The sequence below is a fragment of the Bos indicus genome, chromosome 22 (genome assembly GCF_029378745.1).
Source record: "Bos indicus isolate NIAB-ARS_2022 breed Sahiwal x Tharparkar chromosome 22, NIAB-ARS_B.indTharparkar_mat_pri_1.0, whole genome shotgun sequence".
Classification (NCBI taxonomy): Eukaryota; Metazoa; Chordata; class Mammalia; order Artiodactyla; family Bovidae; genus Bos; species Bos indicus.
The window spans coordinates 12,757,922-13,334,637 of NC_091781.1; the positions used below are offsets into that span (position 1 = coordinate 12,757,922).

At 43.9% G+C, this 576,716-nt stretch overlaps 7 protein-coding genes and 2 long non-coding RNA genes across 19 annotated transcripts; 7 read left to right on the plus strand and 2 right to left on the minus strand.

Moving 5' to 3' along the window:
* The first annotated feature begins 66,403 nt into the window (after positions 1–66,403).
* Positions 66,404–293,422, plus strand: MYRIP (myosin VIIA and Rab interacting protein). 3 transcript variants are annotated; one of them, XM_070776111.1, is made up of 17 exons: positions 66,412–66,773; positions 98,201–98,345; positions 174,596–174,817; positions 212,701–212,837; positions 219,149–219,229; positions 224,014–224,111; positions 224,332–224,412; positions 225,458–225,601; positions 232,395–232,542; positions 234,449–235,077; positions 249,225–249,464; positions 272,618–272,812; positions 281,296–281,457; positions 286,220–286,324; positions 286,437–286,497; positions 288,132–288,250; positions 291,262–293,422. In XM_070776111.1, the coding sequence occupies exons 2-17, from the start codon at positions 98,236–98,238 to the stop codon at positions 291,292–291,294; spliced, it is 2,565 nt and encodes an 854-aa protein (XP_070632212.1). In that variant the 5' UTR covers positions 66,412–66,773; positions 98,201–98,235; the 3' UTR covers positions 291,295–293,422. The 3 variants fall into 3 exon arrangements, with proteins under 3 accessions (XP_070632214.1, XP_070632212.1, XP_070632213.1); XM_070776112.1 differs by lacking the exon at positions 66,412–66,773 and adding an exon at positions 66,818–67,114; XM_070776113.1 differs by lacking the exon at positions 272,618–272,812 and having other exon boundaries at positions 66,404–66,773.
* On the minus strand, positions 242,560–308,315 carry LOC139178576 (uncharacterized). 3 transcript variants are annotated; one of them, XR_011562940.1, is made up of 4 exons: positions 308,243–308,310; positions 307,184–307,234; positions 258,734–258,834; positions 242,560–242,678 (listed from the first exon to the last, which is right to left on the minus strand). It is a non-coding gene; the product is annotated as an uncharacterized lncRNA (long non-coding RNA). The 3 variants fall into 3 exon arrangements; XR_011562939.1 differs by lacking the exon at positions 242,560–242,678 and adding an exon at positions 257,165–257,286; XR_011562941.1 differs by lacking the exons at positions 242,560–242,678; positions 258,734–258,834 and adding an exon at positions 306,530–307,110 and having other exon boundaries at positions 308,243–308,315.
* Positions 308,316–313,350: 5,035 nt separating this feature from the next.
* EIF1B (eukaryotic translation initiation factor 1B) lies at positions 313,351–315,818 on the plus strand. The gene is made up of 4 exons (XM_019985044.2): positions 313,351–313,643; positions 314,565–314,728; positions 314,944–315,045; positions 315,413–315,818. Exons 1-4 carry the CDS (start codon positions 313,613–313,615, stop codon positions 315,455–315,457), a joined length of 342 nt encoding a protein of 113 aa, XP_019840603.1. The 5' UTR covers positions 313,351–313,612; the 3' UTR covers positions 315,458–315,818.
* A 54,759-nt stretch (positions 315,819–370,577) lies between these two features.
* On the plus strand, positions 370,578–405,064 carry ENTPD3 (ectonucleoside triphosphate diphosphohydrolase 3). Of its 4 annotated transcripts, XM_019985141.2 has the most exons (11): positions 370,578–370,665; positions 371,462–371,513; positions 375,594–375,721; positions 383,612–383,729; positions 391,777–391,927; positions 394,258–394,417; positions 395,363–395,596; positions 400,331–400,603; positions 400,766–400,876; positions 401,727–401,864; positions 403,706–405,064. In XM_019985141.2, the coding sequence occupies exons 2-11, from the start codon at positions 371,474–371,476 to the stop codon at positions 403,940–403,942; spliced, it is 1,590 nt and encodes a 529-aa protein (XP_019840700.1). In that variant the 5' UTR covers positions 370,578–370,665; positions 371,462–371,473; the 3' UTR covers positions 403,943–405,064. The 4 variants fall into 4 exon arrangements, with proteins under 4 accessions (XP_019840700.1, XP_070632216.1, XP_019840701.1 ...); XM_070776115.1 differs by lacking the exon at positions 401,727–401,864; XM_019985142.2 differs by lacking the exons at positions 401,727–401,864; positions 403,706–405,064 and adding an exon at positions 401,400–401,600.
* A 7,312-nt stretch (positions 405,065–412,376) lies between these two features.
* On the minus strand, positions 412,377–430,957 carry LOC139178577 (uncharacterized). Its single transcript, XR_011562942.1, has 3 exons — positions 430,565–430,957; positions 416,051–416,179; positions 412,377–414,990 (listed from the first exon to the last, which is right to left on the minus strand). It is a non-coding gene; the product is annotated as an uncharacterized lncRNA (long non-coding RNA).
* Positions 430,958–435,748: 4,791 nt separating this feature from the next.
* On the plus strand, positions 435,749–439,275 carry RPL14 (ribosomal protein L14). The gene is made up of 6 exons (XM_019984766.2): positions 435,749–435,879; positions 436,411–436,512; positions 437,054–437,148; positions 438,470–438,569; positions 438,665–438,718; positions 438,927–439,275. Exons 1-6 carry the CDS (start codon positions 435,877–435,879, stop codon positions 439,215–439,217), a joined length of 645 nt encoding a protein of 214 aa, XP_019840325.1. The 5' UTR covers positions 435,749–435,876; the 3' UTR covers positions 439,218–439,275.
* Positions 439,276–442,287: 3,012 nt separating this feature from the next.
* On the plus strand, positions 442,288–462,263 carry ZNF619 (zinc finger protein 619). The gene is given in 5 exon segments (XM_070776120.1): positions 442,288–442,427; positions 445,936–446,136; positions 446,825–446,941; positions 449,945–449,961; positions 452,202–462,263. Coding segments are annotated over 4 exon segments (1,698 nt in total). The 5' UTR covers positions 442,288–442,427; positions 445,936–446,056; the 3' UTR covers positions 453,686–462,263.
* A 5,972-nt stretch (positions 462,264–468,235) lies between these two features.
* On the plus strand, positions 468,236–481,437 carry LOC109575837 (zinc finger protein 621). 2 transcript variants are annotated; one of them, XM_070776119.1, is made up of 5 exons: positions 468,236–468,379; positions 469,086–469,169; positions 476,431–476,557; positions 477,100–477,204; positions 478,551–481,437. In XM_070776119.1, exons 2-5 carry the CDS (start codon positions 469,146–469,148, stop codon positions 479,552–479,554), a joined length of 1,260 nt encoding a protein of 419 aa, XP_070632220.1. In that variant the 5' UTR covers positions 468,236–468,379; positions 469,086–469,145; the 3' UTR covers positions 479,555–481,437. The 2 variants fall into 2 exon arrangements, with proteins under 2 accessions (XP_070632220.1, XP_070632219.1); XM_070776118.1 differs by having other exon boundaries at positions 468,237–468,620.
* LOC139176064 (zinc finger protein 621-like) lies at positions 477,103–527,105 on the plus strand. 3 transcript variants are annotated; one of them, XM_070776116.1, is made up of 5 exons: positions 503,212–503,343; positions 504,051–504,134; positions 511,430–511,556; positions 512,098–512,202; positions 513,334–527,105. In XM_070776116.1, exons 1-5 carry the CDS (start codon positions 503,332–503,334, stop codon positions 514,425–514,427), a joined length of 1,422 nt encoding a protein of 473 aa, XP_070632217.1. In that variant the 5' UTR covers positions 503,212–503,331; the 3' UTR covers positions 514,428–527,105. The 3 variants fall into 3 exon arrangements, with proteins under 3 accessions (XP_070632218.1, XP_070632217.1, XP_019839652.2); XM_019984093.2 differs by having other exon boundaries at positions 503,226–503,586; XM_070776117.1 differs by lacking the exons at positions 503,212–503,343; positions 504,051–504,134 and adding an exon at positions 477,103–477,204.
* Positions 527,106–576,716: the final 49,611 nt, after the last annotated feature.

Genomic DNA, 576,716 nt, shown 5'->3' on the forward strand with positions numbered 1-576,716 from the left:
GAAGCACAGAATTTAAAAGCTAAAAGAAAACCCTGAATGGCAAGAAAAGCCATTCCTGGGGGAAATAAATAGCCAGCAGCCAGAACTTTGGAGACAGCACTGAAGGATGCAATCCTCCTTAGGAAGAGAAAGGATGAAGACTCTGAGCTTAAAAATGCATTTGGAACAACTGTAGAAGCAGAACTAAAATTAGCTGCAATTGGTAATAAGAACCTTAACAGAAAAATAACAGCAATAAAAAGTAACAATAGCTACTGTTGATGGAGCACCTGCCAAGTGTGGGCTCAGTGCCAGGCTCTTTACATTTATTCGTCATAATCCCTGCAACAAAATCTGTAAGACTGGAATAAGTCCATCACCCATCTCCGCACAAGGCTTTGTTGCCTCTTATTCCATTACAAACTCACAGTAGGAAAGAATAGCCTGGAACAGGCAGGAAAAGAGAAATGGAACCCTTAGTGTGATAGGGCAGAACAAATCTAACTCTATATTGCATGTTTTTCTTTAACCCTTGTATTACAAAAATGTTGCCTATACCCTGAAATGTACAAGACAGCCCAGCTCTCAAGGCTCTGACCTTTAAAGGTATAACACTTTTCCATTAATATAGAGATGAAAAGTTGCAGAACAGAGAATAACACTTGTCTTGTTGGAGGTTTACAGCAATGCTGTGATGGGACCTACATGGGTAGCCACGAGAGCAAAGGATTCCTATACCAGGAAGTTTGCAAGAACCATTCACACCACTCCTCTTTTAGTATAAAAGAAGCCCGAATTTGAACTCAGGGAAAATGGTTCATTGGGACACTAGTCCACAATCTTCTCAGCTGGCTAGCTTTCTGAATAAAGTTGCTAATCCTTACTCCAACAACTTATCTCTCAATTTGTTTCTCCTTAGCACACAGCACTGGAGAAGGCAATGGCACCCCACTCCAGTACTCTTGCCTGGCAAATCCCATGGACGTAGGAGCCTGGTAGGCTGCAGTCCCTGGGGTCGTGAAGAGTCGGACACGACTGAGCAACTTCCCTTTCACTTTTCACTTTCATGCATTGGAGAAGGAAATGGCAACCCACTCCAGTGTTCTTGCCTGGAGAATCCCAGGGACGGGGGAGCCTGGTGGGCTGCCGTCTATGGGGTCACACAGAGTCGGACACAACTGAAGTGACTTAGCAGCAGCAGCAGCACACAGCACAGTGCCTGGCACACAGTAGTCACTCAATAAATATTTGTGGCATGAATGGAAGAACAGAAATTTACATGCCAAAATTTTAACAAAGGTTAATTTGTGGGGGTGGGACCAGGAGACACATTTTCCTTTTTGTTTCCCCAAGATTTCTGAATTAAATTTATAGTCTCATAAATTGGAAAATTAAGAGTATATTTTAATATAACTATGCAATGTTTAAATATTTTGAAAATCATGATCAATTTAGTTCTTAAATGAAGAGGGCTTTTTTCCTGTATATAGAAAACCTTATTTAGATTTCCCATAGATCACTTTAGGCTGTAATTTATTGGTACACATAAATTCAAGGTTGCATAAATGCCTCTTAGAAATTGACTGCATTTCAGCATCTGCAGAATGCTACTGTGAAGGTGGCTCTGAATCCCAAATAGAGAGAAGGCTGCTGCAGCTTTTCACAAGGGAAGGGAGATGCTGTTTAGGGCACCTCTTCTGTTCTCTGAAAAGAGAACTTCTTTCATCTACACCCATACAGATATCTTAAAAAAAAAAAAAAAAAAAGAGTCTTAAACATGTTCCTTAAATCACAGGCCTGTGCTTCATGTTGGGGAATGGAAAATTTTTGCCTCTACCTTTTCTAGGTTCTTCTGGCTGGTCTAAGAATTAAATTGACACAAGATAGACTAACAGGAGAAAATAAAATTTAGTTACACACTTACAGGGACCCCACAAGAAAAAAAAAAAAAGGACAAGTCAGTTAATTGAGACTTATATGCCATCTGGGAGAAAAAGAGGGGATAGGGGCTTAGACTTCAAAGGGGAGGAAGGCAGTTCTACATGGAGATGGAAAAACAAATGTTTGGTAAACAAATGTTTGCTGTGCTATGCAGAGAGGACCCAGAGAGGACTTTGGCCTCCACACCCTGTTAAACTGCCCCTACCACACCTAAGTCCACATTCTTTGTCGATTTCTCTGGTTGCCGTGCTTTCCCGGACCAGACCCTTTATCTAAATTCTTTCAGGTAGTTAAGGGGGAGGGGGGAGAGTAAAAAGAAAGACTTCCTGTGTTTTTTGTTTCCTAAAAACAATCAGCCTAGAATAATCTTCATGCCCAAAAGACACATTTTGGGCTTCCCCTACTCAAGGCTTAGATGGTAGAGAATCCATCTGCAATGCAGAAGACCTGGGTTCCATCCCGGGGTTGGGAAGATCCCCCAGAGAAAGGAATGGCTACCCACTCCAGTATTCCTGCCTGGAGAGTTCCATGGACAGAGGAGCCTGGCGGGCTACAGTCCATGGGGTCTCAAAGAGTCGGACACGCCTGAGTGACTGACACTTACACTACATTCATAATAGCCAGCAGGGAACAAAGGAAACCCCAGCAAACACAGTGGCGCCCACATACAAACATTAGGACACTAAGAAATCTATTTAACATATGCTTCCATGTTGACTTAGTTTCTGGAATTATGCCCTAAAATTCTATCCTTAGGCAGGATAACAAAAATGCTCAGGAACATCAATATCTTTCCCCCAGTGAACCAATTTCTGATAAGTAATCTGGTCCTCTGCTAGCTGACGTTGACCCAGAAACTGTCTGAACTGCACTCTTATTTTACAGATGAAGAAATTGAGGCTCAGAGAACTCGAGCCGTCTGCCAAGGAGCACAGCTAGTTGAAAGCAAGTCTGAAATAGGCAGCAGGTTTCCTGATTGTCTGAAGATATTTCTGGGGTACCCACTGCAGAAGAGAGTTTTCCAAGTCACTCCACACTCCCCTCTCATCCAGGTCCTCTTCAATCACACCATTACCACTCGCTCGCTAGGTTCTTCCTTCCTGGGCCTCCTGGGGAAGGGGTTCCTGCCTCTTAACTCCCTCTGCTGGTTCAGTTCAGTTCGGTTCAGTCATGTTCAACTCTTTGCAACCCTGTGGATAGCAATGCGCCAGGCTTCTCTGTCCATCACCAACTCCCAGAGCTTGCTCAAACTCATGTTGAAGTCCCTTTCTCCTCCTGCCTTCAATCTTTCCCAGCACCAGGGTCTTTTCTAATGAGCCAGTTCTTCGATCAGGTGGCCAAAGTATTGGAGCTTCAGCTTCAGCATCAGTCCTTCCAATGAATATTCAGGATTGATTTCCTTTAGGATTGACTGGTTGGATCTCTTTGCAGTCCAAGGGACTCTCAAAAGTCCTCTCCTACACCACAGTTTAAAAGCATCAATTCTTCGGCACTCAGCTTTCATTATGGTCCAAATCACACCCATACATGACTACTGGAAAAACCGTATTTGACTATATGAACCTTTGTTGGCAAAGTAATGTCTCTACTTTTTAATATGCTGTCTAGGTTTGTCATAGCTTTTCTTCCAAGGAGCAAGTGTCTTTTAAATTTCATGGCTGCAGTCACCATCTGCAGTGATTTTGGAGCCCAAGAAAATAGTCTCTCACTGTTTCCATTTTTTCCCTGTCTATTGGCCATGAAGTGATGAGACCGGATGCCATGATCTTAATTTTTTGAATGTTGAGTTTTAAGCCAGGTTTTTCACTCTCCTCTTTCACTTTCATCAAGAGTCTCTTTAGCTCTTCTTTGGTTTCTGCCATAAGGGTAGTGTCATCTGCATATCTGAGGTTATTGATATTTCTCCCAGCAATCTTGATTCCAGCTTGTGCTTTATCTAGCCTGGCATTCCGCATGATGTACTCTGCATATAAGTTAAATAAGCAGGATGACAATATACAGCCTTGAGGTACTCCTTTCCCAACTTGGAGCCAGTCTGTTGTTCCATGTCCGCTTCTAACTGTTGCTTCTTGACCTGCATACCGATTTCTCAGGAGGCAGGTAAGGTGATCTGGTATTCTCATCTCTTAAAGAATTTTCCACAGTTCCAACGTGTGGATCACAGTTGTGATCCACACAGTCAAAGGCTTTAGTGTAGTCAATGAAGCAGAAGTACAAGTTTTTCTGGAACTCTCTTGCTTTTTCTGTGATCCAATGGATGCTGGCAAATTGACCTCTGGTTCTTTTGCCTTTTCTAAAACCAGCTTAAATATCTGGAAGTTCTTGGTTCACATACTGTTGAAATCTCACTTGGAGAATCTTGGCATTACTTTGCAATAATGTCAGATGAGTGCAACTGTGCATTAGTTTGAACATTCTTTGGCATTGCCTTTCTTTGGGATTGGAATGAAAACTGACCTTTTCCAGTCCTGTGGCCACTGCTGAGTTTTCCAGATATGCTGGCATATTGAGTGTAGCACTTTCACAGCATTACCTTTTAGGACTTGAAATAGCTCAGCTGGAATTCCATCACCTCCACTAGCTTTGTTCATAGTGATGCTTCCTAAGGCCCACTTGACTTCACACTCCAGGATGTCTGGCTCTAGGCGAGTGATCACACCATCGTGGTTGTCTGGGTCATGAAGATTTTTTTTTGGTAATAGTTCTTCTGTGTACTCTTGCCACCTCTTAATGTCTTCTGCTTCTGTTAGGTCCATACTGTTTCTGTCCTTTATTGTGCTCATCTGTGCATGAAATGTTCCCTTGGTATCTCTAATTTTCCTGAAGAAAGAAAAGCCCTGCTGGTTGCTGATTACATATTCGGTTAAACCACATGATCTTATTTGTGACTTACAAAAATGTCAATTTCACTTGATTTAACTTAATACAGGAAAGTCCTACATGAACACTTTTGAAGACACTCAACACTGTTGAATTATAACTGAGTGAAATCTGGAAGCAAGCTTGTCTTCCTGGAGTTGTACTTTCATTTATGGAGGACACGACTGGAAAGCAATAGAGTAATGTTGTACACTCTCAAGTATACATGTGACTGTGAGGGTGTGTGTGTGAGTGTGCATAAACACATATGTCTTAATACCTGCTCATGTTATTTTCACTGACTACCCTTTAATATGAGAACATACTTGGTTCTAATTAAAAACAAAGCTAAGGACCTAGATGTTGCACTCTCAGCAGACATGGAGGGCTCCTGTTCACAGCTCTGTCCTCAGTGGGCAGATTCCAGCAGGGACCACACTATTCAGAAGTCCTGAAGTGGACATGGCAGTCTTGTTCTGCCATAGGCTTGGTTCCCGGCCAAGGGAACAGCTAAGCTCCAGAACACAGAAGCCAGCACATGTGTGCTTGGGAGGAAGTGTTGGCTCAGTCAACGCAGAAGGTCTCAAAGTAAGGCTGGAGCAATTTGCAATTAGTTCTCATTTGCATTTTTCTGACTAACAGCTATTTAGAGAAGAACTTTAGATATACTGGCTGATGATTCTGTGAGCTGGGCTTGCTTTTAGCCACAGAAGGCGGAAGGGATTTCAGCAGCCTTATCAACTTAAATACTTAAGGGAAAACACATAAAAAGCAGCTATTCCACCTCCTTCTTGTTAGTGATGGTGTATCTCTTCTCAGGACTATTTACTATGGCAGTCTCTGGATTCCTCTACATTATCTGGGTGATCTTATACAATGCACTCAACCTTTCTAAATTTCAGGTTCCTTATCTGTAAAAAGCGATAATAATGTGTTCCTTATAGGATTATTGTGAGGACTGTCTGAGATAATGTTCACTTTCTAATCGGGGAAGCAGACAACAAGAAATGATTCTACTAGTAAGTGGCAAGTCATTGTGATGCTGATGAAAAGGAAATATTCAAGGTACCAGAGAAGAGGGATCAGGGTTGGTCAGGAGCATCAGAGCAGGTTTCACATGTTAGGGAGGAGGTATTGAAGAATGAGGTCATTATTAGGTCATTATTCTATCTAGTTAGGAAAACACGAAATAAGCATCCTGAGATTATTGTACAAGTTCAGGTCCGGAATCCATGGTCTGGGGTAAGAATCAGTGGCTATCAATAGATACTTCCTTATTCTCTTATTGTTTCTATATGTGCTAGATTAAGCAAAATAAAGGAACTGAATAAATTAGAAGCAGGCTCTTACATCTGGTGCAGGGTTCTTAACTGTGGCCCTATTGACATTTTGGGTGGGATGTGTCTTTGTTGTGGGGGCCTGCCCTGTGCGTTTGTTTGTTCGTTTGTTTAATTGGAAGATAATTACTTTACAATATCGTGATGGTTTTTGCCATCCATCAACATGTACCTTTGTAGAATGTTTAGCAGCAGCCCTGGCATCTACGCACCGCCACCCTCCCTCTCCAGTTATGACATCCCCAAACGTCTCCAGACACTGCCAAATGTCCTCTGGTGAGCAAAATCACCCCTAGTTGAGAATTTCTGTTCTAGTGAATTCATCTGAGAATTACATAGCATTTGGAGTAGATAAATTATTAACAAATAGCCCCCCACCTTTAAGGACAGGTGGAGAATATATAAAAACAAAAACAAAGTCAGCCTGAGCCTTGGTCAGAGTCTGGGTGGGTCATTTGGGAAGATGAATTCTGCCCAAGATCTGACTGTACAGTCCTGCTGCCAGTGTCATTACTGGAACTAGCTTGCCCAGAAGCCCAATCCTGGGTGGCTCCAGTAAGGCTGGTCAAAAGATGGACCCTGGCACTTCCCTGGTGGTCCAGAGGCTGAGACGCCACCCACCCAATGCAGGGGGTGCGGGTTCAATCCCTGTTCAAAAAACTAGACCCTACACGCCACAACTAAGAGTTTGCATGCCACAACTAAAGATCCCACGTGCTGCAGCTAAAACCAGAGCAGCCAAATAAAAATACACATTAAAAAATAAGAGGGACCTGCACGAAATCCAGGAGGGGGGTGAAGCGCTGGTCATTACTCTCAGGACTTTGGTGTCTGATATGGTGATGGACAGTTGCACTGCTGACTCCAGCTAATTCTCATTCTCCTCTACTCCTTGTGCAGCTCTTCGCAACAGCAGGTCCTGCTGACCACCAGCAACGCCAGCTCCCCAGCAGAAACGTGACTGCAGAGTGCAGAGATGGGAGCCTCACAGTGACAGCTCTCCGTGACAGCTCTCTTTGGCTAACTCATTGGGTGTTCTCGGCTTCTCAGAGTTCACTGAAAGCTTGGACTTGTCCACCCATGATCCCTCTTTCAGAATCTCACTTTCCCATGAGAGAGTCATTTCCTAGGCAGGTTGATAGGGAGTCTAGGGGTCCCCAAGGAGAGAGGGGTCTGGAATTCTCAAGGAGGAAGAAAGGACAAACTTTTTTTCTTTCTCCACATTCCTTAGGATTATATAACAATAATGTATCCTGCCTGAGGACAGTCTCTGGATTAAGGACAGACTTTGGATTAAACCTTCTGGCTAATTCTGTTATTTTAAAATGTAAATTATGGGAGTAGGTCTGATGAAGTCTTTACAACCTCCAGACATTCTTTGGATTCACTGGAGAGTATATAACTTCATTGTTAACACTAGCAAGCGGGTACTCTTTCTGCCCCCTTCTGATGCCTATGTCAGAAGCTTTCTCTATCTCCTTTATACTTCAATAAAACTTTATTACACAAAAGCTCTGAGCGATCAAGCCTCGTCTCTGGCCCCGGATTGAATTCTTCTCCTCCGGGGGCCAAGAATCCTGGTGTATTCGTGTGATTCAACAACAACCTTTCATCTTGGGGGCTCGTCCGGGATCCTTCAGGACAAAGTAAGGAGGCTTGGAGCTTTAGTTCTTTGTTCTCTTAGCGAACACGTTTTCTGCCGTGCTTTACTAACTCTACCGTGTGCTTGTGTGAATGAATGGCATGCCCTGCGTGAAGCAAGTAAGGGGCCCTGCTCTGCGGTTCCATGGTGATCTCATATGGCTTATGGCAGAAACCTGTCGGGGCGTTATACCGACCTGCCAATGCCAAGAGGCACCCAATGTCTCCTTCGGGAACCGACCAGAAATGGGCAAAGCGTGTGGACCGAACTCTCCTTTCTCGGTCAAACTTTTCGGTCTCTTTGACCATTTCATAACGCCTTGGGAATTAGAAGTACTAACCTAATCTATCGGATCATAGACTTTCAAGGGACTTGTGATCTATACTGTTACTGTGTACTGTGGCTTAGGTCCCAAACTTGGATTGGTAGTCAAGAAAGTGTCTAGCCTCACTAGGAATCGAAAGTTCGGAAGCTAGATGGAGCTCTAGCTCCCAGAACATCTCTGAGGTTAAAGGTTACTCAGATTGGGACTGCGATGGGTTTTTTTTTCTTTGGTAATGCTAGCTCTTAGTGGATCAGAAGAGGCTGTTATACTGGTGTGGTGATGCTTGGAAAGAACATCTCAGTTTTATGTTCGTGTCGGTCTTATTGTGGTCAGGAAATACTCAGGGTCGTGCACAGGCACTCAGGTGACGAATGTTTCCCCTAGTAGTCTTAGCTTGGGAGGCATTCCGGAAGGTTACTCTGACTCACCCCGGGTGACATCAGAGGTAAGCAAGGTTAAGGGTGAAGAGCTGGACGTCAAGTAGGATGCTATCAAGTCTACCCCTGGTACATCCCCACCCCATCTCGGTGGTAGAACCGGGAGGGACGCGGACTGCGCCTGCGTCGGTAAGGGACAGACTAAGTCCGACCAGGAAGGAAAAGCTTTTGGTGTAACGTCTGTCTACACCCCCATCTAGAGCAGGGAGGGACGCCTCCGGTAGAAAAATGGCCTTGGTCGCTTTTTTTTCTCTCCTACAGATGGGAGCTAACAATTCCAGCCTCACTCCTTTGAACTGTATCCTGAAAAACTGGGATAGATTTGATCCCCAGGGCTTAAAAAAGACACACCTGGTCTTCCTATGTGATACTGCATGGCCACGGTATCCATTGGAGGACGGCGAACGGTGGCCAGTTGGAGGGTCTCTTAAGTATAATACTGTTCTACAATTAGACCGGTTCTGTAAGGAACAAGGGAAATGGGTAGAAGTAGCATATGTGTTGCCCTTTTTCTCTCTGCGAAATATGCCAGACTTATGTCCTAAGGGTATAGATTTGGGCGTGAAACCTTCAGCTCCCTCCTGTCCTCTTACTTTGCCCCCATACTTGGGACTCCAAAGTGGGATTCAAACTGCCCACGTGGAGGTCCAAACAACTCCTGTCTCAGTACGACCTCAGACTACTCTGGTTTCAGTAGAAACTCAGACCATCGAAGTAAGAGATGAGATGGAGGACAGGAGACAAAGAGAAGAGGAAAAACAGGTTTCTCCAATCTATCCCTGGGATCATATGCGCAGAGCAGCCAGAGAGACTGAGGAACAGCCACACAAGCTGTTGCCTCTTTATGAAACACCCACCGGGAGAAATAGTCTGTGAGAGTTAATAAGCCTTTCTCTTATTAAGAAATACAAAGAATCAAGGAGGATCTGGGAGACTATTTAGAGGACCCAGAAAAATATATCAGAGCTTTTAAAGGTGTTACTTTGCTTTATGATCTCACTTGGAAGGATGTGATGTATATCTTGGGACAAACGCTGACTCCTGAGTCAAAGACTCGAGTTTTGGGAAAAGCGGTTGCTTATGGAGATGAGTGGCTTGGTAATGAATCAGTAGGGAAGAGGGAGAACGAGATAGCGGCCCTCCCCACTGGGAATCAGGCTGTCCCAACTATAGAACCAGACTGGGACTACAACACAGCTAAAGAAGATGGGATCAGAGTCATTTTGTTAGATGTATTCTTGAAGGACTTAGGCAGGCGCGTTCTAAGCCTTTAAACTATGGCAAATTGGCAGATATAGAACAGGAAGAGAAAGAAGCTCCTGGTAAATTCCTAGATAGACTGAGAGAAGGCCTTCGCAGATTCACTGAGATTGATCCCGAAAGTGAAGAGGGAAAAGTGATCTTAAAAGATAGATTTCTCACTCAGTCGGCTCCAGATATCCGCCGTAAGCTATTAAAACAGGCGTATGGACCAAATCAGTCTTTAGATACTCTGTTACAACTGGCTCAGACAGTCTATTATGGTAGGGAATATGAGGAAAAGAAAGAAAGGCAAAAAAAGACAAAGGAAAAGGTGGAAGCCTTCGCCATGGCTATGAAAAACGTTCTTAAACAGCCTGAGAAAAATGCCCAGAGGGGCCCAGGTGAAAAGGGATGGGCTTGCTACTGCTGTGGAAAGGAGGGGCACCTCAAGCGGGATTGCCCTCAGGCATCTAAGCCTCCCCCGGGCTCCATGTCCGGTCTGCAAAGGACCACACTGGAAGAGAGACTGCCCCCAGAGGTGTAGGTCTCCGGGTCAGACTCTCAAGACAATCAGGACTGAAGGTGCCCGGGGGTCCCCACACAAGCTCCCGTCCTAATTGCATCTGAAGAACCCCGGGTATTAATAGTTGTGGGGGGCCAATCCGTCAATTTCCTTTTAGATACTGGGGCAACTTATTCTGTGCTTACTGAAGCCCCTGGCCCACTTTCTTCCCGATCCGCTTCCGTAATGGGACTGTCTGGACGAGCCAAAAGGTATTATTTCAGTTATTCTTTATCTTGCAACTGGGATTCTGTGCTGTTTTCACACGAGTTTCTGATCATGCCAGAATCTCCCTCACCCCTTTTGGGAAGGGATATACTGAGCAAGGTCCATGCCTCTGTTTTCATGAATATGGAGCCCTCTCTTTCTCTCCCTTTAGTTGAACAAAATATAAATCCTAGAGTATGGGCTGATGGAAAATCTGTGGGTCGAGCACAAAATGCTATTCCTGTAGTTGTTAAGCTCAAAGACCCACACGTATTTCCACATAAGAAGCAGTATCCACTGAAACCTGAAGTTAAAGAAGGGTTAAAACCCATCATCAAAAATTTAAAAGAACAGGGACTGTTAATTCCCTGTAACAGTCCTTGCAACACTCCTATTTTGGGTATAAAGAAATCAAATGGTAAATGGAGACTAGTTCAAGATTTACGAATAATAAATGAGGCTGTAGTTCCTTTACACCCCGTGGTGCCCAATCCTTATACTCTATTGTCTGAAATTCCTGAACGGGCCAAATATTTCTCAGTAATTGATTTAAAGGATGCCTTCTATTCAGTGCCTTTGGCGGAAGAAAGTCAATTCCTATTTGCCTTTGAAGACCCTACACAGCCAGCTTCTCAGTTAACCTGGACAGTTTTGCCCCAGGGATTTCGTGACAGTCCTCACTTATTCGGACAAAGTTTGTCACGGGATCTACAAAATTTTAATAGCTCTGAAGCAGTGGTGTTACAATATGTAGATGATATTTTGCTCTGTGCTGAGACAGAGGAAGCTGGTTCGTGAGCCTCAGAAGATTTCTTAAACTTTCTGGCAGACTGTGGTTACAAGGCATCAAAAGAAAAGGCTCAGCTTTGTCAACAATCTGGGCCTAATCATATCAGAAGGGACTAGGGCCATAGGCCCTGAGAAAATTAAACCTATACTAAATCACCCCCTACCTATGACTTTAAGACAATTGAGAGGATTTTTGGGAATCACAGGTTACTATCGCATTTGGATTCCGGGTTACGGGGAACTTGCCCGGCCTTTATATAAACTTATAGCTGAAACTCAGCAGGCCCAAACCGACAAACTGGTTTGGTCTCCAGAAGGTCTCAAAAGGCTTTTAAGGTTCTTCAGACTGCTCTCCTGCAAGCTCCAGCTCTGAGCTTGCCCACAGGGTCAAAATTTAATTTGTTTGTCATTGAAAGAAAAGGTGTGGCATTGGGAGTTTGGACACAACCCCGAGGGCCTCACCAGCAACCTATTGCTTATCTAAACAGAAAATTAGATGTAGTTTCACGTGGGTGGCCCCACTGCCTAAGAGTAATTGGGGCAGCGGCTTTATTAGCACCTGAAGCTTTAAAAATAATTAATGGACGAAACCTTACTGTACTGACTTCTCATGATGTGAGTGGAATCTTAAATTCTAAGGTTAATATTTGGATGACAGACAGTAGGCTTCTTAAGTATCAGTCATTGTTGTTAGAAGGACCAGAAGCTAAGCTTAAAGTTTGTGGAAATTTAAATCCTGGCACTTTCCTTCCTGAGAAGGAAAATGAAACACCTGATCACGATTGTTCTCAGTTCCTAACTTTAAACTATGCAGCTCGGGAGTATCTAAAGGATATCCCATTAGACAATCCTGACATGGAAATATTTACAGATGGCAGTTCTTTTGTTCAGGATGGAAAACGTAAAGCAGGTTACGCCGTGGTGACTGCTGAACAGGTTTTAGAAGCAAAATCTCTCCCCCAGGGAACCAGTGCTCAGTTAGCGGAGCTTGTGGCTCTGACCCGAACTCTAGAGTTAAGCAAAGGGCAGCGGATGGGCCTGATAATCTATGTGAGTCTACTTCTGCTGACTCCAAAAATCGTGAGTCTGCTGTTGGATCCTCAAGACAATGTCTTCCTGTCCTGGGCTCACTCTTATGCTGCATTCCACAATCGGTCTAACTGCTGGGTCTGCGGAGTGCTCCCCTCTTCGTCAGTGGAAGGCTTCCCGTGGTGGACATCCCCACTTCAAGGAAAAGACTTTCTCCAAGTCTGTGAATACCTTCGACAACAATCACATGCGATGCCTCTTCTTCATCTGATGACATCTACCAACCCTAAAATGGACTGGTGCAACACTTTGTACTTTAACTATGGACATAATGTGACTTTTAATTTTGATTCTGGTTGTTTTGTTCTTGCTGTTTGCTCCCTGCATCTGTAATTGTATAACTGAATTTATTTCTAGCCGCATGAAAGCTTTTAAGTTACAGATGGTTGCTCAAACTCCTGCCACTGCTGTAGCTTCCTCCAGCTACTATTTGGGGCCCCTGGATCAGATATCCTCAATATGAGGATTAGGAGAATATGTTGCCTCACCAATTTAGGGACAACGCCCCTTGTCAGCTCGGAAGTAGTTATGGAATGAGAACGACACCCCTTTTCCCTAGGCAACATACTTCTAAAAGAAAAGGGGGGAATGAGAGAGTCATTTCCTAGGCAGGTTGATAGGGAGTCTAGGGGTCCCCAAGGAGAGAGGGGTCTGGAATTCTCAAGGAGGAAGAAAGGACAAACTTTTTTTCTTTCTCCACATTCCTTAGGATTATATAACAATAATGTATCCTGCCTGAGGACAGTCTCTGGATTAAGGACAGACTTTGGATTAAACCTTCTGGCTAATTCTGTTATCTTAAAATGTAAATTATGGGAGTAGGTCTGATGAAGTCTTTACAACCTCCAGACATTCTTTGGATTCACTGGAGAGTATATAACTTCATTGTTAACACTAGCAAGCGGGTACTCTTTCTGCCCCCTTCTGATGCCTATGTCAGAAGCTTTCTCTATCTCCTTTATACTTCAATAAAACTTTATTACACAAAAGCTCTGAGCGATCAAGCCTCGTCTCTGGCCCCGGATTGAATTCTTCTCCTCCGGGGGCCAAGAATCCTGGTGTATTCGCGTGATTCAACAACAACCTTTCACCCATGTCCTCCCACAACTGAATAACATGCAATTTCTATCATGGCTTCCCTGGTGATTCAGACGGTAAAGAATCTGCCTGCAATGTAGGAGACCGGGGTTCGATCCCGGGGTTGGGAAGATCCCCTGGAGAAGGGAATAGCTACCCACTCCAGTATTCTTGCCTGGGGAATCCCATGGACAGAGGATCCTGGAGGGCTACAGTCCATGGGGTCACAAAGAGCAACTAACACAATTTCTATCATAAATCCAACCCCTTATTCTATAACACTCAGAGTAGCTGAGTGACTGACCCTTGATAACATCTCTCCATCCTTAAGGTCTTCCTCAGAACTGGAGTTTCAGAAGCCACCGACATCTAAGCCACTGTTAGTCACGTTCATCCCTAGGAAGGAAGCTCAGGACATGAATCATCACCCAGAACGGAGGCGGAGAGAAGCAGGACAAGCAGTCAACTTCCTTCCTAATTCAATGGGTCCTAATACATTTATCTTTACTATGCCTGTTCCAGGAGCTCAATTTGTTTTGTCTGCACTGGAATATTGTAGGCTAGAAGAAAATTAACTCATTGTAGGCTGAAAGAAGAAGGCTATCCCATGAGCATCCTCAAGTTTAGGATTTGAGCTGGGGTCGTAAGCTCAACCTGGTGGGTACAGTCCCCGGGGTCGCATGGAGTCGGACATGACCACGTGACTCACACACACACAAGTTCAGCAGAGCAGGGCCTCCACGTTGCCTGGAAGCAGTGAGCACAGCGCACCCCTGACGTTCCCCGTGCTTTACTTCAGGTTCCCCAGGAGCAGACCCAGAGACAAGGACATAAGACAACTTAAGAGATGTAGCTAGGAGACCCTGAGCAAGATGTGGGGCAGTGAGGCAGGGCAGGGCAGCCAGCTAATAAAAGGTCTGTTATCCAGCTGGTGACCACATGGGTTACCGAAAGTCATTTCCACTGGGGGTAGGGGTGGGCTCTGGAAACCAGGGTAGAATGCACTGAGTTATCCCACCTGGGGTTGATGACTCCTGGGAAGGAATTCTTGACATATTCTTCTGACCTGCCCTGCACATAGGCAGAAGACCTGAGCTACTAGAAGTGCAGATGCTGGCAGCTGGCCATTGGCCAGTGTGCACTAAAATGGTGAAGCCCAGGGGAGCACTCAAGGAGGCACTGACAGCATCTGTTACTCCCTGCAACACCAGATTCTGTGCTTAAGACTCAATACTCAGATAGAAACCAGATTTTAGAAAAGATGAGCAGCAAAATATTGAAAAGGGTGTGTCCTGGGTCTTGCCTCTGGTCTCAGGAAGAGGTTGATAGCATTGTCTTTGAATCTTAAGTCCTGCAAAAGTCTGGAGTCTTCCCTCTTCACATTCAGGGTCAGTTTAGAACAATCTGGAACATATTCCATTTATTTGCCCGGCTCATTTATTTCCTATGCCTCCTCCTGTTTTTCCATCATTTTCAGACCTGAGGGTCACCCTGTTTTCTCTTTCATTGGCCCCACTAAACCAAATAGAGGAAAGGGGTCCAAGTTTGTTATTGGAAACTTCACAAGGTAACATCTGACCGGCGGTGCCCTTTGTATGCAGAATTAAGCTTCTTAGGGAAACGGATCCCACAACCTTCTGATCTACAGGAGGGCCTGCCTTAACATGTATGATGCTCAAAAGGGAACACCATAGAGATATGGCGCCCTACTTCCCTTCTCCACGCTGTGAGCTGACCATCTGACAGAAAAGACATAGAGATGGAAAGGACATAGAGATGGCAGGAGCATCATTGCACAGTCTTCTGCAGAAAGTGCCTTTTGCCTTTGAGGGTCGTCGGTACTAAATGGTTGAGGTGGACCAGGGCACAGCTCTGGAGAGCCGACTGTTGACTCTGGCACCTGAGGATTTGCTCAGGTAGAGACTTTCATGGAGGAGGGCCAAGGGTCTTGGAGGTTCCTATGTGGCCCAGGGTCACTCCAGAGCAGAACAATGTATAAAGGGATCCACAGGGAGAACCAAACTCAGCATGAAATGTACCTACAACTTCAGTGTCACTTGTCATAGAATTCAAAGGAGAGCGAGGGAGGTATGAAAGAAGGAAGAAGGGAAAAGAAAAGAGGAAGAAAGAAAGGATGGAGCGTGGAATGATAGTGTTTCCTGCTGCCCGGCCCATGAGATGGTGTCATCTTAATTTTGAGATAACATCCCTAAGCTCAGGGAGGTCAAGTGACTCTCCTAAGGTGACTGAGCTCATCAGTGAAAAAACTCAGATTCAAACCTGCTCTGACTTACTCCCAAACCAATATGTGCTCCACTTTGCTACTTGGCTGGCGGCTGGGTGGGCTGCAGCACTAACAGGAGTGAGGAGAACCCTATAAATGTGGCTATCCAAGAGTCACTCACTACCTATTCATTCACATTATTAACAATAACTGAGAAACAAATAACATTTGAGTAATTCTGTACGCTATAATACTCTGCATGCCACTTAATCTTCAGAACAAATCTGACAGCATATTAGAGAATGACTTAGGGAGCTTTTAAACATATGAACACTGGCTGGCCTCACCTGAAATTATATTAGACTTGCCTGGGGTTGAAACAGTACATTAGTATATTTTTAAAAGTCACCAGATACTTGTAATGACCAATCAGGGTAAAGAACCACTGCTTAGAACAGTGGTTTCTGGACTCTAACATGCATCAGAATGCCCTGGATGGTTGATTAAACAGATTTCTGGACGTCACTTTCAGAATTTATGATTCACCGAGGTAGGGACTACAGTTTCACATTTCAAACAAATCCCCAAGCAACACAGATGCTGCTGGTCTGGGGACCTCCCTTTGAGGACCAGTGATTTAGAACAGGGGTTTCCCAGGTGGCTCAGTGGTAAAGGATATGTCTGCCAATGTGAGAGACACGGAAGACGCTGGTTTCATCCCTGGGTTTTGGAAGATTACCTGGAGCAGGAAACGGCAACCTACTCCAGTATTCTTGCCTGGAGAATCCCATGGACAGAGGAGCCTGGCGGGCTACAGTCCATGGGGTTGTAGAGTCAGATGTGACTGAGTGACTGAGCATGCATAATTTAGAACAACACTGAGGATGGTGTTAGAGTGATTTCCACTTTTCACATTAATCAACTGAGGGCTGGTGATGACCAGGCCAGAACCTGCCCTCAGCTCTGTGACTCACATTCTTAAAATTGAGGCCCCATTTGCCTCGTCTTGTACACAAGTTGACCAGGCCTGACTTTACCAAACGTTTCACTGTAGATGAACCCCAGCACTGTAAAAGTCTGTCTGGTGGGCTGCATTAAATCAGTTCTAAATTCTTGCATGCTAGCTGTTAGGAAGAAGTATTAGAGATTACAAAGCTAATTTAGCTTCATTAATCAACATAACACTAATTGCTCCAGTCTTCTTAATGAAGGACAGCTAATGCATGCAAAAACACTTCATCGAAGACAGCTTCCAAGTACCTCCTCCAGGGCCTGTGCTCAGAGACCAAACTCTTCTGCATAAATGTTCTCTCCTGAATGGACTCAGCAACCTGTACTGCTCGCCTCAGCAGCTAGAATGTCCCTTGGAAAGTAAAACTCCTGTTCCAGGTAATCCCTGGGGCAAGCTTCAGGTGTCTCAGGAATGGATGACTTTGGCCTGTGTGGCACTCAGGATGGTCTCCCAGGTTGATTTAAATCCTTTGCAAATATCAGGAGGTACAGCCAAAGAGAACCATAAGTAAAATGATTACAAATTCAGTTTTCTCCAGCACTTTTTATTGCCATAAAGGTGAATGTCACAACCTCAAGAATTCAAGTGACTGCACTTTCAACTTGAATCAATTTCTAGGGACTTCCCTGTTGGCCTGGGAACAGTGGCTAAGACTCCAAGCTCCCAATACAGGGGCCCGAACTCAATCCCTTGTCAGGGAACTGGATCCCACATACCGTAACTAAGAGTTTGCATGCCGCAAGTAAAGCGCCGCAAGTAAAGCTCCTGCATGCCACGACTGAGATAGAAGATCCATGAGCCCCAATTAAGACCCAGAGGGCCAAATAAATAAACAATAAATAAAAAAAATTTTTTTTTAAATAAAAGCTATCAGAGGAAAAAGACATTATAATAAAACAAAGAAATGAGATTATCAGCAACACTAGAGTTCAGCAATGTGCTAAAGAAAAATAATTAAAAAAAAAATTTTTTTTTTCTATTTAGCATCTAATGTAGACTGAGGGCCTCCAACATTCTTGGAGGAGGCCAGCCTTCTGTTTATACGCTCTCCCTCCCACACCCTCCCTCCATGCAGACTTTCTTTCTCCTTAGATAGTGGTCTTCTCACCGAGAAAAGGGGGATAGAGCTGAGAAATGCCTTGATAAGATTATTCCCTGACACTACTCTCTCCCTTCCATTTCTTCTGGCTCCATGATTTTTTCTGAGAGCCATACAATAAAGAAGCTGAGAATAAACACAGGAAATGGTCTTGCGTAGGTTCTCTAAAAGCAGAGCCTGAGATGGATTGCTGACCAAATGACTGAGGGACCCCTTTCAATTCAGCTCAGAAAAAAGGAAATCAGACAGAAGGGAAAGAAATGAACCAAAGTGTGAATTCAGCTGAAGTCTAACCTCAGCCTGATTCCACGAGGAGCTCCGGAGTGTGAGTTATATCAGGGTGTTCCTTTCTTGAGGCAAGGGGTCAGCCTTCTTTACCTTATATGATCAGTCAGAGATGGACTGTGGGTCACTGATGAGAAGGGCAGAATATCCCAGGCATTTCCAAAAAGTGGCCCCCAGCAGACCAAGGGCAAGTCTTAGAATAAAGGGATAGTTGTCTAATACTCACAGAAGCTGGTGACAGATAAATGGCATCTGGGCCCCAATGGCATCTACTGCAGGAGCCCTGCAGAGTCAAGGAGCCTCTTCCTCATGTGTATGTGTAGAAAGTGCAGCTGAGAGGTAGGTGATGGACTTGCTGGAGCCCTTGGGTGGCTTTTCCTCTCCCTGTACTCATACCTCTGCTGCAGCCCTTAGGTGTGTTAGCATGTTTTATGGTCAGTGCCTGTTTCCACATTGAGAGCAAGAGCTCCTTGTGAGCTGGGACTCTGACCCACTCATCTTGTATCCTGAGAACTAGGGTAGCATCAGGCACAGGCAGGAATTTGTTAATGGCACAACGCAAAGATTTCCTGCCCCTCCTCTTCATTAATACCTCTCAGTTCAGTTCCATCAAGGCCACTTTCAATGAAATGGACAACAATCAAGACCTTAAGAATGCCCATATCTGGAGCCTGGGAAGTGTCTCAATGTAATTGCAATTTTTGTTGATATAAAATAAAGACAGATGGTCTCTGTAAATAGATGACAATGCACAGAGGGTTTAGTTCTTCTTGAACTCACTCTGGTCCAAAGAAAGACCCACTAATGATTCTGTAAAGCTAGAGACAACAACCTGTAAACAAGAAGGAATGTGTACCATTCTCCCAGGTATTAACTGCCACATTCAGAGACACTATTTTGCATAGTGGAGGTAGTTGTAAGGAATAAAGGCAGGACTACTTAGGAAAAGAAGCTCATTATGCAAAGCTAGTAACCTGTAAGTAGGCATCCCCCCAGCCATCATTACAATAAGTAGAAACTGTTTTCTTCAAATATATTACAAAACAATATCCTCTAGTTAAACTAAAGCTCTTTCCATTTATAAGCACGAAAAAGATCACTGCAATACAATATTCATAAGCAAAAAATAGCTTGCACAAAAGTGATGCAAATATTATTTCAAAAGAAAAGGTTGTATCATGATGGCAGACTGAATATATGGTTTTGCTTAAAATCCTCCAAGCTACACAAAAATAACAAAATCAAGTTCTTGATGTTGAGCAAGAAATGCTCCATCTAGACACAGTGTTTCTAAAAAGATCACGTGAATGCTGGAGGGGCTTCTCTCATTATGGAAGCCACTTAGCCACTGTGTTCTCTTCTAAGATATACGATTAATTGAAGCTGGGTGATGTGCCTGAACCTAGTACCATTTTTGTGGTCTTGGATGTCTCCACTGAAAGGTGATTCCCCTGAACCAAAGGCAGATCCTCTTGGCCTCCCCTGACCAGGTGCCACAGCCTCCTGAACAGGTAGAACACTGTACCAGAAGGAAAACTCTCCCTAGCACTCAGGGCTCCAGGGCTCTTTCAATAGGGTTCCACTCTCGCCCAGAATTCCTGGACTCCATTCCCTCTTTGGTTGTTGGTGGTGAGTTGGGGGAGGGAGTTTGGAGGGATTTATGGAGAATTGCTAAGGGATAGTATGGGGATGGGGCTGGGGAACTCTGAATACCACAATAAGCCATGGAAGGGTGATTCCTGGTTTTTTGGTTGTTAGGATTCCTGGGGTTCTAACCCAAGGACTGGTCCTGGGAAGAAAGCATGTGTTTGCATCACTTCCCTCAATACAACCAGGGCCTGATGTGGGTGGTGTGTGGCATCAGTTGCTATTCCAGAGTCTGCTGCAGAGCTTTGGAATTAGCGAAAAACCTCCTGGATCCTGGCAATCTGTCTAGTTTGTGGTATGTTACAGGGAATATGTGAAAGGTTGAGTCAGAAACTGCATGCTAGATGTCATTTCACACCAGAAACTAACTTTTAGTGGAATGTAATTAATGTGCCTGCTTCCACCTCCAGCTTCTCATGACTAAGCCACTTGCATGCCTTACTATCTGACATCTTCCTTCCATATACTTGTGAAACATGAACAGTGCTCACCAACATTTTTTGGTCTGCTTTTAAAATGGTTTCCCCCCCCCCAAAAAAAATGGTTTTCCATAGGAGTTACTTTACCACACAAGAAAAATCTAAATGACCTGAAAAATACTTTTAATATTAATTTTTCTAGTTAATTTCAAATTTCCCCCCTATTTTAATAATTTTAGAAATTGAGCTCTAATTCACATATAATAAAATGCACAGTATTAAGTATACAGTTTGATTAGCTTCAACGTATGTGCGTATCAACCTAGGAAGTTTCCTCATGCCCCTCCCACACATTCCTTAAATCCCCCTCCTCCACAGGTAACCACAGTTCTCATTACTTTCACCACAGACTACCTTGGTCTTGAACTTCATATAAATGGATTCTATTTTGTGTCTAGTTTTTCTCATTTAACACAATTTACGGAGATTTATCCTTGGTTCTGCATGTATCATTAGCACAGCCTTTTTATTGCTGGGTGGTATTCTACTGTATTCTTTGAGATGAGTGCAATTGTGCGGTAGTTTGAACATTCTTTGGCATTGCCTTTCTTTGGGACTGGAATGAAAACTGACCTTTTCCAGTCCTGTGGCCACTGCTGAGTTTTCCAAATTTGCTGGCATATTGAGGGCAGCACTTTCACAGCATCATCTTTCAGGATTTGAAATAGCTCCACTGGAATTCCATCACCTCCACTAGCTTTGTTCATAGTGATGCTTTCTAAGGCCCACTTAACTTCACATTCCAAGATGTCTGGCTCTAGGTGAGTGATCACAGCATCGTGATTATCTGGGTCGTGAAGATATTTTTTGTACAGTTCTTCTGTGTATTCTTGCCATCTCTTCTTAATATCTTCTGCTTCTGTTAGGTCCATACCATTTCTGTCCTTTATCGAGCCCATCTTTGCATGAAATGTTCCCTTGGTATCTCTAATTTTCTTGAAGAGATCTCTAGTCTTTCCCATTCTGTTGTTTTCCTCTATTTCTTTGCATTGATCACTGAGGAAGGCTTACTTATCTCTCCTTGCTATTTTTTGGAATTCTGCATTCAGAAAGCCGAGTGCTGAAGAATTGATGCTTTTGAACTGTGGTGTTGGAGAAGACTCTTGAGAGTCCCTTGGACTGCAAGGAGATCCAACCAGTCCATCCTAAAGGAGATCAGTCCTGGGTGTTCATTGGAAGGACTGATGCTAAAGCTGAAACTCCAATACTTTGGCCACCTCATATGAAGGGTTGACTCATTGGAAAAGACCCTGATGCTGGGAGGGACTGGGGGCAGGAGGAGAAGGGGATGACAGAGGATGAGATGGCTGGATGGCATCACCGATTTGATAGACATGAGTTTGAGTAAACTCCGGGAGTTGGTGATGGACAGGGAGGCCTGGCGTGCTGTGATTCATGGGGTCGCAAAGAGTCAGACACAACTGAGCGACTAAACTGAACTGATTCTATTGTATGAAAATCCCTGTCCTTTTGAGCATAAGCATTTCTGTTTTTCTTGAAGAAATATTTAGGCGTGGAATTGTTGGATAATATAACCGGTGCGTGGAAATTACTTCCTGTTCCAAACGAAAGATGGTGTCACTGACAGTGGTAACAATAACTGATATCGAAAGCCACATGTTACAGAAACCTTACTTAGCCCCTCCTCATAATTGAGTTTAACTGTGGGCATGAACCAAAACAAACAATGGCCAGCACATCCCTGTTCAACAGTAATAGTAGCTATGTAAGGAGAGCAATCAGAAATAGCCAACGGCCACCTCCAGACAGAGATTCCCTGGCGTTGGTATGCCTTTAGAACATGAAGAATTAGAAAAGAGGATTGAGGGAGTAAGGCTTGCTCTAGGCTACTGAAAATGGCATTCTGGATGAAACAATGTCATGTGCGGTGTAGCTCTTTGCTGGGTGGGTTAGGGAATTTCCTGTGGTCCAGCCTGCCTCAGCCATAGGCGGGATGGCGCTAGATCACAAGGACTCTCATTTGTCAAGCCAAACAACTTGAATTTCAAGTTGAAGGCAACAGAAAACCATTGATGGCTCATAGGCTAGAAAGTTACCGTTTCAAATTTAGGTTACAGAATTATCTTTCTTATCCTGGTACGGACAACAGATTTACAAAGACATGCACTTGGAGGCAAGGAGATTAGCTGAGAAGATGAGGATGGCTATTATCTACATGAGAGCCAGGAGTGTCTGACACCAAGGCAGATGTAGGGAAAATGGGGAAGAGAAGACCAAATCTCCCCTGAAAACTGCGCTGGCAAAGCTGAGCAAAACAAGGCGGTAAGGATGACACTCGATTTCTGCCTTGGAAATGCCATTTGCTGCTTCCCAAGACAAAAGAGGAGGAGGACTTTTGGAGTGATGGAGACATAGATATGAGTTGAGTTTGCACATGTTGAGTTGGATATGTGCCCTGTGGGTCATCCAAGTAGAAGTAGCCAGGAGATGGTTAATATTCTGGTCTTTATGTCAGTAGCAGACCAGGCCTTATGGGTATGCGACCTCTGCAGTCCCACAGGGACCCATGCGCTGAAGAATCCCTTGCTGGGCTTAATGACAGCTCAAGATGCTGTCACCATCTTGAAATTCATGATAATTTTAAAGCAAAGGACCAACATTGATAATTTTCACTGGGTCCCACCAATTCTGTAGCTGGTCCTACTGAGTAAATGATCCATTCTGGAGATGAGTTTGTGAGTAACTACAGTATACAGCCAATGGAGTAAAGAAGAGGAGCCACAGAAATTTACACAGGAAGAAAGTATAGAGTGAGAAGAGAAGAATCTAGGGGTGTCCTCTGAAGAAAGAAGCATTTAAAGGATGAATGAAAAAATTCCACAAAGGAGATGGAAAGGAGCATCCAGAGATATCAGAGAAGAAAGATGCCATAGACCCATGGACACAGCATCCAGCAAGGTGGACAAGTATAGGTACATTCCAGAATCCAGAGAAAATTATCAACAGCTTCTTACTTTTTCAGAATGCTATATACTGATCTGTATGGAGACCTTGTCAACCATGTGTGAGTCCCTTTTCTCTGTTTTTCCTCCCTCTTCTTGCCCCAGGACCCACCTGTCTCTTCCACACCTCTGCTCTTCCTCCAGGGAGCTTGACTGTGAAGCAGACACAAGGTTCTGCAATTGGGACAGCAGGTCTTGATGACGAAAACCTAGGGTGGTGGGGAAGTAAGAGGCAGGGATGAAGGGGAAATTATAGCTCTAGGACATTTAGATTCTCGAGACTTGTATAATGATGCATTTGTTACTCAGGTCAAAAACAACTGATACCTGGAATTGACATCTAATCATATTCCATCATAGCTAGTATTGGCTCAGTGGTTGTTACATGCTAGCCTAAGATCTTTACGTGCATTATTGCATTTAGCTCTCATTCACACAGGGGAGATACTATTAGATCCCAAGTAAACCACTCTGAGGAGAAGGCGATGGCACCCCACTCCAGTACTCTTGCCTGGAAAATCCCATGGATGGAGAAGCCTGGTGGGCTGCAGTCCATGGGGTTGCAAAGAGTCGAACACGACTGAGTGACTTCACTTTCACTTTTCACTTTCACGCATTGGAGAAGGAAATGGTAACCCACTCCAGTGTTCTTGCCTGGAGAATCCCAAGGAAGGGGGAGCCTAGTGGGCTGCCGTCTATGGGGTCGCACAGAGTTGGACACGACTGAAGCGACTTAGCAGCAGCAGCAGCAGCAAACCACTCTGAATCACAAAAAAGTGATGACTTCCAAACTTTCTGAAACCATTATCGCTCAGATACAACAACCTCACAAAGAGCACATGCAAGAAGGAAGGAAAGAAGGAAGAAAGGTGGGAGGGAGGGAAGAAGGGAAAACCAATCTCACTTACAGTGGCAAAATATTACAGGCAGGAAAAATATAGGAATCCTTATTATCACTGTAGTTATACAACAAATACATGTAATATAACTAATACCCAATACAATTAGACAAGAGAAAGAACAAGAGATATAAAATCAGGATATCAAAAAGGCATAGGCAAAAATTTACTATGTGTCAATGATATAATCTTATTTCTGAAAGTTTAAGAGAATCCATTGTATTTTACAATGCAATAATAATATTTTTTTCCTTGAAGGCATTTTTTTTTCTAATCTAGATTTCTTTTCACTTTCCTTCATTTAAGCTTTACAGTCACAGTGGCTTTATATTGTTGCATCCGGATCTTCTGAGCTAGACGGTGAAAAAAACCAGTGAGTTCTCAGATGAATGCTGCATGGCAGGAGCACTGGTGAATGTTCTCAGAGGTGGGTTCCTGGGGCCTGAGGTTAACTGAGCCACCCTTCCCTTTTCAAACTACTTCTGTGATTGATGGATATTTTAGATTTATCTGCATATTAGTAAAATACAGCGTTGCCATCTGTGTCCCTTTCTATAACCAGGGCAAGCAATACATCTCCTCTTTTATGAGGGGGAAAAAAAGAGAGAGAAACATATAATAGCTTCCTTTTCTATGATTTGGGTAGTAATGTCAACTCCCTAATACATTAAACTGTAAAGATTTTGAAGGCAATATGCATCTCAGCTGGGAAATCTAAAGTAGGAATAAACAGAAGGAGTGTGGGATGGAAAGGAAGCAAATAATCATGCAGAGTATTTTCACCTCTCAAGAAAAATTTTTTTGAAAGTAAGCTTTGCCACAACAGGAACTATTAAGAGTTATTCCAAAGACCCATTAAACGTATCATCGACCTGTTTGAACAAAGCTGAGATTGCTTCCAGGAAGCAGTAATATTACCAGAAAATAAAAAGGTAAATATTCTTTTTGCCAGTTACTGCTAATATTGAGAAATAGCAATACAAACTAATTACAAACAAAAAGAAAAGATCATAAGAAAGATGGAAGGTATCAGGGTGCAAGTGTATTTTCCTAGTTTCTCCACTTGTTGAACCTAGAAAAGATCAACTTCTCTGAGCTTTGACCTTTTAAAATGAAATTACTATGTATAATGTAATGATAGAATCTTATTAAAGCAAAAAAGCAAATGAAACAAAAGGCTATATATAGTACACTTCTTTGGGTGAGAGAAATAATGAAATAAGACTCTACATATACACCTGTTTATTTTTGCAAAATGAAACACAAGAAAGATCAACTGAAAATGAATGCGGTAGCTTACCTAAAGGAGACGTGTGGAAAGAGGAGGGAAGGTTGGGGCACATGAACTGATGCTCCTCTGAGCATCTGGTTTTATGGAGTTTTGAATTTTGGAACTACAGTCCTGTTTTATATAAACAAAAAGAAAAAAACAACACAAAACTAACAAGGATGAGAAGGGAAGCCTTAATTGAAATATGAACAAAACCAAATACATTTAACTATACTTCAAATATTAATAACATAACCAATCTGAAAGCGAAAATAAAAAGAACTCATGTAACTTTGAACACAGTATTTTGACAATACTTCCTTAGACTAAACTAAAAAAGAACTTTAAACAAATATTGAGCTCTAGTCAATAGGAACCCTACCCCCCACAGTGGGGTGTGCTAGCAATTCTAAAGCAGCTCTTCATACATTCTAAGATTGAGAAAATAAGTAAATATATTAAAGATGGGGAAGCTAAAGTCAAATCTGTGGTTTTGGGATTGAAACTGAAAATACCAGCATAAACTCATGGTTTCTAACATAGTAATAGGTAGGTAATAGATAGATGTGTGTATATGTAGGTGTTTATACATATATTTCCCAGTTCTGTGCACTGGGAGTCTAGAACCACATTATAAGAGCAGTGAGTGTATCCGATGCCCAGATTTTAGTTTCTAAATATCATCCTCTAATAAAAGAAACCAGAACTCCTTGGAGAAATGGCTGATTCCATGACTGGCACTAGGAGAGTACAAAATGAGCCTTGAACATTATGTTGTGCCAGAAAGCAAGAAAGTGCTCAAAGATGGATAGTCATGCTAAAATTACATAAGCGCTAACTCTAAGGTGTGCACCCGGTCAAACACGGGACAATTTGAGGACCAAATAGAATTATGACAGTACGTGATGGATTGGAACACACTGAATTAGAAAAGAACCTGTAACTTCACGTGTTAGCCAAAAATAGAGACATGAGGAGAAATCTCTTGTTTACCAATGTATGCTGGCTCACAGACGTAGAAGGAATAATCAAATTGGGGGAAGGGGAAATACCATTTTGCAACCTCAGTGTAATAATGGATTCACGCAAGAGTCACCAGTGAATACAAACATTATTCAGCGGAAAGTTCCTGGGAAACAGAACATTCAAATGGTTTTAAATTATCTCCCTGCAAACTACTCAGTTGCAAAGGGAAAAAATTATCTTTAGAATGGGGGATAGACAGAAACTACTTTTGTTTAAGGAAGTACCTTGATCAAACAGCATGTGTAAAGGAGAAGCTATCTTATTTAACACACAAGATTATAACATAGACCTCTATCACTGCGATAATAACAGAGATAGGGATATGAGATGTAAACATTTTTCTGAAAAGATTAAACTCTGTATGTTGATGATATGACTATGAGCCTAGAAATTCAAGAGAATCAAATGAAAAACTGTTTTAACCACTAAGAGAATAATGTAGCCAGAAACAATCAACAGTCTAAAATTTTAATCACTTTCTACATATCAGAAAATGTAATAGAGAAAGAGATTGATTCGCAAGGAAATAAAAACTTACAAATGACACTTAGAATATGTGCAAGACTCGTACGGAGGAAACTATTCAATTATTTAGAAAGACACAGCCCATCAGGACGCTGATGGGACAACTCAATAATGTAGAGCTAACTATTCTTTCCAAACTAATCCATGATTTAATTCATTGCAAAGCAAAATCGATGTTAGTCAAAATCCTCAAAGTATTTATTTTAATTTTCCAAGTTTATCAGATGACAAAATTAGCAAAAGTTACCTACATATTTTTGGGCAGCTTTATTGCTATGAAATTTACAAACGTAAATTTTACCTATTAAAGCATACATTTCAGGAGGTTTTTGGTAAATTTACTGAGCTATGAAACCATGGGAATATAAACTGGTGCATTTTTGGATAGCACTTTGGCAGCATCTATCAAAACTTTAACTTGGGATATTCTTTGGGACTCCCCAGGTGGCGCTAGCGGCAGAGAACCTGCATGTCAATGCAGGAGACAAAAAATGCAGTTTCCATCCCTGGGTCGGGAAGATCCCCTGGAGGGGGAAATGGCAACCCACTGCAGTATTCTTGCCTGGAGAATCCCATGGACAGAGGAGCCTGGCAGGCTACAGTCCACAGGGTCGCAAAAGAGTTGGACACGCAGAAGAGTTGGACACGACTGAGTGACTGAGCATACAGCACACGGGCATTCTTCATTGAACAATTCGACAACTGGGAAAACAGAGAGATGCTCTCACTCATGCACAAGGGTGTGTGTACAGGGACGCTAATCGTTAAGTTTGGTTCAGAAAACTGTAAGCAATCTAAATGCCCACAAAAAGGGAAAATTTATTCAGAAAATTGAAAACAATCTTTCTAAAAAGAGGACATTTAAAAAATAAATAAATAAATAAAAAGAGGACATTTAAAATAAATAAGTGAATGAATATATGAAATAGCACACAAGTCTTAAAAGTAGGGAAGAGATAATAGATGGAAGATATAGATAGGTAGACAGATGGGGGGGATGTGCTTATTGTCTTCTCTTCCTTTAACATGATTATTATCCTTGTAATTTTAGAAATATAAGCAACTACCAAGAAAGATGAATGATGCAAATAATGAACTTTTTCCCTAACGACTTATTTGGCCAAGGTTTCTATATTTTGAGATCCTTTGTTCAGAAAACTAATTCTTTATAAATATCTGGACTTCATTAACCCCAAAAAGACCAGTATCTTCTTGTCCTTAACAATCTAGAAACAGAAAGAATATATCATTATTATTTTTATCTTAAATGAAATCAAGATACTCTGCATTTTGCATGAGCAATGCTTTCATGTGTTTCTTTGGAGGTTTGCATAGGTGTGTCTCTGTATGTATCTGGGGTTTTGTCTGTGTGCCTATGAGTGTCTGTGTGTCTGTGTGTGTTTTAAAGAGGTGCTGGCTCTCACTAGTCCAGGAATCGTACCATCCTCTGCTATCGTCTCTTTCTGGTCCCCTGTCTCATATGCTGCATTGGCATATGAACGTATTTGTTCTGGGCAACCAATTCTGTCCAAGTGGCAACATTGATTGTTTTGAGCAGATGTGTCAAACTCTATCAGGGGCAAGGGAGAAAGCCTGCTTTCAAACCATACCAGACTAGTCTCTGTTCAAAATATTTCATTCCCCTTACAAATCAGAAAAACAAGCTTTGTCAGATAATATATCTCACTTAGAGGTTCAATAAATATGGCTGCTAAAACCATATGAGGGGATACTGTTCAGCATAAAATGGACCCATCTTCTAATACCGGCTGCCTCATGAATAAACCTAAAATAAATTCTGTTCAGTGAAAGAAAGCAAATAGAAAAGACCACATATTCTGTTCCCGTTTACATGAAATGTTCAGAAATGACTTTATGGAGACAGAAAGCAGATTAGTATTGCTAGAGGCTAGGTTGGGAGAACAGGTTTGCAAATGAGCAGGATAGACTTCTGGGGTGATAGAAATATTTTAAGATTATTGTGATGTTTGCACAACTCTGTAAATTTGTTAAAAATAACTGTACAGGTAAAACGAGTGACTGATGGTATGCAAATTATACCTCAATAAAGCTGTTAAAAATATTAATACAATATTGAAAAGACCAAACAATCAGACTGTCCTATATTCACATTGCTGGGGTCTGTATAGTAATGGATGCCTCACTGAAGTCTAAGACTAAATTACAACTGTATTCACCAAGTGACAGTTGCTTCTCATTTGATGGCTTACTCATTTCCATAGGCATGTGGGAGCACTCACCAGGTAGAAATCCTTCCCTTTACACACTCCCTCCTCCAATCCCGTGTACTCACCAATCCATACACAACAAAATAACTGGAAAGAGAGTCCCAACCATTAATATCAATATACAAAGAGGTTTGGACAAGGTAGGCAAAAACATGATTAAGAAGAATCTGTTCACGTTATTACTGGACAAACAGCAAGCCCAGTTAGAACCATCCAACTTCTACTTTTTTTTTTTTTTTTTGAGTAACAAGCAGTACCTTCTACAACAAAGCTAAGGACAAAATAGCTTGCAAAAGAAAGGAGGAGAAAGTGTATGGGTTATTATAACAGACCCCACATCCCTGATCACAGAGACAGAGCTGTGGCCCACGGTGGGCTAATCCGTTATCGTTTGGGGACACTCCTTGGTGTAGGGGTGGCAATGTAATCAAGCTGTTTCCGCAAAAAGTGTTTGACTGCAGCTAGAGGGAAATTGTTTTATCTTCTGTGATAACGGAGTGTTTGGCTGAGAGCCTGTAGGGACCAGGTCTGCAGTGAGAGAGAGGGACACTAACACAATGGCAGAAGGACAGGCAAGAGCCAGAGAGGGTTCTGGTGGGACTGAACCCCCAGCTCCACACGCTCCTAAAGCTAGCTCCAATCTTGCTTCTCGGAGAGTTTGGTTACATCCCCCAGTTATCTTTAAACTACTCTGAGTTGGAGTTCCATCAGGTGCAACCAGAACCTTTTCTAATAGAAACTCACTTTGGAAAAAGAAGTCAAAGAGATCTGGGACTCGATGAAACAGAAATTGAAGAGACACAACACTTCAAATAAACAATAAAGCAACAGAATGGGATGTAAAGGTAATTGGAATAAAATAAAGGGAGGGCAGAGAAACTTTAAACTGTCTCAAAACGAAAACTTCAAAATAGAAGCAGCAAGAAGTAGCATTGACAGTACAGGGAACTATATCAGGGACATAGAGTACAGGCTTGATGGTGAAAATCACAGAGCATTCAGAAGGAAGGGATGAATAAAGCAAACTTGCTGAGATAAAAGGACAGTTTGTGCCTGCAGAGTGAACGGATCTATAGGTTCCAAGAGAACAAGGGGGAGCAACCTTGGAGCCGTCACCAACCTTTATATGCTCATGGGTAGCTTTGCAGAGGAAAATGAACTAGAGCAGCCTCAGAAGAGAACAGAGCAACACGTGCAGAGGGCAGAAGAGGCGAGAGAAGATGACCAAGAATTCTAGAGCCAGCGTCAGCCACACAGCAAGAAGCAATAACGGAATTTAAAATGACACAGGGAGTACTGAGCACACACTCTATTTTTTGTGTGTCCTGCGTTTATGACTTGTTAAATTCTGATATATTTGAAGGTGGATGCACACCTACCGGTTGTAACCCCGCACTAATTTGCCTTGTGTAACCAGGACTGGAATGTCCTCTGGTATGTAAATGGATTCAGAGATCTCTGCTGAAAAGGAACAAGTGAGAGTCAGGCAAATGTGTATGGATGTGAGTCAAAAATAATCTAAAACTCAAATTTAGAATGAGACAAATATGAAGAACAAAGAAATTCCAAAGGCATTAGGTCACAGGATTTACCAACTGATCTATCTCTGCTGAGGGGTTATTCAAGAACCTGCTCTAGGTAACCCTGTAAAGTGAAGGAATTAAAGACTTAAAGCCCTATTCCAATTCAAATGTATCCTTTGCTGTCTGTCTGTCGTGGTCTGATAGTTTTAGGACACACAACTGATGATCAAAATCGGCCTTCAGTGGCTTCCTAGATGAAAAATTATGGGATCCAGCAATGCCTGGGTGCCAAGATCAGATTGGAAAAGACACAGTTCCTCAAGATCGTGGAACTTCAACCAAAGGACCACTCTGTCTTGAAAAACGGGAAGGGGAAACAATGGAAACAGTGAGAGATTTTATTTTCTTGGGCTCCAAAACCACTGCAGTCATGAAATTAAAAGAAGCTTGCTACTTGGAAGAAAAGCTATGACAAACTTAGCATATTAAAAAGCAGAGACATCACTTTGCTGACAAAGGTCCATCTAATCAAAGCTATGGCTTTTCCAGTAGTCATGTGTGGATGTGAGAGTTGGACCATAAAGAAAGCTGAGCACTGAAGAATTGATGCTTTTGAACTGTGGTGTTGGAGAAAGCTCTTGAGAGCCCCTTGGACTGCAAGGAGATCCAACCAGTCCATCCTAAAGGAGATCAGTCCTGAATATTCATTGGAAGGACTGATGTTGAGGCTGAAACTCCAATACTTCGGCCACCTGATGCGAAGAACTGACTCATTGGAAAAGACCCTGACGCTGGGAAAGATTGAAGGCAGGAGGAGAAGGGGACGACAGAGGATGAGATGGTTGGATGGCATCACTGACTTGATGGGCATAAGTTTGAGTAGGCTCGAGGAGTTGGTGATGGACAGGGAGGCCTGGTGTTCTGCAGACCATGGGGCTGCAAAGAGTTGGACACAACTGAGCGACTGAACTGAGGAAAGAAACAGTAGGTGAGGTTGTATTATGATTTCAATAAATGTGTTGGTGCCCCAAAAGCCTGGGTGTCCACACAGCTCCATTCTATATATTTAAGGCTGACTGGGAAGGAAACAGGAAATCTGTGACTCCACTCTGACCAAGGTCATCCACTAAAGAAGACCTGAGGAAGATGTGATCACACATGACAGGAAACCTAAAATCAATGCTCCCTAACTAAAGAATCTGCTTCCAGATACAACCCAGCTGTCTCAGGACGAGGGAGAAAGGCAAGAAAGCAACAAATGGGTAAGAACTCACAATTGAAGAAGCTTGACATTAAAGGGCACAAGAGTTCTTGGCTCCATTTGAATATTATATAAAAATAGATATCTATGTATGATACATAGATATATTAATATACATAAAGATATAATTATATATTATATAATTCAATATACACTTCAAGTCTAGAGTCACATTGATTATAAACATAATATATGTGTATAGTTCTTAAGTAAAAAGATGAATGAAATGAAAAACAACTTATCTTTAAGTTAAGAAACATAGCTCAGAGGATTCTGGCAAATCATGGTAAACGGACAAAGGTGGGAAGAAGAGCAAGTTGCTAATTTTCCCATCTTAATTGTGAGGCAACAGAAACGTCTTGGTTTCTGAAGTTGTTCCACTGGTGTTGGTGCTGAGGTTATTGACTTTAATAACCAAACTCCGGTCCAGTAATATCAAAGGCTCTCATGAAACGCCAGTTGGAGTATACCGTCACCACTTTTCTGGAGAGTAAAACGGCATAATGTAACAAAGGCCCCAAATGCCTTCATAACCTTTGACTCAGGAATTTTCCCTTTTGGAATCGATCCTATGGTAATCAGATGTACACACAACAATTTGTGTACAGTCCCAATCCTGTACCATCAGGAGGGTGGCAATGTAAGTCCCAGTTCAAACAAGACAATTTCTGAGAATGAAAGGCAGAGCTATTAAAAATACACCAGGATCATAGGTGCGAACGGGATGGGTGCCAAAAAACCCGGCACATATTATGAGACCATAAAAATGTATCATGTTTGTAATTAGGAAAAGAGGGTTACTTTAAAGTCTACTAAATCGTAAAAGAAAACAAAAAGGTAGTGAACAGGAGTTGTGAAGGCTTCCAGCTCACACAGGCTGACATGCTGCCATTCTAGAATTGAAGGGACAGAGTAGCTTGGAAGACAGCGCGCCTGGCTCCCTCTCACGACTCTTCTTGCCCACACTCTGCTGTTGGACATGACACTTTTGTGACTCTCCGCTGTACACCTAGTTTTCTTAACTTTTAAGTCATTGGAGCAATCTAACACTATCTTAACTACATAATTCATCAAACATCCCATAAAAGAAAAGTTACTCAATAATAGGAAGCCACTCACATATGTCTGTTGATGCAGAAAGAAATGACCACACACAGAAGCTGCTGTAGAGTTTTGTCTCAGGTGTCATGAAGACGCAGAGGGTTGTTTCATTTGGCCAAACTTCCCTGAAAAAGACAAGATGAAGGAGGCTCTCCACGAGGAGGAAGACAGACTGAGGCAGAAGCTTAAAGGAAGCCTTCATGTTCATGGACAGCAAGGAATCTTAGTGTAGCTGGTGTATGAGATATGAGTTGAGAACCCAAAGGGAAGATTCCAGGAAGGGAAGATTGAGAAGGGTGCATGGGTCCTTCCACTCCCCCATCTCCCATGATAGCTCACAGATCTCAAGCTTGGTACCTGAAAAATCACCTCTGATTGTGTTAGGGTTGCAAGTGCTTTGCAGCGGTGAGAACTCATTTGATCTCCATATTGATGGCTTCCTTGGGCACAGATAACAATACAAGACATACAACTGCTCCAAGTCTCCTTTGTCCTAACTCTAATGTGTGTAGGATATGAAAACCCTATCGGTGTTTGTAGCTGCTAGGAGACTGGGGTGGCTGCTCTCTCAACTGCCATTGTCTATCCAAAGAGAAGCAGAATTAGTGGAATTAGCAAGTCTCTTACAAATGGGAGCTCTTTCAACTCTGCTCAGTATGTGCAGACACAGTGGGGCTAATCTATAAGAGTAGCGTTAACAGCAACAGGGCTGTCCAAGATCTCTGAGTTCAGCACTTAGAAGATAATCTCATTGTGGGTGGTGGTGTCATACAAAGGAGCTTAAGGGCGACATGATTAAAGGGTATCTAGTAACTGATATAGGGGGCTTCCCTGTGGCTCAGAGGTTAAAGCATCTGCCTGCAATGCGGGAGACCTAGGTTCGATCCCTGGGTTGGGAAGATTCCCTGGAGAAGGAAATGGCAACCCACTCCAGTATTCTTGCCTGGAGAATCCCATGGATAGAGGAGCCTGGTGGGCTACAGTCCACGGGGTCAGAAAGAGTCAGACACGACTGAGTGACTTCACTTTCACTTTCACTTGTAGCTGCTATGCAGATCCAAGGCTGACTTGCCTCCTCTCCCTGAAACCCTCTTATCATCAGAACACTGAAGGAGCATAACTCATGGGCATCTGGGCATCGCCATAAGCCAATTTTACTTTCTTTCCCACTGTCTCTTTAAAGTTTGCTCCATGGGAGAAATTCTCCACCCTGAGATAAAAACTAACTCAGAAAGTGCTCCATGGGAGAAATTCTCCACCCTGAGATAAAAACTAACTCAGAAAGCGCCCTCTTACCACAATTACCGAAGCCTGCAGGCCCTAGAGTCTGCTCTGAAACAGGAGAAGCCACCAAAGAAGCCTGAGCACCTCAACCAGAGAGTACCCTTCACTCACTGCAACTGGAGAAAAAGCCCGCATAGCGACGAAGACCCAGCACAAATAATCAATAAATATTTTAAAAAACTAACTCAGAAAGTTACTTTCAGGCCACTCATACATAATAAAAGATCCTATGAACATTTGACAGTTCTATGAAGACCTACAAGACCTTTTAGAACTAACACTCAAAAAAGATATCCTTTTCATTATAGGGGACTGGAATGCAAAAGTAGGAAGTCAAGAAACACCTGGAGTAACAGGCAAATTTGGCCTTGGAATACGGAATGAAGCAGGGCAAAGGCTAATAGAGTTTTGCCAAGAGAATGCACTGGTCATAGCAAATACCCTCTTCCAACAACACAAGAGAAGACTCTATGCATGGACATCACCAGATGGTCAACACTGAAATCAGATTGATTATATTCTTTGCAGCCAAAGATGGAGAAGCTCTATACAGTCAGCAAAAACAAGACTGGGAGCTGACTGTGGCTCAGACCATGAACTCCTTATTGCCAAATTCAGACTTAAATTGAAGAAAGTGGGGAAAATCACTATACCATTCAGGTATGACCTAAATCAAATCCCTTATGATTATACAGTGGAAGTGACAAATAGATTTAAGGGACTAGATCTGATAGAGTGCCTGATGAACTATGGACAGAGGTTCACGACATTGTACAGGAGACAGGGATCAAGACCATCCCCATGGAAAAGAAATGCAAAAAAGCAAAATGGCTGTCTGGGGAGGCCTTACAAATAGCTGTGAAAAGAAGTGAAGCAAAAAGCAAAGGAGAAAAGGAAAGGTATAAGTATCTGAATGCAGAGTTCCAAAGAATAGCAAGGAGAGATAAGAAAGCCTTCCTCAGAGATCAGTGCAAAGAAATAGAGGAAAACAACAGAATGGGAAAGACTAGAGATCTCTTCAAGAAAATTAGAGATACCAAGGGAACATTTCATGCAAAGATGAGCTCGATAAAGGACAGAAATGGTATGGACCTAACAGAAGCAGAAGATATTAAGAAAAGGTGGCAAGAATACACAGAAAAACTGTACAAAAAAGATCTTCACCACCCAGATAATCACAATGCTGTGATCACTCACACTCACATTCCAGGATGTCTGGACATCCTGGAATGTGAAGTCAAGTGGGCCTTAGAAAGCATCACTATGAACAAAGCTAGTGGAGGTGATGGAATTCCAGTCAAGCTATTTCAAATCCTGACAGAGATGCTGTGAAAGTGCTGCCCTCAATATGCCAGCAAATTTGGAAAACTCAGCAGTGGCCACAGGACTGGAAAAGGTCAGTTTTCATTCCAATCCCAAAGGAAGGCAATGCCAAAGAATGCTCAACTGCTACTGCTGCTAAGTCACTTCAGTCGTGTCCGACTCTGTGTGACCCCATAAATGGCAGCCCACCAGGCTTCCCCGTCCCTGGGATTCTCCAGGCAAGAACACTGGAGTGGGTTGCCATTTTCTGCTCCAATGCATGAAAGTGAAAAGTGAAAGTGAAGTCACTCAGTGGTGCCCGACTCTTAGCGACCCCATGGACTGCAGCCTACCAGGCTCCTCCATCCATGGGATTTTCCAGGCAAGAGTACTGGAGTGGGGTGCCATTGCCTTCTCTGAAAGAATGCTCAAACTATCGAACAATTGCACTCATCTCACATGCTAGTAAAGTAATGCTCAAAATTCTCCAAGCCAGGCTTCAGCAATATGTGAACCGTGAACTTCCTGATGTTCAAGCTGGTTTTAGAAAAGGCAGAGGAACCAGAGATTAAATTTCCAACATCCCCTGGATCATGGAAAAAACAAGAGAGTTCCAGGAAAACATCTATTTCTGCTTTATTGACTATGCCAAAGCCTTTGACTGTGTGGATCACAATAAACTGTGGAAAATTCTGAAAGAGATGGGAATACCAGACCACCTGACCTGCCTCTTGAGAAACCTATATGCAGGTCAGGAAGCAACAGTTAGAACTGGACATGGAACAACAGATTGGTTCCAAATAGGAAAAGGAGTGCGTCAAGGCTGTATATTGTCACCCTGCTTATTTAACTTATATGCAGAGTACATCATGAGAAACTCTGGACTGGAAGAAGCACAAGCTGGAATCAAGATTGCCAGGAGAAATATCAATAACCTCAGATATACAGATGACACCACCCTTATGGCAGAAAGTGAAAGAAATTAAAAAGCCTCTTGAAAGTGAAAGAGGAGAGTGAAAAAGTTGGCTTAAAGCTCAACATTCAGAAAACTAAGATCATGGCATCTGGTCCCATCACTTCATGGGAAATAGATGGGGAAACAATAGAAACAGTGTCAGACTTTGTTTCTTTGGGCTCCAAAATCACTGCAGATGGTGATTGCAGCCATGAAATTAAAGGATGCTTACTCTTTGGAAGGAAAGTTATGACCAACCTAGATAGCATACTAAAAAGCAGAGATATTACTGTGCCAACAAAGGTCCGTCTAGTCAAGGCTATGGTTTTTCCAGTGGTCATGTGTGGATGTGAGGGTTGGACTGTGAAGAAAGCTGAGTGCTGAAGAATTGATGCTTTTGAACTGTGGTGTTGGAGAAGACTCTTGAGAGTCCCTTGGATTGCAAGGTGGTCCAACTAGTCCATTCTGAAGGAGATCAGCCTTGGGTGTTCATTGGAAGGAATGATGCTAAAGCGGAAACTCCAATACTTTGGCCACCTCATGCAAAGAGTTGACTCATTGGAAAAGACCCTGATGCTGGGAGGGATTGGGGGCAGGAGGAGAAGGGGATGACAGAGGATGAGATGGCTGGATGGCATCACCGACTCGATGGACATGAGTTTGAGTAAACCCCGGGAGTTGGTGTGGACAGGGAGGCCTGGCGTGCTGCGATTCATGGGGTTGCAAACAGTCGGACACGACTGAAGGACTGAACTGAACTGATGAGCATTTAAAAGTAAAACAGAGTCTCAATTTAGAAATTCAAATTCTCATCCCATGTAATCATCCAGATTCCAGACTTGATTTAAAGTGAAATCTTGTGGACTTTCCTAATGAGGACCTTCTGTGATTGTTCCCTTCTATCTCTCCTTCTGCCCAGTAATCTGATTTCTGACCTATTCCATTTCCTTTGCCCTGACAAATTGCATTCAGAGCCTGATTACTAAGCAGCCACTTCAACCTGTCAGACAGCAGCCAGCCAGGCCTGTGTCTCATCCTTTGCTTTTTTTGGGGTCAGGCTCAGTCCATTTTTTGTCACTCTAACAGTAGGCACCCCAGTGCTGTTGGAGAGTCCAGTGAAATTCTCTCTCTTGATTTGAGATTAAGAGGGACGTAACCTCTGCACCTGACCCTTGCTCATACTCAGTAACCTAACTCCCTGCAAATAAGTTCTATCCAAAATAAGCTTCTTCTGATGCCCAGAGACTCAATCCTTTTATACTCTCTGTGTCTATGAGGGGATGAAGAGTCATGCATTAATAACGGGTTTTTATTTATTTCCTTTGAAAATGTTCCTTTTGCCTTCACACCTCACTTAAGTACCTCACTATTTAAATGTGGTCGAAGGACTGGAGGCATCAGCATCAGCGGGGAGCTTGTTACTAACAGAGACGCTCAGGCCCCATCTCCCATCTACAAAATCAAAATCTGAATTTTAGCAAGATTTCCAGGTGATTTTGTATGCACATTAAATTTTGAAAGTGTTGCCTTTTTTCAATTTTCTTGATGTCTCAAAATTTCCTACTTAATTTCTTGTTACCACATTTATAGATCAATATTCTACTGTAATTGTGTGGGTTCTAATTTCAGAAAGGAGGAGGGCCCATGTCTGACCTTTGCAAGTCCAGATCTCAAGCTGTTTAGAGAACTAACTTAAATGTCTTTCTGTCAAATTCAGATGTTCCTCTGTTACTTCAAATTCAACATAACCAATGTCATCAGTTTCCTCTTCTTGACTTATCTTATATAAAGCTTAAGGTTTTTTAAGACCTGATAAAGATCAAGCTCCTCCATGACTTGTTTTCTTGATCATTACAGCCCACACACTGATCACGGAGCCAGTCTCAACTCACATACCATGTCACCCTTCAGCACTTATTATGTCCTGCTATTTTTCATTTACCTTATACTGTCCTGAACTGACGGAGAAGGCGATGGCAACCCACTCCAGTACTCTTGCCTGGAAAATCCCATGGATGGAGGAGCCTGGAATGCTGCAGTCCATGTGGTCGCTGAGGGTCGGACACGACTGAGAGACTTCACTTTCACTTTTCACTTTCATGCACTGGAGAAGGAAATGGCAACCCACTCCAGTGTTCTTGCCTGGAGAATCCCAGAGACGGGGGAGCCTGGTGGGCTGCCGTCTATGGGGTGGCACAGAGTCAGACACGGCTGAAGTGACTTAGCAACAGCAAGCAACAGTCCTGAACTGAATTTTTCATTCATTCAATAATATTTATTGGACAATATCTATGTGCTTATCAATGTTCCAGGGGCTGGGGACACAGTAAAGAACAAAACAGATAAATTTTCTGACCTCATGAAACTCATATTCTTGGGGGAGAATGAGACAAAAACATAAACAGGTAAAATATATAATCTCATATCATAGCAATGACTATCAAATTGAAATCAGCAGTCCAAACCTCTCCCTTTAATTGCAGCTCATGTATTCAACTCTCTGCTCAATATCTTTACTTGGATATATAAAATGCACCTGAAGTTTAACATAGCCCAAACTGAACTCTTGATTTTCCCTCAAACACCCTCTTTTTCCATCTCAGCAAATAGCATCCCCACCCCCACAATCTTCCCCTTTTTTCACACCTGACTTCCACTGCATCGGCAGATCCTGGTAACTCTATTTCTAAAATACTGCCACGTCTCTCCGCCTCCTCTGCTACAGCTCTGACCAGATCACCAACAGCTTACGTGGAGCACTGCTTCCAATTCCATCCCTCTACCACAGTACAGTAAGTGCTCTACATGGCAACCTGAGTAATCCACCCTTTTAGACAGTAAATCTGAGCATCCCTAATTCAAAACCCTCCAGTGGTTTCCACTGCTTGGCTTCCACTGTAAGAAGTAAATCCAGAAACCCTACAGACTCTGGAATCCTTGCTATAGCTCTGACTTCAACCCCCATCACTCTCTCTTTCCTGTCCCACCCTAACAACTTTGGTCCACTTTATGCTCTTTGAACTGCACAGTAGTCTCCCTCCTCAAGGTCTCTGCAATTGCTGGGACCATTTCCCCTTCCTCCCCCGCCACAGGTTGCCTTCTCACTTCCTTCTGAACTCTCTCCACTAAAATACCACCTCCTCAGAGAGGTCTTCCCTGACTGATCTATTGAACAAAGCACTCTCTCATCTTCTCCTTTTATTCATGACATTTACCTGTAAACACTTCACCCTCATACACACTTGTAGATTCATCTGTTTACTGTCTTTTAACTAATATGTAATTACCCCTAAAATGTAATATCTATGTAGAGCAAGAACTCTTCATGTCCAGCATCTAGATCAATGTCCAGAGAGAGTAGACATTCAGTACATAGTTGTTGAGTGAATGCACAGCAACTCAAGTATCTAAGTTTGCAAATTTTTACTTGGTTTAATAACAGCCCAAACTGTCCCTGTAATTATGTCACTGCCACTAACTTGCATTTTAAAATACATCCTTAAATAGAATCACAGCTGGGAATTGACCCTCATCTGTCACAGCAGAAGAGTGTCATGCCCATGAATACCATCCATCACACGTGTGGCAATAGAAGAAAAATGTGAGAACTATTGCTCTCAAACACAGTCTGCAGCCTCACTGGGCAGAAGTATCTTTCTGGAGGCATTTGGTGACACGGTGTGGGGCACAGCCTCAGCAAGCTGTCCACTGACCCTTCTTGGAGAAGGTGAGAGGTGTTGCTGCCTATGTTCCATGAGGAATGTATATGCAAGCACCTTACGGGCAGCAGAGCAAACATATGGACATGTCTGACGGGGATGTCCTTTCTCTATGGCACTAGTTGTTAACCTTGACCGCATCTGAGATCCACACAGGAGCTTTTTTAAAATAGCACTGTATCGCCACTTCCCCAGAGATTCTGACTTCATTGCTCTGGGGGCACTTAAGAATTGGTAAAGCTTCCCTGGTGATTTTGATGTTCAGCTAGGTGACCAACTGCTGGTGTATAACCCAGTAGGGCCAGGGAAACACTGAACGAATGGACATTCTGGGCAGAGGCAATTACAAGGCACTTGGAGATGAGATTTCAATCCCTCTTGAAGGACTCACAGCCCTGGAGAGGGGGTCACAGTTACAGGATCACATCCCAGTTAGAATATAACATGAATACTGGTGTTTGATGATGACTCTAGAGGTGTGAAAAACTCAGGAAGGCTCAAGAATGAATGAAAAGATGTGAGGAGTTTGGAATACAAAATATGTGAGGCAAAGTCAAAAGTTATATTGATTTGACCCGGGAAAGTACAGTCGGTAGAAGTTCAGTTCAGTTGCTCAGTTGTGTCCAACTCGTTGTGACCCCATGGATTGCAGCACACCAGGCCTCCCTGTCCATCACTAACTCCCGGAGTTTACTCAAACTCATGTCTATTGAGTCGGTGATGCCATCTATCTCATCCTCTGTCATCCCCTTCTCCTCCTGCCCTCAATCTTTCCCAACATCAGGGTCTTTTCTAGTGAGTTGGCTCTTCGAATCAGGTGGCCAAAGTACTGGAGTCTCAGCTTCAGCATCAGTCCTTCCAATGAATATTCAGGACTGACTTCCTTTAGGATGGACTGGTTTGATCTCCTTGTTGTCAAAGGGACTCTCAAGACTCTTTTCCAACAACACAGTTCAAAAGCATCAATTCTTTGGCGCTCAGCTTTCTTTACAGTCCAACTCTCACATCCATACATGACTACTGGAAAAACCATAGCTTTGACTAGATGGACCTTTGTTGGCAAAGCAATGTCTCTGCTTTTTAATATGCTATCTAGGTTGGTCATAACTTTTCTTCCAAGTAGCAAGCTTCTTTTAATTTCATGGCTGCAGTCACCATCTGCCGTGATTTTGGAGCCCAGAAAAATAAAGTCTCTCACTGTTTCCCCATCTATTTTCCATGAAGTGATGGGACCAGATGCTGTGATCTTAGTTTTCTGAAAAAGGTAGAAGAGTTAGTAGTAAAATTTCTGACTGTCTTTAAGCAAATACATATATTCCACGTGAAGAAAAACCTGGTATGCAAAAAATTTTAATGTGTGAAATAGACACAAGAGGGGGTGATTATTTATACATGAACTACATTCACAAATTCATGCAGATTAGTGACAGGTTTACATATAATTTTCCATGGGCTGGATACTGTTCTAAGTTCTGTGTGAGGCTGTGCATATATTGACTCATTTAGCCTTTATATTAATCCTATGAAATTGATATAAATATTATTCTTGTTTTAGAGTAAGAATTTGAGGCACTCAAAGGTTAAGTAACTTGCCTTTGTTACCATATAGATCTGGAATTTAAATCTAACTACACTGGTTGCAAAATGCCGGGCTGGATGAAGCACAAGCTGGAATCAAGATTGCCGGGAGAAATACCAATAACCTCAGATACACAGATGACATCACCCTTATGGCAGAAAGCGAAGAAGAACTAAAGAGCCTCTTGATGAAAGTGAAAGAGGAGAGTGAAAAAGCTGGCTTAAATTTAATATTAAAAAAACTAAGATCATGGCATCTGGTCCCATCACGTCATGGAAAATAGATGGGGAAACAATAGAAACATGAGAAACTTTATTTTCTTAGGCTCCAAAATCACTGCAGATGGTGACTGGACCTATGAAATTAAAAGACGCTTACTCCTTGGAAGAAAAGTTATGACCAATCTAGACAGCCAACAAAGGTCCATTTAGTCAAAGCTATGGTTTTTCCAGTAGTCATGTATGGATGTGAGAGTTGGACTGTAAAGAAAGCTGAGCGCCAAAGAATTGATGCTTTTGAACTGTGTTGTTGGAAAAGATTCTTGAGAGTCCCTTTGACAACAAGGAGATCAAACCAGTCCATCCTAAAGGAAGTCAGTCCTGAATATTCATTGGAAGGACTGATGCTGAAGCTGAGACTCCAGTACTTTGGCCACCTGATTCGAAGAGCCAACTCACTAGAAAAGACCCTGATGTTGGGAAAGATTGAGGGCAGGAGGAGAAGGGGATGACAGAGGATGAGATGGTTGGATGGCGTCACTGACTCAATAGACAGGAGTTTGAGCAAATTCCAGGAGATGGTGATGGACAGGGAAGTCTGGCGGTGCTGCAGTCCATGGGGTCACAAAGAGCTGGGCATGACTGAGTGACTGAATAACATTGGCTGCAAAGTCCATTCTCTGAACCATTCCTTTGTACTGTACTCATTGAATATATGTGTGCATGTGTGCACATATATGTACATGTTACACACGCTGTGCATGAGCACATGTGTGCCTAACATACTAGATAGGTAGATATGTACTACATATGACTACACACACACAATATGTATATATGTATACATATAACAATATATATGTGTGTGTAGATTGTTACAATGACCATATATACACATTTTGCTTTACAAAAATATGCAGCTTCCTTTAAATAATAAATATACATATTTATATGATAATTTATAATATTGGAACTTACAAATAAGGAAGCAAGAAATTTAAAGAGAAAAACATTTGTTACCCTGTGATAACCCATCACAAATCCCTTGCAGTGACAGTTTTTTGAGACAGATTAACAGGAAGGCACAAGAAGTTCACTGAAAGGTCTCATATTTGTTCTGGGTCATTTTAGCATGTGATGAATAAATACAGTGAAAAATGTATTCATTTGGGATTTTGCTGCTGGACAAGAAACAAAAATAAGTCTGCCTTTTGAATATCAAGGCTGCAGTTCAGTGACTGAATGACTCATTGTACTTCTAATTGGCTAACTGGCCTTAGGGGGTTGGGGGTGGCGCTGGGGAGGCTGGCAGGTTCCAGCCTGCACAACAGGACCATTAAAAAGCTTGCATGAGTTTGGGTTTGTTTTCTTTTGCTTTGACTGTTGTTTTTTTTTAATGAATTAGGCAAGATGCTTAAAGGATTGTCCAGTAAAGTAGCTGAAATATCATTTTCACAAATGCCATCTAAAATTTTCCTGGAAATAAGGCCTGGAATATTGCATGATCTACTCAACAATGAGGTAATAAAAGTGAACATATTCTTCCATTTCCTATTGATTTACTTAAGAGAAAATTTAGAAACTTTACTCTGTTGGATTGAAATTCTTTAATCTTTTTTGTATTTACAATTTGGTAATGATAATGAGACCTTAATTGAAAGGTTAATCCTAAATAAACTCAACATAATCTTCTGGTTGACTTAATTAAATGGTACTGAGTTTAAAGTGAAGTTAGTAATAATGAAGAAACAGAAATTGAGGAAGAGAAGTGAAAGTGTCAGAAGCGTGAGAAGAATTGTGAAATAAAATTCATATTTATGGCAACACAAGAAAAATTTAAACATAAAAGTTTTTCTCTGCCCATTGCCCTCCCCTATCCCACACCGTACATCGTGTGTTCACATTATGCATGGACCACCCCAGCCCCACCAGCCGGAATACTTGCTCAGCCATAAACGGCAACATTCTCCCAGCACCAGCAAGACAACTCCTTAAATGATAACATTCCTGCTAGATGTTGATGCTCCAGTCTGGATGAAAGAAACTGTCAATAAGACGTCATCTAATGTAGAGCCCTCTGTCTCAAAAAACTTACATAAACCATGTCTTGACTTCTCATGGGTGGAACAGAGCTTTCTGAGATGCTCTTCCTGGGTTATAATCCTCAAATTTGGCTTGAATAAAATTTTCCCATTCTTTCTTAGATGGACTGACTAATTTTTGTTGACAGGACAAATAAGTAGGAAGGATGACACCTGTTCCACTGGCCTTAGTTTTCACTGTATTGAATTTGTAGATAGGAAAATAATTGAGCAGTAAAGATGAGACAGAGACACTTTACAGAATATTGATGATCAAACTCCTCTTGTAAAAGGACAGTTGCTTAACTTGGTTAAAACCTATTAAAGACCAAATTAGACTTTTTTTTTTAAGAAGCCCTGCAGAGTCATTCTTTCTCTAGGATCACATTTCCTTTGTCTAGAAGGATGCATGCTATGAATGTAAATGAACATGTTAGACTTAGTTACGAATGGTTCCAGCCCCCTCTGTTAGCTGGGTTTCCTGGGGACTGTGTTGATCATTACTCCTCCCGTGCCTGTCCAGTCTCCCCTGTGACTACAGCTGCTGGAAGACAGGGCACAGGTGTGCCTGCAGCCTGCACCCTGCCTAGTCTTGGCTAAAGTTTCTGTTCAAAACCTCTCCCTGTTTCCTTTCCCTGGTGAGAGGGACTATAACTCTAGGAACCCTGCTTTTAACTTTCTTGACGGAAACCTAAAGCAGGTACAGCTCCTGGCACTACTCACATCTTCTCGACCGAGGCAAACTTCCAAACAGGAAGTGCCATTAGATCATATCAGTCCTGGGAGAGAAACAGTGGCCAGCAATAGGAGGAAAGGGCTGACACACTTCTCAAAGGCACGGAACTTGTCTGCTCATCTTTACATCTCCAGAGCCACCAACGGTGCCTTCTAGTCATAGGTGTCCAGCAAACACCCGTTGCCCTGAACGTGGGCTCCTCTTCCCCACCTCAATTTCATCTTCAGGATCAGTGGCCAATTGTGAGCTTCTTTATGAAGCTACCATTAAAAAAATACTTTATTCCAATGCCTAGCATGTGATTTAATACAGGTTAGCAAAATTTCCAAACCGTAGATGCCTTAACTGCAAATAAATAAATAAATAAATTTTAGATGGTATGCTATGTAATTCAGGATATAAAGTATGATAAGAAATAAATGAGTTTAAAAATTATGTAATTAGTTTGAAACTAGCAGGGGGCTTCTCTGGCTACTCAGTGGTAAAAAATCCACCTGCCAATGCAGGAGTCATGAGTTTGATCCCTGATCCGAGAAGATCCCACATGCCTCAGAGCGACTAAGCTCGTGCCCCACGACTATGAGCCTGTGCTCTAGAGCCATGTGCCGCAACTATTGAAGCCCGTGCCTCCTAGAGCCGGTGCTCTGCAACAAGAGAAGCCACCACGATGAGAAGCTTGCACATTGCAACCAGAGAAAAGCCCCCGACAGCAACGAAGACCCAATACAGCCAAAATAAATAAATAAATACATATGATGTAAAAACAAAAACTAGCAGTTACCAAAATGCCCTTCAGTGGTTGAATGCATAAATAAATTGTGATATATTCCTGTCATGGAGTATTACATAGCAACAAGAATAAACAGTCTGCAGCTACACACAAAAATATGAGTGGCTATCACAAAGATAATAGTCACAGAGTGAAGCCAAATACAAGTGGAGTATTTATAGAAAGTAAAAAACAGGCTAAATTAATGTATGCTATTAGAAGTCATAATAATGGTTACCCTAGAGGCAGTGATTTTCAACAGGGTATAATTTGACTCGCAAGGGATATCTGGCAATGTCTGGAAAGACACTTCTGGGTGTCTTACTTGGAAGGAGGGTTGCTACTGGCAGCTAGTGGGTAGAGCCCAGGGGTGGGGCTAAACATCCTGCAAGGCACAGGACAGCTCCCCACAGCAAGAACTGTCCAGCCTAAAACCTCAGTAATACTGAGGCTGGGAAGCCCTACCAACTATAGGGACAGTGGTAACGTCCTGGTTTTTGATCTTCATGCTGTGCACACGAATGTGTGCAATTGGAAAACTCATCAAGTTACACACGTATGGTATGTGTACTTGTCTACAGGTATTCTGTCTCTTAACAAAAAGCTTGCTGCTGCTGCTAAGTCGCTTCATTCGTGTCCGACTCTGTGCGGACCCCATAGACGGCAGCCCACCAGGCTTCCCCGTCCCTGGGATTCTCCAGGCAAGAACATTGGAGTGGGTTGCCATTTCCTTCTCCAATCAATTAATACTAGGACTCTACTAAATCTAGATTTAGTAGAAAACAAAAAAAACCTGACATTTTACAGAAAACCTTAAATTTTAATGATAAAACAGTGTGACTATTTCACTCATCAAATCTTGTACTAAACATCAAGATTTAGAATGTACTCTAAAATGGCAACCACAACTTCAAAAAAAAGCATCATGCACTGATAAAAAATGCATGAATGTTTTATTTACCAGAAAATCCTGGTGATCTGCAGATAGGAATCTGGCCAAGTCACTTAGAATCAGGATTTGTATTGTCAGCACCTGCAGAGACCAAAGAAGAAAACAGCTTCTTAAAGAATGCCTCCGTGCCTCTTGCTGGGACTGTCTCTGCAGCTTGCACATGTACGGACTCTCCTGCTCTGTGATGGTTTGCAAACTGGGCCCTGCATACAAAGGGCAAGGAGAGACTCAAAAAAGAGGAGGACCATTCTAGATCAGTAGTTGGCAGGTTCAACGAGCAAGGGAACTTACATAGGAGGCTTGTTTTGCCAGCTCAAGACGAGTAGATCTCAGATCTCATCTGCTTGCCAGAATGTTGAAAGTTTATATAGAAGCCTTAACTGGGCTCAATCACGTCAACTATCCAGATGGTCTCAACACCTTATGCTCTTAAGGCTGTATCCCTGAAACAGCTCCTGGTGTGGGAATGCTGGGCAGAACAAATATTCTAAGGTCAGGCCCAACTTGAGGCTCAACACCACATCCTCTCAATGGCCTTCTCCAACAAGGATGGAGTCTTTTGCTCCTTGAAATTTACAAAGTTTTTCACAGCATGGTGAAATACCTCGACATGGTATTTTGGATGAGAAAGTCCATTTTGGTCATTTTGTCCACATTTCTCATTTGTGTGTTGGGCGTGTCTTTTTATTCAATGGCCTCCAATCAAGGGAGGCCTCATGGCAGAATGTAGGTCCCCAGACTGTGGATCCCAATCCAGAGGGAAGGAGGTATAGGGAGGAGGTAAGGGTACTTTGCACAGGAAAAGGACATGAAAATTGTGGCCAGATGATGGACACATGGATGGAGATTATTCATAAGATGGCCATAACAATTTCCCTCCCTCTATCTAGGCCTCCATGTGATGTGACTTGATAGCTATTTCTACACAGAGATGAAGCTGATTTCTCCACTGCTCTAAATCTGGACTAGACTTGAGACTTATTTTGACAACTAGAATGCAGTGGGGAGCCTGAGGCCATCCCAGTTGACAATCTAGTCTTCAAGAGGCCCTGCATGGTACTGGTCACTTTTCTGGAACCATACCTCTGCCGTGTGAATAAGCCTGGGCTAGTTCGCTGGATGGTGAGAGGCCACATGGACTAGACACAAGCCATCCCCAGTGAGGCCATCCTAGCCCAGCCAGGCCCCCTCATCTAGGGGCTGCCCATTCGTGTATGGGGCGAGTCCAGTCAAGGCCAGAAAAACCATGTAGCTGAGCCCAGCTCACGTTGTTGTTCAATCACTAAGTCGTGTCCGACTCTTGTGACCCCATGAACTGCAGCAAGCCAGGCTTCCCTGTCCTTCACTATCTCCCAAAGTTTGCTCCAACCCCTCCATTGAGTCGGTGATGCCATCCAACCATCTCATCCTCTGTTGCCCCCTTCTCCTCCTTCCCTGAATCTTTCCCAGAAACCCTGATGGGGTTTTTCCAGTGAGTTGGCTCTTTGCATCAGGTGGCCATGGTATTGGAGCTTTAGCACCAGTCCTTCCAATGAATATTCAGACTTGATTTCTTTTAGGGTTGACTGGTATGCTGCAGTCCATGGGGTCACAAAGAGTCGGACACAACTGAGCGACTGAACTGAACTGAGGGTTGACTGGTTTGATCTCTTTGCTGTTCAAGGGACTCTGAAGAGTCTTATGCAGCACCAAAGTTCAAAAGTATCAATTCTTTGGTGCTCAGCCTTCTTTTGGAGAAGGCAATGGCAACCCACTCCAGTACACTTGCCTGGAAAATCCCATGGACGGAGGAGCCTGGTGGGCTGCAGTCCATGGGGTTGCTAAGTGTCAGACATGACTGAGCAACTTCACTTTCACTTTTCACTTTCATGCATTGGAGAAGGAAATGGCAACCCACTCCAGTGTTCTTGCCTGGAGAATCCCAGGGATGGTGGAGCCTGGTGGGCTGCCGTCTGTGGGGTGGCACAGAGTCGGACACGACTGAAGCGATTTAGCAGCAGCCTTCTTTATGGTCCAACTCTCACATCTGTACATGACTACTGGAAAAACCATAGCTTTGACTACCTGGACTTTTCTCAGAAAAGTGATGTCTCTGCTTTTTAATACTCTGTCTAGGTTTGTCATAGCTTTCCTTCCAAGGACCTCACAATGGCAGCCCACAGAATCATGAACTAAGGAAGTTGGAATGATTTCTTATGCAGCACATGCCTTTGTTCTCAGAAAGATGGCTGTAAGCAGCTCTGGCATCTATTCTATTCATGTCAGGTCTGGTTTTATTAATAGTCTCTCTTTTTTAATAGTGGAGTGAAAGTCCCTCAACTGAATATCAGTGATCTTGCTTGGGTAATTAGCTCTACCACTGTGGCCAGGGGGTGAAACATGTGGTGGCCATACCTGGGTCCTTCCTAGAGGACTTGAGAAAGTGACAGTTAGCAAAATGTAAAAAATAATAATGTTCAATGCATGACACGCTCTGTATCTCACTGCCTCTAATGTGAGAATTTGGTTGCTGTGATGTTTCCAGCTGATTGATCATTCATTGCTTTGTAGATTCTGCCATTATCACAGCACCAGAGCAAATTCACTCATTACTTTATTCTACTTGCATAATTTGAAACATAGAAGACCATGAGAAAAAAAATCCATTAAGAGCAAATTGTGTATTTTGGATGCTTTAGTATTTGTATTTCTGGATATCTTATCTCCTACCATATATTAGCCCTGAAACATACCAGAGCTCTTCATGATTTCTCCCCAGAGTAAAGGAGGGATGTGTTGGCCAATATTTTGCCCTCACATGTTATGGAATGAGATGCATCCATTTTTATATAAAGTAGAAGGACACTAAGCAAAATGTGAAGAAAGAAATGTTGCTAATCCTTGAATAAGTGTAGAAAGAATCAACAGTGGCCAAAAGAACACTAGTTCCTTTAATCTTACTTAATAAGCCTTGTCTTCAAGCGTTTTGATTTTCTCTAGCTGACTTGAGGACGTGCTTGACTTGAATTCATTTGCCTTCAAAAATAATGAAGACTGGGAGGTTGACATGGTATGTGAGTGGAAAATCCAATGGACAGAACTAACAGGGTTTAATAATTTTTCAGCAGAGGAAGACTGTTTGGGTTCCTTCTGCTAAAACACTGGTCTTATGATGGGTAAATAATGGGCTAGCCTGCAACTGTTAAAGTAGTGTTTCTAAGGAATATTAATTGACATGGATAAGTGTACACGATTCTTTGCCAAGTGAAAAATATTTCTAGACGTATATTATGTCATAGGTATGTATATGTGTATGAAACGAAATATGACCACTGGAGTTTCTAAAGACAGACAATTTGAGCACATTTCTCCCTTTAATGCCTCTTTATGTTTTACAGCCTCCCAATGTTATGAAGTGTCACTTCTGTAGTTATGAAACATAAAAATGAAAATGAAAAATACGTCAATTAACTATTGTAGTACTACATAGAAAATCATGCTGTCAAAATATTTGCAACCAGAATAAAACAGTTCTCTAGCTCCTCAAGATGTGTCCCTCTTGTGTGAATTTTGAAATCAGCATTGCAGTCTGATGGCGATATTCTTCTGTGGACTGCCAGATCTAAGTGAAACTAACTAATTACTGACATCTACAGAATATCCCCTATATGCCAGGCCTTGTTCTAAATAGTTCACATGCTTAAATCCACGTGATACTTATAACATCCTATGAGGTAGTTACTATTATTACCACTTTATACATGAGAAAACTGAAGCACAGAGATTTCAGTTAAGATGGGGTGAAGTCAGACTCCAGAGTTCTTGCTCATGACTATTCTACAGTTCTCTCCTGTCTTGTGAGAGAGGACATTCCAGGTACTACTCATCTTGAAAAGGAAGGGCTTCTCAGAGAGAAAAGCAGAACTGTGAGTGCAGAGTTCAGGTAGTCATGAGAAGGCCTTGAACTCCTTCCCTTTGTCTAATCAAAGAGTTCACCTTGAATTTTAAGGATAGCTGAAGGGGGATGTGGAAAAGAAGAGACTCCAGCACAATCTCTGCCTTATAGGATCCCATTTGTAATAGTTGAGATACAGTGTGTGTGTTAGTTGCTCAGTCATCTGACTCTTTGCGAGTGCAGCCCGCCAGGCTCCTCTGTCCATGGAGTTCTCCAGGCAAGAATACTGGAGTGGGTAGCTATTCCCTTCTCCAGGGGATCTTCCCGACTCAGGGATCGAAGCCAGGTCTCCTTCATGGTCGGCAGATTCTTTACCATCTGAGCCATTAGGGAAGAACATACAGTACAAGTGTCCAAACTGATATCACAAGACATGCTGTCCATAGAACACTGGTTATATACTAAAATAAAAGATTCTATGCTTTTGTAAACTTGAGAATCAGTGGATGAGGAAAAGCTAGAGGTCTGTTATAGGACTTCTCAGAGCCTTTGTTAGGCTCATGTTATGTTTTAGTATCTATGGAATATGTATAGTATATATCATTTTCCAACTTTGTTCAACCAAAAAGCATCTTTCTCATGGAACATCCTCTAATAGTTCCCCAAGTTAATATTCTGTGGAACAAAATTTGGGAAACATTGGTCTCAGATAATAGTACTCTCTTTATGATAGTTTCCACTTTCCTCTGATCTTTAATTTTTTTTTTTTAATCTTATCTCAAGTGTCCTCTGGAGGTAAGGAAAGGATTTGTATCCCTGTTTGGATATGTTTATTAGAGGAAGGGTAGCAATCTGTTGAGGTCAACATAATAGACAGAGCCACGAGCACCTACAGGAAATACATTTTGGTGACAGAATAGAATGATGTCTAAAATGTCACCCAGTCCTCCAGGATCTCTCTCTCTCCTTGTATAGTAAACCCTGGGAGCCTTTTTGTTAATGAAGCAGTGTTTCCTTCCAGTAATCTTAATTGAATTTGGTTCACTGAATTGTAGGACTTCCTTAATGATACACGCAGTTACCATATGGAAGAGCTCATCATTAGAGATTTAAGTCAAAAGACTTGATGGCCAAGTATTCTTTATCCATTCCTCTGTTGATGGACATTTAGGTTGCTTCCATGTCTGGCTATTGAAAATACTGTTGCAATAAACATTGGGATGCATGTATCTTTTAGAATTATGTTTTTTTCCAGGTATATGCTGAAGAGTGGAATTGCTGCTGCTGCTGCTGCTAAGTCACTTCAGTCGTGTCCGACTCTGTGCGACCCCATAGATGGCAGCCCACCAGGCTCCCCCGTCCCTGGGATTCTCCAGGCAAGAATTCTGGAGTGGGTTGCCATTTCCTCCTCCAATGTATGAAAGTGAAAAGTGAAAGTGAAGTTGCTCAGTCGTGTCTGACTCGTAGCTACCCCATGGACTGCAGCCCACCAGACTTCTCCATCCATGGGATTTTCCAGGCAAGAGTACTGGAGTGGGGTGCCATTCCATCATCTATTACTTGTATGTGTAGCTTATAAGAAGCCTCTGCACTGTTCTCTATAGTGGCTGTACCAATCCATATTCCCACCAACAGTGCAAGAGGGTTCCCTTTTCTCCACACCCTCTCCAGTATTTATTGCTCATAAGTTTTTTGAAAATGGCTAGCTATGAAATTAAAAGATGCTTACTCCTTGGAAGGAAAGTTATGACCAACCTAGATAGCATATTCAAAAGCAGAGACATTACTTTGCCAACAAAGGTCTGTCTAGTCAAGGCTATGGTTTTTCCAGTAGTCATGTATGGATGTGAGAGTTGGACTGTGAAGAAAGCTGAGTGCCAAAGAATTGATGCCTTTGAACTGTGGTGTTGGAGAAGACTCTTGAGAGTCCCTTGGACTGCAAGGAGATCCAACCAGTCCATTCCAAAGGAAATCAGTCCTGGGTGTTCTTTGGAAGGACTGATGCTAAAGCTGAAACTCCAGTACTTTGGCCACCTCACATGAAGAGTTGACTCATTGGAAAAGACTCTGATGCTGGGAGGGATTGGGGGCAGGAGGAGAAGGGGATGACAGAGGATGAGATGGCTGGATGGCATCATGGACTTGATGGACGTGAGTTTGAATGAACTCCAGGAGTTGGTGATGGACAGGGAGGCCTGGTGTGCTGCGATTCATGGGGTCACAATGAGTCGGACACGACTGAGCGACGGAACTGAGCTGAACTGATTCTGACTGATGTGTTGTAAAGCAACTATACTGCAATAAAAATTTTAAAACAGACATGATGGCCATTACATTCTCATTTATCATATGGCAAAGAAATAAGAGAACTTCAAATAACTCAAACGTCAGTGTGGACAGCCCTTCCCAGAGCCTGTTTCCTGCTCATCTTAAAAAATGTTGTAGAGTCTGTAGTGTGTTTCAGTTTTACGGTCATGCATGGAAAGATGTTGAAAATTCATGTTAGAAGGGGACGGCCAGGTAAGTTACAACTAGGAGCATCACTGTTATTAGCTGATAAATATTCAAAAAAGATTTATAATTGCCTTAAAATTGCAATCATGGTTTATTTTCAGAATAGTGGAGACAGAACAAAAATAGCAAAGGGAAAGCACAGAAAATCACTAAAATAACTGCCAGGTGAGCTTAGTGAGATCAGATCAGATCAGTCGCTCAGTCGTGTCTGACTCTTTGAGACCCCATGAACCGCAGCACACCAGACCTCCCTGTCCTTCACCAACTCCCAGAGTTCACCCAGACTCATGTCCATCGAGTCCGTGATGCCATCCAGCCATCTCATCCTCTGTCATCCCCTTCTCCTCCTGCCCCCAATCCCTCCCAGCATCAGAGTCTTTTCCAATGAGTCAACTCTTCATGTGAGGTGGCCAAAGTACTGGAGTTTCAGCTTTAGCATCATTCCCTCCAAAGAAATCCCAGGGCCGATCTCCTTCAGAATGGACTGGTTGGATCTCCTTGCAGTCCAAAGGACTCTCAAGAGTCTTCTCTAACACCACAGTTCAAAAGCATCAATTCTTCGGCACTCACCCTTCTTTACAGTCCAACTCTCACATCCATCCATGACCACAGGAAAAACCATAGCCTTGACTAGATGGACTTTTGTTGGCAAAGTAATGTCTCTGCTTTTGAATATGCTATCTAGGTTGGTCATAACTTTCCTTCCAAGGAGTAAGCATCTTTTAATTTCATGGCTGCAGTCACCATCTGCTTAGTGAGATAGGTCACCCTAGATCATCCAGCCACCAGTCAACCTGCTTCCTGAATGGACCTAGCAATACAAGTTGAGCCAGCCCAATTCAAAGAACCACTCAGCCAACGCATAGAATGATGAGCTAAATAAATGCTTACTGTTTTAAGTTGCTAAATTCTGAGATGATTTGTTATACAACAACTAATCAGTATTTGTGGCATGGTGAGGATCTGGGGTCTTTCCCTTGATGATTGAACCCCACTCTGGCTCTTAAGGTCATCATTGATCCTCCCTGCATCAGGTCCTGTGGCAAACCACCTCATATCTGCTACAGCAGTATTGTCCAGTCCCTCTCAGCAGTGGCCTCTACAAGCTTACTAGCTCTCAACTCCTGGTACCTTCCATACTCTTTCACAGGGAGTATATAGAGATTTATGAATTCCTTCTCTCCTGGATAAGAGCCAAGGGAGTACCAGGGTGCCACCTCCTGCTCTTTCTCACCTTCAGTCTGCCACAACTCCATTTCTATTTGGCAGCAGCTGCTCTGTGTTGCCAGATGGGATCCAAGTGAGGCCGTCTCTTTCTAGAATTCCAGATGGGGCTGTGGAAATAAGTTGAGACCATGTAAATAAGAATCCACCATAACCAGTGTTTGGTAGAATCAAGGCAGGCAGGAGTATAGAAAAGCTTCATACTAAAAGAAAAAAGGAAAGCTTTAAGAATGTGCTGACTGAAGGTTTTACTGGCATAGGAAATCTGGCTGCAGGCTAACTAGAAGTGGGAAGTCGATGTGGTTGGTTTGGAAAGCATATTTGGTCCTCGGTTGGAAGCTCGAGCAAAAAATAGAAAAGTTGGCAATTATTAGCTTAGTGCTAATTGTTCTATGCCATTTGCTATAGAGTTTGTGTTTTCACTCCCTGAACTGGCTGCTGCAGAGGTTATGAGTCAATATTCTCCTGTCCTATTTCCTGCACCAGTCATTGTCTATTTGTATATTCAGCCTCTCAGTCCCCTTTTCGGTCATCCTTTCACTGCATGCTGTTCAGACCAATTTCAGGAAAGGCTACGTATCCAGAGTGTCACTGTTTAACGATTGTTCGATTATCTCCATGGTCAACTGTATTGTAAGATCATCCTGACCTTTTTGTTGTTGTAGCATCTTGGTGATTTGCTGGCAAGAGAGCAATTTATCCAGTTATGGTCCTGGATAAAATGCCTTAGGCCAGTATCGTGATCTCTGACAAAGAAAAGAATAATTAACAGTCCCTATAAGATAAGATGTCTTAGAACCAAGAACCCAACTGCCCAATCTAGGCCAAGTGAATGAATCCCATTGGCCATGAAAAAAGCCAAGTAGTTTTTTTCTGAAGGTACTGTATCGCCTGTTCTACTTTGCCTGTTTCATTAATCTAAGTAGAGCAAGAAGTGTTAGCAATGGCACAGATGCCTCCATGACTAGCCAACAAGAAATCTAGAGCTGTGCAACTGTTCATCACTAACTTGTGCCAATGAGTTAAGATCAGTCTGTATTTCATTTAGGATGGAGATGGTGATGCTAATAACTTCTGCCAAAGTTAATACGCTTCTTAGAGTACTTTCTACTTGAATGATTCACATCATTGGGAACACTGCTCTGATTGTTCACATAAACAATTAGTCAGTAATCTCCCCAGTTGGAATGCTTGAATCATCAAGGGTAGGCTCATTTGGGAACTTGCATCTGAGCTGGAATTTTCTAAATTGGTGATATATCAAATTAGGGTCTTCCTGTATAGGCAAGTCCTGAAGTGCTTGAGGTATTAGTCTGGGGAAAACAAGATCAGACATTCTGGTTGCAAGGGAAGTGGTACCCAGTAGGGGACACGTGGAAATCCAGGAGAAAAGGAGCTGTTGGCAACAGGAGATCAGTGACTGAGTTACAGGTTTAGATCTCTATGAATCTTTTCCAGGTGACAAATAGCTGACTCATCATTCCATAAAGGTTGTTGAATGCAAATGTAGAACCAACTGTAATAATTGGTCTTTTTCTTCAAGAGAGAACACTACCAAATTCACATGTTGATTTATTTAAGTTCATTTCATTATGTAGACGCAAAGGCCATTGGCCATGATTCCCTATAATCTTGCTCGATGAGACTGGAATTGTCCAAAGGTTTTTATCATGATGATCATGGTGATGGATGAAATATACAGCAGCCAGTAAGATTCAGGTTAGTGGCGACTATTTGGGTATTAGAAAGTGTGCTTTGATCTAAAAATTGTAATAAAGAAGAGAGAAAAGGGGCCAGGAGGGATGGACAACAATCAGGTAGAAAATGAGAAGACTAAACAAGTAGATGAATAACAAAATAGGAATTAGTTTGGGGTCTTAGCACCATACCTTGGTCAGAAGCTGTCTACTATCCTAAGTCATCCGCATATTCCAAAGGTCCTACGTCAACTGTTTACTTCCAAAGGTTGGCTGTGAGTAGAGGATTTCTGAGAATCCTAAATGTAAGGTCCCTTATTGGAACAGCTTGCCAGCTTGTCAGCTATCTGGAATTCTGAATTAGGACCGACTCCCTGGAGTTTCACTGCCGTATTTGTTGTTACAGTACCTGATTAGGTCCTTTCCAATGAAGTTCAAGAGTAGGTTTTCTCTGATGTCTCTTCTAATACATGAAATCTCCTGGTTTCAGATCATGAGGAGGCTGAGGCTGTGTAGGAAGAAGATGCAGAAAGGTAGGTTTAACCTGTTGATGATAAGATTGAATGCATGAGTCCCTTGCAACATTTTGCCATCTCTGCACGCAGCAGGGTAGAATACCAGAGATGAAATTTTGAAAGGCACGGGTCTTCCGGTTACTAGATCGTAGGGGGATAACTGGCGTGTCCCCGAGGGAGTAGATTGTATGGCCATAATCTTACAGTTTCATATTTTCTCTGTGTGCATGACTAAATTATCATCTAATTGAATTTTATTGAGAATGCTTTGGGTATGACTCTGAAATGGCGACCCACTCCAGTACTCTTGCCTGGAAAATCCCATGGATGGAGGAGCCTGGTAGGATACAGTCCATGGGGTCACAAAGAGTCGGACATGACTGAGTGACTTCACTTTCTTTTGACTCTTGAGTTTATTGTCAACAGAGGGACTCTGCAAATCCCTTTCTGCATTAGTTCAATCAGGTTTTGCCATCCAGGATCGAGCATATGAGATTTTAACCAACATGTGTACAAGTTAGCATAGTTCAAGTAACCCTGAGACATACGTATCCAAAGGAAGTCTAAATTCTACAAATAGCAGCTGGCCTTGTCTGGGTTAGGGCAATTCTGAATTACAACTGTTAATTCAGCTCAGGTCCAAGGCATACCTTGGGACTCATGGGAGGGATGAATTTCATAAGCAATAGGTATATGGGGTTTTAGGAGAGTTGGTAGGAAAAGGGAGGGGGTCTGGACAAGGGAATGAAGAAGGAGGAGTTGACAGACTTGTGGAGATCAGAAGGATAAGGGGGAGGCGAGAGAGCTGGATACAAGGAAGCAACTGCAGGACAGAGTGGGAGATTTTATTCAGGAAACAAGTCTAGTTTGTTGTTGCTTAAGTCTGTCAGATCGCTTTTAGCTTTGGTCAAAGCACCTTTCAGTGAGGCAACTTTTAGATCAGAATTTCATTTGGAGGCCTCTGCATGAAAAAATACTGCCCATTAAAACTGAGAAATCTTAGTCCTTTATTTTCTAAGATGTCTCTCAAATGAACAATTTTGTTCAAGCCAAGTGTTCCCAGGGTGGCTACTGAAGATTCAAATCATCATGAAGTCACGCTACTTAGAACAATAGGTACAAAAATTAGGACTGTAACAAGAGCTCAGCAGAAAGGAGGAGCATCTTCTGGAAGAGGGGGAGAGGACTGAGACTTAAGTGATCCTTTGAGAGCAGGCAACAGTGAATCCAAGCAATGCATGCACACCTGTGTGTTAGACCCCCGGCCCCAACCCCCACCTGATGGTTGGCTGCCTTTGATCACAGGTGGAAAACCAAAGAGAACATTCTCTTGGGATAAATGCCAAGAACAAGCAAATGCTACAGAAGAAGAAGCACAACTAGTTTTATTTGCAACTTGGCAAAATTTGTTTAACTGGACTCTGGGTTGCTGAGAACCACAAATTTAAGTTTATAGGTCCTATGAGTGTGTTCTACACTGTGATTCTTCTTCATACACTTGGGACACTTTTAGACGACACAATGCAAAATAGAACCACAAAAGAGAGCAATATGGGTTGGAAAAGAATGACCTGATTCCACCTAGGAAGCCAAACAAACGGGGACCACTAACAAAACCTAGGCACCAATGAACAAACATCTTCAGGAATTCAACACAGAGACAGCAGGATTCAGACGCAGGGATGTCTTGCAATTGGTGAGAATGTGACAAGCCACAAGCAGCCCCTGTGGGTATTGAGCCTGGCTGAAGGTTGGGGTCCGTACTGATGAGCAATGCAGAATGTCTGGGTGGGAGCTTTAGGAAAACTGTGGAAATAAACGAAGACCACCAAATGAGAACAAATAGAAGTTTTTTATTTAGAGCTTGTGGTTGGGAGAAATTTAAAGACAAGTAGGGGACTAGGAAAGCTTTATAATGAGAAAAAGGGAAGTCTTCACTCTGATTAGTGGCTGTTGGCATGGGGAAGCTGAAAGTGGGTTAACTAGGAGCAGGGCAGACTGTATGATTCGTTTGGGTGCATATTTGGGTTTCTCTTAATTGGAAAGGTCAGTTTTCATTCCAATCCCAAGAAAGGCAATGCCAAAGAATGCTCAAACTACTGCATAATTGCACTCATCTCACATGCTAGCAAAGTAATGCTCAAAATTCTTGAAACTAGTCTTCCAGATGTTCAAGCTGGAATATAAAAGGTAAAGGAACCAGAGATCAAATTGCCAACATCTGTTGGATCATAGAAAAAGCAAGAGAATTCCAGAAAAACATCTGCTTCTGCTTCATTGACTACGCTAAAGTCTTTGACTGTGTGGATCACAACAAACTGGAAAATTCTTCAAGAGATGGTATTACCAGACCACCTTGCCTCCCTCCTGAGAAATCTGTATGCAGTTCAAGAAGCAATAGTTAGAGGCAGACATGGGACAACAGACTGGTTCCAAATTGGAAAACGAGTACTTCAAGGCTGTATATTGTCATCCTGCTTATTTACCTTAGGTGCAGAATACCTCATGTTAATTGCTGGGCTGGATGAAGCACAAGCTGGAATCAAAATTGCTGGGAAAAATATCAATAATCTCAGATATGCAGAAGACACCATCCTTATGGCAGAAAGCAAAGAGGAATTAAAGAACCTCTTGATGAAAGTGAAAGAGGAGAGTGAAAAAGCTAGCTTAAAATTCAACATTCAAAAAGCTAAGATCATAGCATCTGGTCCCATCACTTCATGGCAAATAGATGGGCAAACGATGGAAACAGTGAGAGACTTTATTTTTTTGGACTCCAAAATCACTGCAGATGGTGACTGCAGCCATGAAATTAAAAGACACCTGCTCCTTGGGAAAAAGTTATGACAAACTTATACAGCATATTAAAAAGCAGAGACATCACCTTGCTGACAAAGGTCCATCTAGTCAAAGTTATGGTTTTTCCAGTAGTCATGTATGGATGTGAAAGTCGGACCGTAAACAAAGCTGAGCGCCGAAGAATTGATGCTTTTAAACTGTGGTGTTGGAGAAGACTCTTGAGAGTCCCTTGGACTGCAAGGAGATCCAACCAGTCCATCCTAAAGGAAATCAATCCCGAATATTCACTGAAAGGACTGACACTGAAGCAAAAGTTCCAATACTTTGGCCACCTGATGTGAAGAACTGACTCACTGGAAAAGACCCAGATGCTGGGAAGGATTGAAGGCAGGAGGAGAAGGGGATGACAGAGGATGAGATGGTTGGATGGCATCACCAACTTGATGGACATGAGTCTGAGCTCGTTTCAGGAGTTGGTGATGGACAAGGAGGCCTGGCGTGCTGCAGTCCATGGGGTCTCAAAGAGTCAGACACGACTGAGTGACTGAATTGATGTAATTGGAAACAGGGGCTAAAAAATAAGAAAGCTGGTAGCCACTGACCAAGTTCACTGAGGACTGATTGCTACAGATGTCATGGTCTGTCTTCCTGCGCTGGCTGCTGGAGAAGTCAAGGGTCAGAGTCCTGTTATCATATACGGTCTGGCTGTTGTCCATTTGTATTCAGTCTCTCAGCGGTTCAGCTCTACTAGCTCCTTCCGCAGCAGGGTCCATCTCAAATGTACTTTCATTTCCATTTTCTCACCACCCTCCCACATTTCTGAAAGGACCAAGAAAAGATTTAGCCTGAGATCCTTGGGAGAGTCAAATAGTGTTTTCCCAGGGTATTCATGTTCCTTCCAAATTACTCTCTTCCCCTTCTGCAAGAGAGAGTGCTTCTTTTTTTCCTCTCTTCCTACAGAGTAGGAGCTCCCCCTACATTAAGTCCTCTTTTCCCTCACCCTTAGAAATGTTTCTGTTCAGAACAGGATCCACGTTTCTGTCTCCTGGAGCCAGAAGCCTCTGGGCTCTTTCTTAAAGGTGGTGGTGATGCTGGTGGAAGGGGGAGTGCCGAGACCAGAAACATCTTCCAGCACAGCAATCAGCCTACAGATTCTTCACTTCTGGAAGGAACTTTAAAATACATGAAAACTCAGGTCATCTGCTTAACACACATCGGTATGAATATTCAGCATGCATAGAAGTCTCTGAACAGTTTTGAATTGTGAATGTGGTGTAAATTTTCCCTGACATCTTCGTTCATTCAGTACATATTTATCCAGCACTTTCTTTGTGCTCAGCTCCGTCCAGGGCACTTGGAGATATTTGAGAACAGAGCAAAGAGCCCTGTCCTCCTGTAGCTTACATTCCAGAAGGGAGAGGCAAACAATAAACAGGAAACAGAAAAAGAAAGTTAATAGTGTGTTAAAGGGTGACAAGGCCTATGGAATAAAGAAAATGCAGAGCAGGGTAGGGAGGATCAGGCAGAGGGAAAGAGGGCGCCTTCATCTATCTCCCTTTCTTTGGTGAGGCCTGCCTTTGCCATGTCAATAGCAACCTTATTGCTAAGTCTCAGTGAATAAGATCAAGACAATTAAACCAACCCTCAGGGTTTGAGTATTGTTATGAAGGAGATGCACGCTCACACAGAGAGGGCCCAGGCTAAGTTTGTGGGTATTACTGCTAATTTTATTAATCCTTAGCTTAGCTGCAGGCTGAGTCAGCTGCCAAGGATCTGAACTGATTCGGGATTCAGAGAAACAGTGTATCTGATTTGGCTGTAGAAGTTATAACCAACTCTGGGCTTCCTCTTAGGGACCCAATTTATAGTAAGAAAAATCCTAACAGGAGAGAATCACAAATCAAGACTTTGTAAGTCAGTAATCATCATATATGCCTGTAAAATAACACTGTTATTATCAGTACCTATCAGCAGCATCAGGATCCCTTATTAGATGCCCTAGTCAGTGAATGACAAATTTTCTATTATTACATCTACATTGTCCTTCCAAGATAGAATCAACTTGACTACAGAAAGCAGCAAAGCCTTTTAAAAGCTGTTATTTAGTAGCAAACAAATAGCTGTATAATAAAACATTAACTGTTCTTAAAAAATGGAAATAGTTCTAAAAAAAGAAAAATACTGTACTAGAAACAAATTCTTTTCTCTGCATTTCTATTTCTGTTTAGTCCAGTATGGAGCTGTTTCATAACTCAAGATATACATTTGGTCATATGGTTTTTATTTTTCTAATTCATCACTGAAGAGCAGAAAATTCAATATTTCCAGTTTGAAGTTTTTCACCTGCCTTGAGTTGTCAAAAGATGTCAGTGTATCCTTAGCCCAGTCAGGTCCATCTTGTTCCCTCATTCAACAAACAAACTAGATATGTGTCATGGTACTCTCCACTCTTGATATCTCAGGGTGGGGCTGTTGAGGGCTGGTCCTGTGTGACTTGGTTTGTGTAAACTTCTGTGTGAATATAAGTTTTCACTTCTTTAGGATAAATGCCCAAGGTGAAGGTACTGGGTTGTATGATAAGTCTGATTTTAGGTTAGTTTTTTCTTTGATAGGCAAGATGCAGATTTATTAATATAGGATGATTGTGAGAGATGCAAGCCAGCAGGCAAGGGGGGCTCCGCCCCAAGATTAAGTTGGCTTTGTGTGTGCATGGGTGATCAGTCGTGTCTGACTCTTTGTGACTCCATGGACTGACGCCCTCCTGGCTCCTCTGTCCATGGGATTTCCCAGGCAAGAATACTAGAGTGGGTTGCCATTTCCTCCTCCACTGATTTTAGTTTTAAAGCAAATAGCCAGACTCTTTTCCAGAGTGGTTGCACCATGTTACATTCCAACCAGCAATGCCTGAGTGATATGATTTATCTGTCTTTTCCCCCAGCATTAGGTGTCACTGGTTTTTATCTTACCCATTCTGATAGGTGGGGCTTCCCTCACCGCTCAGTTGGTAAAGAATCCGCCTGCAACGCAGGAGACTCTGGTTTGATTCCTGGGTTGGGAAGATCCGCTGGAGAAGGGATAGACTACCCACTCCAGTATTCTTGGTCTTCCCTTATGGCTCAGCTGGTAAAGAATCCGCCTGCAATGTGGGAGACCTGGGTTCGATCCCTGGGTTGGGAAGATCCCCTGGAGAAGGGAAAGGCTATCCACTCCAGGATTCTGGCCTGGAGAATTCCACGGACTATGCAAAGAGTCGGACATGACTGAGTAACTTCCACTTTCACTATTCTGATAGGTATGTAGTGATATCTTACAGTTCTACTTTACAGTTTCCTAATTGCTAATGATGTCGAGCATCTCTTCATGTGCTTATTTGCCAACTACATATACTAATATCTTGATGTCTTTTGCCCATTTTAAAATTGGCTTATTTGGGGGTTTATATTGCCAAATGTTGAGAGCTCTTTACATATTCTAGATACAAGTCCGGTGTCAAATGTTGTATGTCAAATGTTCCAGGTGCCCAGAGGAAACAAAGATGTGACGTGGTCCCAATCTCAATGCATTTCCAGTCTAGTTGGGAAGACTGGAGATATATCCAGATAACTCATATTATATAACAAGGGCTAAATGGCATTGAAGAGGGAGAGATACATTTTTTGGAAAATCAGATAGCATGCTTTAGCTGATAGGGAAGTAGTAGGTGATGGGCTCTCCATTTGTATGCCAGAGAATACCACAAAACAGCATAGAAATTTCCCTTATAAGCTAATTTTTACCCAGGTTAAAAATTACAATTTTTAGATAACTAACATATATTAAATCTCATCAGGTGCAATTTCATATACACTGTGTCAATTAATAACAATCTTATATTAATTAATTACAATTAAGGGCACTGGAGAGGATTACACTATACTTTACAGGTAGAAATCTGGGATTCAGCAAAGTTAAGTAACTTGCCCAAGCTCACAGATAGCAAGTGGTAAGGTCAGACTGGCACCCTGGTCTTGTGATTCTTTTAATTCTACCCAGAATCTTCCTGAGATATGTCCTTTCTGCCAGTATAAACTCATCAAACTTATGGCTAAGAAATGGACTGTCTGATTCACATTTTAAAAGAAGATGCAACACATTTCCTTGGAGCACAAAAGTCAACGAGCTCTTCTTGATAAAGGAAGGATCCATTAAAACTCTTACAGTGGTCAAGATCATGCAGAAAATGGAAAAGCAAGCATGGCTGCTGAGCCATGAGGGGCAAAAGAAGAGTCAGACATTGCTGGAACTCAGTAAAGTTTTGCTGGATAACAGCTCAGGATGGAGTCATCAAGGAGGTAGTATTTCAGGTCCTCTTGTTATCAGTTCATTGTAGCCAAATCATCTTCAAATGCCAAACCTTTCCTGGGGAATGCTTTTAAAAGATCAACAAGAGCTCGGCTCTGGAGAAGAACTAAAGCCATGCCTGTTTCTGACCTGAAAGTGAAAGTGTTAGTCACTCAGTCCTGTCTGACTCTTTGCCTCTCCATGGACCGTAGCCCACCAGGCTCCTCTGTCGATGGAACTCTCCAGGTAAGAATACTGGAGTGGATTGCTGTTCCCTTCTCCAGGGGATATTCCTGACCCAGAGATCAAACCTGGGTCTCCTGAATTGTGAGCAGATTGCTTTCCTTGTGGCTCAGCTGGTAAAGAATCCTCCTGCAGTGTGGAGACCTGGGTTTGATCCCTGGGTTGGGAAGATCTCCTGGAGAAGGGAAAGGCTACCCACTCCAGTATTCTGGCCTGGAGAATTCCATGGACTGTATAGTCCACGGAGTCACAAAGAGTCGGACACGACTGAGCGACTTTCACTATTTACTGTCTGAGCCACCAGGGAAGCCCCAAAGGACAACAAATAGGGAACTGGGGCTCTTTCTCACTCATAGTGTCTCTGGATATCCATCTGTACTTTCTTCCTATTTTATTTGTGCCCTTGCCCAAATCACTGAACTATTCCATACTTATTTGTCTTTCTTTTAAAATGTTTATAACTTAGGGAAGATGTTAGGACCTTGATTCTGAAACAGTCTATAAAGAGGTGAATTTACATATTAGGTCAGTTTTGCAAACACCTGTATGACATCAAATAACCTTTGAAGCCAGCTCCCATTCTGTCATGACGCAGCCACTGGCAGGCCATATGTGGAGAGTAATGCTTTCACATTCTACATGCTAAACTTTATCCTGCTGGCCTGGGATCCAGCTGCAGAAGCAGAGGTCTTCACAATGTCTGCACATAAATGAACATGAGCATTAACATGCAGCTGACTAGTGACCAGTCATGAACCGCCTGCAAACATATGGGCGAATTTACTCCCAACACAGTGTCCATCTCATTGTCGCTGCCGACAGTCAGAACCCCCCAGGCAAAGAAGCAGAATACCCAAGTCCCGGACTATTCAAGGGGTAAAGCATGACTGAAACAGGGCAAATGAGTCTTCGTGGGTGGTTTGAATGTGCATTCTGGGAAAGAAAAGACTGCGTCCTTCTTGAATTCTGACCACTGAGAGAAAAGACAAGCTGTCAGGGGCCACCATGGAGTAAGTCAGCTTAACAATGAAGCCCACAGTGGAAAGCAGACAGAAAAGGAGGGAGAGAGGAATTAAGAGTAGGGGCTGAGATCCCAGTTCTACTTCTGGCATCACTTGAGAGCTCCTGAATTCATCTGCATCTGTAGTTAGACCTACTATTTTGTATAACAAAAGGTAAAAATAAGAACATTAGAGAAATACATTTGGTTGTAGATTATCTCTAGGAGGGTACTCACGAAGGTGACAGCAATGGCTGTCACCAGGAAGAGAAATTGAGAGGCTGGGAGATAAGGGTAACAGCGAGTCTTGAGTCTTGTTAACTTTGTATTCATTTGCACCGTTAAATTCTCGTACCACTCCCAATGCTAATTAAGCACAGATAAGTAAAATTATAATTGAATGTAAATAAAATAGAAACAAAACACAAACTTTCTTTCACTTTACTAGTTTGTGGGTAAATAAAATCGGTTTGAGAGAGGAAACCCGATCTTTAGAGAAAACAACTCCTTTACCTTCCAAGTTCCCTTGTGTTTTTGGGGGGCTGCTGGACACAGGTCAGCAAATGAGCCGTCCATTTCTACTGCGCAAATTTACACGGAGAGAACAGGCTCAATCCACGGTCCTGAGAAAAGATTCCCAGGGTTTTAGGAATCACCCATGTAGCTTTACTCTGATAAAACTACTTCGTCAGAATAAAGATCTTTCGCTGCGACTTCCGTCCTGCAGCGAAAATTCATAAAGTAACAGCCGAGTTGTTGGGGCTGAGGCAGTCCGTCTTAGAAAGATTCCGGGTCCTGTGCCCTAATGGATGCAAAAGCAACGAAGCCCTGGCCTGGACGGGAACCTTTCAACTCCCAGTTTCTTCCGGCATCTGGAACTCCAGGCAAGAGCCCAAATGCAGTCCTCACTGGCAGCAATCGCTGGGCATCCTTCGACAGTGCGAGCTCACTAACCCTGCGGTGCGGCAGCTAAGGGGCTTTGGGGCATTTGGGAACACAAAAGCCTTGGCTCAGAGAGCCCAGCGTCAGACCAGTCAATGCGTGTTGAACGAAGGAGCGTCGCTAGCGCAGTAAATTCAGGAAATAACGAAAGGAACCCAGACCAGGGGATGGGTCACCACGGTGACTTTCAACACCCGGGCACTGTGAAGTGAGGAAGAGCTGTGTTTGGAGACCCGCCGGCTTCGGTGAGGCTGGGAAGGGAGGGTGCCCACACTCTGGAAGCCACGCCGGGCCGGGATTCGGGTGACCAGTCACTGGGAGGTCAGGGAGGGACTGGTCGCCCGGGCTGTAGGGGCAGGAAAACTCTTATTTCACGGTTGGGAATGACCTGGGGTCTGTCTGGGAACTCTGTGGCCGAGGCCCCAGCATCGCTCTAGGCTGGTGAGCAACGGGCAAGCGACTCCGTCCCCAGCGCGCAACCCGAGCCCCGCCTCCTGCTGCGCCCCGCCCCGCCCCTCCGGCGCGTGCCGCCTGCGTGCAGGGAGGAGGGCCTGAGCAGCCCGCTGGGCAGGCACCCTGGCCCCAGCGCAGGCGCGAGCACGCGCCCCCCTCCCGCCCGGTGCCCCGCACGCGCCCCCGCTCCCAGCGCCTCTGATTGGCCATCGGCCCGGCCAGCAGGTGTCGGCTGGGGCTGCGGGCCGCTGGTCCTCGCTGCCTGCGGCGCGGGCGCCTCCCTCGCACCCGCTACCGCCGCCGCGCTCCCGCCTCCCGCCCCTGCTCTGGGCTCCCGCTGCGGCTGCGGTTCTGGCGGCCGAGCCCCCGCGGCGGCGCTGCAGCTCAGATCACGCCGACAGACCCGCGCCCCTGCCTTGCTGCTCGCAGCTTCCTAATCCACGCGGTGCGCTGCGGCAGGTGCCCCAGGCATCCCAAAGCGCCGTGGCCGGAGCCCGGAGGCCATCGATGACCCCGGTCACGTATCTACTCTAGCCCGGCCACCCCGTGTGAGTACCGTCCCCTCCTCTCTGGCAGCTTTGCGCCATTCTGCTCCTTATGTTGCCGCAACTTCGGGGGTGGGTGTATGGAGGTGTTTCTCATGTCCCCGTAGTACACCCCGTGCGTGTCCTGAGCCAGGGCCCCCGGGCACGGCCAGTCAACCTCTGCGGAGGGGCATGGGCGGGGGCATCAAACTTGCTAGGGGGTCGTCACAGAATCGGGACCACCTTTTTCCTGCTGCCGGGTTGGAGCTCAGCTCTGCATTTCCTTCGAGGTTTGCGATTCCACTGGCCACGTAGCTCTCGGGCTGCGGTTCACCGCTCACCCACTACGCTTCTTAAACCGTCAGGTAAGCGCCGGGAGCAGCCCAGCGTGGCCGACTTGATTCTTTCCACTCTTAATTTCTGTAAAATGGGACTAATCGGGGACTTGCTCAAGGTCATGGCCAGTGCACAGTCTAAGAACCGGAGTCGATAGGAGTCTGGCAGCGTTCTCGGACTGCTTGGGGAGGGTTGGCTGTTGCAGGTCTGGGGGTGCTCACTTCAGCTTCACCCCCCACCCGCGTCTCCTTCCTGCTCCCTCCCCTCCAACTCCGCCGCTTTTGGAGAAGTCAGGAGCCAATTCTAAGGTATCCTTCAGAGGTTAGGAGGTAGCCGAGGAGGGCCTATGGGGAGTGCAGAGCGGTCCCGTGTTGGAAACCCAGGGACCTGCAGCATTAGCAGCATCCCCTCCGTTCCCTGTAACTTAATTTACTAACGACCCCGCAGAGTAGGGGAATTTGCTGGGTGCCTGAAAATTCCCCTGCTAGCGTCAGCCCTGTTCCGTTTCCTTCTCCCAAATAAACCCTATCCCCAGGGTAAGTATCTGAGAGACTCGAACTGCACACACCAGTCTGGGTCCCGGGACTTCCTAAGAGAAGCTGTAAGCTCTGCGCTGGGCTCCCATCTGCTCTTGGAAAATGCTTTATGTCTGGATTATTTCTGCCGGCTTCACTCCCTACCCCTTGATCTGGATGTTTCCCACTTTCCCAGGGGAAGGCGGAGCCTAGTCTCAGAATGTAAATATCGCTACACAGCTCCGGTGGGGCTGTGTGGGCGGTTCTCAGAGCTTTGGGTGGAGGAAAGGGTCGCCACTTCTCTTTGACATTATCACCCTGTCCCTCCAACTCAGTCTCCCTTGCCCCACCTCAGGGATAAAATGACCACGTAGGTAGCTTTGTGATATCTGACAAACATCTTGGCGCCTCAACTTTTAAAATCTAATTCTGCCCCCCCCCCCCACCCCTTTTCCCAAAGCCTCTGGGGTTCAGGGTACCTGATAGATGTGAAAGTAAAAGGAAGACAGTCCAAGAGGATCTGAGCTGTAGATGGAAATGGGGGTGATTTAAATATATTTCCCAGCAACTTTGGGACTGTATTCATAGGTCTAAAAATCCTTGTTTCCCGACAAATTTCAGTTTAAGACTTTGAAAATATTACTTTCCATCTTCCTGTTGCTAATTCCTTGTCTGGCCATGGACAGCCCCCTCTTGCCTCATTAACCACCCTCCCCTCCCCTCCCCTCTATCCACCACATCTGTGGTTTGTCTCTATGGGCTGAAAGCTGGCTGCCCTCTGTGGGTCTGGGGCATGTGTCTGGAGTTGGGAGTTGAGTCTGGTGGTGGGGCGAAGCATGTGTGTGTGTGGAGGGGTGCTGTTTCTGTGGAGATGGTGTGTATCTCTGCGGCAGGATTCTCTTCGTGGTCTAGGTGTTGTGTGTGGAGGTGGAGGGGGAATGGTCTGCTCCAGGATCTGAGAAAGTCAACTGTTAACCACCCTCAGCAATTAAAGCTAACAGTGGTATTGATTGTGTCCTGTCTCCTTCCTCCCTGTCCAGAGGGACAGAAGGAGAGCTCGTCTGTGGCCACGGGCCTTAGAGCAATTGATACACAGACTGAAGTGCCTGGTGGAGAACTAGGCATGCCCTTCATTTTGCCTTCCTGGTTATTATTATGTTTGTCTCAAAGGCAAGGTAAGGAGTGTTGACTGAATGGTCAGATACTATCATCTCAGAAAACTGCACAGATCTGAAGATTTTCACAAACTGAACCCACCTGTGTGACAAGTGCCCAGATTAAGACCTAGAATATTCCCAGCTTCCAGATTATCCCCTGCAGAAACTATCAGTTCCCTTCCCCTGAAGGTAAACCACCAACCTGCTTAGTTTTGTCAGATCAGTTTTGTTTCTTATTTCTATTAGTTACCATTTTAGTTTCAAAGCCATCATTTTAGTTTCAAAACCCCTCGATGGTTTTCACCTCCTTTTTTTAAATATATGCAAACCAAAGGTAATTATACCTAAGCTAGTCCAAAAAACTCGAAGGAAGAATTTGGTCTTAAGATCTGGGTGGAATCTGATCTGGTTGCCCTCCGACAATCTGATCATCAGTTCTTGGGTGATGTAACAATCCCAACCTCACATATAACGGTGCTGACGCTGAGGATGGTTTATTCATAGAGCGTATTTGACTAATGCAAATCCAAAATAGTGATAATAAAATATGAAATGAAGAAAAGATATGAGTGAACTCATTTGACATATGAAAATAGAAGTATTTTGAATTCCTCAAAGTTAAAAGTTGGTAAAGAAGCACCGAATTTCAAGACTGAGTGAAATCATGAGCTGTTTGTGCTGTTGCCGCATGGTGGCGCCACATTGGCGGGGTAACTGACACATCCACCATCCTTTCGGAAATCCTCAGGAAAGAATCCCAGGAATAAAATTCCTCAGGATCTCCAAAAGTATCTCCAAAAGTGACTTACAAATACTGTGGTTTTTCCTGTATCTGGCAGACAGGCCTCCTCTCTGGTGCCTGCTACTAAGTCCTTGAATAGACCCCTATGCCAGCTTTTGAGAAGGGTGACTTGTGGGTTGGAGGCAGCTGTGTGTTGGAGGTGAGTGGACCTGAGACACTATTGCCTTCTAATACTGTGAAGCTGCAGTATGTCCTTGGAATTCTAAAGGGGTCAACCAAAAAGCTAACTTAGGTGTGTTGTGATCCTTCTGGTCTCATTTCACCCCAGAATTCTTCCAAGGGTGTGAGATAAGGAGTTCTTTATCTTGAGTCAGGTAGCTCTCTTGACAGAGCACTGTCTGTGGCGAACTCGGACGAATCAATAGGCCTGAGTGTAGCCAAACTGCTGCTAGAAAAAATGCCCTGTGTTCCACAGGGAGGGGGCCAAGTCACAGGGGAAAACCCTGGGGCTGGGCTGTTGGGTCCAGCTGTGGAGAGGGCTAAGTGGACCGGTTTAGCTCCCTCCTCCCATCCACTGCCTTTTCACCATCAGTGTGACTGAGACTCTGCTCAGAAGACCTTGTTCATGTGATGGCTGCTGTGCCTTTGACGGCTGAGCTGTTGAGTGCTTGTGTATGCTGGACACAGTCTATGTATTCACTTACTGTTCCAAACAGGAGGAGAGTGATGTTCTCACTTTAATGATGAGGGTACTGGGCCTTGGCAATTAAGCACTCTTGAGTTTTCACACTGTGTGAGCCAGAGTGAGGACTGAGAGCCAGTCTCTCAGACAGCTTCCCTAGCTGAGTGGTACCCTCTGCAGGGTGAGAGGAGTCTTGCATAATTCTCCTGTCCTCTCTGGCACCTGGTATAGCAGGTTGTAACTTCTTGTTACAGCTTCTTGTAGTAGCTTCTTGAGTCCAAGTGTGGGATTGCCATAAATAGAAACTTCTCTGCTGAGTGAGGGGGAAATCCACACAGTGAAGGATGGGGATTTGGAGCTGAGTCCATGCAGCCTGTAACACTGAGGCTAAGTGTGTGCCGGTCAGAATGTGTAGCCTTATTTTGTGTTTAAATTTTATGTACACGGAAATAAGACTCACAGATGTAAAAACCCAAACTTACAGTTACCAAAAGGGAAACTGTGAGGGAAGATAAATTAGGAATTTATGATTAACAGATACATACTACTATATATAAAATAGATAAACAGCAAGGACCTACTACTGTATAGCCCAGGGAACTATGTTCAATACCTGTAATAACCTATAATGGAAAAGAATCTGAAAAAGAATATATATATATTTGTGTGTGTGTATGTGTCTGTATAACTGAATCACTCTGCTATACACCTGAAATGAATATGACATTGTAAATCTACTATACTTCATTTATAAAAAAAGATGCTCTCAGAAGAACTCCATGTTTACCTGGAGGATTGAAGGTGGAAGGGAGAAATACATAGAGGACTATTTGTGCCCGTCCTTTAATAAAATGATGTATTAAAAATTAAAACAATAAACAGGGACTTTCTTGGTGGTCCAGTGGTTAAGACCCGGTGCTCCCAATGCAGCAGTCCTGGATTCAATCTCTGGTCAGGGAACTAGATCCTACATGCCACAGCTAAAGATCCTGCATGCCACAATTAAAGACCCCGTGTGCCAGAGCTAAGGCCTGGTGCAGCCAAACAAATAAATAAAAATAAATATAAAAAGCCACAAACAGATACATTATAAAAAATTATAGGTTTCCTTGGTGGCTCAGTGGTAAAGAATCTGCTTGCCAATACAGGAGACACAGGTTCAATCCCTGATCCCAGAAGCTCCCACATGCCACAGAGCAACTAAGCCCGTGCCCCACAGCTACTGAGCCTGTGCTCTAGAGCCATGTGCCGCAACTGTTGAAGCCCATGCAGCCTGAAGCCCATGTTCTGCAACAAGAGAAGCCACCTCAATGAGAAGCCTGCGTACCACGCCTAGAGACTAGCCCCTGCTTACCACAACTTGAGAAAATCCCTTTTGCTATTGTCAAAAGTATTGCAGGGAATATTCTTGATAGGCTCTTGTAGAATGTACAGGAGTGTGTCTAAGGTATATATCCCTAGGAGTTGAGTAACTGGGTGATAGGATATCCTTTATAAGTGTCTTGCTGTTACTTCAGCCCTTTGAGGTTTTGCAAGTTGCCCTTTAGAGCTGCTGTATCACTTTACACTCCCACCAACACTGTCCTGGAGTTCTTTGTATGCCTGTATGTTTGAATACACAGAAGAACTGTACAAAAAAGATCTTCACGACCCAGATAATCACGATGGTGTGATCACTGACCTAGAGCCAGACATCCTGGAATGTGATGTCAAGTGGGCCTTAGAAAGCATCACTACGAACAAAGCTAGTGGAGGTGATGGAATTCCAGTTGAGCTATTCCAAATCCTGAAAGATGATGCTGTGAAAGTGCTGCACTCAATATGCCAGCAAATTTGGAAAACTCAGCAGTGGCCACAGGACTGGAAAAAGTCAGTTTTCATTCCAATCTCAAAGAAAGGCAATGCCAAAGAATGCTCAAACTACCGCACAATTGCACTCATCTCACACGCTAGTAAAGTCATGCTCAAAATTCTCCAAACCAGGCTTCAGGAATATGTGAACCGTGAACTTCCTGATGTTCAAGCTGGTTTTAGAAAAGGCAGAGGAACCAGAGATCAAATTGCCAACATCCGCTGGATCATGGAAAAAGCAAGAGAGTTCCAGAAAAACATCTATTTCTGTTTTATTGACTATGCCAAAGCCTTTGACTGCGTGGATCACAATAAACTGTGGAAAATTCTGAAAGAGATGGGAATACCAGACCACCTGATCTGCCTCTTGAGAAATTTGTATGCAGGTCAGGAAGCAACAGTTAGAACTGGACATGGAACAACAAACTGGTTCCAAAAAGGAAAAGGAGTTCATCAAGGCTGTATATTGTCACCCTCTTTATTTAACTTATATGCAGAGTACATCATGAGAAACGCTGGACTGGAATCAAGATTTCCGGGAGAAATATCAATAACCTTAGATATGCAGATGACACCACCCTTATAGCAGAAAGTGAAGAGGAACTCAAAAGCCTCTTGATGAAAGTGAAAGAGGAGAGTGAAAAAGTTGGCTTAAAGCTCAACATTTCAGAAAACGAAGATCTTGGCATCCGGTCCCATCACTTCATGGGAAATAGATGGGGAAACAGTGGAAACAGTGTCAGACTTTATTTTTCTGGGCTCCAAAATCACTACAGATGGTGACTGCAGCCATGAAATTAAAACACGCTTAGTCCTTGGAAGGAAAGTTATGACCAACCTAGATAGCATATTCAAAGCAGAGACATTACTTTGCCAACAAAGGTTCATCTAGTCAAGGCTATGGTTTTTCCTGTGGTCATGTATGGATGTGAGAGTTGGACTGTGAAGAAGGCTGAGCACCAAAGAATTGATGCTTTTGAACTGTGGTGTTGGAGAAGACTCTTGAGAGTCCCTTGGACTGCAAGGAGATCCAACCAGTCCATTCTGAAGGAGATCAGCCCTGGGATTTCTTTGGAAGGAATGATGCTGAAGCTGAAACTCCAGTACTTTGGCCACCTCATTCGAAGAGTTGACTCATTGGAAAAGACTCTGATGCTGGGAGGGATTGTGGGCAGGAGGAGAAGGGGACGACAGAGGATGAGATGGCTGGATGGCCTCACTGACTTGATGGACGTGAGTCTGAGTGAACTCTGGGAGTTGGTGAGGGACAGGGAGGCCTGGTGTGCTGTGATTCATGGGGTCGCAAAGAGTCGGACACGACTGAGTGACTGATCTGATCTGATCTGATCTGATATTTGGCTATGCCTGACATTAATTAGATGTTTTAATTTTGGTTATTTTGATAAGCCTGAAATGTATTTCACTGCTTTTCTTTTGCATTTCCCTTAGGGAGCTTTTAAAAATGTTTTGATTTCCAAGTTTCTTTTCTATACCTCACCATTTTTTAGTAAATAAAACTTTTAGATCTTAAAACTCATTTGACAATTATATTTCTGTACTGTGTGAGGCAGGGATCTAATGTTTTCCTTGTTGAAAACCATTACCACATTATCACTGAATATTTAACTATTTTCTCATTTATTCTGTTGCCACCTCTGCCATATACCAACTTTGGTTATTTTTTTTTTCTGGATCTTTTTCTTAACTCTGTTCTGTTCTGTTCTATTAATCTTTCTGTGATTCCTGAGCTAATATCACTTTCATTTAATTATTAAAGTTTTACAATAAATCTTCCTTTCTTAGCCTTTTTCTTCAAAATTGTCTTGGCTATTCTCGATCCTCTAGGCTTCAAATGAGTTTTAGGATCTATCCTAAATATCATTTCCTATGAAAAATCCTATTATCACAATTTGGTAAAATAGAAAATGAAAATGCGTTCTTTTGTTTCTTTTTCTTCAAATATGGTGCTAATCAAGCTTTTTTATTTCCCATTATTTAGTCTGAAATTTTGGTCCCCATCTTAAGAGGGTTTACTCTAAGTAACTCCTCTGTGGTACCAAAGATCCTTGAATAATAAGGATCAGATGAATATAATTGTTTTAAACACAAATGCAAAATTTCTTAACTCAACAAAATGTGAGCAGCATTAATGTCAATGATTATTCTTCTCTGTCATTATTTTTATTCTCTTAATAATCCATTTCATCTGTGTACTGTGATTTATTCAACAAAATCATTCTTTTAAAATATTAAGCACTTTATACTTTTTAATTATAGCCTAATCTTTGCACGTAATCTTTGCACGCATTTTTGTTTTCTTAGGATGAATTATTTTGTCAAAATTTACTTACTTTTCTTTAAATATTTGATACATATTGCCGAATGACTCTCCAGGAAAGTGTATAAATTTGTGTTGCCACTGCTGGTGTCTGAGTGGGCCAGATCCCCAGGCCTTGTTAGTAAGAGACATAATTATTCATCAGCTTTGTTAATTTCATAGGCAAAGGGAAAAAAAGAATCTTATTTTTACTTTGCTTTTCTTTTCTAGTGGGACAGAATATACTTGCACGTTTATTCATGGCCCACTTTGCTACAGAATTTTCCATAAGGGTGGTTTCTCTTTTACTTTCTGTGAAAGAATCTTGCATTATCACTTAGTGTTTTTGAGAGAACAATTGGATTGTTTTATACAGATTATATTTATATTTTTTAACTGTTAAACATCATTCCATCTTATGAAAATACTGTATTTTACCAATCTGTCTCCTCTATGATGGGTTTTAGCTTGTTTCTGTATTTCTTCTGTGGCTATGACACAGATGTGTGCAGTAAATGTCTTTGAAATGTATTCATGCACACCGAAAGAAATTCTTGAGAATGTATGCCCAAAAGTAGAAGAGAGGGGTCATATTTATAATATAAACTTACATATTCACATATGTAATATATGCATATTACATATTTATATATAAACTTGACTATCTGGTGCCAAATTGCTCCCCAAATGGTTATACTCACTTAAACATCCCTAGCAGTGTGTATGATAGTATCTGTCACTTTAAGGAAATAATAATAATACCAGAGAAGTAGAAACAAAGATGCTAAACTGAAAAGTATGCATATGTGTTTATAGTATATATAAATATCAAGTTCATTTAGAAATCTCAGAGTTCTTTTTTACCTTTTCATTTTGAATCCTGGTCATATAAATGATTAAGTATATAAGTCATAAACATCATGTAAATATTTACTTGGTTTAGGAGACGAGTTTAAAGGTGAGTGATTTTTACAGTGCCATTATTCGGGGCAGTCTATAAAATGGGGTGAGCACTTGACAACCAGAAAAGCACCTCCGCCCAGCTCTTTGCCTCTCCACCCAGGGCAGGCGCTCTAGCCTTCATCTCCTCTTTTAAAATTTCGAAGACCTTGGTTGGTAAGCCTGAGATAATAATGTACCATTAACACCATGTTGCTAATGACCTTATGTGATCAGTTACTAGTGACCATAAGACCAGAACAGCCTGAAACCACCAGATGGTTCTTGAGGAAAAGGCTCGAAGACAGATTTATTTGGGGACGGGCTGGTTACTTTATTGCCGGAAACCTCGCTCACTTCAGACTTAACTCTGAGAATCGATTCTGTGTTTGTGTAGAGAGAGTCCAAAGAGTTTGATGAAACTGCCTAAAATAAATGCTGTTTGGAAACCGCTTTTGGTGTCGTATTCAACCACGTGTTATTTGCCCCCATTACCTTCCCTAGGTAAATATGAGTTAAATTTTTTGGTGTATGTTTATATATCATCAGCTGAGAAAAGAAACCCACTCCAGGGAAAGTCCTTTTGTGGCTATGATTTACAGCGTAATGCCACCGATGTGACAGATATGTGATCTGCAGCTGGGATGCACAAATGCATCCTGTGGGCTGACAGTTTAATCTCACTGAGCAGACACTTGGGAGAAGAACACAAGAAGGTGAGAGAGGGGAAGGGGGTTGCCTACAAGACAGAGGTCATGGCCCCCTCTAGATCCATGTTCCCAGGATCTAGTGTGGCTATTTGCCAGAGTCTCCAAATAATCCCATACTGACTCATGGTTCAGATCATTGTTATCCTATATAGTTCTCCCTTTTTGGTATGAAATTTAACTACCAAAAGTATAGCGGGTCATTTCCTAGGCTTGGAAGCCTGGATATTCCTGGAGAAAAGGAAAATGACCCAAGCCGCTTTACATACTTTTTTTTTTTTTCCTGAAGATAGTCCAATCTGCATAAGCAGTGCTTCCAGCCCCAAAGCTCTTCCTAACCTCCCCATGAAAACCTTTGTCTCAATCATCATTTTACTTTATCTGTGTAGCTCAGCCTCTGAGAATCTGGCAGGTTTTGTGTTTGTGTTATATAAATGTGGTTTTGTTGTTTTGCTTTCTTTGAAAAGCAATTTATTGATCATTAGGGACTTTGATTTACTAGAATGACATGTAAGCAGAGTATCTGAGATTCATCTCCTTCTTTTATGGCTAATTAGAAGAAAAATTTTAAATGCTGTTTTAATGGAATCCTTGTTGAAAACCTACTAGAAATCTGTCAGTGGGTCTTTCAGCTCCACCCACGGTTCAGTGAAGGTTGGGTACCTCTCCCAGGACTACAGATCTTGCAGTCTGGGTGCCTGCCACCCCCACCCCCCATCCTCTGTGCTCCCAGATCTGAATCCTTCCTCCCACAGCTTCCAGGTACCTGATGCTTGTTCTTTCCACTGCCACCACCCCGGCTTTCTGCCTCAGTTCCCCTCCCCTCAGACTGGTGCTGGTGGTGGATGCTGAAGTAATGCTAGTATTTCCCCTTCTCTTCCATAAATGATCCAAAAGCAACAAAGAGAATGAGAGAACCAAATATCACTTTTGGCAAATTTGGGAGATGGTTGGAAGATGGAAGAGGTGCCAGAAAAAGTGAGATCAAGTTGGGGTGCATGGGGAGAGGCATGGAGATGTGCCCTGCATGCTGTCACGAGCACTTCCCGGGAAGGCGGGGGCTCTCCTGGGGCACCACACTCAAGTGCCTTCTAAGCCCCGGTGGGGTGATGCCACCTGGTTCATCTCACCAGGGTTCTTACAGGCTCTTTTCAGACTTTACAAAGAAGGAACTTCTCACCTGTGTCATTATTTTTCATTTTATTTATTCTCTGTCCTCATCCTTATTACCTTCCTTATACTTTGTTTGCTTTATTCTTTTTCTCATCTCTTAAATGTACATGCTGCTGCTGCTAAGTCCAACTCTTAGCGACCCCATGGGCTGCAGCCCACCAGGCTCCTCAGTCCATGGGATTTTCCAGGCAAGAGTACTGGAGTGGGTTGCCATTTCCTTCTCCAATGCATGAAAGTGAAAAGTGAAGGTGAAGTCGCTCAGTAGTGTCCGACTCTGTGTGACCCCATAGACGGCAGCCCACCAGGCTCCCCCAGCCCTGGGATCCTGGGAACACTGGAGTGGGTTGCCATTTCCTTCTCCAATGCATGAAAGTGAAAAATGAAAGTGAAGTTGCTCAGTCGTGCCCCACTCTTAGCAACCCCATGGACTGCAGCCCATCAGGCTCCTCAGTCCATGGGATTTTCCAGGCAAGAGTACTGGAGTAGGGTGCCACTGCCTTCCCCGTAAATGTACATGGTTACTCATTTAATTCCAACTTTTCTTCTTTTACATGTATGCATTTAGCACAATAAATTTCCAAGTATTGCTTTAGCCATATTTGTATTCCACATGTTTTGTTACTGCTCACATATAGATTTTTAACATTTTCATGATGATTTTTTCTTTGGGTTATGACTTTTTGTAAGCTTTTATTTCAATTTGTCTTTTAATTTCCAGAACCTGTTAACAATTATTTTTTCTTTAATTCTATCTTATTCTAGTTTAACATTTTTAATAATATCTACTTTAATTTTTTTATTTTAGATAACATTTTAAATTTTTTCCTATTTTTTATCTAAAATTTTTTTCTAGTTTAAATATTTTCTGTTTTAATAATGATTAGAGAATATGATCGACATGATTCCACTTCTTTGAAATTTGTTGAGACTTGTTTTGTGGCCTGGTACATAGTTTTCACAAATGTTCTATATTTCCATGAGGTTATTAGTTTGCAGTAATCCATATATTTTCATTAGCTTAAACTAGTTTTAATTGTGGTATTCAAATCTTCCATCTTCATTACTCATTTTTTTGAAGTTTGATTAGTCAGTTACTGAGGGAGAAATATAGAGAATTTCTCAGTTTAATCTTATGCTTTTTCAGTTTTTGCTTTGTAGTTTTTGAAGTGTTATGTTATTAGATACATTATAGTTTAACTTTTTCCTGGTCAGTTATGAAGCAACCCTCTTAATCTCTAGCAATGTTCTTGTTTTTAGATCTGAGAACAACTATCATATAATATCACTTATACGTGGAATCTAAAAAACAATGAAACAAATGAACTTATTTACAGAACAGAAATAGACTCATAGACATAGAAAACAAACTTATGGTGACCAAAGGGGATACTTGCAGCGGGAGGATGAATTAGGACCTTTGGGATTAACAGATACACACTACCAAAATAAGAGTCTGCTGTATATCACAGGGAACCATACTCAGTATCTTGTAATAAACCAGAACCCGAAAAAATATATATGTGTGTGTAAGACTGAATCACTTTCCTCTTTACCTGAAACCCTGTAAATCAACTATACTTCAATAAAAAATAAATCATTAAAAATAGACCTGTTTCTAATAGAGGTATACCAACTTTCTTTTACTTAGTACTTGCCTTTCTTATCATTTTCTTATCCTTTCACCATCAACAGTTCTGTACATTTTTATTTCACTTATATAAACAGAAACAGTTGTAAAGAGCATAAAGCAATAAAATTTGCTTTATTTTTCCAATCTGTAAGTTTTAATGTGAAAGTTATGTTCATTTACAATGCTGCTATTAATATGTTTGGATTTACCATTTTACTTTGTTCTCTTGACCTCTTTCATTGTCCCACTTTTAATATACTTGGTTATTTTATCTAATAGCTTCTTGTATTAATTTAGATTCTCTTTCCTACCCCACATCACATTTCCCTCGTCTCTACAGTCAAAAGCTTTACACTCTATTTCTATTTACTTGTATTTATTATATGGTAATTTTAGCGTATATATTCACCTTAACAAAATACAAACTAAATCAGTCATTCTGTCCTCCTGAGCAAGTCAAGGACTTTATACTTAAAACTCTGATCACTCTGCACAATTTATATATTAACATTGTCTGGTGTTTTAGTCAGACTTTTAAAAAACTCCATCTATTTATTTTTTCCACATGGTAAGCAATTTGTTGACAATATGATTCCACTTGTCTTCCAGTTTTCATTGGTTCATTTTAAGAATTTATCTAGTGGTCTGATTATTGTTATTTTGCAGTAATCTATCTTTTCATTATGGGTGATTCGAGTTCCCTTTCTGTGTATTCGTTGTTCTGAGTTTCATGCTTCTCTTTAATTATCTCCCTGAGGATTTTCTGGACTTCATTCATGTGAGAATTGATGTCTAATTCATGTTCTGGAAAGTTCTCAGTCATTATTTCTTTGAATATTGCTTTTCCTCATTCTCTGCTCCTGGAACTCTAATTAGATATGCGGAATCTTTCTCCTACATCATCTGTGTCTTTTAATCTCTGTTCCACGTTTTTCTTCCTTTCTCAGCGCTGCGTTTGAGTTGTTATTTTAGCCCTGTCTGCCAGTTCCCCTCTCTTCTCTGTTCTGAGGAATAGACAGAATTTTACCATAGAGTGGTGCCCCATTGAGCCTACACAAAAAGACTGTTCAGTGGCCGGCCTGTTGGCATCTGTGCCGATTTTGCCATTCACGTGGCCTCACTATTTTGTTGTTGTTCTTCAACTAGATGCCTGCAAATGTGTCTCAGGGGCCTTAATATTATTAACCTTAAACATAGTCATTTTATTTCTGGGAATCTGCCTGCAGGGGGAAAAATCCTTAATGTGGAAAACCCTTTATGCACAAAGATGTTTATCATAGTTTTCTATGAAGTAGTCCAGAATTGAAGTTAACCCAGAGGTTCACCACTAGGAACAGGTCAACAGGTATATCCACTTGATACAATATAATGGAGCCATTAGGAGTGAGACTTGAAAGTGATCTTGCTAACATGAAAAAACAAATACTGGAGATAAGAGTTTAGCAGAAATGAATGTATAGCGTACTTCTCTGTATAAGAAGATATAAATGATAACAGTCCTTACAAAGAGTGGGGGAAATGAGACCTAAATGAACCAATGGGTTAGCACTAGTTGAACTTGTTTGATGATGTCAGGTGATTAATTTTCTTCTGTGATATTATCATATCTTTCAAATGTCCATAAATGGGAATTTGAGGTACTGAAAACTACACAAAAGCTCTAGAGGAAAAAGAATGAGGTGGGCAGACAGCAGTTAGAGGTTCTTACTGATGAGTGCCTGACTGGGATTATTCCCCTTCAGTAAGTGTTTTGCAGAATCGAGGGTCCAGAAGCAAGAGACGGTAAAGAGATGGCTCAGGAAAAGGGCCCTGGCCAGACCAGGTCGAAGGAGTACGTTGTTGGAGGCCCCGTGTCCCATCCCTGGCTGTGGAAATTTAGAGCAGGGCCACGTGCTTTATTTCTGGTTTCTCCTTTGGCATTGCTCTGGGTCCATATAGGGACCAAGCCGTGTTTGCTGACTTTAGAATCAGTGGGCAGAGACTATAGCAAATTCCACTGGCCACATTATAGAATATTTCCACTGTACTTTTAGTGTGTAAGTTACCTTTGGAGTTTTGAGAAAAAAAATGAAGACAATTTGGCTGGGAGGGTGTGGAGAAAAGGGAACCCTCTTATACTGTTGGTGGGAATGTAAATTGGTGCATCCACTATGAAGAACGGCATGGAGGTTTCTCAAAAAACTAGAGCTGGCATATGATCCAGCAGTCCCACTCCTGGGCAAATATCCAGACAGAACTATAAATCAGAAAGATACATGCACCTCTATGTTTGTATCAGCACTATTTACAATGGCCAGGACACAGAAACAACCTAAATGTCCATCAACAGATGAACGGATGAAGGTGTGTGTGTGTGTGTGTGTGTGTGTGTGGTAAAATATTACTTGGCCATGAAAAAGAATGAAATAATGCCATTTGCAGCAACCTGGATGCACCTAGAGATTATCATACTAAGAAAAGGAAGTCAGAAAGACAGATACCATATCACTTATATGAGGAATCTAAAATATGACACAAATAAATTTATCTATGACCCAGACTCATAGACATGGAGAACAGATTTGTGACTGCCAAGGGCGAGATGGGTAGAGGAGCAAAGGACTGGGAGTTTGTGACTAGCAAATGCAAACTATGATGTATAGAATGGACAAACAAGGTCCTACTACATATACAGGGAAATATATTCACTGTCTTGTGATAAACCATAATGGAAAAGAATATGAAAAAGAAGATAAGTATAACTGAGCCACTTTGCTATACAACAGAAATTAATACAACATTGTAAATCAACTATACTTCAATAAAATTTTTAAAAATGAAGACAATTCGTTTTCCATTTCTATTCAATTTGAGTTAAATATCCATGGGCATTACTACTCAATGCTCAACTACCTTCCCTGACATCCTTCTCAAATGCTGAACCACTTTATTTAAAATAAAGCAGTCGCTTTTTGGTTATCTTCTGCTTTAGAGTTCTGGAATCTTGTCTATAGATTTCTAAAACACACCTTTAATTATCTTTGAAGTATCTAACTTTAATTAAAAAGAAGTATATGTCTCTGAACCTCCTGCAGATGGGAAGACATATTACTGAAGTATAGCTGGGTTGGTGAAACTTGCTGTGGAGCAGGCTAATGTTAAAGATCATTAAACAGTTTCCCTCCTGCCATGGTGTTGAATTGTAGATTTCTTTTCTTTTTTTTTTTTTTTGCCTAGAGCAACTTTGCTCTCCTCTTTTTTAATCTATCCAATAGGACATTATCTAGGATCAAATCTCTTTTTAATGTTATTGCTTATTTATCTTTGACTGTAACCACAGTTTGAAAGGCCTACTAGCTGAGCACAATATTTCATTGTAAGTGTTTCTTTTTGAAACTATTTTCATTTTGAAAAATGTACACTGCAGTCCAGTTCAAACATTTATTTCAACTTTCACTATATTGAGGCTTCAAAAAAGAAGAAAGAAACCTATTTATTCCACTTGGGCCTTGGGTCATTGTAGACACCATAGCATTCAAAAAGATCAGATCAGAGAGGTGTTTTGAAGATCACCTGGTTCAGAGGTAGAAAACTGGTGGATCAAAAGTCATCGGTAGATCTTCCCTCAAGCTCACCAGGTGATGTGGTACATCAGTGAGATGAGTGAATTCCATGGATGGAAGTCCATAGCCAAACTTCATTTGCTGTAAATGAGTTTCTTGGTCAATCACAACATGCTGGGGGGGAGCTGTGACCCCCAAGTATTCTGTAAGTGATGGGTAGAGGTGGAAGCAGAGATGGGAAGAGCATACATATGTGGTCCAGGAAGGACCCGCTCCATGACGGAAGGCCTAGTGAATCACTGCCAGCAGGTGGGTGACTAGATTCCTCCCCTCCACGTCCAGGCGAGGCGCTCAGCACTGGTCTTTGCTGTCAGGAAGATGTGTCCCCAGACATTGGCGTCAGGCAGATTAGGCCTGCAAAGAGGAAGTCTGTGAAACTGTACCCACGGGTAGCCACGTTGTTGGATCCATGTTCATTGCGTACAAGGACTCACTGAATAAACACAGGGGAATAGCCTTCCTCACCTGTGACTGAGAACTTCTGTAGAGATATTCAAATGACATCACACTCAGGTCCTCAGAAAGGTCTCCACACCCCTCTTCCTCAGACCTCCTTCTCACTGATCTCCCAACTCTGTTCTCTCCTATGCTGCCGTTCTGTTGGTTACTGTCCGTGAATTGACGTCAGGCCCATTCTTCCAGACACCTCGTGGTCCAGACAAAGTGGAAGATCAATACCAGGCTTGAAATCCTGCCCACCAGCAGGATGACCCTCACTGCTATCTTTCAGAGCCACCGAGAGTGGGGCTGTAACACTACAACTGTCCACTTCTGGTTGGTGTCAGTGATTCTTTACAGACTCATCCATGAATCCAGACTGAGGCTTTTCCTCTTACGTTGGTTGATCATCAAGAACTTCCTATAAGGATGTAGGTGTGCACTGAGGGAGTGGCGACGGAGCAGCAGACACAGATGCGGAGAAGTCCGAGTTACCTGCTCATGCAACTTAAACCTTCTGGAACTGATTGGGTCTGATTTCTTATATAGCATTTCCACTTGACAGTGGGTCCATACTGTTCATGCAGAGCCTAACAAGAGGATCAAAGCTAGCTTCTCCTGGGCACATGGTCACTTGATGTCCTGTAGTTAGGCATTCAATACCAGGGCCTGGTAGCCAGCAGGAGCTAATTCTCAAACGGAGACCAGTTACCTGTGGAGGAGGGTGGCGCTCTGCTCTGACACCCTTGAAAGCCTTTGTGGTATTCCTCCTAGAGCTTCCCTGAGGCCCTGGATGGCATCTCTGTTTGCTGTAGGCACTTTGATGCCATTGGATCTGTTGGGTCCTGCATAAACCAAGAGACAGCCTCTGGCAGTACTGCCTGGCCTTGCAACAGAGCCATCTCTTGCTCTGGGCCCCTTTTGAAACTGGATGATGACAGTAAATGGCTGAGAGCAGCATACACGTATGTTTCCACATGTCATCTTCAAAATCCAAATTCTTTAAGATGTTATCTCCATTTCTTTGTCTTCCTTTCGCCTATTGAGGCCATTGTTCATTCATGTATAGACTATATCTTTGAGTTTCAAAGTCCTTTATCGAGTTTTAGACACTGAGTAGGCATTTTGGATAATCTTAATCGGGCACAGAGTAGCTGGCACTTACTAGCACCCCTTGTGGCAGGACCTGGTGAGATTTGGCAAGGGTTCTTTTTGATAGGCTGCTCTCAAATCAATCTGAATGTTGAGTTTTAAGCCAACTAAGATCATGGCTTCTGGTCCTATCACTTCATGGCAAATAGATGGGAAAAAGTGGATACAGTGGCATATTTTATTTTCTTGGGCTCCAAAATCACTGCGGATGGTGAATGCAGTCACAAAATTAAAAGACGCTTGCTCCTTGGAAGAGAACCTATGACAAACCTAGACAGTATATTTATAAGTGGCGACATTACTTTGCCAACAAAGGTCCTTATAGTCAAAGCAATGGTTTTTTCCAATAGTCATGTATGGATGTAAGAGTTGGACCATAAAAAAGGCTGAACGCCAAAGAAGTGATGCTTTCAAATTGTGCTGGAGAAGACTCTTTGGACTGTAAGGAGATCAAACCAGTCAGTCCTAAAGGAAATCAACCCTAAATATTCATTGGAAAGATTGATGCTGAAGCTGAAGCTCCAATACTTTGGCCTCCTGATAGAAGAAGGTAAAGGCCCTGATGCTGGGAAAGATGGAAAGCAGGAGGAGAAGGGGGCGACAGAGGATGAGATGGTTAGATAGCACCACCGACTCAATGGACATGAGTTTGAGCAAATTCCGGGAGACAGTGAAAGACAGGGAAGCCTGGTGTGCTGCAGTTCATGGGGTCACAAAGAGTCGGATGTGACTTAGCAACTGAACAACAACAGATCAATCAACAAACCAAGGCCATCAACTCATAAGTAACCACTGAACGTGCCACTTGTGACAAAGGACAGAGAAGACTGGTCTCCCTTTAGAGAGTTATAGTCCAGATGCCCGATGAACCCCATGGCAGGGCCCAGCCTGGAAAGGCTGTGTGTACTCGTCTTTATTGCCAAGAACAGTAAAGCCTTCCCCTCCTGCCAGATGCCATCTTGGGAAAGAGGGAGAGGGAAGGAGCTGCCCACCGGGAGTTGAACTTTGACCTGCCTGAATATTTTCCAAGAGGAAAAAGTTTAACCTAGGAATAAATAGGCAGCTTTGAGTCATCGTCTCTGTTTTCTTCTCAACTTGGAGCTCCCACCTAGACCACGATAGTGGCTTCAGTTGCCTGCCTCTGTGCCTGTCCATCTCCACCCCAGCTTCCCATCACTACCTAAGTGACCCTGCTGCTGCTGCTTAGCCACTTCAGTCGTGTCTGACTCCGTGTGACCCCATGGACTCTAGCCCACCAGGCTCCTCTGTCCATGGGATTCTCCATGCAAAAGTACTGCAGTGGGTTGCCATGCTTTCCTCCACGTGATCTTCCTGGTCCAGGGATCGAACTGGGTCTCCTGCATTGCAGACAGATTCTTTACTGCTGAGCCCAAATGCTGGATCTCGGGTTGCTTGCTTATTTAGAACTCTGCAGTGACTCCCAGGGCCCTCAGGAGAAGTCGACGCTCTTTAACATGACTTCGCAGATGCCATCTGCAACCCTGCAGCAGACACGCTGAACCAATGCATGCATGTCGCCAAGGGAAGCCTCCCTCAGCCTGGATACCTACCAACCCTTGCCCGTCATGGCCAGGGCCCAGACAAGACCAACGCCAGGAAGTCTCTCCATCTCTGGCTCCTGCCCTCTCTCTTTCACCCAATCGAGGGGCAATGGCTCCCGGCTCACTCCTGAGGCAGACCTCACCACTGTGTGTCTGATTGTCCTTTATCTCTAGTTGTCCCAGCCTCTACTCAGTGAAGGTGTACACAGTGCTCAACCCAGGTCCTGAGATTAAGTTCCAGTGTAACCCTCTGAGGTTTGCATACTACAAACCCAGGCTCTACAGCTGTTATTTGCTTTCGCTGTAATTGTGCTATTTAGATATAAATTGATACTTCTCAGTAAGTACCTGATAATAATTTGCTCTCTTTAGAAGGTAAATATTCTCCTTTTCTCCCCTACTATTATTTTGTCTTAATCCCTTTGTTTTGAGAATAGTACATTTTAGCATACTGTGTGATCACAAATTTGGAATTGATGAAGTCTGAATTAGTGAAGCTTTAATGTCCATTTTTTCATAGTCTTATGTGCTCAAGTTTGAAATGCAGCCAGTTGCCAACTCCTATCTTGACACACTTTTATTACAGTCAGAAGAAATCTACCAGATTTTATATAACAGAGGAAGCAGAGAGCATCATTATCTAGTTGAAACTGAAGAGGAAATTCTTAGTGGGTGAAGAGCTGTGTATTTTTATCGAGTGTTCATTAGCTGTCATCTGTGCAGGGGATCAACATGAAAACCCCCAAAGGATGGGAAGCAGTCAGATTAAAAAGTCCAAAAGGCAAGAGAGACATCACAGGGCTGCCACTGTGACCAAAGGCTCAGGAAACAAAAGTAGGGGGTTGTAGGCAGTGCTGTAACTCAAGATGGCAGAGAAATGCACTGAGCTCTTCTACAGACCTGTTAGTTTGGTCATTGCAGATGAGGACAGAAAAATGCAATCAAGGTATATAAACCAGGTCATTTTATTTGCCAATAACATGTAATGTGTTTCTGTGTCTATATTCACCAGAGTTTCCAGAAAAACAGAACCAACAGTATATGTGTGTCTATATGTGTGTGTGTGTGTGTACATATGTATCAAACAAAAAGATTTATTATAAGAAATTGGATCACCTGATTATGTAGGCTCACAAATCCAAAGATAGGGAGCTGGAGACCCGGAGAGGCAGTGATTTAGTTTCTGTCTGAGCCCGAAGCCTGAGAACCAATGGTGTAATTTCAGTGTGCAGGCAATAGTGAAGTCCCCTTTGTGAACTCGTGGAGCATACCTGGGGCTACTGGGAAGCACACAGGAAGAATCTGACCGATGTGCAGCTTTCAGTTTAGATCAGGTTTTCTCAACCTTGGCATTGTTGACATTTTGGAATAGATAATTCTTTGTTGCCAAGAGCTGTCCTGTGCATTATTGGTGGCAACCCACTCCAGTACTCTTGCCTGGAAAATCCCATGGACAGAGGAGCCTGGTAGGCTGCAGTCCATGGGGTCGCTAAGAGTCGGGCACGACTGAGCTACTTCACTTTCACTTTTCACTTTCATGCATTGGAGAAGGAAATGGCAATCCACTCCAGTGTTCTTGCCTGGAGAACCCCAGGCAAGGGAGCCTCGTGGGCTGCCATCTATGGGGTCACACAGAGTCGGACACGACTGAAGCGACTTAGCAGCAACAGCAGCACCTGGCCACTACCCAGTAGATGCCAGTAGCATACTCCCATTAGAAACAACTAAAAATCTGCCCAGACCTTGTTAATTATCTCCTGGGAGGCAATATAGGGTATTCAGTTGAGTACTGCTGATTTAGACTTCCATTTTATGTCCCCTCCACCCTTCTCTCCTGCTAACTCCATCTACTCTGTGATCAGTGGATGGGTGGGTATGTGTGTCCATCTAATACCATCTGAAATATCTCCCAATACCTGCTTTCACCATACTTAACTTCTGAAGAAGTTTCCATCAAGATCCAATAGGTAGAAAATAACATCAAATCTCAAATGGAGGGGGATAATGAGATCTCCCGACCTCCCACTAATTTTCAACTTCTAGAACTGCTCTCATTTGTCAGAAATAAAATTACAGTGTTAATTCTGTTTGGTGGGGGAGAAAGTTTTGCCTAAAATAGCATCAACTTGGAGCCTCCATGAGGTATCAGGAGGGTCAGTGGTTCAGATGGAGCTCATCGGGCTTATAGGAGCTGGTGCCTGGCAGTCTCAGAGTGATGGCATTCAGACTACAGGAAGTCATGGGTTCCCTCTTACACTGTTGGTGGGAACGTAAACTGGTACAGCCACTGTGGAGAACAGTACGCAGGTTCCTTAGAAAACTAAACGTAGAACTACCGTATGATCTGGCAATCCCATTCCTGGGAATGTATCCGGAGAAAACCATAATTTGAAAAGATACAGGTTGATTTGTGTATATTAATCTTGTATCTTGCAAATTTGCTGATCTCAGTTTTTTGGTTTTAATTGGTTTTGTGTATATGTATTCCTTTGAATTTTCTATATGGGACTATGTTTTCTCTGAATAGATGTGATCCCAATTTCCTTCCCAATTTAGATGCTTTTTAGTCTTCTTTCTTGCCTAATTGACCTGGCTAGAACCTCTAGTCGGAGAAGGCAATGGCACCCCACTCCAGTACTCTTGCCTGGAAAATCCCATGGGCAGAAGATCCTGGAAGGCTGCAGTCCATGGGGTCGCTGAGAGTCGGACACGACTGAGCGACTTCACTTTCACTTTTCACTTTCATGCATTGGAAAAGGAACTGGCAACCCACTCCAGTGTTCTCGCCTGGAGAATCCCAGGGATGGGGGAGCCTGGTGGGCTTCCGTCTATGGGGTCACACACAGTTGGACATGACTGAAGCGACTTAGCAGCAGCAGCAGAACCTCTAGTACTATACTGAATAGAAGTGGTAAGAGTGACAATCTTGTATTCATGACATTTGAGGGGAAGCATCTATTCATTCACATGAAGTATGATGTTGGCTGTGAGTTTTTGTAGACAGCCTTAATCCAAGAAAGTTCCCTTCTATGAAGCAACTGGCAAGGGATTACTCTCCAAAATATACAGACAGTTCATGCAGTTCAGTATAAAAAAAACAATCCAATCCAAAAAACGGGTGGAAGATCTACATGGACATTTCTCCAAAGACATGCAGATGGCTACGAAGCACAGGGAAAGACGCTCAACATCACTAATTATTAGAGAAATGGACGTCAAAACTACACTGCATTACCTCGCACCAGTCAGAATGGCCATCATCTAAAACCTAAGAACAATAAACACTGAAGGGGATGCAGGAAAAGGGGTACAGGGAAAAAGGATCCTGTACACTTGGTGGGAATATAAATTGGTGCAGACGCTATGAAGGACATATGGAGGCTCCCTAGAAAACTAAACAGAACTACGATACAATCCAGCAACCCCACTCCTAGGCTTATATCTAGAGAAAACCGTAATTCAAAAAGATACATGTACCCCAATGTTCACTGAAGCACTGTTTACAATAGCCAGGTCATAGAAGCAATCTAAATGTCTGTCGATGGAGGAGTGAATACAGAAGATGTGGTAATATATGCAATGGAATATTACTCACCTATAAAAAAGAATGAAATAATGCCATTTGCAGCAACATGGATGAACCTAGAGATTGTCATACTGAGTGAAGTAAGTCAGACCGGGAGAGCCAAATATCATATGATGTAGGTTATATGTGGAATCTAGGATAATGGTGCAAATGAGCTTACTTACAGAACAGAAATAAGAGTCACAGATGGAGAAAACATACATATTGTTACCAAGGGGGAAAGAGGATGGAGGAATAAATTGGGAGATTGGGATTTACATATACACACTACTATACATAAAATAGATAACTAATAAGAACACACCATGTATCATGGGGAACTCTACTCAATACTCTGTAATGACCTATATAGGAAAAGAATCTAAAAAAGAATGGATATAGGTATATGTATAATTGATTCACCTTACTCTACAGCAGAAACACAACATTGTAACTCATCTATTTTCCAATGAAACTTAATTTAAAAAATAAAGCTCCCATCTATTCCTATATCAGAAAGTGTATTGGATATTATCAAACACGTTTCTGTATTTATTAAGAAGATTATGGGATCTTTGCCCTTTATATTCTATTCACATGCTACATTACATTGATTGACTTTCACATGTTCAACCAACCTTGCATTTGTGCCATAAATCCTTCTTTGTTAGCTGTACCTAATCCTTTTTTGTATGTGCTGGATTTTTGTTTGCTAATATGTTGTTGAGGATTTTTTCATCTGTATTCATAAGGGATATTGGTTTATAGGTTTATTTTATTGTGATATCCTTGTTTGCTTTTCATATCAGGATAATACTGGCTTCTTAAAATGGATTAAGAAGTATTTCCTCCTAGTCTACTTTTGGGGGAAGGGTTGGTGTTAATTTTTCTTTTTTTAATGTTTGATTTTCTTTGTGGAAGCTTTTATTATTAATTCATTATCTTTACTAGTTATAGTTCTATACATAATTTCTATTTCTTCTTGAGTCAGTTTTGGTGAGCTGTCTAGGATTTTTTTTTTTCATTTCATCTAGGTTATCTAAATTTCTGGCATACAACTGTTCACAGTATTCCTTTATAATCCTTCTTATTTTTGTAAGGTCAGTATTGACGGCCCTCTTTCATTCTTGGTTTTAGTAATTTGAATCTTATGTTTTTTTTCTTGGTCAGTCTTGCCAAAGATTTGTCAATTTTGTTGATCTTTTCAAAGAACTGACTTTGGATTTTATTTTCTCTGTATTGTTTTTCCATTCCATTGGTTTCCTCTCTGGTCTTTATTATTTGCTTCCTTCTGCTTACTTGGGTTCAGTTTGCTTTCCTTTTTTTTTAAATCTTTTAACGTAGAAGGTGAGGTTATAGATTTGTCATGGTTCCTTTTTAATATAGGTGTTTATATCTATAAATTTACCCTTAACACTACTTAGCTGCATTCCATAAGTTTTGGTATATGTGTTTTCATTTTATTTATCTCAAAGTGTTTTCTTATTTCTCTTGACCCCTTGGTTATTTATTTTTGTACATTGTTTAATTTCCATATATATGTAAATATACCAAATTTCTTTGTTATTAATTTCTAATTTCCTTCCATTGTAATTAGAGAATATATTTTATATTATTCAATTCCTTTAAATGTATTGAGATTTATTTTACAGCCTAATGTATGGTCTACCTGGAGAATATTCCATGTGTACTTAAGAGTGTATGTTCTGCTGTCATGTAGAGTGTTCTGTAGACGTCTGTAAGAGATATGTAGATTATAATATGGGTTAACTTTTCTATATCCTTGCTGATGTTTTGCTAATTGCTCTATTATTGAAAGTTGATATAGAAATCTCTATTATTGCTGAATTGTCCATTTCTTTTTTAAAATTCTGTCAGTCTTTGCTAAATAGACTTCTTTTAGTATTTCTTGTAAAGCAGGTCAGTTGGTGGTAAAATCTCTCCATTTTTGCTTATCTGGAATGTCTTGTCTTAATTTATCCTTAATTTTTGAAGGATACTTTTCTGGATACAGAATTCTTGGATAATAATCCTTTTCTTTCAGTTCTTTGAATATATCATCTCTCTGCCTTTTGACGTCAATGATTCCTGATAAGAAGTCAACAGTTGATCTTACTGAAGATCCTTGGTGTGTCATGAATCATTTTTCTCTTGTTACCATCAAGATTCTGTATTTTATTTGACTTTTGATTGACTATGATGTGTCTAGATGTGCATTCTTTGAATTTTTCCTACATAGAATTTGTTAGAGTTTCCCAGTTGGCTCAGTGGTAAAGAATCCACTTGCCAGTGCAGGAGACACAGGTTTGACCCCTGGGTCGGGAAGAGCCCCTGGAGAAGGAAATGGCAACCTACTCCAGCATTCTTGCCTGAGAAATCCCATAGACAGAGGAGCCTGACAGGCTCCAGTTCATGGGGTTGCAAGAGAGTCTGACACGACTTAGCAACTAAACAGCAATGAAGAGTTAGTGGAGCTTCCTGAATGAGAAGACTAACAGCACTTTTCATCACATTTGGAAAGTTATCTACCATAATTTATTCGCTATTTTTCTATTCCTTTTTCTCCCTCCTGTTAATATCATTCCCAAGAGAGAGATGTAACACCCCTGATCCAATCAACTATGCCCTGTTGGTATGACCATGTCTTCTCTGGGCCTTTCCTGTGTACAGGTAAAGAATGAGTCTCAGAGAGGGGGCTATTCGTGGCAGGGCTAACACCCTCGAAGGCGAAGGAATGAAAGTGAGTTCTACAGCACCACTTACCCCAAAGAAGTTGCAATGCAAGTACATCTCAGACCACTTGTGCTTTTCTTTCTTTCCTTCCCAAGCCAAGTTCTTTTCTTTCTTTTTTTTTTACCACCAAATAACAAGAGTCTTAAATGGGACAGCCCTAACATTTTGATTCCTTTGTAGGAGAAATTTCTCTTCAGCTCTAGTCAAGATCTAGCGATGGCCAAAGAGGGAAGCCCCAGCAGTATTCACCCTTTATTGTTTTTAGGACTTTGGATATTCCAAGTTAATCTCTTTACCTCTCTCTGTGTATCAGGTGCATCACACACACAGTGGATTTGTAAAGATCCCAGTAATGCATTTGTCCTTTATCCATCTGTTCTAGGTTCCTTTCTAGAATGTCACTTGTGTAAACACTGACCCTTCATGATGAACTTCCTGTTGTGTGTGTATTGCATATTCTTGGAATGTCTGTTTTGTTTTTTTCATTTGCAAGGTCTGTGCTACCTAGTTTCCTATAGAATTATCTGTATTCTCCCTGTAGTTGTTCTGTTCAAGAACAGTGTAGACAATTCTACCTTTATTTTGGTTTTCTATGTGTAAAGTTGTATCCATCTGCTTTCCTTTTTAAGTCCTCAGCTTCTTCTAAAGCTCATATAACTCTGTAGTTTCCTATGATAATTGCATTTTAAAAACCCCAGCTAAATCAATTCAGTAATTATATTACAGTAGCTGCTGTAGTTTGTCATCATGGGATGGACTTACAGCAATAATTCTCAAATAGTCATTTCTTTGGATGTGAAGAGGCAGTTGTTATTAAAGAAAGAGGTGTCTGCAGACACATGCATTTGACGAATATAGAGTTAAACACAGACTGGCTGTTTAGTGACAGACTTCTTAGAGACTCTGATAAGCTTATATGCACTGTGCATCCCCAAGAGGGCATACAGTGTGAGGCATTCTTCTCTACTTTATTTCATCTCTGAGCTCCTTTCTCAGAACACTCAGAACAGGAACAGTGACCTGAGAAATACATGTTAGGGAAATGGTGATGTAATTAAATCTTGAAGTTTATTAATTTTCTCATTACTAAATCTTAAAATGTATTCTCTCTGCTACCTTCTTATTTGAGTATAAACCAGAGAAATCCAGGAGTGGGAGGACCAGGTCTAAAAGTCAGAGCATCTGAACCAGTTTTGTGTCTGGGAAATCATTTCCCTCTGGGCTTACACTCTCCCATCTGTAAATGAGAGAGTCAAACCTATGTGACCTCTGACTCATGGACGTTGAGGCTTTTCCAGCCCTACTGATGTTCTTTCTCCTATGATGCAGGAAATCTAATTGTGTTTACTGTAAAAAAGGGAAGACGCTTTTGCTATTTCCCCCAAAGGGTTTCTCATTATTCTCTGTCTTATCCATTTACAGCTACTTTGTTTATTTCTCTACAGAAACCATTTATGCCTCTTGAGTCCTGATCACTTAGATTTGATATGATCAAAGTTGCCACTTCTGTCCTGTCCAAACTGGGCATCTTAGAATCTCACTGTGAATTCTCAGAACCCAAAAGCCAGTGAAGTGAAGGGGGCAGACATATCACCTTCTGGGAGACTCCAAAGTGCCGTTATCACCTTTAATGAGGTGTTTTAAAGGGAGACGTCAGTCTGCATTTTCCCTGTGCTTCCTGATGTGTTTCTTCCTGCTCGTGGGGAGACTAGAAGATGGCAACTAAGAAGCCTCCCCTTTCTTGAGCAGCCCAGTGGTGGGGTCTTCTTCCTGATTCACTTCCTCAGACCAGCAGGTACTCCAGGCTCTCTTCCCACCCACATGTGATATGCCCAGCCAGATCTTCTCTCTCCTTCACAGAGGGCCCATTTTGTTCTGTATTGTTTTATCACATTCATTCTTAAAAATAAATATATGTATTCTTGGCTTTCTGTGCTTTTGAACTTGATATAAAAATGAGTCATACAGTTTGCATGCTGTACATGCATATACATGTGGCTTGCCCCGATGCTGGGAGAGATTGGGGGCAGGAGGAGAAGGGGACGACAGAAGATGAGGTGGCTGGATGGCATCACTGACTCGATGGACGTGAGTCTGGGTGAACTCCGGGAGTTGGTGATGGATAGGGAGGCCTGGCGTGCTGCGATTCATGGGGTCGCAAAGAGTCGGACACGACTGAGCGACTGATCTGATCTGATCTGATCTGATCTGTCTGTCTCAACAGCACGTTTTATTAGAGATTCATGGATGTGGAATATACCTTTAGGATGTTCTTCTTCACTGCAGTGGAGTATTTCATTGGTATGAAACAAGCATATACACTATTTGTTTATCCTTCTTCCTGTTTATGATTGTTTGAGATGGTTTACAGGTTTTACTTATTTATATTTTTTGCTCTTTTGCGTGTTACTGTTACTAATGTTCTTCTGTTAGGATGAGCTATGTGAAATAGGAGTTTTTATAGGTTTTATTTCATATGATTCAACCCAATTCCTGTCTGTTGGTGCATATTTGCAAGATGATGTCTGAGAAATATACCTACAGAAATGCTGAGGTGACTGCATTTTCAGTTTTGAAAATGAGGCCTAATTGTGTTACAAAGAGACTGTACCAGTTTGTAGTCACTGTATCAAAATTGTCCCACCTCCTGGCAACACTGGATAAAGACAGTTTTGGTCTGTATGAAATACACATGTATTTCATACACATGTATGGTTTTAACTGCAATTCTATAACTACCAATGAAATTAGCATCTTTGTATGTGTATCTGCCATGTCTGTTTCTTCTTCTGTATAAAAATGTGGAAGTGACTTCAGAACTGGATGAGGGTAGAGCATGGAAGAGTTTTGAGTTGTATGTTAGAAAAAGTCTAGATTTCCCTTAGGAGACTGTTGGTAGAAAGAAAGAAAAAAAGAAAGAAAGAAAGAGAAGTAGCTCAGTTGTGTCCGACTCTTTGCGACCCCGTGGACTGTAGCCTACCAGGCTCTTCCCTCCACGGGATTCTCCAGGCAAGAGTACTGGAGTGGGTTGCCATTTCCTTCTCCAGGGGATCTTCCCAACCCAGGGATCAAACCCGGGTCTCCCGCATGGCAGGCAGACGCTTTAATCTCTGACTCAGCAGCTCACAATTGATCTGCTGTTAGTAGAAATATGAATGTTAAAGGTGATTATAGTGAGGACTTGGGAAGAAAAGAGGAGAGATGGAGAGAAAGCTTCTCTTATATTAGAGAACGCATATATCATCATGAACAAAAAGTTGATAGAAATACGAATCTTCGCGGTGCCTACTGAGGTTTCAGAAAGTAATGAGAGATACATAATTGGAAACTGAAGGAAAGGCATTCTTGGTTATAAAGTGGCAGAGAATTTGGTCTAATGGCGTTCCAGTGTTTTATGTAAAGTAGAACTTGTCAGTGACTATGGACTTGGATAGTTACCTGAGAATTCTAAAATAAGTATTAAAGACTGGTTTATGCTTGCTGCTATAATGAGACGTGAGAGGAGAGAAGTAAACTGAAGACAGAATTGTTCCACAAAAGGAAGCAGAACTTGCAGATTTGGAAAATTCTCAGTATACTCATACTGCAAAAATGAGAAAGTCCGTCTATAGACAGCAAGCGGGGTATGACTGGACAACCATTTGCTTATGAGATTAGACTGTGGCTCACAGATCCAGTCAACCATTGCAGCAGAAGCCGGAAACAGAGACGCTGTTACCCAGGACAGATCTGTAGAGGGTCCTCCTGTCTGATGGCTTGGCCCCCTGAGAACTGTATGGGAAGCTGACAAAGTTTTGGAGAATTTACATCGACAGAAACACTGCCAGCTTAAACTAAATAGAGACAGGATAACTGAGGGAAGGCTGCTGGACTTCTGAGAGGCTACAGGATGGGCCAGTAGAGCTATTTGGCTACCAACATGCATCATCCATCGGGAAAAGGGAAGAATGATCCTGAAGATAAAATAGAGGTCTGCAGGGGTGTCAGTGTCCCCATGGCCTGGGGAGGGCACTGTCCCTCCTCAGTTACTGAGAGTGGGCCACGCTGCTGCGGCTACACCCAGGGCCAAGGGGATGAGCCCGCCGCCCTGCTGCACTCGGAGGACAGAGCACGGAGCCAAAGAGAGCTATCCTTGAGCCTTAAACAAATGAAACAGAAGGAGACTCATCAATACAGGGAACAAACTGGTGGTTGCTGAAGGAGAGGGGGTGGAGGGAACAGATGAAATCGGCAAAGGGAATTATGAGGCACAAACCTCCAATTATAAAATAAGTCACAGAGATGTAAAGTACACATAGGTATAAAAATATTAAAAATAAACAAATAGTAGATTATGCATGAAAAAATGACAAATGGGGAATACAGTCAATAATATTGTAACAACTTTGGATGGTAACCGGACTTGTGGTGATTATCTCATAATGTATAAAAATATCGAATCACTGTGTGTTACAGCTGAAACTAATATAGTATAGTATGTCAAGTATAACTTAATTAAAAAAAAAAACCTAATGGAATTTTCCCTGCTTTCAGACTTACTTGAGATCTAAGCCTTCTTTCTCCTTTCCAACCTCTCCCTGCTAGAATGGAATGTCTCTCCAAATGCCTGCCCTACTACTCTACTCCGATAGCAAATAACTTGTCTGCTTCCACAGGTTCACAAGGGGGAAGGATTTTTGCCTCAGGATGAATCACCTATACCTAATGGAGATGATAATGAGATGAGATTTTGGACTTCGAATTGATGCTGGAATAGGTTAAGACTTTTGTGGCTGTTGGGATGAAGTGATTATAATGTACATGTGAGAAGGACGTGCTCTCTGGGGGAGGGGGGTGCAAAGGGTGAAGAGTTACAGGCTGAGACAAATTCATATGTTGGAGTCCTAACCTGAGCACCTCAGATTTTTACTGTATTTGGAGATAGAATATTTAAAGTGGCAGTTAAGTTAAAATGATGGTATTAGAGTGGACTCTACTCCAATGCAATTGGTAATCCTTATAAGAAGGAAAAATTAAGACATAGGTGTGCACAGAGGGAACTCCATGGGAAGATACGGGCAGAAGATGACCATCTGTAAATCATGGAGAGGGACTTCAGGAGAAGTCAGCTCTGCCAACATCCTGATCTCAGACTTCTAGCCTTTAAAACTGGGAGAAAATACATCTCTGTTATCTCAGCCAGCTCATCTGTGATGCTGTTACTAGACAGCTGTTACACCTACGTGTATGCCAATGCCACTCAGTCTTGATTAATGTAGCTGTATAATAAAGACATTCAGTATTGAGTGGAGGTGCTAAGAGTGGTCATTCTTGCCTTTTTCCGGATCTTAGGGGGAAACAGTCAGTCTTTCATCACTGAATTTGATGCTAATTGTAGGTTTTTGTTGTTTTTCTTTTTAAAATGCCTTTTATATGATGGAGGGAATATTCTCTAGTCTTAGTTTTCAGAGGGTTTCTATCATGAATGGGCACTGAAGTTTGTCAAATGCTTCTTCTGTATCTCTTGAAATGATTGGATGATTTTTCCCTTTTTTTTCTACAAACGTAGTGGGTTACTCTGATTTTTTTACATTGCTTAGATAAAACTCACTTGGTTATGGTATGTAATAATGCTTTTGAAATCTTGCTGCATTGGTTCCACAGATATTTTTGTGGAGGATGTTTGAATTTATGTTTGTGATGCCCTTCAATTCTGGGCACTTTTCTGGAATTATTTAATTTTACCACTGGGTGCAACCATTCACTAAAAATTTTTTTTTTTTTTAATGTGGTTTCCCATAATTTTTAGATATTCACCTCTGGGGAGGTGTTTCTTTGAAATATATTTTCTGGTGCTAAGAAAATGTCTAAAAGTATTATTTTACTTCTTTTTTTGCAGAAGAGAGTTTATCAATTTCTAGTTTGTATTTTAGTCATGTGATAAAAGCTTCAGGAGATATAGAGGATATTTTTTAAAGTATGATTTTTTTATCGTGCAATTATGTGTAATTACAATTTGAGACTTCAAATCACAGAACTTGAGAAGTTTTGGATATTGTCTTTTGGCGTTTTGCAGAAATTTACAGCAGATCTCATGTACACCTCATTTTATTGAAAAGAATAATTTATCGGTTTTTTTTTCTAATTTAAGAACTGGGATAAATAGCAGTGTTGATGATCAGTTACTGTCACTTTTTCTCTGCAGCCTTGCTGAAGTTGTCTCTAAATATTTGCTGAGTATGAGAGCAGAGCAGGAAACCACCTTATATAAACACTGTGTTTAATTCTGTTTAATAACAACATTGGTTGATCTTACCCATGGAGAACTATTTTCTTGCCCTCAATTTGTGGTCTTTCCTTTGATTTCTCAGGTCTTGTCTCATCCGTCTGTGTTTGGTATTAAATCATGGGGAGGAAGCTGGACCTGTCTGGTCTGACGGACGATGAAACGGAGCATGTTCTCCAGGTGGTCCAGCGAGACTTCAATCTCCGAAAAAGAGAGGAAGAGCGTCTCAGGTGAGATGCTGTTTTGCGCCTGGGTACATTGAACCACGTGTGGACAAGTGAAACAGGCTTCCTGATGCTCCTTGCTGTCAGCCCTGTGTTCAAAGTGTTTATATCATGTAAACACATGTAAAAAGAATGCCCTTCCCTCCATAGTCACACTGACTGGCTTCACTGCTGGACATCACAATGTCAGCTCAGGAATGTGACTGTTCACACTGGCAGTCAACATTGTTGTTTGGCTGCCTACCTGATACATTATTAGCTGTGGAATGGATGGAGTTTGTGATGACAAGAGCTGCTTTGAGCTTGCTCCTGGCTTTTATTTTCTTGTCCAGGTACTCTTGAAGAATAACCCAAGTGTTATATAAATGGGAGAATTAGACTTATAGCTGTATACTCTTCTGTTAGAGCTCTTGGCTACTATGGCACAGAAAGAGAGCTCTGAACACCTGATTCAAGGAGAATGATCTCCAGGCTGGGATGGGAATACCTGACTCAACCTTGCCCCCTCATTTTATAGAAGGGAAAACTGAGACCCAGAGAGGGGGGCTTCTGACTCCTCTGCAGTTGATATTTTCTTGTGGGATGTTCTTGGAAGTACTGTGCTGCCTAAATTTGGAAGAAGTCACAATGATGGAAATGCGGTCATGTGCTGGGGTTTGTGTGTTAGAACCTGATGGCAAGTCCTCATGAGCTCCTGTCCTCCATAAACTTGTTTTTATGTTTGAATTTTTTTAAGGTTTCTTTTTTTTTTTTTATGTGGACCATTTTTTTTTAAGTCTTTATTGAATTTGTTACAATATTATTTCTGTTTTATGTTTTGGGTTTCTTATTTTTTGGCTACAAGGCATGTGGGATCTTCGTTCCCCAACCAGGGATCAAACTCATATACCCTGCCTTAGAAGATGAAATCTTCAATACTAGCCTGCCAGGGAGACCCCCACAAACCTGTTATCTCTCAGGATCTCACAGGTTTGTCATGGTACTGTCTCCTTCCTTGGCCATTGAGTTCAAAACCTGTCTTTATAATTCCTCCCTGACTTGGTTCTCACGCAGGCTAGGGCCCGGCCTTGTTACTTCTGCCTCCTCCACATCTCTCCCAACCTGCTTCCAGTCCAGCTTTCATGACTCTCCATCCCAGTCACTGCAGTGACTTCTCCATGATCCTGTCTCTACTTCTCCAGAGTGGTGCCCCAGTTCAGTTCGAATCATGCCCTTTCCCACTCTGCTTAAAACTGACATGGGTTGTTTCCTTTTGCCCTTGGAGTTTCTCAGTCTTTCTGTTTCTGTAGAAGAGTAACCCCCATTTCTTGTAAGCACCCTCGTGTAATTAACTTTATTTCTACCATGTTTTTTCCCATATTGTATATATTCAATACGTGCTTGTTAGATGGAAGACAAGAAATATGTTAAATAGTTGATTTAAAAACCATGTGCCACGATGCTGGATGCTTGGGGCTGGTGCACTGGGATGGCCCAGAGGGATGGTATGGGGAGGGAGGAGGGAGGAGGGTTCGGGATGGGGAACACATGTATACCTGTGGCGGATTCATTTTGATATTTGGCAAAACTAATACAATTATGTAAAGTTTAAAAATAAAATAAAATTAGAAAAAAAAAAAACCATGTGCCATAGAAACAGACTATGAATCAATGGAACAGAATAGAGAGCCAAGAAATAAACCCACAGACCTCTGGTTAATCAATCTTCAACAAAGGAAGCAAGAGTATACAATGGGAAAAAAACAGTCTCTTCAGCAAGTAGAGTTGGGAAAATTGGGTGGGCACGTGTAAACTGAAATGAGAACATACCCTCACACTATACACAAAATAAACTCAAAATGACTTAAAGACTTAAATATAAGGTATGGTATCCTGAGATTCCTAGAAGAGATCATACGCAAAACATTCTCTGACATAAATCATACCAATGTTTTCTTAGGTCATTCTTCCAAGGCAATAGAAATAAAAACAAAACTAAACAAATGGGACCTAATCAAACTTCCAAGCTTTTCCCCAGCAAAGGAAACCATAAACAAAATGAAGACAACCTACAGAATAAGAGAAAATATTTGCCAGTGGTGTGACTGACAGGTGTATATTTCCAAAATATACAAATAGCTCATACAACTCAACAACAAAAAAACAAACAACTCAGTTGAAAAACGAGCAGAAGGCATTAATAGACATTTCTCCAAAGAAATAATATAAATGGCCAATAGGCACTTGAAAAGATGCTCAACATTGCTAATTATTCAGTTCAGTTCAGTTCAGTTCAGTCGCTCAGTCGTGTCTGACTCTTTGCAACCCCATGAACCGCAGCATGCCAGGCCTCTCTGTCCATCACCAACTCCCGGAGTTCACTCAGACTCACGTCCATCGAGTCAGTGATGCCATCCAGCCATCTCATCCTCTGTCGTCCCCTTCTCCTCCTGCCCCCAATCCCTCCCAGCATCAGAGTCTTTTCCAATGACTCAACTCTTTGCATGAGGTGGCCAAAGTACTGGAGTTTCAGAGAAACGCAAATCAAAACTACAGTGTGTATGACCTCACACTGGTCAGCATGACCATCATTAGAAAGTCTACAGATGACAAATGCTGGAGAGGATGTGGAAGAAAGGGAACTCTCTTGCACTGTTGGAGAATGTAAGTTGTTCCAGGCACTGTGGAAAGTAGTATTCTCAGAAAACTAAGAATAGAATTACCGTATGTCCAGCAATCCCACTCCTGGAATATATCTAGACAAAACTCAATCCAAAATGATACAAGCACCCCTGTGTTCCTAGAAATGCTATTCAAAATAGCCAAGACATGCAAATAAGTGGAGTGTCTGTTGACAGATGAGTGGATAACACAATGCAGTGCATATATATAATGAAATATAAGAAATGAAATGATGCCATTTGCAGCAACATGGATGCGACTAGAAGTTAGCGTACTAGGTGAAGGAAGTCAGAAAGACAAGCACCGTATGATATCGCGTATATGTGGAATCTGAAATATGAGACAAACGAACCTATCTACAGAACAGAAACAGACTCTCAAACTTACAGAACAGACTTGTGGTTGCCCAGGGGGAGGGGGGTTGGGCGGGATGGTGTGGATGGGAGGTTGGGGTTAGCAGGTGTAAACTCTTGTATATGGAATGGATAAACAAGGTCCTACTATATAGCACAGAGAATTATATTCAATATACTATGATAAACCATAATGGAAAAGAATAGTTAAAAAGGAAAGTGTGTGTGTGTGTATGTGTGTGTGTATGTATAACTGAAGTCACTTTGCTATGCAGCGGAAATTAACACAACATTGTAAATCAACTACACTTAAAAAATCCCATGTGCCAGACACTGTTCTAGCTATTGGGTACATAACAGTGAGCCAAACGAGCCTTCACCCCATGGAGTTTATATTTCAGAGCTATACTACCCACACTATAGCCATCGACCACACATGGCTTTGTGCGCTTATAATGGGGTGAGTCTGCATTGACTTGCACTATAACTGTAACATACACACCAGATCTCCAAATTTTAGTACCAAAAAATGTAAGCTACCTCATTAATAATTTTTATGTTGACTACATTTTGAAACACCAATTTTTGGATACATGAGGTTAAAGAAGAAACATTAAAATTAATTTTCCCTGCTTGTGTTTACTTCTTTTTTAGTTTGGGTACTAGAAAATTTAAAATTAAACATGTCTCACATTATATTTCAATTGGCTAGTGCTGCCCTAGAGGGAGGGCAGAGAGAGAGGATGTAAATAAATAAAAATATACTTGTATGTATTACGTGATGAGAGCCACGAAAAAGAATGAAGCGGACAAATGGGGGCAGAGATTGGCTGGGGATGGGCAGGGGGCTCTTTAGTGCATGGGCTGCTCAGGGAAGACCTCTGTGGTCTTGAAGGAGGTGAGGGAGTGCTGGGCTGTTCTCTGGGGTGACATCAAGCAGGGCGGAGGCAACAACAGATGTCGGCTTCTGATTCAGGAATGCCCTCTGTGTTTCCAGAGAAGCTAGAAGGGAGGGAGCTGGGGAGAGTGCAGTGGTGGAACAAAGTCCAAGCAGTATCCTAAGTTTGAACCACACGTAGGAAATCCAGACTCAAAACCACTGCAGTGGGCAAACCTTTCCTTGCCTCTCTGCATTGCCTGGGTTTAGGAGACGTGGAAGAGTCTTGGAAGCTATGATACAGAAGGTGTCTTGGAATTCTTTAATTTTTGCGGCAATGAGCATAAGATTCAGAATAGAATATTTTTCTTCTAAGATTTCAAATTGAATTGTGTTTCTTTTCTCCTGGACAGCTGCTCTTTATTTACCTAATTTCTCCAGTTAGGTTTTTGTGAGGGTAGGTGTCAGGTGTAGAGGTTACACAGTGTTTCTAATGATCTGTTCTTCAGTGCTGACATTAAGTGTGCTGAATATATAGGTGGTGAAAGTGTGAATTAAATGCCCTCAGAACACATGATGGTGAGACAGAGCGGGCAGGGGCTGAAGAGTTCAACACAATTAGGTCACTGAAATAAACTAATGGAAAGACAACTAGAAGACATGAAGCAGTCTGGGTGCACTGCAGTTTCCAGTATTATTATCCATCATTATTTCATTATTACTGATTCCTCATAGAAGTTCCCATAAGGAGGGTCCCCATGTACATGAAGGCACCAAAGCACAGAGAGGTTACAGAGCTTTCTCAGCATCACACAGTTAACTGGGATAAAGCCAATTCTGTTTCCCACATTCTCTGAATTATATAGATTGGATCAAGCCTTTTCAAAACTGTTCTTCAGTGCAAGTAGGAGACTCCTGTCTCCCACTCTCCACCGCACCCTCTAATGAGCAGAGTCACACCACCATTGGGTACATCAGCTCCTGCGCATATACACAGTCAGAGGTCTTCCTATATAACGTGACTCTGTGGGCCCCGTATCACTGAAACTATATGCTGAAGCACTGGGGATGTGGTATATCAAACATCTAATCCCATTAAAGACTATATGTATAGTAGGACAAGTTAGGGGGAAGGCAGAGGACTGGGCAGGCCTGAGAACTGTGGACGTGCAGCAGCAGCAGAGTACGGGGTACTTATGTACAACTTCAATACAGTGTTGATTTCCTTTTCTAGGACACACCATAGTATTAAAGCTATGGATGGAGCACATCAGAGAACAAAAGACATGTTGACCCTGCTCCTTCCTCCAGGTGCTTGGGGTCTAGATGAATCAGGTAAATGTGTAGAAAATACATATTATACTTGATTCATTTTATTCCTTGTCTTTCATCAGATGATTTCATGCAAATAGTAAAAAACAAAATGGTAAAGAACACTGAGATGAAAAGCGCCAGTCCTCTGCTCCATGTTTGATTAGTTTTATCCTTAATCCTGTAGTCCTCCTAGCCTTAAATTTAAATCTGTAAATTTAAAATATGTGGGTATGTTGCTATTTCTTGATGTATCAATTTTAGGTAGTCTTTCATTTTTCTGCTCTGAATAGTGGGGACTTTGCTTACTTACTTAGAGTACTTTACCTTTGGTTTCTTGCTTGTTATTATCTGTGGTTTGGTTTTCTATTGGTCATCTTTCAAATGTACATTTGAAACCTGTCCCGTTCCATGCATGTTCATGCTCCTTTCTTGGTCTGGCAGCACGAGGATTCATATGATGTTCCTACCTTCTGTCTACCACCCCTTCCAGTTTCTTCATCTCACATCTGTCCACGCGGTACCTTTATTCTTATGTATTCAAGGTTGAGGCCATTTGGGTGCTGTTCTGCAAACATAAATTTGAGCCTTTCTTGTTTTATTCAGAGGTTGACACTACTGTTGAAAATCAATAGTCATTATGATTGAAAATGGAGTTCGCTGCTTCCTCTTTCATAACTGCACTGAAATCTGTAGGTGGCTGATTGGTCTCCTCCTTTTCTGTTTACTTTTATGAATCAATTGCATTTGTATTTCCTTGCTGTCATTTTAAATAAGTCTTGGGAAGGCGGAAAGGCCACCAAGTGTTAAGTCTGCCATCTGGAACTCACTGGCCACAGCAACTTCCTTGCTGGTCAGGGCCACAGAGGAGCCTGGGGAGGTGCAGACATAAAGGGCTCCCTGTGTGACCAGAGCATGCTCGGGTCACACAGATGTGGACCTTAAAGGTCCTTCTACTGCTGTTTACCTCGTCGTTAGCTGGAGGGAGCCTGACCTCCAAAACACTGGATGGAGGGGAGTTTCTGATGACCAGCAGGGAACTTTGTGCTAGAAAGAAAAACTCTTGGTGAGATAAGTCACTGAGGCCTTGGGGTTTATTTGTTACAGCAGCATAGTCTAGTATGACTTTGACTAATACAGTTTCTGGGAGCTGAAAGGGACCTTGACTTTATGCCCCGACCCTTAACTTTATAGCTGTAGAAGGAGGCTTGTGGGGTGAACACGTTGTTAGTGGGTAGAGCCTGGCCTGGACCCTCGGCTCCTGGTCTTCTGCCATCTCATATACTATAAGACACCTGTGGAAATATCTCCTGACTTACAGTAGGATCATAATTTATACTCTGTGATTTTATATTGTCAGGCACGTTTACAAAGTGGTTTTAAAAATGAGTGTTAATTGCATGGCACTCTGGTGTTCAGACTGAGATGTTTATGAGATAGCCACAGCGTTTAAAATTTCTCATTTAAAATGTGCTGGCCAGAAGCTAGTTAGCATCTGGATAACTTCCAAGGATTTGCTGCTGCTCTAATGGACTTGGTCTGTGGGGGAGCAGGGGTTAGATTTGATGAAATGGTTTCCCGTAATGCGACTGGCCATTAATTCTCAGGGTTTGCTGAACTGAGAGTGTTCTTCTGCCTGCCAAGGACTGCTGGGCTCAGGCAAGGCCAGGCCAGGGGAAGGAAGGGAGGGGAGGATGGAGCGTGAGTGGCAGGGCACTTCCCGTCTAGTCTTTCTCTGAGAGGCTCAGTGCCTGCAACCCAGCAGCTACAGTATGTAAATTCCTCCTCCTTTGGCCTGTGTTAAGAAGAGGATTAATGCACTTGGAGACCTGTTTCTGTCATTCACTTGCTGACATAGCCTGCACCCTCTCTGCACCTCGGTGACAGGGTGTGAGGGCAATCATCCATCCCCCAAGAGTCAGATCTAAGTGTTGTGAGAAAGTAACTAAAAGCTGCCAGGGCGTGTGGAAGGCCCACTGCAGGAAAGCAGAGCATCTCCCTCAATTAGAAAAGCTTTGTGTTTCTAGTCTGTTATACAGAAACCCCTTTAAGGTTCAGTTATGGTTTTATTAAATAGAAAGAACACAGAGCTTTTAATGAAATGAGTTAGTGATCTTTCTTCATTCAAAATTCATTTTAAACAAATTAAAATTTTATCACACGAATTTAATTTTTCAAGAAGTTTCTTTTTCAAAAAGTAAAATGCCCTTGCTTTCAGGGTCCCTAGTCTGGACATTTACATTTATGGAATGAATTAACAAACACTCCTAGTCATGTCCTTCTTTGAAGCTGGAGGTCAGATTGCCTTGTCTTCACTCAGTTGGAATACATAGGCCCCGTGGTTTATGAAATTACCATGCATTCACAGAGTGCATCTGTCCTGCACTTCCTCACTGCCCTGGGTAGCCCCGGAGATGCTGCAGGAATGCTGTGGCATTCACCTATCCAGGTGATGCATCTGCTGCAGAGAGGGGGTGCTGCAAGGCAGGATTCCTTCCTCTGCACTGCTGGATCAGGTTGACTGGCCAGTCACCTGGCGGGGCTCCGAAATGACAGAGCCGAAAGCGGGTGCACTCTGTGGTCGAGTGGAAGGGCAGACACAGCTCTGTTTGAGTCACCTTTTGACGGGGAAGGCCCAGCAACGAAGAGACACTGGGAGCAGTCCCGGAGGCTTGTGTAGGGCAGGTGTGGGGACCTCAGAGTGGGACGTGAGTAGGATAAAGAGTATCAATCTCAAGCTATAAGGGACTGCACAGATTTTTTAAATCGTCTTTTTACTTAGTACTGATACTTTTAATAATGAAAAGGTCACATATATTAAATCAAAGCTATTGAATATCCATTCATTTGCTTCAAAATCATATACTGAATGTCAGGAGCCTCCTGGGGAAATGGGAGGGGGATGAAAGGGTAGGGGAGGGAGAGAAAGGTTCACAAAATTAGTAAGTGCCTTAACCCCTGGGGAGAAGTCCAGAAGGTGAACTAAGTCTGATATGAATAATTAGGATGCTATGCAGAGTGAGAAAAACAGACCCATGGGAATACTTTCATCTTGGAGGTGGGAGGTAGGAGAAAGGAAGGACTTCCTCAAGGAGAGGTGCATTTGATTTGATCCTGGAAAACAGACAGGATTTTTAAAGTGGATTGAGACAAAGGTCTGGGCGGCAGGGAGCATCCTGTGTGTTACTCACTCTGTCATGTCTGACTCTTTGCAACCCCACGGACTGTAGCCCACCAGGCTCCTCTGTCCATGGGATTCTGGAGAATACTAGAGTGGGTTTCCAGGCCCTCCTCCCGGGGATCTTCCTGACCCAGGGATCGAACCCTGGTCTCCCTCATTGCAGGCAGGTTTTTTTTTTTGTTGTTGTTGTTGTTTTTTTGCCATCTGAGCCTATTCCCTCTGCCAGGAATGCCAACAGGATAGAAAAAAGGACATGTTTCCTCAACCCAATCAGGAGCTGTGGTGGGGGGCAGTGGGCGAAGTGACTTGCCAACAGTTCTTTCTGCACCACAGCTAATCATGTGGAATAGAGTGTGGTGTTCCAGGAATATGACCTCTTCTCATTCCCAGCAAACTCTGGGAGAAGCACTGCTGCTGCTGCTGCTAAGTCGCTTCAGTTGTGTCCAACTCTTTGCGACCCCATAGACGGCAGCCCACCAGGCTGCCCCGTCCCTGGGATTCTGCAGGCAAGAACACTGGAGTGCATTGCTATTTCCTGGGAGAAGCACTATGTCTACCCATTTCCAAAATGGGGAAAGTGAGTGTCTAAAAAGAAATTAAAAACTGGCCCAGGTTGTACACAGTGAAAGGTAGGATCAAACCTAGATAGTGCCACCCCAGAACTAGGACAGCACACTGCCTTGGTACTGAAAAAAAGGTGATCCAGGCGCCACGGGGACAGAATGGGTGAAATTAGGGCTGTCTTAGAAAATCTGGTACCTGTGCTTCCTAGAACCTGGGGTAAAATTCCCAGGGATGGGAACCTAGTAGGGTTTAAGTCAGGATACGGGGAAGTGTAGCTGGGGCATTACAATAGTTATTAGCCACTTAATGTTTTGGCTTATCCAAATGTTAAGTGTAGTCTAGATGTGAAATACACTCTGGATTTCAAAGCTCTAGTTTGGCAAAGAATGTAAACTGTCTCATTAATAATTTTATATTGAAAACACATTGAAATGAATCTAAAATTACATTTTAAGTAAAATGTATTGTTGTTATTCAGTCATTAAGTCCTGTCCGACTCTTTGCAACCCCATGGACTGCAGTATGCCATGCTTCCCCGTCCTTTACTATCTATTGGAGTTTGCTCAAATTCAGGTCCGTTGAATCAGTGATGTTATCCAACCATGTCATTCTCTGCCACCCTCTTCTCCTTTTGCTTTTGATCTTTCCTAGCATCAGGGTCTTTTCCAATGAGTCAACTCTTTGCATCAGGTAGCCAAAGTATTGGAGCTTCAGCATCAGTCCTTCCAATGAACATTCAGGATTGATTTCCTTTAGGATTGTCTGGTTTGATCTCCTTGCTGTCCAAGGGACTCTCAAGAGTTTTCTCCAGCACCACAGTTCAAAAGCATCGGTTCTTCAGCACTCAGCCTATTTTATGGTCCAGCTCTCACATTCGTACGTGACTGCTGGAAAAACCACAGCTTTGACTATATGGACCTTTGTTAGCAAAGTGATGTCGCTGCCTTTATTTTTTTCCCCAAACTTTAAAGTTTTTGTTTCTGCTCTTTAATATGTTGTCTAGGTTTATCATAGCTTTCCTTCCAAGGAGCAAGTGCCTGTTAATTTCATGGCTGCAGTCACCATCTGCAGTGATTTTGGAGCCCAAGTCAGATGTAAAATAAAATTAAGTTCACCTGTTTCTTTTCTACTTTTTAAAACTATGACTACTAGAAGACCGTATATATATATATATATATATCTCACATTATATTTTTATTGGCCAACGCTAGTTTGGAATGCTGTGTTAAGCAATTTGGAATTTATAGGAGTAGAAAGTAAGCTTTCTTCCCCAATTTTGTTTAAGGCTAGTCCTTTCCTTTATGAGGTTCATAGGTATCTGAAAGATCCAGTGGAAGTCTTCACTACCTAACTGTGCACTGGCCTTTGCTCTGGAGAATTGTCATATCTGCCATGTGAAGGTGATCTCAGAATGATCGCCTGGTATTGGCTTTATTGTGCAGTTTGAAAGGACAGCACATTATGATCATGCCACATTCACCACGGAGAGTTTGCACATCTCAGCCTCACATCTCAGCCTCACATCTCACATCTCAGGAGAGAATAAATCCTTTGATACTTCTTTGGAATTAATGCTTGATGAAGTAAGTCTGTCAAGACTTTTGAAATAATGAAGTGGCCTTAGGATGGCCTCATATTCATAATTCATATAATGTCTCTGGCACCATAAAACCATAAGTTATCACATATTTGCCTGTGGGGGCCTGCTTTTAAGAATGGCCAAGAGAGTTAAAGGAATCTTAAATTCGCTAGATGCTGCAGATGTGCTTATAACATAGAAAAAGAATCATACTGATGCTCTTTTTAATTTGTCACCCTTCAAGATGTACAGTTACTAATTTGTCAGTTCTGGATACTTCCTCCCTATAATCCCATGTTCTTTAATAACAATAGTCTAGATTGCTTTTGTAGCTCAAAGTTCCTGATATTATTTACTTTCCCACTCCCAATGTTAGAGGCTCAGCGCTGCTGGGCTCTGATAAAGCTTTTGTGGTGCGAATTCTTGGCTGGACTTTCATTCCTCAGATCTCTGGCTCCAGAAAGCATTTGTTTGGCGTTTGGTGTGCACAGAATTCAGGACTTGGAAGAGAGTAAGAAGGAATGTTTCTGCAGCTATTGTGAAGGCAGCTTCCTTCAGCCACAGTAATTCAGGCATAGCCACAAGCACTTAGCCAGAAATGGCCTGAAATGCAGAGTTGGTGAACACAAATGGGCCGTATAGAAATCAGAGTTTCACCTTCCCCCTGTGCTACTGGAATGACAACTTCCTTGTCCCCATGACCTTCTTCAGTTCCTGGAAACAGGCCCCTGCCTTGGGGGCCCTGTCCCTTGCCTTCATCTCCTTACTCAGCTCCTGAAGAAAATAGGTCCATCTCAAACCCTCCTGTACTGTTGGTAGAAATGTTGAGTTGGTGCAGCTACTATGGAAAACAGTATGGAGGTTCCTCAGAAAACTACAAGTAGAATTACCGTATGACCCAGCATCCCCACTCCTGGGCATATCCCCAGACAAAACTATAATTAAAAGAGATACATGCACCCCTATGTTCAAGGCAGCACTATTCACGATAGCCAAGACACGGAAGCCACCTAAATGTCCATCAGCATATGAATAGATAAAGGAGATGTGATACAAGTCTCCAGTGAAATGCTGCTGCTGCTGCTAAGTCGCTTCAGTCATGTATGACTGTGCGACCCCATAGACGGCAGCCCACCAGGCTCCCCCGTCCCTGGGATTCTCCAGGCAAGAACACTGGAGTGGGTTGCCATTTCCTCCTCCAATGCATGAAAGTGAAAAGTGAAAGTGAAGTCGCTCAGTCGTGTCTGACTCTTAGCGACTCCATGGACTGCTCAGCCATAAAAAAGAATGAAATAATGCCATTTGCAGCAATATGGATGGACCTAGAGATCATCATATTAAGCGAAGTAAAACACGGAGAAACACAGGTATCGTGATATTGCCTGCATGTGGAAAAAATACGACACAAATGAACTTATGTACAGGACAGAAACACTCTTGGATGTAGAGAACAGATTTGTGGTTGTCAAGGGATTGGGAGGCTGGGGCTAGCAGATGCAAACCATTATATATAGAATGGATAAATAGCAAGGTCCTACTGTATAGCACAGGGAACCATATTCAATATCCTGTGATAAACTATAGTGGGAAAGAATATTAAAAAAGAGTATATATGTATGTGCCTGTGTATGTGTGTGTGTGTGTATATATATCTGAATCACTTTACTGTTCAGCAGAAATTAACACAGCATTGTAAATCAACTATACTTCCAAAACATAAATGTCAGTGAAGACAGAGGGAAAAAAGAAAGTAGGCCCATCTCCTGGACCAGTTTCTAAGCTGATATCATAGTGAAGGAAATTTGTGAACCACTTTCTCTCTCAGAATAACTCTTTGAGTGCCTTCTTTGAGATGGGAGATTTCTGCTCCAGCCTTGAGATTCCTTTGCTGGATATCTGACTGATGCCTTAAATTCCCAGAAGAGCTGGGGCCCAGAGGAAGTCCTAGTCCTCTGCAGTTCACCGGCCCCTGCTGGCCTGACTCATGGGCTCCCATCGTGCATCAGCTATGCATGTGTGTGGACCTAGGACCCAAGCCTCCTCTTCCGACTGATTCTTATCCCCTAGGCCTGAGGCTACTCAGAGTACCTGGTTCCTATATATCTAGCCGGATCCTGGGTTTCCAGGTGTGGTGATCTTAGGAGGTTGGCGGGATCTGTGATTCCAGCCACCTCTGGAGTTAATACTAGAATGATGTATCCCTGGCCTCTCCCAGGTTCCCCCCAAAGTTCCTGTGTGTGTGGTCAGCCCCTGTATCTGTGACAGTTATCCATAGTCAGCTCCCACCTTGCCCTGCTCAGCTTACCTTTCCCATCTTCCTGGCTAAGCATCTCACATCCACCAGGGTCCGTGCCCTGCATAGCCTGGGCTGTGATTTTGCCCCATTCCATGTCAGGTATGTACATGCCCGGAGCTCCGTCACTTCCCAAGGTGGCCTAGTTGGAGGGACAAGGTTTTGTGTTGCCTCCCAGATCCTACCTGCATGTTCCCCTGCCCCACTGCCCTCCTTCCCAGGGCTGGAGCCTACCTGAGTGCTCCTGCCAGATCTCCTCCCTGCCTGGAATCAGACCTCCCATGGCTGTGGGTTGTCTACCTCCCTGCACTACTCTGAGTCCCATTTCTGCAGGTCCTGGGCTTTTTCTTCTTCTTCCTCTTCCTGACCCAGGGATCGAATCCAAGTCTTCTGAGTTGGCAGGTGGATTCTTTACCAGCTGAGCCACAAGGGAAGTACATATCTATCTGCCTGGAATGTGGGGGGCTTAAATGAATCAGTAGATGTGAAGCCCCGTGGACAAACCCCGGGGAACATGGTAAAGACTCATGAGAACTCGGGGTGAGGTCTGTTCTTGGCTTATTCTAGGCTGGTGTATCTGGTTCATCAATTAAATAAAGTTCTCTTTAAATATTAATATCTATTTGGTAAATTCAAATGGTTTTTATGGTTTAGCTTTTCCTAAAGCAAGACACTTTCCCCCTTTTTTGCTATCAGATGATTTTCTACAGGCAGAATAGAAATGCTTGTGTTTGTTTTGTAGCTGATGCTTAATTATTTAGACCTTTGATGTCTCTTTTCATTTGTACCTTCACTTGTGTGTTGACCTGCTGTGGCCAGAGAAGACTCTTGGCTGACAGGATGGTTTTGTTTTGTTTTTTCTTTAGACTCAGAAACTCTGATGCCTTTTATTTGGGATGGTGGTTTTGTGTATTTGTTTCCCCGCAGGCTTTCTGGTTTCTTTCTGATTATAGAAACAAAGCATTTCTGTATGAAATAGAAAATGGGCCAGTGGGCAGAGGAGTGAGTTTTGTGAAAATCACACTTTTCTTTTTTGACAGAATAAACACAAAGGGGAAACTTTTAAATAGAGGTAGAAGTTCTGAACATACACAGCCACCCTAGCAGGACTAACTGGCCTTAGATGCAGCCACTCAGAGTGTTTGCTTTCTCTTAGAGACATCTTTCTGCCATGAAAGTGGTTTCCAAAGTCTTGCATGTCGCAGACCCATAGTATGGCAGGCCTCCCTCCTGGGCTGCTGCTTCATGAATCACATAGGCCAGTCCCTACCCCTGAGCCCTTTCACTCTGCTCTAATCTGCCATGAAAGGCCGTAGTGTTGCTGATGTGCTTACAGTATCACCTGACACAGAGGAGATTCTGCTGAACTGCTGTCGTTATTGAGAATGGCGGAGGATGCCTCTGGTCAGAAAAACTTGACCTGTTCTTCATGCCTCCCCTTTCACTATTGGAACCCTGTCCTAGAACTGACAGTATCAAACTTTGAAGTTGAGAAAGAATATCCCAGGATAGATGATGGAATTTTAGAGCTAACATGAAACTTAAAAATCAGTCCTGAATTCAAGTATAACCTGCTTTATCAACGAAGCATCAAGTCTTTAGGAGTTAAGCATGTTACATAAAGCAACACAGCGAATGAACACTGGCAGTCTCATCCCGTTTCCTCAGCCGTGACAGTGTGTCTCTTGTTTAGGTTTTGTTTTCCAGTGTAGTTAAATATTCAGTTAAATGTCAGGAGATCTGCACCTTCCCTCCCCTCCACAATTAGTAGGAATATTTAAACTCACTGTATTGCTTAAATGCAACTCATCATCATTTAAAATAATCCAGATGACATGATATTATACATTGAAAAATCCAAAGACGCTACCAGAAAACTACTAGAGCTCATCAATGAATTCAGGAAAGTTGCAGGATACAAAATTAATACACAAAAATCTCTTGCATTTCTATACACTAACAACAAAAGACCAGAAAGAGGAATTAAGGAAGCAATCACATTTATCATCACATAGAAAAAGAATACCCAGGAATACACCTACCTAAGGAGACCAGTACTCTTGCCTGGAAAATCCCATGGATGGAGGAGCCTGGTAGGCTGCAGTCCATGGGGTCGCCAAGAGTCGGACACGACTGATCGACTTCACTTTCACTTTTCACTTTCATGCATTGGAGATGGAAATGGCAACCCACTCCAGTGTTCTTGCCTGGAGAATCCCAGGGATGGGGGAGCCTGGTGGGCTGCTGTCTATGTGGTCACACAGAGTCAGACACGACTGAAGTGACTTAGCAGCAGCAAGGAGACAATGGACTTGTCCTCTGAAAATTGTAAGACACTGATGGAAGAAATTGAAGATGACACAGATGGAAAGATATACCATGTTCTTGGATTAGAAGAATCACTACTGTCAAAATGACTATACTACCCAAGGAAACCTACAGATTCTATGTAATCCCTATTCCCCATGAACAGTATGAAAAGGCAAAATGATAGGATACTGAAAGAGAAACTCCCCAGGTCAGTAGGTGCCCAATATGCTACTGGTGATCAGTGGAGAAATAACTCCAGAAAGAATGAAGGGATGGAGCCAAAGCAAAAACAATACCCAGCTGTGGATGTGACTGGTGACAGAAGCAAGGTCTGATGCTGTAAAGAGCAATATTGCATAGGAACCTGGAATGTCAGGTCCATGAATCAAGGCAAATTGGAAGTGGTCAACAAGAGATGGCAAGAGTGAATGTCGACATTCTAGGAATCAGTGAACTGAAATGGACTGGAATGGGTGAATTTAACTCAGATGACCATTATATCTACTACTGCGGGCAGGAATCCCTCCGAAGAAATGGAGTAGCCATCATGGTCAACAAAAGAGTCTGTAATGCAGTACTTGGATGCAGTCTCAAAAACGACAGAATGATCTCTGTTTGTTTCCAAGGCAAACCATTTAATATCACAGTAATCCAAGTCTATGCCCCAACCAGTAACGCTGAAGAAGCTGAAGTTGAACGGTTCTATGAAGACCTACAAAACCTTTTAGAACTAACACCCAAAAAAGATGTCCTTTTCATTATAGGGGACTGGAATGCAAAAGTAGGAAGTCAAGAAACACCTGGAGTAACAGGCAAATTTGGCCTTGGAATACGGAATGAAGCAGGGCAAAGACTAATAGAGTTTTGCCAAGAAAATGCACTGGTCATAACAAACACCCTCTTCCAACAACACAAGAGAAGACTCTATACATGGACATCACCAGATGGTCAACACCGAAATCAGATTGATTATATTCTTTGCAGCCAAAGATGGAGAAGCTCTATACAGTCAGCAAAAACAAGACCAGGAGCTGACTGTGGCTCAGACCATGAACTCCTTATTGCCAAATTCAGACTTAAATTGAAGAAAGTAGGGAAAACCACTAGACCATTCAGGTATGACCTAAATCAAATCCCTTATGATTATACAGTGGAAGTGAGAAATAGATTTAAGGGCCTAGATCTGATAGATAGAGTGCCTGATGAACTATGGAATGAGGTTCGTGACATTGTACAGGAGACAGGGATCAAGACCATTCCCATAGAAAAGAAATGCAAAAAAGCAAAATGGCTGTCTGGGGAGGCCTTATAAATAGCTGTGAAAAGAAGAGAAGCAAAAAGCAAAGGAGAAAAGGAAAGATATAAACATCTGAATGCAGAGTTCCAAAGAATAGCAAGGAGACATAAGAAAGCCTTCTTCAGTGATCAATGCAAAGAAACAGAGGAAAACAACAGAATGGGAAAGACTAGGGATCTCTTCAAGAAAATCAGAGATACCAAAGGAACATTTCATGGAAAGATGAGCTCAATAAAGGACAGAAATGGTATGGACCTAACAGAAGCAGAAGATATTAAGAAGAGATGGCAAGAATACACAGAAGAACTGTACAAAAAAGATCTTCACGACCCAGATAATCACGATGGTGTGATCACTGACCTAGAGCCAGACATCCTGGAATGTGAAGTCAAGTGGGCCTTAGAAAGCATCACTATGAACAAAGCTAGTGGAGGTGATGGAATTCCAGTTGAGCTATTCCAAATCCTGAAAGATGATGCTATGAAAGTGCTGCACTCAATATGCCAGCAAATTTGGAAAACTCAGCAGTGGCCACAGGACTGGAAAAGGTCAGTTTTCATTCCAATCCCAAAGAAAGGCAATGCCAAAGAATGCTCAAACTACCGCACAATTGCACTCATCTCACACGCTAGTAAAGTCATGCTCAAAATTCTCCAAGCCAGGCTTCAGGAATATGTGAACCGTGAACTTCCTGATGTTCAAGCTGGTTTTAGAAAAGGCAGAGGAACCAGAGATCAAATTGCCAACATCCGCTGGATCATAGAAAAAGCAAGAGAGTTCCAGAAAAACATCTATTTCTGTTTTATTGACTATGCCAAAGCCTTTGACTGCGTGGATCACAATAAACTGTGGAAAATTCTGAAAGAGATGGGAATACCAGACCACCTGACCAGAAATTTGTATGCAGGTCAGGAAGCAACAGTTAGAACTGGACATGGAACAACAGACTGGTTCCAAATAGGAAAAGGAGTTCATCAAGGCTGTATATTGTCACCCTCTTTATTTAACTTATATGCAGAGTACATCATGAGAAATGCTGGGCTGGAAGAAACACAAGCTGGAATCAAGACTGCTGGGAGAAATATCAATAACCTCAGATATGCAGATGATACCACCCTTATGGCAGAAAGTGAAGAGGAACTCAAAAGCCTCTTGATGAAAGTGAAAGTGGAGAGTGAAAAAGTTGGCTTAAAGCTCAACATTCAGAAAACAAAGATCATGGCATCCGGTCCCACCACTTCATGGGAAATAGATGGGGAAACAGTGCAAACAGTGTCAGACTTTATTTTTCTGGGCTCTAAAATCACTACAGATGGTGACTGCAGCCATGAAATTAAAAAGACGCTTACTCCTTGGAGGGAAAGTTATGATCAACCTAGATAGCATATTCAAAAGCAGAGACATTACTTTGCCAACAAATGTTCGTCTAGTCAAGGCTATGGTTTTTCCAGTGGTCATGTATGGATGTGAGAGTTGGACTGTGAAGAAGGCTGAGGGCCGAAGAATTGATGCTTTTGAACTGTGGTGTTGGAGAAGACTCTTGAGAGTCCCTTGGACTGCAAGGAGATCCAACCAGTCCATTCTAAAGGAGATTAGCCCTGGGAATTTTTTGGAGGGAATGATGCTAAAGCTGAAACTCCAGTACTTTGGCCACCTCATGCAAAGAGCTGACTCATTGGAAAAGACTCTGATGCTGGGAGGGATTGAGGGCAGGAGGAGAAGGGGACGACAAAGGATGAGATGGCTGGCTGGCGTCACTGACTCGATGGATGTGAGTCTGAGTGAACTCCAGGAGTTGGTGATGGACAGGGAGGCCTGGCGTGCTGCGATTCATGGGGTCAAAAAGAGTCAGACACGACTGAGCGACTGATCTGATCTGATCTGATTAAATTATCAATGGCATTTTTCACAGAACTAGTACAAAAAATTTTCTTAATTTGTATGGAAACACAAACGACCCTGAATAGGCAAAGCAATCCTGAGAAAAAATCAGGAATCAGTTGTAGGAATCAGGGCCCCTGACTTTAGAATATACTGCAAAACTCCAATCATCGAAACACTATGGTACTGGCACAAAAACAGAAATATGCATCAGTGGAACAGGATAGAAAGCCCAGAAATAAACCAGTGTACCTATGGTCAGTTAATCTACAATGAAGGGGCAAGAATATACAGTGGAGAAAATACACTCTCGTCAGTAAGCGGTGCTGGGAAAACTGAACAGGTACATGTAAAAGAATGAAATTAGAACATTCTCCAACACAACACGCAGAAATAAACGCAAAATGAGTTAAAGATTTAAGTGTAAGACTAGAATCTATAAAACTCTTAGAGGAAAACATAGGCAGAACACCGACAAACTGCAGCATCTTTTTGGATCTCCCTCCCAGAGTCATGAATGAAAACAAAAATAAACAGGACCTCATTAAACTTAAAAACTTTTGCACAGCAAAGTAAACCATAAACTGAAAAGACAACCCACAGAATGGGAGAAAATATTTGTAAGTGAAGCAACTGACAAGGGATTAATCTTCAAAATATATAAGCAGCTTATGCAGCTCAGTATACACAGAAAACCAGTCAAAAATGGGCGGAAGATCTAAATAGGTTTTTCTCCAAAGATGACATACAGATGACAAAAAAAAAAAAGCACATGAAAAGATGCTTAATATCACTAATTATTAGAGAAATGCAAATCAAAATTACAGTGAGGTATCAATTCATAGTCAGAGTGGCCATCATCCAAAAGTCTACAAACAATAAATGCTGGAGAGGGTGTGGAGAAAAGGTGGTGGGAATGTAGAGTGTTATGGCCACAATGGAGAACACTATAGAGCTTCCTTAAAAAACTGAATCTAGAACTGCCATATGATCCAACAATCCCACTCTTGGGCATACATCTAGAGAAAACCACAATTCAAAAAGATTAAGATGTCAGCATTTTGCACAAGGCCAAAGAGTAAAATGTAAAGGAGAAACTAGTCTTGCAGTTCCTTCTGTCAAATTTTCTTGACTTTCACCATTAAGAAGGAACAGTGCAGCAGCTTAATGGATCAACATATAATTTGAAAAGGTCATCACAGATCAGACTGTTCTTTGTTCTTGCCCTTTCCTTTGCCGGTCACTGCTTGGCATGACAACCATGGCTGGGTTCTGGTCTACTCATCCTGAAGCTTCCTTATTCAGCCACAGTTTAAATCTGATGCATGAACCTATCCACTTCCCTAATAACAACAATGTGACTCTGGTGTGTTAGTCTTCCACAGACAGAGCTGCCTTCAGCATTCTTGGGGCAAGATGTTTGTTTGCCAGGACAACAGAAAGGGTGTTCCTTATGACTGGAATATTATCCCTATTGAAAAACAATCTTCTTTTCTTATAAGTCAGGGTCTTAGACATTCTCTCTTCACCGGGGTTTCTAGGCAGGGATCCAATGCATTTTGCTCACATCTTTGTCTCCAAACTTTCAAGAAGGAAGGGTGTGTGAACATCCAGAGTGCCTTTTCTGTGCCAGGCATCCCCTTGATAGCATCTCAGGCCCAGGGTGAAGCCCCTGGATTGGGGTTCAGACACACTCCTACTCTTTATCCGCAGAGACACACCTGTGGTCTTCTGTGTTCCAGGTCTGCCAACAATCAGAGGAATCGGAGGTACACAAGAACCAGGGGAGAGAAGGATGGAAAACAAAACAGAAAAGTACTCTGGCAGTTTAGTGTGAGAGGTGCTGTTATGAGGGAAATGCAGCCTTATAAAAATGTCTGCATGTGTACATCCAGTAGACAGATTTTTATAAAGCAAACTGGCATTCTGTGTACATAGTTTCCTCCTGCTTAATATTATATTAAGCAACATCCTGTGTCATTATATAAGGCTATCTTATACCATGAAGTGAAAGTCACTTAGTCATGTCCAATTCTTTGCAACCCCATGGACTGTAGCCCACCAGGCTCCTCTGTCCATGGAATTCTCCAGGCAGGAATACTGGAGAGGGTGGCCATTCCCTTCTCCAGGGGATCTTCCTAACTCAAGGATCGAACCCAGGTCTCCCACACTGCAGGCGGGGGATTCTTTATCATCTGAGACACCAGGGAAGCCCAACTATATGGTGATATCACATCCTTTCATATCACATCATGTAAAATCATATGAATGTGTCTTAATCTAGTTAACCATGCCTTGATCACTGGATATTTGGGTTGTTTATGATTTTTATAATATAAAGAATGGCACAGGGAGCATCTCTGTATTTTGTGAAATTTTGTCATCTTCTCCAGTCTTTATCCTTAAAACCTATCCCTAAAAATAGGATGGCCAACTTAAATACGTGAAAGAAAAACTTCCCAGGCCACTGAGCCACACCACTGAGCTGGTTTCCAGAGGGTCATGCCAGTTTTGTTTGCTCACTTGTGGTACGTTTCATGTTTGCTCCTGAAACTTGTGGACAGCATCCAAGCGCCTCGTGTTGAGTTCTTTATGGCAAGCACTATTTGGCAAAGGATCTCTGTTTATAGTCAATTAAGCAAATAGACAGCCGAGTTCCACGTCAGACCTAACAATGTTAACAGCCCAGTGGACTTAGTACCTCTCTGGTGCTTTCAGAATAGGAAACCTGTGTTAAGTACTGGTCAGAGTAACAGAAGAGAGCCACGCCACTCGAGTTTCCTTTGAATTCACTGAGTGTCAGGACTGAAAGGCAGAGGGGACCACCACAGACCTTCTCAGAAACAATGAGCCCTTGAGACTTGGTGCCAGAATAAAAAGTGTGCTCTCTGAACCCTGCTGAAAGCCTCGTGTGTTACATATCTCCTAGGAATTAGTGTTGTTCATTTCAGGCCCCACATGCCAGATGTCTGGATTTTATAGAAATGGGAATTAGATAATTTGTTTTGTATCTTAGGTATACAAAGGCAAAGACAAATCATCTTTTGAAAATTAAATGAGGCGCTTGTTTGCTCTGGAGCAGGTTTCCTGCTGTGGATATGGTGACGGAGCTGGTGTGAACAGACTTTTTGTTCTAATGACCTTGACTCTTGCATTCTAGGAGGTATCTAGGGCACCCTTGACTGAGACTGTATTTAAAGATAATGCTCTAGGAATATGGATGGGATTTATTCAGATTTGGATGACATAAACTTATTAAACTTGGGACATAATTGTTTGATGGCTGACTACAATATATGACATCCTCCTTTGGTCTACATTTTATTTTTTTATAAATCCTGTCCTTCTGTTTAATATTATAAAAGTTTTGAGGCCCCATCCGGTGAGGAAAAACAAATGGAAATGCCTCATCATGGTTTCATGTCCTTTTCACCAGGTGGAGGTCCTATTCTCGGAGCAGGTCTTTAGGGTTGGAGTGGAAGTGAGCGTCCTTTCCATGTGGGAGGAAGTCCTCAGCTAAGGATGGCTGCCCTGGGGGTGGGCTCTGGCCAGCATGACTCTGTGTGTTGTGGGGCTTCTGCCTAGTGGTCGGAGTCCAGTAGCTGGTCTCCTGGCTCCTTTCCTTAAGTTACCCGGTAGAAGACCATTGCCCTCGGAGATCTGTACATTCCCCTGGAATTACCTCTTAATTAACTTTTCTGGTGCTTAATCATCATAAGCCCTATTTAATATCTAGGCAGTGTAGGAAAGTGCCAGATGGGATTTCTTTTATTAGCAATAAGATAAGGTCCCCCGGAGCCTGTTAAATCAATTCTCATTAGACATTGATTCGTAGGGCCAAGAGTTTACCCGTTCTCTCTTGCTGTTACAATGCAGCTTAGCATTTAGATGGGCTTTGTAGAGACACTCAAATGTAATGGATCCTGGTCATTAGTATGGTCATAAATCATTTAGTATGTCTAAATTTGTGAATCTTTATAGCAACAGTGTGTGTTTGTCGTATTCATGTGCTTTGGGGAAAAGAAAGTGAAAGTTGCTCAGTCATGTCTGACTCTTTGCAACCCGATGAAATTCTCCAGGAAAAGAGAACCAGTATCATTTGGGACAAAAACCAGAACTCATCTGACTCATACTCCCATTCCAAATAATCCCACAAAACTAAAACAAAACAAATTGGGAATAGGAATTTGAAAGTCCCATGTAACATGCTTCGGAACTATTAAAAATCTTGCTCTAAGAGGCTCATATATTCCTGGGTTGGAGCATAAATTATTTCCTTTATGGAGAGCAACATGGCTGTAACTCTCATAATTACAAATGTGTATAGCCTGTGACCTAGTGATTTCATTTCTAAGATTTATCCTAGAGATATACTTCATACACGTTTGAAGTGATGTATGTTTGGGGTTATAACTGTAACATTGCTTAAAATATACACCAATAAGTTACTGAGAAAATAAATCATGGTATATCCAGACAATGGAATGCTAGTAGTTATTGAAAAAAAAAAAAACTGAGGAAGCATTTATACTGATTTACAAAGATCTCCAAGATACATTAAGTGAAAAATAAGCCTCAGGAAAATGGAATAATACAATTTCAATACAATAATACAATTTAAAAGGGACCAAAATTTTTTAAAAAGAAAAAAACAGAGAATAGAGACAGAGAAAAATAGGGAAACAAGGGAAAGGGAGGGGAAGGGAAGGAGAGATACTCTGTATATGTATGAAATATCTTTGGAAGGATACAGAACTTTGAGAGGATGGAAATTGGGTAGCAAAAAACAGAATTGAGAGTAAATTTTTCTATATTTTCTAAATTTTGAACCATATCAATATAAAACCTAGTGAAACATTTTTAAGTGGATCCTAAAAACCATTCATAAGTATCATAATTGCTTATTTGATGCTGCTAAATGAATAGTGAGGGTTCATTAAAAGTATATTTCCTTTTCCCAACACTCGAAAATAATGTGGTTGTACATATATGTGAATGAAATATTATTTATGAGTTTCTACTTTTTCTTCTAAACAGGGCACTGAGAGAAATATTTGTTTTTTTATTTATTGTCCATCATTATGTAACCCTGAAACTTTAAACACGTCGTAGACTTCATTAATATTTTGCTGGAAATTAATTCTTCTGCTTTTATGGTGTCCATTAAATATTGGTATTTCTATGAGCTTCATAGAATCTTGACTAGAACACCTGGAAGAGTATCTGAACAAGCCTCCTTCCTATCTGTAAGGAAGGAGAGCTCAGAGAAGTTAAAGGATGTGTGTCAGGGCTGCAGCTAGGCAGGGATCACTGGGGGTTTTTATGTTTTCTTTGGCTACCTTAAGAATATGTCTTTGGCTCAAGAAATCACGAGTATCCATATGCATTTAACCTCCTTCCAAATGCCTGTTGAAATAATAGCTATTCCATCAACAAATCTGAAACTCAGGGGTGGCGGGGGGCACCTTCCACTCTCAAACCAAAGGACTTCTCTGACATTCCAGAACTCAGAATTACTTAAAATTGTTCAGACAATGAAGAAATTCATCAAACCTCAGATTAAAGGAAAATGAAATATAAAATGATGAGTTTAAAATTTGAGTTAATGTTAAAAAATTGTTATGATTGTACAACTTAATGTGATATAAGAAATAATTCTTAAGCAAGAAAAAAGTATATCAAGCATTAATAATCAGAATTATAATGGTTACAATTCTTTTACTTGATGGGGGGCAAAAAGAGGAGAGAAAGTCACATGGACATATCTTTAGATTCTGTTTTTTTCTTTATGGGAATAGGGAGAGGAATATTAAATGTTTTAAAAATATGCAAGTCATTGCTTAAAAGTTTTAAGAGACTACATATTACTTCTGGATGACCACAGAAAGAGAAAAATAAAATCAAAGGAAGTTTTGATCCCTAAAGAAAAAGATATTGGGGTGGAGGGGTAGGAAGGACAATGGAGCAGCAAGAAGCACTAGATAAAATGACATAAGAAGACGAAATTTATTATTCCAGTCAATGTGAATTTGTTAAACTCATTTATTGAAACGTAAAGACCCTCAAATTTAATCATAATAAAAAAAATTAAGTGCAATCACTTTGAGAATACAGCTGACCAGCACTTTGCTTTCAGCCTTATGAGACCCTGAGCAGAGGCCTCAGCTAAAACATTCAGATTCCTGACCCACAGAAACCGAGATAATAAATTTAGCAGCAAAGCAGTATTGTTATAAGGTTAAAGAATGGGTTAGAGGCAACATTGGAAGAGATGAAAAGCTCCAATCAAGATTTTCAGGACACCAAAAATAAATCTATACCTAGACTCATTTAGTGAAGCTGTAGACCAGCAAAGACCAACAGAAGATCTCAAAAGTAGCCAGAGATAAAAGGTATGCTTCAGAAGACTAACAACCAAACTGACTCTTGATTGTCAGCAGCAGTGGAATGATGCCTTACATGTGTGGAGAGCTATTTTAATATAAAATTGGCAGGTTTTGGTGAGAGGTCATGGAGGAAACTTTTCAAGAGTAACTTTCAAGTTCCCAGAATGCACACAATACCTTCACTGAGAAAGGGAATAAAGAAAGTCAGGTTTGTAATGGAGACATTCATGAATTTGCTTTTGGATGAGTTTGAGATGCTTTGAGACATCCAAAAGAAGATACAGTTCCTTTCTGTCCATCTAGCTTGTCTAAAAACATATGATTGGACTTCCCTGGTGCCTCAGTGGTTAAGAATCTGCCTGCCAATGCAGAGGACATGGGTTCGATCCCTGGTCTGCGAAGATCCCCCATGCCATGGGGCAACTAAGCCCATGCACCACGACTGCTGAGCCCATAATCTAGAGCCCATGAGCTGCAGCTCCTGAGCCTGTGCACCCTAGAGCCCACGCTCTGCAACAAGAGAAGCCACCATAATGAGAAGTCCTCACACCACAAATAGAGAGTCGCCCCACTCACTGCAACCAGAGAAAGCCCGCATGCAGCAACGAAGACCCAGTGCAGTCAAAAAGAAAACAAATAAATATGAAAATAACATATGAAGAAGGACTTGGTCGAATGTCTTTGACCTTTTATTCCCAATGCTCTTTAGCCACCTATTTCATTAGCTGTCTTTCTAGAATGTTAGCAGGCATTGGTTTCAGGCTTTATATTTAAACAGAATCCACCTTCTTCTCTTATTTGAAAAGTAGAGTCATATTAACCTGATTCACAGCTTTGGATGCCTGTCCTCAGAGACTATTGACAGTGGTTGATTTGCAAGTTCTTTCTGGACCCTGGGATGTGATTTGGCTCCTGAAGGTGGGCAACTTGAAGTCAGTGTAAATAAGGCACCTGTGTGATTTTTTTTTTTTTCCATTTTAACTAATTCTGTCTCTTGTCTGGGGTTCCAGTTTCTTATTTTAACTGGAAAATAGTATCTTCAGTGGAGAAGATGGAAGAAAAAAAGATGTTGAAGAGTTCTGAATTTCCCACTAGCATCTGCTAAATAGCAATATACCATCTGTCCCAAGAAATACCACATTTTGTTTCTTATTTCTATTGCCCTGGAACATAATTTTAGACACCACTTCTTTTGAATGTCTTAGCTCATTCTGAACTTTTCTGTAAATATTCTTATAATCCTTGGCCATTAAAAAGCTTTTAGTATATACTTTTCAAAAATATGGGGTTTTCCACTTTTAGCTTGTACTTTTAAAAATATGACCTCATTAAGAGTATAACACTTTGCCCGTGACCAATTTTCCATGTTTGTTTGTGTGTGTGAATGAATTCAGTTCAGTTGCTTAGTCATGACCAACTCTTTGCAATCCCATGGACTGCAACACGCCAGGCTTCCCTATCCATCACCAATGCCTGGAGCTTACTCAAACTCAGGTCCATCGAGTCGGTGATGCCATCCAACCGTCTCATCCTCTGTCATCCCCTTCTCCTCCTGCCTTCAATCTTTTCCAGCATCAGGGTCTTTCCCAATGAGTCAGTTCTTCGCATCAGGTGGCCAAAATATTTTAGCTTCAGCTTCAACATCAGTCCTTCTAATGAATATTCAGGACTGATTTCCTTTAGGATTGACTGGTTTGATCTTGCAGTCCATGGGACTTTCAAGAGTCTTCTCCAACACCACAGAAGCATCAGTTCAGAAGCATCAATTCTTCAGTGCTCAGTTTTATAATCCAACTCTTAGATCCATACATGACTATTGGAAAAACCATAGCTTTGACTAGATGGACCTTTGTCGGCAATGTGTGTGTGTGAATGAGTAGATGAAAGAATGAACCAGAGAATTTTTCATAGAGCCACATTGGTTAAGATTTCTTCCCCTTTCTTCCTTATAAAGGTTATTCACAATTATCAGTTTTCATTTCTATATTCTGTTCCTTTTTGAGTTGTATTCATTCCATCATGGGCTTGACCTGTTGATAATACACATTTTCCCACAGTGTTTTAGAAAAAAACGCACTTTCCTGAGGTCCTTTTATGCATTTAACTATTCCCAGATTTTCATTTCTTCGGGCTTCCCCGGTGGCTCAGATGGTAAAGAATCTGCATGCAATGCAGGAGACCTGGGTTCAGTCCCTGGGTTGAGAAGATCTCCTGAAGAAGAGACCAGCTACCCACTCCAGTATTCTTGCCTGGAGAATTCCATGGGCAGAGGAGCTGGCAGGTTACAGTCCACGGAGTCTCAAAGAGTTGGACACGACGAAGTAACTGTCACTTTCACTTTTCATTTCTTCACTGTTACGAATTCCAGGAGGACACAGTTCTTTTACTTCACCTTTCTGTCACTTCAGTATCATGGCTGGTTTCGGCTGGGATGCCTAGGCTTCTTATTCCTATTTGGTCTTTCATCCTGAGCTTCTTTACAGTGGGGGAGTCTCAGGATTTCAAGGAGGGCATGAGCAGAAGCTGCAAGAGCTCTTGAAATAAAAGATCAGGGTTAGACGAATAGACCCCCAACTCTTTTTTTTGGTTTAATTTTTTAATTGAAGTACAGTTGATTCACAGTGTTGTGTTAGTTTCTGGTGTGCAGCAAAGCGATTCAGTTATATACATATGTGTGTTTATACACATATATTATTTTTCATATTCTTTCCCATTATGGTTTATTACAGGATACTGAATATAGTTCCCTGTGCTCTATAGTAGGGCCTTGTTGTTTATTTTATATATAGTAGTTTGTATCTGCTAATTCCAAATTGCGAATTTATCCCTCCTCCACCCCCTTTTCCCTTTGGAACCATAACTTTGTTTTTAGAGTCTGAGTCTGTTTGTTTTGTAAATAAGCTCATTTATGTCTTTTTTTAGGCTTCACTTGTAAGTGGTATCATACGGTGTTCGTCTTCCTCTGATTTACTTCACTTAGTATGATAATCTCTATGCCCATCTATGTTGTTGCAAAAGCTATTACTTCATTCTTTTTACGGCTGAGCAGTATTCCATTGTGTCTGTGGTGGGTATACACACACATATCTTCTTTATCCAGCCATCTGTAGATGGACACTTAGGTTGCCTCCACGTTCTGGCCATTGTGAATAGCGCGGCTATGAACACTGGGGTGCATGCCTCTTTTCAAATTAGAGTTTTCTCCTGATATGTGTCCAGGAGTGGAATTGCTGAATTACATGCTAACTCCAATAGACTCAACTCTTAATGAAAGTACATGCAGAAAACTGGTGGCCATATTTAATTTACCATATATGCCATTTGTCACCCATTTTCCCTCATTTTCTCAGTAGCTGTTGATTATATTGGGCTATATAACATAAACCTAAAATGAGTAAGAGCAGTGGAGTCATCAAAATCTTGCCATTCTACTAGACCATTTCCAATTATACCTTTAGTTTTCAGGTTTAGTGCTCTTAGCAGAAATCCTCCTTCTGGAAATGCTTTGCAGAGACAGACTGGTTATTAATGATAACCTTTTAATGTACTTTGGAAATATTGATTGAGGAACAGTGACCATATGGGTCTCCTTTCTTCAGGTGACAGAAGAACAAGGTAGTTTTGTCACAGATAGCCCCATTTAATCTGCCAGTGGTTTAGATTTATATCCCTGGTCTAAAGCTCTTTTGTTTACTAACTTTAAAACCTTGATGTGATTTCCGTGTGCATGTGTGCTAAGTTGCTTCAGTCATGTCTGACTCTGTGTGACCCTATGGACTGTAGCCCGCCAGGCTCCTCTGTCCATGGGATTCTCCAGGCAACAATCCTGGAGTGGGTCTCCAAGGGATCTTTCTGACCCAGGGATCAAACCCGGGTCTCTCACGTCTCCTGCATTGGCAAGCAGGTTCTTTACCACTAGGGCCACCCGAGAAGTCCAGTGTATTAAAACTCCAGCGCCCTCATCTTAGCTCTATGGATGACCTAGAAGAGTAATCTTGAGTCCCAGTGAAACATTAAAATCACCTAGAGAGCTTTGCAAAAACCACACTGTCCCAAGATTGTCATGTAATTGGTCGCGGGAAGGGAGGGAAGTTGGTGGATGGTCAATCTGTTTACAGTGCTCCTCTCCTGCCTCTGCTCTTTCCTGCACACCCCATCTTGCTACCAAAAGTCCATCATATCAAAAGTGGGAGTCGGTTCTCACTGAGCGCTTATTCCTGCAACCCTCTTGTAACAGGCATGAACCCTGATAATAAAGCAATTATTTACTGTTACTTAGGGAGGCCAAGTTTAGTGATAGCATTTCCTTTATTTCCCTAATCATATGTAGTTCACTAAGTGGTTGACTTGCTTTCCTTCCTTCGTCCATCAAACAGAATTTTTAAGAAATCCGTCCAGCTTTGCAGAGGAGCAATAGCTTATGTCTCAGTGTATGTATTGGCACCACACGCACTTGTGTTTCTTTTGGCAAAATTATAACTTAAAAAAATTGAGTATTCTGGGCTACCATGTGGTGGTTTAGCCATAACAGGCTGCTAGCGAGGGAATCAAGACAGAGGCTGACGTTGCCTTAAATGTGAGCTTACATAAGTCACGTTCGTCAGCACTGGTTTCAAACAATTGTATTTCTTAGGAAGCCAGTGGTGGACTGTATCTTCCTCCTGGAAAGCGATGCCTTCCTCCTTGTGAGGGGTAGGCTGTGCAGGCAGGAGCCTCCTGGGGAGGGGAGGTGTCACTTTGATTGTTGCTGTGCTTTTAATGTCACGCTGAGTGCAATCTCTCATCCACAGCAGTTTCCCCTTCTCATTCAAATCCAAGCATACAAACATTTCCCTAACTACTGTTTCAGACCATAATGTTTATCTGGCAGACCTGTGCATGTTGAATTCTGGAAGGAAACCTAGCTTAAAAAAAAAAAAAAACCTTAGAACATTGTGTTCAGGACTGAAATCAAGGATCTAGTTTCCCGCATGTGTTGTTTTCCAGACAGTTTTTCTCAAGGTTTTTTTTTTTTTTTTTCTATTCCCTGAAGAACCTAGAATGGTTCTTGTAGGTAGAGGGGAAATGATACCAGGAGACCCAGAGAGCAAAGGAATCCACACACATCTCCCTGACTATTCTGTTCATTTACACTTCAGTCTCACTTCAGGAAGGATTTGAAGTGGCTTAGTGATGTTACCACAGTCCCTCCAGAAGAGCTGGCAAAGGGAAATAACAGTGGAAACGCAAGAGGGGCTCAGCTGACATTACTCTCAAGGGAGTCACTGGAGATTCCTGCCTCTCCAGCCCATGTTCCTCTGGGCTTCTGGGAGTCCAGGCAGGAAAGGAAAGTGTTGCATCTGGACAGTCGAGGGTCCAAGGGTCAGACACTGGCACGGGAGGACAAGACCAGCCACAACGCCCTCGTTTCCTGGCCTCACTCTCTGGAGGATTACAGAGGTGGGCTTTGAATGAATCCTTCCATTTCTAGCAGAGGTGTGTAGTGTCAGAGGGTCACAAAGCTCTATCTTTCAGTCCTATTGCATCATGCCTAGTTTTTGAATTAGCTCCTTCAGTCAGGCACACTTTCCTATTCTGCTGGGAGACACTTAATTCTCCTATAGCAGTCAGCCACATGTCTTGTAGTAGGCCTGTTAGATCAGAAAGTGGGGCATTAAAAGGAACTAAAGGCAAACGTTTCAGATAGGCCCAAGGCCTAAGGGCATTTGGATGGAGTATCAAGGTTTAAATGTTCATTGTGTGATTCTGTTTCATGAACGGAGAATGCACAGACTTTCGTGGAAGATTTCATGAGGCTAGTCATGAGCAGGGTAGTAGAGCATGCCCATGATGTCTAAGCTCCTTATTCATCGGGGTTCAAACTCTCAACTCACCATTTTTTAGTTATATGGCCCTAAACAAGTAACTTCATTTCTCAGAGCCTCAGTTTACCCATCTGTAAGATGACTGTAATAATGCCAATCTCAGAGTGGTTATGAGAGTCAAGCAGGCCTATGCACATGAAAACTTTGGGTATCATTGACGTGTGGTCATCCCCGGTTAATGCCAGTGGTTACTGTATGTAAAGTCCTGAACCTCTGGTTGTTGTTGTCACAGTGTAACTCTTCATTTTCATTGTTTGAAGAACTGACTAGTAAAAGGAATAAAATTGCCTGTCAGTCTGCTGGAAAACAGAGGTGGGAAGAACCCAGAAACACTAATTGTGTTTGTGTTCTCTGAGTGAGAGCTTTTTCACTTGTTCAGTGAAGGGATGGGAATGGAGCCCCTGTAAAGCCCTTTCTAACGTGGGTGAAGGGATGCTGTGTGCTTATCAGGAGACACATCTTCTCTAAGAAGGGCCTCAACTGCCCTCCAAAAGGAGGGGTCAGGGGGTCAGGTGGTCAGATGCAGGTACCTCTGCAGGAGACACTGTCCCAGAGCACTCCCCTACCCAGGACATCCCCGTCCCGGGAGGACGGACCAAAAGCATTCCTAAGTCTTGGATCAGGCCTCATGTTTTAAAACCCTAAAATTGTTGACTGTAGCCGTGACTTAGACTCACTGTGTAGGAAGATGGAAGAGTGTCTGCCAGCCATTTCTGGCTAAGATGCTCAGTTATAGAAGCCAAAATCATTTGCCTTAGAAACAACTTTTGTGTTAGAATGGTAGAATTATGGAGGATTGATTTTTTTCAATTTAGTTTCATATTATAAAGTTATACTTCAGTCTTCTAAGAAGACATATGCATAAGATGAGCCAAGGTAAATTAATACAGTTATGTGCAAATACTTAGATAAACCCTTATAGAAAGAGACCTCATAGCAACTAAATGCTGTACAAATGTGAACAGATAAAGCACATACTTTGTGTCAGAAAAGGCGTGGATTTGAACTCAGTTTCAGCACATTCTTAGCACCCAGTGCCCAGGTATGTCACTCCTGAGAACCTCAGTCTCTTTATCTGTTAAAGGCATGGTATTTGCCTGATTCACCAGTTGTGCAGACTAAATGAGACCACACATATGAACTGCCTGGCAATGTCAGTTTTCACCCCTTCCCTCCAGCCACGGTTGGAAAGGTGTAGGGGTTGCTTGATGTGAGGGGTGAGCTTTGGACAATTCATCAAGACTACTGAGGAAGTATGAGAGTGGAAAATGGGGGGAGAATTTTCACTTCATTTTCAGTTAGGCACGACAGGTCTCTTTTTATCCATCCACCTTATTTATTCATACATTTGTGCATTAATTCACTCATCCAGCCATTTTTCTATTGAGTATCTTGCAGTGTGCAAGATACTGTTGAGACAGAGATGAAGGAAAGAGCTGCGGGTTTTGGGGGAACTTTTTGGAATTGATTACATGAATGCAGAGATGGCACCCTGCTTCCTTAAGCACTATCTTGTGTGTTGGTGTTTAGGTATAAAAACATGACAACATTAAAAACATAAAGCTTAGCTGTAGAATCAAAGATACGAGAAGTTTGGTGTCCTACATATGTCCATAATTTAGTGTGTGTGTGTGTGTGTAAAAGACCTTGATGCTGGGAAAGAGAGGGCAGAAGGAAGAGGGGTTGACAGAGAATTAGATGGTTGGATAACATCACGGATGCAATGGACATGAGTTTGAGCAAACTCCAGGAGATAGGAAAGGACAGAGGAGCCTGACGCATTGCAGTTTATGGGATAGCAAAGAGTCAGACACGACTTAGTGACTGAACAACGAATATTAAAATTAAAAAGTACTGTTTTCCCATGTGGTCTCATTTGTTCATTGTTAACTGCTTATTTTACCAATCAGTCTTCATATTGTGTACTGGAAACCTACATCTTCATATTATGTACTAGAAATATACATCTTCAAAGATCAGTTATTTTATGCTTATGTTTAAGATTGAGACGAAGTCCAGAAAGATTGTATGTCTAGGCAATTACATGCTATTCCTAATTTTAAAATGTGCTATTAAAATGCTTTACTATCTTCCATCTGGAGCAGTATGTGGTGCTGAGCAGCTCTCATTGTTATAGATTTCTTCTTTAGCTGTGCATTTAAATTCCCTTCTTGTGCCAGAGCCTGACATTTCACCCGAGTGTGCCACCTGGCACGTTCAAGATGACAAAATATTCATTTCATCCTCCTATAGCTGGCTTCTCCCTGATGAATCTGTAGCTCTTAACTACCATTATGAACAACTTGGGTTCTGTTCTGTTCGTTTCACTTTAGAGAAAAAACTTAAAAACCAAACAGTTTCCAGAGTATTTCAAGTAGTATGAAGAGTTTTTCAGTGGTATACGTAAGATGGGTGCAGGTGGTTTAGTTGCTAAGTTGTGTCCAGCTCTTTGTGACCACATGGACTATAGCCCACCAGGCTCCTCTGTCCATGGCATTTCCCAGGCAAAAATACTGGAGTGGCTTGCCATTTCCTTCTCCAGGGGATCTTCCTGACCCCCCAGGGATTGAATTTGTATCTCCTGCATTGGCAAGTGGATTTTTTTTTTTTTTTTTACCACTGAACCACCATAGCAGCTAAGAAATTGCTGGTGTGAATTCCAGATGAAACGATAAAAGATCTTATGCAGTGGACCATTTAACAAAGACTTTGCAGCATGGGGCTCCTCACAACTGCATTTGTTATTCTAGCTTGAAAGTGAGAAGAGACAACTTCTCTATTCTCTGAGTCTTTTCTGTTATTAACAACTATTAAGTTGTAGATAATTCACAGTATTCGGCGCCCCCCACTTTAAAGCTGGACGCAGGTTGAATTTTGCTCATGGCAAAATCTTGTTTGGATGTTAAACTGATGACAGGATCACTCTGAGGCCTGACTGGGGCGCTGCTTATGAAACCTTGCTTCAGGGTAAGGCTGCAGGTGAAAAACATCATCCAGAAGAACTTCTGTTTTTTCAAGAAATTGTCATGAAACTGATCCAAGAATAACTTGCAATTGTATACTGCTTTGGAGGACACTTTAGACTGCTGTAGACTTTCAACATAGTTTTTATGGGAGATGACAATGTGTGAATAAGCTTAAATTTTTCTTATCATCTTCATTTACTCTGTATATATCTGATCAGTGTAACTGCTTGGAGAATCATGCCAAGAATGAGTATTTTCAAGTCATTTTGATACAGAGATATTTTTAGTTTTGCAAAAAGAGGACTGGTATACTTGCTAGATATGGTAATAGAAAGTCAGTTTGCAAACTCACAATGTTTTAATACCATATCCTTTGAGACACTCTAGCTTTATAATAAAACTCATATTTTCAGCTACTTTGAGGTACAGGGTAACAATTTGTTATTTTATATATGAGTTTAGTGGAAATTATTCTTCATAATATTTTCTTCATGTCTTCCCATAAGTCCCTCAAGTGAACATGTTGCATATTAAATTTTGTTCTTTTGAATTGATTAGTATTATGACTCAATTGGATTTAACCCGCTTTATATACATAGTTTGGATTCCAGAAGCCTCTCAGTTCAGTTCAGTTTAGTCGCTCAGTCGTGTCCGACTCTTCTCAACCCCATGAATCGCAACACGCCAGGCCTCCCTGTCCATCACCAACTCCCGGAGTTCACTCAGACTCACGTCCATTGAGTCAGTGATACCATCCAGCCATCTCATCCTCTGTCGTCCCCTTCTCCTCCTGCCCCCAATCCCTCCCAACATCAGGGTCTTTTTCAATGAGTCAGCTCTTTGCATCAGGTGGCCAAAGTATTGGAGTTTCAACTTTAACATCAGTCCTTCCAATGAACACCCAGGACTGATCTTTAGGATAGACTGGTTGGATCTCCTTGCAGTCCAAGGGACTCTTCAAGAGTCTTCTCCAACACCACAGTTCAAAAGCATCAATTCTTCGGCGCTCAGCCTTCTTCACAGTCCAACTCTCACATCCATACATGACTACTGGAAAAACCATAGCCTTGACTAGACGGACCTTTGTTGGCAAAGTAATGTCTCTGCTTTTTAATATGCTGTCAGATTGGTCATAACTCTCCTTCCAAGGAGTAAGCGTCTTTTAATTTCATGGCTGCAGTCACCATCTGCAGTGATTTTGGAGCCCAGAAAAATAAAGTCAGCCACTGTTTCCCCGTCTATTTGCCATGAAGTGATGGGACTGGGTGCCATGATCTTCGTTTTCTGAATGTTGAGCTTTAAGCCAAGTTTTTCACTCTCCTCTTTCACTTTCATCAAGAGGCTCTTTAGTTCTTCACTTTCTGCCATAAGGGTGGTGTCATCTGCATATCTGAGGTTACTGATATTTCTCCTGGCAATCTTGATTCCAGCTTGTGCTTCTTCCAGCCCAGTGTTTCTCATGATGTACTCTGAATATAAGTTAAATAAGCAGGGTGACAATATACAGCCTTGACATACTCCTTTTCCTATTTGGAACCAGTCTGTTGTTCCATGTCCAGTTCTAACTGTTGCTTCCTGACCTACATATAGGTTTCTCAAGAGGAAGGTCAGGTGGTCTGATATTCCCATCTCTTTCAGAATTTTCCACAGTTTATTGTGATCCATACAGTCAAAGGCTTGGCATAGTCAATAAAGCAGAAATAGATGTTTTTCTGGAACTCTCTTGCTTTTTCGATGATCCAGCAGATGTTGGAAATTTGATCTCTGGTTCCTCTGCCTTTTCTAAAGCCAGCTTGAACATCTGGAAGTTCACGGTTCATGTATTGCTGAAGCCTTGCTTGGAGGATTTTGAGCATTACTTTGCTAGCGTGTGAGATGAGTGCAATTGTGTCATAGTTTGAGCATTCTTTGGCATTGCCTTTCTTTGGGATAGGAATGAACTTATTTTGAAAGAATTCTTATACATTCCTTAAGACCATTTTATAAATGCCACATAACTCTGAATTGCATTAAAGTACATAAAGCATTTTATGAACTAAATGTGATTTCTGTTCATTTAAACTTTGCAATTTTCCCATTTGGAACACTTAATGATTTGCTGTTTTGTCCCCTCTTCCCTGGAATCAACTTTTTGTTTACTTAATTATAGCAATTAAGAATAGTTTTAGAATCTCAACTCTTTACTCTTTCTAGTAGATATTTGTATCAGCCAGCGTCAATTGGAGAGACAGTAACAATAGGGGATATATATTTATTGCAAAGACCTAGAACATGATTGCAAGAGCTGGATAGGCAAGTCCAAAACCCATATGGTGGATCATCATGAAGGGCAGGCTGAAACTCTCAGGCCTGAGCTGAACCTCCTGTCCACAGGCAGAATTTCTCCTTTCTTAGGGAAGCTTCAGTTCTGTTGCTAAGGCCTTTTAACTGATTAAGTCCACCCCAGATTATCTAAGATAATCTCCCTTACTTAAAGTCAACTGATTACTGGACTTACATCTACAAAATACCTTCACAGTGACAGCTAGATTAATGTTTGAATAACTAGAGACTGTTGCCTCACCAAGTTGACATGTAATTAACATGGACCATCATAACATGTAAAAACAAAACATTTCAAATTCAAGAAGACTGATACAGATTTGTGTGCTATTGTATTTCTTTGACATCAGTCGAATCCAGTTTTGTTCTTTTAGTGTTGCAGTGAAATGCACACTTGTAAACCTAAAAATTCAAGTCCCTCCTGTGTTGGCTGAGAGAATAGGGCAGTAGAGAGGTGACGTGGGTGGTTATCACAGAGACTCTCTGCCCTGCACACACAGCAGGCAGGCAGTTGGACAGTTACAGGATTTCAAGGTAAGTTCACCCCAGTGTGTTCTGTCTTCTCTCTAGCTCCTCAGAACTAGCCTTTCTGAAGAACTCTGTCTAATAAGAGAGCTTTCTTTGGCTGTTCAGAGTGTGTCTGTTGCTGACTGATTATCCAAAACTACCAGGCTTAAGCCTAGAAGCTTTGGAAATCAGGGGAAGGCACTCTGAGTTTTAGCAAGAATACCTGTGAAGTTGCCCCAAAAAGGGGGGATACAGGTACTGGGCTTTTGAAAACACTGAATGACTAGTAAATTTGTTTTCTTCTGCTCTACCTCTTTCCCTGAAGAAGAAAATGGTGACCCACTGCAGTATTCTTGCCTGGGAAATCCCATGGACAGAGAAGCCCGGCGGGCTGCAGCCTATGGGGTTGCGAAGAGTCAGACATGACTGAGTGACTGAGCATGCTCTAACTCTCAGAAAAAAAGTTTCTTGAAGACACAGACTCTACATCCTTAGAGCATGTGAATAGTATAGGTGTCACTTTGGATCCCAGCAGGAAACAAACAGGGCCCTCAAATTCGAGCAGTTTGAGGAAGGGTTAACAAAAAGGCCTATTTATAAAGGACTGAGCTCTAGGGAAACCCCCAGTGACATTATATAGTACCCAGTCACCACTGTGGGTGGTACCCAGTCTAGGATTAAGGGAGGAGAGATACTCGAAGTCTGAAGGCAAGGCTGGGATGAGGGGATACCCTCGTAGGTACTGTGACTCCTGCTTAGGTGATGAAACCAGTCCTCAGGAGAAGGAGCTGGGGGGACAGGAATGTCCTGACCCTGAAAATACAACTCCCTGTCTCCCTCTGTCACCTGTGTGGGTTCCCCAACGACTGAACCCATCAAAAGTCAGAGGGCCACAGAGTCTTCTAATGTGGTCCCTCCAAATTAGTTACCTGGTGGTTACAGTGAAGGGTAGGTCCGCAGGGGCAAGCCCTCCGTTAATGTTATAAACAGCTTCGAGTGCATGAACTTGAACTAGAGGTATAATTTCTCTGAGGCTCAGTTTTCTCATTTTAAATAGGGTAATTATAATTAGCTGGCTAAGTTAGTTTAGAGACAGATAGTACATGTAAATTTCCTTTAACAATAGGTGGCATTTAATGTAATAGCTGCTATTGTTTATTATAATTGACACCATTACTGTAATTGTTATAGACAGGAGGTTCACATGCCAGTAGGGAAAGAGAGAAGATATTCAAGAAGCATTTTAAACTGTTTTAGAGTAACTATAGCATCTTACATATAGTATATATTTATATATACTGTGTACTTTAACCTGGGCTTCCCTGGTGGCTCAGACAGTGAAGAATCTGCCTGCAATGCAGGACACCTGAGTCTGACCTAAACTCCAATAAGACAAAACTCCCATCTCCTCTTGGTGCTCCTGATGACCATACATTTTCACTTTTCCCTACCTATCTGCCTGAATAAAAAAGAACATTGGTAAACTACCCCGATTTGAATTCCTTTCCCCTCCTACCTACCTCATGGTGGAGAATTTAGGGACAAAGCAAATGGCTCCCAAATTTGGCATCAGTGGGGAGAAACTGAGACTCACGCACACTATCTGACTTTGCTGTTGCTGTCTTTTGAAGTGATGTCATAACACTGTGAGTATTAGGCAGGTAATAGTAGCACTGGGATATAATAAGTGTGCCCACATATGTAATTTCTCTTCTCTGTGGTATTTAGGATTATAAAAGAGGATATATAGATATAATAGCACAGACAGTAGCGCATCTATAGATAGTATAGATTACTACGCTTTGTGTGTCAGGATGATTCAGATCATATGTCACATGGAAACATCTCAGAAATTCATCTCAGAGGAAGTTCAAAGGGAATCCATCGTCTTTACAAGAAAAATCTGGACCATCAAGGTTCTGGGGACACCAGCAAGAGCATGCTGGTTGTGAAAAGAAATTCTTACTCATTCCTTATGGCAAGCATTCTGTGCTGTCTGCACGGATGAAGCTCCTGGCTTTGAATAAAACCAGGTCGGAGGTTTAGCAACAGTTTATCATATTGCACCTATGAATAATTCACAAGTCATCTGTTGACCATAAAGCCCGCTAAGGAATTCTAATAAATGCATGATTTCTACTTCCTGGGGTAAAGCAGCACTGGCATTTACAACCTTTCTGAACAATAAAATGCTGGTAAAAATATGACTGACAGTTATGGGTCTTTGCTATTCCTAAGCATTAATCACCTCGAAGGACAGTATCAGCTATCTGCATTTCTAGGACTGTTAGTTACAAAATGCTAGCAACATGTTAAAATCAGTTACTTCTTATAGTATCTCATGTTCACATGAGCAAGACTTAATGACTCACAAGACAGTTTGAAATAAATGTGGATATACACCCTGGAATTTTCTCTTTCAATGGCAATAATTATTAACAACACTAGTTTCAGAGGTAGTAATTTTTGGCAGTTTAGTTCTTATTCAGAGTGTACTGAAGATGTGATTATTATTAGTACCGCTGTCTTTCCCAGCATATAATTATTCCCATATTAACTTCTTTGTTATTGGGTGAAAATAGCACCATATTGGCAGAGGGAAATGATGTTAAAGGATCACTGATACAAAATGATTTTAACATAGAGTTAAACTTTGTGATGATTCTGAGTTACCTCACAAAATCATGAGTGTTGCCTTTTATGACATCCTTATCATGCTGGGAAAAAGAAAAAAAAAGAAAAGAAATACATTTTTAAAAAGTATCAAACCTGAATCAGACTTTTGCTATTCTGATATTTTAGTTTTGAATATCCTGTCTACTTTTTGGACATAGGCGTGTGTTCTGATTACCCTTTCACAGAAGAAAGTGAAGCTCACCTGAATGGATTAGGAAACAGAGGTGTGTGTAGTGCAGACCTCAGGGCTTGTCACTAGCCTTCCAGTCACTTCTCTTTCCTCCCGTGTTTTTCCTTCAGAAATGGCAGAATGGTATATTTAAAATGGATAACCAACAAGGACGTATTGTCTAGCACAGGGAACTCTGCTCAATGTTGTGTGGCAGCCTGGATGGGAGGGCAGTTTGCAGGAGAATGGATACATGTCTATGTATATGACTGAGTCACTCTGCTGTCCATCTGAAACTGTCACAACACTGTTAATTGGCTATACTTCAATATAAAATAAAAGGTTAAAAAAAAACAAAACAGAAAGAAGGAAAGAAATGGAAGAATGGACCCTTCCCTTCACAGCAGCAGTAAAGCTCTATTGCACTGGTGAGACATCTCCTTTGGACCAGAAGAAAAAAGTTCATGCTCTGCAAGTCTTGATTTTCTCTCTCATTTCAACTAAGGAGTGATGTGACTCTGTTGGACTGTCTTGATATTTTGAAAGTAAAGATAATCAAATACATATATAGCAAGACTTTGGTTTTGTAAATAGAGAATGTCTATATGTGTGTGTGTGTGATTTTTGTGTTGATTTTAGAAGTTCGGAGGGAGTATTGCTAAATATTGATAATGATTATCTCTAGGTTTGATTTTGCCTAGATAAGGGTGCTGGTGTAAAGGCACTGAATAGGCAGCTTTTAGTTTGATGCAATGTTCTAAGTGGATGATGTGCTCTGTGGCTTTGGGGTGCCTGCACTGTGAGGCTTGGCTGAAGTCTGGCGCAGCAGTCTGTCTTATCTGCCTGCCATTAGGGCTTTGCAAAGTGAGTTGCAGCCCTCTCTGACTAAATAGATCTCGTCTCTCTTAGTTTGTAAAAATTACTGTGGACTCTGTGTTCCACCCAGGATTTATGATTTCTCGATACTATATATTTGTTTTTGACATAAATAGTCTTCCCAGAAATTTGTCACAAGCCTGGCCATGTGCTGATTCTTAGAGATCACCAAGAAATCAATTCCAGCTCCAGCTTGATCACATCATTGTATTTGAGTTTAGCCTCTAATCTTTAAGTGGGTACTCCATAATCTTGTCAAAGGCATTAATTTGAAAGAAAAAAATGCTTTATAGCTTATCTTCGTGTTTTATTGAACTTTATTGATTTTTTTAAAATGTTATCAGAATCCTCACATATGTTACCTAAATCTCCAGCCTCTTTTATGTCCTAAGTTGTGGCATTTTGGGCTTCCCTGGTAGCTCAGCTGGTAAAGAATCCTCCTGCAATGCGGGAGACCTGGGTTCGATCCCTGGGTTGGGAAGATTCCCTGGAGAAGGGAAGGGCTACCCACTCCAGTATTCTGGCCTGGAGAATTCCATGGACTATATAGTCCATAGGGTTGCAAAGAGTCGGACGCGACTGAGTGACTTTCACTTTTAACTTTGTAGCATTTCCCCACTTTTGACCTGAGGTTTGATGCAGGAGTTGCTTATTACCCCCATTTTTTTAAAAAGGTGTAAAACAGGAGGAAATTACACAGGGGCAGAGAAAGGCTCTTCGTAGAAACGGCCTATGGGCCCATTTGACATTAGTGTCGACTGCTGTACGAAAACAAACTCAATAGCTATCCAGTACTTAAAGTCTAAATTTTTCATATACCGTTTGTGGGGAACTCAACCCAGATTTTTAATGAGTTTGTCCCTTTGGGGATTTGCAGGATGTAGTAATTAATACTAAGTACCTAGCTTGCCCAATATGGTCAGATGAAAAACCTTTTGCCACACATTCTACTGGAAGATGAAGGCAACATTTGATTTCATGGCATTTAACAGGTAATTTTTAAATGGCAAGTAAACGGGCAATGGACTATATTTTTCCAGTGAACACAACCACCACTTGTCTCCTCTAATTAGCATCAGTGCCATATTTTCATAATGAAAATCAATGTCAGTGGTGAAGAAGATTTTCACAAGATCTGTAAAGCTTTTGGTGGATGAAGATCACTGTGGCTGGTGCTGAGGAAACCAAAGTGAACAAAGATCTCTGATTAAAAATAAAATTAAAATAAGATGTAGTCTTAATTTCCAGTATTTTGACTAAATCGCAAATAAATTTTCTAGAAAAATAGAGACAAAAACATTTGACAGAAGAGATGAATAACTTCAAACCTGTGAACAGTGTTCAACTCACCACACAAAATAAACATAAGTTGTCTGTGAAGTCGCTTATCGTGTCCGACTCTTTGTGACCCACGGACTGTAGCCTACCAGGCTCTTCTGTCCATGGGAAATATAAGTTAAAACAGAAAAAAAAAAAGTGAACACAGGAGTTCACAGTCCGGTGGGAAGGCAAAAATCAGGCAAAGAAGCACAGAAGGAAGTGTAAAATTACAACTGTGGCACAGATTATGGAGGAGAAAGGTCATTATGCTGCTTAAGACCAGTTCTCTAGAAGCAGAGCCTGAGGCAGGGATTTCAGTGCCCATGATTTGTTGGGGGGAAGGGGTGCTCTTGGAAGAAGCCGATGTCCAGCTCAGGCTGAGGCATGGAGGAGTGAGGACTCAGCTGGACTGGATGTCAGCCTGATCCCATGGGGGCTCTGGGGCATGAGTTGTACCAGAGTTGCCTCATTTTAAGGCACAAGGCTGGCATCTTGCAATCTCCTCGACTTCATGCTAGTCAGACATGAGCCAGGGTCTGACCTGGGTTCAGTGAGTACAGCTCCTGGGCAAAGGGACTTCTGTAAGGCCAAGGGCAATGTTCCAGAGAAGAAAGGCAGTGACTAGGAGAATGAGTACACTGAGTCATGGGCGGGGGCCTGGGGGGCACCATAGACTCTGAGAGAACATATGATACCATGTTCTTCTTTGTTCAGAACCCACTGGTGGCCTCCCATCTCAAGCAGAAAATCTCTTGACAAAGACTCTCAAGACCCATGGGCACTGGTGCCCACTCTGACCTCACCTTATGAATGTCCTTGAGTCAATACTTGTTGTTGGACATGACACTCACTGTTACTCTAGTTAACCTGGCTCTGGCTGGGTTTTTGGTTATCTTTTTTTTTAAATTAATTTTTAAATTTTAATTGGAAGCTAATTACAATATTGTGGTGATTTTTGCCATACATTGACATGAATCAGCCACAGGTGTTAAAACAGCAATGTATATTTTGGGCATTACTTTGCACTTCATTACTCTGTGTTGAGGCTCCCAGGTGGGTGGTCACACATTTTTATTCCAAAGACTATACATGCCCTAGAATTTAAAGTTAAAACTTTTAACATACAATATGGCTTTTCTGGCTCCAGAGAAATCTCTTCTCCTAAACCAAACATGATCACATTACTATCTCCGTTTGAAATTGGCCCGGGATTGAGGATAGAAAAATAGAGAATCTTTAAGGTCAAATTCTGTGTATACATGTGGCGGGGGAAGGAGGGATGGGAAGGGATGTCTTAGTTCCCCAACCAGGGGTTGAACCTGGGCCTCCCACAGTGAAGTGTCAAGTCCTAACCACTGGACCATCAGGGAGTTTCCTCAAAACTTGCTTTTGATTTCACACAAAACGATGACTGGATACTGTGGGATTCCTTATCTGGGACCTAACTTCTGCCTTTGTCTGTCTCTAACATCTCTGCTGTCTTGGCTTTTTTCAGAACCTTGTCCAACATTCATATTTCATTATTTGGTATCAATTTTTTCCTCCTTGCATTCTTCACTTTTCTGAGTTCTATTTTTAGTTTCCATAATCAAGGGAGGTTTGGGGAACCTGGTTCTTTGTCAAAATAAGATGCTGCCTCCTAGCTGTTTCTGTTGTTGGGGTCAGGGTGCAGAGATTCCTCTCTTGATGACACTGTGATCTGATCCTCTGAGATGTTCTGAATCATTTTCAGGAACAGCCCAGAGGCTAGGTCTGAAACACTGCCAAGTTCCTGAAGAGACGATTTTATCTGACAATCTTTCCTCAATCACAGGAATGTATATTGCTTACAAAACATACATCAATGACTGATTTGACACTGGATGCTACCACATATCAGCAAATGGATGTGTTCTACTTGTGGGAAGACTTTGGCACATAGGAGGAGCTTGGGAAAATATACCTAGGTTAACTAAAAGTGAACTAGCTAGGATGGAGAACACAAGGATAAAAAAAAAACACATGACTATACTTCAGTTAACTCATCTATAAACTAGGGGCCAGACCTATCTTTGGAGAGTGTTAAATGAAAGGTTGCATATAAAATACTTAACAGAACGACAGACTTAATGATATCAGAACACTACTTAGTAAAGTTATATATAGCACAGGGTGAAAGTAATCAATTCTGTAGAGAGTAGTGTGGACAAGAGTATCTGAGAAAACTTAGTAGGTTGGTCTTGAGAATTGAACCAGATGTTGTGGGTCTGTCACGTCCATCACAATCTGTGTTGGCAGCAACACCCGTGTCTGTTGGTGGTGTCATATACATTTGCGTAGGATGAGAAACTGGACCCTGGACCCTATAGATAGGGTTGGGGCTTCCCAGGTGACTCAGTGGGTAAAGAATCTGCCTGCAGTGCAGGAGATGCGAGTTTGACCCCTGGGTTGGGAAGAGCCCCCTGGAAGAGAGCATGGCAGCCCATTCTAGTTTTCTTGCCTGGAGAATCCCATGGACAGAGGAGCCTGGTGGGCTACAGTCCATGGGGTTGCCAAGAGTCAGACACAACTGAAGCGACTGAGCCCACAGATAGGTTTGATCCCCTAATATTGCTTGACATTTTTGTGAATCGAATAGACAGTTTTATTACCAAAGGAAATTATGAAAGGAACCACTTACAGCTTCAGTTAAGTATTACATTGAGTATTATAAACACTCGATGGCCTCTATTGTGTTAAACAACAATAATTGCTAATCATTGCATTTCAGAAATCCGGGGACTGCCAAGTCTCTTGGGAGTGACACAAAACATTTTCATTAAAATTTAGTAATTTCAACATCATAAAATACCTACTGGTGACATATAACCAGTAAACATTATTAATCTTTAAAAAAATATATTTTAAAGAAAGAGAGGTGTGTCGTTTTAGGATCTGCTCTAGAGACTACATTTTTTCAGTTTTTCAGTAACTTCAGCTCCACTTTTTTGTTGCTTAAATGATGATCCTAATTACTAGACCTTGTTTCCTCTGAAAATGGAATCTTAAAACCATTTTCTAACTTTTGAAAGAAAAATAGAAAGTGGTGTATTTGCAAAACCTCCTCAGGATTATTTACCCAGTAATGTCAAACTCACAGCTCCATTTTCCATAAGTCTGAGTCGTCTAGAGTAGTATGGAAGAGCGCTTACTGTGATGATGAATGGGTAGCAAGTGTTTAGCCAAAGATTAGAAATATTTAAAATCTAAAGCAATCACAGAAACTTATTTGTTCAGCAATCCTTTTGAAATTTTACTTCAGACAAGGCTTAATCCATAACCAAATAACATTGCTAAATATAAACCTGAAATACAGGTTTCTGATATTTGAAAAGGTGGGCCTGGGTTACATTTCAGTCTTTACATGATCCAGTTTCTTTATCCCTCCCAGTGCCCATGCAGTATATGGTGCACTTAACTAAACATCGTCAGGAAGCTGTGAAGTAGTCCTGCCACAGAAGAAAATCGAAAACAAACAGAAGGTAGTATTGGTTTCCTTGGTCAAAAATGTCTCCTTCGGCATATGTGTATATATTTATACTTCTTTGCTGTATAACATGATTTTTAATCCTAAAGTTTAAGTAATATGAGTTACTGATTAGGAATATTTTCTGTCACAAAGTATTCAGTTTATTATGCTTGACTATTTTGACTCTACTAATTTTAGTTCCTAAGGCCTCTCCTGCTATGATCACCATGACGCTTGACTCCTTCCAATTATCTATTTATTCAACAAATAGCCAACAGCCTTCTACTGGACTCTGTGGGAGGGCTGGGCCCTGCCCTTCTGGAGGTTATGTTCTAGTGGAGCAGACAATTAGCAAGTAAACACAGGAATAGATATGTAAAGTCATTTGTTACAGATTGTGATAAAGGATGGGAAAGAAAGAAACAGAGCTCCCTGATGGACATGAATGAGGATATGTTCTTTACAAAATGTTTGAGAACATGAACCTCTATGGCCCTTGATTCCCCAATATAAACAACCCATGAGAAATTTAACTGGGGTCTCCCACATTGTAGACAGACACTTTACCGTCTGAGCCACCAGGGAAGTCCAATTTAGAATTAGGTGCCAGGAAATGCTGCCTTTTGGTATGTCTATGATATAAGGCCACGTCCCGTGACCAAAGAAACGTTGAAAAACTGAAACATTGCTGAAAGCTTTCAGAGTGTCTTGTTATTCATTCTGATTGTTCTAGTCATCATGGCCCAATAGATGACACAGTCAGATTGCTAGGTGGCAGACCTTTTCCCATTTCTAAGTGCAGGGCTGCCCTCTAGTGGACTCTGAATAAATGTTACTTGAGGATAATAGGTTATAAAATACAAAACTTGCAGCCTAATGGCAAACTGTATGACGACTGGTCTGTCTAAGCTTCATTCTCGGCAAGCTTCTAAAGACAAACTCCTGTAACCAGTTGTCCTCAGGATATATGTCCCTATTGCCTTGAGGCTTGGGTTTTAGAACCAGACGGAAACTTAGTTCTCTGCTCCTACTTCTCATTTCTAGAGAAGAAACTCAGAATTCAGAGAGGTAAGATGACTTGGTCACTGTCCCAAGGTGAATGAGAACTAAACTGTAAACGTGATTCTTTCTCTGTAAATATCTCTCATTTATTTGATCAAATTTATTTAACTATTTGACTATCTTCCTGCCTCTCTCCCCTTCACTCACTTTTCCCTAGGCACCTTGTTCTCTTCTTGTTCCTCCAGCACACCGTGCAACGCTTCCCTGCCTGCCATGTTCTTCCCTGTACTGCCTTCAAGTCTTTGCTCAGATGTCACCTTTTCACTCTGACCATCCTATTTAATACACAGGCTCCCACCAGATTCTCTCTTTTCCCTGGTCTACTTTTTTTCTTTTTTTTCCATAGCGACTATCACCTGCTGCTGCTAAGTCGCTTCAGTCGTGTCCGACTCTGTGCGACGCCATAGACAGCAGCCCACCAGGCTCCTCCGTCCCTGGGATTCTCCAGGCAAGAACACTGGAGTGGGTTGCCATTTCCTTCTCCAGTGCATGAAAGTGAAAAGTGAAAGGGAAGTCACTCAGTCGGGCCCGACTCGTGCCCAATTCTTAGCGACCCCATGGACTGAAGCCTATCAGGCTCCTCTGTCCATGAGATTTTCCAGGCAAGAGTACTGGAGTGGGGTGCCGTTGCCTTCTCTGGACACACACAATACTGTCTTAGAATTAATTCTGAAATGTCACAGGTTCTGCCGAGCACATGAGAAAGGACAAGAATCCCTCAAGTGAAACTGAACATTAATGAGACCATTGGTTCCGAAAGACTAGTAGCAATTTCTAGTCTGTGGGGACTAACTTGGTATGAACATACTAGATTTTGGAATGCCAGGTGCTAATTTGCAGTGATAACAATTGGAGTATAATCTTTAAAAGCAATGTATGCTAAAAAAAAGTCATTTTACAGTCAGTTGATAATTTTTGGGACACCTAAGGATTTTGAATGGTGTGTTTTAAAACAAATTCCTGGTTTTTAAGTTTTTTTTGATGTGGACCAATTTTAAAGTCTTTATGGAACCTGTTTCAATATTGGTTCTGTTGTTTATACTCTAGATTTTGGCCACGAGGCATGTGGGATCTTAGCTCTCTGGCCAGGGATTGAACCATCTATCTATAATTTATGTATTCATTTTGTAATATAATGAATGTAAGTGCCTGACAGTGGAAATCTTTGTCTCTTTTGCTCTTTTGTCACATGGACATAGTCCATGTGCCTAGGATTGTGTGTAGCACACAAAAGGGACTTAGTAAACGTGTGTCAGATTAACCTTCCAAAATGAATATGTCACCTGATGGAAGGGCCTCTTGCTCCACCAGGGAAGGTCAGCTCTACACAATGGCTGGGAGAAGCTGAGCAGGTTTCCTATGCCTCATGAAAGACCAGGCCACTGTTGCCTAACTCTACCTACCACCCACCGTTGCCATCACCGTGGCCCAAGAGACCAGTTTAGACCTTCTGATTCTCTCTCCCCAAAGAGGTCTCCAGGACCCATCCCATCAAGCCTCTCACCACCCTATATCTGCCTCGTGTTCACGTCCATGTTCGTGTGCAAAGCCTCCTCGGTCTGTGGAATTTCTCCCCATGTGGTGCAGTTCAGTCTCTTTTCTGCCTCCATCTCTACCACCCCAGCTCTGCCCCCATCATCAGCAGAGCCAGCCTGTCCCTCAGCCTCTGAAAGCTGCCATGGCTCTTGCTCTGAAGTCTGCCCCTCCCCCAGAGACACCACTACCCCAGAGCTTTTTTTCAAATTGTGGCTGTTTCTTCCCTTCCCCACTGTAATTCTGGGACTGCTCCAGACCAGAACCTTGGGTCCTCTGAAGCACTTCCATGTGAATGTGATACCCACCACCCATCCTTGTTCCAGCCATCTGTCAGCATTATGGCCAGTCCCCCTCATTCACAGAACCTTTTATTACCTGGACATCCGGCTTAGTCTCACTCAACATTCCTGTGACTCTTCTACTTCTCTTTGGTGATTTCAGCTCCCCTTCAGTGACCCAGACAGCATCTTAGTCTCTCAGTTCTCTGCCTTCCATTCATCTTCCCATCCCTGGCCCTTCTCTAGTCCTCATCATCCTCGTCATTGCCCAGACTTCGAATTCTTGACCTCAAGCATCCTAGTCTCCACCCACTGCTTTCTGTCTTGTCGTGACCCCTCGTCCATAATTCTTCATCCCTGGCATCTAGTGACTTCTACTTTTTCATTGTTGAGGCCCCCTCCTGTCCTGACTTCACCTTTACTTAGCCTGGACTCCACGAGTCCTTTTCTTTGCATTCACCTTCAGTTCTTCTGCTTTTGTTCCTTCACCTGTTCTCACCTGGGTAACCTCCAGTCTCCCTCTGAATCTCCCCCTGCACCTGAGAAGCTGGGAGTGGATGGAGGGAAAGGTGCCACCGTGCTGTGGTTCTTCCATCATTTTCCTAGTCAGTCTCCACTCTCCAAGATGCCAATTATTCATGCCTCGTCCTCACTCTACAGCCCTCGTCACCCATCACCTCCTCACTCTCAGCTAATTAAACCTTTTCTTTTTTGGTCTGATGACAAACAGTATTTATTTATTTTGAACTCAGACATAAAGTTGATGTTTTATTAATAGAGGAGCCCCATCCTCCCAGACATGGTCGCTTCTGCTGCTGCTGCTAAGTCGCTTCAGTCGTGTCCGACTCTCTGCGACCCCAGAGATGGCAGCCCACCAGGCTCCCCCATCCCTGGGATTCTCCAGGCAAGAACACTGGAGTGGGTTGCCATTTCCTTCTCCAATGCATGAAAGTGAAAAGTGAAAGTGAACTCACTCAGTCGTGTCTGACTTAGTGACCCCATGGACTGCAGCCTACCAGGCTCCTCCGTCCATGGGATTTTCCAGGCAAGAGTACTGGAGGCGGGTGCCATTGCCTTCTCCCTAGACATGGTTACTTATTAATAATAATGAACCAATAATTGAAATTTCAACTGGAAGTAAATTGGCCCTAAAAGAAAAATCAGCCAGCCACCACTCAAAGTTTTCCTCCTTTACTGATTGTTTTAATAGAGAAATTAAGGCTTAAGTCACATTACTCTAATCTTTGCCTCTTTTCGGAGATGAGCAACTTCCACTTTAAAGAGAGTAGGGGCTACTTGCTAGCCAAAGAAAAACACTGTTAACATTTTGATCTGTATTATTCTAATGGTTTTTTTAAAATTAAATCTTTTCTTAATCCAGTAAGAAAACAGAAACAATTGAGAGCAAATGACTTCCTCTTTCCACCAAATCTGCTCTATCTTCCCACTAAGAGCAGATGAGCAGACATTAAGTGTGGGGGACAATGAAGCATCTGTAGGCAGATGCAGTAACCCCAGCATTTCAGGGCATGAGAGGGGTGGGTGCAACAGGCCTGGCCCTTTGTGTTATAAGATTTTTATTCTACTTAGTGCTAAATTAACTTAGTCTTCAAAGACTGTCAACCTTTCAGTTACTTCCTTTACCACGATTTCAGTTAAATTATGGCATCATCTTAGGTACTGGGAAAACTGGACAGCTAGATGTAAAAGAATAAAATTAGAACATTCTTTAACATCATACACCAAAATAAACTCAAAATGGATTAAAGACCTAAATGTAAGATCTGATACAATAGAACTCTTAGAGTAAAACATAAGCAGAACACTCTGACATAAATTGCAGCAATATCTTTTTCGATCCATCTCCTAAAGTAATGGAACTAAAAACAAAAATAAACAAATAAGACCCAATTAAACTCAAAAGCCTTTGCACAGCAAAGGAAACCATAGACAAAATGAAAAGACAACTTACAGAATGAGAGAAAATATTTGCAAATGGTGAGACTGACAAGGGATTAATTTTCAAAGTTTACAAACAGCTCATGCAACTCAATATTAAAAAAAAACAATCAAAAAGAAAGAAAACAAGCTGAAGAACTAAATAGACATCTCAACAAAGAAGACATACAGATAGTCAAGAGCACATGCAAAGATGCTCAACATTGCTGACTAGTAGAGAAATGCAAAGGAAAACTACCATGAGATATCACTTAACACCAGTCAGAATGGCCATCATCAAAAGGATAATAAATGCTGGAGAGGATGTGGAGAAGAGGGAACCTTCCTACATTGCTGGTGGGAATGTAAATCGGCACAGCCACTATGAAGAATGGTATGGAGTTTCTTAAAAAGAATTGAACTACCATATGACTGAGCAATCTCAATTCTGTATATAAAATGATCAGATCAGATCAGTTGCTCAGTCATGTCCAACTCTTTGCGACCCCATGAATTGCAGCACGCCAGGCCTCCCTGTCCATCACCAACTCCCAGAGTTCACTCAGACTCATGTCCATTGAGTCGGTGATGCCATCCAGCCATCTCATCCTCTGTTGTCCCCTTCTCCTCCTGCCCCCAATCCCTCCCAGCATCAGAGTCTTTTCCAATGAGTCAACTCTTCGCATGAGGTGGCCAAAATACTGGAGTTTCAGCTTCAGCATCATTCCTTCCAAAGAAATCCCAGGGCTGATCTCCTTCAGAATGGACTCGTTGGATCTCCTTGCAGTCCAAGGGACTCTCAAGAGTCTTCTCCAACACATTTCAAAAGCATCAATTCTTCAGTGCTCAGCTTTCTTCACAGTCCAACTCCCACATCCATACATGACCACAGGAAAAACCATAGCCTTGACTAGACGAACCTTTGTTGGCAAAGTAATGTCTCTGCTTTTGAATATGCTACCTAGGTTGGTCATAACTTTCCCTCCAAGGAGTAAACATCTTTTTAATTTCATGGCTGCAGTCACCATCTGCAGTGATTTTGGAGCCCAGAAAAATAAAGTCTGACACTGTTTCCACTGTTTCCCCATCTATTTCCCATGAAGTGATAGGAGCAGATGCCATGATCTTCGTTTTCTGAATGTTGAGCTTTAAGCCAACTTTTTCACTCTCCTTTTTCACTTTCATCAAGAGGCTCTTTAGTTCTTCTTCACTTTCTGCCATAAGGGTGGTGTCATCTGCATATCTGAGGTTATTGATATTTCTCCTGGCAATCTTGATTCCAGCTTGTGTTTCTTCCAGTCCAGCGTTTCTCATGATGTACTCTGCATATAAGTTAAATAAACAGGGTGACAATATACAGCCTTGATGTACTCCTTTTCCTATTTGGAACCAGTTTGTTGTTCCATGTCCAGTTCTAACTGTTGCTTCCTGACCTGCATACAAGTTCCTAATGTTCATTGCAATAGTCAAGACATGGAAGCAATCTTAAATGTCCATCAACAGACTGAATAAAGATGTGGTTCATATATACAATGGAATACTATTCTGCCATTAAAAAGCATGAAAGCGACATGGATGGACCTAGAGATTATCATGCTAAGTGAAGTAAGTCAGAGAAAAATGAATGTCCTGTGACACAGGACATTCTGCTTATATGCAGAATCTAAAAAAACCAAAATGATACATATGAGCTTATTTACAAAACAGAAACAAACTCACAGACTTAGGAAACAAACTTATGGTTACCAAAGGGGAAAGGGGGAAGAGATAAATTGAGAATTGGGGGTTGACATATATACACTGCTGCTGCTGCTGCTAAGTCGCTTCAGTCGTGTCCGACTCTGTGCGACCCCACAGACGGAAGCCCACCAGGCTACTATATTTAAAGTAGATAACCAACAAGGACCTACTGTATAGCACAGGGAACTCTGCTCAATATTCTGTAACAATTTGAAAAACAGCAGTTACGTGTATATGCATAACTGAAGCACTTTGCTGTACTCCTGCTGATGCTACTAAGTCGCTTCAGTCGTGTCCGACTCTGTGCGACCCCGTAGATGGCAGCCCACTAGGCTCCTCTGTCCCTGGGATTCTCCAGGCAAGAACACTCGAGTGGGTTGCCATTTCCTTCTCCAATGCATGAAAGGAAAAAGTGAAAGTAAAGTCGCTCAGTCATGCCCGACTCTTAGCGACCCCATGGACTGCAACCTACCAGGCTCCTCCGTCCATGGGATTTTCTAGGCAAGAGTACTGGAGTAGGGTGCCATTGCCTTCTCCGGCTGTACTCCTGAAATTAATACAATATTGTTTATCAACTGTACTCCAATATAAAATAATAATGACATAATTTTGAATCCTGAATCTGCCTGCTTTTAGCTTAATAATTGAAAAGATGATTTTGAGTATAACTTAAAGCATAAACACTTCTTTTATAAAAGTATTTTTTTAACAAAGTATAAATTTAACTGACTTGACTTCAAGTATAAACAAAGTGGAATGTCAAAGACAAAGAATTTTAAAAAGCAAAAAGAACTTTCAGGTGTAAACTTATAAATGTTATAAATAACTGTGTACTACTTGCTTACTGCAATCTGAAAAATTATCACCCATAAAGATGATTCTGAGTGTTTCCAAGTAAGTTGCTATTGACATCTCACTGTAGAAGCTATGCCACAAACAACATCTGTGCTTCCCAGAAAAGGCTCCATCCTTCCCAGGGCATGGCTGACTCGTGTCTTAAGTTCCAAAGTCAGAGAGTCAAGTAGAAAACCCATTCAGATGGCCCCTGGATCTCTCCAATCATACATGAAACTGGTCCCCAGGCCACGTCATGGGAAGTCTCAGTGTATCCTTACACACACACTCACCCTGGAGATACCCGTGGGACTTGAACCTGATGGTTTGTGTGTTGCTTTCTTTTCCTTCCTTAATTTTTTGTGAGTCTTCCTTTTGTGAGGTGAAAACCAGATTATAAACCAAGAAACCTGATAAGACTGTCTATTGTCTCCTCGTGTGGCTGGTCACCCCCACAGATGGCCGTGGGCAGGCCATGGCTGTGATGACAGGTATCCTGCAAGGGTTTCCAGGTAGACATGATATACGCTTGTCCGTTTTTTCTAACGGTGCTCTGAGATTAGAAACGTGTCTCCTTCCTCCTACCCTGGTTCTGAACATCTGGGAAACATTAGAAGCTTCTGCATTTCAGTCATATTTTCCATAAATTTCTTGTAGGAGCATTTCCCAAAGTACATAGCGTGTGGACTGTGTCTGGTAGTCCAGATGAATGTGGGTGGTGCAGGGCTAAACACTGTTTATATTAATAGCTATCTTTTTGTTTTAATGTATATTATTTAAAAAATTAAAATACATATCCAGTCCAGTATTTCATGGGTATAAATGCTGAGAATTAGTCAAAATGATGATATTTAAGATTTTGTAGGTGAGGTGCTTAAAAGAAAAATATTAGATAGTAATAAAGTTGATTCAGACTTTTGGCAAATTGTGAAAGTGGTTGCCTGTAGACTCACAATGAGAAAGTGATGTATGCTTAATGGACAGAGGCCTTCAGATAGTTTCTTAAATGCTAAAGGATGTGGAAACTCTTTGAGACAGTTCCATAAAACAGTAATAACTTGGCATAATCCCATATTGAGAGATTTTCGTCTCACTCAAGTTTCTCCCTCTGGAACAGTGCAGCTGCCAGTGATATTATCCACTTAGAGTGGAGGTTACTTTGCTTTTCTTACTGGGTTCTTGTCTCATAAAGAAATGGTAGGAAACATTGAGCTCTTTCACCTTCAGAGTGAGAGAATAAGCCTCATGATAACTACAGCTGAATTCCTCCAGTCAGTCATTCAACAAACACTGCTCAGCACCTTCTTGCGTCAGGCTCTGGGCCAGGTGCTGGGTTTAGAGCAGCGAGAAGGCCTGACATCATAAGATTTTAAGACTGGGAGTGACTTATCGTATCAGCATATCTGAAAGATCATCCTGCTGTCCCCATGACAGGCAGCAGAGCTGGCGTAGACTGACGAGACGTGGCGCGGTAGGTAACTTGCACCAGCATGGTGGCTGTGGCAGTGGAGAGAAATGAGCAGATTCAAGAGGTATTCCAGGGCGGGTCCAAAAGGCGATGGTGGCTGATTGGACATCACGGATCAGAGAAAGAGAGGAGCTGGGGAGAACGCTAGGTTTTTGGCTTCGGGAATCCCACGGAAGGTGATCCCAGGTCCTCGGAGCTCACACAGCACACACAGCTGGGGGTGCAGTAATAAACCATCTAGGAAATACTGCCGTCTGTGGCTAGTGTGCGTGTTCCTCCTCACAGGGACAAGTGGTGCCTTATTCTTCTGGCATGAGGCCAAGCATGTCAAAGGCATTTGATCCATGTTGACAAAAAGACAAGTTGAGAATTTGCAGCATAAGGACATAAGGGTGGTTGACCTATGGTGTAGAGTGCTCCCCTCTGCCCATTTAAAATTTCATTTTAAGGAAATGATTTTGAAACTGGACTCCATTATTACCCTACCACTATAAAGACCTACAAGCAAAGGCAACAGAAGCCATACCCTTCTGCCTCAGTGACGTAAGAATGTGCTTCGTGACAGGCAGAGCTGAGACCAGGTGAGCAGAAGGAGTGTGTGTGTGTGAGTGTGAGTGTGTGTGTGTGTGTGTGTGTGTTAGTCACTCGGTCGTGTCCAACTCTGCGACCCCATGGACTGTAGCCTGCCTGGCTCCTCTGTCCATGGGATTCTCCAGGCAAGAATGCTGTAGTGAGTTGCCATTTCCTACTTCAGATAGTCCCTTCCCAGCAGTTGAACCCCTGTCTCCTGAATTGCAGGCAGACTCTACCATCTGAGCCACCAGGGAAGCCCATAGAGGGAAATTAAAGCCACTCCAGGTCATATATTAAAGCCAATCAATAGCCATAAACTATTAAAAGAAATATATATATATATATTTACATGTATATATGTATTTATAGCCATATATCAGTGCAAGCTCAGCCAGTCAGTCGTGTCCGACTCTTAGCGACCCTATGGACAGTAGCCTGCCAGGCTCCTCTGTCCATGGTATTTTCCAGGCAAGAATACTGGAATGGGTTGCCATTCTCTTCTCCAGGGGATCTTCCTGACCCAATGATTAAACCCAGGTCTCCTGCACTGCAGGCAGATTTTTACCACCTGAGCCACCAGGGAAGCCCTTAGATAGGTATTTCTTTCATTAGCACCATGAACGGAGAAGGCAATGGCACCCCACTCCAGTACTCTTGCCTGGAAAATCCCATGGATGGAAGATCCTGGTAGGCTGCAGTCCATGGGGTTGCTGAGGGTCGGACACGACTGAGCGACTTCACTTTCACTTTTCACTTTCATGCATTGGAGAAGGAAATGGCAACCCACTCCAGTGTTCTTGCCTGGAGAATCCCAGGGATGGGGGAGCCTGGTGGGCTGCCGTCTGTGGGGTTGCACAGAGTCGGACACGACTAACGTGACTCAGCAGCAGCAGCAGCAGCACCATGAAACTAAACTCTAGCAATTACTAGCTGATGAAATGTCACCTCAGTTTCTCAGTTAATCCCTGTAAGTCATCCAACTGACTTACTGACAAGAATCTTAACTGATACATAGTCAGTTCAGGCAGGTAAATGGCATTTGGAAGCTAAAGAATGTGCAGCAAGAGTAGAATCAGACAGAGGATGACAAACTGGAACAAGGCAGAGAAGGTGAGAAAGAAACAATGTGCGAAGTAACAGTTGAGAACAACCATTAGGAGAAATAAGGCAGCCGCCAGACCGGCATGTTTGTCCTGCTCTGCGTGGGAACTGGCGATCTCTCTCTTGAGTGGCAGCCCGTGAGGCGTCTTCAAGAACTGTCCAGAGTGTGGACATCTCCAGGTAACAGTGGGACCAAAGGAAGAAAACAGGCTTATGAATGAGAACCTCCTGGGGCATCCCCAGAAATGATAGGGGCACTGAAGACCTGCTTGTGCATAGGTTGAAACTCTTGACTCAGGGTTTCACTGATTCAGAATAGCTTCAGAGCTGGAGACCAGACTTAAGAAATTGGTCTGCTTGAGGCACTGAATATTTAACATACTGACTTACAATGATCGCTGTGGATAACGCATGGTGGCCTGGCTTCCCTAATGCACTTTTCTCCATTCCAACGCTGTTTGGAGAATCTATACCTTTGTGGCTTGCTCTTACATGCTCTTTCTCCTCACATCTTTGGCATACCCTGATGTGAATGAAGATGCCTCCCCAACCAAGACAGTTCAGTCCAGTTCAGTGGCTCAGTCGTGTCCTACTCTTTGCGACCCCATGAATCACAGCACGCCAGGCCTCCCTGTCCATCACCAACTCCTGGAGTTCACCCAAACTCATGTCCATCGAGTCGATGATGCCATCCAGCCATCTCATCCTCTGTTGTCCCCTTCTCCTCCTGCCCCCAATCCCTCCCAGCATCAGAGTCTTTTCCAATGAGTCAACTCTTCGTATGAGGTGGCCAAAGTATTGGAGTTTCAGCTTCAGCATCAGTCCTTCCAATGAACACCCAGGACTGATCTCCTTTAGGATGGACTGGTTGGATCTCCTTGCAGTCCAAGGGACTCTCAAGAGTCTTCTCCAACACCACAGTTCAAAAGCATCAATTCTTCGGTGCTCAGCTCTTTATAGTCCAACTCTCACATCCATACATGACCACTGGAAAAACCATAGCCTTGACTAGACGGACCTTTGTTGGCAAAGTAATGTCTCTGCTTTTGAATATGCTATCTAGGTTGGTCATAACTTTCCTTCCAAAGAGTAAGCATCCTTTAATTTCATGGCTGCAATCACCATCTGCAGTGATTTTGGAGCTCACCAAGACAGGACCGCACTCATTTAGTACTGGGAATCTTGTATTCTTGCTTCTGTTTCTGAAAAGCTCACACCTCTGGCCACATGGTGTAATTCAAACTGCTTTTCTGACCCTCCACAACTAAGGCTTGGAGGGGTTTGTACTTGAATAATTCGCCCAGGGCCAGGTAAGTGCGGCCTAGCTGATGCAGCCAGAGTCTGACTGTGACATTTATGAACTTCGTCCTCTTCCCATCTGCCATCTTTCCCTTTGGACATGTTTTATTATCATGCAAAAATTCCCAGACAATGTCAGAGAGCTTACAGCTGTCCTAGAGCTCTGCCTCTTGGAACCCCTTAGGTGTCCATGAGCATGATTCAGCCCAGTGGATTTCAGAGCAGGCATATCTGGCTCTGAGTTCCTAAACCTTCTGCTGCACCACCCTGATGACTTCTCTTCCAAACTCTTAAAGTACTATCCTCTTTAACCTTTATGTGAGGGTCTGACACTAGTCAAAGGAACCAGCGAAATGTTAAAAAGTGTCTATTTGATAGAACTTTGAGCCACAAAGCAGGAGCCTTGCCAGAAAGAAGTCTACAATGCCCAGGAAGGGTTTCCACCCTCTGTCCCTAATGCTGGGACAAGATGAAAGGGGTCTGTGCTATAGGCAATGGTCCCCAACCTTTTTTGGCACCAGGACTGATTTCATGGAAGACAATTTTTCCATGACTGGGGATGGGGGAGATGGTTTCAGGCACAGTAAATGTAATGTGCTTGCATCATCCTGAAGCCATCCCCTCCACTTTACTTCAAATCTAACGCCACCCCTGACCTGACAGCAGGTACCAGTTTGCAGCCTGGAGGCAGGGGACCCCTGCTGGAGGGTCAGAGCTCCACTGGGGGCTATCCGCCTTGTGTTGGGCTCAAGCCAGGTTGTCCACATCCTGCTTCTTCCCACTCCCCCGCCTTGTTTTGGGTCTTCCCTGTTTGTCTGCTCCTGTACATCGCAGGCTCCTGTCTTACTAAGCCAACTCTGTGACCCATAGTACCTGACCCTGTGCTATGAGAGAGTCAGTATCAAGTCAATACTTATTCAATGCATGAAATAACACTTGTTTATATCTCAGACCTCATTTTAGCATCAGGTGTTATTTCTATAATTAAGTATGTCCATTCTCTGGCCTCATTGGCCAGTACACTCTCTCTTTGTTCATGGCTCCAATGTCAAAGCAGATGCATGAAATTAATAAGTCAGAACGATCATGATTTTCAAAACTATACAGATGAGAGTATTAAAAGGTAGAAAACAGGCTTCATAGGCAAGTGATTTGAAACAATATGATTTGACTTCATGGGCATCCAAATGAAGAATTTTGTGATGGGAGCATAGCGGTGTAGCTCCTCGTGCCTAATGGCCCAGGTTTGAGCGTGCCGCGCGTGTTGGACACACATCATGCTCATCTGCTGAGTATCTCCACTATATTTTACAACATAGTAGGTGTAATATCATGCAATAGTTTGCAAATCTCCTTTGCAATGGAGTCTACAGTGGTGAAACAAACCAAATACACTAAAATGTAATGCACATACATACATTTATAATTAGAAATTGTGAAACGTCTGTCAAGGAGACAAGTGCTATGAGAGAGAATTACAAGAAGACTTAGTTCACTCTGAAGGATAAGGGAAGGCCTTCAGTGGGGAAATGGCGAAGAGCGAATGGACTTGGGCTGAGTGAACACTGGTGAGAGGAGCTTTCAAGATGAGAGATCATATGGAAACGCCTCAGAAAAGGCAAGACCAAGGCGTTTTCAAAGAACAGCCAGAAATTGAACAGGTGGTGTGTTTAGAGCATCAGGGGAGGGGGTGTGTTTGGAGGCAACAGGCCATGTGGGCTCCTAGTATATCTTGAGAAAAACTGAAATCTGTGAACATATGTTAAGCAGGTGGGTGACCCAATCAGATTTTCACTTTTAAAAGGTCCTCCTTTGCTGTAGTTTAGAGATGGAAATCAGGGGAAGATTAGGAAGTGTCTCCAGTTCAGAAAGAGGTTGTTGCCCTGGTCCCAGGGGAGATGAGACTGGATTAGACTGGGCGTGGGTGGTGACGGCAAAGATGGAGACAAGAAGATAGATGTCAGATTATTTTCTACTTAGGATCACGAATGTGTAGAACCTGGGCTGACTATGCTACGTAAGGAGAAGCCAGATCAAGAAGATCTCTGTGGCTTTAGCAGTTGGGGAAGATGGAGGAGGCCTCCACTGAGCTCAGCAAGCCTGGGATGAGAGCAGCTCTGCAGGGACAGAGCAACAATCTGAAACAGGTTAAACCTGAGGCCCCCAGGAGATGACATCCACGAACTCACCTGAGGGAGATGTGACTGAGCACCCACCCTTCCTAGAAGGTTTCCTGGTAAACATGAATCATGCTACCCCATCAGTCTGAAGACTAACAGGGTAACTCCGGAATGTCGTACACGTGCAGCAGGCACTGTCTAGCGTCTGCACTCACTGTGGGTTCTATCTGAGTCATGAGAACAGCCGTGTGCTTGAGTGGAAAATCACCATGGTGGTCTCCCTTACGTACCAGTGGAGTGGGGAACGTGTGCATGCGAGAGCCAGTTTCTCCTCTGCGTGTGTGTATGGCCTCAGCACATGTTTCAGGAAAATCTGTTTGCTTTGGAGAAATAACTCATATTGGTGTACCCTTCTGGGTCACTTGGAGACAGCGGCAGCCTCTATTTTTGGCAGAATTCTGTCTCAAGCTAATGCATCCAGCCATGGAGAAAGCAGTTTCAAAATAGACCTGATCAGCTGTCAGGGGACAATTCATCTTGAGATAATAGCCCTGAGGCCTTGGCCAGCCAGCGTTCCTCTATGAGCTACTGAGCAGGCTGTCCTCTGATTCTGCATTTGTTTAAATGTTTCAAAAATATGCACAGAGAGCCATTTTTAAAACAGGGGATCCTCAAGGGAGGGAAGGTATAGAGAGGCAAAGGTACAGGAACTCTCCCAGCCTAGCCAGGTGTCCTGTTCCCTTTAGTCTTCCTGACCTGGGTTCAAACCCTCTCTCATTCCTTAATTGACTCTGAGATGAGAGAAGGTTAAGTTCAACCTGCATGGACCTTGGTTTCTCCTGCTCATGCTGGTAAGGTGCCTAGGAAGCCTAACATGACTCCTTGCCGTAGGAGGATAGGTTCTCCAGAGAAACAGGACCAGAATGATGTGTAGTGTGTGTTTTGTGTGTGTAGAGAAAGAGAGAGTTTAAGGAAGAGACTCACATAACTATAGATCAGATCAGATCAGTCACTCAGTCATGTCCGACTCTTTGCGACCCCATGAATTGCAGCATGCCATAGAGACTTGGTAAATAGAAAATCTGCAGGGTGGGCTGGCAGGCTGGAGACCCAGGGAAGAGTTACAGCTCAAGTCCAAATTCAGTCTACTAGCAGAACTCCCTCTCCTCCATGGAAGGTCAGTCTTTCTGTTAAAAATCCAACTGATTAATGTATATACACTATTATATATAAAACAGATAATCAACAAGGACCTACTGCTTGGTACAGGGAACTCTACTCAATACTCTGTAATATAGAAGGGAATGAAATATAAGGGAAAAGAATCTGAAGAATAGATATATGTATATGAATAACTGAATCACTTTGCTGGACACTGGAAACACAACATAGTAAATCAACTATATCCCAATATAAAATAAAAATTAAAGATAAACCCAACGAATTGGATGAGGCCAACCCCCCCTACATTATGGAATCTACATTACCCAAAGGCTACTGATTCAGATGTTATAAAAAGTACTTTGATAGTGACACCAAGATGTGTTTTACCAAGTATCTGGGTACCCGGTGACCCAGCAAGTTGCCATCTAAGATTAACCATCACACAGGTCCTCAAAAATGCCATTTTAGACTTTTCCAGCTCTCCTTGCTCAGTTCCACCCTCAGAAGGGCCTTCAAGTAGAGTTCTCTTACTCCCTATTATCTACCTCATGATTCTCTCCTTTTAGGTCTGAATCACCTTGCATTTAGGATATTATATGTCACCAAGTAGCATCTCCATGTATGCTTAATAAAGGGCCACATAAATTATGTAAGATTCATTTATAAAAGCAAAGGATAGAAATGTCAACAGGGAAGAGCTTATTCTGTAAAAATGTTAAAGTAATGGATAAATGTAGATGTAGGCTTCAGGACACACATTTTACCATATTATTGAAACAGAAATCTATACCTGAAGGCTCTGCAGGCCATGAAACTAATACTGTCTTTCTTCCCCAAATGGTCTTTTGTGTATTCAATTTCAGACCCTGTTCTCTGGCTTAGCCAGGCTTTGAGTCCCCACTTTGGCCTCAGTTTTCTCTGTAGATAAACAGGGGAGTGCAGTAGGAAGGTGTGGGTAGGTAGGGAATGGACTGTCACTGTGACTCCAGAATGAAGAGGTGGCTCAGACACAAAGGCGCGTGGGTTGAAAGCAGAGCTGGGAAGAAAGCTCTTCAGCGGTGTTGGTAATTACAGCCGGACCCTGCAGGACAGCTGGCATCACAGCTCTCCATGCGAACACTCAACCTCAGGAGGTCTGACAGTTCCACAGCCAGAAAACACACTTATTCCAGTCAACACCCACAAACCTGCAGTATTATTAAGGGAATGAGCAGTGGACAGAATTTCAGATTCTCTACGGTCGGTTTTGCCTCTCATCTGAGCACAGGGAAACGAGGAGATAGGAGCTGGTGGCCTTCAGGGATGCAGACGTGGGCAGATGTTTCCGGCGGAGACTCCACCCAGTCAGTCTGCTTCCTGAGCCTTTTCTATCTCCTTGCTGGAAGCTCCTGCTGCCCGTCTTGGCCCCAGGACTGGGAGTGGGGTGGCAGGACTCACTGTAGGGAAGCCAAGGCGATGGAAGGGTGGGATGGAAGGGGAAGAAGTAGCAGCACAGGGGCTCCTTGCTGGGGTGAGGCTTCCAGCAGGGTCACGAGCTGTGGTGTCATGCAGATGGGAGCTCAGAGCTGCACAGCCCCCGTGTGGAGCCAGCTGGACCCTTGTCCTGTGCAAGGTCACCACGGTGGAGGATGCCCCAGGGCTTCCTGAGTAGCCCTGCTGAGATACAGTCTGAGATGGGCTTCAAGGGGACATAGGTCTTCTGGACTGACAGGACTGTCTCCTGAGATCAGAAATCCCTCACATCACTGGAGATGCCATGTCCTAGAAAAACTGCCTTTCTCAGGGGTCCCATTAAAAGGTCATACTGATGCTACAAATATCATTACAGTGATTTTAAAAAATGGCAAGTGATTTTATCACATGCCCATGATGTACAAGTGCTATGAATGTGTATTTCTAGTCCTTGCAACAGTTCTGTGAGGTGAACCTTATTGGCCCCATGTTACAGAGGAGTAAAACTGAGGTCAGAGAACTGAAATACTGGCTCAGGATTCTCTCCTGGGCTTCCTGATGCCAGGCCTGTGCTCTTCACACAGCACTTTCTCAATAAAGATGATTTTCCTTTCTTCATCCAAGGGAGGATGAGCATAGGAAAGGGAACATTATCCTGGCAACTAGGAAGGAAAGATTGCAAAGGAGAAGAGTCCTGGGCAGATTGCCAGCCATTTAAGGGCAAACCAGTCAAGGGAGCTATATGTCCAGGCAGGGAGATGCTAGTGGGAACGGGACGGTGTGGTTGTTTTGAAGAACAGAGACGGAGGCTTTCTGGGAATTCTGCTGGACAGCAAGGCCAAGGAGAAAAAGGAGTGCCAAGACGTGAGGAGTTTGGCCACCAGGGACTCACGGGAAGCTGGCCTCAGGAAGCGGCTGCCAAGGTGATGGTGGAAATACCTCTGGCATCCAGTGCCTGGAGGGGAGGAGAATCAAGGCAGAGGAACTCTGGCCACTCTGCACATTCAAGAAGGAGCGAGTCAGAGAGGTGACAAGTAGCAGTGACCAGTGACAGACCCCAGAGGCCCATGAAGTGATGCTCCTGATGGACAGGCCACCATGCTTCCCTCTGGTTCCAGGAGGAGGACAGAGCAACCCCTTGTGAACGGTGAGCTAGGAGGTATCAGAGGCTCTTGAAAACAAAGCTGCCCATCTGTCTGGGTCACTTTTAGACCATCCTCACATCCAGCCCCACGCGGTGGTGGGTTTGGCCTGTTTCTACATACAACACTGTGCTTTGTCTTGGGCCCCCAGCCCAGTGGGGTGACTTCAAGCTGACATCCTTCCCCTGGGCCTGCCACCACTGTGGCGATACGTGGTCTTCACTATAGACTTGCGTCATCCCGCTTTCCTTTTCATCCCGACGCGCCCAGAGTCCTGCTGCTCTCAGCCTCATCACTCAGCCTCCCCTCCCCGTTTTGGCCCTCACTCTGCTTGACACCTGGCCCTGCCCTCCTTTCTCACAGTCAGGTCAATCTGTCTATAAGGGAAAAACCCAAAAGACCAATAGATACACAGTGATGAAACAGGGTGTTTCTTTCTCACATAGAAGAAATGCAACAGTGGGTTCAGAACTAGTGTGGTGGCTCCTCCACATCATGAGGACCCAAGAGCCTTTGTTTTTGATCCACACAGGTTCCCAAGGTCAAATCACAGATGGAGTTGGTGGCTAGAGCTTGTGCTGTCATGAACTTAGAGTGAGATGGGGAGGAATCGCAGAAAACCAGAGAGACCCCCTCCTGGCTGAGTGAGGTCCCTCTAAGTGCCTTGTGTACCGCACGTCCTTCCACTTTTATCTCACGGGCCAGAACTTAGTCACACAGCCCCATGCAGCTGCCAGGGGTGCTGGGAAGCCCGGTCTTGATTCTAGGAGGCAGTGGCTCAGCTCAAAGTCAGTGTTCTGTCAGTGAAGGACAGAAGACTGAGTGGTTGTCTTCCCTTTCCTCCTTCTGTCCCTCGTTCTCTGCAATGCCCATGCTTGCCATCAATCATGGTTTAGGTTTTTTTTTTTTTTTTCCTGGGTTCAGTGTCTTAGACTGCTGAGAATGGGAGAAAATTAACATGTCTGACCTTAATGTAGCCCCAAGATTATAGCCAGGCCGTGAGCTTACCCCCCGCCACCCCCGCTCCTTGCAGTGACAGTGTCACTCCCGCCGTGCATGCCCAGACACCTGCCTGTGATTACGCTCAAGGGAGGCAAAGCGCTGCAGCAGCTGAAGGCAGCTGCAGTTTCTGTCCAGAGTGCTCTCCCTTTTTTGTTTAATGAACCAACCTTTACTGACAGAACTAAAAGCGAGAAAGTAGAAATTCTGGGGCATGGGGAAGATAAACAATCCCCACTCCAATGTTAGAAGCGCTTTTAGGCAAAAAAACAATTAAATACATAAAATGAGAAATCTCAAAAGCTACAGCCTTAAGGCATCCTCATGCAGTGACTTAAAATCTAAGTAAAGGGAACCATCTGAAAAATAAAACCTCAGGCTAGTTCCTAATATGTAAAGATATAAAAGCGGTTTTTTATTTCCATAAACTTACTTCACATTCAGATGTATAAATATTTACTTATGAAGCCCATGAGTTAATGAAATGAAGCCATATTAATGAGTGAAACTACCTGAAATCAGGACTTACAGATGTGGTCTAGTAATGATGTTAACAGCCTATTTACTTTGTATATATTTTCTCATACATAGTTCATAATATGATGAGATCTGGAGGCACATGGATTAGCACTTCTACATGGTCACCCTATTTCCAGGTTGTCTCACTTCAGTTACGCTCCTCTGTCCAGTGTAAACAGCAGGCACAGCTATCTTGTCAATCTGCCCAGCACACAATGGTCAGTGAGCCTGGATAGGTCAGGTTAACCTACCAATGGCTTCAAAATATTAAAATATAGTACATACTGTTACCAAAAGTGGAATTCAACAACTTACCACTCAAAAGCCAATAAAGAGGCAAAGTTGTTGGAAAGGGAAGTTTGCTTTCTTTTGGAGGCCAGCAAACGGATCGGCGGGGGGGTTGGGCCAGGGTGCAGACTCGGTGGCAGCTTATGTCATGGCTACAGTCTGGCCATCATGTACTTAACTTCTTCCACCTGGTGGGGGTTTCAATATTCACAGTACAGCTCCAAGGATATGACTTAGACTATTATCTATAGCCTTTGAGAAGGAACTAAAGGTTCCTAACTTTGCTTAATGACTAGACTGTTATTATTGAATCTTGACTGCTTTGCTTTGGCTTTGCATTTTCTCACTTCTCTGATTAAACTTATTCTTTGGCTTAAGTTTTTCCATAGACAAAAGGCAAGTGGAGAACATGGAGGGGAAGGACCATAGGGTCCCACTCCATTTCAAACCCACCCTTTCTTTGATACTCCTCAGTCTTGAGGAGGGACAGGTGCAGAACCAGAAAGGGAATAAAGTGTTGGATAGAGAGGTTAATCATAAACTTTTTACAGGAACTTGGTGTTAGTTCCATGACTGTTCCAAGTTTTCCCCAAATCTTTGAGGGAATAGGGCAAAAACTGCTATGGATCCTTCCTGCCAAAGTGGGGCATAGTCCTGCATAATTTGGGGAATGGACACAGAGTTGGAAATAATCTTGAGTTTCAAGCTTAGCATCAGTATTTTGTATTATGAAAACACCTCTCTCTGTGATTACTTTGTCATAGTACCTGGACAAACATGTGAAAATTAGTAGACATATTACAATGAGGATAATAATCAAGATGCAGTTTTGGATTATTCTCTGAATGTGTTATTTCCCCCAAAATGGTTAAAGCAGATAAACAATTTATGTTTCAGTTCAGTTCAGTCACTCAGTCGTGTCTGACTCTTTGCGACCCCATGACTCACAGCACACCAGGCCTCCCTGTCCATCACCAACTCCCTGTCCATCACTCAAACTCATGTCCATCGAGTCGATGATGCCATCCAGCCATCTCATCCTCTGTCATCCCCTTCTTCTCCTGCCCCCAATCCCTCCCAGCATCAGAGTCTTTTCCAATGAGTCAACTCTTCGCATGAGGTGGCCAAAGTATTGGAGTTTCAGCTTCAGCATTAGTCCTTCCAATGAACACCCAGGACTGATCTCCTTTAGAATGGACTGGTTGGATCTTCTTGCAGTCCAAGGGACTCTCAAGAGTCTTCTCCAACACCACAGTTCAAAAACATCAGTTCTTCAGCACTCAGCTTTCTTCACAGTCCAACTCTCACATCCATACATGACCACTGGAAAAACCATAGCCTTGACTAGATGGACCTTTGTTGGCAAAGTAATGTCTCTGCTTTTGAATATGCTGTCTAGGTTGGTCATAACTTTCCTTCCAAGGAGTAAGCATCTTTTAATTCCATGGCTGCAGTCACCATCTGCAGTGATTTTGGAGCCCCCAAAAATAAAGTCTGACACTGTTTCCCCATCTATTTGCCATGAAGTGACGGGACCAGATGCGGTGATCTTAGTTTTCTGAATGTTGAGCTTTAAGCCAACTTTTTCACTCTCCTCTTTCACCTTCATCAAGAGGCTTTTTAGTTCCTCTTCACTTTCTGCCATAAGGGTGGTGTCATCTGCACATCTGAGGTTACTGATATTTCTCCCAGATCTTGATTCCAGCTTGTGCTTCTTCCAGCCCAGTGTTTCTCCTGATGTACTCTGCATGTAAGTTAAATAAGCGGGGCAACAATATACAGCCTTGACGTACTCCTTTTCCTATTTGGAACCAGTCTGTTGTTCCATGTCCAGTTCTAACTGTTGCTTCCTGACCTGCATATAGGTTTTTCAAGAGGCAGGTCAGGTGGTCTGGTATTCCCACCTCTTTCAGAATTTTCCACAGTTTATTGTGATCCACACAGTCAAAAGCTTTGGCATAGTCAATAAAGCAGAAATAGATGTTTTTCTAATAGGCCACAAACAGCCTGTTTTGGTTAGCCTAAATGTCACATTAAATCATGTATAAGCCAGGATGATTTCCCCATGCCTCAACATGTGAAAATTTCTTTCATCATTTTCCCCCTTTAATAGCACATCTTTCCATAGAAAGCACTGACAATCAATATATTTTTTCAACATTGCCAGAGTGGTTCAGTTGCCTGCTCTGGGTCTGTTCATGTCCCTCAGTGCTAGGCTTACTGTTTGTTTCTATTATGTATTGACTTAGTTATTCACATTGGGAGAAACCTGATCAGATGTAACACACCAGTACAGAGGTGTGCTGACGGGGAAACGTTTGATAGTATACGTTTTATCAGTTATACCCGATTGTCATACACACGTACACGTGCTTCAAGCAGGAGACTTAGAGCCGGCAGTGCTACACATCGTAAGTGGTTAAGTTACACTCTGCGACAACTTCACTAGACAATTTGTGACTAGAAATATGACTGACAACATAGTACCATATTGTACTATGTTGTACATATTCAAACTTTAGAAACATCATACAACTTCTAGAACACTTATATTAATGATATTTACCCATACAATATAACCTAAGAATGTTTATCATTTGACCATGTTTTCCATATAATTTAATACACCAAATAATCCTCATTCATTTAGAAAACCTTTGTTCTCTTAACAGAGAGAAACCCAAACTCAGTCTTGTATCAATTTAGTAATAGCAAAATTGATTTATTTAATTAAATTCAATCTATCTTAAAGTGCAAAGTTCTTTTCTCAGAGTTTCTTTTTTTATATATAAATCTTTTATCACTTTCTCCATATTAATTTGTCCCTTTTTTTCTCATCCAGAACCAGCTGAAGCTAAAATTATTGTTTTATTCCTCAGCAAAAATACTTTAGTTTTTTTATACTTTCTCTCACCAACACATAGCCTACTTGCTTTACACACTGAAATGCTTCCCTTATCATTTTTACATATTACAATTTTTAAACTTTCAAATATCTTAACAAAACCAAGAGACAAGTCATTGAACTATGTGTTATATCAGCATTCTCTGATTGGCAAACTTAAGAACATATTCCGTAATCTATAACATACATTTTTCTCATAACACAATTTCTCTTCAGTGTCGTATAAAATGTGGGTATATGAACCCAAACATCTTTCAAAGTTCTACTGATTAACCCAAGACTGAAGTCTTGGGCAGAGTGGGCTGTGTCTGTTATCTCAAGCACATGGTAAGAGTTAACGTCAAGCTTTCTCCTAGCCAGATTTTTGTTCTCTCGGGTCTCTCAGAAAACCGTATTTTATCAAACTAGCTGTCTCTAACTACATATGTAAAAAGAACCAGTTTTGGAGTTTCAAAAGAGTTTTTATCTTAACCAATTTTCTCTGGAGTCTGAAGAATACTGCTGGCCACACAATGGTTTTTGTTTGTTTGCTTGTTTTAAATCTTTCTTTTTCTTAGTCATAGTTGTGTAGGTAAACTTTTCTTAATGAACTGAACCTGAATTTCCCAGTTTACAAAAGGCAACGAGAATACCAATCACACAAATGGAACACACACACACCAGAAGACAGGACTATCACAAATCCCCCAAAATAATGACCAATAAGGAGTCCCAAATAAACACTTCCCAACACAAAGGGTCCTCCAAGTAGATATGACAGAACCGACTCACAAAAACACCGAGATAGAATCTCATAGTCACAAACCAAGGGTAGACACAGGTCAGAACCAAAGGGCAAAATGCCCAAATAGCAGCCCGTCCTCACAAACGACCCTCAACGTCAAATGCACGTCAGAACCGATGGCAGAAATACCCAAAGGACACTCTGCTCACAGACAGGCTTCAACATCAGACACACGTCGGAACCAGCTGGCAGAAAGCCCAAATAGCACTTCATGCTCAAAAGAGAAGTTAGCCAGGAGCACACCGGTGGACTTGGTCTTGGAGCTCGTCAGCTCGTCCAGAGGCATCTTTCCGTTCCACCAAGGATAAGCTCACATGCCGTTGGCAGTCAGTGCCCAGCATGGAAGAAACAGGGAGAATCCCTGAATCGGTTTCAGCCGCTGCTAGGAATGCCCCCCTAAATCCTTCTCCTGGGGTCAGTGAACCACGAGCAAGGGGCTTCTCACGGCTGCCCCAGGGCATCGTGATGGCAGCAGCTCTACTAAGGAAAACTCGCGGGAGCCAGATATCACGAGAGCGTGGCCTCACGTTGGGAGCCAAACTCTTAGTGAAAGTGGGCCCAGGTGGCTGTAAAGCCAATAAAGAGGCAAGTTTGGTGGAAAGGAGAGGTTGCTTTATTTTCTATTATTTATTTTTTTATTAATATCTAGAACAGTCTCTCTCCGCCTCCCTGATTTGCAGCCCCTGCACCTCCATTCTTCCTGAGAAGAAAAAGAGAGAAGTCATTCATAGCTATTAAGGAGGAGGTGGAAAGTATGATTGCCCTCCCTACTTTCCTGAGCTGTGAAGATAATGAGTGAAAAACTGGCTCTGTGAAGACCCAGGAGGGTCCTGCCCCAAGCCATCATGAGGTTTAGGAAGGCAGACACAGCTGGGGCTGTTTGGAGGTGAGGGGACGATCCTGGAATGTAAGTGAGCTGGGTCAGTAAGCAGCTTCAGGTGGGGATGTTTCTCCCAGACATTGCCCATCTGATCTGACAAGCCTACCACCATGGAGGTGTGACCCCTCTTGCAAGCTAGATGCCCTTTGGTTTTCCTTTTTCACATGCTCCCAGCCAGCCTGGGTTTGTAATGAAACTCTAATATACTGTGATATTGATGTGAGTCCAGAGCGTGAAGGTCTCAGCTTCTCTGGTGACCTGGCCATTCTTCTTTTCGAGAAAAGAATTATAATGCCCCCAGGGTGCCTTCGTTTGTTTTTCAATAACTCTGTCTGCTCAAGGTCAGGACAGATGTGTGTCTGATTTCACCATCTTCCCTCCAGATTGCAAATGAAAGTCAGTAAGCGACTTCCATAGTCTATTTTGAAACTGGGGGGATGTGGGAATTCCCTCATTTTATGAAACATAGAGCTTACTGTCTGTTTCCATTCTTTTTACTTACGTTCATGGATTCCACAGAGATGGTTTATATAAATGTGCATTCATTTTACAACATTTTTTTCTGAACTGTGATGGTAAATCCCTTCATAGATTATAGGCTAAAGATGTTAAATATAAACTATGACTCTCTTCAGTAACCCCACATTTTTCAATATCATTATTTTTTTTATATGGTGACGGTAACCAGCAAAAATGTGTCAAGATACAGGAAGGTTTTAACCATCCCAACCCTCACCACCTTGGGAGACCAAAAAAAAAAAATTAAAAATCACTAGTTCTTTTAAAAAATGACTGGAGACATTAATTTTTGTCTAAACCATACTTTCAATCAAATCATCTAGTTTCCTGACGTGGTATGGGCTAGCTGATTTCTGACAAATGACCTTTAGTCAAATATTCCTGAAGATGGGACTTCCCTGTGGTCCACTGGCTAAGACTCTGCCCTTCCAAATGCAGGAGGCTGGGTTCGATCCCTGGTCAGGGAAGTAGATCCTACATGCCACAACTAAAGATACTGGATGCTACAGTTAAAGAAAGAAAGAAAGAGCCTGAGTGCTGCAACTAAAACCAGGTGCAACCAAATAAATAAATATATTTTTTTAAAACATCAAATATTCCAGAAGATCCAGTGGGGAAGTGGGAGCCTTTTCTAAGCACCTGCTGTGGGGCAGAAGCTTAGCGGGTTTGAACTGAAATAACATCAGACTTCTGTGGAGTCGCTTTGATTTTTTAGGCACCTACTGGTCTACTCAGTTACATTTTTCTCATTAACTTCTGCAACAGACATTTCAGGATACTGCTGCTATCCTTCTTTGACAAAGAAGAAAGAAAGAAATAGGTTTAGAAGAGCTGAGTAACTTGTAGCCATTAGGAGAAGAGTCAACATACCTCAGCACCCCCAACAGCCACCGTTTACTAAGCTGCCTGCAGAAATTCAGGTTGATGGGGCTCCCACAATTCCTTACAGACAATGCTTATATGAAACCTGATGCTCTGGTTTATGGGGCTAAAGGGACCATCGAAAGTTCTGGTTTAAAATGGTCTGCTTCCTTGCAGAGCTGGTAATCACCATGTACCTGGTGTGTGTCTATTAACTCTACCATCCAGAGGGAATCTTTAAGTGTTTATTTTCCGTACTGTGATATGCTGAACTCTATTAACCTTGAATGAATTTTGATAACACCATCAGGGGGCAGCAGAATGATTCTGCCTGAAATTACACAGTGAGAGGGAGATTACCCATGACATATTAAAAGCAAAACATACTTTTAAATGACCATGACTGTTATTATCCTATCAATTGGGCTCACCCTCTGGAGCCTGGCTCTTAAAAGCATTTATGACATTACTGGCAGAGGTATTCAGTGATTGATTCACTGCTTCACCTCCTGTTCACTCTGCAGCCCATGACAGTGACTCCTGCCCTACCCCCACACACCACCCCGCCACCGCAGTGAAATTGCTTTTGTCGGGGCCGCCCTTGACCTCCGTGTTGCCAGATCCAGTGGACCCTCCTCCACCCTCACGGTAGACACAGTCAGCCATTCCCTCTCTGAAACGTCTTCCTTTGGTGTCTTTCTCAGTCTCTTTGTCTGGCTTCACCTTGTCAATGTTTCAGCCTGAATGTAAACATTTGGGGTATCCGTGACTTGTTTCTAGGCCCTCTTGTTTTCCGCTTGATGCCCTGTCTCCCCTAGGGTGGCTCATCCATTCCCGTATTTATGGAGATGTGTGTGAAGAACACAGCTGGCCCAGATCTGTCCTCTGAGATGCACAAATACCTATCAGTTGTCCACGTGGCAAATCCCTTTAAATGCCTCACAGTTTTCACTAAAACATGCTTCCATCATCGTCATCTCCCCTTGATCCATAACTGGCTTCACTTGCTGCAAAAGCTGGGAACCTGAGACTGGCTCCTGGTTCATCCTTTCCCTCCACCTCTGTATCAGATCCTTCAGCAGGTGTGCCATGCATCTGTCCACCCCTCTCTGTCTCCTATCCTGGCCCAGACCTCACCCATCTACCTAGATGACTGCTCAGCCCTCATGCGAGGTTTCCTCACATGGCTGTCAAGAAGTCCACCTTAAGGTAACAGCAGCTGCTATTACAATGAAGAGTGGATTCTGCTCTGTTCCTGCTCACTAGCCTCATTAACCTCCCACTGCACGTAGGATAAAATCCAGACACTTTTCCAGGGGCTGTGTCTTATCTTCCCTCCCCTTTCTCCAACATTAAGCTCTTTCCTCTGCTGTTTTTTTTTTCTCTTGGATTAGCCCCTTCTCAACTAAAATGTCACCTCCCCAGAGAGGACTTCTGTCAGCACACAGTCTAAAGTAGGCTGCCATGTCGTCCTCAGTCCTGCCTGTTCTGTTATTGAATGTCTTACAACTTATAATTGTTGTATAGTTTCTTTAGTTTTTAATCATTTGAATCCCTACTTTAATACATGTTTCATGAAGGGGAGGGACCTATGTCTTTTTATCCCTAGTGCCTAGAACAGTACTATGGGCTTCCCTGGTGGCTGTGCCATAAGGAGTCTGCTTGCAATGTAGGAGACACAGGAGATGCAGGTCCAATCCCTGGGTCGGGAAGATCCCCTGGATAAGGGCATGGCAACCCACTCCAGTATTCCCACCTGGAGAATCCCATGGACAGAGGAGCCTGGCGGGCTACAGTCCACAGGGTCACAAAGAGTCGGAAACACCTGAAGCGACTTGGCATGCACATGCACTAAAATAGTATTATAGCTACTCAGTGAGTGTGAGTTGAGTGAATAGTTGGCAATCTAGATAATAGTGCCTGTAACATGGAGAGTTGTAGCTATGGGCTAGAATTACTGTCTTTCTGATAGCAAACAAGTGACATATATGCCATCACTTCTCCCTGCTATGCCCACGCTAGATGCTGCTGAGTTATGACACTCTAGCCCCACTGAGCCTGCATGCAGTCTCAGATTGTGCTGAGAATCAGAATTGGCATGGCGGTGGACCCAGAAACCATGAAGTGTTGATAGCTTTTCATATATCCATCACAGAGTGATGTATTAAGAAGAGGCTAGGGTCTTCCCTGGCAGTCCTGTGGTTAAGACTCCACATTTTCACTGCAGGGGGTGTGGGTTTGATTCCTAGTTGGGGAACTAAGATCTCAGATGCTAAAAAGTAAAACAAAAAACCCTGAAACCACAGTTAAGATACTACTTCACACCCATACTCAGTGCTCAAGCAACAAGTACACAGTGAGCCTTCCAGCCCAGATACTATCACAAAGCCTTCTTCACACAGAAGCAAGTGTGAGCCTTCCAGCCCAGATACTATCACAAAGCCTTCTTCACACAGAAGCAAGTGTGAGTCTTCCAGCCCAGACACTATCACAAAGCCTTCTTCACACAGAAGCAAGTGTGAGCAAATGTTACGTGCACTGAGACTACCGGATTTCTTGCTGATCCAAATGAATAAGCACTATTTGCTTATTGCCGCTTTGCTCATTTGAAATATCTGGCAACTCCATGAAGTAGGAATTAGTATTGCCGCTCAGAAGGTAGAGGCTCAGAAATGCTGGAAGGGTCTTTGGTAGTAACTGAGCTCAGCTCTGCACCCTCGCCTGTGACGAAACCCATCACTGTTTCCCGCATGGCTGACCATTTGGGGGCCTGCTCCCTCCCAGGACATTTCGGTGCAGGTACCTGGTCTTGTGATTCTTGGTTGATCCTGCAGTCAGTCACTATAGGTTATCCTATACAATTCTCTTTAAGGACTTCTGCCAGGAGGTCCTCTAAGGTAGTAGAATCTGAGAAGGGAGAGATGATCCAGAAGAAGGACATTCTTATTTCCTCCTTCAAGTCTGTGATTAAAAATCCTCGATTTGCTTGGGACAAACTTTAGAGGAGTTGGTAAATTTTATTATTAGACTCAGTGATTTTTTTTAAATGCCATCGGTGTTTTGTATATCAGGAATCAAAACTCATAAAGCTCAAGTGATCTTGTGCGTTGAGTTTACAGAATTTTTTCCTTATTTTTTTTTTTTTTGATCCCCAAGACTTTCTTTCCTGGATGTTTTATCGCATTTAATTTAGTGTCTTTGAAATGTCAATAGAAGAAAGTCAGTTGCTGAGGCTGTTCTTATATTGTTTACAGAGGTCAGAGTGTTGATAACTTAGCTCATCTTCTGTTTTAAATCTGAGGGACTGGATAACAACATCATCATGCCTTAAGGAAAAACCTTCTGTCCTGTTTCCCTATAAATATTTTACTCAGCCAACTATGCATGCTAAGTCGCTTCAGTCGTGTCCGACTCTTTTATGACCCCATGGACTGTAGCCCACCAGGCTCCTCTGTTCTTGGGATTTTCCAGACAAGACTATTGGACTGGGTTGCCATGCCCTCCTCCAGGGGATCTTTCCATCTCAGGGCTTGAACTGAGGTCTCCTGCATCTCCTGCATTGCCACCTGGGAAGCCCCCATTCAGCCAAGTATACATATATCATATTTTACCCTGTAGAATTATCAGCAGGCCTGATATAGTCTCTCTCCCCTTCCAATGCTCAAGCTACAAATGGGTATTGGACACCGCAATGCAGAGTAGTCAGCCTGTGCGTGTACTGGCAGCTGTGGAAGCCAGCCCAGGGCACCTGAAAGCTAAAGCTGTAAATACTCTTTGAATTTTCATGGAAAGATGTTTATGGTGTTTTGTTGTTAAGTGAAAAATTAGATTATAAAACCATACATAGATTTCCAATTCTAGTACCAGGCTGTGATGAGCTAGCCCAGCCCTTCTTTGTACTAAAAACACCTGAAAATCCTAATGAAATCTACAGTTTAATATAATAAAGGGAAAATACTTGCAAATCATATATCTGATAAGGGACTTGTATCCAGGATATATAAAGAACTCTTATAACACAACAATGAAAAAGACAAATATTCTAATTTGAAAATGGGTGAAAGATTTGAATAGACTTTTCTCCGAAGAATATGTGCAAGTGGCCAGTAAGTACATGAAAAGATGCTTAATATTATTCCTCATTGGGGAAATACAAATGAGAAGCACAATCAGATACCACTTCAAACCTCCTCGGATGGCTGTCATAAAAAAGGCAGACAGTAATAAGTATTGATGAGGATGCAGAAAAATCAGAACCCTCATGGGTTGCCAGGAGGCTATAAGGAGGAGTAGCCGAACGACCAAACTGTCTGGTAGTTTCTTGAAAGTTTAATCATTTAACATTTTGACCCAGTAATTCTACTCCTGGGGTTGAAAATATATGTCCACACAAAAACTTGCCCATGAATATTGATAGCAACATTATTCAAAATAGCCAAAAAGTAGAAACAACCCCAATATCTATTAGTCGATGAATAGAAAAGTAAAATATGGTATATCTGTAAATAGAATATTACTTGACAGTAAAAAAAGGAATGAAATTCTGATACACACTATAACATGGATGAACTTTGAACATATATGGTATGATTCCATTTATATTAAATAGCCAGAATAGGCAAATTTGTAGAAATAGAAAGTAGATAAGTGGTTGGTAGAGGGTGGGAGAAGTAATAAGCAAGATGTAAAATTTAGAAGCCATAGAAGAAAAGACTGACAGATTTAATTACAGAAAAAATAAACACTTCTAAATGATGAGACACACCGTATGAAAAGTTGAAAAAACAATTGCAAAATGAAGGAAAATATTAGCTACATACATCATATTTCAGGAGGCGCTAGTAATAGAGAACCTGCCTGCCAATGCAGGAGATGTAAGAGACATGGGTTTGATCCCTGGGTCAGGAATATCCCCTGGACGAGGAAATGGCAATCCACTCCAGTATTCTTGCCTGGAGAATCCTATAGACAGAGGAGCTTGAAGGGCTATATTCTGTGGGGTTGCAAAAGAGTCGGACATGACTGAAGCAACTTAGCATGATGCACGTACATTATAGATTCATCAGGGATGAACTGTGTAATCACAAAATGGATATGGAAAAATATAATTATTTTCTGTTCCTGCCTGTGGGTGTCCATCTTTGAACAGAAAAAAAAAAAAAAATCAAAACCTTTCAGGTCAGAATAACTTTGTTACTTCCGGTCAGTTTTATCCTGCGTATCTCAGTGTGTTTGGGGGATTCCTTATCTCTCAGGGTTTCTCCTTTGCTTCTCAGAGTATAAAGAAAACAGTGCGTGCAGTTTTGCATTAATATAACCAGTTGTGTGCCCAGAATACCCATGAGCTCTTTGGGAAAAGGGAGTTAACTTTTATCCAGCTCTCAAGTCACCAGTGTTCAGGATTAACCCATCACCCAGAGAATCTTTATTGACTTACATTGATTTGAAAGCTTTTAAAATCCTCGGTGCTTGTTTCCAGGGATATTGAGGGCCAGGATTGCATTTATCATATTCCCAGCAGGGCTGTTGTGAGGATTAATGTTTTAACATAAATGATCTTCTGCTCCTTTAAAAAGGCATTAATTAAGCTAAAGGGTTCTTTTTTAATGTGCTTAGTTTTATAATAACTTATATTTCAATCTGGTGTCTGAAATATAAGTAGTAAGGTTTTGTGCTTTCTTATAGAAAATATGACATATAGAAGAACACACAATTAATCCACCATTAAGGTTCCTCTCTGGATAATATGTCAAGCCATTGGACTTCCTGAGTTGTACTGTTTTACAGGAAGACCCTACGTGGTAGCTTGGCAGACAGGGGGGCCGGGGTGGGGCGCTTTAGGGAGGGAGCCCCTGAGCTGACGTGCTGTCTCTCTTCTCCTCACCCTCTCCCCCCACCGCCCTCTGGCTCCCAGCGAGATGAAGCAGAGGCTGGACGCGGAAGGCAGCAAGTGCAGCATCCTCTCCAAGCACCAGAAGTTCATGGAGCACTGCTGCATGCGCTGCTGCGCGCCTTTCACCTTCCTCATCAGCACCAAGCGCCGCTGTGGGGACTGTAAGTTCAACGTCTGCAAGGGCTGCTGCTCCTACCAGAAGCGCGAGAAGGTGTGGGTCTGCTGTGTCTGCCAGCAGGCGAGGTGAGTGGCCGAGTGCACCCTCAGGGTCTCAGCTCCCCGGTGGCACCATCTTCCTTCAAGCGAGTGGGGCCACCAGTGGGTGGTTGGTCGGCATTATTGTGTAAGAAAAGGGAGGGTTACCGAGGAGTTTTCTACATTTGGTGTGTCTGATGCAGATAGAACACACCCAAACTTGTTTAATCAGAGCATGAAGGAAGATGATGTTAGGGAGAAGTTGGGAACTTTGCTGGGTTAATCTTGTGATGATGTCTTGTGTGGATATCTCCAGAAGCCTTGGGATGAATATTGTCCCAAATCAAAAAAGATGGAAAAGTTGAGCTCATTTCCTATTTTTCCATATTAGTCAAGTCCATCACTGGAACCAGTCCAGGAAAGAAGTCCAAGATCCATGGGGCAGGTTTTGCTTCTTGAAATTTTTCTAAGGCTCAGTTTGATAGAGAAGTCAGAGTGCCTCAGGTGTGTATGGCCTGTGGGCTGACAGTCTTTTACATTTTGAAGGTTTCCCTAGAAGAGTTTATTTATGTATCAGTAGTAACAAGCTGTATAACCCCTCAGCCTGATACAGGATGCACTGCCAAATTCATCATGGGAAACATTTAGGAATATTTGACTTGAATCAAATGTGAAAAATTTCAGGTAAAAACAGTTTTTAAAACCTGCCCAGTTTCTTGAAACAAAAGCAGTTCGTTTACAATGGACTGTTTAGACTTTAAATACCTGGCAAAAGCCAGCGTCTTGCTGGGAGATGGTGTTTGGGGTCACTTTGTGCCGCATCCACTTTGACCATCAGCTTCTTTGCCTCTCATGCAATCTGAAATTCACGTCTTGGTTTAGAAATGATTTACTTAGGGTATTACTGGGACATTCTTTCAGCATATTCATAATCGAGCAATTGGATTTTAAAACACTGTATGTGTCAAATTACTTGACAAACACCTGTATGTATATTGTGTGAAATCCCAATAAAACAGTGGATAGCAGCTCTGTGAAGCTGTGGTGATGACTACTTTTTAGACCCATAGTTTACTCCCCACTGCCCATGACATACTTTTTCTTTCCTGTGTAAATTAAGCCCATTTTGGGTGCATTGGTTTAATTACTAGCTGTTTATCCAGTAGCTACCATAGGCATATGGTTCTTGAGATACTATGGAGCCATGAATAATTATAATAGTAAAAAGTCCTGCTTACAGAAAATTAAGGCACTAGGAGTGGAGAGGAGACCTTTGTGTGGTAATATTAACCGACTGCATCAGAAATGAATGACTGTGTCAAGCACCCCGGGCCTGTCTATGGTGTGGTTCTACAGGTGTGACTCAAATTAAAATGTAGGTTAGTTTAAAATTTTTAGCTTTGGGACATTAATAATAATGAATGATGGATTACTTACTTTACAAGTTATATAGCTAATAGTGTCAGGCGAGTGTATGCTCCTCGGTTCTGTCTCATCACAACAAAGATTTGCAGTGACGGACATTAAAGCCCTCAGCGTGTCACAGCTCTCGGGTCTTGGACAGACCGTGTTATAGCTCTTAGACAAATCAGTGTTACAGCTCCGTGTTACAGCTCTCTTTTATTTAGAGAATAACAGGAAAATCCATTCTCATTCTCGAGGCGTGAGGGCTGCTGCTGCTAAGTCGCTTCACTCGTGTCCGACTCTGTACGTGCGACCCCATAGACGGCAGCCCACCAGGCTCCCCCGTCCCTGGGATTCTCCAGGCAAGAACACTGGAGTGGGTTGCCATTTCCTTCTCCAATGGATGAAAGTGAAAAGTGAAAATGAAGTTGCTAAGTCGTGTCCGACTCTTAGCCACCCCATGGACTGCAGCCCACCAGGCTCCTCCATCCATGGCATTTTCCAGCCAGAGTGCTGGAGTGGGGTGCCATTAGGGCATGTCGACCCAAAGACTCAAAGAGAAGAGCGCCCCAGCGTGCAGAGGTGGGGGCCGGACAGGGAGAGGGAGAGAGAGCCCTTTGACTCCTCTTTTTATATGTTTTTCCCCCCTGGGCCTGCCCTATGTAAATTGGGTTAGCCAGGAGTGTTTGTTTGTCTTTGCCTATTCTAACTACCTAACAATAGGATACTATGGAATCATTCTCTTTGTCAGTTTCTAATTATATATAAATTTCTCTTCTTGATTATTTACTGCAGAGATGCAGTCAAACATTGTAAATAAGGACATATAGTGGTTCCTCTGCAGGGAAACCAAACTTTCTGCGTGAGCCCAGAAACACAGGACAGCCGTTATCATTTGGTGTCGAATTGATTCAGGAATCTCATTCCTACTTTCCTTGGAAACAAGTTGGCCTCTTAGTTCTTTACTTCATTATAAAAAATGCTCTCTCTGATTTTGTTGTTTTGTGCTATTACCTTTAATGCAGACCAACTGGGGAGATTGTTTTCAGAGAATGAGAGAGAAAAATTACCGTTGGAACTGAAATCAAAACTTATGTCCTTATTACCCGTGTGGCATTGGCTTTGGTTTTTCTGAGACAACTTAAGCCTTCATTTCTTTTCACCTTCTGTCGAATACCCTTAACTTCTATCTGATCATTTAATGTTTGATGTTCACACAATCCACATGATTCATAAATTAGCATGCTGCCCTTTTAGTATAAAATCCACAGTATGTTTTAGAGATATCCCAATGGGCTTGCAACATCCCTACAGGAGATAAGATATTAAAAAATTACCACTATGAGATAAGGACATTCGCAGGCTAACAATTATATGGAGAAATGTTGAACCTCACTAGAAAGCAAGGGAATAGACATTTATACTTCAAGTAGCTTTTTTTCTTATTAAATTAGTGTTTGTTTTTCCGCATTCTCCTCAGTGTTGACAAGGGTAGATTGAAAAAGGCACTCTCATCCATTGCTGGTGAAGTCAAAATGGGCATAACCTTTTACCAACATATAGCAAGAGCCATTAGCATGTTCAAGTCCTTTTACCCTGTAATTTCTAAAACCTTTACCTAAAGAGGCAATGGAATATTTTTAATACAAAAAATTTTTCAGTGAAAAATGAGACGTCCTGGATCACTAATAATCTACATGTCCAACAATAGAACAGAAGAAGTAAATTAGGATGCATTCTACTTGACAGAGTATGATGAGACATTTAAAATCATGTGGATTAGCATGGGTAAATTCTTCTATTAAAAATTATATATGCGGTGGTTTCTTAGTGAAAGAAGTACTTCGCTTTTTTAAATGGAGAGCATTTATCCGGCACGTACGCTCTGTGGAGTATTTGTGACATAGGAGCCTGGATGCGGTGGAAGTGTTTATGTTAGCAGCACCGTGTGCCAATGTCGTGTAGCTCATTCTGAATAGGGAGCTCTTGCACTGCCATCACACGCTATGATGCAGCAAGCCAAAGAAAGTTACTGTGTACTTGGAAAATCCCATCTTAGCCAGGGCTGTTCAGTGAAAATGTTGTACAATTGACACAGCTCTTGACTAGACTGAAAAAAATTAAAGGAAAAAAAAAATTGAGGCGTGTTGGTGATTAAGTTCCATTCATGTACTGTGAGAGACAGTCTACCCTTCCAGATTTCAGAATAAATCTCGTCTTGAGGAAACGCAAAAGGCACACCGAGCGGTATTATGCAAAATAACTGGCCTGAAGTCTTCAAAATGTTGATGTCATGAAAGAAAAAAGAAACTGAGGAAATGTTTAAAGACTAACAAGAAATGATAACCAAGTGGCATGCCTAACCCTTGGTCGACTCTTGAGATGAGGAACGTGGCTGTAGAGGACACTGGGACAGTTGATAATGGATAAGGGTAGAATAGTCCTGCTGCTGCTGCTGCTAAGTCGCTTCAGTCGTGTCCGACTCTGTGCGACCCCAGAGACGGCAGCCCACCAGGCTCCCCCGTCCCTGGGATTCTCCAGGCAAGAACACTGGAGTGGGTTGCCATTTCCTTCTCCAGTGCAGGAAAGTGAAAAGTGGAAGTGAAGTCGCTCAGTCGTGTCCGACTCTTAGCGACCCCATGGACTGCAGCCTACCAGGCTCCTCTGTCCATGGGATTTTCCAGGCAAGAGTACTGGAGTGGGGTGCCATCGCCTTCTCCAGAATAGTACTGAGTTCATTTTAAATTTCCTGAAATTGATCATTTTACCTGGTTATGTAAGAGAGCGTCTCCTTGTTCCTGGAAATGTACACAGACACATCTCACGGTAAATGAAGTATTTTTCATTTATTTCCTCCATAAATGCTTACTGGGTTCAGCCCACACAGGAGGCCTGTGCTAAAGCAATCAACTCTTTACCATCCGTCACTGATTTTCTGGAGAACTGTTTGTTCACATGTCCACTTTTAATGTTTGTCGTATAATTTTTTGGTACAAGTTCTTGGTATGCCTTTTGTTTGTAACGTCCCTTTTTTCTTTTCTTCCTGAAGCCTCCTTGCATAAGTTGCAGGACAGTCATTATGGGGAAGAGGCCAGCCTGAAATTTTGATCTTTTGGCATTTTTTTTTTTCTTTCTTTCTTTCTTTGTTTTTGACTGCAGCTTGCAGGATCTCAAGTTCCTTGACCAGGGATTGAACCCAGGCCATGATAGGGCAGTGAAAGTGCTGAATCTTAGCCAAAAATTTTTATCTTTCTGAAATTTCTCTGATGAGCAAGCAGAGGCACTGGCTCTTTCCATCAGCAAGCACCCAGGCCTGTGTTAATGGCCAAGGTTAAAGAGTCACACAGATCTCAGTACTACATGAGCAGCTATGAGTGGACAGTGCTCTGCTGGAGGCCGTGAGGTCTTTGGCAGGGTTGGAGAGGGCACTGTGTTTAGAGTAACAGCAGGACAGGTATCACAAAGGAAGGGTTGCCTGAGCTGGGTTTTCATGGGGTAGGAGATTGGCAGGGGAGGACAAGGAAGCAAAGGCAGGCTGGACAAAGGAAAGGGGGAGCAGTGGGCAGACCGGAAAGCTTGGGCAAGGTAAGGCTGAATCTAGGCTGCAGGCAGTAGAGAGTGGATTTCCAGAAAAGAACGTTAATTAGATGCCAGCACTCTCCCCTTTATGGTCCTGGGAGGTGAATAGCACCTCCTGTTAAAATTGTAGATGCTGAGCTTACCAAGGCATCTTACTGTTCCAATAGGGGTGGGAGCAAGATCCAGAACCAAATCTTTGACTCCAGGATATGCATTCTTGACAGGACTATGTCCCCCCAACCAAGAGGGAAGAGGGAATCTTGCTCTTTTTATTTATAAAGCACAGATATGCATACAGTACATACACAAGCCTCGGATAAGCCTGCATGCTCATTCAGTCGTGTCTGACTCTTTACAGCCCCATAGACTGTGGCCCATTCTCTGTCCATAGGATTTTTCAGACAAGAATACTGGAGCGGGTCGCCATTTCCTCTTTCAGGGGATCTTCCCTACCCAGGGATCTATCTTCCCCACCTACTCCTGTATCTCCTGCATTGGCAGATGGATTCTTTAACACTCAGCTACCTGGAAAGCCCAGGATAAGCCTAGTGGTTAAAAATTTGAAGTTCCCTCAGAACAGTCCACAGAAAATCAATTTAAGAAATGAAAAGAAGGGTTTGATACCGCAGCATAAGAGAGGGATAGAGAGTGAAGAACATCTGTTTCACTTTATAAAAACCTTACAAAATGTAGATTCTTCGAAAGATCCTAGAAAACTAAGCCCTAAAATTTGGACAAAGCAGTATTCAGTATGAAGACAGTTAAGTTTAGCAGGAACCAATACAGAAGATGATGCTGTATTCATTTCTGAAGACTACAAACAGCTCTTAAAATCAAGACGAAAAGCGACTGCTGCTAAATTTCTTGAGTTCTCATTTGAGAGCAGGAACAAGTGGCCTAAGGAAGGCAAACTAATTCAGCCTCGCCTGATGGGAGGGCCAACGCATTTACTATATAAATGGGCTGCTTCACCCTGGAATGTGTAAGCTGTACTGTCATAAGGATTCTTAGGAATCCTGCCTGAGGTGTGAATTGCTCTCGGAATCACTGTAAAAGCATCAGAGAATATTATGGTCTCTGTAATTCAAAGGCAGCCCTGTCAGGGGAGTATTTAGGAATTCATTGGTAAGGAAAGAACTGGAGAGGTTTATAGTTTACACCCGTAGAAGTGAGGATGTGAGATAATTAAGAAAAGAGGATTTCATTTTTTTTTTTTTTCCCTAAAGAATTGTTCTGGGGGCAGCATCCCCCAATTCCCCAATCAAGCAGCTTCCAGAGCCTCATCAGAATTAAATCCCATAAAGACAGCTGCATTTTCTGGGACTCTGTGTCCTTCAGGTGATTTGCTTAACCTCTAAGTTGAGATTCTTCAAGAGACATCTAGGAATGGCCTTGTACACTGAGGAAGTGTAACGAATTCTAAATAAACTGAATACCTTCAAGAAATCTTTGTCGGCTGTGCCTTTTAGTTACAATCATAAAGCACTAACATTTTTGTATTGCTTCTAATCAATTAAGCTTTTATTTCTTAACTTTGGGGAAAAGACTACACCATTCAGTAGGTAGCCTATGTCACGGTCATTAGGTCATTATCAAATAGAAGTAATTTGCTTCTCATCTTTTAAAAATGTCCTGTGTATTAAATTGTGTCCTGTATGTTTAAAAATTGCCTTCAGGACAAAACAAAATTTGTTGTATATTCTCATAAAAATAAAGTGTGTGGACAGTAGGTTTATTTATTTAGAATTTATGTCCCCATCAATTTACAATTCTGTTAGCTTGCCAGAGAGAAAAGGGAAGGCTTCATTTAAGCAGGGATTTGAAGGAAGGATGGAATTTGGCAGAGAGGAAGGGTAAAGCGCTGAAGGGTCATGAAACAGTGCCTTTGGGGACAGCAGAACGGGTATGGCTGAGGCAGGAAGCGCGTTATTTAGGTCAATGAGGGTAGCTGGTGGTTGATGCTGGGAATGTGAATGTGTAAAGCAACAGAGTGTGAAATGACGAAAAGTGTGCGGAGGTATGAGGGTGTATGTGTTTCCTGAAGAGGTAAAACTGATCCCCTCTCACCTCACTTCCAAGGTTTCAACGGGAAGGAATTGTCAGGCGAGTGTATGCTGCTCGGTTCTTTGTCTCGTCACAGTGAAGATTTGGAGCGATGGACATTAAAGCCCTCAGCGTGTCACAGCTCTTGGGTCTTGGACAGACCGTGTTATACCTCTCAGGTCTCGAACGGACCATGTTATAGCTCTTAGACAAATCAGTGTTACAGCTCGATTTTATTTAGAAGATAGCAGGAAAATCCATCTTTGAGGCGTGAGGGCACGTCAATCCAAAGACACGAAGAGAAGAGTGCCTCAGTGTGCGGGGTTGGGGGGAGAGATGTAAAGTTTAAAAATAAAATAAAATTTAAAAAAAAAAAAGAGAGAGAGAGAGCCCTTTGGCTCCTCTTTTTATATGTTTTTTTCTTCCCCCAGGACCTGCCCTATGCAAATTGGGCTTAGTCAGGAGTGCTGTTCTACCTGAAGTCCTCAATCCGGTCCTCGGACCTTCCTTTGACCTTCCTCTGTTCTATTTTCACGGGCTTTTCCCTTCCTTGTCTTTTAGCCACTGTCATTTTGGATTCCTTATCCCTATTCTAACTACCTAACAGAATTAAAAACTGCTTGGAGAGAACTTTACAAATTTACTCAGACCTCTTCCTATTTAAGTCAGTAAGATTCTTCCTTCCTAAATCACCTATGGCTAAAAATAAGGGAAGCATAATTTCTATAGCAAAAGCGAACAAACAGAACAAAACGGCAGCTTCCTGCCACATGATGGAATTGGGGTGTGTCCGTTGACTTTGTGAGAGTGTGTATGTCCAGAAAACTCAGGCGCAAAGATACAGCAGCTTTCTTGGTAATGCTTCCAAACTAGAAACCACCCCAAAGTCTATCAGCAGAGAATGAATATAAATGTGATGTAGTCATATGATAAAATACTATACAGCGATGAAAAAGAAGAAACTATTGATACACGCAGCACCATGGATGAACACCATGTGATGCTGAGCCAAAGAAGACAGATGCAGGTGGCACGTACTGTATGATTCCATTCGTGTAGACTTCTGAAATGGTCGCACTGACCTATGATGGTGATGGCCCCTGGGGGTAGGAGGGCTTATTGAATGGGAGGGGACCCAGCAAGCCATCTGGAGTGATTATTAATACAGTGTTCTGTATGTTGACTAAGTGGTCTTATGTGTGAACACACATATAAACATTCTCTGTGACACTTAAGATTAGTGTACTTTACTACAGGTAAGCCATGCTGCCTAAAATAATTTCTTAAATTTATTGGCACATTTACACTGGCTCTGGCACTTAACAGCTGTGTGGCTATTAGCCAGTTGCTATCAGCATCTTTGAACATCATTTTCCTCATCTGAAAAAATGGGAATTTATGACCCTGGGCTTAGCAGGTTGCTAAAGGATTAGAGAGAGGATGATTTGTGCCCACCATGGTGTCGGTCCCATGGTTAGGAAACTTTTAATTTCTTTTCCTATAACCATCTGCGGTCCACAGCCCCTGGCTCTAATGGCTCCAGCTCTGATGGTTCAGCTGGGAAGCCGAGCTGAGTCCCGGTGGGTGTGCCAGAGAACGGTGCCTCCTGTGACGAGGACATCACTTCTCATCACACTCATAAAAGTATTCCAGCTACACTTTTTATTGCAGTAGAGGATTTTTGTAAGCATGAGTGGAGAAAATTAGAAGCTGCTGGATAAGGCTTGTGGGTGGTACTCAAGGGAAATAAAAACCAAATAAATTCACTGGCTGATTTTGAGGAGAAAAGGTCATTCTCTGAGAATATTGCCAGACGATGTCCTCGAAGCCCCCAAAAAATAAACACATGACTTGGAAAACCAAATACATTCAGATCTACACCAGGACACATAAAAATCAAACTTTAAAAAACTAAAGAAAAAATTTAAAATCTTGAAAGCAGCCAGACATAAACAATATATTTTTTATAAGGGAAAATCAATTCAGGTGACCACAAATTTCTCAACGGAAACCATGGAGGTCAGAAAATTTTTAAATAAAAATTAAAAAGGTCCAATCAAACCAGGGTGTCCACCACAACTCAGAACGGATGAATGTGTTTCCCCAGTTACCTGAACAGAGCTTCCCAGGTGATGCTAGTGGTAAAGAGCCCGCCTGCCAACGCATGAGACTTAAGAGACACAGGTTCCATCATCCTTGGGTCGGGAAGATCCCCTGGAGGAGGTCACGGCAACCCACTCCAGTATTCTTGCCTGGAGAGTCCCATGGACAGAGGAGCCTGGAGAGCTATAGTCCATGGGGTTGCAAAGAGTTGGACATCTTAGCACACACACAGTCACCTGAACTGCCCTTAACTTAGCCACCACCTTTAAGCAGAGTTAACCACTTGCTTCTCACTGAGTGGAGGCCACCTTTTGAGAGATGAGAACTACGTGGCCGGGGGGATTTCATGCCCTGGGCAGGCCCTCCCCAGCCCGGGAGGGGATATAGCTCAACCCACAGTATGGTCCCACTCACCAGGCCCTGGGATGGGAGAAGGAGCTCCAGGGCCCGCCTAGAGGGTTACCAGGGCAGGGCCTGCACTCTGTGGGCCAGGGGCTGGGAGATGGCAGTGGAAATTGAATCCCCTGGCCATCCAGAGGCCTGTCCCCTGCCTTACGCTCAGGATCTCTGGTGTTACGGAAAGAATGCCAGCCCTAGAGCTTCCCTGTTGGTCTTCCCAGTGGCTAAGACTCCTCACTCCCAATGCAGGGGCCTAGGTTCAATCCCTGGTCAGGGAACCCGATCCTACATGCCACAATGAAGAAATTGCAAGTCACAACACAACTAAAGATCTCACATGCCACCATGGAGGCTCATGTGCCACAACTAAGACCCGACACAGCCAAATAAATAAAATATTTTTTTTAAATGCCATCATGCACACCTGACTGAAACTCTGGCTTGACCCCTTCTTAGCTCTCCATCCCCTGGTCTGCTATCCATCAAATCAAGCTTTTGTTGGTGTAGGGAAGCGCTGGGAGTAATAAACGAGGCAGCCCTATGCCCACTGCAGTGGACCCCCAGTGAATGTTCCCAAGGCCAGGTTCAGAGAAGTGATGTGGACAGCTGTGGCCCCTGGGAGCCTCAATCCAAAAGGAAGAATGTAGCAGGGTGGGCTCTGAGGCTGGTTGACATTCAGAGGCACCCCTATAGTGGGGACCAGGGAGCCAGCCCCATTCCCCCAGCCAGGGATGAAACTGGCGGCTATTAGGGAAATCATAAGGGGCCACAGAGCATAATCAACAAGATCTCTTCATATCATTGCCACGTGGGTGAAAATAGAGCCACAGTGACTAGTGCTGGACATGCACAGAGACGTGACCATGGGGAGAGGGGGCCATGGGAGGGCAGCAGGGTGAGCGACCCAGTGTGGCTGTGACCGGGGCGGGGGACGTGGCCAAGTTGGCTTGGGTTCTGATGCTGGCCCCGCCTGCCCGTGGACAAGGCTCCAAAGCCTCGCTTTCTTCCTGGGTCAGATGAGTGTAACACAGTGCCAGCCTCACAGCCTCACAGCCCCGTGGACAGGACTCACTGAGAGGCATCTGCCAGCAGCCAGCCCAGAGTAAGTCCCAGTAGATGTTAGCTCTGATTACGGTGGTTATTGCTGCCACCACTGGGGAACAAGCCAGGCAAGTAGATCATAGAACTGAGAGTACATATGTTTCAAGAAGGGAGGGTGTCGGGACTTCCCTGGTGCTCTGGTGGCTAAGAATCTGTATCTCCAATGCAGGGGGCCCAGGTTCAATCCCTGGTCAGGGAACTAGATCCCACATGCTGCAACTAAGACCCGACACAGCCAAATAAATAAATACTTTTTTTTTTTTAAGGGAGGGTGTCATGACACACTAGATTTTGGTTCTGTTGTAGAGAGCATTTGTCCAGCATGAATGTGTCAGGTTAAAAGGATGAGGTAAGAGCACTGGCTAGGGGTCAGTAGTATCCTGGTAAGTTTTTGACAGGTGGCTCTCCAGGGATAAAAAGAAAAAGAGCTTGATTTGTAGCATTTGTCGATTTCCATAGTGTAAATATCCCTACCATATGTGTTTTTGAGCTCCCAACAGATTATCACTGAATGATGAGTGAGGGAGAGGTGCCCACAGTCAGCTCCCCACAGCTGGAACAAGCCTGTCCCTCATAGCACTGGCTGGAGTGGAGAAGGGTGTCTCCAAGAACACCAGGAAGAGGCCCTGCCCTGTAGGAGCTCAGAGTCTAACACAGAGGACAGGAAGGTCCCAAACATAACCATACAATGTTGGGACTGGTGCTGAGAGAGCACCCAGAGGCAGTGCAAAGGCCCTGAGGTGTGAGCCAGGGGACCAGAGAGCATCCTGTGGCTCATTCTGTGGCTGAGAGCATCTTGATGCCTGAACCCAAACTAGAGTCTAGGTCATCAAGAAGGATGCAGTCAGACCTTATTAAATTTAAGAAGCATTTTTTGCTTGCATTATGTTGTTTTAACCTCTTAGCCATCCATGAGGTATGTGGAGCCAATATTCCAATTTTGTAGCTGAAGAAATTAATGTTTGCAGAAGTTGTTACAACATGTCCTTTTTCATTGGAAGCTCAATGAAAGCCATCTTTGAGCTTAGTAGCTTTCCATACAGGTTCTTAAGACTCAGAGATGCTCCCGGGCCTGAGACTAGGTGTCCCACATAGCAGGAAAATTCTGGTCCTCGTTATCCTACTGCATGTGTGCTTAGCTGCTCAGTTGTGTCTGACTCTTTGCGACCTCATGGACTGTAGCCTGCTAGGCTCCTCTGCCCTGGAGATTCTCTGGCAAGAATACTAGAGTGGATAACCATTCCCTTCTCCAGGGGATCTTCCTGACCCAGGGCTCAAACCCAGGTCTCCTACATTGCAGGCCAATTCTCTACCATCTGAACCACCAGGGAAGCTCTTCAATATACTAGGAGTATGCCAAAATACTAGATGTGGTTATTAGACTTGTTTGTAGCTAAAAAAAAAAAAAAAAAAAGTCAACCCTAACAAGAGCTAAAGAGAAACTAAAAGGAGTTGTGAGACAGAAGTTTTATGAGAGTCTCAGGAATGTACGTGATCATAAAGCTTTTATAACTTAGTTCCAAAGGAAATGCTTCTCTCTTTGTTGGATGTTTCTGGGTTTATTGTATACAGAGACCTTGGCAGCATTTATGCAGACTTGCACTTGCTTTGCTAAAAACCACTTTCTCTCAATTTCTATTTTCTTCTCTAAAATTATATTCAGAATCTTCAGTCCAAGGAGTGTGTGAGAGCCTGTGAATCTGTTTCCATGGGACAAGGTCAAGGAAAGTCACTTCCGACACCGTGTGCACCTCTGATGATAATATTAAAGTGCTCTCTCCACGCTTTTATTTTTGACCTTGGGACAATCTCTCTCTCTCTCTCGGGGCTTTATTAATAACTACCTCGTATGGTGTTACTGGATACTGAAAAATGTGCCCTGAATGCTTGTTGCATTCAAAACTTCATCAAGAAAAATCAATATACTCAGCTTTATTTCTAATCAGACTGTTTTCTTGCTTGGCAAGCCCTGAAACCTTGTGCAAAAATCCCTGACCTTTTCTGGGCCCCTCCTGAGAGGTTGACAGGGATTCAGGACCTCTGCAACACTTCCTCCGAGTGCCCAGGGATGGGCCAGTGAGGAGCTGGCCAGATGCTCGGTGCTGAAATTTGCTAGTGTAGTGAAGGACGGTGATTCAGGCAGCATCTTGAGCCTGGACTCAGAGGGCAGTGTAACTCCCCAAGATGGTTGGGGAAAAGAGGAATCTGCCTTTGCATATGACAAGTCCATACCTGGGTGGGGCATGAGGCTGAAGGTGGTGGAGCAAGCCCATTCTCCTTATAGACCAGCCAGACTTGCCCTGTCACCATATCTGCTGAAGGGGGGTTTCTGGTCCCCGAGAGCAAGTCATCTATAAGTATTACAGTGTAGGCTTTCAAGTTTAGGAGACGAAAATCTAACTCAGCTGACCAGCTCCATTCATTTTTAACTCATCTTCTATCAAACCTGCCAGCGTACACACTTCTCTGCCCAGAGCCATTTCAGAAGTGAACGGCCACAGGGTGACATCTATGTGGCACAGGCGCCTACGCCTTCCACTGCTTCGTGGCAGCGTCCCACCTCCCTGATGTAGGCTTCCCGTCTGATGTCTGTGGAGGACGTGCAGTGCTGAGTTGTATTCTAGCATGGTGGGTCTCTGGAGGTTTACATAGGTGCCACATCAATGCTCAGACACTCAGGTGGAGAAGAGACAAGCCTTCTGGAAGCACTACAGAGGGCTCCTCTTTTTCCTTTCAGTCATGGCTTCCCAGGTGTGAAGTTTAGGTAAGCCAGTGGGCTCCCAAGTAAGCTAGTGCATGTGGCACCTGCCCCACGGAGTCGGCTGGACCTTCACTGGAGCTGATCCAGTCGAAGTTCCCCTCTGTGTTCACCTCCGCTTTGCAGCTCTGGAGCCTTCATCCAGGTCTTGGTGAGGCCCTCTGGCCAGGTCTCCAGGGGCTCTCCCTGGAGATCCTGGGCAAATGAAGGGGACAGCCACCAACAGAGAGACCAGGTTAGAGGACGGTCTGTCTATTAAGGTGAGACCCCAGAGTTCAGGCTTCCTAATCCAGATGCTTCATTGTGGTAAAACCTTTCCTTCTGGTGCAAGGCACTTTTTTTGAGTGTGCTGGGTCTTCATCGAGCACATGGGTTTTTCTCTAGTTGTGGTGTATGGGCTTCTCACTGTGGTACACGGGCTTCTGTACTTGCAATGTGCAGGCTTAGATACCCTGCAGCATGTGGGATCTTAGTTCCCCCACCAGGGATCGAACTCATGTCTCCTGCGTTGGAAAGCGGATTCTTAATCACTGGACCACCACAGAAGCCCCCCCAACCCATTAGAGTGAAAGAATGTAGTATTTCTCTGCAACTGTGGTTTTCATGGCCATGTGACGATTCAAGGACAACCCAGGCCTCCCCATGTTTGATTTAAGTCACTAGGAGTGTATTTTCACAGACAGTCGCTAAGTATGTTCTTAGTGAGCATGTATTTTCTCTGAAATAATAGACAGGGATGGTTTAATGAGTATTAGCATCATGGCACGGAGCATTTCGGTTGTCACTTCTAATTCTCACATCCAGTAACACGCTTGACCTACAAATTAGACTGCAGGATTCTGAGCGGCATCGAGGGCTGAGTAGAGGAGAGGGAGTTCAGACAAGATAAAAGCTCTGCTTGATTGTTTCTCCTCTTCCCAGAACCTCCCAGAAGGAAGATTTCATGCTGACATTGCCCAGGGAACGCTGTACCTTCCATCTCACCCTGGTAACAGGCCAAGGACTGAATTTGCCTGGAAAGAGATGGCGTTGCACAGAGACACAGTCAAATGCATTTCCAAAGCTATCAGTGGCTCATCTGAGACTCTGTAGGCCTTGGCGTGGACTCTGTTCTTGCCGCGTCTCTTGTGCCCTGTTCACGTTGCCTCCCCCCACCTGCTAGTCTCTGCTGTTCTCAGGACGTGGCGGGGCACCGATGACCGCACGGGGATGCCAGGGGTGCCAGGTCTCCTTTTCTTGAAGTTTTGAAGCTACCGCTAAGTCTTCTGCTGTTGCAGTTGTTGTTTTTATTGATTTACTTATTTTTATTGAACCCCCGATAACTGATTTATTGTGTTAGTTTCAGGCGTACCACAAGGTGATTCAGTTATACATATACGTACGTACTGTTCAGATTCTTTTCTGTTATACATTATTGCAAGATACTGAATGAAGCTCCCTGTGCTATGCAGTAGGTGCTTGTTGCTGATCTATTTGATATGTAGTAATGTGTATCTTTTTACCACATGAGCCGCCAGGGAAGCCCCTATATATACACACACATGTGTTTGTTGTTTAGTCACTCATTTGCGACCCAATGGACTGTAGCCCACTGGGCTCCTCCGTCCATAGGATTGTCCAGGCAAGAATACTGGAGTGCGTAGCCATTTCCTTCTCCATGGGATCTTCCTGGATCTCCTGGATCTTCAACTCAGGGATCGAACAGTGTCTCCTGCATTGGCAGGCAGACTCTTTATCACTGAGCCACGACGGAAGCCCATATACATGGGTGTGTGTGTATTCAAAGTAAAAAATCTCTCACACACACACATATATACAACTTTTAGGGGCTTCCTAGGTGGTGCAGCGGTAAATAACCCACTTGCCAATGCAGAAGATACAGGAGATGTAGGTTCAGTCCCTGAGTCGCGAAGACCCCTGGAGTAGGAAATGGCAGCCCACTCCACTATTGTTGCCTGGAGAATCCCATGGACAGAGGAGCCTGGAGGGCTACAGTCCGTGGGGTCACAAAGAGTTGGACACGACTGAGCACGCGTGCATGGTGTTATCTGTTAATCTCCAAATCCTAAATCATCTCTCCCCCACCTCCCCTTTGGTAACCAGAAGTTTGTTTTCTAAGTCTGTCTGTTTCTGTTTTACACATAAGTTCGTAGTATGATTTCTTAGATTCCACATGCAAGTGATATCACATGATTTGTCTTTCTCCGTCTGACTCACCTCTCTTACTGTGATCACCTTGAGGTCCGTCCACATTGCTGCGAATGCTCACGGCCACTAATTGTTGATTCAGAGAGCCTGAACGGGGCCTTTGCTGCCCGGCCACGTTCAGCACTCCCAAAGCCTCCAAAGGTGTCCTCCCCACCTAGATGCTTTGCACCCCTCCTGGGCTGTCTTTTGTCTCCCCCTTGATCACAGCCAGCTGCCAGGAAAGACTGTGAAAGGAGTTCACCATGTGCCATCTGGGGTGGGCATAGCTCCCGATCCCTCTCCCAGGGGAGTTTTATTTACATAGGTTAAGTCCCTACGGCAACTCAGATGTTCTCCCCTGGGATGCTTCCAGCAGCGCCTGGGGCAGTCCTGGATCTGTCTTGTCATATGTGGCTCAGGCTGGTCACCCAGAACCCCAAGAAGGACTGGAGAAGAGAAGTGAAAGTCATGGCCCACTTCCTGAGCAGGAGGCATGTTGTCTGCCTTAAATTCACAGATTTCCCAGAAAGCCTCCAAGGCAGGCCTTAGCCTCAGTTTACAGGGTAGGAAGGACTTCCCTGGGGGGTCAGGTTCAATCCCTGGTCAGGGAAATAGATCTTACATGCTAACTAAGAGTGTGTATGCTGCAACTAAAGATCTCTCATGTCAAAATGAAGATCGAAGGTCCCCAGTGCTGAGCTAACACTTGGCATAGCCAAAGAAATAATGAAAATAAATATTCTTTTTTTAAGAAGTCTACACAGGGTAGGAGATGGGCTGAGAGACCTGCTCAAAGTCATGTGATTGACAAGGCACTGAGCCTGGATTAGGAAGCCAGTTTATTTTATTTTGAAGCCCAGCATCTTTCCACTGTCCCACTCCGCTTACCTGGGAGCAGAGGATACCACCTCCAGCTCCCAGAGGCAAGTCTGGGCATCTAAGGATGCCCCGGCAGGAAGCTCAGTCTGCTTAATGGGCTTTGTGTCCCAGGAAGTCCGGGCCCCTTGATGCATCGTTTTGTAGTTAGTGATGACTCCCCATCATGGAATGGAGTCCTGAGCCTGGGCCCTCTGGCCCTCCCAGGGGACAGTGGAAGCAAGTCTGCGGTTCCTCACTGGCAGCTCCTGCCCAGGCTGGGGATAACACTGCTGTTGCTCCCTCTCTTGCCATCACAACACTGATTTAATGCAGGCGAGATGCCCTGAGCTTAGCACAGGTTGCTTCTCTCCTAATCTGTATTCTCAACTTGGCCATAATAGCATTGCATGCGTGTGTGCTCAGTCACTTCAGTTGTGTTCGACTTTTTGCAACCGTATGGACTGTAGCCTGCCAGGCTCCTCTGTCCATGGGATTCTCCAGGCAAGAATACTGGAGTGGGTTGCTGCCAGGGTCCAGCCCTGGTAGATCCAGGGAATTCCAAGCGGGGACGGCATCGGCGAGAATCAGGAAACAACTGCTTAATTAAACGTTAATATAAAGAGTGGTTAAATAAGGATAGCTCAGTGAGGAAATTCAGTGGAGAAAAGAGGCTGAAATAAGGATAGCTCAGTGAGGAAATTCAGTGGAGAAAAGAGGCTGAATAATTCAGCCAGAAGGTGAGAGAAAGAACGACATGGGGAGGCCAAGTTTCGGTGAACAAGGCCCGCACTTTATTTTCCAAAGTAGTTTTTATACCTTAAGTTATGCATAGAGGATAATGGGGGAAGGGGTAGAGTCATGCAGCAAGCCAGGCTTTCTTCCTGCAAACTTACCATATGCAAAAGCTTAGGTGATTTGCATCATCTTCTGGCCCGGAGGCCTGTTAACATTTTAAGACCCTTTCTTCAGAAAACTTATTTTTCTCTAAAGGTGACTAGTCAGGTGCCACCCTCCAAAAGCATTAGATAAAGTTGCATTCCTACAGGGCAAAGGTGTGGTGGGCTATAACAAGAAAAAGAATTAACTCAAGGGTCCAAGGTTACAAACACTCCCAGGGACACAGCAGGTAAGGGATATGGAGACTTAGCAGCAAACATTGGCCCAACAAGTGAAAAACCCTTCACCAATACAATTTCTAATCAATCTTTTAACTGCTCAAAGGAATCTGTATTTAGACAGTTTAGAACATCTCATGCCTCTCACAGTTGGGAGGCTCTGAACAATCACATGTGGCCAGAAAAACCTATTCAGGCAGGTTAGAGGACTTCCAAAGGAGTTTGTAGGTTGAAACACTGTCACACCCAAGAACTTTATTAACTGGAGCTATAAGTTAACTCTTTTTTCAGAGAGAGGTAGTTGGGGACAGCCCCCTGTAAAGTCAGAGGAAATCGGTGGGCTCTTGTTTGGATGCTTCCGCCACTGGAATGTAAGCTCCCTCTCTGTTTGTCACACCGTATTGTCCACAGTTTCTGGCACATAATAGGTGCTCAACAGATATGTCCTGAGTGGCTGATTAAATGTTTTAATTCTTACAACAAAACTAGGAGATAAGACTCCCCCTTTGGCAGGTGAATAAATGGAGATTTGGAGAGGTGGTGTTGGAATTCAGGTCTCAGTCCTTCCATCTCTAAAGCTGGTATTTGTTACCCAGTGACAACCCCATGTCCCGACTCCTCTGTCCCCCACTGGCCTTCCCATCTTGGCTCTGGATTAAGGCTGTCAGCGCCTCTCCTTGGAGGCACGTGGATATGTGTCGCTGGGGTGCTGGCTTGTCCAGAGGTCTGCCTTCCGAAGTGACTGAGCGCCCCCAGGGGCAGGGGCCTCGTGCTGCGTCACTTCCTCCCCCAGCACCGGTCACTGTACCTGCCCAGTACATTGTGGATTCTCAGTAGGGGGCTGGGAATCCCATTCCCCTCTGTGTCAGCCACGGGTCACCAGTGATAGAAAACCCAGCCCAACTCGGCTTCAAGAAAAGGGAATGCATCTGCTATGTAGTCAGAGATGTTCAAGGGTAATGTGGCTTCAGGTACTGCTGGACCCAGAGTTTAGACTGTACCTTCAGGACTGTCTCTTTCCTTTCCATTGCTTTCTGCTGGTGGGCTGCACTTTCGCATTTGTCACAATCGCAAGATGACAGCCGAAACTCTGACCCTTCTTGTCTCTCAATCACACATCCTTAGAAATCATCCCTCTTGCAAGTGTTGAACAAAGTCCTAGGCATTGCTCGCACTGGCCTGATGTGTGCTTGCCTGTCCCTCCCTGATCTAATCACTGTGGCTGGGAGCAGGGGAAGATGCCTGATTCAAGCCAGACCCACTCCTGGGGCCAAGGTCAACTCCAGGAAAAGGAGTGGGAGAGGCAGTTCCCCAAATATTTGGGGTACTGTTTTATCAGGAAGAGGATGAATGGATGCCAGACTCTGAAAGGAAGATTTCCACTACGGGCTCTTTTCATGATTTCCCAAACTGACCTCGCACCTCCTCCAAAGTGGAGTCGTCCTCACAGGGATAGAGCCTGACTCCTCCTTCCTCACATCCCTTCTGGGATGACGTTGCCAGGCCTGGAGCTGTAAACAGAGCCTGGCACCCTCATTCTCTGCGCAGAGAGGGTGAGCCAGCTTCTAGCTGCTGCCTACACAAGCTGTGCTTCTCTGAGGCACCCCAGCACCCAGCGGGGATTGTTTTCCCCAGCGCAGAGCCAGACTTTCAGGTACCCAGATCCAGAAATCAGGCCCTGGGGAGAGGAGCGGGACCCTGGGGGGACCTCCTGATCCTCTGTCCTCAGACTGAGAGAATCCTGCCTTGCTCTGGAGCCAGCTGGAGAAGAGAATTCCCCAAAGACCCCGACAGAGCTTCTCTGGGGAGCTTGGGGAAATTCTTGAGAACTGTGTAGGCAGGAGCTGTGTGTACAGTCCAGCCACAGATCACCGCCCCCCCCCCCCCCACACACACACATCTCCTCTCTTCCTTGTTCTCTGTCCCTCCCCATTCCCTTTTCCTCACATGTACTTGCAATATGCTCTTGAATTCTTCACAGGCCCTCCTCCTCTTTCCCCGCCCTCTTCTCTCCCCACCTTCCTTCTCTCACACACAGAAGTGACATCCACAGTGTCTCTCCCTGGGTCTTTGACATGTACACTTTCCCCCTTTTCTCTCACACACATAGAACCTGTACAACACACCACCTCACCCCTCTCCATCTTCCCCAGTCCCCCAACACACACACACACACACACACACACACACACAGACTCAACCCTTGGACAACATCTGTGACCACTGACCCTTCAAAGGTTGGCCTCCACATGTTGTATCCATGTATCCTTTGGATACACCCCACATGGCAGTCAAACCCTAAATGCATGTCCCAACTTGAAGGTTGGGCTCATGTTCCCATGGAGCACCTCAGGTAAGAAAACTAATATCAGAGAAGGGACGTGGTCTGAGCCTGGTCACATAGCCACTGCGTGACAGAGGGGAACAGGGAACCTGGCTCTCTGGACCTCAAGGCTGGTGTCTTTCCCATGTCCCTCTTCTGACTTAAGATGTGCCTCTTAGGCCTGAATCCTCCCAGATTTAAGGGGGACTCTGCTAGTGGTAAAAAACTCACCTCTCAATTCAGGAGATGTGAGAGATGTGGGTTTGATCCCTGGGTTGGGACGATCCCCTGGAGGAGGGCATGCTAACCCTCGCCGGTATTTTTGCCTGGAGAATCCCATGCACAGAGGAGCCTGGCAGGTGACCGTCCATGAAGTCACAGAGTCCGACACAACTGAAGCATCTTGGTAAGCAGGCAATGTGAGGATAGAGTCACCTTAGGTGACAAAGGTAGTGTGACAAACCAGCGGAAAGATCTCTGTAAGTGCCTCTGACTCTGTAAGTTCCGCTCCCCTCCAACAAAACCCTCAAATAAGTGCCCAACAGAACCAAAGATTGTACCGAATCTGCGGCACCTCTGGCCACAGGAGTGGCCAGCCTAGGCGAGAACTTCGGTGTGATCTCACGGCAAGACCTGAATAGAGGGCTGTCTGGACCGGCCTGAGGGGAGCTGCTGTGTAGGTAGCCTGGGAAGTGGGGTACAGCCCAGCAGATTCTCCCCGAGCCCCCACCTCAGAGCAGTGGGGCTGAGAGAGCAGGCCAGAAGACATCAGTGTCTTTGAAAGATAAAAGCTCTCCTTGCCAGGCAAAGCGACAACTGTGAGAAAAACCCAGGCAATCTGAGAGGCGGCATCTGTGCTGCTTGGCAAGGTCCCCTGTGCACTGTTTGGGTAGAGCAAGGCACTCCAGCCATCGTCCTGACTCCTTGTTTGCTGCATGGCTGTTACTTGAAATCAGTGGCCCTGCCAGAACCCAGAGAAAAGGCTCATCTGTTGCCATGGAGGCTCTCAGCTTCTTCAGAGGCTGGGCCTTGAATCACTGCCTCTGCAAACAGATCCCACAAGCACCATCAAAATAAGCCTATGCAAAAGGGAAATTATTTTTCTGTATAAGAGCTAGCATTGAAAGTGAAAGTGAAGGCGCTCAGTCGCGTCCGACTCTTTGTGACCCCATCCACTACAGCCTACCACGCTCCTCCGTCCATGGGATTTTCCAGGCAAGAGTACTAGAGTTGGGTGCCATTGCATTCTCCAGAGGATCTTCCCAACCCAGGGATCAAACCCGGTCTCCCGCATGGTAGACAGATGCCTTACCATCTGAACCACCAGGGAAGCATTATTGAGAGCTTATTCTTTCTTTAAAGATTTTTATTGGTGTATAGCCAGTTAACAATGTGATAGTTTCAGGTGAACAGTGAAGGGACTCTGCCATGCATATACGCGTGTTCATTCTCCCCCAAAGTCCCCTCACATCCAGAGGCCACATAACACTGAGCAGAGTTCCATGTGCTATACAGTAGATGATTGTTGGTTGTCCATTTTAAATAAAGCAGTGTGTACATGCAAGTGTAAGTTCCTTCTCTAAGTCTGTGAGTCTCTTTCTGTTATATACGTTTCTTTGTATCATTTTTTTTAAAGATTTTTTTTAATGTGGATCATTTTTTTAAAGCATTTATTGAATTTGTTACAGTATTGCCTCTCTTCCACATCCTGACTTTTTTGGCCACGAGACATGTGGCATCCAAGCCCCCAGCCAGGGATCCAACCGGCATCCTCTGCACTGGAAGGCAAAGTCCCAACCGCTGGACCGCCAGGGAAGTCTCAAGAGAGCTTATTCTGTACTCAGTTACTGTGCTGAGCACTCAGTTCTCCTTATAACTCCATAAGGCAGATATATTGCACCCATTTGACTGATGTAGAAACTAGGGAAAGAGAGGGCAGGGAACTTAGCCAGCACTTGCTAGGAAGTGGAGGAGTCAGGAGTTACACCAGGCAGGCTGGCTCCACAGTTCCTCCTCTGTACTATGCTGCTCTCAAGAACTCAAAAATCTGCTGCATTCTGAGGTGCTTAGTTGAATCCTGGTCAGTGGTTTCAATTTTGAGGAGAATTTTGTTGAAAGCCCCCTCAAAAGGCAACTTATGAAAGGTATTCATGGCATCTCTGGAGAGATATTTTTGGCTCTTTGCAGACGGAGGAGCTCTGAAGTCCACCATGGTGGATAATGCTAAAGTAAAATAGCCCTCTCCCCACACCTACACATGCAAGATCTTTGGCCAGGCTCCCACCCTGGAGATGGGGATTGGTAGCAACTGCACATAATTTCCACTCCTGAAGAATACATCCTGCAGCGTGGTGCCTGGAGCCTCCCCGTCGAGAGAAATCTGCAGAGACCTGGGCACACCACAGAACCCACGTGGAGGTCCCTTCTGCTCACACTGGGACACCGGAAAGGGGATTAGGGATGCTATTGACAACATCAACATTGCAGGTGATGCGGACCTTGTCCGAGAGGAGCTTGACAACTCGAGGAGAAGGGAAATGTGGCTGGAGGAACACAGTCTCTATTGTGAGAGAACCCTGTGGTTCCTATCTGCTCTCATCTCTCCCAGCAGCCCTGCCAACTCTGATCTGAGCTCATGATGGTGCTCCCTTCAAGTGGGAGTTCCTCCCACTTTCACCCCCCAACTGACCAGTCTCAACAGCTGGGCGGGTCAGATGGCTTGCATCTGGCCCCGTAGGAAACCACTGTACGGTTTCAACTTACTTTTCAAGTCAAAGGACAACAGCAGCTTTTTTTTTTTTTTTTTTTTTTGAGATTTACATTTGAATTAACTTGAAGTACATTAACTTCTTTGATTTGCTGAATATAAATGTGTTTCCATTTTCGTAAGAGGTGGCCATGGATTTTTGCATGAAAAAGAGTGGGTGAGGGCTTGTGCCTTTTCAAAGTTTGCATTTATGCCCCACGTATATGGAGAGAACCCATTTCTGATGCAGTTCATTCCAGGAGAGTGTAAACAGAATTTTGTGCACCTGCATTTGTCTGGAAGAAAGACACACTTCCAGAGGCTGCAGTTATTTGGCAGTGGGCAAAAAGAAGCAGTTTCTTCCCTTCCTCAGCAGCCTTGGTTTATCTGTAGATCCTTTTCTAAGTAAGTGCTTTATCAACAGTGGTGCGTTGTAAGCAGAGCGCCCTGCATCCTCATGAATATTCTGAAGCATGCACTCACACACACAGATGGGAGCTGGTATGATGATTTGCCCAATACTCTGCCTACCACTTCACAGTAAGGGGGTAGCACATCCTTTAAAATCCTGCGCAGACCCTTTAGAAGGAAGATTCCCCAGTTTTTTCCTAACAAATGTTCTGCTCCCTTCGTGTGTGTCTGTGTGTGTGTGTGTGTGAAGGCCATTCTCTGCCACACTGATGTAAAAGCAAATTAGGAAATATTTTAAATGCCAATCAATTGGGGACAGGTAAAATATACCTCGGAGAAGGCAGTGGCACCCCACTCCAGTACTCTTGCCTGGAAAATCCCATGGATGGAGGAGCCTGGAAGGCTGCAGTCCATGGGGTCACTGAGGGTCAGACACGACTGAGCGACTTCACTTTCACTTTTCACTTTCATGCACTGGGGAAGGAAATGGCAACCCACTCCAGTGTTCTTGCCTGGAGAATCCCAGGGACGGGGGAGCCTGGTGGGCTGCCGTCTATGGCGTTGCACAGAGTTGGACACGACTGAAGTGACTTAGCAGCAAAATATGCCTGCTAAGTTGCTTCAGTTGTGTCCAACTCTGTGCAACCCTATGGACAGTAGCCTGGCATGGACAGTAGCTTCTCTGTCCATGGGGATTCTCCAGGCAAGAATACTAGAGTGGGTTGCCATGCTCTCCTCCAGATGATCTTCCTGACCCAGGGATCAAACCCAGGTCTCACACGTCTCCTGCACTGGCAAGCAGATTTCTTTACCACTAGCACCACCTGGAAAGCCCCAAATAAAATATTGTGAAAGTGAAAGTGGACTCTTTGCCACCCCATGGATATACAGTCCATGGAATTCTCCAGGCCAGAATACTGGAGTGGGTAGCCTTTCCCTTCTCCTGGGGATCTTCCCAGCCCAGGGATTGAACCCAGGTCTCCCGCATTGCAGGTGGATTCTTTACCACTTGAGCCACAAGGGCAGCCCAAGAATACTGGAGTGGGTAACCTATCCCTTCTCCAGCGGATCTTCCCAACCCAGGAATCAAACTGGGGTCTCCTGTATTGCAGGTGGTTTCTTTACCAACTGAGCTATCAGGGAAGCCCAAATAAAATATAGTACACCCCAAAACAGGAATAAGGAGGCTTTATGTTTATGATATGGGATGATCACCAGATGTGTTCCTCTGGAACAGTGCAAAGAGGTACTATACTACCATTTGTACAGAAAAAAAGCAGAGGTGAATATTTTAGGGAGTATTGTCTTGTGTGCCTAGGTGACAAGAAACTGATGGCATCGTCTGCCTCTGAACTGGATGGATGGTGACCATGGGTGAGCAGGAGATACATTTTAAACTCTGTGACACATCTATTAAATTATTTTACTTAAGGAAAATTAACAAGCAAAAAACAAGAGAGCATATTGGCTTCACTGTTGACCAGCTATCTAGCCTTTGTTTTCGCAAAAGAATACTTGTCTCATCATTTAATTTTGAGGACTAAATAGACCTGGCCCCATGCCAGGTGTGTGATAGGCACTCAACAAGTGACGGATACCGGCAAGTACATGGCAGCCCCAGCAATTATAATCTGCTGTAAACAAACAGTGACGTTTTACATTGTCTTTAACCATCCACTTAATATAACAAAGTCCTTGCCTTTTCATTTTCATAGTAGTACATTGTGTGTTTATTATAGCTAAGTCCAGAATTGGTTAATATAAACAGTAAGAAGATCATCTTCTTGTCCCAACAACCAGCTTGGAACTTAAAGACACCTCACTATATGACATAATGTTACATATGTGGGAAGTCGCTCAGTCGTGTCCGACTCTTTGCGACCCCATGGCCTGTAGCCCACCAAGCTCCTCTGCCCATGGGGATTCTCCAGGCGAGAATACTGGAGTGGGTTGCCACACCCTCCTCCAGGGGATCTTCCTGACCCAGGAATCGAACCCAAGTCTCTAGCATCTCCTGCATTGACAGGCAGATTATTTACCCCTTCACCATGTGGGAAGCTCAAAATAAGTGTGTCATTTCCTTTTTTGGCTTATTCATCAGTTTGAGTAATGCCAACGTTAATGTTAACAATAAGCCAAAAAGGAAATTACATGCTTTTTTTTTTAATACAAATCTGAAGATGTTATCAGAGCAAAGCTGGCATACTTCAGTGTGTCAGGATGTGGGAGGTGAAGCGAGATCCAGCGCAACTGTGCGTCTCTGAAAGTTTGGCTGAAGGAAGCTGTGATCATTTGTATTCTGCGGGTGCGGGAGGTGAGATGCAGAAAGATAAACATGCCTTCCAGACCACACATAGAGTGATGTGACTGGGGCAAGAATCCACGTGTGCTGACTGCCTTTTCTCTGCCGTCTTGGTTCCTAGTTCACGCAAAGTAGCACGGGACGGACGTGAAATTTCCCTTCTGGACCTGCATGGTTCAGAGTGCAGATTTCTGTAGCTAGAGCCAGAGCAGTGGCTCTTCAAATAAATGCAGTTAAATTCTCTTACTTCAGGTTGATTCTGACAAGTGAAAGATGTTTAAGTCCCAATCAGCTTTACAATTAAGAAGGCAAAAGAAAAGCCGTATTCCAATGACATTTATTCCTGCCTGCAAACAGCCAACACTAAAAGAAACCATTTCATTCCCCATCCCCCAGGCTTAATAACTGCCTGGTTGAGTATCATTCCAACTCGCTGAACCAGAGAGGAATGAATCAAGCGTAAGGGTGGAGCTGAGAGCCACGGAGATGCCAGAGAGATGGAAGAGTGCAGGGCCAGGTCAGTGCCAGTGGCATCGAGTCTGGGGAGGGCTTCCTGAGGAACAGGTAGGGACAGACAGCTGGGAGGCCAGAGTGGCTGCAAAGAAGAGCTGCTGTGCCCAAGACCTGTGAATGAGAGCTGGAAAGTCCTGGAGGGACTGAGTCTGCCCTGACACATCTGCCTCCAGACCATCTCAGAAATGTCTTCCCTGGTTCAGATGGTACAGAATCCACCTGCAATGCAGGAGACCTGGGTTGGATCCCTGGGTCAGGAAGATCCCCTGGAGAAGGGAATGACTCCAGTATTCTTGCCTGGAGAATTCCATGGACAGAGGAGTCTGGTGGGCTACATTCCATGGGGTTCCAAAGAGTTGGACACGACTGAGCAACTAACACTTACTTTCTTGGGTGATGGGGCTTCATTGGTTTTTATCCCTAATTACTAATGCAGGACCCCAGCCTCCTCCAAAACTCCTCCCCCCACCCCACACCTATGGATTCATGGGAATCTCTTAAGGGCACAAGTCTCAACAACTAGCCCGTGACATCCATGGATGTTTTTCCACTTTCTCCCCAGCTGTTCCTCATCCTTAGTGTACTCTGGGCGCTGTATTCATCACCACACTCCCCTGGGTACCACCACTGTGCTCTCCGGGCACCACCGTCTCCTCCTGGGGTCATCTGTATGTGGGGGCACAGCTGTGTCCCCCCGGGCACTCATCTGCCACCACAGAACCTACTGTCAAAGTGCCAACGTGGGGCTGCCCTCTCAGGGCCGAGCCAGGGTGCGGTAAGCAAGGCATTCACCTTGGGTGCAGAATTTAAGGGCGTGATCAAAGCCAAGTAATTACGGTAAATATTTAAATGACAGTACATTTAAAAAGCAAAATTAATGCAAAAACTCATAAAGAATAAAATATAAGTGTTTTCACTGAAGTATAGTTGATATACAATATGATAGAAGTTACAGGTATACCATATAGTAATTCACAATTTTTAAAGGTTATATACTATTTATAGTTACTACAAAATATTTGCTGTCAAAATGCAAAAATTTTGACTAAAGACAGGGTCTATTAATAGTGAATACCTCTGACTGGAGACTGAGACAAAAGGAAATAATTATCCCCCTATGTAATCTTCTTATGTATTTTAATGATAATTTTTCTGGCATATTAAAATACCTGAAAAAAATGGTGAAAAGTTGAAAAGCATGTATGTTAAACTCACAGTGTTATTTTAAGTTTAAATATTTTATTTAAATAAAAAGCACAACTATTTATAATTTTACTTTCCTGGCCTTAATGGAAGCACTCTCACCAATAATATTTTCAAGGTACCACCTCACAGCAGCCGAATGGCCTAGAAGTCTAGGCCATTTAAAAGTCTAGAGAGAGGACTTGCTGGTGGTACGGTGGACTGGAGTCTGCCTGCTCATGCAGGGGCATGTGGGTTCAATCCCTGGTTTAGGAAGTTTCCTCGTGCCATGGGGCAGCTACGCCTGTATACCACAACTACAGAGCCTGAGTGCCACAACCGCTGAAGCTTGTGCGCCTAGAGCCCGTGCTCCGAGACAAGAGAAGCCACCGCATCGAGAAGCCCACGCATTACAACGAAGAGTCGCCCCTGCTCACCACAACTAGAGAAAGCCCGCAGCAGCAACAAAGACCCAGAGCCACAAAAAAAAACAAACAAGTAAATATTTTTTTAAAAAACAGCTGCGATTAACAAACGCTGGAGAGGGTGTGGAGAAAAGGGAATCTTCCTACACTGTTGTTGGGAATGTGAGTTGGTGCAGCCAATGAGGAAAACAGTATGGAAGGTCCTCAGAAATCAAAAAATAGAATAACCATATGATGCAGCAACCCCACTCCTGCGCACATATTTAGACAAAACTATAAATCAAAACAATACACGCACCCCTACGTTCACAGCAGCGCTATTCACAATAGCCAAGGCATGAAACCAACCTAAATGTCCGTCGACTGCTGCATGGATAAGGAAGATATGGTACATATGCACAGTGGAATGCTATTCTGCCATAAAAAAGAATGAGATAATGCCGTGTACAGCAACATGGATGCAACTATAGATTATGATACTAAATGAGGTAAGTCAGAAAGAGAAAGACCGCACTTCCTTGGTGGCTCATTGGTAAAGAATAATTGTCTGCCAGTGCAGGAGACACAGGTTTGATCCCTGATCCAGGAAGATCCCACATGCCGAGGAGCAGCTAAGCCCGTGCACCGTAAGTATTGAGCCTGTGCTCTAGAGCCTGGGAGCTGCAGCTGTTGAAGCCCCTGTGGCCTAGAGCCTGTGTGCCACGACAAGAGAAGCCACTGCCATGAGAAGCCCGTAAACTGCAATGAGAGAGTAGCCCCGATCACCACAGCACAGCCAAAAATAAATACAATTAAAAAAAAAGGCAAATACCATGTGATACCACCTACACGTGGGGTCTAAAATATGACACAAGTGAATGTATTTACAAAACAGAAACGGACTCACAGACATAGATAAACAGACTCACAGAGACTTGTGGTCGCTAAAAGGGAAGGCACTGGGCGAGGGATGGAGTGGGATATCGGGGTTATCAGATGTAAGCTTTTGTGTATAGAATGGATAAAGAGCAAGGCCCTGCTTCATACATAGCACAGAGAACTATATTCAATATCTTATGATAAGCCATAATGGACAAGAATATTTTAAAAAAGAATGTATATAAATGGATCACTGAATTACTTTGCAGAAATTAACACAACATTGTAAGTCAACTATACTTCAATAAAAAATATTAAAACTGAAAAAAAAATCTTCAAAATCCACCCCTTTATTCTCTCCTTCAGCCCATTTCCTCTTCCATCTCCCGTTCGCCACTGTGCAACCTGGAAAAGTGCAGAGAGGGCCCAGGAGCAGCTGCGGGGGCGTCACACACGGACACGCTTCCTCACTGCTCTCCCAGGCTTTCTCTGCTGCTGTTTGTCGCCTCCAGCTCCCCACCCTTAGCAGGACACTTCACGTTAATGGCAATTGTCACGTATCAACTGAACATGACACTTCCAGCCTCCTGGCTGTGACTGTCTGCAAATTCCCAATGACACGCTCAGGGCTCCCAGCGTGGGGGCTGTTCTCCATCTAGTCTCTCAGCGTCTCTTGACTTCTTGAAACTGACTGCTCTGACTCCGTGCTCAAGGGCCTTCGTGCTGTCAGGGCTGAAGGAGTCTTATTTTCCAAACACCTGCCTGTCACTCTGTTGTTTTCCCCATGGCTCGGAATCAGTAATATCGTCCTGTGTTCCTTACAACATGCCAGATCTGTCCTCAGGCTCAGTGACTCTCAAAGTGTGGACCTCGGAACAGCAGCCTCGCATCACCTACACGTCGTCAGGGCTCATAGTGGGGGCCCGCCCAGACCAAGCAAATCAGAACCTCTGAAGTCAGGCCCAGCAAGCTCGGTTTTAAGTTTAAAAACTGCTAAAGGTTAAGAACCACCTTAACCCTAAAGTCTAGCCTTTTGCTTAAGATGAAATGTAAAAATTGAATGCATTTCCTGACAAGTCTACTTTTACTCTTTATCTATTGATATACTCAGATCCTGCCCTCCCCCCCAAAAAAGATGCAGAGGGCTTAAAAGGAAATAATAATATTGATGATAATAAAAAAAATAGCACATCCTGAAGATGTACACTGGGCTGGGTGCCTCCCATGTATTATATCATTTAATCTTTAGAAAAACCTGATGAAATATTTATTCTCTCCTCTGCATCTGGGAGGGGAAAAAACCTCTGTTAGATAAAATAGCCAAGACTTGGGGGAGAAAAAAGGTTTGTTTGTTCAGTGGGGGTTTTTGTTTGGCTTTTCTAGTAAGTTGAGTTTATTATACTTTGAATTTATTTTAGGGACATTGTATCCAAGGAGTTTACTTAGAAATCATGATTCCTAAGAGTTGAGTCTCACTCAGCAGAGAAGAGGGGCTTCCCTTGTGGCTCAGTGAACACAGGAGACCCGGGTTTGATCCCTGGGTTGAGAATATCACCCGGAGAAGGGGAATGGCCACCCTCTCCAGTATTCTTGCCTGGAGAATCCAATGGACAAAGGAGCCTGGCGGTCTACAGTTGATGGGGACGCAAAGAGTTGGTCATGACTGAGCGACACACACACAGCAGAGGAGGTCTGAGTGATTCTGGCGGCAAGACTTTCTCTTGTCCTTTCCTCAGTACAAGGGCTCCCTGTGGGGAGCTGCCATCAGCAGGGTGACAGGCCTGGCTGCACAGTCCTGGGCTCCCCGGGCCTCCACTGGCAGGAGTAAGAGTGCGCACTGCCATTCAGGGGAGTCTCCCTGGACAGCTGCAGTCTTAGAAGACATGTGACAAGCAGCCCAGGTCCACATTGATGTCAGTTACTGGTCCTGATCCTATATTGTGGTCTACATAGGAGGAGGGGTGGCTCTTCGATTTTTACTTCCTTAGAGTTTTCTCTAACGGTCTTTTTAAATAGAATTTAGTTTAATGACTATTTCCTCACTCCCTGAAAGGGTGGGAGGGAGAGAGAAGATAGTGCATCAGTTTCTCTGCCTCGGGCAGCATCTCTGCAGCAGCCGCATCTCTGCAGCAGCCGCATCTCCTTTGTGGCCCCATCTCCTGGCTCCAGGATGCTCCTCCCAGCAATGCCACCACCTCCCTGGCCCCTCTGGCCCTGGGGTGGTGGCAGCTTCCCCGCTGCTAGCCTCTGGCATGCCTCACCATCCTTTCTTGGGAGTCTCGGTGATTTCGTCATCTATGTAACCAATTGCCTGTGTTAGAGTCTGTCTGTTTGAAAGACCTAGAGTTTTCTCTCTTTTATGTCCATTCAATGTGTTGTTGGTGCTGAATCTTCTCAGTCTGTATTTTGTGAGGCAGAGCTCACAGATCATGGTTGTGCTTACAGTTTTTAGGAGAGATGCTTTGTTATCCACACATCATCAGGGTCCTCTTGAGTTGGTCATGGATTTTAATTGCTGTGCTTCTTAATTCTTACCAACAAGGTAATGTTAGTTCTTCATTATCAATTTAGACTGTTGTAGTCAGTTTGGGCAACTTTGCTTTATATAATGATTTGAACTTGGCTCATCAGGATTTTTGGCATTTTATTGATTTAGTTATTTCTGTAGTGAAAGCACCTGAAATTGGGAGTACCATTGTAATTATTCCATTCCTCTTCCAAACTTTTTATCACCTGGTTTAGTTCTTTTTCCTTGGAAAGCAGGAAAAGCAAGTGTTAGTCACTCAGTCATGTCTGACTCTTTGTGATCCCATGGACTGTAACCCACCAGGTTCCTCTGTCCACGGAATTCTCCAGGAAAGAACACTGGAGTGGGTTGCCTTGCCTTCCTCCAGGGGATCTCCCCAACTCTGGGATCAAACCTGGGTCTCCTGCATTGCAGGTGGATTCTTTACTGTCTGAACCACCAGGGAAGCCCAGGAAAATAGGAAGGAGGGAGGCAAGTCAGCTGTTGAGAGAGACAACTTGTCCTACCTAAGTGGATTGTGGTCAAGAGTAACAACAAAACAAAAACCATATGTGGACTCAGAAAACACCCAGCTAATTTCACTGGGCCAGTGCTTATTAAGCTTTGATGGACCTAGTAACCACCTGGGAATCTTTCTAAAGTGCCATTTGATTCCACCGGTCTCGGGGTGAGAGCAGAGGGCTGGGATTGCCAATTTTATCGAGGCTCCGTACGGTGCCCACATGGCTGGTCTGAGGACTGCACAGGAGGTAGGGGGATCCACAGACTCTCCCCCATCAGTGTGCACAGCACCTGCTGTGCCGGACCTGTGGGCCAAGGCGGCCTTGCTTCACCACCAGCAGCAGGATCCGAGCAGTTCTGGCGTAGGCAGTTCCTTCCTCTTCACAATCCTGTTATTTTGTCTAATGAGCTGAAATCAGTCTGGCATTCCTGGAGTTGTAATTTCAGTGCTGCTTTTGTGATGCAATTTCCAGTCTGTCTTCTGATGAGAATGCACCATGTTTATAAGTTTATTCATGTCACAGAAAAAAATTAGCAAACTGCTTATACAAACAAGTGACTTGAAACGTTTAGTATCCACAGAATGATAAGTAGGTTGTTTGGGGGGAAATGATACAATGATTTTACATTTCCTTCTGAACTCTTGATCCCTGGGGCTTTCTGTTTGCTTAAGCTTTGAAGCAAAAGCCATCATTTGCAGTAAGAACACTAACTAGAGGTTCTGGAAGGAAAATAAGCCGAGCAGATGTCAAGGCGCTGACCCAAGGATGAGGTCTACAGTCTGTTCCCTGATTTGCTCTTAGTTCAGCCAGTGACTAGCAAGTTACTTGTTTCCATTTTTTCTGTAAAATAGAGATAATGATTATATATACCTCCCTTAACCCCAATTTTTGGTTTCAGGGCTACCTGTGGACCAAAGACCACCAAATCCATTTTTCTAGTCCAGATTTCCATCTACAGACTAGTACTGAGCACCAGGCATTGCCACCTGGGCATGTGGGGGGCACCCCACATACAGGTGTCCTGACCAAACTTACCACCTTCCCTCCAAACCTGATCCTCTTCCTGTCTTCCCTAGTTGGGTGACCATCATTTTACAGACAAACCATCTGTAGTTCCAAGGACTAAATGTCATCAATTCCGACTATTCTGTGATTGGTGAATTTCAAAGGCTTGGCTGTTGACTTCTTTAAAGCTTTAGTGTTGAGAGAAATTATCAGGGTTAGATTGTGAAACTGCGCAGGACTAAGAACCTTTGTATGGGCATCCTTAGGGACAAATTGGGATCATTTTAAAAATAAGCCAAAGAAATAAACTTGGAAAGTTTTTCACTGTAAGTCTCATCATCACCGTAAGTCTCATCATCAGCACTGTGACTCCCTGTCCAGCACTAAGGCGCCTCTCCTGTGTTTACTGCAGTGAGAAAGGGCGGTTTGGGTGTCATTAAAGAAAATGCCTGGTATACCTGGAAAAGATGAAAACTCTAATTCAAAAAGATACATGCACCCCAGCGTTCACAGCAGCCCTATCCACAATAGGCAAGACATGGAAGCAACCTAAATGCCCATCAACAGACGTATGGATAAAAAAGATGTGGTCTGTGTCGGAAGGTGTGGAACAATGGAATACTGCTTAGTCACACAAAAGAATGAAGCCATGCCATTAGGAGCAACATGCAGATTATCCTATGCAACCGAGAGATTATCCTACTAAGTGAAGTAAGTCAGAACAAGACAACTATCGTATGATATAGCGTATGTGTGGAATCTAAAATGTGATACAAATGAACTTATTTACAAAACAGAAACAGACCATAGACATAGAAAGCAAACTTACGGCTACCAAAGGGGAAAGGAGAGGGTGCGGAATATATCAGGAATTTGGGCTTAACAGATACTCACTAATACATGTAAAATAGATAAACAACAAGGATCTACTGTACAGCACAGGAAGCTGTTCTGAATATTTTTGTAATAAATCATAATGAAAAAGAATTTAAAAAATAATATACATATATACATATTTATGTGTGTGTGTGTTACCACTGAAACACTTTGCTGTACACCTGAAACGAACACACTGTTGTTCATCAACTATACTTCAATGTTTTAAGTCCAGAAAAAAAGGCCTGAGCCACGAAGCAAGACGGACTCTGTTCTCACACCTCTGTGGGAATGATACCGAACCCAGTGCCTGTCAGCCGTTCTGGAGATGCCTTTGGCTTGACTTTTGGTTCCATGGCATGATGCCTCTGGCACTCACGGAAGAGACTAGTCTGACAGCACTGTTGGGTACGAGCTCGATCGGTTTTGTCGCTTCCCATACCCGGCAGCATATGGCAGGATAGTGCCTGCACGTAAAGGACTCAATAAACAGTGAAGCATGAGAGAACGAGAGAGTGAACACATGAAGGAATTCGTGCACAGACGCCTCTGGTTCCAGTGGGACCCTGACACTGGGCTCTTTCCTTCTCATCTACACTTGCCCGAAGCTGCCTCTATTCAGGAGGCAGCTGGAGATGTGAGGGTGGGCTGGGGCCCTGCAGCACTCAGCCAGTCCATCCTGGGCACGGGTGTCCCCACAGCCTTCTCCCCACACCTCTGCCCTGTGAACCGTGCATATCCTGTGAGTTTCCTCTGAGCCGTGAATTTTAAAATAACTGAAATGAAAGCAGTAATAGCAAATGAAGGTAATCATGACTGAGCATTCCCTGGGGCTTCCAGAGACGCTCTCCACATTAACTCGAAGTCAAAACATTATCTAAAATGCATCGATTCTATGGAAAAGCTTTCTAGTCTCCAAATGAGGCTGTAGGTTTGCTGGTCATTCTCTAAGGATTCAGTGCCTCTCATCCTCCCACCTTCCAGCAGCCCAGGCAGTGCCCTGATTCCGGTCTCTGACTTGAGCAAGCAGAGGCATTCTGGTTTCCGTGTCCTCAAAGTGTCTCTAAATGCTATAGAGTTTTGGTATAACCAGGGAACGGAGAGCTCATCCTATGATGCACTTGAAGCACAGTAAATCCCCTATGTAAGAACAAGTTCCATCAGAGAGTGTGTTCGTAAGTCCAGTTTGTTCCAAGTCCGACAAATTTAGCTTAGGTACAACTAACACGATTGGCTGTAATAGTACTATACTGTAATAGCTTTATAATACTTTTCACACAAGGGACTTCCCTGGTGCGCCGATGGTTAAGAATCTGCCTTGCAATGCAGGGGACGCAGGTTTGATCCCTGGTCTGGGAACTAAGATCCCACGTGCCATGAAGCAACAAAGCCTGCGTGCCACAACTACTGAGCCTGTGTGCCATAGCTAGAGAGTCTATGCAGCGCAATGAAACATCTTCCAGGATGCAATGAAGATTGCACATGCTGCAACTAAAACCCAATGCAGCCAAATGAATTTTTAATCAAAAAAGGAAAAAAAATACTTTTAATACAAATAATACATTAAAAAAAATAAGTGCAGAAAATAAAGAAAATATTGTTAGTATTACTGTATAGGGCATCGTCGACTCAATGGACATGAGTTTGAGCAAACTCCGGGAGATGGTGAAGGACAGGGAAGCCTGGTGCGCTGCAGTCCAGGGGGTCACAAAGAGTCGGACACGACTGAATGACAGCAACAACCTTGACAAGTACGGTAGTCCAGCACAACAGCTGGCAGACGGGCTGGCATCCAGCGAACAGGCAAGAAGTTACTGACTGGAGGAGGAAGAGGAGGTGGGAGATGGTGGAGCTGAAGGACCCATGAGGCTTAGGGGATTAAGGAATTGGCTTATAACCAATGGGCAATAAATGTTGGGGTCTGGGCCAGTCCAGCCTGCTCCAGCGCCCATGAGAATTTCATAGTGATTCAAGGGAAGCTTTTGGCACGGTGCCCAACATAGAGCAAGCTCTCACATAATGGTGTTCATTTTGTTAGTAGTAATGACACTGATGATATAGTGCAGTTTTATGTAAAAGGATGACACCTTTGGTACATTCTGCCATTGACAGCTGCCTCCCCCGCTCAGGGAAGACGAACCTGTTTGCTATCTTGTCCACCAAGCCAGGACGCGATGATGCTTGTTCTCTGCCCTTTTGCCTTGCTTCCTGTGCTTTACTTGGGCTTCAGACATGGGCTTTTCCATGGAGAAACTGGCCACTCCATAGGGGGTTTCTTGGGGTTCACCTCACCCCAAATTGAGGACTTCAAAATCTCACTGCGAATGAAGAGTGACATTGGTACAAACTTTCTGAAAGACTGATGTGTTTGAACCCAGCAGTTCTACTTCGAGAACCCACAACTGTAGACATGTTGATCATTTAGCTGCCAACATATGCATCACAGAATTGCTTTTGATAGCAAATGAAATGGGCAAATTCAATGCCAAGAGGCTAGAGACATAAAACATGCTATGTTCATACTATGGTGAATTCTGGGGCTACTAAAAATGCTGTGGGGAAGACTGTTCAACAACATTAAAGTCCATCAGGAATATTAAGTGAAAAAAATACATTTAAAACTGTCCATCCATCACAAGATTTTATTGAGCGTCTATTATGTACACTGCAGTGGGAAAAAAGCCCATTTTCCATGAGCATATATTCCACTGGAAATAGAAAATAGATAATAAACAATTTAATAATTATTAATTAGCATATTAATGTACTGATTGTCTTACAAATAATAATTATATAAAATTAAACATCAGGTACAGAGAAGCACCCTAGAAATTTGGGGAGAGAAAATGGGAGGAAGAGGACAGATGTGTTGGCACGGTGGTGGTGGTTTTTAGGGAGGTCAGGGAGGGCCTCCCAAGGAGGGGACATTGGTGCAGAGCGCTCCGAGTTTGTGGAGCTGGCAGGCTTGGCTCTGGGGTACATGGACAGTGTCTGGTAGGCCAGCAGGTGGGGCTCCCGGAGTGCTGAACTAGGAGGGCTTTACCGCCAGGTGGTAACCCCCTCCAGCAGATTGTTCAATTTTATTAGAGAACTGCTTTCTATTTTTGACTAGAGCCAGCGTCTTTGGACCAACTGTCAGTCTGGGAACAAGGGTGGGGGCCCAGAGCCCTCGCTGCCATCAACACAGTGACTAAACTAGCTTTGTGAGTACCGTCTCATCATCCAGTCCTGCTCTCTGCACCAACCAACCGTGTTTTTTCTATGAGTCAGCTAGCTTCTTTTTTGTTTCATTTGCGAGTTAGTTGTCTTCTTTTTGCTTCCACATATAAGTGATATCACGCAGCATTTGTCTTTCTCCGTCTGACTTATTTCCCTCAGCATGATGCCCTCCAAGTCCGCCCATATTGCTGTGTGCATGTGGGCTTAGTCGCTCAGTCTTGTCTGCCGCTTTGCGACCATATAAACTGTAGCCCGCCAGGCTCCGCTGTCCATGGGATTCCCCAGGCAAGAATGCTGGAGTGGGTTGCCATGCCCTCCTCCAGGGGATCTTCCTGACCCAGAGATTGAACTTGTATCTCTTATGTCTCCTGTATTGGCAGGCCATATTGTGCAGATTTCATTCTTTTTTACCAATGAGTATTCCACCAATCAACATTAACTTTGACCTCCCGGTCTGTGAGTCCCAGTCCTTCTGACTGTTTTGCAGGACAACATTCTCTGTTACCTTTATGCTATCGCTCACTTAGAACTTTCCAGAAATCTGTCAGAATCTCTGATTCTCCTCCATGCTCTTCATTTCTACAAATTTCTCTCCCTTTGGACATCTTCTCACGTTTCACTGGCATCTAGGGAAGAAGGGCAGCTAAACATGTGCTTGTTCCTCCACTGAATTAGAAGCATTTATATTCATCTTGCTTCTCTGAACTTTTAAAATGAGTTTATGCATTATTTCCATTCATAATAAGAAAAATAACAAAAGCTATTCTTAAAACGGGAGGGGTTTAGCAACTTGTTCTCGTCAGGCAATAAGGAGAAGAATCGCGTCAGCGTTTCATACCAAGTGTGATAGCGCTGACCAGGAAACCTCTTTCCCGCGGTGCTTCAGGCTGAATGAGTAAGAGGCTGCAGAATTTTGCCATAGAGCCCAGGGTCTCACTTGCGCTCTGTTATCTTCCCAAGCTGAACTAGAAATGTTGTTAATGCAGTAAGAATACCAGATATAAAGCCTGCTAGCTACTAAACAGATGTGTCAGCTAGTGGCTTCAAATAGCAAGTATTTATCAGCTTGCTCTTCGGATGGACTCAGATGCACGGTTCTCCTGCTTGTCTTACTTAGGCTCACTCATGCGTCTCTAGTCAGCCAGTAGTCAGTGGCCTCGCTCTCCTGTCCAGGCTATTGGCTGGGGCAAGAAGGGTGATCAGGCCGAGTGTCTCTCGTCATCCCAAAGGCTATTTTGGGCTTGTTCACATGGCAGAGAGTTGCAGGGCGTCCCGGAGCAGCCCGAGAGGAAGCTGGCAGGCTCTGGACTTGCACAGCATCGCTTCCACCAGTCCCTGTGGTCAGAGCAAGTCACAGGGCCAGCCCAGATCCATGGAGCAGAGAAAAAAGCTCTACGTCTTGACGGAAGGAGCTTGCAAAGTATTGTGGCAGCTTTTGCAAGTCCTTGTTTCCTAATTCTCTCCTTTAATTCCGATTTTCTGTGTTGTCCTCAGGGTTCTCAGGACCCAGTCTCTGGAATGGTTCTACAATAACGTGAAGAGTCGCTTCAAACGCTTTGGCAGCGCCAAGGTCTTGAAGAACTTGTACAGGAAACACCGGCTGGAGAGCGGAGTGTGCTTTGACATCGTGGGTACGCTGGCTGCCTGCCACCCTGGGGGTCCTTGGGGGGCTGGTGGGATAGAAGGAGGCCTGGCTCGGTGGCCCCATACACTATGACCTACTCACTCGGGACACAGAAAGTGGCTTAAATACCTGACTCTAGTCAGGAGCGGAAATACCAGGGCATATTCCAAAGATTCTAAGGTTTTAAAAAACATTTAGTTGTTTGACTGTGTTGGTCTCAGTTGTGGCATGCTTTCAGCCCTCATGCCCCAGAGCGCATGGACGCATAGTTCAGGCACATGGTCTTCGTTCCCCAACCAGGTATTGAACCCATGTACCCTGCACTGGAAGGTGGATTCTTTTTTTAATTAATTAATGAATTTTAATCGGAGGATAATTACTTTACAATATTGTGGTGGTTTGGAAGGCTGATTCTTAATCACTGGACCACCAGGGAAGTCCCATAGTTTCTAAGTTTTAAGTCCTGTGATCTGGCATCTCCACTGGGCTGGCTATGTTAACAGTTGGGAGGGCCACAGTGTTTCTGCATACTGCGGACATTTTAATTCCAAATCCCTAGAAATGAAAGATCCCTGGCCATTTCCCCCTAAAGATTAAAACACTGGAAAGTCATCTTTGCTTGGTCATGTAGACTAGGGCTGCTCTCAGAGGATATGTGCCCCCCCCGCTTCCTTCCTACCCCAAAATTTTGCACCAACCAGGCCCAGAGTTTGATGTCATGGGACAGTCAGAAATGTCTCAGCTTCCTCCCAGGAAGGAGGGACACCTTGGAAGGAAGGATAAATAGGATAAACAGACAGATAGGATTTATTTACTCCTAATAGACAAGCCAGTGGAAAGAAATGGTTGTCAGAATATGAACAGCATGTCTTCCCCACAGAAGGCTGTTTTTTCTGTCTTGAAGCGGATTTTTCCATAACTTTGCTGACACAGGTAAATGGTTTTTATCCATGAGAAAGAGGGAAGAAAAATATTGCATCCATCTCATTTGGAGCTTTTTCATCATCGTTATTTTACATTGCTGTGCTGTCAATAAAGTCTTTGGTTGTGTCTTATCTAAAAATATGCAAGCCACTGAGATGCACGGGAAATAGAGTGGAAGCATTAAACACGGAGAATCATTAGGGCCTTTGTGGTAGCTGTTAGAATCTCTGTCTTTCAAACCACTCAGGAAGCCTGTAGCTAAGAGAGCAGGGCTGAAGACTTCCACATATTATTTTTAATCTTCTCTTTGCTGATTTTTCTAAAAACATTTCTCAAGGAACAAAGACCAAAAGAAAAGAAAAGAAACGAAGCTTACAAGTAATCATGGTAACAGTAGGTTTTCAGCCCAAAGAGATATGTCAAGAAAGTTCGAGTTGCATTGGCTCATCATTTGTATCCCATTTTTCTTCCTTGTTCATCCTCAGGTCTGCTTCATGTTCTGTCTTACATGCCACCACATTCAAATCTCAAGGGTGTTCTCTACTGCTTCATACAAAATGAGCAGGAGGGGCGGAGCCAACACATTTGGAGAATCCTATAAACAGAGCACAACCGCGATCTCTTCCTGTTTCTCCCTTGGGCCCCACAGATGCAGCAGGGGCACGTGAATTCCAAGTGGGCCAGCCAGAGGCTTTGAAATGTTCAAGTGTTATTTTCAAAGGCAAATCATTTGCTGGGAATAACTCTGCCACTATTGAAGCAGATTTAGGTCCTGGAGCCTCTGTGATTCGCCACTTCTTTCATCTGGGCCTTAATCACCCCAGTTAGCACGTTGCATTCAGGGGATGGTTTACAAAGCTGCTCTCCTGCTGCACCTGGCAGAGGCTACAGCTTCTTTATCTCTGTGTTTCAAAAGTGTGGTCCAGTGGCTGATACTTTTTAGGTCCTCAGTATTACACAATTCAGGCTTAAAAGCACTTTGTAGGTACCAGGACACTTCACAGAAGTACTAGAATCAGTTACTTTGATTTGATCTGTATCTCCATTTAAACTAAGATTTCCTTTTGATCAATATGAAGACAAGCAGGCAGGAGATAGTTTACAAGACGGTACTCAAATCTGTAAAGTCGTGATCATAAAACAGTGAGATTGGTTCTACCAACCACCTAGAAAATTGAGTTACATATACCTCAAGTTTGGAGAAATCTCCCAGTGTGTGAGTGGCTTCCTGGTTATATTAGATGACTGTGGAGTCATCAGCATTAGCTCCTACCTACCACCCAACACCTTAATGTGCTTGTCATCTGCCATCCTCAAGCCTGACTACACTTTAGAATCACCTCAGGAACTGGAAAAAAAAAAAACTCGCAGCACCACAGTCATTTTCCACCCCCAGCCAATTACTTCCAAATCTCTGGAGGTGGGCCCAGTACAGATACTTTTTTAAAAAGCTCTCCGGGTTATTTTAAGATGCAGCCAAGACTTGAGAACCTCAGCTGGAGGTTCTGAATAAGATGGTTCCATCTTCAACTCCACCTGAGGGTATTTAGAATATCGATTGTCAGAACATAATCTACAGGGTGTAAGACCGACCCTCTGTTCCAGGACTCTCAGCAGAAAATTCCTTTCATCTATGGAACAGCTCCACTGTATGGACCCGTGTAGTTTTCCATAAGACCAATCAGTCCATTGAAAACTCATTGAGTTCACAGAATCTTACGGACCACCCATCACATGCACCCTTGCATGACCGTCTGTCCCAAGCCCTGGTGACCAGATTAGGCATAACTGACAACACATTTGTTTTATCAGATAAATCCTAGATGTATTCATATCTTCAGTAAACATTTTTAGAAGGCCGCAAGGCATGTGGGACCTTAGTTCTCCGACCAGGGATGAAACCTGTGTCCTCTACATTGAAAGCATGGAGTCTTAATCACCGGACCTAAAGGGAAGTCCAGTAAACATTTAGTGAGTGCCTGGTTTAAAACCTGGGGGTGACAAGATAAGCAAAACCTGGCCATCTTAGAGCCAACTTTGCAGTGGAGAAGTCAGAGAAATAAGTAAATAGATTTATAAAAAATATAATGTCCAATGGGAATGCATGCTCAATGTGATTTATCTGATAGATTAAGCATGACTTTTTTCAAAGTTTTTTTTAATGTGGACCATTTTTAAAGTCTTTATAGGACTGTTAAAATACTGTTTCTGTTTTATGTTTTGGTGTTTTGTCCATGAGGCATGTGAGGTCTTAGCTCCCCAACCAGGGATCAAACCCATACCCCCTGCATTGGAAGACAGTCTAACCCACTGGGCCACCAGGGAGGTCCCTCAGCATGATATCTTTAACATTTATTCTTGAGAGTTCCCCAGGGGTCGACTGCACACTCTCACTGCCAAGGAGATCAGGCATGCCCAAGATCCTGCATGCCGTGCAACCAAAAGGGGAAAAAAAAACAAAACAGCTATTCTAAGATGAAAGTAGCCCTTATTAATATACTCAATCCCTAGACAATTTGATAAATATATATGTGTATTTAGTTGTTGTTGTTTAGTGGCTAAGTTGTGTCTGACTCTTTTGCGGCCCCATGGACTATAGCTCACCAGGCTCTTCTGTCCGTGGAATTTCCCAGGCAAGAATACTGGAGTGGGTTGCTATTTCCTCCTCCAGGGGATCTTCTTGATCCAGGAATCGAACCCATGTCTCCTGCGTCTCCTGCACGGGCAGACAGATTCTTTACCACTGAACTACCAGGGAAGCTCGTGTATTTAGTTTTAGATAAATAAAATGGGGAAAACAAATCCTACTTCTATTTATTAGTATGATATATCTATTTTTGATATGATTCTGGGAAGGGTCTATGACATCCTTCACCTGGGATTTGACGGACAAACACTGACCCTTAAAAACACTGTACTGTGTCAAGTCGGAGGTTCCTCCAGCTCATGAAAGCTCTGACTTGGTGCCTGGCTGCTGCATTCAGTTTCCAGAACAGTTCAGTCGCTTTCTGCCCTTGGAAAAATCCCATCATCCTAAACGACACACAGAAGCTCCCACCTATGAATGTAAAGGGACCCAGGGAGGGTCGTTGTGTGAGAAGGTTTATAATAACACAAACCCAGAGCCTGTCCTGGTCGGCGCAGTCTCCCAAGGATGTTTTCAGGTCTCCCCCTTCCTCACACTCCCCTCCGCCCTCCGTGTTGTCTCAGGACACAGCCTCGCCACCTCCTTCACAGGGCAGACCATGTACCATACACCTCCACATCTAATCTCTGTCACTTTCCACGAAGGGCTCAAGGTCACTCAGCCCTTCCATCTTGCCTTTCAGCCTCTCCCTTAACTGGTTCCTCCCTGTTGATCTGAGATCACGCCAGTCTCTCCTGTCTCCTAAGCCCTTCCTGGGCTGCACCTTCTCCTCTGCTTCTGCCCTGTCACCCCCTTTCTCATCATAGGGACACTCAGAGGGTGGACTGCACTCCCCACTTCCTCTCTAGACACCCACCCTCTCCCTCTTCCAAGCTGCCTCCACACAGCAGCCGGCGTGCACCTTTAGAAGCATACCCCTGACCAGATCATGCCTCTGCAGCCTTTACTGGCTTCAGGTGGTTTCAAGTTGGGACAAAGATCAGAACACTGATGTTGGCACCATGATCTGCATGGTCTGCCTCCAGCGCATCTCACTCCAGGCTGCCACACAGCCTCTGCTTTAGGTCTTCAGGTGCACCCTGCCATCCCACCGCCTGTCCCCATGCAAGCTGTTTGCTCTGCCCTGGAACTCCTCCCGCCCCCCACCCCACCGCTTTGACTGGTCACTCACCAACTAGGTCAATCTTCCCTGCTGAACACTTGCCCTATTCTGTGAACCACCCAGTCACAGCATTCAACATATCTATAGCTTTATATTTATTTATATAAATCTTTGGTTATTGAATTCTCATCTACTGCTTGTCAGGGCAGTGAGGTTTTCTGCTTTGCTCACCAATCACTCTAACATCCAGCCCAGGGCCAAGCATCTACTAGGTCCCCATGGAATATTTGCTTGATGAATGAATGAATGCTGGATGCAGCCAAGCCAAAGTGAAATATTTGCACTTAGCTGTGTGGTCTGAGAACTGAGGTGATGACTTATCCTAAAGGCCTATTTTATAAATGAGGAGATGGAGACACAGGAAGATAAAGTCACTTCCTACGGTCACAGAGCTAGAATAAGTGACTTCGGCTCTTTTGAAAGGCTGGTCAAAAAAACACAAACACAGACAGTGGTACATGGTCGGACAGTCACTGGCAGGCCGCACACTAACGCCCTGTCTCACAAAGGTCACATCCCACTGACCCTGCGGCAGGGACCTATGGCAGTCACCCTCAGAGATTCCGCACCAGAGCCCCATGCAGCCCATGCAGGGAAGCACAGGCTGTGTTATTTGTATCAAAGATCCACGGCTTAGTCTGACTTGGAATCAATAGCATTTCCCCCTTTGAGCTAAGACACGTAGACCCACGTTTATCTCTTCCTTCTATCAGTGCTTTCCACCAGCATCCAATTCAAGACTTTTTTTGAGCCCCTGCTATCTCCATGCTGCCTTGGGCACTGGGGATACAATATAGTAATTTTAAAAGGAAAGAGCCATGACACACACCTCATACCTTCAAAGATCTCATTTGATGAGTTAATATGTGAATACAGATGGTAAATCCCCAACTGAAAAAGGGCTTAGCCAACTGCACTTTCCAGCCTGGAACTAAGACACTAGAGCGTGCATTCAACAGACAGAAGACCAGCGAAGAGGCAGTGGGCCTGAAAAGAGCAAATGCTGAGGCTTACTTCGTTTGGTCTGGGCTTGTTTCCCCTAAGTGCTAATGAAAGTTAACTCACTGGCTGAAGGCAACTGTGTGGATTGGTGCCATGGACAGGAGCTGAAGACCAGGCATTCAGTGTCTCATCACTCATCATGAGGAGAATTCTGTCATTACCACAGTTTTTCTAGTAAGGAGACCAAGTGTTTGGGTGGTTAAGTAACTTGATCAAGGTTATACAACTAGTCCCTTGCAGATCCAGGAAATGACCTCATATCTCTCAGACTTCAATCTTTTGTTCCATGTTTGATTCCACACTGCCTCCAAAGAAGGCTCTGGAAGAGAGTTAGGGGTGGAAGCGATGCTACATGAGGAATTAATATGAGAAAGAAAAAATGTGACTGGTCAAAATCTGTAGCTTATTGTGGAGCCCAGTAATTCCTTAAATTTATTGCCTAAAAACCCAGGGATTCCCTAAACCTATTTGCAAGGCAAACAATCACAGTGGGTAACGGTGGCCTGCCAATTCGGTAGCACAGGGCACCAGGCCCACTGAACACCTTGGGTAATCTTATATCCTCTCTCTCTTTCTCTCTCAGGAGGAAACTTTTTTGAGGCAAACCTGGAGAATGAAGGAAGTGTTTCAGGCAGCGACTCAACATTTTATCGGCAGTCAGAAGGTAAGGTTGCTTATGGGTTTACACCTAACGGGAGGTTGGAGGACTGGAAACGCCTTCAGATCGTCAGGGCCCTCGTCGCGCTGGGACCACTGACGGAACTCTGTTATTGTGTGTGAGCATCTCCCTGGGGCTTCTTCTATTGCCATTTGTGTGAATCCATCATCAGAATAGTTGACTATATCTAAGGTGTACCCTAGAGAAGTGCATTCCCTACCAACCACAAGATAATGATCAACAAGGTGTGTTTTGGGCTTCTCTGGTGGCCCAGACAGTAAAGCATCTGCCTGCAATGCAAGAGACCTGAGTTCAGTCCCTGGGTTGGGAAGATCCCGTCAAGAAGGGAGTGGCAACCCACCCCAATATTCTTGTCTGGAGAATTCCATGAACAGAAGAGGCTGGCTGGCTACAATCTGTGGGGGTTGCAAAGAGTTGGACATGACCAAGCAACTTTCACTTCACTTTTAGAGTGTGTGTTTTTCTGGAGTTAGGATATAACAATCGACAAACTCACTTGTGCAATTCATACTGAAATATTCTTAGAAGAGTATACCATTTATGGATTGACTTTGACTTTTTATACCAATATAATCGTTCCCTTAGAACAGAGATTAAAAGCAAAACAAACTTCTTCTAATTACAAATAAAACCTCCTCCAACACTGCAGCTCCTTCCCTGAAGTGCTGGGTGTTGGGAACAGGTGCCTCCTAGTCCCCCTGGTTCTGTGGTGTGCCCCCCACAGCTTCTGCACTCACCCTGTTCTCTCCTCGGGCACTTTCTCATGAAGGTCTGGTCCTCTCTCATCCTTCCTGCTTGGATCTTTCTCCCCGGGTTGACACGTGACTGTGGCGCACCTCCGTCTGAATGCCTAGCTCTCACTTCAGCCCAGAGTTCTAGACTCAGAGTTCTGACGCTTGACCATCAGGAGCTCCGCCAGGGATCCTGAGTAGCTGTAGCCCCTCAGCGGTCCTAATCAAGCTCCTCAGCCAGTTAAGCCCACCATCAAGACTTAACCTTTCCCTCAATCCCTGTCCCCACTTCCACCCAGTTACCCAAGTTCTGTTTGCAGTCCTGTTCTTTTCTTTCTATTCCAAGGTCTATGGCCTGAGCACCTTCCTGCCCTCAACATTCCTATATAAATATTAATTTCAGTGACCATTTAAATCAGCCAGGGTTCTCCAGAGTAACAAAACCAATAAGATATGTACACATAACACACATGCACACATACAAAAGTTCATTTCAGGACTTGGGTCACACAGTTGTGGGGCTGGCAAGCCCAAAATCTATAGAATAGGTCAGCAGGCTGGAAACTCTATTAGGAGTTGATCCTCAAGTGTTAAGGCAGGATTTCTTCTCTGGGAAACCTCTGTTTTTGCTCTTAAGGCCTTCCATGTTATTAGATGGGACCTACTGATATTTTCAAGGGTAATATCCTTTACCTAAAGTCAACTACTGTAACCACAATGTGAACCACACCTAAGAAACCTTCATAGCAACACCTGGGTTAGTGTTTGATTAAACAGCTGATGCAAATGGCAGCCCACTGCAGTGTTCTTGCCTGGAGAATCCCAGGGGTGGGGGAGCCTGGTGGGCTGCCGTCTATGGGGTCGCACAGAGTCGGACACGATTGAAGCGACTTAGCAGCAGCAGCAGCTATAGCTTTACCAAGTTGACACACAGAAGTAACCATCTCTCTCCCTAACTGGTCCTCTAAACTTCGGCCACTCTGCCTCTGCCCTCTTATCCTCCCTCCACACCCCGCCAGTTATCTCTGAAACTGACGCGAGCCTTCACTTTCTGACCAAACATCTTCAGTGCTCCACTCCACCTCGTGCCAAAATCTTAAATGTGGCCTCCAGAGCCTTTCTAACGTCTCCAAGCTCCTTCTTTCCAGGGCTCTATGGAAGCTGGTGACTGTCCCCATCACAGGATCGCCACTCGATTCTTAGCTGTTACATATGTGTCTGATCAGAGAGTGTGGACTCAGCTGGGGTTTACTGGGGCATCACTGGGGCCCTCGGAGCCTAGTGCTGGGGAGGTCATGGTGCACTTTGAATCAACAAGAATTTGTAGGGCACCACTTCTATTAAAAATACATTGCCTGGTATCTTAAAGAAGAGAGACGGGAGATACGGTGTCTGTCTCCAGGGAGCACTGAGTGTGGTGACAACTTAAATTTAATACTCTTCTTATAGAAACTCTGGGGAAACCATGTCCTCACTCAGCCACACTGAGGGGTGCTGAACCCTAGGCGTGTCTCTGCCAGGACTCACAGCCAGCCTGCGCTGTCCTCATCAGCTGCCTGGCTGGACGGCTTTGACTTTAACTGGGTTGGTTTGGGCTCCCCAGGTGGCGCTAGTGGTAAAGAACCTGCCTGCTAATGGAGGAGACGTAAGAGATGCTGGTTCAATCCCTGGGTTGGGAAGATGCCCAGGAGTTTAAGGGAATGGCAACCCACTCCAGTACTCTTGCCTGGAGAATCCCATGGACAGAGGAGCCTGGTGGACTATAATCTATGGGGTCGCAAAGAGTTGGACACGACTGAAGTGACTTAGTATGCATAGCACATATGCTCGGGTTGGTTTGGGAGATTTATTATGTGTGCTGAATGCCACTTTCTGTCCACATGTGTGTCTTCAGGAGCCTAAGAAGCTTGAATTAAGTATTTTAATTTAGGGATTGATTAATTAATGAATTGATATATTTACACCTTATCTCATTCTACAAAGCATCTGAGGCAGCTTTCAGGAGATTTGCATGTGTTCAATAATGCCTGACTAGCAGATTATAGATGGAAACAGGAGGTTGAGAAAGGGAAGAGGAGACGTAGGCAACCAGCCGCTGCAGACCTCTGATCTTGTGCCTGATGTGAGTTGGGCTTCTGGGGTGAACTAAGAGGAGTGATAGAAATTCTCACTTTCAAGTAAGAGGTAAAAATCTAGTACCTCCAGGAAGCAGAACTCTTCCAAGTACTTGACTCCAAAGAGAATTCTGTCACCTGTGGAAGTCCTTTGGCTTAAGGACACTTCCTCCTGTTTGTTGCCATATGCAAAAAATACATTCACTAGATATATGATAGCCTTAGTTTTAAAAATCATGTTAGTTTGTATCTATCTCATTTTTGTGGTTAAAAATCACAGGATTTGGAGACAGACTCCTGAATTCAAATCTCAGCTCTAAAATGTTATGTGGCAGCCTGGATGGTGCACGTATGGCTAAGTCCCTTTGCTGTTCATTGCAACACAACATTGTTAAGCCGAGATACGTGGTCTGTGGCCCAGCAAGTGGTTGAGCTGGGCAAGGTTGGCCAATGCTATTGATAACATCTATTTCTGCTTTATTGACTATGCCAAAGCCTTTGACTGTGTAGATCACAATAAACTGTGGAAAATTCTGAAAGAGATGGGAATACCAGACCACCTGACCTGCCTCTTGAGAAACCTATATGCAGATCAGGAAGCAACAGTTAGAACTGGACATGGAACAACAGACTGGTTCCAAATAGGAAAAGGAGTATGTCAAGGCTGTATATTGTCACCCTGCTTATTTAACTTCCATGCAAAGTACATCATGAGAAACTCTGGGCTGGAAGAAGCACAAGCTGGAATCAAGATTGCCGGAAGAAATACCAATAACCTCAGATATGCAGATGACACCATCCCTATGGCAAAAAGTGAAAAGGAACTAAAAAGCCTCTTGATGAAAGTGAAAGAGGAGAGTGAAAAAGTTGGCTTAAAGCTCTACATTCAGAAAACTAAGATCATGGCATCTGGTCCCATCACTTCATGGGAAATAGATGGGGAAACAGTGGAAACAGTGTCAGACTTTATAATTTTGGGTTCCAAAATCACTGCAGATGGTGATTGCAGCCATGAAATTAAGACGCTTACTCCTTGGAAGGAAAGTTATGTCCAACCTAGATAGCGTATTGAAAATCAGAGACATTACTTTGCCAACAAAGGTCCGTCTAGTCAAGGCTATGGTTTTTCCAGTGGTCATGTATGGATGCGAGAGTTGGACTGTGAAGAAAGCTGAACGCCAAAGAACTGATGCTTTTGAACTGTGGTGTTGGAGAAGACCCTTCAGAGTCCCTTGGACTGCAAGGAGATCCAACCAGTCCATTCTAAAGGAAATCAGTCCTGGGTGTTCTTTGGAAGGACTGATGCTGAAGCTGAAACTCCAATACTTTGGCCACCTCATGCGAAGAGTTGACTCACTGGAAAAGACCCTGATGCTGGGAGGGATTGGGGGCAGGAGGAGAAGGGGACAACAGAGGATGAGAAGGCTGGATGGCATCACCGACTCGATGGACATGAGTCTGAGTGAACTCCAGGAGTTGGTGATGGACAGGGAGGCCTGGCGTGCTGCGATTCATGGGGTTGCAAGGAGTTGGACACAACTGAGCAACTGAACTGAACTGAACTGAACTGATTGGTAGTATGGGCTTAGAATCTAAAAAATTCTTTTGTGGATTTTGTATTTGCATTAAACCATGAGCACAGCCCTTAGAAGATTTCACAGTTTTCCTGCCTATCATTACAAATGATACAGTACATGCACAAAATAAAGCATAATCTTTATCCGAGAAGGTAGATGAAGAACTGCTGTATTAAGTCCCTTTGTCCGTCGTCTTTAAGCCACTTTGTATGTTTGGGGCTGTCCTTAGTGCCAGGCACAAGAGGACTATTGCCTAGCCTCGTCCTAGTCAGCTCATGACTCTGACACAAGGACCTTTCACTTGTCCTTGCCTTTTAGAAGTGGTCTCTGTTCTGTTTCCTGTCCAGGACACAGCATGATGGACACATTGGCTGTCGCCCTACGGGTGGCTGAAGAGGCCATCGAGGAAGCCATCTCCAAAGCAGAAGCCTATGGGGACAGTCTGGTATGCCCCCCACCCCCCACAATGTCTGTCTGGAAGGTGGTGCGGGTGGGGTCCTGGCTGCCAAGAGAAAGCACAGCTTGTGGGGACACCATCATCATATAACCATCCTTGAACTGAGCCCGTCCTCCCCCTGCATTTGTGGTCAGGACTCCCAAGAAATCGATTGCCAAGTCCCCCAAACACACCCACAGCTCACACCCTTCCCTTCTTCCCTCTGCAGGACAAGCAGAATGAGGCCAGTTACCTGCGGGACCACAAGGAGGAGCTGACCGAGGAGCTGGCCACAACCATCCTGCAGAAGGTAGGCGCGCCCTGGCAACCACACGGCTGCAGTGGGCCACCTGGTCCAGACCAGGGCCTTCGGTGAGCGGAAGAGCCGCCGAGGGTACCGCTGTTGTCTTGGGCATCGTTTGCCTTGTTCCTTCTCACTTTTGCCCTTGTACTCCGGGGCTAAGGCAGAGGGGTTGCATTGCACTGCGACAAATAAGCAGTGTGAACGTGCTTGCCCTTAGGGATTGAGCTAGTGGGTGAGGAGCCAGGACCTTGGCCCAGAGACCTCTGTACAAATGGACTTATTAAATCTAAGTGACCATGCCCAACATAGCAAGCGGTGCAGACAAGCTGAAGCCTTCCTTCGTGACACTTGGTATCTGCCCCCTCCTTAGGGCTTTCAGACCCTTCCTAAAGTCAGGGTGTACAGCCGGAGACTCTGGGTTTGAGATCCAGCTCCACTGTTGATGAGCTGTGTGTCCTTAACTGATGACCTCTGAGATTAACTCTGCATCTGTAAAATAGGGGGAGTTATAGTAGGTAGCTCTTAGAGTTATTCTGAGAATTCAATGACGTAAAGCATATATGGTGTCAAGCACAGGGCATACATGATGTCAAGCGACCCCAGGGACTGCAGCCGGCCAGTCTCCTCCGTCCATGGAACTCTCTAGGCAAGAACATTGGAGTGGCTTTCTATTTTCCTCTCCAGCGGATCTTCCCGACCCAGGGATTGAACCTGCCCTCCTGCACTGCAGGCAAATTCTTTACCATCTGAGCCACCAGGGAAGCCCTTGTACTACATGGTGTCAAGCACAGAGACTGGCACACAGTAGGCCCTTAATAGAAAAGGCTGTCAGCATCATAAGAGGACTACTTTTAAACTGTAAAGTGCTGTAGAATGTTCAAAGCTTTGGTTGTGCTGTTTTATCACAAGGCGGGTCTGAAACTGGCTGGTATTCCGTTGAAGCTAAGCTCTTCCGTGGCTAAAAATTTCCCAAAGATGATCCCCATGACACCACATAGCGCTGGAAGTCTCTCCAATAATGTGTGCCCTTTGTCACCTGCCTCCTCCCCAGATCATAAGGAAACAGAAGAGCAAAAGTGAGCAGCGCGCGGAAGACGAGCCGGAGTGGCCGCAGCCCCAGAGCTGCGGTGCAGAGGCAGCTGATGCGGGGACCACAGCCGCCCCGGGAGGCCCCCAGGCTTCCACGACCTTCTGGGTGAGCCCCTATGCCGCCCCGGCCCACCCCTACAGGGGCCCTGCTGCGTGCAGCTCAGAACCGTTCTCCCCATAGAAATGGGGCTGCCATGCCTAACATCTGTAGTCAGCACATGTGCCCGCCAGACAGTGTGGATTGGGGGCCAGGAGGCCTGTTCTGTTACACGTGGAGGTGGGTTTTTACACAGAGACCAATTTAGGAAAAATAACACTGTCAATAAGCTTTTTACAATTCATTCTGAAAAGAGCTGCACTGAGTCCCGTGGGGAGAATGGCTTTCTCAGGGCCGTGTGTGTTCTCACAACCTGAGCACTTGCTGTACGGAAACCGAGGACTGTGAGAGAGTGACCGCTGCCTTCTGAGGCCGCGGCGGCCCGTGGGTGGGGCATCAGGATGTGGGCAGACCTTTTTGTTCCTTCTCCCCAGTCACGAAGCACAGCGTCCATCCAGTGACCCAAGGGTCTGGGCCCGTTTCGGCTGGGGAGGGTCCCCAAGCCCGTAAAGTCCTTCGGTGTGTGTTCCTCCTTCCCCAGCGAGGGCGCGTGTGGGGCAGAGGATAGAGGCTGGGTCCTGGGGGTGGAGATTCAGCAAGAAAAGAAGCAGGGCTGGCCGGCAGGGCTTGTGCTCCGTCAGCTGCAGGGACCCAAGTCATAGCATGGGGGAGAGGATGGGGCAACACACAGGGGCAATTTAAAACTGGAAAGGCAGGATAGAGGAGAATGAAATCATGCCATCTGCAGCAGTGGGGATGGTGGGGTGGGGGGCGGTGGGCACAGGCTGGGGGCTGAAGGGTGACCCTTTCGTGGCATCTTGAGGAGGGACCCTGAGCTGCAGACCCTGGAGGGCCCTGAGCCACTGGCCTCCCGGCAGTGCTCCCACCTGAGCCACTGGCCTCCCGGCAGTGCTCCCTCCTGAGCCACGAGCCTCCCGGCAGTGCTCCCTCCTGTGTCCTCAGTTCTCCACGGATGTGGATGCTGTGGCTCCAGGGGTAACTGCAGAACCCCATAACACTGTAGGACTCGGTCCTTGGGCTTAACTGCAAAACCCAAACTTAATCCATCCCCAGTGACAGGATTTCTCATCTGTTCTCTTGAAAGAAAATTCAGTGTGATCGTCCCTCTTTTTAATTTCCTCTCTGATTGTGTGGCTCTCCGCCAGGAAGGGGGTCAGTGCAGTCTTGATTTTCAAAGCCTTAAGATGCAATATCCTAACAGGCACCAGGGCGGGGGTTATCATTCATTTAGTGCCGGTCTCCTTGGGCACCTGTATGTAAAAAGTCATCTCTGTATTCATATGGTGGTCCTAGTGATAACAATGATGAGAGCAGAGGCTGGGCATGCAGCATGCCCAGCGACTGAGCTGTGTCTCTGTCTAACTTTCTCTGTCTCTTCTCCATCCTTTTCTATTTTCTTCAGCCATTTCTCTTTGTGTTTGTCATTTTCCTCCCTCACATTTTGCTCTCTCCTTTAATGACTATAGGGCAGACCTGAAGTATTTTTCATGACTGTTATAATTATTGGATTGAATTTAATGGCTGTGCCTGACCCCAGAAATACAAAGCAATGTCTCAGCTGTTATTCATTCGAATATTGTTGACCCCTTTGCCCACAAACCCTTGCTACTAAAAACTTTCACTCTGTTCACCCCTGATGTGGGCTCCTTGAGAGCAGAGACTATTTTGAAGCCCCAGGGAGTCTGCCCTGTTGGTGATGATGATAATCATTGCAGTCATAGCAACCATATACCATCGCAAGAGATACAGGGAGGGCAGGATGCTGCTGCCCACTCAGGGGACCAGTGACTGCAGAGGAAGCTTTAACAAAAGTAACTGATGATCACCCTGCAAGTTTTGTCTAAAGCTTCAGAACCAGCTGGATTGGATGGCACATCCTGCTGGGTTGAGGTTTGATAGACAGGAGTGCGTCGTCCCCGGGCTTTCAGGAAAGGGTGTCAGGCACAGCACCAAGAGGGCACAGCAGAGCATCACCTTGGAGCCAGACAGGCCCAAGGTCAAGCCCTGCCTCTGCCCCTCACCAACCCTGTTCGTGGGCAAGTGGTCCAAGCTGCTGCAGGTCACTCATGTGTCCCCAGTCGGACAGAGTGAGGGGATGGAGGTGTGGCCCTGGCTCAGTGGCGGAGCGTAATAAAGGCTGTCATTTTGACGGATGCTTACTGAGTGCACTCTGTGTGCTTGGCACGGCACTGATCCCTGAGGCTTAGAATGAAAGTGAAAGTGTTAGTCGCTCAGTCGTGTCCAACTCTGTGTGACCCCATGGACTGTAGCCTACCAGGCTCCTCTGTCCTTGGAATTCTCCAGGTAAGAATACTGGAGTGGGTTGTCATTTCCTCCTCCAGGGGATCTTCCCAATCCAGGGATCAAACCCGAGTCTCCAACACTGCAGGTGAATTATTTACCTTCTGAGCCACCAGGGAAGCCCAGGAGGAGGAGCTGGCATGGACCCCTTACCCAACCTACTACACTTTCATGCCCCAAGAGTTAAGAGGTGGGGCCGATTTGAAGTTCTCAGTCCATCTTTGCAAGGCCTCCTGGACCCGTGGACTCCACCCACCACGCCCAGCCTCCCAGCATAGATGTGCAGACACAGTAACTCAGGCCTGCCCTTGCTGACATCGCCAGCCTTGTTTCTTCCATGGACCCTAGGGTGGGTAAGAGGAAGGAAAACAGACGCCGTGGGTGGGAGTGAAAGGATGGGCACAGGGTGCCCAGCCAGGATAATAAAGCAAATAAATTAACCAAGTGATCCCATCACTTTCCTCTAGGTTGATCCAACTGGCAAGTAAAAGTGTCGTGGTGGCGCCATCTTCTGGGCCATATGTTTATTGCAATGAACTTGTGGCAAAACTGGGTCTAGGTCTCAGAACTGGGGCTTTTCCACCCTGGCTGGAGACAGCAGACCAGCAGTGTCCTGAGATGCGCTGGAGGCAGCTCTCTAGGGATTTTCGTGATTGTCAGGGTGTAGTTTTTTTTCCCTAGTGTGAAACAATGGCTTGCCTGAAATAGATTATGAAAGCCTGGCATCCTTAACTCATGAAAAACATAGATCTCATCTTCCCTGTTGGGACCAGAGAAGGACTTTTCTTGTTTTGATCTTGGCTTTTGTAAGTAAGGGAGCATTTTTGTCCTATAGAAGTGGAACCCAGCCACCTCTTACTGACACACACATACAGAAATAAAATACTGTTTGAGCCACTGCAAAATGAAACACTATCATTTCCTCTCTCTTTTAAACATGTATTTTGTGATTTATAGTGTGAAGTTTGAAGATAGAAAAATAAAGGCCAGGGTATAGAAAACAGCTCAGGGGAGGCTACAGGAATAACTGCGCCTGGCAACAGGCCATCAGCGCCTTAGAGTCAGGCCGTGTTATAATCCTACAAAATCAGGCACAAACGTGGGACTGAGGGTCACACCCAGAAGACCATTTTCAAGGAGCTCACAGTCCGTGGAAGAGACAACAAGTTGGAATATGACTGGAGCAGAGACAGGAAGATCTGTGTGATTACACGGAAGGTGGGGGGGGTCTTGCCAGTCCAAGGTGGGAGGCATGTCAAGGGTATGTCCCTCTGGGACTTCCCTGGTAGTCCAGTGGCCAAGACTCCACGCTCCCCATGCAGGGTACAGGGTTCGATCCCTGGCCAGGGATTTAGATCCTACATGCCCCAACTAAGACATGGCACAGCCAGATTTTAAAAAGAAGGGTGTATCCCCCTGAATAGATGGCAGTTTGACATGGAAGGACTTTTTGCTTCATTTTTAATAACTTCACCTGCCAACAGACTGTCAGCCTTGATCTCTCCTCTATGATCGCCACTCATCATCTGTCAAGGATTTCCCAAAATTATAGATGGCTCCCGAATACCCAGCCCCAAGAAAACCTTTGTTGTTGTCAAGTATCAGAGCTGTTCAGGGCACCAGAGACAGGATCAGTGCTTGCCATGCCCTGGGAATAATGGAACTGACACTGGGCCAAAAACCACTTGATGAGTGTGTTAGGCTGGCTCTCCTCCAAGTAAGACCTTCCTGTCCATGATATAAGTGAGGATGACAGGGGGCTTCTTCTTTGTTTCTCTTGCTACCCAGTGTCATCCAAGAAGTTAGTAAGATCATCACCATCAACAGGCATTTCTAAAAACCTACCCTGTGGCCTGCCTCGAGTTATTCACTCCACAGTAAACATTCACTGATTCCCAATTCTGAAGGCAATGGCAACCCACTGCAGTACTCTTGCCTGGAAAATCCCATGGGCGGAGGAGCCTGGTAGGCTGCAGTCCATGGGGTCGCTAAGAGTCGGACACGACTGAGAGACTTCACTTTCACTTTTCACTTTCATGCACTGGAGAAGGAAATGGCAACCTACCCCAGTGTTCTTGCCTGGAGAATCCCAGGGACGGGGGAGCCTGGTGGGCTGCCATCTCTGGGGTCACACAGAGTTGGACACGACTGAAGCGACTTAGCAGCAGTGCCAGGAGCTATCACCATTAACTGTCCTTTAACTGCCCTCAGTTGCTTGCAGTCTAGTGGGGACCCCAGCAGAAAAACAGATGTTGCAATACAGTGTCATATAACACAGTATTAAAGCATCAGGACTCTCAGCCCAGCTTGAGGAACGGGGTTTCAAACCACAGGCCACGGCCTGTTTGAACTGAATGCACACAGAATCTTACCTGATCAATAAGAGTGGGAGAGCTCCTCCACGCCTGGGCTGCATTAACCTGTGACTGCTGCATCGAACAGCAGACCTGGAGGCCTGTGGTCCTCTCTTCTGTAATCAGAGAGGAGTCAGGTCGTGACCCTTGGCACACAGCTTAAAGGGCTCTGTATTTGTTCTGCAAATGCATCTTCCTCCTGGATCAGCCTCAAGGTCTTGTGAGGGGAAGTAGAAGAAGCTTCCTACGACTCTCTGGGCCAGAACTGGCTGTACCGCCCTCTCCAGGAGAGTGTGCAGATGCGCGTATCTGAGGGCCGTGGGCCCCAGGCTGGCCTGTGGTTACGGGGATACTGGGCCCCAGTCCTCAGCCCTCTTTTCTCAGACTGTTAGCCATCCTTCTGGGTGAGGCTACAGAGTGCACTGTCCTCTCCCCAAACCCTAGTCATGATGCTCAGTTTTTTCACCCGGATATCCCTCAGCTGGTGTTTGCTATTCTCCTTTGTTATTCTCAAACGGGTTTTTAAAGCTCCCACTTAGTATTCGTTTACTGTGCGCAGAGCAAAATTGTGTGTGTGTGTGTGCGCGCGTGTGCGCGCGTGTGTGTGTGTGCGCGCGCGCGTGTGTGTGTGCGCGCGTGTGCGTGTGTGTGCGTGCGTGCGTGTGCACTTAGTTGCTCACTCAGTCATGTCCGACTCTTTGCGACCCCATGGACTGCAGCCCACCAGGCTCCTCTGTCCATGGAATTTCCCAGGCAAGAATACTGGAGTGGGGTGCCATTCCCTTCTCCAGGGGATCCTCCCAACCCAAAGATCAAATCCGCGTCTCCTGCATTGGCACTGCAGCACCTGGGAAGCTAGAGCAAAGATTAGGTTTCTGCTTCTCAGGAAATTAAGTCACTCAGTCAAGGTGTTGCACCAGAAGTAATCTTGGATCCCAGGTACTGATGAGTCCCCAGTCCAGCCTCAGCTGCCTGGGGGCCCTGCCCACAACTCTCCAAACACGCTCCCCGTTTGTCTCCTACTCTCAGCATCTGTGGTGGGAGAGGAGGAAAGCCCATTCGTTTCTCCCGAGGACAGAAGGCAGTAGGCTTGTTAGTATTGATGTTGGCCAGCAGGTGGCGCCAAACTGCCTAAGGCCGGAGTCAGAGATACTACTTTGCTTCACATCACAGTCAGAGATGCTTTCTGTGGCTTGGCCCTTTCCTTCCTCCGTTTCGCCCATATAAAAAGAGCAAAGTAAATCCCCAAGAGAAGAGAATTCTCTCATTAAATGACAATGGAAAAAATTGGTCTCTTTCTGTTTGATGAAATTCCCTGTATAGAACATCTGAGCTACAAATTCTAGAAATTACATTTGTAACATACAGAAATGATACAGTTCTAACATGTTTCTTGTCAGTCCTTTCTACCACTTGTCCTTAGGTTAGAGTTTATTTTAACTAAATGGGAATGTGCTGCAAAGTCTCTGGGACTGTGGGCTGACCATCTTGGTTCACTTACCTATCACAGCACTTACACTGTACTACAGTTTTCTACTTACACTGCTGAAACGCTCAGGTTTGGAGGTCTCTGAAGGGAATATGCTCTTATTTTCATCACACACAATTGGCCCTGAGAAATCTCAGCTGGAAGAATGGGTAAGTAGGAGCGTTGTAAGAACCAGCTCTGTTGGATTCTGCTACATCTCTGATGCTTTCTGGGAGGCCTGGCCACTTGCAGTGGAATAAATGGGGAACCATTTGTGCCATTATATGGCATGATGTAGCATCCCTGGTAGCTGAGATGGTAAAGAATCTGCCTCCAACGCAGGAGACCTGGGTTCAACCCCTGGGTCAGAAAGATCCCCTTGAGAAGGACCTGGCTACCCACTCCAGTATTCTTGCCTGGAGAATTCCATGTACAGAGAAGCCTGGCGGGCTACAGTCCATGGGATTGTAGACAGACACAGCTGAGCAGCTAATACTTTCACAGCAGGATGTACTGATTTGAAGCTTCTGAATCTCGAGAAAAGCCATTACCATCAGCTGTGTCATCTCCATGCGGTGGGGTGCCTGCGGATTGGAAGGCAGTCCCCCTGGGAACTGTGCCTGATGAGGTCACGCCTTCCCCTCTTTTCTTTGCACAGCGGTCGCAGTCTGCATTCTCACTCAGCAGAGAAGATGCCCTGAGGACCCCTTCGCTGGAGGCTGCATCAAGGGAGCCAAGGGAGCAGCACCCGAGGGAGGAGGAGGCGTTGCCCAGCTGGAAGAGCGTGGACAGGCTGGACCAGACAAGTAACTGTTCTGCGGGGTTCAGAAATGCTGCTGGGAGGCTGCTTGGCTGTCGTGAGGTTGCTCAGCCCCTCCTACCATCAGTCTGAGTGGGGGTGTGCCCATCTGGGACAGTCTGGCCACTAAGTCACGGGGTCTCTCACGCAGCACACTGTATATAAGGTGGGCATGTTTCCCATGTGGGCAGTTTGCTTGCTGAGACCTGTGAGACAGAGGGCAGGTGGGTTCGGATCACTTGGCTGCACAGCCCCACTTCAGCTGCCTGTTCTGTGTGGACTAGGAGCCAGTGTCTTATTATATGTAGGCCAGGAACACCAGGGCTTCCCAGAGAGCTCAGTTGGTAAAGAATCCACCTGCAATGCAAGAGACCCCAGTTCAATTCCTGGGTCGGGAAGATCCCCTTGAGTTGGGATAGGCTACCCACTCCAGTATTCTTGGATTTCCCCGGTGGCTCAGCTGGAAAAGAATCCACCTGCAATGTGGGAAACCTGGGTTCGATCCCTGGGCTGGGAAGATCCCCTGGAGAAGGGAAAGGCTACCCACTCCAGTATTCTGGCCTGGAGAATTCTGTGGACTGTATAGTCCATGGAGTCACAATGAGTCAGACACGACTGAACAACTTTCACTTTCACAGGAACACCAATCCAAACTAGCAGGGCATTCATTTCAGCGTCCAAGATACCACAGCTAATGTGGTCCCCAGACCCAAGCATCAGGACTCTTCAGCTACTCATGTTAACAAGTGTCTCCACAGCAAACAAATAACAAAGCAAGAGCATTTCAAAATTTAGACTAAGAAATGGACAGACTTAGGAAGTTTGATAAGCACTTCTAGCAGACAGTCCATTTCACAAAACAGTTCCTGTTGGGTTATGAGCATTCCAAATAAATTTGTGAAGGATCTTGGTTTTCAAAACATGTTTTGTGCATAAATTTCTCTAAACTAAGGCACCTACGTGTAATTTTATCATTGCATAGAAACAAAAACTTAGCTTGACAACACCACACACAAAAAAAGATTTCATATGCAGCTCAAAACTCCATGCACCCTTCAGGATGAAGACTTAAAGAACAGAAAGCACTTGCGTAGAAAACTGCTGGTTTTTCTGAGGACCACTCGGCCCTTGACATGCTAAGCTGTCCAGACTAACTCCAGAAGTCTTGAAAGATGTCTGATCTGTTTCGCAGGAAGCAGGTTACTCCTCGGGGGCACTGCTCCATCTCAGCAGAGCAGAAATGTAGAACAGAGGAGGTACAGAGGTCATCCCAGAAGGTTAATGTCCATGGACTAGTTTCAGAGGTTCTGTTTATGCCTCAGGGAAAGGGCCAGGTCTGGAGCCTGTTGGTCCACGGCTGAGGTCAACTGTAGGGACGCTGAGTAAACCCACTTTCAGTCTTGACAGTGTCTTTGACAAATTCGTATCCCCCCGGACACTTTCTGACTTCCCAGACCTTGACTGAGCATCTGCTGTTTACACCACGTGTGCTCAGTGCGGGGAAATAACGGTCTGAGGACAGTCCCTGCTCTTGAGTTTCTCAGTGTGAGTTGGAGGTGGGTTTACTCAGCCCACAGCATCCCTACAGTTGACTTCCCAGCCTCTGCTCTTTCCTCCGCACGAGCTGTCTTCGGGACAGTGCAGGATGACTGAGACCCAGCCCCTGCCGCAGGGCCCCTCTCACCAGGGAGGAGGGCCCAGCCCTCTGCATGGTCAGCCAGAAGCCAGGATGGATACTGGAGTGAACGAGAAAGGCTATCACAGCAACTCAGGGAAGGAGGAGCCCACTCTGGGCGGGGAGACCAGAAAGAGCTCTAGGAAGAGGGGGGCAGAGGAGGAGGGCTGTCTGAGGGGCCCCTCGCTCTGAGGCACTGACAGTCCCTCTCTGGCTTCTCTCTCCCTCCTGCCCGCAGTGGTGGCCCCAGTTCTACAGAGCCCCGATGGGAACTGGATGGCCCTGAAGGATGGGGCTCTGCCCCCAGCCCGCCTGCTGGCCAAACCTAAGAGCGGCGCGTTTCAGGCCCTGGAGGCGGCCTCCAGCGTGGCGTCCGCCTACGATGAGCTGGGCTCCGACAGCGAGGAGGACTTTGACTGGAGGGAGGCCTTGAGCACGCTGTGCCTGCAGCCCCGGGCTCTGCCCGGGGAACCCCAGACTCAGCCCACACAGGCTCCAGGATCAGATCAAGGCCCCTCTGCCTCCTCTGGGCCCTCACCCAACCCCGAGGCCATGTGGTCCGACTCAGAGACCTCCTCGGTGGGCTCATCCCGAGAAGCTGGGCACCGGGCCAGGCTGTCTTGGTTGCAGAGGAAGGCCCCCCGGAACCCTGCAGCCGAGAAGATGCGCCTACAGGGAGAACTGGATGTGAACTTCAACCTTCAGGCAGCTGGCAGGGAGACCTCAGACAGCAGCGAGCCTGAGGAGGCCCCCCACGCCGCAGATCGGAGGGCCAGAAGGTGGAGGAGGGCCCGGGGGTGCTCCGAGGAGCTAAGCAAGGAATTGCCTTCCCCCAGCGGCCATCCCCCAGAGCTGGACACACATCAGGTAATAAAGCAGGGTGCACATAAGCACCCACTCATTTTTAAGTAGGCTGTGCCCCTCTCCAAGCAAGAGTGGCATGGATAGTCCTGGATTCTGAATCCACACACCCAGGTTCTTATCTTGGTTTTGCTGCTGACACAGGTCACAACTCTTGGAGGTGTACCCTCCTCTCTGGAGATGAGAGCTTAGAGTTCAAAGTGGGCTTGCAAAGTGTGGCCCCCAGATCAGCAGCAACCATAGCACCTAGGAACTTACTAGAAATGCAGATCCTTGGTCCCTGCCCCAGAGCTGCTGAACCCAACATTCTGGGGATGGAGCCCAAGCTGTCTTGGTGATTCTGCTGTGTGTTAAAGTCTGAGGGCCCCTGGCATGGAGTTAGGGGATGGGGTCTAGAATCAGCCTGCCCATGTTCAAATCCAGCAGTGTGACTTTGGACAAGGCATCTTCTTAGGTCTCAGTTTCCTCATCTGTCAAATGGGGATAATATTAGAACCCACTTCAGAGGATGGTTGTGATGAGTGGATAAGATAACTTTGTTAAGAGCTGAGCTCTCTCCTAGAACACAAACAAGGGCACAGGCAGTGTTGTTTTGATCTCATAACTGAGGGCGCAGTTTACTAACATCTGTGATTCTTGGTTCCCATCACAAGCTATCTCGAGAGTTCTCAGTGCCTCCTCCCTCATGGTTTAGCTCATGAACCCCCTTAGAGAATCTGATTAAAGCTACAGAATCTCTCCCTAGAAAAACACTCCTCTATGCACTCTCTCAGAGAAGGCGATGGCACCCCACTCCAGTACTCTTGCCTGGAAAATCCTGTGGATGGAGGAACCTGGTGGGCTGCAGTCCATGGGGTTGCTAAGAGTCAGACACGACTGAGCGACTTCACTTTCACCTTTCATTTTCATGCATTGGAGAAGGAAATGGCAACCCACTCCAGTGTTCTTGCCTAGAGAATCCCAGGGATGGTGGAGCCTGGCGGGCTGCCGTCTGTGGGGTCGCACAGAGTCGGACACGACTGAAGTGACTTAGCGGCAGCAGCAGCAAGCACTCTCTCTCTCTCTCTTTTTACTTACAGTGTCAGGTAGTTCGTGGACCCGCATCCAGATTAACTTGCTATTCCCTGGAAACACCCCGCTCATCCCCAGCTCTGGGTCTATGAACATGCTGTGACCTTGCCCTCACCTCTCCCTGGCCATCCATGGTGGTCTCTTCCACAGTGATCACCGTGGACTGAGTATTAAACTCTGTGATGCCAACGGGGGCCTTCCCACAGCAATGTTTTCTAAAGTGATGCCAGTGAAGCCTGGAAAGTTCAAATGCCCTTTTGAACTGTTTGAAACCGCGAGCCTGTGGAAGAGCTTATCAGGTTGCCTCTGTCTTCTGTAGGCACATCATCACTGCCACTCACATTACACAGGTCACAGGTCACATTACTATTGTGACGTTTTATGCCCCTAGGGAAACCACACCCACTCTCTGAACATCCTTGCGTCTCCCACAGTGCCCAGCTACCGTGCCCTGCATTCTCAGTTGGGGTTCCACAAAAAGCAGGTCTGGAATTAAAAATTTGGTTGTAGATTTTGAGAGAAGCAATCCCAGGAAACCCAAGAGTGAAACCAAGAAATGAGAAAGGCCGGTGAAGATACAACATAGGCCACTGGGGCTCCATCCCACCAGGGACCTGTGGAGAAGCCAAGTGGGTCACAGCTCAGAATTCTGCCCCTAGAAGATGGGCAGCAGTTACCCAGTCTCCTATCTCCCACTGGTAGAGAGAGGTCCCATCCAGGGTGGGCCTAAACTTTATACACAGGTTTGCATGAATGGTGCCTGAGAAATCCCTCAGATGGAGAGAGACTAGATCTGAGGTGGAAAACCATCAGTGGGTCAGAAACTGTCCCCCATGGCTGTGGGCAACTCATGTAGGTCCAGGGGGATACAGCCCAGGACATCACCAGCATCTGCTACAGTAAATGTATCAGCTTCTATGAATGTCAGCCAGGTCCCCGATCCTGGGGCCCCCTTTAAGGTAGTCGTGACCTCAGAGGACTTCAGGTCACAGGATTTAGCATCAATGCTACCTGATCTGCTAATATATTACTTAGAAATTTGGTCTAGGCTCTCACTTTCTCCTCTGTAAAATAAGATCATTACAAATCTGCCATGTGAGTTTGTCGTGATCGTAAATGAAAAATTTATAAAATTCTGTTCAACTGTGATTCAGTATCATCTAGCTCAAGTGGAGACAGTTTTCCAGGGACTCTGGGTGACTTGCCTCAAGGGATATTCTTGGGGGTTGTCTGCGTGATTGAAATGCAAGTATAAAATGCCACCTATCCATCATCACTAGGTGCCTGAAGTTCCCTATTTATTCTAAGATGACTTGTAAGTTGTCTTCTGCTGATGAGTCTTAGGAGGCATCAACAGGGAGAAGGCGAGGGCCAGCAGAAAGGACCCAGGACCGAGGCTATCTGCCTCCCTGGCAGTGTCCTCTCCTCCCCACTAGGTGGCGATGGCATTGAACTTCTGGGGACCTCAAAACCCTGGCCCTCCTCCCCATCCTCCCTTCTGCTTAATTTCCTAGGGCAGTTCTCCCCTCAAAAAAGAAAAGGTATATAAATGTATATCTTTAACTATTTGTGTACTTATAAGGGCTTTCCAGATGGCATGGTGATAAAGAACCCTCCTGCTAATGCAGGAGACACATGAGACGCAGGTTCGGTCCCTGAGTTGGGGAGCTCCCCTGGAAGAGGGCATGGCAACCCACTCCAGTATTCTTGCCTGGAGAATCCGCATGGACACAGGAGCCTGGCGGGCTACAGTCCACGGGGTCGCAAAGAGTCAGACACGACTGAAGTGACTTAGTACGCACACACGCATACTTATAAGTATATGTATATATGCAAATATATAAATAACATAGACGTTATTAAAACATACAGATATAGTCAGGCTTCCCTGGTAGCTCAGTCAGTAAAGAATCTGCCTGCAGTGCAGGAGACCCCGGTTCGATCCCTGGGTTGGGAGGATCCCCTGGAGAAGGAAATGGCAAACCACTCCAGTATTCTTGCCTAGAAAATCCCATGGAAAGAGAAGTCTGGCTGGCAATAGTACATGGGATTCCAAGAGTCGGATACAACTTAGTGACTAAACCACCACAGATGTAGTCTGCTTGACCACAACCCTACATCCCTGCTCTCTCCCGCCAAATGACTACAGCTGTATTTGTGCATCATATATGTACAGCACATTTAGAAATAGTATTCTGTAAATGTACCTGTGTTTCAGCAAAATTGGCATGCTACTCCCTCTATTCTTCCACCCCTTCTTCCTAACAGTAAGTGATGGAGAGGTCAGAGCACACAGATCTCAGCATCCCAGTGGTCCCCAGGGGGGGAAGTATGGGAGTGGGAGCCATTTGCCCAGGATGCAAGCAATATGCAGGCATTGCCTGATGAGAATTTTAAAACAATAATAAATCAGATCCAAGTCAGGCTTTTTATTATCACCTTGCACCAGGCACAGGACTTTACCAGTGTCGCTCCAAACATCCAACCCCCTCAGTTCCCCAGTGTTCCAGGAGGGGAGGGACCCACAATCAATAGTTCCTGTAACGATGGACATTCAGGGCTTTTCCAGTGTTTGGGGTTTTAAACAATACCGCGGAAAGTACCAGTGTGCAAACCTCTTTCTACAAGTACAGGAGTAAACGTGCTGACTTGAGGCATAAATGGATCTTTAATTTTAATGAGTACTCCCCAAATTAAACTCTCCAAACTTCCCAGCAGCCTGCGTAGCCACACACTGTGGGGCACATTTTCTCATGCTGTCAACAGTGCTTGGTGTTGTCAGTCTGTTACATTGTTGCCAACTTTATGTGAGGAAAAAAATATATTTCTTTTTAGTTGACATAGTTACTACTGAAATTGAATATTTTTCCCTATATTTACAGCTATTTGCATTTTTTTCCTCTGTGAAAGACACATTTATATGTTCCTTCTATTATTTTGTCAGACTTTTTCTTCTTGATTTTTAGTAATTTATTTTCGAATTACACTGTAGATCTTACTTCTTTGATGGCGACACACTGAAAATACTCTCCCCTGGTCTATCACTTTCACCTTAACTTTAAGTATATTTTACATGCAAAACATTTCGTTACTAATAACTTATCAGTTACTTTCATTTCCTTTAAATTTTGTGTCTTGTTTGAGAAAGTTTTAAATCGCCAAGGTTTTAAGAATGTTTTCCTGTTCTTTTCTAATACTTTATAGATTTGAATTTTGCATTTAGCTCTTCAGTCCATCTGTACTTTACTTTTGGGGATAATGGGAGGTAAGAAGTGCTTCTCTGGTGGCTCAGTGGTAAAGAGTCTTCCTGCAATGCAGGAGACTCAAGAAATGCGGATTTGATCCCTGGGTTGGGAAGATTCCAACATGGAAGTGTCATGTTGGAATGTCACAACATGTCAACCCACTCCAGTATTTTTGCCTAAAAAATCCCAGAGGAGCCTGGCAGGCTATAGTCCAAAGGGTCACAAAAGAGTCAGACAGGACTTAGCAACTAAGCACAGCACGCACACAGCATGAGGTAAGATCTAACATTGTTGTCATCAAATCATTATTGGATAATTAAACTTATATCTGCAGGAAACTATGAGCAGTTTTCTGAGTCATGGAAGCCATATTAGAATCATAAATCCATTCCTTAAAAGATGCTGCTCCTGGAGCTGAGATCCCAGAGAAATTTATCCCACGGGTCCTCATGGAGAGAACACAGAATAAATACAGCCCCCTCCATGAACTGCTTCAAATGACACACACTTTGGAGGCCGCTTCTCACAGTGCCACTCAGTGTGCGCCAGTACATGACTCTAGGGACAGCCCAGTCAGCTTGGGCCTACGAGGGGCCAAAATAACCTGACCTCTACCGGTCCGAGCTGCTCCTGGATCGGGTTGTGAGATCTGTCAAGGAGTGGATGGCTGCCTCCCCCAGGCCCTGGTCCATGAGTGCTGTACAGCTCTGAATTCAAAGAGAGGCACTCTGCGATGTCTTGCAAGACCACGCAAGGTGGTTGTGGAGTGACAACACCCCCCACACCTGCGAACAGTGAGCCACCTGTCGGATCCACCTACCTCTGAGGTGTGTTAAGAGAACACTCCCAAGCAAGGCCTTCAGTCTAATTCAAACTGTATCTGAATTCCCTCCAATGCACAGACTAAAGGGTGAGAGTCCCCACTTCTCCACCCCAATTCCTCACCGTTGATTTTCATAGCTTGTTAGCATGGAACCTTCCTTTACATGAAAACTTAAAGAGCTGCTCTGAGATAAGGCTGCCGGTTCCTCATGCCTCTCACTCCCACCTCCACGGCAGCCTCCGCAAGTACAGATCGTAACTTGGAAACAGTTGAGAGCATGTTTGATCAAATACCCCCTGCACAGAAGAAAAATCTTAGACAATGACCTGTCAAGTCATTCCCCTTGTTAGTGAGAATTTCTGGGTGCCTCCATGACTAGCTGGTTGCAGAGAACAAGTCTAGAAAGCAATGAGATGTTTACTGTACATAACAGTTTTTCTTTAACATTCTTGTGTCATAGGCCCTGATGAATTATTAAGTTTTCTCCCCAGTGGGGAAGAGAAATGTGCATGAATACAAGTGCTCAGAGCTTTACATTTTTAACCAGGACTCTGTTGGATATTAAGGAAATGACAACCCACTCCAGTATTCTTGCCTGTAGAATCCCACGGACAGAGGAGCCTGGTGGGCTACAGTCCATACGGTCACAAAGACTTGGACACAACTGAAGGGACTTAGGATGGATGGGCCAAAAATGATGACTTTTGTTTTGCTGTACTTAAATTGTGGCCCTACTTTGGGCGGATATTAAATAGCGGGGCTACCTGTCAGTTAAAGCCTTTACTTCCTGTGGCAGTAAAGGCGTGTTCACCCCATGAGGGAAATGTTGAGCTCTCTCTAGAGTAGGGATTGCTTTCCAGGTGGCTCAGTGGTAAAGAATCTGCCTGCCAATGCAGGAAACACAGGTTCTATCCCTGGGTCGGGAAGATCCCCTGGAGGAGGGCGTGGCAACCCACTCCAGTGTTCTTGCCTGGAGAATCCCATGGACAGAGGAGCCTGGAGGGCTATAGTCTATGGGGTCACAAAGAGTCAGACATGATGAGTGACTAAGTAACAACATTACAGCAGGGACTGGAACCCAGCCCACTCACAGCAGGTAGCAGGTCGTTGGCAATGAAAAGAAGGGGATCGGGAACAGCCCTCAGCCCCACTATCCCAGCCCCTGACCTGAAGTTCAGCACATGATTCTTTAGGAGCCTCTTTGTGCCCGTTCTAAGATTCTGACCCTCATGCTGGCACTACAGTCCAGGTACTGAACACTATCAAAATCCAAGGATCATGTGACTGAATCTACACCCAGTTCCAATGCTGAGTCAGAGAGAGAAAAAAAAAAGATGAAGTTCACTGTTAATGCTGCTTCCTTCCTAAAAGATGTTTCCACAAAGTGACAGGCCAACCGTAGTCAGTATGAAAATAACTGTGACTTAAATGCGTATTCCTCATATAAATACTGACCTGGGAAGTCCAGGCTAATGGTTTTCTGGGTATTTTGCACAGATTGCCATAATTCCAAAAATGGCTGCTGTTTCAACAAATGGCGTAGTTAATTCTGCCAGACAGGAGATTCCAGAGGGAAAACAGACCAGGGGCACAGCCCACCCATCAGAGGGATTTGGGCTCTGGAAGAGGGATCTGCGTCCCAGATTTCATTGAGGTTTCCTGGTGCCTCAGACGGTAAAGAATCTGCGTGTAATGCAGGAGGCCCGGGTTCAATCCTTGCATCTGAAAAATCTCCTGGAGGAGGAAAAGATGACCCACTCCAGTGTTCTTGCCTGGAGAATCCCATGGACAGAGGAGCCTGGTGGGCTACAGTCCATGGGGTCACACAGAGACAGACACGACTGGATGACTAGTACTTGCACTTTTCTTGTTTATTTTTAAGTCAATTTTATAATACGAAGGACTCAGAGAACAGCTTGGGAATCACACCAGAACAACCGACCTGTAACTATAAAAGTTAAAATTGAGCCTTTCAGCTGACATCCAGTTGTTGAGCTCCCATAACCCCCTTCACCAGACTGGTCCCCAAGGCCTGGGCCCCCCTGTGCAGCTCCACTGGCCCAACTCAGACCCTCACACCGGGAGGCGTGCTCCTCAAGGCAGGCAGATGTATTTCAGCATTAAGTCTGATAAAATTCCAGGTTCCACCTTCCCATTTCCACCCTGTTAAGCTGACCAAGGATTTGACGTATATTTTTGTAGGTATGACTGTTCTTATCACACCGGTTATTTTTTAAATGCCTTATTCACCAGAGTACAGCATGTGAATACATCTAGTTTGGGGTTAACATCAATACATCGGGAGAGGATAAACCTCCACCTGAAGGCACCAGAGACAGAGCTTTCCCAGGCCCGCAGAAGAAATGGGACATCGGTGGAGTCGGCCAGCCCCAGGCTCTTTCTGCTCTTCTCCAATTCGGGATCACTGTGTATGCCAAGGGATTTGCACGTAGAACCACGGCCATTTGCTGTGTAAAGAGTGTCTAGGGTTAGTTAGCCTTTTGGGGCTTTCCTCTGTAGTCGACTGAAATAATACCTAAAAGCAAGCTGCCGAAATTCTGATTTTTAGGTCAGGATCAGAATCTTTCATCACTGGGGCTGACGAGGGCCACCAGGACACCCGGGTATATTCAGAGGTCTGACGTGTGACCTCTGAGAGTAATCCTTTAGTGGGCCTCCTTTGGAGAGGATGGAGGAGACTAGAGGCTCCCACCGCCCCACCTCGAGTGGCCTGATGGTTGGAAGGCGAGCTCTGGGAAAGCAATTCGAGGACTGGGGTTGTCCAGCCTGGAAGACGTTGACTTTCCTCCCTTAAAACATGCGGAGAATCTGGATGATGGTGGTGATGAGGCTGAGGTGGAGAAAAGCTGCTCTGAATTAAAGCAGGCAGGATTCCAAGGTCTATAAAGACAGACCACCAGGCTGACTGAAGGAAAGGGGGACTGAGAAAATCTGAGTACCCATTGCCAGCGTGCCGCTAGAAAAAGGATCTCCTCACCCCTTTATAATTTCCCCTTGTGAAACAAGAGGTTTCCTTTGCATCTCGGGTTCTTCCCCTGCTCTGCGGTTCTGCAATCTGGTCTCCCTCCAGGGAGTGTGGTTTAGTGTGGAGCTTCTAGCTTTATCTTGGAAGAATGCAAAGAGCTTGGCCTTTAGGGTCAGGCCATCTTCAGCTCAGCCACACTCTAGCCACGTGACCTTGGACAGCCTACTCATGTTAGTGTCCTCAGGGATACAGAGGGGACGACTGGGCCTCTTGAATGAGATTCTGTGTGTGCAGCACCCGGAGCAGTGTTCACCCACACCACACGGCCATGCTCAGCCACAGGAACCCTGCAGTTCCTTCCTCCACCCTTCACGTCCCCATCGCCTCCATTTATGTCTACCTTTGTATTTCTCAATCTTGGGAATTCATGGATTACCCAAGAATTTTCAGACGGTATCCGGTTTGAGAATGGCTGCATTAAAACTTAAATACTGTCAATATAAGAGACCTGTTAGCACCACCAGAAGCATAAATCAAACAAAGGAATGGCAATCCCCTGGCAGCACTCAGTGGCAAGGTGGTTGGCCTGTCACCCACAATGTGCTTTTTTTAGGGTATCAATGAAACAAAAACGAAAAATTAAAGATTAGTATAAAGGACTTGGAAGAACTGATGCTTTTGAACTGTGGTGTTGGAGAAGACTCTTGAGAGTCCCTTGGACTGCAAGGAGATCCAACCAGTCCATTCTGAAGGAGATCAGCCCTGGGATTTCTTTGGAAGGAATGACACTAAAGCTGAAACTCCAGTACTTTGGCCACCTCATGCGAAGAGTTGACTCATTGGAAAAGACTCTGATGCTGGGAGGGATTGGGGGCAGGAGGAGAAGGGGACGACAGAGGATGAGATGGCTGGATGGCATCACTGACTCGATGGACGTGAGTCTGAGTGAACTCCGGGAGTTGGTGATGGACAGGGAGGACTGGTGTGCTGCAATTCATGGGGTCGCAAAGAGTCGGACATGACTGAGCAACTGAACTGAACAGATAAAGAACTTGCAGAGAATCTCTTGGAAAAGAAGATATGTTAGTTTATCTGAAGGAGTATTCTGTCATCAGGTATTTAAACTTTTACCATACAATTGTACTCATTTCACATGCTAGCAAGGTAATGCTCAAAATCCTTCAAGCTAGGCTTAGTACATGAACCGAGAACTTCTAGATGAACAAGCTGGGTTTGGAAGAGGCTGAGGAACCAGAGATCAAATTGCAAACATTCATTGGATAATAGAGAAAGCAAGGGAGTTCCAGAGAAACATCTACTTCTGCTTCACTGACTACACTCTGACTGTGTGGATCACAACAAACTGTGGAGAATTCTTTAAGAGATGAGAGTACCAGACCACCTTACCTGTCTCCTGAGAAACCAGTATGCAGGTCAAGAAGCAAGAGTTAGAACCAGACATAGAACAGCTGACTCATTCAAAATTGGGAAAGGAGTACAACAAGGCTGTATATTGTCACCCTGCTTATTTAATTTGTATGCAGAGAACATCATGAGAAATGCCGGGCTGGATGAATCACAAGCTGGAATCAAGATTTCCAGGAGAAATATCAATAATCTCAGATATGAAGATGATACCATCTAATGGCAGAAAGTGAAGGGGAACTAAAGAGCCTCTTGATGAGGGTGAAAGAGGAGAGTGAAAAGATGGCTTGAAACTCAACATTCAAAACACTAAGATCATGGCATCTGGTCCCATAAGTTCATGGCAAATAGAAGGGGAAAAAATGGAAGCAGTGACAGATTTTGTTTTCTTGGGCTCCAAAATCACTGGGGACAGTGACTGCAGCCACGAAATTAAAAGACGCTTGCTCCTTGGAAGAAAAGCTATGACCAACCTAGACAGAATATTAAAAAGCAGAGACATCAACTTTTCCAACAAAGTTCCATATAGCCAAAGCTATGGTTTTCCCAGTAGTCATGTACGAAGGTGAGAGTTGGACCATAAAGAGGGATGAGCGCTGAAGAATTGATGCTTTTGAATTGTGGTGCTGAACAAGACTCTTGAAACTCCCTTGGACTGCAAGGAGATCAAACCAGTGATCAAATATTAAAGGAAATCAGTCCCAAATATTTATTGGAAGGACTCATGCTGAAGCTGAAACTCTAGTACTTTGGCCACTTAATATGAAGAGCCAACTCACTGGAAAAGACGCTGATGCAGGGGAAGGCTGACAGCAAAAGGAGAAGGGGGTGGCAGAGGATTAGATAACATCACCAACTCAATGGACATAAATTTGAGCCAACTCTGGAAGATAGTGGAGGACAGAGGAACCTGGCTATAGTCCATGAGGTCGAAAAGAGTCAGACACGACTTAGCAACTGAACAACAATAACATCATCCTTATTTAGCCAGAATCACCACATTAGGCAGAGAAGGCAATGGCACCCCACTCCAGTACTCTTGCCTGGAAAATCCCATGGACAGCGGAGCCTGGTAGGCTGCAGTCTATGGGGTCATGAAGAGTCAGACACAACTGAAGCAACTTAGCAGCAACAGCAGCCACATTAGGGGCTTCTCAGGTGGTTCAGTGGTAAAGAATCCACCTGCCAATGCAGGATTCTTGGGTTTGATCCCGGGTCGGGAAGATCTCCTGGAGAAGAGAATGGCTACCCACTCCAGTATTCTTGCCTGGAGAATCCCATGGACGGAGGAGCCTGGTGGGCTACAGAGCATGAGGTCACAAAGAGTCAGACACAGCTGAGCATGTACGCACGCACTCCACACACTAAATAGAAATGTGCAAAGAAAAGGCAACTTTTTTTCCTTAAATTTCCTCATCAGTCTCCCCACTCTGAAGAGCCAGGAATGTAAAACCAGCCAATCCAACAGACACTTAGCCGCTTGCAACTTTCTGTTTAAAACTGTATTTTTAAAGTAAATAACCAGTCATCCAACCCCTCCACTTTCTCCAGCTTCACCATCTTGGGTTGTGAGGGGCCTTCTGGCGTCCTCTGAGAGCCGAGCAGTGTTCCTGGTCCCTGCAGATCTCTCAGTGATGGGGCCCCTGTTCATCAAGTCATCCTCTGCACTGGCCCCCAGCCTGGGCATCCCACCAGTGTCTAAGGCTCCGCCCCTGTGTGCTCAGTTAGAACCCTGGATCTCTCCCTCAGGCCCCACCTCGGCTCTCACTTTCATCCACTTCCAACCCTGTCGTGCAGCTCCTGGTCAGCTACCTAATTTCTACTCTAGGGAGCTCCTGGGTGCTCAACCTTCCAGGAACACCCAAGATCTTCCATGAGCCAGCTTCTGAGTGCCCTTGGTGCCACCAGCAGCCTGGGGAGACCCAAGAGCCCAGAGATACTTGACAGGTAAAGCTCACTCCTTAGACAGACGCCTGCTGTGCTGTGCCAGGTTGCTTCATTTATGTCCGACTCTGGGAGCCCATGGAGTGTAGCCTGCCAGACTCCTCTGTCCATGGGATTCTCCAGGCAAGAATACTGGAGTGGGTTGCCATGCCCTCCTCCAGGGGATCTTCCCAACCCAGGGATCAAACCCTCATCTCTTAGGTATCCTACATTGGCAGGTGGGTTCTTTACCACTAGCTCCACCTGGCGGACGCTTACTCCTCTGCAGTCTGACCCAGGCCTGTTTTCTCCACACCCCGAAGCTCCCCATGCTCTCCACCTCTGAGCCTTATTCCTCTAACTGTGCCGAGCAGCTTCATGCACCCTGGGTCTTAACCGTCCTGCTGCTTCCTCACCAACAATGCCTATCCCATGTCAACATATTAAAATGCTCCTCATCTCTCAAGAACCTGCTCAGAGACCATTCTTCCTGTGGAGCTCCCCCCAAGTCCTAAGACCATAGGCCTCCTTCTCAAGCATCCTGGGGGCATCGGCCACCTTTCCTGAGGTCCTCACCATTGATTCTTATTCAGGGCCAGAAAAAAAAAATCACCATCCAAGGGACCCTGTTTATCAGTCCGGTGATTTTTTTTTTCACTTCTATCATCTGTCTCCTTTTAATTGCCTTTATATAAACAGCTCCCTTTTAAGCATCTGTCCAATTATAAACTGAATCAAGCGAATTTGAAACATGAACTTCATAAAGAATCTGCCACACCTTTTTAGCAGAACAGGATGGTCTAGATTCTTGTTGCGAAATGTTGTGTGATGAAGCCATTCCTGTCGAATGACAAACTGAATGAAAACACCATCTTTTCTCTTATCCTGATAGATGCATTGTTTACTCATTGATTCTTTGTTTACTCATCGATTCTTTGTTTACTTATTGATTCTTGGGTTTGAGAAAATTCACTTAGGCCACTGTCATCTGAAGACTCTTGGTCTGAGATTTTACTTAAACAACCAATTTCATCCATCATCGTTCGAGTCTGTGGAGCTGCTCTCCAACTTCATCTTCTGAGTCATCTAATAATTGTGAAATGTTGTTCTCTCAGTTTTTTTTCCTTTGCCATTATGAAAAATTTGAATTCCCAACTGTATACAGTGAGCTAAAAGCAGACTCAAAATGACGATGATTTATTTCCATGTTGAATCATCCTTCTAAGTAATTCCATTTTTCTCTTTTGTTATTCTAGTCTCTTTTTTAGCATAATTGGAAGTATTTGATGAGTAATGATGAAAGATAATTCCCAGGATAATAAAACAGCAAAATATTTCCAAAGATAAGGAAAATGAGATCATGAAAATCTTGTCATGTGTCTTAGATTTATAAAAGGATCCAATGAACCCAGATAATAATTGCAAGATGGAAGGAGTTTTATTTACAGAATTAGTACATTTTCTCTTTGTTCTTCGGGAGTTCTTCAATAAAGAATAAAAGTCATGAAAGACCAAGCCTTTTAAACAGATAGAACAACTCAAAGAGGAAATTCAAAAGCTAATATTGTGTGCAGTGGACCCTGATGGTACTCTGGGGGTTATCTTGTTAAAATTCCATACACATCTGTCCAACATGAGGTGAAGAATAGAGTGAGACTTAACGATTTCCATGTCTTCCTGGAGTTTCCCAGGCCCGGTCAGGGCTCTACTCATAGAGGGAGCTCTAGGAGACGGTAGGAGCCAGAGATGTAATTGTGTGACTATCAAGGGAAGGTGGCATAATATTCCTTAACTGTGCACAAGAACCTCACACCATCTCAAAATCTTTGTGATCTGCCCAGAATACGGTTCTTTCCTCTCTCCCTTTTAGCTGGGTAACTGCTGCACTTTGAATCTCAACTCAAACACCACTTCCACAAGCCAGCTTTCCCTAACTCCCAGCCCTCCCATCAGGCGCCCCTTAGCAGGGCTGTCAGAGCCTCCATCCCCACCCCTGCTTCTCTGCACTTAGCAGGGTTTTAGTGTCTCCTCCACTGGGAGCTGGTGGAGGTTTGCTCAGACTTGCATCCTCAGTACCAGCACAGTGATGCCCCTAGTAGCCACTGGATAAGTATTCTGCAAATGAAAAACACTGAATTCACTTTTCTGACTACAGATGCTCACCTGCCTAAAGTTTTGTTTTGTTTTTTTTTTTTTAGTTGAAGGATAATTGCTTTACAGTATTGCATTGGTTCTGCCTAAAGTTCTAACAAAGTGTTAAGATGCATATGTTTGAGAAAGTAAGAATAAAAAGTAAGAGCTCATCCATAGGGAAAGCAGATCAAGCAAGAGCCTCATTTTCTGGTTTAGTTTACCTTCATTTTCATTGACCTTTGGTGGTTTAGTCGCTAAATCATGTCTGATTCTTCAACCCCATGGACTGGAGCCCACAAGGCTCCTCTGTTCATGGGATTTCCCAGGCAAGAATACTGGAGTGGGTTGTCATTTCTTTCTCCTGGGGATCTTCCCAACTCAGGGACTGAACCCCCATTTCCTATGTCTCCTGCCTTGCAGGCAGATTCTTTATCCGCTGAGCCATCAGGGAAGCCTCATGTAAAGGACTGACCTTTACCTGGCAATTATCGGGAACAACAGGGCTGTAGCAGAGGGTCTTCAGCTCATGATTCTGGCTTTCCTTCAGGTGCCAGGTGGTTTATCAGAGACTGACACCAGCAGTGAGGCTCGGCACCCCCGGGCCAGCACAGACACCACAGAAGAGAAACGGAGGAACAGGCTGTACGAGCTAGCAAGGAAAATGAGTGAGAAGGAGACTTCTTCTGGGGAGGATCAGGAATCCGAGCCCAAGACCGAGTCCGAGAACCGGAAGGAAAGTCTGTCCTCTGAAGACAACAGCCAGAGTGTCCAGGAAGAGCTGAAGAAGGTAAGGGCTGTGAAGTCACAGCAGACAGCCCAGTCTCTGCCCGGTCTCTTGACGCTGGGGCGAGGCTCTGTATTTGTGCTGAGATGTGCTGAGACCCCAAAGAGCACTCTCTAAGATGCCCATCCCTGTGCACTTGGGAGAGCCCAGGAAAACTTGACTTGATTAATGCAGAGTTATTCAATCAGGAAAATATCCCCGCATGTCCTTGGATATCTCCCAAGACCTGTCATATCCCATCTTTCATCAAGACAGCCCTTGCCTTTCGAGTCTGTAATGTAGTACCCACAGTCTTTCTTACTGGTAAGAGCTGTGTTATTTCGCACCACCCTCCCCCCGAGGAATGTTTCCTGTGGATTGAGGGCATCTAGCCAGCCCTCTTTTAGCCAGTGCTAAAGCTTCATCTCATAGTATAAAGTCTTCACACTGAAAGTTGCCTTCTAGGTCACTATCTCTGCAGTTTTCAGATTTGGGCTTGACTTACTTAGAACCTTTCCCAAACAAACCTTATATGGAATCCCAGGGTTCTAATCAGATACAAACACTGCTGGTCCGAGGGGTCTCCCAAACCCCAATCACTTGATCTTCAGTCCCACTGTCCTCTCTTCCTTCCAAGCCCAAGTAGGCCACCGAGTTCCAAGGGACGTGGTGTGAAAACCACAGAAAACAGACCCTGCCTCTGGCAGAAGGGGATCCCAGCCTCTCTCCCACCATCCTCCATGACCTGCCTGGGTTCCCCCCACAGCTCCTCCCTAAGTACGTCCACCCTAGACTCGACCCCGCTGCCTCCTGGCAGGGGAGAAGCCAGCATTTGTTCAGCGTCTCCTATGTGTCTGGTGCTTTGCATGTGTCAGTTCATTTAATGTAAAACCTCTGAGGCAGACACAGCCCCATGTGCAGAGGAAGAAACTGAGACCAGTCGTGAAGGTCCTTGCTCAAGGCCTACAGCTAGTAGGTTTCGGAGGCTGCATCACAAACCTCTTGGCCTCAAGTCACAGGCTCCTTCCTCTATAAGCTGCTGCTTCTGAAACTCAGATTACATCTTATCTGGTAATATCTCAAATTCTTTGTACTTAGGATCCATTTTTTCCCTATTCTGAGAGTAGGCTCTCTAAGCTAATGACTGCTGGTAACCCATATATATAGTCTATGAGCCCCCTTCATCTGCTCAGCAGCCAAGCTGGGGTGCTAAGCAGGGGGCTGGCCAGCCCAAGCAGTCTGCACCGTCCTTCATGGCTGAGCCCCTGAACCTTCCAACACCTCACACTCTGCCTTTCACTCATTCCCAGCCCATCCTCCACAACCATTGAATCCTCCCTCATAAACCAGCCGGTTCCTGTGCCTGGGGATGGTATATCCCTCTTTCCCCTGGCATGTCTGTGGGTGGAGAGCAGATTCTGGCCTTCACAGGCAGCCCTTCCCTGGGATGTGGGCTCCAACCCCTTGCCTCGTCTCCAGTTATGAGCTTTGATCCTCTCTGCTGCTTGAACCGATGCCCCATTACAGTCACATTTTGTCTGCTAGGGCTGAGAGCCAGAGGGCAACTGAAGCATAGTGTGTTATTTCTTACTATGACTCCACATCCTACTGACTTTGCTGCCTCGTGGTCCCAACTCACGCTGTACCGGTGGGGTGCTGGGCTGGGATGAGTCCAGCACATTCAACCCCCATTCACCTGCGAGCCTCACCTTCTGGAGGCACAGCCACCCATCTGTACTGGGCTCTGCTGGGTGGAATGTGAACAGGAAATGGAGGCAAGTCCTGGGCACTTTGACCCTTCCTGCCTCCACCCTGCCCTGTGCCCTCGCTGAGTAGGAAATTAGGGGCATCGCTTTTATCCAAACTCCCAAATGTGCCAGTTTCCCAAAGTTAAAGTTTTTCCCACCACCAACCATGAATCAGTGTATATAAAAACGCAGATAGCAAACCAAAAGAGAAAATTAATATATCTTTCTCCATCAAGAATGGGTTACTCTGATTAAAGGAAAACAGAAATAGAGGTTCATCTATGAAAGGTTGTTTAGAATCAGAAGGGTGTAAAGAGAGGCTTTAGGGTTAGACAGAGTGTGAAACACAGCCATGCAGTTTGCAAACTCTGGACTTTGGTTCTAAGTCCAGGCCTTTTCTTGTCTGCTCACTACACCTGCCTCCTAGCTGCCCTCTGTGGCCCCTCCAGTCCTTTGTCCACTCAGTGGCTGGAGCTGCCTGTGGCCCTTGAACTTGCTCCCAGCATGTCAACAAGCCCACGTGCACCTTGTTTTTATATCTATCCCTAGGACCCTGTCTGGGTCTTCATGGTTGATTGGACAAATGCACGTTGGCCTCATCTGTACAATGGGTATAACCATGCCCCTTTATAGAGTTGAGACAACTGAAGTTTACAGCATAGGCGTAACACAAAGCCAGAGCCCAGCAAATAGTAATAACCTCCGAGCCCCTTTAACAACCTCAAGGAGAAGAAACTTCGCTGTTGTGAAATGACACCCCTGTGCTAGCACTGAAGGAAGAGCTTAGTACCTATTTCCCATCCATGCATGCAGTGTCAAGCCAGAGGTCTCTAACCACATGTGGTGCTTTGTCATGCTCTGAAGAATGGGATGGGGAAAATACTGCATCAGAACCTCCCAGGTCCCCACCTTCAGGACCAGAGTGAATATGACTGCCCTTGTAATATGACCACAACCAGTCTGTGCAGTGCACACACGCAGACACACACACACCTTGGTTGGGGAGTGGGTCTGGGCTAAAGAGACTGTTCCAGAAACTGTTGATGCTCGCCTTATCTCTTTACTGTGCTGCTGCACACTGGCCCAAGGTCCACCTGCCCGGGGTCCCTGACACAGCAGGAGCGCCCCTTCCTGTGCAGAAGGTAGGCCGGGAGTGTCTAGACTCTAGACACTGGTCTAGAAGCACAGTCTAGGCAGTGCTCCCCTCCCTGAAAAGAGCCCTATCCAGTGACTGATAGAGTATAAATCCTCCAGCTCCTTTGCCTGTGCTGGGGCAATGACCTTGGGATGTATGCTGCCCACTGATGCCCAGTAGATCTTGCTCTGGGCACCTGCAGTGAGGACCGGCTCAAGCAGGCTGTCTTCCCTTCCCTGCCTCTCTTCTCCACTCCTCCACTGGTTCCTGGGACCACTTCTCAAATAAACTCCAAGCACTCGAAGCCATGTTTTGGGGTCTGCTTTTGGGGAAACCAGACTGAGGCAGTAACCAAACCAGAGAACACATGGAGTCCCAGATCACAAACACTCACTGCAGTGTTTGTGACTGAGCAGTGGGGAAATCTAAAAGCCTAGCTGACTGTTAGCAGCCTCTGCCTGACCTGGAGGATCCCTCATACAGACAGAGCCTCATCCAGACTTCACATCCCTCCTGCCTCTACCGTGGATTCTGCAATCTGGGGTCCATAGCAGAATAATGTGCATATTCCCATCAACACAGGGACATCAGCGGCAGGTCAGTGTCCTTAGTATGACAACCCATGTAGAAATTAGGGCTTCACAGTCTTGTCCAGCAGCAGAAGAACCATTTTAGAAATAGGCTTTTTCTGGACGGGAGTCAGCCCTTGGCTGTAGACAGAACTGGTCCCTACAGCTGATTCACTTTGGCTGGGTGAGTTAAGGATGATCACTGCCATTTGAGTTTTAACTACCTGAAGAACCAGCTTGTAAAGCTTGGGGCTAGTCCAGAAACCTGAACTCCTAGAGGGTTATATTTTTAACTGAAGCCATCTTGGTTCCATTGAACCTCAGTGGTCAACCTTCCATACCTTGGGATCCTTCAAGCCCCGAAATGAGCCTTTGCTTCTCCTCCACCACTAGGCAGGTGACTGTGCCAATGGTTATGGGAGAAAGGGCTGGCTAAAGTGCTTCCTAGAGCCATCTGCCTCTAGATATGTAGGTGCTGCGTTCCTGAGGGCAGGATGCAAAGAAGGACCAGGAACTCCTGGCCAAAGTTTGGAGGCTACCTGTAGGGGCTGGATCTCCCACAAACCCCTTATCTCCCAGGCTTACAGCAGAGACCCCCAAGGTCCTTTCTGGCTCCAAAGAGTCATGGCTCTAGACGTGTCATGAATTAAATACATTTTTGTTTCCTGAAATAAGCGTCATTTATTACACTATTTATATGACAGAAGATGTCCTGTGTGTCAATCTTTTGGAAAATGAGTGTTTGTTGAAGACCCAGATTAGTGAATTCTTGCATTATAGTCAAATCCGTACACGTGATGTCTTAAAGGCATTATTTAAATGTCTTTGTTTATTAATTATCACAGGTAACTGAATCATTGTGTTTTATTTTCACAAGGGAGTCACAGACCAGCAGGTATCTCCCCTATCCACAGTTTCATGAAATAGTTCTCAACAAAGTACTGAGCAAAAAGTAGTAAGTGCCTTTCTCTGCAAATAAGAGGCAAATCTGTACATTTTCTCACAGCCACTCCTCATTAATTAGTATCAAGTCACATAGAAACACAGTCCTGGTCAATGGTCAAGCAGACAGATTGACTGTTGTCCGAGAAAGCCCAGAGCTGTAGGTCTCTGCAGCGTAACGTGCTGTGAAACACGTGTTGCTGTCACATAAAGTCAAGTCCTGTCCGCACGTGTCTCACCCTTGTAAAACGGCTCACCATCCACATGAGGATTCAGTGTCTCTCACTCGAGGTAGCGTGATTTGAGAAGCGTGTCTCTGTCTGCGGTTGGTGCTAATTTGAATATAAGGTTCAATCCTAACTTGTATCTTTCAAGCTGTCCTGATCTCAGGAGGCCTTATGCCTGTTGAGGAATCAACACTTCTTTTCTAAGATTCTATTAAACAACTGGCTGTAGGGAAAAATAGAAACTTCACCACTTAGAGCTACAGCTCTTATCCACAGCACTTGAACAGGTGAGGTCCCACCTCACCGTGTTGTCACGGGCATCCCTCATCCCCACACTCTTGTCCTCCATGTGTGGGGGAGGGGCCTTTGAGGTTGGGAAGAGAGTTCGGGGTTCTCTCCTGGATCATGAGGACTTCAGCAGAACATCTTCCTCTCTAGGCAAAAGATGAGCTAAGCCCTTGAGAATTAATATTCTCATAATGCTAGTAGATAAAAGGGCAGTCTACATAAGCAGACAGTTGACCAAAAACAAAAAAGAATAAGGTGAATGACCAATAAGCATATGAAAAAATATTCAATTTTCATTGTATCTCAACTGTATTCAATGCAACACCCAGCCCATACTTGGCATATGTTTTGTACATTCATTCATTTTTTTTCCATTCAGCAGAAGCACACTGAGGCAATGGGAAGACAGCCATGAACAGGGCAAAGTTTAGCATTTGTTCAGACAAGCAATAAAAATGCAAATTGAAATAATGAAATGCCACTTGCCTAACAAATTAATGGTTAAAAAGGACAATAATTTATGTTGGTAAGAGTTCAGAGGACCAGGCAGTCTAACATACACAAAGTAGCACATATTAGCATGGGTGACTTGGTGACTCAAAGCAATCCAAGTGTGCATACCCTTTGACCCAGCAAATATACTTTCGATCATTTATCCTGAGGAATAACTAGACAAGCAGCCAAGGGTATATCACAATGCAGATCATTAAGTGTTATACTTTTATATTAGGAAAACCTTGAAACAACCTAAGTGTCCAACAATAGGGAGTTTTGGGAAAATGGAGAGGATGAGGTCCAGAAAACAGGTGGGGTGTCAACAATGGAACAGCAAAGACAGAATGGTCCAGATATAAGTAAGTGGGTAAATTTGATTTTTAGGAAGATGAACAAAATTTGTTTTGTGTTCTAAGCCTCCCCGAACCCCTTGCCCCACTTACTGAAGCAAAGTGCACAGTAAAGCCAACGCACTGACACTGGGTTGTGAAGGAAAGTTTATTGCAGGGCGCTAAGCAAGAGTGGGGATGGCTAATGCTCAAAAGGTGGGAACTCCCCGATGGCTTTCAGGGAAAGGTTCTTAAAGACAGGGTGAGGGAGAGGGTTGCAGGGTGCGTGATCGGCTTGTATACATTCTTCTGATTGGTTGGTGGTGAGGTAATCGGGAATCAACATCATCGACCCTCTGATTCCGTCCTGTCTGGGGCCTTCATGATGGTGGTCAGCATGCAGTAAACATGGTCCACCTGATGGGGGTTTTGGTGTCTGCAAACAGCTCAAAGGACATGGCTCAGAAACGTATCTATAGCCCTTGAGAGGAACTAAAGGTCTTTGACTTTGTTTAATGGCTAAACTATTATTTTGTCTCACTTGACTGTTTTTCTTTGTTTCTGCATTTTCTCACTTCTAAATGTATTAAATTTACTCTTTAGAACTCAGGTTTGGCTTAGGAAGGTAAAGTCTTTCTATAAACAAGAGGCAGGCCGAGGACATGGGAGAGTCTGTCCTGGGAATTCCCCATAGGGTCCTGTTGGTTACATCTCTAGCCCCCTGAACTAGAAGGCAAGTTTGCCTTCTGAAAGTGAGGGGATGGTGAAATTGGATTGTCAGGATTGTGGACAGGGTTTGAAATAGCTATTGCATAGAATGGGAGAAAAATGTGTGGAGAAATATAAAGGATCCCCAGGGTAAAATCAGAGATCAAAAACATTTACCGGAGTTACAAAGAACATGTAAAAGAAAACAGCAACTCTGTGCTCTAAATATAAAACAGATAAACAATTCAGACCTACAGTATAGCACAAGGACCTATATCCAATATCTTGTAATAACCTACAATGAAGAAGAACCCGAGAAAGGATAGATAGTTATGTTTAACTGAAGCACTGTGCTGTATACCTGAAACTCACACAACATTGTAAATCAACTTCAATTAAAAAAAATAGAATATAGCAAATTTGATGCAAATGAATGCAAAATAAAAATTCATCCTATTCAAAGAAAAGGTCTAGTAGGAGCAGGTCTATTCACGAATCCAGCTCATTCAGCACAATACCCAGTACAGCTCAAGGGGTTCCGGGGTTTCCATGAGAACTCCCCATTTCATAACCAAGATTTACAGATATGAATCTCAAACCAGATTGGAGGGGTGGGGACATAAAACAGAAATTCCCTGGTGGCTCAGTGGTAAAGAATCCGCCTGCCAATGCAGGAGACATAGATTTGATCCCTGAGTCGGAAAGATCCCCTGGAGAAGGAAATGGCAACCCACTCCAGTATTCTTGCTTGGAAATTCTCCTGGACAGAGGAGCCTGGAGGGCCACAGCCTGTGGGGTCACAAAAGAGTTGGACACGACTTAGCAACTAAACAACAATCCATCCATAATAGGAAAAAAAAAATGTGAAGTTAAAACTTAACAAGAAAACTGCAAATCTCTAAGAAACCTACCAGTTTGCTGGTAGGAAGGACCATGCAAAGAAGAATTCTTCCAAAATGAGGATAGACATTTAGTGTAATTCAAATAAAAATCTGAACCAGAAGTTTTTTAACTTTTCAAAAGGATTAAAAAAATCGTCTGATAAAATAAAGAATAATCTAGAAATTTTTAGAAAAATAAAGAGGACCTATTAAGATAGTACATTGTTTTAAAGACAGAGTAATTAAACTTATGAGGTATTAGTAAAGGATGCAATGAAATAGTTCAGAAGTATGGTCTAGAATATTCTTAATTTAACTCATGATTTATCTCATACTTACCACCCACCCACCTCTTACCCCTGGTCAGGCAGAGATCAATTTTTAAGAAATGTGTTGAGACATACGTGTACTTGTTCTTTGGGAGGGAGTGATGCGGCCGGAGAGGAAGGTCCTTAGTGTTCACCCAAACGAAGGAATTAATGGCCATCCCTGGTTGGCAGGCCCAGCATTAGGTACAGGAGACACTAACAGAAAAGATGCCAACTTCCTGTGAGAAGTGGTAGCACAAGTTCTAGAGTTTGAATCCTTATTCATTTACCATTTGTTCAACAAATAATTGTTGAACTATTCTAAGAGCTAGAATAATACAGTAGGGACTGGCGAGGAAAGGTCCCTGCTCTGCTCTGGTGGGATTTCCCTGCTGTTGAGGGGTGACAGCTGAGAAGTGTGTAAACACACGCAGTGGAAGGTGTGCACAGTTACCAGTGCCCAAGAAAAGATTCAGCAGGAGAGTCATGGATGCAGCTGGGAGGAGGACATGTCCTGGATGGTCCTGACTTTTCTGACCGACTGTGCTTTCCACTGAAACCCAAAGGACAAGAAGAAAAACGTCAGGCAAAGATCTAAAGGAAGGGCTTTCCAGGAAAATACATGCAAGGCCTTAAGGTGGAAATGACCTTGACAAGTTCAAGGAACCGCCTAAAGATGTAGAGTGGCTGGGGCAACATAGCCATGGAGAGAGAGATGAGGAGCCAGAGCAAGCCAGCCATGTGGGCCGTGCAGAGAACATCGGCTTCTGTTCTGTGTGAGACGGGAGGAACCTGGAAAGATTTCAGCAGGAGGATCCTATATTTATGAAGATCGCCTTGGTTGCCAGGTGCACCTCCTTTCCAAGTGAATGTGGAAGGTGGTTTCCTGTGTCACTAGGCTATTTCAGAGCCAAGCACGTGCCCTCGCAGAACCCTGTTTACCGACAGCCATGGGGAAGTGTTTCCAGTGAGTATCAGGAACTGATTTTCTGAACAGCCAGAGTGCAAAAAGCAAAAGAGATCGACGACCATGAGTACCATGGTCAGGGAGGGAGTCCTGCCTGCTGAAGACTTGCCCGGGCAGGTTTGGTCACAGGCAGTGGCCCCAGCGTTCCCTTCCTCTCTCATCGTTACCAGGTCCTGGAGCAGCCACGCTCAGGTGCCTACATCAGACTACGGGGACTCCACCCAGGAAGGGAGAGAAAATGACCTCAGAGAGACATACAGACCAGTGGGTTTAACTCCATAACTAAACTAAATGTGCAAATAGCAGACTTTTAAAATTCATTTCAATCATCACCATCAAAAATAATCTTATTTTTTTAACGTATAACTTTGATCATCAAAATCTAGATGATTTCAGAACCCAAACATCCCCAGAGGTCCATTCTCTAATCTCTGTTACATTTCATGTCGCAGTTTATTACACATGCTAATTTATTAGGTCCATGCTCCAATTTCTTTCCACAATTCTGTGCCACCTTCTTACATCAAGTCACTCTCTGGGGACATGAGTCTGTTCATGGAGAATGTATTTTGACGGGTGGTAGAGACATCGCTGGAGCGCCTTATGTTTCATGAGAACTGAAACATATTTGCACTGAATTTTTCTAACAGATTTCTGTCATCTATTTAGGATGACATATGGAGTTTCTTTTCTTACCTTTGAGGAAGAAAAAAATACATGAAATCAGGGCATTTGGACAAATTTCCTTGCTTGCTCTGGTGGTTTGATAGGAGCATTTCATAGAGCCAAGGCAGCACCTGTGATGTGGGACAGAACAGTAATGAGCAGGCTGGGAAGTCTGGATCACATTTGCAGCAGGTTTCCTCAGACACCACATTCTCATTCACTCTGGTTGCCCTGGTGGCTCCACCTCAGGTAGGCTCAGCAAGGCTCAGAACAGGAGCTGGTCCCTCGGGAGATCTCAGGTTTTGGTGTGTGGCTTGCTCATTGGTGTACAGATCAACATGGGCTTCCCTTGTGGCTCAGCTGGTAAAGAATCTGCCTGCAGTGTGGGAGACCTGGGTCTGATCCCTGGATTGGGAAGATCCCTGGAGAAGGGAAAGGGTACCCACTCCAGTATTCTGGCCTGGAGAAATTCCACGGACTGTATAGTCCATGGGGTCGCAAAGAGTCAGACACCACTGAGCGACTTTCACTTTCACTTTTTTCCTGATGGTGCTAGTGGTAAAGAACCTGTCTGCCAATGCAGGAGACATAAGAGACTCAGGTTCGATCCCTGGGTCAGGAAGATCCCCTGGAGGAAGGCATGACAACCCACTCCAGTATTCTTGCCTGGAGAATCCCATGGATGGAGGAGCCTGGTGGGCTACAATAGGGTCGCAAAGAGTTGGACAAGACTGAAGCAACTTAGCACACAGCACATACAAATCGACAAGCTCATTCTGATTGGTGTCACTTGGTGGAGGCTACAGGCCCTTTTCTCTGTTGTTCATGGATTTGATTATTCAGTTAGATTCTGTTCTTCCATCACTTTCTGCAGTATGTTACGTCCCGGGAATTGTGCTGGTGGAGGAGGTGGTGTGGCTGGTGGGAAGGAGCGTGGGCTTCAGAGACCAGAGTCTCTGGGCTCCAGTCCCAGCCATGCGTCTTCTTCCCTGAGCCACGGTTTCTTCCTCTCTTGAGATGGGATGAAAACAGTCTCCATGTAAGGTTGTTGTGAGGGTTACATGAAACCTTGAACAATCTGTGCCGGTCAGACAACCAGTGCCGGTCAGACCCAGCACAGCGGGGACATACATTAATGCTGAGCTGGAAGGAAGGAAGAAATCCTTCCTTCCTTCTCGCTTCGCCTCAAAGGGCTTTCTCAGGAGCAAGATATCCCAGGAGAGAAGTTGAGGTCCTGTATGCATTTTACGCAACTTGAACACTGAAGACTTTTCTCCTCTGCCTGTAATTCCTTCATGGGAGCCAACATGTCTTTAGAAGGTTCTGTTAAAGTTTTTTCTGTTACTTGGGATGTCCACAGTCCCCTGCTCGCCCCTTAAAGAACATCCATTTGTCACAGGGCTGAAAGGAAAACTGGAGAGCCCCGCCTGTGTACCCTGTTCTTGTTTTTAAATAAAGCCAACTACGAAGATTGTTCCCCTACCCCAAAACCTGCACAGAAGCCTTGACATCAGAATTACTGGATTCAGGGACTTCCCTGGTGGTCCAGTGGTTAAGACTCTACACTTCCAATGTAGGGGCTGTGGGTCTGATCCGTGGCCAGGGAACCAGGATCCCGCATGCCCTACAGGCAGAGAGAAAAATAGCTAGATTCAAAATATAGACTGAATCAGTGATTTGGGGGTTATTCCAGTTTGACATTTGGCAATCACTCTGTCTCCTGGACTGTGAGAAAGGAGCTTTGGAATCTTATGTTTTTTTCCTTATTTCAAAAATCTAATGAGATTTTCTCTCCCTCGATGTTTAAATCTCCTTGAATGGCATGAGTTTTTTCCAGATCCCTCAGCTGGAACGCACAGCAGCATCTTGCCCTCTCCCTGTTCGCTCCATGGCCACAGCATTCTTCCCGTTCTCCTGCCAGAACAGTGTACCTTTCATCCATTTGTCCCCACTGCAGCTGCCCCACCTCAGCCCTTGCGACCTGGGAGTCAAGCTGCACCAATCATGACCTACACTCATCTCTGCCTCTGATTCTCCCAGGCCCTAAGTCTGTCCTTCCTTTAGCAGTCAGAATTTCCTTCCTAAAGCCTCAGCCTCTCAAGCTGGCATGTTAAGAACCTAGGCTTTGAAATGGGGCAGACCTGGGTGTGGGTCTTGGCTCCTTCAGGGCAAACCACATCACCTCTCTAAGCACAGTTCCTTACCTGTAAGATAGAGTAGTCATAATTCCTACATTATAGGGAGGTTCCTAGATTAAATGAGGCTCTCAGATCCTGGCACGCAGTAAGCACTGAGTAAATGACAGCTCTTCGTTCTTCAGTTCTGATGCAAAGAGCTGACTCATTGGAAAAGGCCCTGATGCTGGGAAAGATAGAAGGCAGGAGGAGAAGGGGATGACAGAGGACAAGATGGTTGGATGGCATCACCGACTCAACGGATGAGTTTGAGTAAACTCCAGGAGACGGTGAAGGACAGGGAAGCCTGGCATGCTGCAGTCCATGGGGTCACCGAGTCGGACACGACTGAGCAACTAAACAACAAAAAATGCCAGCTCTGGATAACAGCAGTGGAAACCTGAGATAGCGCCGAATCACCAGCTGTTCAAGATGCAGACCCCTGAGCCTGGCCTTCAGGGTGCTGTGGGACCCAGGCCGCCCTCTCTTTTCCCATCTGTCATCCTCTGCACACCCTGGACTACAGTGCCATTCCCCGTGCGCGTCATGCCGCCTCATCTCCAAGGCCGATGTCTTTACTCCCTTCAGCCGGAAGTATCCTGCTCATCCTTCTTGTGCTTCCAGACACACTCCAAAGTCACATGCTAACGGAACCTGCTTGTCTCTCTACAGGTCTCAGCCTGTAGCTCCCAGGGTAGAGTAGGACTTATCTCCTGCTGTTTGCTGGGGGTCTTCCTACCCTTATCCTGTCTCTGCCCTCTGAGGACAGGGGCCATGCTTACTCACTCTGCATCCCCTGCTGGGCCCAGGGCAGTGCCTGGCAGAAAGCAGATGCCTCCTGAAGGCTGGAATTAAATTAGTGATGATAGGAAACAGCAGATGATGTTTGAGTGCCTGGCTTGTTCAGTTGCCTAGCTAGGCAATGACGTGCCTGTTTTTTCTTGCCTGTCAGCATACATGGTTCAGTGTGCTCACTACCAGGAAATAAAGGGTCCTATGCACATGTGTGTGTCAGTGGCAGGTTGCCTCCTGTTGCTTCTTAGGACAGACTGTTCTGTATTCTGATATTACGTCTTCCACTTTGGGGTGTTAAGGTATCTCTTCTTTATGAAATTATGATGAGGGCAGACAATAGTACAGCATGCTGTTGCTGCTGCTAAGTCACTTCATGGTAGCTTTTTAAAGAAATATTCTTACTTAGCAAGAGAAAAAAATTGGGAAACAGCAGCAAAGTGTAACTTTTTTTTGGTTAAAAAACAGTTTTAAAAAGCATTTTTTCGAAACACCAAGTAAAGGTTTCTGTGGTGGTCCAGTGGTTAAGAATCTGCTGCTAATGCAGGAGGCACTGGTTTGATGCCTGGTTGGGAAGATCCCACGTGCTGCAGGGCAACTAAGCCTGTGTGCCACAACCACTGAGCCTGTGCTCTCGAGCCTGGGAGCCACAGCAAGAGAAGCCAGCACAACGGGAAGCCAGCACACTGCAACCAGAGAGCAGCCCCCACTGGTCGCAACTGGAGAAAGCCCGCGCACCAGCGAAGACCCAGCACAGCTAAAACACACAAATAAAGCATGTTTAAAAGTACTGAAAAAAAGAAAACAAGTAATCAAGGAAAGTTGTTTCAAGAACACAGTACATAATAAAAGGTGTCTAAGCCACTTGCCTTTACTGGTAACGTGCCCACCTTGAGCCAGCAGGGCAGGTGGGAGAGGTTTGAGTAGACGTGGACAGCTCTGTGTTCTGACTGATTCCATCTTCTCAAAAACCCCTTGAGCTGGATGGTGTTATCTCCATTTCACAGCTGAGCCTCAGCAAGATTATATCCCCAAAGTCATACAGTGTAACCTGAATTTCCTAAGCCTCATGGTCTGGTGTGTGCACAGTGAGGAGGTCACCTTAGGATCCATCTCCACTAGGAAACCACAAGACCAGCGCACCCACTCATTCCCACTATCTCTCTCCATTATGTGGGGGAATCTAGGGCGAGGGTCTCCCAAGTGTTCATGATCCTCCTCTAGGGGCCCACCTGCTCAGGGCCTTCACCAGGCTGTTGCTGCCCACATCCACCCCAGGAACCGGCCCTGCTAGACACCTCCACAGAGGCTCCAGATCAGCAGGACCAGGGCCAGCGGATGACTTCTGTGGGCCTGAGCACTTCTGCGTTTGTGAACACTTTCCTCCACAAAAAAACATTGAAAACCATATTTTACAACTATGTTGGTATAAAGATCAATACTATGTATTATGTATGCTGGCCTGGATGAATCACAAGCTGGAATCAGTATTGCCAGGAGAAATATTAATGACCTCAGATATGTAGATGACACCACCCTTATGGCAGAAAGCAAAGAGGAATTAAAGAGCCTCTTGATGAAGGTGAAAGAAGAGAGTGAAAAAGCTGACTTAAAACTCAACATTCAAAAAATGAAGATCATGGCATCCAGTCCCATCACTTCATGGAAAATAGATGGGAAAACAATGGAAACAGTGTCAGACTTTATTTTCTGGGGCTCCAAAATCACTGCAGATGGTGATTGCAGCCATGAAATTAAAAGACGCTTGCTCCTCAGAAGAAAAGCTCAGAAGAAAAGGAAAGTTATGACAAACCTAGATAGCATATTAAAAAGCAGAGACATTGCTTTGCCAACAAAGGTCCATCTAGTCAAAGCTATAGTTTTTCCAGTAGTCATGTACAGATGTGAGAGCTGGACAATAAAAAACACTTAGCATTGAAGAGTTGATGCCTTTGAACTGTGGTGTTGGAGAAAACTCTTGAGAGTCCCTTGGGCAGCAAGGAGATCAAACGAGTCAATCCTAAAAGAAATCAACCCTGAATATTCCTTGGAAGGACTGATGATGAAGCTGACGCTCCAATACTTTGGCCACCTGATGCAAAGAACTGACTTCACTGGAAAAGACCCTGATGCTGGGCAAGATTGAAGGCAGGAAGAGAAGGGGACTACAGAGGATGAGATGGTTGGATGGCATCACCGACTCAATGGATATGAGTTTGGGCAAAGTCCGGGAGATGTGAAGGGCAGGGAAGCCTGGCATGCTGCAGTCACCATGAGGTCACAAAGAATCAGACATGACTGAGCAACTGAACAACAACAAAATGTATTTAAGACACGTGCCGAGACCTAAGAACTCATTTTTCCTTCCGATTTTCAAAGAAGTTAAGACATTTTCATGGGCCCCCTAAAAGAATGATGGGCCCTAGGTGCCATACCTGCTGAGCCCAATGGGTAAAGGAGGCCCGTTGCAAGAGCTTGTTGATGTGTCATGGATCCATGGACATCAAAGCATTTTGCCCGCTTCTAAATCCCTGCCTCTTGAGAAACCTATATGCAGGTCAGGAAGCAACAGTTAGAACTGGACATGGAAAAACAGACTGGTTCCAAATAGGAAAAGGATTACGTCAAGGCTATATATTGTCACTGTGCTTATTTGACTTATATGCAGAGTACATCGTGAGAAACGCTGGACTGGAAGAAACAGAAGCTGGAATCAAGATTGCTGGTAGAAATATCAATAACCTCAGATATGCAGAAGACACCACCCTTATGGCAGAAAGTGAAGAGGAACTCAAAAGCCTCTTGATGAAAGTGAAAGAGGAGAGTGAAAAAGTTGGCTTAAAGCTCAACATTCAGAAAACTAAGATCATGGCATCTGGTCCCATCACTTCATGGGAAATAGATGGGGAACAGTGGAAACAGTGTCAGACTTTATTTTTCTGGGCTCCAAAATCACTGCAGATGGTGATTGCAGCCATGAAATTAAAAGACGCTTACTCCTTGGAAGGAAAGTTATGACCAACCTAGATAGCATATTCAAAAGCAGAGACATTACTTTGCCAACAAAGGTTCGTCTAGTCAAGGCTATGGTTTTTCCAGTGGTCATGTATGGATATGAGAGTAGGACTGTGAAGAAGGCTGAGCGCTGAAGAATTGATGCTTTTGAACTGTGGTGTTGGAGAAGACTCTTGAGAGTCCCTTGGACTGCAAGGAGATCCAACCAGTCCATTCTAAAGGACATCAGTCCTGGGTGTTCTTTGGAAGGAATGATGCTAAAGCTGAAACTCTAGTACTTTGGCCACCTCGTGCAAAGAGTTGACTCATTGGAAAAGACTCTGATGCTGGGAGGGATTGGGGGCAGGAGGAAAATTGGACGACAGAGGATGAGATGGCTGGATGGCATCATCGACTCGATGGACATGAGTTTGAGTGAACTCCGGGAGTTGGTGATGGACAGGGAGGCCTGGTGTGCTGCAATTCATGGGGTTGCAAAGAGTCGGACATGACTGAGCGACTGAACTGAACTGAACTGAAATCTCACAAAAACCCTAATATCAATGCCCCTTCAGCTTCTACATGTTTAGGGCTTATTATAGGTGTTGGAACCATCCCTGAGGTGGAACTAGGAAATTCCCTCTTCTGCCCCAGAAATCTGAACATATCATTTAATCCTCAAAGCTTTTTTTCCCCACATTGTATTAAGCTGTTATGTCAAGGCTTATGTCAGGTCACATGAATAGATGGCCTGGGTCTTTGTCACAATCCCAGTTCACCACACAGCCAGACACTGGATCTGATTTGGCGCAGCTGAGACTGGCAGACACATGTGCATGCACACACCCAAGGGTGGAGCTGGTCCTGGGATCAGCCCTCCGACATTCCACCCTATTCTCTTCCTATTAAGCCAGGCACCTAAGGAGCCTGCCCACATGTTCACAAGCTTGAGCCACTCTGGCAAGGAGCATGCATGCTTATTCCAGCTTGGAATGAGTTTGTAGTTCTTTGTCCAACACAAAGCTTTGAGATGAATGATGACACTGGAACATTCTTAGGAGAATTTGCAAGGGTTGCAAATAAGCAGGGATATCTAGTGTTTAGGATGGAGATATTTTCTTCTTTTGAATTCTAAAGACTCAGAATCTCCGCCTGGTGACACTTTACATGCTGCGAGTCTTTGGAAAACAGTTTATAAGGAAGAGTAAAAGGAGGGAGAATTTGTTCCTAAAAACATGTTTTTATAGGAAGAAAAAGGGCATGAGCTTCAGCATCAGTCCTTCCAGTGAATATTCAGGGTTGATTTCCTTTAGGATTGAGTGGTTTGCTCCCCTTGCACTCCAAGAGTCTTCTCTGACAAAAGATAGTCCACTGGAGAAGCGGAATGGCGAACTACTTCTATATTCTTGCCTTGAGGACCCCATGAACAGTATGGAAAGGCAAAAATAAGTTTGTGGGTAGTGAGACAAAAAGTAAAGGCAGAGTCTGCTCTGCACTGTGGTCCTCAGAGAGAAGAGAAAAGATCCAGGTGGGATTTATAACTGAATCCTGACATGGTCTTCTTCCTCCAGTCCATTGACATGGCCATTGGGTCAGGCTCCCGCCTCAGAGTGGTACATCACCTCCTTAAAGGTCTGAACTGGTCCTGTTGTTGGTTACGGTCAAGCAGGAAAGCTGCCTCTTTGTTGAGATGGACACTTGTTTCATTGTCTCACTGGTGAGTGATGGAGGAAACAGGGGAGGTTTCTCATCACCTTCTGTACCCCAAGCATGGTCTATTTGTTACAGTCTGGTGATTGTGAAGTTGATATTATGGATTCAGTGTCCCACAAAGGGCTGTGACACAAACCAGACCCTAGAGGTGGACAGCCAGGCTCTCAGTGGTGACCACATGTGGTCAAGAGACTGGGGTGTGTCGGTGCATCACAAGAAATACATATCTTCCAGGTCAACACCTGAAAGCCCCTGTTCCACCCTGGAAAAGCAGTATCGGCTACCCTGAGCATTTTGAAAAGGAATTGTGCATCTACCTGGCACTTAGTCAATTTGTTGTTTGTGTTTCTTTGATTGCTAGAAGGTTAAATTTGGTTACTACTTCCGCGCACTGGCCGTTTTCATTCTGTCATCTGTGGGGCCCTTGGCCGTGAGTGTCTTTGCGTCCAGCCTTCCTGTTCTGCAGTGGCCCCTGTTCTGTCAGCTGATTTTCTCCACACTTTCACCTCTCCCTTATCTGATACCATGGACCTGTCACATTTGATCCATCTTACAATGAAAGTGCGGAGTAATGTCAGATGCCATCGTAGAAAGCCCTCTCTGGCTCTGGGATCATGCTTTGTTTGTGCCATTCAGCTCGTGTCTCTGGGGCTGTAAGCAATAAAGCAGGAAGGCTGCTTTAGATTTTCATTTCTCCCCCATACAGGGCTCCCTGCCAGCACCTCTGAATCCTCACCAGCTTTTTCATCTGAACAAAACCCTGTCCGGCGCTAAATATAGCTTTATTTCACACAATTGTAGACGGTGCTTTTCGACTTTTAAATCTAGACTGGGCAGGGAACAGGACATTTACATAACAAGACAGTGTGAGCCTTGTGACAAATCTAATCTCTTCTTGGGCTAGTGAGTTAACTAAGGAATGGGGAGGTTGGGTGCCCTGCTCCTATCACACAGCTAATTAAATCCCACTTATCTTCACTCCCAGTAGTTGCCCTGTCCACTCCTGTGCTCATGTCCAAGCAAGTCAGGAACACTCCTGCAGAACAGGCAAACATCCGATTTCCTAGAGATGGGATAAATTCCCTCCAAGTGCCCATGGGTTCCAGTTTGTGTTTCCCAGTAGAGAGCTGAACTGGGACACCAACCAACCAGAGTGATCTTGTCCAGTTTCCATGTAGTTTTTTTCTTTCAGTCCCTTCCCCAGCTGGAGGCTGGTTGCCTTCTGAATGGGACCACAGACCTGGTGAGCGAAACTCTGGTGCTCTCCACAGACCAGCTGCCAGTGACTGCTCACTCTCAATTAATGACAAATGCAAATACTTTCAGGGGGTCAGGAAAGTATGTCACCATGTCAAGTCACCTGGGTGGAACTGAAGGCACGCCATGAGAGCAGGGACTTTACCCACTGTTCACTGCTTCTTCCCAGCACCTGGGGTAGAGTCAGCACATCACCAACCCCCAATAAAAGATGTAGACGAATTAGTGGCAGGGACTGCAGAGAACTGGGAGGTGCTTATCTCACAGAAAGCATTCTTGTCAGGGGAAAAAAAAAAAAAACCCACATGCCTCTAGGCACTATTTGGCTTCCAGCTGGCAACTCCTATGCTTGAATAAACAAGGCTATTTATGGATGGAAAGGAAAAATGCCTACCAAGCAACACTGATGTCCAGCTCATTACTTTGATATTGTGTATTCTGTGGGCGTCAAGATGCAGATAACTGTTTAAGCACCTCTTATGTCCTTCCCATTTAGGTGCTTGGCCCTTTAATGACCCTGGACCAATGGGAGGTGTGTGTTAATGTTCATACTTGCCCTTCTGTCATGCTACCATCTAACCTTTTTTTCTGAATCCCTTAGTTACCGTCTTTCTTCTCAAAAGATGTACAGAGGCACTTCTTCTACCAAATAAAGGGCAAACTTTGTAAATGCAAACCTTATCTATTAAGAGAAGGGTAACAAGTGTGTTTTCATATGTACAGTGTTGCCTTTTCTAAAATGGACTTCAGCAAACAATGGTGGTTACTTCATGCCAAAACATTTTGAGTCCAGGTCATCTCTAAAACATTGAGTTACAGGATTCTGGATAATAGAGTACAGCCTCTGCATGTTTTTCCTAAGGTGAAAGGTTGGCTTGGTCTCCACTACCCTTCGTCTGGCAGATATGCATTGCCTTCCCTCCCTCTCATTTTTCTGATAACTCCGACTGGTTTTTTGGTATGTGATGAAGTCCCTTGAACCAAAAGAAGCATAACTCTTGGATGAGTCAAGCAGCTATTATAGAACAGACTGACTGGAGAGCGGCCCTCTGAGCACATGTGCCTTAACCCTAGGATGACTGATAGATGCCAGGGTGAGACTCTAGTATGAGACCACGTGCCAGAGCCCAGAGCCAGCTTCTAGACTGTGAACTCAGCCAGACTTGTCACTTAGACACTTTGATTTCCTAGTGAAGTTGCAGGGCCACTGAAAACCTCCTTTAGTGAGATAAAACCTGTAGTAGAATTTACTTGGACAAAGAAGCTTTGCAAGATCAACCCAGAGCTATCATGAATATTTGGTTATATATATTAGATTATATGAATCAGATTTCTCAAGAGGCAGATCAGGTGGTCTGGTATTCCCATCTCTTTCAGAATTTTCCAGTTTATTGTGATCCACTCAAAGGCTTTGACATAGTCAATAAAGCAGAAATAGATGTTTTTCCGGAACTCTCTTGCTTTTTCCATGATCCAGTGGATGTTGGCAATTTTGTCTCTGCTTCCTCTGCCTTTTCTAAAACCAGCTTGAACATCAGGAAGTTCACGGTTCACATATTGCTGAAGCCTGGCTTGGAGAATTTTGAGCATTACTTTACTAGCGTGTGAGAGATGAGTGCAATTGTGCAGTAGTTTGAGCATTCTTTGGCATTGCCTTTCTTTGGGATTGGAATGAAAACTGACCTTTTCCAGTCCTGTGGCCACTGCTGAGTTTTCCAAATTTGCTGGCATATTGAGTGCAGCACTTTCACAGCATCATCTTTCAGGATTTGGAATAGCTCAACTGAAATTCCATCACCTCCACTAGCTTTGTTCATAGTGATGCTTTCTAAGGCCCACTTGACTTCACATTCCAGGATGTCTGGCTCTAGGTCAGTGATCACACCATCATGATTATCTGGGTCGTGAAGATCTTTTTTGTACAGTTCTTCTGTGTATTCTTGCCATCTCTTCTTAATATCTTCTGCTTCTGTTAGGTCCATACCATTTCTGTCCTTTATCGAGCCCATCTTTGCATGAAATGTTCCTTTGGTATCTCTGATTTTCTTGAAGAGATCCCTAGTCTTTCCCATTCTGTTGTTTTCCTCTATTTCTTTGCATTGATTGCTGAGGAAGGCTTTCTTATCTCTTCTTGCTATTCTTTGGAACTCTGCATTCAGATGTTTATATCTTTCCTTTTCTCCTTTGCTTTTTGCTTCTCTTCTTTTCACAGCTATTTGTAAGGCCTCCCCAGACAGCCATTTTGCTTTTTTGCATTTCTTTTCCATGGGGATGGTCTTGATCCCTGTCTCCTGTACAATGTCACGAACCTCATTCCATAGTTCATCAGGCACTCTATCTATCAGATCTAGTCCCTTAAATCTATTTCTCACTTCCACTGTATAATCATAAGGGATTTGATTTGGTCATACCTGAATGGTCTAGTGGTTTTCCTTAATTTATTCAATTTAAGTCTGAATTTGGCAATAAGGAGTTCATGGTCTGAGCCACAGTCAGCTCCTGGTCTTGTTTTTGTTGACTGTATAGAGCTTCTCCATCTTTGGCTGCAAGGAATATAATCAATCTGATTTCGGTGTTGACCATCTGGTGATGTCCATGTATAGAGTCTTCTCTTGTGTTGTTGCAAGAGGGTGTTTGTTATGACCAGTGCATTTTCTTGGCAAAACTCTTGATAAATTTGTGTGCAGGTCAGGAAGCAACAGTTAGAACTGGACATGGAACAACAGATTGGTTCCAAATAGGAAAAGGAGTTCGTCAAGGCTGTATATTGTCACCCTGTTTATTTAACTTATATGCAGAGTACATTATGAGAAACGCTGGACTGGAAGAAACACAAGCTGGAATCAAGATTGCTGGGAGAAATATCAATAACCTCAGATATGCAGATGACAGCACCCTTATGGCAGAAAGTGAAGAGGAACTAAAAAGCCTCTTGATGAAAGTGAAAGTGGAGAGTGAAAAAGTTGGCTTAAAGCTCAACATTCAGAAAACGAAGATCATGGCATCCAGTCCCATCACTTCATGGGAAATAGATGGGGAAACAGTGGAAACAGTGTCAGACTTTATTTTTCTGGGCTCCAAAATCACTACAGATGGTGACTGCAGCCATGAAATTAAAAGACGCTTACTCCTTGGAAGGAAAGTTATGACCAACCTAGATAGCATATTCAAAAGCAGAGACATTACTTTGCCAACAAAGGTTCGTCTAGTCAAGGCTATGGTTTTTCCTGTGGTCATGTATGAATGTGAGAGTTGGACTGTGAAGAAGGCTGAGCACTGAAGAATTGATGCTTTTGAACTGTGGTGTTGGAGAAGACTCTTGAGAGTCCCTTGGACTGCAAGGAGATCCAGCCTGTCCATTCTGAAGGAGACCAGCCCTGGGATTTCTTTGGAAGGACTGATGCTAAAGCTGAAACTCCAGTATTTTGGCCACCTCATGCAAAGAGTTGACTCATTGGAAAAGACTCTGATGCTGGGAGGGATTGTGGGCAGGAGGAGAAGGGGACGACAGAGGATGAGATGGCCGGATGGCATCACTGACTCGATGGACGTGAGTCTCAGTGAACTCCGGGAGTTGGTGATGGACAGGGAGGCCTGGCGTGCTGTGATTCATGGGGTCGCAAAGAGTCGGACACGACTGAGCAACTGATGTGATCTGATATGAATCAGATAGATACCTTGAGAGGTACCAAAGGCATTAAAATTCCAGGCTTTCCTGCAAATGGGCAGTGTTTGAATTTCCAGTTTGCAAACCCTGTGATGGGCTAAGTAAAATTGATTATAGATGGATACCATTACTGCCAAGCAACATTGATCTCCTTCTTATTTCTTGGTGCTAAATGTTCAGATGAACTCAAAGATGCAGATGATTCTTTGTGGCTGAAGCACGTCCACTCCATCAAAGACCTTGGCCCAGATCTGGACTGATTATAACTTTGAGTCACGAATACAAAAACTGGAAGTGAATTGTGTCGGTCAGAAATGTGTTCAACCATAAATAATGGAAAATCTGGCCCACAAGGGTTCCAACAGGCAGGGAATTATTTTTCTCATGCATTTTCAGAGGCAGGGAGAGTCGCAGCAGTACAGCTGATCCAGGGTCTATGTGGGCCAGGCTCTTTCAGTCTTTTTGATCCACCTGACTCAGCATTTTCATATCATCCTCACTCATGTTGACCTCCTAACTGCACACCTATGATCAAGGCAGGAGCAGGAGAGCATCTGCATCTGTTCACCTGATTAGGAAAACAAAAGCTTTGCTAGAAACCCCAGTGGGCTTTCCCTGCAGGCTCACTGGGCAGAACCATGTCACATGACTGCCCCTGGCTCCAGGGGAGGCTGGGAAATGGAGTGTATTTCTTGTTCAGCCTCAGTGGTGAAGGAAGGCAAGGAGGAATGGGCTTGAGGATGGATGTGAGTGAGCTAACAACACAGTGGCTACCAAGTGGCTGCAGAGAAACTCTTTCCGATCCTCTCAATGAACAGATGACAAAACTGAGTTCCAGAAATGGGAAGTAGCCTGACCAAGGTCCCATGTCTGGGTGAAATTACAGCCAGATCTAGAGCCCAGGCCTCCTCACTCACCGTCCAGAAAGCGACCCATTGGACCACATCATGAATGTAGTTTGACAGAGTCTGTGGCTGCAGGTCTGCTGAGGAAAGAATATTATCCAGAAAACGAGGTGATGAATATGAAACTATCAGCAGTGGGCAAAGGACCTAGTAACTTCCCCCTGGGCTCCTCTTCCTCTCTCCCTAAGAATCTGAAATAATTCGCTGTGAGCCACAGTAGTTCATCAGGCCTCCTCTCAGTCCCCTCAGACTGGATAGATATTTTAGAGATTCTCATTCCTTCAGCACATTGATGTTTGTGTGTGTTATGACAGAATCAGTCTCATGATGAGCACCATGATGATGTAGAATTTCCATGTCATTGTTAATGTTGTTCTTGTCTTCTGTCCCCTTCTGTTATTGGACCAAACAGAAGTATTCTGCTGTTTCTCTCTGCAACATCTCCACAGAAGTCCTGAAAGTCATCAACGCCACGGAGGAGTTGATCGCTGAGTCTGCAGGGCCCTGGGAGTTCCCGCCTGTCCCTCCTGATAGAGAGAAGGGGACATTTCCTCTTGGGACAGACCAAGCGAGACTGGATGAGCAGCTGACTTCCCTGGAGGAAAATGTAAGACAATGTGGATGTGCTCTGCTTAGGGCACACATACGTGAAGGAGGAGCTGATGATGTAACTCATCACAGAGGCCGAGGACACAAACACACCACTGCCGTAGCATGTATATTCTCAGAAGGGTCTTAGACTGGGTTCCCCAGAAGCAGACTCCAAGATGAGGATTCCTATGCAACTGATTTATTAGGGAAGTGCTCCCAGGGAAGACTTATTTATAAGAGATTAGGGAGAGGGAAGAAGTCAAGCAAAGCTATGACCTTAGAGAGTAAGCCCAAAGCTGCAGGCAACTCCCGGGAGTGTGAGTTGCATCTCAGAGTTGTCCTGACCGGAGGCAAAGAAACCAGCCCTTCCTACAGCCAGCAGGCACCTCAGTCTCTCTGCATGCAGGCAAAGTGTCTGCTTCCCTGGTGACTCGGACAGTGAAGAATCTTCCTGCAATGCGGGAGACCCAGGTTCAATCCCTGAGTAAGGAAGATCCCCTGGAGGAGGGCATGGCAACCCACTCCAGTACTCTTGCCTGGAGAATCCCATGGACAGCGGAGCCTGGCGGGCTACGGTCCAAAGGGTCCCAAAGAGTAGGACACGACTGAGTGACAAACACTTTCACTTTCAAAGTGTCTACAGTAGCTCAAAGGTAGTCTTCTGCAGAGGTTTGGGTTATTAGAACCAAAAGCACACCCCAGCTTGGGAGTGGGGAGGGCAGTGAGCAGAAATTATATAAGAGATCCGTGGGGATCCATGTGGAATGTTGCCAGTGCCACTACAGAGAGTAAGAGTGGTTGCCAACAGAGCTTGCTGCTGCTGCTGCTGCTAAGTCGCTTCAGTCGTGTCTGACTCTGTGCGACCCCATAGACGGCAGCCCACCAGGCTCCCCCGTCCCTGGGATTCTCCAGGCAAGAACACTGGAGTGGGTTGCCATTTCCTTCTCCAATGCATGAAAGTGAAAAGTGAAAGTGAAGTTGCTCAGTCATGTCCGACTCTTTGCGACCCCATGGACTGCAGCCTACCAGGCTCCTCTGTCCATGGGATTTTCCAGGCAAGAGTACTGGAGTGGTAGGTTACTGCAACTGGTCTGCCGTGCTTCACAGATAGGTCTGCTTGTAATGGATTTTTCTGTCCTTCCAACTAGTGAGGAAAGAAAGAAATAGATTCTTACATACACATATGTACAGTCACTTTTAAGACCTCACTGAAGATTCAGTGAGAATTTTCCAACAACGCATCGCAGCCAGGGATGACACAGAGAAATCTGGACGTGACCACTCAGGTCATCATTACCATCACAGTTGGCATAGTCCCACTAGCAGAGCCAGTCAGGTGATTCTATCTTTCCTCCAGCAGAATCAACCCTAATTTGGAGATGCTCTAATGAATGGCATTCTCAGAAACCAGGAAATGTTATTAGAAAGATTTTTTTTTTTTTGCCGGAAGTTGAAACAACAAATCTAAATGACTCAAAGTTAAAAAAAAACAAACAAACAGATTAGTTTTGCTTGAAAAGTGGAAGACTCTCTCCCTTTGGATTCCCATAAAACCTACACGTGTGTCTGCCTCACTTCATGTCGCTTTCGGTTCACTCATATATCTCCCATTAGATCAGCACCAATGACACTCTGCATCAGATAATCCTTTGTTGTGGGGCCTGTCCTGTACTTTGTAGGACAGGATGTTTGGCGGCATCCAATGGTCTCTGCCCATTCAATGCTGGAAGCTGCACCCTCCCAGATTTGACAGTCGAAAGTGTCTCCAGACATTGTCAAATCTTAGCGGGGGCGTGAGAGAAGACTATGGCACGATCATGCCCACGTTGGAAACCAGATATATAAATTCCCACAGAACCGGACCTGCTGCCTTTCCTATCGATAGCCCTCGCCCTTGGTCCTGAGCCTGACACAGAGGAGGTGCCCCAGAGATGTTTATCTGATGCATGGTTGCATGCGTGCGTGTGTGCTCAGTCATTTCAATCATGTCCAACTCTTGGCGCCCTATAGACTGTAGTCTGCCAGGCTCCTCTATGCATGGGATTCTCCAGGCAAGAATACTGGAGTGGGTTGCCAAGCCCTTCTCCAGGGGATCTTCCCAACCCAGGGACCAAACCTGAGGCCCTTATGTTTCCTGCATGGGCCTCTCCCATGGTCTCTACCACTAGCACCACCTGGGAAGCCCAATACATGATTACATCAGATGAATATGGTACATTTTTTAAAAGCACTGTTTTACTCCTAACGTGCAGGTCTCTGTTCTTTAAACATGCCTGTAACTTTCAGGTGCTGTTAGTCCTCAAGTAGCCCTAATCCTGCACACACAGAGTTGAAAAGATTACAGATGTGGTTAACCAGGAAGGGATGAATTTTCTTTTTACAAAGTATGGTGTCAAAAAACTTACAATGCATGAAATAATCCAGATTTAAACAACAACAGCCAGTCCCCATGGCACATTGAAAGCAAAGACAGCATGCCTTTTTCTTTTCCTCTAAGGAGTGTATTGAAAAATACAATGGCCTTGGCAGAGTTTTCATATGTAAGATCCTTTTATTGTACATCATGTTTCTTTTCGTGGGTGCGTTAACACTTTGAGTCCGAAACTCATCCTCTTAGCCACTGATTCAGGATGTCAGAAAGGCCAACAGTGGAAGGCTGGGAGTTACAGCTCCCTGCTCCCTGTACGGACCCTCTAAGATGCCTCTCTTGTTCACAAAGAGTTAACTGCCTACTTCCACCTCCTTCCCTACCCCGTCCAGCTTTTCAAATTTCACCTCTAAAGAGATTATTACATCTGTGTTCCTTTGAATTCTGTGGGTCTTTGAGTCATGGAAGGGATGATTTTTTTCTTTATCTCTTCAGTTCCCCAGATCACAGAGCCGTGGGAAGGTCGCTTGCTCTGCTGTTTCCAGGATGGAATTCAGTTGAGCAGCAGGAGAAGGGCAGAGCTGATTCTTAAACTGGCCTCTGGGTGCAGCTGATTTAATTAAACCAGGGCTTGTGTCTGTCTGTGTTCTAAAGAGCGCTCCTGCTCTCATTCCTCTGCTGCCTTTCTCCTTTGTGCCAAGGAGCCCAGGGACAAGCAGAAATAGAAATGGCAACACTTAGTCTGCTTTCTGAACACTGGCTTCTGCAGACCAAGACTCAGATAAAAGAGAAGATTTGCAAGAGAATGTCCGCCTTTATGTAGACTTAGGAAGATTTCAGAGCTACATAAAATGAAATATGTCACATCCACATGTCAAATCTGTTTCATGAACTGCCTTGTTAATCCACTTAATTGGGGAAAGGGGGGCACGGGTTCATTGGAAAAGACCCTGATGCTGGGAAAGATTGAAGACAAAAGGAGACGGGGGTGGCAAAGGATGAGATGGTTAGCTGGCATCACCAACTCAATGGACATGAATCTGAGCAAACTCCAGGAGGTGGTGAAAGACAGGGGAGCCTGGCGTGCTTCAGTCTGTGAAGCTGCAAAGAGCTGGACACGACTGAACAACAACAAACAGGGGATTTGAGAATCTCCTTTGTCTCTTAACTTTGACACTTCTGACCTGCTGCCTGGTTGTAAAGTCAGCTCTGTCTCACCTAAAGGTGGGAGGAACCTCAGCCTTCCCTGCACACACACAGTGGAGACTCAGTTTCTCGGATTAAATGCCTAGGGACCTCTGAAGCACAGGGTCCTACTGTACCTGTAGGGGTCTGGCTGGGAGAGGAGAGTTTCAGGAAAAGAGTATTGGCTCAGGTCTGGGCAAGGTTAAGGGATGCTGCAGTGCCCAGAGAGTAGGAGAGGGAGGAAGTAGCCACCACCCCCAGGCCATTATAGCCCAGGGAGAGCTGGAGCCTGGAAGAGCATCCCCTAGTGGGAGCTGCTGCCATGTAATCCAGGAAGGAAAGGGGATGGGGGGAGGCTCCAACTTCTTTCTCCTCCTGCCTTTGATCTTCTCATTGGCGAAACCCATCCCTGCCAGCAAGGGATCCTTGATGGTAAAGTTTGTATCGGTCAGCCTCGCAGAGAACAGAACAGAGCAGAGAAGAATGGAAAATGGATCTAGGGATCAACAGAGAATAACCAGCTTAACCATTCTAAAACCTGTAGTGTGAATGGGGGAACCCACCATGGCCACCTTGTGGGATTATGCAGGGTTGTGAGGGGGCAGCATGAGTGGGCTCCCTCACCATTACACCCCCATCTAAAGATCTTCTGAAAGAGACCATCGGGGGTACCCCATAATTCCCAGCCACAGAGCCAGTGGAGGAACAGTCTCAACGTCCTTTTCAGTTCAGTTCAGTCACTCAGTCATGTCGGACTCTCTGTGACCCCATGGACTGCAGCATGCCAGACTTCCTTGTCCATCAGCAACTCCCAGAGCTTGCTCAAACTCATGTCCATTGAGTCGGTGATGCCATCCAACCATCTCATCTTCTGTTGTCCCTTCTCCTCCTGCCTTCAATCTTTCCCAGAATCAGGGTCTTTCCCAATGAAGTCAGTTCTTTGCATCAGATGGCCAAAGTATTGGAGCTTCAGCTTCAGCCTCAGTCCTTCTAGTGACTATTCAGCATTCAGGGTTGATTTCCTTTAGGATTGACTGGCTTGATCTCCCGGCTGTCCAAAGGACTCTCAAGAGTCTTCTCCAACACCACAGTTCAAAAGCATCAATTCTTTGGTGCTCAGCTTTCTTTATGGTCCAACTCTCACATCCATACATGACTACTGGAAAAACCATAGCCTTGACGAGATGGACCTTTGTTGACAAAGTAATGTCTCTGCTTTTTAATATGCTGTCTAGGTTGGCCATAGCTTTTCTTCCAAGGAGCACCCATCTTTTAATTTCATGGCTGCAGTCACCATCTGCAGTGATTTTGGAGCCCAAGAAAATAGTCTGTCATTGTTTCCATTGTTTCCCCATCTATTTGCCATGAAGTGATGGGACTGGGTGCCATGACCTTAGTTTTTTACTTCTGCCCTAAAACTTTCGGCGATGCCAAGTACTCTGTAGTATGCAGTTAGTGGTAGCAGGCACAGTGGGACAGCCACGGGGGCACCCACCTCTGACCCACAATCTAAGACCAGGCAGAGGAGGTTGACCTTCCTTCTCAAAGCCTTTGAACAGCCCCCACAGCACAGGTGAGGTAGAACTTCTGGAAGTGATCATAGCTCTTTGCTCTCAGAGACAAGAAAAGAAATCCTATCTGCTGCTGTCTAACCTTAGTCCCTTGACGTGTATTTCATGGAAGCCAAGTCCAACGAGATGCTCTAAAATCAAACAGGCTTGAGAAACCCATAAACTCTTTCTAGGAAAATTGAGATACATGTTAGCACATTAAAGACTCTGAGAAGTTCTACAATAAGAAATCTGTTTAATATTCTGTATCCTAGGGGCTTTGACCATAATGTCCTTCCTTAATGAAACACTTATTCTCATCCATTGAACAGTTTAAGAAAGGCTTGTTGAACCAGGAGCCAAGCAGTGGGGTCACAGGCATCAGTAACTAGAGTTTGGAGGGGACGTAGATTGCTCAGATGTGGTAACCATATTTCTTGCCAAAAGTGCACCGTAATTAAGCAAGCAATACCAAGTTGACAGTTTTCAAATGGGTTATTTTTAAGACTAGAATAACATTTTCATTATATAGCATGTTAATTTTTGTTATTTCAGCCTGGCCACAGAGCCAGTATCACGTCCATCTGTAACCACAGTGACTCTAGTACCTTTATGCCGAAGTTTGAACTATAAATCGTCATAACATTCCAATTGAGATTAAGTGTCATGGTAATCATAGATTGGGCTTCCCCGGTGGTACAGCAGTAAAGAATCCACCTGCAATGCAGGAGATGTGGGAAACGGGGGATCGATCCCTGGGTTGGGAAGATCCCCTAGAGGAGGAAATGGCAACCCACTCCAGTATCCTTGCCTGGGAAATCCCAGGGACAGAGGAGCCTGGTGGGTTCCAGTTCTTGGGGTCCCAAAGAGCTGGACACGACTGAGCACACCGTCATAGGGCAGGGTGGCTAAAGGCATGAAATCTGGCACCAGCCCTCTGGCTCAATAAATACCTGTCATGACCATCATCACCCTCCTCTAATCCTTTGGGTGCTTGTAAGTTCCTGTGGAATGGGTGTCAGTGCCAAACCTCTGAACCTCCCCGCCCCGCTAGTGCTGGGAAAGCATGCTTTCAGGGAACACAGAGTAAAAGATGAACATTCTGGCCTTGCTGAGGACTTGGAGCGATTTCATACTGCTTTGTCTTGGCAGAGAAAATAAGGAATGTTGGTGGATGACTATGCTGGCGAGAGAACAAGATGCTATTGAGTTGATATGGCCATAGGGTATGACGACATTTAGTTTTCCATATTTCTGGAAATATCAAGGTTATGAGATCTTATGTCATGTTTAACCACTGACACACTTAAATTATTCATTTTATTTAAATCATAATTACAAATTTTGGTTCATTGTGAAAAGCTCTCAGTTTATGTTTTAAATGATCATATCAAAATAAATTCATCATTTTGGGTGTGGCTACCAAAAATATAATATCCAAACTCAAACTGTCATGGCCATCTCTCTAATCTTTTCTCCCCTCCCCCCCTCCCTCCTCCTCCTCTTCCTCTTCTCCTACTCTTCTTTCCTCTTTCTCTGTCTGCAATTTTTCTCCCTTTCTGAAGATAAATTTTTCAACCTCACAGCTTTTTCTCCCCTCAAATAGCTTTGAAATATTCATCATTTTCTTCATCGGACAAAAAAAAAGTTTTTCTTATTTTGAAGATGAAGAACATATGGCTGTATTAAACTGTGAAGATCTTTAGAAACAGAAGTTCTCTAATACTCGCCTGTGATAAGGAAATATAACACTAAGGGCAAACTGCAATAGGGCGATGGCCAGCAGACATGCGATGTATGACCCCGGCGTGAGCGATGAATCACCCGGCGTGATGCCAGACGTGGCGGTCGCCGCTGGAAGCTCCCACAGCCCAGCTAGTCCTGTCTGGTAATGCACGGTCAAATTTGCTTTCATCACACCTGCGCCTGCTTTTGTTCCACACTGAAAAGCTTTGTCAGATTGCCAGTTTTCACACAGATGTATGAATCATGCCAAGGAACTGACCGAGTTGGAGTATCTCAGGGGTCTTCGCCCTCCTCGTCCACACTCAGCATCACTCAGCACAAGTGATCTGTGTGCACGGCTCTTGGACTGCCTAACTCTGTTATATTTTTACCTCAAGTTAAAAGAACAGTTAAAGAAGGGGCGGTGCGCATCGTTCAGATCAACTCAAAATGATTGTGATTACGTGTTAAACCTCATGAATCTCTCTTTAATTAATTACTTCTCTAGATACATCTGGTTCCTGTGTTGTCCGTTGTTTCATTACATTGTTAATTAGGCTGAAGGGGCATTTGTTTCATTCACCCTGTCCGGCATCCCTCGGCCTGAATTATTTCAACGATTTACTTTCTGTTTGCCCATGTTTTTGTTTTTTGGCTTTGCCACATGGTATGCAGGATTCAGGATCTTAGATCCCTCGGCCAGAATCAATCCCGTGCCCCCTGCAGCGGAAGCTTGGAGTCCTAAGCACTGGACCACCAGGAATCTCCTTGTTTGCCCACTTTTATGAGAATCACATTATAAACTCATAAGCCAAAGTAATTTTTCCTTTAATTTTCCCTCAAATTACTTCTATCTTATTTTCTCTTTAGTTTTCAGTCAAAGTGAAAGTGGAAATCACTCAGTCATGTTCGACTCTTTGTGACCTCATGGACTATACAATCCATGGAATTCTTCAGGCCAGAATACTGGAGTGGGCAGCCTTTCCCTTCTCCAGGGGATCTTCCCACCCCAGAGATCAAACTCAGGTCTCCGGCATTGCAGGCAGATTCTTTACCAGCTGTCTTACATTAAACAGATTTCACATGCTTCTCAACATCATACTATTTTCTCAGAAATAAAGTATTACAAATATCAGGTTCCTTTTCATTCCCTTAATCTGATTCAAGCAAGCTAATATACCTGTTCAGAGATAATTCACTCAGAATTTGTAATTGTTTTAAATTAATTTCACCTCTTTCGTGTTCTCTGAATTTTTCCCAGTTACTAAATGCCAACCAAAAATTTTATTGGAAAAACTGCATCATGAGTTTTCCTCCTTGTTTCTTCTGTCCTGATACTATGGTTGTTATAGTTGCTGGACAAATTCACAGTTTATGTAGCTTATCTCATGTATTTTTATACTATTTTATCATATTTTTAGAATTTGCAAACTATTTTTTCTTCCAGGAAAGGCTGGGGGAAAAGGAGGTGTGTCTGACAGTGAGGGGGTGGGAAGACCTTATGTTACCACTTACGTGTAAAGAATGTTTATAAATGGGGGATTCCCTGTCTCTTTTTCCCAATGTTGAGTCTAACTCTTTCTCACTCCCCTGAATTGTAGCATTCCCTGAAAGGGCCCCACCAGCCCCGGGCCCACAGGCCTGAGCTCAAAGGCCATGCCTCCTCTGCAGGTGTACCTGGCTGCAGGCACTGTGTACGGACTTGAGGGCCAGCTGAGCGAGCTAGAGGATGCCGCCCGGTGCATCCACAGCGGCACGGATGAGACCGAGCTGGCAGATCTGGAGGACCAAGTGGCCACGGCAGCAGCCCAGGTCCACCACGCCGAGATCCAGGTAAGAGCTCTCCCCTATGCCCAGGTGGAGGCAAAAAGAGGGGGTACCTCATCTCCCATGAGAGTCGTCTCTAAGCCTTTGTATCTGTCCGTTCCTGCCATCTCCAGCAGACTTCGTGGACATGGTCCTCCCAGGATGCCACCAAATCCTCCTTTTCAAAGTGCAGCCCTCCTCTCCCTGAATTATAGCCTTGATAATATACGTCTTCCAAACCTATGCCATCTTCCTCTTTGACAAATTCTCTGACCCTTGCTATAGAAGCTCCCACCCCACCCCAAGACCAGCTTCCCTAACCTTTAGCACGCTGTTGATTACCTATTTAATGCCAGTGTTCCCCATGATAGACTGAAAGTTTCTTGAGAACAGGACTCTAGCTGTCTAGCTTAACACCGTAAGTCCAGTGCCTAACATAACACCAGACATGGGTTTGGGGCCCAATAACATTGAGAGGAATAAATGAATGAAAAATGAAGTGTAGAATTCTTAGACCAGTATTTTGCATGATTTTCAATGTGGCTGTTTTAGAACTAACTACTATATTTTCTGTAACTTTCTGAAGATGCTTGTTTGCAGTTTTCATGGATAGCCTCTTAGCCTCTGATTCTGGATCAGAATTGACTGTGGACTAAGTAACTGATTCTCAGACTGGGGTCTGTGGACATATGCATATTCAGGGACCCACGAAAAATGCTGGTCTCTGCAGCATAAGCTCAGTGTAGATCCCTGGTTCACTGATATTTCTGTAGACCCTGCATCTCAAAACTTGCCTCGTTTGGAGAATGGACATCAGTAGAAACCATCTCTGGACAGAGAAGATGACAGTCTTGGGTGATAATTATTTTTTTTTTGATAATTATTTTTAAATAAATATTTCTATTTTAAAGAGTCAAAAATCACAACAACTGCTGATACCGTTAAGCATTCTTAAGAATGGGAGGGCACCAGTTCTGTGCTAGGAATGGCCTGGGAATGGGCTCATCACATATGACCCTGTTGACTGTTTATTACCAGCAAGAATGGCTGAAGAGCAACTCTCCTCAAATAAAAATCATTTCCCACAAATGCCCCTCAACATTTAACCAATTCATAGTCAGTGTAATATAAAATAGAATCAAATCATTTGTTTTCTGGGGGTGTAGTTTGCAGCAAATATTTCTCAAATGGCTTGGCAGGAAGTAATATTGTTTATGGATGACTGGGAGGGTTTTATTGGATAATTAGTTATTTGTGATTCCAAATTTTTCTAGGCTTAAATTACTGCAGCCATGTTTTATGGAAGAAAATCCTGGCATCCAAAATATCTATTTTCCTTGTGTTTGCATGTGCCTTGTTGTTGTTGTTTAGTAGCTCTGCTGCTGCTGCTGTCGCTTCAGTCGTGTCCGACTCTGTGCGACCCCATAGACGGCAGCCCACCAGGCTCCCCCATCCCTGGGATTCTCCAGGCAAGAACACTGGAGTGGGTGGCCATTTCCTTCTCCAACGCATGAAAGTGAAAAGTGAAGTCGCTGAGTCATGTCTGACTCTTAGCAACCCCATGGACTGCAGCCCACCAGGCTCCTCTGTCCATGGGATTTTCCAGGCAAGAGTACTGGAGTAGGTTGCTATTAGTAGCTCAGTTGTGTCCAACTCTTTGGGACCCCGTGGACTGTAGCCCACCAGGCTCCTCTGTCCATGGGGCTTGCCTGGAGGCAAGAATACTGGAGTGGGTTGCCATTTCCTTCTCCAGGGGATCTTCCCAACCCAGGGATCGAACCCAGGACTCCCGCATTACAGGCAGACACTTTAACCTCTGAGCCACCAGGGAAGCCCGCCTGGAGGGTAGATGTGCTGAATTATGTTCTTAGCTTAGGTCAGATTCCGGGGACGCCTTCACTTTGGAGTTTACCTTTGGGACAGGCTTGCCGGGTGCTCAAGGAGAGTGCAGGACCATCCACGGGGCAGCGTGCTAAGAACAGCTGGCCACTGTGTCCTGCGGGGTCACCTCTGTGAGCATTCCTGGGAAATGTCTCTCTTAACTCTTAATATCAGGAAAAGCTGTTCTCCTAAATACTTGGTCTTTATCTGTGAACATAGAGTCCTACACTGATCTTTTTGCTTTGGCTCCCAGAAAACTCAGAACTGAACTGGTCATCCCCTTCTATTAAGAGCGAGGGTAAGGGTCCCTGGGTATTTGGTCTTAGGAATTAATGGAACACAATTAGACAGAAAATGATAGATAGGCAGATAGACAGATAGATAAAATGCAGGCAAAACCAACCCTCAGCGATCTCCTTTGCTCTTTCTTCATCCTTTGCCCGTGGACTAAAGCAGGAAAAATTAACCCTTCTTATTCCAGAGCCTGGCAGTCAGCAAATCAGATCAGCAACTTGCTGTCTTCAAGGGGAGGAGCCCTCTGAGCAGAGCCCTCTGAGCAAATCCATCCATCAAAATTGCTTCCAGGAGAGAGTGTGGGCGTCTCACTCACACCAGTTGCTGATGACTGACAACAGTTTATCAGCAATCTGTTTGTCTCTAAACCAAGGGACTGCCCTCCTCAGTGTGAAATTTGAGGAATCAGAATAGGCAGGCCTCTGGGGGGCAGGGAGGGACGAGGGCTGCACAGTGGCCCCCGCTGGGGACTGGCTGCTGGGCAGCTCACTAGTGTTCTTTGACCAGCTGCCACATCCTGGCCTTTACCTGCCTCCTCCTCCTCCTCTGAGTAAGACTGCGGGATAGGGGAAGCATCTCCCATATCTGCTGCCCTTTCAGACCTTCTCTCTGCATCTCCTAGAGCAGCTCTCTCCATGGGCTTCATCCAAAGAAGCCCTCAGTAAATGACAGCGGAATTAGAATTCGTCTTGCGCAGCACGAAATAGCTTAGGGACAGGGGAGGCAATGGGCTTTCCAAGTGGCTCAGATGGTAGAATCTGCTTGCAATGCAAGAGACCCAGGTTCAATCCCTGGGTTAGGAAGATCCCCTGGAGAAAGAAATGGCAACCCACTCCAGTATTCTTTTTTTTCTTTCTTTATTTATTTTAATTGGAGGACCATTACTTTACAATATTGTGGTGGTTTTTGCCATACATCAACATGAATCAGCCATGATGCACATGTGTCCCCCATCCTGAACCCCCCTCTCACCTTCCTCTTCACCCCCTCCCTCAGGGTTGTCCCAGAGCACTGGCTTTGAGTGCCCTGCTTCATGCATCGAACTTGCACTGGTCATCTATTTCACATATGGTAATATACATGTTTCAGTGCTGTTCTCTCAAATCATCCCACCCTCGCCTTCTCCCAGAGTCCAAAAGTCTGTTCTTTACATCTGTGTCTCTTTTGCTGCCTTGCATATAGGATCATCATTACTGTTTTTCTAAATTCCATGTATATGCATTAATATACTGCATTGGTGTTTTTCTTTCTGACTTACTTCACTCTGTATAATAGGCTCCAGTTTCATCTACCTCATTAGAACTGACTCAAATGCATTCTTTTTTATGGCTGAGTAATATTCCATTGTGTATAGGTACCACAGCTTCCTTATCCATTCGTCTGCCGATGGACCTCTAGGCTGCTTCCATGTGCTAGCTATCACTCCAGTACCCTTGCCTGGAGAATTCTATGGACAGAGGAGCCTGGCCGGGTACAGTCCATGGGGTCACAGAGAGTCGGACACGACTGAGCAGCTGACACAGGGAAGGCAGTGAAGACGTCGGGGTGGAGGGCACACACGTTGGGCTGGGCCTGCTTTCAGGTCTCCCATCTGATGCCCCAGCACACCCAGGCTGCGTCATAGCCCCCTCCCTCAGCTCTGCCAGCTTCCTCCTGCCTCCTCCAGTGTCCCCCATGCCAGGTCTTGGCAAGAGGCCTCTGAGGATGCAGCAGCATGGTGCGGGCATGGGCACTGGCATTAATTCTGAGCTCTGCTGTGAGATGTGGGTGCATCACTCATCCCTCTGAGCCACAGTTTCCTCGTCTGTAAAACCAAGAGGACGGTGCCTGCGTCACAGGATTATGACCGAAGCATGAGTGAGTTCATGTATTTAAAGCACTCAGCAAGGTGATGGCACACAGTGATGCCCTTTTCTAAGAGCAGGGACCATGTCTTCTTCACCCCTGGGGACATGGACCGACGGGGATTCTTTCCTAGCACTGAGTGGACTGTTGTTCTCCGTAATCTACCTTAAGACATTGTTGGAGAAGAAATCTGAGCTCCTTCTCACCTTCCGATGTTATAGTGAAGGAAACCAATGCCCAGAGGCTGGAGGGAGTTTCTCAAAGACACTTGGCCTCTTCATAGAGGAAACGGACTTGAATCAGGTGCTGCTGGGCCTCCCACCTAAGACCTGGAGCTGTGATTTTGGACTCTCGGAGTCATGGAAGAAGGAAGGTGGATCTCCAGCTCCTACTTGCCTTTCAAAACTCACAGGGTGTTGCCTCCCAGGGAAGCCTTCCTGGACCCCACCCCCACCCCTATGCTGAGCCCAGTGGCCCTGGGCCAGGGTTCCCATCATGCCCCAGGCTTCCATTTATCCCTCAGGGACCTCTGACAGGGGTGACATGCTCTAGAGCTAACAACTGGAAAATTGAGTTTACAAAGAGGGATCCGTGGTTTAGTTTCTTCACTACAGTACCAGGTAGAGACATGCCTGGTGGAAGTTGAATGAATGAATGAATGAGCATATATCAAAGCAAATTTGTTTTCTATAGGTTCATAACACTTTTAATAAAGATTCTCTCCTCCTGGACTTTGTGCCTACTGATTCTGTCTTTCTCTTGCATTAAGATTTCTGATATTGAGAGCCGGATTTCAGCCCTGACCAATGCAGGGTTGAACATAGCACCCTGTGGGCGCCTCACCAGAAAACGAAACCAGAAGCAAAGGAACCAGGTGAGTTTGTCCCTCGCTCCATCTGCTGGAATACCGCATGACCTGGAAAACGCAGAAGATAAAACACCTGTGGCTTCACGAAGGCATGCTGATGCCTGTGTTCTGTTTGTAGGTACAAACCATAGACACGTCGAGGCATCAGAGGAGGAAACTGCCTGCTCCACCGGTGAAAGGTACGCTTACATCAGACCACAGAGCCACCCAAGAATCAAGCCTGACTCATTCACTTAGAGTAACTCAGAGATCTGAGTTTGAGGACCAGATCTAATGAGGTGTTCTCATCCAGAATTACCCTTGTGGAGAGTCTGTCTTGCTTTGGATTCCTCCAAGAGGCAGACCCTGGGACAAGGATGTGATATGGGAGGTAACTCCCAAGAAACACAGATATGGGAAGAGAGAAATGATTCAGGGAAGGAAGTTAAGCCAATACAGTGTACTTTGATCAGTATTAATAGTTTGCTTCTTTGTGCAAATGATGCTAAACCCTGATGGGGACTTCTGGGAGACAGTATTAACCGTATCTCACACTTTCCTGCTCAAAGAATTAGGAAGATGAGGTTTTTCAACTCTCATTTTTGCTTGAAGGTTATTTTGGGCAGGGACATTAACTCCCTGGTACTTCTGACCTGCCCCATCACTCATGGGCTAAGAGAGAGTGGTGGTGCCTGCAGCAGGATGCTGTCAGAGTGGACTGGGATGGTGACTGTCAGGGAGATGTGAGCACACGCCGAAAGCATCTAACTCAGGGCCCGACTTAGAGGGATTCCAGTAATGCCAGTCCCATCGCCCGTATCTACTGGTCGTTTTCAACCATCTCCCTGGATTCAGAAGCCACAGAGTGAGGATGCCAAACTAAAAATTTAGACCTACAAAGTAAAAGAGTAGAAAGTCAGTGGATACATGTTTGAGTCCTGGGTCTACCCTTCACTGTTCAACAAACATTTACTCAATGCCTACTTTATATTCCACGGAGCCCTAAACAATGAAAATACACTGCAGATCCATGAGCTCTTATTTTGAAAGCCTTGGGTCTCTATGTGTTTCAGAATCATTTGGACATTAGAAAGGCAATTCGGTCTGTGTGCCGTGTGCTTCCTAACAGCCCCCTCCGCGTGGTGTCTGGTGTAGCGTCTGATAAACACATCAGTACCCTGCAGCCAAGTGTGAGAATGCTCATGCTCTGTGGGTGGGACAAGGACCTGAAACGGCCACTTGTCAGCTTACATCAGGTTTTGCCATTAGGCAGTTTTGACTCCAAAGTCATAAAGATTTGCCTTTTTTTTTTTTTTTTTTTTTTGAGCCTTTTATATTTCAGAATTGCAAATAAGAGTTAGTAGACTGTATTGGATTATCTCCAAGCTACCTTTTTGCCAGAAAGCCACCAATGAATGATGCCTTGGTTTATTTGATCTACCCCAAAATAAATAAGGACTTCCCTGGTGGCTCAGAGGGTAAAAGCGTCTGCTTACGATGCGGGAGACCCGGGTTTGGTTCCTATGTTGGGAAGATCCCCTGGAGAAGGAAATGGCAACCCACTCCAGTACTCTTGCCTGGAAAATCCCATGGACAGAGGAGCCTGGTAGGCTACAGTCCATGGGGTCACAAAGAGTCGGACACGACTGAGTGACTTCACTAGTCACTAGTCAAAATAAATAAACAGGACAAAACGTTCCCACAGTCAGACCTATGGACCCAGAATGAGAGGCCAAGTCTAGAACAAAAATCTGAGTAGACTGGACAGCTGCTCCTTCTTCCTTAACCATCAGTCCAGCTTCCAGATGATACTCATTCCTGTGTTTCCTTTTAGCTGAAAAAATTGAGGCGTCTTCAACAGCCACCATTAAAACATTTAACCGCAACTTCATTCTCCAAGACTCCTCGACAAACGGGACTAAAGAAAGGAATAGCACCCCCAAGGATTTGATAGTAAGTCATCTCTGTCTTAATGCCAGTTACTTTCACTATTGATGGCACCTCCATTCTGCAGCCATTCTTTCTGTGGATCCCCAGTCAGAACTTCCTGCATGATCTCATGGTCTGTTGGTTAAATGTTCCTTATATTGCTAGACTCCTGGGTATGTGAATACATTCTCTCAGCTATATCTCCAGCTCCTTTTAGGAACCAGGTTTAATATAAGAGAAATAAAAACATGTAGACAAAATGTAAGGTCTAACTGAGGTGTACAAGTTTTTATTCTGCTTTTGGTTCATATTCACTCTTCCTTAAATTTCTTGTTAGCCATTAATTACTTGTGTTCCTACAAAAAAGTCAGCAGCTGCCCATAAATGTGGCAAAGAAAGGGATAATGGATAATTTGCATAAACCTGGAGATCACGTAAGAGGGCTAAGGGATTACACCAACATATGCTTCAGAATTTTGCAAATGCTCGATGCTGCTTACATGGGAGGTAAAGATCCAGCTGAACTGCCCCAGGGATACTGATAATGCTGAGGGGGCAGAAGATGGCTGGTGACAAGACTGAAGCACAGGCAGACCTTTTATGCATCACCTGTTGCTCCCTTCCCTTCTCCCCCGCACTGTCCCTGTGTCCTGAGCACACGGACACCAGGAAATGGCACAATGGAGGGCACGCTCTTTTGAACTACAAGTTACTACATCTCTCAGGCACCATATGGCAACTGTGCGGCCCGCTGCCTTTGCTTCACTGGTGAGCCAGTACCCCGACCTTCCAAAGTCCAACCACCTGGCTCCTGGCCATTATTGCAAAGACCTAAAAAGATGCATTATTACTCTAAAAGGGCAGACCACTAGGGCCAGGGAAGGAATCTGTTATAAATAAGACAGTTAAAACTAAATTACCTTAGGGGAAAGTGGGAAGGTAGGGAAGAGGGATAAATTAGGAGTTTGAGATTAACATATATACACTAGTATATATAAAAATAGACAACCAAGAAGGACCTACTGTATAGCACAGGGAGCCGTACTCAACCTATAAGGGAAAAGAATCTGAAATATATATACATACACACACCTGGGCTGCCAAGGTGGTACTAGTGGTAAGAACCCACCTGCCAATTCAGGAGACATGACTTGGGTTCAATCCCTGGGTCAGGAAGATCCACAGGAGGAGGGCATGGCAACCCACTCCAGTATTCTTGCCTGGAGAATCCCATGGACAGAAGAGCTTGGCGAGCTACAATCCATAGGGTTTCACAGAGTCAGACACGACTGAAGCGACTGAGCACGAAGCTCGCATATACAACTGACTCACTTTGCTATACTCCTGAAACTAATACAACATTGTAAATCAACTATACTTCAATATTATTTTAAAAAAAATAAAGAGAATAAAGCTCCAGGTCCCCCTCTCTTAAAATTAAAAAAAAAAAACCCAATAAATAAATTACCTTCCATAGAGATAGAACATAGATAAGTGGTTGCCAGGGGTTCTGAGGAGGGAGCATAGAAGGAAATGCTTAAGGATAAGAGGTTTTACTATAGAGTGAGGGTATGTTTTGAAACTTGACTGAGCTGGTGGCTATGTAACATTGACAATGTACTAAATGCTGCTGAATTGTTCATTTATAAATGGTTAATTTTATGTTTGTGAATTTCACCTCAGTAAATTTTTTTTTAATAAGTTAACTTTAAATAACACAGAAAGGTTAAAAATGAAAGGATAGACGATGTTTGCTAAATAAATGGAAACAAAAAACAAAGGGCAGGAATGCTACTTTCAAACAAAGTAGAATCCAAGGCAGGAAGCACACAGAAGAAACAGGAGGGGGCATGTTTAGATATTGATAAAATAAAGGAAATCATGAGCCTTTCTTGAACTGGAAAACAGAGCAATTTAATGTGCCATGGTTAATGACTTTAAAATTCTCCTATCAGCCCTTGGAAGCCCAGTACACCAGAAATACATACAAATTAGATAATTTGGAATAGTGTAATTACTAAGCTTTAATTAAGAAATATATCTAAAAAACATATCTAACTTTATACTTAACAGAGAGTTCACTTTCTTTCCAAACATCAGTGGACCACTTATAAAAACTGATTTTATACCAACTACAAAGAAAGCCTCAATAAATTCCCACAGGTAGAAAGTATAAAACTACCCTCTGTGACCCCAATCCTCAAAATAATCTCACATGTTCTGAAACTGTTAAAACCCCAACAACCAAAGCCTGATGGGGCTGGTAAGTGTGTACACATCTCCATGCTCACTTACACACACAGACACATACAAATCACATACCAGTAGTGCTTCTTCAGAAAGGTGAGGCATGCTAAATAAAATATTAGCAAATTAAATGCAGGGGTACTTTAAATAATAAATTACCAGATAAATCTTACAGAATGCAACAAGACCTTTAATACTGAGATAATGATTAATAAATCCCACAAAAAATTCATTCTTTCCAAATTAACTTATAGTTTAATCTAATTCTCGTAAAATTCTTAGTGAGATTTTCTTAGAACTAAAGTTCATATAGGAATAAATATGAACAAATAGACAAGGGAAATTTGCAAAGTTAAAATGGTTTTCCTGCCAGATTTTTAAATAAATTAAAAACTGTAAAGAAATTGATGATTAATGAAATAGAATAGAAAGCTCAGAAATAGATACAGGCACATATGAAAGTCTGTTTTATGAATTTTTTAAGCCTTAGGAACCAGTAGAGAAGGTATAGATAATTAAAAAAAAAACAAAACACAACTGTGCTTGGCAAATTAGCCAATGGGATGTAGTCGGAAGGGAATCAGTTTGTCTCACTCCATATACCAGAATGAATTTCGGATGGATTAAGAAGTACATGTAGAAATGCATCACTTTTTGAGTGCTGTGAACTGTTCCACTGGGCAATGGGCATGAATACCTTTCATGACATAAAAAAGCAGCAGATGTTGTTAATGGCCTCGCCTGCTTTCACCGAGTGGCTAATTACACCTGCTCGTTTTCCACCTCAGGAGCCCACCCTGGAGTCTGCTGTGATGTGTTAGCACCGTGGAGCCCCACTGCCAGTGACCCACTGCCTCCGGCGTACACGACAGTGCCTTGCCCCAACAGCCATCGAATTGCTGCACGGATTTCCACCTGAGGAGAGGGCCTGGGGAGGCCACAGTGCACCCCTGCACAGGGCTGTCCTGACACCTCAGCCAGAAAGCAGACCCAGACTTCAGCATCAAGGTCTTGCCTACTCTCTGCCTTAGGCTCCCAGGGGAATCCAAGACAGAACCCCAGACGCTGGCTTCCAACAGCAGAGCTCCATGTTCAAAAGATGCGTCCTCTCCCTGTTCACTTTGCTCTGTGTGTGGTCTTTAAGACTTCATTTTATTTTATTTTTTTTACGCTTTTGATTCAACTAGAATTACATGTCAACAATTTGTCCCAAAATACAGTGCTGGGGTCAGGGGATAGTGGAGGGAAGGGTGTTAACATTTAAGTCATCAGTTCTTATTAATCTCTCACAGGCATGTCTGTCCTACAAATGCTTAGGAGAAAAGTGAAATGCCCCTGTAGTGAGTACTAGGGACTGTCTAACTTGGGAGCCCTCAACTATCAAAGTCTCCCTCTAGCCACCTTGTTCCTGCTGGCTTCTCGCCCACCACACCACCAATTCCTCCCTTCACTTTAAAGTCGGAAACCACAGGACAGAAAGCTCTCACTCACCCATGCCATGCCCGAGTCTATCTGAAACAATGTCTCATCAAGAATTCAGGGCTCTTCCTTGGACTTGCTGAGAGTCTCCCCGCTCTGAAGGGGAGAGGGGCCTGAGAAAGCCCACCATTGGCTTAACTTTAGTGCATTGTCCAGAATCAGTAAGATGTGGTTTAGCAATGACCGCGTCTAAATGAGGTTTTAGGTAACTGGATGATTGCAGAGTACAACCACACAAGGAAATGCTATACTCCAAAATTTACCTCCCAATAAAAATTCAGCCGAAGTAGTAAGAAGACCCTAAAGATAAAAATGGTTAAGGACCAGCCTGAGAAAACTTGCATGTCTGAATAAAGCAAGGACCAACTATGAACTCAACAGACGCAAGAGTTGACGCTAACTCCCCTTGTGTGGTCTCAAATGCATGACTGTTCAGTGTGTTTATAAAAGCAAATGGAGTTGGAATTTCACTCAATTAATTGAGTACTAGCAACCTTTTAAAAAATTTTCCCCTTGTATATTTTGAATCCAAGGAAGAAGGTACAAGATGGAAAGTAAAGGAATAGCATGATTGATGTTTATTAAGGGACCGCTCTGAAGGAGGCGATGGACTTATCATTCTAATACTTATAGCAACCCTATTCAGTAGGTATCCCCATTTTTTCAGATGAGGAGACTGAGGGCCAGAGTGATTAATTTGCCAAAATCAGACCTTTAAGCTAAGTGTAATTTGAACGCCTGACAAAGCCTCATTCTGTGTTGTTTTCAACTTCTCTGTTCTTTTGCTGCTGTGCACATTTCCAGACCTGACTTGCTGCTGAAATGTGTGTTATGATCCATTCCTGATGGGGGTCTACCTATCTTCCAGTAATATTCCTTGCTGATGCTGTATATGTGTTATCCAACAGAAATGAGTCCTTTGAAATAAAGTAAATCTTTGGCTTTTTGTTCTGTTGGCGTGGTTAAAAGCAAACAAATACACAATTTTAAAACACAACAAAAAAGATCTGAGTTCCAAATAGAGCGTTTTCTTTAAGAGGCATGAAAAGCAACTACTGTTGTGTTACAGTGTTAAAATATTCAGTTTTCCTTGACAAAAATGTGTACTGTGTAAGCCTTGCAAAAAAAAAAAAAGAAGAAGAAGCCTGCTCTATGGCATTTGAATTTTTATAAAGGTTTCCTTGTGCCAAATAAGTGCAAAGATTTAATTTACTATTAAAATCCATACACATATGTTATAGTTCCAGAAGAATTATTTTGTCATCAAGTGATTTTGATCTTCAGTGTCAATATTTATATTTAGATTAATTTTTATAAATGAAAATATTTTAATGGTTTAAGAAAATGAGGCCAATAGGACCATATCTTTGATGACTTCTGAAAGTATGCTTGCCTTCATGTTATATGCACATTGCCAAGAATTACTGTCAAGAAAAATGATCAAGAAGTAAAAGTCATTTATGAAAATAATGTTTGTGGGTGTGTGTTTTTTTCGGTTTTGGTTTTATTGGTTACAGAAGACTGGGAATGAAGAAGGGGTAGGGAAGTCAATGGCTAGTCATTGGCAGAGCCAAGATGCAAAGCCATGGTTGCCCCATACCCCATGTTCCTTCTGGTTATACCACTCACCTCTCCACTGCTTGTCTTCCTGAGAACAGAATCGCCCAGGACCACCTCTACTGAGGGGTCACTCAGGTAAGACTAGCAGTTCTCAAAGCAGGAGGAGGGGCAGTGTGATTTTTGTGCCTCGGGGGACATTGTCACAACTTGCTGGGGGCAGGACGCGCACAAACAGCAGCCAGGGATGCTGCTAAACACCCTCCAGCGCACAGGACAGTACCTCCCAAAACAAAGAATTACCCAACCGAAGACGTCAGTGGTGCCGGGTGTGAGAACCCTGGGTTAGACCCTGGAGGGAAGCCTGGACACCTGTGGAAAAGCCGCTCCCACCTCCGCGGGGACTGTGTGGCTGAGTGGGAAGCAGGGCAGTGACTCTCTCAGAGCCTTTCACAGGCTCAGAGGCAGTTGTTGGTCCTGTGAGGCTGGCCTGCTCACACACTGGCCCTTCCATCCCCGGATGGGAGTAGGAACCCACAACAAAACTGCAATGAATGAGGGAATAAAACAGCAGCAAAGAGCAGATGGACCAAGAGATGGTCATACTGAGTGAAGTAAATCAGACAAAGAAAGACAAACATCATATGATGTCACTTATATGTGGAATCAAAAGAAAATGATGCAAATCAACTAAGTAACGAAACAGATTCACAGACATAGAAGCCAAATTTATGGTTACCGAAGGGGAAGGTGGGGAGGGATAAATTAGGAGTTTGGGATTAACAGGCGCAAATCACTGTATATAAAATAAACAACAAGGATTTATTGTATAGCACAGGGAACTATATTCAATATCTTGTAATCTATAATGGAAAAGAATCTGAAGCTGCACACCTGAAACTAACACAATATTGCAAATCAACTATGGCTTAAACAAAAAGAAGCAGCTGAGAGCCTTCTCTGCCTGAGAGGCTGACAGCAGTACTCAAGCTTGAGTGGGCATCACAATCCCCTGCAAAAACACAGATTCAGGGAATAAATCCAGTCACCTCCCATCCTCAGTTTACCTTCCTCTATGCTCCCATGGATGGCAAGGATATCAAACCAGTCAATCCTAAAGGAAATCAACACTGAATACTCGTTGGAAGGACTGATGCTGAAGCTGAAACTCCAGTCATCTGATGTGAACAGATGACTCATTGGAAAAGTCCCTGATGCTGGAAAAGATTGGGGGCAGAGGGAGAGGAGGGCATCAAAGGATGGGATGGCTGGATGGCATCACTGATGCAATGGACATGGACTTGGGCAAACTTCAGGAAAAGGTGAGGGAAAGGGAGGGCTGGCGTGCTGTACTCCATGGGGTCGCAAAGAGTGGACACGACTAGGTGAGTGAACAATAACAACAACGCTCCCATTAATGTGCATGGCACAATATTCGCTAAACATTCACAACCAGTTAACACTTAGGTTGGTGGGGCATTTCAGATGGGGCCAGCGGGGAGAATGACACCAGGAGACCCTCTGAGATATTCTCTGGGCAGCATTTCCGGACCAGAATTCCTGACTTCTCTACACTGCCTCCCGTCCCCAAGCACATTCCCATAGGACAGCAAGACATGGAAACAGCTAAGAGGGTTCAGACGCACTCCAGTTACCCAAGCATTTGTCTACCCTAACCCAGAAGCCCAGAAAACTTGTATTGAGCAGCCAGTGTGTGCTGACACTCCAAGTATTCAAGAGAACCAGTTTGAGTCAATAATTTGAGTGTCAAGAGCGATAGGCAACTAAACTTGTAGAAAATTTACAGCTCTTCTTGTTCCCAGGATAAATAGGAACAGAGTAAAGATAGTATTTTCCCCTAAGAAATAAGAGCTTGATTTGCCATGCCAAAAAAAAATAATAAAGTGACCCAGTATTCATAGCATTTGAAGGCTGCCAGAAAACACTGAGCTCTACTCTTTGACATCCCAAATGCCAGGTTGGTGACCTAGCACCTCATCTGTAAAATGGAGTTAAAATAGCTTCCTCATGGCGTTGTTAAAAGGTTCACTGAAGGGCTTCCCTGGTGGTCCAGTGGTTAAGAATCCACCTTGCAACACTGGCTTGATCCCTGCTCCAGGAAGATCCCGCATGCCATGGAGCAACTAAGCCGTCTATGCGCCACAACCACTGAGCCCACGCCTATAGCCCGTGCTCCGCAGCAAGCAAAACCACCGCAATGAGAAGCCCATGCTCTGCAGCAAAGAGCAGCCCCCGCTCACTGAACCTAGAGAAAGCTGGTGTGTAGCAACAAAGACCCACCAAGACAAATAAATAAATAAATAGTTTTTGAAAGATAAAAGTTCAATGAAGTAACACACAAGGAAATTCTCAGCAGAATGCTTGGTAACTATAGGTCCTCAATGTCTTCGTTTTTCTCTTGGAATACGAAAAGCATTTGCATATCAGCACCAATGATTTATTTTGCAAAATGCTGTGCCTCAATTTTTCTACTTATGGTAGAAGACATTATTTTTCTGCAAATATTCACTCCCTTATCCCCCTAACTCTGGGAGGAGTGCACTGCCTCACCCCACTGGAGTTGGGCTTGGTCATGTCACTTGCCTTATGGTTGGTGGAGCACACTTCTCTGTCTCTGGCTACTATAACAAAAATACCAAAGACTGGGAAGTTTATAAACAACAGAAATGTATTTCCCACAGCTCTGGAGACCGAGAGTCCAAGATCAGAGTGCCAGCATAGTTGGTTGTGGGGAAAGTCTGCTGCAGACTTCTCACATGTCCTCACATGGAGAGGGTTCACTGGAGCCTCCTTTAAAAGGGCACTAATCCCAACCAAGAGAGTGGAGCCTTTCCGACCTAATTGCCTCCCAGAGGCCTTACCTCCTCATATCACCACCTCAGGGGTCAGGTTTCAGAACATGAATTTTGAGAGGACACAAACATCCAGACAATAGCATTACTGAACCCTTGGTTTGGACTTGGCCATGTAACTTGCTTTGACTCATGACATGTTATTAATAGAAGAAGAGCTACATAAGGGACTTGAAATATGTTTATGGAGTTGGGTTGGCCCATTTATATTTGCCATTCACTATGAGAATATGACATGGAACAACAGATCGGTTCCAAATAGGAAAAGGAGTATGTCAAGGCTGTATATTATCACCCTGCTTATTTAACTTATATGCAGAGTACATCAGGAGAAATGCTGGGCTGGAGGAAGCACAAGCTGGAATCAAGATTTCCAGGAGAAATATCAACAACCTCAGATATGCAGATGATACCACCCTTATGGCAGAAAGTGAAGAGGAACTAAAAAGCCTCTTGATGAAAGTGAAAGAGGAGAGTGAAAAAGTTGGCTTAAAGCTCAACATTCAGAAAACTAAGATCATGGCATCTGGTCCCATCACTTCATGGGAAATAGATGGGGAAACAGTGGAAACAGTGTTAGACTTTATTTTGGGGGGCTCCAAAATCACTGCAGATGGTGACTGCAGCCATGAAATTAAAAGACGCTTACTCCCTGGAAGAAAAGCTATGACCAACCTAGATAGCATATTGAAAATCAGAGACATTACTTTGCCAACAAAGGTCCGTCTAGTCAAGGCTATGGTTTTTCCTGTGGTCATGTATGGATGCGAGAGTTGGACTATGAAGAAAGCTGAGTGCCGAAGAATTGATGCTTTTGAACTGTGGTGTTGGAGAAGACTCTTGAGAGTCCCTTGGACTGCAAGAAGATCCAACCAGTCCATCCTAAAGGAGATCAGTCCTGGATGTTCATTGGAAAGACTGACACTGAAGCTGAAACTCCAATACTTTGGCCACCTCGTGCAAAGAGTTGACTCATTGGAAAAGACTGATGCTGGAAGGGATTGGGGGAAGGAGGAGTAGGGTATGACAGAGGATGAGATGGCTGGATGGTATCACGGACTCGATGGACACGAGTTTGGGTAAACTCCGGGAGTTGGTGATAGACAGGGAGGCCTGGTGTGCTGCTCTCCATGGGGTCACAAAGAGTTGGACACGACTGAGCGACTGAACTGAAATGAACTGAATGAGAACATGCCACAGGCAGCCCACTGACCTGAGGAACAGATTCAGATCCAACCTTTAGCCAAGTCTATTGAGCCCAGGAGGTCATCAAAGCCACCCCAGGCAACATGTAGACATACGAACAAGAATAAATCATTGCTCCTTCAAAGCACTGAGCTTGGGAGTTGTTTATTATGGAGTAATAGGTAACTGATACACTATGTGAAAAATTAGTTTTATAACCTTAGATTAATCTTTGTGTTAGTGATGAAATGAAGATGAGTGGATGCCAAAAGTAAAATCACATGCCAATATAAAAGATATATAAGCAACTATTGAACTACTTGTCTTTGACATTTTGTTAAATATGGAACTTCTGTTACATTTTTGAAGTATCTTTCTGTGTACATGTTGATCTTTCACAAAGGGTCCTCTATTCCTTGAAATTTTTGACAAAACTTTAAAGTACAGGAGGCACTAGGTACATTGCTTTAAAAATAACTTTTCGAATGACAGCCACTTTATTTTCTCCCAGGGGAAGTATTTCCCATACAAAATTTGCATTTTACAGAACAGTAGGTTTCGTGAGCCTTCTGTCACTACAATTGAGTTGTAATTACGATAAAGTGCAGGTAAATGGCGTTGCATTTTAAAGAGCTTTCAAGGGACCAGAAAAACTTTAATATGCACTTCAAACATTGGAAATCCCAAAGAAGTTATTCAGAAGGATCAGATTTGGTAGAATCAAGTCCTCAAATATAGAAATATATGTTTTATATCAAAGTTATCATGTTTGATAAAGATGAAAGATTAAAGGCAGTGCTTCTCAAACTTTAATGTGCAAATTCTGATTCAGCAGGCCTGGTGGGACCCATGACGCTACATTTCTAACAAGCTCCCAAGTGCTGCTGCTGCTGCTGGTTATACTTTGAGTTGTTGTCGTTCAGACCCTAAGTCATGTCCAGCTCTTTGTGACCCCATGGACCGCAGTATGCCACGCTTTTCTGTCCTCCACTATCTCCCAGAGTTTCCTCAAATTTATATCCACTGAGTCGGTGATGCTATCTAACTATCTCTTCCTTCGTCACCCCCTTCTCCTTTTGCCTTCTATCTTCCCAAGCATCAGGGTCTTTTCCAGTGAGTCAGCTCTTTGCATCAGGTGGCCAAGGTACTGGAACTTCAGCTTCAGCACCAGTCCTTCCGATGAATATTCAGGGTTGATTTCCTTTAGGATTGATTGGGTTGATTTCCTTTAGGATTGATTGGTTTGATCTCCTTGCAGTCCAAGGGACTCTCAAGAATCTTCTCCAGCACCACAATTCAAAAGCATCAATTCTTCAGCACTGAGCCTTTTTTATAGACCAGCTCTCATATCCATAAGTGACTACTAGAAAAACCGTAGTTTTAACAATACAGACCTTTGTTGGCAAAGTGATGTCTCTGCTTTTTGATATGCTGTCTAGGTTTGTCATAGCTTTTCTTCCAAGGAGCAAGCGTCTTTTAAAAATTCCATGACTGCAGTCACTGTCCACAGTGATTCTGGACTCCAAGAAAAGAAAACCTGTCACTGATTCCACCTTTTCTCCATATATTTGCCACGAAGTGACGGGTGTGGATGCCATGATCTTAGTTTTTTGAATGTTGAGTTTCAAGTCAGCTTTTTCACTCTCCTCTTTCACCCTCCTCAAGAGACTCTTTAGCTCCTCTTCACTTTCTGCCATTAGAGTGGTATTATCTGCATATCTGAGGTTGTTGATATTTCTCCCAGAAATCTTGATTCTAGCTTATGATTTATCTAGCCTGGCATTTCACATGATGTACTCTGCATGTAAGTTAAATAAGCAAGGTGACAATATACAACCTTGACGCACTCCTTTCCCAATTTGGAACCAGTCAGCTGTTTCATATTCAGTTCTATGACCTTCATTCAGCTTCTTGACCTTCATATAGGTTTCTCAGGAGACAGGTAAGGTGGTCTGGTATCCCCATCTCTTTAAGAATTTTCCACAGTTTGTTATGATCCACACAGTCAAAGGCTTTATTTAGGGTAGTCAATGAAGCAGAAGTAAATGTTTTTCTGGAATCCCCTTGTTTTTCCCATGATCCAGCAAAAGTTGGCAGTTTGATCCCTGGTTCTTCTGACTTTTCTAAACCCAGTTTGTACATGCGGAAGTTCTCAGTTCACATTCTTTGGCATTGCCCTTCTTTGAGACTGGAATGAAAATTGACCTTTCTCAGCCCTGTGGCCCACTTTGAGTAGCAGTGCTCAATAGAGTCCCTCAGAGAGTCCCCTGCAGGGCTGAGGTCCAGGTGCCCACAGTGGTAACCTGTTCATTGATGCTTTCTTGTGACTTTTTCTCCCTTCACTCTCTCACATTCTCCCTCCCTCAGCATATACCCTGGGGGTCACTTCCCAAATTAACCACTTAATGCAGAATCTCCTTTGAGGAAACTTCAAACTAAGACATTCCCTGCACTGCATTTACGTGTGTGATTATCTTTCTCCTGCACTGACCTGAAAGCCCCTTGAGGAAGTGGGTTCCGTTCATAATCACACAGAGCTTGGCACAGAGCAGGTGCTTGAAACAAATCTGGTTCACCTATTGTGGCCATGGTAGTCCTACCTCCAGCCTGTGGTTACCCCGTGACCAATCGACAACTGAAGATGGTGCCCCACAGGCACCTTCAGGCCCATCCAAGGCTGGGGGTGAGCACCCTTCTGACACTGAAGTGTATAGAAGGGACCTCAACACCAAGGTGGAGAAGCAAGAGGCTCCCCCTAACCTCTACTTCACTCCCTCCCTTTTCTAAAGACTGTGGAGCAACTTCAGGGGGCAGTGAAACAGTCCAGGCTGCGCAGAATCCCAAAGCACAAGCTCCTGTATCCACAGATGCTCACAATCTGTAGGCCCCAGTGAGACACCAGTAACTTTGAGTGGGCCTCTTAAAGCACCATCTCTAAGCTGGTCAAGAGCTACCACAGAGTTCTTGGGTGCCATCACTCCTTCCTGCCATCCATGATGAGGCAGGGAAGACATTGAAAAGTTATTTTTTTCACTGACTTCTGAACAAAACCCGTGTTCCCAGCCATGACCCATCTTTTCTCTGAGTGGATTTCTCTCCTTCATCCTTTGCCCATAAAAACCAGAACTTGGGGGGAACTCTAAAGTTAGAAAGCAGTTTCCAAAGTGGGGTACAGACTGCATAAAGGATACAGAAGATGGTCCACTGGGGTCAGGTGAAAGAACATATTCATCCTTGAACTCACTTTTTATGTGGAAGTAAGCTTTACCAAGATTAAATATGTGGATAGATGCAAGTGCATGTAATAATTTATAAATGAACATACATATTTCAGGGATGCACTGTCAAACAGTTTTTACTGATGGGATGTGTGGCCCAAAACGTTTGGAGACCACCCACTAGTTAGAAAACCTTGTAAGCTTTTCTTTTTTTGGTGCATTGTGCAGTTGGCGGGATCTTAGTTCCCCGACCAGGGATCGAACCTGTGCCCCCTACATTGGGAGTGCAGAGTCTTAACCAATGGACTGTCAGGGAAGTCCCCCTTGTAAACTTCTGATGACTCAAATTTCCCCTCCAACCAGTCCCCATCACCATCCCTGTCAAGGACAGTGCTACGCTCAAAATGTAAGCCAGTGCTTAAAGAGCAGCTGAAAGAAGGGCAGAGGGGAGGGGATAATACAGAGAGCCCCAGTCTATGGGTTGAGCCCTGGGATGAGCGCTGTTCCATCCCTCTAGGGAAAAGCTTTGTGTCTGTCTCATCTGTTTCCTTTGCTCTCCCCAGCCCAGGAAAAAAATGTCAATTCACTATCCAGCCGTCTTAACTGAACTTCCTGGAGACTTTGGATTACTGTTGCCTCAAAACAACCCAATGGGCAGCCTTGAGGAAGGGGGATTCCAGTCACATATCCCTGGGGCTCTCTGAAGTGGACAAAGTTAAATCTCTGCTTGGAGGGCCAGGTGAGCTGGGATGGAGCCAGGTGGACCAGGTAACAGCCCCCTCCTCTACCCATCCCTGCCTTTCTTCATAGCACAGTGCCCAGAGCCAGCCAGGCAGGCAGGGGCTGCAGAGTTTACAAGACCAGCAACCTGAGCGCCTCCAGGAAGTCTGCTTGTGCAGGAAACATCCTCTGCCCACCTGCCCACTCTCAAGATCTTCCATGAGTCCAGGAGACTCTGTCCTCTGCTGTCATCGGAGCAATCTGGGGAGTATGCCTTTGGCGACTCCTACACAGCACCACCAAGTTTGCAAGTTCTCAGCTTTGTACCTGCTCAGGGAGAGACGGGCCTGGGCGCCTGGGGACCTTCTCCTCCGTGTGCTGTGTATCAAAAAGACAAGAAGCAACGCTGGCCCAGAGACAGGATGTGCCCCAAGCATGAGGTGCTGGGTGCCAAGGTGACAGGATGAAACGGTATGCAACTGCTGTCCTCATTCACTGAGCAATGTGGTAATCACCTAACAGAAGATGCAAGCGCGATCTGCAGGCAGCGGTGGTGGTCAGTGTTTCCTATGGCACTTCTACCTTCAATGTGCCCTTTCCTGCTTCCTGGTAATGACAATAATTTGCACTTTCAAGCCTGTCCTTTCTGATTTATTCTTCTCTATTATTTCATTCATTTCGTAACAAACCCACTGGGAAGTCAGGAAAAAAAAAAGATTTTTTATCTTTAAAAGGGAAAATCTGGACAAGTATTCTTTGTCCTGATAAAGGCAGACCATGTGTCATGAATGCTCTGCTGCTGAAAACAGACTGTGAATCAGCGCTTCCACCCTGTTTGTAATTTGGGTCTTTGTAGAACCATCCTGGCAATGAATGAGTTCCTGTCATCGGTCTGGCAGAACTGAGGTTCTTCTTTGTCTTTAAATGACACTGTTATTGTTTTATCTGTGCCCAGTAGCAATTCTTCTCAGTGACCCTGGCCTGTTGAAACGCTGACTGTCTGTGGCACAACAGCTCTGCTGATGCCACTTGGCTAGATGTCAGCTTGGTGCCCATTGATTGTTAAACTGTCTGATGACAAAGGAATAAGTTACCACTTCTTGATTTGAGGCAGTTGGGATTCTGCTCCCCTGGCCTTCACTTTGTCTTTGATTGCCGGGGAAAATGGTTGTCTTGGCTAATGTTAAAAGACAGATCTAAGTGTGGTTGGAAAGTCTGTTCCAGGCATTGTCAGAGCTGGACTGTAATAGTGTATGTAACTCTGGACCACAGCTCCTGGTAGGGCCCTATTTACCCTTTGTGGCTCACAAACCACTCAAGCTAGGACCCTTCTCAACTCTGCATCTTCCCACATTACATTCAATCCTCTGAAATGCCTCCCTCTGACTTTGAAAACCCTTACCTATCCTTTGAGAAGGCTCGGTTCAAAAGTCCCCTCTGATGGTTCCTGACCCTCCCCAGCTCAGGAGAAGCCTAGCGTAGCCCAGATGTTTGGAGGTAAGAGTAAGCTCCGTGCCAGGAAAAATTTACATTCCAGTCTATACTGCTTCAAACCCCCAATTCTATTTCCCTTAAAGCCCAAAGCTTTTCCCAAAAGCCTGTGAATTTGGGCTTATGGAGATCAATGGTTTTGCATCCCTGTTGCAGCCTCTGTTTTTTCCTTAATTGATTTATTTTTCATTAGAGGATAATTGCTTTATAATACTGTGTTGGTTTCTGCCATACATCAGTATGAATCAGCCATAGGTATACATATGTCCCCTCTCTCTTGAACCTCCCTCACATCTCCATCAACAGATGAATGGATAAAGAAATTGTGGTACATATATACAATGGAATATTACTCAGCAATGAAAAGGAACACATTTGAGACGGTTCTAATGAGGAGGATGAACCCAAAGCATATTGTACAGAGTGAAGTAAGTCAGAAAGAGAAAAGAAGCCTCTGTTTTATACTGTATCGATCCATAAGGGAAATGTAACCTCTCCAACAATTTTCACTTAAAACAATAGCAACAACAAAGAGATCAACCAGCCCTGTAGCAGACCTCACTGAAGGACGAGGATGGGGGATGGGGGAGAAGTCGGGGGGCAGGGGCACACGGTATATTGCGTCATATGTGACAATCTAATTTAGACACTCCTGTTCCTCAAAAGCCTTTTTTCCAACCAATAGCAGTCTCTCCACATGGCACCAGTCTCCTACTGTGCCCTGACTTCCTGTCTTTGACTAGAGAATTGCTTGGCCAACTCCTAGGGCCTCTCTGATGCCTTGGCCCCACTGAAAACTCAGGGTTTAAGTGGGATTATACTAGTATAGACAGCACTAGTATATATAAACTAGTTAACCAGCAAGGACCTACTGTATAGCACAGGGAACTATACTCAATTTCTTATAATAATGTATAAGGGAAAAGAATCTGAGAAAGTATATTGTACACACACATATATGTGTGCGTGAACCACTCTGAATCACTGAATTACTTGGTTGTACGCTTGAATCTAACACAACATTGTAAATCAACTATACTTCAGTTTTAAAAAGTAAAGAATACATATGCCAATCCCCACTCCCCCTACAAAATCTAAACATTTCACAAAATTCTAGTCCCTAATCAAAATTCTAGATGATGTTCAAAGTAGGTGTTGCTGCATTGGAGGCCGACTCAGAGACCAAGCAGACAGAGTGGAGAGAAGGGAAGAAGTGGCAGGGTCCCCAGGCTTCCCGCCAAGGCTGCTGGGTCAGCGGCAGTTTCAGTAGCTGAGAATGTGAAAATAGATTTGGGGAGTTTGCTCACATTTTCACATGAACTGATTTTGCAGTAATCCGCCACCATGAAAGACGTCTAAAATGGTCATCCTGAGTAACTGAAAGAGGTCCTTCATGGACTGCTTGTACCACTTCCTCCACTGTTTTTAACTGAGCATTCTAGCTCTGCAACATGGTGACTGAGTTTATGGCTAACAATTTCTAATATTTTCACTATATCCTAGCCCATGCATGAAGACAAATCTCATCCCATCTGTTTTTCCTGCTAATGGGTCAGTGATGTCCCTACAGCTAATTATAGCAATTACATACAAAATAACATGTTTACTTTGGAAAGCCAGACTCAGTGTTTGTGACTGGGTAGATCTGACAGATGCACAGCTGTTTCTAAGAGGGTGAAGGTCTTTACTCTTTTTCATCTGTAAGCAAAAGCCACATGGAACCCCTTTTGTCAATTACCAGGAAAAAAATGCTATTGAGGATGCTGTCTGTTACACAGACAGCCTGGGGTCCTTTATTTATTTTGGAATTATACTCCAAGAAACAATGACACTGCCCTCCCAACTCATTGCTTCACTGACAGCCCTGCAAATTCTCAAGTTTCTGTAAAAAAGAATTCTTATTAAAGATGCCTAATATTCCAAGTGAATTGAGGTGAGCTGAACTCAGGAGTAGATTTTCTTTCACTTAGTCTGTTTCCTCACCCTCTCTCCATGTCCTATCCATTTCTCAAAGCAGAATGGCTTTGTTTACATAACTGTCCATGTTTGTTTCCCTTCTTTACAGATGCTTTTGATGCAGAATAACTTCCTCTCCATGTTTGTTTTTCTTGAGCTCAAGGGGAAGTTCTAATGCATTCCCTCCTTGCCGGTTGCTTATGATAACCAGTGTAACCTAAGTGGAGGGGATCTGAGATCCTCCCTGGTCGCATGAATGTTTGGAAGTAGTCAGCTCGTCTACTTCAGCTCTGTCCCCTAACCCTGACACCATGATGCCACTGAATGCAGCTAGAAGGTTGCCAGTCTACCGGGCTCAGCTGTCCTCAGCTCGTGATAACCACTCATAACCCAGCCTTTGGGATGCACACTTCCTTTCCTTGACTTCCAACATACCATCTCCTGATTTTTCCTCTTATCTTAATAAACACACTGACACAGTTTGAGCAAAGAAGGAGTCAGCAAAGCAGTTGAAAATAGCATGACCAATGAGATGGAAGAAAAGCAAGAGACGATGAAGTCGCAGCAGCCAAGAGAAGAAAAGAGTAGTTCATGCTGTCAAATGCTGCCAAGTCAGAAACAGTGAGACAGCATTGGGTTGGCAACATAGGGTCAAGCACACTTGGGCATGGATGATCTCAGCATAGCAGCGGAGATGGAAGCCTGTACGGAGGAGTTAAGGAGAGATGAATCATGAACAAGCAGAGACAGTGACCTTAGACAACTTTTTGGAAGAGAAGAGAAATGGGTCCTGGAAGAAAAGAACATGTGTCAAAGGAATTTTTGTTTTCGTCTATTAAGACGTATGATTCTCGAGCATATTTGCATCCTGGTGGAAGTAAGTCTATAGAGAAAAAGACATTATAGATGCAAGAGGGAGAGGTGGATACTTCCAGGAGCAACATCCTTGAAAGTGCAAAAGAGGAAAACAGGGATGCTCAACCAGGGTAACAAGCTGGCAAGGCAAAGAGCACAGGGACAAATGCAGTGAGATTTGGAGATTTGGTGGCTGGAGTTTGTTTCCATTTGATTGCTTCTATAGTCTCAGTGAAATACAACCAAGGTCATCAGCTGAGAAGGAACACGGGGGAAGGAATTTGGGTTTGAGAAGACCGATGTATGAAATCATCATTGGAGAGAGTGAGAAAGAGGAAAACATCTGAGTAAGTGCCGTAAGAACTGTGACGCTGAATGCCCATTTGGGATTTGTGGTTCAGAATTTAAAATGAAGCTAAGGAAAATACAAGTATTGTGTGGAAAGCACTTAGCCCGGACCTGGTACATATGGCACACTTAGTAGGTGCAAGCTAGTACTATATTGCCACATGAATATTTCTGTTTTCTTTGCTTAGATGAGACACAATCCTATTAAAAAGAAAAAGAAAAAGGAATAAAGAAAGAAACTGAATCTTGGCTGAGATTGTTTAACCAGCCTTGTAAATTCACTAAATGAAGAAAATGTTTCAATAAAGGTGATTAAACTCAAAAGTCTTGAAACCCTAGACCCGAGAAACTGACAAAATATGAACAGCATGATATCAATTAAATACGATTTTATAAGGACATGGCACCACAGGTTGATATCTCAGTGTAGCTGTTACCAGAGCTTTAGGCAGACCCATGACATAAGGACATGGTTGTTCTAGGATTACATAGCATGATGGGCAGATTGTGATATGGGAATATTGAATATTAAAAAAATAACCGATGGCTCAGTTAAAAGAGTAATACAATCGATTAAGTCGCCCTCATATTAAAGTGAACTAAGAAAAGAATTCATGCAAGCTATTATTACAATGAAAGCATCAGCATAAATTTGAGACTTGGAAAGGTCACTGGTCTATCCTTGAAAGAAGCAACAACCTGTGTCATGCCACTTCCAGAAACTGAATGAGCTCATATAACATGCAGCCTTAACTCCCACGCTGTGGTCCTGGCTTTCCCCTCATTGAGTGGCAGAAGGGGGCAGTGTCTTTGGCGAACAGAGCCAGGTAATCAACTAAAATCTTTTTTTTCATCTTCACACGACCATTGAGCTCATGTCCTTTCATTGGTCAGTGTGTTGAGAAAGGGAGAGATCAGTCTCTTCTCAGTGTGGTAGTTCAGATCGGCCCTGTACCTACAAGTTAAAGCTCAATGAAATGATACTGTGCACCTTTCCAAAGAGGCTTTTTTGAAGCTAGCTGACTTACCACTATGGTGTCCATTTTTCTTTCCCATGCTGTTAAGGGGTTTCATCTCCTCTGAAAGACAGGAAGTCTCTATCAATTCTATTTGAGTACCACCATATCTCCAATCCCCTTCTCCATGTCCCAAGCCCCCTCCGACCCTACTGACTAAAATGCGACTCTTGGGAATGGTTTTGGTTGAGTCTGTTTTGTAAGTCTGTCATTTTGATTGGTTAATGACTTGAGGTATGGAGAATTCTTCAGCTCCTGGCTGGTGAACATTTCTCTGTGCTCCTACAGGATGGCAAAACTCTCTATTTAAAGTTTTGTATATTAAATTCTGAAGTATATTATTAAAATATACTTACTTATGATTGGTCATCTTGGCATATCTGGGTTAATACTATTCTTTTGGGTATAGTGCTGACTTGATTTGCTAATATTTTACTTACTACGTTGAAAATGAATCAGAGAAACTTTTTTTTTACTTTTTTGTATCCTATTTTTTTACCACTACTTTATTGAGATATAATTCACATCCCATACAATCTACCCATCATCATAATCAACTGGGCGCTGAAGAACGGATGCTTTCCATCTGTGGTGCTGGAGAAGACTCTTGAGAGTCCTTTAGACAACAAGGAGATCAAACCAGTCAATTCTAAAGGAAATCAACCCTGGATATTCATTGGAAGGACTGATACTTTGGCCACCTGATTCAAAGAGCCAATTCATTGTAAAACACTCTAATTCTGGGAAAGATTAAGGGCAGGAGGAGAAGGCAGGCAGCAGAGGATGAGATGGTTGGATAGCGTCACTGACTCAATGGACAGGAGTTTGAGCAAACTCCGGGAGACGGTGAAAGACAAGGAAACCGGGTGTGCTGCAGTCCACGGGTTGCAGAGTCAGACACGACTCAGCGACTAAACAATAATCAATTTTAGAACATTCTCATTAACTCAAAAAAGAAACTACATATTCAGTAGCTGCAACTACCCATTTCCCCTCAAACACATCCCCAGTCCTAGGCAACAACTAATCTACTTTCTGTCTCTATAGCTTGGCCAATTTTAGACAACTTACCTAAGAGGGGTCACACAGTATGTGGTCTTCTGTGACTGGGTTCTTTCATTTGGCCTCATGTTTTCAAAGTTCATCCACACCGCAGCATGTATCATTCCTTTTTTGGATGAATATATTCCATTTATGGATATACCCAATGTTGCTTATTCATTCATCAGTTGATGGACATTTGGGTGTCCTGGGTGTTTTTACACAATTGGTATGCTTTGCACTGGGTACCAAGTTTTACATGTTATCTATTGTGCCAATATTATAATTATAATAATATAATAACATCTATATTATTAAGTGTATCTATATCTTAATTTTTGTTTACCATACATAAGTTTCTGAAACAAATGTGTTACTGTATTCCATTATGGCTGCAAATTCATCAATTTCTCAATATTTTTCTTTTTTTTGCCTCATACGCATTTTGCCAAGTTGTAAGGAATATAAAAGTCTGTGACTCATATCCTTGGTCCAACATAACTATGATCCAGATAAACCGTTCTTCTTTGTCCTGCTTAATGTAATTCTTGAATTCATTTTTCCCAATAGTAATATTGTTATATGCTGCTTTTCAACTAGCAGTTGCTTGCAATAACTTTTTCGGTCTCTGTCATTCGACCTTAAATGTATCATAAATAGCACCTACGTAAAGTTTTGCAGCCATTTTAGTTAACAGAAAAATGTAACATTCATGCTTGTGATTGCTGGTAATTATGTACTTTTAACATCTTTATTATGATTTAGTGTTTTAAATTTACTGTATGATTTCTTGCTGCTCTTTTCTACATTTTCTTACCTTTTGTTGGATTGAAAAAAGCATGAAATTTCTATTCTTCTAAAAGTCACCCATAAAATATTTCACCCTCATTACATACCAATGTGGTTTAGGCACAACCATAATCTTTACTGAGTTCTCTATGTACCTATGTTCTTTTAGTTGTATCTTTCTCTTCTTTGAGTTTTAATTTTTCTGGAGTGTGTCATCAATACTGTGCATGGGAGTAAACTTTCTGAGTTTTTAAACATTTTGAAAAATGCCTTTGTCTTCTTCTTGCATATTATTTTGCCAAAATATAGGATTTCAGGCCCATAATATCAGAATTTTAAAGATGTTTTGTAATCTTTAATAATCCAGTGAAGCTAGTGTTTCAGCATTTCCTCCATTAACTGATTTGTTTTTCTTTCCTTTAGGAGGAAAGAAATGTCTAATCTGTTGATGACATACCCGTATTGTTCAGTGCTAAATTTATTCTTCCCCAAAACATGTATTTTCTGACATTATTAGGGATTTTTGGATAGTGAAGATAACAAGCTAGCCATTTTGAGCGAATTACTATTCCCTTCTCTTTAATGATAGCATAACCCTTGATTATTATTATTAATTTCAATGATCTATCATTCAAGTTCCCACTGCAGGTTAAGTAGGTTTCTGGAGATGTGATTTTACTTTTGGCCTATGCAAATACTCATAATAGTGAGTTCTGCTCTAACACAATTCTACTATCTTCAATGACAAAAAAAGAATTAAATGTCTTAACTGATAATGTTTTCAAGCATTTCCTTTGTATCACACATAGCTAATATAACAATCAAGTGTTCACGATAATAAGCTGAGGTTGTAAAGTGACTTTTTCTGACCTAGACACTAGGTCTAGGTCCTCCTACATAAGGAGTCCCACATCTCTCAAGAACCGGCCTGGATTAGGATTCTTGTTGAGTCACCAGGAACAGCTGGTGGGAGGGGTGACCTCAGTGATGCTGAATTCAGAGCACAGCAGCTGAGACAGATGGTGAGCTACACTCACTGAAGCAGAAAACCTGAGCGCCACATCCTCACGAGGCCGCTGCAATCAGTAACCTCTGGATGGACAAAGACCCGAGTCACCTGTTAGCATCTCTTCATGACTGGCTGATATGAGAAGCAGCTGCATAAAACCCACCATTGTCTCCATGGTAGGCAGACTACTGGGGACACTGTCCACTACCTCACAGTGTCCCCTTTTTGAGAGCCCAAGAAAAACACCGCCTGTGGCTCAGAGCCAGGCAAAGTCATTCCTCCTGCACAACTGGTATGTTTTCATCCAGGTAGGCGTACGGATTTTCTAGCTGATTTTCTCTTTGTCTTAACCATTAGGAAGTTAAAAGCCAGATCTGAGGTTTCTCTCTAGCTTCGGGGACTTTTATTTCTCAACTAGTCTAACATTTTTTTTTTAAATCTTCCCTGATTCCTTTAGTCACTACTACTGTTTACTGCAAGTGATCTACACTCCCTTTGGAAATAAGGCAGAAAATAATCACCTTAAACTAGGCTGATATTGTTTAGAGATATTAATAAAAATAATAGATTTTAAGTGCTTAAATTTGTCCCTTTTATAACTTTACATAGAGGTCAAATCCTTTCACTCTAAACCAGTGCTGTCCAATAGAAATAGTATGTGAGCCATATGCAGTATTACATTTTCTAGTAGCCACATTCTAAAAAGAAACAGGTGAACTGAGACAATTTAAGTCTTCCAAATGTGCACTTTAGAGTGAGAGCACGTCACAGTTTGCAGTAGCTACGCTGCAAGGCTTCAATAGCCACACGTCGTTAGTGGCTCCTGTATTGGACAGGTCAGGTCTAAATACAAAGTCAGAATGATGACTAGAGTCAGAAGGGTTTTCCAGACTATCATCACAATTGTATTTGACCTGTATTCATAGTTGGCTTTGATTTCTGAGCTCCTGGGGATCTCTGATGTAAACAGTAGGTCCAAGAAAGTATGTGCTCTCCTGACACAGGTAATGACCATGAATACCCCAAGATTTCTGGATCTTTTTTAACGTCTCTATGTTTTTTTTTTTCCTTGACTGGACCACTTTTGGCTCCTTCTAAGAAAAAACATAAAACAGTTTGAGATGTCTAGTAACAAAGAAAACAGAAATGGTTATGCATTTTATTCTTAAATTTAATCCAAATAAGTATTAAAAATTACTTTAAAGCACACTGATAAAGCTTCAAAACTAGAAAGCCATTGTAGGAATAATCAACAAATGAACAACAAAAAATGTTTGCTTCTCCTTCTTGTTTTTGAACCAGTTCTAACACTTTACACTTTAGTTTGGATAATAAAAGTGTCATTCATTTAAGTCAGGACTAAAAGCCCCAAAATGTAGTTCAGATTTCTGAGAGTTGCCAATTTGATTCTTCAGGCAAATAATTTAACCCATGAAAGCCTCCATTTCTACATGAGTATAAACAGAGGAATAACTATATTATAGAATGGCTATGAAGATTAATATACTGTGTATAAAGCTTACAACAGGCAAATAGTATGTACTCAATAAATTATCCATTTATTATTTTTTATAATAGTAAATTATTTATAATAGTAAATTATTCACTTACTATTATCATAGTTAATCACAAAAGATTATTAAATCCAGGATTGGGAAGACTCTGATGCTGGGAGGGATTAGGGGCAGGAGAAGCGGACAACAGAGGATGAGATGGCTGGATGGCATCACCGACTCGATGGACGTGAGTCTGGGTTAACTCCGGGAGTTGGTGATGGACAGGGAGGCCTGGCGTGCTGCGATTCATGGGGTCGCAAAGAGTCGGACACGACTGAGCAACTGAACTGAACTGAAACTGGGGCCTGCACATTGTCAATCCACAGCTAAAACTGTGGGTGGGTGGGGAGGAGAGTGGATTCCTAAAACCGGATGGAAAATAAGAGTCCACCTACATTTTCACTAATCTCTAAACAAAAGTTAGCTTTTGTTTCATTATGAATGCTGGCAACATCAAAGTAGTATCTGAAGGATCTGTAACTTTGCACCAGTATAAGTCACTGATATTTTCATATTACATTTCTGATGCTTACAGACATCTCAAAATATTTGTCACCTTTCCGAAATTCCAGCCTTTGTGAGATCTGCTGCTAGATCTTCTCAATTAAGGCATTAGTAAAGAAGCAATACTATGTTATCAATGTATTGGTTTTAATTTCAATAGTTTCCTTTGTAATCCAACATTCATTTCAGGCACTTAAAAGGATTATTCTGAGAATGGGTCCATAGGTTTCACAAGACTGCCATGGCACAAAACAAGGTTAAGAATCCCTTTCAGTCTATCTCTTTGCTTCCAGAAGGCCAACCAAGTTTTACAATTGAGCACCTGACTGGGTGAGCCCATTCCCATAGTCTCAGGTTTGTTTTTCTGTTTATAGCTTGATAGGAAGATATTACTGTTCTGGTGTCTGACTCTGTCAATTAACCTTCGTGTTCAAGGTTCTGTGTTAAGCTGACAGGTTGATTTTCTGGTGCATTCGATCGACTTGGGGAATATATGTGACTCCCACTGGATGCCAGGCCTTTGGTGAAGCTGGGCAGTGGTTTCGAAGCGGAGGTTCCAGATCAGTAGAATTAGCGTCTCCTGTCAGCTTGTTAGATATGCAAATTCTCGGGTCACACCCCAGACGTCCTAAAACTGAAGCTCCGGGGTGTCCATCAGTCTGTATTTTAAGCCCTCGGGGAGATGTACGCTAGAGTTTGAGAACCACCGTGATAGACACACTCGGAGGACAGCAAAATCCTGGGTAGGAGGCCCCCACCTCGACCCTTGGTAGGAACTAACAGGGCTCCTGCAACCGGACGAGGCGGGAGATTGGGAAGGGAGATGATGAGGGGCGTCCATCGAGTCGAAAGCCGGGACTTGGGGCCTTGTTCTGCTCCTGTACCCCGATTTTACTTACATTACCCAGGGCCTCGAGGGTGACTGACGGAGATTATCCGCCTACCCTCCCCTGACCCCGCCAGCACCGACCCCTCCGGGCTGCCACCCTACGGCGAGAAAAGACGAGTCAAGGGAGAGTGTGCTAGAGACCGGGAAGGACAGGGCTAGACAACGAGGGTTCTAGCCAGACAGATCGGCGGCCCGCTAAACCCTTCCCTGCCCAAGCCACCCCGTGCTGGGGGGCGCACACCCTGCTGGGAATTGAGGTCCCGGAAGCCCACCCTTTCCAGGCTTTCCGGACTGTCTTGCCTCGAGAAAACTACAAGTCCCAGAGTGCTTGGCGAGGGCGGGTCACGTGGGAGGGGCGGCGGGCGCGGCTAAATAGTCTCCGTCGGCCATTTTGTGGGAGAAGCCGCAGCGCCGCCTCTTCTTTCGCGTCTTCGCATCCGTTGCCGCCGCCTCTTCCTCCGCCTCCTCCTTCGCCTCTTCCTGCCTCCTCCCGGCTTCCGCCGCCGCCGCCGCCGCTCAAGCCGCATCCCAGCCCCGGGGCCAAGCGTCTCCGTATTTGTTTCCGTTTTTTCGCCACTACAGCCTCCTGACACGGTGATCCGGGCGGGCCCCGCAGGAATTTTATCCCCACACCGGCCTCACACTAGTATCGCATGTCCACTATCCAGAACCTCCAATCTTTCGGTAAGAGCGGGTCGCCCCGCCGCCTCCTCCCGCCCACCGCGTCCTCCGCGCGCCTCTCGGCTGTCCAGCCGCCGCTGCCAGCCCCCGGCGGGGCCGCTCTTCCGCCCCCTGCCTCGCAGGGCCCCCGGTCGCCCTCCCCGCACCCCGAGTGGGGCTTTGTCTCGGCGCCCAGAAGATGGCGACTGGGCCCCTGGCGACCCCCTCCCTGAAGACGGCCCCCGGAGCCCCGGCCGCGGACCCTGTGCCGCCCCCTGCCCGCTCCCAGACCGGCCTGCGCATCGCTTCTGCCTCCTGCCGCCTCTGCGGCCCTGGGCCGCCCCCAGACCTGCCCTGCTGCTGGCCAGGGAGACGCCGGCCCGGGCCGGGGTATCGGCGTCCATTAGCGGTCGGGGCTGTTCTGTGAGCGGCTCTCGGGGGCATTTAGTAGAAGATGCGGCGGATCAGGCCTCTGATCTGTTATAGGGTAGTGGTCCAGTTCTTTACGTGTAGCACTGTGTATTGAGATATGTGCATCTTTTTCCCAGGCAGTTACTGTTAAATGATTAGGAGGTTATCTGTGAATCTTTCTGTTGTCATCAGAATGTAATCGAGATGACGCACATTTTTTATAGTGGCTATAAAATTAAGGTCTTAAAATCTAAGGATTATGTTCAACGATAATATTATCTACCTGTAAGCGTTTTTCTCTTCTGGTATTGGTGGGCATACCTGTTTAAAGTCTCATTTTGTGAGAGTACCTTAGCGGTTTCATCAATAACCTAAGCTTATGACTGCCCCCCCCCCCATCCCCACCTGCAGAAAAAAAGCAGAGGCACTAGAACCTTCTTTGCTGAGTGTCTAGATTGTAGCGAACCATATATCTGGAAATTACTAACTAAAAGATATTTTCCTGCTTTGGATTTTTTTGTATTCCCTTTGCAGACCCCTTTGCTGATGCAACTAAGGGTGACGACTTACTCCCGGCAGGGACTGAGGATTACATTCATATAAGAATCCAGCAACGGAACGGCAGGAAGACACTGACTACTGTTCAGGGCATTGCGGATGATTATGACAAAAAGAAACTTGTGAAAGCTTTCAAAAAGGTAAAGGTGTTAGGAAGAAGAGATTAAAATGTAGTTATTGAAGCACACCTCTAAGTAGGATTATGGTCCACACCTTACTTGACTGTCAGTGTGGGTGAAGATGATTTGACCCAAGGAAACTATGTTCATACTCTTAATTAACATCTAGGTAATCTTAGGGTGAAAATAAAATATCATTGTTATTTGATTCAGTTATGTTGAATCTACTTCTTCAGAAATTTGCCTGTAATGGTACTGTGATTGAACATCCGGAATACGGAGAGGTTATTCAGCTTCAAGGTGACCAAAGGAAAAACATTTGCCAGTTTCTCTTGGAGGTGAGTGATTGGGTGCTTTATGTACAGCCTTGAGATTGCTTCTGACATTGTACTTAAGGGTGACATGAATTATAACTTTATCCTCTTTAGTAAGAAGTCATGTGGATGAAGCACATTAATTGTACTTATTTTGAAGACAGGAGTACCAGTTTATTTTGTCATTAGAATGACCTGATTATTCCTGGGTCCACTGAGGATGTTTTGCGGCATGTCATGATATTCAAATGTGTGTTGAATTTTTATTAACAGTTCATGCCACAAATAATAGTGTTGCATTGACCTGTTAACAATGATACTTTTTAATGACTGCTCTGTTTTCTTAGGAATGAATTTATATGTAGTGATTCTGCTAAATTTTATTTTGTAGGTTGGCATTGTCAAGGAGGAACAGCTTAAGGTTCATGGATTCTAAAATGAACCTAAATACGTGGAGGATTTCTTGAATAATTTTGTTCTCTGACCTAGTTTGGCTGCCTTGTGAAATGATTCTCTGCAGTAAATGGACTTTTCATTTATTTAATCATTCAAACTTCCATTCACACCTGCATGATTACAGAAAACATGGGGTATGTAGGCTAGTAACACATAAGAAAATTGCAGTAAGATGGTAATGAAACCCCGTATTCATCTTAACATGTTTCCAATGGAAAAGATTTTGTTTTGAGTGTTTATTTGTTTATTGTTCAGTTTATTACTTTTCACTTGATTAAATTTTTTTTTGTTGTATTAAACCATGTATGTTGCAGCTTAACAATAAAAAAAAATATCTATGAGTGCTTTTGTGATCAGTTAGGCTCCCAAATCTAAGCAGGTAATGTACACCTATAGTTTGTCTTTCATAACTGGCGTTCTCATTTTGTTTATTCTTTCTGATTAATTTCAGATGCTGTTAAAGCTAGAGGAGAACCTTTGTTATATGTAATTTTTGTTCTTTACTCACTGACTTAAAAATAAGAGTAGAAAAAACATAAACTCAGTCAAAACCAAGAATTTATCAGAAAGTACTGTTAAATTGTTGAGAAGAAAATGACATAGTTTAAACTTAAGTATTAGCACATAGAATTCTTTTGGTTCTTTTATTGGTTATATTATTGGGATGCCAACATAAGTCTGTCTCTAAGTGCCAGACAAAGTAGGTTCCTGACATAAATTTAGTCAGAGGTGCTGCCTTGCAAGTGTGGGTGGGTGGGTGGCTGGTACTACTGTTCTACAGATGGAAGAAAGACATTGCTTGGGGTTGGGCTTAACTTCCCTGGAGTGCTAGAAAGTGACAGTTGGGGTGCCAGCCAGGGGCTTCCAACCAGAGAAGTCATATTCTTTCACTAAATCCTGGTTTGTATTTGTTTCACCAGAAGTAAGAACCACAGGTAATAGTGCATGGGGACTGGGAGTAGTGTGAGAAATAAGAGAATTAACGGTTCTTAGGAGATTGCTGCTGCTTATCCTCTTTGATTTCCAGACTTCTGCTTTTTTATTGAGCCATCGTTATTTGCTTAGTTATACAAGGCTTCCTTTGTGGCTCAGATGGTAAAGAATCTGCCTGCAAGGCAGGAGACCTGGGTTCACTCCCTGGGTTGGGAAGATGCCCTGGAGAAGGGAATGGATACCTACTCCAGTATTCTTGCCTGGAGAATTCCACAGACAGACGGCCTGGCAGGCAGTCCAGAGAGTCGCAAAGAGTTCGAAGGACTAAGCAACTAACACTTTGACAAACTGTCCTTAAAACCATTTAGCCAAGACAGAAAAACGCATCTACAGTAGTCACCCCTGTATCCAAGGAGTACCTATTCCAAGACCCTGAGTGGACATCTGAAACTGCAGGTAGTATCAAACCCAGGAAATAGCATATACTGTGTAGATATGCCCGAGAAAGGGATGAATCGGGTCTTGCCCAGATGGAGCAGATTGAGATTCCATCTCATGGTACCTAGTATTAAACCTATGAATTGTTTATCCCTAGAATTTACCATCTAGTTTTGTTTTGGACCACAGGTAACAAACTGCAGAAAGTGAAATCTCAGATAAGGAGGGAACTGTTGGATGGACACATGCTTTTAAGCTAAATGCAGTGGGATAATGATGTGGAAAATGTCACTACATTCTGTTCCCGCTGAATTCTCGCTTCTGTTTTGATGGTACTGCTTTTGGAAAATAAAATCAACCCCCACAGTTTACCTCTGGAGGATACTTGATAGGTTTTGTGACTTTCTCACCCCATTCTACCTCTTAAGCGAGAGAGACTGGGAATATTGAGAAGTGAGAACACCAGGAGACGGTGCCAAATTTGGTAAGCTCATTCCCGAAAAACAGCAGTTTGACCAGGAAGGTCAAGAGACATGGGAGAAATCTCTGATTTGAGAAATCTTCACTTTTCTACCTGTAACATTTGTAACCATCCCATCTCACATTGAGAGGTGCTGGGGAAACAGAAAAAACAGTACAGCAGACACATTAACACACTGAAGTGTTGCTTCATCTAGGGAGATCCGAGGTAGTGCAGGGAAAAGAATTGTCTGTTGAGATTGATTGAACAGGGACATAGGCGGATAAGGGAAAGCTTGTTAAACTGTTTCCCCAGAGATAAGCTCTTGGCCTGATCCTTCGGCCTGTGAGCCCCAGATACATGCTTGGACTTGTCACCTATAGGGCAGTCCTCATCCTTAGAGCAAGAACAGTATCATGTACCTTTCTTGTCTTTGAGCAGTACAATAAAAATAGCTACACGTTTGTACAATTTTACTGAAACCAGTCAAAGTCAATGTCCCCTCAAGTGGGAAAGCTGTCTGACAGGGAGCCTTAGAGATACCTAGGAGCAAAGCTCAGTGTTCTTGTCTGCTTTAAGGGCTGCAACACTTGTCTGCAAAAGTGACGAGGTGGTATTGTGGAACAGGTGGGAGAGTACGTCTTACAGACGCAGCTACGCAGCTAAAATGCGAGCCAAGTGGTATCTCCTTGTGCCTCTGTGGGAAGGTTGTGATCTGCAGATTTTTAGTGATCTGTACTTTGAACTATCGAGTAGAGGACTAGTAGATTGTCCCTGAACCTCTATGCTCCGTAGAGGTTTTGGTGAAGCCAATGGGAAATTGACCTTTGGTTGATTGAGGCACAGCCTGAGTAGACTGCTGCTATAGCAACAATGCCCTCTGCCCTTGGATCTTGGCCCCACAGGAGGCAGAGGAAAACCTGGGGGTTGGGGGTGCCCCCTTCCTGTTTAGGAAGTCAAGAGCTGTTCTCTGAACCACCCTAGAGAGAGGGTGGCTCTCATCTTAGGGAAGGAACAGTCCTAGTCCCAATCAGATACAGTTAACCAAAATAACTTGAGACGTACAGAATGGTAACAGCCGTCTGTGTACCTTCTGTCACCAGCTGGGCTCCAGCGAAAGGAATGGGCAGTTAGGGCTTAGGCAGAATCAAGCTCATTAGATTGCCTACACAGACTTGTTCAGTGAGCCTGTGAGGTTTCCCCACATCAAGCCAGAATTGGGCGTGGGAAGGAAAGGAAGCAGGCAAGGCCCTGCTATATCTAAAACCAAAGAAAAGTCTCACTCGCAGCGGACAGCAACCAGCTACCCTTGCTTGACATGCAACGTTGTGCTTGTCTGGGATCGTGGGGGCCAAGTGAATTGGCTGGTGAACCAAGCAGGAGTAAGTACATGTAAGGGTGCCTTCAGTACTGATGGCTCCTTTCACATGGCTGTGTGGGCATTTAACTCCCTTTTCATCTAGATAGTGGAAGCTTGGAAAAAAAAAGCCCTAAGCTGGAGGAATGGCTGTATTTCTTCACTCCTGGAAAACCATTCATGGGGGCACGAGTGCCAGCAGAGGAGGGAACTCACACTGTCCCTGGATGTTCCTAATCCAGGCCTGTTGTGTCAGATGACAGGTGGCCTGTGGGGTTCTCTGGTCTATTGTTTAGTCACTTAAGTCGTATCCAACTCTTTTGTGACCCCATGGTCTGTAGCCTGCCAGGCTCCTCTGTCCATGGGATTTCCCAGGCAAAAATACTGGAGTGGATTGTCATTTCTTTCTCCAGGGGCTCTTCCTGATCTAGGGATCAAACCCACGTCTCCTGCATCTCCTGCATTGGCAGGCAGGTTCTTTACCACTGAGCCACCAGGGAAGCCCTCTCTGGTCTTTATGGAGAACTTAAAGGGGAATTTAAACTGGGCATTGGCGGTGAGAATGCCAGTGTGAGGTGGCCTGGTAGCTCATCAGCCTGATTTTGAATCTAGCAGGGGGAGCAGTAGATCTGTGAGTGAACTGAGGGCAGGATCTGAATCATGGTGCTTTCATCTCAAACCAGTGAACAACCTGCAGACTTCTTTTCATGCAAAAAACAATTACATAGAGATAAACACCATTCATGCAGTGCACAAAGGGGACTAAAGCTCAAAGCTAAATTCCTCTACTAGAAATCTAAGTAATCTTGATCCTCCAAGCTGGGCTTCTGCTGCAGTCCTCTGCTCTAGCCTGGAGGGTCTCTGGGCCTAGAGGATGATCCAGAAGGAAGCTAGCTAACCACTAAGTTTGTCTCCATGCGTCTTTCATCCATCATCAGGACCCCAGGCCCACCTCCTCAGTTACTGGGCAAGGACCCACATACAGTCTGGAGAGTGGAGATACATCAGAAAGTACTTTAATCCACATCACCCATGACAGATTCCATGGGGAAAACATCACCAAGGATTTAGAGAATGGTATAATCTCTTGAGGGATTCTGGGTCGATTCCCCCGGAGTAGGAAATGGCAACCCACTCCAGTATTCTTGCCTGGGAAATCCCATGCACCAAGGAGCCTGGCGGGTTATAGTCCTTAGGGTCGCAGAGAGTCAAGTTGAATGCGACTGAGCACACACACATAACCCCTGGAAGTAGGGAAAAGGCCCATCTACTCCTTGATCACTAATGTCTACTCTAGGTGCCTAATTGCTATTAACTTGTTAAAAATACAGGAAACCTTAACCTGATACTCAGAACTATGAGAACCACCAGCAACCTACTCAATGGATTAAGATTGTTGAAATGAAACACCATAGGGTACCAAGGGAATGATTTTACATAAGTAAGGACATGGAGCAACACAACTGGTTCCAAATCGGGAAAGGAGTCCATCAGGCTGTATGCTGTCACCCTGCTTATTTGACTTATATACAGAGTACATCATGAGAAACGTTGGGCTGGATGAAGCACAAGCTGGAATCAAGATTGACAGGAGAAATATCAATAACCTCAGATATGCAGATGACGCCACCCTTATGGCAGAAAGTGAAGAGGAACTAAAGAGCCTCTTGATGAAAGTGAAAGAAGAGAGTGAAAAAGTTGGCTTAAAGCTCAACATTCAGAAAACTAAGATCATGGCATTCAGGTCCATCACTTCATGGCAAATAGATGGGGAGACAGTGGAAACAGTGACAGACTTTATTTTGGGGGACCTCCAAAATCACTGCAGATGGTGATTGCAGCCATGAAATTACTTGCTCCTTGGAAGAAAAGCTATGACCAACTTAGACAACATGTTAAAAAGCAAAGACATTACTTTGCCAACAAAGGTCTGTCTAGTCAAAGCTTTGGTTTTTCCAGTAGTCATGTATGGATGTGAGAGTTGGACTATAAACAAAGCTGAGTGCTGACGAATTGATGCTTTTGAACTGTGGTGTTGGAGAAGACTTGAGAGTCCCTTGGACAAGGAGATCAAACTAGTCCATCCTAAAGGAAATCAGTCCTGAATATTCACTGGAAGGACTGATGCTGAAGCTGAAACTCCAATACTTTGGCCATCTGATGCAAAGAACTGGGAAAGACCCTGATGCTGGGAAAGATTGAAGAGGGGAGGAGAAGGGGACAACAGAGGATGAGATAGTTGGATGTCATCACTGATGGACATGAGTTTCAGTAAACTCTGGGAGTTGGTGATGGACAGGGAGGCCTGGCGTGCTGCTGTCCATAGGGTCACAAAGAGTTGGACACGACTGAGTGACTGAACTGCTGCTGCTGCTGCTAAGTCGCTTCAGTCGTGTCCGACTCTGTGGGACCCCATAGACAGCAGCCCACCAGGCTCCCCCGTCCCTGGGATTCTCCAGGCAAGAACACTGGAGTGGCCTGCCATTTCCTTCTCCAGTGCATGAAAGTGAAAAGTGAAAGTGAATTTGCTCAGTCGTGTCTGACTCCTAGCAACCCCATGGACTGCAGCCCACCAGGCTCCTCCGTCCATGGGATTTTCCAGGCAAGAGTATTGGAGTGGGGTGCCATTGGCTTCTGAACTGAACTCAAAGAGGAAGATGGGTTAGGGTCAGGGTAAGAGCAAGTATGCAGTCCTTTGCCACCCCCTTGTGGCCACTTGTGTTCGCTCTTGACGGCTTGTAAATTACAGAAGCTTTAAGTTGCAGACATCACTAAAGCATCAGCTGACAGATTTAATTTGTCATCCCTCAAATGTTATGCAGAAATTGATCTAGCCAACAATCTTTTATCATTGCAATCCATAGAAATATATTTCGGTTTGCTTTTACCTGGGAGAGATAAGAAAATGCCTTCATAGTCTTGCCCTGGGGATGTATAAAGCCACCTTACCTATTATCTATCCCAGTGTTAATAGAAGGAATTTAATTCAAGTGTAAACAGAGACATCTGTTTATAGCCTCCAGAGAATGGACGATTAAGCTAGAAAACAACCAAGGCCTCTGCTAAATTGTCACCCGTTGGGAAACAATCTGGAGTTTTACACACACAAGAGACTGACCCAGACTTGCTCGTGAGTGTCCAGGAGTCTCTGGTGGAGGCGTGGGTCAGCGGTGGCCTGCTGCAGGGTTGGGGGCACTGAGTGCAGTGCGTGCGTGGGATGTTTTGAAGGAGGTCGCCATTATCTTCATTACCTCCACCATAGTTTGGCCTCAGGTCAAACAACAGGGAGGGAACACAGTCTTGCCCATCAACAGAAAATCAGATTAAAGATTTACTGAGCATGGCCCCAACCATCAGAGCAAGACCCAGTTTCCCCCTCAGTCAGTCTCTCCCATCAGGAAGCTTCCATAAGCCTCTTATCCAGAATGAAAACCACAATCACAGAAAACTAACCAAACTGATCACATGGACCACAGCCTTGTCTAACTCAGTGAAACTATGAGCCATGCCATGCAGGGCCACCCAAGACGGACAGGTCATGGTGGAGAGTTCTGACAAAACTGGAGAAGGGAATGGCAAACCACTTCAGTATTCTTGCCTTGAAAACCCCATGAACAGTATGAAAAGGCAAAAAGATAGGACTGAAAGATTAACTCCCCAGGTCGGTAGGTGCCCAATATGCTACTGGAGATCAGTGGAGAAATAACTCCAGAAAGAATGAAGAGACAGAGCCAAAGCAGAAGCAACACCCAGTTATGGGTGTGACTGGTGATGGAAGTAAAGGCCGATGCTGTAAAGACCAATATTGCATAGGAACCTGGAATGGTAGGTCTATGTGAAATGAAGTGAAGTCGCTCAGTCGTGTCCTACTCTTTGCGATCCCATGGACTGTAGCCTACCAGGCTCCTTCGTCCATGGAATTTTCCAGGCAAGAGTACTGGAGTGGGTTGCCATTTCCTTCTCCAGGGTTAGTTCCATGAGTCAAGGCAAATTGGAAGTGGTCAAACAGGAGATGGCAAGAGTGAACATCGACATTTTAGGAATCAGTGAACTAAAATGCACTGGAATGGGTGAATTTCACTCAGATGACCATTACATCTACTTTACACAAACACACACGCCATAAGTACATAGTGCCCTCAGTTTAAACCCCTATCTTGGACCAGTACACAGGTGAGTGTGACTTTCTGGCCACTGGAGTCACACCCACTTAGAGGGTCACTTGAACACTAGCAACCTTTGTCTGGGAAAAGTAGTGACTGGGCTCCCTTAAAGGCCTGACATCTTCAGCGATGCCACTGCCTTAGGCTTAAAGAACCCAGGACACGACTCACTTGGCAGATTAACCATTAGTAATATGCTCGCTTGGAGAGCCTCTGGCAGATCTCACCTTCACAAGTGAGGGAAGCCTAATGGGAGCTCAGTGGTAGCCTGGAAATTGTTCAGGGATTTGATTCTATGTGAGTTGAGGACGGCATCACAAGAGGGCTTCTGACCAGAGAATCTCGCCAGGGAGGTGTTGGGAGGTTTAACTTCAGAAAATGTACTATGTCTAACAGTAGATCCTTTGACATTTCCACATTTTAACCAAGCATTGTCCCTCATTCTCTCACTTCCCTTGCAACAAAAGTCAAAAATGGCTAACCTCTTTTCAACACTTGTAGCCTAGAGTTCTGAGCACCTTTTGTACATCTGCTCATGTAATTCTCACAGACTTCATGACGTGGCATAGCTTCCCTGGCTTACCATTATAATTATCTCCCCGCAAATACCCTCGTCTCCTTTGATCTTGTCTCCTTCCTTTGCACTCATCTGTCAAAATGCTGCCCTTGTTAAACTCACCTCCCGGCTCCGTACCTGCACAGGACAGCCGGCGGCGGCTGAGGGAACAACGGTTCCCCGCCCTTTCCCTTCATCCCCATCCTCCATCTTACACAGGCGAAGCCTTTGCCTCATCCTTCACTGAGGTATCTGAAGCTCCTGCATTTTTCCATCTTCAAATCTTCTCATCTAAGGCAATGGTGTATACTCTCTGTCTTCTTTTCTGTTTATAATGGATGAAGGGTACTTGCTCCCGTTAAAACTAAGCCCTCATTTTGCATCCTCTTCTCAATGAATTATCACTGTCATTACCCTCCTTTTTCTGAATCATCAATTTCTCCCTCCCTACTTGATCCTCTTTTTTTTTTTTTTTTGCTTTTAAAACAAAATATTTATTTTTAATTGGAGGATAATTGCTTTAAAACATTGTGTTGGTTTCTGCCACACAGCAACATGAATTGGCCAGAGGCATATGTGTGCCCCCGCTCTCTCTGAACCTCCCTGCCACCTCCCACCCCGTCCCACTCCTCTATGTTGTCACAGAGCGCTAGTTTGAGCTCCCTACATCACAGCAAATTCCCACTGGCTATTTTATATATGGCAATTAAATCTCCATGCTGCTCTCTCAATTTACCCCACCCTCTCCTTCCCCCACTGTGCTCACAAGTCTGTTCTGCCTGCGTCTCCACTGCTGCCCTGCAAATAGGTTCATCAGTGCCGTGTTTCTAGATTCCATAGAGATGCATTAATACGTGACGTTTGTTTTCCTCTTTCTGACTTACTTCCTTCTGTATAATAGGCTCTAGTGTCATCCACCTCATTAGAACTGACTCAAATGTGTCCCCTTTTATGCCTGAGTAATATTCCATTGTAAATATGTACCACCCAACTGTATCCTTTTCATCAGATACAAATATCCCCTAATATTTCCCATCTTTCAAATGCAGGCATACCTCCAGAGATAGTGTGGTTCTGTTCCAACCCACTGCAATAAAGTGAATATTGTAATAAAGAGAGCATCACCATGCAGCCGCTATGAAAAACAGTATGGAGGTTCCTCAAAAAGCTAAAACTAGGGTTGCCATATGATCCAGCAATCCCACTCCTGGGCAAATGTCCAGACAAAACTAATTCAAAAAGATGCATGCACCCCTAAGTTCATAGCAGCACTATTTACAACAGCCAAGACATGGAGACAACCCACATATCCATCAGCAGATTAGTGGATAAAGAAGATGTGATGGTTAACATACACAATGGAATATTAGCTGGTTATAAAAGGAGTGAAATAATGCCATTTGCAGCAACATGGATGGAGATGATTATACTAAGCGAAGTCAGAGAGAGAAAAAAACCATTTGGTATCACTTATATACGGAATCTAAAATACAATGCAAATAAATCTATTTATGAAACAGAAACAGACTCACAGAATTTTTGGATCTGTCCCCCAAAGCAAAGGCAACAAAAGTGAATATAAACAAGTGGGAATGCACCAAATTAAAAAGCTTCTGTGCAGAAAAGAAAGCCATCTACAAAATGCAAAGGCGGCCTACTGAGTGAGGGAAGATATTTGCAAATCATATATCAAATAAGGAGTTAATATCCAAAATATATTAAGAATTTAAACAATAGCAAAAACAAACAATGTAATTTTTAAAATGGGCAGAAGTGAAGTGAAGTTGCTCAGTCGTGTCCGACTCTTTGTGACCCCGTGGACTGTAGCCTACCAGGCTCCTCCGTCTCTGGGATTCTCCAGGCAGGAATACTGGAGTGGGTTGCCATTTCCTTCTCCAGGAGATCTTCCCAACCCAGGGAAATGGGCAGAGGATCTAGATATTTTCCCAAAGACATAGAGATGGTCAACAGACATGTGCAAAGATGTTTATAACCACTAATTATCAGGGAAATGCAAATCAAAATCACAATATAACATCATACCTGTTAGAATGGCTATTATCATAAAGACAAGAAATAACAATGTTGGAGCAGATATGGAGAAAAGGGAACCCTCATACACTGTTTGTGGGAATGTAAATTTGTACAGCCACTATGGAAAACAGTATGCAGTTTCCTCAAAAAATTAAAAATAGAGCTACCATTGAATCTAGCAATTTCATTCCTGGATATTTATCCAAAGAAAATGAAAATAGTAATTTGACAAGATATACGCACCTATGTTTGCTGCAGCTGAGTTTACAGCAGCCAAGATATGGAAATACCCTAAGTGTTCATCAGTAGATGAACGAACAAAGCTGCTGCTTTTTAGTCACTAAGTCATGTCCGACTCTTTGCAACCTCATGGACTGTAGCTCGCCAGGCTCCTCTGTCCATGGGATTTCCCAAGCAAGAATACTGGAGCGGGTTGCCATTTCCTTCTCCAGAATGGGTAAAGAAGATGTGATAAATATATACACGATGGCATCCTCCTCAAGCTACATCGCTGTCACTGCATGTGTCCCTCTCCTCAACTAGTGTATTTGGAGATAACCAGGTGTTAATGTAATTCTCTGAAGACAGAGCTGCTTTTTCATTTTCTGATTCTCTGTTATAGTGTGGCAGAGATACCTTTTGTAAAGTAAGTTGGAAAAGAATAGTAGCTGCAGTACCTGCATATGGCCAATAGATGATGCTATTGACCTATTTAAATCCTGCCCTCGCAGCCCCTGGAGAAGGGCATGGCCACCCACTCCAGGATTCTTGCCTAGAGAACCTCACGGACAGGGGAGCCTGGTGGGCTACGGTCCATGGGGTCGCAAAGAGTGGGACACGACTGAAACGCCTTAGCACACATAGCACACATCGGTGGTAGTGGTAGCCGCTCAGTCGTGTCTGACTCTTTGTAACCCCGTGGACTGTAGCCCACCAGGCTCCCTGGTCCATGGGATTTCCCAGGCAAGAATCCTGGAGTGGGTTGCCATTCCCTTCTCCAGGGGATCTTCCTGACCTAGGGATGGAACCTGGGTTTCCTGCATTGCAGGTGGATTCTTCACCGTCTAACACAAGGGAATCCCTTTGCTCGTCTTTGGGTTTGTTTTAGAGAAAAGACCTGAAAGTCAGAAGAAATGGAGGGGTTATACAAAACTGGCTAAACTCTCAAATGCTCCAGGCACTCAAGGGGGGGGGAAAAAAACTTTGGTTTAAAAAGTACAGAAAAATGTCCCTCCTGGGACTTATTCCCCTTTGTCATGATGTCTAAGTGACCTGCTCGCCATTCCCTGGAGATGCCTCCCTTGGCACAGTCACCTGGCTGGCTTGTTTTGGACTGCAGATGAGCAGGCCTCCTGGAACTCACTTTCAAGGATTAAAAAAGGGGCTTTAGTTGGGAATAATTTTCCACCAGAGTGAAATTGAACATGGGAGTCATGATTTCCGAGGGAGATGTATCCTCTTTGGAGCAAGTGTAAATCACTATAACTTTTTGGAATGAAACTTGAATGAATTTCATTTTAACAAAATTACATGTTGAGGGCTTTAAATTGTTCAGATCTTCCACCTTCATGCACTTTTTTAAAGGAAATCACCAGAGGGAAGTGTTAGGAACAATGGAAAGGTTTTGATAGTTTTTTAAAAAGGTGATATGGCAATGGGCCCATGAGCCCCGTAATTGCCCCCAAATTTGCAGATCTAGCCATTCCTTATCCCCATGAGATCCCTGAGAGAGCCATGTACCTAAGGCACGAGGCACATGGAATTACTGCTTGGTCACTGCACCCCAGGCCTGCATCTCCCCTCGCAGGTCTCCAGGGAGCCTGGCTCTTAGTTCCTAGCCCCCATTTCCCTCTCTCAGGTCCAACTTCTGAATGAAGAACAGAGGGACACAGGAGACAAAGAGATGGCCAGGTGCCCCCTGAGACCAGTTTTCTCTGATTGAGATGAAACCGCTGGGGAGAGAGGCTGTGCTCAAAGGCATCACCTTTTAATAGCCATGTTCGGTACCACGGAATGTCACCCCCCACCCAACCACCAAAAAAACATCACTAGGCTAGAGCAGAGGCTGAGTCCCCCTGAAACACAAGCACTGAAGCCTCGGGGCCCTCACCTGCCCAGGCCTTCTCTAGGTCCCTGAGCCCGGATCTGCATATGTGTGCTTTATTTTTCCTTTCTTAAAGAATGTCTCTAAAGCTGTACAAGCATCAGGTCCCTGCAGACTGGGGATGTTCCTGCTTTAAGAAATTTGAGTTGGGAAACAGGGAAATGATCAAGCAGTGAGTATCAGGCACTGTGGCTTTCTGAAAGGAGTCATGTTAGAAGTCCTGAGAGGGGCAGGAGCAACGGGCAAGCAAAGCTTTGTCTACACAGAAATGATGAGCCTCATTAGGCAGGGGAGGGGCTACAGGGAAGGTGAAAGTGTCTCCCGGGGTTGTGATGGGGAGAAAATGAGCAAATGAGATGATTCCATAAAGGTCTGAGCATGTGCTCTGCAGAGTCAATGGTTGCTAAACTTTATTTTTTTTATTATCAGTGTAATTACGAATTATTTGCATCATTACAATGTCATGGTGAAGATCTGCTAACTCCACTTGTTGGGGGTCCCTGAAGCTTCCATGGGTCCAGTTTTAATCATTTCTAAGTCCTGGTACAATTAAGGTTTCTTTTTCTAATTTCCATCAAAGTCTGTCTCCTTCATTGCTCTATCGTATTCTCACAATACACTCCCATCTTTCCGAGGACAAGGACTAACTCTGGCAGGCATCATCTCACTGGCACCTCCAACAAGGTAAGGCAGGTGAGCTGAGCCCCATTTCACAGGTGAGGAGACTGTGGCTCCAGGAGCTGCTGGGCCTCACGGAGAGTTCCAGAGCCAGCGTGTGACCAGAACAACCCTTGACCTAAAAGGTGCCTTTCTGAGCAGTTAGTTCAGCTTGGCAGTGGACCTTGGAATAGCATCTCTGTGGCGCCTTCCATACTGGGTTCCGTGTACATATCAAAGTGCCTTTCCTTCTTTCTTGATTTTGTTTCCCAACTATGTAGCCCGTCCTGTTGATCCTCTTAGTCAGCTTTAGGTGGTTTGTGAGACCTGGACCAGTCCACCCTGTCTCTGCTCTGCACGGAAACCCAAAGCCACCGAACTGGGTGCACCCCCTCCACTCCATGCCCACACCCACAGCAGGGGTGTTATCCGGCTAAGTGCTCCTTGATACCCATGAGAGGCAGGTCTGGCCCCAAGAAACCCCTTCCATCTGGTCTTTCAAAGATGGCTGTTTGAGGGGCCCAGGACAGGGAGTCTGCAAGGCATGGGGACAAATTCGATTATAAACCTGAGAACTATTCTGCATTTGCCACCCCAGACTCTGTCCACGCTGGTTCTCTGTGTTTTCATTACCATACTTTTCAACATCTTTTCATCCCCTTTGCAAAAGAAAAAGAAAGGTGTCCCACAGAAGTGCAGGGGAAACTGATTACACACAAGCCCAGGAGGGAGGTTCGTTATTACCCACCTGCACTAACGACCCGAGAGGAAACAGGCAGCCCCATCTACACTGGAGTTTTACCTTTAATTAAACTTTAATTCACTCATGCCTTGTCCTTGGGGCCACATGCTGCTGGGAATCAATGCCAAGTAAACTGGACTCAGGCCAGGGCCTCCTGGAAGAACACCCAGAGGCATCCCTGAGTAAAAATAGCTTTTCCTGACTATTAAATCCAATGATCTACTCAGGGGGCCAAAGAGAACTCTTCCAAAGGAAGCCCCTGGAGCTGCCTACGGGCAAAAAAGACAGATGCTTTCAGTAAACAGCCCTACCCCAACACACACACACACACACACACACACACACACACTTGAACAAACAGCTTATACAATTACCCATTTAAATTCATCTCATCTCTGGTGGAAGCCATTGTTCATACCTTGCATCTATACAGATTTCCTTCACAGTGGGATTATACTGTGCATACTGTCTTTGAATCTGATCTTTTTAACTTCACAGCATATCGTGAACATTACCCTATGCCATTAGACATTAAGATGTGATTGGTTACAGTCACACTGTATTTTCCATAGATGCCAGCACCAGCATATTATATATCCCATCCCACGTGCTCTTTCTACAATGCGACACTGACATGACTCTATCAAGAGGCGGGGTCTGTGTTTTCTTCTTCTCAACCCCACCAGGCTTTTGTATTGCTGCGGTAAATAGAATGTGTCATAGATGACACTGTGTGATTTGCACAGCAGGTCATAAAAGGCAATATGGCTTCTGCCTGGCTCTCCTTCTTTCTTTTCAACCTTGGAACCAAGATTCCACATTGTGAGGAAGTCTAAGCTGCATGGAAAAGCCACACAAAACTGTTCCAGCTGACATACCCAGTTGGGCTCTGGCTGATTATCAGCATCCGCCAATGTGAGAGCAAACAAACCTTCATATCATTCCAGCCTTTAATTATCCAGCTGAGGGCCCAGACATGGACATGGAGCAGAGATAAGCCATTTCCACTCTGCCCACAAAAAACCATGAGTGATGATAACGGATATGGTTAGATAACTAAATAGTGTTGTGTTGCATGAATACACAATAATTCCCCTTTTGGGGCTCCTGATTGTCTCCAGTTTTTTGTTGTTGTTGTTATAAATAACACTGAAATGGGTCTCCATATAGCTGATTTTTTGCCTAATTAATCATCTAGTATCTTAAAAATAAATTTAGAGACGTGCAATAACCAGGTCAAAAGCTATGATCATTTTGCCAGGAAGCAATGACTGAATCCATTTACACTCCCACCAGTTGTACATGAGAATACGTGAAAGCTCCAGTGAGTTATTCTTAGTCACCATCCTCCGGCAACGTCACATTTCCTCTCCTCAGACGGACACCCCCAACCTCTGTTGGACACGTTTTTAAGTCTATAATTCTGGGGTTCAGAAACAAATGACTGGATGTCATCTTGGGAGTTGCTCAAGTCCAGGAGTAGATGGGAACTGCTGGTGGTGGGAACGTGGGGCCCAGCAGCTTTGTTCAGAACAAAGGGTCCCAGGGGCTGTCAAGGCTGATCACACTACAGACCAGAGGCTTTTTCTGCCCAGATGAAGCATGAATTGTATTGCAGTCAGTCCCAGCTTGAGGCAAGAGGGCTGGCCTTTTATACCCATGTCAATCACTCATCGGCTGTGGGCTGCCCTGGGCAGGCTGGGGGTATAATAGTTCAGGCCAGACAGCTCCTGTCTGCCAGAGCGACTCTCTGAAGGGAGCAGTTGTGAACAATTAATCTTCAACACTCCCAGCTTCTGGGGTTGTGTCCAGTGGCTAGGTGGAGGCATCTGGGTGTGACACGGACAATGTCCACTACAGAGAGGATGATGCTGACGACATTTTTCATTATGAAAAGTGTAATGCCTATCTATGCGTTGGACAGTATGTTTTATTCAATTAGTATTTAATTATTCAATTAGTTAAATGATAAGACCAAAGAGCAAAATAATATCAAGATTAATATAATATGGGGAGATGAATTAAAACCATCTTTAAGCCTTTTGTAGGACCTTGGTGATTCTTTTAGAGAAAATAATAAGAAAATTAAATCCACGGTGTTAGGCTGAGTCTTTCTCAGCAATGCCCAGGGTAGTGAGGCAATCTAAGGGAATGAGGTTGAATACTGTAAATTGTGCTCGGTAGCTGAAGAGTGACATATTTACCAGGAAATCTTTGCTTCCTAAAAATGGAATGTCTGGACAATTACGGCCATTAATCACGTGTAACTGAAAGCTCATAAGAGAACAAAATGGAGTTGAAAATTCCAAATCTAATTTGTCATTAATGGACAAAAGATTATGTCCTTTGGGACATCCACTGCAGATAAACAACGAGCACTATCGGTCCAAACCTTATTCAATTTAAATTGACTTTGCTCATTAGGAATCACAGTCCCACTGATGGCAAAAACTTTACAAGCATTAAGGAGACGTTGAACCATTAACTGCTTGCTTAGAAAGACAACTCAAAGCCTTGGAGCCCAGAGTGAGCAGTGCTACTGTGGTCAGGGCAGAGGGTTGGAGGTCTGCACCACAGGGAGAGATGACCCAGCTCGGTTTTTGTGTCGAGGAGCTGAAACAAACACACGCCCATGTTCCCTATGCACACAGAGCTTACTGTCTTCTCCAACACAACTTTAGTATTCCATCGTATGCATTAGTATAACTGCTGTGCCAGGAGACTTCTCAGGAAAGGAACGTGAAAGTTCATTCACTACGTGAACCTCTCAAAAGACACAGCAATGCCTCTGTAAGAACCATCAACAGACCGCTTACTCCCTAAGATTCTTTGAATCTCTCACCTCAAAGTCCTCACCTTGCTGTTGCCACCAATTCTAAACCATTAGTCATGTGTGAAACAGATCTCCAGTCCAGGTTTGATGCATGAGACAGGGTGCTCAGGGCTGGTGCACTGGGATGACCCTAAGGGATGAGATAGGGAGGGAGGTGGGAGGGGGGGTCAGGATGGGGAACACATGTACACCCATGGCTGATTCATGTCAATATTTATGTGACAAAACTTTACAACACTGTAAAGTAATTAGCCTCCAATTAAAATAAATAAATTTAAAAAAATAAACCATTAGTCGCAATTTTTACCCAATCCTGATCAAGCATCACACCTGAAGACCAGCTTTGATCGAACTTGCAGTTCTCACTGAGATCCAGCTTTGCCTTTGCCCCTGAGTCAGAGCCAAAGTCCCGTGCACTGGTGCTGGGGTTCTCCCTCCCACAGCGAGCAACCAGCTTAGCACTGTCTTAGCACTAGGCGGTGCTGGCGATATTTGGGGCGCTTGCATTTGACGGTTTTTAATCGCTATAGGCTTTCTCAGGCACAAATCTATTCTTTGCTTATCTCTCATCTTCCGTCTCTTACTCTCATTTCTTTCCCTGCCCTTAATATTGTGGTGTTTTCTATTTTACTCTAAGTCCCCTCAAAGAAAACAACATGGAGATAAATAAATTTTAAAAGTAGAGGACAGAGAAAGACAAATATCATATGATAGCACTCATATGTGGAATTTAATTTTTAAAAAATTACATACGTGAACTTATTTACCAAACAGAAACAGAATCACAGATTTTGAAAACAAACTGATGAATACCAAAGGGAAAACATGGAGAGAGGTATAAATTAGGAGTCTGGGATTAACATACACACACTATTGCTGCTGCTGCTAAATCACTTCAGTCATGTCCGACTCTGTGCGACCCCATAGACGGCAGCCCACCAGGCTCCCCCGTTCCTGGGATTCTCCAGGCAAGAACACTGGAGTGGGTTGCCATTTCCTTCTCCAATGCATGAAAGTGAAAAGTGAAAGTGAAGTCGCTCAGTCGTGCCTGACTCTTCGCGACCCATGGACTGCAGCCCACCAGGCTCCTCCGCCCATGGGATTCTCCAGGCAAGAGTGCTGGAGTGGGCGCCATTGCCTTCTCCGGCACACACTACTAGACAGCACAGAAAGAGATAAGCAGCAAGGACCTACTGTATAGCACAGGGAACTCTACTCAATATTCTGTGATAATCTATATGGGAAAATAATTCAAAAGGGATGATCACATGCGTCTGTGTAACTGGATCACTATGTTGCACACCGAAACTGGCACAACATTGTAAATCAACTATATACGCCAATAAATTTTTTAAATGAAGATCAAACCTATACACAAATTTTGTAAATTTTAAACCAAAAAAATAATAGGTAGAAAAATTATAGAAGTGAGTCATTATGCATCTAGCATTAAAGCTTTGAAATATATAAAACAAAAATGGTAGATATACATGGGCAAATGGACAAATCCACAATCTCTATGACAAAATTTAAAATATCAGAAATTGACAGAGTGGATACAAATGAAGAATATAGAATATTTGAATAACAATTGAACAAAATACAGTAAATATTATAACCTCAAAACAAATAATACCTCCCCTTGATTCACTTTCTACACTTGGCCTCCATGACCCCTTCCTCTGTTTCCTCACCCTTCACTGGTGCCTCTTTCTCAGTCCTTTGCCTGTTGCTCCACCTCCCAGATTTACCACGTGTGTGTTACATGGTTTAGTCCTTGGGCTCTTCTTCCCTCCAACCACACTCATTCCCTAAGTGCCCTCATCTAGTCTCTTGGCTGTAAATACCAACCACCTACTGACAGTTCCGAGGGCTTTCCTGGTGGCTCAGACCCTAAAGAGTCTGCCTGCAATGCGGGAGACCTGGGTTCACTCCCTGAGTAGGGAAGCTCCCCTGGAAAAGGAAATGGCAACCCACTCCGGTATTCTTGCCTAGAGAATTCCATGGACAGAGGAGCCTGGTGGGCTACACTCCACAGGGTCGTGAAGGGTCAGACACAACTGAGCGACTAACACTTTCACTTCATTGACATTTCCTAAATTTATATCTCATTCCCAGCTCTCTCTCCCAAATCCCATATTCACAGATCCAATTAGCTACTCAAAACATCTGAAATTTAGCATTTCAGAAATTGAGTTCCAGATCTCCAGCTCCCAACCTGATCCATCTACAGTCTTCTGCATCTCAGTGAATGGCAGCTCTAGAACGCCACTCAAGCCAAAACCCTGGCACAGTCCTGGACTTCTCTCTTCGATTATCCATCACCAAACTGTCAGGAAACCGCATTGACTCTACTTTCAAAACATATCCTCAATCCAACTAGCTCTCTTCATCTCCACTGCTGTCACCCTGATCCAAGCCACCACCATCTCCCACCTGAACAATGACAATAACCTCCTAACCACCTCCTGGCCTCCACTCTTGTTCCCCTACAGTCAAATCTACATAAAGTAATCAACGTTACTTCTGAAAAACTGTGATTGTGGCATCTTTCTATCCAAACCCACTTCACTAAGGGTCCAAGCCCTGCAAAGCCCTGCAAAGCCCTGCAAAGCCTTTCAGGAAGTGTGCACACCTGCAGGCACACACATACAGGCACACCTCCTCTCCCTCACGTTTCAAGTAGGCCTTCCCTGACCACCCTACATTGAATTGTGATCTGTGCCACCACCCTGCATTCCCCATCATACTTTACTATTTTGGAAAACATTTGTCACTTTCCATAGCACACGTAATATTACTTTATAACTTGTTTATTCTATGTGAATATTGCTTATCACTTGTGTCTTCTCACTTAAATGAAAACTCCACAAGGGTAAGGATCTTTACTTTGTTCACTGATAACATCCTAAGATTCTGAAACAGTGGGTGGCCGCTTAGGCTCTCACTAAATATTTGTTGAATGAATATGCACTTTTTTCATGCTAGGATGAAACATTCCCAATTTTTGACCATTAGGTCACACAGGGAATGTTGACAAATTTCAAAAGTGGAAATTATAATGACCAAAGTGCAATACAATCATAAGTTAATAACTAAATAGTGCTTTAAAAATCTTTCCACTTGGATATTTTAAAATACTTTTGATGTCTTTCTTTTCTTCTTCATTTCTCTCTCCCTACCTTAGCTGCCCTGTGACCTCCTAACAAATGTGTGACTCCCCAAGGACACTCTGTGTTTTGTTCTACCAACAGCCACTCACACCCTAACACAGACCATAGCCTGTTCATGAACTCATCGGCTCAATGATTGAGAAAATTGCTGAGGAGGTGATGCACAGGTTCTGCACAGAGACAGTGAGTACTTTGATACAATCTAAGATGTGATGTGTCCTGCAGCAGGGAGTCAGGCAGAGAGCCCACACCTGGAGACTGGACTGGGCTTTTCACAATGGCTCATGAGCACTGGTCCATCTCTGTAAGATGGTTATGTGGTCCCTGTGTCTCCAAGAGCAGCTGTGAGCATGTGACTTCTGATCCTCATCATGTTCTCATTCATTTTACTTTACTGAATACACTTTTAAAATTAAAGTATAACATACATTAAGAGAAATGTATGAATCATAAAATAGATAGCTCTGCTATGGACCAAATTGTATTCTCCTCACAGAAAATTCATATCTTGAAGCCCTAATTTCCAGTGTGACTGTATTTGGACATAGGGCCTATGAGGAGATGATAAAGGTTAAATGAAGTCATAAGGGTGGGGCCCTAATCCTATTGGACTGGCACCCTTATAAGAAGGGGAAGACCTGGGCATCTATCCAGAGGGAGTGAGTGAAAGTTGCTCAGTCGTGTCTGACTCTTGGTGACCCCATGGACTATACAGTCCACGGAGTTCTCTAGGCCAGAATACTGGAGTGGGTAGCCATTCCCTTCTCCAGGGGATCTTCCGACCCAGGGATTGAACCTAGGTTTCCCACATTGTAGGTGGATTCTTTATCAATTGAGCTACCAGGGAAGCCCTGGGCATGTATCCGGAGAAAACCATAATCTGAAAGGATACATGCACCCCAGTGGTCACTGAAGCACTGTTTACAATAGTCAAGACAAGGAAGCAACCTAAATGTCCGTCAACAGGAGGGATGGGTAAAGAAGATGTGGTACACATATACAGTGAAACATTACTCAGCCATAAAAAAGAATGGAATGCCAGTTGCAGCAACATGCATGGACCTAGAGGTTATCATACTAAGTGAAGTGAGTCAGACAGAGAAGGACACATACATGATATTACTTGTATGTGGAATCTTAAAAAATGGTACCAATGAAATTATTTACAAAACAGAAATTGAGTCACAGATGTAGAAAACAAACTTATGGTTACCAGGGAATATTGGGGGAAGGAATAAATTGGGAGATTGGGACTGACATATATACACTACTAGACATGGCATTCCACGCCAGTACTGTCGCCTGGAAAATCCCATGGACAGAGGAGCCCGGTAGGCTACAGCCCCTGGGGTCGCAAAGAGCTGGACACAACTGGGCAACTTCACTTTCACTTTCAGACATAAAATAGATAACTAATAAGGACCCAGAACGGCTTCCCAGGTGGCACTAGTGGTAAAGAACCCACCAATGTAGGAGACATAAGAGATGTGGGTTTGATCCCTTGGTTGGGAAGATCCCCTGAAGGAGGGCATGGCAACCCACTCCAGTATACTTGCCTGGAGAATCCTATGGACAGAGGAACCTGGTGGGCTACCATCCATAGACTCACAAACAGTCAGATACAACTGAAGCAACTTAGCACGCATGCAAGCAAGGATCCAGAAGCCTTCATTATCTCCCCTCCCAATCCTCTTCCTTCCAAAAGTTAGCCAGTATACTAATGTCTAACATCATAGATCAGTTTTGCCTATTTGGAGTTTTTAAATAAACAGAACCATATAGGGATTATGTAATTTTCATATTACATAAATTATTCTACAGCACAGAAAAAGATGGACATCTCCCCATTTATGAACCTTGCATAAATCTGATACCAAAATCAGTGAATTAGAAGAAGGAGATCTGTTGATTTTACTTAGGAATATGGATGAAAAAGTATCCTAATAAAATATTAGCAAATTAAACTCAGCAGTGGATTGAAAGAACAATATATTGTGGGTTTATTCTAGAAATAGATGATTGAACATTAAGATATCCATTACTGCAATTCAGTACAGAGATTAAAGGGGGAAAATATCATTATCTCACTATATGCTCATAAAATTCAATACAATTCTTACATTAATTTTTTAAAAAGCATCTCCTAACAAAACAGATATTAAAGGAAACTTCCATAACTTGATGATGGATGTCTTCCAGAAATTTGCAGCCAGCAAAAAAGGGAGGAGGAGTCAGCCACAGCTGAATGCAAAGAAGAAGGATTTTTGGTTTTTATTTTTAAATTTTAAGTATTTATTAGTAGATAATGTCTCATGCTTAAAATTCAAAAGACATTAAAGGATATAGAGTCAAAACCTCTCTCCCAGCCCATTCTCTAGTCACCCATTTACCTGCTTTAGTATTACATTCTTGGTTATCTTTCCAGAGATATCTTTCTGTGCATTTGCAAAAAAAAAAAAAGTGTAAGTACTTTTTATATTGACAGAAAACACCAGCTCCCTTTAGCAGTATATAGGTGGCTTCATATCAATACATAAAATGCTTCTTCATTCTTTTTTTCTGACTAAAAATTCTTACCTTGGGTAAATATATCTTAAATTGGTTCAACTAGCACTCTGCTGAGAAACAGTTAGGTTGTTCCAAATCTCTGCTATGACAAACATGCTGTGGTTAATCAGCTTTGTATGTGCGTCATTTTGTACATGTGTGAATGTGTATGTAGGACTGTGTACTAAAAAATTTGCCTCTGTCCAAAGAGATGGTGTGGCTTTTGCCTTCAGCTTCTGGAGGGTTTGGGATGTGGGAGAGGTGAGACTTTTCACGGTAAGTTAGAAGAAGGAGAACCGGAAGATCGCAAGCTTCCTCTTCAGACAAATTTACATCAGAAAGCAACACACAAAGAAGTGGAGGATCCCGAATCCTTTCTTCTCTCAGGAATCCCTGGGTTCCGCCCAGGAGCATGAGTGCCCGGTTGTGAAGATGGCACTCTATTGCCCCATGAGTCTGTCACGCCCTGTTCCACTTCGCTCTTGATGCGGCCACCGTTTGTCTCCACTTCCTCAACCCCTGCTCATCTCTTGCCTCGAACACCTCTGAGAACACTCCCCCCAGTTCCTTGCCTTAACCCCCTGGTGTCTACCAGGGTGCTCCCCGCCATGACTTTTTATTCTCTCACAATCCATGGTAGGGTTATTTTTTTCTCCCCACACTCTTACCAAAAAACTCTGCTCTGTTCCTGGTGGGAATATAATTTGGGACAATCTCTATGGGGCCATCTTATTCATCTTGGCCAAATTTGCAAATGCACATATTTCTGACCCAGAAATTCTACTTTCAGAGTCTTATATTTGTGAGGAGTTTAGGGCCAACTACAAGCTTAGAGGATATAGTCTCCACAAAGACCACCCTCACTTCTGACACCAACTGCAAGTTCAGAGGTTTCCCAAATCACCAGGGATTGTGACAATTCACTAGAAAAACTCACAAAATTCATAGAAAGTCATTATACTCATGGTTACAGTTTACTGCAGTGAAAAGATGCAGACTAAGATGAGCCGAAGGAAGAGAAGCATAGGGCGGAGCCCAGGAGGACTACAGACTTGAGTTTCCACCATCCTATCCCGCATGGAGTTAGGGCACGCTCCCTCCAAACATCGCTGTGTGACAACACACTTCGAGTACCATCAACTAGGGAAGCCCACTGTTCAAAGCTCTTGTAAGTTTATACAGGCATGCTTGATTGTGTCATTGCCTGTATGGCTGAACTTAGTCCCCAGGTCAACTGATAATGCAAGACCCATAAGGTTAGTCTTTCTGGCGTGGCCAGCCCTACCCTAGGACTGTTGGGGGTGGCCAGCCTCCACTCTGAACAAAGACATTCTTACTACTGAAGCCCACATGCCTAGAGCCCATGCTCCACAACAAGAGAAACCACCACAATGAGAAGCCCAGGTACCGCTTCTAGAGAGTAGCTCCCCCTCACTGCAACTAGAGAAAGCACGTATATGCAACAGCAAAGACCCCGTGCAGCCAAAATGAATACATAAATCTTTTTTTTTTTTAAAGATAAGTCTGCAACAACAACATTTTGATAAAAATATATTTAAGGCTCACACATGTATGTTGGGAGACTTTATCCTTTGCAGTTATTTAATCTTAAGATGAAAAAGAACAGGTGTTAACTTAGAAATGTGTGAAGGGTAGGCAGTTTTACAATATTCTTTAGGCACAAGAGCTAAAAGAAAGCTTCAGTAGAAGTCTGGTAATGTGGACACTAAAGAAAATAGAGATTTTAATGATTTCATGGGGGTGGAGGTGGTGGTGGGGTGGATGCTAGGTTGGAGAGCTTGATTCACCTGAGTGGGAAATGGCAGAACCAGAAATCTTGGACTCGCCAGCTATTGGGGATGGGGCAGGGAGGTTTAGCAGCAGATGAGGAATCTTCATGCTCTTCCTTTGAAATCGCACTTGTCTCTCTTGAGAGTGTGTTCCTTTCTGTCCTCCTCTTTCTCTGTGGGTCTCTATCCACCACCCTTGTTCTTCGCGTTTATTTATGTCTTAACCCTATCCTTCTCCCTTCAGATTTGCTTCTCTTCCGTTTGAGCCCCTCACACTACTCCCACTCTTGTTCATTCCAGCGACTGAACCAGCAACAGTGCTAAACAAATGACTACGTTCTAGCCAACTGCATGTGCTAGAGTTTCAGGTTCCTAATCCTTACTTCTGAAAAGTGAGTGAGATGTACTTTCTCTCTCTTTCAAAAATGTAATTTGTCTACCATTTACTTCTGAAGGGTGCATGCTCACTTTATTCCCTGTGGATCAGAAGCTCTTGAGGAGGTAGGAGAAAGCTTCTCATCCTCATCTGTAGTATATAAAATGACGTGCTTTTCCTTTGGGGACTATGCTTTCCTTTCTCATAGGGACCTGTGAACACAGCAGTTCCAATAGAGTTCCTCCTTAGTGCGTGACAAACTTAAGGGCTCCCATCCCGTCTTTCCACATGCTTTTCCTTCTTTCCTCCACATTCCATGAATGTTACTAGAGGCTTTTTATCTCTGGTTTTTGCACTTCCTGATTCTCCCTTCACAGTTTCTGTTGTCCAGCCATCACTTTCTGGGGCTCTTACTGCCATGGCTATGCAGCTGGCCTAGAGGGTCAGGGAGGTTCCTGATCCCTGAGGGTAATTCCCTTCCCCTTGACATAGATGTTCAGTGAGTTGTTCAGTCTGAAAAAGTCAAGAAGCCCACTCAGTCATGTTTCCAGAAACTTACTATGAAGAGAGTTATAGAATGTCATTGTCTACAGATCTTTCGCACCTTTGATAATCTATCACATGGAGCCAACCAGGTTGGAAGGTGGTCTTTATCTCAGTTCAGCAAATACCAGTGAGGCTCTGGGTCAGTTGTTTAATTTCACTGGGCCCTAGCTGGAAAGATAATGTCTGAAGAAGCTTCCTGCTCCAGAATTTATGATTTCATCAAGACCTTTGGTTAGCTGGCATCACAAAAAATAAAGAATATCTTGCCAACCAGCCCTTGTCTGCCTCACTCCTCCTCTGTCTAGTTCCTAAATGTAACCCAGCATTGGCACAAGGTAGGAACTCCCCAGGTCGGTAGGTGCCCAATATGCTACTGGAGATCAGTAGAGAAATAACTCCAGAAAGAATGGATGGAGCCAAAGCGAAAAAAACACACCCACTTGTGGATGGGACTGGTGATGGAAGCAAGGTCTAATGCTGTAAAGAGCAATATTGCATAGGAACCTGGAATGTTAGTTCCACGAATCAAGGCAAATTGGAAGTGGTCAAACAGGAGATGGCAAGAGTGAACATCGACATTCTAGGAATCAGCAAACTAAGATGGACTGGAATGGGTGAATTTAACTCAGATGACCATTATATCTATTACTGTGGGGAGAATCCCTTAGAAGAAATGGAGTAGCCATCATAGTCAACAAGAGTCCAAAATGCAGTACTTGGATGCAATCTCAAAAATGACAGAATGATTTCTGTTCATTTCCAAGGCAAACCATTCAATATCACAGTAATCCAAGTCTATGCCCTGACCAGTAATGCTGAAGAAGCTGAAGTTGAATGGTTCTATGAAGACCTACAAGACTTTCTAGAACTAACAGCCCCAAAAGATGTCCTTTTCATTATAGAGACTGGAATGAAAAAGTAGGAAGTCAAGAAACACCTGGAGTAACGGGCAAATTTGGCCTTGGAATACGGAATGAAGCAGGGCAAAGACTAATAGAGTTCTGCCAAAAAAATGCACTGGTTATAGCAAACACCCTCTTCCAACAACACAAGAGAAGACTCTACACATGGACATCACCAGATGGTCAACACCGAAATCAGACTGACTATATTCTTTGCAGCCAAAGATGGAGAAGCTCTATACAGTCAGCAAAACAAGACTGGGAGCTGACTGTGGTTCAGATCATGAACTCCTTATTGCCAAATTCAGACTTAAATTGAAGAAAGTAGGGAAAACCACTAGACCATTCAGGTATGACCTAAATCAAATCCCTTATGATTATACAATGGAAGTGAGAAATAGATTTAAGGGACTAGATCTGATAGATAGGGTGCCTGATGAACTATGGACAGAGGTTCATGACACTGTACAGGAGACGGATCAAGACCATCCCCATAGAAAAGAAATGCAAAAAAGCAAAATGGTTGTCTGGGGCGGCCTTACAAACAGCTGTGAAAAGAAGAGAAGCGAAAAGCAAAGGAGAAAAGGAAAGATATAAGCATCTGAATGCAGAGTTCCAAAAAATAGCAAGGAGAGATAAGAAAGCCTTCCTCAGTGATCAATGCAGAGAAATAGAGGAAAACAACAGAATGGGAAAGACTAGGGATCTCTTCAAGACAATTAGAGATACCAAGGGAGCATTTCATGCAAAGATGGGCTCGATTAAGGACAAAAATGGTATGGACCTAACAGAAGCAGAAGATATTAAGAAGAGGTGGAAAGAATACACAGAAGAACTGTAGAAAAAAGATCTTCATGAGCAAGATAATCATGATGTTGTGATCACTCACCTAGAGCCAGACATCCTCGAATGTGAAGTCAAGTGGCCCTTAGGAAGCATCACTATGAACAAAGCTAGTGGAGGTGATAGAATTCCAGTTGAGCTATTTCAAATCCTAAAAGATGATGCTGTGAAAGTGCTGCACTCAATATGCCAGCAAATTTGGAAAACTCAGCAGTGGCCATGGGACTGGAAAAGGTCAGTTTTCAAGCCAATCCCAAAGAAAGGCAATGCCAAAGAATGCTCAAACTACCACACAATTGCACTCATTTCACACACTAGTAAAGTAATGCTCAAAATTCTCCAAGCCAGGCTTCAGCAATACATGAACTGCAAACTTCCAGATGTTCAAGCTGGTTTTAGAAAAGGCAGGGGAACCAGAGATCAAATTGCCAACATCTGCTGGATTATCGAAAAACCAAGAGAATTTCAGAAAAACATCTATTTCTGCTTTATTGACTATGCCAAAGCCTTTGATTGTGTGGATCAAAATAAAATTTTGAAGGAGATGGGAATGCCAGACCACCTGGCCTGCCTCTTGAGAAACCTATATGCAGGTCAGGAAGCAACAGTTAGAACTGGACATGGACCAACAGACTGGTTCCAAATAGGAAAAGGAGTATGTCAAGGGTGTATATTGTCACCCTGCTTATTTAACTTCTATGCAGAGTACATCACGAGAAATGCTGGGCTGGAGGAAGCACAAGCTGGAATCAAGATTGCTGGGAGAAATATCAATAACCTCAGATATGCAGATGACACCACCCTCATGGCAGAAAGTGAAGAATAACTAAAAAGCGTCTTGATGAAAGTGAAAGTGGAGAGTGAAAAAGTTGGCTTAAAGCTCAACATTCAGAAAACGAAGATTATGGCATCCAGTCCCATCACTTCATGGGAAATAGATGGCGAAACAGTGGAAACAGTGGCTGACTTTATTTTCTTGGGCTCCAAAATCACTGCAGATGGTGATTGCAGCCGTGAAATTAAAAGATGCTTACTCCTTGGAAGGAAAGTTATGACCAATCTAGACAGCATATTAAAAAGCAGAGACATTACTTTGTCAACAAAGGTCTGTCTAGTCAAGGCTAAGGTTTTTCCAGTAGTCATGTATGGATGTGAGAGTTGGACTATAAAGAAAGCTGAGTACCGAGGAATTGATGCTTTTGAACTGTGGTATTGGTGAAGACTCTTGAGAGTCCCTTGAACTGCATGGAGATCGAACCCAGTTCATCCTAAAGAAGATCAGTGTTCAATGGAAGGACTGATGTTGAAGCTGAAACTCCAATACTTTGACCACCTGATGCAAAGAGCTGACTCATTTGAAAAGACCCTGATGCTGGGGAAGATTCAGGCAGGAGGAGAAGGGGACGACAGAGGATGAGACGGTTGGATGGCATCACCCACTCAATGGACATGGGTTTGGGTAAACTCCAGCAGTTGGTGATGGACAGGGAGGCCTGGCGTGCTGTGGTTCACGGGGTTGCCAAGAGTCAGACACAACTGAGGGACTGAACTGAACTGAACTGAGGCAATCAATACAAGGCGATGTTTGAATGAATGAATAAAAGAACACACAGGATTTTAACAGACTATTGGAGCTTCCTTTGTTGTGGATGTGGTAAATGATGCGATGGTCACAGAGTTATAAGGACTGGGCTTCTCTCACCTCCTCTACAGTTAAACAGGGCAGTCTTTGAGATGTTTTCCCACCCCATCTCCACCTCAGCCTCCTCTACCTGCTATACATCATGTTTGGGAATGAATCCTTAGAGCCCTGTGGAAAGTGTTTAACAAGACTGGATAAAACACCTTGTACTTAATAACAAGTTAGGCTGCCCGCAAATTGCATCTTGTCTTTACCAATATTTGTAATTGACTTTTAGGTAAACCTGCAGCTAAACTTACCATTAGCTCTGGGAAAGGGATCTATTATCAAGTGTAAGATACAGAATATTTGGCTTGAAGTGAGCATCTTTCCCTTTTAAAAGTGGCAGCAAATATAAGACACTTAAAATCTGAGGCCCATGCCTCTAAGAAGGAAAGAGAAGTTGTCATTGCTACATATTTGTTGATTTTTAATGTAATGACAGAATTATTTCTTTAAAAAATGTTATTAAAGCGATGGTATGAATTACTATTGATGATGCCAAGGAATTAGGACATTCTATTAATTTTCTGCAAAAGTCACTTCACTGCACTTAGATAAAATTTATTTTATTGGACCATGTCAACTACATACCTCAGTAGATTTTCTTTTTGCCTTAGCTCCTTTTAAACTAATATTCACTTTAATAAAATGAATATTAAATACAATTAAATTATTTTTGGAACAATACACAAGGGGAAGATATTGGATGCTTTTGCAGAGGAAAGCCAGGTAGGAAAGAGTGAGAGAAAAGGCAGACTTTTTACTGTACCATTCGAATTTTGAAACATGTGAAAACACTTCCTATTGTAAAAAAAAAAAAAAAAAAAAGATTAAAAGAATAATACAGGCACATAATTTAAAAATAAATAGTGTTAAAAGAAAGTTCTCTGCCCCACTGATCTCCACCCCCACCCTCGCTCTGTCCTTCTTCAGAAGTGTCCACTTTTCCACTCTTTGAGCTGCTTCTTCTCATACTTGGTCTCACATTTCTAAGAAGGATGTTCCTGTTGCTCCTTCTAGGTCTATCTGTTTTGGAGCATGTCAATTTACTTCCAGTTATGGTATTTGAGAGTTTCATGCTGTTACATGTCATGACTACCTGCTTCCTCTTCTTAATATTTGCAATATGGTTAAATCACAACTTTTTTAGTGGAACAAATAGCCAACGTAAGTATTATTCACTGGTGAGCCACATGGCTTTATGATTTGCTTCCTTCTCTTTACAGTTTTTTATTTTCCCCTAGTTTTTATTTGTTTCATTTTCTATGGTATTTTTTTCAAGTGATATAAAAGATCACAAGTCTAACAATAATTTTCCCAAATGCCCAAATGCATCAGATTTCCCCTAAAATGTTTTTTATTTTGCCTATCTTGAAGATTATCAAAGATGGTTATCAGCTACAGTAACCAAGGTGATTCACTCTCTTCCTGAAAGCCTTCTTTGCTCACACTGACTTTTCACCAAGACTCTGTTACCAACACAGTCCTACTTGGAGAAAGGTAAATTAAATTCTGTTTCCTCAAGGGACACACCCTACCTCTCCAGGGACTGCCAAAACACCCTGCCTGAATGCTTTCACCTTGAACTGCCTCTCCTGCTTCACAAGGTAAGTGGGGCTCAAGGTGCCAATATGCTTCATTCACAGCAGATTGCATGTGGATATAAGCTGGCTTCATCAAGTTGAGTATTTCTTTTGGTGCCCAGTATCACAGCGGATGCAAAGGATCACACATTCCCCAGCAGCAAAAACTTTGCAATACGACTCATTAGCACAGGGGTAAAACAGTTACTTAGTGCTACAAAACTTTTTTCCCTTTTCCTTCTTGATTGATAATTCTTTTGCACCTAAAATGGAGGAATCTTTGTCAAATTCTTTTTATTCTTTTCTTCTCTTTATTCTCTTACCCTGTGTGACAGATATAACATTAACATCTTACTGCCTGATCCAAGTATTTTCATAATTTTTTGGAAACTCATTTTGCCTCCAAAGTTTACTCTCTGCTTGACCTTTAGTAAGTTAGTTAACCATGTTGCACTTCAGCTTCTTCATATGTAAAATGGGAATAATAATAAAACATAACTTTGTTGGGAGCATTAAACATGAAGGTCGATGTGAAGAATTTAGCTTACTTCCTGACACTTTGTAAAGAGTCAATAGAAATTAGCTATTGTTTGTATATTGGAAATAATTTTTACCATCATCATCATTTTATTTGATCATAGAAGGGAATCTTAAAGCATAATTTCACCATCTTTTAGTACTGAGTGTTATTATTAAGAAGCCTAATATCTCTATCTGATTTTCATTCCTTTGCAAGTGAACGATTCTCTTTCTCCCTTTCTCTCTCTCCAATCTTCTTGCCATCATCAGTGTTTTGAAAATAACATGACTTCTTTGCCTGTTTTTTCATCCATTGTGCTGGGCACTTAATTTAGCATTTCAGTCTGGACATTATTTTTCTCCAATTCTGAGGGTTCTCTTGTATTACGTCTTTAATAATCTCTCCCCCTCCATTTTCTCTGCTCTACTTCTGGAACTTTTATTGAATGCTGTACTTCCAGAATTGATCCTCTTTTTCTTATAATTTCTCTCCCATTTTATCTTTTTATAATACATGTATATATTAATCCTAATATATTTCCCCATGTTTATTTTCCAAACAGTCAACTGGACTCTTCCCTTCATCTTCTGTCATATTTTAAATGCCCAACAGAACATTGCATGCACTCTAAATGTTCCTGTTTCGTTGTGTTTCCTTTCTTCTTATAGATACAGTATCTTCAAGTCTCTCAGCAGTTTAATGATTCTGGGGTTTGCTGTTTATCTTTTCTTTTGCTACTCCAGGTCCACTGTCTTATTTGTTCTCTGAGTTCCTATTTCTGACCTGTTTTTGTTATTGCTGTTGTTTTGTTTTCTCTCCCTCTATTGTGCATGTTGGCAGCTTTGTTTTGTCTTGGCTATTGGTTCATACTTAAGATTCACCATTCAGCCCAGGGCAGAGCTCTTCAGTCACCACCAGGCACCAAATAAGTCATCTAAGCCAGTCTCCTAGAATCCGGACTGTTTCTAGGAGAACCTCAAAACACCCAGCTATAATCTCCTGTGATGAAGCCGTAAAATGCTCTGGCCATAAGAAAATAAATGAACCAGCCTGAAGCTTTTCAGATGGCTCCTCCAGATAAGGCTTTTTCTACAAAACGTCCCCAAACACTCCTTTATGACCTTCAAGTAAAGTCCATGTCAAAGCCCAGAGGAGAAATATGATCACTACTGGCCATCTTTTCTTGAACTTCTCTACATCCTAGGGCAGTTTTCCTTCCTAAATAGACATCACAATTTACTCCAATTTTTCATTTAAAAAATTACAGTTCACTAAACTCAAAAATAGTAAAGCAAGTGAAGACATGCTTTCTGCAGAGAAAAAGACTTTAAATACTAAGTAAAAAAAGAAAGACAGAAATAGTGAATTCTTGGCAAAATCTGAAGTTTTTTCAAAACAACATTCCTATTTTTTTGTCTTTTGTGGGGTTTTCTTAACTGCATCATGCAGCTTGCAGATCTTAGCTCCCTGACCAGGAATTGAACCTGTGCCCTCTACAGAGAACGTGCAGAGTCCTAACCACTGGACTGCCAGGGAATTTCCAATATTCCATTTTTAAAATTTATTTTCTATTTTTAATTTATTTTTAATTGGGGGATAATTGCTTTACAATGTTGTGTCGGTTTCTGCTATACAACAATATGAATCAGCCATAAGTATACATATAACCCCTCTTCGAAGGGCGGCGGCCAAGAGGAGTTACCCCACGACCGAGGTCAGGGGCAGCGGCCGAGAGTACCAGACTGCGACGGCGCAGGAACGGCTGGCCGAGAGGAGCTACCCCGTGTCTGAGGTCGGGGGCGGCGGCCGGGAGGACCAACCCCACATCCAAGAAGCTGTGGCTGCACGGGCGCAGGAGGGCCTAGAGGCGCTATCCCACATTGAAGGTCAGGAAGGGCTGCGGTGAGGAGATACCCCTCGTCCAAGGTAAGGAGCAATGGCTGAGCTTTGCTGGAGCAGCCGTGAAGAGATACCCCACGCCCAAGGTAAAAGAAACCCAAGTAAGACGGTAGGTGTTGCAAGAGGGCATCAGAGGGCAAACACACTGAAACCATACTCACAGAAAACTAGTCAATCTAATCACACTAGGACCACAGCCTTGTCTAACTCAATGAAACTAAGCCATGCCCGTGGGGCAACCCAAGACTGGCGGGTCATGGTGGAGAGATTTGACAGAATGTGGTCTGCTGGAGAAGGGAATGGCAAACCACTTTAGTATTCTTGCCTTGAGAACCCCATGAACAGTATGAGAAGGCAAAATGATAGGATACTGAAAGAGGAACTCTCCAGGTCAGTAGGTGCCCAATATGCTACTGGAGATCAGTGGAGAAATAACTCCAGAAAGAATGAAGGGATGGAGCCAAAGCAAAAACAATACCCAGCTGTGGATGTGACTGGTGATAGAAGCAAGGTCTGATGCTGTAAAGAGCAATATTGCATAGGAACCTGGAATGTCAGGTCCATGAATCAAGGCAAATTGGAAGTGATCAAACAGATGGCAAGAGTGAATGTCGACATTCTAGGAATCAGTGAACTGAAATGGACTGGAATGGGTGAATTTAACTCAGATGACCATTATATCTACTACTGCAGGCAGGAATCCCTCAGAAGAAATGGAGTGGCCATCATGGTCAACAAGAGAGTCCGAAATACAGTACTTGGATGCAATCTCAAAAACGACAGAATGATCCCTGTTCGTTTCCAAGGCAAACCATTCAATATCACAGTAATCCAAGTCTATGCCCCAACCAGTAATGCTGAAGAAGCTGAAGTTGAACAGTTCTATGAAGACCTACAAGACCTTTTAGAACTAACGCCCAAAAAAGATGTCCTTTTCATTATAGGGGACTGGAATGCAAAAGTAGGAAGTCAAGAAACACCTGGAGTAACAGGCAAATTTGGCCTTGGAATACGGAATGAAGCAGGGCAAAGGCTAATAGAGTTTTTCCAAGAGAATGCACTAGTCATAGCAAACACCCTCTTCCAACAACACAAGAGAAGACTCTATACATGGACATCACCAGATGGTCAACACTGAAATCAGATTGATTATATACTTTGCAGCCAAAGATGGAGAAGCTCTATACAGTCAGCAAAAACAAGACCAGGAGCTGACTGTGGCTCAGACCATGAACTCCTTATTGCCAAATTCAGACTTAAATTGAAGAAACTAGGGAAAACCACTAGACCATTCAGATATGACCTAAATCAAATCCCTTATGATTATACAGTGGAAGTGAGAAATAGATTTAAGGGCCTAGATCTGATAGATAGAGTGCCTGATGAACTATGGAATGAGGTTTGTGACATTGTACAGGAGACAGGGATCAAGACCATCCCCATAGAAAAGAAATGCAAAAAAGCAAAATGGCTGTCTGGGGAGGCCTTACAAATAGCTGTGAAAAGAAGAGAAGCGAAAAGCAAAGGAGAAAAGGAAAGATATAAACATCTGAATGCAGAGTTCCAAAGAATAGCAAGAAGAGATAAGAAAGCCTTCTTCAGCAATCAATGCAAAGAAATAGAGGAAAACAACAGAATGGGAAAGACTAGGGATCTCTTCAAGAAAATTAGAGATACCAAGGGAACATTTCATGCAAAGATGGGCTCGATAAAGGACAGAAATGGTATGGACCTAACAGAAGCAGAAGATATTAAGAAGAGATGGCAAGAATACACAGAAGAACTGTACAAAAAAGATCTTCACGGCCCAGATAATCACGATGGTGTGATCACTGACCTAGAGCCAGACATCCTGGAATGTGAAGTCAAGTGGCCCTTAGAAAGCATCACTAGGAACAAAGCTAGTGGAGGTGATGGAATTCCAGTTGAGCTATTCCAAATCCTGAAAGATGATGCTGTGAAAGTACTGCACTCAACATGCCAGCAAATTTGGAAAACTCAGCAGTGGCCACAGGACTGGAAAAGGTCAGTTTTCATTCCAATCACAAAGAAAGGCAATGCCAAAGAATGCTCAAACTACCACACAATTGCACTCATCTCACATGCTAGTAAAGTAATGCTCAAAATTCTCCAAGCCAGGTAAATGGTGAAAATAGAAAAATGGTACTGATGAACCTATGTGCAGGGCAGGAATAGAGACACAGATGTAGAGAATGGACTTATGCACACAGTGAGGGAATGAGAGGGTGGGATGAATTGGGAGAGTAGTATTACATATTTAGACTACCATATGTAAAATAGATAACTAGTAGGAAGCTGCTGTGTAATAGGGGGAGCTCAGCTCAGTGCTCTGTGATGAACTAGAGGGGTGGGAGGGAGGCTCCAGAGGAGGGGTTCAGATCAGATCAGCAGGGGTTCAGCAATATGTGAACCGTGAACTTCCTGATGTTCAAGCTGGTTTTAGAAAAGGCAGAGGAACCAGAGATCAAATTGCCAACATGGAAAAAGCAAGAGAGTTCCAGAAAAACATCCATTTCTGCTTTATTGACTATGCCAGAGCCTTTGACTGTGTGGATCACAATAAACTGTGGAAAATTCTGAAAGAGATGGGAATACCAGACCATCTGATCTGCCTCTTGAGAAATTTGTATGCAGGTCAGGAAGCAACAGTTAGAACTGGACATGGAACAACAGACTGGTTCCAAATAGGAAAAGGAGTTCGTCAAGGCTGTATATTGTCACCCTGCTTATTTAACTTATATGCAGAGTACATCATGAGAAACACTGGACTGGAAGAAACACAAACTGGAATCAAGATTGCTGGGAGAAATATCAATAACCTCAGATATGCAGATGACACCACCCTTATGGCAGAAAGTGAAGAGGAACTCAAAAGCCTCTTGATGAAAGTGAAAGTGGAGAGTGAAAAAGTTGGCTTAAAGCTCAACATTCAGAAAACGAAGATCATGGCATCCGGTCCCACCACTTCATGGGAAATAGATGGGGAAACAGTGGAAACGGTGTCAGAATTTATTTTTCTGGGCTCCAAAATCACTACAGATGGTGACTGCAGCCATGAAATTAAAAGACGCTTACTCCTTGGAAGGAAAGTTAGGACCAACCTAGATAGCATATTCAAAAGCAGAGACATTATTTTGCCAACAAAGGTTCGTCTAGTCAAGGCTATGGTTTTTCCTGTGGTCATGTATGGATGTGAGAGTTGGACTGTGAAGAAGGCTGAGCACCGAAGAATGGATGCTTTTGAACTGTGGTGTTGGAGAAGACTCTTGAGAGTCCCTTGGACTGCAAGGAGATCCAACCAGTCCATTCTGAAGGAGATCAGCCCTGGGATTTCTTTGGAAGGAATGATGCTAAAGCTGAAACTCCAGTACTTTGGCCACCTCATGTGAAGAGTTGACTCGTTGGAAAAGACTCTGATGCTGGGAGGGATTGGGGGCAGGAGGAGAAGGGGACGACAGAGGATGAGATGGCTGGATGGCATCACTGACTCAATGGACGTGAGTGTGAGTGAACTCTGGGAGTTGGTGATGGACAGGGAGGCCTGGCGTGCTGTGATTCATGGGGTCGCAAAGAGTCAGACACGACTGAGCGACTGATCTGATCTGAACCCCTCCTCTGGAGCCTCCCTCCCACCCTTCTAGTTCATCACAGAGCACTGAGCTGAGCTCCCCCTATTACACAGCAGCTTCCTACTAGTTATCTATTTTACATACGGTAGTCTAAATATGTAATACTACTCTCCCAATTCATCCCACCCTCTCATTCCCTCACTGTGTGCGTAAGTCCATTCTCTACATCTGTGTCTCTATTCCTGCCCTGCAAATAGGTTCATCAGTACCATTTTTCAAGAGTCCATACATATGCACAAATGTACTATATTTATTTTTCTCTTTCTGACTTTTTTCACTCTGTGTGACAGACTCTAGGTCCATCCACCCCACTACAACTGACTCAGTTCCATTTGTTTTTATGGCTAATATTCCACTGTATATTTGAACCACAACTTCTTTATCCATTCATCTGTTGATGGACATCTAGGTTCCATCCATGTCCTGGCTATTATAAATAGTGCTGCAATGAACTTTGGGGTATGTGTATGGTTTTCTCATCCCATTTTTATAAGAACCGATTAAACTCAGTTGTCACAGGAGGGAGGATTACTTTCCATCGTATATCCTTTTGCAAGACTTCTGTGTGAGTGACAAGGGTGTCTATTTATTTAAATTGGCTGCCAGAGACCCCACGACTGAGCAGAGACTGAGGGTGTGGGTGCTGTGGGGCTGAACAAGTTGGGATGTCCAGGCAGGAGATGGTAGAAATAGCTCATCTGAGCACCATCAGGGGTAGAGTGAGCAGGAGATGCCAGCCCCACAGGGCACAGCCCCAGTGCAATGTCATAGTGTAGAACCTCCTCCGTGGGGCTCCCTGGGCCAGAACAAACCACATCTGGGTGCAGCGACCTCTCCCTTGGCTGCAGTTGGCTTACAGTGTAGGAGCCACTTTTGAGTTCATTGTAGAATGGAAGGTGTGGGAAGTACTTGAAGTCGAAGGGGTGACAGGAAGCCCCACGGGACACTGGTTACATTGTGTGGTACACTTCCGGAGGAAGCAGGTGCAGCAATTTTCCCACGAGGGCTGACAGCTGTCTTTGCAGAGGGGCAGGTCCAAGGCAGCCCTCTGTGCCCACTCTGGTCCAGCTTCTGGATCCAGGCCCCAGGTTGAGGAAGCATCATAGAGGCAAGTGTCCTGGATGAAGGGGCACTTGCCATCTCTCCATGGTGGCTCAAGTGACTCTGTCAGGGCAGAACATGTCCTTGTGGGCTTCCTGGAGCAGCCAGAATTCATCTTCCATGAATGGCAGTGTTCATGCAGCTTGTCCTCAGAGCCTGGACCTTCCTTCTGGTGCACTGGCATCCATAGGAAACCAAGCAGGACCCTTCAGGGCCTTTCCTGGGGACACACTCCCCCCACCATGTCCCCCACCTCTTATTTGTAGAGAGGCTTTAACTTCAAATTCCAAAGAGCAATTTTAATTTTAAATTAAAATTAATTTCTCAGAGAAGTTAGAAAATGCATAAATAAAGGAAAACAGCCAATCAAGCAAAATAATAACAGTTTAGCCATAAAACAAACTCAAGGACTTTTCATTCCTCCTCACGGCCTTTAGATAATATTCTGACCTATATCCTTCCATTGTTTTGCAGATACTAAAACCTCTACCAGGTGGAAGAAGCTAACTGCATGCTGACCACCAGTAGGTAGACATCGGACTAGTCGGAACCAGAAGGTTGATAACTGAGATTCCCAAAACATCATGCCATTATCTCACTACCAACCAGTCAGAAGGATGTGCCCAAGCTGATCATGCACCTTGCAACTCACTTTGTCTTTAAAAAACCTTGCCCGAAAACCATCAGGGAGTTCAGATCTTTGGAGCAAGAGCTGCCCATTCTCCTTGCTTGGCCCCCGGTCGGGTACTTTGCAAGGAGTTTCCCCACAACCCCACATCAGTAGATTGGCTTTGCTGTACATCAGGTGAACTGACTCAAGTTCGGTTCTGTAACACGCAGACACTGAGAGGGTCAGCCCTTGCCTGTAAAGTCTGTGGTTGGGTGCCCCACAACACAGACAGCAAGACTAAAAGGAGTTACAGCCGTGTTGTCATTGCCAGGCCATCTAACCCTGGATCCTGCAACCAGTAACATGATGTTGTCAAGTCCTCTAAAACCCCAGCAAGTGGAGGGTCTCTGGATACAAAATTTATTTTTAATCTTCTACCTTTTCAAAAAAAATTATTTAAAATGTGAGCAACCTAATAGAAAAAAAAATGAATAAAATACATGTACACCCAGTTCGCCAAAACAAAAACTGCAATGGTCAATAAAATATGAAAAAATACTAAAAATACTATCAATGTTTGGATATGGTTGCAACATTCTATCTTTGCTATAAAAATAAAGGGTGGAAAACTTTTAATTTCCCCATATCTCATATTTTCATCCATTTTGCAAAAGCCAGAAAACACCTTTGCTTGGCTCATCATATTTTTTCTTATACCAGAAGAGCAATTTCTGGCTTACAATTTCAAAATAAAAACTAACTCAAAGAAAAAATAGGCAAAACATATTCATTTATTTAGTCCTACTGCTTGTCTTCTTTGATTCCCATTATCCATAGTCTGATTTATTTTGGTACTGAGTTCATGCTAATATCTGTGGCCATCAGTATAATTACTGATGCCATCTAAACTGTGATGACTTTAGAGTTTGACATTTGTATACTTAAAAACAACATAAAACTTCACAGTTAAAACTAAGAATTAAATTTAATTAACTAAATTTTAAAATCAAAATTAAAATTTTAAGTTGAGTATAGTTTAGCAGACTACTACTTCTTGGCTTTGCTCCAGAATCATTTTTAAATTACATTATTCAAATGAATGCATTTAGCTCTCTTGTCTAAAAATAACAATAGGAGGCAGAGGAATTTTAAAATAGAAGAACATGAGAAAGGCTTTGATGGAATGTGGTTCATTCACCTCTGAATTTTGTTGCCTTCATGTCATCAGCTGGAGCCCAAAGAATCTATCAAAGTTCTCTCATCAACATGTAACATAACCAGCACCCCGATCATATCCAAAAACTCATCTGAGCTATTTTAAGACATTTTTAGGTCCTGAACGTTCTTACTTTTGAAAGCACCACCCGTATTCTTATCAAATCTTTTAAATTGCACCCATATCGTAAATATTTATTGAATATATACATTGTCCTAGGCATTGTTCTTGGTTTACATTAGTGAACAAAACTAAAATTCCTACCTTTGGAGAGCCTATATCCTATAGTATTTATATACAGTTGACTCTGAATAACATGGGGGTTAAGGACGACAACCGTCACACAGTCAAAAATCTGCATGTAACTTTTGACCCTCAAAACTTAACTTCTAATAGCCTACTGTTGACCAGAAGCCTTACCAATAATACAAACAGTTGATTAACACATGTTTTGTATATTATATGTATTATACATTGTATTCTTACAATAAAGTAAACTGGAGAAAAGAAAACATTATTAACAAATTCTGGAGAACATTTGGAGGAAAGGGTACCCTCCTTCATTGTAGGTGGGAATGTAAACTTGTAACAGCCACTATGGAGAACAGTAAGGAGGTTCCTTTTAAAACTAAGAATAGAGCTACCATACGATCCAGTAATTACACTCCTGGGCCATGGGCATATATCCGGAAAAGGTGAAAACTCTAATTCAAAAAGATATCTGCACCCCAATGTTCATCACAGTTCCTCGCTGAGTAACTGGAGGCACGGAAAGGGTGTCACCTGCCCAAAGTCACACAAGTAGGAAATAGCAATGCCTGAATCAGTATCACCTAGTTACGCTGCCTGTAAGAGACAAAAGAGATGACTTGCAGGACATGAAGCCTTTCTCTTTTCTGCCTGTACCAACGCTTATGGTAACACTAATGAAAGAGGAGAGAAAAGAAAGGGGAAAAGCAAGACTCTCCCTGCCCAGTTCAAGGCCAGTAGCTAGCAGTTCTCCTTTTCCTTTGGGTGTGTTTCTACCCAGCACAGTGCTGTAAGGAAACGGAAGAAACAGAGGATGGCCCCCAGCCCTTAAAAACTTGAGATTTCAGTACTCATTACTGTCTGCATTATGATCAAGTGGGATAAAGCATTTTCTCAAGCAGTGCTTTTCCAATGGAATTCATTTTGTTTCCAAATGAACATCTAATGCAATCAAAGAATGGAAGTTATTAAACACAGATAAACCTTACCCAGGCACTGATTTTCATTATTGTGCTTGAAACAAATATAAATGTAGCCAATTCACTTGAGATGTTGCCTCACCCCAAACTCAGATATTAAAAATCTACAGAACACCCGTGACTCAGCTCATCCATTCACAGTGTGTGTTGTTCACTTCTGGCTTTATATTTAATGTGTCACAAGAAGGGCAAACAAGACTCAGCAGCCCACGAGCATGCACTAGCACACACACACCCATCACCTAGAGTAAGAAGCCACGCTTGGAATCCTGTACGTACTGTGCCATTTCTTTTATACGAAGTTCAAACATGCAAAATGTATTCATGATGACAAACATCAGAACAGTGATGACCCCTGGGAGGAGGTATGATGAAACATTCTGGAGTGATGAATATTTTCTGTATCTTGAACTCTGAGGTGTTTACACATTCCAAATTCATTGAACTAAACATTTAAGACTTGTGCATTTTACTGTATATAAAGTGTACTTCAATAAGCTCATTTTACTCTCCTCCCTCACTAGAAATCACTAATCACGCAGAACAGTTTCACCATAATGGGGTCAGACAAGCTAGGAATTACCTTTATCACACATTAGGGGGCTCTTGGCCAAATCATTATATCTCTCTAAGCTGTAATGTTTATAAAAAGAGACTAGTCAAAAAAAAAAAAGAAAGAGAGACAGACCTACCCTTGGGCGTTCCTACCTATGCCTCTCTTAGCCCTAGACACAAACTCTAGGCTTATATTCATGAATTCATATATGTACACATATTATATGTGTATTATAATATACACATATTACTGCGCTGTGCTTCGTTACTCAGTCGTGTCCAACTCTTTGCAACCCCAGGGACTGTAGCCTGCCAGGCTCCTCTGTCCATGGGGATTCTCCAGGCAAGAATAGGGGAATAGGTAACCATTCCCTTCTCCAGGGGATCTTCCCAACCCAGAGATTGAACCCAGGTCTTCTGCATTGCAGGCAGATTCTTTACCATCTGAGCCACCCATAGATATTTTCTATATTTATATATGTGTTTAAATACACATATTTATACAATAATTTTAAAAAATGATTTCCTCCATCCTTTCTTATAATTGTATTTTATTTATTCATTTTTGGCCATGCTGGCTCTTCATGGCCGTGCAGGTTTTTTCTCTCGTTGTGATGAACAAGGGCTGCCTTCTCATTGGGTGCATGGGCTTCTTGTGCGGTGGCCTCCCTTGCTGTAGAGCACAGGCTCGAGGTGCAGGGGCTTCAGCGGTTGTGGCACATGGGCTCAGCAGTTGCAGTTCCTGGGCTCTAGAGCACGGGTGCAATAGCTGTGGCAAATGGGCTCAGCTGCTCCACGGCATGTGGGATCCTCTCGGACCAGGGATCAAACCCGTGTCTCCTGCATTGCAAGGGGGATTCTTTACCACTGAGTCACCAGGGATGCCCCTAAGCAACAATCTTGACAGCCCATCATTACGGAGACAGAATCATTAGCATCCAAAACCTGTTCACAGTTCCTAAAGGCATGAAGAATTGTGTCTTCCAACAGTCCCACAAGGACTGTTTGAGCAGCTCAAGAAGGTAGACATGCAGATTTCCAAGCTTGGAAGTTGACCCTGTAGAAGTTCTGGACATAAACAGGAAAGAAGTAGGGACTGAGGGGAAGCCTGCGCGTCCAGTCAAGCCCAGGTCACTGCGTTTGGTTGTGTAGGTTGCATGCTGCATGACGTCAAGGCTGAAGTCCATGTGAATGGCATGCCATGCAGCTGTGCTGGGCAGGACCGTTGTGAAAGGCACCATCAGAAGTCTGAGGTCTCACCGGCTGAACCAGTTTTCCTTTTTTTGCATCAGAATCTCACCTTGGATGCCTCAGCTCTTCACCTGGTGATTTCTCAAAGAAGCAAAACCCAAAACTGCAATGGGACTTGGTTCTGTCCCTATCTGAGTGCCCTGTCACATTCAACTCCACCCAGGAATACCCCAGGAAGACGTAAACCTGGCTGAGATCCTGGACACCCACAGTGGTGGAAACCCTATAATTGTACCTGAGGAGGTGGGAACTCCTGAGCTGAGTCATGCTAGTGACACACATCCTCATCATATCTAGTAGTACCAGTAACACTGATAAAACCTTTAGCTGTGCTTATTTGGGCCTCTGATAGAGAGTGCCCAGAAAGGTCAGGGACACAGGGCTTCAGACTTAGCATACAAGAATTAATCAATTATTTGCATTCTTCAAATTTGTAAAACCTCAGGGAAAGAAAATCTTGTGCATAACATTTTTGCAAATTTCCCCATTCCCTCACTACCCAAAGAGGCTAGAAAGATGTTTAAAAATGGTGAACCAAAACAAAAACAAAACTATTTTCTCCAAAAGAGCAATAATGAGTTTTATTGTCTCCCCTTAATGTTACAGCAAAAAGAGTACATTCAAGGGCTTAGAGCACCCCCTGGGGAGTTACTCTGAGGGGTGCAAGGTGAGGAAGCCAGGCTTTGAGGAGCAAGCAGAAGAGATTGCTTTATTCTTCCATTAAAATCTGTTTTCTTCCTTACAGAAATATGTTCATTTTAGAAAGAAGAAAACAATTGACAGAAATGAATTCAATGGGGCAATTTATCCATTCCAGTCTCTCTCTTTTTTTTTTTTTTTGGTCCTTTGGTTTTTGTTTTCTGACCATGTCGCTCAGCTTGGAGGATCTTAGTTCCCCAAACAGGGACTGAATCTGGGCCACAAGGATGAAAGCGTCAAGTCCTAACCACTGAACCATCAGGGAACTCCCAATTTATCTTATTCTTTTATTTTTCCTTTCCTTTATTCAGTTCAGTTCATTCGCTCAGTCATGTCTGACTCTTTGCAACCCCATGGATTGCAGCACACCAGGCTTCCCTGTCCATCACCAACTCCCTGAACATACTCAAACTCATGTCCATTGAGTAGGTGATGCCACCCAACCATCTCATCTTCTGTCGTCCCCTTCTCCTCCTGCCTTCAATCTTTCCCAGCATCAGGGTCTTTTCCAATGAGTTGGTTCTTCGAATCAGGTGGCCAAAGTATTGGAGTTTCAGCTTCAGCATCAGTCCTTTCAGTGAATATTCAGGACTGATTTCCTTTAGGATGGACTGGTTGGATCTCCTTGCAGTCCAAGGGACTCTCAAGGTCTTCTCCAACACCACAGTTCAAAAGCATCAATTCTTCAGTGCTCAGCTTTCTTTATGGTCCAACTCTCACATCCATACATGACTACTAGAAAAACAATAGCCTTGACTAGATGGACCTTTGTTGGTAAAGTAATTTCTCTGCTTTTTAATATACTGTCTAGGTTTGTCATACCTTTTCTTCCAAGGAGCAAGTGTCTTTTAATTTCATTGCTGTAGTCACCATCTGCAGTGATTTTGGAGACCCAAAAATAAAGTCTCTCACTGTTTCCATTGTTTCCCTATCTATTTACCATGAAGTGATGGGACTGGATGCCATGATCTTAGTTTTCTGAATGTTGAGTTTTAAGCCAACTTTTTCACTCTCCTCTTTCACTTTCATCAAGAGGCTCTTTAGTTCTTTGCTTTTTGCCATACGGGTGGTGTCATTTGCATATCTGAGGTTATTGATATTTCTCCCAGCAATCTTGATTCCAGCTTGTGCTTCACCCAGCCCAGCATTTCACATTTTCATAAACCTCCACATGGATCCCAGACTCACCCTGGGAAAACTGGACTAATAGCTTCTCGGGAATATGTGGATATGCGGCTAACGGGGAAAATTCTTCCTTGACAGGTTCTGCTTTTGTATTTTTAAAGTGCATGTGCTAGAGTATATGTGTGTATACATTTCATGGTTATTATTATTTGGGGACTATTTCATGAAATCAAGTGAGACCAGATCTCTCCATAGAAATGTTCATTTCAGTCACCTCTCAGTTGCCTTAAAAAATTCATTTACCAAGTGATAAACTATCCAAATGTATATTATAAGAAGAGGAAGAGACACCAGACCCCCCCCTTCTCTCTCGCTCTCTCTCTTTCTCTCTCTCATCCATGCAGGGAAGGCCATGAGAGGACACAGAGAGAAGGTGACCATCTGTAAGCCAGGAAGCAGGTTCTCACCAGAAACTAACCCTGACGGCACCTTGATCTTGGACTTCTTGCCTCCAAAACTGTGAGAAAATAAATTCCTATTGTTTAAACCACTGAATTTGGGGCTTTCCCGGTGGTCCAGTGGTTAAGACTCCATGCTTCCATTGCAAGAGTCACGAGTTCATTCCCTGGTTGGGGAACTAAGATCCCACATGCCGTGTAGCCAAAAAAAAAAAAAAGAATGTGCTTAGGTTTGATCCATGGTTCAGGAGGATCGCCTGTAGAAGGAAATGGCTACCCACTCTGGTATTCTTGCCTGGAGAATCCCATGGACAGAGGAGGCTGGCAGACCACAGTCCATGGAGTCGCAGAGTCAGACACGACTGAGTGATTAAGCATGACAACAAGCCATCCAATGTGTCCTGTTTTGTTATGGTAACCTGAGTAAACTAATACAACGGATAAATCGCAACAAAAGTGGTGGATGGGAGAGGGGATCAGAGTGACTGCATTTTATAGATTGTGTACTCTTTGGGAGTAAAATAAAGACACAGATTATCTTCATCAAGCATATATTTTACATAGCAGAGCATACATGTTAAAGACAAAAGAGTAGCTGAAAGGAAGGAAAGAACATTTTTCCTCTGATCTCAACACTTCTGACCCCAAATGTGTGCAAGTTTTTTCTCCACACTAATTCTCGGTATTGTCTGGATGCCCCAGAATTCAATTATGATACTAACTACCTGGAGTTAGTGCAGACTACATAGATTAAGGGCTCAGTTCTACAAGACTGCCTCTGCTTCAGATGCCAATCACAGTCTCAGGTTGTCACCCAAAGCTCTCTGATTTGCTTGGCTACTAATTGGGGGTTCCCACAACCTTCTCAGGTTTAATAATTTGCTATAGGGAAACACATTTATCAATTTATTATGAAGGATATAATAGTGGATACAGATGATCAGTTGGATAAATAAGTACATAAGATGAGAACCAGAAATGTTGCAGGGGCAGTGGAATTGGGATGAGCCACCCTCTTGGCACATGGATATGTTTCCCAACTCACTCCTTTTTTAATTAATTAATTTTGGCTGTGCTAGGTCTTCACTGCTGTGTGGGCTTTTCTCTAGTTATGGCAAGTTGGGGCTATTCTAGTTGCAATGTCCCGGATCCTGGACCAGGGATCAAACCTGTGTCTCCTGCAGTGGCAGGTGGATTCTTTACCAATGAGCCACCAGAGAAGTCCCTATGATTGATGATTAACTCAATCTGCAGTCCCTCTCCTCCCAGGAGGATGGCAGGGGCTGAAAGTTCCAAGCTTCTAGTCAAGTTTGACTTTCGTGGTGACCAGCCATCCATGAGTCTAGCAAGACTTGTCTCATTAGAACAAAAGATGTTTCTATCACCTAGGAACTTCCAATGGATTTAGGAACTCTGTGTCAGGAACCAAGAGCAGGGACCAAGTATATATTTCTTACTACATCACAGTAACCAACAAATGAATAAAAATATAATGTATATATTCAAAACTGGTGAATGGAAAATAAGGGAATAAAGAAAACTCAATTTGGAAAGGCAGGAAAGAGGGGAAAAAGAAGCAAAGACAGAGATAAAGCACAGAAAATGAAGATCACTAAATAAGATGATAGAAAATAAATAAACATGTATCAGCAGTTACAAATTTACCTTAAACATGGAGTGGTTTTAAAAAAGTACATAAAACCTGCATCCCAGCAGAATCCAGATAAGATGGCTTAGGGACAAACCACGTAGGGAGGTGGAATTCAGGAAATAAATAGGCAAGAAAAACAGAGAGACAAGCTGTTGCTACTCTCAGGCTGGAAATGACAGGAGGAATAAGCTTTGTCAGACCTCAGAGTATGCTTGAACCCCGAGGAGAGATCTCCATCAGCCATGGAGGAACATGGCTTCCACCAGATAATGTAGCTTAGATGGAGGAGGGCGGAACAAGAAATACTTGACCTCTTTCTCCTCCATTCTACAACTCCTGCCTCCCACTGGCGACCTAACTACAAGGCAGCTGGCAAGAGAGCTTGGCTGATGCAGTCTGTGGGCCAGAGCAGGGAAGAGAAGGCGGGGAATGTATCTGGGGTCGGGGCAAATGGCATGGCAATCTTCATAAAGATTATTAGGAATAAACATTCCTAGTAAACATTATTAGGAATAAAGAGGAATTTTGCTTAATGGTAACAGGAACACGTCACCTGGAAGATATAACAATCCTGTACCTGTATGAAACTAACAGCATAGGCTTCTCATATAAAAATAAAACACCACAGGGGTTATAAGGAGACAACAGCAAATATACTTTCATGGTGGGAGGTTTTAAAATATCTCTCCCAGAAAGTGATAGACCCAACAGATGACATTTTTCTAAGTCTATAGAGAATTTGAACAACACAAAAAGCTTCATATAATGGATGTATATCATCTTCTACTCCCAGTAATTTAAAACATACAGTGTTATTTAAAATCTTACAAATGTCCTTCAGCTGGTGAATGGATAGACAGACTGTGGTATATCCATACAATGAAATACAATCCGGCAATAAAGATGAATGAATTATTGACACATGCAACCATGTGGATGAACTTCAAATGCATTATGCTAAATAAAAGTAGTCGGACTTAACAAGTCACATAGTTTATGGTTTTATTTACATGACATTCTAGAGAAAGCAAAATGAAAGGAGCAGAAAACAGATTATGTGCTTTGGCGGTGAGGGAAGAGGTTGACTACAAAAGAGCAGTAGAGGTTGCTAGAATGGTTTTGGCTCTATTGTGGTAGGCAGTCACTGGACTCTGCTCATTTGCTGAAACTTAAAAACTATACTCCAACACCAGGAACGTTATGCATATAAACATTTTCCAGCTGAATCCTAAAAGCATTAGTCTATTCATGCTTAGTTGCTTCAGTCACGTCTGACTCTTTGCAACCCTATGGACTGTAGTCTGCCAGGCTCCTCTGTCCATGGAACTCTCCAAGCAAGAACACTGGAGTGGATTGCCATGCTCTGTTCCAGGGGATCCACCTGACCCAGGGATCAAACCTGCGTCTCTGATGTCTCCTGCATTGGCAGGCAGGTTCCTTACACTAGTGCCATTGGGAGTCCAATAAATTATCTACACTTTTGACAAAGTACATGACCACAAAGGCAATATTAAAACTATCATACACACTAAATTCACTAACTGTAGTATAATATAACTCTAAAGCAATTATAAAAATTTTGCTCCCAGGGAATTTGGGGGAGAAGGGATACATGTATATGTATGGCTGAGTCCCTTTGCTCTTCACCTGAAACTATCACAGCATTGTTAAGCTGCTATACCCCAAAACAAAATAAAAAGTTTAAAAAAAGAAAAATTTTGTTCCCAAACCTCATACTTTTGGAAACTAAGAAAAGACATTTTAAAAAAATCAGTGGGTCAAAGAATATCATAATATAAATCACAAAATATTTAGAGCTGAATTATAACAAAAATGTTCTTTATGAAAACTTGTGGAACGTAGCTGAAGTGGCATTTGAAGTAAAGAGTGTAGCCTTGGAATGTAATCTCAGGTATATATATATATATATAGAAGACAGGAATTTTACAAGATAATAAGCTAACCATTTTGCTCAAGAAGTTAAAAAGGACAACAAAAATTTTTAAGTAGAAAGGAGGAATTCGTTTTTAAAAATTAGCTGTAATTATAAACAAAGTCACCTTGTAGAGAAGACTGTTAATAAACTAACAATAGAGCTGTGGCTATAGCCAAACAAGAAAACTATGAGAATAATGTAGGAGCCGATCAGGCAGAAAAAAAGATAATTTAAAGCCAGTCAAGCGAAGAAGGAAGTTAGGCATATTCCAACAAGGAGTGTAGAATTCCATCCCCCTAAATCAGGTGATAACAAATGGAAGGAGATTGCAATCGAAATTGGTGCCCAAAGGGACAAGTGAGGCACCTGTTTGTAAATCTTACCCCGCCTGAAAGGCTTTGACTGGGCTGCGCATGCCTGCCCGGTCCCTGCATGGACAGGGCCCAAGTCTAAGGGAGGTTTAGTACATGTCAGTCTATGACTCAGGTAGAATTGGCCTAGAACACACGTTCCTCAGACCCCAGAGAGGTTTTATTTTTCAGGGGTTTTAACTACCATGGTTATACTCAATGGATATAAATTTGAGCAAACCCCAGGAGATAGTGGAGAACAAAGGAGCCTGGCGTGCTACAGTGTACGGGGTCACAAAGAGTCAGACATGACTTATCCATAAACAACAGCAACAAAATAGATAACAACATGGATAAATCTCAGGGGGGAAAAACTTTTGAATGAAAAAGGCAAGTGGCAAAAGAATAGTATACACAATATCAGTAAATTTTTTAAGGCAGAAAAGAAATTAATTGGCAGAAGCAGATCTTTGAATGCCAGGATGATAGACATTTCAGTAGGCAGTGAGAATTGATTGTTGAATGAATGAGTCGTCAAAAGATTTTGAGCCAGAAACCCACAGTTGTGCTATAAGAATCATTCAGCAGGTTCTTAAACTGGAGTCCACAGACAAAACTCAGAGGGGCTTACGTCCTTGCATGGGGCAGGGGGGTATACTTTTTTATCTTCAGGAAAGATAAAAAGTGCTTCCTTCAATTATGAATATAGTCAACAAAGCATAATGGTATTGGCAAGACCTGTGATTTTGTCACCAAGAGAAATCACAGATATTTTCATGTCACATTACCTCATCACACTTTGAAATTAAACCAGGCATTAGAGCTGCTACTGGACCTCATGACTTAATGAGTTAATAAAGAAATACATACAACACAAATCTGATTTTTAAAACATTTTTAAAATGCATTTCAACATAAAGATTTCTTTGCAATTTTTTAATTTATACATTAAAAAAAAAAAAAGATTCTGAGAATGTCCATCAGTTCACCAGACTGCAGAAAGGGTCCATGATTGAAAAAAAAAAAAGTGAAAACTAAGTAAGATGGCTAAGAGGGGAAGGTGGGGCAGATCCTTGGAGGCTGGGAAAAAGTCTGAACCAGTGATCAGAGAGCTGGAATGAGAGGGTGAAGGACAGGAGTGAACTCAATCCCCCAGGTGTCACTCATTTCCTGCCCAGACCCGGAACCTAGAACACGTGGTTTGGAACACGAGACCACTAAGTCAGATTTTTTAAGTGAATGGAAAATGGAAGTGGGGTGGAGGCAATTGTGAGGTGGAATATACTGGGCTGGTCCACTGAGTGGGCTTATGAGTCTAGAAAGAAAGAAGGGTCAAAGGGGTGGAAGGTGCTGCATGAAAGCTGGGGCATTCAGTGAGGTCTGGCACTGGAGTAGGTGCAGGAGGTTGGAGACTCGCAGTGAGCTACCACAGGGGAAGGATTTATTCATCTTCTGAGCCTCCACATCACCTGGAATCATGCACTGATCTAGGGTTTTTTTGTTTTTTGGTTTTTTTTGATCTAGGGTTTTAATGTCACCCATCTGGTTCTAAATTGCTTTTCTCCTTTATATATGAGACTCTAGAGCCATTGTCCCAAAGCACATTTGTCAATCTTCCTGAATGTCTTCCACAAAAGCATGTTAGAACGAGGTTTTTCAAGCCCAGAACACTTAATGCAAGGCACGACTTGCCCTATATGATACCACCCAGGCAAGTCTTGGATCTGGGACCAGAATCATAAAATTCAAGAAGAGGCAATTGGATTTCATAATGGTTAATTTTGTGTGTTAGCTTGACTGGATCTTCAAATGCTCAGCTGGTTAAACAAATACTGGCAGAATGGGGACAGTGTACTTTCTGCCTGACTGTTTTAGAGCTGGGACATTAGTCTTCTCCTATCTTCAGACATGGACTCAAACTGAAACATTGAAATTATACCATCAGCTCTCCTGGTTCTCAGGCCTTCAGCCTCAGACTAGAAGTACAGCATTGGTTCTCCTGGGTTTCTAGTTTGTCAAAAACAGCAGATCCTGGGACTTCTCAGCCTTCATAACCACATGAGCCAATTCCTCACAATAACTCCAACTCCATATATATATGTATATTTATATATTTATATATATATATATATATATATGCTCTAAATCATCCACATAAAAATGTTACATACCATAAGTTCAGAGAAAACTGTTTCTTTTGCTTTACTTAATTCATTAGAGCAGCAAAAGAACATTAAGAAACATGAGGTGATGAATTACAGTGGGATTTAAGTTTGGTTCTAACAGTGAAGGTGAGGACTGCTTTAGAAGAGAGCAGGAATTAAGGTCATCTGGGGCATATGCTCACACACACACACACACACACACACACACACACACACCTGCTCCACTTCCTCCTTAACCACTCTTCATGACCTCTGGCAATTTGGCTTCCATCTTGAGGCTCCATTACTCCTGGTCATCTCTAGTCTCTGTCCAAACTCCAACCATTCCCATCCACTAATGATGTATATATCTCTAGCCTCAAGCTTTCAAAAATAATGGAATCATAGACAGATGCTAACTACTGTCTCCATTTCACAGGTAAAAAAAAAAAACAAACAAACAAAACACCAACAACCTGAGGATCCAGAAAGTCTAGAGATGTGTTCAGGGCCATCTACCTGCTGGTAATTAGAGCTGAGACTGAGAAGTCGGGTTTCCTAAATATTAGTTTAACACTCCTTTGGATAACCCAGTTGTCCCTCTGGTCTTTGAGCAACTATGAACTATCTCCAATTAGATATGCTTTGTTCAACTCAAAGACTTCAAGCTGCAACATGCAGTCAGAAAGACAGCAGTAGCTTATAAAAATGCTGAGTCTTAAATAGAAAACTGGGGGAAAGTATGTGTCACATAAGATAGTCAAAGGGTTAATATCCTCCATTTGTGAGACACCATCCTGTCCATTTGACTTATATTTATTGAAATCTTACTAGCTGCTTGACTGTGGTAGACACTAAGAATATCATGGTGAGTAAAAATGGCATGGTTTTTACTTGCATGGGATTTACCATCTAGTAGGCAGAGACAGACTCATCAGAAATCATTGTTGGGAAAGGCAGTCACACGCAGCTTCCTGCCTCCTGCCTGGAAGGGTTGCCCTGGGCCTGGAACACTTCCTTACAAAAAGAGAAAAAGCCCTACAGCCTGTACCAGCCATACTTCTTTGTTTTGGAACATCTTCCCCTGTTCCAGGTTTGATGTGTACTTTTTTTGTTCTGCTTGAGCATGTGGCTCAGGCATGTCCCCACCTTTTTGAATTTCAAACCCATATGCGGGAAGGGGTGTCCTTCACCTGCAGCAGAAAAGGGGTTCATGCACCATCTCCCTGTCTTACTCTGGGCTGTGGAGTGAGACCCGCTGACCACAGGGGATGGATGCTGGCTGTTGAAGCTGCTCTTGCTCTGTCTCTTTATGGGGGGGAAAGCGTTGTTCCATCCAGAGCCTGTGTAAGTTCCCTCTTTCTTGGTGACCCTGACACCTGCAAACCATGTGGTGGGTTGACACCCTGGTACTGCTGCTCCTGGTGGGAGGCAATACGTGTCACTTGCTCCACAACTACCATAATGAAACCACAGCGGAAGGAAAGAAAAGCCCACTGAGGGAGCATGTAACTGAAGGGTGGATGTGACTGAGCTGAGAATGAAAGTATAAACCAGAGTTAGTTAGGGAAAAATAAAAGAAGAGGCAGACACTACCCTGTCCCTTAGGCAAAGGCAAAGGAAATTATGTGCAACTGGCCTATGGCAGGAGGAAATATATTTGAAAAACTGGAGACTTCCCTGGTGGGCCAATGGCTAAAACTCCACATTCCCAATGCAGCGGGTCCAGGTTCAATCCCTGGGCAGGGAACTAGATCCCACATGCCACAACTAAACATTTGCACACCGCAACTAAAGATCTCATATGCCACAACTAAGACCCTGCACAGCCAAATTAACAAATTTTAAAAATTCAAAGAAAGCTGGCGTGCCCTCGGGGCATAAAGTAAGAAGAAGGATGAGACTAAAAGAGTCAGAGAAAGGATGATTGGGACCAGACAGAGCAGGACCTTCTAGGTTATACTGAGGATTTGAGTCTGTATCGGTTGAGAAATGGCTGGCACAGAAGTGTCTGTTAAGGACAGGGCTGACACAGTGAGATTTGTCTTTTGAAAAGAGGAGGGTGGCAGCGATGGGAAAATGGATCAGAAAGGAAGAAAGTGAGACCACTGCCCACGTCCAGGAGAGAGACAAGGGTAGCTTAGACCAGTGGTTCTCAAACTGAGAAATTTCACCCCTTAGAAAACACTTGGCAATGTCTGGAGACATTTTTGGTGGTTCCACTATGTGTGGAGGGATGTCACTGGCATTTAGTGGGTGAAGATCAGGGATGTTACTAAATTATGATACACAGAACTGACCCCACAACAAAGGATTATCTGGCCTGAAATACAAATAGCGCCAAAGACCACGAAACCCTTGCTCAGACTGTGGTGGTGGTGAAGATAGAGTACATATTGCAGAGATAATTAAGAGGTTAATATCCACAGTAATTAGTGGCTGATTATGAGGAATGAGGCAAAGATTATCTAAGATAACCCTCAGGTTGCTGGCTTGCCCAAGTGGATGAGCAGGGGCATCCACTGAAATGAGAAAATTTTGGAGGCGGTGATGATCTGGTGGGGGAAGATAAGGAATTCAGCTTGAAGCCTCATAAACTGAGATGCCTTTTAAGACATCCAAAGAAGTCAAACCTCCAGTTCTCTAAGTTTACAGCTCAAGGGGGGAATCCTGAGCAGGAGACATGTTTTGGAGGGGCTTTTGTGAATAGAAGGTGTGGGCATGGATGAGATTACCTAAGAAGAGAGGACAGAGCGAGGAGAAAAGAGGGCCCAGGACTACTTGTTGAGAAACTCCTGGGAGAAGAGCACAAACTAGCAAAAAGCTTTGAGGAGGTGGGAACAAACCAGGGCATGTCACATCCCAGAAGCTTCAGAAAGGCCTGTTTCCCCCACAGCTTCTCCAACATGGAGTATCATAGATCTTTTTTGATGGTGGTGTTATAGTCACTAGTTTGTTGTATGTTTAGATTTCATATATAAGTGATATCAAACAGTGCTTTGTTTCTCTCTGACTTATTTCACTAACCACAATGCTCTCCAAGTCCATCCATGTTGCTGCAAATGGCAAAATTTTGTTCTTTTTATGGGTAATATTATACACACACACATACACATCACAGTTTCCTTAACCATTCATCTGCCGATGGACACTGAGGTAGCTTCCATATCTTGGTTATTATAAGTAGTGCTGCTATGAACATTGGGCTGCATGTATCCTTTCCAGCTTAGGGGAACTGCTGCATCTTATGGTAGCTTTATGTTTAGCTTTTTTGAAGAATCTCCATACTGTTTTCCACAGTAGCTTTACCAGTTTACCTTCCTATCAACAATGTATGAGGGCTCCCCTTTCTCCACATCCTCACCAACATTTGTTTTTGTGCTCTTTTTGACAATAGTCATTCACAGATAGTTTTAGCTTTGCTATTGCTTGGTTTAAAAAGTCCAATTTAAAGATATCAAAGTTTTAGGCCCAGGAAACTCTTCTCAGCTGCTGGGAAACCCTAGGGGATGTTAAGGTCAGTTATTCATCCCTTCGAGCCAGTGTTGACCCCAGGTCTAGGGGCAGCGTCAGCAGCTGTTTGTGGGTTTATGACCCCCTGGGTGCAGAGAGTCCTTCATCTTTCAGTCCTAAGCCTTGAGTTTCATCGACGCACCGCTTTCAATGAAAAGAAGCCTTGCAATTCAGCAAGTATTTACTGAATGCCCCACTCTAGACTCTGTACAAATCCTGTTCAACAGTCCATGTCCATCAGACTTAGGGTGAATGACTGGTGCCCTTGCATGCTTGTGTGTGTGCGCACCCACATACACACACCCAGCTTGGGACCCTCCTCTTTGGGCTCAAAAGTCTCAAAAAACAAGGGCACTGTTCTCTGAAGGCCCTTTTGTCTCGTGAAGGGTTTGGCCCTACCTGCACAGGACAGAAAACCAGTGGCATACAGGCCTAGCTCCCAAGGACATAGTCGAGGTCTCAGCAACTCCTTTCAAAAATTCAGGAGCCACAAAGAGGGATGATTCAACAGAAGCCTGCTTATTATGCATCTTGCTGGGATCATTCCAAGAGTCCTTGGGGTCACTCAGAGGGGCCACAAGGCAGCCTGCTGGTGCATTAAAAACAGACTCCTGGGGCATGTGAATGGCTGCATCTTTGTCACTTTTCCTATTTGGCCTCTTCTAAGAAGTGCTTGGACTGAATTTTGGCCTATAAAAATGCAGTGAAGGAGAGCATTGCTCAGTAACTAGTGAGAATGTCCCTGGGCATAGTGAAGGCAGTTCTGCTAAGCTAAGAGGGACTTCCCTGGTGGCTCCGACGGTAAAGCGTCTGTCTACAATGCGGGAGACCCAGGTTCGATCCCTGGGTTGGGAAGATCCCCTGGAGAAGGCAATGGCAATCCATTCCAGTACTATTGCCTGGAAAATCCCATGTGCAGAGAGGAGCCTGGTAGACTACAGTCCATGGGGTCGCAAAGAGTCGGACACGACTGAGCGACTTCACTCACTCACTCAAGAGGGAAGGACTCAAGAGGGAAGGATTCTGTACTACTTTGCTCTCCTGGTCCAAGTGACCCAGGGACCAGTCTGCTTACCTGTCTCACCCCCAACATTACAGGTGTTTACAGGTGTCCTCGACGTCACGGAAAGATGGAGCACACCCACAGAGTGCCTAGTCTCTACCCTGCCCTGACCCCACTTCCCCTCTACTGAGGCTTGGGGTAACAGTGAAGGAAACTAACAGATAAGTCAAAAGGCTCTTGGCTTTGACATCAAAGAGGGCAGCATGTAGAAGACATCACCCCCGCCCCACTTTCCCCAGGTAGGCCCTGGCGGGATCGCTAGTGAAGAGCCAAGGCCCCGCTGCGGTTCCCAAACCTCCCCGCCCCCATTCCGCATGATAGTGAACTGTAAGAGGGAAGGTGAAGAGGTGCTTGGCCAGGACCAGGGGGCGGGCCCAGGACACGGAAGCCCCGCCCCGCCCCGCCCCAGCCCCGCCTCCGCAGGAGCCCCTGGCGCTCTGTCTGCCGGCTAGCACTGCGGCAGCGCCAGTAGCCTTCCTCCGGTCGTCTGCGCACAGGTGAGGAGAGGACCCCGCGTCTGAGCCGCTGCAGAAGGAGTGGGAAGCTTCGTGGGGCTGAAATCTGGGAGGGAAGGAAACGGAATCGAATTCCTCAGGGGGCCGGAGGGAGGGACAGAAGTACGCGAGCCCCACGTCCTCGGGCCGTGGGGAGGTGATCCATGCGGCCCCCGGAGAGGTGGATGCGTCTTTAACCGAGCGCTTCTTCGGGTCCAAAGGAGCGCCGGGAGCTTGGATGCCTTGACTCTTGTGGGGATTCAGTCCAGAGTGGGGCCTCCTAGATCCTGGGGCGCTGGATGCCGGGGGCCCGACATCCTCTTGCAATGGTCGCCAGCCAGCAGCGACAGATACTCGTCCTGGATCTTGAAAGGGCGACCTCGGGCTCGCAAGCCGCGAACACACAAAGAAACCTCCCTTGCTGGCGTGCTTTGAAAAACAGCCCTGCCTCAGACTGTGAATGTTGATAATAGGTTGAAGATTTGTTCTGCCCCAGGAGGTGTGTACAGGTGGAAAAATCTGCAGGAGAAGCTCGACTTCTTAGAAAAATATTTTAATTTAAAATTTCAGCAAGTCCGTTCTTCCTTTTTGCATGGAGGGAGGTGGGGGTTGGCGAGAAATAACTCTAGAATATAAGCCCAGCTTTGGGTCTGCCTGGGAAGTTCTAGGTTCATCTGGCCCTCAGAAGGCTTTCCTTTGGAAAAAGTGAAGTGGGTTTGTGCTTTAACGCGGTGCAAGTTTTCGGAACTTAAGTCAGGGACCAAGTTCGCGCCGTCATTCTATGTTCTCTCACCTGCAGCTGGAAGGAGAGATGTTCACGGTGCTGACCCGCCAACCTTGTGAGCAAGCAGGTCAGTATCACTCAGCAGGCAGCGAGTATGATTTTGTCACATCACCCAAGAATCCCAGCTTCAGCCCACAGGCTCTTTCATCCACGTCCCCCAGCAAATGACGGTTTAACTTCTTTGGTGGGAGACTTAGTCTCCACCGGGCTTTCACCACCGGCATTCCACAGATAAAAGTAATTCTTTTCGTCAAAGCGACACAAAACCAGGACTAGCATGCTTGTTTCGCTTAAATGGTTTTTCCGGTTTGCATAATCCATTAATTTGGCCCTTGTGGTTTCCCTTACCCAGCTGTGTGTAAGGTCTGCTTTAGAATATTGTTGATTTTGTGATGACCTGTAAAGTACTTGGAGCTTGCCTCTCTCTCCATCCAAGTTACTGCTGGCCTCGCGCCTACTGCATCCCTTCCCCCTGCGCTCGCCCCCTCCCCCCGCCCCGCGCCCAACCCCCGCCCCCGTGGTCAGCGTTGTTACCACCTTTTACTGCAGGCACATGGGTAGAATTTGCACACATATGCACACACACATACACACACACTTCTGAGCTTGTCCTGCCTGCCTCTGGAGCACATTTTGCAGTTGCTCTGTGTGGAAGCCTAGAAGGGTCTGGCCTTTCCACTCTTGGGAGGTACCTGGTAATTACAGTGTTTGTCCAGCCCTAATGACAGCACAGCTCTAGGCTGCAGTTCCCTAAATGAATGAGACCTGGTCTAGTCCATTTTGGTCTACGATAGGCTTTTCTGCTGGAGCAAGGGTTTGCTTAAAGTAATCACAGCTTTTTACCTGAAAACTGCTGAAGCACAGAAGACTTAGGAGGCTAGGCTCGTGGCTGTGGTCAGGAGACTGCTTACGTATCACCCCCAGTTCCGCCCCATGGACAGATGTTCTTTAGTGGTGCCCCTAAACTGGTATTCAAAACACTTTGATAGTTTAACACATATACTGTTACATCACACATGCAAACTAACTTGTTACATTCCTTCCAAAGGACAAGTTTAACTTGGCAGATTAAACTTCTACCTTGTCTTGTATATAACTGACCTGGCATATGCACTGTTTAACAGTTGATGCAAAAATTTGCCTCTGTGGATAAAACGGTTTCTGTCTGGGTCATATCCTTTGATCTGGAATCACAGAAAAGTGAGCCAAGACCCCTTCAGAGGCCCTGAAGGTTAACTCCACAGTGGCTGGCCTCCTTTCAGGTGCTATGACAAACGATTCTGCAGTGAGTAACTTGGTGGACAAGTCATTTAACACACTTGGGACCAGTTCTGTGGAATAAATTGCCAGAAGTGGGATTGGGAGGCAGATGGTATACACACTTGCAATTTTTTTTTTCACACTTGCAATTTTGGTACATGCTGACAAATTCCCCTCCAGTTCACTCCCAGTGACAAGGTAGGAAAATTAAGGCACCTTGGACATCAGGATGTGTGTGTGGCAGTATTTATACTGCAGGGGAATCAGGTGAGGTAGTTAAGAGTTGGCTCTTCTGAGATATTGAGACCCACTGCATGACTGACCTCCCCAAGTAATGAGCACTGTGATGTGACTGGATATTGAGGCTGAATCTAACTCTATATGGTAGTAAATACATGCTCTTTTTTTTTCTTCCAAGAAAATAATCTCCTAGAAATAATGTAAAGAATAGCTTATGATGATCTAAAGGTAGATGTTCTAGAATAGGACAGGTTCTACCCTACTGCTGTTCAATAGAACTTTCTGTGATGATAGAAATGTTCTGTAATTACACTGTCCAATATGGTAGCCACTTTTGATTATTGAACACTTAGAAAGAGCCCAATGGGCTGCCATCTATAGGGTCACACAGAGTCGGACACGACTGACGTGACTTAGCAGCAGCAGCAGCAGCAGAAAGTGGCTAGTGCAACTGAGAAACTGAATTTTTAAATTTCATTTACTTTTAGTTAATTTAAATACTCGACTGGTGAGACATATTTGGATTCTCAGAATTCAGTGATCTTCCTGTTACGCTAGTATTTATCATAGTTCAGCCATTTGAGTGTCACCACTTAGGTTTATGCTATAATAGTTCTACCAAGACTATTATTTAGTCAATATTTTACTTTAATGTCTTTTTATCTTTAAAAATTTAGATATAAGTTATATATAGTGATAGGTAGTGATGGTGGTGGTGGTTTAGTCGCTCAGTCGTGTCCTACTCTTTGCAACCCCATGGACTGTAGCCCACCAGGCTCCTCTGTCCATGGGATTTCCCAGGCAAGAATACTGGGGTGGGTTGCCATGCCCTCTTCCAGGGGATCTTGCGACCCAGGGATTGAACTCGGGTCTCCTACTTTGCAGGTGGATTCTTTATGCTGGTAAATGCAGGAGACCCACGTTCGATTCCTGGGTCAGGAAAATCCCCTGGAAAAGGGATAGGTTACCCACACCAGTATTCTTGGGCTTCCCTTGTGGCTCAGACGGTGAAGAAGCTGCCTGCAATGTGGGAGACCTGGGTCTGACACGACTGAGTGACTTTCACTTCCTTCATATATAGTGAAATGGATAGATCTTAAGTTGTGTCCCTAAATTTGGTATTCTCGCCTTCTGGAAGGATTATGTTTTTAGAAAATGGACAATTTATAAGAATATTTTTTAAGGGAAATTGTATCTAAAGGAGCTGGTTTGCTGTGATTTTCAGTTTTTTTCCAAAGGACTTGGGAAAGTTTGATAAATTTTGAAAAATGAATAAACACATATACCCCACAATCCTATTTAGATATAAGAGCATTTTCATTTCCCTAGAAAGTGCCTGCCCCAAACCCCTGTGCAATTACTGTTCTGAATTCTATCACCCGCCTGTTTTAGAGCTTAACATAAATGCAATCATTTCAGAAAGTTTCTTTCCTTCTTTTCTTTTTTTTAAAATAAATATATTTGCTACTTTATTTATGAAATTTTCATTAGCCTGCACTGGTATGTTAGGCCCAAGTAAATATTTGCTCATAATCATCTAATTAGGAAATATTAGCTTAAATTTAATAAGTAGAAATAAGCCATTATGATACATTATATATTATCATATAATGCATATAATTATATAATTATCTTTACTTAGAGGCTATATATTTAGTTGAAGACAATTCATATGCTACATTTTTTTTTCTTTTGCATTTACATGTTATGATTAAAATATAAAATATAAATACCAGAGATTACATGACCCCTTTGGGAGGGAACATGTGGATTGGGGTCTAGTCACTCTTCATTTGTAAAGATGTCTATGTCTTTACTATAGACACAGGGAAAATGACTGAGATTGAATTCTTACTGGGCACTCACACATCTTAGGAATTCAGACACATTACCATTTGTTTGACAGTGTCACCACGTACTAAACTTTATAATCATTGACTGTATTTGAAATACAATAGGAATGTCTTCTTATTTATCTTAGATTATTTTTAATTGAAATATTATATCACCTGCTTTAATAGAAAACTCATAATTTTCAAATATACATTGAAATAAATGTTATTGGAAATCATCTCAGGGACAACCAGTAACATGCATAACACACTTTGGGAAATACCAGAGAGCTAGACTATGCACCGGAGAAGGCAATGGCACCCCACTCCAGTATTCTTGCCTGGAAAATCCCATGGACGGAGGAGCCTGGTGGGCTGCAGTCCATGGGGTCGCGAAGAGTCGGACACGACTGAGCAACTTCACTTTCACTTTCCACTTTCATGCATTAGAGAAGGAAATGGCAACCCACTCCAGTGTTCTTGCCTGGAGAATCCCAGGGATGGAGAAGCCTGGTAGGCTGCCGTCTATGGGGTCGCACAGAGTCGGACATGACTGAAGTGACTTAGCAGTAGCAGACTATGCACACTCTCCTTGCAAATGCTGTTTTATTCCACTCTTTGGAGGAAAGATACTCAAATGGGTATTTGAGCCCAGTTGTAGTTCTAAATGTTTGGGTCTCAAAAAAAGCCAGAGGAAGTGACTTATGCATGCAGCTAAGCACCCAGTTAAGCACCCAATTCACAGATTCTACGAAGAAGGGCAGGGCCCTGTTCCTGATTCCCCCTCATGTGTCTTCTGGGTTTCCTCATTTTAGGCCTCAAGGTCCTCTCCCGAACTCCAGCCATCATCGCCTTGGTGGTCTTGTTTTTGAGCATTGTGGTACTTATGGCTATCACACTCATCCAGACACACCAGAAAGAGGTCCTTTTTCCAGGACCAAAGGTAGGTGTGAAGGGGTTGGCACTGAAGGGAAGAAATGGGCTCTGACATCAGTGATTCTCAAGCTATGAGTTAGAAGGAAATTCTTGCCCTTCCTCACCTCCAGCTGGAGCCAGGGAAAGGTGGGGTAAGGCCCAGGGAGAAAGACTGGACATGCTAGGTTTGTGGTGTCTGAGGTGACAGATTGATAGTGGTGACACCTTCTCCTAGGATGATGTGGTCTTGCTTTGACTCCTGACTGTTGGAACCAAAGCCAGACTTTGTTGCCAAGAATTATGGATGGCTACCAAAGATTTACCAGCTTGTCAGTCTCCCCAGATGACCCAACCCTGCTCATGAGCGGAGACCAGGAAACTCAGGCTCTTCTTCTGGCCTAGCCTGGGTAAACAAAATCAAGGACCTGGAAAGTCTCCTTGATCTGTGCTGTGCTACCTCTCTTGAGTCTAGAAGTATGCCGTGGTCCCTCTGACTCCTCCCCCAACCGAAATTACTCAGGACCTTATGCTAAGTTCCAGAGACCTCTGTCAGCCCTTGATAAAAACCATCTGGTAGACAGAATTGTATGTAGCCCTCTGCCTTGGCTGTCAGGGTGACAGGAGGTGATCCCCTGAGGGACTGTCAAGTGAAAGGTGAAGAGAATCAGTGAGTCCTTCAATTATTTTGAGTAGAAGTCAGCAAACTTCCTCCACAAAGAGCCAGACAGTACATATTTCAGGTTTTGAGAACCATTTATAGTCTCTATTGCATAGCTTCTTTTCTTTTTCTCTTCTTATGACTCTTTAAAGCTATGAAAACCACTCTTAGATGGAGGGCCATAGGAACCATGTTATTTGAATCTCATTTAGTATTTATCTTTGACCTTGGGTCTTTTCTATATCTTCCTGCTGTTAGGGACTGTTCATAGGCTATATTTGATATAGAGGTTTTTAAAAGATAAAAAGAACCGTTTTTGCCTTGACTCTGTGGTTGAGTTTGATCTACCATCCAGAGTCCACTTTGCTAAAGGAATAGAGGAAAATCTGTTTCTTTCTTTCTGTCTGCCTTTAAATTAATTAATTAAATTTTTTCTGGCTGCAAAAAGAAGCTTGTGGGATCTTAATTCCCCAGCTAGGGCTCCAACCCAGGGTCCCAGCAGTAAGAATGCTGAGTCCTAACCACTGGACTGCCAGAGAATTTCCTAAAATCTTTTCTAGATAATGGAACTTTGTTCTTTTATATTTTACTTAAGAATCTCAGCCTCCCATGAATAACATGAATAAAAAAGAAAAAGAAAAGCCTCATGCAGCTGTCCAGTGGTGAGAGGAAAACAAATTATCTGGCTGTCCAAAGACATTAGCTAAGGCCTAGAGAAGCTGTTTTCCCAAGCTCCAGGCACTGCCTTCTTCTATAAACTGTATAAAATCAGGAGTGCAACTAGAGGAAATACCATCTCCTTACTCTTTGTAAATTGCTAGTCAGTTGAGTGAGCATTTTCCCCTGAATTATCTCACTGAAATCTTGTGCCAGCTATGGAAGATGGACAAACCCTGTCACCACCATTTTGCTCAGTGGATGGTGGGACCAGAACTGAAACCTGAACACTCCTTTGCCACCGCCAGGGCTCTCTTCATTTACTTCCAACTGTTCCTTGATCCTAGGTTCTGAACAGGGAGCCCAGGAGGAGATGCTGGCCTCTGATAGGAAAACATGTCCTCCTTTGCACAGGAAGGGAGGATGGGCACAGAGACAGGAAGGTGCTGAATTGCAGGAGTGACTTGGGGGGCAAGGAACCATTCTTAGACCCTAGTGCCACCCTGAGCGTGTGTGCTCAGTCGCTTTAGTCGTGTCTGACCCTGCCACCCTATGGGCCATACCCTGCCAGGCTCCTCTGTCCATGGGATTTCCCAGGCAAGAATACTGGAGAGGGGTTCCATTTCCTCCTTCAGGGGATCTTCCCAACCCAGAGACTGAACCCATGTCTCTCACATCTCCTGCATTGGCAGGCAGGTTCTTTACCACTAATGCCACCTGGGAAGCCCAGTACCGCCCCTAGACCCCATAAATCAAAGGAACCAGCCCTAGCTGCACTCCAGGTACACCTCTCTATGGGACAAGGGAATGTGCCCACCAAGGGCCATGCTTCCCCTTCTAGAACATGCTGGGGACCCCAGAACCCAGGGTCTGTGTGGGCCTTCCCCTGAGAGCAGACCTCGCCACTGATCTGAGGGGTGGCAAAGGGGCAGCTGCTTGCAGGGAGAGTAGACAGAGCATGGGTATAGTGTACAGTCTGAGCTAGCCCACCTTCTACAGTCAACATACAGGTGCATGAGGCTGTTCACACTGTGGATTTGCCTGTGGATGAGAAGAAGACAGGTGGGGCCGCCGGGGGGCAGGACAGGGCAGAAGTCTTCCTTCATAAAAAAGTGTCCCTTGGGCCCTTCAAATGCGAGGGATAGGCTGGTTAAGACAGTTGTTTGGGGAGATGAGAGGTAAGTTCAAACTGGAGGGACATGGAGGAGTTAGAAGACCTGAAGAGTAAACTGGGTAGAGAAAAGTGGGCCCCCGAGCAGTGTGGAGGGTGCTGTTGAAGGAGACCATGTTTAGTTCCACTGTTCAGAGGGGTTTCCCTAGTCAAAGATGCCTGTGCAAGACAGTTATCTGGGGGTGACCCCAGGAAGCACTGTTGGGGGTAGAAGTGAGACAGAAGGGAAGGGGCTTCTGTCCCAATGGAGGGGCTGATACCCAGCAGTTTACCACTGTGGGCAGCTGGGACTGCCCTGGGAGCCAGTGCAGAACTCACCTCAGGGATGAAATCTGTCCCAGGCATGCAGAACACCTGCCTCGGTCATCCGAGTCCAGGGCGTATTTCCACACCAGCTTCCATTAGTCATCGGTTGCAGGCTGCTCCCTGGGGGACATAAGCTCTCTAGTATTTCTGGCATAGTGTGAGCTTAGGTAGGCTGGGCCAAGGAGACAGCCTTCAGGCAGGTAGAAAGTGCATACATAAGTGGACATCACAGGGGTGAGGGAACCCTCAGTGACTGTCACCCCGTAGGTAAATTATTTTCATTCCAACTTTGAAAACGAGAAAACAGAGGAACAGAAAGGGCAAATAGCTTCCTGCGATTACACAGATTAGAAGTAACATAATTGGCATAGAAGGAAGGAAAAAGCAGAGAACAAAGGCCTTAGGCAAGAGTTTGGAAGGATCGGTATGTATATCCTCATTAGCAGACACAGTTCAGAGAGGGGATTTTTAATTTCTTCAGCCCCGGCTGTAGGAGAATGACTTGTATGACATCGGAATATTGGCTCAGGGGCTCATCCTGTTTCACTGAGAGAGTTAGGTGTGAGAAAAGACAGATGTTGTGGGCCAGCTGAAGTCGAGTGGAATGACAGGTTGGAAGGGGGCCCTTCACATGCAGCTTTTCTCAGGCTGTCCAGAGACCTGTCCTTCTGTTGTGCAATGTGTGCTGGAGGTGGGAAGGGCAGTGTGGAGGTGGAGGCAGTGAATATAAAACAAAAAATGAAAAAAATATATAAATTTTTCATTGTCTATGTTTTCATACCTTGCCTTATCTTGCTTTTGTGTGCAGCTGGTGGTTCTGAGGGGCCAGCTCCAGGTGGTCTGCCTATATAGGGGGCCCTGGAATGTTCCTCAAGACCCATATGAGGGGTCAAGATATCTGGCTATTAAATCCAATGTTGGCCCACCTGACCTCGTTTTATCTAAGTGTTCCATTCAGTTCAGTTCAGTTGCTCAGTCATGTCCAACTCTGCGACCCCATGGACTGCAGCACGCCAGGCCTCCCTGTCTATCACTAACTCCCAGAGTTCACCCAAACTCATGTCCATTGAGTCGGTGATGCCATCCAACCATCTCTTCCTCTGTCGTCCCCTTCTCCTCCTGCCTTCAATCTTTCCCAGCATCAGGGTCTTTTCAAATGAGTCATCTCTTCGCATCAGGTGGCCAAAGTACTGGAGTTTCAGCTTCAACATCAGTCCTTCCAATGAACACTCAGGACTGATCTCATACAGTGGAACTATTAAATTAGGCAGTGAGGGAAATATCCCCAGTCCCTTTATCATTGTTACTGGTTTGACCTGCTCTATCCGCTTGAGGAAGAGACATGACAATGTTGCCTTTGTTTTTCACCTACCCTGCCACTTTATTATCATTAAGTCTGATATCTGCCTCTTGAGGCTTTCCCCTCCCAACCCTGTCACAGTTGCTTAGAAGCCCTGAAGCCTCTCAGTCCCATCTGATCAATATCCCAGTGCCACTGCCACTGCCGCTTGCACCCACATGGTGTCACTGTTGAAGAAGGGCATGCAGAGTCCCAGGTTTCAGGGACACTGCTTTTCTGCCATGACCTGCTCAGGTCACATCAGAGCCCAGGTTGGGTCACACAACTCTCCAAAGCACAACAACTGGACCGGGCTGTGTTAAAACCATTTCCTTCTAACCCTCATCCATTCTCAGTCGTCAGCCTGGGTATCAGATGCCCTGTGGCCCACCCTGGTTTACCTCTTGGAAAACAAGAGTTGGGTAATTGGTTTCTTCCTTTCTAGAAAGCCCTGGCTCCTTATTCACATTGGTCATTCTCCTCTCCACCCAGATCTGCACACCACTTAACTAAGAGTTTGCTTTCAAGGGTCTTTTGTCTGAACAAAGTCTGCCATACCATACCAGGCACCTTCTTACTAATCAGTCACCCTGTTAAGACTTGCTTTTCTTCAACAAATATCATATATTAATGCATCTCTATGGAATCTAGAAAGACGGTACTGATGAACCTATTTGCAGGGCAGCAATGGAGATGCAGACCCAAAGAACAGATTTGTGAGCACAGAGTGGGAAGGAGAGGGTGGGACAAATGGAGAGAGCAGCATGGAAACATACACATTACCATAGGTAAAGTAGATAGCCAGCCGGAATTGGCTATATGACTCAGGGAACTCAACTGGGGCTCTGTGACAACCTAGAGGTGGGATGGGGTGGGAGGTGGGAAGGAGGTTCAAGAGGGATAGGACATATATATATATATATACCTATGGGTGATTCATGCTGATGTATGGCAGAAACCAATACAATACTGTAAAGCAATTATCCTTCAATTAGAAATACATTTTAAAAAGGACTTGTTTTTCTTGGAACTCAGGGAAAGTACAGGGGCTATGGGTACAGGTTTGAGAGTCAGACCCCAGCTTGATCCCAAGTCTGTGACCTTGGCTAATTATTTACCTCTGTGAGCCTCAGTTTTCCCATCTGTCAAGTGGGGATGATGATAACACCTGCCTTATAAATGCGACACTAAGGCCCTTTCTGCACTGCCTGACATATTATAAGGGTTCAGCAAATGTTTATTACTATCCCTATTCTTATTATTATAGTAAGAGTAATGATGATGATGATGATGATAAACACATCTAAGAAAGCTGATCATGTGATCTTTGCTTTTGCTTTTCCTAGAAGCTCACACAGTCCATGACCATGGGTTAATATGGAAGACTGTTTCTTTTCGGTTGACCCACTGAGTGTGTCTTCAGTTCTGCATCAGGCCATGTTTTTTTTTCTGACAGTGCATTAAACAGAGGGTGACTTGCTGCTTTTCACCCAAACATCACCCACTTCATTGAACTGAATGAAATTCATTCTCCTCTTACACCTTCCTCCATGGAACCACATTGAGTTGCACTGATCTAGGCAGATGAACTCTGAAAACTGGTTAAAGACCAATTTTTGCACTTTTGAAAATGCCAGTGAAAGATGGTGGGGTGGGGGTGGATTGTGTTAGTGAGAAGTAGCCCTGGGCCTCAAGGCTGCTGTCAGTACATCAGCAGGTACCCAAGGGGCTGCCATTTCTCCTGCAAATCTCAGAGCAAAGTCTCTGGCGGCACCCACTGTGGTGAAAACTAAATCCCATTTTTCTGGAGTTACAAATGAAAATGGACATTCTTCTTTCTTTCTGATCTTGGCCCAGGAACCCTAAGCGTTCTTCATGAAGGGTTGGAATAAAGAAGCTTTGGGGGTAGACAGTGTGGTATCCTCTTGAGTGGCTGCCTTCTTATGCTCGCGCTCCTATCAGTACCTGGCCTGGAGGGGCCGGTGGAGGGGTAGGGAGCAGGTTGGCAGCAGAGGGAAGGAAAGCAAGCACTGACACAGAGGCTCAGACCTCTGGAGTGCCTGATTTCCTTCCATTTCAACCTGTGCTTTAATCTCATGGGGAGCCTCTGCCTGGAACAGATTGTGAACAATGCCTCCCTTGTTTGCCATTATGTCAGGATCCCAAGCAACACGCGTCATCAGACTGAAGAGCCCAGTTGAAGAGGCTGTTCAAGTTCAAATACCAGTGTACACAGGGTGTTCTCAATCTTCATAGAACGGAGGAGCTGGAGTAACACTTTTTTGTTTGCTCCTATTTCAAATGAAGCAAGTGTTCATGGCAGAGTTTAGAATCAGGGGACTGGTTAAATGAATTACTGTATGTCTCACAGTCAATGTGATGACTGTCTTAAAAATCATGATGTCAGTATTTTTACTGATAGGGAGAGATGTTCTTGATATACTGTTTTAGTAAGAAAAGAGCATTGGAGAAGCTTCTGTGTAGTATAATCCTGTGTTGATTTTAAAAATTATGAAGCATAGGTGTATATGTAGTTGTATGCACAGAAGACCATTGGAAAAGATATATAACAAGGTGTTAAAACAGTAGTTGGGTTTGAGGAGTGTTACTCACTTTTCCTTCCTTTTTTTCTTGCTTTGTAATTTTATTTATTTTGCTTACTGGGTTTTCTATGTAGCTTGTACTTATTGAACAGCCAGTAAGCATCAGCCAGATGGTCTCCTATTTACTTCCGAAAGGAAGTTGTCTGAAAATGATGGAATCCAGAGAGGTTAGGTCTCTTACACAACATCGGAAAAGTAGGAATCCATCCGATTTGACCTGCCTCCAGAACCCAACGTCATCTTCCTCTCTGAGACAGGCTAGGCTAACTCAGTGGCAGAGGAATTGGGGAAAAGCTGCCACCCAGAAGTCTCTGATGCCCTGGGCTGACTCCAGCCCAACCAGATACTGACCTAGGTCAGCATAACTCGTTCCTGTGCCCCTTGGCTGCTACTGCATGCTGTGTTCTGGGCAGGTCTGGTCCAGGGCCTGGGCTGGGCCTCACCTTCAAGCAAAGCTTTCTGGTAACTGCCTCAAGCTGGGTGAGATGGCTGGCAATACCCTCCTGTCCATTCTTCCACACATGAGTCACCAAAGTGAGGTGATATATCAATAATCTTTCATATTTTGTTTTTCTCCTCTTTAAGTACTTCCTACCATGGTTTCCTATTGATTGCTTATTCCCAGGCAGATAGTCCTGGAAATTTGGACAAGAAACGGTAGCAAGGTGACTGACGATTCATTTTCCTCCTGAGACCCAGGTGGCTTCTGACCTCCCCCACCTCCACCCTGCAGAATCTGGATGAAGAGAAATCAGGAGATTGTCTTTGCATGCACAATCTTTGGGGTACTCATCTTTAACCTTGGCTGCATATCGGAATCACCACGGGAGCTTTAAGAACTGTTTGTGCCTGGGTCGACTGACAAAGATTCTGATTTAATGAGTCTCGGGTATAGCCTTGGCATTGCGAGCTTCAAAAGCTCCCTAAGTGATTCCACTGTGAACCAAGGCTGAGAACTGTGGCCTAGAACACCTGACCCACCTCCGCCCCACCCCTCCCTCCAGTCTACAGAAACAAAGTTGGTTTGGAGAAAATAGTTTTTTCTTCTTGGTCAGGTTCTATATAAAGGAAGCAGTGTGGGTTAAACTCTTGGGATGACTCAGGGTTCTCAGTGGTTCTCTGGGAAAAGGGGTCCTCAGAGAGGCTGAGCCTGTAATTAACTCTCCATCCCCCCTTTTATTCAGTATGGAATTGTACTTGATGCCGGGTCTTCCAGAACCACAATCTACGTGTATCAATGGCCAGCAGAGAAGGCGAATAATACTGGAGTGGTCAGTCAAAGCTTCAAATGCAACGTGAAAGGTAAGACCCAAGGGAAGAAGGGAGAGTCCTAATGTCCTTAGAGGCCTGCAGGGGTCCTGAAATACTGCCTGGAGGCGAGGAGTGAGCACTGGGCTGGGTGTCAGGGAAATATGAGGCCTCTTGTTAGCGCTGCTACTCTTCAGTACAGTGACCTTAGGCTAGCCCCTTCCCTTCTCTGGATTTCAGATTTCTCATCTGTAAAACGGGAAGTGGGGTGTCAAGAACTGTGACTGGTGTGATACGGATGCTGGTGAAAGACCCAAAACTCCTGTGAGAAACACAGGAGAGTTTATTGCTCACACAAACGCCCGAGGATCAGCGTTTTCTTGTCCTGGTTCTCTGAGCTCCAATTTGCACAGGGTGATGTGTAGAGAGTGCCAGATGGTACCTGCTTGCACTGTGGGTTGTATTACCAAAAAGGAACCCTGAGATTAGAGAACCTGAAAGATTTATAATGGGCACCTGCCCTGCTCTGGAGGGAAACACTATGTGTATCTTCTTAGCCTGTTCATTATGCAAATATCCCTGAACAGATAGTCCAGAACAACAGCAGTGAGTGCCTCTGCTCATAAGACATACAGAAACGTGAGAAACTCATGAAAGCAATGGCACCCCACTCCAGTACTCTTGCCTGGAAAATCCCATGGACGGAGGGCCTGGTGGGCTGTAGTCCATGGGGTCGCTAAGACTCGGACACGACTGAGCGACTTCACTTTCACTTTTCACTTCCATGCATTGGAGAAGGAAATGGCAACCCACTCCAGTGTTCTTGCCTGGAGAATCCCAGGGACGGGGGAGCCTGGTGGGCTGCCGTCTATGGGGTCGCACAGAGTCAGACATGACTGAAGCGACTTAGCAGCAGCAGCAGCAGGAAAATTATATTCCAGTTGTCTGTGTATGGTGGGAGGGGAGGGTAAAAAGAGAGAGAGAGATGGACCATCTGTAAACAAACAGGCTTGTGTGGCTCTGTTCCAGTAAAGCTTTCTTTATGGACCCTGAAATTCTGAATTTAAAATAATTCTCAAATGTCACAAAATATTATTTAAAAAAATGTTCAACACCATCTAAAAATAATGCACAAATATCTCAGTTCATAGACTGTATAAAAGAAGGTGGCAAACTGTATATGGCTAGGGAGCTGCCAACTCTGAAACAGAACGTTATCAGTGTCTTTAATGACCCTCCATGCGCTTCCTGCTTCCTCCACAATATATCCTGAATGTTATGTTGACTATTTACTTGTTCTTTTTTATAGTTTTGTCCTTATGCATTTAGTTTTTCCTGGTTTTGGAAAAGGAATCAAGCGTATATTTATACAATTGGAAGCAAACATTTATTCTGTAATTTGCTTTGTTCACTACCACTTGGTTTTTAAAATCCATCTCTGTTGCTATGAGTACCTGGTTCATTTTTCCCTGTTGAGGGATATTTGTATTTCCCTGGTTACTAATAAGGTTAAGTTTCTTTTTATATATTTATGACTATTTCTGTTTCTGTGAAATGCCTGTTCATGTCTTTTGCTCATTTTTCTACTGAATTGCTTGACATTTTCCTATTGAGTTGTGGAATCCTTTGTCTTTATTCCGAATATGAATGCTTTGCTATATTATTATTATATTGTTGCTAATCTCTCTCACAGTTTATGGTTTATCTTTTTAGTTTTTCATGATGCCCTTTGACAAATAAAAGTTCTCAATTTTTACGAAGGTACAGTTATCAGTCTTCTCCCTTTTCATTTGCTCTTTTGTATGTTTTATTTAAGAAATCCTTCCCTAACTTGAAGTCATAAAGATATTTTTCTATCAAAAGTTTGGGACTCCCCTGGCAGTCCAGTGGTTAAGGCTCCACGCTTCCACTGCAGGGGTCACGGGTTTAGGCCATGTGGCACAATCAAAACAAAAAAGTTTTATAAATTTGCCTTTTACAATTAAGTCTTTAGGCCACATAATCAAACCCAGTTAGTGAATGTATATGTATGTGCCACCCTCTTTAGAGCACTATGATATGTGACTTGCCCTGGATCTTCCCAACAAGTGTACAGGATAGGTTGTAACCTGTAGGGATACCCTCAGCCTAGAGGATGAGTTAGACTCTGGGCCAGTCACCCCAAGCAACTTCCTTCATTTCCCTCAATAAGCTGCTCAAATAGAATACTTTCTTGCAGATCGTGGTATAGAAAATGTTGGGAAGCAGAATTAGCCTTTCCCGTAGAGAGACCAGGAGTTGTCTCTGGATAACCAGGGTGCATTCTGATCATCTGCCCTTCCATGGAGGGCAGCCAGGAGCTTGCTGACCCCAGGACATAGGTGTCACTTAGGGTCTTAAGAAGCAGATGCGCAGACAGAGGCTGGGGTGCAAGGGAGTGATGAGTGATCCACATCCGTGGAAAGGAGGCAGAAAGAGGAGGATTGCACAGAAAGAGAAGTCAGATTGCAACTCAGGCGTTGCAGAGCTCCAGCCGATTAGAGGTGTCCTGCACTGGGTATAAATGGTCGGAAATGACTGGATGTGATTCCTCCTGTCACTGTCAGTTATTGGATGTTGCCAGCTTGGGAAGAAAGTATTGACCAAGGCAGTTTTCTGCAGCTAAAGAAAACCCCGAAGGAACTAACATCTGGACACTAAGCCTTTATTTGAAGGGGCATCTGTGTGGCACTTCTCTGGGCTCCTCACAATAGGGGACTTCCATGTCGTCTGAGCACTGCTTGCATCATTACCTGCAGCTCACCAGCAGCAGCAGCCTTTCTGAAACTTCAGCCAGAGATCCCATCTCTGTTCTCCTAATTTCTGAGCTATTTCTTCACTCTGAAGCATGCAACAGGATGCTTTTTTAGGAAAGACAGACCAGCCACTCCAAGCACAGATGATAATGTAGGACAGTGATTAAGACTTCACCCTCATCCCTACTGTGAAAGCTCTGGAAACTCATCTGAGCTCTCTGCATCTTGACTCCCTCACCTCTAAAATAAAAAGCATAGTAACAGTAATACCCACCCCACAGGAATGATTTGGATTAAATGACATAATATGTATAAAGCAGGTCCATGGGGTTTTTCAGGCAAGAATACTGGAGTGGGTTGCCATTTCTTCCTTCAGGGGATCTTCCCGAGAGCCTGGCGGGCTACAGTCCATGAGGTCACAAAGAGTCAGACACAACTCAGCAACTAAGCACCAGCACATATAAAGCAGGTAGCAAAGACCTGGCATACAGTAGGCACTCAATAATTGTTAGCTATTAATTATGTGGCACCACACTTTAGAATTCCCAGTGGATATTCTTGCTAAAAGGCTGTTCTAACATAGTTGTAAGATCTGCCTCTAGCCCCGGGAGGGCAGTTCAGCCAAGTCAGTTGTGATGGCCTCAAACTGCAGGAAGAGGTGGCACTTTCGTGGGGAGGGACCCAGGCAGTCTCTCAGGGGCAGGGGCCCTTGGCCCACCCTGGATGTGATTTAGGGGAGGGGCAGGGTCATGGAGCCCACACCACATCCATAAATGGATCTTCTCTCTTTGATCACAGTAGCCTCAGGGATCCATATATACTTGGAATGACCAGAAGACCACAAACTACAGCTCAAATAACAGAGCTGAAGTTTGGCAAGTGTCATCCACTGGAAGATAAGTGGCTTCGCCAAGCATAATTTGGGTTTCTAGTTTCTCGGTTGCAGATTTCCCCAGGACTTCCCTGCCTCGGCCAGTGTGAGGGAGTGGTGAATGTTTGCTTGCCTAGCAGTATTTCCTGAATGCCCAGGGCCTTAGAAATACCTTTCTCAGGGCATTCTTGGTGGGCGTCCGCCCTCCGGCGCTGCTGTTTCCTGTGAGCTCAGTGGGTGCTGCCTTAGCTCCTGGGCGCCATGCTGGGGTCTGTTGCTCTGGCTGCTTATGTTAAAGCCATTCTCTGAGGGTCACTGGTCCCTTGCCTGTCCCTCATCTCTTGTGTAGGATGCACTGCTCAGGCTTCCTGCGCCCTTCTTTCAGAGGTGACAGTCATGTTTTCCCTTTACACCAGCAGTTAAAAAATTTTCAACTCCACTGAGACTAGACTTAACCATCTCCATTGAAATACCTTAAAAAGTTGCTCTAGGGACCAGGTCACTATAGTGTTGAAAACAATCTTTTGCTCAGAACATATCTTTTGCTCCTGTCCCACCTCAAGTAAGTCTTATGCCAGCTGTCCAACCCTCTCTTCTCAGATTGGAATAGCAGTTTTAGCTCTTTCGTTGGAGTGTCCCAGTATTCCATGAGCCTGTGAACCCAATCTCCTTTTCCCTCTGGGAAGCTTAAGGGAACCTTATGAAAATAGGTCCCTGAGGGATATGCTCAAATACCCCACATTTCAACATTCTAGCAAGGCTCCTAACCAGTTCCTGTCCAGAGATCAGCTCTTGCAGAAATATATTTCGTTTGGTCCAGACTGAACTACACAATCCCCTTCCTCTAGTGTGGTGGGCTGATCTGAAAATCTCACTGATTGATTGATTCATATACTTAATAAGTATTTATTTGGGTACTTGCTATTTGCCAATAACTGTTCTTGACACTGGGAATTCTAAAATAACCAAAATGTACAAAGTCTCTACTGTTACAGAACTTACAGTCTAATGAAGGAGAGACAGCAAATAAATGGGTATCGATGTCAATCAGAAATGCTGTGAAGAGAAAGTAAGCCAGCTAGGTGGATAGAGAGTAATCATGCGATTTCATGGGACAGCAAAGAAGGTGACAGCTAAGCAGAGACCAAAGTGAGATGAGGGGTGAGCCATGCATATGTTTGAGGGAAGAACGTGCTAGCAGAGGGCATGGCAAGAGAAAAGACCACGGGTGGCAGCGGCTCAGCATTTTCTAGGAAAAGCAAAGGGGCCAGTGTGACTGGAGCAGAACGAGGAAGAGATTCAAGTGGGAAATGAGGCTGGAGCTGTCGCAGAGGCCAGCTCAGGGAGGACCTTGAGATGCAGTAAGGGCTTTGACTTCTACTCAAATGAGTTTTGTTCAAAGTATATTGGGAACCCATTAGGAGATTCTGACCAGGGAGCTAACATGAGATGACATCACTTTAACAGATCACTCTGTCAATGTAGAACATGTAGTCAAGAGACTAAGATTAGAGGCAGGGAAACCAGGGTTACTAGAGCAGTGCAAGTGGGAGGTGATGTTTGGGTGGTCTAGCCTAGACATGTGCTTCTCAACGTGGGGCAATTTTGCCCCCCAGGGAACATTTGTTGATATCTGGGGACATTATTTTTTAATTATTTTTATTTATTTAATGAATTTATTTGGCTGCACCAGGTCTTAGTTGTGCATATGGGAATCTTAGTTCCCTGACTAGGGATCGAACCCAGGCCCCCTGCGTTGGGAGCATGGAGTTTTAGCCACTGGACCACCAGGGAAGTCCCTGTGGGGACATTTTTAGTTTTCACAGCTGGGGTTTGTGGTGCTGCTGGCGTCTAGTGGTAGAGAACAAGGATGCTGCTAACCATTGCATGACTTGCAGAACAGTCCCCACAACAAAGAAAGATCCAGCCCAAAAAGTCAGTAGCGCGGAGGCTGAGAAACGCTGATTGACAATGGTTCTGGGGAAGGAGTGAGAAGTGCTGAGATTGGAGCCATATTTTGGAAGTAGAGCCAACATTTTACGATCATTTTAATGTACGGCATCCTGGCTGATGGTACCTGACCATCAGTTCTGACCTGAGTGACTGTGTGCATGACAGTACTGTCTCCTGAGAGGGGGCAACACTGGGGCTTGGGGCTGTGGCATGGATTAAGGAATCTGGTTTTGAATATATTAAGTTGGAGGTGCCAATAAAGCATCTAAGTCAGGGGACTTTTCAGCATACGTTCAGAAAAAGCAAACTTTTTCTGTAAAGAGCTAGAGGATAAATATTTTTCATTTGTTGGCCACGTGATCTCTGTTCCAACCATTTAACTCTCCTACTTTAGCATGAAAGCAGCCATAGACCATCTGGAGACAAATTAGTATGTATGTATTTCAAGAAGACTTGGTTTATGGACACTTGTATATGCCTAACAGGATATACCCTAAGGACAAAAAGAACTTCAAAAAAATTTAAACTGTTTTCAATAATCCTACAACTGGTGGTAGTGCTGGTACTGCCATTGAATATACTCATATTCATTTGCTTTATGAGTCTCATACTGAGACTCATAAAGCAAATGAGTTATTAAGTTGGAGGGTCTAGGGAACAGGATTTTTAGCATAGGAAAAGGAAGATAAAGATACAAGATTAGTGAATTCAAGAGAAAAATTGAAGTTTTGAATTAGAAATACCACTAAGAATTCATGACATCTTTTCTCTTGAAATAAAGTTTTCTCTAGGTCTGTCTTCTGAAAAGGCTTGAAATGAGCACCCTAACTTCTAAATTTTGGATACTAGATACCATTACTCAATAAAAGAAATCAGGATTTCTTGGAGAAAAGGCAGATTCCAGATCTGGGGCAGGAAGTATATAGGTCATTGATACATCTCATCATATCATAAAGCAAAGAAGTTCTTAAAGGTTTCTGGGATCATGTCAAAAGGACGCAGCTGCCAAACTGAAGAAAGCACCACTGGATAAAGATGGGCCATCAATAAGAATAATAACTGCAATATTACATATCAAACATATCTGTAGATTCATAAGCCCTTAAAGATATTAAACAAACAAGTAAAATCCCTCATTGGTTAAGTTAAGAAGATACTGGAGGTGCAATATACTATATATATATATATATATATATATATATATATATATATATATATGGCATATATATAAATTTTTAAAATTTATTTGGTCACGTGGCATGTGGGATATTAGCTCCCCAACCAGGGATTGAACCTCTGCCACCTACGTTGGAAGTGTGGAGTCAACCACTGGACTGCCAGGGAAGTCTACAATCAATATTTTTTATGCTGGTAAATAAAGGGAAAGAATCAAGCACATATCTATCCAGCCTTCCCTGTACAAACTGTATTATAGGGTAACCAAGCAGTTAATGATGGGGAAGTTTTCTTCTCTTAAAAGCATTTTAGATAAAAAGTGAAACAAGAATGATGGAAATAAAATATCACCATTTCACAAACCCTAATAGGCTAATGGATCTAAGCAATGATCATTGATGCCTATTAACAGCACAGAGAGAAACAACCAGATGCTTGTGCCTCTTATTGGAAATGCACATCCCTACAAATTACTCTTTCTGAAAAAGTTCAGACCTGAATCTGATTAAGCCTCTGTGTTCAGTTACCAATTTATAGAAAACACTGAAACCAAATAACATATTAAATGAACCATGGAGATGCGGTTAGCAAATTCTAGACTTTAGGAAACTATAGGACAAATGAAATTGCAAGGGAAAAAGTGTTTAATTACAAAGAAAAATTAGAAAGAGAGGGCAGAATCTATATATTAAAGGAGACTTAAATGACATGGCAACCAATTATAATGGATGGAATTTATTGGGGCCCTAATTCAAACAAATTAGAGAGAGGTAGAGGGAGAGAAAAAATGTGAATATGGAGGAAATGTGAATCTTAATTAGATATTTAATTATATTAAGTGATTATTTTTTAAACTTTTAGATAGACTAATGAGACTATGGTTATGTTTCTTTAAAAGACGTCTTATCTTTTAATGATATATACTGAAATATTTATAGAATGAAATGATACCATGTCTGCAGTTTGCTTCATGAGGAGAGACTGGGAGAGTGCAGATGGGGCAAGATTGATCACTGTTAAAACTGGAAGATGGGTGCATGGGTTTGTTGTACTCTTCTCTCTACTTTTATTTATATTTGAAATTTCCGTAATGAGAACCTTTTTTCAAAGCAGGTCTCAGCTCATTTTTTTTCACCTTTGTAATTCTTTCCTTCTACATTTTGGGAATTGACTCATCTATGTGGCCACGTGGAACTTAGCACATACACTGTTTTCAATCCCCTACAAAAACCCATTAATTTCCAGAGCTGATTTGCATTATTTAAAAGTTGTATGGCTCTTGTTGGTTCCTGGGAATGCTAAGAAGTGATGAATGCTTGCTCTTCAGGCTCTGGGATCTCCAACTATGCGGAAAACCCCCAAGATGCCCCCAAAGCCTTTGAGGATTGCATGCAAAAAGTCAAGGGGCACATTCCAGTCAGTCTCCATGGATCCACCTGCGTTTACCTGGGGGCCACAGCTGGGATGCGATTACTGAGGTGAGAGCTCGAATGGCACAGAGGAGCCCGTTGGACCAACACAGCCAGGAATGTGTTGAACCTTTCCAAGAATATAACTGTATTTCTGGGAAATAATCCCATATTCTGCCATAAATTTAGGCTTTAAAAGTTGGGAAACTTTTAGTCTTAATACTCAGAAAGAAACAATTCTATATTTGATTCCCTTCCCCATGGTGATTTTATTGAGAACTCTGAAAAAAAAGGAAAGTAACATGAAATCTAGTCATGGGATGTACCTCTAGTTTTCTTGAAAAGTAGAAACTGTTTTTGACCATCAGGGATTTCCCTGGTGGCTCAGTGGTAAAGAATCGGCCTGCCAGTGGGGAGACTCAGGTTTGATCCCTGATCTGGGGAGGTCCCCTGGAGAAGGGCATAGTAACCCCCTCCAGTGTTCTTGCCTGGGAAATTCCACAGACAGAGGAGCATGGCAGGCTACAGTCCATTGGGTCATAAAAGAGTAGAACACAACTGAGCGACTAAATAACAATTTTAATACCTGTGCACAACCAGTTCCACTAAATGTAAGCCACTATACTACTAAGCTATTTAGCTTCTATCCACATACAAAATGTCACCAAAATATCTGCTTTCAAATAATGGGAATTCTGCTCCTCGCCCCAAGGCCTTTGGAGTTACTATAAAAAATAAACATTTCATTCAATTAAGCAGTTCCTTCTAAATTTTCAGCCATGACTTTTAGCCCCATTGTATTGTTTTTGAATGTCCTTTCTCATTTTTTTTCTCCATGATAATATTTCCTTGACCTTGAAATAAAAGAAAAACAGTTTTTTAAAAACCCATCAAACTTAAAACTACCGAAATTAAAGGGCAGATGCTGCCCTAAACTTTGAAAATAAGGCTTTCTCCCCAAATGATGACACTCATTTGGTTGCAAAGTCACTTTGTCTATGATCCTAGGAATGTAAAATTACATGTATTTTCTTCACCACATGCAGAAACTTCAAGGGAACAAACAGAGTCGCTTTCAGATGATAAATCAAAAAGATCATGAAGCACTTTCAGTTGGATTGAGCCTTTTCCCTGTAGTTTTTCTCTCGTTTTTTTCTATTCCTATGTCCTGGTTGATCAAGTAGAATGTGGAAGGAAGTCAGGTTTCTTTCCTTACTCTTGGATTCTGCAGTGTGTTTTCAAGATTGCTGTGTTTCCCTGAAATAGAAATGATATAGAAATCCCTTCCTTCTGTCTTTTCTTTCTAATGGAAGCAAAGAACTCAACTTTGTCAACTTTGTCTTGGTTGCTTTCTTCTCCCAGTCCTCTCAGTGAGAAATCATTCAAGGCTCTGTGATTTATAGCCATGAAAAAAGAAACATGAAATAGAAAGTCTTCCCCTTAGCCAGAAGGTGAATGTTACATTTGAATAGATATTGACACTTCTTTGTGAACTCTTTCACAACTTCCTGATGGTGATCCATTTCTTCTGAGGAACTAGTTGATATTTTAATTGCAAGAAAAGTCAAATATAGAAAAAACAATCATTTGAGTCTCTGGGATGAGAACTAATTAAACTAAGAAAATTATTCATTATTTTCCAAGCAGTGATAAATTGCTACTGAACTGGAATGGACTTCAGCTTGTAGCATTGCTCTTTCTTCTTCTTTAGCCGAGAGTGAGCCAGTGCCCCCCGAATTTCTTTAACCCTGATGAAAGGGAAAAGAGTATCCCAAGCGAGCCTTCTTCCATAAAATGGCACAGATAAATGATACAAATACACGATGTCACGGGTGATATGAATGCTACGTCACCACTCCTCCATGGGTCAGCACACTAAAGGATTTCAATTCCGTGGCAGCCATGATGGCCATCATATCCCCTCATGCCAAAGCCCTCCCAAAAAGCAAAGCGGGGACAGCGAAAAACCCCTCTTCCTTTCCACCTCCCTCCTAAGCTCCCCATCCTTCTGGCCTGATGAGGGTTTCTTTGTATAGTGCCCCAAGTGAATACTTACGCTACTCCTATGCCTTCACTAATCTCCTTTCTTCTGCTGATCTGAGACAGAGCAACAGTGATTGAGTAGGAGGCTCTTTAGCTGGTTGCTAGACAGCAGAATAGAAACAGGTAAGGGAGGAGAGGACAAGTGATATTTTTACTGGTAGCTATTTCCCTGCTTGGCAGTTTGACAGGTAACAAGTGCAGCCTGCCTTCATGGTCGCCTGGGAAGCTTCAATTTGCAGAGGGGGTTCCTGTATCTTACCTACATCTGGAAAACGGTCCCTGCCTGAGGGAGTGGGGAGGTTATTTTAAGATTGTTGTCTGGGCACTCAGCCTTTTGTGTTCTGTGCCTTGCATAGGTTGCAAAACGAAACAGCAGCTAATGAAGTCCTTGAGAGCATTGAAAACTACTTCAAGTCTCAGCCCTTTGATTTTAGGGATGCTCAAATCATTTCTGGGCAAGAGGAAGGGATATATGGATGGATTACAGCCAACTATTTAATGGGAAATTTCCTGGAGGTGTGTGAAAACAAATGCATGGTTTTTAATCTTGCTGTTTATTCTGTCCCCTGGGGTTGGTAGCTTAAGCAGAGGTGCATGCTGACAGGGCCATCTGTCCTGCGTCATTTCTTTAGGGAAACAGCAGTGATACAATAGCCAAGAAAAGACATGTATAGCTGGGACAAAGCCTTGGATACTAAGTAAGACAAATGCATGGGGGAGGGGAATATCATTTTACCAACCAACAAGAAATTTGAGGAGGGAGGGAGGATCTAAATCTTGCAGTAGGCCATGAGTCTTTTGAAATACAACTAGAGAATGACACTTCCAAGAAGCCCTGTAGCCGTCAGGAATTTACAAAGCCCTCACGCGGCCTTCTTCCTACTCACTCTGTGTCCTCAGGTCTCACACTCCGGTCTCCACACTCCCTGCTCCTTTGGTGCAGAGGAAAGCTGACTCAGAAAGATAATCACCGTGTCACAGAGGGTATAAACTGAGGGTACCTACCATGTCCAGCCTAAGACCTGTTTTCTTCTCCCTTGAATATATTTTTAGTTAATTAATTTAGTTAATATTTTGGAAATTCCCGTAGATATCCATGATTCTAGCCTCTTCTGGACTCCCTCACTCCCCAAAAGTTGGAAGAGCTGGTCACAGCAGACTCACATTCCTGCATGCCAACAACCAACTGGAACAGAGTCTATATCTCATGCATTCCCCAGATGGCCACAGTCCTCACCATTCCCGGTTGTGTACACCTAATCTACTCACTCATTTATGTTGCCTGTCCAGTCCCTGAAAGCATTTGAGTTCACCACCCATGAAACAAAGGAGAGATTTGGCCCTGAATGCACCCCGTGTCATACTTCTTAGCAATAGGAGATGGATCCTGGGTGATGAACCCTGGCCAATCAGAGATGGCACCTTTGGTCTTTTTTCTTGTTTCTTTTTCCAACTGTGTAGAAGAGCCTGTGGCATATGTGGGTGCATCCGAGTGGAAAGGAGACCACAGGGGCCCTGGATTTGGGTGGTGCCTCCACCCAAATATCCTTCGCAGCAGAAGAGAAGGTGGGGCTGAACACCAGTGACATCATGAAGGTGACCCTGTATGGCTACGAATACACGCTGTACACACACAGCTTCCAGTGCTATGGCCGGAACGAGGCTGAGAAGAGGTTTCTGGCAACCCTCCTTCAGGTACCTGAGCCACGGGGCGACAGGTGTTCCCTCGGGGGTCTTGGCTGAGGGGAAGATGCCTTGCCTTCTGGGGTCTGTCCTTTCCATTCCAATTAGAAGGTGGATGGAAACAGCAGCATTTTCCTGTTAACTTGTAGGGGTCCAAGCATTCTCTTTCTCTCTCTCTTTCTCTCTCTCTCTCTGATACGTTGACCATTTCCAGTGTATTTGAGTCAGAAGTCCGGGGCAATTCCAGAGCCCCAGAGGTTTTATAAATGATTCAGGACTTGGGATCCCTTTACGGACACAAACTGCTTTAAACTAGTAGCTAAAGAAGCTGGAGATTGCAGAGACTCCCCTGAGTGCAGACAAAATAATAAACCTGGTCACAGGAGAAATGCTTGCTGACAACAGAGAGGGTAGAGGACCTCCCCAGGCTCAGGCTTCTTTTAGATGAGCCTGTATTAGGCGGATTTTAATGTGCTTTATATGGTGGGATCTTAGAGCAACCAAACTCCATCACATTGATCAGTAATTTATACGGTATGGCTACTTCAGACATCAGTTAGGCTGTCACTAATATAAAGTTGACACGAGTACTGTTTGTGGCAGCGAGAGCACTAGCACCATGGATGTGACCCTGGGCCCCAAACTCCAGTGCTCAGGGGACATCCACCTCGACCATGGCTGAAAAGGGACGATGAAGATGAAAGGAGAATGAAGGGAAGGAATCTTGATCTCCTGGAAGGGCATGAGGCCAACTGGAGGCCACAGATCCTGACTTCTGAGGGGACCTGGGGCAGGGCACAGGGGCTGAGTCAGCCTCTGAATGTAGTGGACACAGCATCAGTAGGTTAACCCCCACCACTGCAGCTTACTCTTGTCATGAGGAAGGAAGCAGTATTTCCCAGCCACTAGCTGTAGAAAAATTGGATTGGTTTACAAAGAGTCATCAGTAGAACTCACATCTTCAGATCCCTGCATTTACTGAGTATTCATGCAGGGTGGATTGTGAGAATTCACCCTCCAGGTCTGGCCCTCTTCCCAAAACTTCTCTTTCAGCCTCACAGGAAAGGCTGGAGCCCCAGCACACATGTATGCCACATGTATTTTGGGGAGGGGCTGGGCACTCCTGGGGAAGACAGAGCAGGGGCCCTGCAGGCAGCCCTGAGCTACTTCTCCATGGCTCAGGAGACTTGGTGCCCAGGCCAGACTCCTAAATACACACCCCCACTCGGCCAAACCAAACCCCGCAGGGAGCTTAGTCAACCCTCTCTAACTGGGCTCCTCTTTTCTCTCTCCTTTTATTTCTAGCAATACTTAAGGCCCCTTCCTCTAGCTCTGGCCCTAGAAGGGGTGCAGGGTGAGTCAGGGAGGGCAGGGCTCCTCTGGACTTCAGATGGGAGAAGGGAGGCAGGGGAAATCACCCTTTTCCCAGGGTGAATCTAGGTTTGAGAAGCTAATCTCTTAAATTTGGCTGGCCATGAGGGTGTGTGTATGTATATTTGTGCACACTCCTACGAGATTTATTAAAGAATGACTGTCTATGTACCTAACAGTCTACAGTAGAGAAGTGAATACTCCACCTGGGTGAGGTCTCATTTGAACTTGAGAATGCAGGTCTCAAGGTGTGAGCCCAGGTCTGGGGGCAGAGGTGGGACACCCCTGCTTCTCACTGTATATAGTCAACTCACAGGGACAGGGGGCATCATCAACTTGCCTGGTAACATGTGGATGCCTGAGAGAGTGGCTTTGCCCTCTAAGCCTTCTGACTCATGTGTGGGGCAGGATCCAGGTGTGATGAGGATCACCCACAAATGCATGTCCCGACCTGCCTAGCCAATTTTTCATGTTCCAAAGACGTGTTGCCAAACCTCAGCTTAAAGGTTCCCAAAGCCTATTGCATCATGAACGCTGCCTGAGTAATTGCTTCCAGTCCAGGTCTCAGTTCCTGGACTGAAATATAAAGGGCTACAGAGTGTGGTGAGAGTGACACCTAGATACATGAAAAGTCAAAGTGTCAATCAGTTGTGGCCAACTCTTTGCAACCCCATGGACTGTAGCCTGCAAGACTCCTCTGTCCATGGAATCCTCCAGGCAAGAATATTGGAATGGGTTGCCATTTCCTACTCCAGGGGGTCTTTCTGATCCAGGAATCGAACTCAGGTCTCATGCATTGCAGGCAAATTCTTTACCATCTGAGCTACCAATATATACTTTGCAAATTATTTTCTTAATTAAGGGGTCTCCAGTGACCCCAAGGCTCAAGTCTCACTCTGATAGCATGTTAGACATTAGGGACATGCATTCACTTTCTCTTCCTTGTTAAGTAAGATTTTTTTCTTCTGGTTTTAAAGTAACCCATATTCGGTGGGGGGGTGGGGGGCGGGGCGGAGAGAAAATACAGACATAAAGAATATAAATAATAAACAACAAAACTTGGAATTACCATCATCAACATATTATTGCATTTTATTCCAGTTCTTTTTAATGCAAGAATATGTGTATTTACAAATTTGGCTTCATATGGTATATATATGGGCTTGCCAAGTGGTGCTAGTGGTAAAGAACCCGCCTGCCAATGCAAGAGACGTAAGAGACACAGGTTTGATCTCTGGGTTGGGAAGATCCTCTAGAGGAGGAAATGACAACCCACTCCAGTATTCTTGCCTGGAAAATCCCATGGATGGAGGAGCCAGGCCAGCTACAGTCCATGGGGGTTGCAAAGGGTCGAACATGACTGAGCAACTGAGCACAAGCACAGGCAGTATTCCAAACACATTATTTAAAAAGAAAAACTATGTTGGTCGTGTAGTTACAAAGGAAGTACATGACCCTTTCATGATAATGCCCTGCAAAGACTAAATTCAGGGAAGATTTATTAAATGTTGAGGGACTAAGTAACTTGGCACATTGGCAAGTTACATTTCAGGAATGCTCTAACAAATAATTCATGATCCAAAAAGAGAACTGAATTAATCTTTACTAAGCTTCTTCTTGGAGAAGGCAATGGCACCCCACTCCAGTACTCTTGCCTGGAAAATCCCATGGACGGAGGAGCCTGGTAGGCTGCAGACCATAGGGTCGTGAAGAGTCGGACACGACTGAGCGACTTCACTTTCACTTTTCCCTTTCATGCATTGGAGAAGGAAATGGCAACCCACTCCAGTGTTCTTGCCTGGAGAATCCCAGGGACGGGGGAGCCTGGTGGGCCACTGTCTATGGGGTCACACAGAGTCAGACACGACTGAAGCGACTTAGCAGCAGCAGCAGCAAGCTTCTTCTAGCCAAAAATAATTTACATTATTTTGCTTCTTCTCCAAGCCAGGCCAGAAATGACTTATTTTAATTATTAAAAAAGTATAAGTCAGATTTGGAGGGGGAAACTAAATGATTAGTTGTTGGTTTTATTTTTTTTTCTTTCAATGATTATTTCAGCCATAGGGTGACCATGACGTGATATGTTACAAATGAGACATAACAACTTTTGAACACCATAGACTTTTTCACACCACTGAAGCAGAAGGGGCCCATTTGCTGCCTCCACCGTCATATTAAGATCTTTCTGTAGGACACTCATATCAGATGAGTGTTGGACTTTTGTAGGATTCTGCATAGAATCCTACGACTGCCTTTCATTAAATGATTACATTATTTTGATGTGTACCTCAGGTTCCTCAGCAGTAAAATAAGAGAGCTGAGCTAAGTGTTTTCTGAGCCAAGATTATACTGTAGAGGATTAAAATACATTTTAGTAGCTTTGAAATTACACAGAGTTCAAATCCAATTCCTTGGAAAAGAGAGCCCATAAATTGAACCAAACACATTTTGGAATTTAGCATTAAATAAAGGGAACATTTTTCGCTATAGATAGAAGACTAGATAATCATCTGGAGAAAGTAAAATCAAATCCCTACCACAATCTTAACACCAAATAAATTACAAACAGATGGAAGATTTCTATGTAACAGGGTATTTATTACATCATTGTTTTATAATGGCACGTGATTGGAAACCAGCTAAATTTTCCTCTAGATGGGATTCCCTAAATAAAGTACAGTTTATTTGTACAGTGGAGTTCTAGGTAGCTAGCATGAAAGAAGCTAGTGTAAAAAGAAGAGGTCACTCGTACATGGACAATGAAAGGAAAATATCAAAGATATATTCTTAAGTAAGAAATGCAAGGGACAGAACAGTGTGTATAGAGCACTGCCATTTATGATTCAAAATTTAAAGAAAGAAAACGAGGGGAAAAGAAAATGTAATCACACATGCATAGAAGAAGTATACACAGAACCTCTGTCAGAATGCACTATAACTGGCAACAGTGGTTACTTCCAGGGAGGGAAGCTGGGTGGATAAAGTGGGTGGGAATGAGCCTTAATTTTCACAATACGTTTATTTGTACCTTTTTAATTGTTATTTTTAGATGGATAGATAACATGCTCTTCAAAATGGTCGATTAACCTAAACATATCTTGCTTTCTCATCCAAATGTAGTTCATAAACCCTGCTTCATGCAGCTGTGCTAAGTGCTGGAGCACAGCCTGGTATTGTGCCTGGTGCAGGGTGATAATCCCCCCTCCCCAAGTAGAGTTATTTAGGCAACCTGGGACTCCCCTTCCACCGCACGTATAATGGCCTTTTTTCCATTTCTCTCTTGGCACTGGAGGGGAACAACAGTGAGGACTTGCAAAAGGAAAGTACTTGGACCTCCACAAGAGTGATTTCTAACATCTTACTCTTTACCTACAGGATTATACCACTGAAACCACGCTCACCAACCCTTGTTACCCTCAGAATTACATCACCACCTTCACTGAGGCACAGGTGTTTGGCAGCCTGTGTACAGAGGACCTGAGACCTGAAAGATATAATCCCAACAACACCATCACTTTTGAAGGAACCGGGGACCCATCACTGTGTAGGGAAAAGGTGGCTTCCCTATTCAACTTCAGCGCTTGCCATGATCACGAAGCTTGTTCCTTTGATGGGGTGTATCAGCCAAGAGTTAAAGGGTCATTTGTGGTAAGAGCAAAACAACAGAGATTCCTTTTCCCCCTACTGATTATTTCTCACCTTCCTGTCTTTCCTCTGCTGAGGTGTTTCCCGCTTTCTTATTCCCTGCCCTGAAACCTTCATTATATCGCATTCTGAGAAATGATTTCCTTCTGTACAACTTCCTTACAGGCTTTTGCAGGATTCTACTATACAGCCAATGCTTTCAACCTTTCAGGTAGCTTTTCTCTGCACGCCTTCAACTTGAGCACCTGGAATTTCTGCTCAAAGAATTGGAATCAGGTCAGTATTTAAAGAAAAAGGACCCATATTGGTACAAAACAGTATAGCAGAGCAGATTTCATTTGTGCCTCTGTGTGTGTGTACGTGTGTGTATGTATGTTCTGAATCTGACTTTTATGCTGTTCTCCTTCACCACATCTGTAAGATTAATAAGGAACCCCAGCTCACAGCTGTGTTGTGATTAGATTACAGCAGTAATTAGATTAAATGTTCTATACATGGGCACAATGTTTGTAACAGTGTCTGGCATGTAACAAGCACTCTATAAACTTACGATTGCTGTTCCATGATATTGTATGCGTGCTAAGTCGCTTCAGTCCAACTCTTTGTGACCCTATGAACTGTCCAGGCTCCTCTAGCCATGGGATTCTCCAGGCAAGAATACTGGAGTGGGTTGCCATTTCCTTCTCCAGGGGATCTTCCCAACCCAGGGATCAAACCTGCATCTGTTATGTCTCCTGCATTGGCAGGCGCATTCTTTACCACTCGGTTATGTTGTAAAGGGATTTTTTTTTTAATATAGGAGATGTGGTGTATATATACAATGGAATATCACTCAGCCATTAAGAAGAATGAAATTGTGCCATTTTTAGCAACATGAGTGGACCTGGAGGGTATTATGCTTAGTGAAATAAGTCAGATGGAGGAAGACAGATACTGTACTTTATCACGTATATGTGGAATCTAAAAAATGAAACAAATAAACAGATTTTTTGTCATTGTATTATTTTATAGTAATTTTAATGATTAAATTCTCTGATAAGATTCTTTAAAATATAACTGTGACCTAAGCTGTTCTGAAATGCGCATTTTAAAACCTGCCTCCTCCCTGTTTTGAACTTGCCTTCAGCTCCCACTGCTGCTGCCTCAGTTTGATGAGCAGTATGCACGCTCCTACTGCTTCTCGGCCCACTATATCTACCATTTGCTTGTAAGTGGATACAAATTCACCGAGGAGAGCTGGCCCCAAATACATTTTAAAAAGGAAGTAAGTCAAAGCACAAATTGTTTTCCTCTTCTTCCTCCCAAAAATAGATGTTTGGTTGTACGTGTGTGAAAGAAATGTAGGAGATAAGTGGGAATTGGGGATTTAAACTTGCTGAATGGGAGCCAATGAGGCTTGATCCCTGGTGAGCTTATGAGAAGAGATAATGGAGAATTTAGAGGAAGTGGTCTTCCTTCTATGTGAAACCTTCTATGTGAGCTGAGGAAGCCAAGAACTGTGGACTCTGAGCTCTGTGGGGGTAGCTTTCACATAGAAGAAACCTTCTATGTGAGCTGAGGAAGTCAAGAACTGTGGACTCTGAGCTCTGTGGGGACAGGACTTGCTTGATCATCCTCACATTCCTAGCACTCACACACGGCTGAGAACATAGAAGGCTCTTGGTAAATATTGTTGCGTGAATCCATAAATATGTTAAGGAACTGAAACTTTTTATCCTGACAAGAAGCTTCAAATACAATTTTGTTAAGAGGATAGTAACTAACTGATCTCCACTTTACACAGATGTCAGAGGGAGATCTATTCTTTAGAGCACAGGGATTAAGTTAGCAGCCGTTAAGTAAGGATTTGATCTTGGAATGAGTCTGAGGTCACTGTATTCACTTTCAAGTGTCCAGAATGGTCTGACTCTGGAATGACAGCCAACTGGTGAGGCGCCTCTGTACTTTGCTTTCAGGACTCAGCCTTGCTGTTGTGTTGATCCAGCACTCTGTTCCCCAGGTTCTTGGAGGGTTTTCTCATTTCAGGAATAGCAGATGTAAAGCCTGAAGTATGTCTGGAGTCAGTCTGTACAATATGAGCTTCAGCAGTAATTAGATTAAAGCAAGCAACATCCAGTATTAGGCTTGTGACTGTTTTACATAGATAAAATTGAGTCAGCCATAAAAAATAAGGATGTCTGGAGACAGATAAGGACTGCTGGTGGCATGTACTCTCCAAGCTTTGTTTCTAATTAATCTAATTACCAGAAAAGCACATTATGATTTTCCATTAAATACCAATTTGGGGGGATACATAATTCTAGGTTTCAAGTTCCTTTCTTTTATTTATAAAGAATTTAATATCAGTCAAATCAGTATTCAAATGTGAGGATATAAAAAGACTTCAGGAGATTTGCCAAACAAAGATTTATATCCCAAATATGTGGGGGATTTCCTCGGTGGCTCAGTAGATGAGAATCCACCTGCCACTGCAGGGGACATGGGTTCAATCCCTGGTCTGGGAAGATTCCACATGCCAGGGAGCAACTAAATCCACGCACCACAACTACTGAGCCTGTGCACCTTCGAGTCTGTGCTCTGCAACAAGAGAAGACACCGCAGTGAGAGAGAGCGGATGGAAGATTACAAATGTGAAACGTTTATACATCTCAAAAATGACCTAAAACCATGCAAGCAAAAATTGATGGAACAACCAGATGGAACTGACACAGTCTGCTTCCCACTTAGACTGACCTTCTTTTCCTAGAAACTGGTCCTGGGTTTGGTAAAACATGCATCACCTCTTTCTTTAGCTGTAGACTCTAATGTACCCAGTGATCGAAAAATTTCCACTGCTGTTAACTGTGCCCTCTTCACGCCGGCTGTGATGAGGCTGTGAGGATTAGTTCTCTGCAGTGTGGGAGGTTTGGCACTCAAGCCTTTGTGGTCATGATGACCAGAGTTCTAGACCAGTCTCTGCAGTTTCTGAACTTAGGCAAGTCTGTTGACCTCCTTAGGCCACAGTTCCTGGGGGTGTCTCAGGAGGGTGACCGTGGTGTGTCCTGGGGATATAATCTGTGCCTCAAGCCCAGTCCTGAGAACTGAGCCATCTCCTCTACTCCACAGGTGGGGAACAGCAGCATAGCCTGGTCTCTTGGCTACATGCTCAGCCTGACCAACCAGATCCCAGCCGAAAGCCCCCTCATCCGCCTGCCCATCAAGCCATCTGCCTTCGTGGGCACCCTCGCCTTCTTTGCAGCAGTGGCCTTGCTGTGTCTGACATATCTCGTATACTTGTGTGTGTTGTCCAGGAATCAGAGGCGCTCCCAGCATGCCTTGGACAACATGGTGGACTCTGAGTGAGCCTCACAGAGTGGTTCCTAGAGCCTGAGAGCTGCCCATAACCAGCTTGGGGGGCACCAGACAATGCAAGCAAAATGTCCATCTTCGGGAAACACAGCTAAAGTCCAATGCCTAGGTCCTGTGCCTCTCAGATACTGATTTATGTCAAAACACCTCTTGGGAAGTCCCTCAACTGTTCTGTGCACATTCCTCTGCCAGAGACCCCGCCACCCACTAGCTGACCTATTGGGGAACAGAGGAGAGACAGGCCATCAAGGTCAGCCTCCTTATTCCAAGTGTCCCACAGGAAGAGTAAGTTGAGAAGATGACAGATGAAATGTGGACGAGTTGACCTCAGGGCTCAGTTTGCATTTTCCCTCCTTCAAAAATGCCATAGTCCTCCCAGTAGGATTGGAAATTGGCAGGTGTCTAGTAAGCATCTGGTCCAATCAAATATCTCATTTTATGGCTTCCTCTCATTGGTCCTTAACTAAGAATTTCCTTGACAACCATTAATAACATTGAGCTCCCTCAGCTTGGCAGAATATTGTGTCTAGGGGAAAATCCTCCTTCACCCCCAAGGACAGTGGCCACAGCCAAGCTTCTGTCATGCAGGCAGAACCTGAAGGGCAGAGCCACACAGGACATCCACCAGAACACTACAGGCCATTCCTGAAGTAGGGTTCCCTCTCAGGGCTCTGGTCATTAGATCGCCACCTGCGTGTGTTATCATCCTCGTTGCCTCCCCTTCCCACTGCTCTGTGCCCTTGTGAACTGTCTATTCCTAGCAAGGCTATCATGCTCCAGATCATTTTGTCTTTGCTAGGCTTTTGCTTAGGGTTGTCTTTCCATCATTAGCACCCTGTGTATATTTCACCCACCATTCCCACAGGGCCACCTGATGCTGTCACAGGACATCCTCTTCTCTGATTTGCTTACCAATCACTTTCCTAGATGGTAGGCCTTTGCACACAGTAGCCATAGTTCCTGACTTTGAGGGCAGAAAGGAAGCTGCAGGGATATTTAACTCCAAAGTGGGAAGGGACTCTAGCAAGTCCAATGGCTGCAAAGTAAAAATCAACATTCTCTCAGATTATAGCTTGTTCACTGAGTACAGAATAAAGGAGACTTATTTTATTGTGACTTGCAGTGTGTGTTTGTTACCATGCAAACAGTACTCTTTCTCTTCAGGACCCAAGGTGGCATCTATGAAAAGAAGCTAAACAACTAAAAAAGTTTATTGAGCAAACTTTCCTAGTGTATTAAGAAAGTCACACATCAATATCACCTTTATTCCAAAGAGCTCAAAGTGTTTCACTTTAATAAACCTTCAGTTCCTTGAGATAACTGAGTCCAACATTTCCTTACCTTATCTGACATTGCAAAGCTTCTGTGAGGCTACAACCTGCCACTCACATCTTGATTCCCAACCAGAATGGCTGCTCCCATCCCAAAGTGCACCACTGTTCACAGTTTTCCCTACCTAGACTGTGGGTCATCCTCCCACTCATCCAAACCACCATATTTCTCAAGGTTCAATCCCAGCTCTACTTCTTTCACAAAGCATTCCTTGCACACACTCATGCACGCGTGCACACACACATCATGATCTCTCTCTTGGATTACTTTTTTTTTTTTTTTTGATTACTTTTTAAAAACTACACAAATTCTCATATTGTTGCTAGTCATGCAACTGGACTACAAAATTCTAATCTAATCTCAACTCACAATTTCCATGACTTCTTTAAAGGCAGAGTGTTCTCTCCAGGCTTCCCTGATAGTTTAGTTAATGAAAAATCCACCTGCAATGCAGGAGACCCCACTTCAATTCCTGGGTCAGGAAGATCCACTGGAGAAGGGATAGGCTACCCACTCCACTATTCCTGGGCTTTCCTGGTGACTCTAATGGTAAAGAATCCTCCTGCAATGCAGGAGATCTGGGTTCAATCCTTGGATTGGGAAGATCCCCTGGAGAAGGGAAAGGCTACCCACTCCAGTATTCTAGCCTGGAGAATTCCATGGACTGCATAGTCTATAAGGTCACAAAGAGTTGGACACAAGTGAGTGACTTTCACTTTCATTTTCATTTTCTCCAAGAAAGAAAGTCATATTCAAAGCATTAGGAGGATTTGTGTAGATATCCTCCTTAGGGCAGAAAGGGCCCTAGGGCAGCCCCTAGGAACTAAGAGTAACCCCTAGCTGACAGCCAGCATGGAAGAAGGATCTCAGTCCTACAACTGCAAGGAGTTGAACTCAGCCACCAACCTAAGTGAACTTGAAGGCAGATCTCCTCAGAGCCTCCAGTCATTTCAGCCTTGTGAGTCTCTAAGCAGAGAACCCACCCAGACTTCTGACCTCCAGAATTGTGAGGTCAGAAATGGGTGCTGTAATAGGGCACTGAGTTTGTGGCCACTTGTTACACAGCCATAAAAAATTAACACAACTACAGAACTCCAAGCTCCTAAGCTCCAAACAGGGCAAGTGCTTACATGTGAAATATGTACTGATGATAAATCACTAACTATGATTAGGTGTCACAAATTATGCCTACTCCTTTTAATAACCATGCAAGAAAAACATGGGCTCAAAGGTAAAATAACACACCAGCATTACCAGCTAGTAAGCATTTTTGGAGATGGAGATTGTGAGTTGAGAGTCTGGTTAAGTCTAAAATACATTTGGAAAAAACAAATTTTTTTTTAAAAATTGGGGAATTCCCTGGATTCCCATTGGTTAGGACTCCACACTTTGACTACAAGGAAACCACATTATGTCCATCATATTTCCCTTCACAAAGTCAACATCATGACAGTTGGGCATCTGACTTTAGAATTTTGTAGTCCAACATACCCATTCATATAGTTGTGTGATTTATGACAGAGGTATCTCATCAGAGCGGTAGTGAAAAAAGTGGGACAATTGGATTTCCACATGGAGAAATAAAGGAAATTCAACCCTTCCTCTCACATTTTCAAAAATCATTCCCAGGGACTTTCCTCGTGGTCCAGGGGGTAAGACTCCGCCTTGCAATGCAGGGAACATGGGTTCAATCCCTGGTTGGGGAACTGAGATGCCACGTGCTGCACAGCAAGTAACTGACGCCCCACAACCAGTGAGTCTGTGAACCTCAACAAAAGATCCTGCATGATACAACGAAGATCCTGTGTGCCAAACTAAGACCTGATGCAGCCAAATAAACAAACAAGGATTTAAAAATATCATCCCCAGGTAGTAAGTGTGAAAGATAAACCTACAAAGGTTTTAGAATAGAATGTAGGGTGGAAAATGAAAGATCTTAAATAAGGAAAGGGTTTCTTAAACACTACACAAAAAGCATTAACCATAAAAGAATACTGGATATGATGGATCACATTAGATTAATGTGATTAATCTACTGGTCAAAAAACAGCATTAAGAATGAAAAAATAAGCCATAGCATGGGAAGAGGTATCTGCAAAGTATATAGCTGATTAATTGTATGAAGAACCACAAATCAGTGAGAAGGCAGATGACCCAGTTTTTCTCAGTGGGCAAAAGGTTTGAAAAGACGTTTTACAAAAGAAGAAATTTAAATGTCCAATAAATATAAAAAGGTGCTCAATTTCATTAAACAGGTCAGGGCAATACAAATTAATACTATAAGATAGCACAATATACCCATTATTCTGGCAGATTTAAAAGTCTGACAATACCAAGTGTTAATGAAAGTATAGAAAAATGGAATTCTCATTTACTGATGGTGGGAATGAAAGTTAGTGCAACCACTCTGAGAACCTGTGCTATTATCTAATAATGCTGAAGACATGCATACCAGATGGCCGGGAAATTCCAGGCCAAGGTATTTATCTTTGAGATATGTGTTCTAATGTATATCAGGATACATGTTTAGGAATGTTCTTACCAGCAACCAAGACTCCCATCTCATAAAATGGAAGAATAAATAGTAACATGTTGGTACTAGAAAATACCATACAGCATTAAAACAAAAGAACTACACATATATACTCAGTATGGATGGATCTTAGAAACATAATGTTGAGGTTAAAAAACAAGTCATTAAGTAGGTAGGTAGAATAATTCCATTAAAATAAAGCTCAAAAACAGGTAAAACTAAACAAAGAAGGTAAAATTGATACCTTTTGTATGGAAAGAGATAAACAGGTATTTCAGTCTGCTAGGGCTGCCACTGGAGAAAGCAATGGCATCCCACTCCAGTACTCTTCCTGGAAAACCCCATGGATGGAGGAGCCTGGTAGGCTGCAGTCCATGGGGTCATGAAGAGTCAGACACAACTGAGCGACTTCACTTTCACTTTTCACTTTCATGCATTGGAGAAGGAAATGGCAACTCACTCCAGTGTTCTTGCCTGGAGAATCTCAGGGACGGTGGAGCCTGGTGGGCTGCCCTCTTTGGGGTCGCACAGAGTCAGACATGACTGAAGTGACTTAGCAGCAGCAGTAGCAGGGCTGCCATAATAAAATACCACAGACTGGGTGGCTTAAACAATAGAAGTTTATTTTCTCACTCTTCTGGAAGCTAAGAAGTCTGAGATTAAGGTGCTGGTCAGTTCAGTGCCTGTGGTGAGAGCTCTCTGCTTTGTAGATGGCTACCCTTTCACTGACCTTTCCTCTGTGCTTATGCAGAAAAGGTGAGCTCTCTCTTTTTATAATCATCTCATTATGATTAGTGAACCCCCCTCATAACCTCATCTAACCTTAATTACCTCCCAAAGGTCCCATACCCAAACACCACCACACTGGGGATGATGGTTTCTACATATGACTATTGGGGGCACACAAGCAGACAGTCCGTAAAAACAGGACTTATGGAGTGACAGTTCAGTTCAGTTCAGTCACTCAGTCATGTCTGACTCTTTGTGACCCCATGGACTGCAGCATGCCAGGCTTCCCTGTCCATCAGCGACTCCCAGCATCTGCTCAAACTCATGTCCGTCGAGTCAGTGATGCTACCCAACCATCTCAGCCTCTGTCATCCCCTTCTCCTCCTGCCTTCAATCTTGCTCAGCATCAGGATCTTTTCAAATGAGTCAGTTCTTCGCATCCTGTGGCCAAAGAATTGGAATTTCAGCTTCAATATCAGTCTTTCCAATGAATATTCAAGACTGATTTCCTTTAGGATGAACTGGTTGGATCTCCTTGCAGTCTAAGGGACTCTCAAGAGTCTTCTCCAACACCACAGTTCAAAAGCATCAGTTCTTCGGCACTCAGCTTTCTTTATAGTCCAACTCTCACATCCATACATGACTACTGGAAAAACCATAGCCTTGACCAGACGGACCTTTGTTGGCACAATAACGTCTCTGCTTTTTAATATGCTGTCTAGGTTGATCATAGCTTTTCTTCCAAGGAGCAAGCGTCTTTTAATTTCATGGCTGCAGTTACCATCTACAGTGATTTTGGAGCCCTAAAAATTAAAGTCTCTCACTGTTTCCATTGTTTCCCCATCTATTTGCCATGAAGTGATGGGACCGGATGCCATGATCTTAGTTTTCTGAACGTTGAGTTTTAAGCCAGGTTTTTCACTCTCCTCTTTCACTTTCATCAAGAGGCTCTTTAGTTCTTCTTTGCTTTCTACCATAAGGGTGGTGTCATCTTCATATCTGAGGTTATTGATATTTATCCCAGCAATCTTGATTCCAGCTTGTGCTTCATCCAAGCCAGCATTTCACATGATGTACTCTGCATATAAGTTAAATAAGCAGGGTGACAATATGCAGCCTTGACATACTCCTTTCCCAATTTGGAAGCAGTCTGTTGTTCCATGTTTGACAGTGAGGTTCTACAAATGGGTAGTAGTTACAGGTATTCCCTTTTTCAACCATTCATACACTTACTGTATGTCCTACGTGACTGAAAAATAAAATTATAGATCTGGGCTAACTCAGGATTTGCTACCTCCATGATGTTCATACAGTCTTTCAATCTCTTTGACCATTAGATTTTCTCATGTATAAGATGGAGATAATATCTGCCTCCTGTTACAAATTTTAAAAAGAGAAAATGTAGCACTCAGCTAGTACCTGGCACAGAGTATAGCCAATGAATAAAAGTATAAAAAAGTATTTCTTTCACCCATTTATTTATTCACTCATCATACATTTACCAAGGGCTTCCCAGGTGACTCAGTGGTAAAAGAATCCACCTGCCAATGCAGGAGATGCAGGAGACTCAGAAGACATCAGTTTGATACGTGGGTCGGAAAAATCCCCTGGAGAAGAAAATGGCAACTTACTCCAGTATTCTTGCCTGGAGAATCCCACAGATAGAGAAGCCTGACAGGCTACAGTCCAGTGGGTCGCAAAAAGTCAGATATGACTAAGCACGAATGCACTAACATTTTCCAAAAGTCTATCAGGTGCTAAATCTCTCACTGGGCTGGAAGACTAAGGTTGGAAGAGAAAAGAATCAACTTTCCTCTTGAAACATGTGAGACACTAACACCCCCTACTGGAGCTATGGAGAAAACTCTTTCTGGTTATGCACTTTTTTCCTCCCTAATTAAAGATGCTGAAAAAAAAAAATTAGAGTTTAAAAATATTTTTAATTTTATAACATAATGAGATAATTGGAAATTTAAACATTTGGTAATATCAAGGAATTTCTGTTAATTTTTGTTTAGGTGAAATAATGGTATTGTGGATTTCTTTTTCAAGAATAATCCTTACTGTTTGCCTACCGCTTATGAAAATAAAAATAAACAAACGGGACCTAATCAAACTCAAAATCTTTTGCACAGCAAAGGAAACCATAAACAAATGAAAAGACAACCCTAAGAATTGGATAAAATATTTGCTAATGAAACAATTGACAACAGATTTATATACAAACAGCTCAGACAGCTCAATATCAAAAAAACAACACAATTAAAAAATGGGCAAAAGACTTAAATAGACATTTCACCAAATAAGATATATAGATGGCCAACAAACACATGAAAAGATACTCAACATCACTGCTGCTGCTGCTGCTGCTAAGTCGCTTCAGTCGTGTCCGACTCTGTGCGACCCCAGAGACAGCAGCCCACCAGGCTCCCCTGTCCCTGGGATTCTCCAGGCAAGAACACTGGAGTGGCTTGCCATTTCCTTTTCCAATGCATGAAAGTGAAAAGTGAAAGTGAAGTCGCTCAGGGTGTCTACTTAAAAGTTACACAGTCATGTCCAACTCCTAGCGACCCCATGGACTGCAGACTACCAGGCTCCTCCGTCCATGGGATTTTCCAGGCAAGAGTACTGGAGTGGGGTGCCATTGCTTTCTCCGACTCAACATCATTAATTATTACCAAAATGCAAATCAAAACTACAATGAAAAAAGAAACTGCAGTGAAGTATCACCTCACACCAGTCAGAATGGCCATCATCGAAAAAATCTACAAACAATAAATGCTGGAGAGGGTGTGAAGAAAAGGGAACCCTCTTACACTGATGGGAAGGTAAACTAATAAAGCCACTATGGAAAAGAGTATGGAGGTTCCTTAAACAATTAAAAATATGACCCAGCAATCACACTCCTGGGCTATACCCAGGGAAAACTGTAATTCAAGAGACACATGTACTCCAGTGTTCATTGCAGCACGATTTACAATAGCAAGGACTCATGTCAAGCAACCTAAATGTCCACTGACAGAGGCAAATGGATAAAGACGCAGTACACATATAGAATAGAATATTACTCTGCCATAAAAAGGAAGGAAATAGTGCCATTTGCAGAGATATGGAAGGACCTAGAGATTGTCATGGACTTCGCAGGTGGCGCTAGTGAAGCTAGCTCCTGCCTGCCAATGTAGGAGACATGAGACTCAGATTCGATCCCTAAGTGGGGAAGATCCCCTGGAGGAGGGCATGGCAACCCATTCCTGGACAATCTTGCCTGGACAATCCCCAAGCTCCACAGAGGAGCTTGGCAAACTACAGTCCACAGGGTCACACAGAATCAGACATGACTGAAACGACTTAGCACGCACACAGAGATTGTCAAAAAGAGTGAAGTAAGTTGGAAAAAGAAAAACAAATATCCTATAATATCACTTATATGTGGAATATAGAAAAATGATACAGATAAACTTATTTGCAAAGCAGAAAGAGAGTCACAATGTAGAGAACAAACTTATAGTTATCAAGGGGAAAGAGGAGTTGGAGGAATTGGGAGATTGGGATTGACATATATACATTTCTACGTACACGATAGATAACCAGTGAGAACCTCCATAGCACAGGGAACTCTACTCAATAATCTGTGGTGACCTAAATGGGAAGGAAATCTTAAAAAGAGAGAATATATGTATACATATAACTGATTTACTTTGGTGTACAGCAGAAACTAATACAACATTGTAAAACAGCTATATTCCAATAAAAAGTGAAAGAAAAAAGAATCACCATTTAGAAACTTTTTAAACCATTTAAGATGAACTGATACGTCTATTATAGCAGTTAGGATTTAACCCATGAAATAGAACAAGTAGGAGATACACTGATACATACAATTTCAATTTCACGAGAAATTGCTTTTGTTAGTAACTGATGTGACTGTAGGGGTTATCGAGGAGAGTCAGAAACCCACAGGACAGCCTCAGCTAGATTACCTAGGATAATTTCCCATACTTAAAAACAACTGATTATGGTTTTAGTCACTTTAGATTAATAAATAACACAGGACTGTAACCTAGCCACGGTGACACGTAAAACTGACCATCACATTTGTGAACTGATTCAAAACAACACAGAAGGGAGAATGCAGACGGAATAGGACTGGCCTGTGGTTTGATTGTCCTTGAGGCTGGGTGATGGGTACATGGAGGTTTGCTATAGTTCTGTCTGCTTTGTGTATCTCACAATTTTCTACAATAAGAGAGTTTTAAAATATACTTTAAATCACTCAGAAACCCACTGCTTTATATTTGGTATTTTTATTTCTGGATATTTTTCTCTACATTTTTTCACATAGTTAAGATCATACTGGAGTTACAACTTTATATCTACTTCTTTTATAGCATTTCATTACTTATTTCATTAGCACTTTCATACCTCATTAAAAATTCTTCCCAAATATCAAACAAAAGGATTAATAATTCAGGCACTGACATCACACAAACCTGGTTTGAATCCCGGTTCTTCTATTCGCTGCTGAGTGACCCTGGTCTACACTTCTTAGGTGCTCTCTATACCTCAGTTTCTTTTAATATAGTCATCCATTCATTCAGCTAATACTGTGAGTATCCTCTGAACCAGATCCTGTTCTTTTTTTTTTTTTTTATTGAAAGATAATTGCTTTATAGAATTTTGTTGTTTTGAACCAGATCCTGTTCTTGATGCTGTGGCTACACCAATTAAAAAAAAAGACAAAGTCTCTGCTCTCATGGAACTGACATTACTGGAGGAAACAGACATTAAGTGCATATTGCTCAGGGGATTACAACTAATCCAGAGAAAAATGAGACATAGTAACGGGATAGGGAGTGCAGGGATTGCTACTTCACACAAGTCAGCAAAGTCTTGTCTGATGACATTTGAACAAAGACTTGAAGGAAGTGAAGGAGTCAGCCATTTGAAAGTATTTGGTAGAAGAGCACACTAAGCAAAGGAAATAGCATATGCAAGTAGGAGGCATTCAAGGTCCAGAAAGAAGCTAGAGTGATTGGAGGAGAACAAATAACTAGAAGACGTGGGAAATGGGGTCAGAGAGTTAACAGGAAACAGACTGTGCAAGACAGAGTCATTAGGTGGTTTTAAACAAAGGAGGGGCATCTGGCTTCTGGTTTAGAGGGTTTGCTCTCTAGCTGCAGTGATAAAAATAAAGCAAAAGGGGCAAGGGCAGAAACAGGAAAATCAACTGGTAGTCAGTTAGAAACCTACAGACAAAAAATGCTAGTGGCGAGGACCAGGCTGGTAGTGCTAGAGACGCTGAGCAATAGTCAGAGCACCAAGATTTGCTGTTGCATTTATTAATATGCGGGGTGAGAGAGAGGAGGAGTCTAGGATTATTATTATTCTAAAATTTTAGCCTAAGGAACTAGAAATATGGAGTTGCCATTAACTGAGCAGTGAATGCATCAGAGAGAGTTAACTCTACATTGCACCAGCACAAATCCACAAGTATGGAAAAGAGGAGGAAAGAAAATGGCAACAACAGCTTTGGCACCTGAAAAGCTGATGGACCAGGGTTAATGGCTTAGCTATCCAAGAAAGCCTAATCCTAACTCAATGAGGAAATTGAGAATCAACCTGTTTAAACAGTAGCATCTTTAAAAAGTTCAGGGGTTCATGGTATCATGTACAGCTGGAAGCTGAGTTCGTGGATATAAAATAAAGATGGTTACAAGATTAAAACAGTTTAAAGCTGTTTAAGAATGTAGCTCCCTAATCCCTTCTCCTACTCTGCTAAAGAATGATTATCTCTCCCCAACACAGGCAGAGGACTGGACAGCACAAGTCACAGCTGAAGTTGGAGGTATCATACCCAGAACAGCAGGATTTAGAGAACCAGACAGAGCACACACACTGTTTAGATCTCAAGTCCATCCCTCGGGTTCTGTGTAACTCTCCCTCTAGACAGGACTTTGGAAAAGTTTTCCATTATGGGAAACCCAAACAGCCCAGGAAAAAGGACAAAATGTGCTGACATTTGGAGTTCCCCAGTCAGATCACTCTGTAGTGAAACTTGAGTCAAGAACTTAGAACTTACATCAGCTTTTCATCCTATTCACCAACACCCACGCTCAAAAATGAGATGATAAACAAGGACTGCCAAGTATCTAGGCAGAGCCTCATTGTACTTTTACTGGAGTGTGAGGAAGGAACACAATTAGATGTTGGTGTTCTATCAGACATCTTTACCCAGAGTCTGTCTGTTTTATTTCTACCTCCCCACTATCTTTTTTCCTTTGCCCCATTCTTTCCTTAAAAAAAGAAAAGAAAAACAAAGTAATATTCCAAGAGGCCCCTGGTTTTGTTGCTTTGTTCTTATCTGCCTAAAACTCACCTCCGAATCATCTTAGAACTTGACCTTTCTTCAGGATGAAAGTCTCATTGCCTTTCTCTGGATTTCAGAAACCTAGTCAGGAATAAAAATACACTGTATGGAGTGATGTGGGCCCCATCAAGCACTCCTGATGGTGTGTAAATTGGTGTCAACTTTCTGGAAAATTATTGGTAATAGGCTGCAAGATTTTAAATGAGCAATCCAACAATCTAATTTCTAGAAATTTATACTAAGGAAAAATTTTAATGTGAATACTATTAGTAGTAATACAAACTGAACTGCTTATGAATATACTGATACAATGTCTAAAACTTGCTTCAGAATAATCATATTTAGTGGGTATATTTATATTTTCTCATATGAAAGCCACTATGTACATAGTCCCATTATAGTGTGCTGTAAATGTATAATACACACTGGATTTTGAAGACTTAATGTCAAAAAGAAAAAGTGAAATATGTCATTATAACTTGCATATGGGACATCTATTAAAATAATATTTTGGATATATTGAAAAAAAGAAAATGTATCATTAAAATTAATTTCACCTATTTCTTTTCTCTTTGTGACATGGATGACTAGAAAAGTTTAAATCACATTTAAGTAACATTTTTAATTATAAAGGTGGCTTGTATTAGTACTTGTGGTTTACATTATGTTTCTATTGGACAGCACTGGTATAGAGTCTATATACCATCAGTCCGACATATCTGCAGGCTTCACATTCTTCGGATTCAACCAATCTCAGATCAAAAATATCCAGGGAAAACAAAATTCTAGAAAGTTCCAAAAGGAAAAAACTTGAATTTGCCATATGCTATAAACTATTTAGAGCAGTTGACCCAGTTGGCCCTTCAACAACACTACGGTTAGGGATCCCAACTCTCTGAACAGCAAAAACAGAAAGAGCTGGCCCTCCATATCCATGAGTCTTCTATATTCAAGGTCACCAGTTATAGATTCAACCAACTATGGATCATGTAGTATTGCAGTATTTACTATTAAAAAAATCTGAATATAAATGGATGCTTGCAGTTCAAACCCAGGTCAACTGTATTTATAACTATTTATATAGCTTTTATATTGTATTATGTATTATAAGTAATCTAGGGATAACTTAAAGTATACATACAGGAAGATGTGTGTAGGTTACATGTAAACAGTAAGTCGTTTTATATAAGGTATTGAGCCTTTGCAGATTTTGGTATCTATGTAGATCCTGGAACCAATCCTCCATGGATACCAAGGGATGACTGTATTCCTATTAATAAAACAAAATTTTGCATTAAACATAAATATGTTTGAATGATTGACCATAAATGGGTAATTATTAAAACACGCTAGTAAAGTAATGCTCAAAATTCTCCAAGCCAGGCTTCAGCAATATGTGAACCGTGAACTTCCTGATGTTCAAGCTGGTTTTAGAAAAGGCAGAGGAACCAGAGATCAAATTGCCAACATCTGCTGGATCATGGAAAAAGCAAGAGAGTTCCAGAAAAACATCTATTTCTGCTTTATTGACTATGCCAAAGCCTTTGACTGTGTGGATCACAATAAACTGTGGAAAATTCTTCAAGAGATGGGAATACCAGACCACCTGATCTGCCTCTTGAGAAATTTGTATGCAGGTCAGGAAGCAACAGTTAGAACTGGACATGGAACAACAGACTGGTTCCAAATAGGAAAAGGAGTTCGTCAAGGCTGTATATTGTCACCCTGTTTATTTAACTTCTATGCAGAGTACATCATGAGAAACGCTGGACTGAAAGAAACACAAGCTGGAATCAAGATTGCCGGGAGAAATATCAATAACCTCAGATATGCAGATGACACCACCCTTATGGCAGAAAGTGAAGAGGAACTCAAAAGCCTCTTGATGAAAGTGAAAGTGGAGAGTGAAAAAGTTGGCTTAAAGCTCAACATTCAGAAAACGAAGATCATGGCATCCGGTCCCACCACTTCATGGGAAATAGACGGGGAAACAGTGGAAACAGTGTCAGACTTTATTTTTCTGGGCTCCAAAATTACTACAGATGGTGACTGCAGCCATGAAATTAAAAGATGCTTACTCCTTGGAAGGAAAGTTATGATCAACCTAGACAGCATATTAAAAAGCAGAGACATTACTTTGCCAACAAAGGTCCGTCTAGTCAAGGCTATGGTTTTTCCTGTGGTCATGTATGGATGTGAGAGTTGGACTGTGAAGAAGGCTGAGCGCCGAAGAATTGATGCTTTTGAACTGTGGTGTTGGAGAAGACTCTTGAGAGTCCCTTGGACTGCAAGGAGATCCAACCAGTCCATTCTGAAGGAGATCAGCCCTGGGATTTATTTGGAAGGAATGATGCTAAAGCTGAAACTCCAGTACTTTGGCCACCTCGTGCGAAGAGTTGACTCACTGGAAAAGACTCTGATGCTGGGAGGGATTGGGGGCAGGAGAAGAAGGGGACGACCGAGGATGAGATGGCTGGATGGCATCACTGACTCGATAGACGTGAGTCTCAGTGAACTCCAGGAGTTGGTGACGGACAGGGAGGCCTGGCGTGCTGTGATTCATGGGGTGGCAAAGAGTCGGACACGACTGAGCGACTGATCTGATCTGATCTGATGGGTACATAGGAATTCATTATATCACATTCTCTACTTTTGTAATTTTCCATTAAAAAATATTTTAAATATATGAATAAAGCTGTTTTCAAGAAGGTGTTCATTCCTGTTTATACAATAGTAAAAAGTGAGAAAAATTGTCCAGTACTTATAACAGTAAGATCAGTTCAGTCACTCAGTCGTGTCCGACTCTTTGCGACCCCATGGACTGAAGCACGCCAGGCTTCCCTGTCCTTCACCATCTCCCAGAGCTTGCTCAGACTCATGTCCATTGAGTCGGGAATGCCATCCAACCATCTCATTCTCTGTCATCCCCTTATCCTCCTGACTTCAATCTTGCCCAGCATCAGGGTCTTTTCAAATGAGTCAGTTCTTCACATCAGGTGGCCAAAGTATTGGAGTTTCAGCTTCAGCATCAGTCTGTCCAATGAATATTTGGGACTGATTTCCTTTAGGATGGACTGGTTGGATCTCCTTGCTGCCCAAGGAACTCTCAAGAGTCTTCTCCAACATCACAGTTCAAAACCATCAATTCTTCAGCTCTCAGCTTTCTTTACAGTCTAACTCTCACATCCATACATGACTACTGGAAAAACCAAAGCTTTGACTAGACAGACTTTTGTTGGCAAAGTAATATGCTATCTAGGTTTGTCATAACTTTTCTTCCAAGGAGTAAGCATCTTTTAATTTCATGGCTGCAGTCACCATCTGCAGTGATTTTGGAGCCCAAGAAAATGAAGTCTGTCACTGTTTCCATTGTTTCCCCATCTATTTGCCATGAAGTGATGGGACTGGATGCCATGATCTTAGTTTTCTGAATGTTGAGTTTTAAGCCAACTTTTTCACTCTCCTTTTTCACTTTCACTAAGAGACACTTTGGAAACAGTGTCAGACTTTATTTTGGGGGGGCTCCAAAATCACTGCAGATGGTGACTGTAGCCATGAAATTAAAAAACACTTACTCCTTGGAAGGAAAGTTATGACCAACCTAGACAGCATATTAAAAAGCAGAGACATTACTTTGCCAACAAAGGTCCGTCTAGTCAAGGCTATGGTTTTTCCAGTGGTCATGTATGGATCTGAGAGTTGGACTGTGAAGAAGGCTGAGCGCCGAAGAATTGATGCTTTTGAACAGTGGTGTTGGAGAAGACTCTTGAGAGTCCCTTGGACTGCAAGGAGATCCAACCAGTCCATTCTGAAGGAGATCAGTCCTGGGTGTTCATTGGAAGGACTGATGTTGAAGCTGAAACTCCAGTACTTTGGCCACCTCATGCAAAGAGTTGACTCATTGGAAAAGACCCTGATGCTGGGAAGGATTGGGGGCAGGAGAAGAAGGGGACGACAGAGGATGAGATGGCTAGATGGCATCACTGACTCGATGGACATGAGTTTGGGTGAACTCCGGGAGCTGGTGATGGACAGGGAGGCCTGGCGTGCTGCGATTCATGGGGTCACAAAGGTTGGACATGACTGAGTGACTGAACTGAACTGAACTGAAGAGACACTTTAGTTCTTCATAACAATAAAAGAATGGTTAAATTAATTATGTTCACCCATGTGCTGCATGCAATCACTAAATAGTAAAAGTAACATCTAACATTTGAATTCTAATTATATTCCCGGCTTTGTGCTAAACAAATTATATCATTATATCATTTCATAGTCACATAGTCACAATAAGGTAGACAAACTTCATATTCTCTGACCTCTTTCCTTCACTCCAGATTTATATATCTAATATCCTGCCAACTGACATCTATTAGCTGGAATATAAGGGTAAAGAACAAAACAAATCAATAGGAAAAAGTGAATTGGAAAAAACAGAAACTATCCACAGAGAAGAAAAAAAATTTTTTAAAGGAAGTTTTGATTAATTAATTTAGTTAAAACTACAGGCCCATATCACTGATGAACATGGATGCAAGAATCCTCAACAAAATTCTAGCAAACAGAATTCAACAACATATTAAAAAACTCATACACTATGATCAAGCTCAGTTTATTTCAGGGATGCAAGGATTCTTCAATATATGCAAATCAATCAATCAGTGTGATACAACATATTAATAAACTGAAAGATAAAAACCATATGATCATCTCAATAGATGCAGAAAAAGCCTTTGACAAAATTCAGCACCCATTTATGATTAAACCTCTTCAAAAAATGGGCATAAAAGGGACTTACCTCAACATAGTAAAGGCCATATATGATAAGCCCACAGCAAACATTATTCTCAATGGTGAAAAACTGAAAGCATTCCCCCTAAGATCAGGAAGAAGACAAGGGTATCCACTCTCAACACTATTATTCAATGTAGTTTTGGAAGTCTTATCTACAGCAATCAGAGAAGAAAAGTAAATGAAAGGAATTCAAATTGGAAGAGAAGAAGCAAAACACTCACTGTTTGCAGATGACATGATACTTTACATAGAAAACCCTAAAGATACTATCAGAAAATTACTAGAGCTAATCAGTGAATTTAGCAAAGTCATAGGATACAAAATCAATACACAGAAATCACTTGCATTCCTATATACTAACAATGAAAAATCAGAAAGAGAAATTACGGAATCAATCCTTTACTACTGCACCAAAAGAATAAAATATCTGGGAATAAACCTACATAAGGAGACAAAAGAACTGTATACAGAAAATTATAAGACACTGAGGAAAGAAAGCAAAGATGACATAAACAGATGGAGAGATATTCCATGTTCCTGGGCAGGAAGAATCAATATTGTGAAAAATGACTATACTACCAAATGCAATCTAAAGATTCAATGCGATCCCTATCAAATTACCAATGGCATTTTTCACAGAACTAGAACAAAAAAATTTCACAATTCATATGGGAAAACAAAAGACTCCAAATAGCGAAAGCAGTCTTGAGAAAGAAGAATGGAGCTGGAGGAATCAACCTTCCTGACTTCAGACTATACTACAAAGCTACAGTCATCAAGACTGTATGGTACTGGCACAAAAACAGAAATATAGACCAATGGAACAAGATAGAAAGCCCAGAGATACCTTGTTTTTGACAAAGGAGGCAAGAATATACAATGGGGCAAGGACAGTCTTTTCAATAAGTGCTGCTGGGAAAACTGGATAGCTACATGCAAAAGAATGAAATTATACACTTCCTAACACCATATATGAAGAGAAATTCAAAATCAATTAAAGACCTAAATGTAAGACCAGAAACTATAAAACTCTTAGAGGAAAACATAGGCAGAATACTCTATGACATAAATCAAAGCAAGATCGTTTATGACTCACCTCCTAGAGTAATGGAAATAAAAACAAAAGTATACAAATGGGACCTGTCTGGTTAAACTTAAAAGCTTTTGCATAGCAAAGCAAACTATAAGCAAGGTGAAAAGACAGCCCTCAGAATGGGAGAAAATAATGGCAAATGAAACAACTGACAAAGGATTAATTTCCAAAATATACTGTCAGTGGATATCTCAGACATCTATTGTTCATCTGTCAATGGACATCTAGGTTGCTTCCATGTTCTAGCTATTGTAAATAGTGCTGCAATGAACATTGTGGTACATGTGTCTTTTTCAATTTTGGTTTCCTCAGGGTATATGCCTAGGAGTGGCATTGCTGGCTCATATGGTGGTTTTATTCCTAGTTTTTTAAGAAATCTCCATACTGTCTTCCATAATGGCTGTATCCATTTATTGAGCTTATACCACTCAATACCAGAAAAACAAACAACCCAATCAAAAAGTGTGGAAAACATACAGATGGCTAACAAACACATGAAAAGATGCTCAACACTGCTCATTATTAGAGAAATGCAAATCAAAACTACAATATCACCTCACACCAATCAGAATGGCCATCATCAGAAAGTCTACCAAAAAAAAAAAAAAAAAGTCTACAAACAAAAACTGCTGGAGAGGGTGTGGAGAAGAGGGAGCCCTCTTGCACTATTGGTGGGAACATAAATTGATACAGCCATTATGGAAGACAGTATAGAGATTCCTTTAAAAAGTAGGAATAAAACCACCATATGACCCAGCAATCCCACTCACAGGCATGCCGGGAGCCGGCGAGAGACATTCCGCTCGTGACAAAGGTCATGAGGAAGGAGGCTCGGCATAGGCAAAGGCGGGATCGAGCCTCAGAAGTCTCCCTGGATATTCTCGAGTATCTTCCCCCAAAAAACCAGAGTCTGCCTACTTTATTGCTTTGTGCTCTCACCTCTGACTTTACTGGGGGCTGTCCCCTACCACCATCTCGCTCTCTCTGTCAAAGATTTAACTTACAGCTCCAATTAATAAAGTTCCTGGGCAATCAGGAGTGTTTAAATCCAAACCCCTCAGATGGCTCTCTAACTCGCCTGACAAGTTTACCCGGACTCCTGCAGCTATGCATACGATTGGTTACAGTCTCCCAGCCTCCAGAGGCACGGGAAGCTTAAGATATTCAAATAGCTTAGAGCCTCTCAGAGAGTTAGAAACTGTCAGAATAAGACTAGTAAAGGATTTCATTGATGAGCCAATGCTTGCTGCCAAGTTTTCACATCCCCTGAATTGTATCCTTGAATATGTATTAATTAATATAGTTGGTATATAGAAAAAATAAGTAGTGGCCTTGGTGTTAGTAACTTTAGACCCTTAAGGTAATAAATTCTTTCCTTTGTTGTAAACCCATTACACATCCACCCTATAGGAATGCAATTTTATCTTTGGAAGATGGCGCCAAACCTTAAAATAATTACTCTTAGAGAAAATAAGTCTTTGTTGATAAGTCCTTGTCAAGAGTCATAAAATGTTAATAAGCCTTCTGGCCAGAAGATGATGTAAATCACCTAAACCATTTGTATACGATAAATTTGCAGGAAAGAAACCCTGGGTTTTGATAAGAATCAAAGACTGCTGACTTTGCATCCCCTATTATCCTCTATGTGTAACTTAGGGTATATAAGCCCCTGTTGAAAATAAAGCTACGGGCCTTGCTCACCAGCGCTTGGTCTCCCCATGTCATTCTTTTCACGTTCTGGCTGAAGTCTCCATCTGGAGCGTGGAACCCACCACGCTTACTAATTATGCCTGGGCTTCTAAGACCCACTCGAGAAGGTGTCTAGGGTGAGGCACCTTCCGCTATTCGAGAGGGCGCCTGCAGCCTACGTAAGTGGTGCAAACTTCTTGTCTTGAAGTTTTATTGGTCTCCCGCGTAAACCAAGCTACTCAGCCTCTTTTCTCCACTGAATTTTCCTACTGAGCTATCCTCATTCTTCTATTCTTTATATCTCTAATTAGCATATAAATAGTCGCCTAGGCCGTCTCTCCTTCGAATACCCTGGATCAGCTGGGGCTGGTCCCTGGCACAGGCATATATCCTGAGGAAACCAAATTGAAAAAGACACATGTACCCCAATGTTCATTGCAGCACTATTTACAATAGCTAGAACATGGAAGCAACCTAGATGTCCATTGACAGACAGATGGATAAAGAAGTTGTGTTACATATACACAATGGAAAATTACTCAGCCATAAAAAGAAATGCATTTGAGTCAGTTCTAATGAGGTGGATGAACCTAGAGCCTATTATACAGAGTGAAGTAAGTCAGAAAGAAAAAGATAAATATTGAATACTAACACACATATATAGAATCTAGAAAGATGGTACCAAAGAGTTTATTTTCAGGGCAGCAATGGAGAAACAGACATAAACAGACCTATGGACATAGGGAGAGGGGAGGAGAGGGTAAGATGTATGGAGAGAGTAATGTGCAAACTTACACTACCATATATAAAATAGATAGCCAATGGGAATTTGCTGTATGTCTCAGGGAACTCAAACAGGGGGTCTGAATCAACTTAGAGGGTGGGATGGGGAGAGAGATGAGAGGGAGGTCCTGGGGCGGGCATATATGTGTACCTATGGCTGATTCATGTTGAGGTTTGACAGAAAACAACAAAATTCTGTAAAGCAATTATCCTTCAATTAAAAAAGAAATACATTTTTAAAAGGAAGTTTTGATTAATATCCAAGAGAGATAATAGAAGATATTGCTTCTATGAGATAGCAACAATTTTTTTTAATGCAGGTGGGATTAAGAAGAAATAACTCTTAAAAATTAATAACCTAATAACAGACATTAAAAACTAACTAGAAGGTTAGAAGATGCCATTTCATCAAACCCTTAGAAAGTAGTGAAAAGACAAAGGAATGGGGTCACATTGGTCAGAATCAGTTATGTTCAGTCACTCAGTCATGTCCGACTCTTTGCGACCCCATGAACCACAGCACACCAGGCCTCCCTGTCCATCACCAACTCCCAGAGTTTACCCAAACTTAGGTCCATTGAGTCAGTGATGCCATCTAACCATCTCATCCTCTGTTGTCCCCTTCTCCTCCTGCCTTCAATCTTTCCCAACATCAGAGTCTTTTCAAATGAGTCAGCTCTTTGCATCAGGTGGCCAAAGTATTGGAGTTTCAGCTTCAACATCAGTCCTTCCAATGAATACCCAGGACTGATCCCCTTTAGCATGGACTGGTTGGATCTCCTTGCAGTCCAAGGGACTCTCAAGAGTCTTCTCCAACACCACAGTTCAAAAGCACCAATTCTTCAGTGCTCAGCTTTCTTTATAATCCAACTCTCACATCCATACCTGACTACTGGAAAAACCATAGCCTTGACTAGACAGACCTTTGTTGACAAAGTAATGTCTCTGCTTTTTAATATGCTGTCTAGGTTGGTCATAACTTTCCTTCCAAGGAGTAAACGTCTTTTAATTTCACAGCTGCAATCACCATCTGCAGTGATTTTGGAGCCCAAGAAAATAAAGTCAGCCACTGTTTCCACTGTTTCCCCATCTGTTTCCCATGAAGTGATGGGACCGGATGCCATGATCTTAGTTTTCTGAATGTTGATTTTTAAGCCAACTTTTTCACTCTCCTCTTTCACTTTCATCAAGAGGCTTTTTAGTTATTCTTCACTTTCTGCCACGAGGGTGGTGTCATCTGCATATCTGAGGTTATTGATATTTCTCCCAGCAATCTTGATTCCAGCTTGTGCTTCATCTAGCCCAACGTTTCTCATGATGTATTCTGCATAGAAGTTAAATAAGCAGGGTGACAATATACAGCCTTGACGTACTTCTTTTCCTATTTGGAACCAGTCTGTTGTTCCATGTCCAGTTCTAACTGTTGCTTCCTGACCTGCATATAGGCTTCTCAAGAGGCAGATCAGGTGGTCTGGTATTCCCATCTCTTTCAGAATTTTCCACAGTTTATTATGATCCATACAGTCAAAATGATCATCATTAAAAACTCTACAAATAACAAATGCTGGGGATGATGTGGAACAAAGGGAATCCTCCTACACTGTTGGTGGGAATGTAACTTGGTAAAGTCACTATGGAAAACAGTATGGAGGTTCCTCAGAAAACCAAAAACAGAATTATCATATGATCCAGCAATCCCACTCCTGGGCATATATCCAGACAAAACTCTAAGCCAAAAAGATACATGTACCCATATGTTCACAGTAGCACTATTCACTATAGCCAAAACATGGAAACAATCTATATGTTCATGGAGAGATGAAGGGATAAAGAAGATGTGGTACATATATACAATGGAACACTACTCAGCCATAAAAAAATAATCCCATTTGCAGCACATGGAAGCATCTAGAGATTACCATACTAAGTGAAGTAAGCCATACAGAGAAAGACAAATATCATATGATATCACTTATTTATGGAATCTAAAAATGTTACACAAAGGAACCTGTCTATGAAACAGAAACAGACTCATGGACATAGACAATAGACTTGTGGTTGCCAAGGGGATGGGAGTTGGGAGTGACAGAGTGGATGCTGGGGTTAGCAGATGTAAGCAATTATATACAGAATGAATAAACAACAAGGTCCTACTGTATAGCACAGAGAATTATATTCAATATCCTATGATAAGCCATAATGGAAAAGAATATTTTAAGAAGAATGTACATGTATGTATAACAAAACCACTTTGCTGTACAGCAGAAATCAACACAACATTGTAAATCAAACTATATTTCAATTAAAAAAAAAAGGAGGGGGGAAACAAAGGAATGAAGAAAAGGAAAAGATTTTAAAGTCAAAAGAATTCTAAAACCAGTCCTCAAAGGTCCTCATTTGCATAACACAAAATCAAGGAAGACTTCCTACTAGTTTGCTAATCCTCCCATCCAGCATCCAGCAAGAATCTGGCCTCTTTTTTGTTTACCTGAAGACAAGGAAGCCCACAGCTCTTAGAACATCCACCTACCACACACTTAAATATTGAGTACATTATTACAGAGACTAACTGAAGATGGATTCTGTGATAGATTAAGGACTTTATCTACACAAACGGGTTGGCAAAGGATGGTCAATTCTAGCTACTGCCTGTTTTGGTAAATAAAGTTTAGTGGAGCTGAAGGCCATCCCATGTGCCTCTGTCCTTTTACTTTTTCAGACGTGACCCTGTCCACTGATGTAGGAGCACCAGCCTTGTTGTAGTATCCCAACCAACCCTCTACTTTTGTTGTTTTTCAATCACTAAGTCATGTCCGACTCTTTGTGACCCCGTGGACCATAGCACGCCAGGCTTCCTTGTCCTTCACAATCTCCCAGTTTGCTCAAATTCTTGTCCATTGAGTCTGTGATGCTAACTATCTCATCATCTGTGGCCTACTTCTTCTTCTGCCCTCAGTCTTTCCCTGCATCAGAACCTTTTCCAATGAGTTGGCTCTTCACATCAGATTGCCAAAATATTTGAGCTTAAACTTCAGCATCAATCCTTCCAATGAATATTCAGGATTGATTTTCTTTAGAATTGACTGGTTTGATCTCCTTATTGTCCAAGGAACTTTCAAGAGTCTTCTCCAACACCATAGTTCAAAAGCATCAATTCTTCAGTGCTCAGCTTTCTTTACAGTCCAACTCTCACATCCATACATGATAATTCGAAAAACCATAGCTTTGATTATATGGACTTTTGTCCGTAAAGTGATGTCTCTGCTTTTTAATATGCTGTCTAAGTTTGTTATAAATTTTCTTCCAAGGAGCAAGCGTCTTTCAATTTCATGGCTGCAGTCACCATCTGCAGTGATTTTGAAGCCCAAGAAAATAAAGTCTGTCACTGTTTCCATTGTTTCCCCATCTATTTGCCATGAAGTGATAGGACCGGATGCCATGATCTTCATTTTTTGAATGTTGAGTTTTAAGTCAACTTTTTCACTCTCCTCTTTCACTTTCATCAAGAGGCTCTTAAGCTCTTCTTCACTTTATACCATGAGGGTGGTGTCATCTTCGTATCTGAGGTTATTGATATTTCTCCCAGCAATCTTGATTCCAGCTTGTGCTTCATTCAGCCCAGCATTTCTCATGATGTACTCTGCATATAAGTTAAATAAGCAGGGTAATAAAATACAACCTGACGTACTCCTTTCCCAATCTGGAACCAGTTCATTGTTCCATGTCCAGTTCTAATTGTTGCTTCTTGACCTGCATACAGATTTCTCAGGAGGCAGGTAAGGTGGTCTGGTATTCCCATCTCTTGAAGAATTTTACAGTCTGTTGTGATCTGCACACTCAAAGGCTTTAGCGTAGTCAATGAGCAGAAGTAGATGTTTTTCTAAAATTCTCTTGGCTTTTTCAATGATCCAGTGGATGTTGGCAATTTGATCTCTGGTTCCTCTGCCTTTTCTAAATCCAGCTTGAACATGTGAAAGTTCTCAGTTTACATGCTACTGAAGCCTCGCTTGGAGAATTTTGAGCATTACTTTGCTAGCGTGTGGGATGAGTGCAATGTGCAGTAGTTTGAACATTCTTTGGCATTGCTTTTCTTTGAATGAAAACTGACTTTTTCCAGTCCTGTGGCCACTGCTGAGCCTTCCAAATTTACTGGCATATTGAGTGCAGCATTTCAATAGCATCATCTTTTAGGATTTGAAATAGCTCAGCTGGAGTTCCATCACCTCCACTAGGTTTGTTCATAGTGATGCATCCTAAGGCCCATTTGACTTTGCATTCCAGGATGTCTGGCTCTAGGTTAGTGATCACACCATGTGGTTATCTGGGTCATATTTGTATAGTTCTTCTGTGTATTCTTGTCACCTCTTCTTAGTATCTTCTGCTTCTGTTAGGTCCATACCATTTCTGTCCTTTATTGTGCCCATTTTTGCATGAAATGTTCCCTTGGTATCTGTAATTTTCTTGAAGAGATCTCTAGTCTTTCCTATTCTATTGTTTTCCTCTATTTCTTTGCAAATGGGTCTTACTTGGGTGCTTATGGGTAAGCGCCTGCACACTAAGAGAAAAGTTATATAACCAAAAGCTGTCAATCAACTTGTTAAATAACACAGGACACAGGGAGGGATCACCACTGTAAAAAACTCAACACTATCCAATGTAGTCCTGCTTCTGGTTTCCATTTGGCCTGCTCTCCTTTTCTGAAAGCATACTTTTGCTTTTTTAAAACTAAAACTCCGGCTGTTTAAAACTGCGCTAAGTCTGTTGATTGAATTATTTTCTTTGAGAGCGTAAGAACAAAGGTATTGCCATTTTGCTGGTAACACTACTTCCTCTGGTACAAGTACAAACTCCATTTGCACTGGAAATTCTTTTTAAAACAAATTTTTTTCTTCTGGTTGCGCCATGCAGCTTGTGAGATTTTAGATCTCTGACCAGGGATTGAACTCAGCCACCGTAGTGAAAGTGCCGAGTTCTAGCTAACCACTAGACCACAGGGAATTTCCTAAAACTATCTTATAAAACAGAGAGCAAATCTCAGAAACATGCTCAGCAGACACATTTGCCCTGAGGCAAGTTTCAAGTACTCATATAGTTCAGCAACTCAGAAAACATTCCAGCCACTGTCAGTGTCCATGAAGCAGAAGTAAATGTTTTTCTGGCACTCTCTTGCTTTTTCAATGTGTGGATCACAACAAACTGCGGAAAATTCTTCAAGAGATGGGAATACCAGACCACCTGACCTGCCTCCTGAGAAATCTGTATGCAGGTCAAGAAGCAACAATTAGAACTGGACATGGAACAACAGACTGTTTCTAAATCGAAAGGAATACTTCAAGGTTGTATATTGTCACCCTGCTTACTTACTTATATGTAGAGTACATCATGTGAAATGCTGGGCTGGAGGAAGCACAAACTGGAATCAAGATTGCCAGGAGAAATATCAATAACCTCAGATATGCAGATGACACCACCCTGATGGCAGAAAGCAAAGAAGAACTAAAGAGCCTTTTGATGAAAGTTAAAGAGGAGAGTGAAAAAGTTGGCTTAAAATTCAACATTCAGAAAACTAAGATCGTGGCATCTGGTCCCATTACTTCATGGCAAATAGATGGGGAAACAGTAGAAACAGACTTTATTTTCTTGGGCTCCAAAATCACTGCAGATGGTGACTGCATCCATGTAATTAAAAGACGCTTGCTCCTCAGAAGAAAAGTTATGACCAACCTAGACAACATATTAAAAAGCAGAGACATTACTTTGCCAACAAAAATATGTCTAGTCAAAGCTCTGGTTTTTCCAGTAGTCATGTATGGATGTGAGAGTTGGACTATAAAGAAAGCTGAGCGCCAAAGAACTGATTCTTTTGAACTGTGGTGTTGGAGAAAACTCTTGAGAGTCCCTTGGACAGCAAGGAGATCCAACCAGTCCATCCGAAAGGAAAGCAGTCCTGAATAATCATTGGACGGACTGATGCTGAAGCTGAAACTCCAATATTTTGGCCACCTGATGCAAAGAGCTGACTTATTTGAAAAGACCCTGATGCTGGACAAGATTGAAGTCAGGAGAATGAGATGACAGAGGATGAGACAGTTGGATGGCATCACCGACTCAACAGACATGAGTTTGAGTAAACTCCAGGAGTTGGTGATGGACAGGGAGGCCTGGTGTGCTTCAGTCCATGGGGTCGCAAAGAGTTGGACATGACTGAGCAACCGAAGTGAACTGAACTGGTCAGTGTAAATATAGGTCAAAGTCATTCAAGACCTTATGCATATTAGGTGTCCTGAGGAATACCCGTTAGGGGCAGCCAAAGCTCTTGCTTCCTTCCAGAATGCCTCTGACAGATTCTGATCCTTTCCACCATCAGGTGGGACATGGACAGGTATGAGAAAAAGTGAAAGTTAGTCACAAAGTCGTGTCCAACTCTTTGCAATTCCATGAACTGCAGCCTGTCCCGCTTCTCTGTCCATGGAATTCTCCAGGCAAGAGTACTGGAGTGGGTTGCCATTTCCTTCTCCAGGTGATCTTCCTGACCCAGGGATCAAACCTGGGTCTCCTGCATTGCAGGCAGATTCTTTACCAACTGAGCCACTAGGAAAGCCCACAGACGGGTATAGTGGCTAAAATAGTGACCATAATGAAGAAGGTTGTTTATTAATGCTGGCATAGGAAACAATGGCAACTAATTCAATCTCAGACCCTTTTCCCCTCTTCCTGAAAATCAAAGGATGGAACTGAAAGTTCCAACCCTCTAATCACAGAGTTGGTTCTCCAGGCAACCGGCTCCCATACTACTTTTAAAAGTCACCTTATTAACATAACAAGAGACACCTTTAAAAGCTGTAACAAATACAGCTGAGTTAAAAAAAAAAAAAGACACCTTTATCACTCTCAACATTTAGGAAATTCCAAGTTTTAGCCATCTGAATGACAAAATAAATATTTTCCTTATAAATCACAATGTCCCACTTCTCTTCCTCCTCCCAGTACTCACCCCATTCATTCAAGGATGCCTGCATCAAACCTAGGTGAGATGCAAAGTGCTTTGAGAATGCTTTTAGTGGTACATGACCAAATTGGTGACTGTCTCCACTGCACAGGACCAAATAATAGCTGAGTCCAGCTTCTGTAGCTTAGAAGCCAAGAACGAGATCACCCTCTGATCATCAAAACCCCACAGTAATTCCTTTGCGAAACCCCAGGCTGCTATTCTCTACAAGAAATATTAGGTTGGGAAATTCTGTCATGTCAACAGCCTCTACAAAGTCAATTAGATATTAACAAAACTCCACTTACCTTCCTTACTCTGGTAAAAACAGCACACAAAGAGGGGAAGATTTTCTTTGGAAGAGATTTTGATCACACTCAAGAATTCAGCTGCTTTTACCTGCTCCAGGAGCTTGTTCTGGATTTGAAGGCTTATTAGCTTATCGGTTCATTCTGTATTTATTCAGTTATTCCCAGAGCACTGTGCAGTACATAGCTAATGTTCTCTTTCAATACTGGGTCCAATCCTGTAATATAACATGAGAGTGCATATTTAATCCTGGTGTTAGTGAGCCTTCTATGTGACAGAATATTCTATCTCCCACAGAAAGTGAGTTTAATGGTCTAAACTTCTAATACTCAGGGGCAACAAAAGCCTCCAGCTTTGCTGTGGCCTTACTATGTTCTGATGTTTCCCCAAGTATAGATCTGATATGTTTCCCAAGTATTTTTTTGAAATTTATTTTACTGAAGTATAGTTGATTTAGTGTTAATTTCTGCTGCACAGCAAAGCAATTCAGTTACACGTGTGTGTGTGTGTGTGTGTGCGTGTGTGTATGTATAATAGTAAGGTCCTACTGTAGCAAACTATAATGAAAAAGAATACATATATTTTTTCAATATCCTGTGGTAAACTATGACATATACATACACTATACTAAAATATAGTATAAATGAAGGAATATATATATATCATTATAGACTATAGCTTACCACAGGATATTGAATGTAGTTCCCTGTGCTATACAGTAGGAGCTTATTATTTATCCATTCTATGTATAATAGTTTGCAAATGCCAACCCCCTTGATCTATCAATCACCATATTTTCCCAAGTAATTTCTTGACACTGGAGCAGTCTGTAGTGGCACAGAAACCAATACTACCTCCTTGGTTGTTAAACAGAACAGACAGACCAAAAATACTCCATCCAGACATTTGGAGTATTGGAGGAACTTGTAGTACTAAAAAACAAAACAAAACTGGGCATTACAGCCCAAGAGTCCTGACCCACTTCAGAGCCTGTTAGTTTCTTTGTGAACTGGAAGTCAGAAGTGAGGAACCACTGGGTTAGTAAGTAAGCTTCATTTGATACTACTTAGGTTCTTGTGATTTAATAAGCCAATGTCCTCCTCATGATGGACATTTTATTCATCCATGGGTGTGTAATTTCCTGTGGTTTGTGAGTTTACCTCCTGTTTTGCAACACAAAGATTTAAAACTTCCCCATGGATGAAACCCTCAGGATATCTTCCTGTATATCATCAACATTTCTGTTAATTAAAAATTAGCTCTGTCTCAGAAAGTAAAATCTGCATGACTATTCACTGTGCAGGAAAATCAGATAGAAATAAAGTAAATAGGAAAACAATATTTCTGCAAATGAATGCTACATCTGTGAAGAGTCATGTTAACTTTCTTCTTTAAGTGACTACTGCTCTCTCACTGGACATGACTGAAGTGACTTAGCAGCAGCAGCAGCTCTCTCATTGAGAAACTTTGTTGTCTAAAATTAAAGCCTCTGGAAAACCTTGTGCTTTACATTTTATCAGTAAGAATGAAACAATTTCAATTTACTTTTCAGGGATAAAGCTTCAGAAAGGGTGCTTCTGGACAACATTTTAATAAAAACAGGATCATGGGTCCGTTTTGTTGTCTTAGGGCTGATGTTGATCACTTTAGAAAATTCTGCTCTGCTTTGTCAAAGCAGTATTTCATGTGCATTTCATCTAAACTTCATATCCCCACAATCCTATAACCCTACCTCATTCTTTCACTCAGTTATATGTCCCATAACGTCTCTGGTGTGCAGTGTCCTTCATTATAATTTTATCAAGAGATTTGACTTTGCTGTACTACGGGTTTATTCCAGGTGGTCTTAGGTTGATGGGGCTTGGATCCTGTCTTGTTCAGCTTCCAGGGTTCAAACACGAAAAAATTTTAAACAGTTGTGTGAATGAAAAATGCTGCTATATCAGTAACAAAGGATGTTGCAGCCATCAATTACTGTAACCACCCCAACTATGCACCCAGAGGGCAATCACAACGGAAAAAAGAACACCATATTGTTTCTAGACAGCCCTAGAAGGACTACAGCTATAATACACTATAGCTATAATAGCTAAATTATTGCTCAGTCATGTCCAATTCTTTGCAGTCCATGGACTTGCAGCCCACCAGGTTCCTCTACCCACAGAATTTTCCAGGTAAGAATACTAGAGAGGGGTGCCATTCCCTTCTCCAGAGGATCTTTCCAACCCAAGGATCGAACCCGGTCTTCCACATTGCAGGCAGATTCTCCATGGTCTGAGACACGATGGGAGCCCATTATCAAAGAGATAATTTCAAACAGCCCACACTCTTGCATTTTCCCACACATAAAAAAGCACTAAATTCATGAACTTCACAGGTGTTATTACAAAACTCCTGTGTATCCTGGCTCCTCCTTTACCTCTTCAGTAGTCCCTCAGAGAGATCTGAGAGGCAATCTTCCAATCTTAAGTCCTCAGAAAAGCCACCAAATACAACATAATTCTCAACTGTTAGGTGGTATAGTTTTTTCACTTGACTGTAATATGCATTTTTCATCCCTAAATATAATATGCCAGGTAAGCATACTGTCTACCATGCCAGTTTCACTATAATTGGGATGAGTTCATATCCCAGAAAGGGTACAGGAACAAGGTTGTCATGGTACTCGGTGGCTTTTACTTCACTTCTTGGAACAGACTTAGATTTTCTTTTCCTCTTTTTAGTCCCAAATATTTTCCTCTCCTAAACTGATGCTTCCATCCCTCATGACTGAGGGGAATAAAAAAACTCGAGAGACATTTACTCAGCTGAAGCTGTACAGGTAGACAGCTCTGGCCACATTGACATTCGCGGGTATTGTGGAAACTGGGGGGAAGAGGTCAGCTGCTGCCCACCCCCGCAATCCGTGGCCTAGATCCAGGACCAGCGTGCTCCTATGCTCTCAGCCTCAAACTGAAACCCGAAGCAGGGCGCCCGCCTCGCCTTTAACATTCACTTCTTGTCACAAATAGGTACTAGGGCGCGCGGCTTAAAAGGAAACATAGTTTCCAAGACACTTCACGCTCACGAAACACCTGAGCTCTACCACGCTCTGCGGTCGCCATGTTTCTCGCTGGCGCCGGCTTTGATCCGCCTTTCAGTGATTGGACGAGAAGCAACGGCGTACGGCAGGGGCGTGGCCCCGCAGAAAGAGGCTGAGGAAACTACCGGATGGCGCCATCTTGGATCCTGGCATCCTCCTCGAGTTGCCCTCCCTCCTGGTGATTGGACGAGCCGGTTTTGTGTCCCGGAAGGGACGTAATCAGCCAACCAGACCTGGGAGAGTGCGTTTTCTTTTCTCTTGTTTCAAGGGTGTAACTGTATGAAATGCTCTTGCTCATTCTTGGACGACCCTGACCTTTTCGCGAGGCAGAAAGGCTTGCTTGGAGATTTATCTTGCATTTTAATGGAGCTTTGAAAAACCTGAAAACTGCCTGGGGCTGCTTGGGAAGGCGTCTTATCCTTGTCATTTTTCAAAGAAAGAAGGGGAGCACATTCTAGGAAGAGGCGGCTGATTACATGGAAAGTCCCGAAACTTGTACCTATTGCGATGTTAGGGGTAAAGGAGGCAGAATGCCCAGACAGAAAAAATTTAGGAAGGGGTTAGGATTAGACTATGGAGGCCTTGAATTGCTGGGGAGTTAGGACTTTATCCTGTAGACTGGGTCAGCGGTCCCCAGTCTTTTTGGCACCAGGGACCAGTTTCGGGGAGGATAACTGCTCCCCTCCTGCTGTGAGTGCTGGTTGCAGGGAATTGGGGACCCCAGGATTATGTGGTGAAAAATGGACTTTTGGAGTACTTCAAACAAGTGTGACATAATCATTTAGTGAACTCTAGAAAAATAACTGGGGAATCCCAAAGTCTTTCCCAAAGTATTCAGTGAACGACTTGGGGAGCTTGTTTATTAAATGCAAATTCTTGCTCCTCTGCAGACCTGCAGATCAAGATTCTCTGGTTGTAGAGCTAGGAAACGTGTTTGGGGGAAAGAAATGCACAAATCATAAAGGCAGAGATTTGAATGTTCACAAGCTGAACACACTGGTGTAACCACCAACACCCAGATGAAGAAACTCACCAGCAGCTCAAAAACCCCGCTTCCCCCTCCAAGCCACTGCTGCCTGCACCAGGGGTAAAAGTGACTACTAACATAGATTAGTTTGCCTGATTTGAATTTTCTATAAATGAAATTACAGAGCATATACTTGAGACCTATAGAACAACTAGCCTGTATTTTTAAATGTCAGTAATATGAACGACAAGGATAGGTTTATTACAAATTTTTTAAAAGACCAGACATAACTAAATGCAGGCTGTAACCCTTCACAAGATCATAGGCCAGGAAGGCTTTTTCATTTGCTGGGAATAACATAAATGGAACAGTTGCTGATAGTTAAATAAGGAGTGCAAATTAATAAATTAGGTGGGAATTCCCTGGTGATCCAGTGGTGAGGATTCTGGGCTTTCATTCTGGGTCAAGCGTCTGGACCCTTGGTCTGGGAACTAGGATCCTGCAAGCCTTGAGGCACAGCCAAAATAATACATACATACATGTATATACATAAGTGTGTGTGTGTATATATGCATACACATATACACACAGATATATGACTATTATTAACTTACTGAATTTGAGTATTGTACTGATTATGTAAAGTCATGCCCTTGTTTCTAGGAAACATCACATTTAAGTGTAAAGGAACATCATGTCTGCAGTTTCCTCTCAAATGGGTCAAAAAAATTAAGCAATAGGAAAATATTAACATTTGGGAACTCGAAGTGAAATGTTTACGGGAATTACTTATACTTGTTTTGTAACTTTTCTGTAAAGTTTGAATCTTTTAAGAAGAAAAGTTAATAAAATTAATGGGGTCACTTACGGAGAGGAAAAAAAAATTGTACTAAGACACCAGTAACATTTAGACGAGCAGTGAAAAATAAAAGGAAGAACGTTAAAAGATGAAGTCGAAAGGACTGCAAATAGTCACAAAGGAAAGCACAGCTTCTGTGCTCTTCTGCACCGTGAAGTTTTAAGAGACAGCTGCTCACGCGCGGCATCGACTAAGCCAAGCCCACGAAACCCAATAGCGAAAGCATAGCCGAGCTCCCGCCGACTCCGCCATGTTTTCCCAGTGAGCATGTGTGCGCATACGTGCATACGTCCCAACCAATCGGTGCCCACGTCGGCGACTCGTTCACTACCGGGGCGGGGCGGCCTTCTACACAGGCGCGGGGTTGGGCGGGCCTTCTTCCTTCTCGCCGAACGCCGCCAACATGGTGAGTATCGCCGGTGCGGGCTCCATGTCTGACCCCTATGCCGCTCCAGCTTTGCCTGGGCTGGGGGCCGGAGGCGAGCAGCGGCGCTCAGTGGATGTTAGGTATCGTGCAGTGAGGTTCCCCGGGTGGGCAAGACACAAGAGTTGGGAGCTTTCAGGATGCGCGCCCGAGGAGCGCGTGGAGGACCGGGCCGGGCGCTCGCTGGGCCACGCGAGCGCGCTCTGGCCGCCTCCGCCGTATCGTTGCGGCGGCCAGTCGCCTAGCCCGCCCGCCGGGGCCGAAGCAGGGCAGGGCATGGTGGTCTGGCCGTGCTGGCTTCGTAGACGGGGAGGCCAGCGGGAGACTGACTTGCCACCGTTCCCTCTGTGGATTTCGTCCATCCTGGTTGTTCCATGGCACTTAGGCGTGTTCTCCTCAACATTCTTTTTTCCTGTTTTTAGCCGCACTATCTTTAAATTGCAAAGACTGGCAAACTGGATCGTATTTTTAATCAATCTCGCTGTTCTCTCTCCTCCCGCCTCCCAATTTTAGGTGTTCAGGCGCTTCGTAGAGGTTGGCCGGGTGGCCTACGTCTCCTTTGGGCCTCATGCCGGGAAGCTGGTCGCGATTGTAGATGTTATTGATCAGAATAGGGTAAGTGTAAGGAAAAGTGTCACGGCTTCACATGGCAGTGTAGACGACAATGGTAATGGTTTCAGCGGCCCTTTTAAGATAGGAGTACTATGGGTGGTAGTTTTAATTAAACAGCCAGCGCAGATAGGGGTTACAGAGCAAGAGGCCTGAATTGACCTGTATTACTGGGTTTGAGTAATACTTCTGTCTCTTAAACTAGGCAGTTTTAGACTAAAGGTGAGCTAAAACAGGCGAGATGTAAATCACTATGTTCAAAGCGAGTTTGGAACAAAGCCATAGAAAGCCCTGTTTCCTGTTGTCACTTATTGAGCACCACAAACTTAGGAATTGAGCAGATAGTTTTTTGTGGGAAATGGAAATATTAAATACAAAATTATATGTTGGGTTCTGTGCTTAACTATTACTGCTAAATCTTTTTAACCTTTAAGAAAGCATTTAAATATAAGAATTTGATGATTCTGAAAAGACTAATATGTAGGATATCTGCATTTTGAATACTGTTACATTTTTATACTGAGGTCATTGATCATATGTCTTCTAGGCTTTGGTGGATGGACCTTGCACTCAAGTAAGGAGACAGGCTATGCCTTTCAAATGCATGCAGCTCACTGACTTCATCCTCAAGTTCCCACACAGGTAACTATCCAACTATCACCCCTCCCATAGTTTTGTTAATACTAGTAAAAATTTGCTTAATTTCATTTAAAAATGTTGTTGGTTGTTTTGTTTTTCTCTTGAGAATATAGTAAGCAGTGTGAAAGTGAGAGCCATTTAGAAGAGAGATTTGCATTCTAAAAGTAGACAGACATTATTTACTTCTAAAATGCCCTGGGATTCGGTGGTTCTCTGGCTTTCCCTTTGTTCAAATTTCCCATTCTTTTTCTCTTGTACCCCTTTCTTTCAGGATTTGCACAACAAAGAACTTTCTATATGTGTAGTTCCCTGAACATGTGTTTGTCAATTTTAGCTTTAGAACAAAAAATACTAACATCGGTTGAACTTTTCATATGTGTTGGCTAATATTTAACTTATCATCTCCTTATGACAGCCACCAAAGAGGTTCTCTTCCTGGCTATTCATGAGCAATTAAGGCAGTCATTCTGTGATTCTTGACATGATGTAGGTCATGGAAGTTAAAAACCGATGTGTTGCTGTGTGGTGACAATTGTTTGCAATGTAACCTGTGCTATGACTGGTTTACTTTCTAAGCATACTGGATTTTGATGTTTGAAACAAATACCAAAGTGGTTACAATTCCATTTTACGGCATTTGAACACAAATCTTTAAGCATTACTGTACAGGATAAAACAAGGCATAAGGGACAACTACATTATTCTTTATGAAAAGGAAATTGCTTTTTGCTGCTGCTGCTGCTAAGTCACTCTATGTGACCCCAGAGACAGACGGCAGCCCACCAGGCTCCCCCGTCCCTGGGATTCTCCAGGCAAGAACACTGGAGTGGGCTGCCATTTCCTTCTCCAATGCATGAAAGTGAAAAGTGAAAGTGAAGTTGCTCAGTCGTGTCCGACTCTTCGCGACCCCATGGACTGCAGCCCCCCAGGCTCCTCCATCCATGGGATTTTCCAGGCAAGAGTACTGGAGTGGGGTGCCATTGCCTTCTCCAATTGCTTTCTACTCATCCACTATTTGAGTGATATATGCATATTATTGGAGGTGATTTTTAAGCCCAGAAAGTGGAGTGGTTGGCATATTTTTATTAAAAAGTTGTGTGTTTTGAGGATATAAGACATCCTGGCTTAGTGAACACTGTTGGAACAAGTAGAAGATAACATTGTGCCTTGTGCTGTTTTCTGTGGAGACACTACAACTGGAAGTAGAAAAAACAAGGGTTCTTGTGGCATTTTTCTTGTGCTTTTTCAGAGGATGAAAAGCTGTCCTTGAATCTGTGTGACCTCAGAGCTGATTTCTTAAATCTTTGTTCTTGTTTCTTTCTAGTGCCCGCCAGAAGTATGTCCGGAAAGCCTGGGAGAAGGCAGATATCAATGCAAAGTGGGCAGCCACAAGGTGGGCCAAGAAGATTGAAGCCAGAGAGAAGGTAATGATTTAGAGTTATTTGAAGTTGGACATGTTCTGATTTTGGAGGATTAGAAGGTGGTTTGACAGAGTTCTTTTTTTTTTTTTTTAACACAGAAAGCCAAGATGACAGACTTTGATCGTTACAAAGTCATGAAGGCAAGGAAAATGGTAAGTTTTTGTGATTGTTGTATTCCAGCCCTGAATTTATTTGTCTGGTAATTCTGTTTGCCTAAGTTTCTAGACCACAAAGTTGACATCATAGAAGTCTTAGATGGTATAAGGGTGGTCTCCTGTACCTACCTACATATCCATACATATAGGATGGGTAAGAGTTTTGTGTGCATATATAATGAACATTTTTATTGAAATTTTTCAGAGGAACAGACTAATCAAGATTGAAGTTAAGAAACTTCAAAAGGCAGCTCTCCTGAAAGCTTCTCCCAAGAAAGCCCTTGCTGCTAAGGGGGCAGCTGCAGTAGCTGCTGCTGCTGCTGCCAAGGTTCCAGCAAAAAAGATCACCACTGAGGGTAAGAAGGCTCCAGCCCAGAAGGCTCCTGCCCAGAAAGCTGCAGGCCAGAAGGCAGCACCTCCTCCTAAAACTCAGAAGGGTCAGAAAGCTCCATCCCAGAAAGCACCTGCTCCAAAGGCATCTGGCAAGAAAGCATGAGTGCATAAGAGGCTATTCGAATCAGAATAAAAGTTCTTTTTGACATGTTGGCAAATTATTTAATCTGTGGATTAAAGTCTTCTTGCTGGGGCTGGGTTTATGAGGCTGATTGATGGTAGGATTGTTACTGTCCTCATTGGAGAAGGAATTCCCGAGTCCCACTCTGTCCAGACTCAGATACTATCAAGTCATCACACAAAGTCCTAAGTAATGTTCTTAGGGAAATCATAATTAGACCACTGGGTTAATTTTCTTTCCCTGTACAAATATACATCTCATAAATAACTAAAATCCCAGATGCTTCTGATGCTCAAGAGTAAATTTTCTTACAAAAATACACTGTAGGTAAACAAATACTACATTTTGATAGGTCGGTTACTTAGTTTCCAGTTCCCGGTCATTTCTTAGTTTTGTTTAATGGCATTAATAGGCAAGTGATACAGTGTAATAGTTGCCGTGATAGAGGAAATACAGGCAATTTTGGGTTACTTGTCCTTCTGACAAGGACAAGGGGGGTTGTCTAAAGTGGAGTCTTCAGCTTCCACCCAGAACAGGGGTTGTGGGGAAGGGGGGTATGAATTTCTCTGGCATGTAGAAGACTTGCCAGAGACCACAGGACTAGGAAGCCAGGTGTTGGCTCTGTGGTGGGTGGATAGTGTGTATAAAGCCATAGAGTGTTTTTTAAATAGAGTGATGTCTAAAATTTACATTGTGTCCTGTTGAACGAACTGAAACATGGGACAGAAGAGTTGGGAAGGTCAGGTGGTTTCAAGTTTGGCAGTACTCTTTACTCTGTAAAGGTCCAAAGCCCAAAGTGGCACTGATGAAATTGTATTGAGGTTCATGAACTGCATCTTCTAGTATTCCTAGAATTGCATATTCTAGTTAGCATTCATGAGTATAATAATTTCTGAATGCTTTTTTGTCTGAAATCTTCCCTGGTAGTTCAGTTTGTAAAGAGTCCATCTGCAATGCAGGAGACTCTAGTTCGATCCTGGGTTGGGAAGATCTGCTGGAGAAGGGATAGGCTACCCACTCCAGTGTTGTGGCCTGGAGAATTCCATGGATTGTATGGTCCATGGACATGTATATTTTGGGCTTCCTGGTGTCTCAGATGGTAAAGCGCCTGCCTGCAATGCAGGAGACCCAGTTTCAAGCCCTGGGTCGGGAAGATCCCTGGAGAAGGAAATGGCAACCCACGCCAGCATTCTTACCTGGAGAATCCCATGATTGGAGGAGCTTGATAGGTTACAGTCCACGGGGTCACAAAGAGTCGGACACAGTTAAGCAACATCACTTTCAGTTTTCATTTTGCTTGTCTGAAAGTAGTTATTTCCCCCTTAAGAATTTTTACTTAGCACATCTGATAGAAACTGCCCAGGTGAGCCACAGACCACACAGGTGAATGGGTGTGTGCCTGGTCATTCACTTAAGTCGTGTCTGACTGTGACCCCATGGACTGTAACCTGCCAGGCTTCTCTGTCCATGGGATTCTCCAAGGCATGAATACTGGAAAGGGTTCCCATACCCTCCTTCAGGGGATCTTACTGACCCAGGGATTGAACCCATGGTGTCTTCTGCCTCTTCTGCATTGCAGTTGGATTCTTTACAGCTGAGCCACCAGGGAAGCCCCAGAGGGATTTGCCGTGACTTCAAATGCCAATTGCAAGGCTCTCGGGCCTCTTGCAGCTGTAACTGGAGTTCACATGACTCCCTCCTTTGTTAATAGAACTAAGGCATGTTGCAGGCTTCCCAGGTGGCTCAGTGTTAATGTGCCTGCCAAGCAGGAGACTATCCCTGGTTCCAGAAGATCTGGAGAAGGAACTCGAACATTTGTTACAGGCCTGTCACAAAAGGTAACTCGGAACAGCCAAATGGAAATGCATGAGTTAAGGTGTGAGGGAAGGGGCACACAACTTACACGCCCTCCCTAGCTTGCTACCCTCCCAGCACCTTTATATTCATCCTGGGAACTGCCTTGCCTTTAGACTTTTTATGAAATTTCATTAGGTAGGCATGTTTGATTAAGTCATTGGCTATTGGTGATTAGTTAGATCCCCAGCCTTTCTGCTCCAGGCAGTTCGGGAGGTGGTGGTGGTGGTGGTGACCAGGTCACCCACGATGGATGACTATGAAGTTGTGGTTCCTCTGCTGAGCAGCCTCCCCCCACCCATCCCCATCTTAAGTTAGGAGACCCTAGCCACCGGTCATCTCAGTCAAAAAGGACAGTCCTACCACTCTGGAGACTCCCCAAGAATTTTAGAAGCTTCTTGTGTCAAGAACTGGACACAAATACCAAATACGTATTTCTTAAGTCATAGTATTACACCCTGTATCTCTGTGATAATTTGCAGTTTATGAATTGACTCAGTTAATCTGTTCAGTTTATGAGTTTGAAACTACTTCCATTCTCAATTAGAAACTGAGGAAGAGTTTAGTAATTTGCCAAGGCCATACAGTGAAGACAATTTGAACCTAGTCAGATCTCAGATTTCATGATTTTAGGTCACAGTCCAGACCATCAGCCACTAAGCAGGGGAGACGGGCTATATTCATTAGGTTAAGTTGCTGCTAGCAAGTGTGGGGCTTCCTTGGTGGCTCAGACGGTAAGAATCCGCCTGCAACGTGGAAAATTGTGTGCTCGATCCTTGGGTTAGGAAGATCCCCTGCAGGAAGGCATGGCAACCCATTCCAGTATTCTTGCCTGGAGAATCCACATGAACAGAGGAGCCTGGCAGGCTACAGTCCGTGGGGTCGCAAAGAGTTGGACAGGACTGAGCGACTAAGCACACAGCAAGTGTTAGCGCCATAACTTAAAGCATCTCAAGTATAATGTGGAATCTCGGTCCTTGATGAAGTGTCAACTTGGCGTAAGCAGCCACAGGTACGAGCTAATGCGCCTGCAGTCATCAGGTATCTGGCTTGGGGGGAACCATGGAGAAAGGCCAGCCTCCGGGCTTCCTAGAGAGGCGCTGAGAGCGCCTGTTGGGAGCGCTTCCGCCTTGGCTACGGTCGGTGCTGGCACTCGCGATCACCAAGCTGCAGGGAATTCCGCGATCCCATTCCCTGGTGGCGCAGTCCTCTTCATCCTGGAGCTCGCCGAGCAGAGGCCTCCGAAGCTCCGCGAGCCTGAGCCCAGCCCTCTGCTGGAGAGGAGCAATCGACCTTTCTGCCCTGAAGGGCCGGCCCGACCTCCTTCCTCTGACTGAGGTACTCAGGGTGGGGACCGGTCACATTTGGAGTCACCTCTTTCCCAGGGTGGAGTGTTCAGATCAGGATGCGGGCTTCCCTTTTTCCCTTTCCTCCCGGGGTCAGAACTCCACTTGCATTTTGTTCTGCAGCCCTTGCAGAGGTCCAGAGGCCTGTATTACTCTATTTTCTCTACAAAAGCTTGTTTGGGATCTTGGCCAACCATGGTCAGGAGAAGCATTCAGTGCAGACTACATAGTAATGCATTCAAAGTGGGCCAGGGATTTTCTTAAAAGTCAAATGTTCTGCAGTCCTTGACTCTTGCTTCAGATTCTTTCTAGGAATTTCTATCCTCATCAGGCAAATTTGTAGAGTGTACAAAGGAGCAGTGGCAGCATGCAGTGAATCCCTAGTGGGGGTGCAATGAACATCCAGAGTGTCCTAAGAGTATCTTTCCTAGGATAGTGGTGAGGAGACTGAGGGAGGAAGAGGTGGTGAGTGTGAGAAACAAGATAGGGTTAGTCTCACTGTGGTTCTTTCTCCTCTTAGCTCTCCAGGTTTTTGCTTTTCCAAACAGGGCAGGGCATGAAGCTAGGGGTCATCAGCCATTCTCCAGACATGGTCCCAGGTGAGCTGAGTGTTTTTCCAGATTTCCACATTCAGAACAGATATGAAAGGGCATTACAGGACATGCCTTGGCCAGTCCTGTGCTTAGCTTTGCATCCATCAAAGAGTATGGCAAAGGAGTGTGTTAGGGGAGTTGATGAGGGAGAGTAGAATAAATTCGGAAGGATCAGGTATGAAAAGAGGGAAGCACCAGCCTAGAAATTCTAGAAAATGAGAATCTACATCCAGGCAGACCGCGAGGACAGTGCACAGATGAACATGTTTGGCCTGACCAGGGGGCTTATTAGAAAGGCAGAACCTCATCTACTGAATCAGAATCTGCATTTGTACAATATCTGGGGAATTAGTGGGCAAGTTAAAATTTGGGGAGCACTAGTCTGTGTGGCAATACACAGAGGAAGGCCACCTCCTGAGATTAAACAGGCATGCCCACAGGAGGAGTTTGCTCTGCAGACCATGGAGTCAGGGTGCAATGAAACCCAAATTGGGAGCATTGGAGGGTGTGGATTGATGAGAGAGGTGAATTCTTGGAGGAGTGCTGAGTTTGGCGCTGAAGCCAGTACCTCTAAGTCCACTGCAAAAACTGCAGCTTAATCTGTGTTAAAAGGCTGTATTCATTGTTGGCACAAATTCATGCAGCATTAAAGGAAGTGTTCCCTCTCAAGTTTTCTTACTGATAGAGGATGATTTCAGTGAATTTCTCTCCAGAGTCCTAGACCATGCAATGAGAAAGCTGGTGTGTCATGTAATGGATGTATTATAAAATGAGAAAGCTCCATCCCAGAAACTTCAGAGCAGTGTATATTTGGTTTATTTTTTTGGACCTTGGACCATCCACTTCTGTTTCAGCACTTAAGCCAACATCAGTTCCATGTTAGGAAACATTTTAATATCTTTGGGGTCAGTCTTTTCTCTCCAGGGGCTTTGCCTAAAGTATGGTAGTCATGGGGGATTATGTTCCACTAAGAAACCCCCCAATTGAGGAATTCCCTGGCAGTCCAGTGGTTAAGACTCGAGGCTTCCACTGCAGTGGGTGTGGGTTTTATCCCTGGTCAGGGAACTAAGATCCTCCATGCTCTGTGGTGTGGCCAAACAAACCCCAAGTGACAGTGGCTTAAACGTGGCTTAAACAGGAAAAAACCTTCTCTCTCACACCAGAGAAGTCTGGGAGAGGCAGTCTAGGGCGAGTGTGATGGCTCCACTATCGTCACACATGCAGGTTCTTTCTGTCTTTCTGCTCCACCATCCTAGCACTGGCTGTCCTGCCCAGGGTTACTTCACAGTCTAAGGCGGCTGCCTGATCTCCAGCATTCATGTACATTCCACCTAGAAGAGGAGATGCTAAAAATGCAAACCTCTCAGCTCTTCTCTTTTAGAAACCTCTTAGAAGTGAGATAGATGGATGGATAGATATATTAATAACTGTCAGTCTTTGCTACAGTCTCTTATGAGAAACACTTGTTATTTGGAATCATCTAGGAAGTTCCCCCAGTCTCATCTGTTGTTGTAATAAGTGCTCAGATTTATATATTATCATGTGCCAGGTGATGTTTGCTTTACACATACTAATTCATTCCATCCTTACAAGATCCTCGTCAGCTTGGGATTGCTAGGATCACAGTTTTTTAGATGAAGAAATTGAGGCACAAAACGTTAAGTGGCTCATCTAAGTTCATACAGCTAATGGCTATAGTGGTGGAATTTGAACCTCGGGAGTGTGACTGTAGAGCTGCGTTCGTCAACCTCAGCACTGTTGCTGTTTCGGGCCAGGTAATCCTTTGCTGTGGGGGACCCTCCTGTGTACTGTAGGATGTTAAGTAACATGCACCCGTGGCCTCTAACCACTAGGTGCCAGTAGCATCACCACCCTCCGGAGGTGGTGGCAACGGAAACCCTCTCCAGACACCACCACATATTCCCTGATGAGCACAATTGCCCCCCACTGAGAACCACAGCTCTAAAGTCTATGCTGTTTGTCATGAATCTGTGCCGCCTCTGAAACCCACTTCCCATGTAGGGGAATCAACAGCCCCATTGATTTTTTTAAATGTATTTGTTTTATTTTTGGCTTTGCTGGGTCTTCGTTGCTGCACACAGGTTTTCCCTAGTTGCAGGGGCAGGGGCTGCTCCCTAGTGGTGTGGGCTTCTCATTGTTGTGGCTTCTCTTGTTGCAGAGCACGGGCTCTAGAGCACAGGCTCAGTAGTTGTGGTGTACGGGGTTAGTTCCACCATGCCATGTGAAATCTTTCTGGACCAGGGCTTGAACCCCAGTCCCCTGTATTAGCCGGCAGATTCTTAACCGCTGGACCACGAGGGAAGTCCCCTGTTAATTTAATAATGGAGAGGGAAGAAGTGTCAGCAAGGGAATGAAGCAGAATGATGAGAGATGGAGCTGGATGTTGAGAATCTGCATGTTGCAGAGAACAAAGAACAAAGGATACATAAGTAATTAGAGAGGTGTGGAGGGTGGAAGCCCTAACGTGAGGGAAGATGGTCAGGACTGTGCTTTCAGCTGCTGACTTTCAAGGAAGTAGAGGCAGAATATTAACATTCAGGGTCAGCAAAGTGTCTGTTCTCCACTGTTCAGTAAGGGAGCCACTAGCTACCTAGGTGCCTATTTAGATTAAAATGAATTAAAATTATAAATCCAGTTCATCAGTCACACTAGCCAACTTTAGATTTCCTGGTCAAGGTGTTATCTGATTTCTTCACTGTATAGTTATTATTTTTTCCCCGTGCAACTGATTAGAAATCTATTGGGAATCATTTAAAATCATGCAGATATCCTGCTTATCAACATTTCCTCCTAGATTTTGCATCTAGCAGTGGTTTTTGTCTAAACGGGTCTTTACAGTGATGGCTACAAGTCCTCTGCTTCTTTTTTGGTGGCTCTTTATTCCAGGACTCGCCCTCCCTGAAGTTCAGGCCCCTCCCTTTGCCTCCGTCCGGGGCTTGAGAAGAAGCCTGTTGTTTCAGGAGCCAGTGACCTTTGAGGACGTGGCCGTGTACTTCACCCAGAACCAATGGGCCAGCCTGGACTCTGCGCAGAGGGCCCTGTACAGGGAGGTGATGCTGGAGAATTACCCAAACATAACTTCCTTGAGTGAGTCCTTCTTCCTAAAACTCAGCTTCTGCCCTTGGGGGCTCCTGGCTTCCTCTATAATGTATGTGGGATCTCTAATACCATCAGAATTGATGCTCCATGAGCTGAGCTCCCTGATCCTCAGTTGCAGGAGTAACTAACTACTGGAGAAAGATCTGGGTTCATTTCAGTTTTAAACAAGACTTCCCTGAAATTCCGTGGCAGTCCAGTGGTTAGGACTCCACACTGCCAAGGGTGTGGGTTCAATCCTTGATTGGGGAACTTAGATCCCACAGGTTGAGCAGTGTGGCCAAAAGAAAAAAAAAAAAACTTCCTTCTTTCCCCTTGGGAATTCTCCTGGGAGGGGCTTTGCCCTGGGGTCAGAGCACTGAGAAGGTTCCATATTCGTTCCTTCACTCTTTCAGTTCCCTGGGGGAGACTGTGACCCCATCTCCTCGTGTGAGAGTCTCCTAAGGCCTTCTATACACACTTCCAGTGACAGTGTGGACTTCCTGTGCTTTCAGAGCCAGAATAAGCTTCCTGGGCAAAACAGTTTGAGCCCTCCTTTCATCCCCAGAGTCTCTCCACTCTGGCCTCCCTTCGTCTCCTGGGACGTCATTGCTCTTTCCACCTGGCAAAGCGGAGGGTAGACTGAGAGGGGTCCGAGGAGACTCTCCTCAACTTTCTATTCCTTTTCTGTGTCCTTCAGCAGCATTTCCATTCCCCAAACCAGATCTGATCTTCTGGCTGGAGCGAGGGGAAGAACCAGGGCGCCTGGATCCCTGGACACTGGTCAGGGGAGAGGACCCGAGAGGCACCTGCGGAGGTAAGCAGGAAAACCTGCCATTCTCTTCTCCATAGAGCTTCAGCCCCAAACTGGAAAAGACGAGTCCAGACCTTTCATTTTCTGTCATTCTTCTTTGTAAAGCTAAAGGATTTCAAACCTTTACTAGTGCAGATAGACTTCTGTTGATTAACTTAAGAATATATACAAAACAGAGAACTTGTTTCTGTAAGGACATTTTGTATGTGTTTGTGTGTCTGTGAGAGAGAAACTGTAGCAGAAGAATGGACTTTTTATAAATCCCTAAACACTAAATTGGGAAGTAGCTTTTGAAAGAAACCATATTTATTTTGGGGAGTGTTTTTCTACTTTTGTTAAAAAAAAATGCCGTTGGCAACTTGATAGAGATTGCATAGACTCTATAGATGACTTTCAGCAGTACTGACTTTTGTTTTTTAAGATTTATTTATTTATGGCTGTGCTGGGTCTTCCTTGATGTGTTCAGGTTTTCTCTTTACAATGAGCAGAGGCTCCTCTTCTTGTGGCGCAAGGCTTTTTTGTTGCAGTGGCTTCTCTCGTCGTGGAGCACAGGGTCTGGAGCACAGGCTTAGTCATTGTGGTGTACAGGCTTAGTTGCTCCAAGGCATGTGGGATCTTCCTGGAACAAGGATTGAACCCATGTTCCTGGCATTGGCAGGTGGATTCTTAACCACTGGACTACCAGAGAAGTCCAGTTTTGACATTTGAACAGTATTAATTCTCCCAGTTCACAAACATGGAGTATTTTTCCATTTATTTGTGTCTTCTTTGGTCGTTTTCATCCATGTCTTGTAGTTTTCAGAGTAGAGATCTTTCAGCCCCTTGGTTAAATTTATTCCTAAGTATTTTAGTGTTTTCAATGCTGTTATAAATGAGATCAATTTCTTTATTTCTCAGAAAACTCATTGTTAGTGTATAGAAAGTATTCAGATTTCTATATGTTAATTGTATATCCTGCAGCTTTACTGAATTCACTGATTAGATTTAACTATTCTTTTTGTTGAGTCTGAAGGATTTTCTATATTTTAAATCTTGTTATGTGCAAATAGAACAAATTGTATCTCTTCCTTCCCAATTCTGGTACCTTTTATTTCTTTTCTTTCTTTCTTCTTCTTTTTTTTTTGTCTGTTTGCTTTAGCTAGGATTTTCAGCATTGTGTTAAATTGGAGTGGTGAAAGTGGATGCTCTTGTACCTAATCTTGGAGGAAAAACTTTCAACCTTCCACTCTTGAGTATGATGTTAGCTGTGGGCATTTCATTTATGGCCTTTTTTATGTTGACATATGTTCCTTCCCTGTGGCGGTGGTTTAGTTGCTAAGTCGTGTCCAACTCTTGTGACCCCATGGACAATAGCCTGCCTGGCTCCTCTGTCCATGGGCTTCTCCAGGGTTAGAATACTGGAATGGGTTGCCATTTCCTTCTCCAGGGGATCTTCTCAACTTCAGAATCAAACTAGTAACTCCTGCATTGTAGGCAGATTCTTTACCAACTGAGCTACAAGGGAAGCCCATGTTCCTTCTCTACCTAATTTGTTAAGAGTTTTTATGGTGAATGTTGAATTTTGTCAAGTTCTTTTCCTTTACCTATTGAAAGTGAAAGTCGCTCAGTTGTGTCAACTCTTTGCAACCCCATGGACTGTACAGTCCATGAAATTCTCTAGGCCAGAATACTGGAGTGGGTAGCCTTTCCCTTCTCCAGTGGATCTTCCTGACCCAGGAATCGAACTGGGGTCTCTTGCATTGCAGGCACATTCTTTACCAACTGACCTTTCAGGGTAGCCTTTAACTGTTGAGATGATCGTATGATTCTTTTCTTTCATTCTATTCATGTGAAGTTTCACATCAGTTGATTTGTAGAACACATGTTTATTTATTGGGAATGAGTGGTTTCCTTTTTTGTCTTTTGGGTGAGGGATCTTCGTTCCTCAACCAGGGAGTAGAAGAACCCCTGCCCTGCTGCAGTGGAAGCACGGAGTCATAGCCACTGGGCTGCCAGGGAATTCCCCTTTTTTGAAAGCTAATGAATTGAAGTTAAATGTAAAGAACTATCCACAGATTTGGTGGATAGTCTTTCTCATTCGGTCGCCCCTGTTCTTAAACTCCCTCAATTCCTAATGCTATTCAGAACCTCTGTAAACCAAATGCCCTTTCTTACTCACCCCAGTTCTGTCTTCATCTAGTGCCTTTAGATTGACTCCAACACTTGAGCCCACCTTGATGTAAAAAGCTTTCCCAGGGGCCCACCTGCAGTTGTCAGTGTCTCTCTTTGCCACAGCTGCACATTGTCCATTAGCCTGTCAACAGCTTTGTCCAGTAGCACTTTTCTACAGTGATGGAAATGTTATGTATCTGCACTGTCCAATATGGGAGCCATTAGCCACATGAGCACTTGAGATGTTGGTCATACAACTGAGGAACTGAATTTTTAACTTGGTTCCATTTTAATTAATAGCCACATGTGGTTAATGGCCCTAATCAGACAATGCAACCTAAAACAATTTAAAACACAGCCTCCAGCTGCCTCTTTTAGTTTCTAGATCAGATCAGATCAGATCAGTCGCTCAGTCGTGTCCGACTCTTTGCGACCCCATGAATCGCAGCATGCCAGGCCTCCCTGTCCATCACCAACTCCTGGAGTTCACCCAGACTCACGTCCATCGAGTCAGTGATGCCATCCAGCCATCTCATCCTCTGGCGTCCCCTTCTCCTCCTGCCCCCAGTCCCTCCCAGCATCAGAGTCTTTTCCAATGAGTCAACTCTTCGCATGAGGTGGCCAAAGTACTGGAGTTTCAGCTTTAGCATCATTCCTTCCAAAGAAATCCCAGGGCTGATCTCCTTCAGAATGGACTGGTTGGATCTCCTTGCAGTCAAAGGGACTCCCAAGAGTCTTCTCCAACACCACAGTTCAAAAGCATCAATTCTTCGGTGCTCAGCCTTCTTCACAGTCCAACTCTCACATCTATACATGACCACAGGAAAAACCATATCAAACCCTAGTGTGCGTCAGAATCACTTGCAACGCTTGTTAAACTCAGACTGCTGGACGCCACCTCCAGAAATTCTAGTTTGGTAGACTGGGGTAGGGCCTGGGAATCTGCATTTCTAATGAGTTCCCAGACCATGATGGTCCTGGGACCACACTTTGAAGACCTCTGTTCTTGAGAATCTTGAACTGTGTTTTTAAAATTCTGGGTTGCAACTCCTTAGTGAGTTGTGCTCACCATTTAAAAAGTAGACTAGATTGGGCTAGACTTAAATAAAATAGACCAAACTAGTATAAAATCCGTCATATATTCATCATTCTTATTAAGGGTAGTGTTCTTCAAAACTCTTGTTTCCATGGGATCTAAACGGTGAGTCATGGTCAGAAACACTTGAGAAACACTAAGCCACAAGTTTCATTTGTCAAATCCTTGGTGCCTGGAAAGGCAAACATGGCTTCTCTGTTGTAGCGCCACCAGTAAGAGTGTGGGTCCCCCTTCCCCACCAATGGCCGTCTGCAGTCCTAGAAGGGTCTGAACCAGCCATGTCTTTTTTCCTTCTGAAAGGTTGTTGTTGAATCACGCGAATACACCAGGATTCTTGGCCCCCGGAGGAGAAGAATTCAATCCGGAGCCAGAGACGAGGCTTGATCGCTCAGAGCTTTTGTGTAATAAAGTTTTATTAAAGTATAAAGGAGATAGAGAAAGCTTCTGACATAGGCATCAGAAGGGGGCAGAAAGAGTACCCCCCTGCTAGTCTTTAGCTGGATGTTATATAGTCACTAGCAGTCTGTTAATGAAAGAAAGGAATGTCTTAAAATTCAGAATGGCACCAGGCCCCTCACCCATAAGATGCATTTTGGGATAATCTTGGCACCAAATGGTTTATCCTGGGCCATAAAATGATTAACTTGAATCTTGAAGAAGGGCAGACCACCATACAAATAGTTTCATTTACATAGATTAGGGGAACAATATCCATACTGGTTTGTCAAGTAGGTTCTGGGCCAAGAGGCGGAACCGACTTGGAGACAGAGTTTGGGGTAAAGGCATAGTACATTAGCATAGCTTAAGATGAACATTTCCATAAGAAAAAGGCATTGGTTATCTCTAGGCTAGAATAGCTAACCTCAGGCGAAACCGGTGTCATTATGGCAACACAGTATTTTAAGAGAAACCTCCCTTTAAATTTGTATAGAGAAGGAAAAAATATTGCTAGTTTGTTTCTTCCTGCCGCTTAAGAGAGATAAAAATGTCTGACACTTGCAGGCTATTTCCTCCATTTGGAGACCCCTGGCCTTCCTGCCTGTTACCCTCTCACTTCCACAGTTAAGTCTCTCTCCCACTGGACAGCACACAGGTTTTGCAATTACGTTCCTTTTATGAACCCCTCACAACCTGCAGTATTACAAACCGTCCTTTCCCCAGTCAGGCTTGCAATATAAAACATTTCTTTAAACATTACAAAATATTCTAAAGCATTCGGACAGTTTCTTGCCTTCACGGGGGGCCTTGAGATCCACTGTTGCAGACAGCATCTTCCAGCCCTCTGGATGCTGTGTGCTGTGAGAGCTGCTTACCCAGCTCTTTTTGCTCCAGTGTAAAGATCTTCTTCAACCTCAGCTCCATCTGCTTTCTTTTCTTTTGGCCACGCGTTGTGATTTGTGGGATCTTAGTTCTCGACCAGGGATTGAACCCAGGGCCGCAGAAGTGAGAATGCTAAATCCTAACCACTGGATTGCCAGGGAATTCCCTCCCTCTGCTTTTTTAATTGCTTCCCATTCAGCATTTTCTCCACCCTATTCCTGTTTTTTCTTTTTCCATTTGTCTCCATTAATAGTTTTTGCTGTCTGTACTGATTTTGTTGTCCTAATGGCATTGCTTGCTTTCTTTACCTCCAATATTTTTACTTTTCCCTCAGGGTATCATCAGGAGGCTATGTCTCTCTCCAGAAGTACACATGTCCTGGTCATGGCATTAATAGTACTGCTTAATCCCTTTCTCCTTTCAGCATAACTAGGTGACTGTTATGTTTTCTTTTCTTTTTTTGAATACCTTTATCATTATATAATACCCTTTTTTTTGTTACAGTCTTTGTTTTAAACTGTATTGTGTCTGGTATGAGTATTGCTACTCCAGCTTTCTTTTTATTTCCATTTCCATGGAATATCTTTTTCCATCCCTTCACTTTCAGTGTTTGTGTGTCTTTATTACTTATTTAGAATTTTTATTTCATATTAGAATACAGTTGATTAACAGTGTTGTGTTTCAGATGTACAGCAGAGTGATTCAGTGATATCATGTTATGTTTTCATCATGCTAGGTGGTAAAACAAGACTGAGAATGGAAGGCAGACTGCAGAGCTGAGGATTTCAAAGGGACCAGAGTCTCACAAGTTGATAACGGAGGTGCTGCTGGTGGATGTTCCCAGGCACCCTCTCTTTGAGAACAGCTTAGAGAAGCTGCAGCTGTATGACCCAGGGAAGAAAAAACACTCAAAGAACGGCGATTTCACAGATTTGCCAGTCCAGGATCATCCATCCTCCACTGTTGAAAGAGAAGAGATAGCCAGACAATTGCAAGGAAGCCGTGGTGTCTGCATGCATCTCATTACTAAGCAGGGCCTCCCTAGAGAACAGGTATTTTATAATTGTGGTGAGTGTGGCAGATATTTCAACCAACATTCAGACCTTCACCAGCATCAGAGAATTCACATGGACAAGAAGCCCTACAAATGCAAAGAACGTGGCAAAGCCTTCAGATATAACTCAAAACTGTCACGGCACCAGAAGATCCACATTGGGGAGAAACCGTACTCTTGCCAGGAATGTGGACAAGCTTTCAATCAAAACTCGCACCTCCTTCAGCATCAGAAACTCCACGGGGGAGAGAAGCCCTACGAATGTAAGGACTGTGGGAAAACCTTCAGCTACAACTCAAAACTTATCTGGCATCAGCGAATCCACACTGGGGAGAAACCCTTTAAGTGTAAGGAATGTGGGAAGGCCTTTAAGTGTAACTATGACCGTGTCATCCATGAGCGAATTCACACTGGGGAGAAGCCGTACGAATGTAAGGAGTGTGGGAAAAGCTTCAGTTCAAATTCAGTCCTGATTCAGCATCAGAGGATCCACACTGGAGAGAAACCTTACAAATGTAAGGAGTGCAGCAAGGCTTTCCACCGGAGTTCACTGTTTCTCCAGCACCAGAGGTTCCACACTGGGGAAAAGCTCTATAAATGTAACGAATGTTGGAAAACTTTCAGTTGTAGCTCACGCTTTATAGTACATCAGAGGATCCACACTGGGGAGAAACCTTATGAATGCCAGGAGTGTGGGAAGGCGTTCAATCAGAAAATCACCCTGGTTCAGCATCAGCGAGTTCACACTGGGGAGAAACCTTATGAGTGTAAAGTGTGTGGGAAATCCTTCAGATGGAGCACAAGTTTCATTCACCATCAGAAACTGCACACCAGGAAGAAACCCGACCGAGTTACAAGGCCATCCCCAGTGAAGCCCTGCCGCCCCACTTCAGTCCTATCCCCTCTGTCTCCCCAACATGCGCGACCTGCCCCAGCCACGCCAGGGGCGCCCCTGTCTTGTCCACGGGCACCGCTGCTTCCTCCTTCTGTGCCTCTCTTCCTGCTGCTCCCCTCATCGGAAATGGCCATGTCTTCACCTGTCCAAGTTGTGCATTTCTTTCAGAATCATGCTTCTCCTTGGAAGTCAACTACTCATAGCCTGAACCCTTTACCTCATTCCCTGTGAGCTCCTGCATGTCCCCAACTCTGTCATCCCTAGAGTGGCAGACTCTTCTGGGCTTCTGCTCATGTCTTTAAAGATACTCTTCTGGTCTCCTATAAGTAAGTCATTATTGTTTTCCCAGCTCCACTTAAGTTATAATACTTAAGGACCAAGTTTGATTCCCCTCTTCTGTCCCCTGGTAGGGCTTCCCTGGTGGCTCAAATGATGAAGAATCTGCCTGCAGTGCAGGATACCTGAGTTCAATCCCTGGGTCGGGAACATTCCCTGGAGAAGGGAATGGCTACCCACTCTAGTATTCTTGCCTGGATAATTCCATGGCCAGAGGACTCTAGTGGCCTACAGTCCATCAGTTCAGTTCAGTTGCTCAGTCGTGTCCAGCTATTTGCAACCCTGTGGACTGAAGCACGCCAGGCTTCCCTGTCCATCTCCAACTCCCAGAGCTTACTGAAACCCATGTCCATTGAGCCAGTGATGCCATCCAACCATTTCATCCTCTGTCATCCCCTTCTCCTCCCGCCTTCAATATTTTCCAACATCAGGGTCTTTTCTAGTGAGTCAGTTCTTCACATCAGGTAGCCAAAGTATTGGAGTTTCAGCTTCAGCATCAGTCCTTCCAATAAATATTCAGGACTGATTTCCTTTAGGATGGACTGGTTGGATCTCCTTGCTGCCCAAGGGACTCTCAAGAGTCTTCTCCAACACCACAGTTCAAAAGCATCAATTCTTTTTTTTTTTTAATATAAATTTATTTATTTTAATTGGAGGCTAATTACTTTACAATATTGTATTGCTTTTGCCATACATTGACATGAATCCGCCACTGGTGTACATGTGTTCCCCATCCTGAACCCCTCTCCCACCTTCCTCCCCATCGCATCCCTCTGGGTCATCCCAGTGCGCCAGCCCTGAGCAACCTGTGTCATGCATCGAACCTGGACTGGCGATTCATTTCACATATGATAATATACATGTTTCAATGCCATTCTCCCAAACCACCCCACCCTCGCCCTCTCCCATAGAGTCCAAATTACTGTTCTATACATCTGTGTCTCTTTTGCTGTCTCGCATACAGGGTCATTGTTACCATCTTTCTAAATTCCATATATATGTGTTAGAATACTGTATTGGTGTTTTTCTTTCTGGCTTACTTCACTCTGTACAATAGGCTGCAGTTTCATCCACCTCATTAGAACTGATTCAAATGTATTCTTTTTAATGGCTGAGTAATATTCCATTGTGTATATGTACCACAGCTTTCTTATCCATTCGTCTGCTGATGGACATCTAGGTTGCTTCCATGTCCTGGCTATTATAAACAGTGCTGCGATGAACATTGGGGTACACATGTCTCTTTCAATTCTGGTTTCGTTGGTGTGTTTGCCCTGTAGTGGGATTGCTGGGTCATATGGCAGTTCTATTTCGTTTTTTAAGGAATCTCCACACTGTTCTCCATAGTGGCTGTACTGGTTTGCATTCCCACCAATAGTGTAAGAGGGTTCCCTTTTCTCCACACCCTCTCCAGCATTTATTGCTTGTAGACTTTTGGATCACCGCCATTCTGACTGGTGTGAAATGGTACCTCATTATGGTTTTGATTTGCATTTCCCTGATAATGAGTGATGTTGAGCATCTTTTCATGTGTTTGTTAGCCATCTGTATGTCTTCTTTGGAGAAATGTCTGTTTAGTTCTTTGGCCCATTTTTTGATTGGGTCGTTTATTTTTCTGGAATTGAGCTGGAGGAGTTGCTTGTATATTTTTGAGATTAATTCTTTGTCAGTTGCTTCATTTGCTATTATTTTCTCCCATTCTGAAGGCTATCTTTTCACCTTGCTTATAGTTTCCTTTGTTGTGCAAAAATTTTTAATTTTGATTAGGCCCCATTTGTTTATTTTTCAAAAGCATCAATTCTTATGCACTCAGCTTTCTTTATGGTCCAACTCTTATGTGCATACATGACTACTGAAAAAATTATAGCTTTGACTAGACAGACAATTGTTGGCAAAGTAATGTTTCTGCTTTTTAATATGCTGTCTAGGTTTGTCATAGCTTTTCTTCCAAAGAGCAAGTGTCTTTTAATTTCATGGCTGCAGTCACCATCTGCAGTGATATTGGAGCCCAAAAAAATAAAGTCTCTCACTGTTGTCTTCGTATCTGAGGTTATTGATATTTCTCCTGGCAATCTTGATTCCAGCTTATGCTTCATCCAGTCCAACATTCCTCACAATGTACTCTGCATATAAGTTAAATAAGCAGGGTGACAATATACTGCCTTGACATACTCCTTTCCCGATTTGAACCAGTCTGTTGTTCCATGTCCAGTTCTAACTGTTACTTCTTTACCTGCATAGATTTCTCAGGAGGAAGGTCAGGTGGTCTGGTATTCCCATCTCTTTAAAAATTTTCCACAGTTTCTTGTGATCCACACAGTCAAAGGCTTTGGCATAATCAATAAAGTAGATGTTTTTCTGTAATTCTCTTGCTTTTTCAATGATCCAACAGATGTTGGCAATTTGATCTCCAGTTCTTCTGCCTTTTCTAAATCCAACTTGAACATCTGGAAGTTCTTGGTTCACATGCTGTTGAAGCCTAGCTAGGAGCATTTTGAGCATTACTTTGGTAGCATGTGAGATGAGTGCACTTGTGTGGTAGTTTGAAAATTCTTTGGCATTGCCTTTCTTTAGGATTGGAATAAAAACTGACCTTTTCCAGTCCTGTGGTCACTGCTGCGTTTTCCAAATTTACTGGCATATTGAGTGCAGCACTTTCACAGCATTGTCATTTACGATTTGAAATAGCTCAATTGGAATTTCATCACCTCCATTAGCTTTGTTTGTAGTGATGCTTTCTAAGGCCCACTTGACTTCACATTCCAAAATGTCTGGCTCTAGGTGAGTGATCACACCATCGTGATTGGGTCATGAAGATCTTTTTGGTATAGTTCTTCTGTGTATTCTTGCTACCTCTTAATATCTTCTGCTTCTCTTAGGTTCATCCCATTTCTGTCCTTTATTGTGCCCATCTTTGCATGAAATGTTCCCTTGGTATCTGTAATTTTCTTGAACAGACCTCTAGTCTTTCCCATTCTACTGTTTTCCTTTATTTCTTTGCATTGATCCCTGAGGAAGGCTTTCTTATCTCTCCTTGCTATTCTTTGGAACTCTGCATTCAAATGGACACATCTTTCCTTTTCTCCTTGCCTTTGACATCTCTTCTTTTCTCAGCTATTTGTAAGACCTCCTCAGACAACCATTTTGCCTTTTTGCATTTCTTTTTCTTGGGTATGGTCTTGATCACTGCCTCCTATACAATGTCACAAACCTCCATCCATAGTTCTTAAGGCATTCTGTCTATCAGATCTAATCCCTTGAATCTGTTTGTCATTTCCACTGTATAATCATAAGGTATTTGCTTTAGGTCATACCTGAATGGTCTAGTGGCTTTCCCTCTTTCTTCAATTTTAAGTCTGAATTTGGCAATATGGAGTTCATGATCTGAGCCATAGTTAGCTCCTGGTCTTGTTTTTGCTGACTGTAAAGAGCTTCTCCATTTTTGGCTGCAAAGAGTATAATCCACCTGATTTTGGTATTGACCATCTGCTGATGTCCATGTATAGATTCTTGGGGTTGCACAAAGAGTTGGACACGACTGAGCAAGTAACAGCTTCACTTTCCCCTGGTACGAAATGGTAGTGTTTGTTCCTTTTTCTTTTTCTTTTTTTGACTGCACCATGGTGCTTGCTGGATCTCAGTTCCCTGACCAGGGACTGAACACAGGCCAAGGTAGTAAAAGCCTAGAATCATAACCATTGGGCCACCCGGGAACTCCCAGTAGTATTTGTTCCTTTTTTTTTTTTTTTTGGCTGCTTCGAGTCTTTGTTGCAGCATATGAACTCTCAGTTGCAGCATGTGAGATCTAGCTCCCTTACCAAGGATTGAACCTGGGCCTTCTGCGTTGGGAGCACAGAGTCTTAGCCACTGGACCACCAGGGAGGTTCCAGTATTTGTTCTTTATCATGCCCAGTTTTGGCCTACCGTCAGTCCACTTCTGCCTTCTAATACTAGAGTTGGAAGAGTTCATAGAACATTTTGGGTTTTGGGAGGATGGCATTACAACTGAGAAGGGCTATTGTAATTCACCAAGTAGAGGAAATGCAGTCTGTGGGAGGAAGTAACCATAAAAACTATCCAGAATTTCAGGAGGGCCCTTTGGTGGGGCCAGTAGCAAAGTTCACTGTGGAGCATCTAGCCTTGGATTTCTATTACCTTGATAATGACCATTATCAGGATCTTGTGTAACCAAGCTATAGAGCAGGAAAATAATCAGTGACAAGAATATGATTGAAAAAGGATGTGGTTTTTCTGTTTGGGTTTCTTTGCTACTCCCATCCATGCCACTATTTAACTTTAGTGCCTATTCAAGTATGTAGGTACAAAAGTGACTTGTGCCATTGAGGGCAGGCCTCTGGGTGTGTCTCTAAATTAGACACGGGGTGATCTTGTTGGCATCACACTGGGAAACACCGGAGGGAAGAGAAACCCAGCTGTGACTTGCTGCTGCTCCTGTCTTAGAGGAGAGCCTGCTCCTGGTCAGTTACCATGCCTGCCCTCACATGTTCACATCTGCTCCACGGCCCCTATCAGTCGTTTGTGAGGGGTGGTACTTTTTATATTTAATTTGATTATTGTTATTGTCATCTTATGTTTTGGCCAAGCTGGGCACCATATGGGATCTTAGTTTCCCGACCAGTGATTGAACCTGAGCCTCCTTCATTGGCAGTGCAGAGACTTAACCACTGGACCACCAGGGAAGTCCTGGAGGTGGGGTGCTTTTGAATTAATTTTCTAATTAACGATTTTGATAACACAAGAGTTTAAAGGATGCTGATCTGACCAGATGTTATGATCTCACTGGCTTGATCACACTTTTCACCCAGTGGTTAGATGCCCTGTCCTTTCTCAGAATGACAGCTTCAGACAGTGTAGTGACATAGAAGTTACTTTTAAATAATTAGATGGGGATGGATACTAAGAAAATGATATGTACGTTGGGCATAAAGATTGGGTTTGGATTTTGGTTAGGTTTATTGAGATATACTTTATAGACAGTTACTCCATCCTTTTAAATATACAGTTTGGCGAGTTTTGACAAATGAATATAGTTATATAATTGAGACATAGAAAATTTTTATTAGCCCCCAAAATTCCCTCAGCATAGGGAGAAATTTAAAAGATTGGTAGGGTGTTAAGGATTTTTTCCTTTATTCTCATTTCTTGATAAGGTTTATGTAATACAAGAGACTGCTGCTGCTGCTGCTGCTGCTGCTGCTAAGTCACTTCAGTCATGTCCGACTCTGTGCGACCCCATAGACGGCAGCCCACCAGGCTCCCCCATCCCTGGGATTCTCCAGGCAAGAACACTGGAGTGGGTTGCCATTTCCTTCTCCAATGCATGAAAGTGAAAAGTGAAAGTGAAGTTGCTCAGTTGTGTCCGACTCCCAGTGACCCCATGGACTGCAGCCTACCAGGCTCCTCCATCCATGGGATTTTCCAGGCAAGAGTACTGGAGTGGGGTGCCATTGCCTTCTCCGATACAAGAGACTAACAGGCACAAATCAAACTTATTTACCCAACTGTGGTCAGAGCTTCCACAGTATGCAAAGATGCCTTATCCAGAATCATTGTAAAGAAAAAGTCAAAATGTAGGGGAAATGACAGTAACTATGGTTTCATTATCATATTTCTGACACATGTGTTGCAGAAATCAGTACTCAAGAAACCAGGCACCACACTTGGAGAGTTGGAGAACTCAGGGTTATTATTCCCGCGGGCCCACGGGAGTTAACACTCCGAGCTCTGAGCCCCGAACAAAGTGGTTACAGAGATATTATAGACAGACTATAGTGGGCAACACTAGCTGTTAATAGGCTGGTTTAAACTAAGGGGTTTTGCACACGGGAATAGCAGTCAAGATGGGGAGGGGGGTGCCTCACCTTTACATGGACAGGCATGATTAAGCAGCTGTGCAGGGGCTGGGCATTTGCAAAGAGCAGGACAAGGATGAGAGTTAAGCTCCAGTTCCTAGTATTGTAAGTCCCCACTTTCTGAGACTACGTGACCTACGTGATCCAGATTTTGCAAGGAGCAAGCTGAGTTATAGAGGTGCGAAGGAGCAGGAGGTTATGTAAAATTTTAACTTTTTCTCTTCACATGCACACCTATAGAGATGTGTGTGTGTGTTGGAAATAATATATATTTATATGTAATATGTGTATGTGTGTGTGTATATATGTATATAAATTTTGTCCTATTTACTTCCCCAAAACACCGTTTAACAAGAAGGGGCTCAAGGCACCTGAGAGGATTATAACGAGGAAGGGCGGGACTAAGGACTCTTGCAGAAAAGAGGAACTTCTAAACAGATTATACCAAGAGAGGAAAGCAAGAAGTGTAGATGAAGTAAACAGATCTCCTCTGGGCTGGAAGTGGCTTTTGAGTCTTCCCAGCCAAGAGAGTTATCATTTTCTGACTTTTGGTAACTTCTGTTTTCCCATTTAGTTCTTCCTTTACTCATTAATTCAACAGGCATTTAGGGTTTCCCCCTGTTGTTAATTGAACATTATTAATCAGTCTCCACAGCACCTACTAGGTGAAGGGTGAGTAATGGGCCATTCTTTCTAACTCAGGGCTCAGGGTTGTCAGGTGTCTGGCACTTCATTAGATGTTCTGGAGTTTTTTTGAAAAGGGCCATAATGTAGCTCACAGAAAGGATAGATGTGTAAAAATAAACTTACACATAGTGTTCTTTCACAACTTTCTACTTTTTTTCTGAAAGTGAAATAACAGTATAACCAGTTGACCTCCCCCACCCCTGCCGATTTGCTTGAGGACTGCCTGCTTCCCTCCAGAAAGGTATGTGGGTGTCATTTTACCTGAGTTCAGTTCTGAGACATTTGCATTGACTGATGACTTGCTAAATATATTATTTAGGATCTGTTTAAGAATAGCAGAGACCCACTTGAATTAACTCAGATATACTTAATTTATTATGACTCCTGTGTGTATCCTGGCACCCAAGGGTGAGGTTACAGCAGAGGGGTCTGGAGGCTAGAAACCCAGTCAGAACTTCATGCAACACTCAGGCTCAGTCTAAGCAGGCTTTGCACCTTCCACCTCTTCTCCCCTCTTTGAATTCCTGTTTTCTTCATCTCCAGGCACCGGGCAGAATTTGCTACAGGTCCCACGTTTACAACTCCATTCTAGGGACCAACCCAAGCATAATCTCCCAGGCTTGAGTCCATATTCTTAGGAAAAACAATCTGAATTGTCCAGTTTAAGTGCTTACTTCTGGCCTGCTCTCCTCTGAGGGTAGGGTGGTTCACACAATGCAATGAGCTTCTGGGGCCCCGCCCTGTGGAAAGGGAGCAAGTACCCAAAAGATATCTGTGGCCGACTTCTTTGATGGCTATCTGTTTTTTTTTTCTTCTTTTGCTGTGCCACACAACTTGTGGGATCTTAGTTCCAACCAGGGATTGAACCCAGGCCTGGGAAAGCATGGACTCCTAACCACTGGACCACCAGGAATTCCCTACAATCTTCCTGTCATTCCTGTAGTCCATGTCTCCTTGCAACAAAGATAACTTTAGGGAAGCTTTGGGCAATTTATCTTTGACAATCTTCCACCAGATACACTGACTATCCTCCATTAACATTTCCTGGCTCATAGTGAGCTCAGTCTGTGCATTCAGATTCTCCTTTTTGATGGCTTGTGGCTGACCAGGATTGGGGTAGATTTGCTGGTGGGCTTTTGTGAAGTGACTTCCCTTATGGCTTAGCTGGTAAAGAATCTGTCCGCAAGGCGGGAGACCTGGGTTTGATCCCTGGGTTGGGAAGATCCCCTGGAGAAGGGAAAGGCTACCCACTCCAGTATTCTGGCCTGGAGAATTCCATGGACTGTATAGTTCATGGGGTTGCAAAGAGTCAGACATGACTGAGCGACTTTCACTTATGTGAAGTGGGGATATGCCGCCAATGATTTCTTCTGTGCTCTATGTTCGGGGTAAACAGGTACTTCTGGTCATGGACTGAGGGAGGCTCTGTGGCTCTTGGATCTTTTTCTTTGGGATGTATGTGTGTAATTAACTCAGCAGTGGCAAGGCTGACTCTCTAGTTATAGCTCTCCATCTTGTTCATTTCTGTTTATAGTTCTCCTGCTTTTCCTTCTCTTTTCACAGTCATTCCAGTGTGGAAGCTGGGTTGCTGATAAGAACAAATAGTGGCATGATTTCTCCCCTACAGCAGCTTCCACTGCCTTGCCTCTGAAAAGAATAGGCCTCTGGGAGAGTATTTCCGGTGAGTAACATTCGTCTGGTAGAGATTTACAGGAACATCTTTACCTGATCATGACCTGCCCTCTAGAACAAAGGATTTGACATCAAGAAGTCTGCAGCAACTAACCACACCCCTCCCTTAACCTTTCCTATAAAAGGGCTTTGCTGAGAACTTTTGGGGAGCTTGGGGTTTTTAAGGCATGGGCCACCCATCTCCTTGCTTGGCTGTGCAATAAACCTTTCTCTGTTCCAGACTCTGAGATTTTGGTATTGTTTGGCCTTACAATGCGCTGGGCACATGGACTTGTGGTTCCCTAACATTTATAGGTGAAGGTTCAAAAGCCTAGCCAAGAAAGGGCTTACAGGAGCCTGGCTAGAGTTTGGTCAAGGACAGAATCTTTATCAATGGTTATGGTCACTGGACACTGATAGGGCCCACATGGCACCTCATTGTTAAGATGGCTCATTATGTTGAGCTCAAAAACAAAGAATAAAATCCCAGTGATCCTTGAGACTAAGCAAATTGCCCAAACGACATTCTGTTTTCTCACTGGCGCCTACCTTCTCAAAGCTACGAGACCACCAGATTCCAGACCTCCTGCTACGTGACCACAGGACTCAACTACAGGCTAAAAATTAACCATCCCTTCAGAGAATTTTTCATTGGTGGGGTATAAGAAAGACCCTGTAAGAAAGGGAGGACGCTGGTTCTCCTTAAGGGCCAGTCACCCTCCCATTTCCCTCTAATAAATTTCCCTTTTCTTGCCTGATTGCCCGATTTGCTCTCTTTTTCTTTGCACTCGCCTTTACTGACACATTCAGTAAAAATAACTTTCTACTCCAACCCAAGCAGTCACTGAGGCTAGGACCCTCCTTTAGCCGAGACTCAGTTCTGGATAATGGAGTGTTGTAGTAAATTTTTAGAAGCCTTGTGCCCTGCCAGTAAGTGGACAGAGCAGTTAAAACTCCATGGGTGAGGCGCAGGCTGCCATGGAGTCGTAGAACAGTCATTGTTCTAAGAGTTAGGGGAGTCCAGGGATGGTGGTGAGAGATGTGAAGGGGAGTAATGCTCACATGGACTGCAAGAGAGGGGCGGTTTCACTCAGAGCTCTTTTCTCCTTAGATCTGAGACTCTTCCTTTTCTCAAATCTGAGAGCCGTGCAGAAAGCCAGGGGACCATGGCCTTGCTTCAGAAGGCATGCTCAGAGGGCATCTGGCTTCCTGACAGCTTTTCTTAAATTAGCGTTTGGAGAAGTAGGTGCCAGACTCAGGCCTGCCTTTGACAAGCAGTTATGGCAGGTGCGGATGAGTGTCCACCCAGGTGGGGTTGTGTTTGGGGAAATGTGGTTTAAAATGAGATGAGATTATCCCAGTGGCAGATACCTTTGTCTGCAGTTCAGTTGCTCAGTTGTGTCTGACTCTTTGTGACCCCATGGACTGCAGCATGCCAGGCTTCCCTTGTCCATCTCCAGCTCCCGGAGCCTGCTCAAACTCATGTCCATTGAGTCGGTGATGCCATCCAGCCATCTCATCCTCTGTCATCCCCTTCTCCTCCTGCCTTCAATCTTTCCCAGCATCAGGGTCTTTTCAAATGAGTCACTTCTTTGCATCAGGTGGCCAAAATATTGGAGTTTCAGCTTCAGCATCAGTCCTTCCAATGAATATTCAGGACTGATTTCCTTTAGGATTGACTGGTTGGATCTCCTTGCTGCCCAAGGGACTCTCAAGAGTCTTCTCCAACACCCCTATTCAAAAGCATCAGTTCTTCAGTGCTAAGCTTTCTTTATGGTCCAACTCTCATCCATACATGACTACTGGAAAAACCATAGCTTTGACAAAATGGACTTCTTTTGGCACAATAATGTCTATGCTTTTTAATATGCTGTCTAGGTTTGTTACAGCTTTTCTTCCAAGGAGCAAGCATCTTTTAATTTCACGGCTACAGTTACCATCTGCAGTGATTTTGGAGTCCAAGAAAATAAAGTCTGTCACTGTTTCCATTGTTTCCCCATCTATTTGCCATGAAGTGATGGGACCAGATGCCATGAACTTAGTTTTTTGAATGTTGAGTTTTAAGCCAGCTTTTTCACTCTCTTTCACTATCAGGAGGCTCTTTAGCTCCTCTTCGCTTTTTGCCATAAAGGTGGTGTCATCTGCATATCTGAGGTTATTGATATTTCTCCTGGCAATCTTGATTCCAGCTTGTACTTCATCCAGCCCAGCATTTCACATGATATACTCTGCATATAAGTTAAATGAGCAGGGTGACAATATACAGCCTTGATGTACTCCCTTCCCAGTTTTGAACCAGTCTATTGTTCCATGTCGAATTCTAACTGCTGCTTCTTGACCTGCATACAGATTTCTCAGGAGGCATGTCAGGTGGTCTGCTATTCCCATCTCTTTAAAAATTTTCCAAAGTTTGTTGTGATCCACACAGTCAAAGGCTTTGGCATAATCAATAAAGTAGATGTTTTTCTGGAATTCTTTCGCTTTTTCAGTGATCCGATGGATGTTGGCAATTTGATCTCCAGTTCCTCTGCCTTTTCTAAATTCAGCTTGAACATCTGGAAGTTCTTGGTCCACGTGCTGTTGAAGGTTAGCTTGGAGAATTTTGAGCATTACTTTGGTAGCGTCTGAGATGAGTGCACTTGTGTGGTAGTTTGAACATTTTTTGGCATTGCCTTTCTTTAGGATTGGAATGAAAACTGACCTTTTCCAATCCTGTGGCCACTGCTGAGTTTTCCAAATTTTCTGGCATATTGAGTGCAGCACTTTCACAGCATCATCTTTTAGGATTTGAAATAGCTCAGCTGGAATTCCAACACCTCCATTAGCTTTGTTCATAGTGATGCTTCCTAAGGCCCACTTGACTTTGCATTCCAGGATGTCTGGCTCTAGGTGAGTGATCACACTGTTGTGGTTATCTGGGTCATTAAGACCTTTTTTGTACTGTTCTGTGAATTCTTGCCACCTCTTCTTAATATCTTCTGCTTCTGTTAGGTCTATACCATTTCTGTCCTTTATTGTGCCCATCTTTGCATGAGATGTTCCCTTGGTATCTGTAATTTTCTTGAAGAGATCTCTAGCCTTTCCCATTCTATTGTTTCCCTCTATTTCTTTGCTGAGGAAGGCTTTCTTATCTCTCCTTGCTATTCTTTGGAACTCTGCATTCAGATGGGTGTATCTTCCCTTTTCTCCTTTGCCTTTCGCTTCTCTTATCTTCTCAGCTATTTGTAAGGCCTCCTTAGACAACCAGTTTCCCTTTTTGCTTTCTTTTTCTTGGGGATGGTTTTGATTGCCACCTCCTATACAGTGTCACGAACCTCCTTCCAAAGTTCTTCAGGCACTCTATCAGATCTAATCCCTTGAATCTATTTGTCACTTCCACTGTATAATTATATGGGATTTGATTTAGGTCATACCTGAATGGTCTAGTGGTTTGTTTTCCCTACTTTCTTCAATTTAAGTCTGAATTTTGCAATAAGGAGTGCATGATCTGAGCCACAGTCAGCTCCCGGTCTTGTTTTTGCTGACTGTATAGACTGTCTCCATCTTCGGCTACAAAGAATATAATCAATCTGATTTCGGTATTGACCACCTGGTGATGTCCATGTGTAGAATCGTCTTTTGTGTTGTTGGAAGAGGGTGTTTGCTATGACCAGTGTGTTCTCTTGGCAAAATTTGTTAACCTTTCTCCAGCTTCATTTTTTACTCCAAGGCCAAACTTGCCTGCTACTCCATGTATCTCTTGACTTCCTATTTTTGTATTCCAGTCCCCTATGATGAAAAGGACATCTTTTTTTGGTGTTAGTTCTACAATGTCTTGTAGGTCATCATAGAACTGTTCAATTTCAGCTTCTTTGGCATTAGTGGTTGGGGCATAGACTTGGACCTCCTTCAAAAAGACTTATTCCAGCCCTGATGTATTCAGTGCCTCTGACCCAGCAGTAGGCCACCGTCAATCCACGCCTCCACCACAGATTCCTGGATACTCACAGGCAAGTCTGGCTCAGTCTCTTGTGGGGTCGCTGCCCTATCTCCTAGGTCCTGGTGTGCACAAGGTTTTGTTTGTTCCCTCCAAGAGTCTGTTTCTCCAGTCCTGTGGAAGTTCTGTAATCAAATCCCACTGGCCTCCAAGGTCAAATTCCCTGGGGGTTCTTAGTCCCTTTGCCGCATCCCCAGGTTAGGAAATCTGTGGTGGGTCCTAGAACTTTCGTAACAATGTGAAAACTTCTTTGGCATAATTGTTCTCCTGTTCCACAGAGAGAACATGATTTTCAGAAGATCCATGTAATTGCTTGAGGTGGAAGCATCTACCAGTAAAATTTTCTGGGAGCTAGAAATCCACATTAGTTTCTACAGAGGAAGTCTACCCACAGACAGGCCGCCTGTGCCAATGGTTCACTCCTGTCTTTGGCGGCCGTGAAATTTAGATTGAGTAGAGCATGAATCTAGGAGGGACAGGAGGAAGACTGCAAATAACATGACATCAGGCACTTCAGACAATTGTTGGGGAAATACAGGAGGACTGAGTAGTGCAGCAGAGGCAGTGGGCTGCGGAGCCAGGCAAATTACAAAAGGGAGCTGGGCTGGAGCAATGTGCAGCAGATACTTAATTGCAGGAGAATCTGAGTATACAGTGTGTGAAAGGCCCCCATCATAGGGCTTCCTAGATGGCAATAGTGGTAAAGAATCTGCCTGCCAATTCAGGAGACATAAGAGACATGGGTTTGATCCCTGGGTTGGGAAGATTCCCTGGAGGAGGAAACGGCAGCCCCTTCTAGTATTCTTGCCTGGAGAATCCCATGGACAGAGGAACCTGGCGGGCTACAGTCCAAGAGTCACAAAGAGTCAGACATGACTGAGCAACTGAGCACAAAAGGTCCCATTGTGTGGCATTTGAAACAGCAGAGGAGAAGTCCCTGATACTGCAATGCCTGTGGTCACAGAAGAGAAGCCATTCCTGGTTCAGTTTCTATTCAGGGCCTCTGTCATGTAGTTGCACTAACTACAAGATGCCTTTGTAATTAAACTCTTCTGGATAGTGATGCTGAATTTCTCCAAGTTGGGCCTGGAACACACATACAGTTATATGGTGGGAAAGGGCTCTAAGAATAAATGCTAATCGCTGTTTCCCTAAACTGTGCCACAGGTTGGAGCCCCAGCAGGACTTGTATCTCTAAAAACAACGGTTACAAAACAGAACAGACTCTCAAGGACTTATTTTGTGCCAGGCACCACTGTAAATACTTTGCCAATCTGTGAATTCATTTAATTATTAACCTTCATTTATTATTAATAGCCCTTTGTGGGGGGTGCCCCCATCATACCCATATAACAGACAATGAAACGGGCAAAGCAATTTGCTGCTGATCCCCCAGTTATTAAGTGCTACAGCCAGGTTTCTGGAACTAGCTAGTTGATGCTGTCAACCCACACACATTTGGCCGCTGAAATGGTGGGCACTACTCTTCCCATTTCCAATTCTCCCACAGTGGTATGGACACAGGACCCAGGTCGCCTGGGCACATTTGGAGCAATGTATGTACCTCAGTTATCTTGAATGGCAACAACTGGCATAGACCAGAGAACCCAGGGTAGTCCTCAGGACTGAAACCATTCAGCAGTTGGAACCGGATTCCCAGGCAGATCAGTGGTGAAGAATCAGCCTGCAAATGCAGGAGATGCGGGTTTGATCCCTGGGTCTGGAAGATCTCCCTTGAGGAGGAAACGGCTACTCACTTCAGTATTCTTGCCTGGAGAATCCCATGGACAGAGGAGCCTGGTGGACTGGTACACCGTTGTCCAAATATGAGTAGGTCTAGTTCTATCTTAAACGTCCCACACGCGTCTAGGTCCTAGGAAGGGAGAGGGCTTTAAAAAGGTAGATGGAAACCATGGTTTTCCTAAGGGCTGCCCGGCCTAGGACACAAGCACGATCCCTGGCGTGGGCCTCTGAGACATGACACAGCAGGAGTCCCTCTCCCTAAACTGCACAGCCCAGACTCCAGATGACCCAAGGAGAAAATGAGGCAAACAGCTGATGAAGCTGTCCGTTAACTGCGGCCCCACCTGCGCCCTGAGGCCGAGATCTGAGTAGATTAAGGCGTCAACAGTGCCGCGACACGCCACCCCTAGTCGGCTCAGCGGTTGGAGCACAAGGGTGGAGGGACCAGCCCCTAGCGCTGCGTTACGGCGCCCACCAGTGACGTCACGGGCAAGTGCCGGCCAGAAGCCCGCCCCTTCGGGTCACGTGAGGTCGCGCCGCCGGGACCACCGAAATGCTCTGCCCAGAAGTGCGCTGGGTGCCCGCGCTCGCTTCTGTGTGGGCTGTGAGAGTGCTTCTTGGGGTTCGGAGGGGAAGAGGGTAGGTTCTGGCGAGTTTTTCGTGCCAGTCTCGTCCGGCGCCGGCTTCCTCGTTTTCCTTAGCGCCTCGTCAGCACGCTACCCTGAACTCGCTTCTCTCTGACCGGATGCCCCGGCGTCTCGGCCTCACAGAAGCCGCAGAGATGGCTGCTGGGCCTCCTAGAGCCCCGGTCCAGACCTTTGCCACCGAGGCGTGATCCTCTTTGTTTGAAAGAAGTTGGCCCAACAGTTCCCCGTGGCCGGTACTGAAGTTTCTGATGTTTGGGGTCTCCTGCTTGCTTGGGTGGAGAGCCTCTTGGGGTCTCCCGTCCCCTGATAGCTCTTGTGACCCTGAATATTTTACTCAATCCAAATCCAGCCACCCTTGTTTCCTCTCCATAGGCACTTTTGGGAGTCAGTGACGTGGTCCCCATAAGCACTTTTTTAGGTTTTTAAATTTGTTCAGACCCAGCACTGTAGGGGCCGAATTCGCCATGTGTGTCTCGGTCCACTCGGTGTGAATGGTCCCAGGAGCGCTCTTGGGCAGAGGAGGCAGGTGGTGGATTGTCCCGAATACCAGCTAGAGCAATTCATGAGGAGGTGGGGGCCATCAGCCAGTGGAGGGCTGGTAGAGACTCCTGCCAATGCTGGAAATGAGACCGAAGACCGTGGGCGGTGTTGGTGATGTAGAAAAGGGACCATTGCGCTCATGGCTCTTCTTGTCTTAGTTTTTAAGGTTCTTGCTTTTCCAAACCGGGAAGAGTGCACAGAGCCAGGGGACATCAGCCATGCTCCAAACCACTTGGCCTCAGGTGAGCCTACCTTCATTTCAGTCTTAAAGGTCACGTTAGCTATCAGGTCATTAGGAAGGGACCGAAAAGGCCTAAGTTGGAGAGGCTGTGGTTTCCCCCTTGAATCCATCCCCAGGGCTAAGGTTGTAAATATGTTGTGGGGGAGGTAAGAGTCTTGTGTGTAGAGTGGAGAGTTTGGATATATAGGTTTAAGTAGAAAAGGGGGGACCCATGTCAAGAAATTCCCCCAGAACATGAAAATAGAGATAATTTGAGGTATTATATAAATAAAAGTTGTGTGCAGAGATATAGAAAACAACTTTGCCTAAAGGGAAGCATGTGGGGGTGGAGTATAAATTAGGAATATGGATTAGCAACAACAAAAAAATAAGGTTGCTAGGTGAGAAACCGCTTGAGAAAAATTCTCAATTGAAGAGATTGCTTCACAAATACTAGATGTATCCCAGAGAGACCTGCATTGTTCTTTCCATATGTGCTTTCAGACTAGGCACATAATGCTGAATAATGCAGACAGGTTCTCCTTTCTCATGGAGGGTACTTTTACCAAAAACAAGTTGATATCATAAGTACCTGTTGCTCAAGTACCGTGCTTCCTAACAGTGAGGGCCGCAGGTGGGCAGCATCAGGATCGCTTGAGTGCTTATTAAAATCGCCAGTTGCTAGGTGCCACCCTAGATCAGTAATCATCCTGGGTAGGAGGGTAGGTCGGTGTCAGGAATCTGTTGTAGCAGGTTCTGTGGGTGATTCTTATGCACCCTCTCAAATTTGAGAAGCCTCAAAGAAGCTCCCTTTGAAGGTGGTCGTCAGGGAAGCCCTCATGGAGGTGGTCACATGAGCTTGAGACCTCCTGAAAGAAGTAAAAATAGGCTGGAGAACTACTGGAGAGAGAGCCAAAGCTGAGCTTTCCAGGGAGTATAGCAAATGTGTCAGCCCTGAGGTAGGGGAGAAAGCTGGGTGTATTCTAGAGACAGAAGTTAGAGGAGGTAGTTCATTGTGAGGTGGGACAGTTAGGCACGTGTTTTGGAGGTCACTGTGAAGACTCTGGTCTCACTTCTGAGTTCAGTAGGAAGACCGTAAAGGATTTTAATCAGGACATGTGAAAGGGATGGATTTACATATCAAAAAGATTTTTGGCCCATAGTGGTGACTTGCTTGCAAGAGTGTGAGTCACTTAGGAGGATGTTGCAGTCCGGGTAAGAGGTTAAGTATTGGTGTCCCTGCTCTCTCATCTTTCTTTTTTTAGTAGACTCTTTTTTTTTCCCCAGTGAGAAATTTTAGGTTCATTGTATAATGGCGCAAAAACCACAGAGTCCCCAAATGCTTTCTGGCCCCATACGTGGATAGCCCATTATCAGAGTGGTACATGAATTCAACTGATGAACCTACATTGACATAGTCACCCAGAGTCCATAGCTTGCACTAGGGTTCATTCTTGGTGTTGTACATTCTGTGGGTAACGTGTATAAATGATGTGTATTTACTATTATATCATACAGTGTCTTTTCACAGGCTCTAAAAATCCTGTGTCCTGCCCTCCCTTCCTGGCAACTGTTGATCTTTTTGCTTTTTCCAAAATATTGTGTAGTTGGTATCCTACCTTTTCATGTTGGTTTCATTCACTTAGTAGTATTCATTTCAGGTTCCTGTGTGACTTTTCATGGCTTGATAGCTTGTTTTCTTTTTAGTGCTCTATAATACTCCATTGATTATACCACAATTTATTCACCTACTGAAGGACCATTTGTTTGCTTCCAAGTTTTGGCAATTGTGAATAAAGCTGCAGTAAACATCTTTGTGTTTGTTTTTGTGTGGCCATAAGTTTTTAGCTCATTGGGTAGATACCAAGGAGTATGATTGCTGGATTGTATGGTTAGAATGTGTTTATTCTAGTTTTATAAGGAGCTGTTAAACTGTCTTCCAAAGTTTGTATTTGGAAAAGAATGAGAGTTCGTGTTGCTCCACATCCTCACCAGTGTTTGGTGGTGTCAGTGTTTCGGATTTTGGTCATTCTACTAGGTGTGTTGTGGTATCTCATTGTTTTAATTTGCATTTTCCTGAACACATAAGTTGTAGAGTATCTTGTATACCTGTTTGCCATCTGTATAACTTCTTTGGTGACATTTCTGTTCGGGTCTTTTGCCCACTTTTTCATTGGGTTCATTTTCCTGTTGAGTTTTTAAGAGTTCTTTATGTACTTGGGGTAATAGTCCTTTGTTATGTGTGTCTCTTTAAATGTTTTCTCACTATCTGTGACTTGTATTCTCATTTCCTTGAAGTATTGTCCTTTTAAGGTACTGTTTAATTCCCCGTCATCTTTTCTTTCAAAAATGTATTTCCTTCAAAACCTTCTCAGCTCTATGATGAGTTACTTTTTTTCAGATGACTTTAAATGAACCTCAACTGCTGCATAAATCTCATTGATTTTTTTTTTTTTGGTGAAGAAGTTGATTTTATTGGAATCATAGGCAAAATTGGGGATTGACTTCTTTACAAGTTTGATTCTTCCCATTTAGAAACACTGTATAATTTATTCAGTTCCTCTTGTATTTATTTTAATAGACATATAGTTTTCTTCATCTTGGTTTTACAGGTTTTTGTTGGGTCTGTTCTTAGCTCTTTTCATATGAATGGCATCTTATTTTCTACCATTTTGTCTTTTAGCTGATTATGATGATACTTAGGAAAACTAATCATTTTGGTTCATTTATCCTATATCTAGGTAACTTAATGAATTATTCTGTCAGTTTTAAATGTTTTTCATTGTCTTGGGTCTTGGATATTTTTTTAAAAAGATAGCTATTTCATCTGCAAGCAAAGATATTTATGTTGCTTTTCTATATTTATGTGCCTTCTCCAATCTTTTTTAAAAAATTATTTATTTTTAATTGAAGGATAATTGCTTTACAGTATTGCATTGGTTTCTACCAAACATCAACATGAGTCAGCCATAGGTTTACCTATGTTCCCTCCCACTTGACCATCCCTCCCACCTCCCTCCTCATCCCACCCCTCTAGGTTGTTACAGAGCCGCAGTGTGAGTTCTCTGAGTCATACAGCAAATTCCCGTTGGCTATATGTTTTACATATGGTAGTGTATGTTTCCATATTACTCCCTCCATACCTCCCAATCTCTCCTCCTCCTCTACCCCTAGCCATGTCCATAAGTCTGTTCTCAATGTCTGTGTCTTCATTGCTTCTCTGCAAATAGTTTCATCAGTACCATCTTTCTAGATTCCAGTTTTAAGCGTTCAGTTCAGTCGCTCAGTTGTGTCCGACTCTTTGTGACCCCATGAATCGCAGCACGTGAGGCGTCCCTGTCCATCACCAACTCCCAGAGTTCACCCAGACTCATGTCCATCGAGTCAGTGATGCCATCCAGCCATCTCATCCTCTGTCGTCCCCTTCTCCTCCTGCCCCCAATCCCTCCCAGCATCAAAGTCTTTTCCAATAAGTCAACTCTTCGCATGAGGTGGCCAAAGTACTGGAGTTTCAGCTTTAGCGTCATTCCTTCCAAAGAAATCCAAGGGCTGATCTCCTTCAGAATGGACTGGTTGGATCTCCTTGCAGTCCAAGGGACTCTCAAGAGTCTTCTCCAACACCACAGTTCAAAAGCATCAATTCTCAGCTTTCTTCACAGTCCAACTCTCACATCCATACATGACCACTGGAAAAACCATAGCCTTGACTAGACGGACCTTTGTTGGCAAAGTAATGTCTCTGCTTTTGAATATGCTATCTAGGTTGGTCGTAACTTTCCTTCCAAGGAGTAAGCGTCTTTTAATTTCATGGCTGCAGTCACCATCTGCAGTGATTTTGGAGCCCCAAAAAATAAAGTCTGACACTGTTTCCACTATTTCCTCATCTATTTCCCATGAAGTGATGGGACCAGATACTATGATCTTCGTTTTCTGAATGTTGAGTTTTAAGCCAACTTTTCCACTCTCCTCTTTCACCTTCATCAAGAGGCTTTTTAGTTCCTCTTCACTTTCTGCCATAAGGGTGGTGTCATCTGCATATGTGAGGTTATTGATATTTCTCCTGGCAATCTTGATTCCAGCTTGTGCTTCTTCCAGCCCAGCATTTCTCATGATGTACTCTGCATATAAGTTAAGCAGGGTTACAATATACAGCCTTGACGTATTCCTTTTCCTATTTGGAACCAGTCTGTTGTTCCATGTCCAGTTCTAACTGTTGCTTCCTGACCTGCATACACGTTTCTCAAGAGGCAGGTCAGGTGGTCTGCTTTCCCACCTCTTTCAGAATTTTCCAGTTTATTGTGATCCACACAGTCAAAGGCTTTGGCATAGTCAATAAAGCAGAAATGGATGTTTTTCTGGAACTCTCTTGCTTTTTCGATGATCCAGCGGATGTTGGCAATTTGATCTCTGGTTCCTCTGACTTTCCTAAAAGCACTTTGAACATCTGTAAGTTCACGGTTCACATATTGCTGAAGCCTGGCTTGGAGAATTTTGAGCATTACTTTACTAGCGTGTGAGATGAGTGCAATTGTGCGGTAGTTTGAGCATTCTTTGGCATTGCCTTTCTTTGGGATTGGAATGAAAACTGACCTTTTCCAATCCTGTGGCCACTGCTGAGTTTTCCAAATTTTCTGGCATATTGAGTGTAGCACTTTCACAGCATCATCTTTCAGGATTTGAAATAGCTCAACTGGAATTCCATCACCTCCACTAGCTTTGTTCGTAATGATGCTTTCTAAGGCCCACTTGACTTCACATTCCAGGATGTCTGGCTCTAGGTGAGTGATCACACCATCGTGATTATCTGGGTCGTGAAGATCTTTTTTGTACACTTCCCATCACTTCATGGCAAATAGATGGGGAAACAATGGATACAGTGACAGACTTTATTTTGGGGGGCTCCAAAATCACTGCAGATTATGACTGCAGCCATGGAATTAAAAGACACTTGCTCCTTGGAAGAAAAGCTATGACCAACCTAAACAGCATATTAAGAAGCAGACACATTCATTACTTTGCTGACAAAGGTCCATCTAGTCAAAGCTATGATTTTTCCAGTTGTCATGTATGGAGGTGAGAGTTGGACCATAAAGAAAGGTGAGCACTGAAGAATTGATGCTTTTGAACTGTGGTTTTGGAAAAGACTCTTGAGAGTTCCTTGGACTTCAAGCAGATCCATCCAGTCCATCCTAAAGGAAATCAGTCCTGAAAGTTCATTTGAAGGACTGATGCTCAAGCTGAGGCTCCAGTACTTTGGCCACCTGATGGGAAGAACTGACCCATTGGAAAAGACCCTGATGCTAGGAAAGATTGAAGGCAGGAGGAGAAGGGGACAACAGAGGATGAGATGGTTGGATGGCTCACCAACTTGATGGGTATGAGTTTGAGTAAGCTCCGGGAGTTGGTGATGGATGGGGAAGCCTGGCGTGCTGCAGACCATGGGGTTGCAAAAATTTGGATTAACTGAGCCACTGAAATTATATAGTATCCCTGTTCAGGGTACATATGGCTGCAGCAAGGATTGCCTATGTGATTATCATTCCATTCAGACTCACAGATCAGTTGCCTCACTGTCCCAACAGCCTCAAATGTTTCTCCTCTGTCCTAAACGGTTGCCTCAATGTGGGATCTCACCCCTCCTTCAGTTCACCCCCAGGTGCAGTCCTCCTCACACTCCTCTTTTCCCCCCTACTTCTTTTGTCCTACAGAGTTTGCATGGTTTTATATATTCTTTTCTGGTGATCAGGTACTCCTGCTCGCTCTCAGCTGCTGTTCTATAAGATCGTCTGTGTCTGAAGGTGTATTCCTGATGAATCCATGGAGAGAGAAGTACTCCTTTTCTACTTATGCCTCCACCATCTTGGATCTCCTGAACATTCCTATTTTTAGTTTTTTAAGGAACCTCTGTACTCTTCTCCAGAGTCTGTATCAATTTACTTTCCCATCATCAGTGTAGGGAGGCTCTCTTTTCGCCACACCCTCTCTAGCATTTATTGTTGGTAGATTTTTAGATGATGGCTCTTCTGATCAGTGTGATACTTCATTGTAGTTTTGATTTGCATCTTTTCATGTGCTTCCTGGCCACTTGTATGTCTTCCTTGGAGATGTCTGTCTAGATCTTCTGCTCATTTGTGATTCGGGTTTTTTTTTTTTTTTTTTTTTTATTGAATACATGAGCTGTTTGTAAATTTGGGAGATTAATCCCTTATTGGTAATATTGCTTGCAGATATTTTCTCCCATTCTGTGGGTTTTTTCTGTGCAAAGGCTTTTGAGTGTAATTAGGTCTCATTTTCTTCTTTCCATTACTCTGGGAGATGAATTGAAAAAGATATTGACACGATTTATTTCAGAGTGTTCTGCCTATGTTTTCCTCTTAAGAGTTTATAGTATCTGGTCTTATATTTATTTAATCTATTTTGAATTTATTTTTGTAGATGGTGTTAAAGAAAGTTCTAATTTCAGTTTTTTAAATGTGTAGCTGTAGTGGGACTATTTCAAAGGAGTGGCTTCTCTGCATGTAGTGTAAGCTGGTGGAGAAGGCTAGAGAGAAACTAGGGCGGGGAACATACGTGGTTGTACACATGTATTTTTGCTGAGCAGAGATAGGGAGAGTAGTTGGTGTACAGAGAATAAGGTGACAGGTTATGGGTACCCCAGACTTCCCTGGTAACTCAGCTGGTAAAGAATCTGCCTGCAATGCAGGAGACCCTGGTTCGATTCCTGGGTCAGGAAGATCTGATGGAGAAAGAATAGACTACCCCCTCCAGTTTTCTTGGGCTTCCCTGGGGGCTCAGATGGTAAACAATCCGCCTACAATGCAGGAAACATGGCCTTGATCTCTGAGTTGGGAAGATCCCCTGGAGAAGGGAATGGCTAGGACTTCAGTATTCTGGCTTGGAGAATTCCATGGACAGAGGAGCCTGGCAGCCTACAGTCCTGCCAGGGGTTGCAAAGACACAACTGAACAACTTTTAGTATGGTATGTCAGGGCAGCTGATGCTAGAGAGACAGCTCCATGGAGACAGGAACATAAGAGGTTGATACAGTTACAGCCCCTGATGAGCCCCTGATGCCAGGCTTTGAGGTTTAGAGCTGCAGAGCTGAGCAGGTAGGAAGCCTTGGTGATCCACATTTGAAGGTGGGAACCAGTGCTCTTGTCCATAGAACAGACCTTCCACGGGGCTCAGAGTCACAGACCTTGGCAGGTCTGTTTCTTCCCTGAAGCTCATACTGGCCCCCTCTGGCCCTCACTCAGAGCCTGAGCAGGAACCTGTTGTTTCAGGAGCCAGTGACCTTTGAGGACGTGGCCGTGTACTTCACCCAGAACCAATGGGCCAGCCTGGACTCTGCGCAGAGGGCCCTGTATAGGGAGGTGATGCTGGAGAATTACGAAAATGTGGCTTCCCTTGGTAAGATCTCTCAGTGGCCCTCTGATAGTTGGTCTTCCTCAGATGTCTTGGGAGTTCTAGTAGTCCTCAGGGTTCTGTGGAGATGCTGGGTGGGGAAATCCCAGGTTCCCCTTGGCTTTGAAGTTGGACTTTATTCCTTCCCAGGGAAGAGCGTGGTTTTGGACCCTGAGGGAAAGGACTCTTGGGGTGCCCCCAGGAGACCTCAGTTCCTCCGTCCTTGCAGTGTGGTGGATGTGGGCCCTCTCCTGTGTGCAGGAGCCTCCCAGGATATCGGTACATTCATCCTTCCTGAGGGGATGTCCTTTCTTCTGAGTCAGGGCGAGCTTGCACTTCCTCCCTGGGGAGAATCACTGTCTCCCTGATCTTTGCATGGAGTCAGTTTGGACCCCTTCCTCAGAACCCCTGTGTGGCTCATTGGTCCCCCAGGCAGTCCCCTTCTCCCCCCAACTCAACTCGCCTGCCTTGGGGTGGGCAGAGGGATCTCAGTAACAGCTCTGGATGTCTCCCCTCAACTTGTCTGTCTCTCTGTCTTGTTGGAGTAGTGTCTCCATTCCCCAGACCTGATCTGATCTCCCAGCTGGAGAGAGGGGAAGCTCCATGGGACCCCGATCCCTGGGAAGCAGAGGATTTGAGAGGCATCTGTCCAGGTGAGTAAGGGGACTTAGCACCTTCTGGTTTTGCCTTCCTGGTTTACTGGAAATGTTTCTTCTGCAGTGGAGAGCAAAGCTCTCTGTAGCTGACCCTCTGACCTGTATTGAGTTCCCATCCCAAACCTGTAAGGACAGTTTTCATGGCAGGGTGGTAGGGTTTCAGCTATACTTTAAAGAAGGTGTGATTCTGTGCATCAAACTGATTGATTTGTACCATAGCTATGATTTTATTTGCCTTTTTAGTGTTTATATAATTTTTAGTATTTTAAAGTTCCTGATGCCATAACGTTGTGGTTTACAATGAATTTGTTTTAAATGGGGCCATAGAGGAAAGGGCAAGAATACTACCCCACTGAACACACACACCCACTTACCCTAAAATTTCCTAGAATCTTTGCTGATGAGTTAGTCCTGGGAGGTTTTAATTATTTGGGTTTTCTTTACTCATTCCCAGGTAGCTCAGATGGTAAAGAATCTTCCTGCAATGTGGGAGACCTAGGTTCAATCCCTTGGTTGGGAAGATCCCCTAGAGAAGGAAATGGCAACCCACTCCAGTATTCTTGCCTGCAAAGTCCCATGGATGGAGGAGCCTGGCAGGCTACAGTCCATGGGGTCGCAAAGAGTTGGACGTGACTGAGCGAATTCACTTTTCTTTGCTTTAGGAAGAAACTTTCCAGGCCTCACTTCTCACACATATTGTGATACTGTAAAAAGTGGTTTCTTCAGCAGTAAAACCACGGTGGCCTACAGTTCTCCAATCAACTTGTATTCCCACTGACTTGCTGAAATAATCTTTTATCCCAGAATGTTATATGAAATATTTAAAAGTAGAATTGTCAGGCTGTTATTTAGAATTCAAAATTGGGGGTGGTTTCCTGGCTTCCAGGTGGGGCATTGGGGTCCATCGTTTCTCTGTTTGTGTTGCTGGGCTTCTCAGCTGCTCCCCTTCATCTCACCGATGTCTTATCCCTCCCTGAGGGTCTCCCTCTCTCTCTCTTTTGAAGCCTGTTTGCATTTCGTGCTGGTCCATCTTACCTCACCCATTCTTTTTTCCCCTCCTGCTTCCTTTCCTTCCCACTCTTGAAGTTCTCATTTGCCCACCTCACCTGCCCTGGTTCATTGCCCAGCCCTTCCTTATAAGAGGCACTTCCTGGACTGCAGTGTCATCTTTTGTCCAGTTTATGCTGTTGTTTTCCTTTTTCTCTCTTATCCTCTCTTATGGAGGCTCATAACCATCTCATGGGATATTTTTGGAATATCGCATCCTACGAGAGAAAACCAGGACCACTGCATCCCATTCCTTCCAGTTCAGTAACGAGGAAACTTGTGGTTTCTTTGGTCAGGTGGTGAGAGGGGCATCAAGACAGAAGAGCCAGCGGTAGCGCAGCAAGCCTCCGAGGGCACAGAGGCCCACGGCAGGCCCGTGGGAGGGCTTCTCACGAACGTGTCTCAGCACTTGGATTTTGAAAACAAGGCAATGTGGCAGACTTTCAGTCTGAATCCCAATCTGATACTTCGAGGCGGCATGAAGTTCTACAAATGCAAAGAATGTGGGAAGATCTTCCGATATAACTCACAGCTCCTTCGGCATCAGAGTAGGCACACTGGGGAAAAGCCCTTCAAGTGCAAGGAGTGTGGCAAAGCTTTCAAGTCCAGCCAGAACTGTATCGTACATGAGAAAAATCACATTGGCAAAGGACCCTATGAATGTAAGGAGTGTGGCAAAGGTCTGAGTTCCAAAACCGCCTTGACTCAGCATCAGAGGATCCACACGGGGGAGAAGCTCTATAAATGTAAGGAGTGTGGCAAAGGTCTGAGTTCCAACACTGCCTTGACCCAGCACCAGAGACTACACACTGGGGAGAAGCTCTATAAGTGTAAGGAGTGTGGGAAGGCGTTCACCCAGAAGATCACCTCCATTCAGCATCAGAGAGTTCACACCGGAGAGAAGCCCTATGAGTGTAAGGTGTGTCGGAAAGCCTTCAAGTGGTACCCCAGCTTTCTTCAGCATCAGAAAAGGCACCGTGTGGAGAGGCCCATCAAGGCTTTTGGGCCGCCCCTGCTGCGTCCCCAAGGCCCCTCTGCATCCTTAGCTCCTGGGTGTCTCCCGGGCCTGGGCTCTACTCCTGTGGCTGTGGCCTTGCCACACACCATCCTCATTCCTGCCTCCGGGCCCATGTTCATGCTGCTGCCCGCCTCTGGGGTTCTTTCTTCCCCTGTCCAAGTAGTTCGTGTCTTCCAGGGTCTTCCTCCTGCTGTGAAGCCTTCCCCAGTTATTCTGACCCCTTCTCCTCACCCCCGTGACCTCTCTCTTGGCACTTCTCTGGCTGTTACAGCAGATGTCTAACCTACTTCAGCTTGAACTGTAGCTTTTACACTGTACTTGTGTTCCAGCTATTTGAGCATAAACCCCATTGTAATCGAGATACATCTAAAGACTGTGTTATATACAATATATTCTCTTCTGGGTAGAAAATGGAAACACTTGACTTTCATATTGGTCCCTTTCAGACTTGAACAGTAATGACCGTATCTGCATCATGGGGCTGCTCGTGGGTGAAGTGCTGGTAGGACGCTGTGGTGAATTAGGGATGTTTGAGAGAAGATATCCCCATGTCAGGCCCCTGTGATGTGAGAGAAGCTGCCTGGGAGAAACAGGAGGCATGTGAGATCTGTCAGAGTTTAGAATTGGCCTGAGTTTCCAACCAGGGCCTTTAGAAATGAATGCAGGTGGTTCAGTGGTTGAAGGTTCATGGTGTCTTCATGCAGTGGAAGTTGGGTTGCCTTTGACACAGATCATTGAGGATCTCGTACGTCTCTGCAAAAAATCATGCGGAATAACCAGTTAAAAAACATGTATTGGGCTTCAAGGGTGGCTCAGGGATAAAGAATTCACCCTCAATGCAAGAGAAATGGGTTCAGTCCCTGGTCCAGGAGATCCCACATGCTATGGAGGAAGTGAGCCCCTGTGTTGCAGCTACTGAGCCCACCTGCCTCAGCTACTGAAGCCCGAGAGCCCTAGAGCCTATGCTCTGCAACAAGAGAAGCCACTGCTGTGAGAACCCTGTGTACTGCAACCAGAGAGTAGCCCCTAATTGCTGCAGGTAGAGAACAGCCTGTGCAGTAAGAAGACCCAGCACAGTCAAAAAAAATACATGTACACAGTGATAGCAATTATTTATATGATTGATAGGAATCATGTCTTGAAACATGAAAGGTTTTTTATTTTTTAATCTTTAGTTTTGCTCTTGATATGTAGTTTCCTTTTACCTTTGGTTTCCTAAGCGCACACACACCAAAGCATTCATCTTTGCTCCACCCATTGGGTACATTTTTCTTGGTGGGCGTTCTGGTTTGCTGTTTGCAAGCATTGGTTTCTGCATTTCCTTTTCTCCAGATAGCATAAATTATGAGTTTGGCAAACTACTAAAGAAATAGGAGCAGAAGATTTGGGGGAAATCTGAATATGCCTGTGTAATGTTTTTAAAATAATTTTTACTTATTTATTTTTGTTGGCACTGGGTCTTCACTGCTGCCCTGGGCTTTCTCTACTCGTGGTGTGCGGGCTTCTCGTTGCAGTGGCTTCTCTTGTTGTGGAGCACGGGCTCTAAGTGTGTGGGCTCAGTAGTTGTGGCACGTAGCCTTAGTTGCCCCACATTGTGTGAGATCTTCCCAGACCTGGGGTCAAACCTGCAGTCCACCAGGCTCCTCTGTCCTCCACTGTCTCCTGGAGTTAGCTCAAATTCTTATCCATTGATCGGTGAGGCTATTTAACCATCTAATCCTCCACCTTCTTCTGCCTTCAGTCTTTCCTAGCATCAGGGTCTTTTCAGTGAGTTAACTTGGTGTCAGATAGCTAAATTATTGGAGCTTCAGCTTTAGCATCAGTCCCTCCAATGAATACTCAGGGTTGATATCCTTTAGATTGACTGGTTTGATCTCCTTGCAGGTCAAGGGACTCTCAAGAGGTTGTGACAGGTTAGTGAAGTAGAACTTTGGATCGTTCTTGCTTTTGACTTTAGATGAGGTCTTTTATAACTATGCAAAAGACTATGTGAAGTAATTCCTGGGAAAAGAACTGAGTTATGCATTACAGGCACACCTTATTTTATTGCACTTCATTATATCTGTTTTGCATATACTGTGTTTTTTACAAATTGAAGGTTGTGACAACACTGCATTATTGGAAAATGGCTAAGATATTTTAGCAATAAAGTAATTTTTAATTAATGCTGTTCCTCTTTTTTTTTTGACATAATACTATTACACACTTCACAGATTGTAGCGTAAACAACTTTTATATGCACTGGGAAACCAAAAAATTCACGTGACTTGCTTTCTTGCTGTATTTGCTATATCATGGTCCTCTGGAACCAAACCCACAATATCTCCAACATATGCCTTACTAGCACTGTTGTGCTGTGCTTAGTCACTCAGTGGTGTCCAACTCTGTACCCGCCAGGCTCCTCTGTCCATGGGGATTCTCCAGGCAAGAATACTGGAATGGGTTGCCATGTCCTCCTCCAGGGGATCTTCCCAACTCAGGGATCAAACCTAAATCTCCTGCATTGCAGGCGGATTCTTTACCATCTGAGCAACCAGGGAGCCCAAGAACACTGGAGTAGGTAGCCTTTCCCTTCTGCAGGGGATCTTCCCAATCCAGGAATTGGAACTGGGGTCTCCTGCATTGCAAGCGGATTCTTTCCCAGCTGAGCTACCGTGGAAGCTGGTAAAGTATTACCACAGATTTAAAGTAAATCCTTAAATGTTTATGGAAGGGGCCATACATTTTTTAAAGTTGTTTTTCTATCTACATGTTTCTCCATTGTCATTAGTGCTTCTTAAACTTTACCATGTGTCTCAATAACCTGGTATAGAAAGAGTAATTTTCTGGCCTAACTCTCAGAGATTCTGATTTTTAAAACATGTTTTATGAGAGTATAGTTGATTTACAATGTTGTGTTAGTTTCTGTTCTACAGCAAAGTGTCTGTGGATATCCATGGTGATGCCCAGACCTTTAGTGTGGACCATGCTTTGAGAGAGCTGCCTTGAGCAGAAGATGTCTGGGGCTGTACATTGATAAAGGGCTTGCCCTGTTAACTCAGTGGTCTTCAGGAAAGAGACCTCTAAAAATAGTTTGGGTGGTGTCACTTTAGAAGGAGAGAGAAAAGCAAGTGGAATTGGTCCATAAGGAAGAAGAGGGAAGGGGAAAGAGATCTGATGTGGCCTGTGGAGAGTCCTTGAGTTCTCACCTGCCAGGAAGTTCCTGAGGTGGACAGTGGCTACTTTTTGCTGTTTTTGTGGCTTACTTGCATGTTCACTGAAAGAGTGAGAAAATATTTTTTCTTATATAAAGTTAATACACTTTAAAAATAGCTCTTGGGTTAAAGAGAACACAGAGTGGATGCTGCAGATGAGTGGGACCGAACAGCAGAAGGATGAGATGTAGCATGGTCTATGGCATGTGGCAGAAGGTGGGGCTTGGAATAAGCTTTACAGTCTTGGATGCATTCTTTGTGTGAAAAGTCACTCAGTCGTGTTCTGACTCTTTGCAGCCCTGTGAACTGTAGCCCGCCAGGCTCCTTTGTCCATGGGATTTTCCACCAAGAATACTGGAGTGGGTTGCCATTTCCTTGTCCAGGGGACCTTCCTGACCCAGGGATCGAACCCAGGTCTCCTGCATTGCAGGCAGATTCTTTACCACTGATCCACCTGGGAAGTTTGAAGGCTTGCAGTTCAGAGTTGGGGATGGTGGTAGTCGTGGGAACCAAAATAATTACCCCAAAACTAAAACCAAATATAGACCTTTTCCCCCAGTAAACTTAGCAGAAATAAGATACAACAGACTTTGTTAAGATGGCCATTGAACATAGCATTCACACCCTCCTGAAACCCCATTGAGAAAGAGATTAAAAATTAAAAAGCATAAACTCAGAAGGACAGTGAAAATAAGCTAATTATAACATTTTGGAAACTCGAAATTAGGTGAAGGAGTTATGACTAAGTACAGCTAAGAAAAGTAAATCCTAAACCATGTTGCGGGAAGCTGAGCAGTGCCTCCATGTGGCAGAAAAGGTTAAAGATTTGGGTAACTTCTGAAAGTCTGCTGGCAACACAGGAGACCTGGGTTGGATCCCAGGGTGGGGAAGATCCCCTGGAGAAGGCAATGGCTACCGACTCCAGTGTTCTTGCCTGGACATCCTATGGACAGAGAAGCCTGGAGGACTGTACAGTTCATGGGGCTGCAAAGAACTGGACATGACTTTGCGACTAACACTTTCTCTTTTCTGGAAGTGTAGGTGATGCTGGTGGGGTGAAGAACAGGAAAATCAACTAAAAGTCTTTAAGAAACACTGAGATTCCATGTCACTTCCCCACCCCTCCCTGGGAGCAGTGTAGCAGGAATTTTTGGTGTCGGGGAACAACAATAAATATTAAGTCCTTCCCCTTGTAACCAAAACCTGCTCATCTCTTGAGGATGCTGCTTCCCCAGCACCATCCCTCACATCAAATATTCTGGGTCCTCTTTCTCTGTGAAAGTTTCAGGCCACTCTTCACCTCTCACTTTGCCCCAAAACCTCCACCTTTGAATCCTGTCATCAGGCTGGAACCTCTGGGTCACATGCCCTTTGTTCCTTGAAGATGTTAGCTCATCACCTGCTGTCACTCTGCTCAACATTAATCTTAATTCTTGGTGTTTTCAGTGGATGAGCCTTCCAACAGCTCACCTCTCATTTTCTTTCTTACCCTTTCATTTTTCCTGAACCACTCCTTGATCATATCCTAGACCTCTTCATGATATAAAACTTCACCCCTCTGTAACCTCAGCACTTTAAATATCTTGACCTGTCTTTCTAATTTCTTCCTTTTAGAATCCTGATGCTAACAGTCCTTCAGCTCCCACTGTTCCCCTCTTTCACTGCTCTTCACTTTCTTCATGCCTGTTCTTTCTTTATCCTGCTTAAAGTCCATGGTCAGTTATTAGAACAGTTCCTCTACATTCTCCTTTAATGGCCTTGCCCTTTTCTGGCTTTGGTATAGACACAGTTGGCAGGACCCCATCTCTGACTAAATGCAGTTCTTTGCCTTCTTTGTGCCTGCGTCCATTCTACCGAAAGTAGTCAGGGAAAAGCACATTGTCATGTGGAATTATCCTGCTTGAGGTTCATGATAAGTAACTTCAAGTAGGCCCTTAATGCCTCCTACATCATACCGTATCTCCAGGCTTCCCTTCATTTTCCTGGTCTGCTGCTCTGTACCTCCTCTCACAAACCTTCCAGACCCTCCTGCCCGGTCGTCACCAGCCTCAGCTGATAGATTGTGCTCTCTGCTGGGATAACTGAGCTCCAGGGAGTGGCTGTGCCTTCAGCCCTGGTGCCAGAGTGAGGAGACACAGGTGGGACCCTTCCTCATTTCTTCTCCTTTTCAATTTCTAACATCTGACCTTCTCCCACCCACTTCTCATCTCATGTCCTAAGGCAGCTCTGTCACGTTCAGCAGCCCGCTTCTACTTCCTAATTCCCGGTCAGTGTGCGGTTGCAGACATTTTTTTTTTTTTTTTGGTCATATTGTGTGGTTTATAGGATCTTAGTTCCCCAACCAGGAATTGAACCTGGGCCCACAGCAGTGAAAGTGCAAAGTCCTGTCCACAGGACCATCAGTGAATTCCCCAGAATCTATTTTAACATGTTTAAGCAGAAAGGGATTTGCTGCAAACCACTAGGTAGCTTACAGAATTCCCAAAAAGGAACCAAGCTGGGCTCTCACATATGCAGATGCCCAGAAAAGGGACCAAGGACAGCACCAACAGGCTCCAGTAGAAACCCAGCAGCTGCTGGTGCCTGCTGCTGGACTGGCACCCTCACCACACCGAAGAGAGGGGCTAGACCTCCAGGAGGCTTGCTACATGCGCTGAGAAAAACCAGGTGCATCCACATCCGTTTAAGGATCCTGACTATAGGGTCTCATGACCTTTATTTCCATCTTCCAAGTTGTACCTGCTCAATGGAAATTGGTTGTATGTGTACATCTAAGGAGCAAGGGCTTCTGGGAAATAGTTTTGAATTCTGCCTCATAAGTGAGATTTATAAGGTGGAGCAGTCCTAAAAAAAAAAGGGAAAGGATTTTCAAAACATTTGGGGCAGCTTTTATAAAATATCAAATATTCATTTCAGGCATAGAAAATGACCAAAATCTCTGAAGAATACACTATATTCATGGGTAGGGAAGGTCAATATCCAGATTTCAGTTTTTGCCAAGTGAATTTTTATGTTAAAAGTAATTCCAATCAAAATTTACAAGGGAAGTTGTCTGTGTGTGCGTGCATGTGTGTACGTGTGGAACCTCACAAATCGATTCTAGAATTTATACAGAAGAGCAAAGGACAAAGAATAGCTAAGAGATTTTTGAAGAAGTTGGCTGATTTTGTGCTACCAGATATTAAATATATTGATAATGAAAAACAACAAAAGCAAAAACAAAGCTGACCTAAACTTAACATACACTGTAATATGATTTATGTGAGTTAAAAGAGCAATAGAGTGTTTAGAAATAGACACATTTTATACACAGTTACACACATTTATACAAAGTACAGAATTATAGAGAAAGTATAGAGTGATCAGCATCAGTGGCACAGGCTGAGGAAACATACTTCCTCTCCTCTTCTTCCTCCTCTCTTCTCCTCTTACTACTTCTTTCGTTCTGTCCCACATTCCAGGAACCCAGTCCCAAATGCTGCCCCTCAGTGGTCCAGCACTCCCCACCTTTGCCCTATTTGTTTTCTGAAAGCAATAGTAGATGTTTTGTTTCTAAAATATCTTGAATTAAAGATTCTCAAAGTGCTTTACAAAATGTGGTCTTTTTACACTTCTATAAGTAGATCAGTACAAAAAGCTTATTTTATGGCTGTTCAGAAAGAAGTTATATGATTTGCTTTAAGGTAAAAATCATATTGTCTTATTAACTTTTTTAAGATTTGTTTATAGCTGTGCTAGGTCTCCATTACTGTACTCTGGCTTTTCTCTAGTTGCAGCGAGTGGAGGCTACTCTTGTTGCGGCACACAGGCTTCTCATTGCAGCGGCCTCACTGGGGTGGAGCAGGGGCTATAGGCTCTCAGACTTCAGTAGCTCCATCTCGCAGGCTCTAGAGCGCTGGCTCTGTAACTGTGACGTATGGGCTTGGTTGCCATGCGGCATCTGTGATCTTCCCAGTTCAGTTCAGTTCAGTCGCTCAATCGTGTCCGACTCTTTGTGACCCCATGAATCATAGCATTCCAGGCCTCCCTGTCCATCACAAACTCCCGGAGTTCACTCAGACTCAAGTCCATCGAGTCAGTGATGCCATCCAGCCATCTCATCCTCTGTCGTCCCCTTCTCCTCCTGCCCCCAATCCCTCCCAGCATCAGAGTCTTTTCCAGTGAGTCAGCTCTTCACATGAGGTGGCCAAAGTACTGGAGTTTCAGCTTCAGCATCATTCCTTCCAAAGAAATCCCAGGGCTGATCTCCTTCAGAATGGATTGGTTGGATCTCCTGGCAGTCCAAGGGACTCTCAAGAGCCTTCTCCAACACCACAGTTCAAAAGCATCAATTCTTCGGCGCTCAGCTTTCTTCACAGTCCAACTCTCACATCCATACATGACCACAGGAAAAACCATAGCATTGACTAGACGGACCTTTGTTGGCAAAGTGATGTCTCTGCTTTTGAATATGCTATCTAGGTTGGTCATAACTTTCCTTCCAAGGAGTAAGCGTCTTTTAATTTCATGGCTGCAGTCACCATCTGCAGTTATTTTGGAGCCCCCAAAAATAAAGTCTGACACTGTTTCCACTGTTTCCCCATCTATTTCCCATGAAGTGATGGGACCGGATGCAGGGATCAAACCTGTGTCCTCTTCATTAGCAGGTAGATGCTTAACCATTGTGCCACCAAGGAAGGCCCCAAGTCATATTATCTTAAAAGCTAGCTAATATATAAAAGAATATCTTGCTTAAAGAAAATATTTTGAAACTTCTATTACAAGAAGCCCAGTTGTAGGGCTGGCTCATCTATTTCTCATAAATGAATCAGTAATGATTGTTATTTCTACCAAAATATTTCGCCTCACTAGTTACAATGTGTGTTAGTTGCTCAGTCCTGTCGGACTCTTTGTGATCCCGCAGGGTGTAACCTGCCAGACTCCTCCGTCCATGAGATTTTCCAGGCAAGAATACTGGAGTGGGTTTCCATTTCCTTCCCCAGGGGATCTACCTGACCCAGGGATTGAACCCAGGTCTCCTGCATTGCAGGCAGACTCTTTACTGTCTGAGCTACCAGGACTGTTACAGGAAATTTCAGTTGGCCACAATTTTCAATTTACCCCATTACCACCTTCTGAAGGACACCTTGAATTGTTTTAGTCATGACCTGTGGCTTATGGGATTCAGTTTCCCAACCTGGGACCGAACCCTGGCCCCTAGCAGTGGAAGTGGAGAGTCCTAACTACCAGACCACCAGGGAATTCCCCTTGGATTTTAATAATGAGAAAAATATCTACTTTACTGGTGCTGTTTACCATTTAACATTTAAGCACAATGCACTGAAAGTTAGATTTTTCTATATCAGGTTTGTATTTTAAAAAACTCCAGAAATTGTAAATGGCCTTGCTTCAGGACAGTGACTAGAGACAGAACTGAAATGTATCAATGCCCACTTTCAGCTGTAATCTTTACTCTGTAAGAAAAGCAGTCTCAGGTATAGCAGTTCTCAGTGTATCAAATAAATACATGGGATAGATGAATTTTCTTCTTGCCCTTGTTTTGCCAGCAATCTTAGCAGTTTAGTTATAATTTGTTCTTCAGTGACTGTTGGCAAATTGGTTATCTAAGAAACGAGTGAAGTTCATTAGATTCTGTCAATAAAAGTGCAAATAATGAGTCTCAAAGGTATAGGCAGCAAAAATATGAAGCCAATTGTGTCTGTTCCTAAGAAGGTTTTCTTCATAGCCACTGTTCTGGGAACAGGGCAGTTTTCTTGTACCTTTTCAGCTGTCTAATTTTCCATAAACAAGATGCCTAATTATTATTTTTTTAATATTTATTTATTTGACTGCATTGAGTCTTAGTCGAGGCATGCTATACCAATCTTCATTGCTTCAAGTGGGATCTTTCACTGTGGTGCACAGAATCTCTACTTGCAGCTGGAGGGCTTAGTTAGTCTGAGACATGTGGGATCACAGTTCCCCAACCAGGGACTGAACCTGTGAAGCAGTGCAAGACAGACTCTTAACCACTGGACCAGCAGGCAAGTCCAGATGCCTAATGATTTTATGAGCAGTTAAGAAGAGGTGCCTACATTATCTCCACTTTTAAGCTCTTGACCATATAAAGTGGCTTTTAAATTTCTTTTTTTTTTTTTCCTAATTAGAAATACATGCTTTGGAGCAAAAATCTTGTCTGGAAAAACACCTAGGCCTGAATTTCACCACTTGTAATGCTTTGGTGAATATACACACACACACACAGTGAATGTGCATGCATGCATGAATTATAGTTATGCATACTCTGTCACAGAGTTCTTTTCAGTTAGCAGAACACAATGTATGTGTCCTAGTAAACAAATCATCTGTAGTATCACGTGATATTGCACTGCATGGATTTCTCTTCTTCCTGGAACTAATATCTTATTATTGAATGTTTAGGATATTTCCATTTTGAATCTCTCTAAATACTTAGATGAACATCTAGTACATATGTGATTGACACAATTATGATTTATTATTTTTTACCTCATTCCATTTCAAAGGAGTGGAATATTTCTGTTAAACTAAAGGCCTCTTTGATACCCAGCCCAAGCTTGTCCTGCTCACTGTACAACAGGCCGATAAATTGAAAGGTGAGTCGTTGGGGCAAGGAATAATGACTTTAACTGGAAAGCCGGCAGGCCAGGAGTGATAGACTAATGCCTTGTCGCAAAGAACCCTCTTCCTTCAGCCAGAATTTGGGCTTCTGTTGCACAGGGAAGGGGAGGGCTCACTGCAATGCCAGTGGGCCAGGGGGACCTGACCCTATTATACCTTCTGTTCTTCTGTTTCGCTCTTATTATTTTCCCAGAGCTGCTCTATAAATCATAAATGGCCCTGCTTTTCACGTTGAGAAAGCCAGCATTGGTGCTGCTGTCCGAGGGACACTGGAGACAGTCATGCCGTGGGCAGCCTCATGCACAGGTTCTCTGTCTCTGTGGGTTATTTAGTCTCTCCCCGGTTACTCAGCAACATGTTCCCTCATTACCATTGTGCTTGAGGTATGTTACTAGAGGATTCAGGAAAGTAAGGGAGTAAACCAAAAAGAGAAATATTTAGAGCTCAGGAAATGGAGGATCCAATATTCACAGAGTAGTGAAGGGATGGGAAGAGAGTTGTACGCCTGTCCTAGGCAACAGCCCGTTTGAATTGAGTAGGACGATTAAATACTGTGGGGGTTAGGCCTCCAGGAAAAAAGGACAACAATATTCTAATTCCAGGCACATCATTATGCACTGTCAGAACACCAAGGAGTAAAAGAACCTAATTAAGAGCTTCTGCGGGTGTGTGGGAGTGGGGAATAGATCACATACATCGAGGAAGTGGAATCGAAATGGCGCGAGACTTCTCAGTAGCATCATGGGATGCTCCAAGAGAGTGGACAGTGCCTTAAAAATTCTGAAGAAAATTATTTTCAACCTAGAATTCCATCCCTAGCCAAACTATCCATCAAAAGTAAATTAATGCAAGTAGAAAAAGTGCTAACTATAAATGTACTGAGAGTACTGAAGCTGTAAATCACTTTCTGACCATTATAATAAAGATTGGTTCAGGTAAGAATCAATGGATGCTCAGTCTAGAGGGAAATTTAATGAGGATCAGAATATTTGTTTAATCTTCAATGTTTCCCCATGGAAGCTTATTAGTTGCAAGAGAAATCACAAAGTATCTACAAATTGCACAGCACCTTGACTGTATTATCAAAATTAACACCACCAAAGAGGGGAATTTGGAGATTGTATCCTTCATATGTGATGCCCTGAGAAAAGCACATCACTTGTGAGTATTCTCGTAAGGGATGATTATCCCAAATCTAATCATGGGGAATAACCAGGCAAACCCAGTATGGTGTATTTCTATTCAAAAAGGTGATTCTGTGTTCTTTTAAAATGTGTCATAAAAGACAAAGGCTGAGCAGGTATTCCAGATTAAGTGTGACTAAAGAGATATGATGCTAAATGCAATACCTGAGTGGATGGTCTATTGAAGGAAAAATAAACTGCTATAAAGGACATTATTGCAACATTAAAATATAGACAATAGATCCAAACTGGATCAATATTAAATTTACTAAAGGTTAACAGTATTGTTATTATGTAAGAATATTCTAAGGAAATATACACACTGAAATATTTATGGATAAAGGGCCATGATGTATGAATATTACTTTTTAAAATTATTTAATTGGAGGCTAATTACTTTACAACATTGTAGTGGTTTTTGCCATACATTGACATGAATCAGCCATGGGTGTACATGTGTCCCCCATCCTGAACCCCCCTCCCTCCTCCCTCCCCATCCCATCCCTCTGGGTTGCCCCAGTGCACCGGCTTTGAGTGCCCAGTTTCTTGCATCAAACTTGGGCTGGTGATCTATTTCACATGTGGTAGTATACATGTTTCAATGTTATTTTCTCAAATCATCCCACCCTCACCTTCATCTATTTCACATGTGGTAATATACATGTTTCAATGTTATTCTCTCAAATCATCCCACCCTCGCCTTCTCCCAGAGTCCGAAAGTTTGTTATTTATATCTGTGTCTCTTTTGCTGTCTCTATAGGGTCATTGTTACCATCTTTCTAAATTCCATATATATGCATTAATATACTGTAATTGGTCTTTTTCTTTCTGAATTACTTCACTCTGTATAATAGGCTCCAGTTTCATCCACCTCATGAGGACTACTGATTCAAATGTGTTCTTTTTAATAGCTGAGTAATATTCCATTGTGTATATGTACCACAGCTTTCTTATCCATTTGTCTGCTCATGGACATCTAGGTTGCTTCCATGTCCCAGCTATTGTAAACAGTGCTGCAGTGAACATTGGGGTACACGTGTCTCTTTCAATTCTGGTTTCCTCGGTGTGTATGCCCAGCAGTGGGATTTCTGGGTCATATGGCAGTTCTATTTCCAGTTTTTTAAGGAATCTTCACACTGTATGAACATTACTCTTAAATATTTCAGAGAAAATGATCATCTCTCTCCATCCATCTACCCCTCCCTCCCTCCCTCCCTCCATCCATCCATGAGAGAGAAAGAGGAGAGACAGAAAAAGAAAAAGCAGATATTAAAGAATATGGAACAAAATGCTAGTAACAGGTCAATGTGCATAAAAGGTAACACAAGTTTCATGTAACTATTCTTATTCTTAGAACTATTCTATAAGTTAGAAATATAAAGAAAGTAATATAAACGTGTTTTCAGACATCCAAGGACCAAATAGTTTAACCATCATGTTACAAGATGTGCTTCAGAAAAATAAGGAAGCAATGTAGAAAAAAACTACAGATGATCTAGGAAATTGGAAATCCAGCACAGGAGAAGGAGAAAAGGAAGCCCCAAGAAGGCAACAGTAATCAGTCCAGACTGGAACAGAAGGATGAAGCATGCCGGGAGATAGATCTGAAAAAAAAACAAAAAAAAAAAAACAAATGGGGACTGATAGATTACTGGGAAGTGTTTGAGTGTTCATAAAATTATTGTTTCACAAATCTGTAGGAGAATTTGGGAAAAAAAAAAATAAGGGGCAATACAAAACAAAGCAAATTTCAAAACAAAAAAAATCCAGGCAACTATGAAGTACAGGAAAAGCCAAAAATTTAAGAAAGAAAGAAAAGATAATCATAAAACACACCATGACTTATCAGGTAATGATATTTAGTCATGATAAGTAAACACTGCATTTTTATAGTCAAAATTTGTGATATATTGGGAAAACAATGGAGTATAGTGAGATGTAAAAATTACATCCTCAATGATCACCATCAGAACTCAACAGATTCTAAAAACAACCCTGTGAAGAGCAATGTAAACGTACGTGGCAGCTGCTGTCGTTTGCCCACGAAACAGCCAATCCATTTGTTCCTCTTCTGGATTTTGTTCAGCATTTCCCTCCTTCCACTGGCCATGTGTAGCAGGGGCATCCCCAAAGGGGAAATGCTGCTTGGTCCAAGCTGATCATGCTGGGCTTACACCCCTCTTTTTACCAGCCAGGGCATGGCAGTGTGCTTTGGTTCTAGCTGATGACACACTAGGGAGGGCTTCTCAGGGGTTTCAAGGAGTCCACTTTACATAGCAAGTGGCCTTTAGGCACTGTCATTTCTGGATGTGGTGTTCAGAGCTCCTGAGTCATCTTGTGAGCCCCATTCACAGCACCTTCTCTGTGGTGCTCCTTATCAGGAGGAGCTGTGCTGTGGAAGACAGCACAACTGTCTTGCTTCTGGGTTTCCGTCCCAACCAGAAAAGCACAAAGCCTACACTGCATCTTCTCCCCGTCTAGTTAATGTCCTCCTCGTTTGACTTTCTACCTACTTTGAAACCCAGGTACGTTATGGAGACATTGAGAAACAAGCTGGCAGAGACCTTCAGGGAACACCAGCCGACCCGAATTGAAAAGGCTGTTTTTTAGAGACAGTCCTCAATACCATTCAATGCAGGAGGGCCCCCAAGTGGTATATTAATAGCAAATGCCTATTTAAAATGATTTTTATAATGATAAGATAATTATATCACTGCTGTGCTGTGCTGAGTTGTGTTCAACTCTTTGCAACCCCATGGACTGTAGCCCACCAGGCTCCTCTATCCATGGAATTCTCCAGGCAAGAATAGGAGTGAGTTGCCATTTGCTCCTCCGGGAGTCTTCCCAATCCAGAGATCGAACCCGAGTCTCCTGAGTCTCCTGTGGTGCAGGTGGGTTCTTTATCACCAAGCCTCCTGGGAAACCTCTTTGTATCATTAGTAGTTCCTTTTAATTTCTTGGGCAAAGTTTAGTGGGTGAAGAATTGAGATAAACTTGTATTTCCTCTTGGAGGTACTTCACATGGGTAAATGAGGCCACATATTTGAAGGTTAAGGCCTGGCTCTCAGCAAAGAGCCCATGGATGGCTCTGTCTGGCAAGGCCACTGCTGGTATATAGACAACTGGAGGTCCATAGCTCAGGTTAAATATGCTCATTGGTCCATCTTATTGGGAGAGTATCAGTTTAGTTCAGTTGCTCAGTCGTGTCTGACTCTTTGTGACTCCATGGACTGCAGCACATCAGGCCTCCCTGTCCATCACCAACTCCTGGAGTCTACTCAAACTCATGTCCATTGAGTCGGTGATGCCATCCAACCATCTCATCCTCTGTCGTCCCCTTCTCCCGCCTTCAATCTTTCCCAGCATCAGGGTCTTTTCAAATGAGTCAGTTCTTCCCATCAGGTGGTCAAAGTATTGGAGTTTCAGCTTCAGCATCAGTCCTTCCAATGACTGTTCAGGACTGATTTCCTTTAGGATGGACTGGTTGGATCTCCTTGCTGTCCAAGGGACTCTCAAGAGTTTTATCCAACACCACAGTTCAAATACATCAATTCTTTGGTGCTCAGCTTTCTATATAGTCCAGCTCTCACATCCATACATGACTACTGGAAAAGCCATAGCTTTGACTGTATGGACCTTTGTTGGCAAAGTGATGTCTCTGCTTTTTAATACCCTGTCTAGGTTTGTCATAGTTTTTCTTCCAAGGAGCAAATGTCTTTTAATTTCATGGCTGCAGTCACTATCCACAATGATTCTGGAGCCCAAGAAAATAAAGTCTGTCACTGTTTGCATTTTTCCCCCATCTGTTTGCCATGAAGTGATCTGTGGTAGTTAAGTTCCATAAAGTCACTGTGAACACTGAATTAGTAAATATAGAAGAACCCTTCTCTCAGGGGAAATACAGGAGTAGGTTTCTGTGAGACTCTGGCCATAGTTTCATCAGCTAATAAAAACATGACCTTATTTTATGTGTGTTTTATTTTAGAGACAAGTTATTTCATATACATCATTGATTCATTAATACTGAACTCATGGCCAACAGTATCATAACTCATGCCTGAATTAAGTTTATCTAACAGATGTATTTTCTCCATAAGGCGCATCACAGCCTTCTTGCTTTTAGGAACACTGGATTGCATTTCAGGACATAAATGCAATGAGCCATCCTAAGTGGTGAAATTACTAACAAAAAGTGGCACAAAAGTGTGAACAGAGTGACATTAAATAAAACTACAGAAAAGGCATTTGTGTATAGCCTAAAGGATGAATGAAGGCAGAGTCCCCTTGATCAACCTCATCTAGGAATATGCAGAGTGGGTGACTCAAGGCTTTTGCCAGTCTTCACACGTCTGTGAATGACCACAAAAACACCCAGGGTATTGATTTTGGGGTTACTAATGAATTTTCTGAGTATAGAAATCCACAAATATAGAACCTGTGAATATTAAGAATTGGCTGTATGCATCTTTTAAATATAAGAATTATTTTAAAAACGTAGCTTCAATTACCATTTTTGCTCCTAGATTCCTTAACATTATGGAGTAGCCATCACAATTCACGTTTTCCCAACTGTCTTATTAAAGCATCTTTATGAATCCATGGATTTAATCATAGCTGACATGTTTGAATTCATTTGCAAAGATTATCATGATTCATTTTATTACTTATCTTTACTATTATTATTACCCATGCTCAGACTGTCCCATCTTTGGCCACTGGGAGTTCTATTTGTTCAGGCAGCACTGGTTCCTTTTCATGAGAAATGGCCCATAGAGAGCCTGCTACGGGTGCTCATGCGATCAGCACTGTCAGTTTCCAGTGGACAGAACTGGGGAACAGGAAGTACCTGTCTGTCTATGTATCTGTCTACCTATCTAGCTAGCTATCTAATCAATCATGAAATAACATCATAAATTTGAACCTATGCTTCCTTTTAAGGTTCTGGATTATATGATTTTTACTCAGTTCTTCTAATACTTGTATTTCCTTCTTCCCACAGCCAGAATCTTCGTTCTCAAAAACAACATGAATGATAAAATATCATGTAATTTTTCAGTAGTTTTATCTGACATTGCATTACCCAAATGACAAGTCTAAAATAGCAGAACCACAGTAATATCATTACTGAAAAGTTACTCTGTTGCTGTTTTTTAAAGTTGGCGGATAGCTGCTTTACAATATTGTATTGGTCTCTGCCACACATCAACATGATCAGCCACAGGCATACATATGTCCCCTCTCTCTTGAACCTTCCTCCCGCCTCCCACCCATCCCATCCTTCTAGGTTGTCACAGAGCACCTGATGTGAGCTCTCTGTGTCATACAACAAATTCCCCCTGGCTCTGTTTTACATACGGTTATGTATATGTTTCCATGCTGCTCTCTCAGTCCGTCCCTCCTCCCCCACTGTGTCCACAATTCTGTTCTCCGTCTGTGTCTCCACTGCTGGCCTGCAGATAGGTTCATCGGTACCATCTACAGTCCTTTTTGTACTTAGGATGCATCCCACTAGGGGAACACAAATTCTTATAGCTTCTCTTTGTGTAGTTTTGCTACCAAAATGGATACAGAGTTAGGTTCATTTATTTTTTTATATTTTGGGATTAATATTTTAAAATTGAATCACACAGTATCAAAGACATACATAGAAACCAAAATATATGCAAGTCTAGTTTGTATCTATCCTTGTCTCATACGCTCTATACCTTTCTTTATCCTATAGAGAACCCTTAAAACCTTTTTGTGGTTTATTTGTCCATGGAAAAAGAGAATTAAATCTGTATATATTTATATCCTTTATTATAGAAATAGTAGTATACACATTTTTATGCACTTAAAATCACTTTAACAATGTATCTTGGAAATTACTCCATAGTAGATGGAGATACTCATTATTACAATATAGTTATATACTACTCTGTCATAAGGATGTGCATAATTTATTCAGCCAGTCCCAGACTGTGGCATTTTAGTTGTTTTATGGCTTAGCTTTTATAGAGTGTCCTTGTACACCTCTCTCTTTTTAAAGAAAGATTTATCTATGACTGCAGTGTGATTTTTTAAGATTTATTTACGGCTGCGCTGGCTCTTTGTTGCTGTGCGTGGGCTTTCTCTAGTTGCAGTGAGCAGGCGCTACTCTTTAGTTATGGTGTCCAGACTTCTCATTGCAGTGGTTTCTCTTGTTGCAGAGCACGGGCTCTAGGGACCGTGGGCTTCAGTAATTGCAGCTCACGGCTCTAGAGCACTGGGTCAGTAGCTGTGGTGCACAGGCTTAGATGTTCCTTGGGATGTGGGATCCTCCTGGACCAGGGATCAAACCCATGTCCCCTGCATTGGCAGGCGGAGTCTTTACCTTTGAGCCACCAGGGAAGCTCCATATATCTCTTTTATATTTGCCAGTATATATTTGAAATAGATTACAAGAAGTATGATTACTGAATCAAAGGGTAAAAGAATATATAATTTTGCTAAATATCTTCAAATTCTCTTCCGTACAGGTTATTCCATTTGCATTCCTTCTGTGTGCAAGCCTGTGTGTTCGGTCACTTTGTCTCTGACTCTTTGCCACCCTAGGGACTGTAGTCTACCAGGCTCCTCTGTCTCTGGGATTCTCCAGGCAAAAACATTGGCATGGGTTGCCATGCCCTCCTCCAGGGGATTTTCCTGACCCAGGAATCAAACTGGTGTCTCCTGCATTGCAGGCAGATTGCTTACCCACTGAGTCATCTGGGAAACCCCTGTATTCCTTCTAGCAATATGTAAAGGTACTGGTTCTTCCAAAGTTTCATTAACTTTGGAAGTTAGTTTCAAGAGTGTACTTTTGAGCTTTTTTAATTTTGCTAATCTTTTGGAAAGGCAAGAAATATCAGTATAATTTGCATTTCTGTTATTATTGCCCAACTTTTGGAGGAAAATACAATGTATTGGTAACATATAAAATAATACATTTCACAGAAACCTTAATCTCCTTTCTTAAAAAGTTAATGTAGCTGCACCAAATCAACATTTCCAGCTGGGGTGACTGGCTGGGACTGAGTCCAGCTGTTCACGTTAGATGGGCGTGTGGTTCCTAGTTTAATACAAACTCCACTCTGCCTCTCACTGGATTATAGGACCTGCCTTTCCCTGTCAGTGTTCTATCTGTCAGCCCATCCCTTGACTTGGAAAGTAGGTGTAACAGTTTGTTGCCAGAAAATGCGGCATCATGAGCATCACAGTCACAGAGCCGCAGTGGCCTCTATCACACTGAGCATTTGTTGCCCTGCCTCTGGGGTGGTTGGCTGGGTGGCTGTGCTGACATTAGCTGGGCTCACTCACATGTCTGAGGGTTGGTTAGCTGTCAACTGATCCAGATGATTTTTGACTGTATGGTTATACAGCCACACACAGAGTGTGATCCCATAAATGTAGAGCACAGCATGTACTGGGTGATGTGCTCTTTGTCCAGATGCCACTCACGCAGGTGCCCTCACTGCTAGGTTTCTGGGGGGCTATGTCCCCCTTAGAGCCATGTGTCCTGTTGTTCTTGGGGTGCTTCATCCCCTGACGACCCACCCCCAGCGCTCTAGTCTCAGACATCTGCTCGCTGTCAGCAAGGACTTTTGCTTCTACCAGGTCCCTTGGCTCTGTCAGAGATGGGAACATGGTCTCATCTGCTGAACCATGCGGTAGGGCAGAAGGACGGCAGTAGCAATGTTGAGTTGATGAGAAGAAGGCGGAGCGCCTGGGAAGAGGGATTCCTATCAGCTGACCACGTCTGGACTCAGACCGCAGCTCTTCCCTGGCTCTTCAGCTGTGGGCCCGCCCTGCAGATTCTGGACTTTCCAAGCCTCCACAATTGCATGCACCAATTTCTTTCTTTCTTTTTATTATTGGAATATAATTGCTTTACAACGTTGTGTTAGTTTCTGCTGTACAGTGACGTGAATCAGCCATACGTATACACATATTCCACCCCACCCGTTTAGGTCATCACAGAGCTCCGAGATGAGCTTCCTGTGCTTTATGTTAATAGCAAGTTCCCACTAGCTATTTATTTAACACATGGTAGTGTATATATATGTCAATCCTAATCTCTCAATTCATCTCAGTCACCCTCCTCACTCCCGCCCCGTGTCCAAATGTCTATTCTCTACGTCTGCATCTCTATCCCTGCCTTGAAAATAAGTTAATCTGTACCATGTTTTTAGATTCCACATAAAAGCAATAATATGCAATATTTGTTTTTCTCTTTCCGACTTACTTCACTCTGTATGAGTGACTCTAGGTTCATCCACATATCTACAAATGACCTTATTTCATTCCTTTCAGTGGCTGTGTAATATTCCATTGGCTTCCCTAGTAGCTCAGCTGGTAAAGAATCCGCCTGCAATGTGGGACACCTGGGTTCAATCCCTGGGTTGGGAAGACCCCTGGAGAAGGGAACAGCTACCCACTCCAGTATTCTGGCCTGGAGAATTCCACGGACTGTATAGTCCATGGGGCTGCAAAGAATCAGACACGACTGAGCAACTTTCACACACACACACATATGCATGAGCTCATTTCTTTAAAACTTTTTTAAGATGCAGTTTATATTTATTTATTTTGGGCTGCACTGCGTCTTTGTTGCTAGTTGTGGCTAATGGGGGCTACTCTTTGTTATGAGAGGGCTCTCACTGCAGTGGTTTCTCTTGTTGTGAAGCACGGGCTCCAGGTTGAGGATGGACTTCTGAAATTGTGGTGCAAAGGCTTAGTTGCTCTGCAGCATGTGAAATCTTCCAGACCAGGGATTGAACCTGTGTCCCCTGCATTGGCAGGCACATGGTTATACACTGGGCCGCTAGGGAAGTCCCTGCATGAGCTAATTTCTTAGACTCTCTGTACACACACACCCTGTTCGTTCTGTTTCTCTAATACAGAATGTTAGCGAAGGAAGGGCTTCAGCCTGCATTTTTGCTTGTTTCCTTCTAAGGCAGTTTAAGAACAAATATGCTTCACCATGGTGAGAATTCATTTCCTGCAGTTTTACACAAACAGATGACTATTCCTTACATAAACAAAATGCTGCCTTCATTTCTTGTCTCTTATAACTCTGTTCTTAGGATTCCATCCCTTCTCGTTCCGTGTTGCACTCTGGAGATTTCTGGAATTAACTGACAATGTGTGGTCTCAGTGCCAGATAAGTGTTCTGTAATTCCCAGGGTTTCTCCCGGTGGGTTGAATGGGGTGGTGAGAGAGTAGGACTGATGTAAGAGAAGCCTTTTCACCCTGCCACAAACCTTTAGAGGCTCTTTGTAGTTACACGCCTCAAAGATTTAGACCTTCCCTAAGCACTATTTGTTTTCAGAAACTGTCCTGGGTTCCAAGGCAGGTTCCATTCAGGCCAAACCCAACAAAAGAGATGGTGCAGCCATAAGAATACATTGAGCCATTTTGTCTCATTGAACCTACTAGAATTTGGTTACTTATTTTTGGCTGTGTGGCATGTAGGATCTTAGTTCCCTTTCAAGGACTGAACCCACCACCTGTGCATTGGAAACCCAGCGTTTTAACCACTGGACCACCAGGGAAATCCCACTGAACCTAGGAGGATTTATACTCAAGTCTTAAAATTGGAAGGCTCTGTGTGTCTTGGATATTCTGAGTTTTGTACCAATGGCACCACTGACACATGGGCCTGACTCATCCTCCAGGATCCCTGAGCGCACACGAGAAAGATCTCAGTAGCCAGACTCGGAAAAGGAGAGGAAGAGAGGGCACAGCAGGCACACTAGACTCTGCGTTCAGTGGCAGAGGCTGGGCTGCTCCTCTTCCTATCACATTATTCTGCAGATATTCCATGGAGTGTTTGTTCTAAACGTCCTCTGATTTGGCAGAGGCACCTTGGCATCACGGGGAACTGGCATCTGGGAGAAGCACTGAAGGTGCTTTGCAATGGGCGCTGATTTCTAAATGCTCATAAATTCTGCACGCTGTGCATACAACCAAACACATCACAAACACACGCTCTGAAAACCCTCTTATGAATTCTTTTCGATCTGTGCCTCTGCAGAGAACACGGGTGTCATCTGATAAATAATCACATGGCCTCCCAAACCCACAGTGGGATGAACGAGGGAATGATGGGCTTGACTCCCCATATCTAGAACCTCTCAATCCCCACGTTCCAACATTAAAACTCACTAGTGGAGGTGGAACCCACTCCAGTGTTCTTGCCTGGAGAATCCCAGGGGCAGCAGAGCCTGGTGGGCTGCCGTCTGTGGGGTCGCACACGACTGAAGCGACTTAGCAGCAGCAGCAGGGGGGGTGGAGGGGTGAAGGGAAGAAGGGGAGAGAAGGGAGAGAAAAGGGAAATAGCCAGGCACCAGTGGAGCCACAGTTCTTCTCTGGGGAGAGACTGATGTGAGGAAGATGAGGAAATATATCTACCACAGCATACAGGTTTTTGAGTCAAATATATCTGGGTTCAAATCCAATTCCTACTGCTTACCAGCTGCATGACCAGAGGCAAGTCACCGAAAGCCCTGAGCCTTAGTTCCCTTATGTGTACAAAGAGGGTAAGAGCTAACTACCTTGGAGAGTTGCTGGCAGGCTAAGGTCATGATTGTGAAGAACACGGCACACAGTGGGGCTTCAGGAATGCTAGCTTCCTGACAGCTTTTCTTAGATGAGCGCTCTGAGAAGTCAGTGCCAGACTCTGGCCTGACTTGGCTTCCCCTTTGACAAGCAGTTATGGCAGGCATGGATGTGTGTCCACCCAGGTGGGGGTGTGCTTGAGGAAACGTGGTTTGAGGTGAGATGAGATTATCCCAGCGGGAGATACCTTTGTCTACAGAGAGGACATGATTTTCAGAAGATCCGTTTAATTGCATGAAGTGGAAGCACCTGTCAGTACAATTTTCTGGGGGCTAGAAACCCACATCAGTTTCTAAAGTCAAAGTCTACCAACAGGTAGGTCTCCTGTGCCACTTATTCACACCTGTCTTTGGGGGCCATAGAATTTAGAAGATTTTGGAAGACGCTGTTGGGATAGTAGATGAGTAGAGCATGAATCTAGGGGGAACAGGAGGAGGACTGCAAATACCATGACATCAGGCAGTTCAGACAATTGCTGGGGAAACACAGGAGGGCTGAGTAGTGCAGCAGAGGCAGTGGGCTGTTGAGGCAGGGATTCTCTGTAATGTTTCCATGGTATTTAAAGTGCTTTTCAGCTCCCAGGAGAAACTGTACAGATGTTGGTTAATAAGCTTTCCTAGCTCTGTGGCCTCTTATTACATCTAAACTTCTTTAGGTTCAGTATTCTCACTTGTAAAACGGGGAACGTAACAGTACTAACCTAAGAAATGAAGATGAAAAGCAATGATGCTTATAAAGCCTTAGCATAGTTTCTAGCACATATTAAGGTCTCATAAATCTTAGTTATTATACAAAGACCGTTTAAGTGACTAGTGCAACACAACAATGAATATGAATTGATTGCAACAAATTTATTAGTTTTTCCTTTTGGATTGCTGTTGCCATCTAGCTGTTTCTGTTTGGTTTCAGTATCTATTTATATGTGTAACTACAAAAGGGAGCTGGGCTGGAGCAATGTGAAGCAGATGCTTAATTGCAAGAGAATCTGCGTATACAGTGTGTGAAAGGCCCCCATCATAGGGCTTCCTAGGTGGCAACAGTAAAGAATCTGCCTGCCAATGCAGGAGACATAAGAGACATGGGTTTGATCCCTGGGTTGCGAAGATTCCCTGGAGGAGGAAACAGCAACCCACTCCAGTTTTCTTGCCTAGAAAATCCCATGGACAGAGGAGCCTGGCAGGCTACAGTACATGGGGTCGCAAAGAGTCAGACATGACTGAGCAACTGAGCGCTAAAGGTTCCATCATAGGGCATCTGAAACAGCAAAGGAGAAGTCCCTGGACACCACAGTACCTGCGGCCACAGGAGAGAAGCCATTCCTAGTTCAGTTACTATCCTGGCCCTCTGTCATGTAGTTGCACGAATTGAAGATGCCTTTGTAATTAAAACCTTTCTGGACAGAGGTGCTGAATTTCTCCAAGTTGGGCCTGGAACATACATACAGATACATGGTGGGAAGGGGCTCTAAGAATAAATGCTAATGGCTGTTTCCTAAACTGTGTTACAGATTCGAGTCCCAGCAGGACTTGTATCTCTAAAAACAACACAGTTACAAAACAGAACAGACTCACAAGCACTTATTTCGTGCCAGACACCACCGTAAACACTGTACCAATCTGTGAATTCATTTAATTATTAAACTTCAGCAGCCCTTTGTGGGGGGTACCCCCATCATACCCATATAACAGACAATGAAATAGGCAAACCCAGTTAGTGAGTGGTTCAGCCAGGTTTCTGGAACTAGCTGGCTGAAGTTCTCAACCCGTACACATTTGGCCACTGAAATAGTGGGCACTACTCTTCCCATTTCCAATTCTCCCACAGCGGTGTAGACACAGGGCCCAGGCCGCGTGGGCACATCTGGAGCAACGTCCCTGTTATCTGGAATGGCAACTACAAGTAGTGTACACCTCCTGGGAAATCCTCAGGACTGGAACCATCCAGCCGCTTGCACCGGATTCCCAGGTGGGCCAGTGGTGAATTCGCCTGCAAATGCAGGAGACGCGGGTTCGATTCTTGGGTCTGGACGATCCCCCGGAGGAGGAAATGGCTACTCCAGTATTCTTATCTGGGAAATTCCATGGACAGAGGAGCCATAGGGTTGCAGAGTCGGACACTACTGAAGCGACTTAGCACACAGCACATACCTGGGCCCAGAGGCCGAGATATGAGTAGATTAAGGGGTGCCGCGACACCCAACCTCTAGTCCCCTGAGCGGCTGGAGCACAAGGGCGGAGGGACCAGCCCCTAGTTCTGTGTTACCGCGCCCACCAATGACGTCACGGGCAAGCGCCTGTCCGAAGCCCAGCCCCTTCGGGTTACGTGAGGTCGCGCCGCCGGAACCACCGAGATGGGCGGCCTAGAGGGATGGTGGACACCTGCGCTGGGTTCTGCATGATCTTTGAGAGAACCGTTTCTAGGGGTTATGAGGGAAAGGGTAAATTCTGGCTAGCTCTTCTTGCCAGTCCCGTTAGGCGCCGGCTTCCTCGTTTTCCTTAGCGCCTCGTCAGCACGCTGCCCCTGAACTCGCCTCCCTCTGACCGGATGCCCCGGCGTCTCGGCCTCACAGAAGCCGCCGAGGTGGCTGCGGGCCTCTAGAGTCCTGGTCCAGTCCCTTGCCCACCGAGGCGTGATCTTTTTTTTGTCTAAAAGAAGTTGGCCTAACAGCCCCCTGTGGCCGGTACTGAAGTTTCTGATGTTTGGGGTCTCCTGCTTGCTTGGGTGGAGAGCCTCTTGGGGTCTCCCGTCACCTGATAGCTAATGTGACCATGAATATTTCACTCAGTCCAAATCCAGTTATCTTTGTCTCCTCCATAGGCACTTTTGGGAGTCAGTGACGTGGTCCCCATAAGCACTTTTTTAGGTTTTTAAATTTGTTCAGACCCAGCACTGTAGGGGCCGAATTGGTCATGTGTGTCTCGGTCCACTCGGTGTGAATGGTCCCAGGAGCGCTCTTGGGCAGAGGAGGCAGGTGGTGGATTGTCCCGAATACCAGCTAGAGCAATTCATGAGGAGGTGGGAGCGATCAGCCAGTGGAGGGCTGGTAGAGACTCCTGCCAATGCTGGAAATGAGATGGAAGACTGTGGGCGGTTGTTGGTGATGTAGAAAAGGGACCATTACGCTCATGGCTCTTCTTGTCTTAGCTTTTAAGGTTCTTGCTTTTCCAAACCGGGAAGAGTGCACAGAGCCAGGGGACATCAGCCATGCTCCAAACCACTTGGCCTCAGGTGAGCCTACCTTCATTTCAGTCTTAAAAGTCACATTAGTTATCAGGTCATTAGGAAGGGACCTAAAAGGCCTAAGTTGGCGAGGCTGTGGTTTCCCCCTTGAGTCCATCCCCAGGGCTAAGGTTGTAAATACGTGGTGGGGGAGGTAAGAGTCTTGTGTGTAGTGTGAAGAGTTTGGACATACAGGTTTAAGTAAAAAAGGGGGGACTCACGTCAAGAAATTCCCTCAGAAAGTGAAAATCCAGATCATGTTGTACAAATAAAAGTTGTGTGCACAGATATAGAAAACAACCTTATCTAGAGGGAAACACGTTGGGGGTGGGGGATAAATTAGGAATATGGATTAGCAAAAAAAATAAGGTTGCTAGGTGAGAAACCGCTTGAGAAAAATTCTCAATTGAAGAGATTCCTCCACAAATACCAGATGTATCCCAGAGAGACCTGCATTGTTCTTTCCATATGTACTTTCAGACTAGGCACGTAGTGCTAGTCTGAATAATGCAGACAAGTTCTCCTTTCTCATGGAGGGTACTTTTACCAAAAACAAGTAAGTTGATATCATAAGTACCTGTTGCTCAAGTACCGTGCTTCCTAACAGTGAGGGCCACAGGTGGGCCGCATCAGGATCACTTGGGTGCTCATTAAAATCACTAGTTGCTAGGTGCCACCCTAGATCAATAATCATCCTGGGGAGGAGGGTAGGTCGGTGTCAGGAATCTGTTGTAGCAAGTTCTGTGGGTGATTTTATGCACCCTCTCAAATTTGAGAAGCCTCAAAGAAGCTCCCTTTGAAGGTGGTCGTCAGGGAAGCCCTCATGGAGCTGGTCACATGAGCTTGAGACCTCATGAAAGAAGTAAAAATAGGCTGGAGAACTACTGGAGAGAGAGCCAAAGCTGAGCTTTCCAGAGAGTATAGCAAATGCATCAGCCCTGAGGTAGGGGAGAAAGCTGGGTGTATTCTAGAGACAAGTAAAGGTTAGAGGAACTAGTTCACTGTGAGGTGGGACAACGAGGCACAGCTAGTATCTCGGAGGTCACTGTGAAGACTCTGGTCTCACTTCTGAGTTCAGTAGGAAGATGCTAAAGGATTTTAAGCAGGGCATGTGAAAGGAATGGATTTATATATTAAAAAGATTTTTGGCCTATACTGGTGAGTTGGTTGCAAAAGAATGTGAGTCATTTTGGAGGATATTACAATCCAGGTAAGAGATTAAGTATTGCTCTCTCTGCTCCCTCCCTTTTCTTTTCTTAGTAGACTTCTTTTTTTTTTTTTTTTAGAGAACTTTTAGGTTCATAGCATAATTAAACAAATAGCACAGAGTCCCCATATGCTTTTTGGCCCCATACATGCATAGCCCATTGTCAGAGTGGTACATTAGTTCAATTGATGAACCTACAGTGACACATCATAGTCACCCAGAGTCCATAGCTTGCACTAGGGTTCATTCTTGGTGTTGTACATTCTGTGGGTTACATGTGTATAATGATGTGCATTTACTATTATCATATCATACAGTGTCTTTTCACAGGCTCTAAAAATCCTGTGTCCTGCCCTCCCTTCCTGGCAACTGTCAATCTTTTTGCTTTTTCCACAATACTGTGTAGTTGGTCTCATACCTTTTCATGTTGGTTTCATTCACTTAGTAGTATTCATTTCAGGTTCCTATGTGACTTTTCATGGCTTGATAGCTTTTTAAAGCACTGTATAATATTCCATTGACTGTACCACAGTTTATTCACCTACTGAAGGCCCATTTGGTTGCTTCCAAGGATTGGCAATTATGAATAAAACTACTGTAAGCATCCTTGTGCTTGTTTTTGTGTGGACATAAGTTTTTAGCTCATTGTAGCAAGGAGTCTGATTGCTGGATCATATGGTTAGAATGTGTTTATTCTAGTGTTGTAAGGAGCTGTTAAACTGTCTTCCAAAGTGACTGCAGCAGTTTGTATTTTCACCAGCAGTGAATGAGAGTTCGTGTTGCTCCACATCCTCACCAGTGTTTGGTGGTGTCAGTGTTTCCGGATTTTGGTCATTCTGCTAGGTGTGTTGTGGTATCTCATTGTTTTAATTTGCATTTCCCTGAACACATATGCTGTAGAGTATCTTTTTGTATACCTGTTTGTTGTCTGTATAACGTCTTTGGTGAGATTTCTGTTCGGGTCTTTTGCCCATTTTTTAATCAGGTTCTTCATTTTTCTGTTGAGTTTTTAGAGTTCTTTGTGTACTTGGGATAATAGTCCTTTATTATGTATTTCTCTTTATATGTTTTCTCACTATCTATGGCTTATATTCTCATTTCCTCGAAATATTGTCCTTTTCAGGTAGGGTTTGATTCCCTCCCATCTTTTCTTTCAAAAATGTGTTTTCTTCAAAACCTTCTCAGGTAGTCTCTCACACTTACTTTTCTCAGATGACTTTAAATGAGCCCCAGTGTCTGCATTAATCCCATTGATTTTTTTTGGTGGAGAAGTTGATTTTATTGGAATCATAGGCAAAATTGGGGATAATTGGCTTCTTTACAAGTTTGATTCTTCCCATGTAGAAACACTGCATATTCTAATTTATTCAGTTCCTATTTTATTTAATAATCATTTAGTTTTCTTCATCTTGGTTTTGCAGGTTTTTGTTGGGTCTACTCTTAGCATTTTTCATATGAATGGCACCTTATTTTCTCCCATTTTGTCTTTTAATCGTTCATAGTGATACTTAGTAAAGCTAATCATTTTGGTTCATGTATCCTATATCTGGCTAACTTAATGAATTATCTTGTCAGTTTTAAATGTTTTTCATTTATTTTCTTGGGTCTTAGATATTTTTTAGGCAAATAGCCATTTCATCTGCAAGCAAAGATATTTATGTTACTTCATTAGCTATATTTATGCTGCTTATCCAGTCTTTTACCGAAAATAGAACCTCAGCGCATGGTAAATTATCAGCCATCAGCTTTAATGGATGTGCCCTGGCATTTCACTGTGAAAGTGGTATTTGCTGTTCTTTTCTGACCTTCTTCATAAGGGTAAAAATTCTATTTGTGATTGAACCATTTTTGAAATTAATTCTTTCCCCAAATTCATATTAATCACCTTGGATCTGCCAGACATTAGGAAAAGCTACTACTAGCTTTTACCTACTGCCAAGCACTAGGGAAAGCTACTAGGAAAACCTACTGTGCACTAGGAAAGCAATAATGAGGAAAGCAGAATCCTTGCCTCATGGCTTACATTCTGGTGAGAAGGAGATACACGATAAAAGTGTAATTTGTTAGATGATGAAAAAATACAGTGGAGAAAAGTAAGGTGCAGGTACACAGGGACCATCCACAGGAGGAAGAAAATTATATCAATAGCCTAACTGTCTTAAAATAGCGAGTTCCCCTTTATTTAAGAAAACGTGTTTCCCTTAATTTGGTCGCACGGGATCTTTGTTGTCGCCGTGCTTTCTCTAGCTGTGAGTGGGACTACTCTCTAGTTGCGGTTTGAGGGCTTCTGTGTTGCAGCAGCTTCTCTTGTCGTGGAGCACGGTCTCTAGGCACGCAGGCTTCAGTAGCAGCCGAAGAATCCATGGCATGTGGAATCTTCCCAGACCAGGGATCGAACCAGTGTCCCCTGTATTGCAAGGCAGATTCTTAAAAACTAGACCACCAGGGAAGCCCAAGTTCCCCTTTAATAATGGGAATTTTTTTGGACTCATGATGCCTGGGAATATTTGAAAGCAGGTGGGAAGAACAGCCTGTCAAGGAAGATGGTACTGGGTGGGGAAGACTGAAGCAGCTCTGGAGATGTGAGGGAGTGAGACTTGACTTCCGGGAAGCAGAGTGAATTCGGTTTTCCTACCAGGCTGTGGCCTCAGAATCCCTTAATGCCTTGTTGCTGAATCCATGATTACTCACAGGACATCATGGTTCTATCTGATGTTTGGATTTGGGGCTCAAGTATTCCAGGGGCCCTGTGGACTTTGTCAGTGCCCAGTTTAAGGGTCAGCTCTCCTTTGAGAAATTGCTAAATTTGTTCTTTTGTGTTCTTTTTCTTTCACTCTCTCCTTTTGAATTCCGTAGTTCTGGTTTGGAAAGGACCCCCTCGTAACGGCCTGGGTGTAGAGCGAGGAGAGTAGCTAGGAGCAGTTGCAGTGTTTGTCCTGGGGATGTGTTTCTTCCCTGCCTCCTCCAGCAGCCGTTGTGAGAGTGTCCCCTTCTCCCTGTCCCCTGTGCTGTCTCCAGTGCACAGGCTGCTCTGGGGCTGCCGGGAGAGATTGGTGCACTCAGAGAATTAGGGGCTTAGCTGAGCCCCAGTGGGTAGGTGTTTTCATCTTCATTGGCTGAAAAGAATGCTGACTGCATAGGGTAGTGAGAATCCCAGGAGGTAGAATCATCTGTGGGGTCATCAAGGTGAGAAGGTACAGAAGTCAGGAAACCCCTTCCAGGTTGGGAGTGCAGCCTCTGTGGTCTGCATCATTCAGTCTGTCCATAGAAGCAAAGAGAGTAGCCAGTGGATGCTGTTAGAGACTGTTCTTGTGTCTCAGAAAATGCAGAGGCTCTGGCTTCTAGGGTGATGTGTGCTGTTCTGAAATAGCTGATCCCTCAGTCTAGATTGGGGGAGGGGCCTCGTGTTGCCTGGAGGTAGCCAGATAAAGATGGATTGACTGTTGATTTTGGAAGTTGTGGATGTGAAAAGATCTTCTCCAGACAGGGGCGACACCAGGTTAGGAGGAGGTTCAGGGGTTGGCTGTGTGTTTGGAGAAGTTCATGAAGCCTGTGCTGGAGGCAGGTCGCTATGTGGGAGGAGCCCGGGTTTGCTGTTTGACGAGTTTGGGTTGAAGTCCCAGCTCTGTCACTTCCTGGTTGTGTGATTTTGGGCAAAGTAGTGAATTTTTCTGAACTTTAGTTTCATTCTTTGAAAAAGAGGGGTAAATAACTCTGACTTCACATTGTGTTGTTAAGAGTAAATGACAGACAAGATTTAGAAGTACCCACCCAAGAGCCTGGTGCCTAGGGTCTAGTCTATGAATATGAGTTCATGTCGCTCTTGGGATGATGGCCTGGGGAGACAGAGAGGGGTGAACTTTCTCAAGTGGGATGAAGCTCAAGACATGGGGCAGGGGATGTGCCCGTGCTCGGAGACAGCACACAGCCAGCCTTCTTTGAAGATGTGTGGTTCAGAGAAGAGGCCAGAATAGGCAGGCTGCAGGTTTCCTTCAAGAGAGCTGGCTTTCTAATATGGTAAGAAGGAATGAAAAGAAATTTGTGAAATATTGGGAGTGTTTTTTTTTTTTAATTTTTATTTCATATTGTAGTATAGTTGATTAACAATGTGTTAGTTTCAGGTATACAGCACAGCAATTCAGTTATACATATTCAAGTATCTATTCTTTTTCAAATTCTTTTCCTATATAGGTTATTGCAGAATATACAGTAGAGTTCCCTGTGCCATGCAGTGGGCCTTCGTCAGTTATCTCTTTTAACATAGTAGTGTATACATGTCAGTCCCAAACTCCCAATCTTTCCCTCCCCACTGACCTTCCCCTCTGGTAACCACAAATTCATTCTCTAAGTCTGTGAGTCTGTTTCTGTTTAGTTCTTTTGTATCTTGTTTTTTTTTTTTTTTTTTTTAACATTCTACATACAAGCTACATCATATGATTTTCTCTCTCTCCATCTGACTTACTTAACTCAATATGACTATCCCTAGGTCCATCCATGTTACTGCAGATGGCATAATCTTATTCTTTTTTTTATGGCCAAGTATATTCCATTGTGGGTTTCCCAGGTGGCTCAGTGGTAAAGAATCCGCCTGCCAATGCAGGAGACGCAGGAGAACCCCCTGGAGAAGAAAATGGCGACCACTCCAGTATTCTTGCCTGGTGAATCCCATGGACAGAGGAGCCTGGTGGGCTACAGCCCTTGGGGTCGCAAGAGAGTCAGGCACAACTGAATTACTAAACATAAGCAACAGTATTCCATTGTATATATGTGCCACATCTTCTTTATCCACTCCTCCATCGATGGGCATTTAGGCTGCTTCCATGTCCTGGCTGTTGTAAACAGCGCTGCACTATGCTGAACATTGGGGTGCATGTATCTGTTTGAATTATGGTTTTCTCTGGATATATGCCCAGCAGTGGAATTGCTAGATCATGTGGTAGCTCTGTTTTTAGTTTTTAAGGAACCTCTGTACTCTTATCCACAGAGGCCGTGCCAGTGGACATTCCCATCAATGGTGTAGGGAGGTTCACTTTTCTCCACACCCTCTCCAGCATTTATTATTTGTAGATTTTTAGGTGATGGCTGTTCTGAACAGTGTGATACCTCATTGCAGTTTTGACTTGCATTTCTCTAATAGTCTCTCTAAAGATGCTGACATCTTTTCACATGCCTCTTGGCCATATGTATGTCTTTTTTGGAGAAATGTCTGTTTGGATCTTCTGTCCATTTTTGATTGGATTTTTTTTTTTCATATTGAGTGCATAAGCTGTTTGTAAATGTGGAAGATTAATCCTTTGTCAGTCGTATTTACAGATATTTTCTCTCACTTTGGGTTTTTGCTGTGCAAAGGCTTTTGAGTGTAATTAGGTTCCATTTGTTTACTTTTGTTTTTCTTTTCATTACTCTGGGAGACAAACTGAAAAAGATATTACTGTGATTTATGTCAAAAAGTGTTCTGCCTATGTTTTCCTCTAAGAGTTTTATAGTATCCTGTCTTACATTTAGATCTTTAATCTATTTTGATTTTGTTGTTATATATCATGTTAAAGAATGTTCTGATTTCTTTTCTTTTTTTTTTTTTTTTAACGTATAGCTGTACTGGGGCTATTTCTAAGGAGTGGCTTCTCTGTGTGTAGTGGAAGCTGGTGGGAAAGGCCAAGGAGAAACTGAGCAGGGAATACGTCCGGTGGTGTACATGTACTTTGGCTGAGAGGAGACGGGGAGAGTAGTTGGTGTACAGAGATAAGGTGACAGGTTATGGGTACCTCAGGTCTGTGGGTCCTAGAGAGACAGCTCCATGGAGACAGGAACATAAGAGGTTAACACAGTTGCAGCCTGGAGAGCCCCAGATGCCAGGCTGTGAGGTTGGGATGACAGTTTGGAGCTGCAGAGCTGAGCAAGTGGGATAGCCTTGGTGTTCCACATTTGAAGGTGGGAGCCCTGGCTGAGGGCTGGGGTACTGAGTGCTCTTGTCCATAGAACAGACCTTCCACGGGGCTCAGAGTCACAGACCTTGGCAGGTCCATTTCTTCCCTGAAGCTCACACTGGCCCCCTCTGGCCCACACTCAGAGCCTGAGCAGGAACCTGTTGTTTCAGGAGCCAGTGACCTTTGAGGACGTGGCCGTGTACTTCACCCAGAACCAATGGGCCAGCCTGGACTCTGCGCAGAGGGCCCTGTACAGGGAGGTGATGCTGGAGAATTACGCAAATGTGGCTTCCCTTGGTAAGGTCTCTCAGTGGCCCTCTGATAGTTGGTCTTCCTCAGATGTCTTGGGAGTTCTAGTAGTCCTCAGGGTTCTGTGGAGATGCTGGGTGGGGAAATCCCAGGTTCCCCTTGGCTTTGAAGTTGGACTTTATTCCTTCCCAGGGAAGAGCGTGGTTTTGGACCCTGAGGGAAAGGACTCTTGGGGTGCCCCAGGAGACCTCAGTTCCTCCGTCCTTGCAGTGTGGTGGATGTGGGCCCTCTCCTGTGTGCAGGAGCCTCCCAGGATATTGGTACATTCATCCTTCCTGAGGGGATGTCCTTTCTTCTGAGTCAGGGCGAGCTTGCACTTCCTCCCTGGGGAGAATCACTGTCTCCCTGATCTTTGCATGGAGTCAGTTTGGACCCCTTCCTCAGAACCCCTGTGTGGCTCATTGGTCCCCCAGGCAGTCCCCTTCTCCCCCCAACTCAACTCGCCTGCCTTGGGGTGGGCAGAGGGCTCTCAGTAACAGCTCTGGATGTCTCCCCTCAACTTGTCTGTCTCTCTGTCTTGTTGGAGTAGTGTCTCCATTCCCCAGACCTGATCTGATCTCCCAGCTGGAGAGAGGGGAAGCTCCATGGGACCCCGATCCCTGGGAAGCAGAGGATTTGAGAGGCATCTGTCCAGGTGAGTAAGGGGACTTAGCACCTTCTGGTTTTGCCTTCCTGGTTTACTGGAAATGTTTCTTCTGCAGTGGAGAGCAAAGCTCCCTGTAGCTGACCCTCTGACCTGTATTGAGTTCCTGTCCCAAACCTGTAAGGACAGTTTTTATGGCAGGGTGGTAGGGTTTCAGCCATACTTTAAAGAAGGTGTGATTCTGTGCATCAAACTGATTGATTTGTACCATAGCTATGATTTTATTTGGCTTTTTAATATTTATATAATTTTTAGTATTTTAAAGTTCCATGATGTTATGGTTTACAATGTATTTGTTTTAAATGGGGCCATAGAGCAAAGGGCAAGAATATTCCTCCAATACCACACTCTCAAGACACACCCACCCATCCTAAAATTTCCAGTCTGCTTACCAGTCAGTCCTGGAAGGTTTTAATTACTTGGATTTTCTTTACTTTAGGAAGAAGCTTTTCAGGCCTCACTTCTCACACATACTGTAATGTTGTGAAAAGTGATTGCTTTAGTGGTAACAGCACAGTGGCCTAAAGTTCTCCAGTCACCTTATGTTCCCTCTGACTTCCTAAAAGAAAGAATCTTTGATCCCAGAATAGTATGTGAAATATTTAAAGTAGAATTATCTGGCTATTACGTAGAATTCAGAGTTGGGGGTGGTTTCCTGGCTTCCAGGTGGGGCACTGGGGTCCATCATTTCACTGTGTGTTTCTGGGCTGCTAGCTGCTCCCCTTCGTCTCACCGATGTCTTTTCCCTCCCTGAGGGTCTCCCTCTCTCTCTCTTTTGAAGTCTGTTTGCATTTCGTGCTGGTCCATCTTACCTCACCCATTCTTTTTTCCCCTCCTGCTTCCTTTCCTTCCCACTCTTGAAGTTCTCATTTGCCCACCTCACCTGCCCTGGTTCATTGCCCAGCCCTTCCTTATAAGAGGCACTTCCTGGACTGCAGTGTCATCTCTTGTCCAGTTTATGCTGTTGTTTTCCTTTTTCTCTCTTATCCTCTCTTATGGAGGCTCATAACCATCTCATGGGTGTATTTTAAAAAATCGCATCCTATAAAAGAAAACCAGGACCGCTGGATCCCGTTTCCCTTCCAGTTCAGTAACGAGGAAACTTGTGGTTTCTTTGGTCAGGTGGTGAGAGGGGCATCAAGACAGAAGAGCCAGCGGTAGCGCAGCAAGCCTCCGAGGGCACAGAGGCCCACAGCAGGCCCGTGGGAGGGCTTCTCACGAACGTGTCTCAGCACTTGGATTTTGAAAGCAAGGCAGTGTGGCAGACTTTCAGTCTGAATCCCAATCTGATACTTCGAGGCGGCATGAAGTTCTACAAATGCAAAGAATGTGGGAAGATCTTCCGATATAACTCAAAGCTCCTTCGGCATCAGAGGAGCCACACTGGGGAAAAGCCCTTCAAGTGCAAGGAGTGTGGCAAAGCTTTCAAGTCCAGCTATGACTGTATCGTACATGAGAAAAATCACATTGGTCAAGGACCCTATGAATGTAAGGAGTGTGGCAAAGGTCTGAGTTCCAACACCGCCTTGACCCAGCATCAGAGGATCCACACGGGGGAGAAGCCCTACGCGTGTAAGGAGTGTGGCAAGGCTTTCCGCCGGAGCGCCGCCTACCTGCAGCACCAGAGGCTGCACACCGGGGAGAAGCTCTATAAATGTAAGGAATGTTGGAAAGGTTTTGGGTGTAGGTCACTTTTTATCGTTCACCAGCGCATCCACACTGGGGAGAAACCCTACCAATGTAAGGAGTGTGGGAAGGCATTCAGCCAGAAGATCGCCTCCATTCAGCATCAGAGAGTTCACACTGGAGAGAAGCCCTATGAGTGTAAGGTGTGTGGGAAAGCCTTCAAGTGGTACGGCAGCTTTGTTCAGCATCAGAAAGTGCACCCTGTGGAGAAGAAGCCCAGCAAGACTCTCGGGCAACCCTTGCTGCGTCCCCAGGGCCCCTCTGCATCCTTAGCTCCTGGGTGTCTCCCGGGCCCGGGCTCTGCTCCTGCTGTGGCCGTGGCCTTGCCACACGCTGTCCTCATTCCTGTCTCCGGGCCCGTGTTCATGCTGCTGCCCACCTCTGGGGTTCTTTCTTCCCCTGTCCAAGTAGTTCGTGTCTTCCAGGGTCTTCCTCCGGCTGTGAAGTCTTCCCCAGTTATTCTGACCCCTTCTCCTCACCCCTGTGACCTCTCTCTTGGCACTTCTCTGACTGTTACAGCAGATCTCTAACCTGCCTTCAGCTTGATCTGTAGCTTTTACACTGTACCTGTGTTCCTACTATTTCAGCATAAACTCCATTGTAATTGAGATATATTTAAAGATATATTTACCTGTGTTTATATAATATATTCTGTTTTCTTTTGGGTAGATAATGGAAACACATGACTTCTATATTGGTTCCTTTCAGACTTGAACAGTAACGACTGTATCTGCATCATGGGGCTGCTGGTTTGGAAAGTGCTGGTAGGATGCTATGGTGAATTAGGCATCTTTGAGATAGGACGTCCCCATATAAGGCCCCTGTGATGTGACAGAAGCTGCCTGGGAGAAACAGGCATGTAAGATCTGTCAGAGTTTAGAAGTGGCATAAGCTTACAGCCAGGGCCTTTAAAAATAAATGTAGGTGGTTCAGTGGCTGAAGGTGTGTATTCATGCAGGTGAAGTTGGGTTGTCCTTGACATAGATCGTTGAGGATCTTGTACATCTCTGCTAAAAATCATATGAAATAACCAGTTAGAAAACATATATGTGGCTTCCCTGGTGGCTCAGTGGTAAGGAATCTCCCTGCCAACACAGGAGACATGGGTTTGATCCCTGGTCTGGAAAGATCCCATATGTCGTGGGGCAACTAAGCCTGTGTGTGACAACTACTGAGCCTGCGCTCTAGAGCCTGAGAGCCACAACTCCTGAGCCTGCGTGCCCCAACTCCTGAAGCCTGTGAGCCCTAGAGCATGTGCTCTGCAGCAAGAGAAGCCCACTTCTCACTGCAGTGGGAAGCCCACGTACTGCAGCTAGAGAGTAGCCCCGCTTCCTGCAACTAGAGAAGAGCCCGTGCAGGAATGAAGACCCAGCACAGTAAAAAATAAGTAAATAACAACTAAAAAAATGTTAAAATAGTTTAAAAAATGATAATCATTTATATGATTGAGAGAAATCAGGTCTTGAAACATGAAATTGTTTTTTATCTTTAGTTTTGCTCTTGATACCTGGCTGTTTCTTTCTTTCTTTTTTTTTTTTTAAGCAAATGAACTTTTAAAAAATTTATTTGGCCTTTCCAGGTCTTCACTGTGACCCAGGCGCTTCTCTAGTTGTGACACACGGGCTTAGTTGCCCCGAGGTATGTGGGATCTTAGTTCCATGACCAGAGATCAAACCCAGGCCCCCTTGCATTGGAGCTTGGAGTCTTAGCCACTCAATCACTTTGGAAAGTCCCTGGTTGTTTCCTTTTAAGTTTGGTTTCTTTAGTACATGTACACCAGGACATTCATCTTTGCTCCATGTGTTGTGTAAATTTTTCTTAGTGGGTGTTTTGGCTTCCTATTTGCAAGTGGCGTTGGTTTCTGCACTTTTCTCCAGGTAGCATAAATTATAAATATGAGTTTGGCAAATTACTAAAGAAATAGGAGCAGGCGATCTGGGGAAAATCTGAATATGCCTGTGGAATTTTTTTTTAATAATTTTTGTTTGCATTGGGTCTTTGTTGCTGCACATGGGCTTTCTCTAGTTGTGTGCGGGCTTCTCACTGCAGTGGTTTTTCTTGTTGCAGAACATGGGCTCTAGGGTACTTTGACTCAGCATTTGTGGCACACGGCCTTAGTTGCCCCACGGTATATAGAATCCTCCCAGATCAGGCATCAAACTTGTAACCCACCAGGCTCCTCTATCCCCCACTGTCACAATACATGTTAGCTCAATGCATGTTCATTGATCAGTGATCCTATCTAAACATTTCATCGTCTGCTGTCCCCTTTTCATTTTGCCTTCAGTCTTTTCCAGCCTCAGGGTCTTTTCCAGTGAGTCAGCTATTCGCATCAGGTGGCCAAAATATTGGAGTTTCAGCTTCAACATTAGTCCTTCCAATTAATATTCAGGGCTGATTTGGTCACGTTGCAGTCCAAGGGACTGTCAAGAGGTTGTGACAGGTTAGTGAAGTACAATTTTGGATTGGTCATGCTTTTGACCTTAAATGAGGTCTTTTATAACTATGCAAAGAATTATGTGAAGTAATTTCTGGGAAAAGAACTTGAGTTATGCATTATAGACACAGCTTATTTTATTGTGCTTCATTGTATCTGTTTTGCAGATACTGTGTTTTTTACAAATTGAGAATTTGTGGCAGCACTGCATTATCATATTATAGCTAAGATATTTCAGCAATAAAGTATTTTTTAATTAAGGTTTTTCCTTTTTTTTTTCCTGACATGATACTGTTAGACACTTCATACACTATAGTGTAAACAACTTTTATATGCACTGGGAAACCAGAAAATTCATGTGACTTGCTTTCTTGCTGAATTTGCTTTATCATGGTAGTCTGGAACCCAACCCACAGTATCTCCAAGGTTTGCCTTTATTAACACAAATTTAAAGTAAATCCTTATTGCCAAATTCAGACTTAAATTGAAGAAAGTAGGGAAAACCACTAGACCATTCAGGTATGAACTAAATTAAATCCCTTATGATTACACAGTGGAAGTGAGAAATAGATTTAAGGGCCTAGATCTGATAGATAGAGTGCCTGATGAACTATGGACTGAGGTTCGTGACATTGTACAGGAGACAGGGATCAAGACCATCCCCATGGAAAAGAAATGCAAAAAGCAAAATGGCTGTCTGGGGAGGCCTTACAAATAGCTGTGAAAAGAAGAGAAGCAAAAAGCAAAGGAGAAAAGGAAAGATATAAGCATCTGAATGCAGAGTTCCAAAGAATAGCAAGGAGAGATAAGAAAGCCTTCTTCAGCAATCAGTGCAAAGAAATAGAGGAAAACAACAGAATGGGAAAGACTACAGATCTCTTCAAGAAAATCAGAGATACCAAGGGAACATTTCATGCAAAGATGGGCTCAATAAAGGACAGAAATGGTATGGACCTAACAGAAGCAGAAGATATTAAGAAGAGGTGGCAAGAATACACAGAAGAACTGTACAAAAAAGAGCTTCATGACCCAGATAATCGTAATGGTGTGATCACTCACCTAGAGCCAGACATCCTGGAATGTGAAGTCAAGTGGCTCTTAGAAAGCATCACTATGAACAAAGCTAATGGAGGTGATGGAATTCCAATTGAACTATTTCAAATCCTCAAAGATGATGCTGTGAAAGTGCTGCACTCAATATGCCAGCAAATTTGGAAAACTCAGCAGTGGCCACAGGACTGGAAAAGGTCAGTTTTCATTCCAATCCCAAAGAAAGGCAATGCCAAAGCATGTTCAAACTACCGCACAATTGCACTCATCTCACACGCTAGTAAAGTAATGCTCAAAATTCTCCAAGCCAGACTTTAGCAGTATGTGAACCATGAACTTCCAAATGTTCAAGCTGGATTTAGAAAAGGCAGAGGAACCAGAGATCAAATTGCCAACATCTGCTGGATCATGGAAAAAGCAAGAGAGTTCCAGAAAAACATCTATTTCTGCTTTATTGACTATGCCAAAGCCTTTGTGGATCAGAAAGGATCCTGTGTAGATCACAATAAACTGTGGAAAATTCTGAAAGAGTTGGGAATACCAGAACACCTGACCTGCCTCTTGAGAAACCTATATGCAGGTCAGGAAGCAACAGTTAGAACTGGACATGGAACAACAGACTGGTTCCAAATAGGAAAAGGAATACGTCAAGGCTGTATATTGTCACCCTGCTTATTTAACTTATATGCAGAGTACATCATGAGAAATGCTGGGCTGTAAGAAGCACAAGCTGGAATCAAGATTGCTGGGAGAAATATCAATAACCTCATATACGCAGATGGCACCACCCTTATGGCAGAAAGTGAAGAGGAACTAAAGAACCTCTTGATGAAAGTGAAAGAGAAGAGTGAAAAAGTTGGCTTAAAGCTCAACATTCAGAAAACGAAGATCATGGCATCTGGTCCCATCACTTCAAGGGAAATAGATGGGGAAACATTGGAAACAGTGCCAGACTTTATTTTTTGGGGCTCCAAAATCACTGCAGATGGTGATTGCAGCCATGAAATTAAAAGACGGTTACTTCTTGGAAGGAAAGTTATGACCAACCTAGATAGCATATTCAAAAGCAGAGACATTACTTTGCCAACAAAGGTCCGTCTAGTCAAGGCTATGGTTTTTCCAGTGGTCATGTATGGATGTGAGAGTTGGACTGTGAAGAAAGCTGAGCACCAAAGAATTGATGCTTTTGAGCTGTGGTGTTGGAGAAGACTCTTGAGAGTCCCTTGGACTGCAAGGAGATCCAACCAGTCCATTCTGAAGGAGACCAGCCCTGGGATTTCTTTGGAAGGAATGATGCTAAAGCTGAAACTCCAGTACTTTGGCCACCTCATGGGAAATGTTAACTCATTGGAAAAGATTCTGATGCTGAGAGGGATTGGGGACAGCAGGAGAAGGGGACGACAGAGGATGAGATGGCTGGATGGCATCACTGACTCGATGGACGTGAGTTTGAGTGAACTCCGGGAGTTGGTGATGGACAGGGAGGCCTGGCGTGCTGCAATTCATGGGGTTGCAAAGAGTTGGACACGACTGAGTGACTGAACTGAACTGAACTGAAAGTAAATCCTTAAATGTTCATGCAAGGGCCATACATTTTTTAAAAGTTGTTTTTCTATCTACATGTTTCTACCTTGCAATTAGTGCTTCTTAAATTTTGCCATGTGTCTGAAGAACCTGGTGTAAAATGAGTAATTTTCTGGCCTAACTCTCAGAGATTGATTTTATAAAAACTTTTTATTGGAATATAGTTGATTTACAATATTGTGTTAGTTTATGCTCTACAGCAAAGTCTGATTGTGGATATCCATGGTGATGCCCAGACCTTTACGTGGACCACGCTTTGAGAGAGCTGCCTTGAGCAGATGTCTGGGGGTGTACATTGATAAAAGGCTTGCCCTATTTCTCAGTGATCTTCAGGAAAGAGACCTCTACACGTAGTTTGGGTGGTGTCAGTTTAGAAGGAGAGAGAAAAGCAAGTGGAATTGGTGCAAAGGGAAGAAAAGGGAAGGGGAAAGGGATATGATGTGGCCTGTGGAGTCCTTGAGCTCTCCAGCACCAGGAAGTTCCTGAGGTGGACAGTGGCTGTTTTTTGCTGGTTTTGTTGTTTACTTGCATGTTGGCTGAAAGTGAGAACATTTTTTTCTTACATGAATTAATACACTTTAAAATAGCTCCTTGGTTAAAGACAGCACACAGTGGATGCTGCAGATGGTTTAGAGATGAACAACAGGAGTCTGGAGACAGCGGGGGTCTATGTGATGTGGCAGAAGGTGGAACAAAGAGCAAGGTTTACAGTCTTGGATGCATTCTTTAGAAAACTAGTTTGAATGCTTGCAGTTCAGAAAATTTGGGCTGGTGGTAGTGGTGGGAGCCAAAAAAATTAACCAGAAACTAAAACCAAACAAATAGACCCCTCCTCCTGCAGTAAACTTTGTGGAAATAGGATGCACAATGTAGTTTTGTAAAGATGGTGGTTGAACATGTTGACATCCACACCCTCCTGAAACCCCATTAAGAAAACTAAATGAAAAATTAAAAGACATAAACTCAGGACAGTGAAAATAAGCTGATGATAACACTTTGGAAGCTTGAAATCAGATGAAAGAGTTGTGACTTGGAGCAGAGCTGAGGAAAGCAAATCCTAAGCCACATTGCAGGGAGCTGAGCAGCGCCCTCATGTGGCAGAAAAGCTTAGGAAAGATTCAGATAACTTCTGAAAGTGTATGGGCATGCTAACGGGGCAAAGAACAGGAAAACTGGCTTAAGTCTTTAAAAAAAACTTAGATTCTGGGTCACTTCCCCACCTTTCTCTCCTCAGTAGCAGTGTAGCAGAATTTTGGGTGTCAGGGAACCACACTGAATGTTAAGTCCTTCCTGCTCTGATCAAAACCTACTCATCTCTTGAGGATGCTGCTTCCCCAGCACCATCCCTCACATCACAATTCTGGGTCCTCTTTCTCTGTGAAAGTTTCAGGCCATTCTTCACCTCTCACTTTGCCCCCAAACCTCCATCTTTGAATCCTGTCATCAGGCTGGAACCTCTGGGTCACATTCCCTTTGTTCCTTGAAGATGTTAGCTCATCACCTGCTGTCACTCTGCTCAACATTAATCTTGTCTTAATTCTTGGTGTTTTCAGTGGATGAGCCTTCCAACAGCTCACCTCTCATTTTCTTTCTTACCTTTTCATTTTACCTGAACCACTCTTTGATCATATCCTAGACCTCATGATATAAAACTTCACCCCTCTGTAACCTCAGCACTTTAAATATCTTGCTCTATGACCTGTCTTTCTAATTTCTTCCTTTTAGAATCTTGATGCTAACAGTCCTTCAGCTCCACTGTTGCCCCTTTTCACTGCTCTTCACTTCCTTCATGCCTGTTCTTTCTTTATCCCACTTAAAATCCATGGTCAGTTATTAGAACAGTTCCTCTACATTCTCCTTTAATGGCCTTGCCCTTTTCTGGCTTTGGTATAGACACAGTTGGCAGGACCCCATCTCTGACTAAATGCAGTTCTTTGCCTTCTTTGTGCCTGCGTCCATGCTACCAAAAGTGGTCAGGGAAAAGCACATTGTCATGTGGAATTATCCTGCTTGAGGTTCATGATAAGTAACTTCAAGTAGGCCCTTAATGCCTCCTACATCATACCGTATCTCCAGGGTTCCCTTCATTTTCCTGGCCTGCTGCTCTGTACCTCCTCTCACAAACCTCCCAGTCCCTCCTGCCCGGTCGTCACCAGCCTCAGCTGATAGATTGTGCTCTCTGCTGGGATAACTGAGCTCCAGGGAGTGGCTGTGCCTTCGGCCCTGGTGCCAGAGTGAGGAGACACAGGTGGGGCCCTCCCTTATCTCTTCCCCTTTTCAACTTGCAACATCTGACCTTCTCCCACCCACTTCTCATCTCATGTCCTAAGGCAGCTCTGTCACGTTCAGCAACCCGCTTCTACTTCCTAATTCCTGGTCAGTGTGCCGTTGTAGACAACAGAATCTTTTTGGGTTTTTTTTTTTTTTTGGCCACACCATGTGGCTTATAGGATCTTACTTCCCCAACCAGGAATTGAACCTGGGCCCACAGCAGTGAAAGTGCAAAGTCCTGTCCACAGGACCATCAGTGAATTCCCTAGAATCTATTTTAACATGTTTAAGCAGAAAGGGATTTGCTACAAACCACTAGGTAGCTTACAGAATTCCCCAAAAGGAACCAAGCTGGGCTGTCACATAGGCATGCTCAGAAAAGGGACCAAGGACAGCACCAAGAGGCTCCAGTGGAAACCCAGCAGCTGCTGGTGCCTGCTGCTGGACTGGCACCCTCACCACACCGAAGAGAGGGGCTAGACCTCCAGGAGGCTTGCTACATGCGCTGAGAAAAACCAGGTGCATCCACATCCGTTTGAGAAGGATCCTGACTATAGGGTCTCATGACCTTTATTTCCATCTTCCAAGAAGTTGTAGCCACTCAACTGTATTGGCTGTATGTGTACATCTAAGGAGCAAGGACTCCAAGGAAATAATTTTTGGATTCATTCTCAGAAAGTGAGATTTATAATGTGGAGGAGTCCTGAAAAGGAGAAAGGATTTTCAAAATATTTTGGGCAGCTATAAAATATCAAATACTCTTTACAGGCATAGAAAATTACTGAAATCTCTGATGAATGTGCTATATTCATAGATAGGGAAGGTGAATATCCAGATTTTAGTTTTTACCAAATGAATTTATATGTTAAAAGCAATTTCAATCAAAGTTACTAGAGGAGGGGGTTGTGTGTGTGTTGTGAATGTGCACACATCTGCAGCCTTACAGATTAATTCTAGAATTTATACAGAAGAGCAAAGGACAAAGAACAGCCAAGCCATTTTTGAAGAAGATGGGAGATTTTTTGATATAAGATAGATATTAAATATATTGATAATCAAAAACACAAAAGCAAAAACAAAACCGCACCCCACAACCTAAGATACACTGTAATATGGTTTATATGAGTTAAAACAACAATAGAGTGTTTAGAAATAGATACATTTTATAAAGTAATGAAGTAGTGAATGTCACCCAGTTGTGTCTGACTCTTTGTGACTCCGTGGACTCTACAGTCCATGGAATTCTCCAGGCCAGAATACTGGAGTGCGTAGCCTTTCCCTTCTCCAGTGGATCTTCCTGACCAAGGAATCGAACCAGGATCTCCTGCATTGCAGGTGGATTCTTTACCAACTGAGCCATGAGGGAAGCCCTAGTTATACACATTTATACAAAGTGCAGAATTATAGAGAAATTACTTTTAGAGCAATCAGCATCAGTGGTGCAGCCTGAGAAAATATACTGTTCCTCTCTCCTTCCTCTGTTCTCCTCTTACTAATCCTACTTCTCTTATTCTGTCCTATATTCCAGGAACCCAGTCCCAAATGTTGACCTCTCATGGTCCAGCACTCCCAACCATTGCTCTACTTGTTTCTGAAAACAATAGTGGGCTTTGTTTCCAAAAATATCTTGAATTAATGATTCTCAAAGTACTTTACGAAATGTGGTCTTTTAAAACCCCTGGATCAGTACAAATAGCTATTTCATGGCTGTCCAGAAAGAAGTCATATGATTTGCTTTAACCTAAGAATCATATTGTTTTATTTTAAGATTTGCTTATTTATTCTTAGCTGTGCTGGGTCTTTGTTGCTCTGTTCAGACTTTTGTCTCGTTACAGCAAGCCGGGGTTACTCTTCATTGCAGTGCGTGGGTTCATTGCATTGCGGCAACCTCATTGGGGTGGAGCAGGGGCTATAGGCTCTCAGACTTAAGTAGCTGCAGCTCGCAGGCTCTAGAGTACTGGCTCTGTAACTGTGACGTGTGGGCTTGGTTGCCATGTGGCATGTAGGATCTTCCCAGAGCAGGGATCAAACCTATGTCTTCTTCATTAGCAGGTGGATTTTTAACCACTGCATCATCAGGGAAGCCCCAAAGTCATATTGTGTTAAAAGCTAAATAATATATAAAAAAATGTATTGCTTAAGGAAAACATTTTGATACTTTTATTATATGAAGCCCAATTATAAGATGGGCTCTTGTATTTCTCATAAATAATTCAGTGATGATTGTTATTTCTACCAGTCTCCTCACTAGTTACAATAGATTTGTGCTGTTAAAGGAAATTTCAGTTGGTCACAATTTTCATCTTACACCTTTGCCACCTTCTCAGTTCAGTTCAGTCACTCAGTCATGTCCAACTCTTTGCAACCCCGTGGACTGCCAGGCTTCCCTGTCCATCACCAGCTCCTGGAGATTGCTCAAATTCATGTCTGTCGAGTTGGTGATACCATCCAACCATCTCATCTTCTGTTGTTGCCTTCTCCTCCTGCCTTCAATCTTTCCCAGCATCAGGGTCTTTTCCAGTGAGTCAGTTCTTCCCATCAGGTGGCCAAAGTATTGGAATTTCAGCTTCAGCATCAGTCCTTCCAATGAATATTCAGGACTGATGTCCCTTAGGATTGACTGGTTTGATCTCCTTGCAGTCCAGGGAACTCTAAAAGTCTTCTCCAACACCACAGTTCAAAAGCATCAATTCATTGATGCTCAGCTTTCTTTATAGTCCAACTCTCATATCCATACATAACTACTGGAAAAATCATAGCTCTGACTAGATGGACCTTTGATGAAAAAATAATGTTGCTAGTTTTTAATGTGCTGTCTAGGTTGGTCATAGCTTTTCTTCCAAGGAGCAAGTGTCTTTTGATTTCATGGCTGAAGTCACCTTCTGCAGTGATTTTGGAGCCCCCCAAAATAAAGTCTGTCACTGTTTCCATTGTTTCCCCATCTATTTGCCATGAAGTGATGGGACCGGATGCCGTGATCTTAGTTTTTGGAATGTTGAGTTTTAAGTCAGCTTTTTCACTCTCCTCTTTCACTTTCATCAAGAGGCTCTTCAGTTCTTAGCTTTCTGCCATAAGGGTAGTGTCATCTGCATATCTGAGGCTACTGATATTTCTCCTGGCAATCTTGATTCCTTTCCCAGTTTTGAACCAGTCTATGGTCACCTCATGTGAAGAGTTGACTCATTGGAAAAGACTCTGATTCTGGGAGGGATTGGGGGCTGGAGGAGAAGGGGACGACAGAGGATGAGATGGCTGGATGGCATCACCAACTCAATGGACGTGAGTTTGAGTGAACTCTTGGAGTTGGTGATGGACAGGGAGACCTGGCGTGCTGTGATTCATGGGTTCGCAAAGAGTCGGACACGACTGAGCGACTGAACTGAACTGATTCTTCCATGTCTGGTTCTAACTGTTGCTTCTTGACCTGCATACAGATTTCTCATGAGGCAGGTCAGATGGTCTGGTATTCCCATCTCTATAAAAATTTTCCAAAGTTTGTTGTGATCCACACAGTCAACAGCTTTGGTATAGTCAGTAAAGTAGAAGTAGATGTTTTTCTGGAATTATCTTGCTTTTTCTGTCATCCATTGGCAATTTGATCTCTGGTTCCCCTGCCTTTTCTAAATCTAGTTTGAACATCTGGAAGTTCTTGGTTCACGTGCAGTTGAAGCCTAGCTTGGAGAATTTTGAGCATTACTTTGTTAGCATGTGAGATGAGTGCAGTTGTGTGGTAGTTTGCACATTCTTTGCATTGCCTTTCTTTGGGGTTGGAATGAAAACACCTTTTTCAGTCCTGTGGCCACTGCTGAGTTTTCCAAAGTTGCTGGCATATTGAGTGCAGCACTTTCACAGCATCGTCTTTTAGGATTTGAAATAGCTCAGCTGGATTTCCATCACCTCCACTAGCTTTGTTCATGATGATGCTTCCTAAGGCCCGCTTGGCTTCACATTCCAGAAGGTCTGGCTCTAGGTGAGTAATCACACCATTGTGGTCATTTAGGTCTTGAAGATCTTTTTTGTATAGTTCTTCTGTGTATCTTGCCACCTCTTCTTAATATCTTCTGCTTCTGTTAGGACCATTTCTGCCCTTTATTGTGCCCATCTTTGCATGAAATGTTCCTTTGGTATCTCTGCTTTTCTTGAAGAGATCTCTAGTCTTTCCCATTCTATTGTTTTCCTCTATTTCTTTGAATTGATCACTCAGCAAGGCTTTCTTATCTCTCCTGCTATTTTTTGGAACTCTGCATTCAGATGGGTATATCTTTCCTTTTCTCCTTTGCCTTTAGCTTCTGTTCTTTTCTTAGCTATTTGTAAGATCTCCTCAGACAACCATTTTGCCTTTTTCCATTTCTTTTTCTTGGGGATGGTCTTGATCCTATACAAATGGTCTTGCCTCCTATACAGTGTCACGAACCTCCTTCCATAGTTCTTCAGGCACTCTATCAGATCGAATCCCTTAAATCTATTTGTCCCTTTTACTGTATAATCGTTAAGGGATTTGATTTAGGTCATACCTGAATGGTTTAGTGGTTTTCCCTACTTTCTTCAAGAACACCTTTAAGTTTTTCTTTTCCACTGCAGGGGGCCCAGGTGTTTTTTGTTTTTTTTGAAAAACACCTTCTCAAGAGCACCTTTAATTTTTTTTGGCTGTAACACTTGGCTTGTGGGATCTTCGTTCCCCAAGCAGCGCTTGGTCCTGGGCCCCTTGCAGTGGGAGTTGGGATCCCTAACCCCTGGACCATCAGGGCATTCCTCTTGAATTTTAATAATGATAAACGTATCTACTTTCCTGGTGCTATTTGCCACGTAATATTTAAGCACAATGCACTGAAAGCTAGATTTCTCTATGTCAGGTTTGTATAAAAAGAAACTCCAGAAATGGTAAGTGACCTTGCTTAAGGACATAGCGACTAGAGACAGAACTGAAGTATTTCTTTTTTTTTAGATTTGAGTTCTTTATTTTTTTAATTAATTTATTTACATTGGAGGATAATTACTTTACAGTACTGTGGTAGTTTTTGCCATACATCGACATGAATCAGCCACGGGTGCACATGTGTCCCCCCACCGTGGACCCCCCTCCCACCTTCCTTCTCACCCCCTCCCTCAGGGTTGTCCCAGAGCAAAGGCTTTGAGTGTCCTGCTGCATGCGTCAAACTTGCACTGGTTATCCATTTTACGTATGTTAATATACATGTTTCAGTGCTCTTCTCTCAAATCATCTCACCCCTGCCTTCTCCCACATAGTCTGTTCTTTACATCTGTGTCTCTTTTTCTCTCTTGCATATAGGGTTGTCATTACCGTCTTTCTAAATTCCATGTATATGCATTAATATGCTATATTGGTGTTTGTCTTTCTGACTTACTTCACTCTGTATAATAGGCTCCAGTTTCATCCACCTCATTAGAACTGACTCAAATGCATTCCTTATTATAGCTGAGTAATATTCCATTGTGTATATGTACCACAGCTTCCTTATGCGTTCATCTGCCGATGGACCAGGTTGCTTCCAGGTCCTGGCTATTGTAAACGCTGCTGCAATGAACACTGGGGTACATGTGTCTCTTTCAGTTCTGGTTTCCTTGGTAGAACTGAAGTATTTCAATGCCCACTTTCAGCTCTAAGTTTTACTTTCTAAGAAAAACAGTCTCCATTATAGGAGGCATTTTCAGTGTATCAAAAATTACTTATATGGGATAGATAAATTTTTTTCTTGCCCTTGTTTTGCATGCAGTCTTAACAGCTTAGTTGTAATCTTTTCTTCAGTGACTACTAGCAAATTGGTTAACTATGGAAGGAGTGACAGTCATTAGATTGTATCAATAAAAGTGCAAATTATGAGTCTCAGATGTATAGGCAGCAAAACCATCTAGCCAAATTGTATCTACTCCTGAGAAGGAGGATCTTTTTATAGCACTGTTGTGCTGGGAACAGGGCAATTTTCTTGTACCTTCTCAGCACTCTCATTTCTACAAACAAGATGCCTAATTATCGTATAATTATAAGTAATTAAGAAGAGGTATCTATATTATTTCCACTTTGAGTCTCTTGACCATATAAAGTGGGCTTTAAATTTCTTACGTTTCTTTTTTTCTAATTAGAAATACATGCTTTGGAGCAAAAATCTTGCCTGGAAGTACCTAGGCCTGAATTTCACCACTTTTAACACTTTGGTGACCACACAAACACACAAAGTGAATGTGCATGCATCCGTGAATTATAACTGCACGCACTCTGTCATAAGCTTTATCTAGTTAGCAGAACACCATGGACCTGTCCTAGTCGGCAAATCATCTGTAATATCATGTTTAATAGCTACATATAGTTGCACTGCATGGATTTCTCTTCTTCCTGGAACCAATCTCTTATTATTGAACATTTAGGATATTTCCATTTTGAATCTCCTTAAATGCTTTGATGAATATCTAGTACATACATGATTGACACAGTTATGGTTTATGTATTTATTTTTAGTTCATTTCTACAGTTTTCTTTAAATAAAAGAAATGGAATATTTCTGTTAAACTGAGGGCCCCTTTGATACCCAGCCCAAGCTCATCCTGCTCCCTGTAGGACAGGCCAATAAATTGAAAGATGAGTTGTTGGGGCAAGGAATAATGACTTTAATTGGAAAGCCAGCAGGCCAGGAAGATGGTAGACTAGTGCCTTGTCGAAAAGAACCTTCTTCCTTCAGTCAGAATTCGGGCTCCTTTTACAAAGTAAAGGGGGAGGGCTCACTGCAATGCCAGTAGGCCTTGGGGACCCGCCCTATTACACTTTCTGTTCTTCTGTTTTGCTTTTATTATTTTCCCAGAACTACTCTATAAATAAGTGGCCCTGCTTTTCACGTTGAAAAAGCCAGCATCGGTGCTGCTGTCCGAGGGACGCTGGAGGCAGTCATGCTGTGGGCAGCCTCATGCGCAGGTTCTCTGTTTGTCTCTGTGGGTTATTAGTCTCTCTCCAGTTACTCAGCATCATTTTCCCTCATTACCATTGTGCTTGAGGTATGTTACTAGAGGATTCAGGAAAGTAAGGGAGTAAACCAAAAAAGAGAAATATTTAGAGCTCAGGAAATGAAGGATCCAGTATTCACAGAGTAGTGAAGGGATGGGAAGAGAGTTGTACACCTGTCCTAGGCAACAGCCCGTTTGAATTGAGTAGGACAATGAAATACTGTGGGGGTTCGGCCTCCAGGAAAAAAGGACAATAATATTCTAATTCCAGGCACATCATCATGCACTGTCAGAACACCAAAGATGAAAGAACCTAAGAGCCTCTGCAGGTGTGTGGGAGTGAGGAATAGGTCACATACATCAAGGAAGTGGAATCGGAATGGCACGAGACTTCTCAGTAGCGTCATGAGATGCTCCAGGAGAGTGGGCAGTACCTTAAAAGTTCTGAAGAAAATTATTTTCAAATTTGAATTTAAGTCCTAGGCAAAGTGTTAGTCACTCAGTAGTGTCTGACACTTTGCGACCCCATGGACTGTAGCTCATCAGGCTCCTCTGTCCATGGGATTTTCCATGCAAGAATACTGGAGTAGGTTGCCCTGCTCTCCTCTAGGGAATTTTCCCAACCCAGGGATCGAGCTCAGGTCTCCTGCATTTTAGGCAGATTCTTTACTATCTGAGTAGCCAAGCTATCCATCAAGTAGAATTAATGTGAGTAGATTCTATATTAATGCAAGTAGAATGCCAAGTGCTAACTATATAAAATGTACTGATAGTGCTGGAACTAGAAAATCATCACTTTGTGACCATTATAATAAAGATTGGTTCAGATAAGAGTCATCAATGGATGCTCAGTATAGGGGGAAATTTAATGAGAATTAGAGTATTTGTATAACCTTCAGTGTCTACCCGTGGAAAGCTTATTAGTTGCAAGTGTAATCACAAACTCTACAAATTGTACAGCATCTTGACTGGGTTATCAAACTTAACACCACCAATGGGGGGCGTTTGGAGATTATACCCTTCATACCTGATGACCTGAGAAAAGCACGTCACTTGTGAGTATCCTAGTAAGGGATGATTATCCCGAATCTAATCACAGGGAATCACCAGGCAAACCCAGTATGGTGTATTTCTATTCAAAAAGGAGTTTCCCTGTTCTTTCAAAAATGTAATTGTCATAAAAGACAGACTGAGAAGGTATTCCAGATTAAGTATGACTGTAGAGATATGATGCTAAATGCAATACTTGAGTGGATGCTCTATTGAAGGAAAAATAAACTGCTATAAAGGACATTATTGGGCTGACATACATTAAAATATAGACAATAAGGTAAAAATTGGATAAAAATTAGTTTAAAATTGGTATTAAATTTACTAAAGATAATAGTATTGTCATTACATAAGAGAATATTCTAAGGAAATATACACACTGAAGTATTTATGGATAAAGGGCCATGATGTATGCAAATTACTCTTGAACATTTCAGAAAAAAATGATCATCTGTCTCCTTCCATCTATCCCTCCATCCATCCATGAGAGAGAAAGAGGAGAGAAAGAAAAAGGAAATACTAAAGAAAATGGAGCAAAATGTTAGTAATAGGTGAATGTGGGTAAGAGATAACATGACCTTCATGAAATTATTCTTAGTCTTAGAACTATTCTACAGGTTTGAAATTTAAAAGTAGTATAAAATGTATCCTCAGACATCTAAGGACTAGGTAATTTAATCATCATGTTACAAGAATATGTGTGCTTCAGAAAAAGGAGGATGTTATGTAGAAAAAAATACAGAAGATCTGGGAAATTGGAAATCCAGCACAGGAGAAGAAAGGAAGCTTCAAGATGGCAACAGTAACCAGTCCAGATTGAAATAGGAGGATAGAGATCTGAAAAAACAAAAATGAAACTGATGGATTACCTGAAGTGTTTGATGGTTCAGAAAAAAATATTGTTTCACAGACCTGTGGGAGAATCTGGAAAGGATATTAAGGGGCAGTACAAAACAAAGCAAATTACAAAAGAAAAATCTAGGCAACTCTGAGGTACAGGAAAATCAAAAGTTGAATAAGAAACATGTAATTATAAAACATACCTTGGCTTATGAAGTAACTGTTTACAACCATGATAAGCAAGCACTACATATTCTACAACCAACATTTGTGATATATTGGGAGAATGATGGAGTATGCTGCTGCTGCTGCTAAGTCGCTTCAGTTGTGTCCGATTCAGTGCGATCCCACCAGGCTCCCCTGTCCCTGGGATTCTCCAGGCAAGAACACTGGAGTTGAAATGTAAAAAATTACATCCTTAATGATCACAACCAGAAAATGGATTCTGTCTAAAATTAATAACTGTGAAGAGCAATATAAACATGTGGCAGCTACTGTTGATTGCCTACAGAACAGCCAATCTTTTTCTTCCTTCTACCCAGTTTTCAGCATTTGCGCCTTCCACTGGCCATGTGTAGCAGGGGCACCTCCAAGGGGTAAACCCTGTTTGGTCCAAGCTGATCATGCTGGGCCTACACCCCTCTTTTTACCAGCCAGGGCATGGCAGCGTGCTGTGGTTCTAGCTGATGACACACTAGGGCAACCTCAGGGGTTTCAAGGAGTCCATTTGTTCACTCTTAACCAAAGACACACAGCAAGTGGATCTTTCATCCATCTGTTACTGTGAGTGGAGTTTATGTTATTCTGGCCTTCTTGCATATGTTTATGAACGTGTATGATTTTTAAATATATGTACGTATATATGTGTGTGTGTGTGTATGTACATGTATTCACACACAATTTTTTAAACCCCCAATGGGATCCTTTAAGAGACTAGTCCTCAAGCTTGAACATGCTTAAGGATGATCCAGAGGACTCCGTAAACACAGATTACCTGATGCCCTCCACAGAAATTGCCACACTTCAGGGCTTACAGCTCAGTCCTTCCAGGCACCGGTGGACAAACTCACCTGCAGTCCTGCCACCTCAGACCCTCTGAATACCCCCAATTCGCGTCCACATCTCTCCCATTTCTCTTTCCAATCCTGGGAGCACAACTGTCTTCCTTCTAGGTTCCCCTCCCAACCAGAAAAACACAAAGCCTGCATTGCATCTTCTTCCCAGTCTAGTTAATGTCCTCAAGAAGTTTGTTTCTAATAGCAAATGCCTGGTTTTATTTTTAAAATTTTTTGGCTTCAAAGAGATCTTTATAATGATAATTATATCCTGTGCTCTGCTGTGCCCAGTTGTGTCTGACTCTTTGTGACCCCATGGACTGTAGCCCACCAGACTCCTCTGGCCATGGGATTCCCCAGGCAAGAATACTGGAGTGGGTTGCCATTTCCTCCTCCAGGGGATCTTCCTGACCCTGGAGTCTCCCAAGTGTCCTGTCTTGCAGGTGGATTCTTTACCACTGAGCCACCTGGGAAGCCCAGTTATATCGCTAGTAATCTCTTAATTTCTTGAGAGTTAAGGCCTGATTCTCAGCAAGATCCCATGGATGGATCTCACTAGCAAGGCCATTGCTGGGAAGTAGACAACTGGAGGTCCATAGCTTGGTATTAAATATGCTCATTGGTGCATCTTCATTATGAGAATGTAGCAAATGCCTATTTTTAGATATTGTTTTCACACTAGACTCTGATTTACAGTTCCTTTTTTTTTTTTTAGAAACACAAACCCTTATTAACTGCCCCCTTAAGGAGAGGGAAATCCAGATTTTGTACTTTCTGAGATATCTGGCTACTCTCCTGGGGAGAGGAAAAAAATTGTCATCACTCTTTGATGATTGACAGTAGTAGAATCAAAAAACAAAACAAAAACCCAAATCACAGGCCACTTTCTTAGTCACCCTGCCGCATCCCGCATATAATAGGTGCTGCAATAAGCTCTGGTAAGTCATCAGATGAACCTTTGTGGAATGTCTTTTGCCTTGCCTTTGACTGATTTACCATGTTCTTTACAACAAATATCCTGCCTTAAAGATTCCATGCTCATTCTGTTTGACTCTGTACCTACCCCCAAACCCAGGTCTGTTACAGAGACATTGAGAAACAAGCTGGCAGAGATCTCCAGGGAACACCAGCAAACCCGAATTGAATATGATTGTTTCAATTGATGTTTCTTATGATGTCTCTGTTTTTTCCGAGACAAACCTCAATACCCTTCGATGCAGGGGGAGCCCCCAGGGGTTCTGGCATCCTTTCTGCTCCTGCTGCTGGGGCTGGGGAACAGGAGAAGACCAGTGTCTGCTTTAAGCATGTCCCTGGAGGTTTCCTCTCTCCTGCTTATGAGGTCACAAGTAAGAGTGCTGTAAGAGTGCTGATCCTGTGGGGCTGCAGGTGGCCCTGCTCCGAGTGTCTCCAGCACCACCTTCATCCTGCCGGGATTCCTGTCACCGGTCCTGGAGTCCAATATGAGCTTTATCTACTGGGCCATCAAGGGCCCTATTTGTGGGAATGAGCCTCTGGCGGGATGGCCAGAAGATGCCACCAGCCAGGATCCAGTGTCCTCACGTTTACAGGGGCCCTTCTTGGACTCACACCTTGCTCCATTTCCCTCATCTCAAAGGACAAGCCCCTCAAGCATCTCCAACCATCTGCCTCCCTGGGAGTCTGGTCAGGAAGTTTGTGGTGTGTAGGGCTAGGGCCCTGTGTCTTAATTTATTCTGGGCTCTGGGGCTGATGGGTTGGTTTGTTTTGTGCTAATAAAAGGGTAGTTAATTTAAAAAATGTTTTCTTGTAAAATGTCCCCCAGTCTTGATATGTATGGTTACTTCCACTGGGTAGTGACTTGTTTCTCTCTTCTCCGTATCCTTAAAGTTTGTCAAGAGATTTGATTAGATTATGACAAAAACATGTAATGGTGATGTAGTATCTTTCAGGAGGCTTTAATGCTAAGATACCTTCTTATTAGGGCTTCCCCAGTGGCTCCATGGTAAAGAATCTGCCTGCAGTGCAGGAGATGTGGGTTCAATCTCTGGGTTGGGAAGATCCCCTGGAGGAGGGCATGGCAACCCACTCCAGTATTCTTGCCTAAAGAATTCCATGGGCAGAGGAGCCTGGTGGACTACACTCCATATGGTCGCAAAGAGTCAGACATGACTGAAGTGACTTAGCATGCACACATGTACCTTCCTATTAACAATCCTAAGTTTGATCACTTGGTTAAATTGGTAATCGCTAGATCTTTCCATTGTAAAGGTACCTTTTTCTCTTTGAAATCACTATGTAATTTAATGTCATGATACTTGAACATCATGCTAATTTTTTATTCCCTAACAACCTTTTGTCTAATTGTTTTAGAATCCATTAATGATTTTTTTCCCTAATAGTTCATTGGAGATTGCAGGAGGGTATTTTTCCAGTTCTGTTATTTCTTCTACATAGTTTAGCCAGTGTAAAGACAATCTTTTTAGGGAATTCCCTGGTGATCCAATGGTTAGGACATCGTGCTTTCACAGCCATGGCCTGGGTTCAATCCCTGTTAGAGAACTAAGATCCTGCAAGTGTGTAGCACAGCCAAAAAATAATAGCAATGATAATCTTTTTATCCCTTTTTAATCTAAATATTGCTGTGGACTCATGCTTTTCTATAATCATATTTCTTCCTCTTATTATTCTTAAATTATCTCCAATTAGTCCTTGATCATTTTTGTGTTTTCTGGCTGATAATTCCCATCCCCAGCCCTGAAATAAACCATTTCTCCAAGGAGCCCTGGTTTGGGGAATAGTATTTAGAAACTGTGAGCTGGGAGCTGGGTGTCTCGAGTTAGCTTGAGCATGAATTGTCCAAGGCTGAAGTTGGTGCATTTAGTCTAGTTCATAGCTGTGGGGCTGTTGGACATTTTTCTGGTTTTCCAACTCTCTTCATGCAGAAACCCAACCTGAATGATAAGGTAGATCTCTGTGATCTTGGTGCTGAAAGACGGTGATGAACAGTCATCAACTGTTGGTTCTCATTTGAACTTGTAGCCATTGTGGTGGGTTTTTGTTTTTTGGGTTTTTTTTTTTTTTAGTATAAGAAAAGAGTAAATAATCTATGGTTGATTGACATGTCTAATGCATACAGCTCTCTCATTCCAAATAACTGACTGAGTGCCTGACACATTGAAGGCTTTCAATAAATGCTTTTTGAAGAAATAAATTACAAAAGCATCTTTGTGTAAGTAGTTATTGCCTTCATCATAATTCATGCTATAACTTAATGTCACCAGAAGACTAAGCAGTAAATATATAGGGATTCATGAACTATAAATTGTAAAAGAGCTCTCACTACATACTAAAATACAGACAAATAATATCTATGGATCCTAGTTTGTTTATAAATTGAATAAGCTGCTCCCACAATGGTAGGATTACTTTAAGGACATGCAGAAAAGATTTTCTTAAAACATTAAGCAAATATACAGTTGTAGATGGGCTTCCCTGGTGGCTCAGATGGTAAAGAATGTGCTTGCAATGCAGGAGACCCGGGTTCGATCCCTGGGTTGGGAAGATCCCCTGGAGAAGGGAATGGCAACCCACGCCAGTATTCTTACCTGGAGAATTCCATGAACAGAGGGGCATGGCAGGCTACAGTCCATGGGGTCGCAAAGAGTTCGACATGAGTGAGCAACTAACACTTTAACTTTTACATAGATAAGTGCTTGTTATTAGTAAAAGGCAAATGAACAGCATCAGAAGTGGCATGTTTAGTCTTTCCTTATTGATGAGGAAGGGAGCAAAATTAGGACTGTTTACAACTTTATTTTATTTGTGCCTAGATTTTAAGCAAGTGATATTTCTATGAAACACTGGTGATATTTCTAAGAAAAAGTGGTGTGAGGAAGCACAATGTTAGCCATGGAAACAAAGGGAATAAAATGAAATCCTGAGTCATTTTAGGTCCTTTAGCTGGGTGTACATAGACCCCAAAACTGGTTCAATTTGGTTATATTGGGATCAACTGAGACTTCTGACATTTCTGGTATGAGAATGATCCAGAGAAGGGATGAGCCCAGTTCAGATCTCCACCTACATTTTTTTTTTTTACTCGTTTCATACATGATATTATACATGTTTCAATGCCATTCTCCCAAATCTCCCCACCCTCTCCCTCTCCCACAGAGTCCATAAGACTGATCTATACATCAGTGTCTCTTTTGCTGTCTCATACACAGGGTTATTGTTACCATCTTTCTAAATTCCATATATATGCATTAGTATACTGTATTGCTGTTTTTCTTTCTGGCTTACTTCACTCTGTATAATAGGTTCCAGTTTCATCCATCTCATTAGAACTGATTCAAATGTATTCTTTTTAATGGCTGAGTAATACTCCATTGTGTATATGTACCACTGCTTTCTTATCCATTCATCTGCTGATGGGCATCTAGGTTGCTTCCATGTCCTGGCTATTATAAACAGTGCTGCGATGAACATTGGGGTACACGTGTCTCTTTCCCTTCTGGTTTCCTCAGTGTGTATGCCCAGCAGTGGGATTGCTGGATCATAAGGCAGTTCTATAGAAAGCCCAGAGATAAATCCACGCACATATGGACACCTTATCTTTGACAAAGGAGGCAAGAATATACAATGGATTAAAGACAATCTCGTTAACAAGTGGTGCTGGGAAAACTGGTCAACCACTTGTAAAAGAATGAAACTAGAACACTTTCTAACACCATACACAAAAATAAACTCAAAATGGATTAAAGATCTCAACGTAAGACCAGAAACTATAAAACTCCTAGAGGAGAACATAGGCAAAACACTCTCCAACATACATCACAGCAAGATCCTCTATGACCCACCTCCCAGAATATTGGAAATAAAAGCAAAAATAAACAAATGGGACCTAATTAAACTTAAAAGCTTCTGCACAACAAAGGAAACTATTAGCAAGGTGAAAAGGCAGCCTTCAGAATGGGAGAAAATAATAGCAAATGAAGCAATGGACAAACAACTAATCTCAAAAATATACAAGCAACTCCTACAGCTCAACTCCAGAAAAATAAATGACCCAATCAAAAAATGGGCCAAAGAACTAAATAGACATTTCTCCAAAGAAGACATACAGATGGCTAACAAATGCATGAAAAGATGCTCAACATCACTCATTATCAGAGAAATGCAAATCAAAACCACTATGAGGTACCATTTCACGCCAGTCAGAATGGCTGCAATCCATAAGTCTACAAGCAATAAATGCTGGAGAGGGTGTGGAGAAAAGGGAACTCTCTTACACTGTTGGTGGGAACGCAAACTAGTACAGCCACTATGGAGAACAGTGTGGAGATTCCTTAAAAACTGGAAATAGATCCACCCACATTTTTATCCTATTTGAAAAAAGATTCACCAGCTATGTGTTAACAGTTTCCATATTTCATTTATCATCCTCTCTCTCTCCATATATACCCTATGCACACACATACATAAATGTATATACATGTGTGTGTATGTGTGTGTGTATGTATATATATACACACACATGTATATATATGTATATACACACACACACACACACACACACACACACACACACTTTTTTTTCTGAATCATTTGAGAGCAGTTGCATGCCTCATGTCCCTTCACTCTTAAACACTTCCATGGGCATATCCAAGAGCAAATATATTTTCTTCTGTAACATCAACATAGTTGTCAGATTCCGGAAATTTAACATTGATCCAATACTATTTTCTAATTTATACTCTGCATCCCAGTATTGCCAGTTATCCCATTAATGTCATTCATGGCTGTTTTTATTCTAAGCCAGGATGACACATTGTGTTTAGTTTTCATGCCTCTCTGTGGTCCTGTAATTTGGAACAGTTCCTCAGCCTTTCTTTATCTTTGATGACCTTTACCTTATGTAAATTTGGTTTCTATAATGTTTCCTCGTTATTCGATTCAGATTATCCTTTTTGGCCAAGAATATCCTAGAAGTGATATTACGTCCTTCTCAGTGTAATTGTGGGTTGACTTCACTGTGGATGCTGTGAACACTGATCATTTGGTGAAGGTGGTGTCCATCAGCTTTTTCCACCATTAAATTCCTGTTTTTCCTTTTGTAGTTAGTAAGTACTTTTGCAGGAGATGTTCAGGGTTTAGGTAAATAACCTTTTCCTTTCTTGTCTGTATCATCTCCCTGATTTTTAATCTCTCTATGTATATAATCTGTGGAACAAAAGACAGAACATGAATCAAGTTTTATAATTCTATTGAATTCTCCTTGGCAGGTGAAATGGCTGCAGAATGCCAGCAGACTTCAGACTATTAATTCAGTAGACTGACAAAAATGCCAATCAGGTGAAAGCTGCCAAGTATTTTCAAACAGAGCTATAAACAACCCCAGGGGAAGAAAGAATAAATTCAGGTTGAGACTGGAGCTCCTAAGTCTTCAGGTCACAACTGTCCTGCTACTCAGAGCCAGGCGAACCTTGGCTAAGATGACCCTCTAGGTGATCCCACAGTATTCTTAGGACTGGGAAGACCCTCCATCTCTCTGCTGAGTTGCTATTTATTTTCAAAATGTACTTAGCTTCCAAGGCTCAAGTTCTTTCCTGAGGAGAAGCTTCACCTCTTGAAGAACCTTTAGACCTGTGAAGGGTGTGTGCAGGTCACCTCTACCCTGACACCCTCCAAGACTTGGCTTGAAGGGCAGAGAGGTCCCCTGCCTTCACTGGACTTCTGGGTTTGGGCTTTTCTGGCTTCACCATATTCATTTCACTGATATGGTGCCTTTTGGCCTCTCCAATGAGAACTTTCATTTTATATTCATTGGTTATGGATCCTTGACATACCTCCTAAGAAAAAAAATGATAATTCAGAATGAAGATCCCTAGTTGGGTGATTTATTAGTGATAAACTGATGCTGGATTTTCCTAAGTATCCATGACCCCAGGATGGAATTATTCTCATAGCTACATAACAGTACAGTTATTTTCATTCACTTCTTCACTGGCAAGGAAAACTAATGCCTTATGGGCTTACACGGAGATTCATATACAAAGAGAATATCCATAGCAATAGTCATGAAGAAAACTGATAGCCAGAGTTCTTTAAGCTAAAAAACAACTGTTATGATGGCAAGAGACTGAAACCTACTTTTATTGAACTATAACTAGTATACAATAAAATGTGCTTATCTGGAGCATTTGATGAGTTTTGGCAATTATGTGCATACACCTGTGTGTCCTCAGCAAGACAAGATGTAGAATGTCTCAGTCATCTCAGAACGTTCCCTCCTGTCCCCTTCCAGTCAACACCTACCACCCAGAAGCAGGTATATTCTAATTTCCATCACATCTCTCCCAGCAAGGCATTCTAACCACTATTTTAACTAGTTTCTCAAATGGTTGGTTTTGCCTGTTTTTAATCTTCATGTAAAGAGAACCGCACTCTTTGGGGATTTTCTTTTTTTGGCTGTACCACAAGGCATGTGGGATATCAGTTCACCTACCAGGGATTGAACCCCGATCCTCTGCAGTGGAAGCGCAGAGTCCTAACCACTGGGCCACCAGGAAAGTCCCCTGTATGTACTCTCTTGGGGTCTAGTTTCTTAACATTGTCTGTGAGACTCATCCATTTGTTTGTTTGTTTTTAAAAATTGCTGTGTAATATTCTCCAACATTATGTTAAGGCAAATTTCAAATACATCATTCCATTCATAAATACCTCAGTAGGTAACTTTAAAAGATAGGTAGTTTTACAAACCCTATATTATCACATCTAAAAGAAATCAGCACAGATGCTCTGACATACTTCTGAACCTCTGTCTGGGGGGCGGGGGGTGTGGGGAATGTTGAGGACTGTGATTCAGGCTGGATCAGGAACACAGGGAGTTGTGGGGTGGGACTTGCTCAGAGCAGAGGGGTGCGGAGTAGAAGGAAAGCATTCATGAGCCTTTAGTGAGGTCTGGGGAAGAAAAAGGCACAAGGAATGAGGGGGTGACGTCATCCCGTGGTCCAGTTTGGGTCGTGAACACCGCAGGCTCCGGGCTTGCTAAATGTACGTGGAATAATGAGTGACAACGTCAGCGACCTGGGATGGCCAAATGCCCTGTTTTCTGCTCATTCTGCCTTTTAGTCTTGGGTTCCTAGCCTCTGAACCATATACCTTAAGAAACATTTATTCTCCTTATGTGTGTTTATTATGTTTAAAGATTCAACGAGCCTGCCTTCAGACACACAGCATCTCTCAACCCCAAATACCTTTTCTTCTCTTTGTTTAGAATGGGTCTTTATTCACATACCCACCCCCTCCTCTTGCAGGGATTTGATTTTGGCTAAAAGAGGTTGGTCCTGTTCCCAGGTTATCATGAATCTGCCTGCATACTCTCTTTTCTTGTTCATTAAAAACCATGCTCTCCCATTTTAATTTTCTATTCCAAAAATGGTGTGCAGTGGTCCAATCCAACATGCAAATCAGTGACAGCACATTTCATGTTTTTGGTCTCTTTCCCTGCGCCTAGCTCTCTCTCTCTGCAGCCCTCCTGCTGTTTTCCTGCCTGTGTGTTCTTTTATCCTGTTGATAGCTTTCATTTTGGTCTTCCTTTCGCATCTGGCCCTTCCAGCTGGGCTGCGGTTCTGCAGTTCTGCGCTGCGGTTGGACCGTTCAGTGATTGGACTCTTTCCAGTCCCTGCCAATTGCCGTCTCTTTCTGTAGCAGGAAGATGAGCTTAGGATGTCTTTCTTATGGTACCCTGGATGATGTATTTTGCTTTGGGTGCAAAAGCCCATACCAACTTGAAATGGCTTGATTTTCTGTTGTTGTTATTTGAGATATATAGTTGAAAAGACAGGATTCCTGTCTTCAGGAAATATAATATCATGAAAATATCAACATATAATTATATGTAAAATATATAATGAGGAATAGAGGGCATGGATGTGGTATGTGGTATATGTAGAAAAATGAGTAATTCAACCTACCTACTCCTTGTGGGGTAAGGTAACATGCATTACTATGCTCTCAGCTATGTATTTTTAAATTTCTTCTAAAGAAAGGAATGTACACATTCATGGAGCTCCTTTAGAGATCAAACACAGGTTCTATCCCTGGGTTGGGAAGATCCCCTGGAGGAGGAAATGGCAACCCATTCCAGTATTCTTGCCTGGGAAATCCCATGGACAGAGGAGCCTGGCAAGCTACAGTCCCTGGGGTCGCAAAGAGCCGGAAAGGACTTAGTGAGTCAACAACAACAGGCTGTTCTGCAGTAGCAAGCAGCCCACCCTCTTTCAGTGGCTTAAGACAGTAAAGGTTAATTTTTTTGCTCATATTCAAGTCCATGGTGGATTGCTGAGACTGTTCTGCATCACTGTTTTCATGACAGTACGCTGGTGACAGAGTATTCACCACCTGGCATGTTGCTGATCACTGTATCAGAAGGAAAAAAGAGCACAATAAAACTTGCACAAGCTCTTGAAGCTTTACTTACAGTAAATGGACTCACTTCTGCTCTATTTATTGGCCCACAGGGCAAGAATATATGATCTTATAATCCAGAAGTTAATTTATCCAGAAGGGCAGAATCTGGACTTAAACCAGATCTTATGGTTCTAATGCTTTATCTCTTATAACATAGCTGTCCCAAATGATACTTGACATAGTATTGTTTCATTGACTTACTCTTTCCATAGTTTTCGGTGCTGAGGCTGGAATATTCCCTTATTTGTTTTTCATCAGCATGGGCCAGATACCACGTGTACAAAGAATTTATTTAGGGACTTCCGTGGTGGTCCAGTGATAAAGAATACACCTTCCAATGCAGGGGATGCAGGTTTCAAGCCCTGATTGGGGAACTAGTATCTCACATGCTGTGGGGCAGCTAAACCTGAGCACCGCAACTACCGAGCCAACACAGCCATAAATAAATAAACAAACCTTAAAGCAATGTGATTCCAGCTTTCAAAAGGAATTTATCTCTTTAGCATACCTGTTTATTTATATAGAGATATGTATATTAAATTTCTCCCTTTCCAATTTAGAAAGCCCTGTTGGAAATGAATTTTCATTAAAGTGGTACAAAATCGGAAAATAAAATATGCTTCAACACATTTTCCAAAATAATCAGCACAAACCCAATGTGAGAATCAAACAATTAATACCTTCAGAATTAGCCCCAGATTATTAAAATGCAATTATACTTGGAAAAGTAACCCAGCAGGGGGGCCACGTTTATTTATTTTTTTCTCATTTTCACAGTAAATTTTCTCACTGCCTCCACACTCTCCTCCTGATAGCTGAACAATACCCAGGACTCAAGGATAAGACGATTTACGACTTCCTATATTGATTTCAGAGAAACCAATCAGATACCAATCAAATACAGTCAAATACAGCTTGCAGGGGTGTTTTATGTGGCTCACAGGGTTTACAATTAAACATAGTTAGCTGCCAATGCTTAAAAGTCTGACATATAGGTTTGAATTTGCAGCCTTTTTTGGAAAACTGGAAGAGCTGGCGACTCTGGTGCTATTCCCCTGTGGCAGCACTTGGTGGAGCAGTGGCCGCCCCTTAAGGAAAGCCCGGTGCCCTGTCATTGGACATGTCCCTTCCGCAGCATGCAATCCCCCACCCGCCCCTGCCCAGAGCCTCGTCACTCCTTTGAGGTTCCCAAGTGAAGACGAAGAGGAACTGAGGCCTTTCTCAACATCCTCCCGCCCCGATTCTCTGCAGCCTCCCCAGCCCCAGCTGTCAGAACTCTCTAGATGCACTGAGCTACCCTGTAGGCGGTGGTGGTTGTTCAGTCACTCAGTCATGTCCGACTCTTTGTGACCCCATGGACTGCAGCACGCCAGGCCTCCCTGGCATTCGCTGTCTCTGAGTTTGCTCAAACTCGTGTCCACTGAGTCGCAGGGGAGTCGTTGCTCCGTAGGGGGGCCTCCCTAAGAGCTGCCTGCAGGGCTGAGAGCCAGACGCCAGAGCAGCAGGCACCAGTGGACTCAGCCCTGGGCAGCCTGCGCACAGCCCCCTGGCTCCTCTCGTGGACCTCAGGCGATGTCTGGTTCCTCCAGTCTTGGGGCCCTGGCTTGCCTTTCTGCTTCTGCTCTTGTCAAGGGACAATCCACCCCTTGTTTGGCTCCACAAGGTGCATGGGCCCTTAGAGATGGCTGCAACCTTCCCTCAGCTCATAGCCTGGCCACCCTTGGGCTCTCAAGTGGGCTTGGCACTGCTGAAAACATTTATTGGCCTAAACTTAGTTATTTATTTGCATTGAAAATGTCTGAAATGGTATCTTAGCTTCAGGAAGCTGAATGAATAACTGACCAATGGGACAGAATACAGTCTGACCCACTCATAGTCCCCTGATTTATGACAAAGGTGACCCTGTGATATAGTGGGAACAAAAGGGCCTATTTTGTTTTTATTTTTATTTATTTATTTGACTGCACTGGGTCTTAGTTGCAGCATATGGGATATAGTTCCCTGACCAGGGATCGAACCCCAGGCCCCCTGCATTGGGAGCGTGGAGTCTTAGCCACTGGACCACCAGGGAAGTCCCCCAAAATGGTCTTTTTAATGAAAGTCTTGGGTCAACTGCATAGCTACATGGGGAGAGAGTCTAGCTTTACCCCTGCCTCATGTATACACAAAATGCAGGTGGATTTCAGATCCAGAATAGAAAGGCTTCTGGAAGATTACAGAGAACATTCTCACGACCCGTTTGTTTATTCCATTCCGTTTTTTCAACCATTCAACACAAAGAGGGATCAAGAACTTACTGTATTCTGGACTCTGTGCTGAGCAGCAGGGACGCAAGAATAAAGAAGACAGTCCCCTCTCTGAAAGAGCACAGTTTCATCGCATGAAAAGAAACTGAGGATGCCAACAAAGTTCGACAGGAGCCGGAGCAGTGTGCTGTGTGAGCCAGAGAAGGAGTACCTAGTCCGGTCCAGGGGAGTGAGGAGGAGGGCCTTCCTGGAGGAGGTGATGGGTGTATGAGGGAGGGGTTAGCCAGGAGGAATGAGGCAAAGAGATGCCAGGCTGAGAACCCAGCATCTACAAGGGCAAGGAGAAACGGGGCATAAGGATTGCCACCTATTTCTTCAAAGCATGTAGACATTTGCTTGGCTTGTTTGTCGGACTCTTGCAGAGAAATATCACATGTTTATCTGTGCAGCACATTCACCATGAAAGACGTGATGCGTTGTTGAGGCTGGGTCTTATCCTGGTTACACAGGTGGGCAGGCGGATTTGGAGAACTTGGGTGACTTACCGAGTCCACCTAGGTGGAGACGGTGAAATTAGAATTCAGGTATTTGGATGCTTACATTTATACTCTCTGCCACACCAGGCGACTGCCTGTTCAGCTCCAGCAAAGCCCTCAGGAAGTCAGAGTCCCGTGGGCTTTATGAGCAAGAGGAAAGATGCTGTGGGCAGTCTTGGACTGGGTTTAGAATTAGGCAGTTAGTGCCTTCAGGCTTCCCAGCATAGTTAAAGCTGAGGAATTGGCACAGGGCAGGATATATGGACAGGTTCACAGAGGACCAGGGCCACAGGTGTGCTGAGTCCGAAGTGTCCATTTCCCACGCGATGACTCAGGGTAGGCCGGCGGCCCTGGAAGAAAATGCACACTCGGCCGCCATGCCCAAACCTGCCACGAGGTGGCGCCCAGTTGCAGGCATAACCGGGCAACTCGGCGGTGGCTACACCTGCACAGAGGGCACACGAATGTAGTGGGATCTCTGACGGAAAATTGAGTGTGAAGCGGGCGGGGAGAACTGGACACGTGAAAGATGACGACATCCATGTGCGGGCCTTCCAGGATCTGCTGTTCGGCCTCATGAGATCTGAATGCCCCGAGACTAGCAAGGAAACCCTGCCCTGTCTGCATTTACCTCAGGGAGGGGGCACACAGCTGGGTTTGGACTCTGGAGAGCTCGTGGCACCCCTCCCCTCCCCCACAAGTGTAAACACAGCCCTGTACCTGCAAGACCCCAAATGAGCATGGTGCGATCACCAAGGAGTGTCTAGGTTTCCTGATGGTGAAATGCTGGATGGCCTTATCAGACCTCCTCTCCTTTTCTGATGTTCCTGGCTTGCCAAGCATCGGGCAACCCATGTAGATGACAAGCAAGGCTCCTGGCACTTTGAAACCTCATTTTCTCCTCTGTGATGTGGGCATGATTCCAGCTCGAGCCTCCTGGAGCATCACGTGCAAGAGTAGAACCAAGAGCACTTTGGCCATAAGTGCTTGCTGCGGCTCTTCCTATGGTCCCAAGTCTCCTGGTGTGCCAGTTACTCCTCCTCCTCCTCCGGCATCAGTCATGTGCCGGACACAGCGCTGAATGTTTCAGCATTCAGAAACCTCCACACTGTACTTCTAGACTCCCAGCCGACTAGCAGAAGGAGGCTTCGATCCAAGGCTGTGGCTTCAAGACTTAGCACTCTCCCCAATATCTGAGATGGCCTCTTCCAATCAAAGAGATATTGCTTCTGTGGGAGACAATGTGTCTTATTGTCCACATTTTCATTTATTAGCAGATGGAGGCTTCCAAGTCCTTTCCCCTCTGTGTCTATACAACTGCAGCCTCAAGGCTCCTCTTTGGGGTCAGTGGTAGTTCAGTCCCATCTGCTTCTCCCTCCTGGGGTGGAGTGGAAGAGAGGAGGGTGGTGGGAGGTCTAGAAAGGCAGGATGGAGAGCCCTGTTCTGGGTATGTCCTGCTGCAGGGAGAGTGGATGAGAGGAGGGGTCTCCCCACCCCAGGCACCACTTGGCTTCCTTAGGAACAATGACATTTCCAGGTATGTTCTCAGGACCTGTTTAGATCCTGTTGACTGGAGTCACGCAAAGAACAGAGAATTGGAAAATACAGGACACTCTTCCTGAGGCTGACGGCCTCCTCACCACCTCAGAGCTGTTACCTCCTGCTTTTCTCTTCTCTGAAAGGCCCCAGGGTGTCTGGGAGCCTCCCAGGTCCCAGGGCTTCATCTAGATGAGAGAGTGTTTGCACCAGCTGGGCATTGGACCAGGTACCTTTTCAGCTGTTTTGTAATTTCATGGAGGGATGCCTGTGTTAATAAGGTACCTGGTCAGCATCTGAATTTTAAATTCATTAAGAAAGAGTGAGGGCTGTGAGGGGTATTAGTCGCTCAGTCATGTCTGACTCTTTGCAACTCCATGGACTGTAGCTTGCCAGGCCCCTCTGTCTGTGGGATTTCCCAGGCAAGAATACTGGGGTGGGTTGCCATTCCCTTCTCCAGGGCATCTTTCCAACTCAGGGATCAAACCGGGGTATCCTGCATTGCAGACAGATTTCTTTACAGTCTGAGCTACCAAGGAGGGGGAGGGGATGTGTTTTGTAAGCGTCTCAAGGTATGGCAGCAGAGTTGAAGGATGGGACAGTAGGCAACAGGACTGAAAGGGTGCTGGTGGCAAACGCCCCTTTCATCCTAAGGTTCTGGGATTCAGTGACCGGATCACATTCATTTGTTTTCATTAAGGTGTAAATGACTGATACGTTATACAACAATCCTTAGATTTTACCCAGGGACTATGAACAAGGCCTCTTTCAGCCACATTCTCCAGACGGCACTTCCAGAAGTGAACACAAGGAGCTGCACCACTGTGGGAGATTTCTTCCCCAGCTCCCCGTCATGTACTCTAGTAACCCAGCCTCCTTCTGGGAGGAGGTGGCTTGAGAGGGTCAGCCAGGCCCAGGGTGGGCCTGGAACCCTGGTTCAGGGGCCCCTCCCTTGAGCGGCTGCTCCTCCTGGAGCCCCACGGGCACCTCTGGCCAAGTGGTACAGGAAAGTTGGCCCCTATCCCTGTCACCCGGGCAAGCTGGTGAGGGACCGGGAAGGAAACCTCTTCTCCTCCCAGGACAACTCCAAAGGCCAATATTTAGTCCGTGGTCAGGTCCCAAGTCCCAGTTTCCAATTCAGCAAGTCGGCCCCTGGGCATAAGGGCAGTGACATCCAGGTGCCAAGAGGTTAGGGAATCAACCAAATATTTTCTAAGGGCTTTCCAGATGGACTCTAGGCAGGAAGATGAACCAGCGGTCAGGTGAATGCGTGGTGATGTTGCCGGCAGAGGAAGGCGAGGGTGGGCAGTGCGGTGGAACTCAGAGCAACAGGCACCCTGCCTGAGCGGTCGGGGGAGGAGACAGGGAAGAACTATCTTGGGAAGGTTGATGCTTGGTGACAAGTTCAAGTTAGGCAGGTGATGAAGGCTAGAAGGGGTTCCAGACAGAGGAGCTGCTTATGCAAGCCCAGGGGAGCCCTGGGCTCAGTAAACAGCCTTGCCTTTGAGAGAAGTAGCCCTGTGGACAGGTGGAGCCTGAAAGGTGAGTGAGCCACTTTAGGGACATTCAGGAAAGGAAGGAATGCCCACACAGCATCTGAAGTCAACAGCACCAGGGACTCGCCTGATGCCCCAGTGGTTATGACTCCATGCTTCCAATGCAGGGGGCATGGGTTCAATCCCTGATTCGGGAACAAGGATCCCACATGCCTCGTGGTGTGGTTCCTCCACCCTAGATTAAGTCAACAGCACAGACAGAAAACCAAATGCTGTCCAGAGCATCCTGTCTAGTCCCTGTGACCTGGGGGAGCAGGCAGGCCAGAGGGCGTGGGGCAGGGCTAGGCTGCCTGGGTGGTGGGGGCAGAGGTCCTTTCACACTCCATTAAACATGAATCGCTCGTGGGGTCCTTGCCATGCCCGGCCCCTTCTAAAGGTCACTGATCCGGAGTGTCTGGCACTGTGATCTGTAGCCGCAGCCAAGTGGGATGTCTCTGGTCAGGGGTCATCTCAGTGTGATGTTTACAGAGTCAGTTCCTGTGTGTGTGTGAGGGGGTCACAGCCCAAGATGGCCATGGCAGGAGGAGAAACGCAGGACTGTCAGAAGATTCCAGGGTGGCCAGGATGCTCCTTGCTCTACCAAGCCTCCCAGAGCCCCGGCAGTGGGGGGAGGGGATTAAGGAGACACCCCTCCCACCACCCCCCACCCCACTCAGCCTTACAGCAGAAATAGCCTCCCTGAGTCCAGGCCACTCCCAGCCTGGCCTTGTGGGCCTCACAGGCAGGGCTTCCTACTTGCTGGTCTGGTCTGGTGTGGATAACGCAGGTCCGGTTACATCATTCCATCTTTCCCGAGAAGGGGCATTCCGGCAGTGATGGCCACAGCACATAGGGTCAGGGAAGGGGCAGCGGTGTCAAATGCTGATACTGAATAAGCCAGTTGCATCCACTGGGCAAATCACTCGACTTCTTGGAATCTGTAGGGGCAACATCTCCACCTTGCAGGGTTAGGGATTGAATGAGACGATGTGTATAATGCTGAGGCGCAGGCCTAGTGGAGTCCTTCCAGCCACGATCTGGCACCTCACAGAGGACCATTCTCCAGCCACCGTGGGCCAGGTGGTCAGAAAGTCTCCAGCAGCTGGCAGAAGCCTGCCCCCGTCTTAGAGTCCCCAGGCTTGGCCGGCTTCCCGGGTGCCCTGCCGCTCATGGCCTGCAGGGGGCAGCAACGGGACACGCCGCCGAGTTCAGGCCTCTTCCCCACCAGGCAGTGTTTTCCTTGCCGTCTGGGATAGAAAGTTCTCCAATTGCATCAGTGAATGCAGCTTGGGTCGATTTGTTTTTAAATGGGTGACGTTTGAGATTCCTTTGTGAAAGCCCTTCACATCTGGCATCCAAAGAAAATCATCAGTCTAGACTCTCAGGCTGATAGCAGCTTGTATGACATTTGGGCCTGTTTTCCAGTAAAAGTGCCTGCCTGCTCCCAGCCCCAGCCCCCGCCCACGCTCCCGCCTTCTCTTCTTGTGACCTTTTATCTCAGCGGGAGCCCTGACTAGAAAGAGGGTTCTGGAAATGTGGTGTGTTTCTCATTAAGTTTCTGCATCAAAAAAAAAAAAAAAAAAAATTCACGTGATGCAAAGCTCTTTTTTCCCCCATTCTCTCTTTACCCCTATGTGTCTCCAGTAACTCCTGCTGCTTAGGTTTTATTTACTTTGAGATGATTGAAGATGGAAATTTTGTTGATACCAAGAGTTAAAAAAAAATCTGTCTCTCAGGTCTTGGTGATATGCTTGGGTCCCTTTTTTTCGCTCAGGCTGGAGGTAGTCACAGAATTCCAAACAGAATTAATCCTGTCAAGGGCCCGACAGTCCCCATGGCCTTTTTTCCAAACCTGAACATTTCTTTCTTGAAAACCTGAGACTTTGACCTGGGAGACTGTATGGGTTGAGCAGGCCCAGGGTTCTGAGGGGCCCTTAAGGAGCCTCTGGTGGCTCAGATAGTAAAGAATCCGCCTGCAATGTGGAAGACCTGTGTTCGGTTCCTGGGTTGGGAAGATGCCCTGGAGGAGGGCATGGCAACCCACTCCAGCATTCTTGCCTGGAGAATCCCCATGGACAGAGGAGCCTGGCAGGCTACAGTCCATGGAGTCTCAAAGAGTCAGGCACGACTGAGTCACGAAGCACGGCACAGCACGCAAGGAGCCTCTGGGGCTGGAGAGAGTCTCCCTGCTCTCAGAAGGTCACTTCGGTGAGCCAGGCCCCCCTTCCCTGCATATGTTAAGAGGCCTCCATCTGAGCCCAGCAGTCTGTGGCAGCAGAATTGAGACAGAGGGGGACAGACAGAGAGGGGAGGCCACAGGTCCTGATGACTCCAGGTCCCTTATATCTTCTCCAGGGACCAGTGGGCCTACATTTTCCCTGGAGGCAGCCTCTGTGAAAGCTGAAGCCAAGGTCAGAGTGTGTGAGCTGGCATGTCTCAGAACAGGCTGACAGTGTGGGACTCCCCTGGCATCCCAGTGGCTAGGACTCCACGCTTCCACTGCCAGGGGCCAGGGTTTGAGCCCTGATCAGGGAACTAAGATCCCACAAGCCTTGAAGGGAGGCCAAAAAAAAATTAAAAAATTAAAAGGCTCAAAATAGGCTTCGTTCCTAAAGCAGAGGCCTGTGAGAGCAGGGATTGGGTCACCCCTGTGCAGGTAAGCAGTCCAGATGTGGACGTGTGAACCCAGGGTCTCTCCTCAGCTGGTCTCCGCACTCTGAGCCACTGGGACGCCTCCTCCCTCAGCCCCTCACCTTGACCTCGGCGGTGGGAGGGACCAGCCTTCCGTCTTCCCTCGAAGAGCAACAGGGGCCCGGAACTCTGGGCCCCTGTTGATGATGATGGGTCAGCATCATCCTCTGGCTCAGGGTTGCCCCTTCGCTGTGCCCCCTTGGAGGCAGACCCCAGAGGGGCAGGCTGACGGTCGTCTCCACGCCTGGCTCTCGGCTGACTTCTCTGGTTTCCTTCTCCTTCTGGGGCAACATGGCACCCTCTGTTGTCAACAGTCAGAGAAGCCTTTAGGATCCAGCTCTACCCATATGAGATTCGCTTCTGAACCGCTGGGCAGAAACAAGAAGTGGGCCATCCACTTCTAGTCTGACTGCCACTAGCTCCCCGGGGGACCTCAGGCACGTCCCTTCCGCCCTCTAGCTGGTCCTCGTCCTTTCCACCCGGGGTTGGATCTGATGTTTGCTAAGCTCCCAGTTCCAAGAGCCTGTGGCAGGGGTCAGTGCATGCCTGCTCACAGTGGCCTGTTTTTCTCAGGAAAGCTCAATGGGCCCACAGCCAAGCCCATCATTTCCATACCGTCTGGGGCTGCTTTTGCAAGGCAACAGCAGAACCGAGTCGTTGTGACAGAGGCCACATGACCCTCAGAGCCTAAGATATTTACTATCTGGCTCTTTACAGAAAGAATTCGCCAGCTTTTGGTCTATGACTTCAATTTTATTTTATTTTCCCTAGAGAGGCAGAGTTGTTCCCAAAGGCACAGTCCTTGTGTTTTGCAGTGATGGGTCATTTGAATGAGGCAGAAGAAGCTCTTCCGGGATCCCGGCCAGAGAGCAGGCGAAGGAATCAGTATTAGGCCAGGCTGCTGTAACAAATACCCACAGGCTAGGTGGCTTCAACAACAGATATTTATCTTCTCACAGTTCTGGAGGCTGGAAGACCAAGGTCAAGATGCTCACAAATTCAGTTTCTGAGGCCTATCCTGTTGGCTTGGAGGCCACATGTCCTCCTCACATGGCCCTTCCTCGGAGCGTGGGCACGGAGGGTAGAGGAGGGGGTCTGGTGTCTTATAAGTTCACTAATCCTCTTGGATCAAGGCTGTAGTCTTAATGACCTCCTTTAACCTTAATTGCCTGCTTATAGGCCTCATCTCCAAACCATAGTCACATTGGGGTTGGAACTTGGACATATAAATTCTGGGAAAACACACTTCAGTCTATAACAATTCTAACCCTTTGCTCGGGAGACTTTCTAATTATGCCTCCCTGACAGAAGGGGAGCCCACAGCTGTGGAGGGTCAGATGCTTGCTCTGGGTCTTTGGTTGCATTTTCCAGAAGCAGACCTTGAGATGAAGACTTAGGTGCTGGTGATGCGCTGAAGACAGGCTACTGGGGGACAGGTCAGGGAGTCTGGAGGGGCAGGGCGAGAGCTCAGGCATAGACCCGCAGCAGGTGGCTTCATCCTGCAAGGAGCACTGGGCTGTGGGTTCCCTCCTGGAGTCTGGGACACTGGCACCCATCAGTCATTGGCTCAAGGCTGCCTTGGGGGACGTCACCTCCCAGGCATTTCCAGTCTCTGCAGGTGCGGGCAAAGCAGCTCTAGTTGCCTGAAGGCAGTCCTTGATGGGAGGTGCAGGTGTCAGAAGTAGGGGGTTGTGAGGCAGCTGCGAAAGGGATTGGAGGGGGTCTGGGCAGGGCATTGCCTGTGCGGTTACACCCTGCAAGGAGAAGTCTGAGACGACAACAAAATGTTTATCCAAGAGCACAAGGCTCAGTCTGGGAGGAAGGTCTATGCCTTTGGATTCTCACGTTCCCGGCCCTGGCACACAGTAGGCGTTCAGTTAGGCCTCAGGGCTGCTTGCAGAAGAGCTGGAGTGATGGGCGACGGGCTGGGTCAGGCGTGGAGGGTCATGGCTCTCCTCACGGCTAGGGCCCCTGCCCTGAGCCCGACAGTCCAGAAAAGCTTAGGGATTGACCGGTCACCAAAACAAAGGACTTTTGTGAATGTGGGTCTCAAAGACTTTCTTCACAACACAGGGGAGGGACTTCCCTCAGGGCCTGGTGGTTAAGGTGTCAGGCTTCCACTGCAGAGGGCATGGGTTCAATTCCTGGTCAGGGAACTAAGATCTTGCATGCTGCATGATGCAGCCAAAACACATGTGTGTGAGAGTGCACACATACACACACACACACACACACACACAGCACAAGGGAGTAGTCTTTTCCCAGGGGTGGTGTGAGGGGAGGGCCATGGAAGCATTGGGGTAAGGTGGGTGGGAGCAGACTAATCTCAGGTAACCTGAGTAGGATTTTGTTTCTAACTTTTTTTTTTCAATCCACTTCAGAACAAATAGAATGGTGGCTGATTTCACATGTTTTTTGGTCAGTTTTGTCACATAGCCTTAATTTTTTTTTCCTTGGGGAGTATTGAACTGAAAAGCTATTAGAAATAATGAGAGTTCAGTAAGGCAGCCAGTCACAATATAAATGTACAAAAATCAATAGCTTTCCTATTTCCCACAGTAACCACTTAGAAAAAAAATAATGGAAAAGAAAGATCTCGCTCACAATAGAAACAAAAAACATTTATCACCTCGAAGCAAACTTGTAGGAGAAGACACACATCCTGAACCTTCGCTCTCTGCCCCAGCCACCCCACCGTGGTGGGAGAGACAATTGTTATATAACTATGAGCTTGGTTTCCTGGCCCCTACCCCTCAGAGAATAGCAGGTCAGCGTTTCCTTGGCTCTCTTGGTGGGAGGTTTTTGTCTCTTTGGAGGCATTTTGAAGATATAAGCTCATGACAGCTGCTCTGGGTAGCTGCCAAAGGGCGGCTGGGCCTGCTGGTTGCCCGTTGTGGTCACCGTGTGTGGTCACCCGAGCCCAGGGCCTGGCCTGGACCAGGGAGCCATTGGACGGATGCTGTTTCCTGGAGGGCTGGTTGACTTAGACAGGAACAGGGCTGACCACTGCTCCCACTCAGGGAGGTCTCAGTGATCAAGCTGGCTGAGCCACCATAGGTGCACAGCACAAAAGTGATCATTGGAAGGAGCCCTTCCTTGTAACCAGACTGGTGTCTTGTCTGGGATGGAGTGAGGTCAAGGAAGAAATCCCAGAAACATTCTAAGCCAGTTTCTGACTTGGGTGGAAGTGTCACATACACTGTTGTTGTTGCTTAGTCGGCAAGTTGTGTCCAACTCTTTGCTACCCCATGGACTTTAGCCCGCCAGGCTCCTCCGTCCATGGGATTTTCCAGGCAAGAATACTGGAATGTGTTGTCAGTTTCTGCCTCCAGGGGATCCTCCCAACCCAGGAATTGAATCCTTGTCTCCTGCATTTGCAGGCAGATTCCTTACTGCTGAGCCACCGGGGAAGCCAGTTACATACATCATTCAGGGTGACTTTCCTTTGTAAGGGGCAGAAAGCCTAGCTTGACCTGCTCTTCCCTCCCTATGTACCAAAAGGATATGCAACAAAGCAAGAGGGTTCTGACCAGACCCTGGGACAAGGCAGACATCTTGACTGCCCACTACAAGCCCCTACGGCTGCCCAAGGAGCCTGCTTTGCCCATTCTTATGGTGGGTCAGCAGTGAAGGGTACCAAGCCCCTCAAAGGAGCAGCCTGACACAGCAGCAGGAAGAGAGGTGGGTCAGCACCTCAGCTGTCTTGCCCCTCGGGCAGGATGGCCCTGAAGTGTGTACTCCACAAGGTCTCCCACGGTGCCTGAATGGGACTGAGCTCAAGTTGGCCTTTAGCAGTTACCTGCTCAGTAATATATCTTCTTTTCCTGTCTTACTTTCCCAGTCTCCTAGTGATGTGTTCTGGGATGACTGTGAAATAAACTCTTTGCATATGCATCCTTTTAGAAGGCGCCTCAACTGAAAGAGAGAGATTGATTCAGCCTCGTGTAACTGGAGCCCAAGCATAGATTTGGCTTCAGGTAGGGTAGGATCCAGAGGCTCATTAGAACTTGCTCTCTCTCCTCCCATTACTTGGTTCTGCTTGCTTCCCAGGCAGAATTTCTCAACATGCTGGTTCCTAGCAGGCTTATATTCTCCCAACTAAACCACTCTAGCAGAAAGAAGAAACTCCAAGCAAATCTTATTTTTCTTTACTTATTTATTTAATTTGGCTGCACTGGGTCTTAGATGCAGCAGGTGGGATCTTTGATCTTCACTGCGGCTTGTGGGCTCTTTAGTTGGGGCATGTGAGATCTAGTTCCCCCACCAGGGATGGAACCCAGGCTCCCTGCATTCCGAGTGGGGACTGCCAGGCAAGTCCCCCAAGCAAATCTCAGAACTGAGAACCACTGGTCTGGCTTGCAGTCTCTGAGCCAGCACTGAGGCCAGGCGGATGGAATGGCCTGATTGCCCAGTCCCGAGTCAGCTGCCTGTGGCTCTCTGTCAGGCCTTCTTTATCCACTCCCCTTCTCCTTCCCCCACCCATAGCACCTTATACACTGGAGAGATCAGAAGCAGGGACCAGGGACTTGTGTTTTGCAAGTAAACGAGGGCAGACACTTACCTGTCAACCTGCTGATGTTTGTTTGTAGAACGGAGAAGCCTTGAATGTACCTGTCCCTCTAGACTGCTGCTGCTGCTGCTAAGTCACTTCAGTCGTGTCTGACTCTGTGCGACCCCATAGACGGCAGCCCACCAGGCTCCCCCGTCCCTGGGATTCTCCAGGCAAGAACACTGGAGTGGGTTGCCATTTCCTTCTCCAACCCTCTAGACTAGACTTGCTAATTACCATCGGACAGTATTGGTGACCCATTTTCAGAGAATCTGTGGGTAAGCCAGGCTGCCATTTCCCTCAAAGTTATGAGAGAGAAAGAAAAGAACATCACATCTGAAATACTGCATCTGCTTTTCACACTCATGATTCCTGTGGATGAAACCAGTCTTTGATGGGAAAATAGAAGGTGAGAAGAGGGCTCGTATCTGGAGATTAACTACTGTGCTAGGCAACATCTTAGCCCTGTGTGGTTGGGATTCATTTAACACGAACCCCACCTGCTCCTCTTACTGATGGACAGACACAGAAATGGGGAGATGTTAAGTCAGGTGCTGAGAAATCAAGATAGAAATTCTGAGCCTGGGCTGTTTTCACCCCTCAGCCATGGTGTTGTCACTAGTTTGGAAGCTTTGTCTCAGAGAATGGGCTTCCCAGGTGGTGCTAGTGGTAAAGAACCTGCCTGCCAATGCAGGAGATGTAAGAGACTTGGGTTCGATCCCTGGGTTGGGAAGATCCCCTGGAGGAGGGCACGGCAATCCACTCCAGTATTCTTGCCTGGAGAATCCCATTGACAGAGGAGTCTGGTGGACTACGGTCCATGAATGGGGTTGCAAAGAGTCAGACTTGACTGAAGTAACGTAGCATGCATGCGCCCTTGGAGAATGGTGTCAGAAAAGGGGTGTGTGCTCTTCTGGTTCTGTGGTTAAGATAACCCATCTTCCCATGAGTCCAAGTACCTTGATATCGGAAAGGAGAAACTTTAAGGGGCAGAGTTATACACACATAGTGTAAGAATCACAAGCAAACCATCAGTGCCCATGAAATGACAGAGAGCTTAATAGCAAAGAATTCATCGTGTGTTCAGAGCAGGCTGGAGAAGCCGATCTGTGTAGTTCACAGTGCAGGCAGGAAGAACCAGACAGCTGGTCTCCCAAGAGCAAGGACTCTGCCTGCATGTATTATGACTTTGTGTCCAGCACCCAGCCTGCCACACAGTAGGTGCTCAGCACTCACCTGGTGGGTGAATGAACAAATGGGTGCATGTTGGCCCTTAAAAAAAAAAAAAAAACAATGTTACTTTGCAAATGTCTTTCCATGCTGATAAAGAAATCATTTCTACTGGCTACATAATAGTTACTAACAGGTCCATTTAACACTTGATTGAACTGACAGTTCTAAAGCATTTGATATATTTAACTATTGAATTCCCTGTTTTTGAACAGTTGGATAGTTTATATCTTTGTTTTCATTTATTTGTTCAGTCATGTCCGTCATCTTTGTGACCCCATGGACTATAGCCTGCCAGGCTCCCCTGTCCATGAGATCTTCCCAGGCAAGAATACTGGAGTGGGTTGCCATTTCCTTCTCCAGGGACTCTTCCCAGCCCAGGGATTGATCACTGCTGCTGCTGCTGCTAAGTCATTTCAGTCGTGTCTGACTCTGTGCGACCCCAGAGATGGCAGCCCACCAGGCTCCCCCATCCCTGGGATTCTCCAGGCAAGAACACTGGAGTGGGTTGCCATTTCCTTCTCCAATGCATGAAAGTGAAAGTGAAGTCGCTCAGTCGTGTCCGACTCTTAGCGACCCCATGGACTGCAGCCTACCAGGCTCCTCCATCCATGGGATTTTCCAGGCAAGAGTACTGGAGTGGGGTGCCATTGCCTTCTCCGGGGATTGATCACATGTCCCCCTTATTAGCAGGCTGATTCTTTACCACTGAGTCACCAGGGAAGCCCAGTTAGTATCTTGGAAGGATATTAAACAATGCTATGAGTGAAGATCCTTGCACTTAAATGTTTGCAGTTTTTCAAATAATTTTCCTAAGATATATGCAGAAAAGAATTACTTGGCTAAGTAGCATGCATGTTTAAAGGATTCTCCATCCCCCCTTTATTTTTGGATACACATAGCCAAATAGATATCCATGTATAATAAGAAAAAATGTAATTTACTTTAAAAACAAAATAGATTTGTCCTTGACACAGTCTTAGGCTAGACATAGCACACGTTAGCACTCCGAAGCTAATTAGTTCATTTTTATGGATTCTTGTTTAAAAGAAGTGAGGCCCTGGATGAGGTTGGAAAATCCTCTGCTTGCTGTTTATTCCCGACATCCAGTCCTGTGAATCTCTGTTGACTCTCTGGAGGGGATGAGTGCCTTGTCTTTGGGCTGTGACACCATGTGTTATGGAGCTCACATCTTCTTTTGCTTCTTCTCCACCCCATCACCTCATTAGTGGCTCGCACAGGATCCAGATTCCAAAAATACTTGTGGAATTAAGCATTGGCAAGAGGGTGGGAAATCCAGACTCGCACATACTTGGTGGGAGTATTAATTGGTACAGCCACTTTGGAGGTGGTTTGGCAGCATCTGTTAACATGTAAAATGTGCATACCCTGTGATTCAGCAATTACAGTTCTCCACATCTTCTCAAGAGAAACCGTTGCACATGTGCAGATGTTCACTGCAGCACTGATCTTGAGTGCAAAATCGAAAGTAACTCAAATGTCCAACAGGGGAATGTGATTGAAAACATTTCTGTCCTGTGCAGTAGTTCAAGAGGGTGAAACAGACCAGCATCTGAAAAGTGGATCCTGTGAGCCAAATCCAGGCCAGCAGACACATTCTATTCACGTTGCACAGTATTTTTGCTCCATATAATCTGCAACTGTTTTAGTGGAGTCTATTCTTGTTATGTGTGGTAGTTAGGTTCCATAAAGTCACTGTGAACACTGAATTAGGGAATATGGAACACTTACTCGCAGGGAAAATACAGGAGTAGGTTTCTGTGAGCCAGTTTTATCAACCAGTAAATTCATAGCTTTGTTTTGTGTGTGCTTTGTTTAGAGATAAATTATTTAATAGGCATTATTGATTCATTAATACTGAACTCACAGCCAACAGTATCATAACTCATGCCTGAACAAAGTTTATCTAACAGATGTATTTTCTCCATAAGACGCATCACAGCCTTCTTGCTGTTAGGAACACTAGATTGCACTTCAGGACATAACTCCGGAGCCAACCTAATCAGTGAACTTACCAACAAAAAGTGGCACAAAAGTGTGAACAGAGTGACATTAAATAGACCACAGAAAGGGCATTTGTGTATAGCCTGAAGGATGAATGAAGAAGGCAGAGTTCCCCTTGATCCACCTCATCTAGGAATTTGTAGGGTGGGTGACTCAAGGCTTTTACCATTCTTGACACATCTGTGAATGACCACAAAAACACTCAGGGTCAGTGAATTTTAGTGAGTACAGAAATCCACAAATAGAGAACCTGTGAATATTAAGGATTGGCTGTATGCATCTGTGAAATATAAGACCTCTTTTAAAAACATAACCTCAATTATCATCTTTGCTCTTAGATTCCTTAACATTATGGAATAGCCATCAAAATTCACATTTTCCCAATTGTCTTATTAAAGCATCATTATGAATCTATGGATTTAATCGTAGCTGACATGTTTGAATTCATTTGCAAAGATTATTATGGTTCATTTTATTATTTATCTTTAATATTATTATTACCCATGCTCAGATCATCCCATCTTTGGCCAGTGGGACTTTTTTCAAGCTGGCATAACCCCAGTAGGCTTTGATAATTTTCTTTCTGATACAATCTGATATTTAGGATCCTTTTACTTATTTCCTGTTCCAGACCCAGAATTAGCTATTTCTCCGCAGCATTGGCTCCTTTTCGTGAGCAATGGTCCACTGGGACCCTGATGGGAGTGCTGCGGATGCTCACTGCTATCAGCACTGCCAGTTTCAACTGGGAAACACAGGAAGTACCTGTCTGTCTATGTATCTGTCTACCTATCTCATCAATCATGAAATAATGATGAATTTGAACCTATGCTTCCTTTCAGTTTCTGTATTTTACTCAGCTCTTCTAATAGTTGCGTTTCCTTCTTCCCATGCCCAGAATCTGTGTTCTCAAAAACAACATGAATGAGAAAATATCATACGATTATTCAATAGTTTTATCTGACATTGCATTACCCATACGACTGGTCTAAAACAGCAGAACCACAGTAATATCATTACTGAAAACATTTACTTTGTTGCTGTTTTTTAAAATTTATGTTTCACGGGTGGATAATTGCTTTACAATATTGTATTGGTCTCTGCCACAGAAGGGGACGACAGAGGATGAGATGGCTGGATGGCATCACCAACTCGATGGACATGAGTTTGGGTGAACTCTGGGAGTTGGTGATGGACAGGGAGGCCTGACGTGCTGCGATTCATGGGGTCGCAAAGAGTCAGACACGACCAGCGATTGAACTGACTGAACTGAATACATCAGCATGAATAAGCCATAGGCATACATATGTCCCCTCTCTCTTGAACCTTCCTCCCACCTCCCACCCGTCCCAAGCTTGTAGGTTGTCACAGAGCACCTGATGTGAGCTCTCTGCTTCGTACACCAAATTCCCACTGGCTCTGTTTTACGTACAGTCATGTATATGTTTCCGTGCTGCTCTCTCAATCCGTCCCTCCTCCCCCACTGTGTCCACAATTCTGTTCTCCATCTGTGTCTCCACTGCTGGCCTGCAAACAGGTTCATCGGTACCATCTACAGTCCTTTTTGTACTTAGGATGCATATCCCACTGGGAGTGTGCAGTCAAATGCTTATAGCTTATCTCTGTGTAGTTTTGCTACCAAAATGGATACACAGTTAGGTTCATTTATTTCATTTTTAATGTTTTGGGATTCATATTTTAAAATTTAATGTTGTCTTAATAGATGTAAAAGATTTACACAGCATCAAAGACATATCTAAAAAGCAAAATATGTGTAAGTAAATCTAGCTTCTATCTATCCCTGTCTCATTTACTCTATACCTTTCTTTATCCTATAGAGAACCCTAAAAACCTTTTTGTGGTTTATTTGTCCATGGAAAAATAGAATTAAATCGGAATATATTTATATCTGTATATTTCTTCCTTTATTATTTATATCTATATATTTCTTCCTTTATTATAGAAATAGTAGAATATGGCATTTTTCTGCACTTAAAAATCACTTTAACAATGTATCTTGGAAATTACTCCATAGTAGGAGATAGAGACGTTCCTCATTATTACAATATAGTTATATATTACTCTATTACTCTATCATAAGGATGTATGTAATTTATTCAACCAGTCCCAGACTGTGGCATTTTAGTTGTTTTCTGTTTCAGCTATTATAATTTGTGTCCTTGAACATCTCTCTCTCTTTTTAATATTTATTTACAACTGCACTGGGATTTTTTTAAGATTTATTTATTTGGGCTTCACTGGTTCTTTGTTGCTGCACAGGGTTCTCTAGCTGTGGTGAGCAGGGGCTACTCTCTAGCGATGGCGTGCAGACGTCTCATTGCCGTGGTTTCCCTTGCTGCAGAGCATGGGCTCTCGGGAGCACGGGCTTCGGTGGTTGCGGCTCCCAGCTCTAGAATGCTGGCTCAGTAGCTCTGGCACACAGGCTTAGCTGTCCTGCAGCGTGTGGGATCCTCCCAGACCAGGGATCCAACTTGTGTCCCCTGCATTGGTAGGTGGATTCTTTACCACTGAGCCACCAGGGAAGCCCCACATATCTTTTTTTTATAGTTTTGCCAGTATATATTTGAAATAGATTCCAAGAAGTATGATTATTAGATCAAAGAGTAAATGAATATGTAATCTTGCTAAATATCTTCAAATTTTCTTCCGTAGAGGTTGTTCCCTTTACATTCCTTCTAGCGATATGTAAAGGTGCTGGTTCTTCCAAAGCCTCATCAACAGAGTGTACTGTTGAACTTTTCGAGTTTTGCTCATCTTTTGGAGAGGTAAGAAATCATATCTCGGTATAATTTGCATTTCTGTTATTATTGCCTAACTTTTTGGAGGAAAATACAATGTATTGGTAACATATAAAATAATACATTTCGTAAAAACCCTAATCTCCTTCTTTCTTAAAAAGTTAATGTAGCTGCACCAAATCAACATTTCCAGCTGGGGTGACTGGTTCAGACTGAGTCCAGCTGTCCAAGTTAGATGGCCGTGTGGTTCCTAGTTTAATACAAACTCCACTCTGCCTCTCACTGGATTATAGGACCTGCCTTTCCCTGTCAGTGTTTGAATCTGTCAGCCCATCCCTTGACTTGAAAAATAGGTCTAACAGTTATCTGTTGCCAGAAAATGCGGCATCATGAGCATCACAGTCACAGAACTGTGGTGGCCTCTATCACACTGAGCATTTGTTGCCCTGCCTCTGGGGTGGTTGGCTGGGTGGCTGTGCTGACTTTAGCTGGGCTCACTCACGTGTCTGAGGGTTGGTTAGCTGTCAACTGATCCAGATGATTTTTGACTGTATGGTTATAGAGCCATACACAGAGTGTGATCCCATAAATGTAGAGCATAGCGTGTACTGGGTGATGTGCTCTTTGTCCAGATGCCACTCACGCAGGCGCCCTCACTGCTAGGTTTCTGGGGGGCTATGTCCCCCTTAGAGCCATGTGTCCTGTTGTTCCCTGGGTGCTTGTCCCCTGATGACCCACCCCCAGCACTCTAGCCTCAGACGTCTGCTCACTGTCAGCAAGGACTTTTGCTTCTACCAGGTCCTTTGGCTCTGTCAGAGACGGGAACGTGGTCTCGTCTGTGTGAACCATGCGGTAGGGCAGGAGGACAGAAGTAGCAATGTTGAGCTGACGAGAAGAAGACTGAGCTCCCGGGGGAGAGGGATTCCTATCTGACCACGTCCGGACTGAGACTGCAGCTCTTCCCTGGGTCTTCAGCCTGCGGGCCCGCCCTGCAGATTCTGGACTTTCCAAGCCTCCACAACTGCATGAACCAATTTCTTCTTTCTTTTTTATTATTGGAATATAATTGCTTGTGTTAGTTTCTGTTGTACAATGATGTGAATCAGCCATATGTACACATACATCCCTTCCCTCCTGGACTTCCCTCCCAACCCCTCCCCCAACCCTCACACCATCCCTCTAGGTCGTCACGGAGCACCAAGCAGAGCTCCCTGTGCTTTATAGCAGGTTCCCACTAGCTATTCTTTTTACACATGTCAAACCTAGTTTTGCAATTCGTCTTGCTCTCCCCTTCCCCCACTGTGCCCACTTGTCTGTTCTCTACGTCTTCACCTCTATTCCTGCCTTAGAAGTGGGTTCAGCTGTACCATTTTTCTCGATTCCATATATATGCATTAATACGTGATGTTTCTTTTTCTCTGACTTACTTCATTCTGTGTCAGACTCTAGGTCCATCCACGTGTCTACAAATGACCTTATTTCATTCCTTTTAGTGGCTGAGTAATAGTCCATTGTATATATTAACATACGCATGACCTAATTTCGTAAGTCTGTCTCTCTGTACACACACACACCCTGCTGCTTCTGTTTCTCTGACTAATGCAGGATGTTAGCGGGGGAAGGGCTTCAGCCTGGGTTGTTGCTTGTTTCCTTCTAAGGCAGCTTAAGAACAAATATACTTCCCCACTGTGAGACTTCTTTTCCTTCAGCTTTATATGAACAGATGACTATTCCTCACATAAACAAAAAGCTGCCTTCATTTCTTGTCTATTACAATTCTATTCTTAGGATTCCATCCCTTCCCGTTCCGTGTTGCACTCTGGAGATATCTGGAATTAACTGACAATGTGGGGTCTCAGCACAGTGCTCTGTAACTCCCAGGGTTTCTCCTGGTGAGAGAGTAGGACTGATGTAAAAGAAGTCTTTTCACCCTGCCACAAACCTTTAGAGGCTCTTTGTAGTTATACCCCTCAAAGATTTAGACCTTCCCTAAGCACTATTTATTTTCAGAAACTGTCCTGGGTTCCAAGGCAGGTTCCATTCAGGCCAAACCCAATAAAAGGAATGGTGCAGCCATAAGAATACATTGAGCCATTTTGTCTCATTGAACCTACTAGAATTAAGCTATTTAGTTTTGGCTGTGAAGCACGTAGGATCTTAGTTCCCTTTCAGGGATTGAATCCACCCCCCTGTGCATTGGAAACCTGGAGTCTTAACCACTGGACCACCAAGGAAGTCCCCACGAATTTACCAGAATTTATACTCAAGTCTCTGAGTCTCAAAATTGGGAGGCTCTGTGTGTCTTGGATATTCTGAGTTTTGTACAAATGGCACCACTGACACATGGGCCGGACTCATCCTCCAGGATCCCTGAGCGCACACGAGAAAGATTTCAGTAGCCAGACTCAGAAAAGGAGAGGAAGAGAGGGCACAGCAGGCAATCTAGACTCTGTGTTCAGCGGCAGAGGCTGGGCTGCTCCTCTTCCTATCACATTATTCTGCAGATATTCCATGGAGTGTTTGTTCTAAACGTCCTTTGATTTGGCAGAGGCACCTTGGCATCACGGGGAACTGGCATCCGGGAGAAGCACTGAAGGTGCTTTCCAGTGGGGGCTGATTTCTTAAATGCTCATAAATTCTGCACGCTGTGCATACAACCAAACACATCACAAACACACGCTCTGAAAACCCTCTTATGAATTCTTTTCAATCTGTGCCTCTGCAGAGAACACAGGCGTCATCTGAAAAATAAATAATCACATGATCTCCCATACCCAGAGTGGGATGAACGAAGGACTGATGGGCTTGACTCTCTCATTTGGGTCTCAACCCTGGATTCCAACATTAAAGCCCACTAGTTGGGGGAAGAGTGGAGGGGTGAGCAGAAGGAGAGAAAAAAGAGAAAGCCAGTCACCAGCAGAGCACCAGCTCTTCTCTGGGGAAAGAGACTGATGTGAGGAAGGTGGGAATAAGAGCCACCACAGCATAGAAGTTTTTGAGTCAAGCATACCTGGGTTCAAATTCAAGCCTTACTGCTTGCCATCTGTGTTACCAGAGGCAAGTCACCCTGAGCCTTAGCTTCCTTACTCATATAAAGACTGTAATAGCTTACTACCTTGGAGACTTATTGGCAGGCTAAGATCATGATCTTTCTGACCCAGGGATCGAACCTTGGTCTCCTGCATTGTAGGCAAATGCTTTACCATCTGAGCCACCAGGGAAGGCAATGCCAAAGAATGCTCAACCTACCACACAATTGCACTCGTCTCTCACACAAGTAAAGTAATGCTCAAAATTATCCAAGCCAGGCTTCAGCAATACGTGAACCGGGAACTTCCAGATGGTCAAGCTGGTTTTAGAAAAGGCAGAGGAACCAGAGATCAAATTGCCAACATCTGCTGGATCATGGAAAAAGCAAGAGAGTTCCAGAAAAACATCTATTTCTGCTTTATTGACTATGCCAAAGCCTTTGACTGTGTGGATCACAATAAACTGTGGAAAATTCTGAAAGAGATGGGAATACCAGACCACCTGACCTGCCTCTTGAGAAACCTATATGCAGGTCAGGAAGCAACAGTTAGAACTGGACATGGAACAACAGACTGGTTCCAAATAGGAAAAGGAGTACGTCAAGGCTGTATATTGTCACCCTGCTTATTTAACTTATATGCAGAGTACATCATGAGAAATGCTGGGCTGTAAGAAGCACAAGCTGGAATCAAGATTGCCAGGAGAAATATCAATAACCTCAGATATGCAGATGACACCACCCTTATGGCAGAAAGTGAAGAGGAACTAAAAAGCCTCTTGATGAAAGTGAAAGAGGAGAGTGAAAAAGTTGGCTTAAAGCTCAACATTCAGAAAACTAAGATCATGGCATCCAGTCCCATCACTTCAAGGGAAATAGATGGGGAAACAGTGGAAACAGTGTCAGGCTTTAAAAATCACTGCAGGGGGCTCCAAAATCACTGCAGATGGTGACTGCAGCCATGAAATTAAAAGACACTTACTCCTTGGAAGGAAAGTTATGACCAACCTAGATAGCATATTCAAAAGCAGAGACATTACTTTGCCAACAAAGGTTTGTCTAGTCAAGGCTATGGTTTTTCCTGTGGTCATGTATGGATGTGAGAGTTGGACTGTGAAGAAAGCTGAACACCAAAGAATTGATGCTTTTGAGCTGTGGTGTTGGAGAAGACTCCTGAGAGTCTCTTGGACTGCAAGGAGATCTAACCAGTCCATTCTAAAGGAGATCAGTCCTGGGTGTTCATTGGAGACTGATGCTAAAGCTGAAACTCCAGTACTTTGGCCACCTCATGTGAAGAGTTGACTCATTGGAAAAGACTCTGATGCTGGGAGGGATTGGGGGCAGGAGAAGGGGACGACAGAGGATGAGATGGCTGGATGGCATCACCGACTCGATGGACATGAGTTTGAGTGAACTCCGGGAGTTGGTGATGGACAGGGAGGCCTGGTGTGCTGCAATTCATGGGGTTGCAAAGAGTCGGACACGACTGAGTGATTGAACTGAACTGAACTGAACTGAAGATCGTGATTGTGAAAAACATGGCACACAGTAGGTCTTCATAAACGTCAGCTGTTTCTTTTATTTTTATCACATGCCTGATTGTCGCCCTGTGAGGAAGGCCCCCGGGCACATCTCTACCTTCTGGGAGGGCTGTGGAGAAGGGAGACAGAGGGAGGAGTCCCTGTGATGGGTCAGTGGACAGTGGAGAGTGAAATTCTTGGCTCCTGGTGGAGGAAGTGAAGTGAAGTGAAAGTCGCTCAGTCATGTCTGACTCTTTGCAAGTCCTATACAGTCCATGGAATTCTCCAGGCTAGAATACTCCCGCAGGCTTATTCTTTACCAGCTGAGTCACAAGGGAAGCCCAAGAATGTTGTAGTGGGTAGCCTATCCCTTCTCCAATGGATCTTCCCAACCCAGGAATTGAACCAGGGTCTCCTGCATTGCAGGCAGATTCTTTACCAAGTGAGCTATCAAGGAGGCTCAGTCTAATTAAAGGGCCTGATTCTTGATAAGCCATTGCCTGTATGGTTGGAGGAACCAGATGAGCCCTGGGGACAGGTGTGGGTTTTGTTCTCTGACCCATGGCCACCTTGCCTGGGGGAGGCAGCTGAGCACAGGGAATATCCTGGTTTATCCTGTTGTTCAGTTGCTCAGTCATGTTGACTCTTTGCAACCCCATGGACTGCAGCACGCCAGGCTTCCCTGTCCTTCACCAACTCCCAGAGCTTGCTCAAACTCATGTCTGTTGAGTCAGTGATGCCATCCAACCATCTCATCCTCTGTTGCCCCTTCTCCTCCTGCCTTCAATCTTTCCCAGCATCAGGGTCTTCTCTAATGAATTGGCTCTTTGCCTCTACTTATCTGGGCTGTGAGTTTCTCTGGACAGAGTCCTCAGCGGGGCTTCCTGTGCCTCTCCCACATACTCCACAGAACTGGCACTGACCCCTGAGAGGCTGTGGCTCTGCTTAGAGCAACTTCTCTGGCCTCCATAGGACACATTTCTCTTACATTATTCAGGAGTGTGTGTGTGTCTTAATATAGATTAATAGGAGGTCTGCAAGGTGAAAAACTCCAAAAGAAAAATGAATCAAACAATCACTCCACAAAGAGACCTCTCCTCTGCCCCCACCCATCTCTTCTTTCTTTTGATAAACTCGATGTTAACCCCAGCTGTTGCATCATGGTAAAACTTTGGCCTTTCCATACTATCCATGAAGGTTAGATCAGGGTCATTTTTCCTCGAAGGGTGAAGTTATATGAAAGAACTGGGTTACCCAAGGTGAGATAGCAGCATGGTACTGGCAAAGTAGGGGCTTTGAGTACAGTTGGCCTGAGCTTGTGTCCTGACCCGTTACTCTGGGGCTGTGTGACCTTGTGACCTGGAGTAAATTATTCACCTGCCTCGAGCCCTAGTTTCCTCATATGTATAAAAGATCTCGGTTGGCTTACTTTAAAAAAAAAAACTTTTTTTATTTTTAAACAGCTTTCTTGAGATATAATTTACATACCATAAAGTTCATCTATTTAATGTGCACAATTCAGTGGTTTTAAGTATATTTAAGAGCTGTACAATCATCATAATATTATAATTTTAGAACATTTCCACCATCCCTCAAAGAAAAGACTGGTTAACAGTCACTCCCCATTCCTACCCTCCCCCATCCCCTGGCCCTAGGCAACCACTAGAGCCACAACCATTTTCTGTCTCATTATCTATTCTGGACATGCCATATAAACAGAATCATAGAATATGTGGTCTTTTCATTTAGCATAAAGTTTTCAGGTTTCGTCCATGCTGTAGTGTGTATCAGTACTTTATTCCTTTTCATTGCTGGGTAGCATTCCATTGTATGGATATACCATATTTTATTTAGTCATTCATGAGTCGGTGGACATTTAGGTTGGTTTCACTTTATTCCTGTCTTTTTGAACTGAAGTATAGTTGATTTACAACATTCTGTTAGTTTCAAGTGTATAGCAAAGTGATTCAGATATATATAAAAGATGGGCACAATAAAGGACAGAAATGGTGTGGACCTAACAGAAGCAGAAGATATTAGGAAGAGGGGGCAAGAATACACAGACCTGTACAAAAAAGGTCTTCATGACCCAGACAATCACGATGGTGTGATCACTCACTTAGAGCCAGACATCCTGGAATGTGAAGTCAAGTGGGCCTTAGAAAGCATCACTGTGAAAAAAGCTAGTGGAGGTGATGGAATTCCAGTGGAGCTATTTCAAATCCTGAAAGATGATGCTGTGAAAGTGCTGCACTCAATATGCCAGCAAATTTGGAAAACTCAGCAGTGGCCACGGGACTGGAAAAGGTCAGTTTGCATTCCAACCCCAAAGAAAGGCAATGCCAAAGAATGTTCAAACTACCACACAACTGCACTCATCTCACACGCTAGCAAAGTAATGCTCAAAATTCTCCAAGCCAGGCGTCAGCTGCACATGAACCATGAACTTCCAGATGTTCAAGCTGGATTTAGAAAAGGCAGAGGAACCAGAGATCAAATTGCCAACATCCATTGGATCATTGAAAAAGCAAGAGAGTTCCAGAAAAACATCTACTTATGTTTTATTGACTATGCCAAAACCTTTGACTGTGTGGATCACAACAAACTGGAAAATTATGAAAGAGATGGGAATACCAGACCACCTGACCTGCCTCTTGAGAAATCTGTATGCAGGTCAGGAAGCAACAGTTAGAACTGGACATAGAACAACAGACTGATTGCAAATTGGGAAAGGAGTACATCAAGGCTGTATATTGTCACCTTGATTATTTAACTTATATGCAGAGTACATCAGGAGAAAAGCTGGACTGGATGAAGCACAAGCTGGAATCAAGATTGCTGGGAGAAATATCAATAACCTCAGATATATAGATGACACCACCCTTATGGCAGAAAGCAAAGAAGAACTAACGAGCCTCTTGATGAAAGTGAAAGATGAGAGTGAAAAAGTTGGCTTAAAACTCAACATTCAGAAAACTAAGATCATGGCATCCAGTCCCATCACTTCATGGGAAACAGATGGGGAAACAGTGGAAACAGTGACAGACTTTGTTTTTTGGGGCTCCAAAATCACTGCAGATGGTGACTGTAGCCATGAAATTAAAAGATGCTTGCTCCTTGGAAGAAAAGTTATGACCAACGTAGACAGCTTATTAAAAAGCAGAGACATTACTTTGCCAACAAAGGTCCATCTAATCAAAGCTATGGTTTTTCCAGTAGTCATATATGGATGTGAGAGTTGGACTATAAAGAAAGCTGAGCGCTGAAGAATTGATGCTTTTGAACTGTGGTATTGGTGAAGACTCTTGAGAGTCTCTTGGACTGGAGGAGATCAAACCAGTCCATCCTAAAGAAAATCATTCCTGAATATTCATTGGAAGGCCTGATGCTAAAGCTGAAACTCCAGTACTTTGGCCACCTCATGCGAAGAGTTGACTCATTGAAAAAGACCCTGATGCTGGGAAAGATTGAAGGCAGGATAGAAGGGGATGACAGAGGATGAGACGGTTGGATGGCATCACTGACTTAATGGACATGAGTCTGAGTAAACTCCAGGAGTTGGTGATGGACAGGGAAGGGTGTGCTGCAGTCCATGGGGTCACAAAGAGTTGGACACGACTGAGTGACTGAACTGAACTGATGCGTGTTTGTGTATACATGTTTTCAGATTCCTTTCCATTACAGGTTATTATAAGATACTGAATATAGTTCCCTGTGCTATACAGTAATCTTTTTTACTTTTCTGTTTTATATATAGTTGTGTGTATCTGTTGGTTTGCTTACTTTTTGTATATGCCTCGCTTTTTGCAATATTTGTGTTCTGTTCAAAACTGGAGTTGTGATTTTAGAAAGTAAATAAGAACTGAACATCAAATTTTAAATGATCATTTATAATCATGCCTTGGAGTATATCCCCCTCTGGATCATGTCAGGGTATCAGGAAAAAGGGCAAAAATTCCCCAAGGTTTTATTATACTGGGCAGGATTGAGAAGAAGTGAAGATTTTGAAGAAAACAAGATAAATGAATGTCTCATTTTTGATGTCAAGAAGCAGAGCACTGAAGGAATAAAGATCCTAAAAAGCTAGAAATAGTTACCATGTGACCCACCAATCCTAATTACTCCTGAGCATATATTTGGAGAAAACTTTAATTCAAAAAGATACATGTACCTCATTGTTCATAGCAGCATTATTCACAATAGCCAAGACATGGAAGCAACCTACATGTCCATCAACAGATGAATGGATAAAGAATGGAATACTACTCAGCCATAAAAAAGAATGACATAATGCCATTTACAGCAACACGGATGGACCTAGAGATGATCAGATCAAGCAAAGTGAGTCAGAAAAAGAAAGACAGCTACCATATGATGTCACTTATATGTGGAATCCAAAATATGACACAAAATGAACCTATCTACAAAGCAGAAACACTCGCAGACGTAGAGAACAGAGTTGTGGTTGCCCAGGGCGAGTGTGCTGGGGGAGGGATGGGTTGGGACTTTGGGATTAGCATATGCAAACTATTGTATATGGAATGGATAAACAACAAGGTCCTGCTCTATAGCGCAGGGAACTATAGTCACTATCCTGTGATAATCCATAATGGAGAAGAATATGCGTGACTGAATCACTCTGATGTACACCAGCAGCTAACACATTATGTAAATCAACTATATTTCGATTTGAGCTTCCCAGGTGGCGCTAGTGAGAAAGAACCCACCTGCCAATGCAGGATACATAAGAGATGCGGATTTGATCTCTGGGTCGGGAAGATCCCTTGGAGGAGGGCATGGCAACCGACTCCAGTATTCTTGCCTGGAGAATCCCATGGACAGAGGAGCCTGGCGGCCTACAGTCCACAGAGCTGCAGAGAGTCAGACATGACTGAAGTGACTTAGCATACAGGCATAGTTAAATTAAAAAAAAAAAGATCCCATGCCATATTGAGCATGCAGCATCATAGATCATTCTCAGCAATCTTGCAAATCTTAATTCAACCCAAACTTGTTCCTCTGCTTTTGCCCTCCTCAGAAAGAGCGACAGTGGAGGCCAGTGGTGGCCAAGTACCTCACTCTGCCTTCAGCTAGAATTTCATCCAGCAAGGCCATCGTCCCTGCACCAGAGGCATGGAGGCTGTGGAGAGCCTGCAATTTGAGGAGTCCTCCACTGGTGGGTGGGATTATGGTGGGGTCGGGGGAGGTTCACAGCATTCCCTGTTGGGTGATGTCTGCTGACCACCCGCTTCTGCTGTAAGAGCCTGGGGGATGCGCTGTTATTGGGAGTGGGAGGGTGCTGAACCTGAACTCTGATGGACTTCTGCCGATACACTGGGTGGTCAGGACCATGGGGACTCTGAGGTTAGCAGATATCAGTGACCTCGAAAGGGTCCCAATATCCCCATATATAGAGCTCAGTGTACTTGATGCAGCTAATCCTAGAGAAGGGAGAAGGTGGAGCTTTTTGGATTCCAGGTGGCTTGTCAAAGCCTTCCTCAAAAAGGCTTCATTTACTGTTGGTGAGGGGTTTCTGACCCCAGAGGAGGTGCCCTAGTGCTCCCACCTATAGCTCTTTAACCCGCGGGCCTTTTTGGAACATCTGTCAAGAAGAGCACGTAAGAAGTATCACAGAAGGACTTTGTTAAACAATGCCCTTTAAGAAACTTCTAGCTGTTGTAAGAATGACTATCATTACATTGCTCTTTGAGCATCTTTATTCATCTCCAATAGAGTATATAGAGAAATCTCCCCCTGACAGTTGGATGCAAGTTCTTGTCACTGTTCCAAGGAGAAAATTCTCCCAGGAATGTAGTTTATGGAATCTTTCCCTAATGAGGCGGTTTTCCTGCAGGTGTTTATTGGCGAAGCCCTCCAGAGCAATATTATTCCCAAGACACTGTAATGTGGATAATATCCAACCTCTTATTCCCTTTTAAGAGGTAAACAATCTTGCTAGTTTGCTTGCTGTGGGCTGTACGTGATGCTTTATCATCTTTACTAAGCAATGTGAGTTCAGGAAAAGATGAGATTTCTGTTTCTGGCAAAATGGAAGATTAGAAATTCTAAAACCCTTCTCTTGTGAAACAACTGAAAATACTAGATAAAAATGCTTATGTAAGAAACACGATTTTACATGCAGGGATGACCTTGGAAGAAAATGAAGGGAGTCGTCAGAGACCAGGGACGAAGTGGATGTGGGAGGGAGGGCAGGGGTGTTGAGTGACAGTTGACATTGCTGGCTGCCCAGAGGCCCCTGCAGCCACAGACAGGAGGTGGATGAGACTTCAGGCCTGGAAAGAGTCAGAGGGTCTTCTCTCCACTCAATACAGAGCTAGGATTCACAAAGGGCTACACTTTAAAATAAAATTATTTGTCTGCATCGAGTCTTAGCTTGAGTTGAAGCTCATGGGACCTTTAGTTGTGGCATGCAAATTCTTAGTTGTGGCACATGGGATCTAGTTCCCCAACCAGGGATCGAACCCGGGCCCCCTGCATTGGGAGTGTGGAGTCTTAGCCACCGGACCACCAGGGAAGTACCAGGGCTACACTTTTAGTAAAAAAGTAAACCGGGAAAAACCCTCCTTGCCAAGGAAAAATGCAAGGAAACACAGCTGTCTCAGCATCGTCTTTATTCTGAGTAAGAGGGGAAAATTACCCCCTGGGAATCTATGGACCCAGGCTGGCCCTTGGGAAGGGTAGGTTATTTGTAAGATTTGAAATAAATGAGCTGAGAATTTTAATTTAATGTGGGCCCAGGATGGCTATCCCTCCCAATACATTGAAGAAGCAAATGGAGATCCTTTCTAAACTCAGAGAAGTCCCTCTAATGGAATTCTAATGATTAAGGGCTCACACACACATATATTATAAAACTTAGCAGGAAACAAGGCAGCTTGAGAGAGTCAGTAGACGCCACTGTCCAGGAAAACCTCTTCTTTTTCTCTGTACTGTTAGTGCTCCCAGTATTTCACTTCTTGTCATCAAATGTGAGTTTCCCCACCTCTACTTAGCAATTCTCTGACACCACCTGGGTGTCCTACAGTTTAACTCAATTCTAACCCTATTACTTGGAGACAGCATCAGATCCCACAAGTGAAGGGCTCAGTCCCACAAGACTGGCCCCACTTCAGCTGCCAAACGGAAGTGCAGGCTGTCCCCTGTGCTTCCGACAGTCGGACTATGAATTGGAGGTTCCCACAACCCCTTCCTTGGCTTCAATAAAGTGTTAGAGTGGCTCAGGAGAACTCAGGAGAACAGAACTCAGGAGAACAGGCTACTCACGCCATCACTGGTTTATTACCAAAGAATAGGACTCAGCAACAGCAAGATGGAAGGGATGTGTAGGGTCAGGCGTATGGAGAGGGGAGTGGCATATCCTGCCCTCTCCAGGGCCGCCACCTTGCAGAACCTCCACGTGTTCACCATCCCAGAAGCTCTCTTGCTCCTTTGGTGAGGGTTTTCTTTCTTTTTAAATCATTTATTTATCTTTGGCTGTGCTGGGTCTTTGTTGCTGTGTGCTTTTCTTTAGTTGCGGTGAGCAGGGGCTGCTCTTTGTTGCGCCGCGTGAGCACCTCACTGTGGTGGCTTCTCTTCCTGCGGAGCGCAGGCTCTAGGGTGCATGGGCTTCAGCAGTTGTGGCGCGTAGGCTCTGGAACGCAGGCTGGACAGCTGTGGCCCAGGGGCTTAGCTGCTCCGTGACACGTAGGAACTTCCCAGACCAGGGATCAGACCTGGATCTCCTGCCTTGGCAGACAGATTCTTTACCACTGAGCCACCAGGGAAGCCCTCCTGAGGGTTTTCTATTGAGGCCTCATCGCGTAGTCACCATTGACTAAGTCATGGCCGTTGGCGACTAATTCAATTCTTCTCCCCTCCCTGGAGGTTGGAGGTCAGGAGGGGAGGAGAGGGGATATAAATGAAAATGCCAACCTTTTGGTCTCGTGGTTCCTCTGGCACCCTGCTCCCATCCTCCAGGCTTTCTAAAAGTCATTCCATTAACATAAACTTGGGTGTGGTTGAAAGGGACTTGTTAAACAACAACACAAGATACTAGAAGCTAATTCTTATCACTGAGGACATTCAAAGGGTTTTAGGAATTCTGCGCTAGGAAGGGATAAAAGCTAAATGTATTTCTTATAAATCACAATGTCATCATACTATACTTTAGAAAAAGATGCAGTAAAATTTCAGAGATCAGAATTATTAGATCCATACAGAATATGAAATAAATATTCCCACGGCTTTAAAACATTTTTATTTATTTGGCCACGTGCAGCTTGTGGGATTTTAGATCCCCAAAAGCGGAAGTAGTGAAAGTGTTAGTTGCTCAGTTGTGTCCAACTCTTTTCAACCCCATGGACCATAGCCCTCGAGGCTCCTCTGTTTGAGGGATTTCCCAGATGAGAATACTGGAGTGGGTTGCCATTTTCTCCTCCAGGGGATCTTCCCAACCCAGGGATCAAACCTGGGTCCCCTGCATTGCAGGTAGATTCTTTACCATCTGAACCGTCGCCTACCTTTAGATCCTCACCAAGGGATCAAACCTGTGCCCCTGCAGTAGAAGCACGATGTATGTCTTGGGCCTTTATCTAATCCAAGTTAGCAGTGGAATGGAGCAAGCATCTGGAGTTTCTCACCCCAAGCTCCACAGCCACTGCTCATCTTGGTGCACTCAATTCTTGCAGAGAAGTATTAAGAGTAGAATTTAAAAGAGCCTAACCCAGGCTTGGTGACCCAGTCTTTCCTTTTGATGGGCAGCAGTGTTTACCCCTGAGAAAGCAGCCGCGGGAATCCTGGATTGGGGCACAGCCTTGAGAGCCCGCAGCCTGAGAAGAGTACATTGTAAATTGGTGGATGGATTTGCTCTGCCTGTGATTCAGAAAGCCTTTGCTCCACTTCTGGGTGCCTCAGCGTTTGCCTGGAGGGAATCATTAATCAGCTCGATCACCTTAATTAAAGCTCTCCAATATTTCATTGGAGATTAATATCTATTTGCAAAGAGCTGAATTTTCAACAGTTAGGTGCAATGAGCTCCAACTCTGAGTCACAGACACTCTAAATTTCATCAGCACCTCTGGGGCAGAGCCATGCTGGGGATGATTTGAAGGTCTCATGGGGCACTTTACCTGCATGGAATGATTATTCCTACTCTCCACCATCTCTACCGCTCACCTTCTACTGCTCTTACTACTGTTGCTATGCACCAGGCACAGTACAAACTTCTCTTTTGTGCATTATCTCACTTAATCTTCCAAACCATGCAACAAGGTAAGACTTATTATCCCTATTTCTCAAATGAAACAGTTGAAATTTCAAAAGGTTAAGCAATGTGTCCAGCAGCAGAGCTGGTGAATATCATAGCCGGATTTGAATACAGTTTGAGTCAATATCTTTAACCAAGATGTGAAGGTTTCATTATGTTTCTCTCATGTTTGGGGCCCCATGACATTCCCAATCCTTGACTTGGTAAAGGGATTATATCTGTTAGAATGCTTTCTGCAGCAAATACCTTAGTCAGGTCTCCATCTAACTTAAGTCATCAGGAAATATGTTGCCTCACACTCTTGGACAATAGTCCAGAGGAGGTGGGTATCAGAGAGGAAGGTAGGTGTCATCATGGTGGCTCTGGTACTGTGTCTCTGAGATAACTCTGGCTAGATCTTTCTCTATGTGGGCTTCATCCTCAGATGGGCTTCCCTCATGGTGCTAATATAGTTGCAGCTGCTCCAGGCTTTCCTTCTGTATTCCAGAGGAGGAGAAGGAACAAACTACTCTTTAGAGTGAGGAAGGCTGTGATGTGCACAGTTTCTGGTGTCCTCTCACCTCTTTTTTATGGGCTCAGTTGACCTTAAGGGTGATAGACTCTGTCATGACCATTATGTCTCCAGACGGGGCCTCTCTCCTTACCCTAGCAGCACTGCCATGGCTCACCACCAACTCCTTTGTCCTTGTCTTTTGGGGCCTAACAGGCTACCAACTAGAGCTAACTAAGTAGCTGGCCTGGTGTGTGCTTCGCTACAGTGGGAGAAATGGATCTGTGAGCTACTATTCTACCTTAACATGGAAATTCTGTATTTTTAACTTGAAATGGAACTATGGGTAGACACTTGATACTGTGGCAGTGGGTGAATTCTATTCAGAAAAAGATCCTTATGATGTTTGTCATTCCAAAAAATGTTTCTGGATGACTGAAACAAACTCAGTAGGTTCATAGTAAGAACCCTGGACTAGAGTCCCAAAGAATAAACAGAATTCTACCTGTGAGGGACTTAGCCAGAGCCTGGCATGTAGTTGTTGCTGAATAAACAGTGTCCACCATTGGCACCATGAGCACCATCATGACTTCCACACTGGTGTGTTTATCAGTGGTCTTGGACAATTTCCTTGAGTTTCAATTTTGGAATCAAAGAGTATGACTGATCTTACCTACAAAAGGGAAATGTACCATCTTCTCTCTTCTTGCCCCTTGTTGGTTATTTTGTGTCTCATGTGTAAAAAGGCAGCGGATGTGGTCTGTCAACAGTAACGTGTTCTTCAAATGGGTGGTAGTAGCTGGGTGTTTCATCAGAGCCTTGCTTTGAAGAATGAATTAATATTTTCAGGAAATGTTCACTGAGCATCCACTATTGCAGAACCCAGGGTTAGAGGTCAGTGTGGAGTTCACAGTCTAACTAGGGACAATGGATGTGACCAAGGATGTGCAATAAGTGTTATTAGATATGCCAGCCCAGCACTCTGTGGAGCTTGGTGGAGGGCAGCAAAGTCAGTGTGAGTGGGACCAAGAAAGGTGTCCCGAGGTCAGGACATTGGAGCTGAGTCTGAGGGGGAAAGGGAGCTAACCAGGAGGAGGTGGGCAGAGGCAGTGGGGACAGTCAGGGAGACAACGATGAGCATCACAGAACCGGACCATGTTCCTCCTGGCTGGGGTGTGGCACTGGGCGCCCTGGAGGGCAGGGAGAGGTGGGTGGTGGCAGGCCCCACAGGGCCTTGTATGCCATGCTAAGGACTGGGGACTTACCCAACAGCAAGCCCTTAGTGGCGGCATGGAAGCCTACAATCGACTCTGCTGCTTTGTGGAAATGGATTGAAGAGGGAGAGACTGGAGCCCTGAGACCAAGGAGAAGGTTGTGCAGTAATTCAGCCAACAGTCATGAGGAGGGGGAAGAGAGATGGAGATATTTGGGTTTGATTTGGGAAATCAAATCCACAGGGCTTGGTGACCAACTGGATAGTGGGGTGATGGAGAGGGACCCCAGGGTGTCACCAGGTCTCTGGTTTGGGTTAGTGCCTGGAGCCAGAGAGACAGGAAAGGGAGGAGGAAGAACCAACTCTATGATGCTGAACACACAACAGGGGTCTGATGGATCCAGATGACACTCAGGAAAACCTCCCAAGGATGGCTTTCATGAAAATCTGGATTCGAGGCTGAAGCGTCACCGTTGCTCAGAATCTCTGTGCTCCTCTCTGCGTCCTTGGTGAAGACGGCTCGGCAAACAGGGCACAGCAGAGGCTCACACGGGTGCCAAGTGGACGAGCCCACAGATGCGGTAATTGGTATTCTGTCAACTGAGACAGGCGGCAGGAGGGCCTTTGTGTTTTGTGGCATTTGCTTGGGGTGACTCAGAGCGATTCGAATGTCTCTTTGCTGCTTGCCGATGCGGCTGCATGGTAATGCATTCCTTTGTCTTGTCCAAATATTAATAAATATTTTGCATCAAGCTGCTGGGAGCCTTCCTGGAAGGTCTAAGGGCTTTGAGCGGGCTCCGGCTGAGGGAGACTTGATCTCTCCCGGGGAAGAAGCTGTGTCTCTGTGCTGCACACCAAGCCCCTCGGCGGAGGGTTTTAGAGCTGCTGCTGGTGAAGCGAGAGGCCTCTCATGGTTCTTCCAGAGGTGGGGCATCTCCCAAGACGCCTGGCTGCTGTACCAGGGGTAGGGGCCAGCGCCTCTGACTCCCGCCAGAGCTGAGCCGGGAAAGACCCAACTGTTGATGCATGCACCTGAGGTGGAGCTGGGCATCATCCCTGGGAGCTCCGTTTGCTCCCACCTCCCCAGGCCACTCACTGCTTCGGATTGTGGACAAAGAGGTCCTGGATAGAGGGACAGAAAGCCACGAAGAGGGTGTGTTGGTCCAGGCGCCAGGCTAGGTGTGAGCTTTTGCTCATCTTTAATGTTCAAAATAGCCCCATGAGGGAGACTTTCATTCCACTTAGAGACGAGGATCTGGAAAGCAACAGATGCTAAGACCCTGTCTAGGACTCCATCGTAAGTCCAGAGCTGTGATCTCCCCGCAGGGCTGTCTGATATTAAAGCCCATGCTCTTTTCTCAATCAGATGCAAAGAAGAGAGGACAAGATCCACAGGCAACTAGAGCGTCAGTGAGGATTCCTTGTGTAAAATGGATACAGCACCTCAAAGTTCTACTCTATTCCCAGGGGATAATAAGCAAGATTCAAACTGCTGAACCAAT

Excerpts from the sequence above, each read along its gene's own strand:
- ENTPD3 (XM_019985141.2), top strand. The coding sequence starts at position 371,474 with ATGTTCACGGTGCTGACCCGCCAACCTTGTGAGCAAGCAG. Across the intron at positions 394,418-395,362 it reads TAATGGGAAATTTCCTGGAG|AAGAGCCTGTGGCATATGTG; the intron begins GTGTGTGAAAAC and ends CCAACTGTGTAG. Across the intron at positions 400,877-401,726 it reads GCTCAAAGAATTGGAATCAG|CTCCCACTGCTGCTGCCTCA; the intron begins GTCAGTATTTAA and ends ACTTGCCTTCAG.
- LOC139176064 (XM_070776116.1), top strand. Across the intron at positions 504,135-511,429 it reads TCCAAACCACTTGGCCTCAG|GAGCCAGTGACCTTTGAGGA; the intron begins GTGAGCCTACCT and ends CTGTTGTTTCAG. Across the intron at positions 512,203-513,333 it reads TTTGAGAGGCATCTGTCCAG|GTGGTGAGAGGGGCATCAAG; the intron begins GTGAGTAAGGGG and ends TTCTTTGGTCAG.
- MYRIP (XM_070776111.1), top strand. The coding sequence starts at position 98,236 with ATGGGGAGGAAGCTGGACCTGTCTGGTCTGACGGACGATGAAACGGAG. Across the intron at positions 174,818-212,700 it reads TGTGTCTGCCAGCAGGCGAG|GGTTCTCAGGACCCAGTCTC; the intron begins GTGAGTGGCCGA and ends TGTTGTCCTCAG. Across the intron at positions 224,413-225,457 it reads CCACAACCATCCTGCAGAAG|ATCATAAGGAAACAGAAGAG; the intron begins GTAGGCGCGCCC and ends CCTCCTCCCCAG.
- LOC109575837 (XM_070776119.1), top strand. The coding sequence starts at position 469,146 with ATGCTCCAAACCACTTGGCCTCAG. Across the intron at positions 469,170-476,430 it reads TCCAAACCACTTGGCCTCAG|GAGCCAGTGACCTTTGAGGA; the intron begins GTGAGCCTACCT and ends CTGTTGTTTCAG. Across the intron at positions 476,558-477,099 it reads CGAAAATGTGGCTTCCCTTG|TGTCTCCATTCCCCAGACCT; the intron begins GTAAGATCTCTC and ends TTGTTGGAGTAG.
- EIF1B (XM_019985044.2), top strand. The coding sequence starts at position 313,613 with ATGTCCACTATCCAGAACCTCCAATCTTTCG. Across the intron at positions 313,644-314,564 it reads CCAGAACCTCCAATCTTTCG|ACCCCTTTGCTGATGCAACT; the intron begins GTAAGAGCGGGT and ends TTCCCTTTGCAG. Across the intron at positions 315,046-315,412 it reads TTTGCCAGTTTCTCTTGGAG|GTTGGCATTGTCAAGGAGGA; the intron begins GTGAGTGATTGG and ends TTTATTTTGTAG.
- RPL14 (XM_019984766.2), top strand. Across the intron at positions 436,513-437,053 it reads ATGTTATTGATCAGAATAGG|GCTTTGGTGGATGGACCTTG; the intron begins GTAAGTGTAAGG and ends TATGTCTTCTAG. Across the intron at positions 438,570-438,664 it reads AGATTGAAGCCAGAGAGAAG|AAAGCCAAGATGACAGACTT; the intron begins GTAATGATTTAG and ends TTTTTAACACAG.